General features: G+C 42.8%; 1 protein-coding gene across 2 annotated transcripts; it reads left to right on the forward strand.

Moving 5' to 3' along the window:
- The first annotated feature begins 102,056 nt into the window (after positions 1-102,056).
- Positions 102,057-391,102, forward strand: LOC126188023 (uncharacterized protein C6orf132 homolog). 2 transcript variants are annotated; one of them, XM_049929441.1, is made up of 8 exons: positions 102,057-102,397; positions 307,984-308,106; positions 328,461-328,634; positions 339,452-339,564; positions 348,780-348,924; positions 365,622-365,754; positions 379,286-379,544; positions 388,029-391,102. In XM_049929441.1, the coding sequence occupies exons 3-8, from the start codon at positions 328,479-328,481 to the stop codon at positions 388,351-388,353; spliced, it is 1,131 nt and encodes a 376-aa protein (XP_049785398.1). In that variant the 5' UTR covers positions 102,057-102,397; positions 307,984-308,106; positions 328,461-328,478; the 3' UTR covers positions 388,354-391,102. The 2 variants fall into 2 exon arrangements, with proteins under 2 accessions (XP_049785398.1, XP_049785399.1); XM_049929442.1 differs by having other exon boundaries at positions 102,057-102,392.
- Positions 391,103-576,716: the final 185,614 nt, after the last annotated feature.

Raw genomic sequence — 576,716 nt, forward strand, 5'->3', positions numbered from 1 at the left:
ACACAACTGTAGCGAACACCATTTCATCTTATGTATACATATACCACTCGCAATTACCTGTACCACAAATGCTATTGGTGATGTGTTGGTAAGCCTAGCGCAATCCCTCGTATTTTCGTACCCTCCTCATGTGCTCGTATCCTCCTTATGCAATGAAGCGCTAAAGAAACTGGTGTAGGCATGTGTATTCAAATACAGAAACATGTAAACAGGAAAAATACAGCGCTGCGCTCGGCAACGCCTATATAAGATAACAAGTGTCTGGCGCAGTATTTGATCGGTTACTGCTGCTACAATGGCAGGTTGTCCAGATTTAAGTGGGTTGGAACGTGATGTTATAGTCGGCGCACGAGCGATGGGACACAGCATCTCCTAGGTAGCGATGGAGTGGGGATTTTGCCTGCGACCATTTCACGAGTGTTCCGTGAATATCTGGAATCCGGTGAAACATCGAATCTTCGACATTTCTGCCGCCGAAAAAAGATCCTGCAATACCTGGACCAACGATGACTGACGAGAACCGTTCAACGCGACACAAGTGCAACCCTTCCGCAAATTGCTGCAGATTTCCATGTTGGGTCATCAACAAGTGTCAGCGTGCTAACCATTCAACGAAACGTCATCGATATGGGCTTTCGGAGCCGAATGCCAACTCGTGTACCCTTGATGACTGAACGATACGAAGCTCTATGCCTCGTCTGGGCCCGTCAACACCGACCTTGGACTGTTGATGAAGGGAAATATGTTGCTGATCGGACGAGTCTAGTTTCAAACAGTAATGAGCGGATGAACTTGTACCGGTATGGAGACAACCCCATGAATCCATGGGCCCTGCATGTCAGCAGGAGACTGTTCAAGTTGTTGGAGGCTGTGTAATGGGGTGTGTCGTGTGCAGTTGGAGCGATATGGGATCCCTGATACGACTCTGCCAGGAGACGTACGCAGGCATCCTGTCCGATCACCTGCATCCATTTATGTGCATTGTGCATCCGAGGGACTTGGGAAATTTCAGTAGGTCAATGTAACAACTTACACGTCCAGAATTGCTACAGAGTGGCTCCAGGAACACTTCTGAGTTTAAATAATCCCGCTGGCCTCCAAACTCCCCGGACATGAACATTATTGAGCATATATGTGATGCCTTGCAACGCTATTCAGAAGAGATCTCCACCTCCTCGTACTCTTACGGATTTATGGACAATCCTGCTGGATTTATGGTGTCAGTTCCCTACAGCACTACAGGGCTATTACAAATGATTGAAGCGATTTCATAAATTCACTGTAGCTCCATTCATTGGCATATGGTCACGACACACTACAGATACGTAGAAAAACTCATAAAGTTTTGTTCGGCTGAAGCCGCACTTCAGGTTTCTGCCGCCAGAGCGCTCGAGAGCGCAGTGAGACAAAATGGCGACAGGAGCCGAGAAAGCGTATGTCGTGCTTGAAATGCACTCACATCAGTCAGTCATAACAGTGCAACGACACTTCAGGACGAAGTTCAACAAAGATCCACCAACTGCTAACTCCATTCGGCGATGGTATGCGCAGTTTAAAGCTTCTGGATGCCTCTGTAAGGAGAAATCAACGGGTCGGCCTGCAGTGAGCGAAGAAACGGTTGAACGCGTGCGGGCAAGTTTCACGCATAGTGATGTGAAAGATTCAGTGTTTAAACCTCCTCTACCAAGAAACGTGCCTGAACTGCGAGCTCGCATCAACAATGCTTTCGAACTCATTGATGGGGACATGCAGCGCCGAGTGTGAGAGGAACTTGATTATCGGCTTGATGTCTGCCGAATCACTAAAGGGGCACATATCGAACATTTGTGAATGCCTAAAAAAACTTTTTGAGTTTTTGTATGTGTGTGCCAAGCATTGTGAAAATATCTCAAATAATAAAGTTATTGTAGAGCTGTGAAATCGCTTCAATCATTTATAATAACCCTGTACTTGAGACATTAGTCGAGTTCATGGCACGTCGTGTTGCATCACTTCCGCGTGCTCACGGGGACCCTGCCCGATATTACGCAGGTGTACCAGTTTCTTTGGCACTTCAGTGTATGTTCGTACCCAGCCAAAGTGTTTCGCTATTCATCAGTCTAGGTGCTTCTTTTTTCTTGCTTTTAACATCAAGTGCTGGTTTTCATTAGATCATGCTAATCGCTGTGTCTTATGTTGTGTGACAATAAGGAGCACACACGTCGAGTGAATGTTCCTTTACCTCTTAAAAATGATGTCAATTTGATGGTTGTTCACCAATTGTTCTCCAGAAATTCGATCTGCGATATTTTTCCTGCTCTCCAACTCGTACATCCGCTTTTACTATTAGGGGTGGGCAACTCCGATCAGCAACAGGTCGCTTGCTGTCGCTGTTGGCACTGGCGGCAGTGGTTTCATCCTGGTCGAGTTAATCGTGGTACAAATTGGACATGGATGGAGATTAGTTGTACACACGGTCTCCACGACCTGGAGGATGCAGTGTCCCATGCGCTGACCAGAAACCATTTGGTTGAGGTAACGTGCTGAAATGTACACTTGAACGTTTCTTGCTCTGTTATATTGCCATCAACCAGTACAAGGTTTGATAATTTCCTATTCACCTGTCACTCTGAACTATTTCGGCTGCCTAGTCGATAGGACCGCTTTCCTCAACTTAATGGCTAAGTTTATCTCAACGGTTGTTAAACTTTTTCGTTCAGGAGCCAGTACTGACATTTCGGAGCTGTACCTCTGGCCGCCTATGAACTGAAATTATTATTAATTGGTAACCTTCATAAGTTAGTAGGTATAGATCAGCTGTAGTAAGGGCAGGGCAGTGTAAGTTGTTAACCGGCTGCTAAGTACTGGTCGTCAAAACACAGTAAACTTCGTGTCGACTGTTTTCTGTTTTAGACTGCTGCCGTCCTCTGTTTTTCCGAAAGTCAGATGGAATGTTACCAGAAGAGCCGATTGTGAGCGGGTTAATAACAGTAACTCTACTTAAATTCAAATGCATTATGCAATGTGATACACGATCACAAATGTTTAATAAATGATTTGAACGTCATTTTTCTTCTACTCATATCGTTGTATTACAACAGTCGTAATTTAATTTCATATTTCTTGCTATTATATTGTAAGTAGACTGTTTAGGTTTTTATATTGGTAACGCCACATAGTGCTCTGTATGGAAATCACTGGCTGTGCTGTGTGCAGTCTGTGGCTAGTTTGCTTTGTTGTCTGCCATTGTAGTATTGGGCAGCTGGATGTGAACAGCGCATAGCGTCGCGCAGTTGGAGGTGAGCCGCCAGCAGTGGTGGATGTGGGGAGAGAAATGGCGTAGTTTTGAAATTTGTAAGACTGGGTGTCATGAACTGCTATATATATTATGACTTTTGAACACTATTAAGGTAAATACATTGTATGTTCTCTATCAAAATATTTCATTTGCTAACTATGCCTATCAGTAGTTAGTGCCTTCAGTAGTTTGAATCATTTATTTAGCTGGCAGTAGTGGCGCTCGCTGTATTGCAGTAGCTTGAGTAACGACGATTTTTGCGAGGTAAGTGATTTGTAAAAGGTATAGGTTAATGTTAGTCAGGGCAATTCTTTTGTAGGGATTTTTGAAAGTCAGATTGCGTTGCGCTAAAAATATTGTGTGTCAGTATAAGCACAGTCTTGTATAATTTTTTGTAAGGGGACGTTTCACAAAAATCTTTGTTACTCAAGCTACTGCAATACAGCGAGCGCCACTACTGCCAGCTAAATAAAAGATTCAAACTACTGAAGGCACTAACTACTGATAGACATAGTTAGCAAATGAAAGATTTTGCTAGAGAACAAACAATGTATTTACCTTAATAGTGTTCAAAAGTCATAATATATATAGCAGTTCATGACATCCAGTCTTACAAATTTCAAAACTTCGCCATTTCTCTCCCCACATCCACCACTGCTGGCGGCTCACCTCCAACTGCGCAACGCTACGCGTTGTTCACATCCAGGTGCCCAACACTACAATGGCAGACAACAATGCAAACTAGTTACAGACTGCACACAGCACAGCCAGTGATTTCCATACAGAGCACTATGTGGCGTTACCAATATAAAAACCTAAACAGTCTACTTACAGTATGTACCCATTTGAGGATGACCATCTCTATAATCCACAGTCACGAATCCGTGTTACTATATTGTCAGTATTTATACCGATCGGTACGACTAAAGCACGCCCAGCAGTTGTCAGTACTGGAAGACAAGCAACAAGACATCCCCCGTTTCACATCTTCTAACTCCGCAGTGACAACGCTACTTACCACTATGTACCTGAGTTAAGTGGCCAAATTTATTTGCTCGTGGTCGAATTCACGAACGTCAATTGAAATTAAGCACATCTTAAATTATTACTGTCGCTGTAAATGTTTCTGTTTGTTGCTAAACAGGAAAACTATACATTTCATAAGCTCTTAACGTTAGTGGAGTTTTTGGATTCGGCTTTATGCTTGTAGTCGCCTTAAACGCTTTAGCCATCCGCGCATGATTCATGGCCTGATACGAACTTACATACGTTGTCGTTCCCGTGTCACTATCTGATTATCTAATTCCTGTAAATAGGAGGATATTTTAGTTGAAAGTCGCTGCCTGGTGTCGGCGGATAAATACAATATTTCGGTGCCTGCGTTGTTAATAAGAATCATGCTGTTTTCCTTCGGACATGCATACCTGACCGAAGGCACGACATATCGACGTTTAGGTATGTCCATGATGCGTACGCGGGTAGCCAAAATGGTTAAAATGACCGCTCCTGTAAAGCGGAAAACTAGGTTTCAAGTCCCCGTCCAGCACAAACGTTCACTGTAGTCATTCCCTTACACAGCTGATAGTTTTTCGTATTCGCACCTGCGAATACATTTCATGTATTTCCTAACGGCTGTAGTGGCCGCAGTGCCTGTTCCTTCTCACATGCCTACATGTTCGAATTTCGTGTTGGTTGCTGGATGCATATTTTTATGAAATATGACTGAGAACCGCCAGTCGCTCGAATACCTGATGCTGCCGGAGGCAGTCCGCGCACTGCAGTTAGACGACCATTGCTCTAGCTGCTTTGATCATGAGTATACGTAACCCATGAGACACTCTCCTTCTGTTCTCTGTATGTCAGTCTTTTTAGAGATAGTTGTAGGACTCGGCTGTTCGATAGAGGATGTAAAATTAAACACATTTCAGTAGTCAAATTTCAACCTGATTTTATTTGGCAATCAGTTTCAGCGTTTTACTACGCTACGTACAGGCCCCAGACCGACTTGTAGGATGAATCTACCTTGGTTGTGATCAAAACAGGGCCCATCACTACTGGTATTAGTAAACTCTTGCTACAGTGACCATTTCAGCCATCACCTGCGACAGCCATCACTAATACCAGTAGTGATGGCCCATGTTTTGATCACAACCGAGGTAGATTCTTCGTAGACGTCGGTAAGGGACCTGAAGATGTAGTAAAACGATGAACCTGGTTGCCAAATAAAACAAGGTTGAAATTTGACGACTGAAATGTGCTTAATTTGACATCCGCTTCCTTTCTATGTTTAAGACATATTCTGAGTTCATTACGCTAAACGATGAACCTGGTTGCCAAATAAAACAAGGTTGAAATTTGACGACTGAAATGCGCTTAATTTGACATCCGCTTTCTTTCTATGTTTAAGACATATTCTGAGTTCATTACGCTAAAATATACAACCAGCGTTCCTCAGCAGCCTGTCTGACTACTGTGCAGAAGACCCTGTTTCAAATCCTATACTGCTAGGGCTTGTTTTTTTTCCTTGCTTTGAGGATATAACGGGGTACACGGAGTCTCTTGAGACCAGCTGGGTAGCTACAAGGGATAGTCACAAATTATAATCATCCTCTCGGAAAAAATATTTACATAATTAACGGATTCTTTATTTGCACTTACATATTTGCAGTCCTCATTCACGCAGAAATTCCCATTATAATACCATGGCGTGCCTCTAGAGGAGACAAAACAGAAGGGTACTGTGCACTGATAAAGTGAAGTATGTATATGAGGAGTAGTGAGATTTTAGTTATCACCAGGAAATTTAAAGTTACGTTGTCGCTATGAAGCTGAAGTTTCGTGACACATTTCTCGTCTCATCCATCTAGTCGGCAGCGCCTGAGCGTTCCAGGTGCTCTAGTATCGAAGGGGCCACGTGTGACAGCGAAATGGCAGAGATAGCGTCACTCTGGGCCTTTCTGGGGCATCACAACACTGCTGCTGTAAGTGGCAACTGTGGAGCAGAAGTGGCGACTTCTACTCGAGCCAGCACTGCTGGTTCCTGTGGACAGTGGCTGGTAAGTCGTAGGGTGGCACGAGAGTCCTGTATGGCGCGCTAGCCACACTTACTTGTATTCGGCTTCGGCGTGGCTGGCCCCTGGAGATGCTACGGTACATAATTCAGTGTCGAAAATAGTTCTGCGAGTGAATTGACAGCTACCTAGAAAAAACAGACCCGGGGTAAGTAGAGTGCCGAGGAGCCGACAGCAGTGTGGAAGCTACAGCGAATAGCAGTGCCCTGCAACGGTCAGGGCGGAGTAGTGTGCGATTTTCAGGGGGGGATAGGGGGGATTCCCCCCCCCTCTGCATCAGACCATCCCCTCCTCTGGCTTTAGTTTATGCATCCCAACCTGGGATATTTATTTCCCACGCACTGGAGTAAAACTTTACATATAATTTAAATTTGTGAAGCCGAACACTGACAGTTTTTAATACAGTCTTACTGTTAGTATGTTTGCTTATTAATTTTGAAAAAGTGTTATGTAGTAGTTAAGCATTTCTAAACATCGTTCTCATGCCGTCATTGTTGCTTTCGTCTAAGGTGCGTCATCCGTTTACTTTCGAGCTTGCGAGGGAAGTAGTGTGGCAGTCATACCGCAGCAGTCGTACCGCAGAGTTGGGTGAACCGGGGGCTGAAATTCCCACCCCGGGCCCTGACACAGGGTGGTGACCGACTCGGTGCCTGTGCGAACATTTATCGTTAGGTCACCTTTTGGCAACGATATGGCGCGGACTAACGCGCCTGGGAGGAAAGCACACATTACTAAATAACGCACCACCGTCTGCTTCTAGTTCCTTGGATACTATTTCGTGGACCTTCTTTAAATACTCTTCTCTTCAACCATCGTTTTCTTTTCCTTTGGTTTTCATTTCCGTTGTCAGCTGCAGGTGCAAGTACCAAGTAGGCCGCCGCTGCGATACTTTATCGTCCTTTATACTGTAAGACCGACACACGTGTGGCACAAATTCTGTGGCTTTGGTATAAATTAACCTGCCGTACGCAACATACGCCGCAAGATGTTGCCTGTTGTAGCATGCTACAAGACGACGCACGCCACATTTCCGTAGCATGCCACAATGTTGCAAGACGTCGCCCCAGAGTAAACGAGGCTTTAGAGCCAGGTCTGTATTGTATGGTGGATGTGATGTGTTGCGTACGAAACTAAAACCTGCAATCAGATCCAAACGTCGTGGAAAACTGTGAAGAGGCGTCATCCTGCAGCAAGATAACGCTCGCCCACATTCTGCCAAACAGACAGCCGACGCTATAAAGGAGTTGAGATTCGAGGTGCTGCAACGTCCACCATAGAGTCCACACCTGGCTCCAAGCGATTTTCACATGTTTGGACCCTTAACGGAAGCACTACAGGGAAGATGATTTGAAAGTGATGATGACGTCATTGTTGCGGTGCGAAATTGGTTACAGATGCGACCGAAAAACATATTTTCTGATGAAATAAAAAAAAAAAACTCGTAAAACGTCGGGAAAACTGCGTTGAAGTCCAGGGAGGCTACGTAGAAAAATAACGCATGTTTCAGTTTTCTATCATCAGAATAAATGCAGCTTTTCACAAATATGCCTTTTACTTTTTGAATTCCCGTCGTATACCTGTATGTATGTGATTTTGTAAATAAGCTTTACCTATAATGTACTTTTAAAGATATAACAAGGGATGACTTTTCTGATAGTGCATACGCGTGAATAGTGAGTTTCGGCATTAGCATCTATTTATAAATAAATGTTTAATCATGGGTAACGCCACGGTCCAAGCTAGTAACATATGTAGTTATACTAACCCCCTAAGACATCCCCCTCACTGGTAAAAGCACAAATCGCACACTGGGGCGGAGCGTGGCCGATTGTAACACGTACATTGCCGAGTTGCGGCACCTAATGCTATCTTGCTTCCAGCACCTAAAGGAAACAGCAGCGCATAGTCAGAGAGGAAGGATAGAGAAGAGCTCCGTTTATCGCGGTACGTGGCTCAGCGTGAGTTGACATGTGCCAAAATACAGTGCAGTGTTATGTGCGGGGATCAATGAAGTCAGACTGGTCTTATTGTTGTTATGAAGAAGCACGGCGAGACCGTAAGAAACTATATTGTGACAGAACCGTATTTCAGTGTATTTGCACAGTACAGTGGTGGTGCCATCTCTAGCCATTGAGACATAATTGTATATTTGCAATAATTCATTGTACCTCTTTCGAGTTTAACCATTTCACTTGTAGATTTTGTTGTAGGCTGTATATCTGTGTTGATCTGTCTGTTGTATGTCTGGAATACGGTGGAGATGTTGGCTTTATTTGACAATATATCATTCTAATGCGAAATATTACCTTTCCTATTTTATTTAGGTGCCCTCTTGCAATGTCATTTGTGGGCAGAAACAGATCGTTTTATCTATACGATGTTTGCTTGTATCATAGGAAGTTACACCCTATATTATTGTTGCCCACTTTGGATATCAGACTTTCTTATTACTCTGGGGCGAATTTCTTTGTAATTTCTGAACTGAGGCTAATTATTGCAGGAGACTGTGTGCAAAGGGCTACTGTATTCGTAAACCGTTGTTTAATAATACAAAAGGTTGATTAAAAACAATCCCACTTGCACAAAGCCCGGGAAAGGTCCCCTTTCAACCATAACCTGTATCACATGTTAATTTTTCGTTTGTCTACAGTCTTGGTATATACCGAAATTCCTGCCGCCACGGTGAGGTACCAAGCCCCTACAGGTTCTGATAAACCTGCATACTGGCGCTGTCCAACTACACTCAATCAATGGGCTGTGGCAAATTGTGTTGGCATTTATAGCGAGATGCTGAGGTACTGTGCCGCACGGATAGCAACTTGTAAAATTGCAGGGGTGTAACTGCAAAGAAACCAAAATAATTCTTAACATCATGTTTTTCAACGTGATAACGAAAACTATTTGACTACTCTTCGTGCCTGAGAAGTATATCCTCCGATTTCTGCGACCAGGAGAAAGATCTGCTAACACAATTTTGAATGGTTCGTCTTCCCCTTCCCCCTTCCTCTCTATCGCCTTTCTTCTTTCAAATGACCTTCCTCTCCTAGTCTCTCCTTGCTCTCGGCGACTGGAAATTCGTTGATCTAAATCTCAACGTGATGTTTTTCCTCCACGAAATATTCCTGGAATAGAGGCAGGCAGGCAGGCAGGTTCTTCTGCATTTCCTATGGGAAGTTCTCTCTATGTAACAAAACGAAATGTTAATATTCAGGTCTCTTATGGTACACTCGTTCTGTGTACTGTGGTAACTCCATCCATATATCCAGTTGAGGAATGGGGAAACAAATTTTTAAATTAAATTCAAGTGAATGTAAATCCTGTATGGATCAAGATAAAAATAACAGACATCTTTCCTCAAGCATGAATGAAACGAATTTCACGTTAACATAATTTTGGAATAACTGATGTAAAATTCTCTGTGGAGAGAAATGAAAATAACGCCTTTGATATCGCATCTGAACGAGGCCACATCGTAGAGGGTGACACGAAGATTGATCGACATCGATTGGTCTTTTGGGCCTCAGTGTGGAGGTGAAAACGTTATTCGTTTAGTTGCTGCTCTAGTACTATCATATTCTGATAAATTACCTTTCTAGTCGTTTGCAAATGACCACACATGTTTCACCTAATTCTATTAGGAATCTGCTGTGGTTTTTTGGGTCTCCTATGTTTTAAATGTGTCAACTGTCTCTTGTTTAAGAGTTTCCTGACTCAAACTTCTTTGAATCATGATTGGACCCTATAGATTTATACTACTTTACCAGGACTGCAATTTCCGTCAAACAACAGACAGTCTCTCAGGTATACTTTTATGTCAGAGGAGTATCTGCTGTTAGTCCGAATCGAGCAGTTTTTATCTTTTCTTCTTTTTATTCCCAACTACGATTAGGCCTTTGTGAAACATTCCGACTTCATGTGGTTTATTCTCATTTTTCCTTCTGGTGGTTAGTTAGTTACTGAGTTACATGTTCCGTGCACACATTACAATATTAGGAATTCTTCTACAGAGTAGAAGGAGTTGTCAAGGAGAAACTTTTTCAGTTTGTTTTCAAATTTTACTGCGCGTTCTGTCAGACATTTTATATCACTGGGTAAGTGGTCAAACACATTAGTAGCAGCAGTGTGATAAATACATCATTAATGTGGGGTAATGAATGCCATTTTTCCTTCTAGTATTGTAAATATGTACATCAGTGTTCCCTTTGAACTCCAGTGGGTCATTTGCAACAAAGTGCTGCCGAGAGGGTTGTATCAGCTTACTGATTTTTGTAGTCGTCTTCCACTGATACGTTCTAGATGGTGTTTCCACTTTTTTATGTCGTTGTACCTCATCATTTAAATTATATATGTAAAACTATACTCTAATTTCTTAATTTCGATCTCGTTTAGAACACCTCCTTACAGCCCTTAGAAGTTTCATTTCCGCTGTTTGTACAACCTTTTTATCTCTCTCTCTCATTTTCCATGACTCACTTTCATAAGCGACGCAGTGACGGCTACTGCACTATAGATCTTGGGCTCGGCGTCCTTTAGAGTTTCACTTTTTAACATTCTTCTTAAGCTGCTGCTTATCATTTGATACGTATATAATATAATACCTACACTAATCATGCAGAACACTATGACCACCTACCTAATAGCTCGTACGTCCAACTTCGGCACGGATAGTAGCGACGATAAGTTGTGGCATGGAAGCAATGAGGCCTTGGTAGGTCGCTGGAGAGAGCTGACAGCACAGCTGGGCACACAAGTCACCTAATTCCCGTAAATTCTTGGGAGGTGGTCGATGAGTCCCGAGGCCACGTTCAATTACACTTCAGATTTGTTCTGGCGAGTTGGGGCGCCAATACATCTACTGGAACTCGTTACTGTGTTCCTCAAACCACATCACACTCCAAGCCCTCTGACAGGGTGCAGCATATTGTTGAAAAATGTTACTGTCTTCGGGAAACATGATTGTCGTGAAGGGTTTTACATGGTCTGCAACCAGTACACGATACTCCTTGACCGTCTTGATGCTTTGCACGAGCTCCACTTGACTCATGGATGGCGAAGTGAATTCTCCCCAGAGCATAATTTGGACGCTACCGGTTTGTCTTCATCCCGCAGTACATGCGTCAAGGAGCTGTTCCCCTGGAAGATGGCGGATTCGCGCCTTCCCATCGGCATGATGAAGAACATACCGGTATTTATCAGACCACGCAGCGCTCTGTCCCAGTGCTAACGTCCAATGCCGAAATTGGGTCGCCGGCCGCGGTGGTCTCGCGGTTCTAGGCGCTCAGTCCGGAACCGTGCGACTGCTACGGTCGCAGGTTCGAATCCTGCCTCGGGCGTGGATGTGTGTGATGTCCTTAGGTTAGTTAGGTTTAAGTAGTTCTAAGTTCTAGGGGACTGATGACCTAAGATGTTAGGTCCCATAGTGCTCAGAACCATTTGAACCATTTTTTTTTTAAATTGGGTCGTCGGCCGCAGAGGCTCATCGTTTGCAGTGTTCGGTGCACTGTGTGTTCAGACACACTTGCACTCTCACCAGCATTAAAGTCTGGTGTTCGTTCCACCACAGTTCGCTCCTGTCCTGTTTTACCGGTCTGTCCGGCCTACGACATCCGACACCTGTATCGAGGGGTGGCAGCACAACCCCAAAACGTCTGGACGTGGTTTCACCTAGGTTTCGCCACGTGTTGAAGACACTCACCACAGCACTCCCCTAACAGTCGCAGTCGTGCAGCTTCCGAAACGCTCGTGGCGAGCCTCCGGGCCATTACAATCTGTTCTCGGTCAAACTCAGATACATCGCACGCCTTCCCCCATTTTACGCATGTGCAGCATGCTCACTGATACTAAATGCACCGTGCGTGAGTCTGACAGCAGTCACTCCTTCCCAGGTGACGCTTCGATCGCCTGGTCTTGTTTATATCGATAGTAGATCGGTGATCACAATGTTCTGGCTGATTAGTGTATGTTTCTGTTGTCGTCGAAAGCTACAATACATTGAAGGAATCTGAAGTTAGGGGCTTGTTCAGTTAGTTGATTATTTGTGATTGTTTTGGCTTGGTTGTGTCTTCCTATTAACATTGTCACGTTTGCTTTGTTTGAGGAAATATTCAAAGCAGAGGTGCAATTTATGTAACGCTCTCTGCAATCTGTCTTCTGTTTCATCTGTAAATCAAGGAGTAAGACAAGGATAGTTTTTACAAAGTGTGTAATACAATAGCCACGCGAGATGGTCACCCCTCCTTTCAGATAATATAGCCACCTAACACCGGGAGCTATCAAACAGCTGTGCAATGTAGTCGCACACCGAGTGACGCCCCAGGACGTCCACCGAGCTGCTAGTGTATGACGGAACAGGTCATGGACCGTTACAAATATTCAAACTGGAACGAAAGCAGACGTTAGCAAGTATAAAGGCAGAGATGACGAATAGCACAGGACATACGATGTCAGTTCTTCACGGGGAACCGGTACTTTGTCCAGTAATAAATGCCTCCCTGCAATAACTTTCTTAACAGCTGTGTGAATTGTGGGTGACAGGAAACAGTAAACAAGAATGTTGTAAAATAATTTCGTCGGCCAGAGAAAGAACATTTACCGACCAATCGGCTGTATGGGCACGCTCAAGGAAAGAGCTTTGGAGAACGCTGAGAGATCGCCGTGAGGTGGCGGATTTCTCTTAGAGACTGCAAAGCAGACACCTCTTCGTGAGACTCGATGGAAAAGGTTTGCCTTGACGATACTTGGCTTCTGAGCACCACTGTTGCAATCGATACAGCTCTGGTTGCTGCCAAAGACACTCGCCGTCCACCGCTTCCATGCCATCACCGGCAGATTGTGCCTGACGGTTACAACGTGCATTCAGGCGTGCCCCTAGGAGACCGACCATCGCCTGTTAAATGACTTTCGCTATATCACTTCATTCAAAGTCCACCTCCAAGTTTTTTGTGTCTTAGTAAGCACAACAGGAGACCCTCGTAACCACCCAGAGAATCTTGTTATTGGTAACGGGTCCAAAATGCTTTTTGTGTCAAAATACATGTTTGCGACAAATCCAACAACATTCTTACAATTAGCACTCACAAACATTTTATTTATTGAACAAGCGCACAGACCATAGTAAGGGCGGAGAAGAAGAAGTGGTTGGAAAAATGGACAAGAATGTTAGAAGAGGACAGTGAAGGGAACAAAAAAGTATATTACACCATGGTAAGAAATAAGAGGAACGACAGAAGCGAGAGCCTGAGGATCATGGATAATAATGGAAGAGTTGTGGAGGAAATGCATGAGCTCAAAAAGATTTGGAAGGAGTACTTTGAAGATCTGTTGAATGCCGCCAAGCGGGTAACTAACAGCGATGGAGAGCCTAAGGCAGCAGACGATTATAATAGTGGGGAAATTGATGATCTAACTTGGAATGAAGTGGAAGAAGCCATAAAGAGGATGAAAGGGGGCAAGGCACCAGGTTGGGACGAAGTAACAGTGGATATGATACGAGCAGCAGGAGAAGTAGGAACCCAGTGGCTATACAGAGTGCTGAGGGTGGTGTGGAAGGAGAACAGAATTCCTGAGGATTGGAAGAAAGGAATTATAGTCCCGATCTTCAAGAAAGGGGATAAAAGGAGATGTGAGAACTACAGAGGAATCAACCTGCTATGCCACTGTGAAAAAATCTATGAAAAGATCCTGGAGAAGAGAATAAGAAGCAGTGTTGAAAGTAGACTGCAAGAGGAGCAGTACGGTTTCAGACCGGGAAGATCAACAACGGACCTCATATTTGCGGTAAGGCAACTGCAGGAGAGGCACTATGAGTACGGGAAGGACTTAAGCATGGCCTTTTTGGATATTGAGAAGGCGTATGACAGTATCTGTAGGGACAAGCTCTGGGATGTGCTGAACGCAAAAGGGATAGATGAAGAGATAACACGAAAAGTCAGAAAAATGTATGAGGGAAGTGAGAGTTGTGTGAAAGTGGGGAGGGAACGTACTGCATGGTTCAAGCTGGAAAATGGGCTGCGACAGGGAAGTGCACTTTCGCCTTTATTGTTTATTATTGTTATGGATGAACAGCAAGTATCAGATACAATTGGAGATCATAAAATGAAAGCAGTGCTTTTTGCCGATGACCTGATGTTATGGGGAAATTGCGAGAAGGAGGTGCAAGAGCAGTTAGATGCATAGGAGGCAACGGCAGCACAATATGGAATGCATTTCTCTGCAAAGAAAAGTGAAATAATCGTCACAACAAGGCAGAAGAATAGGCCAAATGTGGATATAACTTGTGGAGGGGAAAAACTACAAGTGGTAGAGAACTTCAAGTACCTGGGAAGCGTGATTGAAAGTAAGGGGGGAAACGCAATGGAAATAAATGAAAGGTGCAGAAAAGCAGGGCAGTTCTACAAATGCATTAGGGGGCTTATTTGGAGCAAGGAGGTGCCACAGAAATCCAAGGGAATTATATACCGAACCTACTTTGTCCCCATATTGGCATACGGAAGTGAGACATGGGTAATGCACAAAAGCGACAAAAGTAGAATACAGGCTAGTGAAATGAAGTTCCAGAGGAGCAGGTTGGGTGTAACAAGACGAGACAGATTGTGAAATGTGTATGTGAGGGAAAGACAAAAGGAGGAACCAATACAGGACAGGATAGAAAAATCAAGACTGCAGTGGTATGGACACATGAAGAGAATGGATGAGGGAAGAATTCCAAAGAGGATGTTTGATCTGCAACTGGAGGGAAAGAGGCCCAGAGGAAGACCAAGGGATAGATGGGTGAAGGGAGTGAAGGAATGTGTGATGAGAAGAGGAGAGAACTGGACGAAGGTGGAAGAGGGGGAATGGTGGAAAGACAGAACACGATGGAGAGGCTTGTGTTCCCGACAGACCCATCCAGTGGCTGGAAACTGTCCAAGATGATGATGATGATGAACAAGCGCCCCCATCCGGTGCAAATTAAGATATTGTAGGCAGTAAATGCGAAATCAGCCACAAGAGTCATATAGCTATTGTGTCAAATCATAATTTTTATTTCTTTTTTAACTTTAAATCCTCCTCTCCTTGAAAAATATATCTAACTTCTTTGAAAATTACATAGGGTAACAACATTTAACCAGATTTATATTAATCTTATTTTTAGTACTTTCCATGTAGATGAATCATATAAAACTATTTTTTCCAATTTCTATACTTTTTAGTACAATTTCAAAATTTTCGGTTGTACTAAAACTAGACCGGCATTACTGTTCTGGCGTAACCATAAGCGCCGGAACGAAGACGAAGATCACAAGAGCAAAGAAGGCAATGAGGAAACGGCCGGCAATAGTCCACTGATATGGACCACGCCGCGCTAGAAGAGCCCCCTGGATGAAGTGGGTATAACCACCGCACCTGCCAGCCTCGGCCGGACATTCTAAGAGGATGTTCATTAGTTTGGGGAGGATTTAATTAAAAAATGAACTTTGGAATGACTTCCTCATTTGCGTGGTGCTGGCTTTGTTTCAGGCAATAACCCCAAATACAGTGCCCGACATAGCGGTATCCCACCTTCCTTGGTATCTTTTTTCCACAGTCCAAATGCCTTGGTGAAAATGTTACATGCCCTCTGCTCCCGAATCTGCCTGACGAAAACAATATTTGGATTCAAATAGAGCGTTTTAATTGACTTTCTACATCCAAGATCATTTGTACCTCTGAACAAAAGAATCAATATGTTCTAAGTAATTGTCACTTCTCTTCTTGCCTGGAAACAGACGTACCAGTATTCTCAATGACTCCCATGAACCGGTTCCTCTGAAATTATTGCTTCCTTCTGGTCTTTTGACGGTTTGTAACATGAGCCAAATTTAGGGCATGGTAAAAATTCCACTTGTATTTTTGCATTAGAAATCTGGGGAAATACTTGTGCTAGAAAGTGAGGATCAGCAAAATCACAAGAAAAATCTTTAAAGAACTGTTCAGTTAGTCTCAATTTAGCAAGCAAAAAGGGTATGCGCTCAATAAAAAAGTAACAATCATCATGTTGTTTCGTGGGCTCCTTTCTCAGTCGAGGGTTTGCAAAAGGCATACTTCTCCTTGTCCCATGAAGCCACCTATGAATTATGGACCTGCAGCTACCACATGACGCACCAGCAGCCGCGATCTCCAACCAGCAATCCAAATTAAGCTCTGTACACATCACCAAACTTTGTCCCTGATACAGACTCATGTTTAATTGGTTTAGGGGCAATACAATACCTACAGACGTTACAGATTCGAGTCGGGCGGTAATTTACACTTTCATCTGGTAGCCATTCTTCTAAATCATTGTAGAGAAAATACAACAGAAAACTTGCAACCACTTTTGAATAATCTAGAAATCACTGACATAATTTCGCACATGAGTGTTATCTAGTGATTACCGTGGTATTTACAAAGGAAATGGAGATAAAACTAATAAAAAGCACGGCACTCATCGTTATCTGGTGATTATTTATACAGTTTTTTTATACTAGGTCTTCTAAAAAAAAGGATATCTTAAATATTTGAAAAATAATACGTACGGGAGACTTTCAGTAAGTAACGCAACACTTTTTTTTAAAAAAAAAAGAAACAGGTTTTTTTTCGGGATTCCAGTACACTATATTATTGGCCACTCTTTTTTGCTACCACGCCGCATGTTTCAACATAATCTCCCTTCACTGCGACGGCATTATGCCACCTTACTGGGAGGCCCTGTATGCCTGATGGTACCACTCTACACTCTACACGTTGATGTCCTGCTGCATCAATCATCTCTCCATGATCCACATACTGCTTCCCGCTGACTGAATCCTTCATTAGCTCAAACATATGGAAGACGTAAGGTGCGATATGCCCGCCCGGTTAGCCGAGCAGTCCAACTCATGGCTTTCCGGAGCGGGAAGGAGCGCCTGGTCCCTGGCACGAATCCGCTCGGCGGACTTGTGTCGAGGTCCGCTGAGCCGGCCAGTCTGTGGACTGTTTTAGGCGGTTTTCATCTGCCTCGGCCAATGCGGGCTGGTGGCCCTTATTCCGCCTTAGCTACACTATGTCGGTGATTGCTGGGCAAACAAGTTCTCCACGCAAACATAGTGGTTACACTCCTCTGGTGTGAGACGTTCACTGGGGGAGGGGGAGGTGGAGGGGGGGTCCACCAGGGCCGCACCGGACAATAACTCTGGGTTCGGTGTGGGGCGGCTGAGGGCTGAGTGGACTGCGGTAGTCGTCTTGGGGATGTGGACCACTGCGGCTGCGGCGGGGACGGAGGCTCTCCGTCCTTTCTGGGTCCCGGGTTCACATACAATACAATACATAGAAGGTGCGATATCTGACCTGTAAGATGGAGGAGGAAGAATAATCAATTGAAGTTATGTGGGTTCCTCACGGGTACACAGATTTCAGTAAGGCCTTGCGTTGTCATGGAGAATAAGAAGTTCGTTTGCAATTTTGTGCTGAAGTCGTTTCTTCAATTTCTCGAGGGCAGCACAACACTTTTTGAAGTGGTCGTTGCACCATCAGGAAGGACTTCAAACAGAATACCCCCTTCAGAGTCACAGAAGGCCGTCGCCATGGCTTTAGCGGCCGGGAGTGCGAATTAGAACTTCTCCTTCGTAGGTGGTATGGCGTCAATCCATGGTTTGCTGTTTTGTTTCCTGTTCGAAGTGATGAACCCGTGTTTCATCGCCTGAGGCGATGTTCGACAAAAAATTGTCACGACCAGCCTCGCAACACAGGAGCAGTTCCTCACAGATGGTCCTTCGTTGCTCTTTATGGTCTTCTGTAAGGCGGTCAGGAACTCAGTGGGCTTACACCATACTAAGGACAGGTGTGTCAGCATTATCAGCGGAGGCCGTCCAACTGATCATCGAGGTGTTTGATTGTGATCTGTCAGTCACTTCGAATGAGAGTATCCACACGTTCCAACATTGGAGGAGTCACTGGTGTGTACGGCTGGCCCACAAGCGGGAGGTCGGACAGATTCACGTACCCTTGTTGCGATGATGACAGACTCCTCGCCCAACGATTCACCGTGTTTTCGTTCACTACCAGGTCTTGGTAGACATTCTGAAAGCTCCTATGAATGTCTGCGAAGCTCTGGTTCTCCGTTAAAAAGCTCAGTGGCAACTCTCTGTTTGAAACGCCCATTCATTACAGACGCCATTTTGAAACCTACATATAGCCTCGCCACCTGTCGGAACTTCATGAAACTATAGGGTTTGAAGCGGGAATATTCGAAGATGTCTGACAAGAAATCCCGCATTTTTTAAACCGAAGTTGGCCGAGAAAAAGAAAAGTGTGGCATTACTTACTAAACGTCCCTCGTCTTTTGGCAATGCTATGATCATTTACGTATTGTGTAGGTCACTTTTATTGAGAAAGTGATTTTAAATTGACGTAAGCAGATTCTTGTTATGCTGTGTGATTCACGAATTCCTGTGCACTGGATTTAGCCTTGTTGCTACACTCTAAGTGCAAATATACAATCCTTGGAAATGTGCTTCCATTTCTTTTTTCTTCCTCCCGCGTTGTTCGGTCGGAACTTTGAATACGTTACATGTTACATGTACGTATACATTTTTGAGTTATCGCTATTTGTTGGGGGTTGCCCTTGATTTATGGAAACCAGTGTTTCCGTTTGGTTTTCCACCACCAGTGACCGCATCTGCAGTCGCGCATCTGCGCGGCGATCTGCGCCGGTTCACCGCGGCGCGTCGGCGTCGGCTACCCGCGGCCGCTTTAACATAAATACCTGCGTCGCGTCAGGCCGCGCAATTTGTCACTCGCGGGTCGTCGCTCGGTTGCAGCGACTCGCCGGCGAGCGAGCCCGCGAGTTGTGCAGCGCGCGCGCCGTCTTGCGCCGGCCGCGAGTAAAAAGTCAGCGGCGCGGCGGTCAGCGGTGATGTATTTCGGCGCGGCGCGGCCATGCGTCACCGGCGTGGCGGCTGCCCCTTTGGCGCAGTGCGATGCAAATGCCGTGCAGCCGCTACCGCTGCCCGCGTACGTACCGAAGCCCGCGGAATCCGCTTGTCGGGCCTTGTAGCGGCAGCCTCGCTACACGACTCCCAGGAACGCGGGTAATACACTGTATAATGTCACAACCTTATTTCGTCCTTTCGCGAGTCTCTCCTTGGAGTCGGTTTCGTAAATAGCGCGACGTTCATCAGCCGTGTAAAAGGAATACGAATGGAGAAACGGCCGCTTTGTACCGACTACGTGACACCGTCACTTCAGGAGAGATTAATGTACACCCTGCTCTGCTTTGACCGGACAGTCGGAGTATTTTGGCTTTGCCCGTACGCTGTACCTTTCACAATACCATCGCTCTTCGGTTTATTCCCCAGCTAAAGGTTTATTCTACTAAATAAAAGAGGTAACAAAGTCGATACAGCGTCTTAGTATTAGATCCATACTATTATTGTCAAGGACTCCATGCTACCGCGAAGAAGTTACTGGTTCAGTTCCATTCCGTTTGCAAGCACAGTAAACCTGCTCCAGAGAGACGTTACGTGAATTATATGTTACACGTATCTCTCGATGTTTCGCCATAATTGGACCTAAATTATTTTAGCATAAGGGATGGTGAAATGAAAACGAGACGCTTGTAAGAACTCTAAATAAACTGTTTAATATTTGAAACGTAATCGTCTTAACTGTTAATACATTTATACCATTTTGAGATAAGATGTCGGTGTCTTTCGGGGAAAATGTTTGTTGTTTCTTACGGAACCATGATTGTACCCTGGTGTATACCGCTCAGTGTGAAAAAAATCGACAGTCACGAATGACGTTCTTCAGGACTCCAAAAATATGGAAATGAGGAAAGATTGGGAATATATGGAGGGTGTGTAAGTGCTTCTTGGTGAAATATCTGCATTGTAGTCGGAACATCATAGACAATACCTCGACCCGCCGTAAAAGTTCAAAAATGGCTCTCAGCACTATGGGACTTAACATCTGAGGTCATCAGTCCCCTAGAACCCAGAACTACTTAAACCTAACCAACCTAAGGACATCACAAACACCCATGCCCGAGGCAGGATTCGAACCTGCGACCGTAGCAAACGCGCTGTTCCAGACTGAAGCGCCTAGAACAGCTCGGCCACACTGGCCGGCCGCCGTAAAAGTATTGATCGTCTTGTATCAGAGTTGGACCGATGTGTTAACGGTTACGGTGCTTTCTTTTCAAATAATACATAGTATTGTATTGTTCGACTCCCGGTGGACCACCCCAGGGAACGTCTCCAACCAGACGAGTGTAACACCTATGTTTGCGTGGTAGAGTAATGGTGGTGTACGCGTACGTGGAGAACTTGTTTGCGCAGCAATCGCCGACATAATGTGACTGAGGCGGAATAAGGGGAACCAGCCGCATTCGCTGAGGCAGATGTAAAACTGCCTAAAAACCATCCACAGACTGTCCGGTTCACTGGACCTCGACACAAATCCGCCGGGCGGATTCGTGCCGGGAACCAGGCGCTCATTCCCGCCTGGAAAGCCGTTCATTGGACCGCACGACCAACCGCGCAGGCTAATACATTGTATACTTAATTTTCCCATTTGTCTTTTTAATTTAACTGCCGCTACTATCTTTGTACTTTACGAGATCAAGATCTAACAGATGGCACACAGCTAAAAGGCTGCTCTTCCACTGCCTCAGTAAAAGTATGTTCTGAAAAGTGAGGAAAGAGAAAGAGAGACAATGTGAAGATATATCTTTCTATGCTTTCAACATTATAAGTTAAAGTATCTGTCTACGATTTTCCAACTGTTACGAAGAAAGATAGAGGGAAAGAGAGGGAAAGAGACGGAGGAATGCGTACTGATATTGTTATTTCGTTTACAGTGTAACAATGTGCGCCCCTTAACTTAGTGGTCAGCGCGTCTGACTGCCATGCACCGGACTTGTATTAGATATCCGACCGGATCGGAGATTTCCGTCGCTTAAGTACTGGGAGCTTTGTTGTCCTCATCATCATTTCATTATCATCGACACCAAAGTTGCCCAATGTGGCGTCACTGAAAGGACGTGCAACTCCGCGGCCAACTTCGCCAGGTGGGACTCCCAATCATCAGTGCCAAATGATCATTTCATTACCGCGTAACAATTTTTAATTACATCCATTACTGTTGTACGTTTTCATGCTCATTTTGAAAGGTGGTTGTAGTTTTTGTTATGCTTATATATTTGCCACAACACCAGTAACTATCATCTGATAACTCAAACAAAGCGCCTTGTACCTGAACATACGTGTGCTGTGGTCTTGTGCGGCAGTCTAGTTTAGTTTGGTAACGAGACCCACGAGACATACAAGCCCCGCAACGATCTTGGGACTATGGGACTATTTGGCTTGTCCGTCACACTTCGCCAACGATCGGCCCGTGCAGGGCCCACGAGGTATCAGTTAACTGGAAAGTTACTCACTAAAGGTCTTAAATGTGTCGTGTGCTATCGAGAGCTTGCAAGCATTTAAACGCGCAGTAAAAAGTTATTAAACTCGTCTGAAATAGTTACTTGCTCCCCACCGAAGACCGCTGCTGGCACTCCGCGGCCTGTCCTCCTCGTTGGTATTATTTGGTAATAAGTGACGTCAGGGGTCTTCTGGTCAAAATGATAGGCAGCTGCAAGCTTTGTCGGACACATGAGCACACTTGATTTCTACATTCTCGGTTTGGTAGACTGGCCGCCGCTGTCGCTGTTACCTGTCTCTGTGTGGTGAATGTACGCTTCTATGCACGCCGCAATCTCTAGTATTTTGTATTGTATTTAGGGCACTATTATGTTGTTGCGTGTTACCCTTGTGAGTTTAGATTCTCGGCTAGAAAATCATTGAAAAGATAGCAGTTTCACGGTAACCACGTGGTTCTTACAATTATCTTTGACAAGACTGTTTGGACTTCTAGACTTATTTCATTGAAAAGATACCATGATAATTGTTGTGTGGAGTCAGACTTCCATTCTAATCAGTCATTGATGTGCTTTGCTCCAAATTGTGGTATTGTGCTGTGGACTTAAGGTGGTCTGAATTAACTGACGGCCTAGGATTTCACTTATTCTAAGCATTTACACACATTTTATGCAAAAATCTCCGGACGCATAACTGCGATACCGCAGTAGTACCTTTTTTGTATTCATGTCTGACCCATGTGATCATAACAAACAAATTTGTTTTAAAGAGGGATACACTTTAACATACAACATAAATGCTGTCATTTACCTACATATTTACTTTCCTGTTTAAGTACAAAAGGTGAAATAGAATTTCGACTCTCTTTATCTCAGGACCGAACACATCTTCTTTATATTGAAAGAACAACATTATACAAAGAAACCCACTTTCATTGCGGAGTACCGTGGTTTGTTACAGACGCAGACAGCTGTATTTCATATATGTGATGCTGATATTTGGGATATATCATAGAGAACAGATACAATTTCGATCCCGCAGCCATTATGAATCAGTCAAGACACAAACCAATTAATTACATTAGCTAGCAGTGGGCACATTTAAATCAAGGGGGAAATCTCAAAGTTCGTGCTGGACTGCCTGGACTCGGATTCTAACCTGGGTCTCTTATTGACAAGGCAGATGCGCTGACCGAAGCTCCATCTGGACAGAGAGGTTATCGCAGCTGCGCGGAGTACCTACCCGTCAGAACCAAATTCGTAACTGACGTAGTGCTCCTTGGCCATTATCCTTGGTACTCGTTGCATTTCGCCAATTCCTCAAGAGTTCGAGCGTGGTGTACATCAGCACTAAAGTGATCAATTGGTCGTCCTCACCTCAATTATTCGTATAGTGTCTGATCTTTCGGACAAGTCAGAATTATTTAATTGTATATGCCTGAAAGAAAAGATACCACATATAAAATTAAGACGAGGACGACAAGTTACTCACCTGTGTGGATGCACACCACGCCAGAACTGTTTCGGGAATCGCCAAAATCCCACGAATAATGAGATTAATGGCTAGGGGGAACTGTTTTAGTAGTGTGCAGATAAGTGGAGAATTTGAGTCTGACGGGAAGCGTTCTGGGTTATTCCATGCAGTCAGGCTAAACTCTGGGTTCTGACGACTCAGAGGTCAGCGCTTGTGCCCAGTAAGCAGGAATCCTGGGTTCGAATACCAGTCTGGCACAGTTTTTCAATGTTTCCCATTAATTTACATCAGTGCTGATCGGCAGTTGATATCATTATCTCCTTTCAGGTGCTGCTGCAGAGCGGAGCAGATGTGTGTTGCACAGATAAAATTTTATTTCATGACCATGAGGAGCAGTTCTTTTGTATCATTTAGAGTAACTGATTATGTATCTACTTCCTCTTAAGTTTCAGGTTGGAACTATTAAATGCTGAAAGTCAGGTGTTGTTTGAAATATCTCATAGATTATAGTTGCGCAGAAGACCAATCTTTGGCTTACGGGTTCACTTATTTAGGATTTCACTCTTAAAGAAAATACGTAACACTAGTGAGTTTCAATTTCCACATTAACACTTTCGATTAGATATTGATTTTAGTCAGTGTGTTTCTGTGGATGACATTCTGTAAAATCGCATTGGAGTTCTCGTTTGGGAAAAAAAAACTGCTCTCGCTTATTCATACAACCTTCCAGTTCTGTGGTGCCCTTTTCAGCACTGTGATATTACTTGTTTAGAAAAGCACTATACTGATAGTTTTGATGATGCTGTTTCAATTTGCACAGTGAGTCGCCATACGACACATACATTTGAATCGCATTCTGAACTTTCACTTCTAGTCACTAAGCCACTTTGCGACCCGCAGCGGACGTGCATCCTGCACAATTATCACACGACCCCGTCTTCTCAATTTGTTCCTTATGTAAACAATGCATAGGAAGAGCTATCGCGGGAAGAGTATTACGAATGTAATATGATTAGAGAATAATAGAGAGCATTTCACGATTTCTCTTGCATGGTTGTACATACTGTAGATTAGGTTTTCCAGAAATAGTATAAGTACAACACTTTCCTACAAAAGTTGCTGGATGTATCAAAACCCACATTGACAGCTTTAATTACATCTGCGCAGTTCATTTTGAAACACTTGGAGAATAATACTACTGTGCGACGAATAATTTCAGTTGCAAGTGTATCTCATACAACAAGGTCTTACCAGAGGAGAGCAGTCCCCCAAACAAGTGTCTCACGTAGGCTCAAAATGCAGATAATAAAGGTGGGAATGAAGTATATAGTATGGAACAGGGTATGAAAAATATTAGAATGAACAACTACAACAGAAAACTCGTAACATCAAAGGAAAACTTTCACATACAAAGACCGCTTCCAGTGAACAAGAAAGTAATAAATGTCCAGATCAATACAAATAACAACTCATTGATCATGTCAGCAACTAAAACAAAAATCATGATGTAAAACGCAACCAGACTGAGGAATAACTCCCCTCAACCTCCAACCACAGATACTTAATTTAAAATAAAACATTTTCGACCTCCTCCTTTTTACAGTGCAGGTCCCTCGATACATAATAACACATGCACTCTTGTAATGAACAGACAAATATTAAACTGCATAGTGACGCCATAACATTAACAAAAGACGACAGAAAGCACAGAGTTACCGTTGGCAACACTATATACAGTAAACACGCAATTAACGTACATTGAAAGTGAGTGTTCAAGTGAAATGTGTTCAGAAACGTAGAAAATCGTACATCCTGCTGTGGGTAATTAAGTAGTTCAGTTTTTTGTAATGAGTTCATCGTATGTCGGCATCTGATTGAATCATGTGAAGTCACATTCTGGTTAGACTGCCACACATTAATAATACGTTACAAACGTCGACATTAGGATGAACCTTAGAAATGGCAGTTGTCATTGAAACGAATCATTTCCGTGTGTATCTTCTCATTCAAATCATTTTCTCGCAAGTATCGAATACAGGCTCTAGAATTGTGTAGTAGTAATTGTGTAATATAATGTATGTGGTAAGTAGTAGTTCGTTCACTGTTCTCCAAACACGCGTTCTCGTATGTTTAAGAGTAAGTCACTCAGTGGAATACATAGCCTTTCTTGTAGCGTGTACCTCTAAAGTTGATTGTGCATCTCCTTGACGTTCTCATGCTCACTTAACGAGTAAATGAACAAACATTAGCTCTCCATTGATCTTACCTATATCTTCTATTAATCTTGTATTCCATGGAACACTCTGATGAACAATATCCAGGAATCGGTTGAGTGAGAGCTCTGCTAGGTACTTTCGTTTGGCCGACAGACAGCGCTGAACTGATGCTGCTGTTCACACAAGGCTGAAGTGATGGTGCTGTTCACATCTGATATTCTATATCAATTCGATTCAGCTGCTTCATCTTCGTTGTAAAATCTTGGTCTGTGTTACATGCCTATTTCACGACAACGATTGTAATAAATTTTCTCGAATGAAATCATAACCACAACGGTTAGTGACCTTCCAAAAGTGCTTTAGAATATATGTACGACATTTTGACCTCGAAACGGCAATGCTTTAACATAAGGTTTCTTTAAAAAATGTGCAAACGGCGACAGTGTTTTTTGTTGCCTACTGACATAGATTTCGTAACAGAAAGATATTTGTTCTTGATGATCCATGGGATTAGCGAGTACAACTTCTGTAGCATGATCCCAGATTATAAGGGTGAGGAGAACATCTGTTCTAAGTTGCGCCGTAACTAATCCGAAAATCGTCACCGTGGAAGAAGGATTACAAAGGGTTTTACTAGTTCATTCCCAAATACAGAAGCAGGCTTCATAAAATATGCTGTAGGAAATAGAGATTACTTTGTAAGTTCCTAACACTTTTCTGGTGATTTATGGTTTGTTCGTGCACATTGCATATTATAATGAGTCCCTGTTAATAACAACAAAATTACACATCAAACGTCTAGGGTCACAATATACAACTGCAACAATATTTTCTTTTAGTTGATTAATGACTCCATCATCCGTAAAGCCTCATTTCAGTCCATTAAGCAACTTTAGTCACTGAATCCCTCTTATTTTGTGTTTCTGAATTCAAATACAGTTTTACTGCGTCAGGAAAGTAATTAATGCAGCGTATGACAAATAACAAAGGTCAGATTCTCCGCAATGCAAACGTAGTGAAGATATCGTTATCTCTCTGGAAAGTATATGATAATTCGTGTTGACTGCGTAATAAACGAGAGAAATATGTACATACGAAAGCCTATAGAATTGCAAATTCATATTTTAATAATCGACAAACGTTCGACGTTCGTACTGCGCATGCAAATCTCCGCCTGTCGTGGCGTGGGCGACATAATTCTGAACCACGTAAGAAGTAAAAGGTGTGTCCCTGGATTCCAGTGTGCTCACACACGGCCTTGAAAAATTTTCAGTATCAGATGATGATCAGTTGTAACGACTTCGTTTCCAAAAAAGAAGAGCAATGACTACTTTTGTGTGATGTATAATAAAGACACATTCCAGTTCACTAACTCAATTTGATTACTCAGTTATACATTGGAAATATTACAGATTTGTAATTACATTATAGTTTACCAGACAACTGTGGCAATTTGTTATTAACGAGACTACGCTGTCATTTATGGAATTTACGCCGTGCATTCAACTGCAAGGGTAAGTTGAGGGCTGAAGTATTTATGGCGCATTTAAAATTAGTTGCATCCGTGACTGGATGGCTTCATTCAGCGAATTGTTCCTACATGTTATTCGAGCTAGTCACAGTCTTCCCTTACGTCAGCTCCGCAAACTATTGAGTTCACACACATGGCACTAGTATAATGCTACTTCAGAGGGTTTTCACAATACATTTCGCTTTGTTCAAACTGTTCAACGACCCTTTTCGTAGCATATTCCATTTTCTTAACCCTCTTTAATTTGATGTTCGTCCCTGCAGTTTTATGTTATTATAAAAAAAATTGCCCTGAGCACTATGGGACTTAACATCTATGGTCATCAGTCCCCTACAACTTAGAGCTACCTAAAACTAACTAACCTAAGGACATCACACAACACCCAGTCATCACGAGGCAGAGAAAATCCCTAACCCCGAAGGGAATCGAATCCGGGAACCCAGGCGCGGGAAGCGAGAGCGCTACCGCACGACCACGAGCTGCGGACTTTTATTATCTGATCTGAAACCTAGGTAGCTCATAACTTGATTTCTAAAGCTTTTCGAAATTATGATTTAGTTCCAGTGATATCTGGTTAACCTGGAGTTTCCAGGAATAACCAATTCTGTTGTGATTTGAGAAGAAGATATTAGTTGAAGCTAGCTGAAAGTTATCGAAAAATATTGTCCTTCCTTACTGTGCAAAAGAGTGTGATCTTCCGTAAAATTGTCCCTACCGGCACATTCACGCTGTTGGAGGGTTGACATGACTTTGGTGCGCTAAAGACTCTCACGGCACCTACTAGTTACAGTACAGGCAACATGACCGGCAGGCCTCATCTCATCGAAAAGATACGTCTATACGACTGACGTAGTCACATTTGCAGCTTGAAGTAGTACCGGACGATGCGGGTGAGGATCTTCCGTTGCTCACATTTTGCTGTTCTGTGTGCTGACGTCTCCTTGTAGATGGAAATGAACGTCATCTGTCCACAGAATGTCCCATAGCCATCAACTTTCCATTTACAGGTGGACAGGGAATTCCAAATGGGAGGTTTGTGTTGCATGTTGGTCAGCAGGAAGCAGCTCTTGAGCGTGGTGCATTTTGTATGGACAGCAATGCAGGATCTCTCTTAGGAGTTTAAGAACCGTGCTCGTAGGCATTTCCTATGTTCCTTGTGCACAGCATGTTTGTACACCACCGCTCGAACCCTCCTGCAATGCTGTGGCCACATCTTTGACAAACGTCGGGCCAAGTACTTTGCTCCGTCTGCTCATTGCACTTCGAAAGGACCTGTCTTTTCGAATTTTGTAGTCATTTTCTCCAGACTCTTTGCAGACGTTGGAACTGTGCCTTTTCTCATACCCTTGGACTTCTGCAGAGCTACTGGTGCACAGTCACCGTTCTTCTAAAAGAGTTTTACCAACAACGCACGATCCTTCGTGGAGACAGTCATGCTGGGCGTCTCGGAAGAAAACTGAGGAAAGCCGTATGACGGGCGTCTGTTCGTGTGCATACTCGTACTCTGATGCTTACACTGCCATGTACTGGTCAAATTTTCGTAACAATTTTGTGGCATGACGTTTCCCACCGCGTCAGTAATATGCTGTCCAAATTTTACATCAGTCTGAACAGTGGTTCTGTTTCTATATCGTTTTGAACTGGAACTGTAATTGTGGACATCCTACAGATAGTCAAACTAATCCTTATAAAAAGTTCTCGTGTCACAGTGTTAGTTGCCATACTCCTCCGAAACGGCTCGATCGATTCTGATGGAATTTTACTTGTACACTCCTGGAAATTGCTATTCTCCCATGGAGACGATCGTAGAGATGCTGGATGTAGTCCTGTGGAACGGCTTGCCATGACATTTCCACCTGGCGCCTCAGTTGGACCAGCGTTCGTTTTGGACGTGCAGACCGCGTGAGACGACGCTTCATCCAGTCCCAAACATGCTCAATGGGGGACAGATCCGGAGATCTTGCTGGCCAGGGTAGTTGACTTACACCTTCTAGAGCACGTTGGGTGGCACGGGATACATGCGGACGTGCATTGTCCTGTTGGAACAGCAAGTTCCCTTGCCGGTCTAGGAATGGTAGAACGATGGGTTCGATGACGGTTTGGATGTACCGTGCACTATTCAGTGTCCCCTCGACGATCACCAGTGGTGTACGCCAGTGTAGGAGATCGCTCCCCACACTATGATGCCGGGTGTTGGCCCTGTGTGCCTCGGTCGTATGCAGTCCTGATTGTGGCGCTCACCTGCACGGCGCCAAACACGCATACGACCATCATTGGCACCAAGGCAGAAGCGACTCTCATCACTGAAGACGACACGTCTCCATTCGTCCCTCCATTCACGCCTGTCGCGATACCACTGGAGGCGGGCTGCACGATGTTGGGGCGTGAGCGGAAGACGGCCTAACGGTGTGCGGGACCGTAGCCCAGCTTCATGGAGACGGTTGCGAATGGTCCTCGCCGATACCCCAGGAGCAACAGTGTCCCTAATTTGCTGGGAAGTGGCGGTGCGGTCCCCTAAGGCACTGCGTAGGATCCTACGGTCTTGGCGTGCATCCGTGCGTCGCTGCGGTCCGGTCCCAGGTCGACGGGCACGCGCACCTTCCGCCGACCACTGGCGACAACATCGATGTACTGTGGAGACCTCACGCCCCACGTGTTGAGCAATTCGGCGGTACGTCCACCCGGCCTCCCGCATGCCCACTATACGCCCTCGCTCAAAGTCCGTCAACTGCACATACGGTTCACGTCCACGCTGTCGCGGCATGCTACCAGTGTTAAAGACTGCGATGGAGCTCCGTATGCCAAGGCAAACTGGCTGACACTGACAGCGGCGGTGCACAAATGCTGCGCAGCTAGCGCCATTCGACGGCCAACACCGCGGTTCCTGGTGTGTCCGCTGTGCCGTGCGTGTGATCATTGCTTGTACAGCCCTCTCGCAGTGTCCGGAGCAAGTATGGTTGGTCTGACACACCGGTGTCAATGTGTTCTTTTTTCCATTTCCAGGAGTGTATATTCGGTAAGTCTGAGAATCGGTCGTAATCTGTTTTTCATATCCCTAAGTGATACGGGTGGTCCACCCCAAAAATTTGTTTCTTATTTTTTGGACAGAACTTCTAATTTTAATTTTTTTATGAGGTAGCATTAAAAAATACACACAACCCTAAATTTTCACCCTTCTACGACCAACCCCTATTTTTATAGCAATTTTAGCAATTTAATAATTTTCGACCTCGGTCGATAACTGATCAATTATCACTTGATCGCCATGCGGGATTAGCCGAGCGGTCTAGGGCGCTGCAGTCATGGACTGTGCGGCTGGTCCCGGCGGAGCTTCGAGTCCTCCTCCGAGCATGGATGTGTGTGCTTGTCCTTAGGATAATTTAGGTTAAGTAGTGTGTAAGCTTATAGACTGATGACCTTAGCAGTTACGTCCCAAAAGATTTCACACACACACACACACACACACATCACTTGATCAGTTATCCCCGCCAGGTGTCTACCAGCGACAGTCTTTCACGATTTGATACATAGGTAATTGAAGAAACGTACCAAAAGCAACGACTCGAATATCCCTCTCTGAATCGACGTAACTAGACCGAGAATTTTAACTAGATAGCACGCGTCTTTCGCCAAACCGACATTTAGGCCTAGCGCTCATGCATCGATTTTTATGATACGGAAATATATCGTACGATCAAATTCTTTTAGTGGAACAAAGATACTCCTATGCTCTCCTTTGTTCCTCTAAAAGAATTTATTCGTGTACTATTTGTACGTACGGGTAAAATCGGTGCGTGTGCGCTTGGCCTCATTCATAATGTTGGCGAACACGTTTTGACACGAAATCGCCGCTATGTCTGTGTGCTCATGGACGAGCCGTGTATCGACTGCAATTGTTAAATCAGCGCGATATACCGTAGAAATGCCAGAACTAATAGTGGCCGATACTGCCGGACTTCCCCCTAAGCCTTTTCGCACTCCCTATGCAGTTTACGGCCACTATTATTGTTTGTGTCACGAGCTCCCGCCACAACGGCTATTGTGTTACACGTATACGTTTTGTTACACGTATGCATTATTCTTATAGACTAGAGATAATTTATATGGTAAAACAACGTTTTCCGGGGCAGCTGTAACATATAAAGATTTTCAGAGGCGAATCGAAGTTCGCCGCGTATAGCTAGTAATGTCATCATCGTCAGTTATCTGCTATATTAGCAGGTCCTTTACTTCTCCATTTTCTGCGATCCATGCTTCCTTCTTAAGGCTGCTGTATGTTGTACCGTCCATCATGTCATCCAGTATCTGGACTCTATTCCTTCCTCGCTTCCTTTTCCCTTCTACATAACCTTCTAAAACTGTTTTTATCAGTCCGTCATTCTTTCTTAGTATATGCCCAATCCTATTTCTTTTTCTTCTATTTATTACGTCTAGTAACTGTCTTTTCTCTCCCACTCTTCTCAATACCTCTTCGTTTTTTACTCTGTCCATCCAACTTATTCTTTCTATCCTCCAACATGTCCAGATCTCAAAAGCCTCCAGCCTTTCTCTGTCTTTCTTCCTCATAGTCCATGTTTCAGCGCCATATAGAACAACACTCCGTACAAGACATTTTATGAGTCTCTTCCTGAGTTCTCTGTCCATACCGCTGCAGAAAATTCTCCTTTTCTTATAAAACGCCTCTTTTGCCATTGCTATCCTTGTTTTACTTTCTGTGGTGCACTTCCAGTCGGTGTCTATCCTGCTTCCAAGATCCTTAACATTTTGCACCTGTTCTGCTATTTCGCCATTCAGAATAATTTTTATTTCCTTATTTCCTGCTAGTGGCAAGACTTTTGTTTTATTTGTGTTAATTTTAATTTCATATTTTTTTCCGTTAGTTTCAATGGTGTCCACCAAATCCTGTAATTCTTTTTTTTCCTGTGGCTAGAAGGACCATGTCATCAGCAAACCTCAAACACCCTACTCTTCTTCCTACAATTTCTACGCCTTTGTCATCTAATGAGCATTGGTCAATCATATTTTCCAAGTAGAGGTTGAAAAGAGTAGGTGATAGACAGCATCCTTGTCTTACTCCTTTTCCTATGCCAATCCAGTTTGTACTTTCTCCTCGCACTTTAACTGAAACTTTTTGATTAAGATATAATGAGTTCACAAGTCTTCTGCTTTTCCAGTACACTCTCTTTTCCCTCATTATAGTCACCAGCTTGTCCCAAACCACATGGTCAAGTGCCTTTTCTAGATCGATGAAGCACATATATAGGTCCCTTCCTTTTTCAATAAACCTTTCTCCCAAGATTCGTAGGAGCCCTATTGCATCTCTGGTGGCTGTATTACGTCTAAAACAGACTGCTCCTCGCCAAGATTCTTCTCCATTACTTTTTTAAGTCTTTTATTAATTATTCTTAACATCACTTTGGCTGCATGTGAAATGAGGCTGATTGTCCTGTGCTCGCTGCATTTCTTGGTTCCTGGTTTTTTCGGTAATGGAATCAACACTGTCATATATTTTATCAAATATTCTCAATATTTCTCTTATTCCATCTTGGTTCAAGCATTTTAATATTTTTCCCGGTATCTTATCTGTACCTACCGCTTTGCCATTTTTCATTTCAGCTACGGCTGACTTTACTTCTTCCATTATGATGGTTGGTTCTTTCTCGTCGTCACTTACACTGTTGTCTGATTCAAGTTCCAGAGTTTCTGGTTTGCTATTTGTGTCATATAGCTCTTTGAGATATTCTTCCCATCTCTGGAGAACATCATCACGATCTTTGTACACTACCTCTTCGTCTTTACTCTAAATTTCCATAGTAGCAGCTAGTAATGTATGTTGTTGTTGTTGTTGTTGTTGTGGTCTTCAGTCCTGAGACTGGTTTGATGCAGCTCTCCATGCTACCCTATCCTGTGCAAGCTTCTTCATCTCCCAGTACCTACTGCAGGCTACATCCTTCTCCATCTGCTTAGTGTATTCATCTCTTGGTCTCCCTCTACGATTTTTACCCTTCACGCTACCCTCCAGTACTAAATTGGTGATCCTTTGATGCCTCAGAACATGTCCTACCAACCGATCTCTTCTTCTAGTCAAGTTGTGCCACTAACTCCTCTTCTCTCCAATTCTATTCAATACCTCCTAATTAGTTATGTGATCTAACCATCTAATCTTCAGCATTCTTCTGTAGCACCACATTTCGAAAGCTTCTATTCTCTTTTGTCCAAACTATTTATCGTCCATGTTTCACTTGCATACATGGCTACATTCCATACAAATACTTTCAGAAACGACTTGCTGACAATCTATACTCGATGTTAACAAATTTCTCTTCTTCGGAAAGGCTTTCCTTGGCATTGCCAGTCTACATTTTATATCCTCTCTACTTCGACCATCATCAGTTATTTAGCTCCCCAAATAGCAAAACTCCTTTACTACTTTAAGTGTCTCATTTCCCTCAGTATCACGCGACTTAATTCGACTACATTCCATTATCCTCGTTTTGCATTTTGTTGATATTCATCTTATACCCTCCTTTCAAGACACTGTCCATTCCGTTCAACTGCTCTTCCAAGTCCTTTGCTGTCTCTGACAGAATTACAATGTCATCGGCGAACCTCATAGCCTACAAATGCTAGAAACGTAGGTTTGCCTTTCCTTAATCTTTCTTCTAAGATAAGTCGTAGGGTCAGTATTACCTCACATTCCAACATTTTTACGGAATCCAAACTGATCTTCCCCGAGGTCGGCTTCTACCAGTTTTTCCATTCGTCTGTAAAGAATTCGCGTTAGTATTTTGCAGCTGTGACTTATTAAACTGATAGTTCGGTAATTTTCACATCTGTCAACAGCTGCTTTCTTTGGGATTGAGATTATTATATTCTTCTTGAAGTCTGAGGGAATTTCGCCTGTCTCATACATCTTGCTCACCAGATGGTTGAGTGTTGATAATAATAATAAAACGCAGGTTATTGCTAAACCCACATCATAAAAGAAGAGTCTTTGATAACGTTGGATTACTTAAAAACACCGGTAGGTGGCAAATGAGACCTCTTTCCGAGAAAGTGTATTGTTAATACGTACTTGGTACCGTAGCAGTTTTGCACCCTAAAACAAAAACAAAACAAAAAGCAAACACCTACTTGGACGATAGCCTTGTGGGCATTGCTGCAGTGAGGTAGTTGATCGGCGGTGTCGTCTGTATTTGGTCAGGTTCCTCTTGTAGTCGCCGCCGTAAGGTCGGAGCCGGCGCTGTAGTTCTCTCTCTCTCTCTCTCTCTCTCTGTGTGTGTGTGTGTGTGTGTGTGTGTGTGTGTGTGAGGGCCGCACGCAGTTAGCGCTGCAGAGGCACGGCGGCTCGCCCGTCCAATTCACAGAGTGGCCGATGCGGCGAGTGGACGCCGCGCGGCCGGCTCGTAAGAGTTTACGATACACTCAGAACCGAACGTCGTCAGTAATAACGTGTGCTTAGCATGAAATATTCATGAGGCGGCCCGCTGTTTGCTCCGAGAGTCGGAGTGCGGCGCGCGGCGGCGGGCGCTGTGCTGTGCGGCCTGCACTGCACTGCTGGTGCGCCGCGCTGCGCTGGGCGAGGTGTTTGCGCCATCCACTCGCACTGGCATCCGACGCGCGCGCGCTGTTGGTATTAACGCTCGTTTAGCCTTCTAGGGCTACCGGCACGGTGACAGCCGCCGCCGGGTCCCGCCTGTGTGTGCGATTCAGAGGGGGACGAGTGTTCGTACCTTTAGGCGCTGATATTTATTCGCGCTAGGAGGTGCACAAAGAACAACGTGAATCGACGGTGGAGGACGAACATGTTCCCTCTAACACATGGAGTGTTCGCCTTTATGTGGTTACATTTCAGGTAGAAATTCTACTGAAAATGAATAGACCGGTTCTTCATGAATTACACTAATGACTGCACAGTGGAGGCTTTCACGGCCAATATTAGCATCCTTGGTGATTTTATTATTTACCAGGGAATCCAGACTATGCTTCGCTATTGCTAAATATGTGTCGAAATTGGATACACTTCCAAGTCTCCTCCTCCCCCTCTCTCTATTCATCGTCACCTGTCCACTTCCCTCCGTCCAACACATCATCGCTCCCCCCCCCCCTCTGTCTGTCCCCTCCTCTTCTCCTCTTTTTCTGTGGCTCAAATGGCTCTGAGCACTATGGGACTTAACATCTCAGGTCATCAGTCCCCTAGAACTTAGAACCACTTAAACCTAACTACCCTAAGGACATCACACACGTCCATGCACGAGGCAGGATTCGAACCTGCGACCGCAGCGGTCGCGCGGTACCAGACTGAAGCGCCTAGAACCGCTCGGTGACAACGGCCGCTGCCTCTGGATCCTGGGTTAGCTTCCCGGCCGGGTAGGGGATTGGATGTTTATGTTGTCCGCATTATTTCATCAACATTCGTGAAAGTGTCTAGTCTGAATATTGCAAATTTTTACAGGCGCTGATAACCACGCAGTTGAGCGCCTCACAAACCAAATATCATCATCATATATCCCCTTCTCCTCCCACTCTCTGTCCATCTCGTCCGTCTTACACTCTACGTTCAGTGTCTCCCTCACTCTCTGACCATCTCTCTTTGCCGCTATAGCAATAAATAAATAAATAAATAAAATAAAAGAGAAAGTAAAAAAACAATTCAGTGAGAGTGTTCATCATTGCTTTAATCTGCCAACGGCTAAGGTCACATAGTTTCGGACGATTCAGATTCCGTGGTCGTATTGCAGCAAGCAGACAGGCAATGAGTACAGCTTCACAGTCTTCTGTTGAACCCGCTCTGTGAGGAAGAAAACAGAACTGCATAGAGTTGTGGATACAAATTTTGCTTAAAATTGTAAATAAGTAGAAGGGATGTAGGTGAGAGAAATAATTTGTGTAATGGTTTAAACGCCCTGCTGTCATTGTTTCAAGGCACAATTCTGTGCCTAGCACTTCGCTCGATGATGGAAGCAAGGCTCAACAAAAATCAAGACACCTTCTTAGAATTTATCTATCTAGAAATAGCGTTCAGTCATATAAAATAATGCAAGGAACAGTGAAGAATGGAAGAACGAGCTGTTCGCATTACAAAGCATGTAATGAGGTGTTCGCATTAGAGAGGATCTAATAAAAAGACGAACTCTTCCTCCCCAGCTGCTGAATCCCTACATCGTAGAAGTAATGTTTCATAGCCAAGTTGGTGGTCGTACTCCATTATGGTGGAACTTCGTTAATATGAATAAAAGTGTTTTTATGCGCTTGAGACTGTGCTGTATAATTATTACTGTCGCTTGTAATAGCTCCTATGCCCAATACGTTTACAAAGATTATGTGATGATGCTAAACCAAATGCTTAATTCTCCAGTCATACTGTCAACAAACCGAAGATCAGCGGATGAATCAAACGTATCTAGATGGTATACCAAGAAGTAGCATTCAGTTTAGCCAATTTGTCTTAAGAAAATCAATACACCATTAGAAATTCTCAAGTCATGAATGTCCACAGGAATTGACTAGGCCTTCCACAAAGCTTCCTGGTCTATTGCTAGCCTGTTAGGATGAAGGTCACACTAATATTCTTCCAAAAGCTCCGCTTAATATTCTGGCATATTGTGGATAGTAAATTTTTATGTATTATATTCAACAGGAAAATCGTTTATTCGGCTGTTACACACTTTATCTACTTTATGACAACAGTATCATAAATGTATGGAGAAAGTATCTTGTACAGGCTCTCTGTTTTACACTGCGGTGTGCATAGAGGAAACCATAAAGGTGTAGCTGTTATTCACGATGCTTTCGCCTGCATCACTGGTCAAGAGACATTTTGTTTTATGTCTCACAGCCCATCACATCTTAAAAGACGTTTTCAATTCCGCATATGCTATAGTTATTACTGAACCTTATTTATTCAAGTTAGATCGATTTTGGATTTGAGCCATTTTAAAGTGAGTGTGTAAGTATTGCAAATCGCAGGACTACGGCAGCTGCTGAACGAATGTGGTGAAGGCCTTTAACCACTGGGAAATGGCTGTAATCGGCAGTTCGTAGATAAATAAATGCATGTTTGCTGATTAATATAGCCGAAATGGTCAAGAGATGTTACTAGCATTGCTGAACGACCCATATCCGACCCCATGTTGTCCAACAAATGTTTGATGGAGAACGTGTCTAGTTGGAGCTAATTTCAGGGGAAGGATGTCAAGGAATGAGAAGGCATCGTCAGTCTCTCTCTCTTCCGTGAACTTCGTGGGGTTACCAATGTTGTTGATGTGATCCAATAACTCTTTCAGCTTTTCACATTCATGATGCAGATAACAAAAGTGTCACCGCTGGGCATTTCATTTCATCTTTTTCGATAAAAGAAACTGTAAACAAGTAGGCCTAACTGGAGTTATAGGGTTCCCATTGTGACATTGACCATCATATCTTCTTTTTCAAACGTTTAATTCAGCAATCGAATCAAAAGTCTACACCTTGAAGAACGAGAGATTATAGACAGTTTTGTTGTGGTCTCATTATACAAACGCCTTTCCATGTATGACTATAGACCTGCTCATGACACTGTTATGAATTTACTTAAGCTCCCTCCGAAGGTATCGTATATTTTGTATGGTGGTGAACAATATAACGAGATAGACGACGTCGGGAAGCCTATTAAATCCAGTAACAGCCACCCTATTTGTGGAATACGTTGAGGACATAGCCCTGGACACGGCTCCTGCAAAACCTAGTTACTTTTGTCGTTAAAGTGACGACATATTCGTTGTTTGACCTTGTGGACGCGAAAGGCTGGAAAAGTTCTTGGGCCACATTGACAACGTCCAGGACCACATAAAGTTCACATGAACGTAGAGCCGGACGTTGTATTGCCATTTCTGACGTCCTTCGCCGCCCAAAAGCAAATGGGTGTCTCAGCAACAGTGTTTACAGAAAACGCAACCACACGGACGGGTTTCCGCATGCTACCACCTACCACCACTTAGTTCTGAGGACCTTGCTGCACCGTGCAGAAGCCGTTTCAGACACTGAACCTTCCGAAGGCACTAAACCTCTTACAGAATACCCCGGAGGAAAAAAAGAAGAAGCAATGTATTATGCCGTTCTGTGACTCAGTAAGACGAAAACATAGCCGACTACTGAAAGAGGCAGAAAATTCACTCTACAGGCACCTAGCAAAAATTCGACCACTCATGAGACCGATGAAAGGTGCCACAGACATCAGAACGTAAGGAATATACGAAATATCGTATCAGTAGGGATAGTTTTACGTCAGACAGAAATTACGCACTATTGAACAGTGCCATATAGAGCACCACACACGTTTCCGCATGGGGTATCCTGAGAAATTGGCGGTAGCAGTTGTTTTGCAAAGTGGACGCCTAATTACATCGACGAAACATCTATTAATAAACGGACCAGAGGTTTCTGGAATAGCGTTATAAAGGAAGTGATCGAGACGAATGTTTCTGACAACACCCCCAATACAGACGGCAGTCTGCAGTTAAGCACAGCGGAAGGTTGAAGCGGGCGTGGCGGTTTTGCTGCCACAGCATTACCTTATACCGTGCTGGAACGGCACCACTGACGGCAGCAGCATGCAACAGTCTTCAGAATGACGAAGGAGCACTCGACCGACAGCTCGTGCATTTTAGTACAAATGAGGCTCTGCAAATCCTCACCATTTTGTCAAACAATTACATAACTTTTTTTTAAAATCCTTCCGTTTTTTGTCTTTACCTTCTTCATGTCTGTATCTGATGTAATGGTAGCAAAATGATGTCATTTATATTACGTACTGTCTGGGTACTCGGTACTGTTGAGATATGTATCTACTCGAATTCTGTAAGTTCATCTCCTTCTCAGCTCTCTCTGTCCAACTTCTCCTCCTCCACCTCTGACTATCTCCCCACACCCTTCTCTCTGTCCATCTCTTCCTCCCCTCTCGTTTTGTCCATTTCCTCTTCCCTTTCTCTATCCCTATCTTTCTCCCCATCTCTGTCTCCATCTTCTCTTTCCCCTGTGTTCATCTCTTTATCCTCAATCTCTCTGCCTGTCTACTCCTCTCATTGTCCAACTCCTCTCCCCTTTCTGTGTCTTTTCCCTCATCCTCATCTCTGTCACCTCCTCTTTTCTTCCTCTATCCCTCTCATTCTTCCACTCTCTTTGTCCATCTCCTCCTCTGTCCTTTCTCTTTCCCTTCCCTCCTCCTTTCTTCTCTGTCAATCTCTTCCGCCCTCATACCTGCGCCCACGTCTTCCTCCCCCTCCCATCTGCTCATATCTCCCCCACGTCCTTCTTACATGACCTGATCGCAAGCACCCCAATAGCAGTTTCTTGGTTCTTACTGCCGCAGTATTTTTTTCCATACAGTTATATGTAAACCAATTTGGGTTGAAGTTGGTTCAGTGGTTTAGAAGATGCGGAACATACATATGTACATTTAAATATTTTTATAAAATGCATGGATATTATCATAGGTTCTAAGAGTTTGAATCATAGAATTCGAGGATTATTTACAGCGAGAGCTTGTGTTGTCAACGGGAAGTGACAACTGTAGAGGACTGGAGGCACAGACGTCCTGATAGCCCCTCTAAGGCTGCTGATCGAATACCATATGAACAGTACCACGTGAAATTATTTAATAAGCACAGCCGATGCAGAGGGATTGACGGTGTATATTTGATGATTACTGACGTTAACACAATCCTTAGAAATGGTTTCGCGACTGTTATAGATATTAAGTGAGCGTGATACGAATTTTAACTCGACTGACTGTGAAATCAAATATGGAACCGCTGTGGCCGACTGCCAGTCTTCTGAGACCTTTGGCTGAAAGGAAGCGTAATTCGTTAATGAGCTGGCTCTGAAATAACTCGGCCTGCTCCATGAAGTTGAGACAAAATTGTGAACAAAATCCTGCTAATACACTCCTGGAAATTGAAATAAGAACACCGTGAATTCATTGTCCCAGGAAGGGGAAACTTTATTGACACATTCCTGGGGTCAGATACATCACATGATCACACTGACAGAACCACAGGCACATAGACACAGGCAACAGAGCATGCACAATGTCGGCACTAGTACAGTGTATATCCACCTTTCGCAGCAATGCAGGCTGCTATTCTCCCATGGAGACGATCGTAGAGATGCTGGATGTAGTCCTGTGGAACGGCTTGCCATGCTATTTCCACCTGGCACCTCAGTTGGACCAGCGTTCGTGCTGGACGTGCAGACCGCGTGAGACGACGCTTCATCCAGTCCCAAACATGCCCAATGGGGGACAGATCCGGAGATCTTGCTGGCCAGGGTAGTTCACTTACACCTTCTAGAGCACGTTGAGTGGCACGGGATACATGCGGACGTGCATTGTCCTGTTGGAACAGCAAGTTCCCTTGCCGGTCTAGGAATGGTAGAACGATGGGTTCGATGACGGTTTGGATGTACCGTGCACTATTCAGTGTCCCCTCGACGATCACCAGTGGTGTACGGCCAGTGTAGGAGATCGCTCCCCACACCATGATGCCGGGTGTTGGCCCTGTGTGCCTCGGTCGTATGCAGTCCTGATTGTGGCGCTCACCTGCACGGCGCCAAACACGCATACGACCATCATTGGCACCAAGGCAGAAGCGACTCTCATCGCTGAAGACGACACGTCTCCATTCGTCCCTCCATTCACGCCTGTCGCGACACCACTGGAGGCGGGCTGCACGATGTTGGGGCGTGAGCGGAAGACGGCCTAACGGTGTGCGGGACCGTAGCCCAGCTTCATGGAGACGGTTGCGAATGGTCCTCGCCGATACCCCAGGAGCAACAGTGTCCCTTATTTGCTGGGAAGTGGCGGTGCGGTCCCCTACGGCACTGCGTAGGATCCTACGGTCTTGGCGTGCATCCGTGCGTCGCTGCGGTCCGGTCCCAGGTCGACGGGCACGTGCACCTTCCGCTGACCACTGGCGACAACATCGATGTACTGTGGAGACCTCACGCCCCACGTGTTGAGCAATTCGGCGGTACGTCCACCCGGCCTCCCGCATGCCCACTATACGCCCTCGCTCAAAGTCCGTCAACTGCACATACGGTTCACGTCCACGCTGTCGCGGCATGCTACCAGTGTTAAAGACTGCGATGGAGCTCCGTATGCCACGGCAAACTGGCTGACACTGACGGCGGCGGTGCACAAATGCTGCGCAGCTAGCGCCATTCGACGGCCAACACCGCGGTTCCTGGTGTGTCCGCTGTGCCGTGCGTGTGATCATTGCTTGTACAGCCCTCTCGCAGTGTCCGGAGCAAGTATGGTGGGTCTGACACACCGGTGTCAATGTGTTCTTTTTTCCATTTCCAGGAGTGTAACAGAGCATGATAGTGAACGCTAGTATACAGGGTGTTACAAAAAGGTATGGCCAAACTTTCAGGAAACATTCCTCACAAATAAATAAAGAAAAGAAGTTTTGTGGACATGTGTCCGGAAATGCTTAATTTCCATGTTAGAGCTCATTTTAGTTTCGTCCACCTACGCTCAATGGAGCACGTTATCATGGTTTCATACGGGATACACTACCTGTGCTGCTAGAACATGTGCCTTTAAAAGTACGACACAACATGTGGCTCATGCACGATGGAGCTCCTGCACATTTCAGTCGAAGTGTTCGTACGCTTCTCAACAACAGATTCGGTGACCGATGGATTGGTAGAGGCGGACCAATTCCATGGCCTCCACGCTCTCCTGACCTCAACCCTCTTGACTTTCATTTACGGGGGCATTTGAAAGCTCTTGTCTATGCAACCCCAGTACCAAACGTAGAGACTCTTCGTACTCGTATTGTGGACGGCTGTGATACAATACGCCATTCTCCAGGGCTGCATCAGCGCATCAGGGATTCCATGCGACGGAGGGTGGATGCATGTATCCTCGCCAGCGGAGGACATTTTGAACATTTCCTGTAACAAAGTGTTTGAAGTCACGCTGATACGGACTGTTGTTGTGTGTTTCCATTCCATGATTAATGTGATTTGAAGAGAAGTAATAAAATGAGCTCTAACATGGAAAGTAAGCGTTTCCGGACATATGTCCACATAACATATTTTCTTTCTTTGTGTGTGAGGAATGTTTCCTGAAAGTTTGGCCGTACCTTTTTGTAACACCCTGTATACTAAATGAGGAAGTATGTGCCAGTTGTTCAAGCCAAAACCACACAGATGTTGATTCACAAAGACGTCAAGATTTCAACAGTAATTAACAGAAGAAGATATTGGTGGGAACACCACGTAAAATGAATAAATAATTAACCTGGAAACATCAGCTTCATTACGAGAACGAGAAATACGCTATGCCAGCCGTTCTCAACATAAGCAGGTGGCGACGCAACACCGGCAAGATGGGCTTATGTGATGAACTGAAACAAAAAGCAAGCTTTCAGAGGCAAAAATTGTGTCCTAACCACACTTTATTTCTGATTGCAGAGTAATTTGTAATGTACCGAATTTAAAATTATTTGTATAATCATTTTTATTTCTATCCCTAAGAAAATTTGTTTAATATTCTATCATCAGTTCCATCCTACTCTGCAACATTTATACATTAGACTACAAGAGTTTTAAATAATATAAAACAATTTCTGTGGTAACCAGATAATCCCTCGACACTACAATTAATTCTAAACATTAAGTGATGAAAGTTGATATCCGCCATTATATAGCGTGAGCGCGAACCCTCTGTAAAAAGGGTGGCCTAGAATTCGGACCACTAACAGGTTTCTTGTTCGTGTTCTGTAGCTCTCTCAGTAGGAATACAGGGGACGCTCTGGCTGAGATAATGATCTTATCTTAAGGGTACAGGTAACGACGTCCAGTGTCGAGCTATACACTTGGGCGCCTTTCTGCTCCCACACCCTCTCCCCTGAGGAACCGCTGTAAGTTATCAAGGTCACCCAGGGAAATCACCCACACAACGGTTTTATGTGAGATAAAAATGGTGGGAAACCCCCCCCCCCCTCCTCCTTCTCCTTCATCTTATCTTTTATAACTAGCTCAGCTGTGTGTGGGGATGTTCATTTGAGGCCTGAGCTTCTTGGGGAGATGTGTAGGTTTGTTATAAACAACAGTATAATTTTCTCTATATAGCTAAGTTATACTCTGTACCAAAATGCTTTGTAAATAATAACAACGATATAACAAAGTAACTTATGGTTTAGTGTCAATTTTTTAATGACAGTTTAATATTATATTTACTTTATATTTTTGCAATCATTTGCTTATATAAGTTTCTAATAGAAACACAGCATATTTTTTAAATACAATTATCTTTTTAATAATTTACTTCCTATTTATTATGCAAAACCAGGAAGTTTAAAGTTATCTCTGATCCCCTGCATAAAACTACGGTTGTAACACCCCATGTCACCCTGAGTGTAATCGATCATCCCTCGTGCTGACATTCTTTTGGGAATTCCATGTGTAATTTTAAGTTTACTATTTTTTAAAAGGAATTATCATAAAATGTTGCTGTTTAGATGGTTGTAAGCTCTGCAATCGCTTGTTCTATTGCTAGGTGCACAACGTACAGACCAGGGTGCGTTTAGACACAACTTAATCATCCTTTTTAAACAGATTCCGGTGGTAATGGAGCTTTATAAACCGACTTTTCGTGTATCCTTTAACGTAGCAAAAGTTCCCCATTCCATCAGTTTCGTCCAAGAATCCAACATATGGCCACTTAACATTCCGATTAACAGTAAAGGCAGAATTTGTCCACACACTATGTTTAAACCAATATGTAAACATTTCTTGCACATCTGGAATAATTATTTCTTTTTCCAGTAGCGGTTTATATTCGTCACTTGTGGCCATTGTCTTCGCCATGTACTCCAGTTTCCGTTTTTTAGCTTCGGTCTATTTCATTTCCAGTTTTATTTTTTGTACACACGCCACAATAACCAAACTTAAAGGCGCATTTTCTTTAATGGGGAATGGCTCTATTAAGTGTGATTCATTTACTCTTTTCTTACCACTTGTGGAATAACATTGGCTATAGCCTCCAGTCCTAATTCGGCGATATCTGTATCTGACGGTATTGTGGGCAACACGACCCTGGATTGGGAGAAACATGTTTCTCGTGCTCTGATACAGCACTTCTGTTTAACACTTACACCGTCCTTGCTGAAGTCAGTGTTAAGAAGCTCTAGATACTTTACATGCAGACAGAATATAAACTGTAAGCTTCTCTCGGTATAGCGTGCCTGGTAAGTTTATTTGTACACCAGCGGATTTTCGAGTATCCTTATTACCTCAGCAGACAAACTGCAGAACATTGTTGAACGTCACACAGCAGCTGTTCTAATGTGATTTGATATATATAAATTTATTACGTATCTTTACAATTGGAGGTCATCCAGGATGAGCAGTCTATCCTAGCCGTCTTATTGTTGTCTAAATTCACATTGCTGCTCCCCTTGCAATCTCCTTCCATGCAGAAGTCGTGATCTGATATGAAGTAGTCGCACGTCTTCATTCAATTAAAAATACCAGCATAGTCTTGCGTTATGTCTAACTCCAAAAGGCAATAGTCGTCTACAGGTAGCTGCTACAATAATATCAGGCAGCTCTTCCATGAAAACATACAATTTGACGTCAGCTAATTCCACTTGATGTGATATAACCAAAGGATTTTTGTATTTCCTCGAAATGATTTTCAATGCTTCCTAGCCGATTTTTTCAAGTATTCCTCTTGCTGTCACACTAACATTCCTGCCTAGGAGAAAAGATAGCTTCGATTTGACATAATGTCTCGTAGTGATGAACTTGGAAAATTTACGTCGCAGTTAATAGTGAAATGATCTACAGATCTTCTTCCTTAACATTGTAGAACGTCTCTTCTCTAACTGCTCCTGACAGTCCACTTGCTCTCAGACTTAAACAACCATAATATTATCGCAAGACGGTTCTGTAATGGGTGTAAACACACTTAAATTTTTCTTGTTAAGGAGCGTGCCATTTTCGGTGTACTTCATACTACCGATATCAGTAACAAGATTATCCAGGTTCTCAAGTAACAACCAAAAACCAAAGTGTTAGCCAATTGGCCTTGTCTTCATCCGTAATAACTGCGGGATGTTTAGCACTTTGGAGGAATCCATGTTGAGACTTTCAGCTACCAGAGAGGTCTGATTAGTTGTGGCCTCCTTTTATACTCTAAAGATCCAAGATGGTGGAGCTTCTGGTCACGTGATCTTCCGGTCATACATCTAGTTGTACTTGTAATCCAACCGCACAGCGCTGCACTCGGGCACGTTTTTGGACAAGATAGTGCAACACAGTTTCCGCACAGCATAGTATAGGACGGTACCCGAACGCGGCTTCGAACGGGTCGGTACAACGTAATATTTATCACGTATAGCGCTGTATGTTGACACGTTTTCGGTTGCGGTGGTACAGCGCAATAGCTGGACGGAATGATGTGGCGCTGTACCCTGGCGTAATAGCAGATTTATGCGGCGCGATATAGGGTGGTAATTGTGAGGGGCTGTCTCCCCCCCACCAATGGACACTTTTCACATAAAATAGCGCAACTGGGCTCCGAATTTACAACTGGATTGCAACTGTGACAAGATTTAGAATGTATGACCGGAACATCATGTGACCGGAAGTTCCGCCATCTTGAAACTTTAGAGTGTGAAAGGAGGCCTGAGAGCCGCATCTAATCAGTGTTCCGTGGTAGATGAAAGTGTCCACATGGATTCCTCCAAAGTCCTAGACATCCCTCAGCTGTTACGGATGAATACAAGGCCAATCGGCGAACACTTTAGTTTGTGATTATTACTTGAGAACCTGGGTGATCCTGTTACTGGTACTGCTAGTACAAATTACACCGAAAATAGCACGCTCCATAGCAAGAAAAATCTAAGTGTGCTTACAGCCATTACAGAACGGTTTTGCGATAACATGCTAGTTATGGTCTGTGATCAAGAGAACTGTTAGGAGCAGTTAGAGGACAGTCTGCAGTGTTAAGGAAGCAGATATGTAGATAACTTCACTATCATCTGCGTATTAAATTCTCCCAGCACGTCACTGCGAGGCATGGTATCTTTCCTCTTACCCGGGAATGACAGTGTGACATTAAGAGGAATACTTGAAAAAATCAGCAAGAGGGCTATGGAAACCATTTTGAGGAAATATAACATCCGGTGGTTATACCATGCAAAGTGGAAATAGCTGACATTAAACGGGATGTTCTAATGGGAAAGCTGCCTGGAGTATTGCTGCAGCGTTGTGTAGACGACTATTACCTTTTGGATTTGGAGATAATGCTAAATTTTGCCGGCATTTTAATGGAGATGTGCGACGCTTCATTGACTGCTCAAAGCTTGGGAAGGTTATTATTAAAATAAGTAAGACAGTCTAATTAGAAATTGGAAATTCTACGCTCAGGAATATCTAAAACAATTTAGTAGTGATAACAATATTTCGATTAATACAGAAAAAGAGGCTTAAGGCTTCGTTAGGGCTTTAAAATGACAATTGAACAATTATTCTGAAGTGTTAATGACAAACCATTGTCTAAATTGAATGCAAATTCTACAAGTATTACTAAGCAGTCTTCAGACTACAGGAATCAGTAACTTTACAGAAACTCAAAAGGAAAAAAGATAGAGTGCTCCAAGAGCTGTGCCAACGCTACAATAAATTTAAATAGCAATTCAGTCACACTAAGTAAGAAATGGCTCTAAGCACTATGGGACTTAACATCTGAGGTCATCAGTCCCCTAGACTTAGAACTACTGAAACCTAACTAACCTAAGGACATCACACACATCCGTGCCCGAGGCAGGACTCGAACCTGCGACCGTAGCAGCAGCGCGGTTCCGAACTTCGCACCTGGAACCGCTCGGCCACCAGGGCCGGCGATAAGTAGCAGACTTTACCTGCCCTGTGTGTGGCTTTCCCCATTGATGTGATAACGGACGACGTCACGAGTTGGCGCATAAGCAGCAGTGGACGGCGATACAAGGGTATGCTCCACAAGCAGGGTAGAAGTTACTTGCTGGTAGCAGGTGGTCTGGGTTTACTGAAGGGGTGTGAGCTCTACTTTGGGCTGAAGACAGCTGGAAGGCAGCGGCCTGGCATGTAGAGTGTTACTGTCGCCATCACACCGACTGGAGTTTACGTCTCCGTCTCGACCGGCAGTCGGTGAACCATTGCCTGCCTGTATTGTGGACTACGGCGTGAGGTTTTCTGTCCTTTTGTAGTGGATTGTAATTCTGTTCTTTGCTGTATTCTTGTTCCTTTTGGGTCTAGCTAGTAAGTGTGGTCGTTCCGCAGATTTCCCGTTGTGAGTGGAGGCAGTGTGTATCCGGTTTCTGTGGACGTGGATTATGGGATTTGATGTTGTTGTCTGCTTGCCTCATTATTGAGTAGAGTGGCTCCGTCGTTTGTGTATGCAAGTCCGCGCTTCTCGTCAAGCCTAATGGTAAGCTGCCTGTCTACCATATTATTTATTCACTGGCCGCCAGATTTTTTTCATTCATCGGTGGTTTTGCATTTTGTTGGAATAGTGTTTAACGCACCTGTTAAGATTTAGTGCAAGCTACCAGGTGTAGAAGTATGAAACTGAAATTTGGTTGCAATAAGAATACGTCTGTTGTCTCAAACTGATAAACAACATTTTAGTCAAAATAGTTCCTATTGTTAATTATACATTTTTCCCGCCTCTCTGACAGGCTATAAATAACATGCCAAAAACAAGTTCTTATTTTGAAGCGAACCAGTCAGCGAACCATTTTCGTACATTTTCATATGAACTGAAGCGTTTTTCAGCGAGAGCGTGTCCCAGTGATGCAAGTAGATGATAATCGGACGGAGCCAAATCTGTAGAATAAGTCTAATGCTCTAGTATTTCCCAACAGAACGCTTCGATCGTTTACCTTACCCATTTTTCTGTGTCTGATGGGACGTTATCGTGGAAAAATATGACTTTGTGTTGCCTTTTTCCATATTCCGGTCGATTTTTAGGTAATGTTCGACTTAAATCGATCATTTGCTGTTGGTAACGATCAGTGTTAACGGTTTCACCAGGTATTAGCAACTCATAATAGATGGCTACCTTCTGATCCCACCAAACACAGAGCATTTTCTACTTTCCAAAGCGATTTGGTGTCGCAGTGGATGTCGATGGATCACCTGGTTTCACCCGTGATTTACGACGCTTAGGATTCTCAAAATATCTCCATTTTTCATCACCTGTCACTATTCGATGGAGAAACGATTTTCTTTTGTATCTGGAGAGCAGCATTTCACAAGACGTCTTTCGATTTTCTTGCTGTCTTTCATTCAGTTCATGCGGAACCCATTTTCCCGCTTTCTGCACCTTCCCCATAGCATTCAACAGAAGAGAAAAGATTTTCTGCATCACATTTCATTGTTACGCGAGTTCCTCTTTAGATTGAGTGTCATCTTCATCCAATAAGGCCTGCAATTCGTTGTATTCGAACTTTTTCAGTGGTTTCTCGCACTCGTCGTTTCAAAATCACGACTTCTGATTCTTTTGAGCGACTCGAAACACTGTGTCTTCCCAAGAGCATGTTCGGCGAAAGCTTGGACAAGCATTCGATGCGATTCTGCAGCAGTTTTCTTCAAATGATAACAGGAAACCAATGCTGTCCGCAAATCGTAGTTTGTAGGCACAAAACTCGACATGTTTACGGGTTTGAAACAGAAACCGATGTATGGAACTTGGGTTACTGTGTGTTGACATTCGTCGTCAGCCGTTGCAGAAAGCAGATGGCACTGCAGACGCAGTCTCACGAGCCCTACACTGACTGCTGGCGCCATCTACAGGGAAACTGCGGTTTCATGGTTCTACACCTGGTACTTGCATTCAGTATTTACCAGCCCTATTTCTTTCATTAGTGTTTTGGGTTTTATTAGACTAGTCTTTAACACTTTCAGTGTAGGCCAAATCTATTTCATTCACTGGTAGATGTATTTTATTAAAATAGTGTTTAATTCTGCTTATATACGTGTGTTACTGGAGAGATTAGCCGATGCTTATCATCCTATTATTGAATCCAGGTGAAAATCCGGAAACGACCCTCGGTATGTGCTTTAGTTGGTCTTTAGCATTCATCAAATGATTTTGTAAATTCCTCATACATATTTAGAAAAGATATGTTTTGGTAAAACAACCACCAACTGAGTATAATTAATCCGCATTACTTGTCATTAGTTGCTTTCCGAATCGGGAGCCTGTGTAATAACTAGCTTGTGACTTGTTTACATGCGGTCTGTAAATACGGTCAACTACTGCCTTTGTTTTCTTACCAATTCACCCTGAAATTAAGCGTTAGCTTCGCTTTTTACATATTTCAATTGTATATGATTCAATGTAACTGAATCCTTTCAAACCACGCTTAAGTAAATCTAAGAAACACCGTATAAGGGCAGCCTTTTAGTATAAGTAAAGTCTATTGTTTGGTCGGCCATTGCGCCGTTAAGTACGTTGTGTGTATAAGCCGTGGAAGCGTGTTCAGACGAAACTGGAGATCCTTTAAATTTTTACCAATTAATTTCTTTTATTGTAACCGAATTTCTCGCAAATAATCCATTCTAAAGTTTGTTTGTATCACCGCCGGGTGTTAATTCAGGTATTTTACTTCTGTCTTTCCTTGCAGTGAAATTCTGTTCACTTAAGGCTGATCAGTCATGCCGTAAACTGGTCGCTATGGCCGAGGCATCGTATTCCTTAATGTAATTTGTATGTAAAATTATACACCTTAACATGCCTTCGCCGTGCTGGACATTTATTATTGTGCCTCAAACAGTTTGTGCACTTGCTAACTATAGTTATTAGCTAGATCCTATTAATATTCTTGATCTGTAATTGTCTGTTAACGAGCAACGCCATATGCCAATTAATAATTTGGTTACAACTGCGTAGTACTTTGAATCATTTCAATTATTTTATTTTGCCCCTCCCCACCCAACGAAGTTGATGTTTTTTGTTGCTTTTTAATTTATCATCTTCGTCCCAAACTTTTTTGGGTTGTATTTAATTGTGTATTTTGGCATTGCAAAGGGTTTAATTGTTTCTCATTATAAATTACTGTTGAAGTTTATTTTATTTTGTGGTACCAGCTCCCTACTACTTGAGTGAAATTAGCGGCAATGTTAAGATAAAAATTTGGGACCTCGTTTTAGTTCAAGTGAAGAAGCAAAGTAATGCATGAAGGACGAAGCAAGGAGGATACAAAAAGCAGATTAGTATAAGCAGAAGGAGCGTTTCACGCATAAACAGACCTTTTAGTATCAAACACAGCCGTTAATTTTCGGAAGAAGTTAATGAAAATAGACTTCTCGAGCGCTTCGTTACATGGAAGTGAACCATTAACTGCGAAAATAACACGACAGAAGAGTTTAAGATGTGGTGTCACAGAAGGAGTGTGATAATTAAGTGGACTGTTTATAGTAGGTATAGAACAGATGAGGAAATCGGCACTTCGAGAACAGTAACTTGAAGAAGGGATAGGAGGTGCTTTCACTTAGTAATGCATCAAATGTATTTGTGTAAGCAGGTTGGTTTTATTACGGATTCTAATGCACCACATTACACCCCACTCATTCGACTATAAAACTCTAATTTTCAAAATAATCTCCAGCCAATGCGACGATTTACGACACCTCTTACTGTGAGGGCCTTCACGCCCCTGTGGTGCGCCCTACTGGTCGACATCATCCACGTATTATTTCCCGTGGAAAGCATCCTTCATTGGGACAGTCAGATGGGAGTCAGAGGATGCAAGATCCGGATCATTTGTTGGATGTGGAAGAACAATCAAGTGAAGTTTTATGAGCTCCTCCTGGGAGTGCACAACCAAGAGGAGATGGACCAAAACATCGAATGAGTGTCCGCTCGTTCCAGCATGGCAGCTGTTTGTGGCCAACCGGCATGCGGCAGATGGGACGGGTTGTTGCGATTACGACAGACTCCTCGCCCAACGACTCACCGTGCTTTAGTTCACTTCCGCCGGCAGGAGTGGCTGAGCGGTTCAAGGCGCTACGGTCTGGAACCGCGCGACTGCTACAGTCGCAGGTTCGAATCCTGCCTCGGGCATGGATGTGTGTGATATCCTTAGGTTAGTTAGGTTTAAGTAGTTCTACGTTATAGGGAACAGATGACCTCAGAAGTTAAGTCCCATAGTGCTCAAAGCCATTTGAATAATTTTTTTATTCACTTCCTGGTCTTCGTACACATTCTGCAATCACCTATGAATATCTGTGATGCTCTGGTTTCCCGCCAAAATAAATTCGCCCGCATCTCGTGGTCGTGCGGTAGCGTTCTCGTTTCCCACGCCCGGGTTCCCGGGTTCGATTCCCGGCGGGGTCAGGGTTTTTCTCTGCCTCGTGATGGCTGGGTGTTGTGTGCTGTCCTTAGGTTAGATAGGTTTAAGTAGTTCTACGTTCTAGGGGACTGATGACCATAGATATTAAGTCCCATAGTGCTCAGAGCCAAAAGCCAAAATAAACTCAGTGACAGATTCCTGCTTGGAATGTACCTCCGTTGCAGACGCCATACTGAAGGCTATGTAAAGCGCCTCCACCTGTCGCTACTTCATGAAGCTATAGGGGCCCCAGCAGAGATATTGGTGACGTTGCAAAACAATTACCGCATTTCTCCAATTGAAATTAGCAGAAAAAAGAAATGTGTTTCATTACTTATTGAACGTCTCACATAGAATGTCGTGTATTAAGATTCCATGGCGTAGCTTCCACAGTAATACAGGGAATCACAGGGCTAAAACTATTTCGAAAAGCAGAAACAATAATAGAGCTAAAGTTCCATCTACTGGTCGTCTAGGACCACTCAGTAGCGACTGACCATCATGTTACCCTATCGTAGTGGCGTCGTCTGGGTGCGGTATGGAAAGGCATGTGGACAGGACACCACCCTCCCCGACATTGTCAGCTTCACAAACACTGCAGTCGCTTCTTATATCTCTAAGGGCTCATCAGTTGGTATCAGAAATCAGAATACACTCCTGGAAATTGAAATAAGAACACCGTGAATTCATTGTCCCAGTAAGGGGAAACTTTATTGACACATTCCTGGGGTCAGATACATCACATGATCACACTGACAGAACCACAGGCACATAGACACAGGCAACAGAGCATGCACAATGTCGGCACTAGTACAGTGTATATCCACCTTTCGCAGCAATGCAGGCTGCTATTCTCCCATGGAGACGATCGTAGAGATGCTGGATGTAGTCCTGTGGAACGGCTTGCCATGCCATTTCCACCTGGCGCCTCAGTTGGACCAGCGTTCGTGCTGGACGTGCAGACCGCGTGAGACGACGCTTCATCCAGTCCCAAACATGCTCAATGGGGGACAGATCCGGAGATCTTGCTGGCCAGGGTAGTTCACTTACACCTTCTAGAGCACGTTGGGTGGCACGGGATACATGCGGACGTGCATTGTCCTGTTGGAACAGCAAGTTCCCTTGCCGGTCTAGGAATGGTAGAACGAGGGGTTCGATGACGGTTTGGATGTACCGTGCACTATTCAGTGTCCCCTCGACGATCACCAGTGGTGTACGGCCAGTGTAGGAGATCGCTCCCCACACCATGATGCCGGGTGTTGGCCCTGTGTGCCTCGGTCGTATGCAGTCCTGATTGTGGCGCTCACCTGCACGGCGCCAAACACGCATACGACCATCATTGGCACCAAGGCAGAAGCGACTCTCATCGCTGAAGACGACACGTCTCCATTCGTCCCTCCATTCACGCCTGTCGCGACACCACTGGAGGCGGGCTGCACGATGTTGGGGCGTGAGCGGAAGACGGCCTAACGGTGTGCGGGACCGTAGCCCAGCTTCATGGAGACGGTTGCGAATGGTCCTCGCCGATACCCCAGGAGCAACAGTGTCCCTAATTTGCTGGGAAGTGGCGGTGCGGTCCCCTACAGCACTGCGTAGGATCCTACGGTCTTGGCGTGCATCCGTGCGTCGCTGCGGTCCGGTCCCAGGTCGACGGGCACGTGCACCTTCCGCCGACCACTGGCGACAACATCGATGTACTGTGGAGACCTCACGCCCCACGTGTTGAGCAATTCGGCGGTACGTCCACCCGGCCTCCCGCATGCCCACTATACGCCCTCGCTCAAAGTCCGTCAACTGCACATACGGTTCACGTCCACGCTGTCGCGGCATGCTACCAGTGTTAAAGACTGCGATGGAGCTCCGTATGCCACGGCAAACTGGCTGACACTGACGGCGGCGGTGCACAAATGCTGCGCAGCTAGCGCCATTCGACGGCCAACACCGCGGTTCCTGGTGTGTCCGCTGTGCCGTGCGTGTGATCATTGCTTGTACAGCCCTCTCGCAGTGTCCGGAGCAAGTATGGTGGGTCTGACACACCGGTGTCAATGTGTTCTTTTTTCCATTTCCAGGGGTGTAGTTTCCGTAACAATTCTCCCAACACCGGGAAAATCCCGGGTCGTCTGCATAATTATGAGACACGGTGACCACTGATTCACGGAGGTCGACACAGATACTGGAACATGCCTCACAAATAATGTTAAGCCGTTGGCCCAAGAGAGGGATGAAGCTGTGGAGGCCACATCCCACCAGTCAGTAGACTGACAGAAAAAAGTGTTGATCACTCTGTTCACGACCTCAGTTTCTTTTACCATTGTATTAAATGTCTATGGTTTTGAAATAAACTGTGTACACAAGTTCACTAGTGGTGTTATCAGGCGGTGGGGAGCAGTTGCGTCAGTGTTGAAAAGCATTTAGTACAAATCAGCTTTGGAAGTGGCTTGTGTGAAGTACCTACAGACCTATAATCGCCGCTGAAGAGCAAAGTTTTAAGCTTAGTTTCGCCAGAAATCCTGAAGTTAGACCAAACCAAAAGTGTAATTTCAGAAGTCTCAAGCAGAAATGTGTGTAAGTGGGAGTCTCAAGCAGCGGCGCCTCTACCATTTTTCCTCACCCCAGCATACCTCACACTGGTTCAATCCGGAGTCGACTGTACGTCTTGTGTATTCGTTTGTGAATTGTACCATAGCCACTACATTAAGTAACACAACTTTACTTCTTACTTAGCACACATTCATACATAGTCTATCTCGTGTTAAAGTGTTTTTATGGAGAATGGTAGCACGCAAAGGGCACGAAATTTTGGTCAAAAATGGTTCAAATGGCTTTGAGCACTGTGGGACTTAACAGCTGAGGTCATCGCTCCCCTAGAACTTAGAATTTCTTAAACATAACCAACCTAAGGACATCACATACATCCATGTCCGAGGCAGGATTCGAACCTGCGACAGTAGCGTCGCGCGGTTCCAGACCGAAGCGCCTAGAACCACTCGGCCACTCCGGCCGGCGAAATTTTGTTGCGTGGTTGATATTCTTATCCCATGTATCAGCTTACATCTTCTACATCTACAATTGTATGTTCATTTATACTTTGCAAATCACTGTAAAGTGTATAGGAAAAGGTACTCACTGTTAAACCCGTTATTAGAGCTTCTTGCCGATCATTGCCCCTCATGGCATTTGAGAGCTCTGGGGGAATGACTGCTTAAACGCCTGTGTGTTACGGAACTTGATAAAATATTGATATATCGATATTTTTTCAGAAATCATCGATGTTTATCACCGACAATTTCACTCCGGTTGCATCGATATCGTAATGGCAATATCGAGTGCTTAAGTTTTATTTTACATTATATTTTTTTCACAATATCTGAAACTGTTCTTTTGAAATTGTAGTAACGCATAATTTTTCTTTAACTGCGTGAAGTAGTCTTACTACTTTCTGAGCTTCTTTCTCTTTGACTGTGTGAAGCAAGTATACATGGCACGAGGAAGAAGTCTTGTTGCACCGGTGTGGGGGGGGGGGGTGAATTAAGTAGTTTTTAACGCTATTGAGTGCTATTTCTTGACATCCGGAAACGTAAATAACAGTTGCTTTAAATGATGAGTAAAAATGTAAACAACATGACTGGTCTTCGGGGTGGGCTGAGACGTGTGAGGGGAAATGCTGACATAATCAACGTTCCGCGCACCCAACAGATATTGCAACGCTTAACTTCATCACGCAATTTAAACACTACAACTGCTAAGCTAGGTCGCTGCAGTTTGAAAAAAAAAACTGTTAAGTCGACATGAATTGTTCTGGAAAAATCCGATATGTGACGAAACCGAACGATGGACCCATCGGACACCATTTATCGTGCCACTTACAGGCGGTTACCAAGTTTAGCAAAGTGGTTATCGCCAAGCGTGAACGCGCATTGTTTTGCTTTCATTTCTTGCTCCAAGTGAGGTTAAGCAGGCTGCTAGCTTATTGATGTACAGAATGTCTAATAATAAATCAAAAATGTACAGTCGATATTTTTGCAGGCTGGTATGTCGATATTTTTCTGCCTGTATGTCGATGTATCGACACTTTTTTCGATAAGCTAAGGGCCGATAATTATATTTTTTTCACAATCTATATATCTGATTCTCCATATTTTTAAAGACATCAGCAGTCCTATTGTGTGCACGCTATAATTAACCTAGTCATCGTGACCATGACAGGAGCGATACTTAGACTGTTGTAGTACCCTCCTATAGACATAATTTGACTTACTTCAGTAGGTCTGCAGGAATTCAAGGAGAAGGATACTGATAACATTAATATATCAGTGGAACAGCAATGGATACAACATTACACAAATGATAAGATAAAGATAGTGAAGATAATCATTACATAAAGACTGTTAATATCCTTTTACATCAAAAACACATAAAAATTAAAAGCATCATAATTAACAAAAAATGGAATAGCCACGTTTAGATAGAATTAATGCTGATTTAATCAAATATGTATACATAATTTTAGTTGTCTGTTTTCTCCATTTTTAAAATATGTGTTTGAAGAATGGATCGTATCCACAGTAATTTATGTATTTAAAAAAGACAATTGGAGAAACACAAGAAATTATAGACGAATAAGTTTACTAAATGCAGGATATACAATTTACGGAAAAATTCTTAATCGAAGACTGAAAACTAGCGCTGATGTAATAATTTCAGCAGGACAATCAGCCTTCAGTAAGAAACATTCATCTAATGACAATATATTTATTGAAAAAGTCAGCTGTTTTGCTTATGACTACATTTGGCGTTTATTGATTGTGAGAAAGTCTTTCGTAAGATAAAAAAGTAACAAAAAATTTTCCTCAAAACCTTATTAATAACACAAAGAGTCTATATGCGCATACGTATATGGTTATAAGTTTGTCTCCGAAAACGTGAGATGAAATTTTAATGGTAAACTAAGGTGTTCAACAAGAATGGTGTCTATCGCCCATTTTATTTGCTATATTCGTTGACTATTTAGTTACGAAGGGGAAAGTTGAAAATTAAATAGGCATTCCTTTATATGATCTGTTATACGTTGATCACCAGATATTTATATATGAACCCGATATTAATTTACCGAGATATAGATCGAGACATATACTACAGTTTAACTATCTCTGCAAATAAGACAAAGACAATAGTTTTCAAAGAGAAGAATCCAGCCAGATCGAAAATAATATAAAATGAGAAAATTGTGGAACAAATATCCCACCTCAGTTATCTAACTCAAGACTTACATATTAAGAACGGTATAGCCACCATTGTTGTGCCCCTCTCATCTTTTTCTTTCTCCTCTCCATCACAGCTTCGAATTTTACCATTCTATTTCTCTTCCTCTACCCTATCTACCTCTTCTGTATCTCTTTCACCCTATTCTATCGTCTTCTGTCTCTGCTTGATGAGAATAACTCACAAGCTGCAAGAATATAACGAGAAAACTCCCAACTAGCAATAGGACTGACATTCATAAAAGAAAAATATGTTTACTTTCATATACATAGTCATTATTATTATTATTGACTTTTTTTCCTCAGACTTAAGTCTGGTTAAAAATGGAACGTGACGCGGACCTCGGTCAAGCGTGACTTCCTTGTAACTGTATGGTATATGTTATATTGCATTTAGGAACTTTCGGGTAATTGAACAAGTATCAATAATTACAGATTTTTGTAATTGTATATATATGTTTGGATGTAGCTGTATTGCATTGATGTACTGGTGAATATTGTGAGGTATGACTCCTGTAGTTGATAGTATAATTGGGATAATGTCGACTTTATCCTGATGCTACATGTCCTTGACTTCCTCAGCCAGTTGGATGTATTTTTCAATTTTTTCCCCTGTTTTCTTCTGTATATTTGTTGTGTTGGGTATGGATATTTCAATTAGTTGTGTTAATTTCTTCTTTTTATTGGTGAGTATGATGTCAGGTTTGTTATGTGGTGTTGTTTTATCTGTTATAATCGTTCTGTTCCAGTATAATTTGTATTCATCATTCTCCAGTACATTTTGTGGTGTGTACTTGTATGTGGGAACGTGTTGTTTTATTAGTTTATGTTTTATGGCAAGTTGTTGATGTATTATTTTTGCTACATTGTCATGTCTTCTGGGGTATTCTGTATTTGCTAGTATTGTACATCCGCTTGTGATGTGATCTACTGTTTCTATTTGTTGTTTGCAAAGTCTGCATTTATCTGTTGTGGTGTTGGGATCTTTAATAATATGCTTGCTGTAATATCTGGTGTTTATTGTTTGATCCTGTATTGCGATCATGAATCCTTCCGTCTCACTGTATATATTGCCTTTCCTTAGCCATGTGTTGGATGCGTCTTGATCGATGTGTGGCTGTGTCAGATGATACGGGTGCTTGCCGTGTAGTGTTTTCTTTTTCCAATTTACTTTCTTTGTATCTGTTGATATTATGTGATCTAAAGGGTTGTAGAAGTGGTTATGAAATTGCAATGGTGTAGCTGATGTATTTATATGAGTGATTGCTTTGTGTATTTTGCTAGTTTCTGCTCGTTCTAGAAAGAATTTTCTTAAATTGTCTACCTGTCCATAATGTAGGTTTTTTATATCTATAAATCCCCTTCCACCTTCCTTTCTGCTTAATGTGAATCTTTCTGTTGCTGAATGTATGTGATGTATTCTATATTTGTGGCATTGTGATCGTGTAAGTGTATTGAGTGCTTCTAGGTCTGTGTCACTCCATTTCACTACTCCAAATGAGTAGGTCAATACTGGTATAGCATAAGTATTTATAGCTTTTGTCTTGTTTCTTGCTGTCAATTCTGTTTTCAGTATTTTTGTTAGTCTTTGTCTATATTTTTCTTTTAGTTCTTCTTTAATATTTGTATTATCTATTCCTATTTTTTGTCTGTATCCTAGGTATTTATAGGCATCTGTTTTTTCCATCGCTTCTATGCAGTCGCTGTGGTTATCCAATATGTAATCTTCTTGTTTAGTGTGTTTGCCCTTGACTATGCTATTTTTCTTGCATTTGTCTGTTCCAAAAGCCATATTTATATCATTGCTGAATACTTCTGTTATCTTTAGTAATTGGTTGAGTTGTTGATTTGTTGCTGCCAGTAGTTTTAGATCATCCATGTATAGCAAATGTGTGATTTTGTGTGGATATGTTCCAGTAATATTGTATCCATAATTTGTATTATTTAGCATGTTGGATAGTGGGTTCAGAGCAAGACAGAACCAGAAAGGACTTAATGAGTCTCCTTGGTATATTCCACGCTTAATCTGTATTGGCTGTGATGTGATGCTATCTGAATTTGTTTGGATATTAAGTGTGGTTTTCCAGTTTTTCATTACTGTGTTTAGAAAGTGTATCAATTTAGGATCTACTTTGTATATTTCCAAAATCTGTAGTAACCATGAGTGGGGTACACTATCAAAGGCTTTTTGGTAATCAATGTATGCGTAGTGTAGGGACCTTTGTTTAGTTTTAGCTTGATATGTCACCTCTGTATCAATTATCAGTTGCTCTTTACATCCTCGTGCTCCTTTGCAGCAGCCTTTTTGTTCTTCATTTATAATTTTGTTCTGTGTTGTATGTGTCATTAATTTCTGTGTGATGACTGAAGTTAATATTTTGTATATTGTTGGTAGGCATGTTATGGGGCGATATTTAGCTGGGTTTGCTGTGTCTGCTTGATCTTTAGGTTTCAGATAGGTTATTCCATGTGCAAGTGTATCAGGGAATGTGTATGGGTCTGCAATGTAACTGTTAAATAACTTAGTTAGATGTGAATGTGTTGAGGTGAACTTCTTTAGCCAGTAATTTGCTATTTTATCATTTCCAGGGGCTTTCCAATTGTGTGTAGAATTAATTGCTCGGGTGACTTCATGTTGCAAAATTATCACTTCAGGCATTTGTGGTATCATCTTGTATGTGTCTGTTTCTGCTTGTATCCACCGTGCATGCCTGTTATGTTGTACCGGGTTTGACCATATGCTGCTCCAGAAGTGTTCCATGTCTGTTATGTTTGGTGGATTGTCTATTTTAATGTGTGTGTTATCCATTGTTTGGTAAAATCTCTTTTGGTTTGTGTTGAATGTTTGGTTTTGTTTCCTTCTATTTTCACTTTTTTTGTATCTTCTAAGTCGTTTGGCCAATGCTTGCAATTTCTGCTTTTTTTCATCTAATTGCTCTATTGCTTCTTGTTGTGAGATTTTACCTAACCTTTTTCGTTTTTTGTCTGATATTTCATTTCTTATAAATTGTGTTAGCTGTCCGATGTCTTTTCTCAGTTTTTCTATTCTGATCTGTAACCTGTGTTGCCATGCTGGTTTTGTGCGTTTCTTCTGTGTGTTGGTTTGTTCTGATCTCTGCCTAGTGTGTATATTTAGTGTAGTGAGTGCTCCTATATAAACCAGTAGTTGTAACTCTTCCATAGTTGTGTTTTCATTTATTTTGTTGTGTATGATTGTGTTAATAGTTTTTATTGTTGTTTCGACTTGGGGGTTATTTGGCGGTCTATGCAAGAATGGTCTAATGTCTGTATTTGTGTCTTTGTATTCTATATATGTCAGCTGAAATTTCTCTTCTATATCTAACACGTGTGTCTCTTCGTGTTCTATTTGTGCTTGTTCTGGTGGCTGTCTTAAGATTTCGTTTTCCTCTGATTGTTTAATTGATGCGTGTTGGTCTTTGTTTGTTTGCTCTGGGATGTTTGAGTCCATTACTGTGTTTTCTTCTTCTTCTGATTGCACATTATTTTGTTCCAGTATTTGTTGTACTTGTTGTTTGATGTTTTCTAATTCTGACTGGGGTATCCTGTTATTTTTGATTATTACACGGATCTGATCAGCTAGTCGTTGTTCTGTTAAAAATTTTAATTCCGGGTATCTGGTAATAAATGTTGTGTATACTTGTGATCTGTATCCAGTTGTGTTGGTTCCTAGGTTTGTTGCTTGGTAATAACAGAACATGAGGTGTCGATTTACTTCATCTGACCATCTCATCCTCTGTCTTTGTTTTCCTTCTAGGGTGGTTGCAGGAAGCATATCCTGCAAAACACCTCTATTCGGATTTAAATCATTTTCCATGTGGCTAGCAGTGTCGTTACCATTGTGGGCGGGCATAGGGTTCAAGCGTCGTCCCCGACCATGACGGCGCTTGTCCGAGGCTTCTTTAGTTCTGTCCTGAACCAAGTAATCACACTAAAAGGGGGGTTAGCCCTATTAGTGGTTTGTTCTTTTCGTCGCCTTTTACGACTGGCAGAACATACCGGACGCCTATTCTTTTCCCGGGCCTCCACGGGGGTTATTATTATTATTATTATTATTATTGATTGTTATAATTATTTTTAATTGTTATAATTATCATTGTACTACTTTTATAATCTCTATTTTTTTCTTTAACATTAATACTGTATAACATGTTATATGTCCTTAATGTTCTGTAGAAACTGAAATTTGTTGAATCTGAGTATGCCTGGTTAGGTGTAAGAGAGGGCCTGAAGGCCCTAATCTTGCCAGGTAAAATAAATGCATAAATAAATAAAAATAAATAAATATAAGTTTTAAGTATGACAAAAACTTTGAGAAGAAGATTAATAAATTTCAAGCCATGTGCGGAAGAATTGGAGAACTTGGAGATGAATAACTAGAAAGGAAACACAAATTCTATAAAGTTAGGGTCGTACCCAGTCTTGTATATGGCTCCGAATCACGGAAAACAACGAAAAAAAATCACGTATACAGGCAACAGATATGATGTTCAAGAGATGTGTAAAGGGCTGTGATACAGTAGAAGAATAAACAAAGAAACAGGAAGATCAGTTTTAAATATCTTTTCAATTAATGCCAAGATAGAAGAGAATCGAAAGAAATGAATCATGTTGATAGAATGATACGAAACAGACAGCGATAGGAATAATGACTTATCGGCCGACCGAGAAGAGAAACTAAATAGAATTTTTGAGAAGTGGATGGTTACAGAGAAAGGAACAAGTGACTGTAACACCTATTCTTTGGAGGTAGATGACGGTGATGATGACGATTCATGGGATATTTGGCGTCTGTCTTTATGAGTTTTTCAGATCAGTGTTTTCAACGTCTCCGTAACGCTCTCCCATCTCTCTAACAAACATGTGATAATTCGCGTCGGCCTTCTCTGAGTACGTTCTATTTCCCCTGTTAATACTTAAGGTACGTGTGCCATACACATCAGCAGAATTGTAAGGTGGGTCGCACGAGGTGGGTTTTTTAAACAATCACCCTTGTAGACTAATTGCATTTCCCTATCATTCTACCAATGGGTCGAAGTCTGCCGACTACGTTACGTGAAACTGAGCTCAAACGATCTCTCCACGTCTTACCCATACAGACTGTTACACCCACATATTTGAATGAATTTCCTGACTCCAGTAGGGTATTATGTGTTTTTACTGTATGAAAGGGCGAAATTTTACATGTGTAAAGGTAGTTGCCAGTCTTATCAAGTTCTGACTGAATTTTTGCACAGCTTTTTTCGGGCAGTGCTTTATTATAGGTAAGTGCATCATCTGCGAAATATCTCAGGTTTCTATTAAAATTCTCTGCAAGATCATTAACATACAATGAACAGGAAGGCTTCCAACACACTTCCCTGTGTCATACCTCTCTCGAAGACTCTCAATCCAAGTTAATTACTGTGTCCTTTATGCCAAGAAATGCTTAAACCAGTCACTAATTTCCCTTCATGCACTATACGATCGCACTTTAGATAGAAATCGTCGGTGTGGTACCGAGTAAAATACTTTTCGAATATCAATACTGCATCTTCCTGACTGCCCCGATTCATATCTTTCAGACTGACATGTGAATAGAAGTACTAGTAGACATTGACATGACCGATTTTTTCGGGATTTATGATGGTTGGACATTCCGTTCGAGGCACATTATTAGAATATAAGACTGTAAAACAAATAGATGTCAAGGTTATTGGACGGTAGTTATGTGTGTCATTTCTGCTGCCTTGTGTTTGATCTGTAATTTCTTCCAACCACCGGGCACGGCTTTTGTTCGTGGAATCTAGGGTACATTATGGATAAAAGAACCGCTAACTCAGTTGCTAATTCGGATAGAATCTGATAGCTATTCCATAGGACCTCGGAGCTTTGTCAAGTGTTAACGTTGTCAGATGTTTCTCGACACCAGTGATACTAATATGCCTCTCACTCACCATTGTAGTGGAGCAAGAATTAAACTGGACAATAATGCTGGATCTTTCTGTTTAAAGGAATACTTCAGACCCATGATCAGCATTTTTGCTTCTGTTTTGTATCCTTAGATTTCATTTCCTGTCTCGTCCATCGGTGTCTGTTCACTAATTGAGAGGCCACCAACAGATTTTCAGGTAAAATTATTATTTGTTTTGTTTTTTGCTTTTGCTATCAGCCAGAGAAGTTGAAAAGAAAAAACATGTAAGATACAAGGAAGGTAAACGCGAAGAAACCATGAGTAACAGACGAAATGTTTCAGTTGATCGACGAAAGAAGGGGGTAAAGGAAATATTCAGAAGAGTTCAGAAATACAGAAGCACAAATCACGTAGGAACGAAATAAGTAGGAAGTGCAAGGAAACTGCAGAAAAGTAAGAACGATGTTCGCTGACATTAAAAACAAAGATGATAACACGAAGAATGCAATTGTGATTTCACTGTTAAGTATAAAGGAGAGAAGGGGTAGGTAGGAAGAGTATAATGGAGTTCTCTATGAGCAAAAAGACTTACCTCATGACGTGACAGAAGAAGAAATAGGAGCAAACTGTGAAGAGGTAAGGGTATTAGAAACTGAATTTGAAAGGACTTTGGAAGGCAGAAAGGATAGATAACATACAATCATAATTTCTAAATTTATTTAGGGTAGTGACAACGGAACGACTATTCACGTTGGTGTGCAGAATTTGTAAGACTGCCGATATACTGTCAGATTTTCTAAAGAAAGTCACTCACACAATTCCGAAGGTAGCTAGAGCCGACAAGTGCGATGATTATAATGCATCCAAGCTGCTGACAAGAACAGTATATAGAAGAATGGCAATGGAAACTGAGTATCTGTTAGCCGACGATCACTTTGACTTTACGAAAGGTAAAGTCATCACAGAGACAGTTCTGACATTGCGATTGATAATGGAAGTAAAATTTAAGAAAATCAAGATGTCTTCGTAGGATTTGTCGACCTGGAAAAAGTGCACGAAAATGTAAAATGGTGCAAGGTGTTCGGAATTCTGAGAAAAACAGGTGTAAGCTATAGGGAAAGACAGGTAATACGCAATATGTACAAAAACCAGCGAGAACAATGGGATTCAAGCGCTGGGATTAAGAACGGTGTAAGGCAGGGATGTAGACTTTTGCCGCTGCTTTTCTGTCTATACATCGAAGTAATGACGGAAATGAAAGAGAGCTTCAAGTGTGGGATTATAATATCTAGTTGAAAGGATATAAGTGATAAGGTTTGCTGATGACATCGCTATCCTCACTGAAAGTGAAGAATAATTACGGGATCTGTTGAATGGAATGAACGGTCTAATAAGGCTACAATGTGGACTACGAGTAAATCGAAGAAAAACGAAAGTAATGGCAATTATCAGAAATGAGAACAGCGAGAAGGTTAAAATCAGAACTGGGGATGACGAAGCAGACGAAGTTAAGTTTCCACCACCTAGGCAGCAAAATAGAGCAAGGAGGAAAGAGGACATAAAAAGCACAACTGGAACTTGGAAAGAGGGCATTCCTGGCCAAGTCTTTTACTATCAAACATTGGCCTTAATCTGAGGACGAAATTTCTGAGAATGTACTTTTGGAGCGCAGCATTATAATGAAAAATGGTGCGCGGAAAAACCGGAAAAGAAGAAAATGAAAACATTTGAGTTGTGCTTCAGAAGGATTTGGAAAATTAGGTGAAACGGTAGGGAAAGAAAAGAAGAAATTCTCAATATAACTGATGAGGAAAACAGGGGCAGGATGATGGGACATCTGCTAATACATCAGGGAATAACTTCCATGGTACTAGAGAGACTGGCAGAGAGTAAAAACTGTAGAGGAAGACAGAGATCCGAATTCATCTAGCAAATAATAGAGAACCTAGGTTGCAAGTGCTACTAAGAGATGAAGGTGTTGGCGCGGGACACGAATTAGGGGCGAGCCACATCAAACCAGTCAAAATACTGATTCCAGGTATCCCGAATTTCAGTTTGAGGAAACTACTCAGATATTTCTGCGAAAAGTTAGTATCCAACGTTAACAATGTTACAGTACTATACTCCTCATTTCAAGAGATTTCTAAAGCCTATAAAAATAAGTACCTATATCTTTCTGGTCAGATGAGTATCGGGTAATATCAACAGCAGCAGAAAATGGTATAACAGGTGTAGGATTCGTTATGAATAGGAAGGTAGGGCACAGGGTGTGTTACTGTGAACAGTTCAGTGACCGGGTTGCTCTAATCAGAATCGACAGCAGACCAACACCGACAACGATAGTTCATGCCGACGTCGCAAGCTGAAGATGAACAGATAGAGAAAGTGTATGAGGATATTGAAAGGGTAATGCAGAATGTAAAGGGGGACGAAAATCAAATAGTCATGGGCGACTGGAATGCAGTTGTAGGGGAAGGAGTAGAAGAAAAGGTTACAGGAGAATGTGGGTTTGGGACAAAGAATGAAAGAGGAGAAAGACTAATTGAGTTCTGTAACAAGTTTCAGCTAGTAATAGCGAATACCCTGTTCAAGAATCACAAGAGGAGGAGGTATGCTTGGAAAAGGCCGGGAGATACGGGAAGGTTTCAATTAGATTACTTCATGGTCAGACAGAGATTCCGAAATCAGATACTGGATTTTAAGGCGTACCCAGGAGCAGATATAGACTCACATCACAATATAGTAGTGATGAAGAGTAGGCTGAAGTTCAAGACATTAGTCAGGAAGAATCAGTACGCAAAGAAGTGGGATACGGAAGTACTAAGGAATGACGAGATAAGTTTGAAGTTCTCTAAGGCTATAGATACAGCAATAAGGAATAGCGCAGTAGGCAGTACAGCTGAAGAGGAATGGACATCTCTAAAAAGGGATATCACAGAAGTTTGGAAGGAAAACATAGGTACAAAGAAGGTAGCTGCGAAGAAACCATGGGTAACAGAAGAAATACTTCAGTTGATTGATGAAAGGAGGAAGTACAAACATGTTCCGGGAAAATCAGGAATACAGAAATACAAGTCACTGAGGAATGAAATAAATAGGAAGTGCAGGGAAGCTAAGACGAAATGGCTGCAGGAAAATGTGAAGACATCGAAAAAGATATGATTGTCGGAAGGACAGACTCAGCATACAGGAAAGTCAAAACAACCTTTGGTGACATTAAAAGCAACGGTGGTAACATTAAGAGTGCAACGGGAATTCCACTGTTAAATGCAGAGGAGAGAGCAGATAGGTGGAAAGAATACATTGAAAGCCTCTATGAGGGTGAAGATTTGTCTGATGTGATAGAAGAAGAAACAGGAGTCGATTTAGAAGAGATAGGGGATCCAGTATTAGAATCGGAATTTAGAAGAGCATTGGAGGACTTACGGTCAAATAAGGCAGAAGGGATAGACAACATTCCATCAGAATTTCTAAAATCATGGGGGGAAGTGGCAACAAAACGATTATTCACGTTGGTGTGTAGAATATATGAGTCTGGCGATATACCATCTGACTTTCGGAAAATATTCATCCACACAATTCCGAAGAGGGCAAGAGCTGATAAGTGCGAGAATTATCGCACAATCAGCTTAACTGCTCATGCATCGAAGCTGCTTTCAAGAATAATATACAGAAGAATAGAAAAGAAAATTGAGAACGCGCTAGGTGACGATCAGTTTGGCTTTAGGAAAAGTAAGGGGACGAGAGAGGCAATTCTGACGTTACGGCTAATAATGGAAACAAGGCTAAAGAAAAATCAAGACACTTTCATAGGTTTTGTTGACTTGGAAAAAGCGTTCGACAATATAAAATGGTGCAAGCTGTTCGAGATTCTGAAAAAAGTAGGGGTAAGCTATAGGGAGAGACGGGTCATATACAATATGTACAACAACCAAGAGGGAATAATGAGTGGACGATCAAGAAACGAAGTGCTCATATTAAGAAGGGTGTAAGAGAAGGCTGTAGCCTTTCGCCCCTACTCTTCAATCTGTACATCGAGGAAGCAATGATGGAAATAAAAGAAAGGTTCAGGAGTGGAATTAAAATACAAGGTGAAAGGATATCAATGATACGATTCGTTGATGACATTGCTATGCTGAGTGAATGTGAAGAAGAATTAACTGATCTGCTGAACGGAATGAACAGTCTAATGAGTACACAGTATGGTTTGAGAGTAAATCGGAGAAAGACGAAGGTAATGAGAAGTAGTAGAAATGAGAACAGCGAGAAACTTAACATCAGGATTGATGGTCACGAAGTCAATGAAGTTAAGGAATTCTGCTATCTAGGCAGTAAAATAACCAATTACGGACGGAGCAAGGAGGACATCAAAAGCAGACTCGCTATGGCCAAAAGGCATTTATGGCCAAGAGAAGTCTACTAATATCAAATACCGGCCTTAATTTGAGGAAGAAATTTCTGAGGATGTACGTCTGGAGTACAGCATTGTATGGTAGTGAAACATGGACTGTGGGAAAACCGGAACAGAAGAGAATCGAAGCATTTGAGATGGGGTGCTATAGACGAATGTTGAAAATTAGGTGGACTGATAAGGTAAGGAATGAGGAGGTTCTACGCAGAATCGGAGAGGAAAGGAATATGTGGAAAACACTGATAAGGAAAAGGGACAGGATGATAGGACATCTGCTAAAACATGAGGGAATGACTTACATGGTACTAGAGGGAGCTGTAGAGGGCTTAAACTGTAGAGGAAGACAGATGTTGGAATACGTCAAGCAAATAATTGAGGACGTAGGTTGCTACTCTGAGATGAAGAGGTTAGCCCAGGAAAGGAATTCGTGGCGGGTCGCATCAAACCAGTCAGTAGACTGATGACAAAAAAAAAAAAAAAAAAAAAAAAAAAAACCATGCCATTTAAAAATGAAAAATTGAGCCTTAGTATCGCCAGAATACTGCAGTTAAGACCATCACACGTCCAACAGAATTACAGTTGCCTCAGCGTACTGTTAAGCACATATACACTATGTGATCAAAAGAATCAGGACATCTGGCTGAAAATGAAATATAAGTTTCTGGCACCCTCCACCGGTAAAGCTGGAATTCAATATGACACCCTTTGCCTTGATGACAGCTTCCACTCTCGCAGGCATAAGTTCTCTCAGGTGCTGGAAGGTTACTTGTGGAATGGCAGCACATTCTTCACGGAGTGCTGCACTGAGGAGAGGTATAGATGCCGGTTGGTGAGGCCTGGTGTGAAGTCGGCGTTCCAAAACATCCCAAAGGTGTTCTGTAGGATTCAGGTCAGGAATCTGTGGAGGCCAGTCCATTACAGGGATGCTATTGTCGAGTAACCACTCCGCCACAGGCCGTGCATTTTGAACAAGTGCTCTATCGTGTTGAAAGTTGCAACCGCCATCCCCGAATTGCTCTTGAAGTGGGAAGCAAGAATGTGCTTAAAACATAAGTGTAGGCCGGTGCTGTGATAGTGCCACGCAAAACAACAAGGGGTGCAAGCCCTCTCTATGAAAAACACGACCACATCATAACACCACCGCCGAGTGCCACTGTTGGCACTACACACGCTGGCAGATGACGTTCACAGGACAAAATGGTTCAAATGGCTCTGAGCACTATGGGACTTAACATCTGAGGTCATCAGTCCCCTAGAACATAGAACTACTTAAACCTAACTAACCTAAGGACATCACACACATCCATGCCCGAGGCAAGATTCGAACCTGCGACCGTAGCGGTCGCGCGATTCCAGACTGAAGCGCCTAGAACCGCTCGGCCAAACGGCCGGCGTTCACAGGACATTCGCCATACCCACGCCCGGCTATCTCATCGCCACGTTGTGTACCGTGATTCGTCACTCCACACAATGTTTTCCCGCTGTTCAGTCGTCCAAGGTTTACGCTCCTTACCCCGAGCGAGGCGTCGTTTGCCGGCGTGATGTGTGGCTTATGAGCAGCTGCTCGACCATAAATACAAGTTTTCTCACTTTCCGCCTAACTGTCATAGTAATTGCCCTTCACTATCACATCTGAAACAGTGGACCTTGGGAAGTTTAGGAGTATAGAAATCTCGCCCACCGACGTATGACACAAGTGACACCCAATCACCTGAGCACGTTCGAATTTCCTGAGTTGTGCAGAGTGCCCTATTCTGCTCTCCCGCGATGTCTAATGAATACTGAGGTCGTTGATATGGAGTACCTGGCAGTAGGTGGCAGCACAATGCACTTAATAAGAAAATGTGTCCGGATACTTTTGATCACATAGAGTGCACAACATAAACCTTTTTATCGATGCCTTCAACTATTCACGAAATAATGGTGATATTTTGTCTTAAGGAGAGCCGGAACGATCCATTCCTCCATGTTTACTTTAGCAAATAAAGGGAACATTTTGTTCTAAAACCAGTAAATATATTGCTCTGAAATTTGGACCACATGTTCAGTGAATATTTATCTACTAAGCTATTCTGCAATGTTAAGAAATATTTATCGGTTTTTGTTTTACAATTTTTTTTAAACAAATGCTTATTTTTTCTCTAAAATTTTGCACTTTTTCTTCTATAACTCTTGCATTTTACATTTTTTTACAATTTGTTATAATAATGAAGGAAAATAAGTAAAAGATGTTGAGTATAAATTTCATTGATATACTGTTTGCAGTTTTTGAGAAAATGTGCCTCAAAGATGAAAATTATAAAGTTATGGGAAATGGCTTCCACAGTTTTTTAATACATTCCTGCCCCATATGATTGATTATCAGCATCCTCTTCTTTTTCCAGTGTTAGTTTCCTTTTCACTGGTCTTTTCTTCCCTTTTGCTGCATGTTGTACGCTTTTGTCTCTTCTTCCTGAACCTCTTAGTCTTTCTTCATCAATTAGGTGCATTGTCGAAATGGTGTTGTGTCCTGGTTGGAAATCTAAACCGTTCAACACATCACATTTGATAATGTTTCCTTCATTGTATGTTTCCATTGCATCATACACTCCAAAATGCAATGTTTTTATCTGTACAAACACTCTTTTGGGAATCCTAATCCAAATTAAATTACTTACACTTTCATTTGGATTTTGTGTTTACCCATGTAACCACGTTTGCAATAAACTTGGCTGTGATAAATCTCTGAATATGGGCTTAATTACACCAATTACAGCATTTGGCAAACTGTTTTTATGGGCATATCCTTTCCTGATTGGTACTTGCACTTTGAGTCATCACCTGTGGGGCACAGTGCATGTTGTGGGTGCTCATTTGTTGATGCAGGGTAAAAATAATGCCCATACTGCTCTCTTCATATGCTCAATGCTTCTGGTATTTTGCCTAATTGCACACCCTTAATACCTCTGCAATCTATCAGTTGCTTCATCTTTCAGTCTTCCTCTTTCTCCAATGGTCTTACCATCACTAAGCTTCTGGGATCCTAATGTCTGCATTAGTTTGCGCAAGCGAGCCCCCATGTGCTTCTGCACATGTCCAATGCACTCCTGTTTTTTAATGTGAATTTCATTGCCATAAGGTTTGAGTTCATCTACAGCTTTATATCCCTTAGTGTCCGCCCTGGTAGCTGAGTGGTCAGCGTGACAGACTGTCAATCCTAAGGGCCCGGGTTCGATTCCCGGCTGGGTCGGAGATTTTCTTCGCTCAGGGACTGGGTGTTGTGTTGTCCTAATCATCATCATTTCATCCCCATCGACGCGCAGGTCGCCAAAGTGGCGTCAAATCGAAAGACCTGCACCAGGCGAACGGTCTACCCGCGGGAGGCCCTAGCCACACGACATATCCCTTAGTAGCACCATCTCCTAGATACTTAGTGTATCGTACATTATACCACTCCTGTGATGTGGAAAAAATTGCTTTCACTCCCTCTACTTCCATCTCTCCACTCGTGCTTTGAAAATTTGCTTCACAACTTTCACTACGTTCGTCCTTAGTATTGCCCTTACGTCTAAAATGTTTTGAGAGAATAGCAACATCAGTTACCTTGCAACTGTCCTCACTGGTAGCTGTCACAACTCCATTTAGACATTTATGACGTTGCCATGATCCATCTAAAGCAACAGTTAAATCTCTACAATTCCCATTATCTGTCACAGCTTCTTCAACTGCTTTCTTCATTGTTGCTTGAGTAATATCTTCGGCAGAAGACCCCACCAATTCATTATAAAATCAAAACTTGTTTGGTGGTTTTGGTAAGTTCATAATTCGACAAGCATTGTCCCTGCAGCACTGCCCTTGCCAATGCAACGCAAGCCATACACTAGCCTAACACTTACGTCATACACCTTCTTTCCACTATTATCACTACGAAGAATACAGAGTTAGGAAACGAAACTTCTTCAGCACATTTGTTGCACTTCAATAACATTTTACATGCCAAACCAATGTGTAAAGTTATTTTCAATTCCACTCCTCTTTCTTTGCAAACTATGCATAATACGTCATTTTTCAAAATATTTGAGAGCATGGAAATGTTAATTATTTCATTCACATCATTAGTGTCACTTTCATAGTTTTCAAATTTTTCTTTACTCTCACAAAATTTCTTGCTGGAAGAAGTTCTATCACATTCATTTGGAGTAGTCGGTGAAACAGTCTGAGCAGCATCTCCCTTCGAAACAACAAAAGATTTCTTCTTCCACTCATTGTGCCTTTTCTTAAACACTCGGTTGCTGAAACGGGGCATATTGGTATCCACAAACCAAATAAGTAAAACAGGTACGAGCAAAATTCATCAAGCACGCAAAATTGAACAGCTAAACAACACCAAGCAAACTCTACAAGTCAACACACACGGTATAGCGTTTATGTTTACCGATATGAACAGCACTCGTCACAGAGATAAAGTCACAGAACGTTGGAAAACAAAACACTGTCAAACTCCGCAAAGATAACCTGATTGCAGCCAGCGAGTGGCGCCGTCAGAGGTGACACACCAAATCGATACAACCGTTTACGCTACACGTCAACTTTGCAGCGATAGAAACTTACTTTGAATTCACTTAGAAGGGTGAAACTTGATTTGTGTTATTCAGAAAACTCCAAATAATTTTAGAATGAGAAAAACCAAAAAAACCTTAATTTTGTGAATTTCATCGTTCCGGCTCTCCTTAAGCGACTCAGCCTGAATATCATAGACCAACCAATGGATCAAGTCAATGAGTTTACTGAAACAATTCAGCCGTTATCGCCAGAGGTAGCTACCAAACTGGAGGACTCTGTTACACGGCCTCCGAAGAGCAGCGCGTGAAGAGATTCGCAGGTAGGCAGCCTGGCGCAACAGGCGCCACGCAGTTCCGCGCTGAGCCGGGAGGTGACCCCAGGGACGGCGGAGAGCGCAACTTATTCATAAGGCGGGCAGCCAGCGAGGCCCGCAGATGCGGCCGCAGATAGCAGCGCCTAACCAGCGGCTCAGATTCCACCTGTCTGCGGCGGGGCCTGTCCCCGGACTTTACGCACTGGCCACTGGCCACTGCCCGCTTGCGAGATGGCCGTAGCACGCGCGGGAGCCGGGGACTAGAATTTGCGGTGATCTTCCATTTGTGGTCCGGCATCTGATGCCACTTTACTGATGTTTCTCGAGATTAACCAGAAGAGCGAATTCTTTCGACTTCTGTCAGAGCTGCAAACAAAAAAACATTTGCATCTGCTGGGGGCCTACTTTGGTATGATGCTCGGCAATGGCGACAGATTCTTAGAGGTAACATTTCATTTAAGTAGTTAGGGCTGAAGGAAGCGTTTAATGCTGTAAAACAAAACACAGGATGGAAAAAAGTAAAATGGGATCGGAAAATATTTCATAGCACTTGTATCAACCGCCACAGGTGCACATGGGGTAAGATGCGTTGCAATAAACATATTTCGCTCCAGTTGTGTTTTGGCCACCCTAGCCGGCCGAAGTGGCCGAGCGGTTCTAGGCGCTACAGTCTGGAACGGCGTGACCGCTACGGTCGCAGGTTCGAATCCTGCCTCGGGCATGGATGTGTGTGATGTCCTTAGGTTATTTAGGTTTAAGTAGTTCTAAGTTCTAGGGGACTGATGACGTCAGATGTTAAGGCCCATAGTGCTCAGAGCCATTTTTGGCCACCCTGTAAATGCATAATACGTTGATACTACGCACTGCATATGTTACGTTGTTTTTGGAGATCACGCATCTACAGATATCAACCTCAGCGAAAAGCTTGAATCTCTAACGTAACACCGGGTGATTCAAAAAGAATGAACAGATTTCAATTGTTTACTACAACCAGACTATAAAAGCGGAAAAAAACATTCCGCATGGCACTTGATAGGGGAAGGTTCTGACACTGTTATTTATTTGTAGGAACATAGCGGCTACACCACAAGAGAATTAATTTTGTGTGTAAGAATCTGCGCAAAATCAATTCATTGTTCAAGTGAAACGTGTATTCCACCAGTGACATGCGTAATATGTTTCTACCTTTCACGGTTTGTATGTAATAAACAAATGAAGGAAGGCAATACGAATTGTTTTCCACACAACACCATAGTATTTTGGGCGCCTTCATTTAGCGAAAGCGAGAGTGGTGGAACATGCCTTCGCTCTGGTCGGCTATTGGGATGCTGCAAAAGCTGAAAAACTTACAACTTCATCACTTATTACTTTCCAAAGAAGTTGTCAGCAGCATAACAAGGTTCTCATTTGATAAACAATTCACGATTCCGTCCTAGTCGTTGGTGCAGGCGCCAAAAAATGAAAGGTGGCTTTGCTGAGAAATTCGAAAATGTAGGATGGTGGTGGTGGAGGGTACTTAAAAATTCCAAAATGGTAGTGGCAGGAATTTCAAAATTCAAGGTCTTGGAGGCGGTAAGATTCAAAATGTAAAATGGCAGTGGTGCGAAATTTCAGAATTCAAGATACCGAAAGTAGCCCATTTACGCTATGCATCCCTCCTACTCACTCCAGCCATTCACAGTTTAGTGTTTTAGTGGGTATTATAGTGAGGCAGCCAGTCACAATACAGCGTCCAAATTACGTAAGCTTCATTTAAATTACATAAGGATGGCATCATGTTCAAAGATATACGGTATTTGCAAGGAAAAAATTACGTAAGCTTCACTTGAGTTGCGTGAAAATGGCCTCGTGTTCAAAGGTACTAGTCAATACTGCAGTATTAGAGTGTCAAATAAAGATGTGGGCTGACAGTATGTTCAAAGAAATTTGCCCATGAATTGCATAAAGCGGCACCATCTCTCTCTCTCTCTCTCTCTCTCTCTTCTCTCTCTCTCTCTCTCTCTCTCTCTCTCTCTCTCTCTCTCACACACACACACACACACACACACAGGTGTGTGTGAAAGAAAGGTAGAGAGGGAGCTCCTCACATCCGTGTGTGATGTGAGATGTTTGATAACTCGATCCACCTGCCAGCGACTGCTGCTGTCACAGCCTCTAGTCTGCAGAAAGAGAAGCCGCCCTCCCTCCCTCTCTCTAATTTCCCTCCCTCTCTCTCTCTCTCTCTCGCTCTATCTATCTCATACTCTCTCTCTCTCTCTCTTACAAAGTAATGCAGGACTTATGTATTGTATCAGATCCAAACTATTTTACAAAAGCTTTATTTTCTTTTCTTGATATTTTTTTTTTCAGACAGGTATCTGAGTGGAATTCTGATTTCTTGTAGTTCTGTACTGCAGAAACCTACTGCTGCATATCACGAAATGTAATCTTTCACCAGACACAGTCTAGGGTTCGGCTTCTGAAACGCAAAATTTTAATATCTATGTAGACCAGATGGGAGTGGAGCCATTTTTGAAATTATTTTAGGCTTACCATTTTTAGTAAAATTGTTGACTCTGAATTTAGCTTTTCATAGATCTGTCATCTTGATCTTGTTGCACCCAGGATGCTAAAGACTTGTCTTTCATATCAAGATGTCTCATGTTAATTATTCTGTGTCATTATATTGATTGACTAGATTTTGCACTGTATCAACCTCTTTGAAGGACTCTGAGCATTGAACTGTTGAAACATCTTAACTATAAGAGCGCTATTGAACTGATCGATGACAGAAGCTTTCAAGATTGAAAATGATGAGTTGTGATTAATCTTGTGTCTTCCATTAGCTTGTTGTAAAAGTCCTTACGTAAGTGTGTTTATAGATAATTTGGAATTCTGTTACTTCTTCTGTATACTTTTCTTAATGTATTTGGAAACTGAGTACCAGATTCAGTCTTTGATCAGTAGCCCATGTATATTAGCAGTACGTGACGATTACTGTTAATAAATATCAGAATGAGCGACAGGTTGGTTAAATCAGCTTCATGAAGGTCATCAATTCATTCTTCGATATCCATTCTACTCAGATAAACTTTGAATGCTGAGTGATGCAGTTTTCATGCAGCTTTCGAGCTGATTACAATAAAATTAATAGCAAGAGCAAGATCCTGATGAAGTGAGGTATCGACAACAAAATATTTCTTCATATAATATGGTACGGAGGAAGATGCGGAGCCGCACGGAGTGGCTGCGCGGTTTGAGGCGCCATGTCACGGACTGCGCGGCCCCTCCCGCTGGAGGTTCGAGTCCTCCCTCGAGCATGTGTGTGTGTAGTTATTAGAGTAAGTTAGTTTAAGTTGTGTAAGTCTAGGGACCGATGACCTGAGCAGTTTGGTCCCTTAGGAATTTACACACATTTGAACATTTTGAAGATGTGGAAAAACAAATAAAATATACTCTGCATATAAATGTAAATACGTTACATATCTTTCACAGTTCAACTGCGAGGACCATTCCTCTTATCAGCTTCAAATGGGAAACCTCACAACAAACAATCATGCCACCAATTTTTCATCTACTTCACGTTTAACTTCGCTGTTCATGTTTGTCAGCACACATAGTCGACCGAACTGCACGTTCTGACGGAAAACTCTTATGCTCAGTATTCTGTACATCACATTGCGGCAACAAGTCCTTAATTCATTTCACTTTCTCCAGGCTGTTCAGTAAGATAAATGATTCAGGTGAAACAGCTGAGTGTATATCATTCAGTGCGGTCTCCAGTAGAGCTAGTAATGTGACTGTGGGATTCACCGTTTGGCTAGAGTTATATCCTACTACTAGTAGAGTTTTGTCCTCACTAGCACGAAATTACCACAAGGAACCACAGTACTCTGAGCACCGCCCAACATTTGAAATGCAAGTTCCTTGGCAAAAGATGGACTGCCTGTGATGCAGGATACTTAACAATCAAAAAAGACGTCGTACATGGTTCTGGAAGAAAGGAAACATAGTAATGTGCAGTCTCACACTAGCAAAAACAACCTAGAGGAAAGTTTTTTTTCAGCCATTGTGGCCTAGCGGTTTTAGGCGAAACCGCGCTGCTGCAGCGGTCGCAGGTTCGAATCCTGCCTTTGGCGTGGATATGTGTGATGTCCTTAGGTTAGTTAGGTGTAATTAGTTCTAAGTCTAGGGGACTGAGCCATTTGAATCATTTTTTAAAAAGGTTTTCGCTTGCGTTCAGTGTACACACAACTGTCAAATGAGTCGTAACTGATCGATTCGAGAAATGTGTTAGCAGAATACTTCTTGGTGATCAAAATTGATGACGTATATGTTTCTGGGAAAGAAGAGAGAAGGTAGCAACGGGCAGTCTACTCTCTCGAACAGCTGCGTGTTGCACGCCACTTCTGGGATTCGGGTAGGCATTCTAGCCGTGGATCGATTCTGCCTGGCGGATTAATGGCGACGACCAGTGTGCCAGCGAGCCTGGATGTGGGTTTTTAGGTGGTATCTCACATCCGACTAGCTGAATACCGGCCTGGTACTCATGTACTGCCTCTGCTACCCGATTTGCAGACATTTCTAAAACGTTCTCACACTTCCACATGGATAACACAAAATGCAGCCGAGTGGGATTCACAGATTCTATCATGGGGTACAGAAATGACGGCAGGGTGGCCATCCAGTCAACCTACAACATTAGTATTGTCAAATCCGATAATAATCATACCGACACTGTTTACGTGGCTCACTGATCCTGGACACGAAAGTTGAGTTTTGACTTAATCTACCAGCAAGTCATGACTGTTCACAATGTGTCGTTTGGATTTCGTTGTCGGCTGTTGGGACATTCCCACGAGCAACAATGTCTGTTTTCAAGTTCGCAAATTTTAGCCACCATCCGGTGGAGTTTAACTGTACTTGGTTATTTTGAATTGAAGTGCACCAGCGGAATCTTCTGCCTTGTGGCCGTTAACGTTCCGGTTACCTGCCCTGGCCGTTGACGTAATTTCAGGCAGTGTATTTTCCTCATCGTGTTGTCGCTGTCCAGCACGGTGTGTAGTTTGACACCTCAGTGTATAATTGGTTGTGGGCGCCAATATTTTCTACGTCATTCCATTGAACTCCCTGTTGTGTGCTGTTCGGGTGGAGCGGAAGTTATCTTGTCAGTGGGTCCGTTGACTGTCTGTCCGTTGGCTTGTCGTCGGATCAAGAATGGTGGGGCCGACTGCCTGTGTCACCTAAGCGAGTGTTTGTGTTCGAATTCCAGGCCGACCCTCGGAAACTTCTGAGCGCCTCTGGGTGTACTGCCTTTTCTTAGTTGTTCTTGTTGTTTGTATTTGTGTGGCTTCCAGCTGATTTTTAAATTAATGTTGTTTTGCCCTTAAGGCGTAAGATTGTTTAGGCCTTCAGCCTAATTTAAAGAACTGTTTTAAGTAAGGCCTTTGGCATTTAAAAAAATTTAATTTTGTTGCATCTTAAGTGATGGGCCTTCAGCCGATTTTAAATAAAAACTGTCTTGCTCTTAAGGTGTCAGACTGTTTGGGGCTTCAGCCTAATGAAAGAACTGTTTTAAGGCAAGGCCTTTGGCCTTTTAAAAAAATTTTTTTGTTGAGTCTTAAGTGATAGGCCTTCAGCCGAGTTTTAAATTAAAGTTGTTTTGTTCTTAAGGTGTTAGTTTGTTTGGGCCTTCAGCCTAATTGAAGAACTGTTTTAAGATGAGGCCTTTGCCTTTTAAAAATTTATATTTGGTTTGAGTCTTAAGAGATGGGCCCTCAGCCGACTTAAAAGAACTGATTTAAGATAAGGCCTTGTGCCCTAGGAATTTCTGGTTTTGATTTGAGTTTTAAGTTATTGGCTTTCAGCCGAATTTAAATTAAAGCTGTCTTGCCCTTCAGGCATGAGATTGTATGGCGTATTCAGCCGGTTATTACGTTCCAAAATTTAATACTGTGTGTGTTTTTTAATTTTCTTGACTCTTGTAATGTTTGGTCAAATAAATAAAGTTGTATGTGCGAGTGTAACTGACATCCGCTTACTTTGGCCCCGTTCCACAATTTAAACTACCTCTCCTGTCCTGCGGGTTTAGCAGGGCGTTTCACAGCGGACATCAACAGTTCTTTCCCTTTTCTTTTTTTCATCCCCCTCCTCCCCCCTCCACCTTCAAATTGCATAATATCAAATTAATGTCTTTAAATGACTGAACAAGCTATCTGTCCAAGTTTCTTAAGCGACATAAGCTACAGTTCCTAAACACAAGTGCTAGAGAAGCTACAGATTCAATTACGATCTCAGTAACATCCATGTAAAAGTTAACCTACACTGAAAATGGATAAAGCTTAAATCACAGTTTAAGGTCGACCAGTATATTTCACAGCACACCGGAATGACGCGCCTGTAAAGAACGGTCAATACAAAATACCAGCGGCCGACAACATATTACACAAATGCTCATTTACCGCCAAAGAGGAAAGCACCAAGACATGTAGCACGTAGATGACGCTAAGCTCGGCTATTCAAGAAGACGATAAGCAACAAGCTGATTCTGCTCTTCTCTAATTACGAATTAATAGCGCACATGAACACAGAACTCACACCTGCCGATGGACGGCCGTGTGCACACACTTAAGTTGCGTATTTAACTACCAGAACGACAAGAACACTTTCTCGCAAACTGCTTCTCGGCTGCGTAAAGGTCTGCTACAAATGCACCTCACTGAACAGCGCAACAAATTTCACAAAAGGTCAAGCCATCAATAATTATCGACAGTGCGAAATAGAACAGAAATCTCCATGACCGCATAGAACCATCTGAGTTTGACCGAGTGTGAACATCAAGACTTAGGGCCACAGGATAGGTGGATCTGTTCTTGTTATTGGTAATCCTTCCTCGCACCAACCCTCTCACATTGGCGCCAGCCGATAAATGCCAGTTGGCCGCCTGTCCAGTTAGTGAAATACAAACAGCGCGTCTCGCGACGCGCCAAGCTGCAGGCGATGCTGACATGTCTCTCGCCGACCACCACAAGCCACCACCTAGTTCGAACGCCTCCAGTTGGCGTAACAGCGCCCACGCTCGTAGCGGTGGCCCAGTTGTTTGCACCAACGACACGCTCTTCCCGCGCTGTCACCGGCAGCGAGAATTTCAAATCACGTGCACGTTGTGACGATTGGTACTGTCTGTCACACTATGAAACCGGTTGTCGTTCCAAATAAAGGATCTTACATACAGCTTGAAATTGTAATTCTGCCAGAGACAGCAAAGGACTTGGAAGAGCAGTTGAACGGAATGGATGGTGTCTTGAAGGGAGGGTATAAGATGAACATCAACAAAAGCAAAACAAGGATAATGGAATGTAGTCGAATTAAGTCGAGTGATGCTGAGGGAATTAGATTAGGAAATGAGACGCTTAAAGTAGTAAAGGAGTTTTGCTATTTGGGGAGCAGAATAACTGATGATGGTCGAAGTAGAGAGGATATAAAATGTAGACTGGCAATGGCAAGGAAAGCGTTTCTGAAGAAGAGAAATTTGTTAACATCGAGTATAGATTTAAGTGTCAGGAAGTCATTTCTGAAAGTATTTGTATGGAGTGTAGCCATGTATGGAAGTGAAACATGGACGGTAAATAGTTTAGACAAGAAGAGAATAGAAGCTTTCGAAATGTGGTGCTACAGAAGAATGCTGAAGATTAGATGGGTAGGTCACATAACTAATGAGGAAGGAATGAATAGGATTGGGGAGAAGAGAAGTTTGTGGCACAACTTGACCAGAAGAAGGGATCGGTTGGTGGGACATGTTCTGAGGCATCAAGGGATCACCAATTTAGTATTGGAGGGCAGCGTGGAGAGTAACAATCGTAGGGGGAGACCAAGAGATGAATACACTAAGCAGATTCAAAAGGATGTAGGTTGCAGTAGGTACTGGGAGATAAAGAAGCTTGCACAGGAAAGAGTAGCATGGAGAGCTGCATCAAACCAGTCTCAATACTGAAGACCATAACAACAACAACAACAACAACAACAACAACAACATACAGCTGTTTGCGGTTTTCATTCCACAAGATGCAAATAACAAACAATACAGGGCATTTGTATCCCGAGGCTGCATTTCTCTACTGCACGCAGACTGATCTCTTGTGAATGTGTTGCCCATTCCACGCGTTTCCAACACCCCGTCACAGACTGTAGGTGATGTGATCGTGACATGAATACGCAAAAGGAAAACCACAGCCAAACCAAGAGAAGGCAGACTTCATATACTGACAGCCGGGGACCGTCGAACATTGTGGCAGGTGATGGCAAAAAACCATTGAAATCAGCGGAAAAAATCACTCTTGAGCTTCAAAGTGCTACCAGCAGTCCAGAGAGTTGAATGACTGTCCCTGTTCCATGGCAGCTGTCTATAAGCCACAAACTTCTGTTATTCTTGGACACTGTCAGTGGAAGGAAATACGCAATCTGTTGATTTAAAGCATTTGTGGTTAAAATTCCAAAGTCAAATCGCAACTTTCCTTTACTGGTTACTGGAAACAAGTGGTTCAAATAGCTCTAAGCACTATGGGACTTAATATCTGAGGTCATCACACACACCCATGCCCGAGGCAGGATTCGAACCCGTGACCGTAGCAGTCGCGCGGTTCCGGACTGAAGCGCTCAGAACCGCTCGGTCTCAGCGGCCGGCGGTTACTGGATTGGCTCATTTCCGAGCCACCTTCAGATCAATCTAAAATGTTGTTCAGTGTGTGAACCCATTACACATTGTCCATCATCGTATATTTTAGAACCGAGTCACGATATTTAATTAAAAAATTATAAAGCGAAAATCTGAGTTGGTTATGTTGACTAACGTTGTCAATTTACACAACCAACTAAAACTTTTATTTAACTAGGGTGGCATCTCTAAGCAATACGACGATATGTAATGAGTGTCACACACTGAACAATATTTTAGATTGATATGAAGATGGCTCGTTAACGAGACGAAACCAATAATCAGTAAAGGAAATTTGCAACCTTGACGTAGAATTTTGATCCAGGTATGTTCCAGACAGTTCTGTTGTCAGTGCTATATGACGCTTGAGGTGGTGGAGAGAGCGAAGCTACTGGTCAGTGGATGATTCGAAACGCCGGCCGTTGTGGCCGTGCGGTTCTAGGCGCTACAGTCTGGAACCGAGCGACCGCTACGGTCGCAGGTTCGAATCCTGCCTCTGGCATGGATGTGTGTGATGTCCTTAGGTTATTTAGGTTTAATTAGTTCTAAGTTCTAGGCGACTGATGACCTCAGAAGTTAAGTCGCATAGTGCTCAGAGCCATTTTTTTTTTTTTAATTCGAAACTAGTGGTGTAGAATGATGAATGTGCCGTGTTTCAGTCAGTTGAAGGATCTTGGTTTGGATAATGCCTGGACAAAGTTACCTGCCATAATGTGTGGTGCATACAGCATAGTACACAGGAAGATGGTGGTGTTACGGTAAGGGAGTCTTTTCTGCTTTCCTTTAGTATACTGTGTCGTTCCTTCAATATTCTTAACAAACCACCAATGGAACATCCTTGGGACTAAAATGAAACTTCCTGGCAGATTAAAACTGTGTGCCCGACCGAGACTCGAACTCGGGACCTCTGCCTTTCGCGGGCAAGTGCTCTACCATCTGAGCTACCGAAGCACGACTGACGCCCGGTACTCACAGCTTTACTTCTGCCAGTACCTCGTCTCCTACCTTCCAAACTTTACAGAAGCTCTCCTGCGCAGGAGAAACCTGTGGCCGTATACTATACGCCACACAGATGTGAAACTGACACCAGCTACTGTAACAACGGCTCGTAAGCTGACGTGAGGATCGTCGTGTACTGCAGCTAAAACGAACACCTCCGTCTCCTCACTTCTTGCAGTTCTTCGTCTGTTACTGCGGTGCATTACCGAGCTGCCTGTTTTCCGATGTCGTTGTTCGGCACGTAAGAACGTAATGGCTGCCGGATCTCTTCGCCTAGGATATCTCACGGCGTACGCCATGGCTGCTTCAGTGGCATCGTGTCGGCACTCTCCGAGCATTAGCAACATGTCAACGTATGCCATCTTCATCCGACGTCAGTATCTGTTGTGTATTGAGCCCCGTTTGTTTTTGTGGCTCGAACTGTCGGGTATACTGCCGTGTGCCGCGTTAGTTGACAGTCTAACAACGCATCGAGGAAGCTTCTTGCTCCGTGACAACGGCGACGTTACAACTCGGCCGCACCGCGTTTGGAAGGTGCATTGCGTTATGCGCAGCGTGTGTGTTATCTGGCCCTGAAACTTTGAAAGGTTGTAGCTCCCAAACTAAAAGTGATAGGAATGTAATTTAAATTGATGTATACACAGTTGGTGTTACTGATTCCAGTGCATGATAGAAACAAGTATTGTTCCATTTAAAAAATTGTATCTTTTTGCTGCAACTCTTTGGATAATAACACAATGAACTATGTTCATAGCTCCGCAGACATTGTAACGTTTCTTATGGTGACCTATCGCAATAAATATTTTCGTCGCCTATTACTCCGTAACTTACAGAGGCAAACACATTTAGTGAAACACCCTGTATGTGCATATCACAAGCCCACCACTTCTGCCACCTCAGTGTATGATGATTATGAAGTTGTCGAATGTCATTCACAACATATTTGACAAAAACGTAATTGTGATAGAAGTAAATTAATTCGCAACATGACGGTAAATTGAAATGAGAAACTTTTTGTCTTATTTTTAGACTGAGGGACAAATTGGGAAGGCTTCCCAGCTGACGAGATGGCATACCAGACAGGCTAGAGTCACGGAGACGTGATTACAATAAGAAGGAGGCGAGGAACCATAAATGAGCAAGATGGGCGGCGCTCGGCTGCTTAAGAATGCATTAAAGTAGGAGCCACGTCTGACGTAACTCCGAGTGGGCGGATGGAAGATGTGCTTCTCATAAATGAAGCAAGACTGAGGTACAGATAGAAAATGCCAGTTCAAAAAATGGTTCAAATGGCTCTGAGCACTATGGGACTTAACATCTATGGTCATCAGTCCCCTAGAACTTAGAACTACTTAAACCTAACTAACCTAAGGACAACACACAACACCCAGCCATCACGAGGCAGAGAAAATCCCTGACCCCGCCGGGAATCGAACCCGGGAACCCGGGCGTGGGAAGCGAGAACGCTACCACACGACCACGAGATGCGGGCTAAAATGCCAGTTGCCCCAGTGGTAGGAGCACTTTCGAAAATGACGGCAGCACTACTTTGATTGCCTAGGAGACTATGTTGTGCTCGAGAGTTAGAAACTAATTAAACTATCCTTTACCTTTCCTTACTCGTCGTTTAATGAGATAGTTAATTACAGGCAAGTATTGTTTCGTAAAGAACTGATGCTGCCTTCCAGTCGATGAAGAGAGGTTCATCTTCCTCATAATACTCCATCTCTTTATTTTATGTCTAACAACACACTGACAGGAGTACTTTTGCAGAAAGGTGAGAGAGAGCAGCGAGGTATCACCGAAGGATTGCCGGAAGAGACAATTCGGAATACACCTAGAATAACCTTTCTATCCAATGGGAAATCTGTTCCATACTGTCGGACCACAGTATAGTTCTGTCTCCTCCCATCAGTGATTCAGCTGTTTAATAGCTGTATCATCTCCCTCAGTCTCAAGTACAGTTGTTTTCAAGAATTTTTATACTTACTTGTAGTTTCTAGCACACTATGTACAGGTAAATTTTATCAACGGTTACAATTACTATATGCCTTCATAGTTTTACGATCATTTTAGATAAAATAGCCGCACGGTGTAGCTGTGCGGTGTAGCCGCGTAGTCTGAGCCGTCTTGTCACGGTCCGTGCAGCCCCCCACTTTGGAGGTTCGAGTCCTCCCTCGGGCATGTGTGTGTGTGTGTGTGTGTGTGTGTGTGTGTGTATTGTCCATAGCGTAAGTTAGTTTAAGTTAGATGAAGTAGTGTGTAGGCTTGTCCTCAGCAGTTTGGTCCCATGAGACCTTAACACAAATATGCAAATTTCCAGATAAAATAATTTTGAGTACGGGGCCGCTTTATTGTAACCACCAAAACAGCTAAACGCTGACGCTTCGACCAATTTTGGTCTTCTTCAGGACGTTTCATCATGATTTCTACTACTGGTTACGAAGTAACAATCTACACGGTCCAGTCAAATTAATGTGACCGACTGTCAAAAGGTTGATTAACCATATTTTGCTGTCGGACGCGCACAAAGAGAGTCAGTGAGGTTCTGGAAGGTGTATGGGTATGTGTATTGAACCGGGGATCTAGAAAAGACCCATAGGCTTCGTCCCTGCCGTAGCCCTCAGCGTTTCACAACAGGCTACAGCAATCCACCTAATCCACCACCGGCGCCCCTCACCGAATCCAGGGTTATTGTGTGGTTCGGCCCCAGTGGATCTCTCCCCCCCCCTCCCCACTGGGACATCTCGTACCAGACGAGTGTAATCCCAAATGTTTGTGTGGGAAAGTAATTATGGTGTATGCGTCCATGGAGACAGTGTTTGCGCAGCAATCGCCGACATATTGTAACGGAGGCGGAATAAGGGGAACCAGCATGCAGTCGCCGAGGCAGATGGAAAACCACCTTAAAAAGCATCCACAGACTGGGCACCTCAACATTAATCCACCGGGCGGATGCATACCGTGCACCAGCATGCCTTCCCGCTCGGGAAGCAGTGCATTAGACAGCGTGGCTAGTGGGGCGGGCTGGTTCTGGAAAGTACTGACAGGGATGTGGAGTTATGCCAACTCCAGTGCGGTGACCAGTGCAGGTGCACTAGGTTTCTTGGTTGAGGATCCATGTTGCGAACAGCCCAATCGACATGATCCCGTGATCCCACAGATTCTCGAATGGGTTTAAATCGGGGGCGTCTGGTGGCTAGGGCATAAAGGTAAACTCATCCTGCTGCTCTGCGAACCATGCACGTACTCTCCTCAAGCCTGAGCCCTTACGACGATTGTTGCAGGGTCATGAACTCAACAGCCGTCTGTCTGATGAAGCATAAAACGAGATTCATCTGTAGAAGCCATCTGCCACCACTCAGAGGACGTACAGTTAAGATACTGTCATGTAAATTCCAAACTTTGTCGCCGATCAACAGCAGTCAGCATAGATGCATGTTGCATATGCCTCCTGCAGAGAACTATACATACTTAGCAACGTTCACTGAATGGTCGTAGAGGAAACGCTGTTGGTTGTCACTTACTTTAGTTGGGTGGTCAGTTGCTCAACAGTTGCGCGTTTGTTCGCCCGTACACGTCTCCGCAGGCATTGTTAACACATGCCATCTATGGACCGTGTTGCAACACATTTGTCTCGACGGCGGTTTTGGATAGCGCTATTTTGACATACACGGTATACTTTAAATACGGAAGCGCGGGGTCAATTTACAGACTTAGCCGCTTCGGATATTCTTTCCTTCTTGGCCCAAAAGCCCTTTTGGACATCAGATAAATCGCACCGTTTCCACATTGCGACGAGGACTGCACTGTTATTCTGCCCCCCCCCCCCCTCAACACCTCCCACCACGACACGCTTTTGCCCTCTAGTGCTAGTGCTGCCACCTGTCGCCTGCGAGTGGTTATCGCTCGCTGACTTCGAACATAGGCAGTGGTCACATTGATGTGACTGGACCGCGTATTATGATGATTGATTTGGTTTTCGAAGTAGATTAGCCTCAGCATCTCAGGTCTGATTGCTAAAATATTTGCTACTAGATGTCTTCGTGTGTCTGTAGCTCGTGGTCTTGAGGTAGCGTTCTCGCTTTCTGCACATGGGGTCCTGGGTTCGAATCCTGGCAGGGTCATGGAATTTTACGATCGGAGGAAGGCAATGGCATACCACCTCCACTAGGACCTTGCCTAGTACGGCGCTGCGGGTCTCCCACATCGTCCCCAACGCTCCTTGAAGTATGGGACCTCATGATCATCATCTCTTCGTGTATAAGTTGTTCCTGTTTAATGCGTGTTAAAACAAAGGTACGAGTAGTTTTATTCAACTTTTCTCCCATCCGTAACACGATCCCACTGACAGATAACTACTCACAAACGATTTCCTCTTACTTCAGTTTCAATTGTCTTTGTTAAATGGAAAGAAGACAACTTGCCTCATGTATCGGTGAATCGCTTCATTTTATTTCGTATTTATTTCTATTCAAGGCCAAGTTTTAACTTCCTATCGAGAAAGAGTATATAATTAGGACAAGAATAAGGAAATAAATCGACCCTGTCCATATCAAAGGTATCATGGAATACTTAGATATAGATATTTGTGTCTTCAATCACAATTTTTCTTTTTTCTGATGAAGTCCAGAAATGTTCGACACTTCAGTATCATTTCAGAAACTTCATTGACGTTTCCGTGTGTTAAATACTCAAGCTTTTGCCATCTAGCAGCAAAAGGGGAAGCAACAATGAAAATACATTCAGTCTGTCGATCACAAAATAATCGGTTACAGGCAGTACACGTTATATGAGTGAAGCTGATAGTGTTTCTATTATTCTATAACTATTGACACTATTATGAAGATGGACTACACTACCCCACTGACTAATACGTCCAATTCTAATTGAGACAATAAAGTACTATTACGGTGGCCATCACTAGAGCCGGAAAGCCCGCATCTCGTGGTCGTGCGGTAGCGTTCTCGCTTCCCACGCCCGGGTTCCCGGGTTCGATTCCCGGCGGGGTCAGGGATTTTCTCTGTCTCGTGATGGCTGGGTGTTGTGTGATGTCCTTAGGTTAGTTAGGTTTAAGTAGTTCTAAGTTCTAGGGGACTGATGACCACAGATGTTAAGTCCCATAGTGCTGAGAGCCATTTGAACCATTTTTTTGAACTAGAGCCGGAAAACGTTCCTCTACCATATTGGGGGAAAACTCGCATGTCGACTTATGACTCTGCGTAACTTCATAAAACAGATAAATTGGGCCGGCCAGAGTGGCCGAGCGGTTCTAGGCGCTTCAGTCTGGAACCGCGTGACCGCTACGGTAGCAGGTTCGAATCCTGCCTCGGGCATGGATGTGTGTGATGTCCTTAGGTTAGTTAGGTTTAAGTAGTTCTAAGTTCTAGGGGACTAATGACCTCAGATGTTAAGTCCCATAGTGCTCAGAGCCATTTGAACCAGATAAATTGGTATTGACAGCTGAGGATAGAGTGTGACATGCCATGCTTTATCATTCTTATCTAGCAACACACACACACCCCTACCTTTCTCTTCGGTGAACAGTACTCTTACTCATCCGCAGCAGTTTGTTCGACTTTAGTTAATCTGTTTCCACAAACTCAACTTGTCTGGTAAGATTGTTTGACGACATATTCAGATGTTAAATTAATGTGTACAAATGAACGTAGAAAGTTTATTGCTCTTCTACATTCAAACTGAATCCTTGTGAACTGTGTAGCAGCGTTCACGAGATACATGTGTTAAAACCCCGTTTTAAATATTTATCGCTAAACAGTTACATGTTGTATCCTTCCCGTAGAAAATAATAAAAATGATAATTTTTTTGTTAATATCTTGACTCATGAAAACTGGTAAATTTTGACGTAAGCAGCGCTACGCCATGGCCCAGTGAAATCGATCTGAATAAACTGGAAAATTCCTACCTCATGATTGTGTCGCCGGATAACGCTGTCTATATATCTGCTCGTGAATGACGCAGCTTAGTGCAATACTGGCCTATCTACTAATACTGGACAACTTTTGTCTGAGATATGATTTTTTAGAAAAACTGACTTTGCTTATTGACATAGCTGCACAGCTGGTCGTCTGATTACTAAAGAACACATGACTATGATCTGAGAAAATTTGTGAAATATATAAATTTAAATAAATGACTGGATTAGGACTGGCAATGACTTAAGGCTAAATTATTCCTTCCTTTTTGTTGACTAGTAAAAATTATATTCTGAAAATCTTTTACATTATTAATAAAGATCTGCAATCCATTATATGAAAAACTGAATATTACAAATCTGGGTCAATTGGTGCTGACGAATCACAAAAATGACTGAAAAAATGGTTCAAATGGCTCTGAGCACTATGGGACTTAACTTCTGAGGTCATCAGTCCCCTAGAACTTAGAACTACTTAAACCTAACTAACGTAAGGACATCATAGACATCCATGCCCGAGGCAGGATTCGAATCTGCGACCGTAGCCGTCGCGCGTTTCCAGACTGTAGCTCCTAGAACCGCTCGGCCACCTCGGGCGGAAATGACTGAAACAAATTTATATTACATCTCAGACAAGTGACTTAATTAGCTGCATGCCAATAAAAATAATAAAATTTACCTTACAATACATGGCTATGAGCTGCGCTGCAGCAGAGAGCGAGTGCAATAAATGCCCAGATTGCTCTGACATGCGACTCTACTGCAGCAAAGATAATTTCTGTCGCAGTGAGCGCGTGAGCAATACATCGAAATTACATTTGCCCCAGCAGGGCGGTGAACTCCTTACAATGCTAATACCAAGAATGAACGCTATGAAGGTCACAGTACATGCACAACAAATATGTTGGTGTTTTACCATTGTTTGTGTTCACTGTTACACAATTCTGTCATATCCTAGTTTGCAATCGTCTGTACCTAATTTCTCTATTAATGATTAAGTTGGGAACACTGTTAGTGGTTGGCTATAAAACACTCAGTAATTCTCTGTAATGGAGTAGGTATGTTACTCATTAAGAAGGGTGGGTATGTTACCCTTTAAGAAGTTGTCTAGCATAGCACAGTAATGTTCCACCAGTGATCATTTGCCTTTGCACAACATTCGGAATCGAGGTGGTTGTTATAAAACAGTATCGCAAGCATCTGTCGGCTTGTATAAGTTTTGTTAAATATCTTCATAAATGGTTGCCTCCTCCTCCTCCTTACTAATAGAGGGTGCTGAAGTCAAAGGCCTCATATTCTGGAGGAAAACATCTACATCTACGAGGGCAGTTCAATAAGTAATAGAACACATTTTTTTTCTGAAACAGGGGTTGTTTTATTCAGCATTGAAATACACCAGGTTATTCCCCAATCTTTTAGCTACACAGCACTATTTTTCAACGTAATCTCCATTCAATGCTACGGCCTTACGCCACCTTGAAATGACGCTACCATTCCACTGGTCGATGTCGGAGCCAACGTCGTACTGCATCAATAACTTCTTCATCATCCGCGTAGTGCCTCCCACGGATTGCGTCCTTCATTGGGCCAAACATATGGAAATCCGACGGTGCGAGATCGGGGCTGTAGGGTGCATGAGGAAGAACAGTCCACTGAAGTTTTGTGAGCTCCTCTCGGGTGCGAAGACTTGTGTGAGGTCTTGTGTTGTCATGAAGAAGGAGAAGTTCGTTCAGATTTTTGTGCCTACGAACACGCTGAAGTCGTTTCTTCAATTTCTGAAGAGTAGCACAATACACTTCAGAGTTGATCGTTTGACCATGGGGAAGGACATCGAACAGAATAACCCCTTCAGCGTCCCAGAAGACTGTAACCATGACTTTACCGGCTGAGGGTATGGCTTTAAACTTTTTCTTGGTAGGGGAGTGGGTGTGGCGCTACTCCATTGATTGCCGTTTTGTTTCAGGTTCGAAGTGATGAACCCATGTTTCATCGCCTGTAACAATCTTTGACAAGAAATTGTCACCCTCAGCCACATGACGAGCAAGCAATTCCGCACAGATGGTTCTCCTTTGCTCTTTATGGTGTTCGGTTAGACAACGAGGGACCCAGCGGGAACAAACCTTTGAATATCCCAACTGGTGAACATTTGTGACAGCACTACCAACAGAGATGTCAAGTTGAGCACTGAGTTGTTTGATGGTGATCCGTCGATCATCTCGAACGAGTGTGTTCGCACGCTCCGCCATTGCAGGAGTCACAGCTGTGCACGGCCGGCCCGCACGCGGGAGATCAGACAGTCTTGCTTGACCTTGCGGCGATGATGACACACGCTTTGCCCAACAACTCACCGCGCTTTTGTCCACTGCCAGATCACCGTAGACATTCTGCAAGAGCCTATGAATATCTGAGATGCCCTGGTTTTCCGCCAAAAGAAACTCGATCACTGCCCGTTGTTTGCAACGCACATCCGTTACAGACGCCATTTTAATAGCTCCGTACAGCGCTGCCACCTGTCGGAAGTCAATGAATCTATACGAGACGAAGCGGGAATGTTTGAAAATATTCCACAAGAAATTTCCGGTTTCTTCAACCAAAATTGGCCGAGAAAAAAAATGTGTTGCATTACTTATTGAACTGCCCTCGTATATACATACCCCGCAAGCCACCGTACGGTACTGGCGGAGGGTACGTTGCACCACTACTAATCATTTCCTTCCCTGTTCCACTCGAAAATATAGCGAGCAGAAAACAACTCTCTTTATGTGTTCATACGAGCCCTAATGTCTCTTACGATCATGGTCGCTAAGCGAAATGTATGCCGGCGGCTGCAGGATCGTTCCGGAGTCAGGTTCAAATGCCAGTTCGCTATATTTTCATCAAAAACAATGTTATCGGTCCGTCCAGAGATTCCTATTTGATTTTTCGAAGCATCTTTGTAACAGCCGCATGTTGATCAAATCTACCGGTAACAAAGCTATCCGCCTGCCTCTGAACTGCTTCCATGTCTTCCCTTAAACCGAACTGTTGGGGATCCCAGAAACTCGAGCAGTACTCAAGAATGGGTCTCATTAGTGTTCTGTTCAAAATGGTTCAAATGGCTCTGAGCACTATGGGACTTAACATCTATGGTCATCAGTCCCCTAGAACTTAGAACTACTTAAACCTAACTAACCTAAGGACATCACACAACACCCAGTCATCACGAGGCAGAGAAATAGTGTTCTGCAAGCGGCGAAATTTATTGAGGAGCCACACTCTTCTAAATCTCTCCCAGTGAGCCGCAGTCGACCATTCTCCTTCCCACTACAGTCCTCATATTCTAGTTCCATTTTGCCCGCATCTCGTGGTCGTGCGGTAGCGTTCTCGCTTCCCACGCACGGGTTCCCGGGTTCGATTCCCGGCGGGGTCAGGGATTTTCTCTGCCTCGTGATGGCTGGGTGTTGTGTGCTGTCCTTAGGTTAGTTAGGTTTAAGTAGTTCTAAGTTCTAGGGGACTTATGACCACAGCAGTTGAGTCCCATAGTGCTCAGAGCCATTTCTAGTTCCATTTCATATCGCCTTGCAACGTTACGTCTAGATATTTATTCAACCTGTGTTAAGTAGCACACTAATAACGCTCTATTCGAACATGACGTGATGGTTTTTCCTACTCATTTGCATTAACCTACATTTTTCTACATTTAGAGCTAGCTCTTACTCATCACACCAACTAAAAATTTTGTCTAAGACATCTTGTATCCCGTCCAACCATCCAGAAGTAGTTTCTCATGGTTTTCCTAAATCGCTTAAGGCAAATGCCAGCACAATTCCTTTGAAAACGACAGAGATCGTCTTGCTTCCCCATTCTTCACCAATATAAGCTTACTCTCGGTCTCTAATAACCCCGTCGTCGACGAGACTTTAAATCCTAATCTTGTTCTTATTTTGCTCCACAAGGGTTAAGTAGCACCCATAAGGATACAGTACAGACATTTTTAATGGAGATGATAATAATCTCACTTCATTTTTTAACATTACCCATTTCTAGGATGTAAGGTAATAATTTGTAGAGTTCAACCACTTTAATCATGCTACACCACACAATTCAACAAGATGTTTCACAACAAAGAGCTCTCATCATCAGATTGTCAACACTCAGCCCATATGGGTGAAACACTGGAAACTCTACTACTAATACGTACAAGATGTTCATGAAGTAAAATGGTACGTATTTCGTGTTTCATATTTACAACCTGATGATACTAGCTCTGAATATCGAAAAGCATCGTTGAACTATCTGTAGAAGGATTAATGTGGTTGAATGCTACGTATTACACTCTTCAACAAAGAATACGTTTTTCTCGATTACAGTAACAACATATACCGCTACTGGAAGGTAACTCGCACCCGACTCAAAATCTGTCTTCAGAATTTCTGTATTGGGCACAGTTTTCAGGTAACGATGATTTCATAAATGCTTAAGACAGCGAACACGTTACACACGGCTGACAAAATGATATGCTCTCGCTGCAAGACTTCAGAAACCAAATAGCAAAATATCTTTAAGTACTTAAAGGAATAAAAGAAATGAGTAAAATAAGAGTAAAGACTAATAGCTAAAAATTTACATCCCCATTTCACTTCTGGAATGTAATTTCACAGGGACCGATTAGTTTGTAAATTGTTCTTACAGACCCTTGTGAAAGATTGCTATACTATTCTTTCAACATGACACAACAAATCATGAATCAGACATTGATGTTGTAATCTTCCCTACTATATATATAACTTCCTTTATTTGAACTTCACTGACACTTAGTAACTTCTCTCGCAAATATATGAACCCATATAATGTTTTTCAATGGTTTTCACAGAGGTTTTGGCGAGACCCAGTTCAACCGGCAGCGGGAGTAGATGAACGTTTTTGGGACCATCCCAAGGAGTGTTCACCACACACTTCTGCCCCGCCACAAGTTCTTTCCGAACAGACTATTTTTCTGTCCCTGCGTTCCCACTCCTATAGAAAGAAGCGTTGTTTCGTATACTCGTGCACCATGTCCAGAATAATTGCAGTTCTTTTTTTGTCTCCTTATATACGTCATTTTTGAGTATCAGTTTAACTTTTTCAGGTGTCTCCTTCAGATTAACTGTGTGAGTAATAGAAGCAGAAGGAAATTTGTTCCCTCTGCGGAGAGGTACTGCTTCTAGACTAACTTTGTCGGAATCTGTGAACAACTGCCACTCATTTACACTCAAGTCACCTTAAAGTAGTCCAAAACATTTCTTTGGAGAAATCTTCCGAAAATAACATGCCAGTCACCATATTCACTTTGTTATCGCTAAGAAGAAGATTCCGTCACTTTAACTGAGAAGTTAAATAACGAGTCTGTCGCTTCGACCTATTTAAATCACTAACATCTAGATCTACACCTACATACGTACTCAGCAAGCCACCGCTAGTCATTTTCTTTCCTGTTCCACTCCCAAATAGACTCGAAAAACGATTTTCAATACGCCTCTGAATAAGCCCTAATTTCTTGTACCTTACCTTCGTGGTCCTTATGCGAAATGTACGTTGGCAGTAGTACACTGGTTCTGTAGTCAACTTCAGATGTCGGTTTTCATAATTCTCTTAATAGTGTTCCTCGAAAACAACTTCACCTTCCCACCAGGGATTCCAATTTGAAGCCCCGTGGGCTAATGTCCTCCCGAGCAGTAAGGAGGAAACTGAGGTTCAAGCCCCAGATGTGGCACCAACTTTTATTCATTTCTTCAGCTTCTATCATTATCGAAGGTATGTCACCAGGAAATGTTAATTCCATCTGATCGATAGATCACCTTCAGCTGAGGGACAGGCAGAATCCCCATTAGGTACAAAACTGAGGAGCTATTCCAGTAGCGGAGAGCCTCAGCAGTAATGACGATTTAAGAAGAGCAAAATGGGCTGAAGGCGTGAATTGAAATTTATGTTCTGGATGGCGATGGATTAGGGAAGTTCGTGTAGGTATGTTCGTTGTACTATGGGGGTGGTGTAATGGTTAGCACATCTGTCCAGCAAGGAGAAGGCCCTGGTCCAAGCCTCGGAGATACCACACATTTTGATTCATTTCTTCAGCTTTTTTCATTAGAAGTGTTACTGTTGCCCACTGTGTTAACCAGTTCATCATGCTGACGAAGCCTGAACAGATAATTTACAAACATAAGAAATCTGATCATAGCTAAAACTAAACTATCCACGAGGTGTTCAACGAATTTAAAGGGAAACTCTTATGTACCGATCCGATGAATGGTCCGAAGCAGTTTTGGCTTTAAGTTAAAACCGTCGACGGGTCAAACCAATCGTCCCTACACACTTACCATAAAGGCAACGAAACAGAGGAAGGTAGAGGAAGGATGAAATGCTAAGGCTCTTTTTCCAAAACGGTTTTGCTGAGGAAGACCGTACCACGGTTTCTTCTCTGGGTCATAGTACGAAAGTGAAAAAGACACATATCGAAATAAAAAAGACAAGGGATACAAAATAAATTGAAATCGCTCAACACAGAAAAGGACCTGATAGGATACCGATACAGTTATACATGGAGTATGTGAAAGACAATGCTCACTTCTAGCCGCAGTGTGACGTAGCTTGTTGGATGCGATTATGAAAAAAAAAAAAAAAAAAAAAAAGAGGCAGGTCATTCAGTTTTCAAAAAGTGTTGACGAACGAACGTACCGAACTAAACACGTATATCGCTAACATTGGCCGGTTGTATAGTTTCGGCAAGTGTTTTATACTTGCATTTCATATTTGCGGAGACCGAAAATTTCTTCCGTAGAAATAAAAATGATTTCCGCAAAGAACTGTCGTGTGAAACACAGATCGCTCTACTCGTCCACGTGACCCGGAAAGGAGTAAATATCGGGGTCGACTTTTATACCGTGTTCCTTGACTAACAGAAGGCGTATTATAAAGTAGATAGCTATGGTCTACAGTAGAAAAAATGTCCGGAAACCAACAATTCCTGAGACTCGACCGATGTGTACCTTCATTTCCATCTGATATGCAAAGAACTTTAGGCAGTGCAGAACGTGATTACCATGCATCCTGACACATCCTTAGCCTTTCTTCGCAGCGAATCACAGTCCCTTTCAAATAAACCTGATTACATCCGAATCGCGACAGGTACATTGATTATAAACTCACGGAACGTTTGCATGTTGACGATGGGTTGGGCGTACAACAGTGCCTTTAAATTTCATAGCTAGAAATACAGCGGATCAAGATCCATGCCAGATCCATGCCACCGTAGCTCTTCGACCAGTCCACCGTCCACGAAACATTGCAGAAAATAGGGTAGAAAAAATGTCCGGAAACCAACAATTCCTGAGACTCGACCGATGTGTACCTTCATTTCCATCTGATATGCAAAGAACTTTAGGCAGTGCAGAACGTGATTACCATGCATCCTGACACATCCTTAGCCTTTCTTCGCAGCGAATCACAGTCCCTTTCAAATAAACCTGATTACATCCGAATCGCGACAGGTACATTGATTATAAACTCACGGAACGTTTGCATGTTGACGATGGGTTGGGCGTACAACAGTGCCTTTAAATTTCATAGCTAGAAATACAGCGGATCAAGATCCATGCCAGATCCATGCCACCGTAGCTCTTCGACCAGTCCACCGTCCACGAAACATTGCAGAAAATAGGGTAGTGTCCCATCATGCGTAAACTACAGTCGTCGTCTTTCTGTAACGATAACGTCTTCCACTAACAGTAGTAATTCGTTGCCCAGAAATTGGTATTTATACCTCTGTTTGGTAAAGTATATGATCCTATGAGTCTGTCACCGAGAACTCTCGCTTCCAGTCTAAATGCGTCACCTCGTATCATTCCTTGAGTATCTGATTTGCGTCTGCCTACATATGCGTACATAGTAACCCATCCTATCTACTCTGTAAAAAATAATCTAGTTTTGACCAATACTTGCTCTTGTAGCGGTATGAGACGATTTTTTGAACTACCTGTACGCTCCACACTATCACTTAATAAACAAAATGCTAGCGTACTGAACATGAGACAAGCTGTTTGACAAGACCGAAAGTTTCCTACAAAGCAGAACATAGCATGTCATTTTTAGTTGAGCGATACCTTTCAGACGTAAAAATAACGTCGGTTGTCCCTCAAGGCAATGTAATAGAGCCGTTATTTTTCACGTTATATGGGAACGACCTATTATCGACCGAAGTTACACTTATCATTTCGCGGAAGTTCCTATTGTTTATGATAAAAAATTGCAGCGAAACAGAGAAAGACCTACAGAAAATTGACACTTCATGGATCAGCACTCGACCTTCAGCATAAACATCATCTAACGTACTGCATATTAATAGGCAGAAAAATTCATTATTGTATGATTACATTACCGCAGAACAGTTACTGGAAGCATTCACATCCATTGCTTCTAGCTCTACATCTACAATTCGCAATAACCGTTACGGTACGCGGTGGAGTGTACTTTTGGTATTGGTGTCACTTCCCCCGTTTCCTGTTCCCATAGCGAATGGTTCGCGGGAAGGACGCCCACTAGTAAGCCTCTGAGCGGACGTGAATCTAATTTTATTTTCATAGTCTTTCGTGACGTATGTGTATGTAAGAGGATGTCATATGTTGGCTGGCTCTTCTAGGAACGTGCGCTCTTGGAATTTTAACAGTAAACCACATTGTGATGCAGAACGCCTCCCTCTCAGTGTCTCCCACAGAAATTGCCTGAGCATCTCCGTGATGCTATTGCACTTACTAAATGACACTGTGACGAAAAGTGCTTCTCTTCTTTGGATTTTCTGTATTTTCTCTATCTATCTTATTAAGGATTGGTACGCGTCCCAGACCGCCGGTGAGTATTCAGGAACTGGTTGAACGAGGGTACTGTAAGTTACCTCTTTTACTAATAGGCTAATCTTGAGGTTCTTCCAATGAAATTCATTCTGGCACCGGTGATTAATTTTATGTCGTCGTTCCACTTCAAGTCGCTCTGTACGAATAATACTACATATTTTATGGGAGTAGCTGTTTACAGCGTTCTGCAGCCGCGTAATCACAGATTAATGAGTGTTTCTGTTGACGTATACGAAATATTTACATCTGTTTACGTTGAGGGTTAATAGCCACATCCTGCTCTAAGCCTCGATCGTCTGAAGATTTTCCTGCATTTCATTACAGTTGTCTACCGTTGCTTCTCGGTATACAATAGCATCATCCGCGGATACCTCATGGAACTTTTGACATTATATATTAAGACATTTTAATTTATACTTATTCCGCAAAGGGATAGTCCTACAACTGTTCCAAGGGGTACGCTGGTAATTACTTTTAAGTCTGAAGACATCTTTCCGTTGAGAATGACATGCCATGTTCTGTTTGCTAGAAACTTTTTAATCTAATCAGGCAGTTGGTCTGATATTCCGAAACCCCCTATTTTGTTCATTAGGTGGCAGTACAAAAATGTATCAAACACTTTTTGGAAGTCAAGGAACATGGCATTTAGCTGCGAACCTATATCTGCTGCTATATCGGTCTCATGGGTGAACAGAGAGAGCTTACTTTCACAGGATTTTGATTCCTATAGTGGAGACTTTTGATCTCCAGAAATGTTTCAAAATTCTACAACAGAGTGACGTCAGAGAGCAGAGATGCGGCAACACCATAGTTCTGTGCGTTTCAACTCGACAACCCATCTTGAAGACTTTTTTTTTTCCATGCTCTATGTGTAACTATGTTGGTATCCCGCCATGTCCATTGGTCTTCCCTAGCAGTCGTTTCCTATGCCGTGGTCTCTTATTTCGAGACTGTCGTTTTCTCGTTCGTGAGACGATAAGGTCTGTTCTCCTCAGTCAGAATATAACATAAGCGACTTTTACGATTTTTTTGGAAAAATTAATGAAGCAATCAACACAGATCTTTTTGCGCACTATTTGTTGAGTCTTCGACAGTATCTTCTGATATTCTTAAGAAATTCAGTCGTTATTAAAGTTACTCGGACCAAAATTATATTCCTCCATTATGGAAGTCCTGCAGACTGCAGATCTTATCTGGAATCAAAAACCAAAGAATTTTATTAATCTATGCAATATTGCACATGGAGTAATACCGCAGTTTTTTAAATTTCTCAAACTAATAGAATGGCAGACGTCTGAGATATACATCTTGTTTTGTTGTGTCTAATTGGTCACGTTTCTTGCAACAACTATTGATGAGATGAAAATGAAACAAATTAGCCTATCACTCCTTGCGAAAAGCCCGACAAGTATTTAGGCCAAATTTCAGAGAGTTATCTTAATTAACGGGCCAACGATCCATTTAGTCAGCTAGAAATACAGTGTGAAACAATTTTGGAAAAAGACGTTTAGCACTTCATCTTTTTCTGTGTCATCCTATGTTTCGTTGCCATTATGGTCACAGAGGGTCAGGATAGATGGGCGTTTACCGATGAAACATACGATTAAAACTTATTAGCATTTTCTATCAAGTCAGGCGATAGAATTTTTCTTTCGAGTTCCACGCATGATTCGCTTTTCGCCAATTTTGGTGTAGTTCACTTTTTTGTTTGTCTTGTCGTGGCCTCACACGGGATAGAGAGAAGACAATGGGTTACAGGTAAGTCTGCAACATCCAAGCGATTAGGAGTAAATGCAGAAGACAAAGTTGTAGTGGAAGTAGGTTGATTGCTTGGATCAGCGCGAAATACTGTCACAGGTCACGTACGACAGGCGTCGATTTTGGGATTCGATAGGATACTTGCAGCAGGAGACAAGGATACTAAGGAATCTCATTAACATTATTTGATTGCAATGAGACTAACTACTACACTGAATGTCAGTTCTAAACTTTAGAAAAAGTAAAGGAGGCAATTGGCTGTTCAGTGAAGTCACTATTTGAGCCCCTGGCGTGAGAGCTAACAGAAATACCAATCACTAGCAACATTGTAAAGTACGAACTTTGAGAGCAGCTCTGCAGAAGAAAAAAACAGGACTGTCGGAGCCTCACTGATGCTGGCGACGAGCCACGCTGAGTTGGCGTCCCAGTGATCTGACCGAGATCTCTGTCCGAATATAAAAAAAAAAAAATTCGACAATTGTGGAGGCGCACTATTTCTCCCTTCCTATTGTAGGCCCATCGTTCCAGTGGCACATCGCAGGCTTCGGCAAAACTGACCAACGGTTCATCTCTTCCAGTGCAAAAAAAGGTTCAAATGGCTCTGAGCACTATGGGACTTAACTTCTGAGGTCATCAGTCCCCTAGAACTTAGAGCTACTTAAACCTAACTAACCTAAGGTCATCCCACACATCCATGCCCGAGGCAGGATTCGAACTTGAGACCGTAGCGGTCGCGCGGTTCCGGACTGTAGTGCCTAGAACCGCTAGGCCACACCGGCCGGCCTTCCAGTGCACGTCTAGCCAACAACATTCACAACATTCAGATTCTCAGATTCTCCCTCCCCCCCTCCCCCGCCCATTCGGTAGGTAGGCATGTTTCTGCAATAGCTGTCAGCTGATACCTAAATGTCACTGCCCTTCTTGCTACGAGTGGCAGTGTTTCACGCCACCTGGCCCCGGCCAGGGGTCTCTCGTGAGTGTGGACCGCTGCTGTAGCACTCCGACCAGTGTAAAACCTCTGACGTTGCGGTTCTCAGGCGCAAGTATCAAGCTAGCTGCCTCTCCTTAGACGTGCGTCTTCTAATGTGACGCCTTACAAGAGTGTCTTGGTGGGAGATGGAGTTATCAGCTAGTTCTCTAAAGCGAAACTTCTTCCTTAGAACAGCAGCCCAGAGCGTTTGCAATTCTCAGGTCCGCAGCGTTACTCTTTACTTCCGTTAACCTAAACGCTAACACATTTGCCTGATCTCTACATCGTATCTTTGATTTCATATTTTGGGATGCTATCGCTGGCTTCCAACACCCTTAAGCTTAACACGGTATAAGTCAATATATCGTAAATACAATGAAGCGCCAAAGAAACTGGTATAGGTATGCGTATACAAATATAGAGATACGTAAATAGGCAGGATACGGCGCTGCGGTGGGCTACGCCTATATAAGACAACAAGTGTCTGGCACAGTTGTTAGATCGGTTACTGCTGCGACAATGGCAGGTTATCAAGATTTAAGTGAGTTTGAACGCCGTGTTACAGTACGCGCACGAGCGTAGGAACACGGCATCTCGGAGGTAGGCTTCAAGTGGGGATTTTCCCGTATGACCGTTTCACGAGTGTGCCGTGAATATCAGGAATACGGTAAAACATCAAATCTTCAACATCGCTGTGGCCGGAAAAAGATCCTGAAGAGAATCTTTCAGCGTGACAGAAGTTCAACGCTTCCCCTAATTGCTGCAGATTTCAGTGCTGGACCATCAACAAGTGTCAGCATGTGAACCATTCAACAAAACATCATCGATATGGGCTTTCGGAGCTGAAGGTACACTCGTGCATCGTTGATAACTGTACGACACTAATCCTTGAAACATCCCCTTAGAAAAATATTAAATGACTATGCTGATAAACCTCTTACGTTATTTGATTTTGTTCGATTCCCGGCGGGGTAGGGGATTTTCTCTGCCTCGTGATGACTGGGTGTTGTGTGATGTCCTTAGGTTAGTTAGGTTTAAGTAGTCCTAAGTTCTAGGGGACTGATGACCATAGATATTAAGTCCCATAGTGCTCAGAGCCATTTGAACCATTTTCGTTATTTGATTTTCAAACAGCTGAGTAGAACTGAAGGTACTCAGACATTTCTCTCTCTACTTATTCTGATCAAAACTAAACTGACACACAATATTTTTTTCTTTAGCGTAACACAATATGACTTTCAATAATCCCTACAAAAGAATGGCCGTGACTAACAATAACCTATACCTTTCATGAATCACTTACCTCGCAAAAATCTTCGTTACTCGAATTACTGCAATACAGCGATGGTCAATACTGCCAGCTAAATAAAAGATTCTAACTACTGATAGGCATACTTAGCAAATGAAAGATTTTGATAGAGAACAAACAATTTATTTACCTTAATAATATTCAAAAGTCATTATATATATATATATATATATATATATATATATATATATATATATACATATATATATATCAGTTCATGATATGCAGTATTAGAAATTTACTCTTCCTGATGGACACACGACCAGATCGTCCGCTCTCAAAATTCTGCCAACTCTCTCCCCACATCCACCACTGCTGGCGGCTCATCTCCAACTGCGCAACGCTACGCGCTGTTCACATCCAACTGCCCAACACTACAATAGCGAATATTCCAACAATGTCAACCAGCCACAGAGTGCACATAGCACAGCCAGTGGTTTTGATACAGAGCGCTACGTGACGTTACCAACATAAAAACCTTAACAGCCTACTTACAACTTTACACCTTGTCTGGGACCGTCAACAATGTTGCCTGGTCCAACGAGTCTCGTTTCAAATTTTATGGAGCGGATGGACGTGTACGGGTATGCAGACAACCTCATGAATCCATGGACCCTGCATGTCAGTAGCGGACTGTCCAAGGTGGTGGAGGATTTGTAATGGTGTGGGGCGTGTGCTGTTGAAGTGATATGGGACCTCTGATACGTCTAGATACAACTCTGTTAGGTGACACTATGTAAGCATCCTGCATGATCACCTCCATCCATGTCCATCATGCATTCCGACAGACTTTGGCAATTCCAGCAGGTCAATGCGACACCCCACACGTCCAGAATTACTACAGAGTGGATCGAGGAACACTCTTCTGAGTTTAAGCGCTTCCGCTGGCCACCAAACTCCCCAGATATTGTGCGTATCTGGGATGCCTAGCAACGAGCTGTTCGGGAGCGTTCTTGATCCACTCGTACTCTTACGTATTTATGGATAGTTCAAAATGGTTCAAATGGCTCTAAGCACTATGGGACTTAACATCTGAGGTCATCAGTCTCCTAGACTTACAACTACTTAAACCTAACTAAGCTAAGGACATCACACACATCCATGCCCGAGGCAGGATTCAAACCTGCGACAGTAGCAGCAGCGCGGTTCCGGACTGAAGCGCCTAGAACCTCTCTTCCACAGCGGCCGGCATTTACGGATGGCCCTGCATGATTCATGGTGTCAGTTCATTCCAGCACAGCTTCACACATTAGTCGAATCCATGCCACGTCGTATTGCGGCACTTCTGCTTGCTCGATGGGTCCCTACAGGATGTTAGGCAGGTGTACCAGTAGTTTTGGCTCTTCAGTGTATATAGTTACCTGTGAGACTTTGGGTCTGTTTAAATTTGCTGTGAAGCTGTCTTTGCTTTCGTAGCAGGTTTCTGAAGTGATTGGCAACGAAATATCCCTTAAGTGCTCCCCCGTTTTGAAACACACTCTAAACAATCTTGCATTTTTTACCTGTAGATGTGGATGTAGGCACAATTCGTGTATTACAACAGTTAGGTATTGGTATGCTCGCAGTAATCGCGCCAGAAAAGATCGGTGTTCGATTCTCGTCTTCCTCGCGTCGTATTGCACTTGAAACTCGCCGAGTGACCGGGCGCGCTCCCCGGACCCGGCGGGCTCTAGTTCGCGGCCGCGCCGCCGGTGTCGCCCGGACCCAGGCAGCGAACGGCCACGGACGCGAGACGCCGCGGCAGACGGCCGCCGCTGCCAGCTGCGCGCAGTCAGTGCTCGGTTGGCGCTGTGGTCGTGCGGGCGCGCTCCGAACCACGCCGAGTGCCTCCTCTCCTCGAGAGCCCCGCCGCGCTCCCTTCCGATCCCCCTGGGCCCTCCCCGACTCCCGCCACCCGAAGAACGCGCAGTGTGTCCGTCTCCCGCATCCCGACTCCTCCGTGTTCGTGTGCTACTCTCGTGTGTTACTGCAACAATAGTGTGTCTGCGAAACGACGCGGCAGCGACCGACTTCGGAAACCCGACGCTGCCGCGATTTTCGAACGACATCACAGTGTTGTCGCTGTCTTCCGAAGACAACGTCGGCCGTTGGAAACGTAAGGTATGCTCTCACTTACGGACATCTCGAAGTGAAAACTACTGTAAACACTCCATCAGAATATACTTCTCTCTTTGCCTCAGGGCAAGAAATGGGGCAGTAATGAATAACAACCTGTTTCGCAGCTTCTGTCCAACTAACTGACTAGCTACTGATATCACAATTTACTCGACATTTTTAGGTATGATGGTATGAAGACCTTTTGCAATAAATAAAAGTCTAGATAAAGTTTCTATTAACCATTATTACTGGTTTGTCCGCATTGGCGCACCTTCGAATTTAACGTTAAATTGCAGAACTGTTGCTACCACCGGCGTCAGCTGATGTTTGGCCACTTGTAGCAACGAACATCAGCTGGCGACTACCTTACCAACAATCCTGTATTTTAGTGTTAAGGCTGAAAATGGCCTAATTCCTCCGAAACACTTAATAACAGTTAATGAAAACTTGTCTTAGACTGTTGACAAAATTTTATCTTTAGTAGATCTTCCACCAGAGTATATAGTGATTATATGGGATGATAAACACAATAAAGCACGTCACGTGAGTAAAAATCAGCCCTGGATTCTTTATAAACAAATACTCGAGCAGATTTCACGTCTGTGGAAACAAAGTGACAAATAGCGTCGGTTGCCAGAATCCTGTTTATGGCATGTTTTCCATTGAGAGTGATGATACACAACACTTGCAAGGAAATATACTTCTGTGAATAACTCTCTGTGGGGTAGCGACATTGAGAAAATTGTAAGGATTACCTCGATGCTTCGACAGGAATAAGCAGACGATGGAAATGTTAATATATGCTCTAACACAAATCTAGAAACTTGGCGTTTAACGCCACATTCAACGCAGACAGAATGCAGGGGAAGCTTTGGTTGCTGCTGTAGGAACATTAATTACTTTTTTTTAAGTGTCAACAATATAAGTACAAAATGGACTCATCTGCTCCTTCGTAGGACAGCTGATGGAAGCAAACTGATTTTCGTACAGCAGCACAATTTTTCTAGTTTTAAAATGAGGGTACAAAGTCATGCAATTTGAGCTATAGTTATTCTAAAATAATGACAGCACGCAGCTAATTTTTTAAAAATTTTAATCAAATTTTTTGTTTACAATTTAAGTACATGATCTACTCATCTGTAATGTCATAGGACAGCTTTTGGAAACCACAAGTTTTTAGTTCAACAGCATTATTTTCTACCCTCATAATGAGCGTAGACAGTCGCGTAAGTGCAGCAATAATTTTTCTGAAATTTTTATTTATTTATGAACTGTTCTGAATTTAAATGCATAATCATCTCACCTACTCTTTCATAGGACAGCTGATGGAGGCCAACGAATATTCGTAGAACAGCAAAATTTTTCCAGTCTAGCAGTGAGCGTTCGCATTCGTATAATTCGGGCTGTAGTGTTTCTGAAATAATGATGTAGTACACTGGCTTCTAACTCTACAGGAAGTACATTAAACCGAAAAAAACTCGCTTGTCGAAGAGGAACGTGATTTCCGGTCACAAATGTTCGGCTGGGCCCCAGACTCATTCTCGCCTCAGAGCTGGATGCATTCGCAGTGCGCCACCATAGCATTAACGTCAGCATGTCCTCTCCCGATAGGTGGATGCTGTTTAATTGAGGCGGTAGGAGATGCGTCATTAGGAGCCGCCTAGCCTTGGTAATGAACTTTTGATGAGGAAATGCTACCTTGCACGGTCTTTCGTTAGCGCAGAGCAAAGACCAGATGGACACCGCAGCACTCCACACACGGTAGTTCCGAGTGTTCCCAGCGACCAAGCGGCGAACGGCACGCAGCCTTGCAGTAACGAACTGCTCATTACGTAACGTAATATCGTTTTAATGCGGTGCTTCCCGCCTCGCCGGGCAGGCAAGTCGCGGACTGTCGAAAACTACGGACGGCCTCTGCAATTGGGACGACTAATGACCGCACGTTATTTCTGGTCACATGCTAGTGTTTTCCTTCTCTGGCGGGACTCGTGCAAACTCCAACTTGGGATGGTAGCGACCTGCAGAGAATGAGTAGGTCAAGCCCCATCGATTTCATTTCATTATAATGAGCTATTGATTTCGAGAGGCATTACTCCTTGGATAATGGATTACAGAATCTGAACTTCCGCTCTTCTCGGGTTTTGTTGTCGAAACAAATGCTCCAACAACAGCTGTGCATCTCATTATATCTGTCCAGGGGGTTAAACCTGTAATTTGGGTTTGTGAATCACAAATGATAGTGTCGAAAATCTGATACTGTGCAATTATGGATTCAGCGGAAGGAAGTTACGGTGCCCGATACTTTCTTTCGGAAATTCATTACATTTCTCGCCTAGGGAACAACATACACGTAAATTATTCATAGCCAAAGTTTTGTTGTGAAGTATGTTGACTGACACATGGTCTTATGTTCAATATGATTTCATTCAATCTTACTTTAGAATTGATTTTCTGATATGCGTTGCGAAATATGTGGTACATTATGTCGTTTTTTAGTGCACAGTAGTCAAGTACTTGCACCAGGACGGCTGTATTGAAACGTAGTTATTTTTTGCATATTTTCACCTCAGACTGTTAGTAATAGCTTTACCAACGGAACAATATAAAGTGTTGGTGAAATACTGATGTAGCTATAGGGCTTTGTGAAAAGACGTCGTTCAAAAAAGTTTTGTAAATGGACTGCCAAACTATTTTTGTTGGATTAGCACCAAAAAATTATACATTTTATTTATAATCAGAACGACATTTAGTTATAAGCTAATAATATTCGAAGACATATAAGTCGCCTATTTGAGGTAAGTTGGAATACATTCCTGTGAATCTCCAAGAATAGAGCTAAAAAAAATCATGCATTAATTTTATTTCGAATCGAGGTTAAGAATTCATTGCCATCAAAGTGCAAAGTGCGCCACTAGGCAACATACTTCATTTTATTTTTTTCGTACCCTGTCTAATATTAAAATCACCTTAGTTATCTTTTACAGTTTTAGTAATTACAGATTGTCGCTTGTTAGGGAGAATTTTGTTACCAACTTTAGGATGTTCTTTAATTTCCTGCTACACTCACCCAGCTCTTGCCTAATACAAAAAATACTATTACTACCTGTAAGAGTTTGCAAACAGTTCTTTCATTTCGGCGATGTTTGAATAAGAAGTGCTTCGTGAATTCTTACCTAAATTTTCGTTCACTAAGGTTTGGTGTACATGCTACGCCTCTTAATTAAGAACCTTTCATAAAGCGTAATCGTTGACTATAACTGATATGTTCATATTTTTAACCAGTTAACCAATATTTTCATTTCCTCTTTTAGAAGATCAGGTATTTTTATCGCTCCAATTCAACTTTGGTGCAATATTTTTAATTTTCTTACCGACCGTCTTGGAAACTCATCAAAATTATCCAGCCACTAATAACATCAGTATATTGTATTCGGTATCATGATAATATCACCATAAATCTAAGAAAGTAGCCTTAAAATGAAAATAGTGAAACTTAAAAAAGCAATTTGCTTCTCTTGTTTAAAAAGAAAGCATTTTTACATTTACTCGTCGTCAACAACTTCCTTCGTAGTGGTTGAAAGCTCTTTTGTGCTCTTTGTTTTTCATTATCGAAGATTAGGAGTCTGGAGCTTCCTTCCCCCTGAAATAATAGATATCTATGATTCATTAAACATGAATATGTAACCGCATTCCAGCTTCTTAAAACTGTGCGTTGGAGAAAAAATTGAAAATCATTACAGGGTAGCAAAGTGACATATATTAGTAGAAAATGGAATAAGGAATAGTGGAAGTTCTGTTTTCAGTAAAAACTCAAGAATGACAGTTTGTTTTCACGTGTCTCCAGTATTTCAGCTTCGTCTGTTTTTGATCGATTGGAAGACGTCCATAATTCCGTCAAAGTCTGCAGACAGCAAGGATGAGTCTGCAGATTACAGAACCATCGCCTCGCACTCTCTCACTGGGTAAACTCCCTGAAGAAACGTGGGCGCCGGCCAAGACTAATACACGGCTTGCAATTATTGAGTCTGTCCATCCCGTACTGTTTGTTCCTCCACGTCCCAGGGTGTGTTTTCGCTTCGTCGCAGTATTTCGCCTCTATTTCCGCCTGCACTGTACAAACAAATTTCCCTTATATCCCTCCACGCTGTGGCTCGTGAGATCGATAACAGGGAAGAATGCCTCAGCAAGGGCTTTCAGATTGACCTACTCCATTGTTGTCGTTGGCAGTGTGTCTGCGAATTCATAAAGGTCTGACCTCATTTCGGACAGATTTTCCTTTCGTAACATTGCCAATGGGATGGAGGTAAATTTCGGTGACGAACATTGCCCATCAGTGTCATAATAACAGCACGAAAACAGTCTAACCGTTTTCAGCGAAATCGTCAGTTTCACAATTCATATTCACAGCAGCTGAGCAACAAAAACTTCCATGGATAATTAGCAACATAAACATACCTGTCCTTCAAGTAAACAAGTAACAAATTGGTAACAAGTGAATGTGATACAATAGCACGTGATACGTTGATAGTTTCTGCAAATAGACCGAGAAACTTTGGCAGCTCATTCTAACAAACGTCGTTCCTAGATACGTATCAAAGCTTCGGTATAACAACGGGCGAAGTATATAGTTTCATGTTACAGGTTACGTTACATATTTCCAGAGAGTTCCGAACTAAAGTTTACAGCGTTCGGAGTGATAGTGGAGGAAACTGTAGAAACCAAAATGCCATATTCAGGCCTGCACGATCGATACTAGTTCTTAGATCTCAACCTCTAATGGTTAACAAGAATTTCAGGCAGTAAATATGCCTACCTGCTGTTTGAAGCTGAGTCGAACTTTCAAAGCCTGTAGGTTTTGGCCTGTTTAATAAGAAATTCATGCAGTAAATATCCCTGTTTTCTATTTGTCTAATAAACATACAAATTAGTGAACTGTAACTGATGCAGTTTGCCATAGGTACATTTATAAGTGTTTCAGTTTTGTTCGTGACATTAAAATATACGGTAATAAAATTTGATCATAAAATGCAAGCGTACTCAGCCAATGTCACTTTCTAGCCCATCTTTAGTTTTTGGGAGTCAGGCCGTCCTCTGACACAATTTATGAACTTTCGGCGGCCTGCTCTGCAGATTCCGGAGCCATTGACTGATAACTTTGACTACTATTGTTTCCAACGATATCTCCCGCAGTAGCAGACGAAGGGGGAAAAAAAATTCGAAATCCAGTTCAAATGTGTTTCAAAGGAAGTCAGTAGTAAAATGGACTAGTTTTCCATAGAGGAGATCCAAATGAAGTATGCTTTTTATTCCTCATTTTCTGTAGATACTTGGGAGGAGGCATTTTCAGAAATCCGCCATATATGCTGAGAGATTGCAGGTCTTCTTTTTCACTAAGGAGCACTGCACAACCTTACATATCAATATGTTTGTGGTTATCAAAATGCTTGCTTTGCTGTAGACATACTTATATTCTCAAGAGTGTTGACTGACACGTGGCCTTATGTGCAATATGTGTTCATTCAATTTTACTTTACACCACATAGCGTACGAGTGGCTTCGCTTATGTGCGTTCTCAAGTATGTGACCAGCTGTCAGGGTTTTAGTGCACAGTAGGTTAGTCAAATACATACATTAAGAGGGCTCTATTAAAATGTGGTTACTTTCTGTATTTTTTACGCCTGACTGTTGATAATATTTTACTCGCGAAAGATTTCAAACTATAGGTAAAATATTGGTCTAGATATACAAGTCTGTGAAAATATGTCATTTAGGAAAGTCTTACAAATGAACTGCCTGACAGCAGACAGTAGAGTTATTGTTAATTTGGCACCAAAACAATTATGCATTCTCTTGGCAACTGGATTACCGTTGTGTTACGAGCTATTGATATCTGATTTGAGAGTACGTTTCTTGCAAAGAGTACAAGAATAAATTTTTTTGGTGGCAACATGGTAAAAGAAGTTTCCCCAGTAAACCTCGGAAAATGATGTACAAATTTCCTACACAATCATGTACGGGAGGAATTTTGAACTACAAATCTGAATAGGTATTCAAAGTGATAAAATGATGAATGTGGCCAAAAAACGTGACAGCAGTGGAAGTTTATTGCGTATGTAACCGTGCATTAAATGTATCTCAGCAGTGCTAAAAATCTTTATTTGTGTACTGGTGTTAAAATTTTTAGATAATTTTTACCAAACGACATGGATAAACACTGTTATACACGTGTTTACAGATCTGAAGAGAAAGTTGGTTTTGCTCGTTGCTTATAGCTGTAAGTTAAAACATAGAATTCATGTTCCTGAAGATTTCGTAAATTGAGATGAAACGTAGCTTAAACGAAAATTCAGATTTCTGTGTTCGCCAACGATACATAATTGGAGATGTACAGACGCAGCAAGCGAATACCAAAACCACATAAATCCATTCGAAAGTATTTTTCACTGTTCATACAACAAATACACTTTAAATTCATGTTTTCGGTACACGTAAATAACCGTTTCACGAAAGTCAAACAGGTGCCTGATAATTCACCGAACCCCTATGCCACAAAGGAGAGGAGATAGTCTCTTGTTTGTCTTTCTCCCGTATTTTCCAAAATTTTAACGCATATGCCGAAAGGCTTGCCGATGTTTGAAGCTGGTTTAGATAAAATATGGATCAGAATTCTAGAAATTACTGACTCAAAGCGAAGTGAAACCGTCGGAACGTAATGAGAGTGGCAGGTTTTCCCCCAACATAAAAATCGTTATTTGCTGTTACTGAGACGGTTACTCTTACTTGACATTAATTACAGTTAATAGTGAAATCTTCAGCCTTCTGACAGATTTTTCGATTATTCGTTATTATTTCCAGTAGGAATGCACATTTGCTCTTCACAAATTATGGTAAGTGCTGTAGAGACGGAATATGAACGATAGGAAATAAATAATTTTTGTAACTAGTTGCTTCATCGAGTACCTAATGGTTGGATGACGGCCAGTATTGCGTGTTAGCTCGTCCCCTTATTCAGGATGCGCAGCGCAGTTTAACTAGTTTATTACATAACTTGTATTTTTTATTTATTTATTGGGTGTTAAAAGCTATATACACAGCAAACATGACTTGTGTGGTCGAGTACGATCACCGAGCTGGAAGTTACAGTCCCCTTCAGATAAGTGTGTAGTTAAAAATGGAAGCTGCTAATATTCTACTGCACTTTTTCATAGGAGATCAAGTGCATTTCAGGAAATCTAGAATTTATTCCTTCAAAAAATTTCAAAATAATTTTATATGTATTTAATGAATTTGATTCTCACGATGGGTTTCGAACTGAGTGCCAATAATTTTTGTTTAAGGAGTATGGGGCAGCATACTGAATGTTCTCTAGGCACTCTCCCCCCCCCCCCCCTCCCTCTCCTGCCACGAAACACAAGGAACGGCCTTTTAAAGTACTTATCCTCCACTAAAATACTAAAAATCCTATTGAAAGATGAGTGCAGGAGGTCTTACGCTTATAAGTGTCTAAATTATCGTACAATGAACTTCACCCTTAAGGTACCCTGAACCGCAGCACCATGGAGTCTAACGACTTGATACTTTTACACTTGTCTTCTACCTCGCTATCGTTTTTGATTCATTCGGTGAGCTGATGAGTTAGTCGCTGTTAAACACAATCACAGTGGGCGGTATAAAGAACACGTGACTAACGAATGAGATCCCTTAAAGAAGAAAACACCCGAGACCTTAAACTGACGAAAGAGAAAATCAAAATAAGCAAAATTTAAAGATTCCACTTAACAGTAACAAAATAACTTTGTCGTATGATGACTTTAAGTGTGTCATCATAATTATTTCGCGGCCCAATGCTTACAGTGTGGAGGACAGCGTACACCTTCAACTGACAGCGAAATTTTCACTTATTGTTAGTTCTTCCAACATTTTTCTTCGGTACAAAGGGCATCCCTAACTCTCAGCATTATTTAATTACGTCAGACTACCACTTACACGAAATTTCACAATCGATGGAGGAACTCCTGCTGGTAAATTATGACCATTTGAAAATGGCTGAAGGACGGAAAATGGACTTGGCGAAATTTTTATGCCAATGATGCTGCTAATGAATAAAAGAGTTTTCAGTTGTATTCACTGTGACATGTGGCATTCCATCGATATGAGTCATCTCAGCGTTGCTCCACATTAATAAGACAAAGTGTGGGAACCGAAGTAACGGACCATGTCTAACGTATTCATCAGTACACCACTTAATGCCACTGCAGGAACGAATCTAGTGAATGGAAAGTACGGAAGCACTTATTGTTTGTGTAAACTTGAGAACCAATCACTTTAAATTTTAAAAAACTGTTTGAAGCTGTAACAACCTTTCACACGAGTCGGTTATGTGACTTTACACAATGAACCTTTACTTCTGCTTTTCTCAGGTCAGCGAATGTTCGGCCAGACAAAAGATTCGTGCCTGCAGTTACGCTTAATTGGAGACTTAAAAGATAATGCTGTAAATCAGGTGAATTATACAAGAAGTTCCATATTCTGACACACAATATTCGTTACGTGCTGGAGGTCATGTTGACGAAGTCTTACAGTTACTATGTTAGTCGCGTCAAATACTTTACTTTTTTTAAATCACTATACTGGCTGTAAAAATTTTGTTATAATATGTCATGACTTAAGTTTTCCTTTCCTTACAGTACATCTGTTGTGCAATTATCGAATAATTAAGAGCATGGTATTCTTGTACATATGGCGTTACTAGAGTTACAGCCATCTATATCTGCATCTACATAGATACTCCGCAAGCCACCGTACGCTAGGTGGGGGAGGGTACACTGCATCACTACTTGTCCTCTCCTCTTCTGCTTCACTCGAAAATAGAGCGAGGGCAAAACAACTGTATATGTAGATCACTTGTCCGCGGAAGACAAAGGTCCTGAGTTCGAGTCTCAGTCCGGCACACAGTTTTAATCTGCCAGGAAATTTCATGTCAGCGCACACTCCGCTGCAGAGTGAAAATTTCATTCTGGAAACAACTGTATGTACGCCTCCGTATGAGCCCTAAGTTCTCGTAACTTATCTTCATGGTCCTTACGCGCGATGCACGTTGGCGGTATTAGAATTGTTCGGTAGTCAGCTTCCGATGCCGGTTCTCTAAATCTTCTCAACAGTGTTTCTGGAAAACAGCGTCGCTTTCCGTCCAGGAATTCCCATTTGAGTTCCCGAAGAATCTCCGTAACACATACGTGTGGTTCGAACCTACCGATAACAAATATAGCCGCCCGCTTCTGAACTGCTTCGATCACTTCCTTCAATCCGACCTGGTGCGGATCCCAAACACTCGAGCAGTACTCAAGAATAGGTCGCACCACCGTCCTATGTGCGGTCTCCTTTACAGATGAACCACTCTCTCCTAAAGGTACCCCAATAAACCGAATTCGACTACTTTCCTTCCCTACCACAGTTTTCAGATGTTTGTTCCATCTCAAATCGCTTTGCAACGTTACGCCCAGATATATATACTAGTAACACAGTATCGGAACAGGTTTGTTCCTCCTACTCATCCGCATTAACTTGCATTTTTCCACATTTCAGGCTACTTGCCATACATCACACCAACTGGAAATTTTGTCTAAATCGTCTTATATCTCCCTACAGTGACTCAGTTTCGACACCTTACCGTAAACGGCGGCATCATCAGAAAAGAACCGTACATTGCTTCCAACCATGTCAGCCAAATCATTTCTGTATATAGAGAGCAAAAGCGGTCCTGTCACACTTCGCTGGGGCACTCATGACGATACGCTTGTTTCTGATGAACACTCGCCGTCGAGGACCACTTACTGGGTTCTATTACTTAGGAAGTCTTTGAGACACTCATATCTGTGAACTTATTCCACATTCTCCAACCTTCGTTAACAGCCTGCAGAGGGGCACCGTGTCAAATGCTTTCCGCAAAACTAGAAATATGAAATCTGCCTGTTTGCCCTTCATACATAGTTCTCAGTATATCTTGTGAGAAAAGGGCAAGCTGAGTTTCACACGAGCAATGCTTTCTAAAACCATGCTGATTCGTGGACGTAAGCTTCTCAGTCTCAAGAAAGTTTGATATAATCGAACACAGAATATGTTCAAGGATTCTGCAGCAAACAGAAGTTAGAGATATTGGTCTGTAATTTTGCGGGTCCATTCTTGTACCTTTCTTATATACTGGAGTCACCTGGGCTTACTTCCAGCTCCTTGGGACTTTTTCTAGGCGAGGAATTCACGATAAATTCCATTGAGTACTTTTTGTAAAATCGAGCTGAGATTCCATCCGGTTCTGGTCATTTTCTTGTCTTCAAATCTTTCAGTGGTTTCTCTACGCCAGGTATGCCTATTTCTATGTCCTCCATCCGGAAGTTTGTCCGATGGTGAAATGACAATATGTTTGTACGATTCTCTGTGCGAACGATTTCTTGCACGTGAAATTTTACACGTCAGCTTTCGCTTTGCTATCTTAGACTGCCACACCAGACTGGTCAACAAGGGACTGAATGGAAGCCTTAGACCCGATTAGCGATTTGACATACGATCAGGATTTTCTCATGGTCTCTGTCAGATCTTTTGCTAAGGTGTGAGGATAGTTACATGCTTCGCGCATATACCTTTTCACGGACGCAGGAATCTCTACTGACCTTCGCTTGTCGTCACTTGTGCGTTATCTTTTGAGCTTAGAGTGCAACTGCCTATGCTTCCTCAGCATCCTCCGAATCCTCCGAATTTCGTTATTAAACTATGTTGGGTCTTTTCCATCCTTCACCCACTTACTAGACACGTTACTCTGCAGACCACGATTGATTTTGACATGAGTACTGCAAAATTTCTGGTTGCTGGTTGAATTCTTCCTCAGTGCATTCATGATACAACTACAGTTTAATGATATTGAGTCAACCAGTCCATATAACAATAGTTTCACTGCAACACAATCGCACTGACAGCTTCTTAATTTCCATGACCCTGATCTCCATGAACATATGAAATTATAGTGCTAATAGTATTGACGTATAGCATTTTCGTGTGGTTTTAAATATTTAGAGCAAAAAGCCAGAGCCAGTAACTTGAGCTGAGTTAAGATATTTTTTTTTATCCAGCGGATCATCGGTAGGAAGCGAACATTTGCTCAATACCGGGAATAAGGCAGGATAAAATAATTAGTGGTTGACGTCTGGAAGGAATCGCCGTGCAACCATGGACAGTTATTTTAATAGACCGAGGATAATCACAACGGCCCCATCGGGATTCGAAATGGGCTTCTCGTTAACGTTAATGTTAACGGCCATTCCAACGACCTTGCCACAGAGTGAACTCCCTCCACAACCACATCATCGTCCAGAGGTTTCTATAATTTTTCTGGAGGATTTGCGCGGTGTTCTCGGCATTCTCGAGAACTGTGCTGCATCTCAACGTAATGAGCCGCTAAAAACTAACCTGAAATACAGACAGACATGTAGCAAAATGGGGTTTGCCGATTTTTCGTTTAACTCTCAGGAGTACATTGATACCCGGGCCTTTGCTGTTTAAAGTTTTTTAAGCTCCAGATTCCTGTAGAAGATAGGTCGTTCATCACTAAAAAATTTTAGTGTGTGTTTCGTAAAGATTAAATCGCAAGTAATGGTTCTACTTTGGAACGGTAAAAATGGTGTTCTGGTGCACGATTGTGGTAAATGTTGACGATGAAGATAATTTAGGAATGTGCTCAACACAAAAGTCTATAAACCAGAAGAAACATATGCGCAGACTGAACACACTCTACAATCCATTTTGGAAAATCTAAGTACAGCACCGTAACTGTCCGCTGTCCGTCTCCCGACACGAAAGTCGAGGTGCACTGGGAAGGTTTAATCAGCAGAGTCAGTTTCGACTCGGTATCAGTCCTTCCGAATTCGATTCAATAACTGAGTTGTTGACAGAATTTTCTGCTTTTTAGGGGGGGGGGGGGGGCGAAGATCTTCATCAACTAGCAATTAATCGAAAGCATACCTGTTAATTGTTCTGGATAAATGTAAGTAAACCGCACTTGGCACAGTAGGTCGGTCAGTTCAAATGGCTCTGAGCAGTATGCGACTTAACTTCTGAGGCCATCAGTCGCCTGGAACTTAGAACTAATTAAACCTAACTAACCTAAGGACATCACACACATCAATGCCCGAGGCAGGATTCGAACTTGCGACCGTAGCGGTCGCTCGGCTGCAGACTGTAGCGCCTAGAACCGCTCGGCCACCCCGGCCGGTGGCCGGTCAGGAATTACTGCCGGCGTCCTATTGGCATCCGCTCGTGATAAGTCTCGGACAAATGAAAGCTATTTTCTGAGAGATTGCTTGAAATTTCGTTCGTGCCTCCAAAGGAGCTTCCTAGATTTTTTTTTTTCAGAGTACATTGCGCCTTTTCCATAGTACTGTCTAAGCTTTCCTGTATTCGTTAAAGTAGTTCATAGAGTATCATTAGAAACTAAAACAACGACTAACGCGTATTTTGTGCTATGCATCATGTCATAGGCATAACATGGAACTTCTACATTCAATATATCACATAATAATCACTAAAGTACAGTAGTCTTACACTTTTTTTTTAATTTGTCGGCATTCGGCCGTCACCATACAGCCATCAATCACATTTATAATGTATGTTTCTTAATGATTATTCTAATATGCACCTCGTTAATTGCTGTTTACAAAAAACTGGGGTATCAATAAAAGACTTATAAGTGACACCGCTAGAATTTACTCATAAAGCGATTATAGCATAATAATAAAAAAAGAAAACATGGCATCATACAAAAATCGACAATCGTGTAAACGTTGCCTCTAGATAGGTCACACACATTTAAGTGGCTAAATATAACGTTTAACACTAGTGAAATCTTTCGGACTGATAACAGCACTGCAACAGATATTGGAAATATCGACGGCGCTTAAAAAGTCTTTTGTTGCATCTTGTATCTGGTATACGAAAATAATGATTCTCGTCTCCTTTTTCATTGTTTAAATCGCATAACGGAGATACCTGAAATCCTATTCGGAATACGTGGGTTGGAAATCTGCCATGATTGAAACAGATGCGCGTAATCGTTGAGTCATCTGCTCCGACTCCAGTAAGTAAACGGATGACATACTGTTATTATGCGTTGCAGCTGGCCGTGAAGTACTCCTTTTGAAATCTTGGCCTCATCCCATTATGTATGCTAGTCGTTCCTCGTTTCCGTTAATCAGTTCAGCATTCCTTGGTAAGGAACTCTATCATTTACGATTTCGCTTTGTTAAGCTATCTGCTATCTGATTATGGAAGATGGCACTGTGCCCTGGAATCGATAAGAAATTTTTTACTATTACTTATCCCTTATTTGCACCGACTTCTTTAATTGCTGCAGTCGAACTTTTGTTTCATTTTGATTTTTTAAGGCTGTTTTACAGTTATGGGATAGGTTAATATCACTACACTGCTTCGTGTGCCACATATGCCGTATTTTATTGCTTCCCTAACTGCGATGGCTTCCTTTATTAGACTGTTCCCCATCAGGAAGAGAATATAGGGCTTGATAATTTTTTGTGCGGTTGTGTACAGCGCAACGTACCTAGTTTCCGCCGATGGTCTTCAGTCCATTCATCTAAATTGTCGTCGAATTCAGGAAAATGGCATTGAGCAAATCAGTGATTTCAGTTTCAAGTGCGGAGAAGCTTTATATTGTACGATATTATCAAAGATTAGCACATTTTCGTCTCGTGTTCCCCGCTTCACCTGCTCGTACATTGTAACGCCGGCGTCTCACTTGTGGCACAGTGGCACAGTGATGTGAGGCAAACGCAGATCGAATCTGGATTAAACGATCCCTGTTTTCGTATATCACTCAACATGATTATGGTTTTAAGGTGCTTTTCAACGCTCTTCTATACAAATACTGGATTGGGCCGCTTGCAGATCTAGGCTTCATAAAATACCAGAGTGACATGCAACAAAAATAAATTACATTTGATCAATCATGTAATTAACTCGGTTGTTAATAATAATAATAATGATAATACTGAGAAAGGGGAGTGAGATAGTAGTCTGCCACCGTCAACAAAAATTCGAATGAAGGTGCTGTAATTACGTATTTTTCATCTCTTTAATCATTTCTCTTACGCCTGACATATTGTCGATGCTCGTAGCTGCAGAGCAATACGGATTTTAAATTTTTCCCCATGCATGCAGAAAAGTCACATAGTTCCTGTGATTTGGATTTGAGTAGCTGACTGTCCACTAGTAACCGAATGTGCCTGACAGTTCTCGGACAAGCTTATACCACGTCAAGTAAGATCACGCCTTGCAAAGCACTGTGGTGTTCAAATCGACGTCAAGTTTACGATTGCTTTGATTTTTACAAATGAAAAATGACTGACAAATAGTATTGGGCTTTGAGTCCAGTGCGCGCAGTGTGGTCTTTACTACTGCGGTATAGCTCCATATGGCATAAGCAACGAAAATTCCAGACGACTCGAGCTACCAATGAAGGCTGGCGTATAGTATGTGTGTCACAATCTGTAGTGTGACAACAGACCACTTCCTAGGCTCATTTAGGGTGGTCGTGGCAGGATGCATGACGGGATATTGGCACGCACTATTTTCTTCATTGTATTTCTTTGTCGCCTCAGAAAATCTCCTCCAATATCGAGATCTATCATCACTGCAATATCAAACGTGATACTTCCAGCGTCTTGGCTGTACTCAAGCATATCACTAAAACTTCCTCCCCCGTCTTCCTCCATCTCAGCCATACAACTCTGCAACTGACATCCCAGTACATAAAATGTAATCCAAAACCCCTCTGTATTGCAGAGCAGGCTAGAGATCTACTTGCTATTATCGATGTACCTTTCTCGGCATTTCTTAACTGTAATTCTTCTATCCACCCGCGGACCAGTGCATGTATCACGTTACGAGACTGTCCTAGCCTTCTTTACCCTATCTTTTTTTATTTTCTTCTTCTGTTCTGCTATCTTTATATCTTTATTTTTATTTTTCGCTCTTTTCCAGACTAGTCAGATTCTGCTCCAGATTTAACTCCTTCTGCACTAGGACAGTATTTATTATCATTATTATGTGCTTCTCTTGTTCAACAGGTTTTTTATAGCTAACTTAGCAAGGAAGTATGGTCGATATAAGAGAGAGTCTGAAAGTCTTCATGTTATCAAGTGAAATAGATACATAAATTGATATAAAGGTGCTTCATAGTGCGGTGTGCTCCATGAGGGAATAGCAGTGTTACAGCAAGTGTCAAATACCAACATTAAAAGTTCGGAGCTTTGAAAGCAGTTTTACGCTCATTGTGGATTTTCGTCGGAAACATAAACTTATTTCAGTCTGTTTCATTTGCCTTTTTGTCATCTCAATTTGAATTTTTCGTACTGTCCCTAAGTCATTTCATGTGAATGCTGGTATCAAATGTTGTAATGTGTGTGAATTCCTAAGGGACCAAACTGCTGAGGTCATCGGTCCCTAGACATATAACACACGCACCCATGCCTGAGGGAGGACTCGAACCTCCGGCGAATGGGCTGCGCAGTCCATGACATGGCGCCTCAAACCACGTGACCACTCCGCGCGGCTGCTGGTATCGTTTCCACTACAAAGCCGCCGTTTATTTCCTGCCCTATTGTTATCTAACTGATCTTACCATCCGTCTCTAACTCATTAGATGTTGCCGAAATGTCCGGAATATTTTATAGCGAATACGGAGATGGTACCATGTGATTGTGTATGTTCGATTCCATTGCACATCTTTGGATCCCTACGTCAAGCGAACACTCGTAATAAACCACTGTTGAAGAAACGTTCAACTCGGATGATAATATATGCCTATCATATTATCATATGAAAGACGACCGGATATAAATGTACGGAGACGAATAAATTTTCGCTAGCATCCACCAATAATGAAAGACATCTTCCCAACCTATGAAGTTACAAATAGGGGAGAGTGCTGAACATTGGTGCACTGTTCAGTCCTTCGCCTCTAGCCAACATTGGAATATAAGTTTATTTTCTTATTGAATTTTTTAATGACGGCATTAACTTTATGTGTGTTGCAATCTTTTTTTGAAATTACAAACACTATTCTGGTAATTTAAGGTTTTTGATAATGTGAAAATATGTTCCAAGGTAAATGTCCTTGTACCTAGGAACAAATCTTCTACTGAAATTTAAAAGCGTTGCAGTCCATAAAATCTTGTAAATTACTATATTTCATCGTCTGTCTGCCTGTTACACTATTACTCTACTACACTTCAGTAGTCAGTAGACGAATTCAAATCAAGCAGAAGTATTGTAAAAAAATATTTAAAACGGAAATACCGTTTTTAAATAGAAGCTACTGAAAACTAAGAAAAATTTTCACTATCAAGTCAGGTAAAATTCGTAAAGTATTATAGAATTCAGTCCATTTGCAATCATCACAAGTTTCATGGTGGAAAACTTTCCTCTGTTTCAAGATGGTGGAGGACCTACGAAATATGGCTTAACTGTCCACGTAATATATATCTCTAAAGATATATAGCTTTTTATTCGCCCTAAAAAGCCGTAACTGCAGACTTAACAATATATTAAAAATAGTATTAATATATTGTACAGGACTTAAATGTGAGGAACTCTAAATCTTTCGAAATGCTGCATGAAACACAACCTCATGTCTAACAACATTAGAAACACCGGAACTTGCTTCTGGTGGTCTCTAGTGCGCATTCTTCCTTGTCATTCAAAAATCAGTCTCTTCACTGAAACACCGACAAAGAAACACTATGTTTTCCTAGGTACACCATTCTCTGGTTACAGCTCTCTCCCCAAGGCGATACTTTTTCAGTTGACGTAGGAAAAAGTATTGAAAATACCTCATAAGATTAACGGAAGCTGTCGGTGTAGCAAGCTGAGAGATAAGTGAATGAGAGTGTGCCTTAAGTGCAAAACGCAGCCGGAAACATCAATCGTGCGTTATTGCGTGGACGCCATTGTTGCGAGGGCAGTCGGCCAGACTCATCAACGACCCGTCCCCTATTTCTCAATTGACCTTTGACAGACAGTGCTCGTAGGAAAGAAGGCCCTAGCACTTCTCGCGGTATACTGTCACTTAAGCCGCGCGTCCGTTCCGTTTTTCATTCTGCGTCAAAACTGCCATATTTCTTAATTGCTGTCAAACTCTATTTAACTTTTCTGTGTGTGTTGCCATGCCTCTTTTTATTTGTTGACTCCTTTCTACAGACCTAACAGAAAGCACGACCTCGCAAAAGACATCGTTCGATTGTAGGATATAGCGTCGCTGTTACGAGCCAAGGACTCAGACGGCGTGCCAGTTTACTGTAGCAGTCGACTATGCCGCAGAACGCCATACAGTCCGCTGTTTCTGTAAATCGCTTGTATGTAAAATTGGTCACAACTGTTGAAGCTGTTTTTTGCCATCAGATAGCTATATAACGCGTTAGGAACATTGCCTCCAATTTTTAAAGTTTAATTCGTGTTACGAATGACGCAAAGGCCATTTTATTTCAGCCACTGCACTGTGTCAAGCACGCCGCCCCCTCTCCGTTTTAGCCGGCCGGGGTGGCCGAGCGGTTAAAGGCGCTACAGTCTGGAACCGTAAGACCACTACGGTCGCAGGTTCGAATCCTGCCTCGGGCATGGATGTGTGTGATGTCCTTAGGTTAGTTAGGTTTAAGTAGTTCTAAGTTCTAGGGGACTTATGGCTCAAATGGCTCTGAGCGCTATGGGACTCAACTGCTGTGGTCATAAGTCCCCTAGAACTTAGAACTACTTAAACCTAACTAACCTAAGGACAGCACACAACACCCAGCCATCACGAGGCAGAGAAAATCCCTGACCCCGCCGGGAATCGAACCCGGGAACCCGGGCGTGGGAAGCGAGAACGCTACCGCACGACCACGAGATGCGGGCCTAGGGGACTTACGACCACAGCAGTTGAGTCCCATAGTGCTCAGAGCCATTTGCACCATTTGAACCTTCTCCGTTTTTGTACACGGCGCTGTCTTACTTTGAGAAAATTTAATGGTTTATATCATCAGAGAAGAGATCTACAGGGTACAGAAGGTCATGGGTCCACTTACGATTGCTTAATTACGAATTATTAAATAAATGCAAAGGCGGTGGAATACAAAACCTGCTCGAAAGCTTTATTATCTTAATTTAGAAGACATACCCAAAGACAACATTTTGCTCATCCAGTGTTGTTAAAATCTCCTCACGTGATAAGCGCCTGGTGTTTAGTGATGGTAATGCTGACAGAATCAGGACCATAATAAGACCAGGATTTGATGCAGTTCGCTTCCCTGGAAACTTATTGAAGAAGATTAATATTCGGAGTGTTATTACTTTTGAGATGTCAGTGAAGATTACTGCCAAAACGACACGCCAGAAGGATCACACTAGAAAAAAAGAACTACATGGAGACCCACTATATGGTTAGGGTCAACATTAAGCTACCTGTTAGTGGCACAAATGCTAATATAATCTTTTCCTGCATTTCCGGCAACTTTCATTTCTCCTCGTGTAAGGAACATTTTGTTCTGAAGCATTGCAGGTAAAAGGGCATAATGTTCTACAGACCTTATAAATACTATAACACAATTTCCTATGGTACAAAATTTTGCTAAATATATTACTGTCGAATTTATTTGCATTCTGTGAAATAAAAACTGCTTTCTATAAAACACATAATTAAAAAAAATTAAATGTAGTGTTCTAGGACTGATGTTAAGAAACTGGTATACAGATTTGTTTAATTGCTAAGAGTAATATACCACATTCTGAAAGTGTTAAATGCAGTAATCTTTGAAAAATGTTTCCCGTGTGATAGTATGTGTTCTGCAAGTACACAGAAACCTCCTCGCCAAGTTATTTGGCAAAAAATCTCTCAAACAGTAGAGTTACATTAGCTTATATGTACCCGTGTATTTTCTCGTATGTTCGCCCTTGAGGCAAACGTTGAGCTACATCCTTTGGAAATGTGTCGGCAGATTTGATTACTCAGTTCGAGCTCATGCTCCATCCTTTTGATCTCTAATCTTCCTTACGGCTTACTCGGTTCTTGCAATCAGCGATTTACATGTTCGTTTATTAGTGCTTGTGAGAAGTGATCGAGCTAAATGACACAAAAGACCTGGAAGATACTGATGTGAGAGAACGAACAGAAGCTCTAAAACCAACAAAGTAGTCTTTAGAAAAGAGGTTTGTTTAAATAGTATTAATATAGAACTGTGGAAATATGGAGCACTGCTTCTATATCCAAAACTTCACCATTTTAATAAATGGTGAAGTAGGAAGGTAGCAAATGACTTATTGAAAGCCAAAGTAAAGTCTGTTTTTAAAAAGTGGTAAAAATAAATGTAACTATAGAGGAATAGGCCTCTTGGATCCAGTCTATAAATTATATGCAAAAATCCTTAATCAATAACTACAAAATGTCATGGAAAACATAATATGTGAAGAACATTCCAGTTTTGGAAAGGGACGATCATCTATTAAGCATCTATTAAGCACTATGCGACTTAACTTCTGAGGTCATCAGTCACCTAGAACTTAGAACTAATTAAACCTAACTAACCTTAGGACATCACACACATCCATGCCCGAGGCAGGATTCCAACCTGCGACCGTAGCAATCGCTCGGCTCCAGACTGTAGCGCCTAGAACCGGACGGCCACTCCGGCCGGCTTGAAAAGGCATTTGATAATGTAAAGAGAGAAGTATCATCGAATATCATGGCTGAACGAGTTGTCAGTCTCATCCCATAAATACTGATAAGAATCCATACACAAACATCGAAAGTGTTATAGATACGAGAAACACAATCACTAAGCTAGTAAACACCAACTGGTTACTAAGACAAGGATGCTACTTTCCCCCGACACTTTTCAATATTTACATACATAAAGTGATTAGTACATGGAAAATGGGGAATCAAAAAGGAGCGACACTAGACTGAACGCAGTTATACATGCAAATGAAGTAACACTAACTGCAGAGAATTATGATGACCATCCGATGGGGGTCTTTTACGTTGCAGCAGATATCTCGGGACTACAAGCACAATTTATCTGTAGGTAAAACGAAAGAGATAGTATTTCAGGGCGTTCAAACAGTAAGATTAAAAGTAGTCTTAACGGTAAGATCTTGAAGGAAGTTAAACAATTTAGATATCTGGAATGGGTATCATACGTCAATAAAACTACGACATGAGCGAAACATTAAATAAATTTACTTTCACATTTAGGATGACTGTAAAATTTTGCAGAATGAAGTCCGAGAAGAGACCCAGCTATAATTTTACAAAACCGTAACTGTACCAATCCATACTCATGGGGGTGAAGCGTGGGTGACAACAAGACATCGAGAAAGTAGAATGCAGACTCAAGAAATGCGTTTTCTAAGAAGAATGGAAGGATGTACAAGAGAAGATTGTAAAAATATGATGTAAGGAAGGGTTTAGCAACATATATATTTAAAAAATTAAAGAAAGTAGGGAAAAAATTGAAGGGAAGGTATAAGCATCAGAGAGGCAGTCCTGACGCTGAGTTTGATAACGAAGATCTATCAACCAAGAAACATCATTTAAGAATCTAAAATTGTGCAAGAGATTGAAATCTCTAGATAAATAGGCATCAGCTGTAGGGAAAGATGGGTGATACACAATACTATCGACTAGCCCTACCCTTGCACAGGTACCACCGATACTAATATATGTATTACAAATTCATTTTACTGCAATTATAGTCGGACCTTGTGGTCTAGTGTTAAAACAGGTGTCTAGAAACCCGTAGGTCGAGGGATCGAATCCTTGTCGGACCACGAAAGATTTTGATCTAAATATCTGTCAACGATGTGAGCAGTCACCAGAAACGACACTTCGTTGAAATTGAAAGTCATGCTGTAAGTCCCTTTTCTCTGGTAAGGTAACTGGAGGAGGTTGACGATGCGCAAGTCGTTAAAGTGTCGTCCAATTGAAAAAGCTGCACTCAGCTTTACAATTAAAAATTATGTACACGAACCTTCCTTGTGATTCATTTTATCTGTTAGGTAGTGGAAACCGTATCAAAAACAGTACTATAGTTTGAGAGCATCTTTCACATGCAGACACAAAAAAAGTGGATGGTGACTCTAATTTTACGAGAGCTAAGAGGTAACAACAAGAACTGAAGAGCAGGACAGAAGGACTCTGATTAAAAAGGGCAGAAAGAGGAATGTAGTCTTCCTTCCCTACTGTTTAACTCTGTAACAAGGAGGTGTGTGTACACATTAGCTGATGCTGAACAAGGGTTTAACTCCAGACAACTAATGTCCTCAGTCTCCTGTTCAGTTAGCGGGAGAGGAATAGTCTACCGAGTCAATCTTTATATGTGGTAAATTTTGTGTGCAAGTACGAGAAACTGTTCTAAGAGTTTGCGTAGTATGTACTTGACCCGGAACATGGGAACCAGCCTTGTATTCACCTAAAGGGATATGGGATACTGTGTAAAAACCGCATCATGTTGGCCGGCACACCGACTCCTCGAGAAACAGCAGAGCGGATTCAGTCCGGAGCTAGAATACTTCCCCGTCTCAGAAACGATGCGTCAACTCGCACAGCTATACGGACGGATACGCTTTAGCCAAGAGGACGATGAACACTGAATCGCCGAAGGAAACCACTTGAAAACACCAATCCGAAGAAGTGTGAGTCAGAGTTAGCAGATGATAATGACGCTTAAGAAGAAGAAGAAGAAGAAGATGATGATGATGATGATGAAGAAGAGTAAGATGAATGAGAAGAGAAGGAACTTCTCATAGTGATTCCCCAGAGCAACGTAAGTAGAGTAATTAAGAAGTCCTTCCATAGCTATAATTCGAAGTCTGTATTATACAGCAGCATTGTGCTAGCTCTGTATGTGATTTAACCACGATGTAGTCCAGACAAAAATGAATAAGAGTAACAATGACATAGAAATTGTTTGGTCCTATGAATGTAACGATTTACAGTGCCATATTACAGAGTGCGTTGTGACACTAATATCAGTAGTTTACAAACGTTGATTCAAGTGAAAGCGAGCGCATATGAGAACCATTTACTCTGATTAATCGAATTATCTGCTGATATGAACGTGTTTCAGCGGAACTGGGATTACCAGAGACTGTTATAAGAATATTACGCAAAGTTTTAAAAAGTTAGCGACCTCTTGATGTGTGAGATGGGAAGAGGAGAGAAGAGAATTAACCATACGATTGTTGTAGACATTCGAGAAAGCTCAGTGGTACGATACTGGGAAACAGTCGACCAATTTCCTTGAAAGGAACAACTCAACATTCTCGTGGTCTTATAATCCTCACACACCGCAAGGTGGTTTGCGTATTGCAGAACTTAGATGTATAACTGAACTTCCTGCAGCACAATCTCTGTACTTTCTATTCAACGTCTCTTAATGTGAAAGTAGTTTGCTGATAACAGATAGATTTCCAGTTACTCGCCGTTAGTGACGTAAAGGCACTGTCTGCAACACATTCTTTCAGCTGGTGTTGGTATTGTGGAGCTAATTAAATGTATGGAAGAAGACAGCACGTACCATCTTTCTCACTGTGACACGAAAGAAATGCAGGATCTTACGTCATTGCTGGCTTCTTGCTGTCATCTTTCATCAGTTGTACGACCGACAAAGACAGTTTTTGTTGGGCGGCAGTTTCAATTATAGCTCTGCAACGTGATCCTCACAGTCTACGCTCCAATACGTCACTTAAGACCAAAGATGTGCCGGAAAGCAAAGCTTTGTTTTGAGAAACATGTACACTCACACTTCCTTGATTACTCACTCTCATGTTTTTTAATCATTTGTTTAAATTTTGCTTTCAGATAAGCAATAAAATAAAATTTATTCCCTTCATCTTCCTCTGCAACTTTAAAAAATAAATAACAAATAATTGTTCTATCCACACAATTAATTGAAGTACGCTATGGAGTAAAACCTACGTGTGGAACGGTTCTGAAACCGAACTGACCCTTCTTAGAATTTAAAGTTTTTTGATAATTTAACCCCATTAGAAAAATAATGGTGCACTACCTCCTTTTTCTGATGCACTACATACAGGCAAACTTGAGTCACTCCACCTGACCGCCTCGGCCGACAAAGGGGCTATTAAGGTGCTTTCGGAGTTTCGGCAAATTCACAACCTTCACTAATACACTGGTGAGCAAAACTTAAGGATCAAAGTAGCTGTCACATTACGTGTTACTGCCAAGTAACACAGGTTGATAACACTTGGACAAGACATAGAAAGAACTGTTACACCATAGTACTGAAGGTAGTAGAAAAATGAGAAGTGAGACGAACGGTAATGACGCTGTTTTATATTCAAAGACAATAATTACACTCAAGTCCCCATGTTTTATGATGGTCCTCTGGACGTAACAGAAGGCGGGACGTGGTTCTTTATAGAGTGTGTGACAAACATGGACGACAATGCATGCTCTGCAACGCCCTTCCCAGATGGCCACGAGATTTGTAACGAGTTCTTATGGTACGACGTACCATTCCTCCAGCAGCTCCTGACAGCTGATGATCGTTTGTGCATGTAGACATGCTGTAATACGTCTTACTTACGCATCCTACACTCCTGGAAATTGAAATAAGAACACCGTGAATTCATTGTCCCAGGAAGGGGAAACTTTATTGACACATTCCTGGGGTCAGATACATCACATGATCACACTGACAGAACCACAGGCACATAGACACAGCCAACAGAGCATGCACAATGTCGGCACTAGTACAGTGTATATCCACCTTTCGCAGCAATGCAGGCTCCTATTCTCCCATGGAGACGATCGTAGAGATGCTGGATGTAGTCCTGTGGAACGGCTTGCCATGCCATTTCCACCTGGCGCCTCAGTTGGACCAGCGTTCGTGCTGGACGTGCAGACCGCGTGAGACGACGCTTCATCCAGTCCCAAACATGCTCAATGGGGGACAGATCCGGAGATCTTGCTGGCCAGGGTAGTTGACTTACACCTTCTAGAGCACGTTCGGTAGCACGGGATACATGCGGACGTGCATTGTCCTGTTGGAACAGCAAGTTCCCTTGCCGGTCTAGGAATGGTAGAACGATGGGTTCGATGACGGTTTGGATGTACCGTGCACTATTCAGTGTCCCTCGACGATCACCAGTGGTGTACGGCCAGTGTAGGAGATCGCTCCCCACACCATGATGCCGGGTGTTGGCCCTGTGTGCCTCGGTCGTATGCAGTCCTGATTGTGGCGCTCACCTGCACGGAGCCAAACACGCATACGAGCATCATTGGTACCAAGGCAGAAGCGACTCTCATCGCTGAAGACGACACGTCTCCATTCGTCCCTCCATTCACGCCTGTCGCGACACCACTGGAGGCGGGCTGCACGATGTTGGGGCGTGAGAGGAAGACGGCCTAACGGTGTGCGGGACCGTAGCCCAGCTTCATGGAGACGGTTTCGAATGGTCCTCGCCGATACCCCAGGAGCAACAGTGTCCCTAATTTGCTGGGAAGTGGCGGTGCGGTCCCCTACGGCACTGCGTAGGATCCTACGGTCTTGGCGTGCATCCGTGCGTCGCTGCGGTCCGGTCCCAGGTCGACGGGCACGTGCACCTTCCGCCGACCACTGGCGACAACATCGATGTACTGTGGAGACCTCACGCTCCACGTATTGAGCAATTTGGCGGTACGTCCATATGGCCTCCCGCATGCCCACTATACGCCCTCGCTCAAAGTCCGTCAACTGCACATACGGTTCACATCCAAGCTGTCGCGGCATGCTACCAGTGTTAAAGACTGCGATGGAGCTCCGTATGCCACGGCAAACTGGCTGACACTGACGGCGGCGGTGCACAAATGCTGCGCAGCTAGCGCCATTCGACGGCCAACACCGCGGTTCCTGGTGTGTCCGCTGTGCCGTGCGTGTGATCATTGCTTGTACAGCCCTCTCGCAGTGTCCGGAGCAAGTGTGGTGGGTCTGACACACCGGTGTCAATATGTTCTTTTTTCCATTTCCAGGAGTGTACATGTGCTCGGTGGGATTTAAGTTGGGCGAATGGGCGGCGAATTCATCCGCCGATTATCCTCTCGTTCCATGAGCTGCTCCATCTGTGCTGTCCGCTCCTCGGGGTCTAGTGGCTAGCATTGCTACCTCTGCATCACTGGGTCCCGGGTTCGATTCCCGGGAGGGTTGGGGATTTTCTGTGCCCGGGAACTCGGTGTTTGATTGTCCTCATCATTTCATCATCATCATCATCATCATTCATGATCGTGGCTAAAACTGGACTGTGAAAGAGACTGGACTGTGAAAGAGACTGGACTGTGAAAGAGACTGGGCTGTGAAAGAGACTGGGCTGTGAAAGAGACTGGACTGTGAAAGAGACTGGAGTGTGAAAGAAACACAACTGGAGTGCGAAAACAAAAATTGGAACTCCGTAAGGGCGCTGATGACTGCACAGTTTAGCGCCCCACAAACCAAACATCATCATCAGCAGCAGCATCACCCACCAGCACTGTTCGATGCTGTTGGTCATTGTCGTCCATAAAAATGAAGTCAGGGCCGAATGCACGCCAGAAAAGACGCACATGGAGGAGTACAGTATCGCAACGATGTCGACCGCTGAGTGTACCATGTTCACAGATTGGGAGGTCAGTACGCTCACGAAACACTTTTCCTCCCCACACCGTAACACCTGGACCAACAGAACGATGAAGTTGGACAATTTTCCTGAGTGCATTAGGTGCTCTCACCTCTCGCCATAGCAGGTACGTCCAAGATTGTCAAAGATGATCGTTTTGGTTGTCCATGTGTTACGGTGTGGGTAGACATAATGTTGCATGGAAGAACTGATCTCTAAATCTTTGAACACACTTCACTCGCCAGTCAAGGTCAATATGATACTGTACTCCTTCCGCGTGTGCGTCTTCGTGAGTTCATTCGGCCCTGACTTCATTTTTGTAAATGACAATGCGTGATCGCATCGAGTAGTCCGTTCTCTGATTTAAGACTCATCGTGCACCTGTGGGATGCTTAGACAAGACAAACTGTAAGATTAGATTAGATTAGATTAATACTAGTTCCATGGATCATGAATACGATATTTCGTAATGATGTGGAACGAGTCGAATTTTCCAATACATGACATAATTAGGTTAATTTAACAACATACTTAAGTTAATATAACAACTTTATTTTTTGTGTGTTTTTTTATTTTTCTTTATTTTTATTTTTATTTTTTTTTATTTTTTAATAATTTTTTTTCTTAATTTATATCTAAAAATTCCTCTATGGAGTAGAAGGAGTTGTCATTCAGAAATTCTTTCAATTTCTTCTTAAATACTTGTTGGTTATCTGTCAGACTTTTGATACTATTTGGTAAGTGACCAAAGACTTTAGTGCCACCCCTTTCTGTGCCAAAGTTAGATTTAATCTTGAATAGTGAAGATCGTCCTTTCTCCTAGTATTGTAGTTATGCACACTGCTATTACTTTTAAATTGGGTTTGGTTGTTAATAACAAATTTCATAAGAGAGTATATATACTGAGAAGCTACTGTGAATATCCCTAGATCCTTAAATAAATGTCTGCAGGATGATCTTGGGTGGACTCCAGCTATTATTCTGATTACACGCTTTTGTGCAATAAATACTTTATTCCTCAGTGATGAATTACCCCAAAATATGATACCATATGAAAGCAATGAGTGAAAATAGGCGTAGTAAGCTAATTTACTAAGATGTTTATCACCAAAATTTGCAATGACCCTTATTGCATAAGTAGCTGAACTCAAACGTTTCAGCAGATCATCAATGTGTTTCTTCCAATTTAATCTCTCATCAATGGACATACCTAAAAATTTGGAATATTCTACCTTAGCTATATGCTTCTGATTGAGGTCTATATTTATTAATGGCGTCATACCATTCACTGTACGGAACTGTATGTACTGTGTCTTATCAAAATTCAGTGAGAGTCCGTTTACAAGGAACCACTTAGTAATTTTCTGAAAGACAGTATTGACAATTTCATCAGGTAATTCTTGTTTCTCAGGTGTGATTACTATACTTGTATCATCAGCAAAGAGAACTAACTTTGCCTCTTCATGAATATAGAATGGCAAGTCATTAATATATAATAAGAACAACAAAGGACCCAAGACTGACCCTTGTGGAACCCCATTCTTGATAGTTCCCCGGTTTGAGGAATGTGCTGATCTTTGCATGTTAAGAGAACTACTTATTTCAACTTTCTGCACTCTTCCAGTTAGGTACGAATTAAACCATTTGTGCACTATCCCACTCATGCCACAATACTTGAGCTTGTCTAGCAGAATTTCATGATTTACACAATCAAAAGCCTTTGAGAGATCACAAAAAATCCCAATGGGTGGTTTTCGGTTATTCAGATCATTCAAAATTTGACTGGTGAAAGCATATATGGCATTTTCTGTTGAAAAACCTTTCTGGAAACCAAACTGACATTTTGTTAGTACTTCATTTTTACAGATATGTGAAGCTACTCTTGAATACATTACTTTCTCAAAAATTTTGGATAAAGCTGTTAGAAGGGAGATTGGACGGTAATTGTTGACATCGGATCTATCCCCCTTTTTATGCAAAGGTATAACAATAGCATATTTCAGTCTACCAGGGAAAATGCCCTGTTCCAGAGAGCTATTACACAGGTGGCTGAGAATCTTACTTATCTGTTGAGAACAAGCTTTTAGTATTTTGCTGGAAATGCCATCAATTCCATGTGAGTTTTTGCTTTTAAGCAAGTTTATTATTTTCTTAATTTCAGAGGGAGAAGTGGATGAGATTTCAATTGAATCAAATTGCATAGGTATGGCCTCTTCCATTAACAGCCTAGCATCTTCTAATGAACACCTGGATCCTACTATATCCACAACATTTAGAAAATGATTATTAAAAATATTTTCAACTTCTGACTTTTTGTTCGTAAAGCTTTCATTCAATTTGATGGTAATATTGTCTTCCTCTGCTCTTGGTTGACCTGTTTCTCTTTTAATAATATTCCAAATTGTTTTAATTTTATTATCAGAGTTGCTGATTTCAGACATGATACACATACTCCTGGATTTTTTAATAACTTTTCTTAATATAACACAGTAGTTTTTATAATTTTTAATAGTTTCTGGGTCACTACTCTTTCTTGCTGTCAGATACATTTCCCTTTTCCGGTTACAAGATATTTTTATACCCTTAGTAAGCCATGGTTTGTTACAAGGTTTCTTACGAGTATATTTAACTATTTTCTTGGGGAAGCAGTTTTCAAATGCATTTACAAAAATGTCATGAAATAAATTATATTTTAAATTGGCATCAGGTTCACGGTACACCTCATCCCAGTCTAACTGCTGTAGGCTTTCCCTGAAATTTGCAATTGTTAAATCGTTGACTGAACGTACTACTTTGGAGGACTGTTTAGTATTGCTGAATGGAGCTATGTCATATATTGTAACTAGCTGTGCACCATGATCAGAAAGACCATTCTCAACAGGCTGAGCATTTATCTGGTTAAACTTATCTTGGTCTACAAAGAAGTTATCTATCAGTGAGCTGCTATCCTTTACCACCCGAGTAGGAAAATCAATAACGGGTGTCAAATTGAAAGAACCGAGTAATACTTCAAGGTCATTTTTCCTATTACCCTCTTTCAGAGAATCTACATTGAAGTCCCCACAAATAATTATTTGCTTCCCCCTGTCTGACAGATAGCACAACAAGGAGTCCAAATTTTTCAGAAATAGATGAAAATTTCCTGATGGGGACCTATATACAGTTACAATTATAAATGTGCCTTTATTTAATTTAAGCTCACAGGCACATGCTTCTATATGTTTCTCTACACAAAACTTTTTTGTTTCTATACTTTTTGCACAATGATAACTTTTGACATAAATGGCAACTCCTCCTTTCTCCATATTTTCTCTCATTACATGTGCAGAGAGCTTATAACCACTTACATTTACCTTATCCATATCAGTAACAATGTGATGCTCAGACAGGCATAGTATATCTATTTCATTCTCAGCTTCTAAATCTTCTAAACAAACCAGAAGCTCATCTACTTTATTCTTTAAACTCCCAATATTTTGATGAAATATACTTACATTATTTTTAATTATACTTTTATGAGAACCTTTCCTTATTCTAACATTTGCAGTACTCTCCTGTCTGAGTTTCTCATTGTGCTTAGGCCTAGTTCCTATACCAGTGGTCACATGGTGTTCAGAGAGGCAGATTATGTCAACTGGGTTGGGTGACTTTAATTCATCAATGCAATTACCTAGGACTGAGATACAACTTGGTGGAGATAAAATTTCTGGTGATTGGTGAAAATTTATAATTGGTAGCTGTGATTGGTGATCTAATGTGCTAGAATTGTGCTGTTTAATTTCTTTCCTAAACTGAAGATTTGTTTCAATCCTGACCTCTCGTAGAACTTGACATCTTTCTGTCTTACCTATCCTAAAAAAGGTGCTGCTCCAACACCTGTAAGCACTGGTATTTTACCATTCATGGCAGTGCCTGCCCCCCTTAAATTTCCTGCTATTACCCCAGCCAGTTTCCCCTTCCCTTTCCTGTTGAGATGTAGGCCGTGCCTGGTATAGTCCCACCTACTGAGAGAATCAACAGGAACCACACCAATATGAGCCCCCGCACCTGACCCAAGCAGCCATTCCAACTCCAAATTAACTCTCCCAACAGAAGAGTCCAAATGAGTCCGGTCATGGCGTCTCAGGACAGATACAAATTCAACATTGGTGTGTCTCGATGCCGACGCAATCTTTACCAGGTCACACTCTATACTGTACCCAGGATCTCTGTCGATGCTGTTCCCTGGCCCTCCCACAATAACCACGGTGTCTTCCCTGGTAAATCCCTTACAGAGTGAACCTAAATCCTCTGTCACCTGATCCAGACTAGCACTTGGTTTGAAAAAATTTGTGACCTGGTATTCTGGTCCTAATTCCTCCTGCAGAAGTTGGCCTACACCTCTGGCATGAGAACTGCCTAACAACAAAACTTTCTTCCTTTTCGATGACTTTCCTACATTCTTTTTCAATTTCCTATTGAAAGTTTGTTGTGTCCTGTCTACACCTACCTCTGCTTGAGGCTCATCAGTTTCTAACTGAAGCAACAGGTCAAACTTATTTTTGACATTCACCACAAAACTGTCAGACTTAGTTCTAGGCCTGTTCCTTCTGCTACCTGTTGCCACTTCCCACCTCTCATTGCCCTTCTCCCTCCTTAACCTGTCCAGATCTTCCCTAGCCTGATCTAGCTCAGCCTGAAGGGCAGCAATTTTCCCCTCCTGTTCCACTATCTTCCTATCTCTGCTGCAAATCCTACATAACCACTGATGAGCCTGATCCACTTTCCCAACACCCACGCCACTGCAGTCCCCCCAGTGAAAAAAACTACTGCATCCATCACACCAAACCCCGGAACTAACAATTCTACGGCAAGTCAGGCACTTCTCACTCATGGCAAAAATAATACTTTAGCTAGAATAAATCAATTTAATTGCCGAAAATCAAAAAAGACGTTACAAGAATTATGCCTATTCACAAATGTATATAAGCAAGTTTCTGTTTTAAAATTCCGCTGTTTTTCTGAGATCTGTATTAAAACAACGAAGGTATACGCTATTTATTATATATTTCACTCGATGGAATGAAAAAAAGGACAATTAAACGAGATATTTTAACTTTGATTCTCGAAAAACGTTACGAGAATTAGGCCTATAAACAAATGTATATAGGCAAGTTTCTGATATAAAATTACGCTGTTTTTCTGAAATCTGTATTAAAACAATGAAGTTATACGTTATTTACGGTAGTTTACTTATTTGTTACCGAGAAACTAGTTAAATTACCGTGAAACAAGAAACAAACACGTTTACAAAATTTAAGCCTAAGCGCGACTTAGCGAAATTACGATCTTTTCGTGTTTTCTGAAAAAATACGCAAAGAAAAGTCAAACCTTTAACGGCAAGACTAAACGATACACTAATGCACGTATTTGATTTGTTGTCGGCGTTAAACTAAATTATATTCCTGTCTAAATCACTTAACTTTCTGGAAATGGTTTCTGGCGTCACTTACTCGGCGGCCATCTTGGACTTATAACACGTCCACGTATAACACGTCCACTTGCACCAACGACCGTCCATCAGTTGTCAAGCGCGTTAGTGGAGGAATGGATCGTCCCACCATTAGATCTCCTTGCGATCTTGTGGTCAGCATGGAAGCAAGTTGCACAGCGCGCATTTCTTTCCATGGGGACCACACAACCTATTAAGAACCATGTTCCACCTTTTGTAATCTCCAGGGAACCATCAAGAATCCCAGTGATTTTAGTGTCGTTGCTTAAAAGTAGGTTTTGTTCGTCTCATTGCGTATTTCTTTCAGTTTCCTTTTGTCCTGTACTGTAGCAGTTCTTTCTATGTATATCCAAGTTTCATCGAGCTATGTTAATTGGCAGTGACACCTCATGCGAAAGGTATGGTTCAAATGGCTCTGAGCACTATGGGACTTAACTTCTGAGGTCCTCAGTCCCTTAGAACTATCTAAACCCAACTAACCTAAGGACATCACACACCTCCATGCCCGAGGTAGGATTCGAACCTGCGACCATAGCGTTCGCGCGGTTCCAGACAGTAGCGCCTAGAACCGCTCGGCCACTCCGGCCGGCTGCGAAAGGTACTTTCGCCTTTAAGTTTTCTACACAAATGTACTCATTCGTTATTTGCTGTGGGTTTGAGTCGCACACTGTCATGCTTAGGCCATACGACTATGCCAGGGGAAAGTATGTACCGAAATTCTAAGCGTGGTAAGGTTGTGAATTAAATACAAATAATATTAACGACTGACGAGTAAGTGACACATCTTTTAGGATCAAAAATGGTGGGGTACACAACTGATTTAAGTTCGATTATTTATTCACACATTAAATCACGTAAACAGAATGGCGGCCGTACATATATGGAGATATATCTTCAAATAAACTGAAGGGAGCCGTATACATGTAGTATGGTACATGTGATTCATGTGCAGGCAGATTTCCTCTGTCAACTACGCATTCCCAATGCGTGTAAAAGAAAGTCCCAGAGCGCGTTAATTATTCATAAATGAACAGTTAACCCACGCAATTAAAGTTTAATACTGCGTTAAAAATCTGTAATCTTCATTAAGCGTAAATAACGTCCGTCAGGCTAACCAGTAACAGTTATCAAATGCAGCGGAAATTTTTCCAGCAGATCAGCTCTAAACACACACACACACACACACACACACACACACACACACACACACACAAGCTACCGTCGGGGAATAGGATACTCCTAAGCTCACCTGTCTGCGGCCTTATATACTCGCAGAAGCCTCCCAATCCACAGCGAGCTTAACAAACTGCTGCACCATTCATATTTTTAGGAACTTGTACATAACAAATGCAGGTTGGGAGGAGCGCATTTCTTTGCTGATTATTTTCCTACCTCAAGAGACAATCTATGTCTAATGGTTCGTTCATAAACAATATAATTACATATTAAGTGCAAATGTGGGTAACACTCATGACAAAGAAAACATAGGAAATACACGAATACAGATTAGTGGACACAATTTTTAATGACCCATTTTTTAATGATTTGACGATATACGTAAGTGGCACCAGTGTCAGACTTTCATTAATGGCCAGATAAATCTTTGGTTAATAACTAATAAATCAAGGTAAAAGGTGTGCATTGACATATTGGAAAACAGGACAAGATTAGTGGTAGAATTCCGCATGAATTATGAGTGCATGTGTCGTGAAATTGTCGTTCTGACACATTAGCATAGTAAGCTGTAGTTAAAATATTATTTAAGCTTTGTATCAGTTAGCGACGCGAGACAATTAATGCCTATAGCTAACTTCCTGAATTATCATGTACCATGACTACAATTATCGCTCAATGATTTTACTAGATATTAATTTTAAAGGGTTCATATAATAACATTGACATAATAGAGACACCACGACTTCTATAACTTTTGTAGTATAATTATCATTTAATGGGCCATACACACACTCCAATGTCGTAATCACCCTGATGCATCTGGATTTCTGGTAAAACGTTCCTAAGATTTATTACTTAATTTCAGAATTATCAGCGATATCCATTTATCGTATACGTTTCAGAGTCCGTTATCTTCGCCACGTTCAACCCCCGGTGATACTCCAACCATCTTTCCCTCTTCCAGTCCTCGGGAACAGCCCAGGCGACGGCCTATGCGCTAGCCACTTGGTGAAAATGATACTTATATAGATCATTCACGCTATAATGCAATTGTGGACTATGTGCAACTGAAACTTTCTGAGCAATTAAATGTCTCTGCTTGGTCGGGCCTAAGAGGACACATTTTGCTGCTGAGTAAAATCTTCATTTTTGGAAACGAACGCTAGGCTATCGCTAAGCCATTCTCCGCAATACTCTTTTTCTCAGAAGCCTAGTACAGCAAGTTATTCAGGAGACCCATCGGCAGAATACGGACAGTACGCGAACGTAGAGACAGAATTGCAGTTGGTAATGTAGGCACTGAGTGGTACCTGGATAGCTCAGTCGATAAGACCATTTTCCGCCAAAACACACAATTTCCAGTGTAGAATACCATATATTGTGGTAATTTTACGTTACCTGCATACGAATGTAATGAATTCAAATTTGTACACATACTGGCGATGACTAAATACGAGCTTATGAAGGTTTTGTGATTAAAACCGTGTAGATCGCTTGATATACGTATTTATTTATAAATTCGTTTTGGTTACTGCCATCGTCACATCTGCAATTAGGATTAAAGGAACTTAAAATGAGAGGTGTTCGTAATAAATTATCAAGCTATTACGAAAACTTAAGTTAAAATTCTTTAAAATGCTCATTCACCGAAATTTAGAACTTGTCTGTGTATTGTAGACCCGAGAAGAGATAATTATTCTTCTCTTTTAACCCTGTCATCCTCATACAAAATGTCAAATGATTCAGTCTTCTTTTTGTTTCCGTCTGAAATAAATCGACTGGATTATTTCCTATTTTCATGACTGGAATATCGCTGAAAAATTCCTCTATCTCGCGGATGTAGTCTTGATCACCCTGGTGATGTTAATGTTGTGCTTGTTTTGATATACATCACAACAAAAACAGGAGACTATTCTCAAGAACAGTGATCCTCGTATTTAGGAGATAGAAAAACTGTAGAAACTAAGAATTCTATACAATACATTTTACGACAATCTGATAGTAGCGCCACTCACCATACGCTGAAAAACCGCATATTTTTCCAGTGAAGCAACAACAATGAATATTTTTCCCAACGGTGATATTTCGCCTAGGCTCACAACGGATTGTGTAATATTAGGCCTATAAGATTTTCTGTAGAAGTTAATGAGTTCAAATAATTTTTGAGCAAGACTTACGTCATTTGCTTTGCATTGAAGATGGACTTGAGTCAAATCAACATGCAACCCCATCTTGATGATTTACATAGCTTATTCATGTCTGTTGCAGGTTAGAGTTGGGGGTTGTATTTTCGATAGTGTCCTGCATTCTTCGGTTTTCTAGTACAGTTACTGCTTATTCGTTGGTACAAAATGATAGCATTGCACACTGTTTTCCTTACTTCTTGGAAAGGAATATGTTGCTGCTGCTATCGGAGCCTTTCGACACGACTTCAGTGGAGGCCACGTGTTTGGTGTTCGGGATATACTCGAAAGACTATTGGCTGAGAACGGGCAGACCAGACTAAGAGATATCGTATGGATGGACGTAAAGAGCCTGAGAGCTCAAAATCTGGAGAGTGAATTCATACCAAATGGAGGGGAACAAGAGCCAAGAGACCCATAAGCACCGTGCGAGGTGGCGCAGTGGCTAGCACACTGGACCCGCTTTCGGGAGGACGACGGTTCAAACTCGCGTCCGGGCATCCTGATTTCGATTTTCCGTGATTTCCCTATATCGCTCCAGGCAACTTCCGGGATGGTTCCTTAGAAAGGGCACGGCCGACTTAATTCCCCGTCCTTCCCCAAATCGATGAGACCGATGAGCTCGCTGTTTGGTCACCTCCCCCCCCCCCCCCCCCCCCACCCCAATTCAACTAACCGACCAATACATAAAAGAATGCTGTTACGCAAAAGTTACGTCAACTCTAGTGGGAGACACCGAGCTCTTGTCCTGTAATCCTAATCTCTCCCATGTGAAACTCTCGCTGTCAGTGCCTCAAAAAATGGCCCTGAATAGACTAAGATTGCTGTAGAACGAGGATGTACAGCAGGCAGTTACGGAATTCTTCACGCAAGAGACACGGTATTCTGCCAAACTAATATCTTGGATCTGGTGCGTCGGGGAGATGACTGCCTGAACGGTTACGTCGATTTTGCACGATTGGTACACCGATCCCGGACTGTATGACGTTAGAACTGAAACTTTTTGATCACCCTTATAGAAACAGAGAGAACATGCTGCCGAGTAGAGTAAGCTAGCAGATGTAGAATCATGCCATGTGAGGGCGAAAGGCTTAAAATGCTGCAGACGTCCACGTCCTCTGACGGCAAGTAGTAGTAGATCGAGCGGCAGCTACTCACAAGGAAAACTCCGCTTCACACTCTTCTCACATTTTGTGGTAAGATGGCATAGTGGATAGCCCGTCAATGCCTGAACACAGATAAAGCACGAAAACCGGAAGTAGGTGTACTGAAATGTGAGAAAAAGCAAAATAGAAATAGTGAACGGTCCAAGCTCAAGACATGCAACATCGGACGAACCGCCAGAGCCACCGCGTCATGGTTGTGTGGTCACGGTGTTGGATTTTAAGGCGGAAGATCCATGTCCAAAACTCCCCCATGCAGCCCTCCTGTTTCTGTGCACAAAATTATGAACTTTCCATCTCGTCATTTGACGCGTTTGTTGTTCCGTAGTCCTCTCAGTTGCCATACTATAATTGGTTATAGAAAATGAGTCATCTGGCAAGAATATATTACCGTCGCAAGTAAATGAGCGGATGAGATGTACTAAGAATTCTTCCAGAGATGAAAACAGCAAATAAACCGGTGTGAACTATGATGCGATAAAGAAGTGCAAGAGACAAAACTTCCCAAACCGGACGCGAGGGTGATAACAGTGTTACTTGTGTAGAAAAATGGTTGAAGAGCTCTGAGCACTATGGGATTTAACTTCTGAGGTCATCAGTCCCCTAGGCTTAGAACTACTTAAACCTAACTAACCTAAGGACATCACACACATCCATGCCCGAGGCAGGGTTCGAACCTGCGACCGTAGCGGTCGCGCGGTTCCAGACTGTAGTGCCTAGAACCACGCGGCCACCGCGGCCGGCACTTGTGTTGAACAGAAAGGAAATACGTACGGCTGGATGTCCCTTCCTTACACCTCACGGTCACAAACGAACGTTACACCACGACACAGACACAAATTTGAATACAGCGAACAGACAAGTCAATAACCGGGCGGACAGTTCATAATTTTGTGAAAAGTATATATGCGGGGCACAAACGATATTTCAACATGGATCTCCTCCTTCGCAGTCCAATACCGTGACCACAATTCCACGTCCGCCCTGATAGCTGATTGGTCAGCGTGACTGCCGTCCTAAGGGGCCCGGGTTCGATTCCCGGCTGGGTCGGGGATTTTCTCCGCTCAGGGATCGGGTGTTGTCTTCATCATCATTCCATCCCCATCCGGCGCGCATGTCGCCCAATGTGGCGTCGAATGTAATAAGGCGGCCCCGTAAGGGCCAATAACGCCAAACGTTCATTTCCATTTACCACAGTTGCACGACGCCGCGACTAATCAGCTCCGCTCGATGTTGCATATCTTCACCTAGGACCATTCACTGTTTCTATTTTGCTTCTTTTTTGATAGTTCAGTACACTTTCTTCCGGTTTTCACTCTTAATCTGTGTTCAGTTTTTGACGGAATACCCACTGGGCCATCTTATCACAAAATCTGACGGGGGGAGGGGGGAGGCGGGGGGGACGTGCGATGGAGAGTTTCCCTCGTCACGAGCGAGAGTCTGAATACCTTTCTGAGGTATTCCCTCCCGGACAGCATCGGTAATTGGATTTAATAACTGGGATATGATGAACCTTAACTTAAACCGTTTTTATGTTCCAGTTTTCGTACCTTCTTAATACAAAAATGGTTAGTTTTAAGAATTTCCGTGTGTTAATTAGGTTAAGTGTACGGGCATTTAAAACTGCAAGTTTGTTAAAATAATAAATCAAATAAGCTTCACAATATACGTACGCACGATTTCATATTGTCAAAGCACGACATGTCTTAGTCACTAGGTGGCAGGTCATTTGTAAATGGCAGTGAGCCGAGGCGCCATTGAGTTAGTAGGCTGTTCTGTCTGGCACCACTGGCTCAGGTGTAGTATCGACTATCCCCCTTGCGCCACCATTGCCAATATCTATGAGGAAGAGTTGGTATCTGTGGGTTGTGTCCTTACAAGGTCTGTGCATGTCGATACATATACCGGGTTCGCTGGCCCGAAAGGGAGGCACGAAGTCTGGGGATTGACGGTAGCGTCGCGACAAGAGGGTGTGACGAGGTCCGAGCGGCCGAAGCCACGAGTTACACAAGGAGAACCTGTGCAGAGCGAAGATACCGGAGTACTTCACCGGGGTCAGCGTCGACTACAAGCAGCGGGCCGACATCGTGTCGGACGACCGCTCGTGTCCTGGCTGCCCTTTTCTGCCTGTCTTTCATCGGCACTACACATTAACCGCTGCGACGTACCGTGGCTCTATGGAACTGCTTGCTGATAAAGGAGAGTAACATTCTGTAATCCTCGTGGTCATTTGTTTCACTGTCTACCTGCCTTCCTTATTATTTTGTAGTTCGTATCCGACCCCCAGTGTTTAATTCGGTCGTCTGCTTGGTCGTAAGTTTAGGCAGTAGTATTGTAGTAAGACACTAGTTGTTTGAAAATTTGTCCGACTACTATATTGCCATCCCTTTCTGGTTTGTTCCCGATCATTAACGTTCAAATTAATCAGCTCTTGCTCGTAAATACAGCCGGAACAATTGTACTAAGGCACAGCTTGCCGTTAAACAAAATAGGGTCCTTATGGTTAGATTTACCTGTTAACCGGTTTAATTCTTTGATTTTAATTGCATTTCTCAGTCATTATTTATAATCTGAACATCCTGTTGTACTAACCTGTGCTTTGCTGTGTTTGAAAGACCGGGTCATTATTAGTGTATTTTAGTTGGATCTTGTGGTTCTGCAGAGGGAGTTCTCTTGTACAAAGTGTTCATAAGTAATGCTTTAAGACGTTCCTTCAGAGCAGTCTTAATAACTGACAATCAGGGCTTTAGTCAAAATAAAATTGTCATAAGGGACGGGTTAGGATCCCGTCGCACCTCGGTTGCCGATTGAAATTAAGAGGTTGGTTGCTATGAAGTAAACCGTCTCATTGTCATATTGTTTGTTAATCTGTTTAACCTTTAAGGACAGATGCACGTCTTAACCCCGAACCTTTCGACATAGAGCTTTCAAATGAAAAGTTAAGTCATCTATTTTGAATAATTATATCACTCTTGTCATCAACGGTGGTTATATAGTTTCATATGTTTCAGAAGGTCACTTAATAAGACAAACTGCGTCCAGCACGGTAGTAAACACCGCTGTTTCACCCGATAACGGGCGGGCTGTAGGTCCGCCCGTTTTGTAATCATTGTCATATTGTCTGCTGTTTTGCAATACAGCACTTCAGATTTCTTTTCCTAAGATTAAAAGCTTATTCAACTTAAGGTTTAACGTCAAAAGAATTTTGCAAATTTGTTCAATTTGGTAATGAAAATTTTATGGTTAAATGCTTCGATTGTTTGTAAAGCACAGTTTATGTATTGTTGAAGAGACAGGTTGTTTGAAAAGAAAGTTATATTGGTGGGTCCTCCCTTCCACGTTTTCAAAAAAAGTGGCTCTAAGCACTGTGGGACTTAATATCTGAGGTCATCCGTCCCCTAGACTTACAACTACTTAAACGTAACGACATCACACATATCCATGCTCGAGGCAGGATTCGAACCTGCGTATAGAACCGCTCGGCCACAGCCGCCCGCTCCACGTTTTCTTTATTTCCAGTAAGTATCACGTATCAGGCAGGAAATAAAATAAAATAATTCTCGCACATTTAACGTAAACCGCCAATACCTCAAACACAGCTGTCCAGTTGCTTCAGAACTGCAGACAGCAATTTCAGCAACAAGTTCCGTGTCGCAATCACAAGACAGAAAAATATTGGCCGCGCAGTGGTAGCACTGCAGCAACTAGTCCGGCAGCTGCATCGACTCGCGATGACATCTACAATAATGAAGTGAGTAAGCGCCCACGCTTTGCGCAGCTTGAACCGTGACCCGAACAAAACAAAACAAAAACAAAAAAATCGTACGGTAACATCTTTCCGCTTGAGCTATATTCTCGCTTCTGTTACACCGAGTGGCCCGGCAGATTGGATTCGTCCGCCCTGCGCCAATTGCCAGTCTCCGCGCAGAGCGTGGAAGAACGCAGAAGTATCCGGGGACGGCGGTCGGGAGTAGAAGGGCCCTCATTTCGCAAATGCAGCGTCGAGGGATAGCGGCGCCGTAGCCGCGTTTACCGGATAAATTGCGAAGTCCTGCGGGCTGTTCGCTACAGTGCGGGTCGGAATTTTCGACGCCAGCTCTTTCCGTCCCTCTCTCTCTCTCTCTCTCTCTCTCTCTCTCTCTCTCTCAGTCGCACCAACACCGTGCGTCCCAGTGGCCTTTGTTCGGCGATGCCTGCACAGCCTCCCCGCATATTCTTGCGGGACGCACGTACGCTATCGGCCGCGCAGGCCACTTTCCCGATGGAAAAATGATGCCTCGGCTCTGCGTAATCGCTCGCTCGCCTACCGACGGAACGTACGAACCGAACGGTCGGCCGAATGAACGCTAGGGTAGCCGGCGTCGGCGGCCGCGACTCGCCTCTTTCATTCTTTTTACGATTTTTTTAGACCCCTTCCCGAAGAGAGAGAGAGAGAGAGAGAGGGAGAGAGATCGTTCCTTTTATTTTTTTCGCCGGCCGGTTTTTGCCGCCAGTATCGGCGACGGCGGTGTTCCCCGGTGTTCGGACGGTATCGATTACGGCCAATAGCTTGGCGCGCTCTCAGCGCGGCCGGGACGTGGTGCGGTCTGGCCTCCGTGCTGTAAACAGGAACACGTCCGCCTGTACGTGCCGGCGCCGCTGTAGCGCTGTTGCCCGCACGCCATCATCCTCTCGCCACTTTTCTTTCGGCCCGTCTCCGCGAGTGCGGCGCGGCGCGGTGGTCCCGACACACGTGCGTACGGCTACGGCCGCGTCCAGGTGAGGATTCCGCCGCGCTCGAGCAGCGCAATGCCGCGGTCCGGCCAACGCGCTCCAGTGGGCGCTGTCCGCGTGGGTTTCGCAGGACGACGGGCCGCATTTACGCGGCTTCAATTTACCCGATATCCGTGTCGGGCTCCGACGTTGCTCTAACAGCCGTGTTAACGTCTATGGCCTCCGACTTGTCCATTACAGCCATAAACTTTACCCTACACCATCTACTCCGCCAATGAAGCCACTTATCCTGGCAGATAGCGTCAGCGGCGCTCGGAGCTTGTTCACGGATGCCGCAGATGTATACGGAATGATCGTATCATTAGAAAATTATTGCGAAATACGGGAAGATCTGCAAAGCATCATTGCTTGTAGCTTGCGGCTATGTAACGATCTCGATTACCATGTTATTTCCTTGCCTATTACTATTGTGAGTCATTTCATATACACCGCCTGACAGAGAAAGTGAAGCACAAAGTAGATACGGTCGGATGTCAGTGTACCTTTGTACACATGCATAACATTAGAAGGTACCAGGCAGTTGTAAATAACGTGCAACCACTCGCAGAAGTCCAGTGTGGGTAGAAATTATTGTAAGGCAGCGAAACTAGCTGGATATTGTAATGCGTTAATGCAGAAACGATTTGCTCTGGAAAATGTTTAGTTCCAATTTTGGCCACCAGGAACAAAGCTGGCGCTGTGAATGCAAGGAAGACTCAGAGAATGTTTTCTATATGTAATGGATTAGAAATGGAACTTGTGCAGAAAAGGTCAAACGGCTCTGAGCACTACGGGACTTAACATCGGAGGTCATCAGGCCCCTAGAACTTAGAACTAATTAAACCTAACTAACCTAAGGACATCACACACATCCACGCCCGAGGCAGGATTCGAACCTGCGACCGTAGCGGTCGCTCGGCTTCAGACTGCAGCGCCTAGAACCACACGGCCACTCCGGCCGGCCGAAAAGGCAAATAAGTGAAAATGACATAGTGTTGCTTTTATTTGTAACCGCTTACACGATTTGTTCAATAAGAGCAGATTTGTACCTGGTGGCCAAAATTGGAACAAAATTTTTTCCAGCTTAAATCGGTTAATGCGTCAGCACGCTACCAAGTCTCGCTGCAATGTGATACTTACAACCCACACTCGACCCCCGTGAACAACTTCATTTTGATTATAACCAACCACTATGTAGTCGATTAGATTTGCAGTTCTCTGTGAAAGACAGAACGGCCACCAGACTGCATTAGTGTTGTTCGTGTTCAGTGTTTTTACCGGGCCTTGTAGGATATGTAAAGGTTGTGAACAATGCCAGATGATGATCGATAGCTGAGATCACGAAACTACTGCGTACTTGCGTGAGGCGTTATCAGCACATGACCGATTTTGAAACGGTCTCCTTGTGGCTCATAGCTGGTCCAATCGAAGAATATCAAATATGACTTCTAAGTCTGCGTCACCTACATGGTTAGTCTGCAATTTACAGATAAGGGTTGATCGAAATGCTGTCAATCTGTTTCTTTACAGTTCCACTCTCGACCGGCGACCAGTACACACAAACACTCACATCATTCCGTGAGAGCTCTGATTCCTCTTATTTTGTCATGATCATCATATCTCGCTATGTAGGTGGGCACCAAAAAAATATTTTCACGCTGTGAGGAGAGGAAGTAGGTGTCTGAAATGTCATGAGAAGATCCTGCTGCAACGATAAACACTTTCGTTTTAATGACTGTCACTCCAAATCGTATGTCATACCCGTCGTACTCTCTCGCCAATTTCGCGATAATACTAAACGAGCTGCCCTTCTTTGAGCTTTTCAATGTCCTCTGTCAATCCTATCTGATGCGGAACGCACATCGCACAGCAATACTCCAGAAGAGGGCGTACAAGCTTAGTGTAGGCAGTCACTTTAGTACACATGATGCATTTCATTATCTACGTGATCGTTCCAATTTAAGTTAATCGTAATCGTGATCCCTAAGTATTTTTTGAATTTACAGCGTTTAGATTTGTGTTACTTATCGTGTAACCAAAATTCAGTGGTTTCCTTTTAGTCCTCGTGTGGATGACTTCACACTTTTCATTATTCGCAGTCAGTTGCCACTTTTTGCACCACACGACTTTATACGGCGGTAAATGACAGCACCATCTGCAGAGAATTTAAGAGGCTGGTCAGATTGTCTCCTAAATAGTTTATGTAGGTCAGGAACAGCACAAGGCCTATTTCACTTCATTGGGAAACACCAGATATAACTCCTGTTTTACGCCATGACTTTCCGTCAGTTACTATGAACTTTGACTTATGGCAGGAAGTCACGAATCCAGTCGCACAACTCAAAAAATGTTTCAAATTGCTCTGAGCACTATGGGACTTAACTTCTTTGGTCATCAGTCCCCTAGAACTTAGAACTACTTAAACCTAACTAACCTAAGGACATCACACACATCCATGCCCGAGGCAGGATACGAACCTGCGACCGTTGCGGTCGCGCGGTTCCAGACTGAAGCGCCTAGAGCCGCTCGGCCACAACGGCCGGCAGTTGCACAACTGAGACGGTACTCAACAAGTATGCATCGGTGTCAAAAGCCTTCTGGAATTCTATCAAATAAGAATCAGTTTGACATCCGCTGTCAACAGCACTCATTATTTCGTGAGAGTAAAGAGCTAGTTGTGTTTCTCAAGGACGATATTTTCTGAATACGTATTGGCTGTTTATCAATTAATCGTTTTCATCGAGGTAATTCATAATGTTCGAACACAATATTGCGTTCCAAAATCCTGCCGCAAATACAGCAGATTACTCGTATATCATTTCTTAAGTAGCGGTGTGACTTTTGCAACCTTCCATTCTTTATTCACAGAACTTCTGCCGAGCGATCCGTTTCATATGATGACTAAGTTTGCAGAAATTATATCGGCATACTCTGAAAGGAAGCTGACTGCTATATGGTCTGCACCGGACGTCTATTGAGTTAAGCTTCTTCGCTACACCGAGGATATCCACTTCCAGGTTACTCATTTCGGCAGTTGTATCGAATTCTGGAATATTTACTTCCTCCTCATTGATGAAGAAATTTCGGAAAACCATGGTTAGTAATTCAGCTTTAGTTTCACTGTTATCTGTTACATCACCATTGTTATTGCGCAGTCAAGATACTGATTGCAACTCGCCCCTGATGTACTTTACAGACGACCAGAATCTCTCTGGGTTTTCTCCAGATTTCAAGCCGGAGATATGTTGTGGAAATTATTGAAAGCAGCTCGCACTGCACTTTGCGATAAATTAGCATCTTCTGTAAAAACTTGTCAGTCTTCCGGGTTTTGCGTTCTTTTAAAATTGGCTTACTTCTTTTCGTTGCTTCTGCAGTAATGGACCAATGGACTGATGGGGAACGTGAATACAGGTGAATTCATTGTCAAGGTTGCGATTGAGCAAGTCTGACCACCACAAGGGAGAATCGCCGTATTGTGCACCAAGCTTATTTAAGCCCTTGTCATCTTCGCTGACATTCGAGTTGAAATGATGGATTCCCTGCAACAATGTGCCTCAAACTGCACCACTGGCTAGCAGCAGCGAGTCTGGGAAATTGCAATCGCTTCATAACTTTAAGCTAACATCATAATACAAAAGGATAGACTTCGATTGATGCCGTGAACGGGAAACATGGACTGCTGACGACTGGCGTCGCGTTGTATTCAGCTATGAACAGCTTTTCTGTGGATGGCCATTGTCGGCGAATATGGCCTTTACCTGCGGAGAGGTCCCATTCGTAAACTGTTTTGTTGAGACACGCGGTATTAGTCGTGGTGTCATGCTGTCAGGAGCTGTTTGACTTCAGGTCACGGCTGATGGTGATCGTGGGTGCTCTGACTGCACAATGGTACGTCACGGACATCCTGCGTCCTCATGTGTTACATCTCGTGCGACAGTATTGTGGTGCCATTTTTCAACAGGACAATACTCGCCCATACATGGCACGAGTCCCTACGAACTGTCTTCCTGATGTAGAGGTACTCCGGCGGCCAACAAGATCCGCAGATCTGTCCCGGATGGAACGTGCGTGAGACCAGCTCGGACCTCTCACTCCGACCATTCGCAAGTATCCAGGATATCAAGGATTATTTAGAGCAGTTACGTGCCAGCTTGCTGCATGAGAGACTTCCCAACCGAATCAGTGCTTGATTTCCGGCCAGAGGATTTGCAACGTCGTAGTGTTAAGTAGGTTGATATTGCTAAATTCTTTGCAAACTTGATTAGGTTTTGTAATCAGTGAAATAAAATTACATACACTCCCAAACCCTAAAGTTTCATTTCGTTTCCTCCTTTTCTGGGTGCTTCACATCTTCCGTCAGGCAGTGTATGTTGCAGTTTTCACGTATTTTAGTATAATCAATACTTACATGCTACGTTACACGATACTTCTGGGCAGAGTCTGGCAGTGAAGTGCAATAATTTAAATAGATTAACCCAGCAATATGTTGCTGTGTCGAAAGTGGTGAAGTGTGGTGTTATCACGAAAACAACAACAGACAAAGAACCGTGGACGGTCTATGGACAGTATTATCTTGCAAATTGAACTGAAAATCTCATCGGAGCGACATATCTGTCCTAGTTACGCAAGAGAGACCAATTTGGTCGTATCGCTCTCTTCAAACAAACAGAACGCTATCACGTAGATGTGTAGAAGGCTAACACGTACTAGACGCCTAGACGCTGTACTTAATACCCAAGAGCAAGAATAAAATAAGCTGTACATTTATCTTAGCTCGCTGATAACGTAGCCGTTGAACGTCCGCAAAAATCACCTTAACCCCCCTTTTTTTCCTTAATTGATGAAACTCTATTACAAATAAATATTCAACAATCTTCCAAGGCAACGTAGACGTTTTTGTCATCGGCGTCCGTTTAAGATGTGGCAGCTTATGATAGTCTCTCCGTTTGAATCCAAGAAGAGTAGTTTTACACTGAAGAGCTAAAGAAACTATTAAACCTGCCTAATATCGTGTAGGGCTCCCGCGAGCACGCAGAAGTGCCGCAACACGACATGGCATGGACTCGAGTAATGTCTGAAGTAGTGCTGGAGGGAACTGACACCATGAATCCGACAGGGCTGCCCATAATCCGTAAGAGTATAAGGGGATGGAGATCTCTTCTGAGTAGCACCTGCAAGGCATCCCCGATACGCTGAACAATGTTCATGTCTGGGGAGTTAGTTGCCAGCGGAAGTGTTTAAATTCAGAAGAGCCCTTCTGGAGACCCTCTGTAGCATTTCTGGACGTGTGTGGTGTCGCATTGTCCTGCTGGAATTGTCCAAGTCCGTCTGAATGCACAATGGACATAAATGGATACAGGTGATCAGACAGGATGCTTACGTACGTGTCACCTGTCAGAGTCGTATCTATACGTATCAGGGCCTCTGTATCACTCCAACTGCACACGCCACATACCTTTACAGTACCTCCACCAGATTGAACAATCCCGAGCTGACATGCAGGGTCCATGGATTCATGAGGTTGTCTCCACACCTGGACAAGTCCATCCGCTCGATACAGTTTGAAGCGAGACTTCTGAAACGAGACTCGTCCGACTCGGCAAAATGTTTCCAGTAATCAACAGTTCATTGTCGGTGTTGACTGGCCCAGGCGAGGCGTAATGTTTTGTGTCGTGCAGTCATCAAGGATACATGAGCGATCCTTCGTCTACGAAAGCCCATATCGTGATGTTTCGTTGAATGGTTCGCACGCTGAGACCTGAAATCTGCAGCAGTTTGCGGAAGGGTCGCACTTCTGTCACGTTGAACGATTCTCTTCACTCGTCGTTGATCCCGTTCTTGCAGGATCTTTTTCTGGCTGCAGCGCAGCGATGTCGTAGATTTGATGTTTCACCGGATTCCTTACATTCAAGGTACACTCGTGAAATGGTAGCACGGGAAAATCCCTACTTCATTGCTACGTCGGCGATGCTATGTCCCACCGCTCGTGCTCCGACTATAACACCACGTTCAAACTCACTTAACTCTGATAACCTGCCATTATAGCAGCAGTAACAGATCTAAGAATTACGCAGTCACTTGTTGTCTTATGTAGGCGTTGCCAACCACAATACCGTATTCTGCATGTTTACATACCTCTGTATTTTAATACACAAGCCTATACCAGTTGCTTTGGCGCTTTAGTGTATTATATTATGATTTCTTTGTGTATTAATTCATTTTCCCTGTAGCATCCACAATAATATTTTCCAACAGTCCCCCTACTGCCAGTCTTTCTTCAGTAACAGAAAAATCAGCCGTTAAAATTATCAGAGCTGATAGATTACAGTGATATTATATATATGAAGATTTTTCTTTGCAAAAATCTACATCAGTTCCGGACAATTATTGTCTGTACGTTGTAGCTGTAATGAGAGCGTAAATTTCAGCAGCTGTATAAAAAGGGGTAAATTTGTAACCATTAACCCTTTCACTAGCAATTTTTTTCGGAATGAAAGACATGAATGTATGACTATTTTAATTAATATAGTAGTCAGAAGTAACAATATGAGACATATATTTCCCACCTTTCCGGTGTCCTACGCCAGAAGGTCTAGGACGTGCTCGGTTTATTCGTGGGTACCCACAGGATTTCAGAAGACGATGCGCCAGAACTACAAGACCTTCAGAAAACAGACACACATCAGAGTTCAGAGCATCTCATCAATTTTATGATTCACATTACATATGCTCAACATGGAAACCGTTCGTGATTAACACGTGCGTGCAATTCGAATGGTTCAAATGACTCTGAGCGCTATGGGACTCATCTATGGTCATTAGTCCCCTAGAACTTAGAACTACTTAAACCTAACTAACCTAAGGACATCACACACATCCATGACCGAGGCAGGATTCGAACCTGCGACCGTAGCAGTCGCGCGGCTCCGGACTGAGCGCCTAGAACCGCTAGACCACCGCGGCCGGCACGTGCAATTCATTAACACGAATTGGCTATAAGGTGTGACAGCAAACTGCCTCTTTCGAAACTGTAGCTGTCTTCCACTCCGACGCTTAACTTTGAAATATGGCTCAAAGATGCCTACCACCTTCCTCTGTAATGGTGGAAAAGCGTGGTGTCCTACGACGTCACCCTCGGAATCGGTGGCGCTTAAAACTGCAAGGTGCCTACACGTGCGGGAAAAGGCCGGAGCTGAAAAGTTTATGTTAAGTGTAAAGTGAGCTAATAACGTGCAATTGGCATCAAATTATACCAAAATTCTGCCCAAAGCCGTCGTTGAACACGCCTTCTCTTGACACTTCGGCGATAGAGGTCAGAACCGCGACGCCCAGCGTTTAACTCGCGCTGTTTTTTTATGAGTGGCCGAGGAAACATTCACACACCGCTGTTCAAAATCGACAGGGAAAGTCTCAGGGGGTGACATAGGGAACATCAGTGAAATCACCCTTTTCCTTGGGGCGGTGATTCCCACACTATTCCAGTGGTATGAGCTACAGGAAGACGTTTTTACAATTTTCATACTTCTGCATATCCGCGCCTCTTGAATCCTCAACATGATGATGATGAAGTTTGGTTTGTGGGGCGCTCAACTACGCGATTATCAGCGCCCGTACAAATTCCCAATCTTTGCTCAGTCCAGTTCCGCCACTTTCATGAATGACGATGAAATGATGAGAACAACACAAACACCCAGTCATCTCGAGGCAAGTGAAAATCGCTGACCCCACCGGGAATCGAAACCGGGACCCCGTGCTCGGAAAGCGAGAACGCGACCGTGAGACCACGAGCTGTCGCCCCATCTGTAAGGGCAAGGTAGGCCAGCAACACCATTACACGTGGTCTCACTCCTATGGAGTGTAGTACGACAGCAGTTTCCGCTCTAGTGCATAGGGTAGAAAACCATTTGGAGAAATTTGAAAGTGATGCGAAGCATCAAAGGCTGCTTATGCCGTTTCAGTACTCCTACTTTACGCCTGCTGTGGTTTGATCACGGAGGAGTGCGACACTGACAAGTACGTGAATAAAACGGGAAAGGGTCCCTGTAAGGCTCCCCAGTTCACTGATAACCTCGGTGGCACCCCCGCCCTCTTTCACGCACACACACGGTTACGGAGAATTCATAAATCTGGCTTTACGTAGAAAACATTCGAAGTAGTGATAGGCGCCTGCAGGAAGGCAGTTGGCACCGGAGGTGTAGCAGGGAGAAGTTTAAGGCCAACGGAGGGGCCTTTCTGTGATGCAACCGTAATTCGTATAGTGAAAACTTGGCTACGGGCACAAGACAAGAGCTTTAACCAACAGGGAATACGTGCTCCTTCGCAAAGCTGGTGTAATGTCATACAGCGGCATGGAGATTACACAAACAAATAGTTCATGTAAGAGTGATGTTGACTGATATTACCACCATATTCTATCTCTTAATAATAAATATGATCTGAAAAGAAGAACGTCGGGACTTCGTTTGTCGAACGAACCTCATATAGCTGGTACATAGCAATCCTGATAACTTAGTTCTGGACACTGGCGGTGCTGCCACTCATTTTTGAGTAGTTGGGGTTGGGAGTAGGGGTTGTTTGGGGGAGGAGACCAGACAGCGAAGTCATTGGTCTCATCGGATTAGGGAAGGACGGGCAAGGAAGTCTGTCCTGCCCTTTCAAAGGAACCATCTCGGCATTTGCTTGGAGTGATTTACGGAAATCACGGAAAACCTAAATCAGAATGGCCCGCACGCGGGATTGAACTGTCGTTCTCCCGAATACGAGTCCAGTGTGCTAGCCAATGCGCCACCTTGCTCGGTTTTTGAGTAGTCGATAAGCTATGCAACTCTGCAAGCAACAAATACGAACGGTACCTGCACAACAAGGAAATAACAACAACTTAGCGGACTTCATGCTCTCCTTCCTTTTTGTCTGTACCCTCAAACCCCGTTCTCTCCTAACATCGGTCATGCTTGAGATGCCATAGTTTCATAATTAACTTTACATAAGACAAAAATTTTTAAATGAAGTTTGCATCCGAATAAACTCTAAATATGAGATAAACAAACTAAAACTTCACATTTATGTGCACCAGTATTGTCAAAATACAAGCAAGCAAGGAAAAATTTATATGTATACCGTTAGACGAGAAGATGCCTTAAGTTTCGATTTCATCGTTAGCTGTTTGACACTGTATTTAGTTACAGGCGTGAAATATCTACGGCAATCCAGACGCATAGACCGTTGGAAAGACAGTTGGAAAAGTTCGGTTCAATGAAAGAATCTTGTGAAAAAATAATCCCTCTACGAAGCAAGTCACTTACAAAACTGCCTGCAGCAAAACAGTTTTTCTACTAGGTTTTTGTGGTTTTAATTCATATCGGACTACGCAGTACCCTAAATATTATGAACAAGTTTAGTTCGAGTACCGTGCTGGATCTTAGAATGGAGCACAAGTTTCGTAGTCGTATTGCTCTACATACTGGAAGACAACATTTCGGATGAGTCGAGCGCTTGTCATGGATAAATTCGGGGCTCCACTTTCCATTAGTTTCGCACCAAACGTTTTTCTTCATTCTATGAATGTGACCAAAGAATGTAAAATTTTGCTTCTAGATTTGCTCCAATCCTTGCTAATTATTCTGGTAGAATCTATGGACACATTATTTTGCGAAGGCTATTCCTTTAAAACATTCCTGCTTTTCTCAACCATACCTTGCTCTCTACCCGGGAGGTTTCACTTGTAATAAGAAGAGTCTTGACATCGGCTCCTATATTTGAAGGCTGTATGTTGTACGAAAACCAACAGCATCGGTTTTGCTTTGCACCCATACTTCTAACTCCACTGTCTTCGAAAGCTACAACTGTTAACTATTTAATAGGTATACAGGACGAACAAAAGTTTTCTTTTGACAGCATCGGTACCGCGTATATGCAATGTAACACGACTTTGATGCAGGTATATAAGCACCGACAGGTAGGCAAGGGGTTAGTGTTGCATTCGTGTTTTTCCAATGTGGGTGCAATAAATGTGGAAACGTGAGCTATGGCGACGTTATTACCAAATGCGTTCGTATAGGGTCAACGTGCTGTTATTCTTTACTTGGTTGCCGAAAGATAAACGCCGGTAGACATCCACTGGAGAATGAAGAATACCAATGTATGGAGCAGCGTACCTGTCGGACCACCGTTCTGGAATTATTTACCATGTTCTGAGCTGATCGCGATTTCATACAAGACGCCGGTCGATCAAGGAGGCCGGGCTGATCCCTTACGGACCAATTTGGAGACAAGAGGATCCACCCTATAGTTATGACGTCTCCCCACACGCGGTTATCATGCCTTCGGTCTCTTAAAATTGCCTTGAGGGGTCGGAAATTTCTGTTGGAAGAGAATGTGCAGCAGGCACTTACGGACGTCTTCACGCAGCAGGGCAGATTGTTTTACCAAACGCAAACTGTCAACCTGCTGCGTCAGTGGAATTATTGCCTCAATTCTCAAGGCAATATGGTCTGATTCGCATACGGATTCTGGACTGCACGGCCTTCGAAATGGAACATTTTTTATCGCCCTTTATAGCCAAGTCTTTTCTTAGGTGGCATCTAACTGTTTCAGTGCTTATAATAACGCTCAGTTTCACCTTATAGGTATGGATCAGTAGCGAAACGTATACTTTTTGATAGATATCAGTAGAGACGCAGATTCTCAATGAGTTTCAAATGTCAGCGTAGTTAAAAAAGTTTTCGATGGTGCTGAGCCACAAACATGCAGTACGTTCTGAAAGAATAAAAAAATTTAAATTAAAAAAAAATGGTTCAAATGGCTCTGAGCACTATGGGACTTAACATCTGAGGTCGTCAGTCCCCTAAAACTTAGAATTACTTAAACCTAACTAACCTAAGGACATCACACATATCCATGCCCGAGGCAGGATTCGAACCTGCGACCGTAGCGGCAGCGCGGTTCTAGACTGTAGCGCCTAGAACCGCTCGGCCACACCGGCCGCCCTTTAAAAGAATAATCCAACTTATTTACCTGCTTTGTTCTAAGAACTCGATAATGGCTTTAAAACCGATAATTAGAAAGTACAGAAGAAAAATACAGTAACGTACTATCAAATTGAGGTTTATTATTTCAAAAAAATAGCATATTTGTTCAAACTGCTTACAGGACTGCAGTCTTGTTTCGTCGAAAACCACTAATATTTCGACAGTCGCATATTTGTGGGGGTGTTCACCTGTCGAAATATCGATTATTCTCGAAGACGCCATCCGATTGCATTCTCGTAGGCTGTCTGGATGTTTTATACGCCGGAAGAGACTCGAGTTACAATTCAGCAAATTTTCCAACAAATTTTTATATCCCTATTACATTCAACAACCGTTCGCATTTAGATGTTTGCTTTACATCATACGTAACACGACTCTTTCCAACTGCGTTACCTAACTCGTGTGTTAAGCGTCTCATAGTCTTGAACCTTTCAATGTTTGTTGTTTCCCTACATCGCTTCTGACGAACGCCAGGATGGTTATTTAGAATAAAGTTGCAGCCAATTGATACTCCTTGCAATCATAAATCAAATCTGAGCTCAGGGTCCGCATCTCCCTAGCCCTCCTATACCTTTTCCGAAAACCTGTGACTCACCACCATTCTGCGGGTTCTTGGAGACCTCGCGCATTTTGTCAATCGTGCTACTGCAGGAGGCTGAGGAGGATTCGGACCAAAGGCGAAGGAGATTGGGCTGAGATGTGACTCCATTGTGTGTGTGTGTGTGTGTGTGTGTGTGTGTGTGTGTTTGTGTGTGTGTGTGTGTGTGGCTGGCTGTAATAGACAGTGGAGGTGAGCAGAGATGGAGTAGACCCGTGCACGTGCCTGAGTATGGGTATCTCTCCTCACACCCTCCCCCACCCCCTCCCGTGCACCCCATCTCGTGGCCGCCAATTGATCCGCGTTCGGGCTTAGCCTCCGACCCAATCAGCCGCGGGAGGTCTCCAGTGCGAGCGCCACAGGTAGCTCCAGCGCCGCGCCGCTCGCCCTGATAAGCCACACGGACGCGGCAATGAAAGCAGCCCGCTACCGCGCCATGCGCCGCTGTGTGACAGAAAGCTATCAGCCCGCCGGATCAATTGGAACCCAGCGCGCAGGCGGTCGCGATACGCCATTGACTGCGAGAGCTGCCCCCTCCTGCCGCCAGGTGTAAATACTGGCTCTTCTGCCTTTATTACTCGCCGGGAGAGAGGAAGTGGTCCGGTTCACAGCGAGCTACCTCATTGCTTCTATTTACTTTTACGGTACGTTCTCGCCTTGTTGCTGAAGCAAATTAATTAATTAGACACTGAAATACAACTGCAGCCACACTTAAAAAATTACAGGGAAGTGTTGAGACCCTGTCCAAGTACATTCACATCGATTTTCCGCTGCAGTTGCCTGGGTGTGATTTACGAGCGTTCTCCATATGTGTCTGTAAATTTACCATTTTTCTCTGAGGACTGATACTCCGCGTGGTCTATGGCGCCTTGTCACGGTTCGCACGGCTCCCCCCGTCAGAGATTCGAATCCTCCCTCGGGCATGAGTGAGTGTGTGTGTGTGTGTGTGTGTGTGTGTGTGTGTGTGTGTGTGTTGTCCGTAGTGTAAGTTAGTTTAAACAGTGAGTAAGCTTAGGGACCGATGACCTCAGCAGTTTGGTTTCACAGAACTTACCACAAATTTGCAATTTCTGAGGACTGTATCCCAGCTAACTCCTGTTATTGCGCTGTCAGCCAACCTTCACTTGGTCCTGACATCTGTCCCTTGATCTTCTTACAAGACTTCTACCAGTCATGTTTGTGTAGCCATTGTTTTGCTACATTCACTCAGCCGTTTGTTTGAGATGGCCAAACCATCTGAAATGGGCCTTGTCACTTTTTCTTTCAAGCATAGGTATACTCCAGATTCTTCCGTAACATTTTCTACTTGACTGGAACATCATTTGTTGGAACTTCATTTATGCAGCTCATTGTTTGTTATCGAGCTGTTCAGACGTTGTGCAAATAATGGCTCTAAGCACTATGGGACTTAACGTCTGAGGTCATCAGTCTCCTAGACTTGGAACTACTTAAACCTAACGAACCTAAGGACATCACACACATCCATGCCCGAGGCAGGATTCGAACCTGCGACCGTAGCAGCTGCACGGTTCCAGACTGAAGCGCCTAGAGCCGCTCGGCCACAGCGGCCGGCGGGGTTCTTGGAACTTTGCAATTAGGCGTCCTTGGAATAGTTTACATCTATGTTAAAGAGTCTGGCAGTTCAGTTCTTTCAACATGTCACTCTCCGGCGGGTCAAACAAACATGTGACCATTCGTGGTGCCCTTCTCTCTATACGTTAAAACATCCCCCGTTATTTCTATTTGTTATCGGTCCCACATCGGTCCACATCTGAGCAACATTCTAGGACGGGTCGCACGAGTGATTTTTAAGCAATCTGCTATGTAGACTGCTTGCATTTCCCCTGTATTCTATCAAGATATGTATAGAATTCTACAAATATATGAAAGGCTTTGCGACATTTTCTAAAAAGTAGCCTATATTTTTAATTTGATAATCTACTTCGTCTCCTCAAGATTTGTTCAAAGAGGTATGACTGTATACCATTTACGTAAACATGACGTTATTAAAAACTTAAGACAAAACTGACTGACTCTCATGTTCTAGCGCACTCTGCTGGTGTAGGGTGGACAGGGGGCGAGGGGGGAAGACACAACGTGTTCATTTGCTGGAGTTGATAGTAAACAAGCGAAAACAGAAGGCAAATGCACATTGGTCGTTCAGTCAGTCGTCTTCGGTTTGAGGAGTCTATGAGCGGAGTGTACACCAACGAAATGAAGTCAGGAATGCTACACATTTATGGATAATGTAAGTTAGCAAAACAGCAAAATTTAGAAGTACTGCATTACTGTAATAAACGGACCTTTATCGCAAATTAGAAAACATTAGTGCAATTAATATTTTACCAGCTTACATTCTTCATAGACTTGGAACTACTTAAACCTAACTAACCAGAGGACATCACATACATCCATGCCCGAGGCATGGTGTGCATTGTGCTCAAAGAAATGTTCAACTCAAGAGTGTTGACTGAATGACCGGTGTGCATTTTCCTGTTTGTTTTCTGTCTTCTTCAACAAGTGGACAAGTTACGTAACATTGTCTACTAGTAAAGAACAGTCAAAGTGCAGTACGGTACGTTTTTAATAGTCATGTTTACGTGAACGATACGTTCTGACACGTTTTCAATCAGGTCTTGAAGAGATGGAGTGGATCAACGAGTAAAACTGTAGGGCGCTGTTTGAAACAAAGGCAACGAATGAAGTTACAAGAAAGGCAGTCATGTAGTTGATGTCCCTCTGGCAAATAAACAACATTTGCTTGGCACATACTTTGTCTTCTGGACAAAACGATATCTTAAAATTATGACCATATATCACATACGATTTCAAAATTCTGAAGCAACAACTTAATCAAGTACTGATACTACAAATATCATTTCCTTCTTAAAATTGTAAGCCCTTATTATGCAATATGTCCGAGTCTGATAAATTATCATGACATGCTATCGAAACATGTTTCAGTATAATAAAGATTTTAGCAGGTTTGTGGTGGTATAAATGTGTACTTCGTATCCGTTGTAAAAGTCTCTAAAGCTATGTTCAATAACAAAGTATTCAATGGTGTACTCCTCTTTAGCACATAATCTAGAATATTGCAAGCTTGCCCCTTTGTTACCTATAACGTAAGCCTCATCTACAACAAAATAAGTAAGTCTTACAATTGCGAGTGTCTCTGGTAAGGAGCTTCCAGACAAATTCAAACTGTGTGCCGGACCGAGATTCAAACTCGAGATCTTTCCTTTTCACGGGCAAGTGCTCTACCAACTTTTTTTTCGCATTTTGTTCGTTGTATTTGGTCGTAGTGGACGTCACAGGACATCCGTAGAAGTTCGTTGATGATCCTTTCACACAGTTTTTTTTTATTATTATTACAGAGACCAGCTAACCCTTTGACCGAACGCGCTGAGCCACTGTACCGGCCCCAACTGAGCTACCCTAGCACGACTCACGACCGTTCCTCACATCCGTACTTTCGCCAGTACCTCGTCTTCTACCTTCCAAACTTCACAGAAGCTCTCCTGCCAACCTTTGGTAAGGTTTCTCTGCCTTTATCTACTCAACCGAACAACTCTTCATTTCATTCATTGTCCAGGTAACTGTAACTTGTTTCCAGTTTCTTCTTCAGCTGTTTTCCCATCTTGCACAGTTGCCTTCCACAAAGTGCAGCGCTATAATCGCGGAGTGCCACAGACTTCTACCTCATTGCTTGAAACCAGCACATGTCTATGGCTGAAAGAGCAAAAACAAAATGTGCAAATGTGTATGAAATCTTATGGGACTTAAGTCATCAGTCCCTAAGGTTACACACTATTTAACCTAAATCATCCTAAGGACAAACACACACACACCCATGCCCGAGGGAGGACTCGAACCTCCGCCGGGACCAGCCGCACAGCCCATGACTGCAGCGCCTCAGACTGCTCGGCTAATCCCGCGCGGCCTGAAAGAGCTTTCTCAGTATTTTTCTCTTGTACACCTTGACATTTCTTTTACTTCCTCTACGCTAGCTTTCCCGATGTGTAGCTGGTTGCACATCTAATAATAGTCTTCAGTTTTATCATGCATGATCTGGAAGAATACCGAAACAGGGCTTATCATTTAACAACTTTAGAAGGTATATGTATTAGCCAGTAAATATGAAACAGTATATGGCTTCAACATCTTAGTTCACATGTAGGCTATGTGTTAAGGACCATGGGGTTTAACTGTTCACACAGGTAGAACTGAGCCTTAGAGTTTGCATAAACTGCTATTTTTTTCTAGGGCGTTTCCTTTTTGATTTGAACAAATTAGATTATGTTTGTTGCGGAACGAAATTCGTTACCTAGACTTGTAAAAATTGTGCTAAAACACAGTGAATATCATAGGCTGAAATGTCGAATTTAGTGTAACATGGTGCTGATCGAAGGCAACTTATCGTTTCGGTACGAACTCTTTATCTAAAGCCATAAATTATTCATTCAATAGATTTCAGCAACGTCAGACAATATTTATATAAGCCTGTTTAACAGTTGGTTGTGTTCCTAAGCTCGGTTGGTTTGCTCGTTTTGTAACATATAATACTTTAAGTGATTCTCCGCACCGGTGAAAATGATGTTGAGATTATACTGGCTGTATTTCTTAGTATCTTAAATTATTAGTAGAATTTACTGTCCATACCTCAAAGAATACTTTCTGATAAATAAACTCTGTTCTGGCAACACGACTGCGATTCGCTCACGCAGAAACTGTCTGGAAATACCAACGTCTACATGTCCGAAATGAACACATGAATGTCCGTGAATAAAGCATGAGCAGGGCAGAACGGGAATGGGAAAAGTGAAGGATGGGACGACAAAAGTTTGAAATTAAATCCGTTATCCAATTACTGCGGAGAGGTTTGCACACAGCTATTGCTAAGCTCGCTGTTTTAGGAAAAGGAAAATTTGAAATTCGTGGCCTTTGTCCTCCGCGTGTAATTCATTTCTTGAGTGTGACTGCAGATCTCTTCACCTCTTTTCCTCTACAAATACTTTTTCTTCTCTTTATCCCTGCTTATAGGTCAACTGCATCGTTCTCGTAGCTGTTACGAGTTTCTTTGTATTGCCTCAGTGGAATATAACTCAGTAACCTGAAACCATTGCAGATATTTCAGATAAATTTTGCAAACAAAAAGAGTCCAAAGGAAGAGTGCATTCCACTGACCGGAAAGATTACAATTTCAAGTTATGTGTGACTCTTCTAGTTTTATGAGTTCCTGTATCAATTTTTATCCATTTCAAACAACTCCACTGTTTGCTACACCCGGAGGGCGGAATTGTGGAGTAGGCTGCGTTGACGTTGAGGAAATTGAAGACGGATCAGCTGGAAGGAAATGGGCAAAGGACCTGTAACGGCTACCACAGAAACCTTTTGGCTCACTCTTGCTGTAATTTGGGGAAAACCACGAAACACCCTAATGGGACACGAATCTGGAACTCTGGTTACGAATCCATGATTTTAACCACTGCGCCATATCGCTCCATTTCTGCACTGCGCCTCCTACATAAAATGTACTGTGGATTCCTTAGTAAGTCTTCACCCCCTCCGTGTCCTTCCGCAGGAAACCGTATAAAGTCTTTTACATTGTCAGCTACCACTGTCCACGAGTTCTCTCATGTGAAACAGTTACAAGCCTCTAAAGAAGAAAAATTGCCTTTTTCATGTCAGGCCGACAACAGAATAGTTTCCGAGAAACCAGGGAATTAGTAATTATGATGCCTTGCTTCAGGATATAAACTTTCGATAAGTGGTGTAACGCTTGGTTCCATATCACGGTAAGATTCGAAATAACGCGCATGGTGAAATTCAGTGCGCGTTGTTTCAAACCTTATTTCTGTCAATATACTCCACGCTTTATCAATCAATGAGTCACAGATACTGGATTTGCCTTTTCTGTATGAAAATATTTCTTAAATAAATCAGATATTCGAGGGCTATTCCTTCATCAAGAACCGGTTTTTCGCGAAATGGAAACCGCAATGACAATCCAAAGAAGCTTTGCAGTCTTTTGGGGGCAATGTCTGTAGTACGCCCATCGGCCATATCGCGTCACTCTTCTGAGTTCTGAGCACACAGTGAGTATGTAAAGATGCCTAGTAGATAGTGTCACCCGCCAAGTATGGGTGCCAGCTGAGAGATTTCGGCTGATTATATGCAGCCTGCATAGCGTAACTGTCTTGCATAACCTGCTTCATGACATTTCTCGGGCTCACGCCACAGGGGCAATGGAGACTCTGTTGCAGCATTTTCTGTGGGAAGTATTCGATCGCCCATTATATAGTCCTGACTTGGCTGCCTCTCATTTTCATCTCTGCTCTCATGAACCGCTAGCTAAGAAGAAAGCATTTTGGCACGGACAACGAGCTCCAGACCAGCGTAGACAAGTGGCAGAATGCACAAATGGTTACCACCTGTGACGAGGGTATTGGAAAGTTGGTACAACGCCACAACAAATGTCTAAACCAGGGGGCGACTATGTAGACTAGAAGTGGGAAGGTGTAGCTAACTGCTGCAAATAAAACATTTTTGATTTTCACTGTGGTTTTTGATTTCGCAACGCATCGGACCGTAATATACGAGCAGCCCTCGTATTTTCCCATGAAAATGAAACAAAGTTCATAAGTCAGTCAACATTTACTTGTACGAATCGAAGTCCCATGTATCTGATTCTTGAGTTCAAATACCGTTGTTACTGGTACAACACTCATAGTCTCCGTCAGACTAAGAAGGGAAAAGTCGTACTACATTCTACCATGTGCAGTCTTGCGACCAGAACGGAGTTTCGGTACCGGAATATCTAATTCAGTGAGGCGGAAATTTATTGTGTAAGCAGCGACGGAAGATGATGTTCCAGTAATGTTGTACATTGACGAGCATCGGGACTAGATGGAATTTGTGGGATAACGATCACAGCTACAACATACTCACATCATAGTTTCAACGTTGTCATTTCAAATTGCGACGTAGCACACTAAACAAAGGTCCTGTGAACCTCCTTCACTTCGAACATCTGCTTGCAGCAGTTCAGTGTTCCTCACCATAGCGACAATTCACCATCCATACGGAATGGTAAATTGCTTAGTATTTAATTAATTTAGTCACAACCGAGTCCTCATCTCCAAAGAGTATTGCATTATTAAGATAAAAATAGAATTGGGGAGAAGAGGAGCTTGTGGTCTGAGACATCGAGGGATCACCAATTAAGTATTGGAGGGCAGCGTGGAGGGTAAAAATCGTAGAGGGAGACCAAGAGATGAATACACTAAGCAGATTCAGAAGGATGTAGGCTGCAGTAGGTATTGGGAGATGAAGAAGCTTGCACAGGATAGAGTAGCATGAAGAGCTGCATCAAGCCAGTCTCAGGACTGAAGACCACAACAAAACAACAAGATAAAAATACGATCGCTCAGTATCCAAATGTTAATTGTTGCAAGATATGCACGTTTTTAAGTCTGAATCTCTTCGATATTGGCAAAAGTTAATCGTTTGTGGTGGATTTAAGCTCTCAGCTTGCAGTATATGCTGAACGTTATGTAAAGCAAAAAAGGTTTTATCTGTGACATTTCTCGTTTTTCCCAGTGGCACAGATAAATATACTGAAATTCACGATGTAGCCTCACAATGCTCTGCTGTCTTACAGCTTTAAGGCGTTCTGATTTCAATACCCACTGAAATACAGTAACTGATTGAACATGTACAGGGTTATTACAAATGATTGAAGCGATTTCACAGCTCTACAATAACTTAATTATTTGAGATATTTTCACAATGCTTTGCACACACATACAAAACCTCAAAAAGTTTTTTTAGGCATTCACAAATGTTCGATATGTGCCCCGTTAGTGATTAGGCAGACATCAAGCCGATAATCAAGCTCCTCCCACACTCGGCGCAGCATGTCCCCATCAATGAGTTCGAAAGCATCGTTGATGCGAACTCGCAGTTCTGGCACGTTTCTTTGTAGAGGAGGTTTAAACACTGAATCTTTCACATAACCCCACAGAAAGAAATCGCATGGGGTTAAATCGGGAGAGCGTGGAGGCCATGACATGAATTGCTGATCATGATCTCCACCACGACCGATCCATCGGTTTTCCAATCTCCTGTTTAAGAAATGCCGAACATCATGATGGAAGTGCGATGGAGCACCATCCTGTTGAAAGATGAAGTCGGCGCTGTCGGTCTCCAGGCATGAGGCAATTTTCCAGCATGTCCAGATACACGTGTCCTGTAACGTTTTTCTGGCAGAAGAAAAAGGGGCTGTAAACTTTAAACTGTGAGATTGCGCAAAACACGTTAACTTTTGGTGAATTGCGAATTTGCTGCACGAATGCGTGAGGATTCTCTACCGCCCAGATTCGCACATTGTGTCTGTTCACTTCACCATTAAAAAAAAAATGTTGCTTCATCACTGAAAACAAGTTTCGCACTGAACGCATCCTCTTCCATGAGCTGTTGCAACCGCGCCGAAAATTCAAAGCGTTTGACTTTTTGTCATCGTGTCAGGGCTTGTAGCAATTGTAAACGGTAAGGCTTCTGCTTTAGCCTTTTCCGTAAGATTTTCCAAACCGTCGGCTGTGGTACGTTTAGCTCCCTGCTTGCTTTATTCGTCGACTTCCTCGGGTTACGCGTGAAACTTGCCCGCACGCGTTCAACCGTTTCTTCGCTCACTGCAGGCCGACCCGTTGATTTCCCCTTACAGAGACATCCAGAAGCTTTAAACTGCGCCTACCATCGCCGAATGGAGTTAGCAGTAGGTGGATCTTTGTTGAACTTCGTCTTGAAGTGTCGTTGCACTGTTATGACTGACTGATGTGAGTGCATTTCAAACACGACATACGCTTTCTCGGCTCCTGTCGCCATTTTGTCTCACTGCGTTCTCGAGCGCTCTGACGGCAGAAACCTGAAATGAAGCTTCAGCCGAACAAAACTTTATGAGCAGATGTCAATGAACGGAGCTACAGTGAATTTATGAAATCGCTTCAATCATTTGTAATAGCCCTGTATTATAGCCCAGCACCAAAACTTTTACTGGGCTGTCACAGTTTATTAGAAACATCGATCTTATGCCGAACTCGGTTAGCCCTGTACCTTGACAGAACCCTGTAAGTAGGGTTCTGTTTGGTTCGTAACTTATGAGCATTTTTGTGAGATTCATTCTGTGTGATCAGATCTCTGCGGCGTACATGACGATTCGATTTCTCTACCAAGCAACACCGCGAACAGTGCATTGCTGGGTTTTGCTTAATTCTTTAACTGGGATTGTTTCTTAGCTCACATAAAAATCACCTCCGTCCTTCAGGTAAGCTCAACAACCGCGTTATATGAATCCTCTCAACTTCTACCGCAGCCCCTTACAAATTAATTTTCAAAAAAATGTTGTTGCAGTTTCTTTTCACAACGCGAGAATGTAGTTGGCAGGAGGAAAACAGGAATGAAGACTGAGTTTAAAGTGCTTCACTTTGCTCCACCGTCATCCGAATTAAATATTTGTCTCAGATCCACAAGTAATGTATGTATGTATAAACATTTGAGATTCACAATATTAAAATCTTTTACAGCATTTGAAAATATCACATTCCACAGAAGCCAAGCTTCATTTTCTATTTAAAAAATCCGTATAGTCTTTCTCTTTACAATATAATTTGTCGTTGGAACTAATCTTCCTAACACCAATAAATCTGGGATAATATTTAGCCCAGATACTCTTTAACTTCGTCAACTTACAATCAACATCAACTTTTATTCACATCTAACTAAATTTAACCATAACAACGTCGCAGAAACCACTCCTATTCAACAGAGGACATTAAAATATACATCATTGTCATCAGAAGTAATAGATTTCAGTTACAGTACAGAACGGAAATCCGAGGACAATATGCACCATGGGGGTATATACGAGTACATGGGAGATGGCGTTACAGACGTAAGCTATACATTGCTCTGAAGCACGGGCCGCCATGTTCGATGCCTAAAAACATTAGCAGACTGCTGTTTACGATTGCTATTGGTTCTTAATTTCTGTCGTGCGGACGTAACAATTATTTTAAGCAGAAAATCCTACAGTGAAATTGTGGAAAACAAAGTGTCAGGAAGGCATTTTCAGACTTATTTTTCGTCTGAAATGCTTATTTGACAAAGGAATACGACGTTTTTCCCCTCGCTAATGTAGCATTCTCTTTGTTACACGTTTCGAATATCCAAGAACAGAAGTATGTGAAATGAAAAGCCTACTTTCGAAATCCAGCGTTTTCCTTGATACGGGTTGGCGAAATTGATTTTCGGTCTATGCTGACTTCCTGAAAATTTTTAGAACATAGTTTGCTATATCTGGTTGCTTTTCGATCTTTCCGTCTCAAACCCTTCACCCAGGGAGCTTCTCGAGTAGGACTCCTAGGAAATCTAAAGTCAAATGACAGAAATAAAACCACAACGATAAAAGTAAACAATTCAGCAAAAATTCATGTGTATAAAAGAAAATATCGCTTGAACGAGTGTGAGTACTTTACACTTTATACTACAAGCAGAATCATTAGTACACCCGTAGATGAAGGAAGCTGACATTTTTCACCAAGAATTTCCACCAGAAGCTAATTTTTGGTGGAAGTCAGCTTCAAGTTTGTGGAATCACGTAACCTCCCCATATTATACCCCCATGAGTATATACCTCAATTTCTTTCTTACACACACACACACACACACACAAAAGGAGCTTACATGTACTTCAGAACATAATAAATCTCGATAGAATACTTAGTACATATATTTGGTCGGCTGCTGCGGAAAAATCGTATCAGCAGTGAGTTTGTGACAGTAACCAAGCGACTCGTGGACATCCACGAGAACGTTATTAGTCCATAGTATTCTCGACAACGAACAGCCTGCTCTTTTATTTAATCCTAAGGCTTTATTATGAAAGTTGTCTCACCCAAGTTCGTTAGTGAACAAAATTACGAGGAAATAGCGAATTTAGGCGATTACATGAAAAATAAATAAATCTTTCTTCTAGATCTCTTCTTACCCCGTACCAACTATTTGGTGTGTCGTATAAGGAATAATCCCCTGGTTTCGTAATACCTCCATTCGACGTTCAAAAAACAATACAGGCATTCTACGGGTGCACCCGAACTCTACAGACAAAATTTCGTAGAGTTTTTCATATTTTTTCTGAATATTTTGGTATAAGTGACCCTTGATCTCGGACGATCCTAGCAACCCGGTACATATGGGCATCTACTGGAGTCTTCTAAATCAGCTTCTTGACTTGACCCCTGAAAAAGATGTCAGTTGATATCAAGTCTGGTGACCGAGTTGACCATGGAACAGGTCCCCGCGACCTATCCATTAACGTCCAAACGACTTGCAATTTGCAATTACTCTGTAACCATCCAATGGAGACTACATGCCCCGTATATCAAAGTACTCAGAATATAACCCCGAACAGCCCCAAAAATTTGTCGGTGGAGTTCGTGTTACTTTTTTTTTATTTCATAAAGAAACTGAGAACATCAGAGGAGTTAACCTCCAAGAGAATGCCTAATTATGTTATTTTTATTGCCGTCGACTTAGATATTAAAAAGCTTTTTCCCATCGTTTCTAGCAGACGAAATATTTCTTTAGCCAGTGATTATGACGGTGAGATTTCATCGACATTAATGATTATTTTAATTGGCGTTCGATGAACAAAGCTGCGTTCCTGTTTCCCAGGTCCAATACGTAAGATACAAGACGTTAAGTGCCCTGAAAAATTCGACAAGCCAGTGACGGAAACGGATGTAATACACCCTGTACTAATGGAGCCGCCGCCAAATTTATGTGACGGCTACCAGCAATGGTAGCGGTTCTAGGCTCTGCTTCGTTCCGGATATAACGAGAGCGTTTGCAATGAGCGGAAGCAACTTACAAGAGGACGGCACCAGCTCGTCCTCACCGATTTCGTACAAGTCTATGGTATATGCAGAGCTTGACCAGAAATGGAAGTGACAGACATGGGAGCTCCAGATGGCGAAACGTTTAGAAAAACATTTGGCTCGGGTCGGGCTATGCTTCAGCCATTTGTGTTAGCGAATTCCCAAACACAGATTTTCACAGTGAGCAGAACCGTAAACCGAGGGAGTGAAGTCAACTCTGTAATATCCTTCCCCCCCTCCTTCCTTCTTCCTTCTATTGTCTACATTAAACAATGTCCAGTCCAAGTATTTAATAAGCAAAGTCATTTATGAAGATTTGAGAGGAGCGAAGATTACAATAAACTTTCACGTTTACTTAGCTTGTCATGTTGAGATGGCTCCAGCTCTTCTTGTCTAGGGCTCTGATTCTTGAAGCTGAAAATCTCACATCACGTCCTCACGGTTGGTCTGAACCAATAAATTTGAGGATTGTTGTTGCAGAATTCTTTTTTATGTAAATATATTTTCTCACATTTTAGTATATCTTACAATATTTTGATTTTTCACATAAAAAAGACGAAATTACATTGTTCGCTCAAAAATAAAAAAATACGTCCGATCACAACAGAGGCGTGCTTACGACTTCCCCGCTCCGGGGGAAATGACCGTATTCCAAAGGATTTATAAGTTTCCATAACAAATGAATTCCTACTAGTTTCGGTTACATTATTAATTTCGATTATTATTTTATAAATGAATCCAGAAATAAGCATAGTAAACAGTACAGTATTGCGTAATTAATAATAGAAATTTTAAGTGTGTCAATAATTCGTAATTTCAAATTTTCTAATAGAATAATTTTAACTATACACTCAGAACTAGTACTTACCAATTGCAACATCGAAACTAAAATATATTATAAAATTAATTCCTTTAAATAAATTTTAGCTTGAATATAATATACTGTGTATAAAATTATATTTCATTTGCAGAAAAGCAACTCAGATAATACTGACCTGCCGAAAAATTCGAAAAATAATACTGGTATCGACAACTACTGTTGATGAAAAGTAATGATGGAGCAGAATGTCCCGTTGTAAATCCCATGACGAAAATTTCTTTCTTTTAATTCTTTTATTTTCGATATTTACGTTACTTACACAGCGAATAAACAGACAGAATGCTACATGTATTGTATTTATTAATATTTTAATAAAAAAACTTATATAAATTTTTTTAACATACGGTAATATACTTATATAAATTTTTTTAACATACGGTAATGGCCTACGTGCAAGAGCACCAATTTCTTATATTACGTGACTCGTGATAAGAACAAACAAAGCCAGAATAATACAAAGAGATTTTTCAAGGTACAGAAAGATGCCATTATTCGGTATTGAAGTGATTGACCGCAAATGCCCGCCGTTAGTGCAACCCTATGATGTCTGTTCTACTCATCAGCTAAAAGAATCTGATAAAAAAAACTTCAAAACTGCTGTTATCTCATCCAGTCAGGAAAACAAATTGCGAAAAGCCGGCCGGAGTGGCCGAGCGATTCTAGGCTCTACAGTCTGGAACCGCGCGACCGCTACGGTCGCAGGTTCGAATTCTGCCTCGGGCATGGATGTGAGTGATGTCCTTAGATTAGTTAGGTTTAAGTAGTTCTAAGTTCTAGGGGACTGATGACCTCAGAAGTTAAGTCACATAGTGCTCAGAGCCATTTGAACCATTTTTTGCGAAAAGACTGGACCAAAAACACTTGATTCTACATTACCAACTGTCCTCGCCAATATTTGGCAAAATAATGCGTTACACTTTGTTTGCTGCCACATGAAAGAGAAGATTTTTCTGACTGTAAACCAGATATGTTTCTCTATCTTTACTTTAGAACTACTTTGTAACTGTAAAAAGGCGTCGTTTATAACGCGCGCGAGATCCAGAGAAAATTATTGCTTTCCCTGTTTTTACCCTGATAATCTGCCCGACATGTGTAAATTAACAACTATAAAAAATAGAAGTATCTAATATTATGCAGAGAGTTCTCGTGTATGCCTCACAGTCTCTTTCTGGATTAATTTTACGCTGGACTCGCATTCGGGAGGACGACGGTTCAATCCCGCGTCCGGCCATTCTGATTTAGGTTTTCCGTGATTTCCCTAAATCGCTCCAGGCAAATGCCGGGATGGTTCCTTTGAAAGGGCACGGCCGACTTCCCTCCCCGTCCTTCCCTAATCTGATGAGACCAATGACCTCGCTGTTTGGTCTCTTCTCCCAAACAAAAAAATATTTTTGCTGTCCCAAATTTTCATTTGCCTTTTTTTCACAACTTTTGTGAAAGAACAAAAAATACGAAATACTGAGCATCAATTTGGTTTACTTGTAATGTAAGTAAGGGAAAAATTGAAAATTTAAAAAGTTTCCTCACAGGGGCTCGATCCGACGACCCACTGATTAGCACATACTCTTTCCATTGTGCCAACCGCTCTCCGGAGAGTGAGCTGACATAAATCGGTCGTGAATCGCCTGACCTGCACCAAAAACACGATTATATCTAAACGGTTCGCCACTTCTGTCGCTTTCGTTTATGGCCAAGCCCTGCATATGCCATAAATTTGGACGAAATCGGGGTTGGCGAGGAGGCGTCGTCGTCCCCCGTGAGTTTCGCGTGAGGCGCCGCGTGACAACTGCAGCACTGGGGGGGGGGGGGCTCCGCGTACGGATCGGATCGCAGCGCGAGGGAGGATACGGCAGATAGTGATCTCGCGGCAGCTGGCTCTCTCCCGGCTACCCAGTGCGTTTGAAAGCATTCGCCCTCTCTTTGTCACAGGCAGATGTCTGACTCTGCAAAGCGAGTAGCGAAAGAATACCGAGCAGGGCTCTTGTAACAACGTCTGAGCGTTTGATTGCTTGTTAACAGATATTGAAAACAAGAGGAAGATTAAGGATGGCGCCCGGAAGGATACACGTAACGTACGGTCACGCTCACATGTGTGTAAACCTTATCCAGTGACATTACCAAGAAACCAGACTGTAAGGAAGAACAATCTACCTTGACCAACAGAATTTTATGTCTGGGAGCATTCGAAGAGTGCGATTCATGGAGTCAAGAGAGGGGTCTGTTGTCCAGCAATTCACGTAATTCAGCATCATTTTCGTATCGAGTTTTTGTACCAGCAAGTATTTTCTTCATATACAAAATATTTTGGTTACTTCGACGTCAACCTTACAAGATGTTTCCTAGCTAAGTTTGTTTGCAGATCATTTATTAGCTGACTGTCTACAGATGTTAAATAATTTGAAAAAGCGTGGAGCATATTTATGCTGTCAACTGTACAATTTTAAGTTTATTCCCTACCGTTTTCGATATTTACAGTCATCCCGAAGGAGAAAAACATTTTACATCAATGGATCAACCATATATTTCCGTCACGTATGAGCGTGCCACATATACATGAAACATGTCACATATGTCATAATAGTCTGTCTTAACCGAGTCCATCTAAACACGCTGTACCTCGCCACAGTTACAACAGTGGACGATTGGTGATAACTCCGCTTAATTAAGTGTGGAGTTATCACCAAATGTGCATTACTGTAATTGTGCCTAGGCACAGCGTGTTTATATGGGATGTATTAATGCAGACTATTAGAACAATTTAATATGTTCTACATCTGTGTGACACTTACATGACTAATGTATGATTGATGTACAACGTTTTTCTCCTTGAAGATGAGTAATTGAAAGTGGTAGTGAACAATCATAAAACTCTACCACTTATGCCACAAATACGTTTTCTGCACAGGTTTTATTTTTTCCTTTCTCTTTTTATTTGCGGTGCCATTATCTGCAGCAAGTATATAAATATTCGTTTAATAAATCACCGTGGGATATTTACATTAATAGGTAAAAAAATAGAATAATGTCCCAATAGACAATCATTAGAGTCGTGCTACACAGTTCCTTTCAAAACAACATCTAAACCAACAATCCAACCATCTCGACACGTCGAACTGTTTAATCACTTACTTACATCCACCTCCAACTTGCTTCAACCCCGTCAGTGATTTGCAACAAACCCACCCTCCAAATGACTTAGTATAATGTAAACATCTCGGAGGAAAGAAACAAACTACACACACACACACACACACACACACACACACACACACAGAGAGAGAGAGAGAGAGAGAGAGAGAGAGAGAGAGAGAGAACGGAAATGATTAGTTATCTGACATCAATTACTTGGTTAGGCTGGACACATTTACTTTATCAGATAACCAGAGAGAGTCGAAGTGAACATATAGTCATATAGTCACGACAGAAATCACACACGACTCCTTTACGAAAAGTCAACAGTGCTAGATCTGAAGTCAAATTCGACTACCGTAAAAGGAAAAGATAGTGAAGTGAAAATTTGTCGAAGTTCTATAAATGATAAATCGACATCTAACGTATGAGCATATGAGAGGAAACGCAGATTTCAACTGGAAAAACGAATAACTGTAAGCATTAAACTATTACTGTATCAATTATGATGTGAATAATTGAACTGTTTTCTGAACTATACATATCGCACCTAAAGGCAAAAGTGTGTCATTCCAGATTAAATCAACTGAAGATGCCTTAAAGTAAAAGGCTAAGCGCATCTGGAACACAAATAAATACATATTACAGCGAGAGAAAGGCATTTGGAATTTATAAAACGTTTCCTAGACGTGAACAACACAAAAAGATAATACAGAGCCAGAAATGCTTTGCTCTGCTGCTGCCGTCACCCCCAGTTTTTCTGAAACTTCTCAAATTCACTACCACTGTAAAAATGTGTGACGTCATACGCTGAGAAATAAAAGCATTTCAGAATCGATCAACTTAATGACAGTAGCTGAGCAATTTTCTCCACTTTTTTTTTTTTTTTTTTTGCGCTCTGAAGACTCCCAGAAAATGGTGTTACAATATTTCGGGCCGAGGAAAGAACGCATTTAAATGAGAATTGTTGATCCTACTCTAAATGGCGAGCATCACTAAAATAACACATTTGGTAGACACGCATCTGCAGCATTGTTTGTTTCTCAATCGTCCTAGAAGACATTTTCCATTGGAACCCAGGAACACATTGAAAAAAAAGAAAGACATACTATACATGAAGATTGCGTCGTTGTGTTCTGCAGATATATTAGGTCACTCCATGGTCACCAGGCGCATTTTCCACGGTGTTTTGAAAAATGTTTCTTATTTCGTTTTTGCTATGTGTAGCTGGAATCAGTCCAAACAAATACTGTTCGTCAGATATTTCGTACTACGTCCATTGTCAACAGAAAATGTCTGTTTGTTTTCCGTTATAAACAAAATGATTTTTGCAAGTTGAATTACGCGTGCTTGTTAGTTAGAGTGATCCCAGCTAGTCTAGTGTGATATTCGTCTTAGCAATAAAACACGAAGAACAACTAGTACTGCAGCAGCCACTTGTTGCAGCCCTACCCAACACTGACTGCTAACGTCGCCTAGCAGTGCTACTCAGTCGCTGCTGGAGTACTGGCTGCTCTTCGGATTTTGTGTCCCTGATAATACATACTGATTACTGATAAAACGAAAATAGTGCTACCCTAATGTAGGACCGCTCTATCGAATGAGTATGTTAGATTCCGCTTCAAAAATTATTTTGTTTGTAATAGAAGACTAACCGACGTTTTCCATTGACATCGGGCGTCGCACGAACCGTGTGGCGAGAGATATTTGTTTAGACCGACTCCGTTTGCACATTTCAAGAACGAAATTGCAAATATCTGTCTAAACAACAGAGAAACGGCGCCTCAAGACTTGTGGGAGAGAAACTCTGTATATTGTCGACAACGCTGGGGAATCCGCTTCCAGCATCTGCCTTTAGTATGAAGACGGCCACTGCCTCGTCGGTAATCTGCGGTATTCTGAAATGCTCATCTCATTGTATGGTAAAAATTTTATATAAATAACATGAACGAACATGTTTGTAGGGAACTGCTCATCTGCGACGACTGCATTCGTCAATATTGATAAACCAAGCACAGTAGTGTTAGGAAAACATTATAGTGTCGAAAAATAGTCACGCATGAATACATCACGGTAAGCAACTATTTGATAATGCGAGCAAAATCGTTGACATTTTGTTGTACTTTGTACATGTAACCAAAATAGAACATTATCCAAAACAGGGTAAAATAATTACATTATTAGGAGAAGCCTTAAGCCTTTAGAGTACGTAGAACACGTTCTGTCCCTTGCATCCATTGTTTTGATGTAATAGTCAAAAGTAACAATAAGCGTTAGCTCATCTGGAAGAAAATGGAAGAGAGATTGACCATGATCTTTTCAAAGGACTTTTCCTAGGTGTTTAGGAAACCAACAGAAAGTAGTACTTAATGTTAGAATTTACTACTCTTATGTAGGTATCCAGTGTATCGATCACAGCACCAGCTCTCTCTTCTGACACCGGACATAGGTACCAAGAACCGCTTGTATTTTATAAACATTTGTCCGTTATGAATTAGAAAACGAACCTGTCCAAGGTAAGTGCATTGCAGTAGATACATGTTATTACGCTGGTGCAGCTCGATAAGGCAAAGCTACGTATGAGATGTTGATAATACTTTTTCGTGTATCTCCAATGGTAGATTATAAAAATCAATTACCTGACTAGGAAGGCTGTGGACAGAAGTACTGATGTACATTTACGTAGACGCTCTTTCGTGTGGCATCGTGAGAGGAAACCTAGTGACGCGGAGGTAATGTGAGCCAATAAGTTGCAGCGTGCTAGTATACGCAGCCCCCAATAGCTATCACAGCGTCGATCGCCGCTGGCCACATTGCGTGCACGCCCACCGGATGTCCAGAGGCTCCATTGTTAGAGGTCAGTCGTGTGTGTACGTATATGTGTGCGTGTCTGTGTGTGTGTGTGTGTGTGTGTGTGTGTGTGAGTGCGTGCGCGTGCTTGTGTGAGTGTGAGTGCGAACAGCCGGTCTGATATAGGAGAGCAGCTGTCGGCAGCTTCGCGAACAATGCCGAGGGGCGCAAGAACGTTTGGGCAATCGTAACAGTTGTGGATCTGCGCCGATAAATGTTACTGTGCTACGGGAATATCCGTAATTTTACTGCAACAATATGTCCCCTGTCGCGTACCGGAATAGTGAATGCAGTGGTGGACGGGGGCGGGGTGCCTATACACACCTGCTTTAAATACAAATGCTCCACTTTGCATTGGCAGATGTGTCGCCAACAAGAGAAGTGGGGCTGATATTGCATATAAAAGTCTCATCTACATAAGAGCCTTCTCTCTTCAGAATCGCTTTCGCGATAGTGCTCGCAATTATCATGGGCATCGAGGGTGTAGTTCCTACAAAACGCGAGAAGATGTGGAATACATAAGAAAACTTTTCGTCTCTCAATGGTGTAAAATACTGTACGATGTACACAGCTTCGGAAAAGCGGCTTTTTAACTGAAATTCACATGTTTTCCCACCACTTAATATACTGAGCTAGATGAATCAAATGATCCTCGTTACAAGAACTGCGATGATGACCTGCCCTAGGAAGGAAATATTTCAAGTGTATTTTTTAATTTCTTTCATTTTAATTTTTTTTAAGTTTTAATCTTATAATTGGTTTGATTCGGCCCGCCACGAATTCCTCTTCTGTGCCAATCTTTCATCTTAGATTAGCAATGGCAACCTAGTGCCCCAATTTCATGCTGGATGCGTTCCAATCCCTGTCTTCCCCTACAGTTTTTACCGTTTAAATCTCCCTATAGTGCCATGATATTTATTCCTTGATGTCTTAACATATATCCCATTGTTCTGTCCATTCTTCTTGTCATGTTTTCCACATCTTTCATTCCTCGCCGATTCTGCGAAGAACTACCTCACTTTTTTTCGCATATCTGAACTCTCTCCCTCTCTAACACAATTTCCCAATTTGCCACACGCTTCAGACGTACACTGTAGAAGTACATATTCTACAAAGAACGGAAACATTTTAAATGAATCATAATATTCTTTAAACCCTGTCTTGCTTCTTCTAAGTGAGGTAAAAGTTATACAGGTATATTTGTGTTTTGCCTGCATCATTTTCCACTAGTGTAGCTAACTTGTTTGCTAAAATAGGGGTGCTAAACCACAACTGATAAAGCGAACAGCACTTGAAGCTTGCTGTTACGCTGGCGATATGCCTCTTACATCGGGTTCACATCCACCCTTGCTAAGCAATTTCATTTCCTGGGGACTAATTGCTTGCTCTCTCTGACCTGCTCTCATAGATACGATCTGCCACCTACCTGGAGATACACCGCAATTCGACACGACGGAACTGCCCATAAGGAGGAAAGAAGCCCTCCACGTCCGGACGACACCCATTATGCGACATACGACATGCCACCCAAACGCAGAAATCGAGAAATAGCTCCCCATGAGCAATCAAGGCTAAACGTTTACGAGTATATGTGGTCAACTTCAGAAGTGTATTACTGGTTGGAACCATCAGAGTGACTAGCTCCTGTGAACTGCGAAAACTGGGAAGTTTTGAAATAACATAGTAGACTGTCGACAGAATCAACAGCATCCGAAGTAAATCTCATAAAACGATGTACACAGTACCGACTAACTTGTGCAGTTGCGGTGAGATTCAAACAATCCAACACATGTGTTACTGCTCTGAATACACCCAGTGCAGTCACGAGGGGCTCACGTCAGCTACTCGTAGTGCAACTGATGTCGCCCTGCTTCCGGCTAAACTACACTAACTGATACGTTTTGTTTTGTAATACGTATCTAGCTTCATAGCAATCATTGAGTTTGATCTTCTTTTTCCGTTTATATTTTGAATTAAAAAAATGCATTAAATCATCTTATTTCCATAGTTTCTAATCACTTTCAATTTTTTAGTATATTTTACATTTTTTTTAAATTTTTGGGTGCAGAGACGAGTAAGTTTTATGGTTGTTCAACATGCAAACATCTTGAGCAAAGTTGTCCGTTCAAGAAACACAATTATTTTAAACTCACTGCGCAAAAATGGAAAGTTTCCCCTTGAGTTTTATTGACAATAATGTACACTTATCGTTATGTAAATTAGAGGCTTTCAAAGCAAAATAGTATGTTAGTTAAAATGAGTGAAATTTATGATATGATTATTCACTTGCCTTTATTTCTGTTTAATATTTCTGCTTCTGTGACGTTGCTTATAAACGTTCTCGCGAAGGCGCATCCATAACATAGAGAGAGAATTTAGGAATTCTGTTGTGAATTTAAAGTTTTCGTCTTGGGTCATCATTGTATCACTGGATTTAAGTACTTTTTTCTTGTCCTGGTATCATATTTTGTATTCCTTGATTTGCTTGTTGAACTACGTCATTTTTTGGTAGCTCCCCCAACCATTCTCCCCGCATTTTCTCTTACTAAGCAGATACAGTTTTTCGATGAGTTGTTCCTCTGTCTTTACTACGTTACACTGCTCATCGCTTAAGTTGATTTCGACGGCACGCAGATCGATGATATATGTGCTGTTTGTAAGTTTTGTTCTGGAAAATACGAGAAAATATCAGAAATTTGAAAAACATTCGTAACGGTTAGAGAACATAACAAAAAATGTCTGCGTTTCTCTCTTGAAAAATAAGTTTAAGCGAAAGAGACAGAATTTGTCGTTGTGACCACCACAACATGGGAGCTACCCGTTCAAATACTTACGTTAACTCAGGTACGACGTCTACCACTGCACAACCACTGTAGAGCACAACGGGGGAAACAGAGGTACCTTCGGACGCAGATACCATTATTAGCCGTGGGTGGTTGAGAGGTAGCCTTAACTTCACCCACAAGCACTTCAACCTTTGTTTACAGAGTGGGCAAAATGAAACTGGCAAGGAAATCTTTCGTACACACTAAGACAGACGATGAGGCAAGTTGGGTTGCCTACCTTAAAGTGCATGAAATATTTCCGCACCAGTTTCGTTTTGCTCGCCTTGGTTAAGTGTCGCAAGTGTAGAATATTTGTTTCTGAAGTGAAGCTCCCACAGATACACTATATTACTGTTATTTAATTTACTAATATTTCTTTTATTTGTGACCAGTCACATCTCCGACTTCAAGCGCTCATTTTTCCAGTTAACCAAGCTGTCGTCGTGGAACTCTGAATCATCATTTGTCACAGGAAGAAATGGTTCAAATGGCTCTGAGCACTATGGGACTTAACATCTATGGTCATCAGTCCCCTAGAACTTAGAACTACGTAAACCTAACTAACCTAAGGACACCACACACATCCATGCCGGAGGCAGGATTCGAACCTGCGACCGTAGCAGTCGCGCGGCTCCGGACTGAGCGCCTAGAGCCGCTAGACCACTGTCACAGGAAGAATCTGTGATGAACAATAATGCCTGATGCGAACTCGAAAGCATGAGAATGGGGCTGTGACCTCGGAACTAGTCTCAAATAAACGAAACGGAGGTAAAAACAATAAAGTGTAAAACAATTTATCAGCTACATCCCGTCAAATAGACATCCCCTTCGAAAGTAACGGAGAATATCATGGAAAAATGTAGAACAGTTCTATACCGATAACTAGAATTCCTTTTCGTACTTTTAATTTATAATCTGATACTTCGGACACAAGTAAGAAATGCTATCATATCAGAAAACTTCATTAGCTCCTTGACAGAGAAAACTGTATATTGTATCAGCGAAAGTACATGGTTTGTGTGTGTTAGTATGTTTGTTACTACTTCACGCTGATACAGTTGGACCGATTTTGATTAAATTTAGAATAGAAATAGCTTTTACCCTGATTTAACACATAGACTTCCTTACGTATACCTGCACATGAAAAGGAGAGAGGGTGGGGGAAGGGTGAAAAAGTAGTGTAGCCCACGACAAGCGAATAGCCATTTCGTATTCATCTAGTTTTTGAGAACGATAGCACTTATTAACTTGCAACGAACTTTACACGTAATTTCAAACTTCTAATAAACTTTTTCTCGTTCACAACAACCACAAAAGAATGAAACGGAAAAAATATCGATTAATACATTTCTGCTGTTAATACAGTAGATCTGCCGCATCAATCAAGAAGTTTTAATTTATTACTTCTTTGCTACAAACTCTATTCGCAACACATTTCATAGACAGTATCCAAGTATACCACTGAGTGTACCTAGAAAAGCATGTTATTATACGACATTTACCTCAGCAGACACGACGTCATAAACATTGAACAAAGTGAAAATCAAACTGCAGGGTGAAATTCGCCAGATATACAGGTCAAATATGTGTATAAATACGTGGCAAGTATGGTAAACATATGTGAAATACATTTGACATGTGAATACGTGGGCACAATTCATCCTAAACCGCTGAAACGACTTCATCCAAATTTGGTACATATTTTAGTTAGGATCTGGAAAGAAATACTATGCGGATAGGGACCACCAGCTTCCTATTCAGGTGGTGATGATAATGAGCTGAGAGTAGGAGGGAGGAGGAGATTAACAACACAGAGGGGGAGGAGGAATTAGGCAGTGAAATGGAATAGGAGATGGAGAAGGAAGAGGAGGAGATGGGTAGAGAGAGGAAAGGAGATGGACAGAGAAAGGAGTCAGGAATAGATGAACTACGTGAGGGGGTTGGAGGAGATGGACAGGAAGAGGGGGAGGATGAGTCGGACAGAGAGAGGAGGAAGAGGAAAAGGGCATAGAGTGCCAGACGGAGCCTTTTGACAGAGAGAGAGAGAGAGAGAGAGAGAGAGAGAGAGAGAGAGAGAGAGAGGATGGAGGACACGAGGGTGAGGAGGAGGAGGTGGAGGAGGTGGTGGACAGAGAGAAGCGGAAGGAACAGGCGGACTAATAGAAGATTCGAACAAACACGTACCCAAGCAATTGTTTTGTAAATTGTTAACGGTGGGTAACACGGTGGAGTGCAGCTAACAGTAAATGAAGTTGTGTGGTACGAGTGGTTGGGTGACGTCAAAGGGTAGGTTCAGCCACCTAACTAAAAAGGTTTTTCCTATCCTTAACGCCTGCAGGAAACTTCACGAAGTATGAGCTACGTAAAGAAATGTGTGTATTAAGTGCAAGTGACAGTAATGTGTGTGTGTGTGTGTGTGTGTGTGTGTGTATGGGTGGGTGGGTGGGTTGGTGAGTAGGTGTTGTGTTCGGGGGTGGGGGGCGGGGCAGGGATTAGGTAGACGTAGACTACAGTACTGTGTATCCTTTCTTTCTGAACGAATGCTGTGTACCTGACTGTCACCAACACGCCATGGTAGAGTAGCTGAAGTGTGGGGCCTCTTAAGCGGACGCAACACTGGAATCCAGAGGACTTACGGTCGCTGCAGGACCAGCGAGCGGGAGCTCCGGCTGTTAAACGGCGCTTTGTGCTCGGTAGCGGCGCGTGAATGGGGCGCGCCGGCTGTTGCCATGGACACAGCCCAGTAAATATCTCGACCCGCGGCGCCGGCGGCCGTTGCTCACGCGTGCGGCAGGTACAACTGCGGCGCTCCTCCTAAGGAGTACTCGCGCTGTAACTGAATGTTTATACGCGCGTAAATCAGCCGCCGCTGCGCGTCCCTGATGGCCTCCTTTTTGTTCCCCAGGTGCAGGATGGCACAAATGTTCCCAACTGGTCTTCTCGCCCACGGAATAAAAGGAAACGAGAAACAATTTTTCACTGTTCCTGCGCATCGCTTTCATCTCCACACAGAGGATACCTGATATACGTATTTTGAAGCATCGTGAGGACCGTCACATGACCGACTCATCTTTTGGCTGTTTGAACCGAAAGCAATAACACTTTCGTGTTTGCGTGGTAGATGCACACTTCTCGTGATGAATTCACCGTTTGTACACAGGGTGAACCCGAACTCTACCTACAAAATGTCGGGGATATTTTCTGTTTTGGTGTAGGGGACGTGTGCTCTCCGATCGCTCATTGCAGAATAACATACACCATTTTGATCCTGAAGTCATTATGAATGAAGACAAAAAGGAATTACCGGCATTGGCTGGGGGTGAGAATTGATTGAAATCAACGGGTAAAGTCGAAAATCTATGCTGGACCGGTATTTAAACGCGAGTTTCTTGCTTACTAGGCGGATTCTATGACCACTGTGCCATCCGGACACAGTGATCGTTACAACTTCAGGGACTATCCAAGTACGGCTCTCATCAAACCTAAATTCTGAGCTGATCCACACGCTATGAATATACGGCCCCTTGCGCATTAGAGCGTGGATAATTTGAAAATTTGGGTCTAGCGGAAGGTATGCTAGTTTAATTCGTGCAGATGTCCGGGTGGCACAGTGGCCAGAGCATTTGCCTACTTGCCTAGTAAGCATGAGATCCGTGTTCGAAATCTGGTCCATCCCAAATTTTCAACTTTCCCTGATGATTTCAATCAATACCCGTCCACAGCCAATGTCTTCAATTCCATTGTGCCTTAATTGATTAGGCTGCTTGATCAAAATGGTGTCTGTACTATCGAACTTGTATATATAATATATAATGTCCGAAAGCTCGACGAAAGTTTGGAACAGTGTTGTGAAATATACGGACGGTGTTCAGTACTACCATGCTTCGTGACCGTTTCCAATTCATGTAAACATACCGCTGCCGCAGCAGCATACCACGAGCAGTCCAGTATCAACAATAGCTTCATTCTGAGTTCAGTACTGCAATAACATGCCATATAGTGGCATAAAGAATTTTAGTACAGTCAAGATAATGGCTTTACTCTCAGCAGGACAAACACAGCAAAATTTTGTCGATCGGTTACATGTCACTCAATGTGGTGTGTCTAAGGTGTGAAGATAGTTCAGAAAGAAGGGAAATGTGAGCGCTAGACCTTGCAGTGGTCGTCTTCGCATGACAACACCAATGCTGGATCGTTTCCTCCAACTGTCGACTCTCAGGAGCCCTACGTCTGCTCTCAGAAATATTCAGAAATATTTGAAATAAATTATTCCTGGCCACAGGGTTTGTATCTCAGACGAAATAGTACGTAGAAGTTTGCATCGGGGTGGTCTTCATTCCAGAAGACCAGTGAGAAGTCTTGCACCGAACCAACCGAATCGACGTAGTCGAAGGACCTGGGCTCTTGCACATCAACATTGGACGATTAGGGAATGGAGAAATATGTTTTCTGACGAGACAATGACTGATTTAAAAAATGGTTCAAATGGCTCTGAGCACTATGGGACTCAACATCTTAGGTCATAAGTCCCCTAGAACTTAGAACTACTTAAACCTAACTAACTTAAGGACATCACACACACCCATGCTCGAGGCAGGATTCGAACCTGCGACCGTAGCAGTCCCGCGGTTCCGGATTGCAGCGCCAGAACCGCACGGCCACCGCGGTCGGCCAATGACTGATTTAGGTCCATCCATTTGCAGGTGGTAGTGTAATGTTCCGGGCGGCAATAATGATGGGACGGCAGACCCGTCCAATCCCCACCTACGGCAATTTGACTAGTCCCCCATACCTCCAAGAGGTCCTAGTAACGATTTCAAGGACCTGTAGAGGTTAATTCGATGACAATGCAAGACCGCACTGATACTCTAGCAGTGTTTCTGTATCTTCAAAGACACATCAAACGAATTCACTGACCAGCACAGTCCTCAGACATGAATGCAGTTGAGCTTGTATGGAACATGTTGAAGGTAGCCTTTGCAGGACTTCACTGAGCTGCCATTGTGGAGTGGGACCTCATAACCCTAGACAAACTTGATGGGCTCATCCAGAGCATGTCTTGCAGAGTGGAAGAAAATTTGGAAACTGATGGTAAGAGCCTATGGGGACAAACTGCAGAGGTCATCGGTCCCTAAGCTTATACAATACTTAAACTAACTTACGCTAAGATCAACACACACACACACACACACACACACACACACACACACACACACACACACACACACACTAGCTCGTGGGAGGACTCGAACCTACGTCGGGAGCAGCAGCGCGGACCTTGACAAGACGCTTAAGACCGCGCGGCTACCCCAAGCGGTTGGAGTGGGAGAACTCATTTGTGTCGGGGGATGACATACTCACTACTAAACACTGACAAACATCATCATAAGATACAGATTTTCACTGTTTTTGTTTTCAAGATGTACACACATGAGAGATCATAATTTATTATGTAATGATTCTTGTGTCTAGCCGAAATCGTTCTTGTTTCCAGAAGGAATTACGTTTCGGGAGGCATTCTAGGGTAGTCCGTGTAGTTCAAATGAGTAATGATTCCGGATGGCGCAGTGATCAGAGCATCTGCCTAGTAAGCAGAGACCCGGGTTCGAATCCCATTCCTCCTTAAATTTTCAACTTTCACTACTGATTACAAACAATACCCACTGGCAGCCAATACCTGTCCTTTGTGTCTTAAGTATGATTTATTCGTTTTGTTACCCCAATTACCATTCTTTCTATGTAAATGAACTGCGTAAAACACGAACTAATGAAACAATAGTGAGATGAAACACGCACACTAGTATCACAGAGTGTACAACCTTTTCTGTATCCGGTACAGCACGTAAGAAATGTATAACTTATTTCAACGAATAAAAATGAAACCGTTAACAGTAATTGATATATTAATAAATCAATCACAGCTGTTAGGCCTACAACTTTGCTTTTGCCATTTCTTTCTTCTAGTTTGAGGCTTTATTGTGAAAACCTTGGGAAAAATTTGCGAGTCAAAACGTTGGTCGTCGCTAGCCACCGATTCCTCTCATCTTTCGACAGCACTCGAATCTCGCGTGGGAAGAACTGGGCATCTTCTGAGGAAACCTATGAACCGACCTATTTCTCACTTGTTCCTATGACCGGACGTGCTGCTCGACCAGGCCGTGTGCCACTGATCGAGAAAGGTGTTAGTGAGAGGGAGCATTCTGAATAATACGCCAAGTGTGGTAGGTCTTCCATTTCCGACATTTCCAAGTTTGTTTTGGCCTGTTTTATGACATGGGGTCGAGCATTGTCATCCTGTTAAGCTACCTTGTAATACCTGTCACCCTTGTCTTCCAGTGTTTGGCTCAAACGCATCAACTGCTTTCGAAAACGATCTCCTGTGGTTGTTGCCGTCTGCTCAAGCAGCTTCGAAAAATCTGCTCTCTTCCCTGTGACGCTTCAAACAACAAGGTGTTGACACACGCGGAAAGAAGACCACATGTCGGTAGTTCAGTATGAGGTGTGAGGTGGTTAATGATTTCGCACTGCCACCAATTTTCAGCACAGTTATGCCCAACGTCACAACGAGCGTGTCCCACGATGAAAAGGTGATCTCAGCCCCTCTTACCAACATTTTACCCTTTCTTTTGACGTCTCTGCGACGGAGGTCAGAACCGTGAAATCCAATGTCGAAATCACTCTGTTTTCTTACGTGTAGCCGACGACAACATTTGAGACACACTGTCGCTCGGAATCTAAAAGTAAAAACCTCAAGATCTGACTTCAGGGCATCAGTCAAAATATCACTTTACCTGGAGAGTTGATTCCTACACATTTCGCGTTTGCAAGCGACATTTCGCAGTTCATTGGAAAACAGGAAGATGTCTTTGACAACCTTTGCAATTGTTGACACTCACAGACGTTTCAACCCTTCTCTACGAACACTGTGGAGCTGCATCCACAATGGACGTGATTCCATCTCTTTGGAGGATAGCGCGATCGCAATTTCTGCTCTCATGTACAGGCTGAAAACACTGTTGATTATTAGAAACTACCTGATGAAATTTGAAGTTAATCCGAAGCAGAAAAATGTACTTATGCTTTTCCCACCTTCATGTTGTCCACCCTCCTATGGTGTGATCATGCGGAAGTGTAACATTAACATTTGGGAGAATAAAATGGCAAAGGGTCTCTCTTAGAGCCCCCATTCCCGCAACATCCTCGATGCCTCCCACGCCCTTTTGTTGAGCACGTTACAAATGTGCTTTCAGAAATTCCGACAACAAAGCAGCCTGATGGCAGCTCTAAAACCTGAGGGTTAGGCAACCCTTAGACACCCTTCTTACGGTATATGTAACACAGTCCCACAAACGGACATGAATGAAAATCCGTCTCCGTTTTCTTTCCTTGTATACCGAATGTAGAAGACCTCACTCATAACCTTTTTGTGAGGTTGCGCTGAAACTCAAATAATTTGCATATCCAAACATGTAGTACTCTTTATGAAAAATTGGCGTTTGTTTCATGCCACCTTTATTACGTTGCAAGCTTAGTGTCTACACGACTGAAGGTAGTGATTGTCTGTAGACTGAACGAAGATCAAAAGCTAACAGTTACTAATACAATGAAAGCTCTCACGATCGTTTGTCGTAGTTACTCTTGAGGGTTGTACGGTCGTGGTGCAAGGAACGTTGTCTTTCCCGATGTTTCATCCAAAGCTGCGTAGAACGTTTTCAGAGGTCAACCTGGTTCAATTGTGTCTTAACCAGGAGCACTTCTGAAGACGTGCTGCGCAGCTTTTGAAGAAACGTCAGAAAGGAAAAGTTTTATCGACCACCATACAATGCGGAAGATTCACCAGCAGCTTGGAAATAGGCCTAAAGTCAAAGAGATGTAAATATTATTCCTTCTAAAGCTGTACTGGAACAGAATACTGATTCATGTGATTGTTCCTGCAGACTATCACTTATGAAAGAACTCTGTGAAAGTAAAGGGAATGGATCAATTTTGGTAATCGATTAGATTTCGTCATTACCAAGCTGTGGACTGAAAGCAGTTGATCTGGTTTAATAGTTGTACTATGCCGTTTGTATTTGTACGAAATGTAAACTTTTCTGCCAAGTCTCATTTTTTAAACACGAATGCGGAATACCGAAGCTTCACATTTACCAGAGTTTCGGCCCGCGTCCTCCAGTGAATTGGGCGCTATTTTTGCCTGTAAAGTTGAGCTTCATTAGGCGCCGACGTTGATGACCCTCGAAATGCGAACACCGGTTCTGAAACAATGCGGAGTAAAACTGCTAATGAGCTCTCGCAGAAACTAGCACTTCTTGCTGACCTCCGTAATTGTGCCGCCTAAAAAGCTATTTCACTCTCGCCCTTTCGGCCAGCGACGCTGGAAATTACGCCCCTCGGCGGATTCTCCGAGACCGAGCAGCCGCTAATGCGCCCACTACAGTCAATAAGTGCTCAAGAAGTAATCCACTAAAATAAATACTCCAATTAACGCTGAAAGAATGCCGATTTGCGCAGGTTAGGTTTTTTGAACTAGAATGATGTCTCACATCTGCTACCTGTTACGTTTTTCCCCGACTAGTTCATTTTCTTAAGCATAACCCTGTCTTCACGACGTTGCAAGCTAAGTAACGTGGTCATTAGTTGCTTCATAAGCTCCATTACGGCTTTTACGAAGCCCTGTGTTTGCTGGCGTTAAGTATCACACGTCCAAAATACCTAACCTTCATCAAATATTTGTGTGTGTGTATGTGTGTGTGTGAGTGAGTGGGGGGATACATTTCATTTCCCATAAAGAATGACATTGTGAAAGAACTGGCTCCGAATCGGCCTAACACAAACATTTTCATTACCAAAGCGAGAGCAAAATACTAGAAAGGAGATTATATGATGGTGCCAGTGAAATGTGTCGACCATATGCAGCAGTCAAAGGTTAAGCAGGCTGTAAAGAATGTATATTGACTTTCCTGTCCTCTATGACATGTACACACAGGAAGGACTGGACACAAACAGGAGAATTATGGCAAACTGCGAGAGTCGCAAGTGCGTAAGAAGAAAGTTGATAGTTGCGATTTGAATAAGCTTGAGGTCTCGTATCCGAGACTAAACAAGAACTACCATCTACGCCGAATGTCAATGTGATGCTGCCATTGGCAACTAAGGAGTAAAATGATACATTCCAACAGAATAAGTGCCACTGCTGTGGTAGGGGACTAAGAAAAGAAGTTACCTGTAGATGGAACATAGTCCGAGACGCTGTCTCCCCCGAGCGATAATGTTTTAGTGGTAGGTAAAACTGCAGGAGGCAGAGCCGGAAAAACTCTCTTCAGACAGATATTGCAGTGGAATTGTAGAAGACGGCCCGACCGGGTTCCTTAAGAGATGCTACAAATCAGGCCCAGGATTTTGTATTTACGAAGAAGAAAAAGAAGAAGAAGAAGATGATGATGATGACGATAAAGACAGCAACACGGGGCAGAGACCTACAGCTCCAAACAATTGTACTTCATTGAGGGCCTTTGCGTTTAGTTCCACACCTGCTTTTAATGCTTTATGAAATAAGAGCTAGGAGCGTTATTCATTACCGTTCGTCTTCAGAACTCATATATTAATTCTGATATGAGTTTCTTTCTTTTTTTGTTTTGTTGAGGAGTGATGTAGTAGTTACGTTTTGGTTGTTTAATCAAGTCTTTGAGACAGTTAGAGCAGCAGTGGAGGACAACTAGTTTTGTACATTACTATCTATCTCTTCGTGACTAATTTTTTCCTTCCCTCGTTTATCGACGTGCTGTAGCAGTGGATATAGTTATCTTATGTGGTTCCGGAAGGCTCGGTGTTACCCAAAGCTCCAAGTGCCATATGCTTCGCCGATGTCATAGGGTGGAATATCGTCATGTGAGTGCTGTAGAGTGGGCACAATGATTGGTCTGTAGGAAACGGGTCTGTCATTGCGTCGCATTGTAGCTCGTACGGGCACACTGCTTCAACAGTGAGGCGTATGTGGAAGTAGTGGAAAGAAGAGGACCGCACTAAACGCTGATAGGGTACTGGACGACATAGTGTGATCATAGCGCGAGATGACTCTATCTTGTCCGCTTAACCGTTAATGGTAATTTCTTTTTGGAAATCCGAGCAAGTATCGCCATGGCCAAAGCTGCTTTCAACAAGAAGAGCACTCTGCTGAACAGCAAGTTGAGTTTGACAATGAGGAAAAAACTGACAAAGAGTTACATTTGGAGCATTGCACTGTATGGAGCAGAGACATGGACCGCGAGAAAGAAGGAGAAAAAATACTTAGAGAGCTTTGAAATGTGGTGCTGGAGGATAATGGAAAAAATCAAGGGGACTGATCGCATAAAAAATGACGATGTACTGCGAAGAGTAGGAGAGAAGTATTCAGCGTACAATACTTCAGAGAAAGGTCAACTGGATTGTACATGTACTTAGACACGAGGGACTCATACATGATGTCATCGAAGGGAAACTCAGAGGAAACGCAGGACGAGGAGGAAGACATGAAAGATGGAAGGAGATACAACAGACTGAAGGAAGAAGCTGAAGACAGGGAACAGTGGAATCAGAAATTCTCCGTACAAAGACATGGACCTGCCACTAGGCAGAATACTACGTAATAAAAATAATCATAATAATTACCGTAATGGACCGAACATCTACGTCCGCAGTGTTAGGCGCGACGTTGGAGCACTGCTACGGATGTGGACATGTCGATGTCGACGGTTCGACGCCGTCTTTTACGCGATGGACTGACGGCACAGACGTTTCTGCGTCGTCTTCCACTGACTAGCATGCTAAGTGGCCGAATGTAGTTGTTTTCAGAAGAGTCTCCCTTCGGTCCTACAGTGATGGCTGCATATGCGTTCGATGCCACCGTAATGAACTCGGTAGGGCAGACTTTACTCTTGAGCGGTATAGCAGACAAACGTCACTTGTGATGGTTTGGGGTGCCGTTGTCTGTAACACATAAACTCACTTCCTACAACTTGAGGGAAATCTGAACGTCTACCGCAACATCAAGTAGGTTTTACAGCCCGAGGCACTACGCCTCCTGCAGACCGATCCACATGCCATATTCAGCAGGACAAGGTCTGGCCGCGTGTGCCGAGGAATGTGCAAGCCTTCGTCGAAGAAAAACGCCCACCAGTGCTTCTCTGGCCTGCCCGTTCGCCTGACATTTCGCCCATCGATCGTGTCTGAGATACGGTCGGTAGGCATCTTGTTCGTTCAGATCTTCCTGCAGCCGCAACTGAGGCTTTTTGCACGCGCCTGCAGACCACGTGGTAGAGTATTCCCCAGCAGTATATTCAGGCACTTTTTGATTCCATACCTCGACGTCCAGCGGATCTAATTAAATTCCACAGTCGTAGTATGTGTACAAGTCTGTAATACTAATAATTTCTGTAGTACCATGTCCCAAACCGGTCGAATAAATTTCATTGTTTTCGTGGGGATCCACAACCTATAAGTGTTTAAAGAAAGAATGCATTGACCGGTGTAGGCTTATTGCGCTTTATTAAAATTACGCCATTAGCTAATGTCGGCCGTGAGGTATTATCAAAGACATCTGCTATGTCATGTACTACATATCGTCCTCGTAAAAGAATGTGATGAGCACGATATGTAATACATGACAGAACAAATGTGCTTGATAATGACTCACGGCCGAATTTAGCTAATAAAACTAAACTGAACACGGTCCGAAAAGACATGGGAAGGCCCAACGGTACCGACCGGCCGCCGTGTCACCCTCATCTCACAGGCGTCACTGGATGCAGATATGGAGGGGCACTCTCCATCAAGTAGCTCCTCAGTTATGCCTCACAAGGGCTGAGTGCACCCCGCTTGCCAACAGCGCTCGGCAGGCCGGATTGTCACCCATCCAAGTGCTAGCTCAGCCCAACAGCGCTTAACTTCGGAGATCCGACGGGAACCGGTGTTACCACTGCGGCAAGGCCGTTGGCGAAATTAGCTAATAGCACATTAACAAAGCCTACAACGGACACTGTGTTCTTTTACTAAACTTATTATCATCACATATCTCGTTCTTAATGTTTCCCTTTTTCCAGACTGTAGTATATATACTATGCTTCGCCTTTATTATACAGGATATTTCAAAATTACACCTACAAATTTCGATGAGCTGTAGGTGATTTCTTGAGGAACAAAATGAAGATAGAAACCCATCTCCGGAAACGTCATCCACCGACGCTAGTGAGCGTCGAAGTTATGTACATATATACAGGGTGATTCTGTGTTAGTTTACAAACTTGCAGGGGTGATGCACAAGGATAAATGTATGAATTTGAGGTAGCATTCTCTGGTCCGGTAACGAACGAGTCGAAAGTTATAAGCGAAAACGGTTCTGATGCCCCTGCAGTGGAATATGTATACCGCTACTGTTGTTGCAAAGATTGTAGGGTAGGTAACTTTCACAGGTGCTGACCTGGACTAAAACTAGATAAAAAACGTCCAGTAAACATGGGCTCTAAAATGCACACAGCAGCGAAGATGAGCAATTGTCATAGCTTCTCAGGTATGCCATTAAGAACCCATGTTTACTGGATATTTTTTCCTTAGTTTGGTCCATAGTACAACCTCTGAAAGTAGCCTATTGTACCGTCTTATCAATAATAGTGCTTGTACATGCATTCCCCTGTCAGAGCTACCAGAACATGTTGCTGTTGTGGTGGTCTTCAGTCCTGAGACTGGTTTGATGCAGCTCTCCGTGCTACTCCATCCTCTGCAAGCTGCTTCATCTCCCAGTACGTACTGCAGCCTATATCCTTCTGAATCTGCTTAGTGTATTCATCTCTTGTTCTCCCTCTACGATTTTTACCCTCCACGCTGCCCTCCAATTCTAAATTGGTGATCCCTTGATGTCTCAGATCATGTCCTACCAACCGACCCCTTCTTCTAGTCAAGTTGTGCCACAGTCTCCTCTTCTCCCTAATCCTATTCAATACCTCCTCGTTAGTTATGTGATCTATCCACCTAATCTTCAACATTCTTCTGTAGTACCACATTTCGAAAGCTTCTATTCTCTTCTTGTCCGAACTATTTATCGTCCACGTTTCACTTCCATACATGGCTACACTACAAACAAATACTCTCATAAACGACTTCCCGACACTTAAATCTATACTCGATGTTAAAAAATTTCTCTTCTTCAGAAACGCTTTCCGTGCCATTGCCAGTCTGCATTTTATATCCTCTCTACTTCGACCATCATCAGTTATTTTGCTCCCCAAATAGCGAAACTCCTCTATTACCTTAAGTGTCTCATTCCCTAATCTAATTCCCTCAGCATCACCCGAGTTAACTCGACTACATTCCATTTTCCTTGTTTTGCTTTTGTCGATATTCATTTTATACCCTCCTTTCAAGACACAGTCCATTCCGTTCAACTGCTCTTGGAAGTCCTTTGCTGTCTCTGGCGGAATTACAATGTCATCGGCGATTATCAAAGTTATTATTTCTTATCCGTGGATTTTAATACCTACTCCGAATTTTTCTTTTGTTTCCTTTACTGCTTGCTCAGTATACAGATTGAATAACATCGGGGAGAGGTTACAACGCGCTCTCATTCCCTTCCCAACCACTGCTTCCCTTTCATGCCCCTCGACTCTTATAACTGCCATCTGGTTTCTGCACAGATTGTAAGTAGCCTTTAGCTCCCTGTATTTTACCCCTGACACCTTCAGAATTTGAAAGGGAGTATTCCAGTCAACATCGTCAAAAGCTTTCCCTAAGTCTACAAATGCTAGAAACGTAGGTTTGCCTTTTCTTAATCTAGCTTCTAAGATGTATGGTCAGTATTGCCTCAGGTGTTCCAATTTTTCTAAGGAATCCAAGCTGATCTTCCCCGAGGTCGCCTTCCACCAGTTTTTCCATTCGTCTGTAAAGAATTTGCGTTAGTGTTTTGCAGCCGTGACTTATTAAACTGATATTTCGATAGTTTTCACATCAGTCAACACCTGCGTTCCATGGGATTGGAATTATTATATTCTTCTTGAAGTCTGAGGGACATAATTCACTTACAGCATTCGACTATTTCGTTCCCGAATCAGGGTATCTTGTCTCAAATTGATATATTTATCCTTCTGCATTATCCCTGTGTGTTGTCACATCACCACCGCATCACGTAGTATATCCATACATTTAAAGACGCCGACGTCTGTAACTTCGATCCTGTAGCGTCGTCGGATGATATTTCCGGGTAAGGGAGGCTATCCTCATTTCGTCCCTCAACGAGCCTTCTAGATCCCTTCTGTCGGTGTAATTTTGAAACAATATGCAAAATCACCCATTAAAGTACAGTATACTTGGAGCTTACACAAGCAATACCGAAGATCTCAGCAGTTGTTCTGCCAAGTTTGCTTTTACCCAAAAGTATCTTGGTCGCACTTGGTGAACTTAAGACAGTTTACCAGTTTGGACTCTTATCGATCATCATAGTGACCAGTATATAGTTAGGAAGTAACACGTCGAACAGTATCCTAGTGCTCACTGTGGTCACTTGAAATCAGTGGGATGAAAAATTTCACTGTGAAGTTTCATTTGAGCTCTGTGCCTATTCAACCACTGCACTGGCAGTGACATGTTTCCTGAAACTACCAGTTATTCACGGTCGCTCACGCATGGATTCGGATTGCTCCGAATGTCACTTCCACGTTACTTGTGACATCGACGCAGCGTCCGGGGCCCCGTCATACGGCTGTGTGGCTGCCCGTCCCGAGGCAGCGCACGTGGCGGGCCACGGGCCGCGGACGGCCGCCCATTGTGCCGGCGCGACGTGGGGCGGGATCGGGTGACGGAGTCGCTCTATTGTGGCCCGCGAGATCGGATTATGCACGCCGGCGTAGGACCGCGCCGCGAAGAGGGTGCGAGCCGGAGTGGCCTCCAGTGCTTGCCTCCGCAACCCTCCCACGCCCCACGCGGCGCTCTCGATAGCGCGATTATCAGTAGTTTCAGCTCTGGCGATGTTTCGCCAGCATTAAGTTGTTACTAGCGCTTCGGTGAACACTTTCATAGACGTCACGCAGCCTAATTGAAAGTGGGCTCTATCTGAAGTGTTGTCCACTTCACGGAGGAAGGGTTCTCATACTTCTTACCGAATAGGGGCAGACTGACAGTAACGTTTGATATCTCAGCAGTGACGAGAACATTCTCATCTACTTTCTGTCATGGTGGATGGTGATAACGCAGCCGTGCGATGTTTTGCATTTCAACTGTGTACACAATTACTCACTAAGTAGTCTGCTGCCGACTGCTGAGGTATCGGTTTGGATGGTAAAGTGCACACTGGCTTGCACCTTCACTGATTGGCGATGACAGGCAGGTGCGAACCTGGTACAAAATAATGCTCACATCGATTACGTTTATCTTCTGAAAGTGCATCTGAATACAATACATTGCGGATAATCGCGAAATAGATTATGCGAAAAAGAATCTAAAAACCATTCTCGCAGCCAGATTCTAGTTTATTTATAATTTCGAAAGTACTCTTCCTCTTTCGACAGTCACTTCAAACAAGTACTAAAGTGATAATTAAATCGACACCCTGACTGCAAACACACGTTGGTATACATCATTGGGGATATACCGGGTGATCAAAATGTCAGTATAAATTTGAAAACTGAATAAATCACGGAATAATGTAGATAGAGAGGTACAAATTGACACACATGCTTGGAGTGACATGGGGTTTTATTAGAAGCAAAAAAATACGAAAGTTCAAAAATTGTCCACAGATGGCGCTTCATCTAATCAGCATAGCAATAATTAGCATAACAAAGTAAGACAAAGCAAAGATGATGATCTTTACAGGAAATGCTCAATACGTCCGCCATCATTCCTCAATATACCTGTAGTCGAGGAATAATGTTGTGAACAGCACAGCCATGTCCGGAGTTAAGGTGAGGCATTGGCGTCGGATGTTGTTTTTCAGCATCCCTGGAGATGTCGGTCGATTGCGATACATTTCCGACTTCAGGTAACCCCAAAACCAATAATCGCATGGACTGAGGTGTGGGGCCGGCCGCGGTGGCCGTGCGGTTCTAGGCGCTCCAGTCCAGAACCGCGCTGCTGCTACGGTCGCAGGTTCGAATCCTGCCTCGGGCATGGGTGTGTGTGATGTCCTTAGGTTAGTTAGGTTTAAGTAGTTCTAAGTTCTAGGGGACTGATGACCACAGCAGTTGAGTCCCATAGTGCTCAGAGCCATTTGAACCATTTTGAGGTGTGGGGACCTGGCACGCCAAGCATGACGAAAGTGGCGGCTGAGCACACGATCATCACCCAACGACGCGCGCAAGAGATTTTCACGCGTCTAGCAATATGGGGTGGAGTGCCATCCTGCATAAACATCGTACGTTCCAGCAGGTGTTTTTCAACCAGGCTGGGGATGATGCGATTCAGTAACATATCGGCGTACCTCTCACCCGTCACGGTAGCAGTTTTGCTGTCCAGCGCCATCTGTCGGATATTTTGTGACCTTTGTTTTTTTTGGTTCTAATAAAACCTCATGTCATTCCAAGCATGTGTGTCAATTTTTACCTCTCTATCTACATTATTCAGTGGTTTCTGATCACTCGGTATATACTTAACATACGGCTAGTCGGCCACTGACCTTCTTGTGCGAACGCACACACTATGTCCCAAATCGTGTGGGACTTGGCAGATTAATCAGCAACGAGTAATGGGTGTGATGGGCAAACATGTGTTAGACGCACTACGAATGTAGTGGTGTGGACGTGCTGGGAATGGTCTCGCGGGAGGCGTGCACGAGATAGTCTCTGCAGTCGCGCTGTCCTCCTTGGCCGGCCGGTGCGGCCGAGCGGTTCTAGGCACTTCAGTCTGGAACAGCGCGACCGCTACGGTCGCACATTCGAATCCTGCCTCGGGCATGGATGTGTGTGTTGTCCTTAGGTTAGTTAGGTTTAAGTATTTCTAAGTTCTAGAGGACTGAAAACCTCAGATGTGAAGTCCCATAGTGCTCAGAGCCATATTTTTTTTATCCTCTGTGTCCTCGGTTGCTCAGATGGATAGAGCGTCTGCCATGTAAGCACGAGATCCCGGGTTCGAGTCCCGGTCGGGGCACACATTTTCAACATGTCCCCAGTGATGTATACCAACGCCTGTTTGCAGCTAGGGTGTCGATTTAATTATCATTTCATTCTAGAGAAGTTGCACGGTCATCAATGGCATCTGTTCATTTGGGAACAGATACTACCTTCGTATAAGTATTAAAGTCATTCCTTGTCTTTACCTGCTACCTTAGTCGAAGTAGCGCCCGCCATCGTTTTTCGACGAGGATGGCTACGCTAAACTGGAAGCCCGTCACTGTCTTGATTTATGGTTCGATCCTTAAACACGAGCATCGCTCCTCCTCGTTACCACGCAAGGCACTTACATTGGAGACTTCCGTGTTGAGCAAAAACGATTAAGGGGCAAGTTTATGTGGCGAAATTTTCTTTTTCGGGGTGCGCTATTAAGTTGTGGCGAGACTGCGGCTGATGGGAGGTTTGGGCCTCCCTTCGGGTCACAGCTTCTGAACGTGTGTTCGCGTCCTTTTTACCTGTCTTTTGATCCGCGAGCTGAACTCCTCCACTAAATGTCGGTAGGTTCAATAACAAATTAAGAAGTATTCGGAATTTTTTTACTGATGTCAGTTACTTGGAGGCTGATATTCTTTCCCAGTCGCATCTCTCTGTAAAAATGTTGTTCTGTCACTCAATGTTTCTTAGGTGGAGTCTCTATCGTCAGAGACAGATTGAGAGCTTGTTTAGTCCCACGTCAGCCTGCCTATTTTCCGATGGAAGTGACGTCCTCATGATACCAGTTCGTTCATAACCTTCTCCCCACCAAAGTTCGACTTTTTCGCATTAGCCTTAGTGAGAAGACCGATGCAGTCGTTGCCATGCAACAGATAAATTATGTAACTGGTTAGCTGCCTGTAGACACAACCATTGGAGCTGACTCCACCGACAACTGGACTTTCTAGTCTAGACGAAAGAAGCGGTGGTCTAAGTGAGATTCATATGGCGTCCTTATTCATCCTTTTTTCCCAGAATGTAGAAAAACACAGTTACGTGACTTGTCAGGTATTATGTTCGTTATGTGTTGGGACCGGATAAGACCCAGACCCTTGTGCCTTTGACCTAGAATACGATTACGGCAAACTGGACATGGCAAAAGCTGCCACTCTGTAGCGAGGTCCTTCACGATGTGTCAAGAAGTTAGATGCTGTGTGGATTTCCTCCTTTACTGTTCGAATGTTTCATTCCTGTTATCTTACTTTTGGTGAACTTGAAAAGAGAGAAAAAAACTAGTGCTCTTGCTATTTTCATCATGGGAACTTTTCACGTGTACTGTTAGAGAACTTATTCCATTTATTTCAGTTTTGTGGTCTTTTTGGTCTTGGCTTTTTTTTAAGGATCGCTAACGCAAGCGTTTGCGGTGGCGCTCGACTTGGAAATAAGTCTGTTCGAATCCTGGTAGTGGATGAAATTTTCACTGCATTATTTAGGCGGTAGGGAGAGGAGAGTTGGGAGCGTAAAGTATCTGTTCACCATTACCTTGGGTTAAATTGTAAACTTCATGAACTGAGGGCATGTGATACTGTTGTTGGTGATCCGTCCGTCGCATGGTGACGTTACGCTCGGCGGTCCACATGGTGATGTTAGAGAGGAGCAGGCTATGTGCTGGCACCGGGTTTCATCCTCTCCCATCTCCCATCATCTCCAGCACGAACATGACACTACACTCCTCAAACACACATTACAGTCACCTACTCTTCACAGTTATATTTGGTTACATCGTTCATACTTAGTGGAGGAAAGGCGCCTGCTGTGGCGGAGGATAGGGAAAACGTTTCAAGTTAGGCGGCTGAACCTGGCCTTCCGCGTCTCCCAGTCACTGATGTCAAGAGACTTTAATTTATTTTACTCCTCACATTGTCTAATGCAGTTCCAGGGTCTTCAGCTTGGTTAGATGAGCACCCAATACGGGTGGCAGAATTCGCTGTAGTGCATTAACGTGGTTGTACTCAGACCAGGGGATCGAAGATGAAATAATTTTCATTCTCGAAATAATATTTGTAGATCGGGTAACTAATGAGAAGGTACTGAATGAAACTGTGGAAAAAGGAGTGTGTGTCACAACTAGCTGAGTACCCATCACTTTCTACAAATTTCTATTAATCCATCCCCGCCTGCCCCTCTCTGTTCATCTCCTCCTACTCTCCTCCTCTCCTATTTCTCAGTCCATCTCCTCCTCTTCCGTTTCTTTTTGCATCTCCTGCTCCCACCACCCAACCCCTCCTATGTCACGGCATTTCCACCTCCACACTCTCTCTGCCTGTCTCTTCCTCCAACGTTGTATCTGTGTTCATCTCCTCCTCCCTCACCTGTCTCTGTCCATCACACCTACCGCAATAGGTTCTTACCCCCACTGTACTTCTTCCCAGGTAGTAAATGAAAAGTGACTAAGTTTCGTGGAATCGACACACATGTTTCTGAGGACCTTTTCTACCTGTGGCGCATATCACATGTATTTCACATATTTTTTAAATATATTTAAAATACACAAAACAAAAAGCTTTTGCGACATCTCGGTTCCGAAAGTTCCGGAACCTGTACAGAAAATTGGAATAGAGATCTACATCATTTCCGCACTTTTTATTGCTCATGAAAACCACACATTGCATATTGTACCACCATACAACAAGACCTTCAGAAGTAGTGACCAGATTGCTGTACACACCTGTACTTCTAATACCTGCATTGATACATGTCTGTATTCGTCGTGGCATACTATCCACAAGTTCATCAAGGCACTGTTGGTCCAGATTGTCACACTCCTCTACGGCGATTCGGCGTAGATCCCTCAAAGTGGTTGGTGCGTGACGTCGTCCATAAACAGCCCATTGCAATTTATCCCAGGCATGTTTGATAGGGTTCATGTCTGGAGAACGCGCTTGTCACTCTAGTCGAGCGATGTCGTTATCTTGAAGGAAGTCATTCACAAGATGTGCACGATGGGGGCGCGAATTGTTGTCCATGAAGACGAATGCCTTGCAAGTATGCTGCCGATGTGGTTGCACTATCGGTCGGAGGATGTCATTCACGTATCGTAAAGCGGTTACGGCACCGTGCATGACCAACAGTGGCATACGTCGGCCCCACATAATGCCATCCCAAAATAGGAGGAAACCTCCACTTTGCTGCACCCGCTGGACAGTGTGTCTAAGACATTCAGCCTGACCGGGTTGCCTCCAAACACGTCTCCGACGATTGTCTTGTTGAAGGCGTATGCGACACTCATCGGTGAAGAGAACGTGATGCCAATCCTGAGCGATCCAATCGGCATGTTGTTGGGTCGACTTGTACCGCGCTGCATGGAGTCGTGCTTGCAAAGATGGACCTCGGCATGGATGTCGGCAGTGAAGTTGTGCATCATGCAGCGTACTATGGAACACGGAGGCGTTGCTGTCAGGGTTCCTCCGAGCCATAACCCGAAGTTAGCGGTCATTCATGTCAGTAGTAGCCCTTGGGCGGCCTGAGCGAGGCATGTCATCGACAGTTCCTGTCTCTGTGTATCTCCTCCATGCCCGAACAACATCGCTTTGGTTCACTCCGAGGCGCCTAGATACTACCCTTGTTGAGAGCCGTTCCTGGAACTAAGCAACAATGTGGACGCGATCGAACCGCCGTATTGACCGTCTAGGCATGGTTGAACTACAGATAACACGAGCCGTGTACCTTCTTTATGGTGGAATGGCTGGAACTCATCGGCTGTCGGACCCCCTCCGTCTAATAGGCGTTGCTCATGCATGGTTGTTTATATCTCTGAACAGTCAAAGGGACTGTGTCTGTGATGCAGTATCCAAAGTCAACGTCTATCTTTAAGAGTTCTGGGAATCGGGGTAATGCAAAACTTTTTTTATGTGTGTATTTCTCACATATTTGCACATATTTTATCTGTATGTCTAGCGAATTTCTCCCTGCAATTTCGTTTTCACGCATCTCAATGTTCATGAAGGTCTTATCTCCTATACTATGTGTCGTACAGTGAAATTGTTTAGTAGGTGCATTGAGCGGCATATGCGGATAATGTGTTAGGAATAGAGTTAGTGATAAAGAAGTAATAAATTAAAATGCCATGCCTGATGCGGCATTTTTACTGCAGGAACACCGACGATGTAAGAACCTACAAACTTGTTCTTCATTTCATCATTTTGCGTGTGTGTACTTGCGTGTGTGTATTTGTGGTGGGTTGAGGGGCGGGGGGGGGGGGGAGGTTAGTGATGAGGGATGGGTGGTGTTAACGAGAAGAAATTTTGTCAGGATTTGAAATAATGTGTAAAGTTTGTCAGAAGTGACTAAGTTCTCTCATTCTCAAATACTAGATGAATGAAGTCCGGGCATTTGCACGTCGCGGGATCTACATCTACATCTACATCTACATCTACATGATTACTCTGCAATTCACATTTAAGTGCTTGGCAGAGGGTTCATCGAACCACAATCATATTCTCTCTCCACCATTCCACTCCCGAACAGCCCGCGGGAAAAACGAACACCTAAACCTTTCTGTTCGAGCTCTGATTTCTCTTATTTTATTTTGATGATCATTCCTACCTATGTAGGTTGGGCTCAACAAAATATTTTCGCATTCGGAAGAGAAAGTTGGTGACTGAAATTTCGTAAATAGATCTCGCCGCGACGAAAAACGTCTTTGCTTTAATGACTTCCATCCCAACTCGCGTATCATATCTGCCACACTCTCTCCCCTATTACGTGATAATACAAAACGAGCTGCCCTTTTTTGCACCCTTTCTAAACAGTATCCTCACCCATTTGATACGTAGGTGTTTCTTAACCACACACCGCTTCTTCCCAGACTATAAGTGATATGTCTACCAAGTTTGGTTGAAATCGATCCAGTAGTTTAGAGGTTAAAAACTGCCGAGGAAGACAGAGATTGGAATACATCCAGCAAATAATTGAAGACATATGTTGCAAGTGCTACTGTGAGATGAAAAGGTTGGCACAAGAGAGCAACCTGTGTCGAGCCACATCAAACCAGTCAGAAGACTGACGACTCAAAAAATGTACAAAGGGAGGTTGAGCAAATGTACCTACATACATGCACACGTACAAAAATACATATAACCATTTTTATAATATGCATGGATTTGTCACCGAGCGAGCTAATCCAATGGTTAGCACACTGGACTCTCATTTGCGAGAATGACAGTTCCATTCCGCGTCCGGATATCTTCATTGAGATTTTCCGTGACTTTTCTAAATAACCTAAGGCGTATGCCGAGGAGATTGCTTTGAAAGGGCATGGCCAATTTTCTTCCAGTCCTTCCTTACTCCAAACTTGTACTCCGTCTCTAACGACCCCGTAAGAATTTGTAAATTTGGGGTAAGATGTTATGGGACCAAAATGCTTAGGCCATCGGCTCCTAAGCTTACACATTACTTAATCTAACTTAAACTAACTTACGCTATGGACAACACACACACACCCATGCCCGAGGGAAGACTCGAACCTCCGACGAGGGAGCCGCGCGGACCGCGACGAGACGCCTCAAACCGCACGGTTTCCCCGCGCGGCAACGACCCCGTTATCGACGGGTCATGAAACACTAATTTTCCTTTTCTTCTTTGCATTTGTCTAACAGAAGGGGTCGGTTGATAGGACAAGTTCTGAGACATTAAGTAACAGTCAGCTTGGTAATGGAGGAAAGTGCATTGAGTAAAAATTGTAGCGGGACACCTAGGTATGAAAGCAGTACGCAGGTTTAAATGGGCGTAAGTTGCAGAAGAGCCAACGGCCTTGCAGCAGCGGTAACACCGGACCCCGTCCGATCACTGAAGTAAAGCGCTGTCGGGCTGGGCTAGCTCTTGAATAGGTACCTATGCGGTATGCCGAGCGCTTTTGGCAAGCGCAGTGCACTCAGCTCTTGTGAGGCAAGCTGAGGAACTATTTGATTGAGAAATAGCGGCTTCGGCCTCGTACATTGACATACCGTCGAGAGAGCGGTGTGCTGAAGACATGCCCCTCCATATCTGCGCATTCGGTGACGCCTAAGGGCTGAGGATGGTACGGCGGCCAGTCGGTACCCTTGGGCCTTCGTGGCCTGTTGGGGCGGAGTTTAGTTTCAGGCTGCAGAAGAATGAGGCTTGCTCGGGACAGACGAGCAAGGAGAGCTACATCAGACCAGTATCATACTGAAGACCGCAACAGAAGTGTTGAACTGGTAAACATAGAACATGGGCACTGCACCTGCATCCCATCCACTGTACCTTATGGATCAGGAATTTGAGACACGATTGCTGGTGTTCGTTCGTTCGGTTATTAAGCCCGTTAGCCCTCGGTGTCTTTGGAAAGGAGGATGCTGTCTGTCAGTATTGGATTTTACTCCTTCCCAACTGACATCGTCATCATTAACAACACTGTGAATGTAGTCTGCAAGTACATTACTGATCTACGTTCTACATCTGCGTCTACATCGATACTCCGGAAGCTACCGTAGGTACATTCAGTCCCTCTCCTGTTCCGCTCGTAAATAGAGCGAGGGAAAACCGACTTTAAATACTCCTCCGTATTTGCCCCTGTTTCTCGTATCTTATCTTACGGTCCTTACGCGCAATGTATGTTCGCGAAAATAGAATCTTTCTGCAGTGATCTTCAAAAGCCAGTTCTCTAACTTTTTTAAATAGTGTTCGTCGACAAAAACGTCGCCTTCAGTGCAGGGATCCATTCCTTATTGCGATTTCTGCAAGAGTACTGACTAAACCTCATAATTGCGCACAACATTATCGCTGAGTATCCGTTATCCCGGCAGAGAGCAAAAGGAAATTTCTCGCTTGTTTCAACTTCATCGAGAGTTTTCAACAGAGAAACTGGAGAAGCCGCAAAGACGCAGAAACTATTACAAGGCTCCATAAATGCTAGAATTAGCTACGGTATTTCTGCAACAGTGTCTTGTAAATGGAGCAAGTTATCAAGACATAACAGCGCTTGTTACTAACGGACAGGACGGACATTACCTGGTTACTCGAAAGACCGCAATAAACAGAAATTTTTACTGCTCCCGAATGTGCGCCGACTTCAAATTCCACGCGTTATTAGTTTGGCGTGGTTCATAAATAAGCGCTTCGTGCTGCTGACCAAATTAAGTTGTCTTCCCTGGGCACATCTTCGGGCACAAAAATAAATTAGCGGACTACAGAGAGCGGCGCAAGGCAGCTTATAGGGCGTAAATTGAGGGAGAGGAGAATGCGACGTGACGTGATGCTCAAAGCCGCGCAACATCAAAGAACATTCTCCGAGATCTCAATGGACGGCGTATAAATCGATCAGTTTCCGACTTTAAGGGCTCTTGCTCGGAAAATACGACGACGACGGGATTCAGAACGCATTACAAGAACAGAAATAAAAGTCGTGACGAAGGCTATAAAGTCATGTATGTGATTCGCTGGTATGTCTGTATTACGGAAAGCTGCCTTCATGGGTACCGAATTTAATAGTGAATCAGTTATAGCTTCTTCTAATACAGGCATCTACAAAATGGCTGTGGACCTCATATTTGAAAATATTAAAATTAAGTGAGGATGTAATATCAGATGTGTCAACTCAAAGCCAATTTGATGCTTTAAGTAGCAGCTGTATATTAGTAGTGTCACTAATTTCATTTACTGAGTTTCTCTAAATTTACTACCAAAGTCAGGGGCCGATGATCGGAGCTGAATTCATCGGATCAGTATTTCTCGAAATTTGGAATACATTCGTGCAAAACTTTGTGATAAGAAATACAAAGAGAAAATATGGAATGAACAACAGTGTGACAAGGACAATAGGTATTACTGCTGCAAAATAAAGAAAAGGTAATGAATTCTCCATTTAATCCAGGCGTGGAGGACATGTATTATGTGTCACATTCATTGAAAAATTGTTGACGTACTCTGAGTACTGGTTACAGGAATTCCGGGCACAAGGTAGAATGACCTGTGAACATCATAAAATGATGTGGTTTTAATAAACAGTGTATTGAGGCCAGTGCTTAAAAAATAGTGTTTGAAAGGAATCTGAGTCACACAGGATAGATTGAAATTTGTCATGGATCAATAAAGTATTTAAGTTCAGTAGTCCTGCTCTAAGGAAGAAGATTCTCGGAACTGACGCACTTGTGCGACAGGGAGCGTTATTTAGTGACAGGGTGCAAGTGGTGAAACATCGAAGAAGGCTGCGAGGCATATTCGTCAAACAGTTGAAGAAAGGAAGGACGAGAGGGAAGCAGGAATATTAGGGTCTTAAGTCTCTTCGAATATGAAATCATCACAGGCCGTGAACAATTTGAGAATGCGAGATCGTGGAGAAGGTAATAGGCCATATTCCTCTCAAACTAACAACTGTCGTATTCTCAGTAATCGATTTGGAGAAACCACAAAAAAGAAGGGAAAAAGGGAAACTAAATCTGAATAGCTGGACAGGGATTTGATGTTATCTCTCCTGAGTGCGAGTCCATTGTGTTAACAAATCTGCCACCTCGCCCGTTAACGACGGGTAGACATTTAGTATATGAAGCAGCAATTGAGGAGGCGTCGTTATTGCCAGTGAAAGACCGTTTGTGGAAAAGTAGACTAGCCAGAAGGAGGAATTACTGAAGGATGATTACAGCGAAAGCTAAGAGAACAAAATTTCAAGTGAACAAAATACTGATCTTTTAAAAAGGAAGAAATAAATCAGTGGTCGACTCGGTATGTCGTTGGTTTCTAGTAGAAACGAAACAAATCATGTTACTTCGTCATTTTTCTTGGTATTTTACATACCCACAAACGCTGAATGAGGTAGAAGTCATGCCCAATGCCTGGAAAAGGCACATAATGTATCAACGATCTTTTGCATCAATTCGCATTGTGAAGATTCTCACGTCCCTGGCTGAATCTACACACCATCTGCAAAGGGACCGTTGGTCCACAAATTTAATATCAAATGTCAGCTCTTCCCATGCAAATTTTACCTGTTTAAAGAAAAGGTGTGTATATATATATATATATATATATATATATATATATATATATATATATATATATATATACCATAGATTTCGCTGTAATCATCCCTCAGTAATTCCTCCTTCTGGCTAGTCTACTTTTCCACAAACGGTCTTTCACTGGCAATAACGACGCCTCTTCAATATGCAGGGTGAGTCACATAACATTACCGATGGATATATTTCGTAAACCACATCAAATACTGACGAGTCGATTCCACAGACCAAACGTGAGGAGAGTGGCTAGTGTAATTGGTTAATACAAACCATAAAAAATGCACGGAAGTATGTTTTTTAACACAAACCTACGTTTTTTAAATGGAACCCCAAAAGTTTTGTTAGCACATCTGAACATATAAACAAATATGTAATCAGTGCCGTTTGTTGCATTGTAAAATGTTAATTGCATCCGGAGATATTGTAACCTAAAGTTGACGCTCGAGTACCACTCCTCCGCTGTTCGATCGTGTGTATCGGAGAGCACCGAATTACGTAGGGATCCAAAGGGAGCGGTGATGGACCTTAGGTACAGAAGAGACTGGAACAGCACTTTACGTCCACATGCTAACACCTTTTTATCGGTCTTTTTCACTGACGCACATGTACATTACCGTCCGCCGCTCGTGGTCTCGCGGTAGCGTTCTCGCTTCCCGAGCACAGGGTCCCGGGTTCGATTCCCGGCGGGGTCAGGGATTTTCACCTGCCTCGAGATGACTGGGTGTTTGTGTTGTCCTCATCATTTCATCATCATCCAGGAAAGTGGCGAAATTGGACTGAGCAAAGGTTGGGACATTGTACGGGCGCTGATAACCACGCAGTTGAGCGCCCCACAAACCAAGCATCATCATCATCATCACATGTACATTACCATGAGGGGTGAGATACACGTTCGACGGGCGTTTCATAGGACGTGGAGGACGCATAAATTGGCTAGCCCGTTCTCCTGATCTTACACCTCAGGACTTCTTTCTGTGGGGTACGTTAAAGGAGAATGTGTACCGTGATGTGCCTACAACCCCAGAGGATATGAGACAACGTATTGTGGCAGCCTGCGGCGACATTACACCAGATGTACTGCGGCGTGTAGGACATTCATTACGCCAGAGATTGCAATTGTGTGCAGCAAATGATGGCCACCACATTGAACATCTATTGGCCTGACATGTCGGGACACACTCTATTCCACTCCGTAATTGAAAACGGAAACCACGTGTGTACGTGTACCTCACCCTTCGTGGTAATGTACATGTGCGTCAGTGAAAAAGATCAATACGAAGGTGTTAGCATGTGGACGTAATGTGCTGTTCCAGTCTCTTCTGTACCTAAGACCCATCACTGTTCCCTTTCGATCCCTACGTAATTCGGTGCTCCCCGATACACACAATCGAACAGCGAAGGAGTGCTACTCAAGCGTCAACTTTAGGTTACAATATCTCCGGATGTAATTAACATTCATTTTACAATGCAACAAACGGCACTAATTACGTATTTGTTTATTTGTTCAGATGTGCTAACAAAACTAACGAGGTTCCATTGAAAAAAACGTAGGTTTGTGTTAAAAAACACACTTCCGTCCATTTTTTTATGGTTTGTATTAACCAATTACACTAGCCCCTCTCCTCGCGTTCGGTATATATATATATATATATATATATATATATATATATATATATATATAGAGAGAGAGAGAGAGAGAGAGAGAGAGAGAGAGAGAGAGAGAGAGAGAGAGAGACAGGGCTGGAGATGGTGGGGGAGGGGGGATGAGCGAATTATTGCTTGAATCTCGCAATCACCAACATTATTAGACTCTTGTCATCACTCCTGACTTCAGCTGCGACTCTTAAACAGCTGGAAACATAACGTAAATTACAGCCAGGGCAACAACCTTTTCCGAACTGACAATTTCACTACGGAGTTGTCAGAACTGGCAATTACATTTCAGATAACCTGTCAAATACGGAACGTCGTAATCACATTATTTTGGTCGGAAGTGTCTTCCTCTAGTTTGGCAAACTCTAAGGACCCATCATCCGAACTACTAGTCCAGTAGCTTGTTACCAAAGTATTGCGTCTAGGCATGACTGACGCTGGGGTTTAAGTTCTGATGATGACTCATTACAGTCGAAACAGGTAATACATCTTCCAAAAGCCAGCAATACATGATTGTAACTCAGATACATTAGGCTACCTGTTAGAATTCTACAGTGTTCAATTTCATTATAATCCTTAAGCACACAAATCACGGAATAATGGAATAGTAGCAAACGTGAGAAACTACTTTGGTCTAGAGACACACAGTGTCGTGATTTGTGAGGTAGATGTTCCCTGTTATGATCTATGGTGTTAGAAAGTGCAGTTGACGAAGAAAATCGCAGAGATGGTGAAACAGTAAGAAATTCGTTGGCAACAGGATGACGTACTCAACGGAGTAGATTACTGCAGGATTGGAGTCAATGCCCTTCTGCAGAGTTCGCAACAATCGCAGCATCATCAGCATGTAGGAGTTCACGAGCGATTATCTCTTAGCGCTTTGTCTTACTCTTCGGAAGACACTTTGGAAAGCCTTCCAACTTTCCTAGTTTGCAACTGTAACCCAACATTGCAATTCTCAATAGCCACTTGGAGCAGAGGTGAGAAGAAAATTCCGAAAAGTGTATGTGCCAACCTTGTATTACGCCACAGTTCATATTGAATGTTTTACCTCCGAGGATTACAGAAACATGTATATTGTCATGAAAAGATCTGATTAAGGACAACAAAGTTGGTGCACACCCAATTTTCTCCAATATGCTGTAGAGTCCCTCCCTTCTGACGATGTAAGAAGCTTTGTTGCTTGTTCGACAAGAGCCACATACAATGACGCCCTGTGTACGTGACACGTTCCTGGTGGCTGGTGCGAGGGTAAATATCATATCACTTGCAAGCTCGAAATCCGCACTGAGTCAGGGTAGATCCGAGCAGCCAGTTTCCAGTCTTTTCAGTATTATCCTCGCAGACACCTTTCCCGCAATACTCAAGACACATATTCCTTCATAGTTGTTACAATCACCTCTGAACCTTCTCTTTTACAGATTGTTACTATACTTGCATCTCGCATAACTTGAGGTATTGTGCCTTCTAGCCAGCACTGCAATCGGAGTCGACACAATATCAGCAACAAACACGTTTCATGATTTCAGCGTGTAGATTATCACGCCTTGCACTATTGCCTAGCTTTAGACTTTTAAGTGCTTTAATTCGTCTTGTGTAGGAGGATCATCAAGCTGGTACATAACAATGGAAGTTGGTAAAGCTTTGGTGAGCTCGACTAAAACCACATGTAATGACACTTAATTCTGAAGAAATGTTGACCTCTTGAATATAAGTTAGCATAGTGTAGCACGCATGTATCTAGCAGCTGGTTTTTATCGTTGATTGGGTCACCATTAACATCTTTTATTGCAGAGTGCTTCCTGCTTGTAGGTCCAATGGCCGTTCTGATTCCTTGATACATGCCACGGTAATCTCTTTTGTCTCGGCAGATCTGCGTAGATTTGCTAGGCTGGTCCAATATCTGTTTGCATAATGGCGAGAAACTCGTTGCAGATCTGCTTTTCAGGCCTTGTAATCGGCTACTGCTCGTTGGCCTTAGGATTAATCATACCTGTATATGAGCACTACGTTTCTCGTCTCTATATGGGCACAACTCATTTTCCCATTCAGCAAACCAGTCCCTTTTCAGTCCTACCCTGCTTCCCCAAAGTTCTAATAGCTGTTTGCATAATATTTTCTTTAGCTAGATGCCACATATTTTCGGCACTCTGTGCAGTTATCAATTGCTCAGGATTGCTTCATCTCAGTATCTTCTCTGAACTTTTTATATAGCCATTACCTTCAATGGCTTTGGTGTAGATCTTCACTCTTCGACATACGCTCTCAGCAGAGTAAATCTTCTTTGGTACGAACCGTGATTTGGTCCTAAGTAAGGAATGATCAGTATTACAGTCAGCACTGTGATCTGCACGGGAGTTAAAGACATGACGTAGGTCACATCTTGTGGTTATGATGAAGTCGAGCTGATGCCAGTCACCTGACAGTGGGTGTTTTCATGTCTGTGCACGGCGCTGTTGCGGAAGTAAGTGTCAGTGATGCAGAGAGAAAGAGAGCTGCAAAGTTACAGGAGTCACTGAACATTCTTGTTCATATTGCCAGCGCCGTGTGGGCCAATGTAGTCAGGTCAGTTGTCTCATGTATTCCCGATCCTGGCATTGATATCCCCAGTTACATGAGTTTATCTGATCCACGAACATTCTTCAAGCATTCCCGCAGATCTTCGTAAGACTCGTCTTTGACATCAGGTGGCTCTTTCATTGTGGGTCCATATGCTGAGATTAATTTGATGGGGCTTCATTTTACCCTTAATCTCGAAGTTGTTAATCGTTGAGAAATAGATTTTGGTTGTTCGCAGCAGCTAAGAAGACTGTTTCATACTGCAAAGCCAACTCCATGCTCACGTCTTTCTCATCTCTTTCCCTTTCCAGAGTAAGGTCATTACTTTCATGCGGGCTGCCTTCCCCTGAGAGACGAGTTTACTGTAATGAAGCCACATCAATGCGAGGAGACAGCACTTCTCTGTCGGTTGCGGCTGTTTTTCTGACTACAGGGGCAGCATCTGTAGGAGTGTCGTGTCGGGGTAACATAGTTCTGACTTTCCAAGTGCAAATCGTTTTATACTTGCTGGTGTTGTTCATATGAACTACTTTACTGTTGTTTTTTCCATGTGGCTCAGTAACCTACCTTCCATCAAGCACTGCGAGGTGCTTGGTGCTCCATACACCCACAGCAGCGAAAGGTGAGGGAGCATCTAATACCTTAGTGACTGTGGGCTGCCCAGCTTGCGGTGGGCGATAACCAATTAAGTAGCCGCAATGTACTATCCCATCGAAGAGAGTCACCACTAGCGACCGTACACACGTCCCTCAGCGCAATGCTGAAAACCGGTAACTGCGACTCCCCGTGTTGTTAGCCGCAACTTTGTAGGCGCAGGTGGAATGCCCTCTCGACAGGCACTGCTTCGCCTGGGGTGTAATTAAAAACCACGGACTTGCCGAATATTCATGACTTTCTCTCGTTCCAAACAACTGTTTCCACAGGAGTAACGGGTCACTACGTGTAGAGTTGAGTGGATTGGAGGAGCTGCCGACTTGCTCAGGTTGAACCCTACTGTCGCCTACGGTACTCTGAGTCCTTTGCCCCTTCCGCCAAGCATATGGGCCGAATTGAAGCTCTCCTTCTCCGCCCCAGATGCCGTTAGGGGCTTCACACTCAAGCCCAGTTATTGACAGAATAGATAAATCCATACACTTTCAAATCTCTCTTCAATTATGTACTTAATGGTTACTGGATTTACGAGTTTCCACAGCCAGATGGATTTACGAGGTTTTCATTGCCTACCGTCGATAAGCAGGACATGCTTCCCAGAATCTAACAACACTAACGTACATTTGCTACGGCTGATGACCAATCACCTGTTTGTGTTTATTTACATCAGGGTTATTCTCATGATGAACAAAGTATAGTACAAATACCAATTTACCGTTAGTTGCCTGACTGCTTCAGAGTGTTGCAATTTTAATCGCTAGCAGTGTGCCTTACACAGCGCAATTCAGACAAAGTTATAAGTCTTATCGAGAAAGAACACGAAGAAACAATAGCGAATATGAAAATTTGGACACGAGAGTAATTCGGTTTAGTTGTTTTACGGAAGTTTGTAAGTAGTATTGCCAATTAGAGACTGTCGAGTGCATACAAACATTCTTTATTTCAAGGTGGCTCTTTGCTGCTCAAGAAACCCAAGAGCTGAGAGAAAAGTATTCTGAAAATTACACCAGAGACCTATAAATCAGCCCGTTTAGACTTATATTAATTGGGGCCCAGTAACAAGGCGACGGGGTAGAACAAATTCAAGCGATGCCCCTCGTTTTCGTGGAATTAAAATTAGCGCGTAGGACGATATAAATAGCGGGCAGGGCCCTCCGTGAGTTAGCGGGCAGCGGACGCACCGCCACCTGGCGCGCCACAAAGCGCATTAATGTATGTGTGTGTGAGCGCGCGCCGGAAGAGCCGAGGAGCCTCCGAGCGGTCGCCGCCGGGGTATTTATATCGACACCGCGGCGACCGCTGCTCCAGCACGTCCTACGTTTATTGCAGCCATGCACCAAAATCAAGTGATACCTGTCGATACAGGTACTAGTTTTGTTACCTACTACTGCCTGCCGTCCTGCAAGGTCCAAACTACAACTACGAGGGGCTTGCAGCAAGTAATGCAACACTTTTTCTCGGCCTATTTCGCTTGATAAGAAACTCGATTTGCTGTGGGACATGGAGGAATATTCCTGATTCAGCTGCTATAGCTTCACGAAGTTCCGATTCGTGACGGAGCTATACGTAGCCTGCCTTCAAAATGGCGTCTGAAACGGAGGAACGTTCCAAGCAGAGACTTGCCACTGAGTTTCTTTTGGCGGAATACCAGAGCACTGCACTTGCAGAGTGTCTACGGACACCTAGTACTGAACAAAAGCACGATGAGTCGTTGAGCTAGGCGTCTTTTTCTCGCAACACGGTGTTGTAAAGCTGCGCGATCTCCCACGTGCCGATCGGTCAAACACAGCTATGACTGCTCTATTGTTGGAGCGTGCGGACACACTAATTCGAGGTGATCGACAGATCATAATCAAACGCTTCGCTGCTCTACTGGACGTCTTTGTTGGTAGTGCTGACACACCCGTCCACTAGCTGGGGTACCCAGGATGTGTGCGCGCTGTGTTTCTAGCTGCCTAATAGAAAAGCATAAAGAGCGACGAAGGACCATCTGTGCGGAATTCCTTCCGCCTTACGATACTGAACGTAACAATGTTTTGTAGAACATCGTCCCAGGAGACGAAACATAGGATCTTCACTTCGGATGAAAACAAAAAGGCGGTCCATGAAGTGACATCACACCACCTCTCCACCGACGAAAATGTTGAAAGACGCCCCCTCAGCCATTCTTCTGGGACTCTGAAGGAATTATTCTGTTTGATGTCCTCCCTCATGGTGCAACGAATTCTTTACTCTCCTACTCACAGGAAAGCGCAGAAACGAATTTAGCGTGTTCATCACCACAAAAATGCAAACGAACTTCCCTTCTTCACGACAATGCAAATCTTCACACAAATCTGGGGACCCGAGAAGAGCTCATGAAACGTCATTGGCCTGTTCTTTCTCATCCACCCTTCGACCTGGATCTCGCACCTTTCGACTCCAACCTGTGTGGCATAATGAAGGATGCACTTCGTGCGAAGCAGCACGTGGATGATGGAGAGGTTACTGATCCATCACGACATTGTGTCCAACGTCGACCAGTAGACTGGTATTATGTGGACATATAGGCCCTCCCAGTAACGTGAGACAAGACCGTCGCATTGAGCGCAGAGTGTGTTGAAACATAAGGTTTTGTAGCCGAAAGAGCGGGGAATAACATGATGAACTGAAATCGTGATTAAAAACAATCGCCTTTTAGAAAAAAACGCGTTGCGTTAATCATTAAAAGCCCTCGTATTACGGCGACAGTTGCTCCAGCACGTCGTAAGGTGATTCCAGTTTTCCACAAAAACAGAATGATACCTGTCGACTGAATATTTTTAATGGCCTAGTATTCTTAATCTACTACTACCAGATGCCCTGAAAGGTCCAAACTACAACTGTTACAGGATGCTATTTTTGCGACAGGAAAACGCGAGGAATACTGACCGTACGATTTAATCGAAGGAAGTGGCAAAGAGATTACCACAGTGGGCTTGCATTCTGGAGGATGATGGATCCCCGATTTCCTTCTCCATCGCCCAAACAATCGAAGCTCCTTCTCTATAGACCTTCATGCTGACTGGACGCTAAACCCTAATCTTAGTTCCTTCCTACAATTTATGTCAAAAGATAGGTTGAAGAATCACACATTTATAGCACTTGGAAATTTTCCGAAGGTATTTGTCAGCAGTGTAGAATATATAGTGAAAGATGACGATAAGCAATATGCACACAAAGAGAATAGGAGATTCTGAAACCTGTTGTTATAGAAGAAAGCAGAACGTTTTATGGGCTAATGGGATAACTTATGTAGAGGTGCTGAATCTGTTGGGTAGAACTTCACTGAAAGAAATTATCGGTTGATAGAACAAAAATTGTACAGTCTGAACAAAGTTTCACTGTAGCAAGCTGATTCAAATGTATTTATTTTGTAATATTTATGCAGAGATGAAGATTCTTGCAGAGGATAGACTGGCGTGCAGAACTGCATCAGACTATCTACTGAAAATCACAACAAAAATGAGAAAGACGTCCAATCTCATTCAATGCCTTATCCACTTGTTCGGCGTGTGAGGAATTTCGTCAAACTGCTGTTGCGTATTCTGCTGCAAAGAAGGACAGGTCCTGGGTAGATCCACAGAGCACGTTTAGATACGGGGTGTGGAAGATAAAACTAGTCCGGAAATTACCGGGTGATCAAAAAGTCAGTATAAATTTGAAACCTTTATAAACCACGGATCAATGTAGATGGGTAAAAATTGACACACATGCTTGGAATGACATGGGGTTTTATTAGAACAAAAAAAAAAAAAGCAAAGTTCACCAAATGTCCGATTGATGCGCGTCGTTTGGTGATGATCTTGTGCTCAGCCTCCACTTTCGTCCTTCTTGGCCTCCCAGGTCCCTAGACCTCTGTCCGTGCGATTATTGGCTTTGAGGTTACCTGAAGTCGCAAGTGTATCGTGATCGACCGACATTTCTAGGGATGCTGGAAGACAACATCCGACGCCAATGCCTCGCCATAACTCCGGACATGCTTTACAGTGCTGCTCACAGCATTACTCCCCGACTACAGATATTGCTGAGGAATGATGGTAGACATATTGAGTATTTCCTGTAAAGAACATCATCTTTGCTTTGTCGTACTTTGTTATGCTAATTATTGCTATTCTGATCAGATGAAGCGCCATCTGTCGAACATTTTGTGAACTTTTGTATTTCTAATAAAACCCCATGTCACTCCAAGCATGTGTGTCAATTTGTACCTCTCTATCTACATTATTTCGTGATTTATTCAGTTTTCAAATTTGTACTGACATTTTGATCACTCGGTATTTCATGCACCAAAGATAGGCAACCTAACGCACATCATATCCCCCGGTGTGTGGGTGATGTAAGCTGTGTTGGTATCTAAAGGTGCGTAAAATACTTTCCGGGCCAGGTTTATTTTGACTACGCTGCGTATCTGTCATCCGGAAGTCATGCGGAAGACCCCAGTTGTGTCAGGAATTTTTCCTTAGTGTGATGACTGATACGGGGTGCACTCAGCCTCGTGATGTGACTTGAAGAGCTACTTGACCGAACACTAACGATTCCACGGTCTGTAAAGTTTGCAAAACGGCCGGGAGAGTGGCGTGCTGGCAACACGCCTCTGCATACAGCATCCGCATGACGCCACAAGCCAGAGGATGACCTGGTGGCCGATAGACAGGGTTATTACAAATTATTGAAGCGATTTCACAGCTCTACTATAACTTTATTATTTGAGATATTTTCACAATGCTTTGCACACACATACAAAAACTCAAAAAGTTTTTTTAGGCATTCACAAATGTTCGATATGTGCCCGTTTAGTGATTCGGCAGACATCAAGCCAATAATAAAGTTCCTCCCACACTCGGCGCAGTAAGTCCCCATCAATGAGTTCGAAAGCATCGTTGATGCGAGCTCGCAGTTCTGGCACGTTTCTTGGTAGAGGAGGTTTAAACACTGAATCTTTCACATAACCCCACAGAAAGAAATCGCATGGGGTTAAGTTGGGAGAGCGTGGAGGCCATGACACGAATTGCTGATCATGATCTCCACCACGACCGATCCACCGGTTTTCCAATCTCCTGTTTAAGAAATGCCGAACATCATGATGGAAGTGCGGTGGAGCACCATCCTGTTGAAAGATGAAGTCGGCGCTGTCGGTCTCCAGTTGTGGCATGAGCCAATTTTCCAGCATGTCCTGATACACGTGTCCTGTAACGTTTTCTTCGCAGAAGAAAAAGGGGCCGTAATCTTTAAACCGTGAGATTGCACAAAACACGTTAACTTTTGGTGAATTGCGAATTTGCTGCACGAATGCGTGAGGATTCTCTACCGCCCAGATTCGCACATTGTGTCTGTTCACTTCACCATTAAGAAAAAAATGTTGCTTCATCACTGAAAACAAGTTTCGCACTGAACGCATCCTCTTCCATCCTCTTCCGCGAAAATTCAAAGCGTTTGACTTTGTCATCGGGTGTCAGGGCTTGTAGCAATTGTAAACGGTAAGGTTTCTGCTATAGCCTTTTCCGGAAGATTTTCCACACCGTCGGCTGTGGTACGTTTAGCTCCCTGCTTGCTTTATTCGTCGGCTTCCGCGGGCTACGCGTGAAACTTGCCCGCACGCGTTCAACCGTTTCTTCGCTCACTGCAGGCCGACCCGTTGATTTCCCCTTACAGAGGCATCCAGAAGCTTTAAACTGCGCATACCATCGCCGAATGGAGTTAGCAGTTGGTGGATCTTTGTTCAACTTCGTCCTGAAGTTTCGTTGCACTGTTATGACTGACTGATGTGAGTGCATTTCAAGCACGACATACGCTTTCTCGGCTCCTGTCGCCATTTTGTCTCACTGCGCTCTCGAGCGCTCTGGCGGCAGAAACCTGAAGTGCGGCTTCAGCCGAACAAAACTTTGTGAGTTTTTCTACGTATCTGTAGTGTGTCGTGACCATATGTCAATGAATGGAGCTACAGTGAATTTATGAAATCGCTTCAATCATTTGTAACAACCCTGTATATCCCTTGGGACTTCAGGGAGCTCGTGAATGAATAAAGTTTCCCTCCGTCTGATGATGAGCTTTGTATGATTCCCGATTTTTGTGACTGGACACTGTATATGATGCATGTAGAGACACGATCTCTAAGTTGTCTTTTACAGAAAGAATATGGTGGCACATCGAGAGCTAACCGATTCTCAACATGTGACGCTAGTAGGTGCAAGCCGTATGCGTCATAACATATTGGAGATCGCACAAGAAATCGGCTTTCTGAGGCCAACATTGTCTAAGGTGGATCTTGAATACTTCATAAACAATGTTTGCACGGTTTTGACACGCCCTACAGGACCACCACAAGTGTTTGACGAAAGGTCCTCACGTCGCTTTCGCAGAGCCATATGTAGTGATCGACGGTCGACACTCTAGACTTAGCCAGTTTTTGTAAGCATTCAGCCACTGATGACAGACTCGAGTACCTTTGCTATCCTACGTATTTGGCCCTCAGAGTATTTTCAAAACAAAAACCGTAAGCAAGAGCGCAGTGGCACTTGATGCCCACTTACAGGCGCCTCGGCGCGCGTTAGTCACGCTCGGAAGCCCACGTAATATAGCGTCGAGCGCGCACATACGTCACACGTCTGTAGGACGCCCCAGCTGAGATCAAAGACGACCACTAAGCCGCCTGTGCCCCCTTCGCTCCTGCCACCCCCCCGTCCTCTCGTCCAGTGTTTCAGGTGTCCAGAGGAGGGCGTCGGTCCGGAACGGCGGGCTGCGGCTCTAGGGGGCGTCCCGAGCCGTTAGTCTCCCATCGTCGTCGCCTCCTGAGCTAAATTATGCCGCACGTCTTCCGCAGTGAAGACCGTTTGAAGTTGTTTCCAAGCTCTCTTTTTCTCTTCGGCTTTAACTGTTGTTTTTCATTCGGTAATATATTTTTGGATACATGGCTAAACCGAGGAAGTTCAAATCTTGACAGTGGCGCTGAGTTACTGTTTGTAGCATTCGTGTTCCCAACATAAAAATTTCACCACTAGGGATAAAGAGGAAACACCTGCTGCACCAATAACAAAGGAGTATTCCGCTACAACTAAATTAGCCGTAGTGGTGGAAAACTGCATGTGAAAGAAACGAGGGAAATTGTTTATACAATGTGCTTCAACATTAACCAAGTGACCAAGTAAAATGTCGTTGTAATCTAAGAAATTCGATAAAATACGCTTTGTGTAACTATTGTGTCCTGCAACAAAACTGTGTAGAGAAAAAATGAGTTATGTAATTAGTCATATAGCCACGAATAAAGGGAAAGCAAACACTGCATTCTGACGAAACATTTAAGAATAATTGATAGCAGCTAGCTAGCCAACGCATCGGCGTCTCGTTGGACATTAAGGCGAGCTAGTTAATGTTTTCGGCATTTCATTTACTGAACAATATTCAATATCGTTTGAATAATGCTATAGAGATACACATGTTCATATTAAATGCCCAAATGAATTTAATTCTCTTTTTCCGTACTAAATCGGCCTCGAAATTGTTTCGGGTATCAATCTCCAAAGCTACATACACTGATGAGCCAAAACTTAATAGCGTGTTCGTCCATCTTTGGAACGAGATACATTTCTGATCCGTCGTTCGTTGGTGGGTTTGTGGAGGTATGTGACCTTAGAAGTCTACGCACAGGCCATATAATTCGCGTAAATAACGGATGGCTGATTTCTGTACTTGGTGATTGTTCCCGATAGCGACCTACGTGGGTTCCATAGGATTTACAATCGGTAAATTTGGTCACTGAGATATCGACGTCAGTTCACGATAATGCAACTCAAATGACCGTAACACGATTCTGTCTCGGAGATACGGACAGTCCTACTGGTGAAAGGTGACATCGCCGTCGGGGAAGACTTCAAACATGAAGGGATGCAGGTGGTTCCGCAGCTGTCAGCGTGTCTTCGATTATTATCACAGGTACCATGCAAGCGCAGGAGAATGTCTCCCAATGCATGATACTGATCCCACCAGCCTGCGTCCGTGGCTCATTGCACATTTCGAATCGCCGTTCACCTCGATCACATTTTGTGATGACCTGCGACGTAGTGTAGCAAAAATGTGATTCATCTGAAGAGCCGAGAGGTTTCCGTTGACCGAGGGTCAAATCCCCATGGTCAATTCCCCACTGCAATCGTAATAGACGATATACACTCCTGGAAATTGAAATAAGAACACCGTGAATTCGTTGTCCCAGGAAGGGGAAACTTTATTGACACATTCCTGGGGTCAGATACATCACATGATTACACTGACAGAACCACAGGCACATAGACACAGGCAACAGAGCATGCACAATGTCGGCACTATTACAGTGTATATCCACCTTTCGCAGCAATGCAGGCTGCTATTCTCCCATGGAGACGATCGTAGAGATGCTGGATGTAGTCCTGTGGAACGGCTTGCCATGTCATTTCCACCTGGCGCCTCAGTTGGACCAGCGTTCGTGCTGGACGTGCAGACCGCGTGAGACGACGCTTCATCCAGTCCCAAACATGCTCAATGGGGGACAGATCCGGAGATCTTGCTGGCCAGGGTAGTTGACTTACACCTTCTAGAGCACGTTGGGTGGCACGGGATACATGCGGACGTGCATTGTCCTGTTGGAACAGCAAGTTCCCTTGCCGGTCTAGGAATGGTAGAACGATGGGTTCGATGACGGTTTGGATGTACCGTGCACTATTCAGTGTCCCCTCGACGATCACCAGTGGTGTACGGCCAGTGTAGGAGATCGCTCCCCACACCATGATGCCGGGTGTTGGCCCTGTGTGCCTCGGTCGTATGCAGTCCTGATTGTGGCGCTCACCTGCACGGCGCCAAACACGCATACGACCATCATTGGCACCAAGGCAGAAGCGACTCTCATCGCTGAAGACGACACGTCTCCATTCGTCCCTCCATTCACGCCTGTCGCGACACCACTGGAGGCGGGCTGCACGATGTTGGGGCGTGAGCGGAAGACGGCCTAACGGTGTGCGGGACCGTAGCCCAGCTTCATGGAGACGGTTGCGAATGGTCCTCGCCGATACCCCAGGAGCAACAGTGTCCCTAATTTGCTGGGAAGTGGCAGTGCGGTCCCCTACGGCACTGCGTGGGATCCTACGGTCTTGGCGTGCATCCGTGCGTCGCTGCGGTCCGGTCCCAGGTCGACGGGCACGTGCACCTTCCGCCGACCACTGGCGACAACATCGATGTACTGTGGAGACCTCACGCCCCACGTGTTGATCAATTCGGCGGTACGTCCACCCGGCCTCCCGCATGCCCACTATACGCCCTCGCTCAAAGTCCGTCAACTGCACATACGGTTCACGTCCACGCTGTCGCGGCATGCTACCAGTGTTAAAGACTGCGATGGAGCTCCGTATGCCACGGCAAACTGGCTGACACTGACGGCGGCGGTGCACAAATGCTGCGCAGCTAGCGCCATTCGACGGCCAACACCGCGGTTCCTGGTGTGTCCGCTGTGCCGTGCGTGTGATCATTGCTTGTACAGCCCTCTCGCAGTGTCCGGAGCAAGTATGGTGGGTCTGACACACCGGTGTCAATGTGTTCTCTTTTCCATTTCCAGGAGTATAGTTGGGTCACCATGTGAAAGCGTAGGCGCGGGCTTCTGCGGAGTTCCATATTCAACAATGTACTGTACGATCAACGCCGTGCTCCGAAACACTTGCGCGTGAACCATCGTTTTGCTCTTTTGCCAAAGATGGAACAGATCACCATCTGTCCTACTTTACATAGCAGACAAGCCTCGGAGGCCCAAATTCTGCGAAGAGACTTGAACGTCCGACCATTTAGTGCCTAGTGGTAGTTTCACTGTCCTTCTACCTCTTTCCGCAGATGCTCGTGACAGTAGCAGATGAACATTCGACCAGTCTCGTCGTTCTCGAGATACTCGTTCACAGGCTCTGCAGCCGGCCGGTGCGGCCCGGTCGCAGTTTCGAATCCTGCCTCGGGCATGGATGTGTGTGATGGCCTTAGGTTAGTTAGGATTAAGTAGTTCTAAGTTCTAGGGGCCTGATGACCTCCGATGTTAAGTCCCGTAGTGCTCAGAGCCGTTTGAACCATTTTCACAGGTTCTGCGTAATGATAAACTGGATTTTGTCAAAGTTGCTTATCTTAGCGAATTTCCTCACTTACAACGCAAAACCTCGCTAGATTATCCCCTGTCTGTTCCGCTTACATACTTTGTTACCGCGTCACGTGCACGGAACGCCACCAGGCGGAATCCAAAGGTAAATGTGGGCAGTGGTCATAATGTCTTGGCTAATCAGTGTATGTGTGTAACATTTTCTGACGATATCCCGTAGCTGCCATAAAAAAAAGAAAAAAAAATTAAGAGAGCTTACGGAGCCTCCGCCGTTTCCTTTTTCTGCCATTATAAAAGGAGATCGTGATTTAACAATCCATGCGTCTAAGACCTGGATAGGTGGCGTACGGGGTAATTTTGGTGGATTCGAATTCAGACAGAGTGGGGTGCAAATCCCTTTCTGACGTTCCAAGTTAAACTTTTCCTGTACTTTCCTGAAACAAGCAATGTTGGGATATTCTGAATATGACACTGCTCAATTTCTTCCCGGTCCTACAGTCATCCGTATTCCGTCTGTAACGACCACGACTTCCACGGGAAGATAAACTAATGAACAATAGTACTGCATAAGGCCTGAAATGGTCGCCAGTCAAGAAGTCAGACTTCAAAAATAGAAAGACTTTATTGCTCGTAATATGAAGCGTTTTGGACATAGCCATCTTCATATATCTAGGAGAAACGTGCTGTACGTAGATATAACGGTATTAGACGTGTACATAACAATAATAAGCGAACTATGATAAACTCCGATGTCGCCTCTTTGTCTCCGATGTCGACAGCCTACCAGACTAAGCTCTATCTCTCTCTCGCTCTCTCTCTCCGATCTGAATTATGATGGTCATTTCATAATTGTCCTTCCTAGTAATTTATCGTGCAATTTTTTTTTTTTTTTTGTATTTAGGTAAGAATTTTTCTGCACGAGCTAAGTACGAACACAACAATTAATGGTTGACAAGAAAAGTGCTTGCGTTTTTACTCAGAGATTATGCAAAGCCGCTTGATATGAAAGACTAGCTAGGAAACAGAGTTATATGCAGTCGAGATACGTTGTATTGGGTCACAGGCTAAACGCCGTTACAGATATCGAATACAAAACTGAAATAAAGTACAGCACAGACTGACAATCACACTTCAGTGGTTGATAGTGTAAGGGGTGTTCAAAAAGAAACGAGCCGGAGGCATAATTACAGCAACCAGTACCTGTATGTTAGAAGTATTGACTCTGGCCGATGAGACACTGTGATAAAAGGCGGTGAATGGCTGTCTCATAAAATTTCCGGGGCTGTCGTGCTAACCAGTTCCACACGTACAGCTGGACGTCGTCGTCCGAGGTGAGTCGTTTGCCCCTAATGTGACGTTCTCCTCTGACCAAGATGATCCCCTTCTGAATCACTTCCTGCAGCTCGGGACAACAGTGAACGCCCAGCGCTACTCGCAATCCTTGACCGCCCTTCGCCAAGCGATCAAATCAAAACGACCAGGCAATCTCACCCGCGGAATCGTTTTGCTCCAGGGCGAAGCAAAGCCTCATACGACCAACACAGTCGCGGCACACCTGCAGAAATTCAAATGGGACATTCTCGGCCACCCTAAATACAGTACGGACCTCTCTCCCTGTGATAACGCCGTTTTCGGTCCCCCAAAAAAGGCTCTGAGGGGCAAACGATTCACCTCGGACGACGACGTGCGGAACTGGTTAACATCGCAGCCCCTGGAATTTTATGAGACAGCCATTCACCACCTTGTATCACAGTGGGACAAATGTCTCAACGGCGGGGCTCAATACTTCTAACATACAGGTACTGGTTTCTGTAATTATGCCTCCGGCTCGTTTCTTTTTGAACGCCCCTTATAATATAGGTTTATTACTGTTACCACCGTGAAGCATGATTGCAACCCATTGGGGATGACACTGTGTGGCAGTAATTGCATACCTTTCATATTTGGCTTGATATTCCTATCTCATACGGAAAGGTCCTGTGAAACGATTTGTATTCTAATATAAAGTATAGCATCAACCGTATGTAAAACAGTCTGACTTTATGTGCTGAGTTTAGTAAATAAGACGAAGTGTCATGAAAGTGCTTGAATGTCAATTGAAATTTAAAATTGATATATTCTGTCACATTTATAATATTATGCTTTGAACTACCTGTTTTGGAAAATTATAGCCTTATTTTGTTATATTTCGTCACAATTAATAAAACGTTGTTGTACTTTATGTACGACATTTCGTGTAAACGTTGGTAGTGCTTGGCACTGCTCACAGGTTCCTTTTTCAGTAGTTTTTACATGAATTTCTATAAGGGCTGATCAAAAAGATTCCTTTCTAGTGCATTGCTGCAGCTTCTATGCAACCCAGAGCCGCAACGATCCGGGTATTTAAGCACCGATATATAGGCAAGGGTTTAGTGTGGCATTCGAACAGAAACCTTTCTATCGCCTTTTATATAAATCATATTTGCTCAGTTTAGTGCACTGTATAGTAAATTCGTGACCCATGATTGACTGAGGCTCCCCCAAGAGGGATGTTCACCCAGCTGTAAGCAAGTTCTTTTAATTGGATGCCATTATGGCGACTTGAGGATCCTTAAATTAACCCAGTAATGTTACTGGGAAACGATAACTAAAAATTAACGTGATATTTTAACGCGGTATCCGATCCAAGTGTTTTTCCTAGCATATGTTTGCATCACTGGAAGGCGATGGCTTGAGTGAAGGAAGACGGAAACATCCCGTTGTCTGACGGAGATTCTGTCCCGCGACCTTACGGTTTCCAGGCTCGCACAGTGCCTATACACTAACACACCGGACGTGTATAGAATGCGGTGAAAATACGACTGGAAAAGGCGCCTGTGACTCCAGATGCACACTAGAGACATATCTACATCTACATAAATACTCCGCAAGCCACGGTAAGGTCCTTGCAGAGGGTAACCTGTACCACTACTTGTCATTTCTCCTCCTGTTCCACTCGTAAATAGAGCAAGGAGAAAACGACTGTCTGTACGCCCCCATATGCACCCTAATTTCTCGTATCTTATCGTTGTGGTCCTTTCGAGCGATGTATGTTGTCAGCAGCAGAATCGTTCAGCATTTAGCTTCAAAACCAAACCAGAGGTTTCTCAAAAGTCATGGATACTATATATCCATGCCTTATTATCAGCCATAAAATTCGCATAAAAATACAGGCAGTGAAACGTGTAGTGGCATGGAGTAAAATGTAAAAAAAAAGGAATATATAATAAATACGAGAGTTGGAACTTAAATAGTCGCAACTATTTATTCACAGCCGATACAAAAGAGTTACATATTTGCCCCTGCTACTGTCCTTCAGAGTAGTCACCAGCGTTGTGATGATGATGTTTGGTTTGTGGGGCGCTCAACTGCGTGGTTATCAGCGCCCGTACAATTTCCCAACCTTTGCTCAGTCCAATTTCGCCACTTTCCTGGATGATGATGATGAAATGATGAGGACAACACAAACACCCAGTCATCTCGAGGCAGGTGAAAATCCCTGACCCCGCCGGGAATCGAACCCGGGACCCCGGGCTCGGGAAGCGAGAACGCTACCGCGAGACCACGAGCGGCGGACAAACACCAGCGTTGTGTAGAACCCGTTGCCAGCGATGTGGAAGGCGTAGTATTCTGTTAGCAGAGCCTGTTCTGTTGATGGTGCGAATGGAGAGATCTGAAGTTATGGTGATTCTCGTGCACGACGGTAATGGCGTTATCATAACGCATTACATTCCTCCACGGCAGACCGTCAGTGCACAGCATTACTGTTCGTTTTTGGAGCAAGCTTTGCGAAAGAAGCGGTGACACTTTCTGCGCAACCCACCCATTATTTTGCACGACAATGAGAGGGTGCATACAGCGCAAGCCGCGGCTGCTCCGTTCGGTCGATGGGATTGGGAATTACTGTACCATCCACCATAGCCCGGACTTAAGTCCTTGTGACTTTGATTTGATTCCGAAATGAAGGAAGAACTGTTATAGAGATTCGACAGGCAGCAGACCGCTCCATTCGCAACATCAACAGAACAGGTTCTGCTAACGGTATACTACGCTTTCCACATCGCTGGCCACGGGTTCCACACAACGCCGGTGACTACCCTGAAGGACAGTAACGGGTGCTAACATGTAACTCATTTGTATCGGTTATGAATAAATAGTTCCTACTATTTAAGTTCCAACCCTCGTGTACCAGGTCTAAGCATCCTGTGATGTTTGTAATGTGAATCAACTATGAAAATATGCCTTGATTTCAGAAATATGTCCCCTCGTATTCATATTTAAGTTTATGTTTATATATGACAACGCTGTCTGACACTAAAGGATTAGTAGACAATTTCCTTGACAGAGAGCAATCAGTTTTTAAAGCACAACGATTAACAGCAGGTATAAGAAAAGGAAAACTGAATTTCAGTGACATGAGAAATTGTAACAAATACCTCACCAAACATAAAAGTGTTTAACCAAACGTGTGTTATAGCCAGTTGCAGTGCAGATGAGCATGCGGACCCCAGACTGAGAATAACAAGCAGTTATAAGAAATCTAATGAACCTACTTTGTCTAGAATAAAGTTTCTGTCACCTGCTTCAGTTCCACATTCTACGTTCATGGCTGAAACGCTTGGAAAGACTGCCATGTGCAGTTTCTTTAGCAACTGTTGGTCGTTTTGATTTTACCTGGCGTGATTAACTTCTAAAAATTTGCCAACTGCTGAAGGCGAATGGTAGATTTCATACCGTGCGTTCGTGTATTTATGGCACTATACAAATCAGGCTAATTCGTCTAAATGGGAAAGTGAATGGATAGGAAAACTGAATTTAAAGAATTTATGAACGTAAACGCATGCAGCTAATTTAAGAAAAGTAAGTGAATCATACTAACAAATGTACTACTGATGCCGCAGGAACACGTGGTACACAAAGTTCCAACATGTAAGAAAATATGACAAACCAAGTTCAGTAACAGTCGTAAGACGTTTGCAAAAATTCATTGACATGAAGCGTGACTGAACAGAGAGTAGTGCTCTTCAGATGAATTAAGAGCAAGCGGATTCTGTCCGATCTTTGAAACAAACTCGCCTCATAAAAAAAATGACCTGACATCGGCATGTAGGACGTGTGTCCAACATATCAAAATTGCCGACCTCGGTGGCCACGCGGTTCTAGGCGCTGCAGTCCGGAACCGCGCGACTGCTACGGTCGTAGGTTAGAATCCTGCCTCGGGCATGGATGTGTGTGATGTTCTTAGGTTAGTTAGGTTTAAGTAGTTCTAAGTTCTAGGGGACTGATGACCTCAGATGTTAAGTCCCATAGTGCTCAGAGCCATTTGAGCCATATCAAAGTTAGAGCAACTTTGCGATGTTAATGAAGAAAGCAGTTAAACATGAATCACACGTTAGTCGTCAATGATTCACAAATTAGTATAACAATCGTGAATTTACTGCAAGCAACCTCCCTTCATCTCACTACCTGACCGACCAGCGTCCAGGAACTCGCGGCGTTCGACAGATGACACAACCTTCTTCGACACGTCGTCACCCAAGCGGTGGTGTTGAAACCCATTCCTAGCGTTGACAACCAGCTGGCCGTGATCTGATTTGTTAACCGACCCAAATTTCTTGGAATATTTCCAGAATACTTCACAAACTAATCCAAAGGTAGCTGAACTGTTCGCTCTTGATACTAGGCACAGAGCTGCTTCTTCGCAGTAAACCTCCAGCAACTAGTTTGCAGTTTTTACATTCCAGTTAATTCGCAAACTATTGAAAATGACGCTGTAACAGTTAAGCATTCACTGATTACACTAATTCCTTACTTCTGTTGATGTTCATAACGGTTACGGTCAAGCTTAACCCAAAGTAATTGCATATAAAGTATTCGAATAAATATTTAAACTACAATAGGTCTTAGTGACAACCGCTATTCCTTAGAACGATGATTATGTTCATAGCAGGTGGTAAACTGCTGAAAGGGAGTATTTGGAAATATTTAATCGATAATATTTTTTGTACGACGGGTAAACTAATGTATGTCACATTTGTTTCCAATTAATTTCACATACCTTCACTATACGAACTGACGGAAAAAATCGGAACACCGAGAAGGTGTTGTGCGACATAAAACGAAAACTAGTAGGCGTGTTTCTACATCTCAAAGATGATTCCTGAAAGATGATCATATTTCGCACCTGTCGCGTAAGAGAGGTGCTAGTAGCGCCAATACGAACATGCGAATCAGGTTTACTTTAAATACGCGTTGTAGCCGTCGTGAGTGTTAGTTGCATTTGAGACTGGACGTGGTGAGTTGATGTTAGTCAAGGATACCTTCAACGCGACGAAGACGCCATTATCAGCACCTCACTGAGTTTGAACGAGGTCGTGTAACAGCTCTACGAGAACTGGAGCTTACTTCTGCGATACTGCAGAAAGACTTGGCAGGAATGTAGCCACTGTACATGGCTGCTGGCAACCATGGTCACGAGAATGTATGGCCCCAAGGACATTACGGATGGCCGGATGGCCACGTGACACAGCCGATAGGAAAACCATCGGATTTGGCGTGTGGCTCTGGTACATTACTGCCCTTGCAGCTGCAATTTGAGTAGCAGCTGGCAACACAGTGACACAAAAAAGTGTTACAAATCCGTTACTTCAAGGACGACTCCGCGCCGGTCACCCTCAAGCGTTCATTCCAGTGACCACAAATCATCGCCATTTACGAATTCAATGGTGTCAAGTGAGACTTCATTGGAGGACAGGGTACAGGTCATTTGTGTTTTCTGATGAAACCCGGTTCCGCCTCGGTGCCAGTGATAGGTGTGTGTTGGCTAAAAGGAGCCCAATTAAGGTCCTTTCTGCCTGCTAGACACACTGGACCTACACCAAGAGTTATGCTCTGGGGTGCGATTTCCTGTAACAGCAGAAACACTCTCGTGGTTATCCCATGCACTCTGACTTCAAATTTGTACCTCGATCTGATGATTCGACTTGTTGTGCTGCCATTCATGAATAGCATTCCAGAGGATGTCTTCCAACAGGATAGCGCTCGTCCACATACAGCTGTCGTAACCCAACATGCCCTGCAGAGTGTCTCCATGGCTTTCTCAGTCACCAGATCGGTCTCCAATCGAGCACATATGGGACACAATCGGACGAAACTTCCAGCGTCATCCACAAGCACACCTGTATTGTCCGACCAAGTGCAACAGGCATGGAAATCCATCCCACAGACTGACATCCGGCATCTGTACAACATGCATGCACGTTTCCATGATAATATTCAACATTTTGGCGTCTATATCGGTTATTAATACACCAGCATTTCACATTTGCAATGGCTTATCTTGCACATTCATCTGTGGTTTTGCAGTGTTCATCACTTACATGTGTTACCTGGATAAGTGTATTCCCTAAATATTATCACTATACAGCAAATATTTTTTGATGTTCCTTTTTCCGTCAGTGTATTTAGAGCTCTCAGTAATAAGTTAAATAGTTAGGAAGAATACCCTTTTAATGCATCTTTTTATTTTTTGTAGTCATTTCAATCAATATTGAGACTTGTGACTATGTAGATTTTCCTGGCGTATTATGTTATGTTATGTTAATCGGGGACCTAGAAACGACGGAGAGGCTCCGTCCCCGCCGCAGCCGCAGTGGTTCACTACCCCACGACGACTACCGCAGTCCACTTCACCCTCCGCTGCCCCACACCGAACCCAGTGTTATTGTGCGGTTCGGCCCCTGGTGGAACCCCCAGGGACCGTCTCACACCAGACGAGTGTAACCTCTATGTTTGCGTGGTAGAGTAATGGTGGTGTACGCGTAGATGGAGAACTTGTTTGCGCAGCAATCGCCGACATAGTGTAGCTGAGGCGGAATAAGGGGAAACAGCCCGCATTTGCCAAGGCAGATGGATAACCGCCTAAAAACCATCCACAGACTGGCCGGCTCACCGGACCTCGACACAAATCCGCCGGGCGTATTCGTGCCGGGGACCGGCGTTCTTTCCCGCCCGGAAAGCCGTGCGTTAGACCGCACGGCCAACCGGGAGGGCTTTCCCGGCGTATTAGTATATCAGATTCTTGTCGGGCTTCCAGCCGGATCAAACTGTCATCTGAAGCCAATATTTCGGAGGTCCACCTGGTCGCCATCATCAGGTGAGAAAAGCTACGCTTGTAAGTAGGCTGTTTAGGTTTTTATGTTGGTAACGCCACGTAGCGCTCTATATGAAAATCACTGACTGTGCTGTGTGAAGTCTTTGGCTGGTTTGCATTGTTGGAATATTTGCTATTGTAGTGTCGGGCAGTTGGATGTGAACAGCGCGTAGCGTTGCGCAGTTGGAGGTGAGCCGCCAGCAGTGGTGGATGTGGGGAGAGAGATGGCAGGATTTCAAAAGCGGACGATCTGGACGTGTGTCCGCCAGAAAGAGTAAATTTGTATTGCTGGATATCATGAGCTGATATATATGTTATGACTTTTGAACACTATTAGGGTAAATACATTGTTTGTTCTCTATCAAAATCATTCATTTGCTAACTATGCCTCAGTAGTTAGTGCCTTCAGTAGTTATAATCTTTTATTTAGCTGGCAGTATTGGCGCTCGCTGTATTGCAGTAGTTCGAGTAACGAAGATTTTTGTGAGGTAAGTGATTCATGAAAGGTATAGGTTATTGTTAGTCAGGGCTACTCTTTTGTAGGGATTATTGAAAGTCAGATTGCGTTGTGCCAAAAATATTGTGTGTCAGTTTACTGATGATCTGAATAAGTAAAGAGAGAAATGTCTGTGTAAGTCCAGTTTTTCTCAGCTGTTTGAAAATCAAAAAACGTAAGGGGTTTACCAGCTCAGTAATTCATTAAATTTTGTAAGGGGACGTTTCACGCTGCTCTCGCCGATAACAGTTATCGGCGAGAGCAGCGTAGCTTTTCGCACCTGATGATGGCGGCCAGGTTGACCGCTGAAATATTGTGCTCAGATGACAGTTTGATCCGGCTGGAAACCCGACAAGAATCTGAAACACTGAGACTTTTCAGAATGAGATTTTCACTCTGCAGCGGAGTGTGCGCTGATATGAAACTTCCTGGCAGATTAAAACTGTGTGCCCGACCGAGACTCGAACTCGGGACCTTTGCCTTTCGCGGGCAAGTGCTCTACCAACTGAGCTACCGAAGCACGACTCACGTCCGGTACTCACAGCTTTACTTCTGCCAGTACCTCGTCTCCTACCTTCCAAACTTTACAGAAGCTCTCCTCCTCAGTTGGTAGAGCACTTGCCCGCGAAAGGCAAAGGTCCCGAGTTCGAGTCTCGGTCGGGCACACAGTTTTAATCTGCCAGGAAGTTTCACTGAGACTTTTGTCTACACGTAGACCATTTCTCTATGCATCTTCCTGCAAAGACCTGTGGTTTGTTTTGTCTCTATACTATCGTTTTGAAATCACTCTCACCTTGCGCGGAATTGGCTCTCGCCCATTAATACCCGCCTCTCTCTCCGGTGGGCGGTGAGAGATTGCAGCGCTGAGAGCAGAGACAGCGCGAAACGGTAGCAAGTAGACGGATGCGATTAAAATTACGGCGACGGCGCGGCGTACAGCGGGAGTGAGGCGGTGCCAGCCCCGCGAAGTGCCTGCGCCAGCGACGGCTAGGGCCGGCCGCGACGCGCTCGGCTCGGCTCGGCGCCGGTTAATTTATCTCTCCTTTAAGCTCCCCCAATGACGAGTCCGTGGTAATGATGACAAAGTGTGCCGCCGGGGGATATATCAGCCGCGCCGCCGGATCAAAGGCGGAGGGCCGCGCCACGCGCCGCGAATCGCGCGCCGAGTAGACCACCACGCCGCCAGACATCTCCCCGCCTGGCCGCGGCGGGACCTCTTCATCAGGGCCGGTCACGTGACCCTCCGTACAGCCCCCACCCCCTGCTCGCCCGCCAGATACTGTACTGGCCATCTGTTCTGTGCGCGGTCCGAATAGCAGGAAACGAAGCTTTGCGTTTATACAAGGTGTATTCTTTGTACCTTTATTACTCAACTACGGTCCACCACCAACTGCGAACAGTGGATCTTCCGAGATCAGCTCTGTAACATCTTCACGGGTTTCTTTTCGCTTAAGATCACATCTCCTGGCGAAGTGCCCGTGTTGCTGCTGTTGCGGTCTTGACGGTGTTGTGCATGCCATCCTGCCTCTCGTTGAGTTAAAACTCAAGTGAAAGGGTCCCGCCAAAACTATCAATCCTCAACCATAATGGGACATTTGATGTCGCTTTACATTACCAGCAAACGTTACCAGTGCCACATCATGCATATAAAACATTTCCTAACCATGAGCCATTGGTAAATTTTCAACCTAATTTCTAGAAAGTTAAACGAAAATATGTACATTTTGTGACAAAAAAGAATCGCACCACGAATGAATTTTCCAAATCCTCTAGAAATCGGTAGATCTACGTAGACAGACAAACAAATCATCACAGTTTCAGAAAAAAATTAGTAATTTTTATTCATGAGAAGAAGCTCGACTTATTGAGCTAGCCAGTAACACGTTGGTCCGCCTCTGGCCCTTTCGCATGCAGCACTGATTGATAGAGCTATCTATCGTCCTTCTGAGAGATATCGTGCCAAATTCTCCCCAGTTGCCACGTTAGATCTTCAAAATTCCGAGATGCTTTGAGGGGCCTGCCCGTAATATTCCGAACTCTATCAGTTGCGGAGGATTCCTGAGATGTAGCTGGCCATGGTATGCTTTGCAAGCTCGAAAATAAGCAATAGAAAGTTCGAAGGAAAGCAATAGAAAGTCTCGCCGTATGCGGGCAGGGATTATCTTCTAAAATTTAAGTCTAGCACGGCCTGCTATGAAGGTAAACACAAGGGGGCGTAGAATAAGGTCGAGTACCACTGTGCTGCTATGAAATGGCAACCCAGACCATTACTTCTTGTCCGGTAGTGTGATGGGCAACAGTTATGATTGTATGCTCCTGCTGTCCTGAACGTTGCCAAACACATCTTCCGCCTGAAATTTTGTTGACTGGATTATAATTCTGTTACGCGCGACCGCTACGGTCGCAATATTGCAAATACTGTAGACTTAGGTTTTGGGTCCTCACCGTTTTCTCAAATGAGTCAAGACACATTTTCTGCTTGTCAAAATGTGAATGTTGCTGGTGCAAATGCACTGCCGAAAAGCGTAGAGGAACAGATTCCAGACACTAAAGCATTGTTATTACAATTAATGCAACAAATGGGACAAAATCTTCAAAAGTTAGACACAATGGAACAAAATCAGAGACAAACACAGCAAAAGCTTCAAAAGTTAGACACAATGGAACAATACCAGAGACAAACACAGCAACAGTTAGACACAGTGAAACAAAATCTTAAAAAGTTAGACACAGTGGAACAAAATCTTAAAAAGTTAGACACAGTGGAACAAAATCTTAAAAAGTTAGACACAATGGAACAAAATCTTCAAAAGTTAGACACCACACTTGAACAAACACGTGAAGATTTAACTACTGAGTTACATAACATCGAATCGAAATGTCAAAAAATCTGTAATGACGTAAAAACACAAATTTGTGAGCATTTCCAACCTATTTTTTCGCGTCATGAAAATGCATTACAGAATCACGAAGCAGCCATAAAAGAACTGCAAACTATTGTTCATGAAAATCATGAGATCTTGCAAGCTAAAATTGACTCAGTTGCATCTACCGATTCGGTTACGCAACTTGCAAAAACTCAGGAAAATTTAAAGGACACAGTAGATACCCTGAAAATTGGTTCAGAAAGACACATGGAGGAAATAAGTACACTATCGGAGAAAGTAGGCGAACTTTCGGATCAGGTCACTAATGACACAAGACCCGTAGCCTTCACTGACACAGAAGAGTATGAACAAATAAGAAAATTCAAACAAAATCAAAATCAAATCAATACACAGTACAAAAGAGAAATCCGGGAAGTACAAGATCAGTTGACACAGGTAATACAAGAATTACGTATTTCAGAGGACACTCGCGCCCCAATACGGGAAGAGGGACATAGAAATACGGAAAAGCCACAAAATAATAACACAGAGCGTTTCGGTAATTATGAAAGGAATTGGCAAGGTACACCGAATTTTGAGATGGAACCGCCGACACGACGTAACAATGAACGATATGCTACTCGCCGACACGATGATTTTGACTATAAGCTGTTCATTACTACACGTAAATTCAAAACGTTTAAGAATTCTGCCAACGACATTCATCCACAAGCGTGGCTCCATCAATTCTCTCATTGTTTCCCAACTGGTCATTGGAGCACAGGTTAGAATTTATGTGTGGCTACTTAGAGAATGAACCAGCTGTAAGAATGCGATCGGTCATTCACGATTGCCACAGTGAAGGAGAATTTTACCATGCCTTCCTCTCAGCATATTGGTCTCAAGCCACACAAGACCGAGTAAAACATGGCATCATAATGATGAAACATTTCGAACAATCTGAATTTTCCAGTCTTGTGAAATATTTTGAAGACATGTTGCACAAGAATCAGTACCTGTCAAACCCATACAGCCCCTCAGAACTCATCCGCATTTGCTTAATCAAACTGCCTGAACATTTACGACATATTATTTTAGCAGGACGTTGCAAAGACGACATTGAAGCTTTTCAGGGACTCTTACAAGAATTAGAAATTGACACAGACAGTCGCAGGATGCGAAAACAGGAAAACAATCACTACAGGTCACATCCGTCACAATTCCGTGACGACAGAAAGAATAACAGGACACGACAATTCTATTCTTACAACGTAAATCGTGACCAAAAGAGACGCCACCCGTATGACAACCACTGGCAGAGTAATAATAGTTACAGAGAAAGATAGCATTTCCGTAGTAATGAATATGACAGAGACTATCATAGAAACAGACAGTATGTGAACCAAAACAATTATTATCAAGGGAGACAGAATAACTTTAGACGCAACGGTCCAGCGCGCAGTTAGAGGTGAGCCGCCAGCAGTGGTGGATGTGTGGAAGGAAATGGCGGAGTTTTGAAATTACATATATTATGACTTTTGATGATATTAAGGCAAATACAGTGTTTGTTCTCTATTAAAATCTTTCATTTGCTAACTATCCCTATCAGTAGTTAGTGCCTTCAGTAGTTTGAATCTTTTATTTAGCTGGCAGTAGTGGCGCTCGCTGTCTTGCAGTAGTTCCAGTAACGAAGGTTTTTGTGAGCTAAGTGATTTGTGAAAGGTATAGGTTAATGTTAGTCAGAGCCATTCTCTTGTAGGGATTTTTGAAAGTCAGATTGCGTTGCGCTAAATAATATTGTGTGTCAGGTTAAGCACAGTCGTGTATAAATTGTTCTAAGGGGAAGACTGCACACAGCACAGCCAGTGATTTTCATATAGAGCGCTACGTAACGTTGCCAATAAGAAAACAAACAGCCTACTTACATAAAGAAAACATAAACAGCCTACTTATATGTACTTACATAAAGAAAACATAAACAGCCTACTTACAGGACCAACGCGTTATTGATTTGCGTAGTTGGTGAAACTCTTTCTCTTGAATAAAACATCCAGTTTTACCGAAATTGTAATGATTTGTTTGCTTGTATATATACAGACACGCATTTACGCCAAGTAGGACAACATGATGCCAGTGATTGGTCTTAATCATACTATCGAAATAATTCTCGCAGACGTTTCATTTGCTGATCCATGCTAGCTGCAACGTCCTTGGTCTTATTGTCATATACTTTCACCCGCCTTATTTTTGCTACTGAGATACACTCTCTTGGATTGGAGAATATCTTGCCTAGACAAGAAATAGGCTATTTCCCGGGCTAGCATAATTAAAAGTGAATTACGACATAACTGACTTCTGACATGCATACATGCACCGCACGTACGAGTACATCCATAAAAGCCCTTCTCCCATCAAGAAGGATCTGCAAAAATGATGACATGAAACTTCTATTCACGGACCTCCACGCATCATGGTTGCCTGTGCTATGTTACACGATGTACTGCGACAGACTCGCAACTTTCGTCTCACAAGTCTCTTTGAGGGAATCCTAAGGACATGCGAAAACAGTGTGTCGTATTCAAATCGAGCCCTGGGTTTGGACACCTCCCTCTTCTTTTGATGTCCACACACACACATGTTCGATTTAACTAATTTATGATAAAATTATGTGCAGAATATTCAGCGTAACTATCAACTAAATAGCACCAAGACTGTCGTGAAGTTTATTCTTGTTTACTGTTACAGAGAACGAAAACACTTCTCAAGTCGACGTTAAGGAAGATGTCGACGAAATTTAGAGACACATTGCTTTATTTGTAACAGGTGTGCATAAATGGTAAAAATTGATGGAAATTTGATAGATTTTTATTGTGTCCGTCTCCGGTGCTTGAATATACAATTTATTGCTTCAGCGGTTATCTGTTTCGAGCTGACTCGGCGTTCCCAAACCACACAACTTGTGATTGACCCTAAATTATTACACTGCTTCATACAAGAAAGTGAAGCTATGAGTAACAAATACGCTTAGTGATATAGCCTACGTGTCTCCTATGTCACCTGACACACACAATCAAACAATGGTAAGAATGTTTAGCAGAAATGCTCTAGCAGCAACTGGTACCTGAGGAAAGGGCAGTTGTGTAGCAATACCCCAATGGGGAGTTTAGGATACCTAGTACTCGAAAAACACAATGGTATTTCCAGAGGGAAAAAGGACAGTGTTGGCAGACAAGGAATGATTGCGCGAACCAGATTGTAATAGCTGTTTTGGGTAGTATTTACTAATAGATGAAAATATGCACAGAACCCAGTCGAAAGAGTGCCAACAAAAATAAATAAATAAATAGGTAAAGAGATAGTAGCTAAGAGAACCTCCAAATCGTAAGTTGTATTTATTCATCTGTCGTGGCAACGTATCCTTAGTGTAGGCGTTTATATAGTATCTCCGACGTGTGTTTTGATGACACGGTGTTGTAACCGAAAAACAGACATTACCATTTATTCTGTACCATGAGAGGACTCCTGAAGCGACTAAGTGGGAAGTAAACATACAGCAGGTGTGTGAGTACTCTGGAGCGTCAAATGCGACAGAGCGGAGCGGTGAACCGTTGCACAGCTGCGGGTTCCAGCGCTGGAAGATCGCCCGCGCCCGCCCTCCCCCCACGCTACTTTGCTCCTGACGTGCCAAGTCGGTCGGAACGATCTCCTGGGAAAGGCACACGGCCCGCAGATTACGACACCCGGCCGCCAGCTGCCGCGGCCTGCGCGCTGGTGCCTCGCCGCCAGCGCACTCTGTTCTGGAGACGGCCGATGTAAGCTGCCTCTAAGTGTCGGCATCACATTCTATGCGAAAATTCGTTCGTAATATCCTGCCAGTACTCAGTACTCGCGCTACCTGCCGTATGAGTGCAACGAACGCTTTCATGACCATTACTTGATTTTGTTAAGACCTCCAGGCTGAGAAGCTGAAGTGGGCCAATTAGTTGAAATTAGCTAATTAGTTTTTGTTCTATGGTAAAGTATAATTACATTTAATGCTTGGTAATGTGAAGTTGAACTCGTCATTAGCGTAACTGTTACGCTCGTATATAAGTTCGGAAGGAAAGTGACCTTTCAGAAATAAAATAAGCAATCTGACTGTGAGAAAAATACGACAGATGCCCTGTCTGAAAAGTATGTTATTGTTGAAATGGCCTATATAGCATAGCTACAACACTAGAAAAACCTATGATCTTCACTGTTCTGGATTAAATTTGACTTTCGCACAGAATGGTGCGAAATATACTGCCACAAAATTCTTTGGTATTTCGCCAAATAGCGTTAAAAGTCTGACAGATAGTCAACCAAAATTTAAAAGGAAAGTTAACTAATTTATGAATGACAACTCCTACTCAACAGATGAATTTTGAAATTTTAAGTAGTAACTGTAAAAGATAAAAGTAAAATTTATTATTTCGTGTAAAGAAAACTTTTTAACATCATTACGAAATGCCGTATTCATAATTTATGTATAATGTATGTATGTATATATATGTATGTATGTACACTGCTGGCCATTAGAATTGCTACAGCACAAAGATAACGCGCTACAGCCGCGAAATTTAACTGACAAGAAGAAGATGCTGTGATATGCAACTGATTAGCTTCCCAGAGCATTCACACAAGGTTGGCGCCGGTGGCGAAACCTACAACGTGCTGACATGAGGAAAGTTTCCAATAGACATCTCATACGCAAACAGCAGTTGACCGGCGTTGCCTGGTGAAACATTGTTGTGATGCCTCTTGTAAGGAGGAGAAATGTGTACCATCACGTTTCCGACTTTGATAAAGGTCGGATTGTAGCCTATCGCGATTGCGGTTTAACGTATCGCGACATTGCTGCTCGCATTGGTTAAGATCCAATGACTGTTAGCAGGATATGGAATCAAATTGTTCAAATGGCTCTGAGCACTATGGGACTCAACATCTGAGGTCATCAGTCCCCTAGATCTTAGAACTACTTAAACGTAACTAACATAAGGACATCACACACATCCGTGCCCGAGGCAGGATTCGAATCTGCGACCGTAGCGATCGCGCGGTTCCAAACTGTAGCGCCTAGAATCGCTTGGCCACACCGACCGGCGATATGGAATCAGTGTGTTCAGCAGGGTGATAAGGACTGCCGTGCTGGATACCAACGGCCTCGTATCACTAGCAGTCGAGATGACAGGCATTTTATCCGCATGGCTGTAACGGATCGTGCAGCCACGTCTCGATATCTGAGTCAGCAGATGGGGACGTTTGCAAGACAACAACCATATGCACGAACAGTTCGACGACGATTGCATCAGCATGGACCATCAGCTCGGAGACCATGGCTGCGGTTACCCTTGACGCTGCATCACAGACTGGAGTGCCTGCGATGGTGTACTCAACGACGAACCTGGGTGCACGAATGGCAAAACGTCATTTTTTCGGATGAGTCCAGGTTCTGTTTACAGCATCATGATCGTCGCATCCGTGTTTGGCGACATCGCGGTGAACGCACATTGGAAGCGTGTATTTGTCATCGCCATACTGGCGTATCACCTGGCGTGATGGTATTTTTAGGTGCCATTGGTTACACGTCTCGGTCACCTCTTTTTGGCACTGACGGCACTTTGAATAGTGGACGTTACATTTCAGATATGTTACGACCTGTGGCTCTACCCTTCATTCGATCCCTGTGAAAGCCTACATTTCAGCAGGATAATGCACGACCGTATGTTGGATTGCCTGTAGGGGCCTTTCTGGATATAGAAAACGTTCGACTGCTACCCTGGCCAGCACATTCTCCAGATCTCTCACCAATTGAAAACGTCTGGTCAATGGTGGCCGAGCAACTGGCTCGTCACAGTACGCCAGTCGCTACTCTTGATGAACTATGGTATCGCGTTGAAGCTGCATGGGCAGCTGAACCTGTACACGCAATCCAAGCTCTGTTTGACTCAATGCCCAGGTGTATCAAGGCCGTTATTACGGCCAGAGGTGGTTGTTCTGGGTACTGATTCTCAGGATCTATGCACCTAAATTGCGTGAAAATGTAATCACGTATCGGTTATAATATATTAATCCAATGAATACCCGTTAATCATCTGCATTTCTTCTTGGTGTAGCAATTTTAATGCCCAGTAGTTTATGTATGGTACACTGTGTGCACCGAGCGTGTTGGTCGTAGTAATATCACAGTAAATGGGAGTGAAATCTGCACACCTTGTCTTCCTTGTAATATGGAAAGGAATCGTTATCGGACATGAGTTCCTATGTAAATTCTGTTGTGTTGGCAGAAGAGCCAACACCGTGTTACTATTGGGGGCCGAAATGCACGCGTTTTAGCTCACGCAGGCTGGCGTGAGGAGGGAAGGACTCTACTGACGTGAGGTCTCGAACATGACAAGGAGTTAGAATTCAGAAAGCGGACGTAATTAGTTTGATACTTAACTTTAATCCATTAATGATGAACGTCACTCTTGACGGTGCATGATTCACAATATTACCTGTAGTGAATAGTAAATGAATATGTCGCCTTGATAGGTCGTAGCAAAAGACGTGGCTGAAGGTTATGTTAAACTGTCGTCTCGGCAAATGAGAGCGTATGTAGACAGTGAACCATCGCTAGCAAAGTCGGCTGTCCAACTGGGGCGAGTGCTAGGGAATCTCTCTGGACTAGACCTGCCGTGTGGCGGCGCTAGGTCTGCAATCACTGATAGTGGCGACACGCGGGTCCGACGTATACTAACGGACCGCGGCTGATTTAAAGGCTACCACCTAGCAAGTGTGGTGTCTGGCGGTGACAACACAAACCCTGTTCTACTCAGCACTCTCTATAGCCGCTACAAATGTGTAATGATAGTTATGAAACAGCCTGTATGTTGTAAATGAGAAATTTTGTGTGTAACTATGTTTCTTACTGCTTCACGCTGAAACAGGTAGAAGGATTTGGAAGAAAACTGGAATGGAAGTAACCTATACCCTGCATTAACACAGAGGCTACTTTTAAAAATGTGTGGCACACGATATTAATTATTGATTTGAGCAATATAATGCGCAATGTATAGTATTAATTACTCTTAGAAAAAGGAAGTTATTCTTTGACTTTCGGACTGTACGTATTTGAGAAAATGGTTTCATTGTTCAATATGTCCTATATAATACGACGAAAAGTTATTAACAAAATACTTACACAATCGTCAAAGTGTTTAATTTGTGCTTACATACAAGCCCGTTGGATTTTAGCCGCTGAGCGTCAGGCATACTTCATAGTTTCAGTGACTCTTGACGGCCCATAACGACGGTATCATTTAAATGCTGCACGACACAGAGACGTCGTGCATTTACGTGCAGAGCATGGTAGGCCTCAGTGAGTCTGGATTTCATTACGCAATGTGAGCGTACCCGATGGTAACAGACACATGCATAGGGTGGATGACGTTGCAACTGGAAATGTTATAAAATTCACACTGCACTGAATTATAAATTGTTTATTTTCTTTCTTCGTTGAGGTAATATGTTTGCTATACTTTCACGTTGAAGCAGCTGGACGGATTTGAATGAATTCTGGAATGGTGACAGCCTATATCCCAAATCTATGTTTTATCAGGAAAAAATTACAATTCCCGTGGGATGATCAGCGTGACTACTGTCCCCGTGGGATGCTTAACGTGCATAAAAGTCATCCACAGAAGTCAACTATCAAATGAATGCATTAAGTTTATCGTAGAGATACCGGAGCACAAGAATAAATCGGTAAGAGACATCAGTAACAAGATTATTGATCAAGTACCTGGAGAAGTGGCTACCTATACGTCAATCGACATAGTGATGACAAGAGACGGCGCCACTACATACCCTGCAGAGTTTCTAAACTCATTAGAGCTGTCGGTTATGCCGTTCCACTAGTTGGAGCTGAAGTTGGATCTGCTGTCACATTTATGCGAACCTGTATGTACCAAGAGTGCGCAGTGGCACCAAGTTACGCACCACAGAGGTGAAGAGGCCTATCGTGCAGGCCACTATCAGCACCGGCGAATGCAAAGGAGAGACGGTATAGATACTACGAATTCCTATCATCCCAGCAAACTGGCCTTTCCAGTTCAAACAACAGTTACCTATGAAAGAGGCCTTCCCGTTCACTATAAACAAGAGTCAAGGAGAAACGTTCAAAGTGGCGGGTATTCTTTGGGTACCACCCATATTTTTCACACGTACTGCTCAATCTTGGTTGTTTGCGTGTATCGAGAGCCAAAAATTTCTATTATATGTTGAGAACAAGAAGTCTCGAAACGTCATTAATAGAAATGTAAAAATTTCTGGCTCGCCGTACGCACCAAAACAATTATGATCTTTTCCGTGCTAGGAAAGTCGCTAACAGTCGTGTATTTATTTACCCATTTCCTGTCACTTTTTGTAATACACTAACCGGCCAGGCATTTCTTTTTCCCTTAGGTACACGAGTGAGTTGTAGAGACATGGATTCTGTCCAACTTCTTCCATCGTTACAAAATTTAATGTTTCTTTTTCCCATGTCGCGCGGTTTGCTGGGACGTAAGTGGCTCGCTCCTCAAGATCTCCGAGAGATAAATTTTGAGTTGGCGCGTAGTGCGTTTCAGCATTAACTCTTTAACGGCGGGTAAGATTGCAAGGTGCTGCTAGTTACCAGAAAAAGTGATCGACTACTAAGGACCTCACGAACTACTTCACTGAAGTCGGACATCAAGTTCGGTTGGAATAAGGGGATGATACGTAAATTGGTTGAGGCCTTTTGCAGCGTTCCTGTTAAGTAATTTTAAGAAACCAAAAATGACATAAATATAGATGGAGAATCTGACTTTCAGTCCTGTTACTCTCCACACCGCATCCAACGTATTGACAGTTGTGCCGCCGTATTAGGTCACCCGTTGTATGGCTGTGTACAAGGGTAAGAAAATTATTTGGTGCACTGCTAATTAAAATCTATTTCTTGCTAAAACCAAAATTGGTACCGTCGCCCTGGTTGCCTCGTGTTTTGTATGTAAAGTTCTTCAGCGTTGCAGTAAAACACGCATGAATACGTTACTTTATACACGTGTCCGGACTGTTCAAAAACGGACTTCTTGCAAACAACTTCTGCAACAGTAACGCGGCGTGAGACTTAACGGTACATTGATAAAAATGTTGTTAAATTTACAAATGCTTCAGAAATATCGCAATTGATACGACACTTAGGTGTTTAGCTGTAATTCTATCGAGAAGTACTAATCAGTTTTATCAAGACAATGCTGCAGAGCTGGTTTAATTTGATGCCCCGTTAAACTCTCAGCTGCTCATCCATAATGAAAGGATTTATTCTCTCTGTGTATGAAAGCTGTGCGGAAAGAGCAGGGCCGTTTATTCCGCGAAGGAGCAACGTGACACGAGATTAGTAATCCTGCATGGAATTTCCCTAGCGTCAACGGAGCGATCAATGTGAACTTAGCGAGTGGGGGAACTCTCGAATGTCAGTACTGATATTGCGCCTCAAGTACAGGGTAAATGCTAACCAGGGTACAGACTATTTGACCTCTTTCTCAGACGCTTATACACGGTAATAGTTGTCAAACGTAACATTTGGCGACTGTTATGGACCGTGTTACCTTGTTTTTAGTGTCTTTCCCTCCCAACTCCCCCCCCCCCGTCCTCCCTCCCTCCCTCCCTTCCTCCCTTCCTCTCTCTCTCTCTCTCTCTCTCTCTCTCTCTCTCTCACACACACACACACACACACACACACACACACACGATGTTATGATGAGGAATGCAGTGTCACAATCATAGTCACCTTTGTAAATTACTGTATCAATTGCGACAGTTCTGAAACTTGCTCTAGCATAGGTTCTCATGTGGAATACTAAACCTCTTCTTCGGATGTAAAATAATTTCCTTTATATTAAAGAAATTCATTCCAGAAATTAGAGACAATTTGGCAGAAAATTACATGTTTTATACCTACCTTAAGTTTGCCATTTTTACTAGCATACACCGAGTTTCTTCATCCTGCATCAAAGTAAAGTATCTATGTTTGTTGTGCAAAATTGAGAACTTCATTCACGAGTAATGATTTTACGAGATAAATGCTACTTCAGTACTAATTAATGCAACTCACGTCACAAGTTAAAAAGCTTTCTTACTTCGCCGTGTTTAACACCCTACTGCAGTCTTGGAGCAATGAAACCAGCAGTTTGCAACATCTATTGACGATGTAAAATAAGTCAGAGCTTCCTTTCGGTAGTCTGTATATCATGTGAATGCTATAAGTCATGAGAAAGCACTAACGAACATATCTTTTCAGTTCCTCGTCAATATCAGCATACTACAATCCTGCCGTAACCTTTTCGCGCAGAATGGAATTCATTTTAATTTTTATGATGACTCTCAATCAAGCTGTTCTTACACTCAACGTTACTCACTATCCACAAAACTGTGGTGGTACCAACTCCCAGTGATTGATGTTGGCTGATATTGAAGAAGGTCAGAAGTGAAAAATAACAGCACAACTCACCTGCGATGACAGTACAGCGAATTAAAAATCTTTCCATCAAGTCTGTCGGAGTGGCAGAATCACGCTGTGGCATGGAAATGGTATTTCATTAGAAGTGAAATGATTCAAATAATAAAGCATGTCAAAATTTACTTTTGTTTTAAAAATCCGAGCGGTGTTGATCTGACACTTATTGGCACGCTGCAAATTTCGTGTTTATGGGTAACTACGTAGATGTAACTCTCAGGGACGAGAATATGTGCTAAACTCCTGTATAAAACGTACCATTACCCAGTGACTGAGAATGATCACTTTTATTCTATTGCTTTCCCGTTTATTTACTTTTGAAGTATATATGAGGACTTAACACAAGTGTACACTACCGAATACAATAACCCAAAAAACTTGTATCCATGTCTTGGAAGTCGAAAAACAGAACATAGCCTTTAAAATTTGATAAAGTGATTTTCTACTCTCTACTGCATCCGCAATGAATAGCTGCTCTCAGTTACGACAAAAGTTGTATTCGCGAGGATGAGAATAGATACACTTCTTTCTGTTATCTTCTTATCGACACAAGTGGAGAAACGTACTTGTTCGTGGGCTTCAAAGCAGTCGGCAGACTTTCTTTAATTAATAGTGATCACTATTGGCAGAGAATGTGACTGTAAGGTTGTGATATCGACTCCCGGTCAGACACCGGAATTTTTCGGCCTGACTTTACGGAAGTCTTCACTTCTCAGTGACATATGGTTCGGATTTGGGTCCCTTTCCTCAGAAGGACTTCGGGGATAGGTTAAACGCGTGCAAGTCACCGAAATAGCGTGCAACTGAAAGAATTTACCAACAGCCGGTTGAAAATCTCTCTTGAGGGACTTCCAGCCAGTTATATCATACAGATTTACTTTAACAGTGGCAACTGCATCATCCACTTAACATGGAATGAATGAAGCCGAAAACGGGAGAATTTTTAGACAGGTCTCTTGCAATAAGCAGATAAGATTGCAATGAGATGGATTACACATTGGACGGGAAGTTCCTACACCGAGGGACCAAGAAGTTCACTGTTACGCTATACTAAGACCATGAAGGGCATCAGTCGAAGTTGCCTAGAGAGATTATAAATTCCACTACGATTCGTCGCCAAAGACTGCAATATCAGCAAGTAAATGAGCTCATAAGGGGACAGAATGATTTATGTCTGGGAAATGAGTTCATCGTATCACTTTCTTTTGTCCCTATGGCAGTAGTCGTAAGAGAGCATGGAATGAACACCACAGGCCTGTGTGATCATAACGAACTTTACAGCTTCTTACACCACTGCAATGGGTGTGGATCTATCTTGCCTCGTCTGCCTGCCACGTCAGTTACACCGGCTTTACAAACAGTGTGATGTGTACTTAGTATAATTAGTCATTGTAACTAGTTCGTAAGTGTGGAACATTGAACCTTACTGGTCACATTAACTTTCTGACAAATGGCAGTACTAATAAGAAAATCGTTTATTATTTACTACGTAATTGCCACATCTGTTAATACATATATGTCAGTGTGAGATACCTTTTTGGAAAAATATTTACAGTTGTCTGCGGAACCACGACTGTACCCAGGAGAGCACATCTTCGGCCGAAGCAAATCGACGGCCACGAATCCCATCAGATCTCCGAACGTATGGAAATCCCATAGGGCGAGTTCGAGTCTATAAGGAGGATGTGTAAGGGCTTCTGCAACGTTCTTGAAACAACCTGGGCAGCGTGGTGGCGCGCCTGGGTTGGTTCAAATGGCTCTGAGCACTATGGGACTTAACAGCTATGGTCATCAGTCCCCTAGAACTTACAACTACTTAAACCTAACTAACCTAAGGACATCACACAACACCCAGTCATCACGAGGCAGAGAAAATCCCTGACCCCGCCGGGAATCGAACCCGGGAACCCGGGCGCGGGAAGCCTGCCTGGGTACGATCATGACTCCTAGGCAGTCGGAAACACTTTTCCGTCTAGGCATTGGCCATTTTATGTGACAATGGGGTAAATGTATTAAGAATTATTGCGATTACTGTTGAGATAATCAGCTTCCTTACTTTTCTCCATCTGTCTCGTTCTCATTTTGACTGTCCCTTACATACTGAGAATGGTGGACTGCTCGGAAAGCCACCGAATGTACAGACGAACGTTTCACAACAAGCGTTGTCCCAAATGTAAGAAATGTATTGCAACGGACAGAGATTTACGAGAAACTGGGCGATTCCGAATTAGAGAAATAGCCAACGTCTTCGACAATGAGTTGTTCACTCTGCAGAATTTTGAAAAGATGGTATCGTATGGTATGAGAGGATATTCATTAACAAGCATGTCAAATTCTCCAGTTGACTTGTATGATAAATGTGCTCTTCGAAGAACGAAATTTGGAGAGCACTAATGAAGCTACAATTACACTCTTATCAGGGAAAACTTGCGCAAACAATGAGTCCGAAACTTAGAGTTCATTTATGTTAATGATTTATGTTTTCGTACGTGGTTTAACAATCAACACTGCCAAAAAAGATGGACAATATTTATGTGGCCTGGAAACTATTTCGTGCACCTTAACACAGGCAGCCCAACCTACACCATCCACACAGTCTGGGACAGATGGTGTAATCTGAGTTGGCTCTCTTAATGTGCATGAAATACCTTCCATACCGCCTTTATTTTGTCCACTCTGCTCGGTTAGAGCGGTTTCGTCACTCAAGTCTTTCTCAACAACCTATATTAATTCTTAGACTATGGTTGTGTCGTGTATCTTTTTAAGTCAACTGCAAGAGGACTCTGCAGGCTGTTGAGAATGGTATTAAAAGTTAAAACCAATCCAAGCAATAATCGACGTACGTAAACAATGACTGTTAGGTTCTGTAGTAAAATTTATTGAGCCCACTGGAAATCTGAGACATCAACATGGCGAATATGAAATGATATAATTTTGTTGTAATGAAAGCATTCCTACTCATGGTCCTTTTTGTTTATTACTGATTTCGTCGAAGTGTTACAGCAGCTGTGCAGCTGTGTACTAACTGGTACCCTGTTTGTTCCAAGCATTAAGGATCTGTCTTTGCAAATATACAAAAAAAAAAAAAAATAAAGAGAGAGAGAGAGAAGGAAAAATGGTTAAAAATATTGTGCTAGGAATAAAATGCATTAACGAAGAAGAATAGCAGATAATGAGAGAAACTCAGTTAAGCAGATTTTGCAACTCATCCCAAAGATCCTCGATTGGGCACATATTGGGACTTTGAGCTGACTAGTCCTTTTCAGTTAAGTTACTGTCCACATGCCCTGGCCCCACTGATGTTACTTTATGACAGGGCACATTGTCATGCTCACACAATCCACTACTCCTAGACACTACACAATGCTGTAAAATGTGTTCATGGCCTTTTGCATTCAGTGTTCCCTTAACCACAATACCTAGACCACAGCCCATCCACGGGAATCACAGCCACACCGTAACACCATCACCTCCTTATTTTATTGTTGACACTAAACATGACGTAAGTATACGCTAAACCCAGACCCTTCCACTGGACTGCCATAGGGTATAGCGTGATTATTTATGTATGTCTGTAGGTGGGGATATTCAGCCACCAAATAATTGTTCAAATTCATGATGAAACCTTCAGCTATCATTTATTTTGCACAATTATGCAGTAGTTTCGGCCAGTGGTATGGATAACTTTCCTGCCGTTTATGTCAGCTGGGCTTGACCGAAGATGATGGCGAATTGCCCAAAATAGATGACTGCTGAAGGTTTCACCATGAATTTTAACAATATAACGTGATTCAACGCTCCAAAACACTATTTGTGGAACAAAGATCCGCTTCATTTGCTAGTAATTTTCTGAATTTATCCACGACTGGTTTCGAAGGTTTTTAAAAGCTTCATCTTCAGGTGCCACCAAATATTTATGAAAACATAAATGTGTGGCAGTCGGGCCAGTCAGTCACTGGGGACCACGTCCACGTCAAAGAAACGGATGAGAGAGTGGGACCAGCAACCATTCGCTGATTTTATGCGACTTTTACGGATCACCCCCCCCCCCCCCCACCCGTGCTCGATGACCCCAATCCATCAGCAGATGAGATCGTCCCGGTCTTAGCTTAGCGGTGGTTGTTCCTTCACGTTTCTCACCCCACAATCACTTTACCAACAGTCGACTCGGGCAGCTTTAGAAGTGTTACAGTGTCCCTGATGTGTTGGTTACTTTGTGACATTTATTATAAAGTCCACATTCGAAGTCACTGAGCTCTCTTGACCGAAAGATTCTGCTCTTCTGATGACAAAAACAATACTCTCCACCTCCTTTTATATTGGCGGATCCGCTTGTCGTGACATCTAGCGGTCAATTGCGTATTATATTGCGGTGTCCAGATACAGCATACCTGTGACTGTACTTCGATTACTGTGCCTAATTGTTTGAAGAGATAAAAGATTTCAGTACTATCTGCACACAACAAACACAGCTGCGGGAAAATTACATTGTCAGTAGTGTGCGTGGAGCCAACATATTCTCATCACGTCGGGAGATGATCATTAGATTAGATTAGATTAGATTAGATTAATACTAGTTCCATGGATCATGAATACGATATTTCGTAATGATGTGGAACGAGTCAAATTTTCCAATACAAGACATAATTAAGTTAATTTAACAACATACTTAAGTTAATATAACAACTTTTTCATTTTTTGTATTTTTTTTATTTTTTATTTTTTTATTAATATTTTTTTTTTTAAATTTATATCTAAAAATTCCTCTATGGAGTAGAAGGAGTTGTCATTCAGAAATTCTTTTAATTTCTTCTTAAATACTTGTTGGTTATCTGTCGGACTTTTGATACTATTTGGTAAGTGACCAAAGACTTTTGTGCCAGTATAATTCACCCCTTTGTGTGCCAAAGTTAGATTTAATCTTGAATAGTGAAGATCATCCTTTCTCCTAGTATTGTAGTTATGCACACTGCTATTACTTTTGAATTGTGTTTGGTTGTTAATAACAAATTTCATAAGAGAGTATATATACTGAGAAGCTACTGTGAATATCCCTAGATCCTTAAATAAATGTCTGCAGGATGATCTTGGGTGGACTCCAGCTATTAGTCTGATTACACGCTTTTGTGCAATAAATACTTTATTCCTCAGTGATGAATTACCCCAAAATATGATGCCATATGAAAGCAACGAGTGAAAATAGGCGTAGTAAGCTAATTTACTAAGATTTTTATCACCAAAATTTGCAATGACCCTTATTGCATAAGTAGCTGAACTCAAACGTTTCAGCAGATCATCAATGTGTTTCTTCCAATTTAATCTCTCATCAATGGACACACCTAAAAATTTGGAATATTCTACCTTAGCTATATGCTTCTGATTAAGGTCTATATTTATGAATGGTGTCATACCATTCACTGTATGGAACTGTATGTACTGTGTCTTATCAAAATTCAGTGAGAGTCCGTTTACAAGGAACCACTTAGTAATTTTCTGAAAGACAGTATTGACAATTTCATCAGTTAAGTCTTGTTTGTTAGGTGTGATTACTATACTTGTATCATCAGCAAAGAGAACTAACTTTGCCTCTTCATGAATATAGAATGGCAAGTCATTAATATATATTAAGAACAGCAAAGGACCCAAGACTGACCCTTGTGGAACCCCATTCTTGATAGTTCCCCAGTTTGAGGAATGTGCTGATATTTGCATATTATGAGAACTACTTATTTCAACTTTCTGCACTCTTCCAGTCAGGTATGAATTAAACCATTTGTGCACTGTCCCACTCATGCCACAGTACTTGAGCTTGTCTAGCAGAATTTCATGATTTACACAATCAAAAGCCTTTGAGAGATCACAAAAAATCCCAATGGGTGGTGTTCGGTTATTCAGATCATTCAAAATTTGATTGGTGAAAGCATATATGGCATTTTCTGTTGAAAAACCTTTCTGGAAACCAAACTGACATGTAGGAACGACTGGTGAGAGGTTAACTGCTTCTCACAGGTAATGCGCAATGGTGCCAGTCGCTTCCCCCACATATGCGAATAATTGTGGATCTGGCGAGTTGGGCACCGCAGCGTACGGGCGGTGGCAGAGGCCGGAGCGGAAACAGCCGCCGGCGAACCGGTTGTGAGATTCCGCGGAGTGTAGCTGACCGTCCGGCCAAGTCACGAGCGGCGCGATATACTATCTGGGCGGCCAGGTGTCAGCCATCACTCAGCACGCCCGGAATTATGTATTAATCCCGCTCTCCAAACAGTAATCTTGCCGCTCCTGAGCAGGAGAAGTAAAAAGGAGGGGGGGGGGGGGGGGAGGCAGGAGCGGCGGCCGGCTTGTGCAATAGGTCAGTAGCCGGGCTAGTGGCCGCTGCTTCGAATGTTGGCGAGATTACTCGTCCCGTTGGAAAATAAACCGGCGTTATTAAGCGGCGCGGTCTCGAAAAACGCTGCCGGCACAGATCGCCGGATTCCCGCTTAGGCGAGCCGGCGTAATTTGAGAGATTTTAATAACATGCCTGCAGATAGCACCGGTTTTCCTCCTCCTTTCTCTCTGCGCCTTTAGAGCAGCGAAATGTCGCTCCGATGAACACAAATCGCAGAGACACCGCTGAAGAAGACGTAAATACCTTTAAAGTTCAGGCGGTACGTGGCTACAGAGCAGGATGGCGGAAGACTTACAAAGCCCACAAACTGCATGCGGCACTGGTTGCTGTCGGAATGATAGAGGAGGAGACGATTGACTCTCCTAGTTCACGTAATTGTCCGCGAAATTTCAGTTACTTGGGTTTTGGAGACACTGTGTCATTCAGTATACTATTGCTGATTAGTTCAAACAAGTTACGAGTATACGTCGCAGGTTTTTAACCTTTGTCTGTTTATTAATATGCACCACTTTTGTAACGAAGACTCATATTAGGAAAAGAGTTTTCTAAGGGGTCTTCTTAAAATACTGCAGTTCAATAGATTAACTCTCACTCTTGTTTCCAATTTATTTGGTAACCACAAGACGATATTTTTTGCTTTAATATTTCGATAGGCATCGCACACTAAGCAATTTTTAATTTGTTCTGCTTTATTTTTGTGCAACTATAGTTATGGTTCTGAATTCTTACAGTAAAATTCTTCGCCCAGATCAGAAACACTCCACCATACATTCGTTTTTTGTATATTAACGTTTGTAATAACGTACTCATGACAATCTGTCCAATGAGACAATACAAATAATGATTAAATTGTCAGTTACCAAGTTTTAACGGAGTAATGTATTGATTTTACGGCCTTCGGTCTATCTGACTGGTTATTTTACCTATAGGCTCTGTATGGTTTTTGCCAGTTGTAAAAAAAGGTTTTTAACGGTGTGTTGAGCCGTCATGGCAATTACACTAATCAAGAATGTTTTCGTGACCTAAAGTCCGTGTAACCGAAGCTAGTAATGAAAGTGAATATTTATTTGTGATCTTGATTTCCAGGATTTTCAACCATTAATTTAAAAATTAGTACAGACCGCTTGTTTCCAACGTCGAGAATATCCTCAAACATGATTAAGTTTTTTAGTTTTTATTTAATTCGCTAACGTCTTCACCTTAACTGCAAGAAATTATGGAATACATGGCGAGCAAGATCTGCTGTTAGAGATCATCTCCTACCTGAGTTCTGGATATGTTTAGAGCCTAAAATAAGCAGATATGTTTGCTAGATACATTTCCGTGAGAAATGAGAATCTCATACAGAATATCTGCAGCACAGAACATCTTTCCGAAAAACTGCTCTCATTGACTTCCTAATCATTCTAAAAACTGCTCGCCTTCAATTCCTCCAGTGGGAGTCCCTCATGCTCAAACTAAACAAGTCGGACTAAGATCGTTCTCTTTTTTTAACTACACATAACTATGAAATTCATGCAAGCACAGTACGCTTCTTGCCCCGCCGAAGTTTTACCTAATCAAACTTCATACATGGCGTCTTGCAAAAGAATCGCAAAATCATGTTCTCACAAAGAAGAATGGAGGGTAAATTGACGAAAGTGGCACTGCAGCTAGGGGTACGCCCTACACAAAACTGATTTTGGAAAAAGCTACATCTACAGATAAAGTAATTTTTGTTTTGCACAGTTTATTCGAGCCGTAGGCCATATTGCTGAGGATTAAGCCATTGGTCACTTTAGCCAATACAGAAAGATACTATAACGGATTCTAACAACAAAAATGGCTCTGAGCACTATGGGACTTAACATCTGAGGTCATCAGTCCCCTAGAACTTAGAACTACTTAAACCTAACTAACCTAAGGACATCACACACGTCCATGCCCGAGGCAGGATTCGAACCTGTGACCGTAGCGGTCGCACGGTTCCAGACCGAAGAGCCTACAAACGCTCGGCCACTCCGGCTGGAACGAGGACCTGATGAGATCGCCCCGTTGGCCTAGGGCGTCAACAGCGAGTTGCCTGAGAGTAAACACGTGGACAGTAACGAGAGAAAGAAAAAGAAAGAAGACACGGCGAGTAAACTAACATCGAAAACCAAAGACATAAAGAATCCAGAAGCAAACAAAGACCTGTAGCGAGATCAATAAAAGAGCGTAGTGAAATCGCAACTGACAGCTGCTGCGGTTCTGTCTTTTCAAGAACAACCATGAGCACAGGTAGGTCGAAAAGACGAGCTGGTCCCGTAGGCAGCGCTGTAGCGGCGACACCAGCACTCGTATATTTTAGTGCGTCCAGCGGCTGCCAACGGGGTCCATGCCTTCCGGCGAGCTTTCAGACTTGCCGCTCCGGGTTATTACATATACGGTACCAGATCGTTGCTAGGTGTCCATCTGTTTCAGACAATAAGAGAAATGTAGACAACTAAAAATGAAAGCGAAAGGAAGTATCCAAGTAACTGTTCAAAACCCACGTAATTTTTGTTGAAAGTAGGCGCGAACACATGAAGTGAAAGCAAATAAATGAAAGGCAATATTTTAGCATTACCACAAAAGGAAGTACCCAAGTATCTATTTAAAACTCACTTAATTTTCGTTCAAAGTAGGCTCGAACAGATGAGACGAAAGCAAGTATACAAAAGGCAACATTTTAGCACTACCACACTAGTTACTCTGTGTTGATAGTGAAGTTCTGTTTCATTAGGAGACTAGCTCTTATCAAAATGAAACGTCTGTGACGAAAGAATAGCTACCAAAAATTGTTCTTTGCATAATGGGATCCCTATAAATAACTTTTTGTTTGAAGCTTCCTGGGGGCCCTCTGAAGTTTTATTTAATCAAACTTCATACATGGCGCCTTGCAAAAGGATCATAAAAAAACAACTGTGAGGACGGGTCGTGAGTCGTGCTTGGGTAGCTCAGTTGATGGAGTACTTGCTCGCGAAAGGCAAGGTCCCGAGTTCGAGTCTTGATCCGGCATACAGTTTCAATCTGCCGGGAAGTTTCATATCAGCGCACACTCCGCTGCAGAGTGAAAGTTTCATTCTGGGAACTTTATCACACAAAGTAGATCAAGGAGCTACAGCTGTCCATAATGATGATTTTATATGGGTCCTGGATTGTGCGGCTGATCCCGGCGGAGGTTCGAGTCCTCCCTCGGGCATGGGAGTGTGTGTGTTTGTCCATAGGATAATTTAGGTTAAGTAGTGTGTAAGCTTAGGGACTGATGACCTTAGCAGTTAAGTCCCATAATATTTCACACACATTTGAACATATTTTGATATGGGTCCGCCCGCATCTCGTGGTCGTGCGGTAGCGTTCTCGCTTCCCACGCCCAGGTTCCCGGGTTCGATTCCCGGCGGGGTCAGGAATTTTCTCTGCCTCGTGATGGCTGGTGTTGTGTGCTGTCCTTAGGTTAGTTAGGTTTAAGTAGTTCTAAGTTCTAGGGGACTGATGACCATAGATGTTATGTCCCATAGTGCTCAGAGCCATTTGAACCATTTTTTTGATATGGGTCCCATAGGCTTCATCGCTGTACAGGTTTTCCTGAAATCGTAGCAATGAAATGAACGTGCAACACAAATCTCAAAGAAGACATTAGCGAGACCAATTCTACTGTTCCAATGTTTGAAGTCCTGATAGTCAACCTGCTAACAAACATCAAACTAACTCATAGACGCATTGCTAGGCTAGTAACAGAGAGGTGTAACTCACACAAAAGTGCAGGAGAAATGGTAGTGACAGTTAGAATCCATGGAAGGTCTACTTTTCGTGAGACCTTGTACAAATGAACTTGACATTGTTCGTGTCTTAGTACACGTAAGTAACGCCTGAATAATTCGACGATGCATTCTGCAGCAGTACAAAAAGTGTGTGATGTTGTCAGTCAGCTTGTAGGAGTGTGAGGCGGGACGTTGAGTTGGGCAAGCTGATGAGTGCATTAAGTGCTGAGCCGCGCTCTTATCGGCGGTTCCACAGTCGCAGCCGCTGAGGCCGTCGACGCCGCGGCGTGTCGGCGCTGGCTTCTGTCACAGCTCGGTATCGCGGCAGAGACAACTCGGGACAGGTGGCGCTGACGCGGGCTTCTGGCTTGCTTCCTGCCCCCTCGCGCCCCTCCCTCGTCCCCCCACCCTGTCAGAGCAGCCACAGCCAGCCCGCCCCTCCAGACCGCTGCGTGGAGGGCGGCGTTTCTTTATCCGCCTCCTGTCCGGAAGTGCCTCGCCGTGTGAAAACGCGGCGGCCATCTTTAATTCTGCACCAGCACGCCTGGGCTGGCAGCCTGCCTGCCCGTGCCTCCGGTCGCCCCCGCTACAGCCACGTGGCGGGCACCACAGTAAGGGCAATTAACAGCTAACGAGGAGACCGTACGAACTTCCCCTAACCGATTTGATTCATATTGACAGGCTGTGTAGGGCACAACTCTCAACCGGTTTCGAGAAGATCAAATTCGAAAACTTTATATAGTTTATATCGGGTGTTCGGAAATTCCTGTTACAAACTTCTGGGACTTGTAGAGGGGAGCGCGTGTATAATATTTTGAATAGGAACCAAAGTCCGGAAACGTACCATTTCCGTGCTACAGTCGTTTGACAACAAGTTTGCTAGGTAGGTTTGCAACAGGGTAGTCATTGTCGAGCCTCATTCACGTGTCTCCGAGTGTTAGAGGTAGTGTGGAGGTTTGGGGGAGCAATGGATGTCGTTGTTGGCCATACACAACATAGAAGCAACATACACAACATTGCTGGGAGCAACATCCGCTGCACGTGCAATCGCTCGTGTAGTTAGCAGAATGAGATTTTCACTCTGCAGCGGAATGTGTGCTGATATGAAACTTCCTGGCAAATTAAAACTGTGCCGGACCGAGACTCGAACTTCGGATCTTAGCCTTTCGCGGGCAAGTGCTCTACCAACTGAGCTACCCAAGCACGAGTTATGCCCCGTCCTCAGAGCTTTACTTCTGCCAGTACCTCGCTTCCTACCTTCCAAACTTTACAGAAGCTCTACTGCGAACCTTGCAGAACTAGCACTCCTGAAAGAAAGGATATTGCGGAGACATGCTAGTTCTGCAAGGTTGGCAACAGAGCTTCTGTAAAGCTTGGAAGGTAGGAGGCGAGGTATTGGCAGAAGTAAAGCTGTGAAGACGGGGCGTAAGTCGTGCTTGGGTAGCTCTGTTGGTAGAGCACTTGCCCGCGAAAGGTAAAGGTCCCGAGTTCGAGTCTCGGTCCGGAACACAGTTTTAATCTCCCAGGAAGCTCGTGTACTTGTTGATGGTTTATCTTCAACATGATGCAGTGTGGCCTTCTCCAATTCGGATGGGCGGCGTCACCTTGCAGCTCAAGAATCACGCTTGCTGACGTTGATGCTACCCCTTTTTTGAAGCCGTTACGTAATGTTGGCGAAAAGGATATAGGATGGCGTCGGACGTTGTGGATAATGATCTTGATACGGGCGACGAGCGGCTCTTCCATTACTGTGAGCTTCGCCTTACAGGATAATCATGTCAGTGTATTCTGAAAATCTGTACTCAATCATGTCGCTCTAACACTCACAGACACGTGAATGAGGCTCCAGCCAGGTCAGAGATGACAGACGTCAAATGACATCAGCCAATCGGACGTAAGCACCACCGCCATCACTAGCTTGTTGCAAACCTACCTAGCAGTCGTGTTTTTAAGTAGTTGTAGCACAGAAACGGTACGTTTCCGGACATGGGTTCCCATGTAACATATTATGTACTCTCTCCCCTCTACAAGTCCAGGATGTTTGTAACGAAAACTTGCGAACACCCTGTATATTTTGTACGGTGGAAAAGATTCAAGCAGTCCACAGCCGAGCGAGTAAACATGCAGTTTTTTTTTTTTTTTATTTTCATTCCCACGTTATTCTATCAACAGATTTATTATGTTCGTGTAAAGTGCAAAGTCAGCAGTATTTAACAATTCATTTATAGTTTACATAATACTCATCCTGAAAAAGGAGTAAAGACGTTTTTGTTGGTTGGTTGATTTTATTTTTAAAGGGACCAAACAGCGTTGTCATCGGTCCATCGTTTTTCTAAAAAAAAATTTGTAATAAAAAATGATACCCGAGGACTTTCAGTCAAATAAGTATAGTCATTTCATTTACAGGGTGTTTCAAAAATGACCGGTATATTTGAAACGGCAATAAAAACTAAACGAGCAGCGATAGAAATACACCGTTTGTTGCAATATGCTTGGGACAACAGTACATTTTCAGGCAGACAAACTTTCGAAATTACGGTAGTTACAATTTTCAACAACAGATGGCGCTGCGATCTGGGAAAAACTATAGTACGATATTTTCCATATATCCACCATGCGTAGCAATAATATGGCGTAGTCTCTGAATGAAATTACCCGAAACCTTTGACAACGTGTCTGGCGGAATGGCTTCACATGCAGATGAGATGTACTGCTTCAGCTGTTCAATTGTTTCTGGATTCTGGCGGTACACCTGGTCTTTCAAGTGTCCCCACAGAAAGAAGTCACAGGGGTTCATGTCTGGCGAATAGGGAGGCCAATCCACGCCGCCTCCTGTATGTTTCGGATAGCCCAAAGCAATCACACGATCATCGAAATATTCATTCAGGAAATTAAAGACGTCAGCCGTGCGATGTGGCCGGGCACCATCTTGCATAAACCACGAGGTGTTCGCAGTGTCGTCTAAGGCAGTTTGTACCGCCACAAATTCACGAACAATGTCCAGATAGCGTGATGCAGTAATCGTTTCGGATCTGAAAAATGGGCCAATGATTCCTTTGGAAGAAATGGCGGCCCAGACGAGTACTTTTTGAGGATGCAGGGACGATGGGACTGCAACATGGGGCTTTTCGGTTCCCCATATTTCATTCAGAGACTACGCCATATTATTGCTACGCATGGTGGATATATGGAAAATATCGTACTATAGAGTTTCCCAGATCGCAGCGCCATCTGTTGTTGAAAATTGTAACTACTGTAATTTCGAAAGTTTGTCCGCCTGAAAATGTACTGTTGTCCCAAGCATATTGCAATGAAACGTCCCCTTTGAACAATTTTACATGTGAAACGTCCACTTAGAACAATTATACAAGCCTGTGCTTAACCTGACACACAATATTATTTAGCGCAACGCAATCTGACTTTCAATAACCCCTACAAAACAATGGCCCTGACTAACTTTAACCTATACCTTTTACAAATCACTTACCTCACAAAAATCTTCGCTACTCAAGCTACTGCAAAACAGCGAGCGCCACTACTGCCAGCTAAATAAAAGATTCAAACCACTGAAGGTACTAACTACTGATAGGGATAGTTAGCAAATGAAAGATATTAATAGAGAACAAACAATGTATTTACCTTAATATTCATAATTGACATTCAGTCTTACAGATTATCAAAACTCCGCCATCTCTCTCCCCACGTCCACCACTGCTGGCGGCTCACCTCCAACTGCTCAGCGCTACGCGCTGTTCGCATCCAGCTATAGCAGTTCATGACAACAATGGCAGACAACAATGCAAACTAGTCACATACTGCACACAGCACGGCCAGTGATTTTCATATAGAGCGCTACGTGGCATTACCCATATAAAAATCTAAACAGCCTACTTACATAGCCCCCATGCTCCCCACAAAAAATTTTACAAATAGTGTTGGGCACTGGCCAATACAGATTTGAAAAAATTTTTCATAATTACAATCACAAAGATATCAAATGCACACACTGATTAATACAAAGTTGGTCAAAAGCTAAAATTTTCTCACAGTCCATAAAGACAGTCCAGATTGTTCATCACAATAGTAATTACAGTTTTTTTGTACAAAGTCTCATTAGTAAAAAAAATTGCACACAGAAGTAGTGGATTTCCATGCAGTCTTGAAGAAGTAGTGTTGTCCTTCCAACGGAAAGACAGTGCTGACTCTTGACATGCTGACAGGTAATGGGCCACAACAGAGCAAACCCACAGCAGAGTCATTCGAAGTTCTGACGAATATTGGTAGGTAGGTCATCACAGAGCAGACCCACTGTAGTCCTGGTAGAGATTGTGGTATTGGTGGGCCACCAGAGATGCAGACCCACTGTAGTCCTTGTAGAGACAATGGTTTTGGTGGGCCATCAAAGATGCAGACCCACTGTAGTCCTTGTAGAGACGGCCAGCAGCCATCTGTTGCAACTGTGCAGGTGCACAATCACCATTGAAGAGTCTTGCGGATAATAGAGCAAGTCCATAACCACCACTTGTGCACTCACAAAGTTTTTGGAATTGTCCTTAGAACCAGCAATGCTGTTATCCAGTCCCTTGCTGAATTAGTAACACACGTGCAAACACGAACAGTCCCAACTTCTCACATAGTGTCCATATAGTATGACCAACAGAAAAGTGTGCAGTGAAATGAATGCTTACAAGTTGATAATATGATGAACTGGTGTCAATTACAATTATAGAACATAAGAATACAATTACAAAGATACAAAATACATCATTAAAACATAACAATACAGATAACAATTGTAGTAATAGGGGCTTTACAAAAGAATAGAAATAAACATATACATCAGTGTTACAGGAATGATGACATGAGTACATACATAAAAGATCAGAATCACTTTTAAAAATTCAACTTCACACATGAGCATTAAAACAACACAGAATAAATAATGTCTAAGCATCTTTACAAAGTAAATAACATATTATTAGAAAAAGTCTACAACAGAGCTCTCATCAGCTAAACACATAAAGACAGGAAAAACACAAATACACAAGGGTACCCAAACACATAGTGGGATAACACAAAAGGAAAGGACAGGGTTTGTTTTCAGTGTAACATTTGGTACTGCAGTCCACCCCACAACTTCATTCGATAGATCTTTCGTCTTATTTCAACATTTGTTTCCACCAAAAAAATCCTATCCAAGCATGCTTTCTGTATTTATATGTTCACACATTGCTTACCTCATCATTTATTTCCAAGAAAATCCTACCTATACCTCGTTCCTGTATTCTATCCATATTTCTTTCAAAATAATTATTTCTGATTGTACAATACTCATTGGGGCCCAAATCTTTCTTCGCAATGCATTCTTTACCTATTCTCCATAGTCAGTTTCTTATATAGTCTACCCCCTCTTAAGCTAACTTAAATCTACTGAGCTCAGATATATATACCAAGGGACGAGGCAATGCAGCATCACAACAAATCAACACAAACAGAAATGACAAAAAATGCAAAGTGGCAAAGCTAGCAGCATAAATTAGCAAAAGTCAAATTCAATAACACTATGCCTGGCAAACAGCAGCAACTTATACCTAAACATGACATAGCGCAAGCAGAAAAAATATTACAGTAAAAACAACAATGCAGACAAGGGAAATGCATATTCACATCTTAATGTCTATGTAATTAAAGTGGTCATCTTAATGTCTATGTAATTAAAGTGGTGCACCATAACAACTTATTGTAAAAAAAATATTACCATGTACCTGAAAAGAAAATTAAGTGTTACTGTTACGAGTTACTTCTTATTGTTCTTTCCTTTCCAAGTGCTCCTTTTTTAAAGAATGTGGATTACAAAATTATCATTTAATAGATCTGTTGACAGAAAGAGTTCACATTAGCAAATGCATCTCATTTTATAAAAGCAATGCTGCAACACAGCTGGAAACCAGACATCAAATGAAATAAGCAATTACACAAACCAAAGCATAAAAATGTCATTCAGTAGTCATGTGACATTTCATTTCATAAATTAATTGCTCTCAACTCTCGTACAAAGACTCTTGTCATAATCAGGTGTGCAGATGTAAAAATATTTCTTGTCATTTTGTTAGGCATTTCAGTAAATATCATAAATTTTTAAGTAACGAGGGTGTCGCATTAGCGATGAAAGGCACATCCTAATGGTTTATTCTCCAGGTGTTTGACACAGCTGTGTGCCCACAACGCATTACAAAAATCATATGTTTTCAAGTAACGAGCGTGTCGCATTAGCGATGAAAGGCACATCCTAATGGCTTTCTTTTCTACCTGAGCGTCTGAAAAGGCTTGTTCTCCAGGTGTCTGACACACCTGGGTGCCCACGTCGCATTATGTGCAGGTGGTCACTTAACTTTCTTACGGAAATATTTACGACAGCAGTTTCCGCTACAGTGACAGTCTCATATAAAAACATTTCATAGGTCAAGAATTTTATTGACATAAACATACCTCAACAGCATAATACACATCGTCGTCGTAAAAATAACATCATAACACCTCAGTCAAATGTCAAAAACGTCGTAGCTTCCTCCAATGATTTCAAAACCTAAAGAAAATTCTCTGCTCATTTCAGTAGTGTCATCTACCTCAAACGTACTTTAAAAATTATACTCCCTTACCAAATACATCATTCAAAGTTCTCATAGTATCACAATGGTTCCAAAAAATATGAACAGTTCACACAGTACAGACAAAATACAATTTCTTAAGTGTGAAATAATCCAACTCTGTAATTGCGTAAACATGTGTCACTGACGTAGTAAAAAGGTTTGTCTCTCTCAGTTAAATGATCAGATAGCTGTGTAATTTATGTGTTAGAGAAATATGGTACCGATGTGTAAAGTTGTATAAGCAAATACCATATTAGCTAGGGCTCCTTGTGCTTGCCAGACACATGATACACAAAGTAGGCGTGTACCCCCCTGAGGATTATTGTAATTGTATCCTCAGGTATTACAGCTTACAGCAATGAAATGAAATGTGTCACGAAAAACTTTCTTTGTAATTCAAAAATCTCTAAAAATAAATGTCTTAAGTACAAAATTAATCACTCAAATACGTGTCCAGTAGCGCTAAATGTGCGTCTTGCTCTAAGATAATCTCTGGGGAGTGTCGTAGTTATTGTCCTCCGAAAGCTAAGTTCTGCAGAAGTCAATGTACTTACCTCATGATACACAAAAGTGAAATGCTTTGCGTATAGATTTCTTAGTTATTACGCTTATTGTCGTGGTGAAGGAATTATTGTGCTGTAAAGTATTGTTGTGCTACGGAAAAGGCTGTCTCATTGTAGCTATACCACAAAAGTTACTACTAAAACATGTCTCACTTTATAGAAGAATTCAGAAAAAACTGTGCAGATATAAAACAGATACACCGCAAAAGCAACATTGTAAATTGTCACGCATTAGCAGCGTCGTGATAAAATCGTGTAGCTGTCACATAAACTAACCACTGTGTCATCTGGCATTTCACAGAAAGCACCTCAAATCCAGAATCCACTCGTAAGCAAACCAAAATGTTGCATGAAAATTTCATTAGCAGTGCTGGTATATGTTCTAAGTATGTAAGCCGTATATTCGTTATGTAATCGTGCAACTAACAAGGAGGAATGTATAAATAACAACACTGTGTCGTCTGTTCGCAATAACAATGCATTAGCAATTACTTGTCTAAGTTACCTATGTTCTTGACTGGATGGTTAGTTAGCTTTGAAAACATAGTTGCATGTTAACAGTTTCTCAGTGTGACAAATAGTACAAGTAGCGTGAAGTGAAAATTGCAAAGACTAAGTTAAAAAGCAGATTATCTGTCAATAAATGGTTTTACATGAGAAATGTGGTGTAAACCTTTACTCTTCCTAGCACGCAGAGTTTCAACTTCAACGCAATTATCATGTGGTATACGTCGGTAAAGAATACTGGAATTTTGCTCAAGGTTAGCGTCAATGTCATTTTTCTCGGAGCCAGCCGGTGCACGCAGCTGCCTGCGGTGCGACTCATTGTCTGTTTCTTTGTTGGCGCGCGCCGTTACTGGGATTTGGAGACCTAACTTCTACAAATTCGCCTTGCCGAGAGGGCCCAGCTCTGTTTAAAACTCGCCAGTTCTGATGCAATTCAGGTCTGTCGTTACGATCATATCGTCTGTCGTCATGTCGGTAGATTCCATAGTTTCTTTCTTGTCGGTCACGTGGTGGAGAATTTCTCCTTGAATCGTAACTACGCGCTGGACCGTTGCGTCTAAAGTTATTCTGTCTCCCTTGATAATAGTTATTTTGGTTCCCATATTGTCTGTTTCTCTGATTGTCTCTGTGATAGTCATTACTGCGGAGAGGTGATCTTTCCCTGTAATTATTACTACTCTGCCAACGGTTGTCATACGGGTGGTGTCTGTTTTGGTCACGATTTGCGTTGTAAGAATAGACTTGTCGTGTCCAGTTATTATTTCTGTCGTCACGGAATTGTGACGGATGTGACCTGTAGTGATTGATTTCCTGTTTTCGCATCCCACGACTGTCTGTGTCAATTTCCAGTTCTTGTAACAGTCCCTGAAAAGCTTCAATGTCGTCTTTGCAACGTCCTGCCAAAATAATGTGTCGTAAATGTTCAGGCAGTTTGATTAAGCAAATGCGGATGAGTTCCGAGGGGCTGTATGGGTTTGATAGGTACTGATTCTTGTGCAACATGTCTTCAAAATATTTGACAAGACTGGAAAATTCAGATTGTTCAAAGTGTTTCATCATCATGATGCTATGTTTTACGCGGTCTTGTGTAGCTTGAGACCAATATGCTGAGAGGAAGGCATGGTAAAATTCTCCTTCACTGTGGCAATCGTGAATGACCGATCGCATTCTTACAGCTGGTTCATTCTCCAAGTAGCCACACATAAATTCTAATCTGTGTTCTAATGACCAGTTGGGAGGAAAACAATGAGAGAATTGATGGAGCCACGCTTGTGGATGAATGTCGTTGCCAGAATTCTTAAATGTTTTGAATTTACGTGTAGTAATGAACAGCTTATAGTCAAAATCATCATGTCGGCGAGTCACATATCGGTCATTGTTACGTCGTGTCGGCGGTTCCATCTCAAAATTCGGTGCACCTTGCCAATTTCTTTCATAATTACCGAAATGCTCTGTGTTATTATATTGTGGCTTTTCCGTATTTCTATGTCCCTCTTCCAGTATTGGGGCGCGAGTGTCCTCTGAAATACGTAATTCTTGTATCACCTGCGTCAACTGATCTTGTACTTCCCGGATTTCTCTTTTATACTGTGTATTAATTTGATTTTGATTTTGTTTGAATTTTCTTATTTGTTCATAGTCTTCTGTGTCAGTGAAGGCTACGGGTCTTGTGTCATTCAGATCATCATCTACCTTTGTAGATAAGTTAGTGACCTGATCCGAAAGTTCAGCTACTTTCTCCGATAGTGAACACATTTCCTCAGTGTGTTTTTCTGAACCAAGTTTCAGAGTGTCCATTTGTGTTGAAATCGAATCTACTGTGTTCTTTAAGTTTTCCTGAGTTTTTGCCAGTTGCGTAACCGAATCGGTAGATGCAACTGAGTCAATTTTAGCCCACAAGGTCTCATGATTTTCATGAACAATGGTTTGCAGTTCTTTTATGGCTGCTTCGTGATTCTGTAATACATTCTCATGACGCGAAAAAATAGGTTGGAAATGCTCACAAATTTGTGTTTTTACGTCATTACAGACTTTCTGACATTTCGATTCTATTTTATGTAACTCAGTAGTTAAATCTTCACGTGTTTGTTCAAGCATATGTTCCACTGAGTCTAACTTTTGAAGCTTTTGTTCCATTGTGTCTAACTTTTGAAGCTTTTGCTGTGTTTGTCTCTGATTTTGTTCCATTGTGTCTAACTTTTGAAGCTTTTGCTGTGTTTGTCTCTGATTTTGTTCCATTGTGTCTAACTTTTGAAGATTCTGTCCCATTTGTTTCTGATTTTGTTCAAGCGTTGTGTCTAACTTTTGTAGCCTTTGTCCCATTTGTTGCATTAACTGTAATAACAATGCACTGGTGTCTGAAACATGTTCCTCAGTGCTTTTCGGCAGTGAATTTGCACCGGCAACATTCACATTTTGACAAGCGGAAAATGTGTCTTGACTCATTTGAGAAAACGGTGAGGACGCAAAACCTGAATCTACAGTATTTGCAAAATTGTGTCCTATCATTTCGGATTCCTGAGGCGAGCTGTTGCCGACCGATCGATCGACAATGCTTCCCTGTTCACTACCTGTTTCACTGCCTACGCCATTGTCTGACGCCCGCTCCATTTCCCTATGCACAGTTACCAAATTACTACTTTGAATATTAGTTAATTCACTACCCAGTGGTGCTGATAAGCTACGCTCGTCGTCACTATTATTTCTCAATTTAGTTTGGAGCCTAGTGTTACGTTTTTCACACGCCATTATTGTCACAATATTTCACACGACAACACAGAAAAGCACAACTTGAATAGCAAAAACAAGAGAACACATTAACATAGCACTGAAAATAATATCTAGTTAATTGCAGCAGCGAAATACTTGGCGCAAAGCTACATGCATGCCACAACTGTTTTACTGTACAACAATGAAAGACTGCAACTACAAAGGAGATTCTCTCTACAATTACGCGCTAGCAATAAACAAAAGCTACACTAAATACACAAACTACAAGAAAAAAATCAGAAGATTCCAGTGAGGTATCCTCGGCTAAGGGTCGACATATGAAACGTCCCCTTTGAACAATTTTACATGTGAAACGTCCACTTAGAACAATTATACAAGCCTGTGCTTAACCTGACACACAATATTATTTAGCGCAACGCAATCTGACTTTCAATAACCCCTACAAAACAATGGCCCTGACTAACTTTAACCTATACCTTTTACAAATCACTTACCTCACAAAAATCTTCGCTACTCAAGCTACTGCAAAACAGCGAGCGCCACTACTGCCAGCTAAATAAAAGATTCAAACCACTGAAGGTACTAACTACTGATAGGGATAGTTAGCAAATGAAAGATATTAATAGAGAACAAACAATGTATTTACCTTAATATTCATAATTGACATTCAGTCTTACAGATTATCAAAACTCCGCCATCTCTCTCCCCACGTCCACCACTGCAGGCGGCTCACCTCCAACTGCTCAGCGCTACGCGCTGTTCGCATCCAGCTATAGCAGTTCATGACAACAATGGCAGACAACAATGCAAACTAGTCACATACTGCACACAGCACAGCCAGTGATTTTCATATAGAGCGCTACGTGGCATTACCCATATAAAAATCTAAACAGCCTACTTACAGCAACAAACGGTGTATTTCTATCGCTGCTCGTTTAGTTTTTATTGCCGTTTCAAATATACCGGTCATTTTTTAAACACCCTGTACATTACTGTATCTACATTTATGTCATGTATAATATTTAACGTATGGAGCACTGCACGAATCGGTACAATACTGATTGCAGAAATGCGAAATACAATGATTATTGCGACCAATAGCACCTTTAATGGACGCCGAATTTTTGCGTTTGCATGGTTTCTGAAAGCGTCTATTGCAAAACTAACTTGGTTTAGATTCATAAACGGTTCTCGGTCATCACACAGTACAGCGGTGTACCACGCATATCGAAGCATATCACCGAATATTGGTACGGATGATTAGTGGCGTATGATTGACTGAATTTTTATGCACTATACATTAGAAGCTGTCGCTGTATTCTGTTGTATGGTGTACATGTAATTCTGTAGCCACCTTATTGGACCCTTCGGAGGCCAATGTCGCAATGTGAGATTCGTACGGCGCTCGTCAGCAGTCCATCGTTGAGGCAATTTAAACGTACAGTGCTGCGGTGTTTTGTATTGTTAAAAATTAAAATTTTCAGAATGCTCTCGAAATTGTTAAATAAGCCTGATATTCAACAAACACAGGTTCATGACTTAGTGAGAGCGCTAACTTGCTTTACCAGGGAGGACCCGCCGGCAAACACGTGAACTGGCAACTTAAAACTAACGCCGGGGTAAACTTATTTTCGATGAGTGAGCTAAGATATAATCCAAACTCCTCTCTTCATTTGTTTAGAGGACATGTCTTGTCAAATCGGATGAATCTTTTTGCAATACGCTGTTAACTCTGTTCACTTCTAGAATGTCTAAAGATAGGAAGACAAACTGCCATTGATAAAGCACCTTTCATTGCCATGAATTATTTTCTTTCTTTCTTTCTTTATATTTCACGCCATTAGACTAGATGGATACTAGTCATTGATGAGAATGACTAGTTACTCTTTTGAGCTTTTCGTGTTAATCAGCACTAATTGGTGGCTACTGCTACGTTAGCATTACGAACGAAACCGAATTTACCCTGCTGTGATGCAGAGACACCAGCGTCAACAGCCGCCGATTTCAGTTTCGTTTCAGCCGTGAAGTGTGAACGCGGTTATCAACTAAACTATAAGGGAAGTTGAAATGGAAACGAGACGTACGGAAAAATTAATTAAACCGTTTATTATTTCAACGCTAATCGCCGTAACTGTTAGTATACGCAGAAGCGCCAAAGAAAATGGTACAGGCATGCGTATTCAAATACAGAGGTATGTAAACAGGCAGAATACGGCATTGTGGTCGTCCACGCCTATATAGGACATGTCTGGCGCAATTGTTAGGTCGGTTACTGCTGCTAAAATGGCGCACTAGCGCTGGGACACAGCGTCTCCGAGGTACCGATGAAGTGGGGATTTTCCCTTACCACAATTTCACGAATGTACAAAGAATATCAGGAAACTTGTGAAACATAAAATCTCCGACATCGCTTTATGTATCATGCGTGTGAATTAAATCGAAGTGTGAAAAAGTGCTTTTTTATTCACAAATGATAAAGGAAAACGGACGTTACTGTGGATCTACTTCCATTCTCTGGTTACAAGCTAATACGCCGGAGCTTATCGTTGCCCACACTGTAAAGCAGGTGATCTGTAAGCGATAATTGTCATCAATTCCGGAAATTACTCGTACAATTAATTATATATAATTATCAGGCGATTTCCAAAATACTGGAGGTAATTATTCGCACCTTCAATATACTCATTATGAACGGTGACAGTTATTGCTCTGTAATTGGCGTCGAATTTACTACCACTGCTGCACACAAATGCTTCCTTGAAGAAAATATTCACACCATCTATAATGCATTATGTGACAGGTGAAGTTTAGACAGATTCATCACTAGACTAGGATTAGAGGAGAGGTAGTTCTCTTCTCTTATACAGGTAAATCATTTGTTTGACACAAGGGATGTTGTGCAAAATTTAACCTAAATTCCAACGCACCGAACAAGCAGTGTCAGTTAATTAATGTGTTCATTCCGGTAAGGTTGTGCGATGGACGGGAAAATGGACCCTGGCACCTATTCTGCTGGGAACGATAACCCTTTTTCTCTGTCGTTACATTACCTTAACTGTTCTTGGTATCCTATTGTAATGAGCAACTATTTATAGATAATAAATTCCTAAAAAATTGTTTACTATGGCAGGGGAAGATTTTTGTTCTGTTTAAGTTAATACGTTTTTCTATTTTTTCCGCCTTGGCAACGGATAGCACAGTGAAAATTCTGTTGATAGATTTACCATATGTTATGGAATTTTCTCAGATCAGCAAACCTGCTACCGAATTGCTGTCCGATGAGCTAACGGATAAAGCACATTGCACAGTGGAGTCGTACCTTAATAACAGCTGCAGGATCCTACTCTTCACGTATGTGTCGAAACTAAAAATCAGTCTGCAACAGCTTCTTCCACTTGTTTGGAACGACAGTCACCGCCTAGAACGCCATCCACCGGTACGTTCTGAGCGATAAAGCCCCATTTGGTACTGCGTTTTTTTTTTTAACATTTGGACGCTATTTCGCGGAACAAAGAAAGAACGGAAAAATCACAGAAAACGTTGAACTGAACGCTATTCCTTCTGACTAGAAGTGTGAGCTAGAAACTATCAAACGAGAAAAATATAAAAAAAGCGTTTTAACGATATTTGAAAGTATACGGTCAAAGATGACCTCCTTCCACTATGATGAAGTCTTCTCAAATAGCACTAACGTTGTGGTCAAGTACCCACGCGTGTAGGTCCTCAGACAGCAGCATGTAAGTAGTAGTGACTTCATGTAGTTAAAATCACTGACGATGTCAAAAAAAAAAAAAAATGGTCCAAATGGCTCTGAGCACTATGAACTTAACATCTGAGGTCATCAGTCACCTAGAACTTAGAACTACTTAAACCTAACTAACCTAAGGACATCACACAACACCCAGTCATCACGAGGCAGAGAAAATCCTTGACCTGCCGGGAATCGAACCCGGGAACCCGGGCGCGGGAAGCGAAAACGCCACCGCACGACCACGAGCTGCGGACTGACGTCGATCGAAGGAAGATCGTCGTTTATTGTGGCAGAAAAAAAAATTTCTTCAGCCTCTTTCAGACTCTGTGCACGCTTGCTGTGTGAAAGAAAGCCCAGGTTTTCACGAATACATAGTGGGAAGGAACATTTCACCAACGTCATTTCAGTGCTGCATACTTATTGTTACTGATCGCAGAATCTAAAAGCCGTGGATAACCTTAGATTTTTGCTCCTAAGAGTATAAGGATTGTAACTCCAACTTCGTAGGAATATCTAACTGATATTTCAGTACTGATATGATATTCGCAGTAATCATCATCATCATACAGCCTGAGTGTTATACGTCTCTTTACTGTGGTTGTTATCCTGATCACCGTTTGTGATTCACTGTTTCTATGGTTTGCAAAATTAATTTTTTTGTGAGCGGATGCTCTCCGTGTCGCAGTAGTAGTCATTTAAGCTAAGCACTGGAAGACGTATGCGCAATCTGTCTACGAATTGTATGAACTAAGCTCTGTGTCTTATCCTATTTCAAGAGTTCCAGTATCATGTTTAGTGATGCGAAGGGACCAGCCCAACATTTTCCTAAGCGAGCGAAGAAAACCACCAAAAACTCATACGGCTGTACCACGTGGAACTCGATCTTGACGAGACTCATCTAATTGACTCACAAACTACCTTCTAGCTGCAAAACGTTAAGATTTTTTTTTTCATCATCTGCTCTTTGACTGGTTTCTGGCCGGCCGCTGTGGCCAAGCGGTTCTAGGGTTCTAGGCGCTTCAGTCCGGAAGCGCGCTGCTGCTACCGTCGCAGGTTCGAATCCTGCCTCGGGGATGGATGTGTGTGATGTTCTTAGGTTAGTTAGGTTTAAGTAGTTCTGAGTCTAGGGGACTGATGACTTCAGATGTTAAGTCCAGTAGTGCTTAGAGCCATTTGAACAATTTTTTTTACTAGTTTCTCAGAGATGCACTTGCAACCGACGTCCTCAATTACGTGCTGTATGTACGGATGTATTCCAGTCTCCGTTTTCCTCCACAGCTTTTATTCTCTACAATTCCCTCTAGCATCATGGAAGCTATTCCCGGATGTCATAACAAATTTCCTAAAATTCTGCCCTTTCTTCTCGTCACTGTTTTTCATGTATTTTTTTCCTCACCGTCATTCCGGAAAACCTCTTCATTCCTTAGCCGCAATTCATGTTTCACCAGAATACAATGCTGTGCTCTAAACATACATTCTCAGAAATTTCATCTTCAAGTAGAGGCCTATGTTCGATACTAGTAGACGTCTCTTGACCAGGAATACCCTTATCGGTTGCGCTTGTCTGCTTTTGATGTTCTCGTTACTCCGTCAGTCATGGGTTATTTTACTGCCTAAGTAGCAGAATTCCTTAGCTTCATCTACTTCTTGATCACCAATCCTGATAAGTTTATTGCTAATCTCATTTCTGATACTTGTCATTACTTTCGTCTTTCTTCGATTTATTCTCAACCCGTATTCTCTAGTCATTAGACCGTTCTTTTCATTCAGCAGGTCCTGTAATTCTTCTTCACTTTCCCTGAGGATGGCAAAGTTATCAGAAAATCTTATCATTGTTATCCTTTCAATGTGAATTTCAGTTCTATTCTTGAACCTTTATCTTAGTTTCGTCTTCTTCGATGTATAGATTCAATAGTAGGGGCAAAAGACTACATCCCTCTCTAACACCCTTTTTTCCGAGCACTTCGTTCTTTGTCCTTCATTTTTATTGTTCCCTCTTGGCTCAGCTGTGTTACACATTAATAAAAAAAGATGTAGGCCCATCACGCCATCTGTGGTGATTGACCTAAATCGTTTAAAAGCTACTGTAGCTATTTAATCAAAGTGCTGTCAAATAAATTACGCAGTAACAACTAATGTAAATTGTCACCGCACGTCAATGCGATTCTAACATCCTTCCACCTCTTTATTCATACAGATTCCGTATTTAGTGCGTTTATCTTGTTTTTGTGTGGATGAGGATGCATAAGAGACGTAATGTGCATCTGTGCACGCCTATCGGCTTCCATTCAGAACGTGGGTTGTGGAGAGTGTGATTGACATTGGCCTTGAAGCACGCCTCGCTCCGAGTCCACCCTCACACTACAATGTTACGAGCCACCCATGACCCTTTGTTTCTCGTGTATGAGGGTCGCGTCCTTAGCTGCCACTCCGTCCTCCCTCAATTCATGGGTCCTGAATGAAACTCTCGCTAGACCTCACACAACCCTACGCCATTCATTCCCTACCATCTCCACCTCCACCGCTTTCCTTTCAGAAGGGGGAGACCGTTGGACTTGGAAGGCTAGTATTGTTTCTGTCGTTACGTGATGTTTCCCGCGTGTGCACATGCCTTAACAAATGTAACTCGTTATGAAATGGTGAGAAAGGATTACTGTTTACGACCTTAGGCAGGCCGTTCAAAATGGCTCTGAGCACTATGGGACTTAACGTCTGAGATCATCAGTCCCCTAGAACTTAGAACTACTTAAACCTAACTAACCTAAGGACATCACACACATCCATGCCCGAGGCAGGATTCGAACCTACGACCGTAGCAGTCACGCGGGTCCAGTCTGAAGCGCCTAGAACCGCTCTGCCACCGCGGCCGGCTCTGCACGCCGTATCACCTCACCCAAAATGGTGTTAATGAAATGTCGACGACACCAAGAGAAGTATTTTTCCTCAATTAACTATCTTAGTGAGGAATTCCTCTTCAATTGGTGTTCGTGGCTGTCACTTAGGAAAATAATCTTGGCATATGAAAGAACTCTGATGACAAGGAGATGGCAGTGATGAGAAACACTTGGTTCTCATATGCTTTCGTCAACATAGTGATTATCAGAAGCATACCGGCAGTATTAGAGTAGCGTACTGTGCTTAGCAAAATTCGTAAGTGTAGTAATTAAATAAATATCGTGTGACTAGGGCCTCCCATCGGGTAGACCGTTCGCTGGGTGCAAGTCTTTAGAGTTGACGCCACTTCGGCGACTGGCGTGTCGGTGGGGATGAAATGATGATGATAAGGACGACACCCAGTCCCTGAGCGGAGAAAATCTCCGTCCCAGCCGGGAATCGAACCCGGACCGTTAGGTATGACATTCCGTCGCGCTGACCACTCAGCTACCAGGGGCGGACCTACGTATAGTGGAAATGTGTCTTGTTCTGGGAGACTAACGTTTGCTAAAGTTGCTGGCACAGAAACTGAATGCGATGAAGTAAAGAGGGTGATAGAATTACGTCACGTCTGAGAGCGCCACCTTGATACCCCAGCTAAGGCGAGCACAATCACGCAAGTGATTGATCGAGTACAGTTACGCACCAGTGGTTTTAAGCAGGAAACAGGCTCATAAAAAAATGTGATCACTTTTCATTCTGTCATTTATCCTTCGTTCCTCACACCCGGGACCTGAGGTAATAAGATGAAGTTTAACAGGTATTTTTAAATACTGCGTTTAGTCTGAACATTTGTGTCACAACTCTGTTTTTCGTTGCACATGAGTTCTGAGGATCCGAAATATGCCGGCAGTATACAAAAACAGGTCAGACAAGACGCTTGCATATTGTCCCGTTTCCAACACTTTTAGATAATCCCCTCAATGAACCCATGAATGTGACTATTGTGTGTTCTCCCACTTAACAGTGATTTTTAATGTTATAGCTAGAGATAAATCCTTATAGCTGTGGTTAACAACACACCACTAAAATTGTACTCAAAGACTATTGGATATGGTTTATTCAGAACGAACTTGGCATCCGATCACGCTTACGACTGTCGCTCTTTAAAAGTTAGGGATATTGTGTTTAAATTGTTCTGAATGTTTCAAAAGATACTCAACGATAGTTCCAGAATAAGTTTCTTCATTTAATAAGATTCTAGCACGCGAGGCTCAGATGCAGCGCATTTTAGATGGTACAATTTAATCTTATATTTCATGTATTTCAAGTGTTCACTAATAAGCATGCGATATGCACGTGTATAGTATTTTGTATTGTACTTCTAGAGCACACACACACACACACACACACACACACACACACACGCACCCTGTGAAGGAAAAAGAGGGCCAGAAAAAGGGAGTTAAATTATTATTGTTATTATTATTATTACTAATCACTAATCTCAGCATCACCAATCGAGGGGCGTTTCTGAAAGTAGAATGGTTTTAGTCAGGGTTCCAGTACACCATGTTATTTGCCACTGTTTTGGTTGCAAGACCCTATTTTCAACATAAGCTCCGTTCAAAACGACGGCCTTACACCACCACATTGGGAGTGTCTGTATGCCCACATGGAAAGAATCCACGGGTTTACATCGGAGCCAACGTCTTGCTGCATCAATAAAGTCCCCATCATCCAATTACAGCTTCCAGCGGAGTACGTCCTTTATTGGCCCAAACAGATGGAATGTGTGAGAGCCGGGCAGTAGGCTAGATGACGAAGAACAGTCCAATGAAGTTTCGTGAACACCTCTCGGGTGTGCAAACTTGTGTGAGAAATTATGTTGTCATGGAGAAGGAAAAGTTCGCCGGCATTTTTGTGGCGACGAACGCGCTGTAGCCGTATCTTCAGTTATCTGACAAGCACAATACACCACCAAAGTTGATTGTTGCTGCATGAGGGGCGACATCAAACAAAACAACCCTTTTAGAGTCCTAGAAGACAGTCGCTATGACTATACCGGAAGATGGCGCGATTCTGAACTTTTTCTTCTGAGGACAGGTAATACTGCGCCACTTCATGGCTTGCTGTTTTGTTTCCGATTCAAAGTTGTGAACCCATATTTCATCGCCTGTCATAACGTCTGACAAAAAGTTTCACAACCAGCTTCGCAACATGCAAGCAGTTCCGCGCAGATGGTCCTTCGTTGTTCTTTATGGTCTTCACAAAATGATTCAAATGACTCTGAGCTCTATGGGACTTAACTTCTTTGGTCATCAGTCCCCTAGAACTTAGAACTACTTAAACCTAACTAACCTAAGGACATCACACACAGCCATGCCCGAGGCAGGATTCGAACCTGCGACCGTAGCGGTCGCGCGGTTCCAGACTGTAGCGCCTAGAACCGCTCGGCCACTCCGGCCGGCTATGGTCTTCTGTTACGCGGCGAGGAACCCGGTGGGCACCACAATACTTTGAGTACTCCAACTGGTGGACGAGTGTGCCAGCACTGACAACAGAGACGTCCAGTTGTGCACAGAAGCGTTTGATTGTGATCCGTCGATCATCTCGAAAGAGAGTGTCCACAAGTTCCAACACTGCAGGAGTCCAGCTGTGTTCGGCCGCCAGGCACGCTGGAAATCGGTCAGGATTGCGCGACATTGTTGGATGAAGACAAACGCCCCCATCAGTGACTTACCCTTCCTTTGTTGACTGTCATGTCTCCTTAGACATTCTACAAACACCTATAAATATTTGCGATCCTCTGGTTTTCCGCCAAAAGCAAAACAGTGTCAGCTCTCTGCTCGGAACGTCATTTTGAAGTCTACGAAAAGCGCCCTCACTTGTCAGATTTTCGTGAAAGTGTAGGGGCTGAAGCGGGAATATTCTACGATGTCCCACAACAATTTCTGCAGAGTTTTCAATCGAAATTAGCTGAGAAAAAATGTGTTGCATAACTTACTTAGTGCCACTTGTACTATAACGTACACTTAAGAAATATGATGTCTTGAATCGTGAAGAGTGAAAAACTACACCGTTAGAACCTGCGAATTATGTGTACTAAAAAAAAAAATGTTACCTCCATAAAGGGAAGTAAGACAGAGGTGTGATACTGCTGTAGGTGTCGCCATTGTCTTTTCTGCTGAGGATGCGTGTGAGCTCCGACGGCATTCCGGCACGGCACCGGCGTCGCGTAACCTGACACCAGCTTACGAGCGACGGCGACGCCGGCGGAGCACTTGTTAATCGGGCGCCGGCGCCGGCGAGGCGTGCCTGGAGGATCGCGCGGCCGCGTACGAGGGTCCGCCGCTGGCTCCCCGACCCTAACTCCAGCTCCAGCTCCAGCCGCAGCCCTCGGTCTCGCGCCGCGCGCTGGTCTCCTGGAGGGCACTCCAGCCGCCGCGCCTCCCCTGTCGCCGCTGTGTCTGGAAACAAGCGGGCTCAGCTGCCGCACGTTTCGGGCCACGCTGCATGCTCCGAAACGTCGCCGTATGGCGCTGCGCTAGCGGCGTACCTGCTGGACCGTTCCTTTCCCAAGAAATGCTTTTCCTCGAGTTACAGGTGTACAGGATGAGGAACGAAACTGGCCGCACAAAATAGTGGTTTGATAAGTTTGCTTTTACTCATTTCATGTGGCATCAAAGATACATTACTTAGATTGAACAGCTGGCCGATGTGACCGAGCGGTTCTAGGCGTTTCAGTCCGGAACCGCACTGCTGCTACGGTCGCAGGTTCGAATCCTGCCTCGGGCATGGATGTGTGTGATGTCCGTGGGTTAGTGAGGTTTAAGTAGTTCTAGGTTCTAGGGGACTGATGACCTCAGAAATTAAATCCCATAATGCTCAGAGCTATTTTTTTGAATGATTTATACATAAAAGACAGAAAAGGCATTTTTTATAAACAGAATAAATATCCTAAACTTAAGGTCGTAATAAACAGGAAAATTCCTTAAATATTTGCAAGCAGTTGGTTATAAGTAGGTCTCTGAACTTTCCTTCTAAGAGACTGCGTCCTCAGAGACCTCATCCGTAGAGGACATTCTGACACTGTGTGGTAAATTTTTTGACGCAGGTACACTTGGCACTTTCAGCGATTCCCCACATGTGCCAAGTTCTGGCGTCTGTCATGCTCAGTAAGTATGCAATTTAGGATGGTCCACAACCTCCTAGGTTGGTGGATTCCAGGAGGGGCACGTGTAGGATCGACAATGAAACCTTCAGTGTCAGGACTGGCTGCGAAACACTCATGACGCCATGCTGTTTCTGGAGAGCTTTTTGTCAAGTCTCCAGGACTGTTTACTAGACTTAAGTCGTTGGATTTGAGTGGTGTCAATGTCCTGGTGCAGTGGCAGTTCGGGATTTCTGGAACATTCCTGCCATTCCCTTTTCAGTAGAGCTTGATGTCGTATCTTCGGTAGTTTGTTATCAGACAAGAACAAGTAGTCATTCTGTGGGTGTGGATTTTATTGTGTCAAATAGACTTCTCATGGCCACAGTCGGCTGTGTATGGGATATGTCTCAATATGTGTTACGGCGTAAAGTCAAGCTCCGGCACGCCAGTCGGGAACGATAGAGAAGGGAAGGCTGTGAGAAGAAGTCAGCCAGTCGCACGCTGACAGAACCTCCCAGTAGGACGACAACGCGACAGTAGCGGCCCCAATGGGAACAGGACGTAAGCGCCGCGACCGACTGGTGGTGGCCCCAGCTGAATAGCAGCTTCAGGATTAGGCAGTTCTATAACAGCGTCAATGCTAGTTATGTCGCTTGCACTCGCTATGTTGCGCGGACTAGGAATTGTCTATACTGAAGAGGATTTATTATTTGTATGTCGCCCTTTGCCTGCGACAGATCTGTGTAATTGTAAAAGTACGGTAATTTTATTATTTTAATAAAACTCATGAATACGATTTGCTTGAAAGTTTGTATAGCGAACAGATAATGCAGGCTTCCTAGACACAACAATATGCGCCAACAGAAATCTGGCACAAAAAATGAGTTTTTTTTTGTAACCAACGCATGTTACTTATCGGCGTGTCATTTTTGAGTTATGCACTCTGTCCAGTGATTCTGTGAGACGTTGCAAAATACTCGTTGACTGAAACTACCACTTCCTAATTTCAGGATAATTTCTTCCTAGCAGACCAAAGTCTGATGTTAGGGAATAGGAAGAAGTCGCTTCGGAGTAGGTCTGGAGGATAGGGTGTATGAGAAACCAATTCAAAGCCCAAGTCATGCAGCTCCACCATTGCTGTCGTTGAAGTATGAGATGGTGCATTATCCTAGTGAAAGAGCAGTTTTTTGTGCGACAACCTTGGTCTTTTCTCAACCAAGAGAAGTTTCAGACGATCTAACAATGAAGCATAATATGGTCCTCTTATAGTTTTGCCTCTTTCAATGTCGGCTTGGGGGAATATTCCTTGGAGATCTAAGGAAACAGTGGTCATAAGCTTATCAGCAGACAAATTGTCTTTGCCTTCTTCTGTGCACTTTCATCAGTCTTTGTCCATTGTTTTGACTGTGATGTGTAATGGTGAATCCAGATTTCATCAGTAGTCATGAATCAGTACAAGAAGACCAGTAAATTGCAGTTAAATATCGCCAGACTTTATGCTGAAATGTTGTGCCGGATGCACTTTTGGTCGACAGTGAGCAGTCGCGGCACCCATTTTGCACACACATTCTTCATAGCCAATTCTCTGTGCAGGATTTTGTGCACCCGCTCAGTTGAGATGACTCAAGTCTCGGCAATCTCGTGACGTTCTATTCGGCGGGCTTGTATTACAGTATCACTGATTTTGTCAATGTCCTCAATGTGATGTCCTCAATTGGACAGCTAGAGTGCGCTTGTCCGACTATGTTTAAATTTCTTAATTCAAAAGTAAATGGCTTCCATGATGGTTGCAGAGTTCGCGTGAACATCCAGTTTTGTTTCCATTCGAACAGCATTGCCAACCTTCAAATTAAAATGTTTTGTAACAGCATGAAGCTCTGTTTTCTCAGTTTTCAATCCCAGTCGACACAATGACCGGTGAAACGGCTGTCAGCAACTGTAGGCTGTAAGTTGTTGAAATTCTTTACGTGGTCCTTGGAATAATCAAGCTTACTAACCATGAAGGCATAGCAAAAATGTTACATTCTTTCATGGAAATTTATCATACTTATCAAACGACTCCCACAACATCGGATGCGACGCCGTTTATAATGACCCTCTGTCGATAGGACTTTAAACATTTAACTTCCTTCCTTTCGAATTCAGTGGCACAAGATCTTCGAAATTCTCAGGAAAGTAGTATGTGTAAGATGTAGAAAAAGGAGGACAATATACAAGGTGTACAGAAACCAATAGGGAACTATAATCTCTTCAGAATCACATAAGGGTTGATAGTCCGGCAGAAACACGTGAGTTACAGAGCAAAGTTCTCGTACCACGTCCGAGACGGAATTCACGCGTAGCCTTACACTTCCTTCAACTCGCTGAAAGTCGCAAACTACTCAGTGTACAAATATGGTACTGATAACGGTGTGTTCGGGAAGAGTGGCACTATGTTTTAATTTTAGTTTCATAGACAATATTACGGTAGTTCAAAAGAAAGCATATTTAACATGCTGCATATTAAGTTTTCTTTTTATTTATCTTGTGCACCCAGGCGCGATTCGCCTCAGTTACATGGCATTCTCAGTAGGTGTCCTGAGATACTTAGATCGTTTTTTTTGTTTACACGTACAGGATATCGCTTCCACTAACAAATTATAGATTTAAAACAGTTCATTGAATTTTTTATAATAAAATTGACAAGTAGATGGAGATTCGTTATTTTTAAGGCAAGCAGCAGTCCCTCAGATGGCAATGTGGCTGCAAGGTTGCACTTTTCTTTCGGTCAGTATTTTCAACGTACGGTCATTTAAGTGGCATTTTCTGTGTGTGTGCTATCTGTAAGTGTTGCCATTGTTCTCGGGTTTGGCTTTGAACTGCGTTTTCTGTGACTGTATGTGTGCTGATGAAAGTTCGTTGTTCTCTCTCTGTCTCTGTCTGTCTCTCTCTCTGTCTCTCTCTCTGTAAGTAACTTTCAGTTTTATTACAAAAATCTCAACGAACTGTTTTAAATCTGCAGCCTGTATGTGCAAACTATAACCTGTGTCTGCAAACGGAATGGGATAATATTTCATGACACCTACTGAAGAGGGAGGCCTTGTAACTACATCTACATATACATTCTACATCTACATTTATCCACCGCAAGCCACCCAACTGTGTGTGGCGGAGGGCACTTTACGTGCCACTGTCATTACCTCCCTTTTCTGTTCCAGTCGCGTATGGTTCGCGGGAAGGACGACTGTCTGAAAGCCTCCTTGCGCGCTAGAATCTCTCTAATTTTACATTCGTGATCTCCTCGGGAGGTATAAGTAGGGGGCAGCAATATATTCGATACGTCATCCAGAAACGCACCCTCTCGAAACCTGGCGAGCAAGCTACACCGCGATGCAGAGCGCCTCTCTTGCAGAGTCTGCCACTCGAGTTTGCTAAACATCTCCGTAACGCTATCACGGTTACCAAATAACCCTGTGACGAAACGCGCCGCTCTTCTTTGGATCTTCTCTATGTCCTCCGTCAACCCGACCTGGTACGGATCCCACACTGATGAGCAATACTCAAGTATAGGTCGAACGAGCGTTTTGTAAGCCACCTCCTTTGTTGATGGACTACATTTTCTAAGGACTCTCCCAATGAATCTCAACCTGGTACCCGCTTTGCCAACAATTAATTTTATGTGATCATTCCACTTCAGATCGTTCCGCACGCATACTCCCAGATATTTTACAGAAGTAACTGCTACCAGTGTTTGTTCCGCTATCATATAATCATACAATAAAGGACCCTTCTTTCTATGTATTCGCAATACATTACATTTATTTATGTTAAGGGTCAGTTGCCACTCCCTGCACCAAGTGCCTATCCGCTGCAGATCTTCCTGCATTTCGCTACAATTTTCTAATGCTGCAACTTCTCTGTACACTACAGAGAAACGCGAAACGCAGGAGATAAATTAAAAAAAACTTACTCTGCAGATTGAAAAAGGCGTTTTTCTTTTACTCTACTGCAATTTATATACAGCTGCTGCGAAAATGGTCAGCAAAGGAACTTGATACACACACAGTTTACGAAAATCCATTTTATAACTACATTGTCGACGTGCGAGAAACTTGTTTAGTGTCGAAGTTCGGTGGAGACATCAAGTGAATGAAATCTTGAGAACATACCTCAGAGTTATCTAACAAATGGTAATTTCAGTTAAATATGGCGCATAACGGCCTGCTCGCGCGTCAAGTCTTTCACCGCCACATATATGGTTTCCATAAAAGATAGGAATCGCTAGATTTATAATTAACCTGTTATTGATTTATCTGATAGACTTACTTATTTATAACAAAACAGAATAGAATATTTATGCTTGAGAACGAGACTGGAACTATTCCACATTTCATGTAGCGGCACCTTTTCGTCATTCATGCTATGGATCTGACTTGAAATCCGCAACGCCATGTAGCTACATCTTCCTTCTCCATCAACAGCTTGCGGCAGAAAAAATGTCCATAGTAAAATCGTAGGTCATGTAACGCTGTGTGCGACTGCCTTGAAAGAGACCTGATTCCTGAAAGATGATCAATAACATGCTGAGAGTCGGATTTTCCCTCCTGCGATAATAATCATAGCCCTGACGATGGATTGCATCCTTAGTAAATGAATACATATTGGTAAACTATTTATCCGTACGACGTTTTTTCTCGGGATTTCAAGCTTTGATGTTTTTCCAGCTTTCTGAAGCGCACTGAGGTATCCACAGCACTAGCAATCGAAACACCTCCATTGCGTAAAAACGGTCCGCCAGACTTGGCATTACACCTATCGCAGGTAATTTTCTCCAAGCATTTGCCGAACTCAAACTCTTCCATCTGATTTTCACAGGGTATAGCGTGATTTATCACTTTAAATCAGTTGTTTTCAGTCATCCAAAGTACTGTGACGTCTTTACACCGCATTAAGGATATCTTAGCGTTGGCTACAGAAACGTGTGTTTTATGAGGAGCTGCCTGACCATTGTAGTCCACCCTTTATGTTACCCTACGCACATTCATTGTGCTATACTTCTTCATCATAAGAATAAACCTGACGTAAACAAACAAAAACAAGATGATTGGTCATCAACAGTATCACACGTACACTGGTGTTGATACGCTTTTGGAAGTAGGTCCTACATACGTAATGTATATATTTGAGTGGTGCTTGTTACAGAACACACACCAATCGTGATCACGCGGCTGATGTATACATTTATATGAAACAGAGGAACAGTAAGAAAGTGAGAGAACTGGTGGGAACTTGTGAGTGGCAGCTGCTAGGGCACTGTGGTAATGCTAAGGCGAAAGTGGAAAATTTGTGCTGGACTGGGGCTTGAACTTGGATTGACCACTTCTGATGAGCGATTTCCTTAAGTGTTGCGTTTTGTTATTATGATTGCCACTTGAAGTGTACCTAGTAAAAATAAACAAAAAGCAGGACTAACCCTAAGGGCCAGCACCACTTGCGACCCTACCAAAACAAGAATAAACTGATCCCTCTGCAGGCGTTGTCATCCTTACTACAGGTAAACCTCGCCACCCCCACCTCCCTCTCCCCGGCTCCAAACCAAAGAAATTAATTTAAAGGAGCAATCGTTCTTGATGGTGATAGGAATGGCAGATAGGAGATCCAAAGAACAATGAAACAAGGTTTTTTATTTATTTATTTTTAAAAAATTATATCCTTTCGTTGATCTGCGGGTGTCCGTGCATCGTACCGTGGAAGTTGATCACGGGTGCGTCATGAAATGGGGAATGGGGCACACCCCAACTGTGAGAGGGTGGGAGGGGGGGGGGGGCGGGGACAACAAAGACGCTGTGTAGATACCCTGAGAAAGTTCTCCAGTAACGGGGGAACCGGGTGAGCGTATTGTGATTCCGATGCGTACAGGACACGGTCCCTGACCGACTCAAATTTCCAGCTTAACGTACGCTGCAATGCAGTGCCCATCGCCCCTTAATCCCCAACCCGCAAATTACTGAATCCCGTAGGAGTTCGGAAGATGTTAGTGCATCCACGCTAACATTAACGTCAAGGAGACGTCGGTATCTTATGTATATTTTTGAGTGATGCCTGTTCTGCCTGAGTTTTCTCTCTTTCTTACACCTAAGATATTCTGATCTGGGTTTGTTTCCCACAAATCATGTATTCCTTTAGTCACTTCATTTCGTCCCCATTGTTAAAATGGAGCCTTCCTGCAGTCGTATAGCTAAGTCACGTAAGTGAGAATGGCTCCAAATTAGTTTCTGATGAAACTGAAAGAAACCGAATAAAAACCTTTTGGCTATTAAGGTCGCAGCGTTTCGTTGCACATAAACCAACTATAAAACACATCGGATGTTTCGACAGTCTTCGCAGAAACCATGAACGGCTAAACTGCTGAAGTCGCTATTTCATCTGTGAGTATACCGTATGAGCAGACAAAATGAAGATTTCACTCCGCCTGTAAGTCCTTGACAGCTGTCTGCTGTTGCCTCTACTCAACTCTGACAATGTAAAATGGGAATATTACATCACCCCTTAAAGCATATCCTTTTGCGTAAGGTGTTATTTTGGTTCATGATTGCATAGTTACTTGGCAGAATCTATAGATTTTGTAATAATTCGTTGCTCCTCTTTTTCTTTATCTACTGACAGTCTGAAGACGACAGCTCGCTGTTAGAAACCAGTTGGTACATTCTAAAATGCTTTTGTGATTGTTGTCATATGAGCGGACTAATGCCCTAAAGGGTTTCATTCAAATCACACTGGCAGTGCAGTCCTATGCAGTTGTTAATGAAGTTCGTTCTACATCTACATCGGTACTTCGCAAGCCACTTTACAGTGTGTGGCCGAGGGTACTTTCCAGTCCCTAACGCTTCACGAGAAGATTGATCCCTGGTAGGCCTCGGTGTGAGCGCAAATCTCCCTAATTTTTTCTACACCGCTTTTCGCAAGGTGTCTATCTATAGGAAGACTTAATACATTTACTGAGTCTTCTAGAAGCGGGAACTTTAATAGAAAAAACCACACCATGGTGCAGAACGCCTCTCTTGAAGCTTCTGATACTGGAGCTGGGTGAGTATCTCCATGGCGCTTTCGTGCTTACTAAAGGAACCTTTAACGGAACGCTGTTCTCTTATTTTTTTAATTTCTCTGTTTTCTGCATCAGACCTATCTGAGTCGGATCCCAGATGGACGATATTCAAATAGTCGTATAAGGATGAGTTGTTCTTCGTGGAGGACTTGTTTCTGATGGTTCTCGCAATTAATCTTAGCCTGGCGTCTGCTTTACATGCTGTTTTATGTGGTCGTTCCATTTTAAATCGGCAAGCACCCATGTGAGGATATACGGTCCTGTAGTCGTGTAGTCATACAATAATGGGTCTTGCCGGCTTTGTTTGAGTCATCAGTCTTATAAAAGGTTTGATGCGGCCCGCCAAGAATTCCTCTCCTGTGCCAACCTCTTCATCTCAGACTAGCACTTACAACCTGCATCCTCAGTAATTTGCTGGATGTATGCCAATCTCTGACTTCCTCTACAGTATGAGGGACAAGATGGCGGTGAAAATCGAGTTCCGCTAAAAATGTAAAAAAGAATGAGTCTTTATGTATTCAGTGCAAAAAAAGTATCGTGTTTCGACCTGGAAAATGTTACTGCTGTAAATTTGAAGCAAAAAACGCAAACTAAATCAGTACAAGATCAAAATATTGTGAAAAAACAGTGGCAAATGTAAAATCAGTGACATCCATATGTAAACATTGCGTTGACTTTTAACTACAAAAAACAGTAAAATCAGTAAACTCAAAAGGACTGTAGCCTTGTTCGAGAAAGAGCTGCAACATCTTTGTTGTAAAACTTTACAAACAAAGCATCGATTCAACCGTATAGAAAGATCGGCTACCAATGACATAAACAAAGGAAGAACGACTATGGAAACCAGCGCAAGACTTGGAAATATAAATGTAAGCGCATCAGGTAGCTATAATGACAAACGTAATTCTGCAAACAATGTCGCTCAGAAACATATGAGTCCAGATAATAATTACGAACAACAACAACCGTGCACTGTAAATTTTTCTTTTTATTTATCTTGTGCACAGAGGCGCGCTTCGCCTCAGTTACAGGGCGCTCTCAGTAGGTGTCCTGAAATACTTAGATCATTTTATTGTTTACACATACAGGATATCGCTTTCCTGCTTACTAAAGGAACCTTTATAGGAAAGCTGTTGTCTTATTTTTTATTTTCTCTGTTTTCTTCATCAGACCTATCTGGGTCGGATTCCAGACGGTCGATATTCAAATAATGGTCGAAGGATGGGTCTTTCTTCGGGTAGGATTTCTTTCCCGATCGTTCTCGCAATTAATCTTAGACTGGCGTCTGCTTTACTTGCTATTTTATGTGGCCGTTCCATTGTAAATCGGCAAGTACGCATGTGCGGATGTACAGGTATTATGGATGTGACTGTTTCCAGTGATAGTCCTGTACTCGTGTAGCCATATAGTAATGGGCCTTGCCGGCTTTGTTTGAGTCATCAGTCTTATAAATGGTTTGATGTGGCCCGCCACGAATTTCTCCCCTGTGCCAGCCTCTTCATCTCAGACTAGCACTTACAACATGCTTTCTCAGTTTTATACCAATCTCTGACTTCATCTACAGTTTGAGGGACAAGATGGCGGTGAAAATCGAGTCCCGCTAAAAATGTAAAAAAGGATTAGTCTTTACATATTCAGTACAAAAAAGTATCGTGTTTCGACCTGGAAAATGTTACTGCTGCAAAGCTAAAGCAAAAAACGCAAACTAAATCAGTACAAGAGCAAAATCTTATGAAAAAATAGTGGCAAATGTAAAATCAGTGACATCCATATGTAAACATTGCGTTGACTTCCGTCTCATTTTAACTACAAAAAAACAGTAAAATCAGTTAACTTAAAAGGACTGTAGCCTTATGGGAAAAACAGCTGCAACATCTTGGTTGTAAAACTTAACAAACAGAGCATCGACTCAACCGTAAAGAAAGATCGGCTAACAATGACATAAACAAAGGAAGAACGACTGTGGAAATCAGCGCAAGACTTGGACATATAAATGTAAACGCATCAGATAGCTATAATGAAAAACGTGATTCTGCAAACAATGTCGCTCAGACACATATGAGTCCAGATAATAATTACAAACAACAACAACCGTGCACTGTAAATTTTTCGAGCGTGTCACATCCTAATCAAAGTAATGTGATTAAAGAATTAGTTGAGTGACCTCATGTGTGCAAAAAAGAAGGAATAGTCTTAACTTTTGCCGATAATCATGGACGACAGATAGCAGAAAAAACTGACAGGTACGAAAGGTAACGCAAGTGTCCACAGCATTGTCAAACCAGGAGCAGGCATTGCAGAAGTGACTAAAACAGTGCTGAAATCGTGTGAAAACCGTGACTCAAAAGACTGTATCGTAGTTTTCAGGTGCAAATGACATTGCCAGGGATAAAGGTAGTGAACAAATCACTGTTCTTGAAAGTGTGCTAACCAAATTAGGCAACACAAATGTACCTGTTGTAAACCAACCACACAGATACGACCTACCTCCTTGGTCATGAGTAAATAAATTAATTGTAAGAGTAAACAAAGAGATAGATGAAGTATGCAAACAACTTCTGTATGTGAACTTAATAAGTGTAAGCACGATACACAGATCCATTCATAGCAGCCATGGCCTTCATTTAAATCACAGTGGGCAACAATTTTTGGTTGAAGAAATCCGTCGTTCAGCAAATTTAAGTCACAACAGGCACAGTATAGAAGCAGTCCTAAGTACCTTGTACAAATGGGTCCTAACGAAATATCTGATGGCTTATAAAAGGGGTGAAAGACACTTTTAGGGTAGTAGACTGTACCACAAAAAATTTGATGCAGATTTAAATTGCAAATAGACACTGAAGGTTGTACACTATAATGAGCAGTCGTTAACAAACAAAGTTGATGAAATAAACATACTCCTCAAAAGTGAATGGAAAGATGTTTCAGTTTTATGTTTTTCTGAGCATTGGCTACAAAATGAGTATTATCAATCCTCAAAAATACTGTATCTTAACCTTGCAAGCTGCTTTTGCAGAATGGAATCAAAACATAGAGGAACTTCTATACACGTAAAAGATAATGGAGATTATAAGAGTATAGCCTCTGTTTGCAAACTAGGGTGTGAAAGGGACTTTGAAATCTCAGCTGTTGAGTTAATGTCTGAAAAAACTATTAATTATGTGTGTATAGACCTTCTCCTAGCAACGTGTATTTTTTTTTAAACTAGACCTTGCTTTAAGCAAACTCAAGACAACTGTTCAAACAGTGTTACTCTGTGGAGATTTTAATATTGACTTTCAGATCCATAGCCTTCACAGGGAAAAGTTCTTAAGTATTATAAAAGCCTACAATCGTTGTCTGACAGTTAGTTCTCTAACACATGTAACAAAAACTATTGTCACTCTCCTTGATCAGGTATGTGTAAACATGGACAAGTATACATCAGCAAACTTTGATAGCGGCTATAGTGACCACCTTTCGCAACTACTAACCATACTTGTAAATCTCATTTCATCCAGTGTACAAAATACTGTCCTTAAAAAGACTTACAGTCAGAAAAATATTGAATACTTCCAGTATCTAATCAGCGAACAGTCTTGGAGAGAAGCATGTGATACCTGTATTATCAATGAAAAGATGGAAATTTTTCTGAACATTTTCAGGCATTGCTTTGATACAGCTTTCCCACAAAGGAAAGTGATTTCCAGAAGCACAGATAGATTAAAAAACTGGATTATATCAGGTACTGGAGTATCTTGTAAAAGGAAGTGGAAACTTTTTCTGCAATCAAAAACTGACAGCAGTCCCGAATTTCTTAGCTATTTCAAAAAACACAAGCTAGTTTTCAAACGTGTCATAAGAGGGAAAAATTGGGAAAAATGACAAATATATTATTAAGTCCTCCAATAAAACTAAGTCCACGTGGAAAGCTGTGCAGGGGGAAAGAAGAAAACTCATAAAAATATTGTGATATCTCACGATAGCAAGAATGTCGCTGACCATAGGGGAGTTACAAACAGCTTCTTTTCTTATTATGCAACGGTGCTGGAATATTAATGAGGGAAAAATTTGGAAATCCACCTAATACGACATGGAAAGAACTTTCATCTGTTGAAATAAATCATATATCCATGTTCCTCAGTACAATGGACCCAACGGAGCTCTTAAATACAAGTAACTCACTGAAGAGTAATTGTTCAACTGGTATTGATGTTGTTCCAGATTATATTATAAAAATAACAGCAAGACATATACTCTCTTCTTTATTAGACATATTCTATTCTTCCTTATCATGTGGTGTCTTCCCACAGCAACTGAAAATGGCAAAAGTAATACCCTTTAATAAAAAAGGTATTAGAAATGAATGGGTAAATATAGGCCTGTGTCTTTACTGTCAGGATTTTCGAAAATTATTGAAAAAAGTGTTCCTTTCCGAACTAACTATATTCTTCGACAAGAATAATGATATTTCTGGATGTCAGCACAGCTTCAGATCATAGCGATCAACTGCAACAGCCACTTTCAACCTGATAAACCCTGTCTTAAATGCAGTGGACAGTCACAGAAATATCTCAGGTTTATTGCTGGACCTAACAAAAGCCTTTTATGTGATTGATCATTCTGTGCCCATGAGGAATCTTGAACGGTATTGTGTAAGAGGTGTGCCAAATCAATGGATTAAATCATATTTCGAATATCGTTCTCGGATAAGTGAAATTAAGTACATGGAAAGAAATGAGCTCCAGGTAAACATTTCAGAACCATGTGGACTAAGTCATGGTGTTCCACAGGGCTCTACTTTAAGACCCCTTCTTTTTGTTATATATTAATGATTTCCCATCACACGTTAGGGATTCTGAACTTGTACTGTTTGCAGACAACACTAGTCTGTTGATTGAAGGAAATAAACAAAACAATCTCACGGCATCTGCGAAAGATATTACAAAAGAAGTGTCTGAATGGTTTACTAGAAACAGGTTAATGGGTAACCCCTCTAAAAATGGTATCTCATGAATTTCAACAGAGATCAAAATAAAAATGCGCCACAACCAGTAATATGTATAGATAACCAAATAATTAGTGCTGTCATTGAAACAAAAATTTATTGGGATTCATATCCAGGAAAATCGTAAATGGAGCACTCATATCACGTCCCTAAATTCAAAACTAGTACAAATGAGCTATGTAGTAAGAATTTCTTGCAACAATACTAGTACAGAAACGGTTAGGGCTGTATACTTTGCTCGTCTACATTCAATACTGAAGTATAGTATCATTTTCTGGGGAAATGTACACCAGGCCATAACAGTTTTCATGAAACAAAAGGCAATTATAAGGATAATGAAACAAGTGGGCAGCAGAAAACCATTCAAACCTTTCTTTAAAGATCTAAAGATCTTACTCCTTCCCTGCATTTATATACTGAAAGTTGTCATGAATGTAAAAAACAGTGTACTGAGAAAAGAAAACTATTTTTCTCAAAACAAAAGTGTCCACAATTACAGTATCAGGTCAGACAGTGACATATATATTGATCGTTGCTAAAAAGGTGTATATTATGCAGGAAAAAAACTATTCAACAATTACCAAGACATATAAAATCTCTTCCTGAACTACAGAGCTTTAAACAGTCTGTGACAACCTACCTTCTGAAAAACTACTATTATTCAATCTCACAGTATTTCATGCAAGGAAAAATGTAATTTGTATCTTTCATTGTAGAAATAAGTTAAGTACTTAATAAACTGTAATTATCATCTGTATAGATGCATTAATTATAAAAATTTAAATAATGTATGTTTGATGATTGAAAAAGCAATAGATAAAAAGGTTTTCTGTCCAATATTCTATGTACGATATATGCACTGAAAAAGAGGTTTATATCACCAAATAAATAAATAAATAATAAATAAATTTTAACTTCAACAGTTCCCTCTAGTACCATGGAAGTTATTCCCTGATGTCTTGACAGATGTCCTACCATGTTGTAGCTTCCCCTTGGCAATGTTTTCCATAAACACTTTTCCTCTCCGATTCTGCTCAGAGCGTCCTCATTCCGTACTTTATCAGTCCAACTAATTTCCAACATTCGTCTGCAACTACACGTCTCAATCTATCTATTCTCTTCTGTTCTGGTTTTTCCACAGCCTGTATTTCACTACCATACAACATAGTGCTCCAAAGGTACATTTTCAGAAATTTCTTCCTCAAAGTAAGGCCTATGTTTAATACTGTTAGATTTCTCTTGGCCAGGAACGCCCTTTTGGTCAGTGCTTGTCTGCTCCCTCTTCGTTCTTGTACGTGTTGTGTATTACCCGTATCTCCCTAGAGCTAAGTCCTAGTTTCCTCAGAATTGTGAATATCTGGAACCATTTAACATTGCTGAACACTTTTTCCATATCGACAAATCCGATGAATTTGTACTGATTTTTTCTACTCTAACGGGAATAGAATTCTTTATGAATAGGAAGGTAGGGCTAAGAATGAGTTACTGTGAACAGTTGAGTGATAGGGTTGTTCTTGTGGCAATCGACAGCAAACCAACACCGACAACTATAGTTCAGGTACACATGGCGACGTCGCAAGCTGAAGAGACAGAAAAAGTATACAAGGATATTGGAAGGGTACCACAGTGCATGAAGGGAGATGAAAATGCAATAGTCATGGGGGCCGGAATGTAGTTGTAGGGGAAGCAGTAGAAGAAAAGGTTACAGGAGAATATGGGCTTGGGACGTGGAATGAGAGAGGAGAAAGGCTAACTGAGTTCTGTAATAAATTTCAGCTAGTAATACCGGGTACTTTGTTCAAGAGTCACAAGAGGAGGAGGTATACCTGGAAAAGGAAGGGATGTACGTGAAGATCTCTCTCAGACTGCATCATGGTTAGGCAGAGATTCCGGAATCAGATACTGGATTCTAAGGGGCACCGACAAGAAGGTATAGATACAGATCACAATTTAGTAGTGATTGAGAGTAGGCTGAAGTTCAAGAGACTAGTCAGGAAGAATCGATACGCAAAGAAATGGGATTCGGAGGTACTAAAGAATGAAGAGGACGCTGTGAGTTCTCTGAGTCTGTAGATACTGCGATAATGGCTAGCTCAGTAGGTAATTCAATTGAGGACGAGTGGATATCTCTAAAAAGTACAATCGCAGGAGATGGAAATCAAACGTAGGTACAAAGAAGGTAACAACTATCTGCTGCTGTTGATATTACTCTGTGTTCATCTGACTAGAGCTCCTTTTTCTTTCTATTTCACTTCGCTGACGCTGTGCATATCTAGACTGAGCCTTAGTATTTCCTTTCTCAAATTTTCTAGCTGCTCTACCACGTTCAAACTTCTGACATTCCATTTCCCGACTCGTAGAACGTGAAAGGTCTCTGTTGAATTCCTTTCATGTTAATTTCTTAAACTGTTGTCATTTACGGCATACATTCCACTTCTAAATTTACTGTGGTGTTTCTGACTCTATCTGGGAGGAGACTGAGCAGTGGAACGCATTACTTTTACACATAATCAAGAACGATCTGTCACACTACCACACTTAAAACACAGTTTGTATGTAATTCATGTCACACAGTCTCATACGGTACCTAAATCCGCTTTCTTTTATATAATGTATATGATAAGATACTGTCATCCCCATTCCCTTCTGTGTGAAAGGATGAATAAGCAAATGTATTTCTAGCTGCATGCTTGATGGTAGCAGACAAGCCTATCTGCTAGAGAACAGTAGGACCAACGTCGGAACAGGTAGCTACGCTTTCTAAAAGCAGAGAGGTTTCAATTCTTGGTACGGTCCTGTCCGTCCCTTGTCATGTTCGTATAGGAAGCTGCCTCTCTGGTCACTTCCGTTTGTATCTGTGAAGCACCCTCGGTAGTGGCCCACAGCAGTCTGTCCGCGGCGAGCTTCTGAAGTGGTAACATCTCCGGCTAAGCGCGTCTCTGCTAAATTCGATGTAACCAAACAAAGCACTCGTTGAGCAATACCTCCCCTGGCACGCCGCTTCAACGTGAGCGCGCGATGCCCCCATTGGCTAGTTTCAACGCTAAATGACTCTAAACGGTGCAACGTATTGAATTTGTTTCTTAACATTTATGTCTCAGTACAACGTGCCCTGCAACATCCCTACAAGCGTTTCAGACATTTTCTGACCACCCTGTATATGTCACCGGTCGTTGTAAGATGACTATTAAAAGATTATAATTAATGTTATTCTCGTTGGCAATTTGGAAACTAGACTGGATGTCTGGTGAACCAGTTGCTCAGTAATGCAAGGGTAACTTCCCCAGATAGCTCACAGCTTTTAACCCACTATAATTATCTTGAATATCAGCTTTCAGAACAACTTAATGCATCAACATTACAAACGTTACCCCCCTTTTTTTTGTTATTTCGTCTTTTTCTGATGGTCGACTCCCCCTTGGCAGGGTCCTCCCGTAGACCTGAATGAGGTATTGGTCCGGAATCTTTTAACTATGGAAAGACTGTCATGCCATTTTTCAGTTACAGGCCACATCTCTATTTATGCGCAATGTTTCACATTTTTCTATGTTAAAGGTAAACTGCGAGATCCTGCTGCAAACGTCAATCCGCTGGAGGTCTTGCTGCATTTCGCAGAAATGTTCCAGCGTGGCAACCTCTCTATATGCAAGAGCGTCATCCGCGAAAAGCCTTACCCAACATTATCCACTAGAGCATCGCGCGGTGCAGACTTCACTGAGAAGATGGTATTACGGTATTGCCAGGGACCGGATCGTCTTCCGGCTGCGTTTCGCGGCTGTAGTGGGAGAACGCGGGCGGGGTGTCGATGAGAGCGCCGAAAGCCGCGGCTCGCTCCCTGGAGGGCCCGGCCGCAGGGCGTGGGGGCGCATTGTGGAGGCGGCGCGCCGCCCACTTGTACACACCCTGTCGGGGCAGCGACGCAGCGCCGCGACGCCGCGCCAGCCTCGCTGCCGCTACAAAAAAAAAAAAAAAATGGCTCTGAGCACTATGAGACTTAGCATCTGAGTTCATCAGTCTCCTAGAACATAGACCTACTTAAACCTAACATAACCTAAGGACATCGCACACATCCTTACCCGAGGCAGGATTCGAACCTGCGACTGTAGCAACAGCGCGTTTCCAGACTGAAGAGTCTAGAACCACTCGGCCACAGCGGCCGGCTCTGGCTAAGTGCCACCGTAATGAAGTTGCAGTAGGGCTCAGATGCAACAGATGAAGAGCGTCACAAAATGGTAGCCTATGACTGACTGACCCTACGACTTATCTTAGAAGAAAGATTAAGGAAAGGCAAACCTACGTTCTAGGATTTGTAGACTTAGGGAAAGCTTTTCACAATGTTGACTGAAATACTCTCTTTCAAATTCTGAGGGTGGCAGGGGTAACGTACAGGGACCGAGAGGCTATTTACAATTTGTACAGAAGGCAGATGGCAGTTATAAGAGTCCAGGGACATGAAAGGGAAGCAGTGGTTGGGAGGGGAGTGAGACATGGTTGTAGCCTCTCCCCGTTGTTATTCTATCTGTATATTGAGCAAGCAGTAAAGGAAACAAAAGAAAAGTTCGGAGTAGGTATTAAAATCCACGGAGAAGAAATAAAAACTTTGAGGTTCGCCGATGACATTGTAATTCTATCAGAGACAGCAAAGGACTTGGAAGAGCAGTTGAACGGAATGGACAGTGTCTTGAAAGGAGGGTATAAGATGAACTTCAACAAAAGCAAAACGAGGATTATGGAATGTAGTCGAGTTAAGTCGGGTGATGCTGAGGGAATTAGATTAGGAAATGAGACACTTAAAGTAGTAAAGGAGTTTTGCTATTTGGGGAGCAAAATAACTGATGATGGTCGAAGTAGAGAGGATATAAAATGTAGACTGGCAATGGCAAGGAAAGCGTTTCTGAAGAAGAGAAATTTGTTAACATCGAGTATAGATTTAAGTGTCAGAAAGTCGTTTCTGAAAGTATTTGTATGGAGTGTAACTAGTACGGAAGTGAAACGTGGACGATAAATAGTTTAGACAAGAAGAGAATAGAAGCTTTCGAAATGTGGTGCTACAGAAGAATGCTGAAGATTAGATGGGTAGATCACATAACTAATGAAGAGGTATCTACATCTACATCTACATCTACATCTACATCCATACTCCGCAAGCCACCTGACGGTGTGTGGCGGAGGGTACCTTCAGTACCTCTATCGGTTCTCCCTTCTATTTCAGTCTCGTATTGTTCGTGGAAAGAAGGACTGTCGGTATGCCTCTGTGTGGGCTCTAATCTCTCTGATTTTATCCTCATGGTCTCTTCGCGAGATATACATAGGAGCGAGCAATATACTGTTTGACTCTTCGGTGAAGGTATGTTCTCGAAATTTTGACAAAAGCCCGTACCGAGCTACTGAGCGTCTCCCCTGCAGAGTCTTCCACTGGAGTTTATCTATCATCTCCGTAACGCTTTCGCGATTACTAAATGATCCTGTAACGAAGCGCGCTGCTCTCCGTTGGATCTTCTCTATGTCTTGTATCAACCCTATCTGGTACGGATCCCACACTGCTGAGCTGTATTCAAGCAGTGGACAAACAAGCATATAGTAACCTACTTCCTTTGTTTTCGGATTACATTTCCTTAGGATTCTTCCAATGAATCTCAGTCTGGCATCTGCTTTACCGACGATCAACATTATATGATCATTCCATTTAAATCACTCCTAATGCGTACTCCCAGATAATTTATGGTATTAACTGCTTCCAGTTGCTGACCTGCTATTTTGTAGCTAAATGATAAAGGATCTATCTTTCTGTGTATTCGCAGCACATTACACTTGTCTACATTGAGATTCAGTTGCCATTCCCTGCACCATGCGTCAATTCGCTGCAGATCCTCCTGCATTTCAGTACAATTTTCCATTGTTACAACCTGTCGATACACCACAGCATCAGCTGCAAAAACCCTCAGTGAGCTTCCGATGTAATCCACCAGGTCATTTATGTATATTGTGAATAGCAACGGTCCTATGACACTCCCCTGCGGCACACCTGAAATCACTCTTACTTCGGAAGACTTCTCTCCATTGAGAATAACATGCTGCGTCCTGTTATCTAGGAACTCCTCAATCCAATCACACAATTGGTCTGATAGTCCATATGCTCTCACTTTGTTCATTAAACGACAGTGGGGAACTGTATCGAACGCCTTGCGGAAGTCAAGAAACACGGCATCTACCTGTGAACCCGTGTCTATGGCCCTCTGAGTCTCGTGGACGAATAGCGCGAGCTGGGTTTCACATGACCGTCTTTTTCGAAACCCATGCTGATTCCTACAGAGTAGATTTCTAGTCTCCAGAAAAGTCATTATACTCGAACATAATACGTGTTCCAAAATTCTACAACTGATCGACGTTAGAGATATAGGTCTATAGTTCTGCACATCTGTTCGACGTCCCTTCTTGAAAACGGGGATGACCTGTGCCCTTTTCCAATCCTTTGGAACGCTACGCTCTTCTAGAGACCTACGGTACACCGCTGCAAGAAGGGGGGCAAGTCCCATCGCGTACTCTGTGTAAAATTGAACTGGTATCCCATCAGGTCCAGAGGCCTTTCCTCTTTTGAGCGATTTTAATTGTTTCTCTATCCCTCTGTCGTCTATTTCGATGTCTACCATTTTGTCATCTGTGCGACAATCTAGAGAAGGAACTACAGTGCAATCTTCCTCTGTGAAACAACTTTGGAAAAAGACATTTAGTATTTCGACCTTTAGTCTGTCATCCTCTGTTTCAGTACCATTTTGGTCACAGAGTGTCTGGACATTTTGTTTTGATCCACCTACCGCTTTGACATAAGACCAAAATTTCTTAGGATTTTCTGCCAAGTCAGTACATAGAACTTTACTTTCGAATTCATTGAACACCTCTCGCATAGCCCTCCTCACACTACATTTCGCTTCGGGTAATTTTTGTTTGTCTGCAAGGCTTTAGCTATGTTTATGTTTGCTGTGAAGTTCTCTTTGCTTCCGCAGCAGTTTTCTAACTCGGTTGTTGTACCACGGTGGCTCTTTTCCATCTCTTACGATCTTGCTTGGCACATACTCATCTAACGCATATTGTACGACGGTTCTGAACTTTGTCCACTGATCCTCAACACTATCTGTACTTGAGACATTGAGGTATTGAATAGAATTGGGGAGAAGAGGAATTTGTGGCACAACTTGACTAGAAGAAGGGATCGGTTGGTAGGACATGTTCTGAGACATCAAGGGATCACCAATTTAGTACTGGAGGGCAGCGTGGAGGGTAAAAATCGTAGAGGGAGACCAAGAGATGAATACACTAAGCAGATTCAAATGGATGTAGGCTGCAGTAGGTACTGGGAGAAGAAGCTTGCACACGGTAGAGTAGCATGGAGAGCTGCATCAAACCAGTCTCAGGACTGAAGACAACAACAACAACAACAATGACTACAAGAAAAATATGCAGAAGAATGGAAAAGAAAATCGAGGATCTGTTAAGGCTCGTACACACACTAGGCCAACGTTGGCTAACCAACTAGAGCCAATCGCTTCGTTGGTCGAGATTCACAAGAGCATCATCATAAACTCTGGCTTGAATCACAGTATTTGACTCTTAAATTAAAGAGCGAAATTGGCCAATAAAACGTCCTGGTGGGATCGACTTTTTGAAACCATCTATTTAGTGATGAAGGTTAAGTTCCTGGGTATCACAAACTGTAGCCATTCACTGTGGTGGACTCTCATTTGTGAGTAATCAACGGAAAAAAATTCAGAATTTTACGTGACGTTCAGTAGCGTTAAAAAAGTAATAATTTGTTGACTCGTTCCTTGGTGTAATGGACGGAGTACTGCCTTCATGTACAGAAGGTTGCGGGCTCAAATCTTGTCCAAAGCAATGCACTCCGTCTTCAGGCCACGAGTGTCCCACCGGGACCATCCGACCGCCGTGTCATCCTCATGGAGGATGCGGATAGGAGGGGCGTGGGGCAAAGCACACCGCTCTCCCGGTCGTCATGATTGTATGCTTGACCGAAGCCGCTACTATTCGGTCGAGTAGCTCCTCAATTGGCATCACGAGGCTAAGTGCACCCCGAAAAATGGCAACAGCACATGGCGGCCTGGATGGTCACCCATCCAAGTGCCGACCACGCCAGACAGCGCTTAACTTCGGTGATCTCACGGGAACATTTGTAGCTACTGCGGCAAGGGCGTTGCCCGCTCTCAGGCGACTTAAAAAATGACTCTGAGCTCTATGCGACTTAACGTCTGAGGTCATCAGTCCCCTAGAACTTAGAACTATTTAAACCTAACTAACCTAAGGACATCACACACATCCATGCCTGAGGCAGGATTCGAACCTGCGACCGTAGCGGTCGCTCGGCTCCTGACTGTAGGGCCTGGTACCACATGCCCTCAGGCGACTTAAATTATTTTTCTTTTTAAATATTCGTCGAAATGACTTTGATCATTAGTTTTCTTCAATTAAATGGTTTAATAGCAATTTTATATTTCTATTACTTTGTCAGGTCGTTTTAAAGATCATATCTGATTCTTCTATTGCCCTCATTTCTCTTAGCACCGTTTTTTTTATTGTTGAAATCTTTATTTCTATGATTTTTATTAATTTATGTATTAATTTCGATTTAGTTTCTTCTTTTGTTTAAATCTTCACCCGAGTTATTTTGTTTATAGTGCAATAGGAATTTAGGCTATGTTAAAGTTTGTATGTTGATTACTACCCAAAAAATGCGTATCTCTTAACGAAAAATACATTTTGTATAGAATTGCACCAATGATATAAATAGATATATCAGAATTTTCTAATACTGAAATATAGTAATATATAGGGCCTATATAGATATAATTAAATTAACATTCACAAATATTTGGAGTAGAATAAGTATGATAGGATGTAAAATGTGGGCAAATATACACTCCTGGAAATTGAAATAAGAACACCGTGAATTCATTGTCCCAGGAAGGGGAAACTTTATTGACACATTCCTGGGGTCAGATACATCACATGATCACACTGACAGAACCACAGGCACATAGACACAGGCAACATAGCATGCACAATGTCGGCACTAGTACAGTGTATATCCACCTTTCGCAGCAATGCAGGCTGCTATTCTCCCATGGAGACGATCGTAGAGATGCTGGATGTAGTCCTATGGAACGGCTTGCCATGCCATTTCCACCTGGCGCCTCAGTTGGACCAGCGTTCGTGCTGGACGTGCAGACCGCGTGAGACGACGCTTCATCCAGTCCCAAACATGCTCAATGGGGAACAGATCCGGAGATCTTGCTGGCCAGGGTAGTTGACTTACACCTTCTAGAGCACTTTGGGTGGCATGGGATACATGCGGACGTGCATTGTCCTGTTGGAACAGCAAGTTCCCTTGCCGGTCTAGGAATGGTAGAACGATGGGTTCGATGACGGTTTGGATGTACCGTGCACTATTCAGTGTCCCCTCGACGATCACCAGTGGTGTACGGCCAGTGTAGGAGATCGCTCCCCACACCATGAGGCCGGGTGTTGGCCCTGTGTGCCTCGGTCGTATGCAGTCCTGATTGTGGCGCTCACCTGCACGGCGCCAAACACGCATACGACCATTATTGGCACCAAGGCAGAAGCGACTCTCATCGCTGAAGACGACACGTCTCCATTCGTCCCTCCAATCACGCCTGTCGCGACACCACTGGAGGCGGGCTGCACGATGTTGGGGCGTGAGCGGAAGACGGCCTAACGGTGTGCGGGACCGTAGCCCAGCTTCATGGAGACGGTTGCGAATGGTCCTCGCCGATACCCCAGGAGCAACAGTGTCCCTAATTTGCTGGGAAGTGGCGGTGCGGTCCCCTACGGCACTGCGTAGGATCCTACGGTCTTGGCGTGCATCCGTGCGTCGCTGCGGTCCGGTCCCAGGTCGACGGGCACGTGCACCTTCCGCCGACCACTGGCGACAACATCGATGTACTGTGGAGACCTCACGCCCTACGTGTTGAGCAATTCGGCGGTACGTCCACCCGGCCTCCCGCATGCCCACTATACGCCCTCGCTCAAAGTCCGTCAACTGCACATACGGTTCACGTCCACGCTGTCGCGGCATGCTACCAGTGTTAAAGACTGCGATGGAGCTCCGTATGCCACGGCAAACTGGCTGACACTGACGGCGGCGGTGCACAAATGCTGCGCAGCTAGCGCCATTCGACGGCCAACACCGCGGTTCCTGGTGTGTCCGCTGTGCCGTGCGTGTGATCATTGCTTGTACAGCCCTCTCGCAGTGTCGGGAGCAAGTATGGTGGGTCTGACACACCGGTGTCAATGTGTTCTTTTTTCCATTTCCAGGAGTGTAGATGTTGATGTGATTGAAATGATGTGACAAAGAAATAGAAGTATAAAACCACTGAACTGAATAAAACCCCTCCAGTACGGGGGCCCGCCCAGCCGTGTTGTCGAAAGCGGACCCTCTCCAGACTACTCGCCGGTTATTCAGCGGTATCTGCCTGCCGATCCAACAGCTGCACTGCAGAGTAAATGTCCTTCCAGGAAATTCTTGTCCACACATCGTAAGGGAAAAAAGGGAGCCCTGTTCTTGAAGATCATACAAAGGCGGCCGTTATCAACACATGTGCTCTTCTGCGTGAATAATAATACTAAGCAACTCGCGAGCTGTAGTCTTAGAGGCCACGACGAACTGCAAACATATAACCAGCTCAACCGGTAGTTAAACTGTATCAAGAAAGTTAGATTAAGATCATTTTTGACGCGATTTGTCGACACTTACGTGTTAAAAATACCTTCATACTGTAAAGCTCCAGGGCATCCAAGCTTCATTTTCAGCTGCGTTCGCAAGAGGGTGCGGTGTATCCGGTCACGACCATCGACCTGTTGTAAAGAGAAACGTGATTCTCCGACCAGGCGAAACATTTCTATTGACCAACGGTCCAGTTTCGATGATCCGTTGCCCACTACAGTCGAAAGTGATGATGCCGTTGATTCAACACGGAACACATAAGGGCCATCTGCTACGAAACGACACGTTCAAAAACGTGCGCTATACGGTGTGCTCCGAAACTTCCTTGCAACAGCACTATACTCCGTAGTAAGGTCTGTCATAGATAACCGCCCGCCCTGCTTTATAGAGAGAGAAAGCCTCCCACCTTTACGTTCTGTGATATGTCCTGGACGTCGCAACCATGTCTCCTTGTTGTTTTACCGTCCTCTCGCTTTCCATAGATGCTCACACAGTAGCGCGATCTCCATTCGTTTCTGCTCCTATTGCACACACTTCTTAGCGAGTGACGTGCCCGCAGCGCACAAAGCGGCATTCACTCTGTATCATGATGTTTTTCTTGAACACTGTGTACGCTCTGGCAGTAGATGATGAGTGGTAATGCCCGAACTTGTATTAACTAACTTTACTTTTGCCAGACAAGTAGCTTTTGTTGACACTTTAGTGTTGTGAATGATCATCATTTATTAGTATACAGGGTGAATCAGAACTGCACCTACTTCCAGAGGGGGCAGTATCGATCGCGAAACAACAAGAAAAAGGCCGCTAAGCACGGGCTCTAAAACGCACACCTTAAGAGCTGTGAGGAATTGTTCATGTTCGCTGTTGTGAAAGACATCTCTTCTATTGAATAGTGCTCATAGTTCTTAAGGTATTCATTTTACAGCCCATCTTTACTGGACACTTTTTCTTGTTTAGTTCATACTACCACCTTTAAAGTTCGTCGGAGGAGTTCTGTTTCCTCTGCAGATTTTTCAGTATTATTGACTGACTATTTCATTTTTAGGGTTCCGTGCATTAATCTGTAGGAATGGAGCCATTGTAGGAGCGTTTCTTTGATCGTCGGTCTGTCTGTCTGTCTGTCTGTCCTACTCTCAGGAACTCTTTCTCAGGAACGATTTGACGTGTCAAGTCCAAATTTATTTCACTTATTAAGGTCTACGATTCCTTGACGGTGTCAAAATTCTGAATTTGTAAGTCGATGGTGTCAAAAGATACAGCCATTTATGTCACATATTTTAATACTGGCAAACTCGCCCGTCAAAACCTGTAGGGAACTTTCCGCAGGTCTTGAATCACGAAATTTGACCAAAAAAATATTTTCCATAGTAGAACCAAAGGAGAAAATTAATAAAAAATATCTAAATTCACAGCTACATAACATGAAAATTTTTCTGTCGTTCGTTATCTGACTGTCGGTTCGTCTTTGTAGACACCTTTTTCTCAGAAACGGGTAGAAGTATCGCCATATAATAAACAATAGCTTCTAAGTCAGTGTAGTCAAAAGATACGGCCATTAACGTCTCATATTTTGATGCTTGCAAAGTCACTTATCAAGGCCTTTAGGATACTTCCAGTTGGTCTACAATAATCAAATTTGGCAAGCGGCAAGGTTTCAAGCGTAAGTAGAGAAAAAATCTGAGGATTGTTAACTTGTAATTGCGTCATACGAAAGAATATTTATTTTTTTCATTAATTATCCGACGTCGAACTTGAAATTTAAAAAATCAGTAGTTCTGCATTGAAATTGACTAGGTCGCAATGATGAAAGTCGGACATCGGGCAAAGAATGACTATTTTTCATGTGACGCGTTTAGGAATTTATCCATCATCAGATATCCAAGAGCGATTACTGCACACCTGCCGGTGTGGCGGAGCGGTTCTAGGCGCTTCAGTCTGGAGCCGCGCGACCGCTACGGTCGCAGATTCGAATTCTGCCTCTGGCATGGATGTGTGTGATGTCCATAGGTTAGGTAGGTTTAAGTAGTTCTAAGTTCTAGGGGACTGATGACCTCAGATGTTAAGTCCCAGAGTGCTCAGAGCTATTTGAACTATTTGATTACTGCACGTAGATATAACGCTTCAATTTGTATAAGAATCGCCGTGTCTACGTGCAATAATCACTCATGGATGTCTGACGACGGATGTATTTTGAGACGCGTAATATGAAAAATATGTCAGAAGTTTGACTTTTACCGTTGCGACCCGGTCAGAGTGATAGGAGAACAACAGTTTATTATAGCAATGGTCGTTTGGCTCCTGAATGACTTCATGGCACATTTATATTATTGAAATCAGGACATCCTCGATCATCTTCGAATCCCTTGGAGTGATATCTTGCCAGTATCAATGTCGATAACGCGCAGAAATGGTCGAGATTTTCGATTCCCGGAATGGATGGAAAATAGAAATGCCGAGTGGCTAGGACCTCCCGTCGGGTAGACCGGTCGCCTGGTACAAGTCTTTTGAGTGTCGATGGGGATGAAATTATGATGATAAGGACGACACAACACCCAGTCCCGGAGCGGAGAAAATTTCCGACCCAGCCGTGAATAGAACACGGGCCATGAGGTATGACATTCCGTCGCGCTGACCACTCAGCTCCCAGACTCCGGAATGGATGAACTGTCTATATACGTAATTAAGTTCGTACGGAACCCAAAGTGGGCGAGTCCCACCTGCAGATGGCTAATTTTTATTGTATACTTTTATCTGAACTGGATGTAATATTTCATGTAAGTGTCAGCCAGTACTTTCCGTATAACATTTATTTTGCACAAGAGAAGCAAATAGTTCTATAAAGCTGGACTCTACTGATGAGTTCGAGGCCAATCGAAAACCATAACAGTGCGATTGTAAATGTTTTATTTAGCAGAACGAGAGAGAAGTCTTTCCGAATTCCCGGATGAGGTGTACAATAGAGTACTTGACAGCCAGCATCCGTCGCAAATAAGGAGCGGGGGGTGGGGGGGGGGGGGGTGGGGGGAAGCTTCCTTTATCCAAAAGGAAGGCCTTTAATTTATGTGGATAGAGAAATCGGTGAAGTGTCCGAAGCTGCGAACAAGCGTGTGAAAGGCAGACTCCAGGGCTCTCCAGAGCCGAACAGACGGCCCGCATCGCGCGCCACGGCGGGCCACCACACCCGCTCACCCCACACACGCCCTCCCCAGTCGCCGCCGCACACTTGTACACACACTGCCGCACCACGCAGCGCCGCCATCTCCGTAATGAACACAGCCTGCTGGCGGGCCCTTCTCTCTTGCCGGCCAGATGTCGTATGGACGGGAACAGACCGTGCCGAGAGCTTCCGCAGATGTCTCTCAACGAACCCGATCGGAAGCTGTATGCCTAATAGCGTCATAGGCAGGTAACTGTGCACCTACTATGGTGGGATCAAGTAACACAACATTTCCTCTCAAGGGATGCCATGTATACGTTTTCCCACTAGCAATTCAATACGCAACTAGTTAACAGCACGTAGTTAGTAATCAACGTCCTACTCCCTTCTCTGGGTAACCACGCATATCTACATATAAAGTTACAGTCTTCAATTTTACTGGAGTTGCAAGACGAGTCAGCGGCCTAGTTGCATCTTGTCGCATCAGAAGAAGACACTAAAGTTATAAATTGAAGTAAACAGCAGTACACAGTACAGTAAATTTTGAACTTACCCTACTTCGCGGTTATCTTGTTTTCGACATAGTTTTCTGATTTAAGCTTTTTCTCTGTATGTTATATAAACACTTCGATATCTTCTCCTTAATTTAACCTTTTAGTCTTCTTGCATACTTTATTTTCCTTCTTCTCTCCTATTTAGTGTTATGTAATGGTGTTATTCGTTACACATGGATTAGTCTCTTCATCTACAAGCACTTTGAACTTGATCAGATACCTAGGCCTACCTGCCTACAGATGGTTTATTCACTGTATAAATATACTTTCTATATAGTTCAGATTTTATTCGCGATTTTACCTATTTATCTTTTGCATGTTTCTAAGGTATTTTTATGTAGTGGTAGTTCGTTAATGTTACATCTGGAAGATCGTTGCAAATTATTTTATTATTACAGAGATGGAACAAAAGAGATTTTTCATTTACCATATCTTAACTTTCGACTGATACTGTGAGGTAATCCATATCAGTGACCTATGTAGTTGGTTGGTTGTTTGGGGGAGAGACCAAACAGCGAGGTTATCGGTCTCATAAGATTAGGGAAGAATGGGGAAGGAAGTCGGCCGTGCCCTTTCAAAGGAACCATCCCGGAATTTGCCTGGAGCTATTTAGAAAAATCACTGGAAACCTAAATCAGGATGGCCGGACGCGGGATTTAACCGTCATCCTTCCGAATGCGAGTCCAGTGTGCTACCCTCTTTAGTCATCAGACATCGTGAGAGAACAGAATGTGGCGCTCCGCGGAACTCACGGACTTCGAACGTGGTCAGATGATTGGGTGTCGCCGCGCTGGATTAGCCTAACGGTCAGGGGCGCTGCAGTCTTGGACTGTGCGGCTGGTCCCGGCGTAGGTTCGAGTCCTCCCTCGGGCATGGGTGTGTGTGTGTGTTTGTCTTTAGGATAATTTAAGTAGTCTGTAAGCTTAGGGACTGATGACCTTAGCAGTTAAGTCCCATAAGATTTCACACACATTTGAACATTTTTTTTTATTGGGTGTCACTTGTGTCATATGTCTGTGCGCGAGATCTGCGCACTCATGAACATCACTAGGCCCACTGTTTCCGAAGTGACAGTGAAGTGGAAACGTGCAGGGATACGTACAGCACAAAAGCTTAGAGGCCGACCTCGTCTGTTGACTGACAGAGACCGCCGACAGTTGAAGAGGGTCGTAATGTGTAATAGGCAAGACATCTATCCAGACCATCCCACAGGAATTCCAGACTGCATCAGGATCCACTGCAAGTACTATGACATGGATTTCATGGTCGTGCGGCTACTCATAAGCCACAGAGAACGCCGGTAAATGCAAAACGATGCCTCCCTTGGGGTAAGGAGCGTAAACATTGGACAATTGAACAGTGGGAAAACGTTGTGTGGAGTGACGAATCACGGTACACAATGTGGCGATCCGAGGGCAGGGTGCGGTTATGGCGAATGCCCGGTGAAAGTCACCTGCCAGCGTGTGTAGTGCCAACAGTAAAATTCGGAGGCGGTGGCGTTATGATGTGGTTGTGTTTTTCATGGAGGGGGTTTCCACCCCTTATTGTTTTGCGTGTCACTATCACAGAACAGGCCTACATTGATGTTTTAAGCACCTTCTTGCTTCCCGCTGTTGAAGAGCAACTCGGGGATGGCGATTGCATCTTTTAACACGATCGACCACCTGTTCATAATGCACGGCCTGTGACGGAGTGGTTACACGACAGTAACATTCCTATAATGGACTGGCCTGCACAGTGTCCTGACTTGAATGCTACAGAACACCTTTGGGATGTTTTGGAACGCAGACTTCGTGCCGGGCCTCACCGACCGACATCGATACATCTCCTCAGTGCAGCACTCCGTGAAGCCTGTGTTACCATTCCTCAAGAAACCTTCCAGCACCTTATTGAACATATGCTTGCGAGAGTGGAAGCTGTCGTCAAGGCTAAGGGTGGGCCAACACGATTCTTAATTCCTACATTACCGATGGAGAGCGCCACGAACTTGTAATTTTCAGCTAGATGTCCGGATACTTTTGGTCACATAATCTATATTTATAAAGCTTGGGTACATTGTATGCTAGTCCCCTATTACTTTTTATTATTTTGCATGGATTCCACTTTAATATTACCCATTGTTCCATCTGTGTTGGCGAGACACCTTGCTTAAATTGAATTTTGGTAATTATTTGTTGTTGACCTCTCTCTTGTATTAATTATTTCTTATCTACATCGTTCATGTCTTTTTGACAATATTTAGTTTTTCTCAACTATTTTTCGTTCATCAGATATTTGTTTTTTTTTATTGTTGCTGGTTAGTACACTCGATTATATTGTGATTTATCTAGCGGCCTGATGAGAATGTAATATAACACCGAAATACGTAGCTTGATAAAGACTTGAGAATTGAGGGCCGAGCGTGTACTGCTGTTTACTTCAAACTGACCAGCTAACTTTCCAGCCACGATCTTTTACAAAGACGGAACTTATAAACCCGACTTCTTCATCCGATGTCCTTGTCTCAGTACAAAGGTAGCTCATAGATCATGAGAGCTGCTTCTGAGGAGAGTTGTTACGGAATTTATTGATTTGATAACTACATTTCCCTGTTGCTCTATTGAGTCTTAGTTTTATTCGCGATAAAGATAAAAGCTGAAGTGATGAACTAAAATTTATGAAAAGGAATTATTGTGAAACGGACTAAGACTTTTGTCTAATCTAAATAAGGATGTCGGTAGTTCATAGGGATACCATCCATTTCTTTTAATTCTAAACATATTCCTTCATATGAAATAACATGCTTTGTTCTACAAAGTAACGTAATCGAGTGTAGGGGTATCAAGTTCACCCGGTAAATTTTTTTGAATCTCATCAGAGAAAAATGAAGTCCTTTATCATTTTCTAACTGAAGATCGCAGCATTGATACATCACAAGTCATATTAAACGTTCCTGACTATATAATATCCTTCACTTGCACGTGACCGAGATTAACCACACACTTATTATCGCTATGCCATCACACTTAGCACTGACGAGATTCTGCAAAGTGATTCGCTTGGCCGTCATTTGGCACATAACCGATGACGCACGATGTGACTGGGGTCTCCTTAGTGCATCAGTTCTTTAACTAAAATTAACTTTAAAATTATGTTCAAATTACGTCGTAACAATGTAGCAGGCCGGCCGGTGTGGCCGTGCGGTTAAAGGCGCTTCAGTCTGGAACCGCGTGACCGCTACGGTCGCAGGTTCGAATCCTGCCTCGGGCATGGATGTGTGTGATGTCCTTAGGTTAGTTAGGTTTAATTAGTTCTAAGTTCTAGGCGACTGATGACCTCAGAAGTTAAGTCGCATAGTGCTCAGAGCTATTTTCGAACAATGTAGTGATGTGAGGGTCTCTCATACTAGTTTAGAATATATTAAACGTTTAATTTATTAACTATTAGTAAATGAAAATTAACGGTTTGGCTCACAGACAACTTTCCCTTATAGCTTTCCCAACATCAGCCAATCAGAACGCATCAAGCTAGCAGCATCTTCTGTGGTTACCTCATCCCACTTTGTGACTTCATACGTCTGCTATTGCTGCGTCGCTCATCTCAGGAAAAAATTAACGGCTCCAAGAGTCTGAGATGCTACACCACAGTGAAAAAGCGGTTAAGGTGCTAAAAAGTATGGTGTGATGGAGACCCATTATGGAGAGCCAGTTTTATACTTGGCCAAACCAATAAGAGATATGTATATGCAGGGTTGCTGTGAATTCAGTGTGTCATAGCTCAGAGGGCACAGTGAAGGACCACAGAGAATACTGCTTGTTCATTGCTGATGAAAGGACTTTTGGTATTTGACTGCTTTTTAAATGGATCTCATAGTGAGTCTGCAAGTGATCGAATGACAAAATACATCTATGAGGAATGGTAAGAGCAGTCAGTGTTCCGGTCTACGAAGTGTGATGACGTCAATTGACGATCTCCGTACTGCGTGCCACGTGCATCGCATCCCCTTCAGATCTGCACCGGCTATCCGAGTATAAATAATGGCTTTTCAACCACACCCCACGTAGTACGCAACACTGGGCGGAGATTATCAGAAGCCGGGCTACTGAATAGCTGTCCCATGCGTAGGCTGACGTTGACTCCACATTACAGATGGCTGCGTTTGGAATGGGGCCATATCAAGGAAGCATGGACTGCTAATGAGTGACGGTGCACCTTTTTCATTCCCCCGGAATCTCGGATGACTGTATGGTGGCGCCAAGGGGATACGACACAACCGGACAATGTTTTGGGGTGACGCGCTGATGATGCCCCTACAAAAACGCTAATATTTCGTCCTGTGTCTCCGAAAGTACTTGCTATACTATCCCGTTTGTTACAAATGAAGTTAAGCCTACAGTGAATAAGCCGTTCTTGTAAAAAAATTAATTGCACAGGACAGTAAATTAGGGACTGACACAAACGCTGTTACTATCCAATAATTATATTTTCTACTAAAATACTAGTTTCAGTTCCTGTCTCTGAGGTATGCAAGACTTGTAATACTTTTTCTAATCATGTTACAGAATAAGACATTCAAATAACTTGTTACGGTTTTAAAGTAACAGATATATAAAGTTATAAACAGTTGCAATGAATAAAGAATTCTTTACCTAGGTTTCGACAAATTTAAGTTTGTCTTCTTCAGGAGGGGGCAATTTTACCTTAGTAAGGACTAATGTACCATCGCCGTTTTTACAAATGGCGGCATAGATCCATTTGTCAAAATTAAAATATAGCCCTAGAAATAGGGTTTGTCACGTAAATAGGAATTAGTACATGGATGTTGCAGAGCTCACAACCTGTCGTTTGTGTTTTGTGCAACAAACAAATTCGTAGTATGTGATGGTTTACAGCTGTTATTTTTATTTCGGTCTCTGGCAGTTTTGTATTTGATTGACTCCAAAATGTACGACGGCAATTACATTTTACATTTTAGACAGTGGCGCGAACACTGTATCTTGGACGGCCAGAGTGGCCGTGCGGTTCTAGGCGCTACAGTCTGGAACCGAGCGCCCGCTACTGTCGCAGGTTCGAATCCTGCCTCGGGCATGGATGTGTGTGATGTCCTTAGGTTAGTTAGGTTTAATTAGTTCTATGTTCTAGGCGACTGATGACCTCAGAAGTTAAGTCGCATAGTACTCAGAGCTATTTTTGAACCTGTATCTTGCCAGTAATTTGAAAACAGGCCTTTCCTGTTGCCTGTAGCACAATAATACTCCCAGTGAAAGAAAAGATCTGTTAAAAGCAAAAGAGATAAAAGCTTTTCCGAACTTGAACTTCGTCTTAAGGTGACGTTGTTGTTTTCCCACTTCAGAATAGCTTCCAAACAAATATTTCAAGATTCCGTTAGTGAGGCTAGATGTATCCTGTGTATTAGATCCAGTAAAAGCACCTTTTTAGTCTGTTTTCATTGCAACATATTATCCAAAATCGTGGTACTACCTGTCTTGTTGCTACCTTGGCGGTCAGCGTCCGAACAGAGGTTTTAATGAAGTGGTGTGTTTCTAACAGTAGTGTGGACACCATAACATATACTGAGGTTAGTTTTTAATCTTCGAAATGGATCACAGAATACTCACAACTGCGAAGTGACCAATTCCAGAACAGCTTCCGGGCAATTCTCAGATCTTTCTCTCTCATCTCGGCTACCAGTTAAAACATTTCTGTTCGTTTACACAGAAAATGTCGAATAGTGCTGTTTTGTACAGAAGAATTTCATTTGCTGTAGTGTGTTTCTCTGTCTCTTTTTTAATCTTGAGTCTATATTAACTTAGAGTAATGAAAAAATAATATTTGCCAAGATAGATACTGTTAAGACATCTATTTGCGTTTGTTATGACCTTAGAATACGGTACTAGGTCGCTTCATAATTTAAATACATTCGAGGAACATTTGCTTACCTCCCCTCCCTCAAACACCACCGCTGAAATTTTTATGTAAGGCAATACGATTTTCAGATCGTGTAAATAAATTTCTGTTAGCGCATTACGCAAATGTTGTTTCCATTAATAATGACATATTCAATTATTTCGTGTTGCTGGCGGTTTAAATTAAATGACGCGTAATTGTGTATCAATATTCAGCAACGTGTAGCAGTCAATCGTTATCGACAGCACAGGATATTATTTTGGGGGGGCTCTGATATTAAAGAGGGAAGCTGGGCGCTTGGGTAGACCGTTTGAGGATAGGCATTTGACCAAAATAATCCGAATTCCTGTTCGCAGGGTGCGATGGGAGATTTATTGCTGTTAGCGACCGGCAAGATATGTAGCTGTCGTGATCACACAGTGTACACTAAGAATTCGTCACGTACAGGTTAATGTGGTTCCGCCTTGCAGCTGCCATGACTGCTCCATGACTACAACACAGTGGTAATTATGTTCTCTTTAAAAAAATGGTTCAAATGGCTCTGAGCACTATGGGACTTAACATCTGTGGTTATCAGTCCCCTAGAACTTAGAACTACTTAAACCTAACCAACCTAAAGACATCACACACATCCATGCTCGAGATAGGAGTCGAACCTGCGACCGTAGAGGTCACGCGGTTCCAGACTGAAGCGCCTAGCACCGCACGGCCACACCGGCCGGCATGTTCTCTTAATTTTGCTTGTTAATGACAAGTCAACGGATGGCATGGAATTAATCGAAATCATCACATCGTTAATGCTAAATTTTAGTTTGTAATGTCGTGAGCATAACCTCTTCAAACGTTTTAAGATATATTTGGAAGCAATACTATTGCTTTTACGTATTCTATATCGAATCGAAATTGGTCCATTTAGTTAGGGACTGTTTGTTGCGGCGTATTGATGCATGTCTATGGAATGAACGAAAGACGACGCTTTGTTTCATATGAAAGCTATTTTGAGACGTCCTCCAGTAACTAAACAAATTTGCATGCCTCCCAACACTGTGCCAGCTAATAACTAACGACGTATATTTTATTACTAATGGCAGCAATCTCGTTTCGTTATCAGCGCGGTTAAGTGATCATTACGTAGAGTCTTTGACGAGTAAATTAAACGTTCTCGGTCCCGGGTTCGAATCTGACCATTGCTTAAATTTTGAGTAAAAATCATCAGCAATGGTGGTTTAAGACCTACAGCATAAGAAATCACCCATGTTATGCTAAACGCATTCTGCAAGAGCGTGGAGGAGAGGACAGAGATTCAGGGCGTTTTGTTGCCGTTGGGGTGGCAAATTGCCCCTAACAGATGGAAGAATAAGCAACGATCAACGCCATAAGGACGGAGAAGGCGTTGGAAACCACTACATTACAGACAGATAATTTGTACCCACAAGAAATGTGGCCTTTAATTGAAAATGTGTCATGATGATCTCTTCTTTGGGAAAAAGATTCCGAATTAGTTGCCCATTCGAAATACCGGCAAGAAAAAGATTGAATAACCAGCGAAAGGGTAACATTTTACGACTCGGTGCTTGGAAAGTCTGAAGTTAGAACGCAGCAAGATAGTTAGAAAAGCTGAGAAGGAAATGCTAATTCTTAATCTACATATAGTTGGGGTTAGTTAAGTGAAATGGAAAGAAGACAAGGATTTCTGGTCAGATGAGTATAGGATGATATAAACAGCAGCAGAGAATTGGACAACGGGAGTAGCTTTCGACTTTTACTAGGCACAAATTTCACTGGGTGAAGTTTACAGGAACCCACACGTTCTGGCAAAAAATGATATATTGGAGTTTAATGTTTCTGTGTTCAATATTTGATGCGAGGAGTGTGCATAATGGTGGTTTAACAGTTTGCATATGAGCAACTGTATTGAGAGTAAAAACAACGAAAGTCTCTAACGATCGCTGTGCACTCGTAAAGTGGAACGTGATACCAGGAAGAACCTTTGCACACGTGCTTCGAAATTATGTAGAGCGGGCGATGTTCAAAGAACGATCGCTGACGCACCGTGAACGCGATTCCCTAACGGTGTCATCACAGTCGCGCAGAAAGCAACTGATGGTCTCCCACGGTCGTGTGACAAACTCACCGAGGACACGTGAGGGTTCGCACCTCATCAGCAGAACCGCACGTGCATTCATGTCATGCTTACGAGTTGCCACGCGGATTCCCAGTTCCGAGTAACTGGCGGCCCTCTGAAAGACGAACCCAATGTGTGTGTGTGTGTGTGTGTGTGTGTGTGTGTGTGTGTGTGTGCCCCGGCGCGGAAAGACTCAGCTTTGCGGTAACGAACGGCGCCATTCACGCCGTCGCTTGTTCCCATCGCGGCTAGCAAAGCTCTGCTTCATGGAGGACGCAGGCGCCGGAGAGCGAGTAGCGAGCGGCTGGTGGCAGGTATCTGCTGCGGATTGTTAACAACGCTGCCCCTGCACAAAGACGCGGTGCCTCATGACGTCAGCGTGCATCACGCGCTGAATACGTCGGCGCGAAGCAAGAAAAGAAAGCGGGCGTGGCACTGTCGCCAGAAAGTAGCTCGAGTATAAACAATAAGGGGGGGATGACACTTTGTTGAAAGGCCTTCCGGAGAGGCATAGCATAGAAAATTGCGCTAAACACCGCCATTTAGGGGATGTCGCATTCAAAGAGTTTTCATCTCGCTCATGTTCCTTGTTTTACTGTGGAGAGCGCTGTTGGTGCTCGTCTCTCTTTAAAATTTTTCATCTTAGCATGAAAAAGAAAGGATGACGATAGCGCGGTATTTATAAAATAATTTTGCAAGTGCGTCGGTAGCCGGCAGAGGGCTTAGCTCGTATTTCTACACCCGCAACTGCACAAAAATAATTGCTTATACTTCTCGTGACGTTCAACCCAGTGTTTCAGTTCTTTATGGTTCTCGTATTTTTCTTGCTGTTAATTTTGTACTGCGCACGTTTACTGGTCCTTACCATCCAGTGCTTCACATTTCTATGTTTCTCCTCCTGGTCTCTTCCATAGTATTAATTTGGAATTACATGACATGCGCAGACGTCCAATGCTACATACCTGCACAAACTTAGGAATAAACTGTGGGATCCCTGACACGGGAAATCAGTGATGTATTTCGTTCTAAAGACTGAGAAACAAGATTTTAAGCAGGTGGTCGTAATGTTTTGGATTATCAGTGTATCTACAGCATTGGTGCACACATCTCGAAATAAAAACAAAGTAAATGTTAGATTTTTTTTTGTAGAAGTGCTTTGTACCACTATGTTTAAACCAGAGTTTAAGACATGTTGCTGTCATAAATTATGGTCCAAAAATTTCAGTAATTAACTCAGTTTTTCCTTAAATATGTCTTCAATTTTCGGATTTAAGGAATAAGTTAGTCCACTTTTCAGTTAAGTATAATTGAAGACTGTATACAAAATCTCAGCCCTCTTTCTTTAATAGTTTCTAACCAGTGTATACCAAATCATCAAAAAAGTGCAATTTCGGGTGATTCAAGTTAAAGCTTGTTATTCTACCTACTTTGCATAACACTAATGCATCATAGGTCCATATTCATCTCGTTTCTGGTATTGTTCTCCCTCCTTTTTCCTCTTCTAATTCTTGCTTCTTTAATGAATTCCAGCATTGATTTATCTGCTTCGAAGGGTCTCCTGCTTTCAATGACAGTTAAATTTCTTTGCATATTTAGTCCACCAGGCTCTCCCATCAGTTCCATATCCTTAAACATTGTCACTGCACCATCACTGGATCACAGCAGAGCATCCAGCACACATGTGTTTAACCCTATGAGCAGCGTTTCTGGTAACCGTTCCAATATAAAGTCGTTAAAACCTTCATTTGTGTCTTATGAGTCCTACTATAAAGTTAATTCTCTAATAATCTTGTGTTACTAAGACATTAGAGCCTAAAAAGGCATAAAAATAGACAAGTGAGTACAGCTCGAATGTTTGGCATCCGTACAAGGTCGGATTAAGGAAAGACATAGAAGCAATTCAGAGGCAGGCTGCTAATTTGCTATTGGTTGGTTGGAACAACAGTCAAATGCTACAGAGATGTTTCGGGAACTCACATGGGAATCTCTGAAGGGAAGGCGACGTAGTTTTCGAGGAACACTATTGAGAAAATTTAGAGATCGTGCATTTGAAACTAACTGCAGAATTATTATGTAGCATCCGACATACATTGACCTAAGGAGCACGAATATAAGATACGAGAAATTAGGGCTCATAAGGAGGCATACAGACAGTCGTTTTACCTCTGCTCTGTTTGCGAGTGAAACAGCAAAGGAAATGTCTAGTAGTGGTACGGGGTACCCTCCAACACGTGCCGCCAGGCAGACTGCGGAGTTCAGATGTAGATGCATATGTAGATTCTGTTTTTGACAGTGCTGTCTGTGTGACATGAGGGCGTCATCATGTGTGCAAAAACTTTTAAATTCCCCTAATTTCTTCGGCACAATTTCTTCGAAGTAAACTCTTTTTTGTGCGGAAAACTACAAAGAATTTTTTAAGACAAAAATTAAAAAACCGATTTTGGATACCTTTTCGCTACTGGTCCCCTTAAAAGATACGGAACTTTGAAAAAGAAATTGACAGCCTCTTCTATCGGCTTGAGAAATTGCCTTACGGACTTTGCCGCCGTGGTTCTATTTGTTGCAAACTTGGATACATATGTCAAAAAGTTTCTTATGAAAAAATGTCGGTTTCATCTTACCATGTATACCAAGGACCAGTATCTTATTTTCAGCATCACAAGAAAATCACAAGATCGACTTCGTGGTCGAAAGCAAGCAGTTGTTACCTCCATCTGAACAATAACGTATTCTGCAGATATACAGAGGGACATCCAGAGCAGGCAGAGTGATGTGTAGAGGAGAGAACGCAGACAGAGCAAGCGCGTTTTCCCCGTTCTCATGGCAACCTGTTTTGTCGGCAGGGAGGCGGCGGCCGTGCCGGCTGGACGCAGCCGGGCTCTGGGGGTTCCTGCGGACGCGCTACTAGAAGCTGCTCCACGAGGACCACCCGGGGCAGGTGACGATGAAGCCTGCTCTGCTGACAAGTGAGTACTCTGGAGTCCGAGAACTCTCCCTCCTCTCTGTCAAACACTTGTTTAGCAACTGTGAATCCTTTCGATTCTTTCACGTAACGTTATTAAAAAAAGGCACTATTTATAATAATTTCACACCCAGTAATGTTACGGACGTGTTCGGCCCCTCATACCTCGTTTAACTTGGCTTTCTACGCTGAGCCCTGCACAGTCAGTCCATTGACATTTGTATCGCTTAAATATAACAAATTCGGACGCTGGAGGTATTAATCACTTAATTGTCTCTTGTTCCACGTTATGACAAGACAGAGAACAACTCCTCTCCGAACTGACAAAGCTTGGGTTACAAGTATTACTCGGCTTAGAATTAACAATGATAACGAAGTTCTTAGATGTGTGATAAGATTTATTTTAGTCTGTAATTTTAAACTTTGACCACATAGCTATAGAGAAGATGAAATCACCGATTTAGTAGTTAATAATAAATTATTTGTATTTAAACAAGTAGTGACCTTACCAATCTATTTACAAACGGTTTTGTAGAGAAAAATTAGATTAATATTTTAGAAAGCAGAAACTAAGATAGTTTCCCATTTTTGATAATAGTGAAGAAATGCAGTTGCTTTGGGGTAATGTCTTCACAGCTACGTCGAGAAAAGTTGTTCGTTTTGTAATTGTTAATAGCTAAGGAAAATTATTATTGATAGCTAAACAGTGTCTTCAACCTGAAGACAAAAGAAACAAAGGTAACAGTAACATCTCAAACAAACGAATGACGTATTTATCCGCCACTGGTTTCTTGCCTGATCGCATCATCAACTTGCATCATACTTGTCTTCTGCTGTCCTACGTGTTCTTTCTTCAGGTAATAATTCTTTATCCAGAGGAACCATTTTTTCATGAGTACCATTTTGATTCAAAAACACGTTTTCCCTTCGTAATTAAAAATATAACATACAAAAGAACACAGGACAAACGACTGACGATGAGCTTAATGCCGCAATTACTCACCTTAAAGTAAGTCGTTCATTCTTGGAAACTAAAACTGATCTCTGTTTTACTCGTTATTTGTTTCCATATAGTTCACTAAGTTATCGTCTATGATGTACGATTAATGAAAATTAGGGGTTTCAACTGCAGAAGAAGTTGTCGATAATAAGGGACTGTTTACCACAACGCCAAAGTGTTTGTCCTCGTTCGATCTACATTTGTCGTCATTGTATCGTTTCAGTTTAACTTTCTTTTGTAAGATGTGAGTGTATGAAAATCTGTTTAAAAAAAAAACAATAGTGTTATATTTGCAGACAAAAGTCCAGGTCGAACAAAAGCAGAGATTTTGCAGTCTCTTATTGAGACTGTATTTCAATTAGTAGCAAAAAGTCTTTTGAAAATCTGTGATTATGGGAGCTACTGCAGTTAGCTTTTAGTCGTTTGTATTTCTTTTACATTCCGTCTAATCCCGTGCATTTTTTACAACGTTGACCTCGTGTCTAATATTTTGTTGTCCTGTTTCCGATGTACTTTCCTAAAAGTTCAGTGTTCTTTCCGTTTGAGAGTACTCACATTTAAAACAAATCAGAAGGTGTCGGAGTGTATGCTGTAAACATACACAGACTGTTGTAGAATACATCACACTGTTATGTGACATCACAAGCCTCTGCGTTCCTTTCTATAGAGAAAAGAAAGATTCGATCTCCCCGTGTCTCTCGAAAATTTCCAATTTCTCTTTCTGTATCTTGATAAGCGTTGGGAAGAACTGCGAACAACAGAAAAGAAAAGGGCTCTCTCACGGACGTTATTAGAGAGCTCCCAGTTCTCACCAACAATTTTTTGTCAAATTAACAGACTGCCACTTTTTACTTTGTCAGCTGTTAACGTTGTGTTGTCTGCATGATTTACTTCATAATTTTCAGACATGTATTTTGTTATCCTTTCGGTAACTTCTGTTAAATCAATGAAAATAATGTAGTAGTCTGCATAACAGAAAATTTATAATTGTATCACATTATATTCTTGAAATAGTCGTACGAGAAAAACCGTCTATTCACTTCTGAATCTTATTGTTACAATCACGTAATAGAGGTGAGGTCAACAGTATCTAATGACGTAACTCCCGTGATGTGCTGCCATATAGATGTGTAATATGTACTCCAATATTTTATAGAAAATCGACAGTATCCATGAAGGAAGGCGATCGAAGTATACTATACAGGGTGAGTCACCTAACGTTACCGCTGCATATATTTCGTAAACCACATCAAATACTGACGAATCGATTCCACAGACCGAACGTGAGGAGAGGGGCTAGTGTAATTGGTTAATACAAACCATAAAAAAAAGCACGGAAGTATGTTTTTTAACACAAACCTACGTCTTTTTAAATGGAACCCCGTTAGTTTTGTTAGCACATCTGAACATATAAACAAGTACGTAATCAGTGCAGTTTGTTGCATTGTAAAATGTTAATTACATCCGGAGATATTGTAACCTAAAGTTGACGCTTGAGTACCACTCCTCCGCTGTTCGATCGTGTGTATCGGAGAGCACCGAATTACGTAGGGATCCAAAGGGAACGGTGATGGACCTTAGGTACAGAAAAGACTGGAACAGCACATTACGTCCACATGCTAACACCTATTATTGGTCTTTTTCACTGACGCACATGTACATTACCATGAGGGGTGAGGTACACGTACGCACGTGGTTTCCGTTTTCATTTACGGAGTGGAATAGAGTGTGTCCCGACATGTCAGGCCAATAGATGCTCAATGTGGTGGCCATCATTTGCTGCACACAATTGCAATCTCTGGCGTAATGAATGTCGTACACGCCGCAGTACATCTGGTGTAATGTCGCCGCAGGCTGCCACAATACGTTGTTTCATATCCTCTGGGGTTGTAGGCACATCACGGTACACATTCTCCTTTAACGTACCCCACAGAAAGAAGTAAAAAGGTGTAAGATCAGGAGAACAGGCTGGCCAATTTATGCGTCCTCAACGTCCTGTGAAACGCCCGGCGAACGTGCACCTCACCCCTCATGGTAATGTACAAGCGCGTCAGTGAAAAAGACCAATAAAAAGGTGTTAGCACGTGGACGTAATGTGCTGTTCCAGTCTCTTCTGTACCTAAGGTCCATCACCGTTCTCTTTGGATCCCTACGTAATTCGGTGCTCTCCGATACACACGATCGAACAGCGGAGGAGTGGTACTCCAGCGTCAACTTTAGGTTACAATATCTCCCGATGTAATTAACATTTTACAATGCAACAAACGGCACTGATTACGTATTTGTTTATATGTTCAGATGTGCTAACAAAACTAACGGGGTTCCATTGAAAAAAACGTAGGTTTGTGTTAAAAAACATACTTCCGTGCATTTTTTTATGGTTTGTATTAACCAATTACACTAGCCTCTCTCCTTACGTTCGGTCTGTGGAATCGATTCGTCAGTATTTGATGTGGTTTACGAAATACATCCAGCGGTAATGTTAGGTGACTCACCCTGTATACCTCTTAAGAAACCATAAATCTTAGGCAGTATGGCGTAATTAGTGTACATTGAAGAGAGTGTACACAAAATCCTTCGTCATTTTAACCATAACCCTTAAGAATCATGGCTCATGAAGACGACCAAATTTATAGCCTAAACCGGCCCAATGAATAAAGTGTTTCTGTCTCAAAAAGTAGAAATGTAATTGAATTTCGTCCTCCGTAGTGCTTAATGAAAAGAAACTTTTGTTCTTGTAGTAAAGTAAAACAGGGATTGATTTCTAAGTAAGTAAAGTAAAAGAGGGATTGATTTCTAAGTAAGGATAGCAGTATGAATATTCCCAAGTGTCTGCGTGTCATCGTAGTGAAAGTGTGTATTGATTACTGAGCTACTGTGTATAAATGTTGTCGAAATGGTGGCTCACCTACGGCTAATGACGAAGCCGAACATTCAAATAAAGATTACCGAGATGCTATTCTAAGGAAACTAATTTTGTTTTTCATCAGTCTTCTGACTGGCATGTGCGGCCAGCCACACACTCCTCTCTTGTCTCAAACCCTTCATATAAGGGAAGCATTTTCACCCTACATCCTCAATTATTTGTTGGAGATACTCCTATCTCCTGTCTTCCCTACAGTTTTTAGCCTCTATAGATTCATATATTAGAAGTTACTCCCCGATGTCTTAAGACTTGGCCTGTAATCCTGTCCCTTCCTTTACCTTTCATCGTCGATTCTGAGGACAATTATTCCTTATCAGTCCACCTTATTTTCAGCATATTTCTGTAGCTCCACATTCAAAGGCTTCGGTTCTTGTCCGATTTACCCTCAGACCTTGGTTCTTTACCACATACAGCTGCGCTCCAAACGTATATTCTCAAAAAGTAGGTCCTGAAATTAAGGCCTAAGTTTGACGCCAGTAACTTTTAGTGGCTAGAAATACCCTCTTTGACTCTGCTAGTCTACTTCTATGTCCTCGTTACTTCGTCTATCACTGTAAGTTTTTTTCTACGTAGAAAAATTCCTTAATTTCGTCTACTTTGTGATCACCAATTTTGACGTTAAGTTTATCGCTTATCTAATTTCTGCTGCTTCTCGGTACTTTTGTCTTTCCTCGGTTTACGGTGAATCGATATTCAGTGCTCAGTAGACTGTTATCACTGTTTGTCAAGCCCTGTAATTCTTCTTCACTTCCACTGAAGATATGTCACAATCGACTCTTATGATCGATAACTTTTCATCCTGGATTTTAATCGCACTCTTGAACTTATCTTTTACTGTCGTCATTGCTTCTTCCATGTGTAGATTGAATAATAGGGTCTAAAGATTCCATTCCTGACCGACTAAACGATTTTCTCAAACTTATTTCCAAGGACGCTGTTTACATGACTAGTTAAGTTAAAACGGATATACCACTTACTGTATTCCGAGGAACGGGCGAGAATATACGGGTCTATCTCCCTGGTATTGGTTCTCATTAATCATCAGACACAGACGTTACGCGAAACACCCTCTATTACGTGGGTCATTTAGTAGATAATGGCCCACAGTTTTTGTTTTAGAAAACATTGTTTCATTCTTAAGAGTTAGATGTTGGTGACAATATAAGTAAAAATTTGTTTTCCATGTACTGTTTTCCTGCACAGTCTCCATCATGTGCTGTGGCGCTATGCGATTCTGATGGATATAAAGTGCCAGTCACCTTCTGGTAAATCTCTTTTCACACGCACTCCTCCTTGAAGTTACTGAAATGCAGTTCATAGAGGAAAAAAATATAGGAAAAACAGTTGTACACCTAGTAACCACAAGTTCACTAAAATTGCTTTTTCGGTGGAAGAAATAGTTAAATGAAAGTATTTATGTGCGTAAAATTTCACTCTATTATGGTAAGCTTACAAACACCAGTTACCACCAAGCCTTACTCTAAGTTGTATGAAGTCTGAGAAGTCCACAGTAACACATCGTTCATAATCGTATCCAGTTTATGATAACTATTAATTCTATTTCACCGAAAGTTTACAAACGGATCATTGCTTTTAGAATAGCTCGCTCAAATGTTTCTATAATTGTCTCACGTAACAAAATGTTCACGTTCGCCAGCAAGCAACACGCCATGCGGAATTTAGTTATTTAAAACGTTCCCAAAAGATCTGAATTTCACGCCTTGCCTCGAATCGAACTCTCTTTTCACACTTTAAGGCACTTCTCAGATTTTCGGTACCGAAATATCATAATGTTAATAATGTTCACGGGAGCACATATCAATAGGTCCGATCACTAAGAGGTCTAAGCCCCGACTCCACTCGTCGTTCTACACACAATAAATTTCTGCTTTTCCAAAATACGCGCGAATGTGCCAATTTCTGGTTCGCAGAGAAACATCACAGCCTGTCGGAAAGCAGCATCAAGCCCGCTAAACCCCGCACATATACACAGAACAAATCAAAATTTCAAACTGAATTTGAACAATAAATTAATGAAAATAAATGTTGATAACCCACAACTATAAACGAACTCCTCTGTAATCTCATTTCCACAGTACCATAAACTGGCGGAATAGTTTAGAACAAATTTTCCGCTGTGAATGACGCACACACGTCACTCTCGAACATTCCTCACGAGACCAATTCATTCAAGGTACAGAGTAAAAAACTGTACACAAACAATTATTTCACCTTCACACCTTCATTCACTCTCATAACTAAGAACAATTCTAATAGTACTCAATAAATAATTAGAATATTAAACAAACAGAACTGCAAATAAAAATGACAGTACTTTTACTGCAGTTTAAACAGTGTGCGTCAGCTAGTGACCTCTAGCAGATCACATAGAAACTAAATATGTGTACTCTCGGGCATCTGACGCCAACTGTCTTGCGCATGACTCATACTGCACGTCTCTTTACTGCTGTTATGATCTCAATAGGCACGATGTGAGGCGGTACTCCTCACGTGGTCCTTGGTCTTATGCCAGCCGTGAGTAAGAGCATAATTATATTCCCTGAGGGTAACAGTAGTTCTTCCGTGATTGTTGTGATGTTTTAACTTCATGGAATAGGGTTACGTCGTCTTCAAACCATTATATGCTCCCAATAGATGGAAGTGCCAGCGGCCTTGACGCAGTGGTAACACGAGTTCCCGTCAGATCAGCGAAATTATGTGCTGTCGGACTGGGCTAGTACTTGGTTGGGTGACCATCGGGTCTGACGAGCGCTGTTGTCAAGGGGGGTGCACTCATGCCCTGTGAGGCATCTGTCGGAATTGTTCGAGGCTTTGCACATGAGCAAAAGGAACATCAAATTTGGAGGACATTAAACGAAATTTTCCTACATACGAGGGCGCGATACGGAAACCGCAGTTTCAATCAAAACCGTTTTATTTGCAACAGTTAAGTACACCTTCCAGCAGCTTTTCTACGTAGTCGCTGTTCCGACTTAGATATTTGTCGTAGCGTTGTCCCATCTATCCAACACTCTCGTCGTAGAAGACAGCCTCCTACGCTTTCCGACAATTTCTACGCCGGACTGAGCCTTGTTTTCTGTGCCAAAAAGTTGTCTTTATAGCCAGCGGGTCATTTAAGCAGAGAAGGAAGTCACAGCTAGCGAAGTCCGTTTTGTATGGTGGTTGATTAAACACTTCCCATTGAAACCGCCGCAGGAGCGTCCTCATTGCCTCTGCAATGTCCGGCTAAGAACGGTCATGAAGAAGGAAGTACATAACAGTTACGTTATGTGGGATTTCATGAAATCAGGCTAAATCTCTGGGCAGGCATCCATACTTGGCGGAAGATATTATTTTCTAGCATCTTTATGCTCTCAGAACTGAGAAGAATGACGTGGCGCTGTCTAGGGGCATAGTAGAAACACTTCCCAACACATTTGTGCAAAGCTTCACCGGATTTTCAGGCTACCGATCGCTTCTTACTTTCCAAAAAGATCTGCTTTTAACTGAAAGATGTTTGTATATTAAATGATGACGGTTTTCTGCAACTTAGATGTTACTATTTGCTACTTTTAAGCTACCTAAACAGTTACATTTTTGCTTCCAAGGAGCAGTGTTCAGATCCTTACGCTGTCAGCTGAAGTTACCAATAGGTTACTTGTGTTTCTCTTGAAATTTCGGAATGATTACTTTGTATTGTATTGTATTGTATGTTAACCGGGGACCTAGAAACGACGGAGAGGCTCCGTCCCCGCCGCAGCCGCAGTGATACACAACCCTACGACGACTACCGCAGTCTACTTCACCCCCTCCGCCGTCCCACACCGAACCCAGGGTTATTGTGCGGTTCGGCCCCCGGTGGACTCCCCCCCCCCCCCCAAGGAACATCTCACACCAGACGAGTGTAACCCCTATGTCTGCGTGGTAGAGTAATGGTGGTGTACGAGTACGTGGAGAACTCGTTTGCGCAGCAATCGCCGACACAGTGTAACTGAGGCAGAATAAGGGGAACCAGCCCGCATTCGCCGAGACAGATGGAAAACCGCCTAAAAACCATCCACAGACTGGCCGGTACACCGGACCTCGACACAAATCCGCCGGGCGGATTCGTGCCGGGGACCAGGCACTCCTTCCCGCCCGGAAAACCGTGCGTTAGACCGCACGCCCAACCGGGCGGGCATGGTTACTTTAAAGAGACATTTTTAAGTCCTATCCTTGCTTCCAAACTTCATGAGAATCAAAATATCGTTTTCCCTCTTTATTTTATAGTACCGGTTATGACTTGCGGTTGTCGCGAAAGTGTGGAAGGATTTATTGTACATACAAATTAAAACTTGATTATTTTCTGTTCACTAGATTATGCTTTTCAGAACTTTATTTACAGTGTCGTAAATAGCGCTTGGAAATAAAAAAGGGAATGATTACAGGTTTATTCTTTTTGTCCATTAAGAATTAACGATGTCATACAGAGCCGATGTCAACTCGCTGTCAAATGTTAATGAGACACAAAATCTTTTATTTTGCTGGTGTCACTGCTCTTTGATGGCTTATCTTCGGCATAACAACTATTTTAGTTAATTATCACCAACATGTATTCTATCAAATATGTTGGGGTTGGCCAATACGCTTTACAATCTTGTTCGAAAATACCCTCTCATTTCTTGAATATGCATGACTGATGAACGTAATTCATGAAGCCCATACACCAGTTACGAATACGGCATGCGTAATCTTTTTAATGATAATACAGCCATATGCTCAACGCTCGTGTAATGTAATAATTCCTAATATGAACACTTTGCCAGCGTAATCCACAGTTCACACTACTTGTAGAGGAAATACCGGGAAGTGCCACTTAGGCGAAAGAGAAACTAGCTGACCCGTTATGGATAATTCACTACGGTTGCGTGTCCTTGCTCCTGTAATAACTGGGTGGGAAGCGCTACTAATGACAATTCCGATTGAGGCCGCAACTTTTGGGATTACACATTCTATTTCGTGCCCGACGCCTCCTAACTGATTCGGTTTCACATACTAGAGCAGTATTCCACCATAAAAGGCAATCACTTCCTCCTCAGCTGTATCTGTTACAAAAGTGCGAAGCTGCGAGTTATAATTACTTGTACAACATTAGCTGTCGCTACTCACAGACTGTACAGAGGGGGCTTTACTTTTTGAGAGGTGCTCGCTGGCGTTAGAGACTCGTGCATAGCTCTGCAGTTCTGCGAAATAATTAACAAAGATTAAATGCGTACTTCACCAGAATTAATCTGTAATGAAATATCAAACAACAGAGGATAAGCTGATGGCTTTGTGTAAGAGAGATCGTTGATGGATCATTTTGCTCTAACAGCTTTTCGCCCAAAACTAGGCTATGTGCTTCCTTCAATCTTTTTTTCTCTTTTTTCGTGGAAGAATTGATGCTGTTGTATCGACAGTATCTCTGTCAGTATAAAACTCAGCACTGGGGTCGATTTAGCTCTGCTTCTTATTAACAGTCAGCTCTTTTACTAACAACTTCTAAACCCAGAGCCACCTAGCAGCCATACGACAGCTGTTCTACGGAATCTGGTGCATGATGTACTCCTGGCAACACATTTCGAAGTATCCCACAACTTCAGAGTAAAATTTATGCTCCGAGTGGAGGATCTCTAACTGAGTACCTTCAGATAAAGAAACAACTGTCGCTGCAGATTATACCATCAAATTCAGCTCACAGCAGCTGTGGATAGTTATCCCTACATATTTTGTAGTGGATTCTGTTTCCAGGAACTTGTCGTTAATAGTGTAGTTGTACTGCAATGGATTTCTTCCCTTCCCTTACGCAATATCATTCACGTTTGTGGTCAACTACCAGACCTTACACCATTTACCATAGATCTGCACGTAGTTCTTCAAAGCGATATTGTCTTTTGGCTTTGCTAGTTTCTTATATACAACCGTATACCTGCGCAAGTCTTAAATGGCTTCTAATGCTTTCTGCCAGATCGCTTATACAGAGTGAAACACCGCAGCCGCGCGGGGTAGCCGCGCCGTCTAAGGCGTCTTGCCATGGTCCGGGCGGCTGCCCCATCGGAGGTTCGATTCCTCCCTCGGGCATGGGTGGGTGTGTTGTCCTCAGCATAAGTTAGTTTAAGTTAGGTTAAGTAGGGACCGATGACCTCAGCAGTTTGGTCCCTTAAGAATTCACACACTCACAAACACCGCAAAGATTTCAAAAATGGAAAGTGCTGTTGATTTGCGGTTTTCACAGTATGGATGGGTTGTCAGGGGCTCCTATTTTTAGCGAATAAACAGAATGTAATAATACTTAGAAAGTGTATTTTTGGTGCAAAGATACTGTTTGAAATGAAGCATTTGCCATTTTAATTAACAGGCTGAAAGTAGGGTAAATTAGAATGTCAGTGGTGATGGTGCAGGGCTCTGTTGCGAGTGGTCTACAAGATAACGTATTTAGAAAATTTTCCACAACGGTAGTTGTATGTCACATTCAGCCTGCGTAGTTACCAGGTTCGATGTTGTTACATTTTCCTTACGGTGTGCTTGCTAATCAGTTAGTGTATGCAGACGATGGGATTTATCAATGCCGAAAAAGCCGACATACTAATTGTGTATGGAGAGTGTAAAAAGAATGTAGTTCGTTTTTGTGCGATGTACGCGGCAACACATCCCAATAGATATCAACTATATCAGCAGTTATTTATCAACCTCTTAATCAGTTACGTGGAAGTGAAAGCGTAACACGTAGACCCTGTAACAGAAGGCGGAATTACTGTCCTTGCTGTTGTTGACCAACAAGTTAGCTCCGCGCAATGGAGCGAGTAAGTGGCATGAGTGAGCAAGCCGTACGCATTCTCCATCGACATAAGTTCAGTTCCAATCACATATCTCTGCATGAAGAGGTGGATTCAATGGGATGTACCCTGAATTTCTCACAGACTGTTAACCAGTAACTATCAAATGGCTTTTTAACTTCTTCTCAAACATTGTCTCCACTAGTAATCTCCCACCATTATTCAAGAAAACCAAGCTAATAGGAATCCTTAGCAATCCTTAAACCGAACAAAGACCCAATAAAAGTAGATAATTACCGCTCAATAGCCCTGTTTTACTTACAGACAGACGACTCATCTACAAAAGGATCTATGAAACAATTAATAAACAAATACCCATAGAACATGCTGTATTCATGACTGGTAGAAGCTTTAATGACCAAGTGTTTGCATTAACGACCCTTACAGAAAATGTATATGAGAAGAAATGCGTAAGCATAGCTGCTTTCTTGGATCTATCCGCCACCTACGACACAGTATGGCGAGAATATCTTCTCTTAAAATTTGTGAGCATCATTCAGTGTCGCAAACTCACAAACCTGCTTAGCAACATGCTAAGCAACACTCTTTTCCAGATTTACTCTAATAACGACAGAACCAAAGTCTTCAAATTATGTTACGGCCTACCTCAAGGATCTGTATTGGCCCCTCTCTTTTTCAACTTACACATTTATGACCTGCCAGCCTCAACCTCAAGGAAATTCATATATGCTGATGACATCTGTTTGGCAACCCAGAGCTCCAGTTCCACCACTGCTGAAAGCACATTAACTACCGACATGGAAATCCTGGACACATACTTCAGGTAATGGTGCCTCCGCCTAAACCCTAAGAAAACTACAACTTCAGCATTCCACCTACGGAACAGACACTCTGACTACAAACCAGAAGTTAAACTCCGAGGACAAACCTTACAGTACTGTAGCACTCCGAAGTACCTCGGCATAACACTCGATAGGTCACTAACTTTCCGACATCATCTCTCCAACGTGGCCGCTAAAGTGAAGACCCGTAATAATATCATTCAGAAGCTTTCTGGTACCTCCTGGGGTTGCAGTGCTCAAACCCTAAGATCAACTCCTTTTGCTCTGTCATACTCCGTCGCTGAGTAGCAAGATAGATTTGCAACTCAACCATACAATGCGACTTATCACAGTCTGCATATGTAGCACACAAACTGCATGGCTACCACTTTTAAATAACATCCAACCACCAGCTCTACGAAGATCAGATGCTCTCCTGAAGATCTGGGGAAATATTCAAAAAAAGGTTCAAATGGCCCTAAGCACTATGGGACTTAACATCTGTGGTCATCAGTCCCCTAGAATTTAGAACTACTTAAACCTAACTAACCTTAGGACATCACACACATCCATGCCCGAGGCAGGATTCGAACCTACGACCGTAGCAGTCGCGCGGTTCCGGACTAAGCGCCTAGAACCGCATGGCCACCGCGGCCGGCAAACATTCAGAAGAACCCCCAGCCACCCGTACACAGCGATATATGAGTAGCAGAATATCAGCGTCTGAAGTCAAGAAAACTACCTTGGCGAGCTGCACATCATCTTGAAGCCTCCGACTTTAACATCAACGAAGTATGGAGAAGTCAGTGGCAAGAATCGTGAGTTTTTAACGGTCATCTGGTTGGAAAGCCTCCCATACGAGTTACAGGTTTCACACTACCCAGACGCCAGTGGAGAATCATCAACCGCATCCGAACAGGACAAGGGAACTGACGATACCTAGAGCACAAATGGTGCTGGGCAACATCTTCAGGTCGTGACTGTGGAGCTGCCCTGCAAACAATAAATCACATTGTTGGTGAATGCCCGAAACGAGTCTTCGGGGATCAATAAATGACATCCACCATGCATCACCTGAAGAGCTCAGCTGGATCAACAGATTGGAAATCTAAGAACTTGTGTAACGTGTACATAATTTAGCATAATGGTTTGGACATTTGATTCTGTACATGTATTTTGCTTGTCATTTCTTATACTGTATACTCTTAAAATTATGTATTTGATCCTAGCTCTGTATCATTATACGATCAATAATAAATAATCCCAATCACATCTCTCTGCATGAAGAGCTGCATCGAAACGACTATGAGAATCGTTTTAATTTCTTTACGTGGACATTAATACTAGGTACTCCAGATGTATCATGTATCTTGTTTAGTGTTGAAACCACATTTACCAATCACGATCAGGTATACCACCGAAACATGCACTAATGGTCTGTCGAAAATCCTCATTTGCTGTGTGAAGGGAACGTCAGAGCCCATGGAGTGTAAACGGGTAGAGTGGGATAGTGAACCATCAGCACATAGTCCCGTTTTCCATAGACGGAACGAGCATAAGTATCGCAGCCTCCTTACGTACCTTTCTCCACGGATGCTAGAAGAAGTTTCCCTGCAAACAAGGAGCAACCTGTGGCACCAACATGACTGCTGTCCAGCCCATAGCGCACGAAGTACTACAGAATGTCTTAACAAATTGTTTCCAAATCATTGAAATGGATGCTCAGGACCTATACCTCGGTCGGCCTGTTCCCCGTATGTGACGCCTGTAGACTGTTTTCTGTAAGGAAAGCTGAAAAACGCTGTCTGGAAGGACATACCAACTAACCCGACGCTACGCAACGACATATTACTGCAGCCTGCTCGGACATCTCCGCTAAAATGCTAACACGTGTGCAGCAGTCGTTCCATACCAGAGTGGAAGCATGTACTGACGCTGACGGTAGTCATTTTGAACAAAACCTGTGACTGTCAATTGTCTCGTTACTGCTCAGAATCCACGTAACTAGAGTACGCGCTTGTGTTTTTTATAGTGTGTGCTACCACATGCATTGTACAATGGCCGGTATGGCCACATCTCGTGAACGAGTCGCGCTGGAACCCTGCAACAAATACCACTGTCATTATATTTTAATCTGCTTTTCGTTTGTTAAGGGGGGTAGGACGCCAAACGGGCCGACTTGGAGCAGGAGAGGCATCTCAGGACATTTTAATTTCCAGTGTGTATACTTTTACAAATAAAGTCATAAAACTTTGTCAGGATCACCAGGAAGGATTCAAGATTCACACTCATTTCAGTGGAAGTTCGAAAACATAATGAAATATTTTTTTACATGTGAAATTTCATCATTTTTTCTCTTACTTATCGCTGCTTTGTTGCTATAGGTACACATTTTTTCGTAAGTTAGAGAGATTCTTCGATGAATTTTGCACAGCATACATACCATACTTACAGGTGTATGAAACTCTAGAATTTATTCAATTTATGAAAAAACGAATGAGCTGTTATATTTTAAACATGACGTTTAGAAGAAACAAATTTTATAGTTAATTACCTCAGTTTTTATCACAGTTTTTAATAGATGTGGAAAATTCTAGAGTTTCATACACCTTTAAGTATGGTTTGTATGCTGTGCAAAATTCATCGAAGAGTCTCTTACTTATGAAGAAAAGTGTACATATAGCAACAAATGCTGCAGTTAGTAAGTGAAAAAAATGATGAAATTTCACATGTAAAGAAAACTGTTTCGTTATGTTTTCGAACTTCCGCTGCTATGAGTGTGAATTCTGAATCCTTCCTGGTCATGCTGACAAAGCTTTATGAGTTTATTTGTAAAAGTATAGACAATGGAAATTAAAATGTCCTGTGGTGCCTCACGTGCTCCAAGTCTGCCCGTTTGACGTCCTACACCCCTTAATGACAAGAGGCACTGTTAGATTTGGAAGCATGTTTGATTGCACAAAAAAACTCAGTTTTAAACATTATTACTATCTGTTGATTGGCTAACAGTAAAAGCCTCTGAATACCAATCCATTCTGTGAAAACCGAACATCAATAACATTTTTCGTTTCCGCAATATTTGCGACGCAAGTTTTAAGTGATGAACCCTGTATACGTTGTAAACATTAGCGGTCCTATCTTACCGCCGGCGAGTACTCCGGAAATTACCTTTACATCTGTCGTAGCAAGCTGTAGGATATTTAGTGCTGATGATGATCCTCTAGAACCGAAATCCACCAAATGATGCTGACGAGCAAAAGAATGTAAAAGAAAGTGTTCCTTATGTTTAACACGACAGGTATGGTATGGACGGAACCACTGCACCCCGACGTGTAGACGAGTCACAACATCCCTTTTTTAATCTTCTGAAAGAGATAAAGACCAGTATAAAAGCTGTGACGTGTGTGACGAGACTGCGTGCCCGCAGTGTCGGCCAGCGCACGCCTCTCCTTGGTCCGCTGCGGTGCCGTTCGTAATGCGCGAAGAGGCTTTGCGGCGGGCAGTGGGCAGCGGGCGCTCTAGCGGCTGGCGTAGCGAGAGGCTTTGCCGGCAAACCGCGCCGCGCCGCGCCGGGCACCCCGCCAGAACATCGCGCCGTGCCGCCAGCGCTGTTTATTCTTCTTCGGATGTGCGCTAAAATGTTTTATTCATGTCGGTAAAAGCTTTCATTCATCACACGCAAATAAGCATGGACCGCGCATTGGCAGACATGAAAATTCATGTCCTCCCGCCGAAAACTGGTCCGCTTAGGAACAGGGATGCACACGAACGGCGGATTTTCGCAATGGTTTTGCAGGGAATTTGGAGGCAGGAGAACGTGGAAAAAAAGAGAAAAAGGGAAGTGGCGAGGGTGAAAAGCAACACTTCTAAGCCTCGAGCTGACCGCAATTTAGAAGATTTGGTTCACCCCAAAAAAATTACGTTTTTACCACCTCTCGTTACTGTCATTTCTCGCTCTCTGAGGCTCATGTTGCTTAATATTCATGAGTGGAGGAACAAATTTGGTTCCGACTTCCTGTGGCATGAAACGGTGGCTGCTACTTCACTGCTTAGCTTGGTAGGCACTGACACAGTTTTGTCATTCGTAACACTCGCGAGAAACTGCATAATGAGTGCAAATAAATGAAAATTACAATATTATTACACTCTTTGGTTGGCATTCAAACAAATCTGACGACAAATCACTTGAAATACGACATATGTAATGTGACTCATTTTTGTAAAAGGAGTGCGACATACTTGCTTTTTAACAGGGATAAGTCCACCAAGTGAATGACTTTTAATCAGGTCGTTGATGATGGAAAACGATCACTGTGTCCCCAACAGCTGATGCCTGCCTTCGCTACGAACGATGATTCCAAGTGAACAATTTTTGGTGATCAGCTTCGTAGACAATAGTCTACAAAACGAGCAATCCAAGAATGAATTGGGAAATAAATTTTACTGCTTTAGTCGCTTTCTGTTAAAACGCTTATTTATTAGCATGACGTGTTTCGGCTGCATGCTGGCTTCATCAAGTGCGTTACAGTTACATGTACCTTAATTTCAAGTATGGTGAGAGTAAGCCCGCCCGGTTAGCCGACCGATCTAACGCACGGCTTTCCGGAGTGGGAAGGTGTCTATTTTTTTTTTTTTTTTTTACACAATTCAGTGACTGCCCGAGACAGATGTCGCTAATATTGACTTTCCTTCCCTCAAGGCAACGAAAAATAAAGTACCACTATTGACTTAGATCCATCTACGAAACAGCCGCCATCAACCGAACCTCATTTACTTCTGTTGAACCTTTTCCCAGCAGGACTACCTTCACTACATAGATGGTATAGGTGTTCAGCTTTGTATGTTACGTAAGGTGACAATGAGCCATCGCCAGTAGCAGCCAACTTCTCGCTTACACTGGATTTTGTTTGATTCATAACCCTGTCAGGGTATTTGCAGCCTCTTTTGTACAGAATTTTGCTACTTCCAGATCATTCGCGAGGTTCGCAACATCGTAATTTAATATTTGACCTGGGGGAACACCATCGACAGCTATTTTCAGTTCTTCAAAATACAAACAATATCCTGTGAGTTAACTTTAGCCCACATTTTCGTGGAGGAATCTCTTTACGCACGTTGATGAAACATTTTGTGCAGTCTGGACCTGGATGATTGTTTTAAAATTTGTTTCATTATTCTTCCTTCTCTGTCCAAATGGTACTTCACAAACCACCGCAAGTCAAAGATTAGTAGTAGAAATGCCCATATAGCACAAGTAACAACACTTCTCACAATCTTCGATTAAGTAGGTACGCAAAGCTCTATTTGGCCTCCATTCTTTTACCTGTTTTCAGTTTCCTCATTAGACATTTTGTTGTACTTTTACAATGCAGAATTAGAAATTTTCAATTTGGTTAAAGCTCTTCCGAGTGACATTCATTTTTTTTTTCCGTGCCCTCTTGTGATGCATGTTTGTGGCGACGACTTCTACGATCAGACTGACACTTCCTAACTATGCTGTCCCCAATAGTCCCTGAAAGTAAAACAAAATTACAGCGTAAAACAGAATGTCTTATAGTTTCTATATAAAAATATTTGCAGCATAAACCTCTGAGCATGTGTATTTCAAGTAGTAATAATATTTACCTAGAAACTTTTGAAATGATTCCACAGAAGTACGTCACATAGTACAGCAAAAGTTTTACCACCCAAAGCAATACAATAAAAACGATTGATGAGTTTGAACATGTCTGCCAACTAACAGAAATGAATGAAAGGTGACAGTAACCAAGTATTCCAGGAAAACACTGATAAGGTGTTTCGTACACCAGATGTCACTACAGTCGCATAATTTCACATTTATTTAGTGACAAAACTATCCCTATTTAGCCCTGTGTCCCTATACCTATTTGCAAAGTATGTTATTAATAAAAGTTCAACACTCTTCACGATTTTTGTTCCTTTGTATGGATTTTTTGTGGTGGACACGAAGTACAAACCCCCCCTCCCCCGCCCCCTCGTTCCCCAACCACGCTTTGACGGTGCACGTTATGAGAAATGCATTGGTATTGCTAGGGTTAGTATATATACAAATGTAATTGCAGTTCACCTGATGGTGACAAATAATACAGTCTCCAACTTCAGCCAGTTTCATTCAACTTGGATAACTTTAACCTTATCGTAGCATGCTTCTGTCAAAGACATATGGGTGTTACCTGCAACATTTTGTTTCACATATCCCGCTCTTCACTTTTATTCAGAAAGTCACTTGTCGACCTTGGTCTTTATTTCGATTCATAGTTGCATTTTGGGAAAGGGGGTCATTTTGAAAAGGTCAACCGAAACTGAATTTTCTTTGCATTTTTGTTGCAGAATAATTTCCACCATTAGTCCATTAGCGACAAATTGCTCTCGCTCTCCCTCCTTTTTTTCTTTTTTTGCGTTGATGAATTCCTAGTGTAGACTACTAGTTGCGAAGTTCAGAACGTTAGAATGTAGTCTGACGTGAGGTCATTTGGGATGTTGTGCAGTGGAGAACCAGTTATCAGAGAGCGTCAAAGTAGTTCTGCCCAAAAGGGTCACAGATCCCAAAACGTTTGAGACCACGCATTCAGCAGGCAAAGTCATGCTTACAGTGTTCTGGGATGTTCAGACAGTTGTGCATTTGGCATTCATGACTAAAGGTACCACTATAAACTCTGCGAGGTGTGCGAGACTCTGAGAAAACTGAAGGCACGAATTCGACGAGTTCTTGCACACGTGGCGCACCCTCTCCGTGGGCATGACAATCTGACATCACACAGGAGAAAAAATCGGAGGCGTACTTTGCAGCACGCCCTCGTACAAATTTCATACTTTACGGAGAAATTTTTGTTAGAATCAAAAGGAATTCGAGTTTGATGATGCGACGAAGAATTCCAGGAAGAAAGGCGTAGTGCAGGGAAGGGTGTGTTTGGAAGGGCTGATAGTACGTATTTTGAGAGCATGGATCCACGTGAGACTCCAAGACTGTGGAGGAATATTGAGGAATGCAGTCTGTCTCGTCATCCGCTTAATACACTACTATCCATGAAAACTGCTACCCCAAGAAGAAATGCCGATCATAAACGGGTATTCATTGGACAAATATATTATAGTAGAACTGACATATGATTACATTTTCACGCAATTTGGGTGCATAGATCCTGAGAAATCATTACCCAGAACCACCACGTCTGGCCGTCATAACGGCTTTGATACGCCTTGGCATTGAGCCAAACAGTTCTTGGATGGCGTGTACAGGTACAGCTAGCTGCCCATGCAACTTCAACAGGATACCATAGTTCTTCACGAGTAGTGACTGGCGTATTGTGACGAGCCAGTTGCTGGGCCACCATTGACCAGACGTTTTCAATTGGTGAGAGATCTGGAGAACGTGCTGGCCAGGGCAGCACTCGAACATTGTCTTTATCCAGAAAGGCCCCTACAGGACCTGCAACATGCAGTCGTGCATTATCCAGCTGAAATGTAGGGTTTCGCAGGGATCGAATGAAAGGTAAAGCCACGGGTCGCAACACATCTGAAATGTAACGTCCATTGTTCAAAGTGCCGTCAATGGGAACAAGAGGTGACTGAGACGTGTAACCATTGGCACCCCATACTATCACGCCGGGTGATAACGCCCGAAGAGCGGTGGCGAATACACGCTTTCAATGTGCGTTCACCGAGATGTCGCCAAACACGGATGTCATCCTCATGATTCTGTAAACAGACCTTGGAATCATCGGAAGATATGACGTTTTGCCATTCGTGCACCCAGGTTCGTCGTTGAGTACACCATCGCAGGCGCTCCTGTCTGTGATGCAGCGTCAAGGGTAACCGCAGCTATGGTATCCGAGCTGATAGTCTATGCTGCTGCAAACGTCGTCGAACTGTTCGTGCTGGTGATTGTTGTCTTGCATATGTCCCCATCTGTTGGCTCAGCCCGACGTGGCTGCAGATCCGTTACAGCCATGCGGATAAGATGCCTGTCATTTCGACTGCTAGTGATACGAGGCCGTTGGGATCCAGCACGGCGTTCTGTATTACCCTCCTGAACCCACCGATTCCATATTCTGCTAACAGTCATTGGATCTCGACCAACGCGAGCAGCAATGTCGCGTACGATAAACCGCTATCGCGATAGGCTACAATCCGACCTTTATCAAAGTGGGAAACTTGATGGTACGCATTTCTTCTCCTTACACGAGGTATCACAACAACGTTTCACCAAGTAACGCCGGTCAACTGCTGTTTGTGTATGAGAAATGGGTTGGAAACTTTCCTCATGTCAGCACGTTGTAGGTGTCGCCACCGGCGCCAACCTTGAGTGAATGCTCTGAAAAGCTAATCATTTGCATATCACAGCATCTTCTTCCTGTCGGTTAAATTTCGCGTCTGTAGCACGTCATCTTCGTGGTGTAGCAATTTTAATGGCCAGTAGTGTAGTTTGTTTTCTTCTGTTGTGGATGAATTGTACTCGCGGAGGTAAAGTTGCTAAGGAAACTAGTGAATAATGCCTGGATAGGTCAGTCCATAAGAGGACTGCCTGCGAAAGTCAAACGTTCCAGGTTTGTCTACCTGTCCGGCACACAGTTTTAATCTACCAGGAAGTTCAGTACATACATCTTCTGCGCGGAATTGTTTTCAGAGCTCGGAATCTAATCACTTCAGCCTCTATTACGTAAGAGGCTGTGACAGAAGTGCAGGTGCAACTGTGAGCTTGTTATGTAAAAGAACCTGACCAACCAGAGTCGCAGTGAGTGGGCACGGCGCTGAGCGCAGTCCGCCTGCTTCCAGGTGTCGCCGCAGCGCGGCATGGGAGATGAGTGCGAGGTGTGCGCGGGGGCGGGTCCCGGCCCTCCGCCCCCGCAGTTCCTGGTGCCGCCACCACCGCGGCCGCCCTTCCTGCCGGACGACGAGCACTGCCTCCAGGAGGACCAACTGCCCTCCGACGTCTGTGATGCCCTACCTGTGAGTACACCAGCTGCCTGCTACTCGCCCCCCCCCCCCCCTAAGCATTTTCACTCCCGAACATTAATTAAAAGTGCAAGTGAGCCACTGTTGTGTTAACTGCTTTGCGTTAATGCTATGAATGATCCTCAAAACATTTTTGAAACCATAGTGAACTTTTTAGATGTAATCATATACGACGCTTCAGCACCATTGTACACACAACTTCCCAGTTTCGTGTTGCTTTATTAAAGAAAACTGTCGTGTATGATTACACATATTCTTTGTGTTTGTTGTAAATTTCGAGATAGGTCAAAACACACACTTAGTATCACTTACGCAAGTCAATATATTGAAACAAAATTATTACAGAGAACTTTTTTTGAAGTATTTTTGTAACAAGGTACAGTATTAAGTTAATATCACTTTTCCTAATTCCATTTTATTATGTTGTGGTCTGTGTTAAAACATACCTGTAAGTAGCGAAGCAAAGGAATACTTGACACCGCTCACACCACCCAAAGGTCTGACCTTGTGCCCGGCGGTTTGAATTATTCTTCTGAACATAGCAGACAAGCTTCAGAATTAAAACAAAGTCGGCCATGAGTCAGTTGTAATATTTATTTATTGTTAGCTGTTAACTGAGGAATGACTGTGCAGCTTCAGTAAGCTATAAAAGCATGTAAAACCACTTTTAGTTTGGGAAAGGTAATTCCTTATTTCGTCGAGACATGCCATGCAATTGAAGAATCCGCACTTTGCAGTCAGTGGTACTCGGCAGAGGGGCGAGCAAGTGAGCTGTGGCAATTGCGATGTGTGTTGTAGGTGGGCCCCAGGAAAAAATAGAGAAAGGCAGAAAACTTGGAGGTGCGGCAAGTAATAGCTCGGGACTGAAGAGGATAGAACAAAGTTTGACAAGGGTGACGTACTGATCAAGCAAGACTTTTAATCAACGACTCGGTTGTTTGGGATAATAGCATTAGACACTATGCGGGACCAGTATCCAGTGCTGTAGCAGCACATGCTCTAATGTGACTCCATTGATTTGAGGACCACTCTAGAATGAAATTTTTACAGGAGAGGAAATAATGACGGACGTCAACCCAGTCATAAATCTGATGAAATTTCCCCTCCCACCCGAAGAAGAAAAGCATGGATGTGTGTGATGTCCTTAGGTTAGTTGGGTTTAAGTAGTTCTAAGTTCTAGGGGACTGATGACCTCAGATGTTAAGTCCCATAGTGGTCAGAGCCATTTGAACCATTTGAACTGCCTCCCGAGAAAAAAGCTCTGGATCCATAATGAAGTGCTGATTAATCTGTGAAACTTTTGTAACTACTTGAACTGAAAGTACAATTGGACGGGAAAAAGTCGCATATCTGAAACTTAAAGTGTAATCTTGTAAACTAATGGAACTGCAGAAACGAACACAATATACGCTTCGAACATGAGAAATCTTCAAAACTAAAAGAGTACACTTAGTTTAAGTATAATTTTTTCCAGTGTTGTTCCGTCATAAGAATCATTGCTTCGATCACATGGAGTGGATATTAAAATGGAGCCCGTTTTACAGCATAACGCAGTCAAATGGTTCAAATGGCTCTGAGCACTATGGGACTTAACATCTGTGGTCTTCAGTCCCCTAGAACTTAGAACTACTTAAACCTAACTAACCTAAGGACATCACACACATCCATGTCCGAGGCAGGATTCGAACCTGCGACCGTAGCGGTAACGCGGTTCCAGCCTGAAGCGCCTAGAACCGCACGGCCACCCCGACCGGCATAACGCAGTCACCAACTTTAATTTCCAGCAGACTGAATCCAGACACCAGAGACGAAACATGTGCAAAGACATTATTTTTATTTCGAGGAATTCAATAGCTCTCATCTCTATTAAACTGAAAAACTCGGTGCCTAATAACAATAAGTATCTGTGTCAACATTCAAACTGAATAACGTCCTATTTTCATTTACTGTCCAGTGTAGTTCGTAACTTCCGTTATCTGCTATGTCCATTCCAACAACAGTGGGAGTTGTTTGCTATTCAGCAGGCGGAATAGATATTGCCAGTGAACAATTGCAGACGCTCCAAAATTGTTTCAGGACAAGTAGAATCTGCAATCGTTTTTTTGCAATCAACACAGAAACCAAGTTCGAGTATTCTCCATTACAAACATTTGCAACATCAAGATCTCTTTTGAAACGCAAAGATTTTTCAACTTAACGAATATACACTTCCGGGAAAAAAGTGCGTCATTCTCAAGGACTTTCCCGTGGCATTGTGTGCATAACGAAGGATTGCAATGTTAATTATTTGTTTTTCACGGTCATGGATGATCAGTCGGTGCCCTGCAGGCCTGTCCATGCACCCTCTGTTTTCACTTTGCAGTCAGTAGCGGTGCTGAGTTTAGCAGTGAACAGCGTTTGAAACATTCATTTTGTAGTACAAACATGCCGCACCGTTGAGAACGTACTCCTGTGGAATAACTTAGGCATTTTAATGTGGTCTAATTGCAAGCCTGCCGGAAACTGGATTATCGACGGATTGTTTCATATGTTGGTCACAATTAATCGGCGGTGTGTTGCTGCCTTCAACAGTGGTCTCTCAGACATTCCCTCATACCTGTAGACCACCTTCCGTGCGACCGCTTAGTTCAGGCGCACATCAGGATCGACAGACTGTGCCAGCAGCGGTAGCCAATCGAACATCATTCGGAGAAGAAATCAGGGCACGTGCTGCACCTGCTCTGTCAACAAGGACCATTCGGAACCGCCTGCTTGCAGCGGTATTAAGATGAATTGTGTTCCGGCCAGGCTGCGACCATCATCACTACACCGACAAGCCAAACGCGGTTATTCTGGTGTCGTGAAAGAGTCAGCTGGAGAGTGTAATGATGGTATTAGGACCTGTCTGTAAGAGAGCCATGGCTGTACACGTGCACGGCGTAGACCTGGGGAGCGGGGAGTGCATCCGTTTACAACAAACAACAAATAGGTGTGTGTTAATGTGTGGGGAGTGGGGGGGGGGCGGCATCAGTTACAACTAGCTAGCTCATCTGATGTTTCTGCAAGTAAAGTAACTAATGTCCGGTACTTGCAATCGTCGTGAGGTCCTGAGATAACAGATAGCGGGATAGAACTGTAACTACAATCGCGTAGTGACGGGAAGGCGTCAGGGTCTGATGTGAAACCTATAAGATGCTCCAACGATTTCGTGAATTAAATTCCTTCCCTTCCATCAGTACTTTATCATAGATCGTTTGCGCAACGAAGGGTACCTAGCGACTGGAAGAAAGCACAGGACATTCCTGTTCTTAAGTAGGGCAGTAGGACAGATACACATAATTATACACCTATATCGTTGACGTCAATCTGTTGTAGAATTATGGAGCACGATCTAAGGTCAAGATATATAGCGATTTTGGAGAGTGAAAAATCTCCTGCATAAAAATAGATATAGATTCCGCAAGCAGAGATCCTGCGAAACTCAGCTCCGTCTGTTCATCCATGAGATCCACATCGCCGCAGACAACGGCGCTCAGGCTGATGCCATGATTCTTGACTTCAGGAAAGCATCTGACACCGTCCCGCACGGCTGTTTAGTGAAAAAAATACGATCTCATTGAATATTGGAGCAGATCTGCGACTAGATCGAAGACTTCCTTGCAGGTAGAACTCAACACATCGCTCTTAACAGAACAAAATCAACACATAAAAATTATTTTCTGGAGTACCCCCAGGAAATGTGATGGACCGTTACTGTTTGCAGTATATGTAAATGGTCTAGTAGAAGGCGTCGGATGTGCTTTAAGGTTGTTCGCAGATGATGCGGTTGTCTATAAGAAAGTAGCAATGTCAGAAATTAGTAACGATTTGCAGAAGGACCTAAAGAGAATTGATGAATGGTACAGACTCTGGCAGTTGATGATCAACGTAAGTAAATGTAACGTATTGCAAATACAAAGGAAAAGAAATCCACTATTGTACAGCTACACTATTGAAGACAAACCGCCGGCCGCGGTGGCCGAGCGGTTCTAGGTGCTTCAGCCCGGAACCGCACGACTGCTACGGTTACAGGTTCAAATCCTGCCTCGGGCGTGGATGTGTGTGATGTCCTTAGGTTAGTTAGGTTTAAATAGTTCTAGGGGACTGATGTCCTCAGATGTTAAGTCCCATAGTGCTCAGAGCCATTTGAACCATTCTGAAGACAAACCACTGGAAACAATATGCAACGTAAAATACCTAGAAGTAACTATCCAGAGGGATCTTAAGTGGAATGACCACATAAACCAGTAGTGGGAAAAACAGATGCCAGTCCCAGATTCATGCAAAGATTTTTTTTTTTTTTGTCATTAGTCTACTGACTGGTTTGATGCGGCCCGCCACGAATTCCTTTCCTGTGCTAACCTTTTCATCTCAGAGTAGCACTTGCAACCTACGTCCTCAATTATTTGCTTGACGTATTCCAATCTCTGTCTTCCTCTACAGTTTTTACCCTCTACAGCTCCCTCTAGTACCATGGAAGTCATTCCCTCATGTCTTAGCAGATGTCCTATCATCCTGTCCCTTCTCCTTATCAGTGTTTTCCACATATTCCTTTCCTCTCCGATTCTGCGTAGAACCTCCTCATTCCTTACCTTATCAGTCCACCTAATTTTCAACATTCGTCTATAGAATATTAAGGAAAAGTAACTCATCCACGAAGGAAGAGACTTACGAGGCGCTTGTTCCGCCGATTCTTGAGTATTGTTCATCTATGTGAGATCCCCATCAGGTACGACTGATAGAAGACATAGAGAAGATCCAACGATGAGCGGAGCGTTTCGTTACGGGATCCCTGCGGAGAAGCTCACCAAACTCTGTTGGCAGACGTTACGAGAGAGGCGTTATGTGTTACAGAGAGAGATTTACTATTGAAATCTGGAGGCAACACTTCCCGAGAAAAGTCGGACAACATCTTAGTGTCCCACCCCCCCCCCCTCCCCCCGCTCACTCATATACGACTCCGTAATGACCACTTTTCAATAAAATGGCCCTGCCCTTGAGGGTGCTGCTTTTTTTTCCAGCATTGTATGATCGAATTAAAACACTTGAATGAATCACGCCGATTCACTTGCAGTGGTTTTCTCGTGTTATACTCTTTACTATTTTTTCCGGAACCAAGACGTTTTACTTCAGCGTATGTCACTGCGAAAGCCGGCGCGGGTATGTAAGTGCATGATTTTGTTTCAGTAGTTCTCTATGCCGCAGTCCTCTTGTCCTGTTACTCCATAGTGGAAGAAAGACGAATGTAAGCAGTCTAATATTGTTCCAGTTTGTCGGTGGAATGGCAGACCGGACTGGTGGTAATAAACGCTTCCCAGCGCTGGCCGGGATTTAAGCAGCGCGGCCGGTGAGAAGTAGGTCCGTAAATCTGTGGAAAGTGTCTTCGGTATGACCATCACAGGGGCTCGTGCAATTCCAGGTGTTCCCTGGTTTATTGAATCCAACATTTATGTTCTTTTGTACTAGATTTATACGAGAAATACGGCAATCCATAAAGAATGCACGTTGTTTCCATCCACTTACTAAGTATCCTAATTGGCTAGCACTATTTCGAGTTCGTAAATTGTGACAAGCATTATGGAACACCCTGCCCAGAGCACTGTATCAGGTTAGTGCCGTTTGTATGAACGGCTGTGCTGAGTGCTTGTGCAGTGTATCCTGTTAGTATCTTTGTAATTAACGACTTTCGAAATGATGAGAGAGAGAGAGAGAGAGAGAGAGAGAGAGAGAGAGAGGACATGCAATCTTTTGATGAAACGTAGCTTACTCATTTAGAACAGGACCGAGAGGAACAACATCGAAGAATGGTCACTTGCCCACACGGCGAGGAAGTTCTATTCCTGAGGCACACAATCTACTGATCAGTCACTGTTCATCAGCTCTTACCTCCCCCCCCCCCTTTTACAGGACATTTGCTTCGGATGGAAAAGCGCTTCCCGTCAGGATTCGAGAGGTCTTCCTTGTACAGAGAGGCACAACATAATAATCTGTCACCGACTGTGGCTGCAATGCGATCATCTACGAAGTGATGATACAATGATATATAATTTTGCTTCTCTTTCACAGTCATTGTTTACTAAGTTTACATGAAAACGGCGAGAGAACGGAAGTCATTTACGCGTGCAGGGATATTCCACAATGAAGAGTTGCTGTAATTGATAGGAGAGGGAGAAATACGAGAAACTTTTACCTGCACAAGGGTACATAAGCAGAAACTGTTAAACTGATGCTAGAAATAGCAGTAGACAGGAAGATTGTTGAGACACATGAACATAGGAAGAGCGAAACACTAATAATGATGAGACATCCAGCCAGGCTAATGGACACTGGATCGATCAAGGAAGCGCCTTTCTGTGTTCCAGTTTGATAATATCGAAAGGACGCCTAATGGGAGGAAGTCGGAAAACCTTAACAATCATCTCAAGGCAGGACTGCCCTATATAAAAAGATTGTATAAAATGTATTTTGTAGTATCTATTTGTATCAAACAAGTTCACAAAGCTATTTAAAGCTGATAGCTTGTATTATTGAAAATTAAATTGAAAAATTAACGATAAAACAGGCAGATGGGTGACTCATTTCTTCAACTCGAATTTTTACCAGAAAATTTTCCTTTTCGAAACGAGGTTTTGTCGAAGGTGATTGCGAATATCCCCATGTGTTACAACTGCTTCTTTTGGAACCAAGAGCTGTTCTTGAAACCATTGTTTGGCTGTCAGATATACAGAGGCGCTCTTGGTGTACTGGTCTGCCCAAGCAAGAGGAACCAAATGGCAGGACACTTCTCACCGAGTTCAATATGACGTTGGGACTGCTCTTACTTGTTGTGGGTCCGCTATTGCACCGGCTAAAAAGAAGAACTGAAGCGGGAACATCGTTGTTGAAAGAGTGTTGTTGACAAGTGTTGAAGAAGTTACAGGTTGTTACACTTGCCGATAGAGAGCAGTTCCCAAATGCACGAGTGTTCACGAGAAAGTGAGTATCGTGAATGTGTGTAAGTCTTGAGATATATAGTAAGAAATTTGTAATAGAAAGTGAAAGAACTATCTGAAATGTCAGCATATAATCTTAGAGCAGTATTCGTAGCTACCACCTCAGAAGTTTTCTGTAGGCGTCCTATTATAAAGAAAAATTTTATTTTTATTGTTTTATATCAACAATTAAATCTGTGCTACTTTATAGTAGTAATTTTAATATGCAATTTTGTTGCTGCATGTCTTATAGGAAATACAAATCTCAGTTTTCTTCTGGCGAGCTGTCGAAATTGGATGTAACATGCATTAACACACTGAAACACAACCTGATTTAATTGCTGTGGAAGAGAGTGTTCTTCCTACTACCTAAGCAGCGCTGCGCATGTATGTGGATTTAGTCGTGTGGAGACAGGCTAATAGCGAGTCGTCACATTAACTGCACATGTAAATCTTTGCAAGCTTCGGGTGGGAGACACTGGAACGTCCACCTCGTTGCTTCGAGCAAACTCCCAGTGACTCTCACCGTGTCTGTCCATAGAGGGTTCAAACTTTCAGCTGTCTACTCCGTGGTGAGTACGGGGGATCCATGCGGATTTATTTCATGGAATTGTTGCTGCCTTACTGCGGTGACGGATTACGTACAGAACTAATGAAGACGATTGCTACACAAAATGTATGTCTGAAGTATGGTTCAAATGGCTCTGAGCACTATGAGACTTAGCATCTGAGTTCATCAGTCTCCTAGAACTTAGACCTACTTAAACCTAACCTAACCTAAGGACATCGCACACATCCATGCCCGAGGCAGGATTCGATCCTGCGACCGTAGCGGTCACGCGGTTCTAGACTGAAGCACCTAGAACCGCTCGGTCACACCGGCCGGCTATGTCTGAAGTGTCTCAGTATAGAGGTATCCTGTTCTGCTCGATATAAGAATATTCATCATTTCTAAAGCATTCACGTGCAGTACCACAAAATCTTTTATTGATAATCTGTTTCGGTCTCGGGTACAGATCGCCTTCTGATCACCTCCTGGAAGTCAGTTTGTAGAAGAGCATTGGTGCTGCTTTTGACTGTAGCTAAAGATAGTCCACACTCGACTGCAAACTTTTATCAATGAAAATCATCAGAATGAATCTCCCTCCGTTCAGTGGAGTTAACGCGCTTTAGAGTCTTCCTGTTAGATTAAAACTGTATTCTGGACCGAGACTGCAACCAAGAACCATGCATTTTGCGTGTAGTGCTCTTACCGACTGGTCTACCCTGGCACAGGCCATCCACACAGCCTCAATTTTCTCTGCACTTACTTCCTATACTCCAGAGATGCTCTCTTGTGTTCTTTGATAGACTAGCATCAGGCAATTTCAAAATAATATACTCCTTGGTGCGAGAGAAGAACTGGCCGACTCCAAACAGTGAGCGCTTGTGGTAGGTAATGCATGGGTAAGACCACTGTGCGTGGCGGGTAACACAATCTGCTAGGATGTACAATCCGCTACAGAGTGAAAGACACTTCTTCAGTCTGGAATCTCACGACTGCAGTAGGTCTTCACTGATGAGTCCCGCTTCGAACTGAGCTCCGATAACCATCAGAGACTTGCCTGTAGACGCCACACACAGCGGTGGGATACGAACCTGAACGTCGCACGCCATGCGGTCCGATAATCGGGAGTGATGGTTTGGGGTGCCATTTCTTTTCATAACAGGACCCCTTTGGTTGCCATTCGCGTTACCCATACAGCACAGCGGAACATCGTCGATAATCTACCCACCGTTTTACAGCCATACATGGCAATACATCCCAGGCTTACATTTCTGTTAGATAAAGCCCGCCCCCCACACGGACTTCTTTCTACCGCTTGTCTTCGTGTTTGCCAAACCCTACCTTGACCATTAAGGTCGTTGGCTCTCATCCCCACTTAAGAACGTTCGGAATGTTGAGGATCTAACGTCCCAATTAGACAGAATCTGGCACGATATCCTTCAGGAGGACACCCGACAACTTTATCAGTGCCAAGTCGAATAACTGCTTGCGTAGGGGCAAGAGGTAGACCAAAGCGTTACTGACTGTTCAATCTGTGCCGGCCGAATTGGCCGAGCGGTTCTAGGCGCTACAGTCTGGAAACCCGCGACCGCTCCGGTCGCAGGTTCGAATCCTGCCTCGGGCATGGATGTATGTGATGTCCTTAGGTTAGTTAGGTTTAATTAGTTCTAAGTTCTAGGGGACTGATGACCTCAGAAGTTAAGTCCCATAGTGCTCAGAGCCATCTGAACCATTTCCCACAGTGCTCAGAGCCATCTGAACCATTTCTCTTGAATAAATCTTCCAATTTTTCTAAAATGGTATTCATTTATTTGCCTGTATATGTACATTGCATCTACTGACTTCCGCCCCTCGATATTTCCTTCACGGTGCAACATTTTTTTATGTTAGAGTGTATTTTATGTCCGTCGCTTGTGGTCTCACTGTAGTGTTTTCGCTTCCCGAACAGGGGATCCCGGGTTCGATTCCCGGCGAGGTCAGGGATTTTCACCTCCCTCGAGATGACTAGGTGTTGTTGTGTCGTCTTCGTCATCATCATTCATCCCCATTACTGTTGGCGGAAGCCAATGGCAAACTACCTCCACTATGACCTTGCCTGGTACGGCGGTGCGGGTCTCCCGCATCGTTCCCCTACGCTCTGTGAAGGAGCATGGGACATTATCATCAGCGTACGAGGGCTGTTCAGAAAGTAAGCTCCGATTGATCGCGAAATGGGAACCACAGTGAAAATTAGAAATGTTTTATTTTTAACAGTTAGCTACACCATCCAGCTACTTCTCTACGTAGTTGCCGTTCTGACTAAGACATTTGTCGTAGCGTTGTACCAACTTTCCAATACCCTCATCATAAAAGACAGCCGCCAGTGCTTTCCGCCAATTCTCTACGCTGGCCTACAGCTCGTTTTCTGTGCCAAAATGTTGTATTCATAGCCAGCGGTTCATGTGAGCAGAAATGAAACGCAGGGGGAGTCAATTACGGGCTGTATTGTGGGTAGTCAAACATTTCCAATTGAAAACGATGCAGGAGCATCTTCATTGCCCCTTCAGAATGCGGCTGAGAATATTGCCTTGTAGAAGAAACTGCACGACAGTTATGTAATGTTGGCTGTATAGCTTCAGGCGAAATTTCTCACCAGGTCCTCGTACTTGGCGGGAGACACTATTCTCTAGACAATTTTACGCGATCACTGTGAGCTCAGAAATGAGAGGAGTGACGTGATGCTATCTAGGGTCATACTAGAGACACTGCCCAACACATCTGTGCAAAGCTTTATCGGATTATCATAGTCGTTTCCATTTCGCGATCAATCGGAGCTTACTTTCTGAACAGCCCTCGTATTACTGTGTATATTTTTAATTCTTCTGTAAAAGTTGTGTTACACAATTCAGAAAGAAACTGGTCAAAAGACGATCTCACATAATGGTAATCGGTTGCGTTTGAAAATAAAAATAAATTATTTTACGCGGTTAATGAAGCTTTTTAATTTTTTAAAAAATAGGTAGGTCCCTTCTGCCGCTGCTATTTCCACGAACGATGTTTCTAAAAACATGTTAATCAGGCAGAATGCTATTGTTGCGCTGTGTTAGTGGCCATAGACGCTGACCTGCACAGATCCCTGAATCACCGTCGTAGGACAAAAATGAGGACATTCGAATAGACACACCCTGAAATATGGGACAGCTGAATCGTCGATTACACTGACTCTACGTATGAGGAGTGTGGGCTGCCACGGCCAGCAGAGCGCTGTTATTGTTACTGTTGTTGTGTGCCGGCAGGTGATAGACGCGGAGCTGCACAGCGGCCCCGCGCTGCCGTCCCTGGCTGTGATAGCGGTCAGCTCCGCCATCCTGGCCGCCGTCGTCCTCATCGCCGGCGTGCTCGTCTGGAAGTGAGTACGCGGCTGCGGCTGTAGTGTGGGCAAAACAAGGCGCGAGCTGTGGGCCGTCAGCACTGTAGCAATGGCAATAGCAGTCTGAGCTGCTGTGTGGAACGCTTGCTCTGACAATGTGTTGATCTTCGACCATAGATACTAGTAGACTGGCCTTGCTGTGCAGAAGCTATAGGGCTGGTGTGGCTCCAACATAAACCACGTGACTGTTGGCAAAACGTGGCGGGATTTCAAATCAGCGGTCTGCCATCCTATGTTTGTATCGTATTTTACCCACATTTCTCAATTGACTGTCAAACGCTTCCTTTTTTATTTCCGAAAAATTATGGCAGAACATGGATTTGCCCATAGTATCATTTATAAAATCTAACAAATACATCGAACGCCCCTCTGGTGGGCAGCAGGACGAAATTACTATAAACTATCAATTAAAGTGAAATGTCGTAAAAATTCTTTTAAACACTAAGAGTGGGCTCGTGTCAAAACTTTAAATATTGGATTCGCCGCGTTTTGAGCTCTAGTCACTTTATAAAAGAAAATGGGATATGGGAATTATGTCAACTATAGGTGCCAAAATTGTCGTCTTTAGGAGCAGGTCCATTTTAGAGTATCAATTTTAGGTGCACTTCAAAGGTTCAGTTCCTACTATTTTTACAAAAGTTTAAACTATCAGTTTAAAAAAAATGATATTTTAGATGAAAGGTGAGACTTTGAAGTTTCAGAAAATAATTTTGGAGCCTACATTTATTTAATAGTATTAGAAGGTAGAAAAAAATTCTCTTCAAGTGTCGACTATAGGTGCTCTTACCTTATTATAATCTCGCTTGTATATACAAAAAGGCGCCTATGTGCCGATGGCTTAAAGTTTTTCCGTTTCAGGGCCTGTATCCAAAGCTGCCTTCGATTTTCATCCTTAGCGAACCTATGAGTAGGAACAAGAAATAGTTATATTTACTTCTGTAACCGAATTATCACAGATAGTTTCCAAAGTGTAATATGAGTCTGACTTTACAGGCATCACCTTCAACACTTTAATTTACGAGATACTCTATTTCAAGTGTAAAAAAAACATATAAAAGTCACTTCAACAGATTTCAATAAACGCATCTGCACTGTCATAGAAACACACGTGAAATGTAATGCCATTTTCCCCGACAAAACGATGAGTACAGCCATAAGCGCAACACGAAACCACTATGTTTTGCCAACATTCACGTGACTTTAGCCCAGAGATGTTGGAGCCACGAAAATGACGTCAGGGCCAGTCTATTATATTTATGGTCGAAGGTGTTGATGGACAACAATATCGCTGCAAGTCAGAGATATATACAGGGCGTCCCAAAAGTCCGTTAATATTTGAAAATATCCACGGAATAATCTAGGTTGGAGGAAAAACTTACACACATACCTGAAATGACAGGGGGTTATACTGAAATCAGAACAGAGTGCAAAAACCGAATAGCAGATGGCGTTAGACAGCAACACGTCGGTGACGTCCCCATAGAATCGTGTATGAAATGAGCTGTAGTGAGATAGGGAGTCACTTGCCTGGCTGTTAAACACCTGTTATTAAGTCGACTTTTTGAACAATTCTCGGGTATCCGACCGGGTAGCGTCGTAATTTCTCCACAATATTTCGGCAGACGTACAAGCTGCCGTCTTCAGGTGGGGCCTGACGAATGCTGTGCTGTTCCTCTCGGCGCCCTATATACACTAGACGTCACCCCCTCCACCATTCCTCACCTGGTGTCTTCGGTGCGGCCGGCGCGGCGGCTACTGGAGGTGGTGAGGGAAGCGGCGCCTGGGTTTGAACTGGGGTCTGCAGTCTCCCTGTTGCCGCCGTCGGGGCCGGTTCTCGACCTCTGTGACCGCATCTTTCTCTCCAGGGTGAGTGCAGGGTTGCAAGTCAGACTAAGTTGAAGGCCGCTGTCTCCATTAATTAGATCGATCTAATAAATAATCTAATAATCGATCTAATTAATAAAGACAGCGGCCTTCAACTTAGTCTGGCTTGCAACCCTGCACTCAGCCTGGTGAGAAAGATGCGGTCCCAGAGATCGAGAACCGCCCCCGACGGCGGCAGCAGGGAGACTGCAGACCCCACTTCACACCCAGGCGCCGCTTCCCCCACAACCTCCAGTAACCGCCGCGCCGGCCGCACCGAAGACACCAGGAGAGGAACGGTGGAGGGGATTAAGGCTAGTGTATATAGGGTGCCGAGAGAAACAGCACAGCATTCGTCAGGACCCACCTGAAGATGGCAGCGTGTACGTCTGCCGAAATATTGTGCAGAATTTACGACGCCAACCGGTCGGAGGGCTAGTAGAAATCCTTGGGTAACAGAAGAAATATTGAATTTAATTGATGAAAAGAGAAAATATAAAAATGCAGTAAATGAAGCAGGCAAAAAGGAATACAAACGTCTCAAAAATGAGATCGACAGGAAGTGCAAAATGGCTAAGCAGGGATGGCTAGAGGACAAATGTAAGGATGTAGAGGCTTAACTCACAAGGGGTAAGATAGATACTGCCTACAGGAAAATTAAAGAGACCTTTGGAGAAAAGAGCACCACTTGTATGAATAACAAGAGCTCAGATGGAAACCCAGTTCTAACCACAGAAGGGAAAGCAGAAAGATGGAAGGAGTATATAGAGGGTCTATACAAGGGCGATGTACTTGAGGACGATATTATAGAAATGGAAGAGGATGTAGATGAAGATGAAATGGGAGATGCGATACTGCGTGAAGAGTTTGACAGAGCATTGAAAGACCTGAGCCGAAACAAGGCCCCCGGAGTAGACAACATGCCATTAGAACTACTGACGGCTTTGGGAGAGCCACTCCTGACAAAACTCTACCATCTGGTGAGGAAGATGTATGAGACAGGCGAAGTACCCTCAGACTTCAAGAAGAATATAATAATTCCAATCCCAAAGAAAGCAGGTGTTGGCAGATGTGAAAATTACCGAACTATCACTTTAATAAGTCACAGCTGCAAAATACTAACGCGAATTCTGTACACACGAATGGCAAATCTGGTAGAAGCGAACCTCGGGGAAGATCAGTTTGGATTCCGTAGAAGTATTGGATCACGTGAGGCAATATTGACCTTACGACTTATCTTAGAAGAAAGATTAAGGAAAGCAAACCTACGTTTCTAGCATTTGTAGACTTAGAGAAAGCTTTTGATAATGTTGACTGGAATACTCTCTTTCAAATTCTAAAGGTGGCAGGGGTAAAATACAGGGAGCGAAAGGCTATTTACAATTTGTACAGAAACCAGATGGCAGTTATAAGAGTCGAGGGATATGAAAGGGAAGCAGTGGTTGGGAAGGGAGTGAGACAGGGTTGTAGCCTCTCCCCAATGTTATTCAATCTGTATATTGAGCAAGCAGTAAAGGAAACAAAAGAAAAATTCCGAGTAGGTATTAAAATCCATGGAGAAAAAATAAAAACTTTGAGGTTCGCCGATGACATTGTAAGTCTGTCAGAGACAGAAAAGTATTTGGAAGAGCAGTTGAACGGAATGGACATTGTCTTGAAAGGAGGATGTACGATGAACATCAACAAAAGCAAAACGAGGATAATGGAATTAAGTCAGGTGATGCTGAGGGAATTACATTAGGAAACGAGACACAAAAAATAGTAATGGAGTTTTGCTATTTGGGGAGCAAAATAACTGATGATGGTCGAAGTAGAGAGGATATAAAATGTAGACTGGCAATGGCAAGGAAAGCGTTTTTGATGAAGAGAAATTTGTTAACATCGAGTATAGGTATAAGTGTCAGGAAGTCGTTTCTAAAAGTATTTGTATGGAGTGTAGCCATGTATGGAAGTGAAACATGGACGATAAATAGTTTGGACAGGAAGATAATAGAAGCTTTCGAAATGTGGTGCAACAGAAGAATGCTGAAGATTAGATGGGTAGATCACATAACTAATGAGGAGGTATTGAATAGAATTGGGCAGAAGAGGAGTTTGTGGCACAACTTGACGAGAAGAAGGGACCGGTTGGTAGGACATGTTCTGAGGCATCAAGGGATCACAAATTTAGCATTGGAGGGCAGCGAGGAGGGTCAAAATCGTAGAGGGAGACCAAGAGATGAATACACTAAGCAGATTCAGAATGATATAGGTTGCAGTAGGAGATGAAGAAACTCGCACAGGATAGGGTAGCATGGAGAGCTGCATCAAACCAGTCTCAGAACTGAAGACCACAACAATAACAACAACAACCGGTAGGATACTCGAGAACTGTTCAAGTTGGAAATACGCCGCGAAAACTTCAGATCGCATATCAAGTACGACTTTTATGCCGGATGGGATTCACTCCATAACGCTACTCCTGCGAAAGTTGGAAATACGTCGGGAAAACTTCAGATCGCATATCAAGTATGACTTTTATGCCGGATGGGATTCACTCCATAACGCTACTCCTGCGAAAGAGCTTTTTCGCACATCGTTTGGTGTGGATCACGTGCTGACCCACCACTTCCGTCAAGAAGGGCCTCGCAGGTCCACAGACTACGATCAGTGTGGTTATTGGTTGTCTACCATGATTGTCCGACCGCATTAGGGATGCTATAAGACAACATCCAATGGCAATTTCTCACCATACCTACGGATAAGTTCACAACATTGTCACTCGATTGCAGGTATCGGTGGAAATCACGCACGAATAGGTGACCATGTGTTATGAAGTAACTCGTCTTTGCTAAAAATCTATTTTAATGCTAATTGTTCGTTTTGTATCATACAAATCGCCATCTGTTCGTCTTAGTGTGCACTTTTTTGTCAATAAATCTCCAGGTCATTTCAAGCATTAATGCCAATTTTTTCGTCTCTACCTGCATTATTCCGTGAACTATTCCGTCTTCAGGCCTCGAGTGGCCTACCGGGACCATCCGACCGCCATGTCATCGTCAGGGAGGATGCGGATAGGAGGGGCGTGGGGTCTGCACACCGCTCTCCCGGTCGTTATGATGGTATTCTTGACCGAAGCCGCTATTGTTCAGTCGAGTAGCTCCTCAATTGGCATCACGAGGCTGAGTGCATCCCGAAAAATGGCAACAGCGCATCCAAGTGCCGACCATGCAAGTGCCGACCACGCCCTACAGCGCTTAACCTAGGTGATCTCACGGGAACCGGCGCATCCATTGCGGCAAGGCCGTTGCCCCTCCGTGAACTACTGAATTTTCAAATATTAACGGACTTTTGGGTCGCGCTGTACTCACTGACAAAAATGGGCTTTTGCTGTAGACAAACTAGAACAGAAAAGCTGAATCATATCGTATTGAGAACTTAGAAGCTGCGTTCTATGTTTTACTTAAGAAAAATTTTCAACTGCCAGGATCGCATAAATTAGTATTTATTGTTGCCAACAGGTTTCGACAATTATAATTGTCATCTTCTTGTCTTCAAAAAATTTTTGTTATAAAACGTGTTCCATTGTGAGTCAGTACCTCGTGCCATGTTGCCGTCATGACAAACACAATGGTCTGTCCAAAATAAAAGTATTTATAGTTCGAATTTGTAGCCCTCACATAGGCTTGTTAATTCTTACAAAGCAAGTATGCGAATATGCGAATATGCCAATGTGATTAACTGTAAAAGTTTTGTTTTTGACAAAACCGTAGACAATGTTCTTCATTTTATCCACTATAACGACAAAATTGCATGACGTACTAACTCACAATGGAACACGTTTCATAACCAAATTTTTTTGAAGACCAGTAGACGGCAGCTAAAAGTGTCGAAACCAGTTGTCTACAATAAATACCAATTTATGAGATCTTATCTTGGCTACTGATCACTTTTTCCCAAGAATTGAAAAAAGGAATTTCATAGAACAGCTTAAAATTTCAACAGTAAGAATGTGATGCTAAGGTGGTGTAAATATGCAAAGTATGCGTATACAAGCTAATCAAAAAGAGGTCTATACATGCTAAATAATAAGTATGATCTGTTTTCCTCATAACATTTATAAACAGTTTAATTTTACATTGGACTTCACGTCCTCGTCTGATAAGACATGTCTTTATTTCTTCCTGTATGTCTGCTCATCTCTACGCACCAGCTATAAAAGGGCTTTATTACGTCAGTCGTGAAATTAGCTACTGTTTCACGACAAATTCTAAAACACACTTTCTTCTACTGTCAAACGCCCATGCCAGACAAATTCCATGCCTATTTTGTCTAGCATGCCTTCAAGCCCCTCATTTTTATGCTTTAGTTGCCCTCATAGTTTTTTACTTTGGCTAAAACGCTGTCGGTTTATTCTTCTGTGTTTTTCCCAGCACCTATGGTTGTCGTATATGCAGTGCTGTGTTTTTGTCGCATAGCTTCAGAAATTTTTTCTTCATATCTAAATGGTGTTTGACAACGAATCTTTTTTCTTTCCGCTTGCGAATTTGTCTTTCACGTCATACTTGCTTTTACCATCTTGTGTGATGTTGCTACGCAGATAATAATGTGTTTCACTTTCTCCCACACATTATTACTCAGTGTTTACCCGTATCCAGAGTTCTGCACTAACTAACCCACTTTTACATTCTATCTAGTACTTATTCCTATCAATTAGAAGATATTATTGAGAAACCATGATTTTGCAAAAATGATTGTACTCTTTTCTGTACCGTTTCTAGCATAAAACTGTTGAGCATCTTCATTGCTGTTAACTGTTGTTTACAAATTTTATTCATATGTTGGTAAGTCATTGTTAATCATTTGAAAATAAATTATACAGTACACGAGGAAGGGACCCAAGAAGGAAGCATTGTAAGGTCCTTCAAGAATCAAAATATAAGCTAAGTAGTATTTGCACGTAATGACTTCCATAGCACACACTAATAATGAAACAACTGAACTACGTATACCAGATCTAATATACAGGGCATGAATAATAGTACAAGCGTAAGCATAAATACAGCTGTAATCCCTAATTAAAAACGCTTACAAACAATACAAGAAATAGAAAACGGAAAAAAATCGTCATTACGTGAAGGTGTAGAAAATAACATCTCCATGCCCTTACTTGTATTTTTCATTACGATTACTGCCAGCAACGTTTGTTTAACTGGTAAGTAGACATAATCATTTTAAAATTTTACATGAAAGCTGTGGACCCATTACACGTCAGCCTGCAGCACTAATTATCACGAGAATTATATTGTCTTCTCATCAGTCCCATTAACATTCTCTCTTACTGTACTTAACATCGTCAGAGGTTTTGCGAAACTGCTTTTGTTACATGTAGTGACAGAATATCTTCTTTTTTAACAGTGGTAAAATGTTTATTATATCCACTTAACTGTCATTTTCGATCGTACATCTAAAGAGTCTTGCCCCAATGCTGTGACCGATTTTTTTAGGGCCACAGCGTGTACAAGGATGTCATTGCTGTACTCTCAGTACGTGAATATATATGGATTGACACTACATCGATGTGACGCTGTAGAAGAGATGTATTGCACCACGGTAACGTGAAATTAAAGCACCGAATGTAATGTCTTGGATTCTAGATTTGCCACAAGAGTTCCTGAATCTGATTTTTGGAAGAGTGCTTGAGATACTCTGTTGGCAATAATTAACATGCGATGGAGTAAGCTGTTTTAATGTACTGATCATGAATGTTGAGCAGATGGTATTTTAACGTGTTTTATGCAAATTGTAATTATGTGTATTTTTGCACACTAGCACCTGAAAATGAAACTGGTACTTCAAATCCGGTCGTGCTTCTAAAAGAATAACTAAAGTAGCTGTTATAAGGACGTGTGTTCTCCATATTCAAGTGTATTAGGGTTTTCACTTGGCTTCTGAAGGTGACAGTGGGTACTAGTGTCACCTTTTCCAAAAAAAATTCGTTATCTCGATTTACGGGGCTCCGGATCGCCCTATACTTGCAATGTTAAAATAACGCTTATAAATTACATCTTTCCTCACAAAGTATTTGAGGTAGGAAGTTGAACTTTTTACAGATTATTTATTGGAATATGGGCTACAACTTAACACAGGGATTTTACAAAATTATAGTTCAGTTATTAAAGATGATTTTTTTCAATTGTAATGAAAATTCACAACATTTTTTTGCAATTTTTTATTTATATATTCAAAAATATACAGTTTATTGGAAAAAGGCTGTGTTAAATAATGCAGAAGGTACTGTGTAACATTTACTGAAAGTTTGAAACAAATATGTTTGGAAGATCCTTAGAAAACATGTAATTAGTATGAGAAAATAAAAGTTTTGGGAATCGAGCGACAAAGACTGGATTAACTTTTTAGTGCATTCCAGGTCCATAGGATGGGTTATCTTCATCCTCTGCAAACTCGCCTCCAGCTTCCTCTTGTTCCTCCTCCTGTTTACTCTTGCTTGTATTTCTAGACTTTTTACAGCCCTGTCTGCAGCCCGAAGGCGTTCCTTGTCTAAAGCAAGCATCGCTCGTACCATGTTAGAACCTATCTTCATTCCCATATTTCTAAATACCTTGCACCTTACAATGTTGCCATCATTGAAAGTCGCAACAGCATCATACACACCAAAGTGAAGTGTTTCTATTCCAACAAATACAGTCTTGGGGATTCTCGACCATATAACACTATTTACACTTTCATTGGGGTTTTGAGTTTTTCCGTGAATACACTTTTTCAACAGTTCAGGTGCTGCTAAGTCTCTGAAAATAGGTTAGCCACAACACATACTTTATCTCACATCACTAAAATGTACCTGATGAACACGGACGTTAATAATAACACCATTTGACAGCAGTTTAACAGCGCCACAGTGTGTCACGCCCATGTAGAACACATTTCAAAAGAAAATTAAAAATAGTTGTAGTCTTTGGAATTGAATAAATTATATATCTATTAAAAGGTAATAGTCTGCAGATTCAGAAAACGCAAAAAAGTAAAAATTGAACTTTTCATGATATTGAGCCTTTCCGGAGCCCCTTACCAGTTGTCACTATATCACAACATTTTTGCTGTGGGTCGTCAGTTTGCCAATTCTGATATTCAGACATTAGGACGCGTGCTATTAGCCGTGCGTCACTACCTACCTTTCTGACTACAGACATTATTACTCTGTTCAGCTCTGAGACATTATTATTCTTTGTCTGACTGTCTGCTTATCTAATTTCAGACAGAAGTAAGTTTGTGAATTCTGTTTCTTTGTGCTTCGCGCATAATGTTATTGGACCATATTTATTTGAACGTAGGTACAAGCGGAAACCGCCTGTTCTGATGCCGTGCAAGCCATCGGCGCAGGGCATCGATCCAGGGACCATGGGCTACGACGACCTGCCCGGCGCTCACGTGGCGGCGAGGCAGATGCGCGCAGCTGCGGCTCAGCACCCGCCGGAGGTGAGCGGCTCTGTGTACCTCCCACCATAGAAATATATTTCGGCCCTCTGAGTGCATATCACAGGTAATTATAGCTAAAAAATTTTTAGTTTTACACGAGGACTGACATACAAAAGTTAGGCATTTACACATCTTGACAGTTGTTGCTAAACGATGTTACTTCCACATTAGCTACTGGTAGAGCTCAGTGACAAAATGTCCCACTCATTCACGCAACAGCACTAATGCAAGTTACAAGAAACGGTGCTGCACTTAACACACCACGATGTCAGAAAAATGCCTAAGGAAAAATAAGTGAGTTTCGGTGTAGCACTGTCGCATACAATCCACAATCTTGTTGAAGAGTCGAAGCAAAGTCATCACACGGGTAACTGTCGCCGAGGGAGTAGATACTAAAACTGCAGAAGCAACTGCGAGCGGAAGATGGTTCAAAAGTGGCTCTGAGCACTATGGGACTTAAATCTTAGGTCATCAGTCCCCTAGAACTTAGAACTACTTAAACCTAACTAACCTAAGGACATCACACACATCCATGCCCGAGACAGGATTCGAACCTGCGACCGTAGCAGTCCCGCGTTTCCGGACTGCAGCGCCTAGAACCGCACGGCCGCCGCGGCAGGCGCAAACGGAAGAGCGGAGACCATTACGCACGTTTAAGTACGCGGAGGAACGTGGAGTGAAACCACTAATTTTAACGTAACTTTCTAAAAGTTGATATATGCTCAACTTGCACACAGATTATTTCATACCTTACTAGTGCTTTCCTAGCTTCCCTCCAAAACGATTTCATGACGCTACATCTTCGGATTCAGTTCCAGAAATCATGTGTAGTATCTGTCACATGCTTACAACGCGCTTCTCCTTTTGTAGTCACGTACTACATGTCTACATGTATACCAGGTCCCTCCTAATAGTTATCATGCGAACTTTTTCTAAGGTTTCGAAACAAATCTGAACGTTCGTTTTTGTAATGTACAGCTGTACTCACCCCAGTCAACTGCTGCTCATCAAATCTTTCATGCAACGCCCGAATGTCAACGGAAAGCATCCGTTTATTTTCCGCTGCAAATAGAATGATTTTTACAGAAAAATTTTGCGTGCGCGCTCGCTAGAGTGGTCTCAAATTATTCTGTTGCTATATTCGTTTTAGCGATATGAATGAACTAGAACAGTGAAACACGAAGAATGACCAGTACCCCAGCAGAACAGGCTCGGATAACGGCATACTAAGCCTTCCACATCGCTGGCAACGGATTCTGCACAACGCTGGTGACTACTTTGAAGGACAGTAACAGGTGAAAACATGTAACTCTTCTGTATCGGTTGTAAACAAATAGTAGCCACTATTTAAGTTCCAACCCCCGTACTATTTTCCTTCCTCTCGTGGTCCTGTGACCATCAGTGATGGACTCGGAAAATTCGTCTTGTGTAATTTATGCACTTCATTCAGAGACTGATTTTATTCGTGGCGTGAAAGGGACGTCAGTGCAGTAACTGCGGTGGAAGCGTCAATGAAAAACTCAAAACAACGGGAGTGCATTCGATCAGTCAGTTTTGAGCAGGCAGAGTTAGGCAGTGCACGTGAGGCCTCACTGAGTCAACGTTAATGTGTCACAAATCGCAGTGGAGCAACATCTCAAAATTAAATATTCTTCTCCAGAATGATGTGATGAATCGAATCTTGTTTGGAGAGTTTGTCGATCACACTTTGACTCCCGAAAAAAAAAAAAAAATAATGAGCGAGGCATGTACGTCTGCGGTGGCATGACTGGAGTGCTAAATGTGTGCAACATTTTCTAGAAAATTTCAACACGGCTGACGGACTTGATATCATAAATACAAACCTACCACAAAACGATGAAAGGCAAAATTTTACATAATGATTCAACACATTGACGACATAACGAACAGTGAAGCCAATACAGCACGATAGTTAAATAGAATCCCAAAAAAGGATCTTTCTGAGGGTTGTAAAAACGTTCTGTGCATTCTACTCAGATGGACGGAACTTGAAATATTAAAAGCGCCATCTTAACTTTTCTCTATTTTTTTTACTAATTACTAATTTTTTGACTAACGCAGGTACATCCTCCAGTGGCTCTTTGTTCTCTGTAAATTGCCTGAATGTGTCTTCTTGCAATTTCATGGCCATGTTTCAAACCTACAAATAAGGTAACTTGGATAATGATTTAACGCCCCATCGACAATGAGGTTTAGATGAGTCATAGTGAATGGTTGAGGCATTTTCAATCACTCTCATACATATTTACACGCGGCATATAATAAAGTTTGTACTGCTATCGAACGCTCAGGTGTAACTGCGTTTACTATACGACAAATTTAACGGAGAATACCGTATTATTAGCCACTGGAAAATGTGGCAGCAGTTGTGCTTACAAAAACAGTATGTTGCAATTTCACTTTGCCTGTCCACTGGATGATACAGTTCTGCAGAAAACATTCCTAGCCGTCAAAGCTCGTCTGATCGTAGACGTATTACACCAGAGACACCGCTTGCTTTGGGCACGCAGCAGTGTGTCTTACGACTCGAGACGAAGAGAGCACGCGGAGGAGAGGTGCCCACGGTGAAATTGTTTTAAATCGGTTATTTATGAGCTCATTAGCGGGGCAGGTGCGCGGTCGGCGGGCAGCTGCAGCGGCCGAGCGCTATGGCACCTGCCGAGAAATCTGTGCCTCCGCCCGCGGCCGTGGCCGTGGCCGCCTCTGCCTCCCTCACCTGCCGCGGCGCCGTCACAGCCGATCGCGGCGGGGCGGGCATTCCAGCGCGGTTCCAGGACAGCCTCCCGCCTGCACCTGCCTGGGGAACTGGAGAACTGGAGCCGCCCGCCGCTCCGCTCCGCGCCGCGCCGACTGGATTACTAATGAGGCAGAGGGCAGCGCGCCCATCCCGAACGCAATTACCGCCATCCGCTGTTTAACGACGTCGTGAACGAGTGCCTGCCCGTAGCCCCCAGCAGTACTTGGCTTACCGCTGTTCCGGGCCCGTCCCTTGTTACCGCCGGACGCGCTACTACTGCCTTACATGCTACACTGACCATCCTCACAATTGTCCGATTCCTTAACTTCCGTTCGATATAATAGGTGAGAGCTGGAAATCAGCTAGAAAGTCTCAAAACCTGTGTATTTCTTCGCGTAGCGGCTCCGGTCACGAAAATTGATGATGGTTGCAGGAGCAATGTGCTGACCACGTGCCTAACCATATACATATCCAAGAACCTTCAACATTGCAGCGCGTCAGCAATCGTTGGTTAATATATTAAAAAACTAGAAATCCGTCTCGACTGCGAAAAATGCACCTATTGTTTACCTAGGTTTCGGCGTAGATAACTACACCTTCTTCAGAACAATAAAACCCACAAGTGCCTAAGAAGACCTTTGTCAATGATTAAAAGAACACCATGGCTATACATTTATAAACGACAAAAGCTTAATGGTGTAACCTCCAGTTCACACCGGATTATGTTCGATGGGCCACGACCCGCCATAAACTGCAGCTACAAATGGTGAGTGAGCGACCATTTGTAGCTGCAGTTTATGGCGGGTCGTGGCCCATCGAACATAAGCCGGTGTGAGGTGGAGGTTACACCGTTAAAAGTTAAGTAACGGTTTAGACTTTTTACATATGTACTGTTTGTGTTTCCCTTTTTTCTTCTTAGGCACTTGTGGATTTTATTGTTCTGAAGAAGGTGTAGTTATCTACGCCGAAACCTAGGTAAACACTAAGTGCTTTTTTCGCAGTCGAGGCAGGTTTCTAGTTTTTTAATGTATCCATATCCAGTGACGCCTATCGGCTGAGGATGAAATGGTTGTCGGGCGGTATCGTTGAGCCTTCCGAGGCCTGTTTCGAAGGAGTACTTCGTCATCACTACCAACCAACTGACATTCATTATTGGACAAGTATCTCCTACAACTTTTCCCACACGCTAGAGTCCTCAGTCGCCACTATCCACGTTCCTTCTGCACGTTTTCTGATGTCGTCCACCCATCTTCAATTTGGTCGTTGGCTCGGACTTTCCTAATCTCCCGGAATCCAGCAAGGAAGTTCTTTGCTTTATCCATCACCCATTCACCCGGCTACATCACCAGTTCCTCCATATCATTTCCTTTACTGAGGTATTTACGTCTTATCCAGCCTTTTCACTGATGCGTTTGTTTGTTTTTAAGTCGCTCACCCACGTACTTTTCTCCTTCGCACTCGAGCGACCCTATGCTTTTTAGTATTTTTCGTATTAAAAGTTCTGTCTTGCCGCCATCAGTCAAAATTTTTTATAAATGCAGACTTACAACTTCCCGTTGCAGACATAGAGAATAACTAGTTTTAATCTCTATTCAATTTACTAAAATCATTCAACACCAATTTTGCTCCTCTGTATGAACAGAAGGTATTCGTTTCTTACTTTGTGGTTTAGAACCTGAAAACTTCCCAGAGATTGTTTGTTCTGATACGGTTTCCTATCTGACTGATCTTCATTCAAAGCAGTATTTCTTACATTTTTGGAGTAATTCATCTTCCGACTAGATCGATGGGACACGCCACACATCCTAGTCTTTTACGTCAACCTCTTCACATCTCAGAGTAGCACTTGAGCCGTACAGTCTCAATTATTTTTTTATTGTCTTCAGTCTACTCCCGGATTCTACGCTGTAAAACTTCCTGTAGTCCCAAAACCCGCTCGGCCATCAGTGTCTGTTAGTTCGCTGCTGCCCATACGGGGAGACACACCGGCTCCCGATCGAAACCGCTTCGCAGATACGAGGGGCGTGTGTCTGCCAGCCTCGATGTGGTTTTTAGGCGGTTTCACACAGATGTCTAGGTGAATACCGGGCAGATAAAAATGTCGCGCCTCCATACGCAAACATTTAGAAAACTTACGAATTATTTCACATGAATAACACTACCGCAGACAGGTGAGGTATACATACTCCGTTCCAAGAGGGGGTTCCCGGATGGCGACAGATAGGGTCTCCGGCCACTACTTTAATCAGCAGTAGCAAATCCATTAACAACAGTGGCGACATTGCGCAGATGTGGTACAAGGGCACGAGCATGAGAAGAAGAAGCAGTTCCCTCTAATACCACGGAAGTTACTTCCTCCTATCGTAACACTTGTCCTATAATTCTGTCCGTTCTTCTGGCCAATGTTTCCCCTACGTTTTCTTTCTTTGCCGATTCTGCGAAGTACTTCCTCACTACCCGGGCGAAATTTAATAGAAGCTGTAACACTCAAATTAATTGGCGAGATTTTGAGTGAGGGCAGAAAAATAACTGATGACAACAGATGTAGAGAGGGCATAAATTCATGCTGGCCACACGCAGTATGGAATTAATGTGACCGTTATTGTCCAGGGCGCAAAGCATTAGACACTGGCCTTGGAGCTCCCGGCTTCAAAACCTGGTAGGAGCGTTCCTGTAGGAGAGCCACAGGGTCGACTCAACTTGCTATAAAACTGAGTACGGGGAATATTTCCCGCGGATGAAAGGTGGCTGGACCGAAGGGCTCGCACATCCTCTCCTTACCAATGCTGCGGCGAACCTAACACTGCACTCTACTGGCATTGCGGTCGGAAGTCCGCTGAGCGACGGAGACGTAACTTTATATTAAAAAGTTAAGTGTTTGAATGTCCTTCTGGAATGGAGCTCCTACAGAATTGAAACAAGGACGACGAACAATTCGGACATGACACGATCAGAAGCTTTGAAATGTAGCGCTACAGATGAAAATTGATGATTAAATTGGCAAGTCGGCTCATTAATGAAGAGGAACTGAATTTAATTGGGGAAAAATAAATTTATTTGACGACTTGACTACACTTCCTGAGAAACGAAGTGTGTAGTGTAAAAGTTTCGGAAGATGACCAAGGCTTCGCTACCGCTAGCAGATTTTAATGGACGTAGGTCGCAGAAGTTACTCAGAGATGAAGAAACCTGCAGAGTAGACTAATATGGAGAGCTCCATCATACAAATTGTGGCTTGCACTTTGTCCGCTCACCACTTCCACTAACAAATGAAACCCAGTGAAACTGATGCCATTTCGTGTTGCCTCCAATTTATCTGATTCGATATTACTCGCAGGTGTGAATGAAGCAGTCGCTTTGAACATTGGTTAATCGATGCTAACCATGTGATGTAGGTGAACAGAATGGACAGCACCACAGCTCAAATTTCACTCTTTACTTGAGACGTATTCTACATTCAAGATTTGCAAAGCAACAGAGAACGAATATTATGTACTGAAATAGGGAGGATAGAGTCCGCTAGCGTCAATTTCAATTTCACATGAAATCAAGAATAATTTAGAAACTAAGTTACAAAAATATAGTCAATGAATCCGTTACATGGTTCAGACGACCAAGAAAGAGAGGTGCTAGCAGTGAGCACCAACACTGGCGCATGATGGCGCGTTAACTAGCTTGCAGGCCGTAGCACCTCTCCGTCGTTTTCCCATGGATGCTGGCGGTTGTGCATGAGGTCCCATGTGATGGACACGGACGCTGCCAGTTGACTGCTCCACGGCACCTAAGAAAGCGACGCTAAGTGACCCCTCTATTTAAAATGTCAGTTCGTGCAAGCAAACACCGGGCTCTCAGGGTAGGCATTATTTTCTGTTGCCACCATAAACGGGCGTTCCTAAAAATGGACGAGTCTGTCTTACAAGCGAGTTCAGGAAGAACACTCCAGATTTGTTAAGCTGTCATTACCTGGCATCTCCTCACCGCAAACTGTCTCTCAGGAATGTATCCCTGGGGTCCTGCATCTGGCGTTCTTCTTCATACCAAGGAGCCTCTCGAACGGCCAAACACTATCCTGGTAACTTTCATTTAAAGCTTGAAGGGCTATCATGATTTGGGTCTTTGTCCCGCGTCAACGCGGGGTCAGCGATGTTACTACGGATTTACCAGTGTTAGTTGCAGAGTGTGGCCCTTCCTGTCGTCACCCCAAACCCCCTGGGACGGAATTAGTGTACCTCAGCTGTGTGCATCTAGTGTAACCCTTGAGATAGTGCAAACGGTTTCAAATGTCTGCGAGTAGTCGTGTAACTGAGGCGGAAATTGGGGACCAGCCGATTATTCACCTACCAGGATGTGGGAAACCACCTGAAAGCCACATCCAGGCCGGCCAGTGTACCGGCCCTCGTCTTTAATCCGGGGCCGGTGCGCCTACCCAAGTTCAGGAAGAAGAGCATTAGCGCTCTCGGCTACTCTGGCGGGTAGATAAACATGAAAGGGTTTGTCTTAAAACTATCCAGGTCGAAACTTATTCCTGTGGAGTGGTAATTTATGTTAAGAAATTTCTGTCTCACTCTCGTCTCGGGGACATACATAAAATTGTGATGCATGTATTTTTTCTTTTCATTTGTAGCTCAATATCTTAATAAATATGTAGTGTTGCACAGTCTTCGGACTCAAAACAACAAGAACAAAAACTGCTTTTCGTTTTGAATTTACATGGAGGTTGTTATGAAACTGAAGTCTGAATCACCATAGGTAATCAAATGTAGCGCGAACACTGAAACGTGCATGCGCTCCGACTTCCGGCATGGCTTCCTCGTCAAACGACGCCATTTGCATTGGTACTGCCGCCGTGTGCTGTTTACAGTGTCAGTTCAAACTTTTTAAAACAGTTGATCAGGCCACCGGCTGTGAAGTACGGTTAGTGATACGTTTTTGACAGCAAGGGTAAATGTGTGGCACCATTGAGATGAGCGACAGCAAAGGGCGCAGTGGGTGACAGCCTTCGAGGTCGGACGGGGAAACCGCCATCACGCCGATCATAAGTAATCTCAGAAGATTTGGTCAAAGCCGGACATAGAGATTCGCGAAGACCGGCGACTCAAAATTTCCACTTTAGTATTGAAAATTCCCAACGTGGGTCGAACAACTTTGTACAAAATTGTCTCCGAAAATTCGCAAGTCCGCAAATTGGGTGGACTTTGGCTCCCCAGGCTACTTAGTGAGAAACATAAAATGGAAAGACTGGCTTGTGCTCTTGAATTTTTGGACTATTGTCATAAGGAAGGTCATCAATTTTAGAGAACATTGTCGCAGGGAGCGAGATACGGGTTTCTCACATGAGCCAAGAGTGTAAAAGTCAATCAGTGGAATGTCATCGCACCAAATCACCAGTCGAAGTGAAGGAAAAGCAGAGAATCTTAACGCGGAAGGTTACGGCAAATGTGTTTTGGGATAAACGTAGAGACTTGTTATTCGAGTTCATGCAGCAAGAGACAACAATAAATGCAGCCACATACAGTGTTACCCTGACTCAACTTGGACTTGCAACACAGGCAATACAGATGAACCGAAGTGCCCCTCTGAGGTCTGGAGTTTGGTTGCTTCGTGACAATGCAAGACCTCATTCTGCCCAGCACTCCCCAAATCTGATCAGATCTTTTGAATGGGATCAGATTGTCCATCCACTGTACAGTCCAGACTTAGCACCGTGTGATTTTCACTTGTTTCGCTACGTAAAAGAATTTCTCGTGGGCGGAAGGAATAGTAAAAGGCTGGTTATCGTCACAGACGTCAGACGACTATGACTTAGGCATACAGAAGCTGCATAATATTATGACGAATGTTTAAACATACGTGGGAACTATGTATGAAAATAGAGAATCGGCTGAGAAATTAAATAAAACAGTTTCTTGAAAAACTGTTTGGTAGTTTGTGTTCTATAAGAAGTCATACCGTACTTTTCGAGTAAACCTCGGAAGCTGTACAACTACAGTGTTTCAGTTTTATTTATTTGTCTTTCATTCTTCGCTACTATTCGGGATGATAGCCCCCCTACTCAGTCAAACTTACAGGCCTGAATCCGTTTCTCTTCAGATTTAACTCTCTACAACTTCCTCTAGTAACACGTAAGTTAATGCCTGTTGCCTTAACACATGTTTTATCATCCTCTCACTTCTCTTTGTTAGTGTTTCCCATATGTACTACTCTTCGCTGATTCTGCGAAGAACCTCCTCCTTCCTTATCGATCCATCTAATTTTCGACATTTTTCCGTAGCACCTCATCTCAAACGCTTCGATTTCTTTCTTTTCTGTTTTTCCCGCTGCGTGTGATTCACTGCCATGCAATGCTTTACAATATCAGTAATTTCTTCCTCAAACTGAGATCTATGTTTGATGCTAATGGGCTTCTTTTGGCCAAGAGTGTCCTCTTTGGCTGTGGTAGGTGCTTTTTATATCCTTCTTGCTTCGCCCACCACGGACTATTTTCCTTCCAAGCTAGCAGAATTCCTTGACTTCGTCTCCTTCTTAATAAAAAATTCTGATGTTAAGCTTCTTGCTGTTCTTATTTGTACTTCATACCATTACTTTTAGCTGTTTTCGGTTGATTCCCAGTCCATTTTCTGTACTCATTAGGCTGTTCATTCCATTCATTAGGTTCTGTTATTCTTCTTCACTTTCGGTGAGGATAGCAATGCCATCGGCGTATCTGCTATTGATATCCTTTCATCCTGAATTTTAACCCCACTCTTAATCCTTTCCTTTACTTTCGTCGTTGCTTCTTTTACGTGTAGATTGAACAGTAGGGGCAAAGAATACATTCTGTCTTCACCCCTTTTGTTCGGGCACGCCGGCCGTTGTGACCGAGCGGTTGTAGGCGCCTAAGCGCGGAACCGCGCTGCTGCTACGGTCGCAGATTCGAATCCTCGGGCATGACTGTGTGTGATGCCCTAGGTTAAGTTAGCTTTAAGTAGTTCTAGTCTATGGGACTGATGACCCCACATGTTAAGTCCGATAGTGCTTAGAGCCATTTGAACCATTTTTTTTCGTTTGTTCGGGCACTTGGTTCTTGGATTACCTATTTTACAATTCCCTCTTGATCCTAGCACATCCTGTTGTTGCATATAGCTTACATGATTTTTTTAATGTGGAGCACCTTGCACCATTTTACATTTTCGAACATTGTTCAATGTAGGCAAAGCCTATGAACCTGACTTGCTTTTTATTCCATTATCAACCGCAAGATCAGGGGCTACCTCCGTAGTGGCTTTGCAGTTTATAAGAAGCCTAACGCTATTTACTGAATTATCAGACCAGTTTGTTGCTTTGCTTGATTAAAATACAATGATGATACGTATCATTGGTAATAATTTCATTAAATAGCTGCCGGCCGGAGTGGCAGAGCGGTTCTAGGGGCTTCAGTCTGGAACCGCGCGACCGCTACGGTCGCAGGTTCGAATCCTGCCTCGAGCATGGGTGTGTGATGTCCTTAGGTTATTTACGTTTAAGTAGTTCTAAGATCTAGGGACTAATGACCTTAGCTGTTAAGTCCCATAGTGCTCAGAGCCATTTGAACCATTAAATAGCTTCTCCATTGTGGAGAAGAAGTTAAGCGGCATGAAGTTTTCAGTGTCATGTATGCTGTTTTTTCTTGTCATGTGGAATAACTAAACATTTTCCATTTTTAGGGTATAAGCGTCCTCTGCAGTAATTCTTGAAATAGTTCAACGAGTTTCTTTGCATCGTTTTTTTAAACTGCAGGTTAATGACAACCGCAGACAATCATCATATCAAGGTGTCTTTCCTTCCGACATGAGTCGCAGTTGTGTTCTCTTCTGTCTTGCTTCTCCCTCTTTGTCAGAATACATCGAATAGCATTGTTTTTAAATGCCTTTCTGTGTTATTAGGGTACATGGAGTAAGTTTATGTGGTGAAAATGTAACACAGATTCTTCGTAGAGTACGCATCTCTCAGTCCCTGGTTTCCCTACTTTCATCATCATCCTCTTATTATTATTATTTTCTCTCTCTCTCTCTCTCTCTCTCTCTCTCTCTCTCTCTCTCTCTCACACACACACACACACACACACACACACACACACTCACGCTTCCTGAGTCGACAACAGAAGAGACACATACATCGTCTAAAGGGGTCTGAAAAACAGCATTTACACATTCGGGATGTTTTGAGCGGAATGGAGTCCCGTTACTGTCCTTAGAATCACTTACGAACTACGCAGCAGTCTCGATTTATTTTACAAGCCAAGTGTTTTATGTAGTCGGATATCGTAAAGCGTCAGCTCGAGCGAACTGAAAGCAGCAATAAAATATTTACTATCGAAGCTTCAGCAAGAAACATTTAATTCTAGGGTTCGTTTATTTTCTTTCCAGATCTCTGTCAGCCCGTCCCTAGTGCGTTGTGATTCGTTCAAACTATTTTTCGAGAAACTCTATAATATCTGGACAACACTGGCCGACGTCTGCCGGCTTCCATAACAGTACTCCTTTGTCTAGATGACTTTACATTATTCCAGTCATTATAATACTATATTTGTTGTAAAATCAGCAACCAAATAAGTAAAATAAATTTAATTTCGCGACCAGTTTCTGACATCTAGAGACCTTTTTCAGCAGTTTATAACTGACGTAGCCAAAATATTACTGTAGTGATAACTGTAGCTGTATACTATATGTATCAGCATCGATGGCGTTGTGAACCCCCTGATAAGATTCAAAGAATAGTAAAGGGTGACACGCTGTTTGGGGAAAAGCTTTCAGATGGCGAGAGCCGGTCATCAGTTTCTCAAAGGGGAACTGGAAGCCCACGTTACTGTCTTGAAAGCTTATTCCACATCATAGATTCGGCTCTACCGTTCTTCACTGTCGTCAATATAGACGAATGACCAATGATATATGTGCCGCTCCGGATAGTGGAATATAAACTGTAAAATGTCGGAGCACTAGAGCTGTTTTCTTATTTTCAAGTTTCATATTGGCCTAACCATTGAACAAGGATAGCTGTTTCGACTGAAATCGCATAGTAACATCCATTCGACACTGGAGACAACTGAACAGAACAAATTGGTCAGTTACGAGTAAGACTGCCTCTCTAAAGTTTCCATACAAACTTGATTATGTATATAGATAAGAGTAATAATTTCGTTGAACAGATTGGTGCCATTTCTATTCGACGCCACATCGGCGGCTTAAGTGTTCCTAATCTACACTAGTTGTCCAAATGAGGGAAATGGGACTTACAGTTTAAGGCTGAATCTGAATGTGTTATTTCTGGTGTTTCCTTACATCATTGAGAGGTGGTGCATTGATTAAACATAGGACTGAAAATCCGTTTTCCTTGTATGCACATTACTTATACACTCCTGGAAATTGAAATAAGAACACCGTGAATTCATTGTCCCAGGAAGGGGAAACTTTATTGACACATTCCTGGGGTAAGATAAATCACATGATCACACTGACAGAACCACAGGCACATAGACACAGGCAACAGAGCATGCACAATGTCGGCACTAGTACAGTGTATATCCACCTTTCACAGCAATGCAGGCTGCTATTCTCCCATGGAGACGATCGTAGAGATGCTGGATGTAGTCCTGTGGAACGGCTTGCCATGCCATTTCCACCTGGCGCCTCAGTTGGACCAGCGTTCGTGCTGGACGTGCAGACCGCGTGAGACGACGCTTCATCCAGTCCCAAACATGCTCAATGGGGGACAGATCCGGAGATCTTGCTGGCCAGGGTAGTTGACTTACACCTTCTAGAGCACGTTGGGTGGCACGGGATACATGCGGACGTGCATTGTCCTGTTGGAACAGCAAGTTCCCTTGCCGGTCTAGGAATGGTAGAACGATGGGTTCGGTGACGGTTTGGATGTACCGTGCACTATTCAGTGTCCCCTCGACGATCACCAGTGGTGTACGGCCAGTGTAGGAGATCGCTCCCCACACCATGATGCCGGGTGTTGGCCCTGTGTGCCTCGGTCGTATGCAGTCCTGATTGTGGCGCTCACCTGCACGGCGCCAAACACGCATACGACCATCATTGGCACCAAGGCAGAAGCGACTCTCATTGCTGAAGACGACACGTCTCCATTCGTCCCTCCATTCACGCCTGTCGCGACACCACTGGAGGCGGGCTGCACGATGTTGGGGCGTGAGCGGAAGACGGCCTAACGATGTGCGGGACCGTAGCCCAGCTTCATGGAGACGGTTGCGAATGGTCCTCGCCGATACCCCAGGAGCAACAGTGTCCCTAATTTGCTGGGAAGTGGCGGTGCGGTCCCCTATGGCACTGCGTAGGATCCTACGGTCTTGGCGTGCATCCGTGCGTCGCTGCGGTCCGGTCCCAGGTCGACGGGCACGTGCACCTTCCGCCGACCACTGGCGACAACATCGATGTACTGTGGAGACCTCACGCCCCACGTGTTGAGCAATTCGGCGTTACGTCCACCCGGCCTCCCGCATGCCCACTATACGCCCTCGCTCAAAGTCCGTCAACTGCACATACGGTTCACGTCCACGCTGTCGCGGCATGCTACCAGTGTTAAGGACTGCGTTGGAGCTCCTTATGCCACGGCAAACTGGATGACACTGACGGCGGCGGTGCACAAATGCTGCGCAGCTAGCGCCATTCGACGGCCAACACCGCTGTTCCTGGTGTGTCCGCTGTGCCGTGCGTGTGATCATTCCTTGTACAGCCCTCTCGCAGTGTCCGGAGCAAGTATGATGGATCTGACACACCGGTGTCAATGTGTTCTTTTTTCCATTTCCAGGAGTGTAGATCACCAGACCCAACATATATTCACATAGTTCATCTGTAGTTTTTGATGAGTAAGTTTTCGGATGTCAAAATACGTGACATATATGGCAATACGTTTCAGCTGTACTAATTTATTAGTAAAGCTTCAATTATTTATGAACCTGAAAAATGGTGGACATTAGTATTTGACAAAGATATCTTAGCAGACGGACTAACAGACAGTTGGATAAATGACAAAAACATTTTTCTTCATGAAATATAATTACAAGCTGACGATATTTGGATTTTTTCCGGTACTATAAAAACTCGCTCCGTGCCAAATTTCATGCTAATACAGGGTGTTACAAAAAGGTACGGCCAAACTTTCAGGAAACAATCCTCACACACAAAGAAATCAAATATGTTAAGTGGACATGTGTCCGGAAACGCTTACTTTCCAAGTCAGAGCCCATTTTATTACTTCTCTTCAAATCACATTAATCATGGAATGGAAACACACAGCAACAGAACGTACCAGCATGACTTCGAACACTTTGTTACAGGAAATGTTCAAAATGTCCTCCGTTAGCGAGGATATATGCATCCACCCTCCGTCGCATGGAATCCCTGATGCGCTGATGCAGCCCTGGAGAATGGCGTATGGTGTCACAGCCGTCCACAATACGAGCACGAAGAGTCTCTACATTTGATACCGGGGTTGCGTACACAAGAGCTTTCAAATGCCCCCATAAATGAAAGTCAAGAGGGTTGAGGTCAGGAGAGCGTGGAGGCCATGGAATTGGTCCGCCTCTACCAATCCATCGGTCACCGAATCTGTTGTTGAGAAGCGTACGAACACTTCGACTGAAATGTGCAGGAGCTCCATCGTGCATGAACCACATGTTGTGTCGTACTTGTAAAGGCACATGTTCTAGCAGTACAGGTAGAGTATCCCGTATGAAATCATGATCACGTGCTCCATTGAGCGTAGGTGGAAGAACATGGGGCTCAATCAAGACATCACCAACAATGCCTGCCCAAACGTTCACAGAAAATCTGTGTTGATGACGTGGTTACACAATTGCGTGCGGATTCTCGTCAGCCCACACATGTTGATAGTGAACATTTAGAATTTGATCCCGTTGGAATGAAGCCTCATCCGTAACGAGAACATTTGCACTGAAATGAGGATTGACACATTGTTGCATGAACCATTCGCAGAAGTGAACCCGTGGAGGCCAATCAGTTGCTGATAGTGCCTGCGCACGCTGTACATGGTACGGAATCAACTGGTTCTCCCGTAGCACTCTCCATACAGTGACGTGGCCAACGTTACCTTGTACAGCAGCAACTTCTCTGACGCTGACATTAGGGTTATCGTCAAATGCACGAAGAATTGCCTCGTCCATTGCAGGTGTCCTCGTCGTTCTAGGTCTTCCCCAGTCGCGAGTCACAGGCTGGAATGTTCCGTGCTCCCTAAGACGCCGATCAATTGCTTCGAACGTCTTCCTGTCGGGATACCTTCGTTCTGGAAATCTGTCTCTATACAAACGTACCGCGCCACGGCTATAGCCCCGTGCTAATCCATACATCAAATGGGCATCTGCCAACTCCGCATTTGTAAACATTGCACTGACTGTAAAACGACGTTCGTGAAGAACACTAACCTGTTGATGCTACGTACTGATGTTCTTGATGCTAGTACTGTAGAGCAATGAGTCGCATTTCAACACAAGCACCGAAGTCAACATTACCTTCCTTCAATTGTGTCAACTGGTGGTGAATGGAGGAAGTACAGTACATACTGACGAAACTAAAATGTGCTCTAACATTGAAATTAAGCTTTTCAGGACACATGTCCACATAACCTCTTTTCTTTATTTGTGTGTGAGGAATGTTTACTGAAAGTTTCGCCGTACGCTTTTGTAACACCCTGTATATCAAAGAGAAGTACCTTATAGATTCTGTTGAGTGAGTTAGTGAGTATAAAAACACGTGACATAAATAGCGATACTGTTTGACTGCACTGACATGGAAGCTTCAAGTTTTTGCGCCGTCAAGGGACTATAGACTGTAATATTCGACCTAAATTTCAACTTCATACAACTACTCGTTCCTGAGAGAAAGGGTTCTTAACAGTTGGACAGAGAGAGACAGAAAAACAGACAATAAAAGGAGCCTATAAGGTTTCCGGTGTTTGCTGACTGAGTTAGGGAACCCAGAGAAAGAGATATTATCAAAGAAAAACATTTATTTACAATGATCATAGGAGCATTTCGGAATGCATTTTAAAAGTTATAACCAATAGTGACAATCATCGTACTGTGTAAACACAAAAGCTGCATGTGGTGACATAAAGTTCCTGTTGTTCTGTTAGCATAGTTATCTATATGTCGTTTTCTTGTGTCATAGGAAAATGAGAGATGACCTGTTGAAGAGGATTTTAGTGAATTTATTACAGTGTGTCTTCCTGACATAGACCTGAAATATCCTACGGGTGTTAGGAAAACTTACATCAGGGTGGCTACAAGTTTGTTAGAACCTCACTACCCTTGACTTGGAGCCCAAAGTCTGAACCACTGCACCCTCTCTCTAGGTGCTAGCGATATAGGTGACGTTGTGAGGGTATGTGGAATGCGGTGGGAAGTCACCGTTTTAGGAATGAAAATTACCGTAGACCTGTCGTACATTTTGTAAAATTTCTGGGAGACGTCATAAGATGTCTGGCAAGTCATTAATAATGTATACTGTTGAACACCAAATGCTAAAATGAGTAATAATCGCAATGAAAAATCATAAATGACAGTTGTGTTATATGATCCACAAATTCCGAAATAATTCTCTCAAAGACAGTTTAAATTTACCAACTCTACTGAAAACACCAGATGGTAAATGTTAAAGGGCAATTTTAAACATATGGACAAGGTAATTACTCATAGGAAACTCGAGTAACTTTCATGAAGAAGAAACAAATTGCCTCCAAATCCGCTGTGAAGAAAATGAAAGTGGCTGACAGAGATAATTGTTTTAATTTTTATTTTAAATCATCAATAGTCGTAGATCCAGATAATAGTCGCATACGGATGACTTAAGATTAAAGATGTTATATTATGCTCTGAAGAATTCGTTTTAGTAAATTAAGAGTGAATTAGAGCAATAAACACTGGACACTGACACTTCTGTTCCAGATGATCGACATGAAGCCGAATGTTGTCTACCCAAATGGCTATAGGGGTCCTGAGGAGCCAACGGTATTCATCTGTTCAGATCCGTACAGCAAAGAAGAACTGTACAACCCCGTCTACCAGGAGCTGTCGCCAGGTATATTTAAGCGCCTGAAGCCACTGCTTGCTGCAGCGAGAGTAACTGATGAATACCTCATTATGACCATTCAACCGTTACAACCACGCACACATTGCTATGGTCCTTCAGTCAGTTTATGCTTTGTGAAGCTCTTGCAGATTTTTCAATTTAAATGTTACCTATCCTTCCTCACTTTGTTATAGGTATTCAATGTTGTAATTTTTCCTTCCTCTTAGAATGAGTTTGAAAGACTAACACCAGAACCGTAATGTTGTTAATATTGGCCCCGCTCTTCGTCAGTTGCTCTTCAGTTACGTTTGTCTAGTGGATAAGGACAAATATTGTCTGCCGTTTGCAATTAATTGTTGCAAAAGAGGAAAATACTGGTTCCTACCTGCACGGTATAATGTGAACTGTATCTGCAATAATTGTGACATAAGGGAAATATCTTTTAGCCAGAGATCATATCTGCAGTGGTAGTAACAGTGGTCGTTCGTGCCTATCAAATTTCGTTCTTTACTTCACTAAAAGAAGTTATTCTATACAGTGTATCAGTGACTCAGCTACACAATCATGAGTCCGGTGTCAACTTGGATAACCTGGCATTCAACCACTGATAGTGGGAGTCCAGATAGAATACCCAGCACTAAAAAAAGTCAGTGTGTATTGAGAATAACAGAGCCCATGGAGAAGACCGCTAAACACCATTAATGAGAAGATATCTACTGCCACCCTTCAAACACATTCACTGGATATAATTAATAAACTTGAGGAGGATAAACGAAAAATCATATTCAGATCTCTCGAAATGTAGATTTTGTGTCGCTTCTCCTATATATCATCATCAGGAGAATGCCACAAAATTCTAGCAAACACTAAGAATAACTACTATCTAAAAAACTGTAAGTCACAAGTTATTTGCATTTCAATTTAGTTCTTCCCGTGTTTTCTCTATTTGTCTCAAATTTATCTGTCACGCTGGAATATTAAATCAGTGACAAAACATGCGTGATTGAGCTCCCTATTTGCAGCTTTTACTCATCACGGCTTTGGTTTTTTACTCTTCATAATTGCTAGTTGCAAGGATAATGAATATGATTAAATTTCGTTCTGGGTCTTTCCCTGATTATTCAAATCGATTTTAGGTTAACGACACCCATTAAAGCATTTAACATGTAAATTTGGTTGCTTCCTCATATTTATAAAGGAGCAACTTCAAATAATAAGCTATTATTAGGTTATGCACCACCGATTCTGTCCTTTTCTTTGAGAATTACCACATGTCCGTATTTCTGTCAGCTGTCTCATTCCATCGTAAAGACACAATGAATTAGCAAATTTATTTAATTTCGGTAAATATTTTCACCGCTTCCATGTGTAAAGCATTTACTTAGCTTTCGAATGTCTATTTCGAACCCGAGATGGGAATGCAGTTTTTCTTCCCTATTGTTCAATCTGTACGTCGAAGAAGCAATGGTGGCAATAAAAGATTAATTCGACAGTTGGATTAAAATTCAAGATGAATGGATAGTAACGATAAATTTCACCTATGACGTTACTGTCTTTAGTGAAAGGACCGTTGAGTCGATTGGGCAGTCTATTCAGTCTATAGAGCCAAAGACAAAACCGCAGATAAACGAATGTTATCAACAGGAGCAGAGATGGAACTAACGATAAACTAAACAAAACCTGTAGGCTACGAAGTAGATTCTGCTATCTTTAAAGGAAAAAGCACTTGGCGGGCGAAGCGAACATCAGACGAGTATAGCCAAAGACGGCAGTATCCACCACAAGAAATCCACTAGATCAAACGTGAGCTTTAACTTGAGGAAGAAATGGCCGAGAACGTGCATTTCGAGTGCAGATCAGTACGGTAGTGTTTCATTGACAGTAGGGGAACCGGAAAGGAAAAGAATCTAAGCAAAATGGCTCTGAGCACTATGGGACTCAACTGCTGAGGTCATTAGTCCCCTAGAACTTAGAACTAGTTAAACCTAACCAACCTAAGGACATCACAAACATCCATGCCCGAGGCAGGATTCGAACCTGCGACCGTAGCGGTCTTGCGGTTCCTGACTGCAGCGCCTTTAACCGCACGGCCACTTCGGCCGGCAATCTAAGCATTTGAGATGCGGTGACATAGAAGGGTGTTGAAAGATGTTCAGGAAGTAAGTGAGGTCATGGTCAGCATGTCGCCAACGTCAGAAACGGTGCATATTAGTCTGACATAAGAATGATGCTAGGGTTTCTTCCCTCCAAGACAAGTGACTTTATCTTTTCCTAAAGCATATGCCACAAAGCCAATATTAACATGGTAAACTTAAATTGCAACTAACATACGGTACTGCGGTGGTGATTGAAATGGAAGTACCGAGTTCTGAAAATGGCAAACAGAGTTTTCTTTAGCACAGTAGCGAATAGAAACGTTATACACTGAAGAGCAAACAAACTGGCACATCCGCCTAATGTCGAGTGGGGCCCCCGCGAGCACGCAGAACTGAGCCAACACGACGTGGCATGGTCTCGACTAATGTCTGGAGTAGTGCTGGAGGAACTGACACCATGAATCCTGCACGGCCGTTCATAAACCCGTAAGAGTACGAGGCGGTGGAGGTCTCTTCTGACCAGCACGTTGCAAGGGATCCCAGATACGCTCAATAATGTTCATTTCTGGGAAGTTTGGTGGCCAGTGGAAGTGTATAAACTAAGAAGAGTGTTCCTGGAGTCAGTCTGTAGCAATTATGAACGTATGGGGTGTCGCGTTTCCTGCTGGAATTTCCCAAGTCCTTCGGAATCTACAATGCACATGAATGGATGTAGGTGATCAGGCAGGATGCTTACGTATGAGCCACCGGTCAGTGTCATATTTAGACGGATCAAGGGTTCCGTATCACTTCAACTCCACACGCTCGAGACCATTACAGAGCCGTCACCAGCTTGAACAGTCCCCTACTGACATGCAGGGTCCACGGATTCATGAGATTGTCTGCATACCCGTACACGTCCATCTGCGCGATATAATTAGAAACGAGACTCGTACGGCCAAGCAATATGTTTCCAGTCATCAACAGTCCAATGCCGGTGTTGACGGGCGCCGGCGAGGCGTAAACCTTGTGTCGTGCAGTCATCAAGCGTACACTAGTGGGCCTTCATTTCCGAGAGCCCATATCGATAATGTTTCGTAGAATGGTTCGCACGCTGACCCTTGTTGATGGCCTAGCTCTGAAATGTGCAGCAATTTGCGGAAGGGTTGTACTTCTGTCACGTTCATCGATTATCTTTACACCGTTGTTGGTCCCCTCCTTCCAGGATCTTTTTACGGCCACAGCGATGTCGGAGATTTGATGTTTTACCGGATTCCTGATATTCACGGTATACTGGTTAAATGGTCGTACGGGAAAATACCCACCTCATCACTACCTCGGAGGTGCTGTGTCCCATCGCTCGTGCGCCGACTGTAACACCGCGTTCTAACTCACTCTTGATAACCTGCCATTGTAGCAGCAGTAACTGATCTAACAACTGCTTTTTGTGTTATATAGCCGTTGTCAACCACAGCGCCATATTGTTCCTGTTAACATGTCTGTGTATTTAAGTACCGGGGTCAGGGATTTTCTCTGGCTCGTGATGACTGGGTGTTTTGAGATGTCCTTAGGTTGGTTAGGTTTAAGTACTTCTAAGTTCTAGGGGACTGACGACCATAGATGTTAAGTCCCATAGTGCTCAGAGCCATTTGAACCATATTTAAGTACTCATGCCTATACCAGTTCCATTAGCGCTTCAGTGTAATAGCGTGTAGTTTATTGACGCTAGACTGTGTTTAATTTCCTACGTTAAAATGTAATCTTACCTGTATGGTTAAGCCATGGGTTGTTGTAAAGAACCATATGTAACGAACGGAATTCCCTTCCTTCCATATGCTCAGGAAAGGCTCCACACCATCATAATCTCTCATCGTTATGCATAAAAGAAACAGTGCACGTTTTCATTGCGCTCCGGAGCACGAAACAGTAGCAGTTCAGACACAGCTCTTTTTCGGCGAGGAAATACTACAAAGGAGACTATAGTAGCTGGCACAACTTGTCCCATAGGCCCTCATAAGCTCGGCTCGACATACGTGGGACTATTTGCTTAATGGACAATACAGTTTCAATAGAATTTATGCTTAAATAACGTTATATTTATATATGTTTTTGTTGGTAATCTGGCTCATGTTCTGTGTATCATCAGTCTCTTTTCCATTTAACAAAATGGAGGTTCTGATGAGTTCGTGTACTCGTAATGCGCCAGTAGCACTAGAGTGGGAAGGCCGACACAGCACCCAGAATTAATACCAGGGGGCTGTGCCCGAACGAAGCCCTGGCGTTACTTTTGTGCGTCTGATCACAGAGCTCCAATTAATTACTTGGAGCAAAAAACCGATGGCAGCAATTACGCGTTTATTAAGAGCGCAGTGATTAATTGGTACTACCTACACGTCAGTCTGGCTCAGCCGTCTATTTCTCCTCTGTGGGAACAGAGGATGTTCTGGAAATAAACATCTGAGATAGACGTGCTGCACGTAGGCACTTAGCATGTCTTTCTGGAACGTAACATGATTGTAAATTGCTAAGTACTATAAACAGTACAAACAATTAAAATACTTTAAATGTTTTCCAATTTTCATCGCTCTTGAGCGAAACCTGTGTAATATAAAAATTTTGTTCAGTTTAACTTGGCAATGCTAAACCGTCACTTCCTCTCTCATTGTCGCAACACCATAGCGTAGTCTTCTGATTTAGGTAGTCGTAGCACGCTAAGATTAACGAATTAACGCTTAATTTTCTTTTGGGTGATTCGTTCTTTGATTTACATATTAACGATAATGATTGTATGATTACATGTAATTACGAGTACATATTTATGTTGAGGATTTAATTAAATGAGTTACTTTGTCCTTGGGAACTACTGTGTGAGATGTAGCAGTTCCATGGAATGAGAACTGGCTGGGATCACATATTTCAAGCATGTAATTTTATATTATTTGGGCAGTTTATCGGCTATGGACCACGACAACCTTAATTTAGTTTCTGGTGCCTGTTAATTTTCCTTTGACCCACCTACCTTTCATCAATTCGCCCTGTCTAGCATGACGTTTGTCTGTTTAGTTCTCACCAGATGACCGTTCCCTACCTTCGAAATTCCAAAAAGTGACAACGACTTTCCTGAAGGACTCTTGGTCCTACTCGTCTTTGAGATTTAACGTGACAGTGCTCTGTCACGAAAGCGGTTCTGAATCGAAGACGCTTCCAGTCCTCTTGACGTTGCCCATGTGTTTTACATAATCTCAGAAGTGAACTCTGTGTGTAGGTCTTGTACTGGGACCACCTTAGTAAATTTTATTTCGAATTACACATCCTGTTTACGTAATTTGAGTCAAAAATATTGTGCGTGGTATATCTACACTTACGTTCTACTTCAGCAAACATTATTATCAACAGCCTGCTATTTGATTATGCTCCGCGAACCCATAGTGGTATTGGAACGCTATTGTTGTGCCACTAAAATAACAGTCATAAAAAATTATCTCTGAAAGGAGTCATTTTGTTGAAAGACAAGTCAGTTATCCTTTTTTGTTCATAAGTTAAAAGCGGTCTGTTTCACGTTTAATTATCTGAAAATGGTCCAAATCTGCCGAAATTGGTCGTAACAGTTAATGAAACGTGATCTAGACTGCTTATGAAGAAATTATTTATGTAATTTTCTCGACGAAGTCAAAAGAAGAGGAAATTTCTAATGGGGGAAGGAAGATATTAAACAGAAGGTGAGAGTTACGATCACACGAAAATATTAACATGATAGACTATTCAGAATTAAAGAAAACTATTTGGAAATGTCTCCGAACAGATGAAAAGATTCAAAAACAGTTGGTACGAGAACCAATCGAAACCTACAATATTGTAGTGAAACCAAAGAAGAAATTTACCTTTGTTGAATATTACACCTCTTCAGTTAAATGGCATTTACTAATTACAAAGAGATAAACTGTACAAACTTAAATGGGTGTATAAGCAAAAGAAATGATTTAGAAATGTAATAACAGATGAGACGAATAAACCGCTTCGTGGAATTAAGAGAAGGAAGATCCTAGAGATAATGGTCTGTCAATACAGATGACTCAAAACGGAAAAAAATTAATACAAAAGGAATTTGAAAAATATCTATATAAAATGTCTGCAAAGAAATATATTTCCTTGAACTCGAACATCATTCCAGCTCATAAGAAGGGGAATAGGTCAATAATGTTTATTTTTTATTTTTTGTCGTTCAGCTTCCTCTTCATGACATATAAAATCTAAACTTACAGTATCCAGAACAATACACAAAAAATCGATTTTAAGCATGAAAGGAGTGAGCTGGCCTCAGAAGTTTGTGTAGTCCCTTGGCCCACTTATAAACTACGAATGGACTTACAGAATTACAGAATGTGAAAGAACTATTATTTTACCTGGTATTCATAAATTAGGAGAATGGTGTCGATTTGATTTCAGCAGAGTCTTACCAACAACCACTGGAGAAATAAACATTCACTCAATCTGAGCTAGTACACTGAAGAATATGAGGTAGATGATATAACTCCACTTTGCCTTCAAGATGATATTAATCAAATTAGTGATTGAAACAGGCGTGAAGCAAGGAGATTCCATAGCAGCAAGACCATTCTCAGCAGTCTTCGAGGAACTGTTCAGACCCCTAAGCTAGAAAAAAACAAAAAGAGGCATATGCTAATTTTGTGCATCTCAATCAGTGTTTTGGTGATGATATTGTACTGTTTGGCACTAGGATAGAGGAAGTTAGGAAACAAATGGAGGAACTGAAAAAACCAAGCTAAGTGGAAATATGTACAGTAAACACATTGGGAAAAAAAGAATGGGATTTAATATTGAATTTCCAATCGTGTGTGTGTGTGTGTGTGTGTGTGTGTGTGTGTGTGTGTGTGTGTGTGTGTATGGATGTCATCAGTCTTCTGATTGGTTTTTTGATGTGGCACTCAAGGAATTCCCTTCTGTAGTTCCATACTCTTTATCACAGTGTAGCAGTAGCTCTCTATGTCCAAATTTACTTGTTGGATATGTTTCAACCTCTGTTTTCCACTACAGTATTTACCCTGCAGAGGTTCATCAATTACAGGGGTTACCAAACCTTTCCTCTGAAGGAACACTTTGAGAATCCTGGTACTTTTATGGAACAACTTTACTTTGATGGTTAAGAGAATTTTTAAAAAACGAGGAAAACTTGTTATATTCATCGATTGCTTCAATTTCACATCATGACTAAAACACAGGAATCATAATAAAATTAGAACAAATGCAATTAGTATCGTCAGAAGGTCGAAAAAAACGCCTTGATATTAATAGTTTTCAGCAGACCACTTTTTTAATTTACTCCCTGCGTAACAATGTGTTCCGCGGAACACAGGCTGGGAAGAACGGCCTTGGTATCATAAAAATTAATCCCTGATGTTTGACACATGTCATATCATCCTGTCCGTCCGTCTTTGCACTGTTTTTTATATGTTCATTTAATTGCTGGTTCTAATCACTTCATCTAAGTTGTAACCTACAGCACGGCATCGCTATTGCTTCTATTCTCTTCTTTTCCGGTATTGCTACACTTAGTGTTTCGCGTCCATATAATGCTACGTTCGAGACCCACATTCTCAGTAACTTTTTCATCAAGTGAGGGTCAATATTTGATGCCAGTAGACTTCTTTTGACCTTAAGAGCTCTCTTTGTTCCTCCTAGTCCGCATCCTATGTCCTCCATGCTTCTTCTGTCAAATGTTATTTCGCGACCATTGTAGCAGAATTCCTTCTCCACGTGTATTTTGTGGTCTCTAAATTTTATGATCAGTTGCTCACGATACTGACTTCTCCTGCTTCTCATTACTTTCGTCTTTCTTCAGTTTACCTACAGGTCAATTCTGTGCTCGGTAGACTGTTCATTCCAATCTGTATGACCTGCAGTTTCTTCTCGCTTTCACTGTTGAAAGCTGTGTGAGCAGTAAATTTAACCATTGAAATTCTTTCACCTGTAATTTATAATTACTACTCCTTCTACTCTAAGTGCTAATTTATGAAATAAAACAGAAAATTAATTAGCTACTAACTTTGTACTATCCCGTTACAGTATACTGCTAATTCGATGACAGGTGATCTTTACTACAGTTCTTACATACAGAAAACGCTGCCATCAGTTCTTTATTATTCTCTTTACGTCTGTTCAAATAATAACTAGCTTAACTGGTAAACAACTTCACGGTTCCTTTTCAGTGTCTCGTGGTTCCCCATGCTAATAAGACTGGTGTACAAACACACACTCACACATTCATCCTACACAGCGTAGCACAAATACAAAATGACGAAGTCCAGTGATATTATTCACGTGGGTAAACGATGTAGTTAGTCTCGAGTACTGGGCAGTGTATTTATTTAAATTTAAATAGAGCCATAACACATCATTGTTATTGTGCAGTTTCCCTATTATGACATTACATATTTTTAATCTGTTCTGAATCTTTAGAAGCTTTACATAAAAACTTGAGCACTGTTAATTGTATTTGCACTGAAACTATATGTTAAGTAACTGTGAGAAAATTACTGTGGCTAAGTACACAGACTTCATGTCCTGATCATGTGGATTTATTCTTGCAGTTACTGAAATGTCAGTTTTATGTAACCTTTGTTATGTAGTTTGTTCTTTACATAACTGTGTACATTTTCAACTGTATCTCTAGCGAATTTCGACCTCTATTTTCATTTTCACACAGCTCAGTATTTATGACGTCTTATCTCCAGAACAATGTGTCGTCCAGTGATATAATTTTGTGACTACTGTCTGGAAAATGTGTCGTGAATACAAATCCTAGTAAAGTAGTAAGAAATTAAAACATAATGCCTGAGGCGGCAGTTTTATTGCATAAACAGTGAAAATAATGTAAACGACAAATATTTCTCCTTTCATGACTTTTGCGGGGGTTGTCTGTGAGAATCAGTTTCGTAAAGGTTTGTTGCAAGTCAGCAAGTTCTCTCATTCTCAAATACTGCATTAATGAAGTCTGCGTATACATACGTCGCTAGCTACACTTCTTTCTCACCCCTACCCTCAGCCCTTTGATTAGTAGGTTTTTCTTACCCCAGCAGCGATACTTTCCAGACACTAAGAGGTAAATATATAATGTTTTATTGAAATCGGTCCATTGGTTTAGGAGGAGATGTGGAACAAACTTACATAAATACATACACATTTTTATAATCTCTATAGATTTCTCCTACTTTTCTGATAATTTCAAATATCTCGAAACATTACAATGCTTTTAGAAATCCTGTGAACGTGTCTCGTGTTTTCTTAAGTGTTATATCCATTATCAATCAAATGAATCAAGGGAAATTGAGTGGAAGTTGATATTATGATTTTAATGAAAATGAATGGAAGTTGACTTGAGGTGTGAAAAGGTGAATGGATGGTAGATGGACCAAAGAAATTCTTTAAACAAATCCAAAGAGTTAATAAGAGAATGGGAGTAACATCGAGGCATATGGCTTAAGAATGGAATCATGAGTTCAGGAGAGACCTTTATCGAGTTGTGGATGGTAAACGGCTGATGATGGTAAATTATGGAGTCGTAAATAACTGTTTACATTTAGATAGCCCAAGTTCACTAATTTTGTCCTCCAAAACAGATTTAAACATAGTATCAGTTACAAAAATAATAGTAAGTAATTAAGACTTCAGGACAACTGCAATGTTTGTCATATAGTCTCTGTGCGTACTTAATGTTATCATTAAAAATGCAGCAAACGTAGTACTTTCCCAAGAACTCGGCAAAAAAATCCAATTGTGATCTTATATTTCAGTGAAATCGATGTACCGTTCAGGGTGCTCTGGTTTCAGTGTATCTACGAGAGGCTTATTGAATTTCTACTACCCGTCTGAAAAATAGTATAACAGCAGCGGGAAGAATGTGGAACAAATATCGTGCACGCTATCAGTATGCATATTTACTGAAATCAGAGATAACTATTCTTGAGAGAATCTTATTACTTCTAATAAACCTCTCAAATGAGTAGACCCGTTTGGTTTACCTGAAGATTGGTGAAAATGTAGCACACTGTCATCTGATACTCATAAAATATTTCTTCACATTTCTCAACTTATCTCACACGCCCCATTCTCCTTTCTGTATACCTGACTGAAAACAAGGAATTTTTCTTTGAAGAATAATTTTTTTGCTGATCTATTTAAACACTACGCGTTACAGCACATGAGGTCGCTAGCGCTCGTACTGTAGTTTGAAGGCGTTCGACTCTGAGGAACCTGATTCAGATCTTGATGTTGTAAGAAATTTTATGCTTCAGAATTAGAAAGAACAACTAATTTGGAGGTGCAGTTCCCTTGTCGTAACATTCAGCGTCGTATGTAAGGATAAATTCCAGATCTCTTCACTGCACCATGTGGAGTAAGGACATAACACTGTTGAGGTCGGATACAGATGTCGATCAGCTGTGTAATTAGAGAGGAGCAGCTCATATGCCAGAATCGTGTTTATGTTCCTGGTTCTGTAATTTCCAATATCAAGATGACAAATACAAAACAGAAGCCTTCACATACTTCTCAGAGTCACCTAAAAACTCAACTCGAACACGCAACCCTACAAAGTGACCTTCGATAAATAGTTTTACGGCACACAGAAAACACAGTATCCCCGAAATCACATAAACTTTTGTTAGCAGTTTAATTCTTATACAGTTTAGTACTTCCAACAAATTGTATAATGCGATTTTCAGAATTGTTTATATTTAAAGAAGCTAATCTTTAATTTACTGACACGTATCATCATGTTATATGCATTTTTTTTCTGGTAGCAATGTTTTTAATAACTCTCTGTAATTATTGATATATCCTAACTGTACACAATATAGTTCTCTAATGCTAGGATCCAAAACCATGCAACATTCAAGAGGACATTCGTTATCTTCATTGTGTTCTATCTCTCGGTATCTCCCAGGTGTCTCCCATCTGACCATCAGTTAACTAGTATTAGTGTGTCTTTGTCAACATTTTCAGCTTTATAGATTTCTGTTCATTTTTGTTTTCTTTTTCTTCCTTCACAATTGTTAATTTTCGCTATTGGTCCTCGCTGTTTCTCGGATGACTTAATTTCTTCTCGTGATTTGCATCTGTTTAAATGCAGACATACTTTTCTCTTAGAAAATTACTAAACCCATTAGTCAAGAACTTTATGTTCAGAGAAAATAACAGTATATTAACAGTCTAACATTACTATAATTCCATTATTATGATATTCAGCAGATGTCTTATGTACATTGCAGTACTAACTTTGTGATGATGTCTGGATAGATAAAAGAGAGAACGTTAAAGGTGTTTCAATGCCTGGTGAAATAAATGTATAAACAATTTTTTTCATTATAATTACTTGATCAGCATTTAATGATAGATATACATATATTCGCTCGTAAGCTGCCTGCTTTTAGAATGTAAAATAATTGAAAACATCAATAAACCGAAGATTTTATAAACAAAATATCGTTTCAATTCAAGTCGAACAAGAAATTGATATTGATAAATGTGACAAGTGGAAACTGTGTCACTTCTGGAGCTTAAATATGAAGTTGTCAGATTTGTATCTGCGTCAGTATCAACCCTCATCTAGACCCTTTAAAAAGACAATTTCCCTTGTATATAACGCCTCCAAACGTACGACTGCTTTACAAATGTGTTAATGTGTTGAATGTTTGAAGACAAACATGTAAAAGCTTTACGGTTGAAGACGCAAAACCTTAACTAGACTGTACAATAATGTAGCTATGTAATATTTTTAGTGGTACATGTGGAAACTGTCTCCAAAGTGGGTAGCGAATAAAGATAGTAGTTAATAAATTAAAACGTCATGCTTGGCTGAAGTTTTACGAAATGAACAACGAACATTTACACAGCATGAAACTGTGTTCTTTTCGTTTCTTTGTGGGGCTAGAAGCTTGAAAAGTTTGAAGGAAATTGGAAATATTTAAAGTTTGTTTGAAGTCGTTATGTACCATCATTATCAAACGCTGAATGAATCTAATTTGCACCCCGCATTTGCACTTCTTCAAGCCTTATACGCAGTTACTAAATTTAACACTTGACTTATTTTACTAAACATTTAACGTAAGATTATGCTTCTTAATGTAAGGATTATTACAATATTTTAAATTTTTGAATACGGTCCATAAATATATGGAATACTGAAAATAAAATTGTTGTTGCCTCTGTAAGCTGTTAGAAAAGTAATTTGCTACAGAAACAGGGTGAATATTTCAGCCATTTAGCAACTAGGATTGTTGAAAACAAGTTAAAAATTTTTGTCGTATTAGGGGTAACATGCAAGTTAAGACTTTGATTCAACAAGCAGGTGTGACTGAAGGTTCAGTAGTAGTAACAGTTTGGATAATGGAGAAACATTTTTGAAAGGGTGACAAGTGTTTTTTTTTCTTTTTTTCGACCAGTTCTTCATTCTTTCTCCTTCCTCATGTGCTTCTCCTTATACACTGTTTTCTTTTTATAAGTCTGAGGTATCGTTTCTGTAGAATATTTGCGACTTCCTCACTGTTCACCAAGGAACGTTCCAATACCGGATTGATTATGATACCTGAGTACGATACCAACACTTAAAATATTATCAATATCGTGATAATATTGCAACAAAAATTCTGTACCAATGGTATGGCAAGATACAGATAACGTCTCTATATTTTTAAGATATTATTTAAAAGAAAAGAATTCATTTAGCATGTACGGCGAAGTATGGAAAATAGACTATCATTGCTTGCTCGTATACTCCAGAATAAAATTAAATACAAGTTTGAGTTGTAAAGGGCAAATAATTGCAGCCAAATATAAGAATTTAGTCGTTGCAAACATTTCATGACACACATACTTCACATTACCACAAGATTTTTTGTAAAACGGAAGCGCTGTATCAAATATAAAAGGAATCTTTCAAATAAAAGGCTAAACAAGAAGATTTGAATCAACCAACGTGGGTACAAAATCTAATAAAAATGTTAGCAGTAAAGGTATCACAAAAGAAAATGTTGGCCTTAACGTAAACTTACACAAATTTGCCGAGACTTCATGCTAAACTATTATTCTAATTAAACTCACATGTAGTTGACCTATTCTGTTTCTGACACACTGCCTAGGAAAATAGATTTCATTGTTGGGTTTTTGTGGCTTCAACTTTTGAGAAAAGACAATGTGATGATGTTTCTTGTTGGCCTTAGGAATTCTTCCCTCATTTCTGTATTCCAGGGAAAATGATCTTCATGTCTTCCTATTGTTCTAAGAATTTCATTATCTTGTCTCACACCGTTCGATACTTACATTATTGAAAATCTGGTACTTCTTTCGATACTGTGAAATTATCCAGCATTTGATGTCGATACAAGTATCTTAAATACAATTACTCGTGTCTGTAGTATCAGAATGTTCCCATATGCATCTGATTGCAGTGTCGACGGAGCGCGGAGAGTCTGACCTGGAGAGCGAAATTCCGGTGTCGGAGGACGACTTCGCTGAGGACGAGCTGAGCCTGGGCGAGGTCGGTCCGCGCCGCCACCACCACCCGCATGGTGCCCACCAGCACCAGCACCACCCCGCCCAGGGCCACCACGGGCGCGTTCCGCCCCCACCGCCCCCGCACAGGCGGGCGCCGCCGCCTCCACATCCGGCTCTCGCCGCTGGCGTGCCGCCAGTGCCCTTCCACAACAGGTCTCTTCTTTCTCTTTACGTGTATTACAGTTATCTCCCCTATTTCCTTTTACTCATGATTCCGCATATGAAACGTCCCCTTTGAACAATTTATACATGACTGTGCTTAACTGACACACAATATTTTTTTTTAGCGCAACGCAATCTGACTTTCAGAAATCCCTACAAAGGAGTGGCCCTGACTAACATTAACCTGTACCTTTAACAAATCACTTACCTCACAAAAATCTTCGTTACTCATGCTACTGCAATACGGCGAGCGCCACTACTGCCAGCTAAATAAAAGATTCAAACTACTGAAGGCACTAACTACTGATAGGCATAGTTAGCAAATGAAAGATTTTTGTAGAGAACAAACAATGTATTTACCTTAACATCATAATATATATAGTAGTTCATGACATCCAGTCTAATAAATTTCAAAACTCCGCCATCTCTCTCCCCACATCCACCACTGCTGGCGGCTCACCTCCAACTGCGCAACGTTACGCGCTGTTCACATCCAGCTGCCGCTGCCCAACACTACAATGGCAGACAACAATGCAAACTAGCCACAGACTGCACACAGCACAGCCAGTGATTTTCATACAGAGCGCTACGTAACGTTGCCAATAAGAAAACATAAACAGCCTACTTACACGCATGACTTTTCGTAACTGGTATACATAGGGTTGACCTTCAAATACCAAGTGCAAAATTTTCATTTTCTCTCGCTCACTACAGCCAAAGTATTAGTCCTACAAAAAAAAAAAATAAAAAATGAACAGGACGTTTTTTGTAGGAAAATTAATTTAGCCGAATTTTGTACTGGGATATATTTTCAGTAGAGGTCGTAGTTTCAGAATTATTAAAGAAAACGCGATTATTTTGATAACTCAAAAACTGGGGCATCCAGCGAAAATACATTCTAATAGAACATTTAACTATATTAAGTTTCCTACAAAAAGTTCCTGTTCATTTTTTCTGTAGGGCTGACAGTTTCCATGTAGCGAACGGGAGAATATGAAAATCTTGCATGTGGTGTTTGAAGGTATTGCGAGTTGCATAAAATCTAACAATAGGGGCAACTGAATCACCCTATACATTGAACGGCATAATCTCGAGCATTCAAGCAACAACTATTTTCATTAGATAAGGCAAGTATTTTTTAAATGGATCTTGTACTATAATCACCTGCTGTGGAAATCTATAAGGTTCATTCAGGCGAAACCGGGTCACTGGCGTACAGTAACAACGATTTTACTAATTCAAATATGTAGTTAATTATACACAGTATCCATACTCGAAAATAATCTCCAGAACCGTTGGTACATTTATCCCACTGCGACAGTAGTCAGTCGATTCCATGCTTGAAGAAGCTACCCAGACACACACTCCGACGTCCGTTGCAAATTGATGTCTACGAATAGCTTGTATTAGAAGTCCAGACACATGAAAGTCACACGGTAAAAGGTCGAGAGTGTACGGTGGTTGTTCCAACGTTTCCCACCGAAACTGCTGCAAATGTCGTCTTCATCGCATTGGCCATGTGCTGGCTGGCATTATCATGCAGGCGGATAGTCCCGTTGGACAACATGCATCAGCGTTTCGAATCGATGGCTCGTCTAAGGTTCTGCAAAATGGCCTGATGACGCTGGGCATTGATGGTGATCCCCCGTTCCAGGAACTCGACAACCAATGAACCCTTGTGGTCAAAAAAGAAGGACATCATGACCATACCAGAACTGGTGTGCACGGCCTTTGATTTCTTTGGAGGTGGTAAAGTGGCATGTTTCCACTGCTTGCTCTGACGCTTGCTTTCCGGTACAAAATGGTGACACTATGTTTCGTCACCTGTGACAATACGCGACAGGACGCCGTATTCCTCCTCATGATAACGTTGCAGATGACTCAAAGACAGCCCCATTCGAGTATGGCACTGTTCCGCGCTCAGTTGGTGTGGTACCCACTGGGCACAGATTTTTCGAAAGTTCAGGTATTCTCACATTATGGTGTGGGCGGTGTTCACGCTAATACCCAGTAACCAATGGATCTTGTCCACGGTGATTCTGCGGTTGTCCAAGACTAAAGAATTCACTTTCGCAACCATTTCCAGTTCGATGAGACGATGAGCCTGTCCATGACTAGCGTCATTTTCCAGTGACTCGCGCCCCTCAACGAATCGTTTGCGCCATTCCACAACACTTGAACGACCCAGACTGTGCTCACCGTACACAGCCTTCATCCGTCGCTACATTTCACGGCCTCCAACTCCCTCCGCCGCCAAAAATCGAATCACTCCTCGTTGTTCGTGCTTACTCGCCTGCGTGTTCAGTAGTGGACGATAACTTGCGTGGCCACCTTTTCTTTGGCGTGAAACCACACTGGCGCTATGCAACATCAAAAGGTGCGCACGCGTCAGTCTCTCTACCAGTAGATGGCGCCATCATACCCGCAGTTACGTGGTGCCACCTTACGTGTAAGGCGAAGGTAGACGCACTGACCAGGTTTCATTTGAATGTACCTCATATATAATTGCTACCAATTCCAGTGGTCGCTAATCATTACCTGGAAAAAGAAGCGCCTGCCGGAGTGGCCGTGCGGTTCTAGGCGCTACAGTTTGGAACCGCGTGACTGCTACGGTCGCAGGTTCGAATCCTGCCTCGGGCATGGATGTGTGTGATGTCCTTAGGCTGGTTAGGTTTAAGGAGTTCTAAGTTCTAGGGGACCGATGACCACAGCAGTTAAGTCCCATAGTGCTCAGAACCATTTGAACCATTTTTGAAAAAGAAGCTTTTGATTTAGAGTAACTGGATACGTTCGTGGTTTTCCGTCCCACTCAATACAACGAAAAAAACAGGAACTGTGTAACAGAACACAAAATACGAAATTTAAACATTGTTCAAAAGATCCATTGCGTCCCTGAAGTAATAATCCAACTCTTTCAACCCCAGTGTAATTATAAACTGTTGTAACAGTGCCGCTGTTAGATCCCTGAATCATGATCATAACCGCAAATCTTCCTGTGTCTGATGGTCGTTAGTAACGATAGAAGCTGATAGCAGTAACAAAGTATTTGAAGGCAGCTGACGGTGGTGCAAAAGAATTTTTGTTAAATATCGAAGATACTTCTCTTTACAGTCGTAAGAGTTAAAGTCTTTTTCCGCGATGCACCTAACGTAACACTGCGTATTGGTAGACCTTTCCGTACCGACTTTAAATTCATGTAATACTCGTCTCTTCATAGCTACAAGCTACTCAATGCATTACATATTTTTAGAAAAAACTATTCATCATCAAATGGCTGCACTGCATTTAATGACCTACAGAGTCTATACAGTGTGTGCTACCAGTGCCTACTAATATAGCTGGTTTTAATGTAAGATTGACTTTGCGGAGAATAAGTGCTATAGAAACATTCATCATTGTGTTGGAGAGCTCCCACACTGCAATAATATGTATTTGTGTTCGTAACGGATTTTGTACCGTTTGGGAAACGCAAGTTTTGGAAAATAACTGTAACATTTTTATTGATAACACGGTACAGTAAACATGAACAGCTAATCATTAAATCCAGTGAAAGCCATCCGTTGACAAGCAAACCGTTGTAAACCGCTGTTTGTAAGTAATAATAACATATTTGAAAAATGTGTCTCGAATTGGTAGCTTTTATTGAACATATTACACCATAACATCAGATACTCCTCAAACTGTAACTTACTGCAAAATTTTTAAATTCTTGTTATTCCTTTCAACAGAGAAATAAGACTAGTTCAAAAAATTTCGGTATTTTATAGAGCAGTAACGTTGTTTACTTACAGTTCTAATGCAGAAAACCTGTTACGTACTGATGAAAGTGATCATGGGAGAGGTAAACTACTGCGCTCACTGTGTATAATGAGTCTGTATCATTCCCTTCATCATCTGCAGCGAAAACATTTCCATTTACGTCAGTATGTATTACACACTCTACCATAAACTTAAGAACTGCAAGATGCAAATGGGCTATGGGTAAAACTAAAGTGCCTCTGATCTGTATCGAATGAATCTTATCGATATGCAGATTGCCCCCCGGTCTCAGACGTGATCCGACAGACTGTATGCAGTGGAAACGATTCGTAAATTAAAGACTCTGACAAATGAAAATTGGGTGTGTTCCATGCCAAAATCAACAGAAATGAATGGCAAAAGAGAAACAAAAATACGATTTCTGAATGAAACATTTACTTTTCCAAACCAATGGAGATAAGAGAAAAGTGGACCACAAGTTTCTTACGATGAATGTAATTAGAAACACTTACTGAGAAACAGAGTCCGCGCAGAAGTGGTAGAGAAAAGAACGTGGTAACTAACCCACACGCCATCGAAATAAATCAGACACACGAGTCCGCATGGGAAATGACAACTGCGTCGATCATTGTGAGGTGAAGGAAAGCACATGCAGAAACCCAAGTACCTGAATCATGAGCGAGTCATCGAGAGCTTCCTCACAAGGTACCCTTAACTTTAAAAAGAAACGAGCCTACCAACTTCTCGTCACCCTCATTCCGCATACCCCAAGACAATCAGAACTTAAATTAATACTGCTTTACGAGGTGGCTGACTGCGGCCTAAGTAGTCGCAGAAAGACGTCCCCTGAAGACACGGTGTCTCGTGAAGAAGTCTACAGGAGTCGACTTCGTGACCTGCGTAGAAGTCTCAGAGGAACCCCGAATGAGAAGTGCTTTTAAAAAACGACGCTCTCCGCATGAAGAAGCCAGCAAAAAAGTCAGTTTTTTTAATGACAGAGTTCGTCTGACGTGTTTCCAATCGAATGCCACGTAACAAACTGTGCCGTCTCTCCTGTGAACAGTATGTTTACTCCTAACCAATCTCTAATTTGTTCAAGTGAAACAAATTACTAACTGTTCTGTGGCGGATTCCCACTCTCGAAACAAGTTGTGTCACGAACAAGTGCGAGCAATTGTATGCTTCCTTTTCTTTGAGAACTGTGGCCTATATCCTATCCTAGGCACCGTCAGTCATCATGTGTCCAAGTCGCACTGGCTTTTTCGAAAGTGGGCATGGGCCAAACATTGCGCGACTTTTACACTTCCACGACCTGTGAAGACGTTATCTGCGCATTTAGTCCAACCGCACCCTGTGATTTTAGCCCAACAGTGCGGTCGTGTTCGAAGCATAACCTTAGGGTACACAGAATCAAATTATGGTGCCCAGCAGAATGAGGAACCACCTCAAATGTTCATGCAAATTAATTGAAGACTGATACACTGTCGTGCAACGGAAAACGTCTTATTTAAATGAGTATTAATAAGGGTGGGTCAATTAAGCATGAAGCAAACGGATACCGCATCACTCACATAGCAATATTAATAAAAGAACCTATATTTTATCCATGAATGGAAACCAATGAACACGATAACAAATACATTTATTGACTTTGAACATGAACTTTACCCACTGACATCTGAAAAAGAACCATTATTGCCAGATAAGGGAATACAGTTCAAAGTATAACCTTGGCAAAGGTAGGCAGGGAATATAAAACACACACGTTAAGAATTCGCGGACACGGCCAGCTACTGCGCAGGTTGTTAATTAGATATAGGAATTTCTCGGAAAGATAGGAGGGAACATCAATAGACTGCCAAAAAAGCGCACTGAAAGCAACAAACCGGATGCGTGACTTCGTGGACTTGCCTTCGTAGGAGAGCGAGTTACTCGTACATTCGTTTCTAAATGGCTTCTGCTGGCTCGTAGATGCGTCATCTTACAATTCGGTCTATGCGTAAATAAACAGGCTGGCGGCAGAAATGGCTAGACGATGATGATTTCGGCCCTCCTTTAGTACTTAGAGCTGAAGTGCAGATGTTTTCCCTGCGGTAGCAAGTCCCGACTCATCAGTCACCTCTCCTGCCCAAAGCCTAAATCAAAGTGCTTACTCTGCAACCAGAAGTGTGTTCTCCAAGACCCGTCCGAAACTCATGTTGGTGCCGCAACTGTCAATCGCCACCAAAGAGCGCGAAGATTTCGATTTCGACTAATTAAAAATGCATAGCAGCGTTAAACCATCTCCAGCCCTTCTCAATTGAATTATTCCTCAGCAAGTCATATGCGCGTGAGCACCTAGAACCAAATGAGAAGCTCTGCACATAGGCACAGCGCAAAGACGCCAGGAGCTCCGTAAACGACAGCGTGGAAGTTTAAACTGGACCACTCCGAGACATCATAACGGATATTCACAATCTTCGAGAGAAAAGAAACTACACTTACCCAGAGATCGCGTAACTGGCTGAAACGTCTTTTGTGAAGAAATCATGTTTCCCTTCGAGAATGGAATGTGTGTTCCTATCCCTTCGGCAGAACTTTCTGGGAAATGAGAATGCCAAATTTGCCAGTTTTAAAGCGGAAAATTCGTCTTAACAGAGTCTATAATTCTCGCACATCCATTGTGAGCTTCCCAGTCGTTGGAACCGCCGCCATCTGCATAAGAAAAGCAGAAAAGAGACCTGCAGTTACAGATCAGAATCCTGAACGACTTCTTCATCAATGGAATTGGCGTATGAACTTCTTAATTTTGTTATTAAAGAGTTTCAACGGAAAATGGGCACTTTACAAATCGTACAGCCACCAAACATTAGAGGGGTTAATGTATTTGAACATTCCACAGTGCAGAGAAACGCAGAGGTCTGCTGCAGTTCCATCTAATTATTCCACAGTCCTGGACGCTGTATTGTGTAGACCGACTGCCAGACACCTCTCCAGTTTCCGTGGTAACGTCAACCTGCTCCACCAATTTGGTGCCCAGTGCACAATGGTGGGTGATGAATGGAATGGTGACTGACCGCTGGGCCTCAGCGCAGTGGATGTGTGGAGCTCCATGTGGTCATGGATGCCTTTTGCAACACCAGGATGTCCGTAGGGTGTCTCCATCCCCCTGATAACAAGGCGCCAGTTGTTACTATGGTCGGAGAGCCTTTGCTAATTCGCCAGGCTAGTACAAAAGTTAACCGGAATTACATTATTAGACAGATGTTACGACCTTTCCAATTATTTGTGTCGCATTTGAAAATAAACTCTTGCATCAACTGAGCAAGGAAAGGAAAAAAAAAACTCTGATTGATGATCGATGAGAGAATAATAGTAATACAGTGTGTTTGGAAAAGAACTCCAGGTTTTAATGTGTCTAAAATCTGTACAAAGTGAGTTACACTATTCTCGTTGTGGTGTTTGATTCATCAACTCTCCAAGTTTGGCTCCCCTATAGCTGGCAGGTCTGCGTGACCTTGAGACGGCACCAGTGCTGTTTTTTTTCCTCTGTTCCCTCAGTTAAGTCCAGGCGTGTGTGCAGTGCAGAGCAACTCAGCAACAATGAGTACTCCGTTACAGACAGCGCAGTGTGTTATTTGTCTTTGCGAACTGAGTCAATTATAACAGTGCAACGTAATTTTAGACGTCAATATGATGGTGTACCACCTACAGCAAAAACTGTCATTAGCTAAAGTCTTTCAAGGAAACCGGCAGTGCCTATTGGCTTCTATCTCGGGATCTTCGGCCGATGTTCATCTAATGATTTTACTGGCGTTTCGCCTGCACGGGTGGCTGGCATTGTCAAAGATTCAGCCTCCATTGCCAATGCAGGGCAACAAATGGATCCCACTGGCAATGGAGAGTGAAGCTTTGAAAATGCCAACCACTCGTGCTGGCGAAACGTCAGTAAAATCATTAAATGAACGTCGGCCGAAGAACCCGAGACAGAAGCCAATAGGCAGTTTGTCAACAAGTGGCCACAAAAGCCTTAATAATTTTGTAAACCGGTAGTGTTTTAAAAGCAAAATCAACAAGCAGACCGTGAACTTCTGAAGATGTTGTTGAACAGATCCGTGTTTCGGTTGTTTGGAGCCAGAAGAAGTCGTTGTCCAAACGTAGTCTACAATTAGGAGTGCCTAAAGAGCGTGCGTCTCTCGTCACTGGCTGTTCAATCAGGTGGACAGGCAGAGCTGGCACAATACCTTGGCCACCACGAAGTCCCACTGGACTTTTTCTTTTGGGGCCACAAAAAAATGTCGTGTACAGTGAAAAGATCAGAGACATCAATCATTTCTGGGAACGAATCGTCGCGGCGGTTGGAACATGCTGGTGAAGACGTGGCGAGAAGTGGAATATCGTCTCGAAGTGTGAAGGGCAACACATGGATCCCACGTTGACGTCTACTAACATTAAACAAAACCTGAAGGAATTCTCTTTCATGATATGTACTCATTGATGTAATTTTTCATTAATTTCCCCGTTAAATTTACACTTAAAACTACGGAGTTCTTTTCAAACACCCTGTATGATTGACTGGCTCCCGTGTGACGTGTGTCACACTAACTAGCGGAGTGTCTGGCAAAAAAAAGCTGTTACCGAATGTCTGTTTCAATACAAAGCTGCTCTCCTCAAGATAATGTGGCGCTTGCATCAAAGATAATGCCGGTGGCTGACAGGTGTGTTTGTTGCGTGCAGGCCGGACCACAGGCGCCACGGAGGCGGCGGCGGCGGGGGCGGCAGCGGCAGCGGCGCGGGCAGCGACTTCCACGAGGGCCTGCTGGTGGACGCGCTGCTGCAGCACCAGCAGCCGCTGACGCTGTCGGCGAGCCAGCACTACGCGTCGGCGCCCTGCTACCGCCTGGGCAAGCCGCCGCCGGAGGGCGCTCTCGCCGAGACCAGCTTCTCCACGTTCCGACCCCAGCACGCCACCAGCCACGACTCCGACTCTGGCTACAGCCACAACACGTCCAGCGGTCACCACGGACCCCGCAGCGCCACCGGCAGCCTCAAGATGTCCTAGGAGCGCCCGCCACTGCTGCCCTCTGCCGCCTCTAGAGGGAAGCACAGTGGCCGTGGCGACCGATACCCGATACCGCTTCGATACGGACGACTGATCGACACGGGGCTCTTCATGTCCCTCGACTTACGGACTTCATCAAGAAGCAGTTTCGGGAGAACTAAGTTCCCTTCTCTAGTTGTTACGTCAGTTGTCAAGATGATTGTACGAACTTCGCCAGTCTAGTGAATACCTGTACAGCGTCTGCTACCAAACAATTGCAGGAGCACCAACGTCTTTCGATGTTTCTGCGTCGATAATTTATCACAGTGATACTTCTGTGTCCTTAAATGAAATAAAACTTCCGCAATAATCACTTTTGTATTACGAACGTACTGACCGCACACATTTCAAGAAAACGTATAACAATATCCTGCCTTAATAATGGATCATTTATTAATCATTATACTGTGTTTTATCAGTTGATTATTTTTTACAATCCTAAAAACGTTAATTGTCTGAGCGCTACTATTTGGTGGCTCATTGCTTCACGTCTACTGTTCCGTGTAAGAGTAAGAAGGAATGTCGTTACATGCACCTTTGCAACTTTTCCCAACAGTGCAGCTCTGTGGTAAACGTGAGACTCTCGATGAAATTCCAGTTGCCTAGTGTACAACGATACGTGTTACATAAAAAAAAATTATGCTAATTCATATCTTACAGAGCAGTGACCATCGGTTTAAAACTATAATATCCAAGGAGTTTGATAGTTCTAAAGAGAGTACTCGTTTAAGTGCACAACGAATGTCTGATGCACTTTCATATGACAAGACCAATGAAAATCGCTATTACTATACAATAATTTGAATTACTTTGTTTTTAATGGGTTAGACCCGATACTAAAATCATTCTTCAAAATATCGACCACAATTAGAAACTCCAGAAATAACGTGGTAACTTTTACACACATAAAAAAGGTATGTCTTTCTAGTCAGTAGCTGTGTGATATAACTTACTACTTTGATTAAGCTGAGAGCATCCTTAATTTGTTCGCTGGAAGTCACAATTTCTACTACATTTACGTTAATTAGTAAAAACAGGCGCAATGTGTGTTCTACACTCAAATGCTACATAAGCCTTCACGGCACGGATCCATCAGTCAGAAACGTGTGTGGTATTGAGTCTATCACTGTAACACTGTAAGACTTTTTTATGTTTATCCTGGTTCCACTACATAATAGGTGGACAACTGTTATGTAACGCTATGTCTGTTTATGTGTGTGTTAATGTGAAAGTGTCATGGTTTGACCTCGAAATGCGAACGATCTTACATTCACTCACTTTCACAGATACAACTTTCTGTGTACTGGCAGCAGCTACCATAACTGTCACTGCGCCAATACAAACAAAACATATTTCAGACACCGAAATTGTGTCGTCCAAGTTCAATGACGAGCTGAAGTACTGAATTTTAATAGTTTGGATGCATTGCCTGCGTTTCACATATCTGAGTATGTATAACGGCTACAAAATCGGCTAAGTGATCTGCGGTTACTGGCACAATATTGTTTAAGCAATTGTCTCTTGTGCCTAGTATTCATAAGTGTCTCACTGCCAAATATACCGTTACATGTGTTGTTGCAATTCAACTAACGACTATGAACCTAGAATTAGTTGCTTTCCGCAAGGTGTTTTATCCTTGGGGAACATGATTTATTATGTTGCCTGTAAATATATGGGAAATGTAAGTTTGGACAATATTAGGTAACGAACCGAGTGCACAATTTCGAAATGAGACAGATATATCAAATCGCATTTGTGTCTTTTTTTCAAGAGAGACTTTATCCAGATATTTGAAAAAACTCGATAACGTAACGTCTTACTTCCCTCTTCCAGTTTCAAATAGTTAGCAGCTAAGTTACGCTTTGGTTGCATACCTTTGCGTAGAAAAATCTTAACAGTCTAAAATAGAAAGGGAGTAGTAAACACTGGAACTCTGACACTACCTCACGGCTAGAACGTTTCTCACAATAGCTCGAGTCTTTTAGTTGCCATTGCGCAAACACGGGCTTGCTTCTGTTTCTTCAGTAATTCTGGCTTTCCAGAAATTAAATTGTCTCTTATTATGTGGTTTCAAGTTCTGTGGGGACCAGAATCTCTCCTTTAAAACGGGTGACAATTAATGAGACAGGTGATAACCTTCAATCCGAACAAGCTGCGTATTCTATAAAAGCATACTGTTTATCCCAATGGTATTCCGTTACAAAAGAATCCACAGTAAACCTCAAGAATAAATTATTGTAGAAAAGCTTTGTTATAGTTTTGACACAAACATTTAAGTGCAGTTAGATTCAATGAACTTACCTGTTTCTTCTCGAGCTTATCATGTTATAGCAATACGAACTGTATCATTAGGCCACATGTAAGGGATATAGCCAACATAAGTATTAAATAAGCTCTGCGGTAATTGTAATCTGTGGAAAGAAAGAAAGAGTTTCAAAATTTAATTTTTCGATATGATGCGTTAAAATGAAATTGATATTTTGGTATTTCGATATTTCACCCAAATTTAAGAAAGCGTCATACGTATTAAAGCATTTAGTTGAATATCTTCGTATACATGTACAGACAATTTATCCCCGTATAGAGAATGTTTGTTAAGCTACATACGATATTATGCTAGTCAAAGATATGTATTTTGGTATGTGGTGTTTGTAAAGGTAAAGACCAAGGCTGACTGAGTGACTGCGAAATAAAGAAACTGTTCTTGATATGCCAGTTATTTCTCATGCAATATTTGTAACATGTGTTTTTCTATTTCTCTGTAGCAAATTTTCACATATTATTTACAGTAAATACTGTTTGATAGTTGTTATGCATAAAATGAGTGTACGATCTTCAAAGTTCATAGAATGTCTTTAAAAATACTCAGGACTGACCGTCACTAAACAATGTTGGTCTAAAGTTACTGCAGAGTCAGTACCGACGCCTCATTCTCTGCTGCAAGGTAAAAGGGTATTTCGCGTGATTCAAACGGCAGCTATTACTTTGCTATATCAGCTCAAGATTTAATACGTGAGCCTTTGTGTGTTGCGAACGCACTTTTTCTCATCAAGAACAGCCAGTCAATACATAAATAGAATTTTCGTGGGAGTCAATTCACTACACAGAGCTGTAGTTTCAAAGTAAGACATTTTGTGTAGCTACTCAACAGTTATCTAAACTTACGCTGCAATGGACCATTGGTAAGTGTGATTCTTGTGATGACTGCACATTTACAAAATAAAACCCAACTTTACAAGATGCCTGGCATTGTGTCAAACCCATTTCGTATATGGAAACGTTACACTGAACCATCTAGAAGTGTATGCATTAATATGGGCCCTTTAATTCCTGTTTACTTTCAACGTGAAGTTACAGTTGCTTATTAATGACGGTGTTTTCATTTTATTTTACCTCGTGTTATAGCGTGGAGTATCCTATATTACGTGACTCTGCACTGATTCATCTTGCCTCATTTATTTTCAGGTATATCAAGCGCTATTAGCCAACCAGTAAATGGTGGAAAGCTGATAACACAACTTGATTTGCCATGAATTACATCTCTGTTGATGCGTATTAATTTCAGTTGCCTACACAGATTTGTGAATTAGCTCCATATAAGATGCATATTTGTTATTTCTTTCATTGTAATACAAATTATAATCTTTTAATAGTAATATGCTTTCCAAGACTGATACTGCTTCATTCCTGAAATGTGCATAAATGTCATTTCAGACCATTTTGTGCTCCAATATAGAGTTCAAGTCCCTCGAAGAATTTTGATATGAAATCCTCGTTAAACTTTAATAACTCTCCAGTCTGCAAGAAAGCTTGTTCCACAAATTTCATCTGTGTGTCTCCTTCTGCTACCTATCGCACAATGGACATCTGCCCTTACACTTCCTATGCGTATATTTTTGTAAAAGTTAGTTCAGCTGCGTATGTTCGGAGCTCTTCAAGATCGTGCACCATGCTTAACCGTCTACTACATCCATCGCCCAGTACCCCACAAGACTTCGAACATGACGGTACATTTTTAGAAGCAGATGGTTTTGGGCTTGTCGCAGTTCGCGAGGAAATGTTTCTCATCTCCCTCGCTCTCCAATGATTAAGAAATCCTGTCTAGATCCAAAATTTATGACAAATTATAACTGTACACTTATCTACGATTCGAAGATTTACAGGCCTGCATTTCCTGCCTCGAAACTTGAATCTTCAGTCAGTTCCTCCGTATATATTCCTAGCTCAGCAACGTATATTCCGCAAGAAACGAGAATGATTAGATCTCTATCAGGCGTAAATATCAGAGACTAAGCCATAATCTCTCGGTTGTTGGTAAATGGAGATAACGTAGCTCTATGACAAGAGAGCGAGGATTTTAAATAACATGAATTGTATTCAGTGAAGCCACTGGAAATGCAGGTTTTTACTCTCTTTGTATCTGGACCAGTAGCTATAAATGTCAGCCGACAGGCGACGTGCAGAACGTGTTATTTCAAGAATCAGCGCTCAGCTCTTAAGGCAGTTACGTTGAAATAATTGGAGCATCTCAGTATTCTTGACAAATCATTTCACCAAAATTCGTATGAGTTGTGGTGGTGGTGGTGGTTAGTGTTTAACGTCCCGTCGACAACGAGGTCATTAGAGACGGAGCGCAAGCTCGGGTTAGGGAAGGATTGGGAAGGAAATCGGCCGTGCCCTTTCAAAGGAACCATCCCGGCATTTGCCTGAAACGATTTAGGGAAATCACGGAAAACCTAAATCAGAATGGCTGGAGACGGGATTGAACCGTCGTCCTCCCGAATGCGAGTCCATCGTATGAGTTGTGTGGCAGCATCACAGTATGCTGACTGAACCCTCACACTACTTTCAGGTACATAGATACACCGAGAAAAACAGCGATAAAGGACATCACACGTCAGTTTCATAACCCATGAAGAGACAGAACGACGGGAAAAAGCCCATTTACGAAACGTGCAAGGAGTGACAGTGTGGGAAAGTTAACCCGAGGCGGAATAAAACCAAAACACTATAGTAGTAACATAAATGAAAAGTCTGAGAGTTCTATAAGGATGCCACAGATAGGCTACATGAGATAGCGACGTACTAGTGTAGATGCTATTAAGAAGTAGCCTACAGATGGCGAGACTGGTCACCCTAGAAACGTACGAGTAGCAGACCATGAGCAATGTGAATGCCTACGTCAGCACAGAAAATCGACACTAACGAAACATCTAAACAGGTACTGCATGTCCATACAAATTACAAAATCCACCAACTTCTTGAGGCACATGTCTACGGCTGTGAGGAACATAAGAGTAAGGTGAATTTTCTGCTTTTAAATGATGCGCGTATATGAAGTAATTTGATGTGGCCATTTCTTACCTCTTAATAAGAAAGTTTCGTCAAATTATTTTAAACTATTATACGAAAGATCTTACAAGTGCAGAGTACTGTCATCTTTGTATGCATCACAGTTATGAGGTTTTCGAAGTTATTAAGTAGAAGCCTGCTGCCCTTTGGTGGTTCAACATAGCACCACACAGAACGGTAGACTGTTGTTCGACAGTGTGTCATCAGCTTTCAGAACGGACGGAGAAAGTAACATTTTGTATACAACGTTTGTTTTAAAGCCAACGTTTCTGAATGTGTACCACATACACGGTTTTATCGTTTAATTTATGAGACAACAATAACGCGTCTACCCCAGTGCTGTATGTGTGCCTCTCATACGTTTTATTGTACTTTTGATGCTGTATTATTATCATTCATGTTGCAGTTAAGTTTCTTTGTATTTAGGACTAGATGGCGGTTCACCACGTACGGTGGCACAAAATTTATGCATGTTAATGGAATACAACGCACACATTGAGAAACATTTTGTCCTCAGTACGATTTGTTCATTAGAATGTGAGGAACCGTTATACTATAGTAAATATATAAAACAGAATCAGATTTGAAGAAGTAATTTAAATTTTGCCGAGATAATTGTCCAAATAAAGCTTCTTCAGCTACATATTCTGGCCATTAAAATTGCTACACCAAAAAGAAATGCAGATGATAAACGGGTATTCGTTGGAGATATATATTATACTAGAACTCACATGTGATTACATTTTCATGCAGTTTGGGTGCATAGATCCTGAGAAATCAGTACCTAGAACAACCACCTCTGGCCGTAATAACGGCCCTGATATGCCTGGGCATTGAGTGAAACAGAGCTTGGATTGCGTGTACAGGTACAGCTGCCCATGCAGCTTCAACACGATACCACAGTTCATCACTGGCGTATTGTGATGAGCCAGTTGCTCACCCACCATTGACCAGACGTTTTCAATTGGTGAGAGATCTGGAGAATGTGCTGGCCAGGGCAGCAGTCGAATATTTTCTGTATCCAGAAAGGCCCGCACAGGACGTGCAACATGAGGTCGTGCACTATCCTGCTGAAATGTAGGGTTTCGCAGGGCTCGAATGAAGAGGTAGAGCTACGGGTCGTAACACATCTGAAATGTAACGTCCACTGTTCAAAGTATTATCAATGCGAACTAGAGGTGACCGAGACGTGTAACCAATGGCACCCCATAAAATCACGCCGGGTGATACGCCAGTATGGCGATGACGAATACACGCTTCCAATGTGCATTCACCGCGATGTCGCCAAACACGGATGCGACGATCACGATGCTGTAAACAGAGCATGGATTCATCCGAGAAAAATGACGTTTTGCCATTTGTGCACCCAGGTTCGTCGTTGAGTACACCATAGCCGGCGCTCCTGTCTCTGATGCAGCGTAAAGGGTAACCGCAGCCATGGTCTCAGAGCTGATAGTCAATGCTGCTGCAAACGTCGTCGAACTGTTCGTGCAGATGATTGTTGTCTTGCAAACGTCCCCATCTGTTGACTCAGGGATCGAGACGTCGCTGCACGATCCGTTAGAGCCATGCGGATAAGATGCCTGTCATCTCGACTGCTAATGATACGAGGCCGTTGGGATCCAGCACGGCGTTCCGAATTAGCCGCCTGAACCCACCGATTCCATATTCTGCTAACAGTCATTGGATCTCGACCAACGCGAGCAGCAATGTCGCGATACGATAAACCGCATTCGCGATAGGCTACAGTCCGACCTTTATCAAAAGTCGGAAACGTGATGGTACGCATTTCTCCTCCTTACACGAGGCAACAACGTTTCACCAGGCAACGCCGGTCAACTGCTTTTTCTGTGTGAGAAATCGGTTGGAAACTTTCCTCACGACAGCAAGTTGTAAGTGTCACCATCGGCACCAACCTTATGTGAATGCTCTGAAAAGCTAATCATTTGCATATCACAGCATCTGCTTCCTGTCGGTTAAATTTCGCGTCTGTAGCACGTCATCTTCGTGGTGTAGCAATTTTAATGGCCAGTAGTGTATGATGTCGGTAGCCATAAAAACGTTCTAACTTACTTTATCGGCACATCTACTTCGCATTTCCGTCTGTCTTCTGTGCACCACCATCTGTGACGAAAGGCCATCGCAATTTCAGCGCACGTGATGCTGGCCGCCACGTCCCCAGTGGCTCACCTGCAATACAGCAATTACGTGTTGCTTCCGTGACAGGTGGTCTCGTGGTCAAACTCATTTCGGCTGGTCACCGCGTTACGTCGCCTCGTTCGGAGCACATTACACACTCACTGTTCCGTTACGCTCCTCCCTGTTTCATTTCCTCGTTCTTTCTCTCAATTTTCAACACTATGTCAAGCACATTGACTTCCTTCGCCTTTCTTTTTTTCTCTGGCGAGATTCTAAATCACATTGAAATATCTATTCGTATTGCCTACCTACTGATTGCTACTTCTACCTAGCTGCTTCTCCATTCACGTATATTTTACTAAAAATGCGCCTTCTGTTAAAGTGAAAAAAAAAGCACTTAACAGTAGGCCAGCAGCTGTAGAGAGCACTGACATTAAGCGCTAGGATATTATTACGCATGGTTTACTACTCAGTAATAACGAATTTTAGCAGCTTAAGTTCTGTATTTTCTTTAGCACAATGGGCATCACAAGAGGTAATATCTACAGGACCACTACATCAAACTTCACTTATTTTTTATAATAATTCTCTGAAGCACGAAATGAATAATACTGCGACAGAGACTGGGCCTAAATGTTCCTTAACAGAGACTGTGCGAGGTGCATGCAATGCCCCCTTTGAGTTCAACGAATCAACAGCTACTGAAATCTACTAATCTCGCCATGAACGTGCGGAAAAAGCTAAGTCGTTACATATTTAATATAGGAACTATACGGCCCACTGATTTCAAATAACTATTCGGTACAATGACCAAGGTTTCGACACCTCCAAGGATGTATTCATCAGAATGTAATTTGAGAAGCCGTAAATTACATTGCGATCAGTATAATTTTGCTCCTAGCTAGGCGTACGTGCCAAAGTCTGGGACGTTTTTTATTTTACATTGACTTCATCATATCTTCTCTTAACTTTGACTGTAGCTTCCTCGTAATGTAATTTTACGATTCTCAGATTTCAATTTGATGAAGACATCCTTAGAGGTGTTGAAACCTGGGTCATTGTACTGAACTGTTATTTGCAACCGGTGAGCTGTATAATTCCTATGTTAAAACTTGTATACGGTTGCTGACAAACAACCATGTTTAAAATTGTCTTTACATAGTGACGCCAAATGATACATTCAGTATTGTATTCAGCTATGAATTTGTTGCGTCTGTGTATGAAGATCGCCAGTCTTAGCTAAGATGGAACAGTGATTTTATTTCTGACTAACAGACAGCGGGTAGTGAACGGGATTATTTGTAATCACCGTTAGTGCTTTAGAATACGACTGCGCGAAAATCATAGATGCTGGAAAATGGGATTCATCTGTCGGTAAAGGATAATGAGATCTCTGATATTCCAATCTTGCCTATCTTCTCCAAATCACATTCCATTAACTACAAGAGCTATCTCAGACGTATCCTCATCAGAAGAAACCACACTGTAGTGTACTGACCTCGGATATAACTGCAGGAGACAAAAGTCGATGATTAGAGAAAAGATCAAATTCGACATCAGAGATCTATGCTGCGAAAATTTAACATCAAGATCGTTACGGATGACCGAATTCCTGTGAAGATTTATCAGTCTGCAAAATGATATCTTTTTGAATATATCCGGGTACACCATACAAGTAACGGCCCTCCATTAAAGAAAAATGATTCATTAAGTCCGGAGAAGGACACAATGATGTATTGCGTAAATGACACTCCATCGCTGGACTGCGAAGAGATTTTATACTGTCTGATGTATTTCTCTTTGATTTATAGCTCTTAATTAGTACGGAGTCATAGGTAAAACCCACGGAAATAAGTATGATGATATCTAAATCATTTAGTACGAGCGCTCTTCATTGTTGGAAACATGGAATGACATTTCTCCTCCTTGTGGTCTATAGTCCGAAGGCAGCTAAGACGAAGATCTCGACAAAAGTCTGTCCTTAGCAAGCCTCTTAACCACTGCAAACTACTGCACCCTACGTTCATTTGAACCTTTTTACTGTATTCAAACATTGGTCACCCCCTAAAGTTTCACCTTCCATTATCATGCTTACAATTCCTTGATGCTTCAGGATGTTTGGTATCAGCTAATCCCTTCTTTTAGTCGCGTTGTACTATAAATTTCTTTTCAGCCAGTTCGATAAACTACGTCCTCACCCATTACTTCATGTATCAAATCTACAAAGATCTTCAGCTTTCCTCAGGAGCACCACAGATCAAAAACTTCCGTTATTTCTTGTCTGAACTAGTTATCGTCCACATTTCGCTTCCGCACAAAGCTAAATTCCAGGCATCTTTAGAAAAGACTGCCTAATACTTAAATTTGTATTCTATGCTAACAGCTATCTCTCTGCTATTGCCAGTCTTCATTTAACATCTTACCTACGACTATCATCAGTTATTCTACTGCCCAAATACCCCAAATTCATACGCCATTTCCAATGTCATTTCCCAATCTACATCCTTCGACATCATCTGATTTAATCCGACTACATTCCAGTACCTATGCTTATCCATATTGTTCGCTTGCTCTTCCTAGTACTTCGCCACATCTGACAAAATTTCAGTGTCATAGGCATATTTCGAGGCTTCAGTGAATTTAAATCACCTCTCTAAACTTCTCCTTGGCCTCTTTTATTGTTTGCTCAAAGCACAAACTGAATTGTTTTGTGCAATAGGTTATAATCCTTCTCAAGTATTCCTTCCCTTTCACGCCCTTCGACTTCGGAATCTGGTTCCTGTACAAGTTTTGAATAACATTTTGCTTCCTGCATTTTATCTGTGATATCTTCAGAATTGCGAAGTCAACTTTGCCAGTCAACTTGGGTAAATGCCTTCTCTAAATCTACAAATTCTCGTATCTATTTGGCTCTCAGAACAAAGGGAGGCCCATTTGAATGAGATTGTAATTTGATGTATGACAACAGCGTAAATGTGAACAAACATAGCTAGTTAACCATGTTTCTCCACTGAAGGACATAGTTCTGCAATTAACTCACGGGGTGAAACCAAAGGAAACAGTAAATCTGTCAGCAATTTCCTCCTTGAACTCAACAAAATTCATCATAACTTATCCAATTTACACAAAATAGCAAATTACACGCGAAAAACCTTACAAAACATGTAAGCATTGAATGATTTCGACAGCAGTGGTAACCATCCAGATATAGCGCCTGACGGCTGGCGTCTTAAGACATGTAATATAGTTTGCTGTTGTCTTCTGGACCTTAGAACCACCGTTCTTTGGCATCCCAAATACGTCAGCTCCATTCCTCTCTGCCATGGCTCTCACTTTTCACCAAACTTTGGTATCACGTTACCAGGTGGAGGAAATCCGCAGTCAATATTTTTCACCTTCACTGTCTGAATTCATCGAGTAAGTCCGTGAGTCCGTCAAATGCTTGCTTGCTTCTCCGTCTTCCCTTTGACGCCTGCCAGCATGAGGGGCTGTCAGTGACGTACAATTAGAAAAGGTGACGGTTCTACAAGTAACAGTTTCACTGCTGACGATGTGACCGCCATGTACTACATTTCAGTAACATTATTTTCGAATACACACGGGTCCTATTAAGAGAAAATAAAAACTCAATTTTTTTATTTTTGACATTATTGTATTTAAACTTAAATTCGTTGGTAGCTATTTACGAACAATATGTTCGTTTCCAAACTTCACCAAATTTTACAAGTACTGTAGAAAAAGAGGTATTGTCTGTGACCTGCCTAAGCCATTTGATTGTGTGACTCGTAAGTATTCTCCTAGATAAATTACGGAAATTATGGTACAGGCAGCCAATGGATAACGTCATGTAACCAAAAGAAAGCAGGGTATTTTATTCTGACAGGGGAGAATCTTTTATGGCATTGCACAAGGTTCTGTCTTAGATCCAATACTGTTTCTCATAAGTGTAAATGATCTTCCGTTTAATTTGCACTAAGTAGATTCAATTCTTTTCACGGATGACACTAACATTGTAATGAACCCAAACACAGATACCACAAGAGGACAAATGGGAACTAACGTTCCTACAAGTATTATTGAGGGGTTTCCTGCGAAGGATCTCACTCCTGATGTAAGAAAGACACAATGTATTTAGTTATAGACATCTAGAGGTAGGACGCCAATGATAAGTGTGTCACATGGTAAGTAAATAATGACTAGAGTGGATACTTTGAAGTTCTTTGGTGTCCGTTTTGATGAGAATTTCAATCAGAGAAAAAGTTTTGGAACCTCTAAAACAACTTATTTAAGCCACATTTGTATTTTGAATCATTGCAAACCGTAGGGAGAGACAGAGCATTAAGTTGACGTATTTTGCAAAATTTCATTTAGTGACGTCATATTGAATAATGTTCTTGAGTAACACATCTTTAAGAAAGTAAGTCTATATTGCTCAACAACGCGCCATAAAAATAATATGTCGTGCTTATCCACGATCATGTTGTACACCTCCGTCAATGAGTTACGCATTTTGACTAATGCTTCACAGTATACATACTCACTCGTGAAATTTGTTGTACATAACGCTCTGCGGTTCAAAAGGACCAGTGATATATATAATTACGATGTCAGAAGAAAAACTGACATTCATTACTCGACATTAAGGTAGTCTTTAGGTAAAAAAGGGCTGAACAATACTGTCACGAAACTTTTTGATCCTCCACCCAGTTACACAAAATGTATGACAAATAGCAATGTTAATTTTGAAAATTTTCTTTTTGAAAGTACCTTCAATTCTTACACCTTTTACACATCGTGAAAATAGAATATCTGTAAATGGTGGTAGGTAGGATCACTAATTTCCGTCTACATTTAAAGAAAAAAAAAACCTTGTAAACGGTCATCATGTTGCCATGACTGACTTATGATGAGTACCTGACATTGTCAGCTATATTGGATGCGATCTCGGCATCTAAACCCTGTTGTTCCCCTTATTACAGAAGTTTATTCGCCCAGATCGCCCATACTGTGCAATGTGAATGTAAAATGGTTCCTTCCACATCATTCTGGTTGATCGCACAAATGATCCACGGAACATTAATCTAACTAAGACAGTAAGTAACATCGCTTAAATCCAGATTTGAATTCAAACGATAAAAAAAACCTCAATTCCATCTCACGGTGTCGAATTCCAATGCTGCTGGCTGTGATAGCTACAAATGCGCGTATGGTTAAGCGTTTTTCACGAGAACCTTCATGAATTAGTTTGGCCGAACAGCTATGAACATTTACTTTTAAACATTCATCGTTATACATTTCATATACACAGCTTGATGAGCTCCTCACTTCTCAGCCATCTAACCGTAGACTGTAGACTACTGTATGTGACGGAGGTAGCTTACTTTCACCATACATTCACGCGCGCTGTCGTCACAGTACAGGATCAGTGCGTCTTCGCTAACGTTCATGTAGTACTTTTTACACATAACATAAAAAAAGATAGCGACAAACGTCAAGCAGTTGTGGAGGGTCTCTTGAGGAACGAACTGACACAAAGAACCCATACCCTCAAACGCTGAAGGACATCAAAGAATAAGGGCTACGGCCCGCCGGTAGGCCTCTCCTCTGGCAGTAAGCTAGAGTCTGTACGCTCTGCAATGTTGTTGTGTCTGGCGTAGAGGCATCCGGCGCCGTCCAGTTTCGCTTGCGATGTGTCAGCGCAGAAACCTACCTCTGCTGCCGCAGATCTGACCGCGTGACAGGCGCTGGCACCCCTGTAGCTTCGACTCACATCGACGTTTCGGAACATACGTTCTTATCCTCAATTTTCTCCTCGTGGCGCAGTTTGTGTAGTGTTTTAGAGTTTATACCAACTCGCAGTTGATCGGAATAGTTTAGCTACAGCCGTATGACTGCCCGATATACATGAGGATGATGTACCGCGTTATATCTTGTAACAATGGAGTTTATTTGTTACTTTGATACTTAACTTCTTGATTTTAGACAATGACTTTTAGAAATGAAAATAAGATTCGAAAGTACTCAGCAAAGTAATTAGTTTAGATTAGTTTACAAGTACTTTCCGATTCAAATGAGCCATAGTGTGAAGATCCTTAAGTACGTAAAACATGTGTACAACAATAAATATTTATAAAGAAAAAAAAATTGCTAATTTATGTTCCGCGGATGCCAAGTAAAACGGTCTTCATGGATGTTGATTGAGTCAAAAGATCTTAAATGTATTTTCATTTAAGTAATAATAACAAATTTCCCATAAAATATGTAAATGTTCAGTACACTGAAATGCCTACAACATTTCTTAGACTATTGTAACCGCACATTATCAAACAGAAAAACCATTTTGCAACATTTATTTGCACTGTTCGAACTGCTGATCTGAATTTGTACAGAAATCAAATAGTACGTAATACTCGTATTATTCTGGGTAATTAGTAACGAACATCAATCGATTCTGCAAGGAAATTCATCAGTGGAGCTTTTTATGACTGCTGGGAAATTATTGAAAAGGTGTGTTTCTGAATTACAGGCGCCTTTGTGACCATTAAATCTGAATGAATGTGTGTGTGTGACTTGTGTCTGATTTCTCGGACAGACACTATACAATTGTATACGCAACAATTTTATAGGATTCACGACCAAACATGATACCTTCAGTGCGGATGCACACCAGATTTCGTTCTCTGTTGCGGGAATACATGTCACACTGCGAGCAAGGTTCACATGGAGAGGGACGTGTGACGAGTCGGGAATTTGGTTCGGGCGAGAAGTGTTTCCGGATGGCAGAGGCGGTTAAAGAAACAGTTGTAGAGAAGAGTGGCAGAAGGTTTCGAGTCCAGGTTCACCATACGTTTTGAATGCGCATCATTGATTAACGTTAGTGCTCTAATGCAGTCGTCGTCGGAGTAATTTCTCTGAATATATGTGAAGATTCTTCCAGTGTGCTAGTATTTATTCCTTTAACCGAGCTATTGGTTTGGAAATGAGATATGTCGTTGCGGGACGTTCTTAAGTTAAAACGACAAATTATTTGCATTACATGTTGTTCCACACGAAAAACTTTAGCTTCGTTTGATGAGTTATTCCAATAAACAAGATCCTTCCACCAACATCATGTTGGAAATCACGAGATTAAAATTGGCTACTACTTCACTACCTATTTTATTTTTAATTTAGATTGGCAACTAAACATACCGCCCTGACTAAGGCACATACACGGATGTGGATAAGCAACAGTAAACAACGAATATCAAGGCAGCTCCTAGAGAGATGACGTTAGAAACAGGAAAAAGTCAGAGAACAGACAGATGTGAATACCTAGAAGCATTAATGTAAATTATCCGGGCAGAAGTCCACCTCCTTAGCTGAGTGATCAGTAGGGTTGACTGCCATGCAGAGGACCTGGCTTCGATTCCCATTATTGCCACGGATGTACTGCTACGGGGTGAACTCAGGCTCGTGTATCGAAGTGAGGAGCTGCTACTCCGATTACTCATGGTCTCAAGGTCAAGAAACACGACAACGACCATAGAGAGCGGTAAGCTGACCAGACTACATGCCCCTCCACACTGCATCTGATGACGCGGTTAGCATAGGATGACACGGTGGTCGGTTGGAGCCAATTTTCAAGTCTACGACCAGAACGCGGAACTATAATTACTTTATTTGTGAGGGTAGTAACTATTCTCGAAAGCACAGATACCATTGATGACCGTGCAGCTTCTCTAGAATGAATGATAATTAATTGAAACCCTCAGCTGCCGACAGGTGTTGTTGACATACCTCGATGGGGACAGCTGAAAATGTGTGCCCCGACTGGGACTCGAACCCGGGATCTCCTGCTTACATGGCAGACGCTCTATCCATCTGAGCCACCGGGGACACAGATGAATAGCGTGACGACTGGATGGGCAAATATCAATGAGGTGCATTACATATGCAGAATCTTGGACAGTTGGGATTGTGGGTCTCATGGGAAGCGTGCAAGGGATAAGTCCCTGCAGTCACGCTATTCATTTGTGTCCTCGGTGGCTCAGATGGATAGAGCGTCTGCCATGTAAACATTACATCCCAGGTTCGAGTGCCGGTCGGGGCACACATTTTCAGCTGTCCCTTTCGAGCTATATCAACAACACCTGTAGGCAGTTGAGGGTTTCAATTAATTATCATTTACTTACTTTATTCACTAGCCTGACAGAAAATGGTTGGGATAAAAAACGGAGGTGGTACAATGTCCGATGGGATTCATGTCGGGCGATCATTCTCTCGAACTGTCCAGAATGTTTATCAAACCAGTTGTGAACAGTTGTAGCCCGGTGACATGGGGCATTGCCATCTATGACAATTCTATTGTTGTTTTGGAACACGAAGTGTATGAGAGGCTGCAAATGGTCTCCAAAAAGCCGAACATAAGCATTTTCGGTCAAAGATCTGTTCAGTTGGACCAAAGGACCTAGACCATACCACGTAAACACAGCACACACCACAGTGGAAGCAACGCCAGCTTGTACAGTGCCTTTGCGACAACTTAGGTCCATGGCTCCGTGAGGTCAGCACCACACTCGAACCCTAACATCAGCTCTTACCAACTGAAATTGGGACTTATCTGACCAGGCCATGGTTTTCTAGTCGTCTAGGGTGCAACCGACATAGTCAAGCGTCCAGGAGAGACATTGCAGGCGAAGTTGTGGGGTTAACAAAGGCACTCGCGTCTATCGTCTGCAGTCATAGCCCATTAACGCCAAATTTAGCAGCATTGCCCTAGCGAATAGGTTAGTCGTAAATCCAGCATTGATTTCTAACGTTATTTAGCGCAGTGTTGCTTGTCTGTTAGCACTGACAACGCTAAGCAAACGTCGTTGGCCTCTGCGTTGTCCGCGCTGAGAGGGATTGCCTGAAATCTGGTATTCTCGGCACACTTTTAACATTCAGGATCTCGGAATGTTGAATTCTTTAACGATTACTAAAATGGATTGTCCCATACGTCTAACTCCAACTACCATTCCTCGTTCAAAGTCTATTAGATCCTATAGTGCGGCAATAATCACGTCGGACACATTTCCACGTTAATCTCCTGATTACAAGTGACAGCTCCACCAACGCACTTCCCTTTCCTACCTTGCGTACCCAAAATAGCACCGTTTGTATAAGTGCATATCGTAATTCCATGACTTAATGGCACGCCAGTGTATAACGCCGTCTACTACGGTACCGGCCAAGTGCTCCAAAGGGAAGTACCCTTGGCATGCACTGCACAGTGATTATAGAACATGGATGTAGACAATTCACTGTAAATAATCCGAGCGCTAGACAGCGAAGAATTGCTAATTTCGGTAAGTAGGCGATAAACGTCGGTAAACACAGCAGAGGCGTGCCAGACGCCCCCTACTCGGACGGCGGACTACGTGAGTCAGGCGGACGCCGTGGAGGGCGGCGTGTTTTGCCGCCCCCTGCCGCGCTGCGCGGCCCGCCCGGGCAGGAGACAGTTTACGGTCGGCACGGCGCGCGCCTGCTCCCGACAACGAAATTTGTGTTGGCGGCGCTGGCGCTCGGCTGTTTTGCCGGCGCGGGGTGTTTTACAGCTAGCAGTGGTGGGGCGAAGCGCACTCTGTCGTCCCGAAACCGCCTCCGGTCTCCGCCCGCCCACCGCCTCTCTGTGGGAAGCACAGGGAGGGGGAAAAGAAAGGCGAACCTCCCGCGCAGCGTGAGTAATTATTTCCGACAAGGTGACCCCTACCTGATGGAGGTTTGCTCCTCACGTCAGTGCAGGCACCGTGCTTCCTCTGTGGGATTTTTACCCAGAGCTTACTGCTATCCGAATCGTGGAAGGGACAACCGTTTCTAACACAGCAAGAGGAGAGCTTAATTTCACTCCGTATAGAGATACCATCACGAACTTTCGGCGTGTACAGCAGTTGAACAGAATAATTTCGGTGCCTTGACATAAGCATTTCCGGAGGTTTACTTTCTCACGTACTTGTAACTCATGATGTTGGCGTTTGTTTTAGCACAGTAGTGCAACTAACACTGGTCCGCAGTCGATCCTGTGTAGAAACCAAAGTAGACTGTCTCTATAGATTTCGATGAGCTGAAGACGAGTATCACGATTAAAAATGTGTCTTAGCTCAGGGCTACAAGTAAGCTGAGACTTTACGTTTTACTTATATTGCTACCGTAACCAACAGGATGTAAACATTAACTGAACTTTTCTAATTTATTCGCGCCATTTCTTTGCCTTCGTCTGGTGAGTACTGTTTGGAGTATCTCCCTGATGCATCCAGCAGAAATCAGCCACCGTCTTGCGTGCCGCTGTTCCGTGAGACAAATAACCTGGTGAAACCGCTCGCCTTGCTTATCACAGGATTCACCACAGTTCTCTGCGAACACATTGAGGTGGGAGCAAAGGAAATGTATCTTCAGAGTCATGCAGGCGGTAACCCTAAATGCGGGAAGGAGTTCGTCCACGAGGACCTTGCAATTTTCGGCTCTCCTGCAACCCCACGACGACTACCGCAGTCCACTTCACCCCTCCGCCGCCCCACACCGAACCCTGGTGGCCCCCCCCCAGGGAACGTCTCACACCAGACGAGTGTAACCCCTATGTTTGTATGGTAGAGTAATGGTGGTGTACGCGTACGTGGAAAACTTGTTTGCGCAGGAATCGCCGACATAGTGTAATTGAGGCGGAATGAGGGGAACCAGCCCACATTCACCGAGGCAGATGGAAAACCGCCTAAAAACCATCCACAGACTGGCCGGCTCACCGGACCTCGACACAAATCCGCCGAACGGATTCGTGCCGGGGACCAGGCGCTCCAACCGATACGGAAAGCCGTGCTCTAGACCGCATGGCCAACCGGGCGGGCCAAACGGTTGGGATACACGCGGACCAATGAATATCCCATTTGTGATCCTCTCTGTGCTGAGTCGTGGAAAATTCTTACAAAAATACTGAGGGCTGCTTCATTCCTGTGCACAGCCTTAACAAAAGCTGTCATGAGTCCCAGCTTAATGTGCAATGGTGGGAGAACAATTTTATTCGGATTCACTAAAAGTTTTTCAGCGATATTTTTTGACCCACTCGGCAGAGATGTTCGTGGGTGAAAATTTTATCTTGCGTGACTGTACCACTCACACACGTAGCTGCAGTGTGACCCTCTTGCAAACCGAACAGCGTTCGAATGAGTTTGAAATCTCCACGTACCAGCCATTCATGGTTACAGTAAACAACACGGTTTACAATGATTTACTTTCTCTGTCTAATGCAACGTATTTCACAAGAATAAATGGCCCTCTAGTACTGTTGTGTGACAGTCCATCCTCAATCTTGTTTCTGAGACTCCACTGTCTTGCCCTTTGAGTCTCCAATCGATTGGCTTGTGTTTAATGTTCAGGTCTTCCAAGAAACCATCAATCTCACTGTAGAATTGTATGTCACCTTCTGCTGTCGTGGGTAAAACAGTTTGGCTATAACCTTTGGAAGATGTAAATTTCTAACAAATCAATGAGTTCACGCTGTGTGACTTTGTGTGTTTGTTCAGATTACGATGTAGGTGTAAATGTAGCGTCAGAGTCACGGGCGGACGATTCTTTTCCCGCTGTACGTATCGATTTAATATCATCACTATCACTGCTTGATAGTACTACATGTGGGGGAACAGGGTGACGAGAGCTAGGATGTCAGGGTATTAAATATCCGCATTCCTCTTGATAGTGACTCTTTTTCCTGAGGGAGGCACCGTATAAAATAGCAGTCCGATGCATGATTTGTGGGATCACGCTAAATAGCAGGCACACAAAACTTCATGGTGTAAAGCAGCGCTGCCAAAATGTACCTCACTCACTTACGGCTGACGAACCCTTGTTACACTGAAGCTGCGCGTAGCTCTCATAATGTCCTATAAGTGTCAGTGTGAAACGAAAACATGTGATTTACTTGTAACCCTGAACTAGGAGACAACTTTAACCTTGATATTCGTGTCCAGCGCATCTAAATCTATAAAGCACGGCTACATCTGTTTCTTTAAAAAATAAAAAGTGAAAATTTGTGGACCAGTGCTACATGCAACGGTTCCCATTCACCACTACGGCTGTGATTTTTACTGTGTCGTTCCAATCTATCGTGATGTTGGGCCCTACGAATGACGAACCAGGGCAAGCTCTTCGTGCCCGTACAGTCGGTGCTACCGTGGCAACAGTCAAGAAGATTAGTTAGTACATCAGATTAGTATGTGTAGGATGACGCACCAATAGTTTACAAGTTTGATATTGTCACAACAATTTTATTCTGGAATGAAAATTTTCAAATTTTACGAACAAGTGGCTTGGTCCATGAACATTAATTTACTTCATTAGGTCTTCAGTAGCCTCTGCATTGCATAAGACAATTCCGCGAAGGGCACGCATTTCAATAGTATTCATTGGCTTCGAAGAGAACAATTTCTCTTTCAAATATTCCCACAAAAACATGGGTTTAATTGTGGACTTGCAGAAGCCCAAGAGGATTCTCCATGGTGGCGCTGCAGGTAACGATAGGACATCACACGATATCCGAATATTTCCTGTAGAAAATCCAGTACAACATGATCCGTTGAGGTCTTGCACCGACTTGCTTAAACCACCGTGTGATCCAATGACTGGTGGCAAGAAGATATGGCACAAAGACATTTCCGAAATTGTCTTGTATCAGTCAGCATTGACAGATTCATTCAAAAACGCTGGTCCGTTTGGGCGTGACTGGATACAGCTACCAACCTGTCACTTTTTCCCCACACCTCTCGTTTTCTTGAACGTGGACATATTGCGTTTTCTCTTGGCACTTAAACTGAGCGTTTATTATGTTATTGTGCCACTAAGACGGATACAAGCTTCGTCCGAGAAGTATGTGTCGAACATTAATTCTGCTTCTCTTTCTGCCGTAATGAATACTCGAGTCTTCTCTGTTTGTTCCGCTTAGTTAGCTTCTGTGACACACTAAGTTCGCAAGGGAAGAGCTAGAGATCACTCTGTAAAATTGTTTGTACAGAAAGACAAGATATCACCATTGCCCTTGCTGGCAGCAAGGTTGATTCGTTTGGACTTCGGTGACTGGCAACTCGTGGTGCAGAGCGATCAATCGTTAATCGAGATCGTTTCCATGCCAACAAACTGCCTTCTCTTTCAAGTTTTCTCGTTGATCGGAGAAATGTGTTCAGCGATGGAGCCCAATACGTGTGGAGTATTGCCGTAAATCTTCTATGCATAGCTGTGACACATTTCAATTTAGCATAAAGGAGAACCGTCTTAACAAACCTCTGAACGGGTAAAGGTCCATGCCCGGCCATGGCGAAACGCTAACTGCGAAACAAGAGACTGGCGATATTGCAGCTATGCGACTCTACCGACAGTCGCATAAAAGAAAGCACAAAATGTGAATGAAATACAACAAGAGGTGGAACTTTTGTTTAAGTGTTAAAATGTATCAGCTATTTGAGCGCCAACCCTTTAATATGAGTCTTTCAATGACTTCCTCTGTAGTATCTGTAGGCCATTTGATACATCATTCAGTTCACGGAATTCGGTCATGGAGACATCACTAATGCACGGAGTTAACTTAAGCTATGAGAGATCGTGTCGATAATCAGGGATGGATATTGGTAGCAGTGCTGATTTCGTAAGATGTTGGATAACTGAACTTTGACCATCAAACGTTAGTTCCTGTGCACCACGAAGAGTACGGCCACTGTCCCGGTTACCGTTGAAGATGTACATTTTGATCTCAACACATCTGCTGCACCTTAAAAAAAATTTTGATAATTTTAATTACATACTGTATAATAATGAGAAGAGGGAGCAGTGTCCCATAACCAAGCCGCCCCGTGTAAGTGACGTATGGAAGACAAACAGGATGTCAGGAGCAGATAACGCTTCCTGAAGCAGCTGGACACTATATGTTTCTATGAGAGAAAGCAGATACGCCAGTAAGCATTACACTTGACATCTTGCCAAAGATGTAGAGGATGGAGGTCAAGGAGTAAAAGGAAAGGTCCACCGCACCTGAAGGAAGCATCCCGTATGGCATTTAGGATGATAATCAAACATTAAGGCGATCACATGTGGGGCCACGCGTAACGGCCGTGCGGCATGAGGCGCCGTGTATCGGATTGCAGGGCCCATCCCGCCGGAGGTTCGAGTCCTTCCTCGGGCATGGGTGTGTGTATTGTTCTTAATATTAGTTAGCTTACGTAGTGAGTAAGTCTAGGGACCGATGACCTCAATATTTTGGTGTCTTAGGGTTTCACATACATTTGAACATTTGATCACACCTGGAGCGAAGGTTCCAAGAGAATGTTCAGACAAATGCTGATGAGGGCTGTGTGTACCCAGAATCAATTATGAACGACATAAAATGTCAGCAAGCATATTAGGTAGTCAGCAGGCAATTTCAGTACTGTGCATCCAGAGGACAGTGGCATTCCGCAGCAGCACCTGATGGACGAATAGACACTTGAACTATGAGAAGAGGTTCAAATGGCTCTGAGCACTATGGGACTTAATATCTGAGGTCATCAGTCCCCTAGAACTTAGAACTACTTAAACTTAACTAACCTAAGGACATCACACACATCCATGCCCGAGGCAGGATTCGAACCTGCGACCGTAGCGGTCACGCGGTTCCAAACTGAAGCGCTTAGAACCGCACGGCCACACCGGCCGGCTATGAGAAGAGGGTGATAGACTCTGGTGAACGCACAGCATCTACGAGCTAAGTAGCGCTTCATACTATTCATTGGAGATTTATTTCCTCTCATCACCGCTACAAAGGTTGATCAACATTTTATGTAAACTGGAGGTGGAGGCAGGAAGAAAGGAAAAGAACTAATGACATCACCTGCATCGGAACTTTTGAAATCAGCGGCAACGAGTAAATATATTTGCCGGACGAGGACTCGAACCCAACGTTTCCTGTTTACTAGGCAGCTGCATTACCCAAGTGGCACCCATTCATAACGTTTGTCACAAATGCGTGGGCTGTCTCGGCACACTTGCCTGCCGACCCACATTCCCACGCAGCGCACCCTATCCGCAGTCCTTGTCCATGTGCTTCATGCTCGCTAATTTTAGATTCCCGCTGGAGGTCGAACTTATATGGGCATCGGCACTGAAGGTTGTGGATTTATGGCCCATCGAGGCGAATCAGTTATACGAATGCATAGTGTCTGTTCTTTCGTTGACGCCTTATTGCGTCACATCAGGTCACATTGACTCCAGGTTTGCGAAGCGAATCTTTGCCGGGACGCGACAGTTTTACGAATCTTCAACTTGGTGACAAGCTTATTCCAAACAGTCGCAAGGCTCGAAATGACAGGAATGCGTCGCTATGGTGGCGATAGGGCGTGTGGTGCACAGAGGCATCTGGCAGTAACGCCGGCGTGGCGGCGAGCGTGACGAAATCAGAAACTGCTGTGATCGATCCAGACTGGACACAGAGAGACTATTTGCGCGCGCAAATGAGTCCTCTGGCCGGCGGCGCTGTTGAGCGGTAATGAGGCGGAAGCGGCCGCCGATTGCCGATTTCCATTACCGGCTCGGTCTCCGGCGCGAGGGAAAAAGGAACAAGGCAGGCCGACAGGTGGCGGCTGCCTGACGCGACACGGCGTCAGCGCCAGCCGGCGGCGCCTCGGACCGACAACACTGGCCTCAGGAGGGCCTGTGTTTATTGGGGTGCTTTTTATGTATTTCATTACGTGTGAAACAGAACGTTCTGCGCAGTTTTACTTTCGTAGCTTTTCGTTTTCCGCTGATATTTTCTTTGTAGGAATTTATTACGCCAGAATTAGAGTCACTGTCCTCTTCCTCATTTCCCTCTTTCACGCTCTGGTCAGAGATCGAGAGGAGCTGAGACAACCTGACCAACTGAAGCTTTCGGCCGAGTTATCAGATGAACCCAGACGACTTTGTCGACAGAGTGTGACGCTCCATAGTCAAATGTGCACTAGGAGTAAGTACACTACTGGCCATTAAAATTGCTACACCAAGAAGAAATGCGGATGATAAATGGGTTTTGATTGGACAAACACAGGGTTATTACAAATGATTGAAGCGATTTCACAGCTCTACAATAACTTTATTATTTGAGATATTTTCACAATGCTTTGCACACACATACAAAAACTCAAAAAGTTTTTTTAGGCATTCACAAATGTTCGATATGTGCCCTTTTAGTGATTCGGCAGACATCAAGCCGATAATCAAGTTCCTCCCACACTCGGCGCAGCATGTCCCCATCAATGAGTTAGAAAGCTACGTTGATGCGAGTTCGCAGTTCTGCAACGTTTCTTGGTAGAGGTGGTTTAAACACTGAATCTTTCACAATAACCCCACAGAAAGAAATCGCATGGGTTAAAGTCGGGAGAGCGTGGAGGCCATGACATGAATTGCTGATCGTGATCTCCACCACGACCGATACATCGGTTTTCCAATCTCCTGTTTAAGAAATGCTGAACATCATGACGGAAGTGCGGTGGAGCAGCACCATCCTGTTGAAAGATGAAGTCGGCGCTGTCGGTCTCCAGTTGTGGCATGAGCCAATTTTCCATCATGTCCAGATACACGTGTCCTGTAACGTTTTTTTTCGCAGAAGAAAAAGGGGCCGTAATCTTTAAACCGTGAGATTGCACAAAACACGTTAACTTTTGGTGAATTGCGAATTTGCTGCACGAATGCGTGAGGATTCTCTACCGCCCAGATTCGCACATTGTGTCTGTTCACTTCACCATTAAGAAAAAATGTTGCTTCATCACTGAAAACAAGTTTCGCACTGAACACATCCTCTTCAATGAGCTGTTGCAACCGCGCCGAAAATTCAAAGCGTTTGACTTCGTCATCGGGTGTCAGGGCTTGTAGCAATTGTAAACGGTAAGGCTTCTGCTTTAGCCTTTTCCGTAAGATTTTCCAAACCGTCGGCTGTGGTACGTTTAGCTCCCTGCTTGCTTTATTCGTCGGCTTCCGCGGGCTACGCGTGAAACTTTGCCCGCACGCGTTCAACCGTTTCTTCGCTCACTGCAGACCGACCCGTTGATTTCCCCTTACAGAGGCATCCAGAAGCTTTAAACTGCGCATACCATCGCCGAATGGAGTTAGCAGTTGGTGGATCTTTGTTGAACTTCGTCATGAAGTGTCGTTGCACTGTTATGACTGACTGATGTGAGTGCATTTCAAGCACGACATACGCTTTCTCGGCTCCTGTCGCCATTTTGTCTCACTGCGCTCTCGAGCGCACTGGCGGCAGAAACCTGAAGTGCGGCTTCAGCCGAACAAAACTTTATGAGTTTTTCTACGTATCTGTAGTGTGTCGTGACCATATGTCAATGAATGGAGCTACAGTGAATTTATGAAATCACTTCAATCATTTGTAATAGGCCTGTATATTTTACTAGAACTGACATGTGATTATATTTTCACGCAATTTGGGCGCATAGATCCTGAGAGATCAGTACCCAGAACAACCACCTCTGGCCGTAATAACGACCTCGGGACATTGAGTCAAACAGAGATTGGATGGCGTGTACATGTACAGCTGCCCATGCAGCTTCAACATGATACCATCGTTCATTAAGAGTAGTGGCTGGCGTATTGTGACGATCCAGTTGCTCGGCCACCATTGACCACACGTTTTCAATTGGTGAGAGATCTGGAGAATGTGCTGGCCAAGGCAGCAGTCGAACATTTTCTGTATCCAAAAAGGCCCGCACGGGACCAACAACATGCCATCGTGCATTATCCTGCTGAAATGTAGGGTTCGTAGGGATCGTATGACGGGTAGAGCCACTGGTCGTAACACATCTGAAACGTAACGTCCACTGTTCAAAGTGACGTCAATGCGAACAAGAGGTGACCGAGACGTGTAACCAATGGCACCCCATACCATCACGCCGGGTGATACGCCAGTATCGCGATGACGAATACACGCTTCCAATGTATGTTCACCGCGGTGTCGCCAAACACGGATGCGACCATCATGATGCTGTAAACAGAACCGGGATTCATCCAAAAAATGACGTTTGTCATTCGTGCACCCAGGTTCGTCGTTGAGTACACCATCGCAGCGCTTCTGTCTGTGATGCAGCGTCAAGGGTAACCGCAGCCATGGTCTCCAAACTGATAGTCCATGCTGCTGCAAACTTCTTCGAACTGTTCGTGCAGATGGTTTTTTGTCTTGCAAACGCCCCCAACTGTTGACTCAGGGAATGAGACGTTGCTGCACGATCCGTTACAGCCATGCGGTTAAGACGTCTGTCATCTCGACTGCTAGTGATACGAGGCCGTTGGGATCCAGCACGGCGTTCCGTATTACCCTCCTGAACCCATGGATAACATATTATGCTAACAGTCATTGGATCTCAACCAACGCGAGCAGCAATGTCACGATATGATAAGCCGTAATCGCGATAGGCTACAATTCGACCTTTATCAAAGTCGGAAACGTGATGATACGTATTTCTCCTCCTTACACGAGGCAAAAAATGTTCAAATGTGTGTGAAATCTTATGGGACTTAACTTCTAAGGTCATCAGTCACTAAGCTTACACGCTACTTAAACTAAATTATCCTAAGGACAATCACACACATCCATACCTGAGGGAGGACTCGAACGTCCTCCGGGACCAGGCGAACAGTACACGAGGCATCACAACAACGTTTCACCAGGCAACGCCAGTCAGCTGCTGTTTGTGTATGAGATATCGGTTGGAAACTTTCCTCATGTCAGCACGTTGTAGGTGTCACCACCTGCGCCAACTTTGCTCTGAAAAGCAAACATTTGCATACCACAGCATCTTCTTCCTGTCTCTTAAATTTCGCGTCTGTAGCACGTCGTCCTCGTGGTGTAGCAATTTTAATGACCAGTAGTGTACTTCTAGAAGCTGACACATAAGGTCCCTTCTAGCTTCTGTTTGTATGTTCCGGTTAATCTCCGGAAGTGGATTAGGAACCACTTTTGACTACTAGACTGATTCGCAAGGGAGGTCTTGTATATAATCCCACGTAGGCTTTCACAGCCGGCGTCTTCATCAGTAAACACTTCCGGGCTAAGTTGCCGTGGTCGATCTGTAAAACTTCTTCTCCCTGACGTTTCGTTCTCAACTACGGAGAACATCTTTCGAGGTGAGTCGACGACTTGTATATAAGTTTATAAAAATTTCGTGAAAACTGGCTGAACTATGATGAACTGAAATCCGTCATCGATGTGAAAGCGATGGCATTACCATCTAGTGGTACAGTCGCCGCAACTCCACACAACAGCGAAGCTTGAGGAAAATCCGAGTCGGGCCTGAAGGTCTACCGGGAAAGCATGGCCATGATAACCATAGAACTGCCGGACGGGTCCTTGGTCAGGTCAGAATTTTTACCATGCTTTAACCTAGCTTTCACATCTCAGTGGTGTTGATATGCGCCAGAAGGGAAATCACGAAAAGAATGTAAGTCGGGTCTCGGTGGTCGAATGATTCCGGCACGGTAGCTCATCACTCATTATGTTCGGTCAGGGGACTGGACACCTCTGTAAAAAAAAAAAGACTGAGTGAAGATTTTAGTTTTTTGAAGGAATACACTGCCATTTGAGTGTATATTTCAGTATATTTCCTGTGTACATTCTAGATCTCGGCTTTCACGGCGTTATTGAGAGCAATGATCATCAATAATGTACTTTGCTGTGTTCTGTGCTGGATGACACACAATTTAGTACCATTATAACGATATGTCATCCTGCACGGTACACAGCCACACAGACAAATACGTTAACAGTCTAAAATCATTGAAATCGATAATGGCATAAAAGCTGAAATCTAGATTGTACACTGGAAGTATACAGAGATATAAAGTCAAATGGCGGTGTATTACTATAAAAAAAAAGAGAGAGAGAGAGAGAGAGAGAGAGAGAGAGAGAGAGAGAGAGAGAGAGAGAGAATAGATTCCTTGTGCTGACCTTCAGCCTGCTGTTATGACAATGTTTCTTGAATTATAGTGTACGGTCAAGAGTAACACTCACGTAGGTATACTGGTGTGGGACACTATTAAAGTTGTTTGTCTCGCCATGTGAAATCCTTTTCGCACCGAAATTCGCTATTCCGCAAGTGAAATATACACACCTGAGTCTTTAAATGATTTGGCCTTAGACGACTGACCTCATAGTAAAGGCCAAGCGTAACGAATGATCAAGGCAACTTTTCTTCCATCTCTTCAAATTAAGAATTAAAGAGCACAGGAAGGAGTAAATTCTTCCGTATGCGCCGCCTTCTCGTCTTGTCCTACATAAAGACCTCGAATTTTCTATTCTGCTGGAGAGTGCCTTTGAGGGATGTTGCTTGATAGCCTTCAGTGAGCCGGTAAATTTTCTTCCGCAACTTTCCGTGTTTGATAATGGCGAAGCCAGCTATTAAATCGACAAAGACAATTCCAGTTATCCGGTTCGAAACTATCAGCAGTGTGTTACGTAATTCAGTATCTGACTGCAGCACGATCTTCCAGGTCGAAATGAATCTTCTTGGGGAACATCACTCTAGCATGTGTCTTTGAGTTTAGTTTTACGTGATCGTTATGCTTTAAATCGCTGTGTGTACATCCTACGGGATTGGAAAGTGAATACTGCTTATCATACTTTAAAATTAATGTATATTTACTGCGCTGTTGCTACACGACGGTTATTACACGATGAACAACGCGGGGTAATGCCTACCAGTTGTGTCTCGTAGTAACGCTGACCCATCGACTGACGACTTACAACGCATCCGACATGCTGGGAGTCTTTCTTCTGCTGCTTTAGTCCTGCCATCCGTGAAACAATGGTACTTTCATGTGTAATGCCGGATGCCGGCCATTAACCTCACTTCCTCCTCCGCCCCATCCATTTCTTTCAATGTGTTCAATATCGGTCCTGTGCAAATGTTTCATATTGTCTGCCGGTAATTTCCGTAGTTTTCGCACGCTTCATGTTTCTGGAAACAGTTACAGCTATTAAATATCTTGGGGAACTCGTCTAGAATGATATGAAGACCGTCGTAAGAAAATGTAAATAGCCCACGATGAAAGTAAATTACAAAACAATCATTAAGTCGATAACTCATCCTTCTGGAGAGGTCTCTACTACTATTTCCTCCTAAATGATTACAAAAACACGTTCTCATACAGAAGTTTATCGACAGTCGCTGTTCCCAAGCACTCTTTGTTGAAGTAACGACATTATCCTCATCGCCATGTCTACATACAAACTCTTGCTGGTAAACGATCCAGATAGCTGCCTAGAAATTTGTATTTTCCTGACGTGCCAGAATGTGGGCAATCTGTTGTCTAATGAACTCAGAAAAACTACTTCAGAAAGCCAAGATTGCTAGTGTTGTTGTTGTTGTGGTCTACAGTCCTGAGACTGCTTTGATTCAGCTCTCCATGCTACTCTATCCTGTGCAAGCTTCTTGATCACCCAGTACTTACTGCAACCTACATCCTTCTGAATCTGCTTAGTGTATTCATCTCTTGTTCTCCCTCTACAATTTGTACCCTCCACGCTGCCCTCCAATGCTAAATTGGTGATCCCTCGATGCCTCAGAACATGTCCTACCAACCGGTCCCTTCTTCTTGTCAAGTTGTGCCACCAACTCCTCTTCTCCCCAATTCTATTCAATACCTCCTCATTAGTTACGTGATCTACCTATATAATCTTCAGCATTCTTCGGTAGCAACCACATTTCGATAGCTTCTATTCTCTTCTTGTCCTAACTATTTATCATCCATGTTTCACTTCCATACATGGATAAACTCCATACAAATACTTTCAGAAACGACTTCCTGACACTTAAATCTGTACTCGATGTTAACAAATTTCTCTTCTTCAGGAACGCTTTCCTTGCCATTGCCAGTCTACATTTTATATCCTCTCTACTTCGACCATCATCAGTCATTTTGCTCCCCAAATAGCAAAACTCATTTACTTCTTTAAGTGTCTCATTTCCTAATCTAATTCCCTGAGCATCACCCCATTTAATTCGACTACACTCCATTATCCTCGTTTTGCTTTTGTTGAAGTTCATCTTATATCCTCCTTTCAAGACACTGTCCATTCCGTTCAACTGCTCTTCCGAGTCCTTTGCTGTCTCTGACAGAATTGCAATGTCATCCGCAAACCTCAAAGTTTTATTTCTTCTCCATGGATTTTAATTCCTACTCCGAATTTTTCTTTCGTTTCCTTTACTGCTTGCTCAATATACAGATTGAATAACATTGGGGAGAGGCTACAACCCAGTCTCACTCCCTTCCCAACCACTGTTTCCCTTTCATGTCCCTCGAGTCTTATAACTGCCATCTGGTTTCTGTACAAATTGTAAACAGCCTTTCGCTCCCTGTATTTTACGCCTGACACCTTAAGAATTTGAAAGAGAGCATTCCAGTTAACATTGTCAAAAGCTTTCTCTAAGTCTACAAACGCTACAAACGTAGGTTTACCTTTCCTTAATCTAGCTGCTAAGATAAATCGTAGAGTCAGTCTTTCCTCACGTGTTCCAATATTTCTACGTTATTAAAGCATTTATTTCGATAACCGGTTTCAGTTAAGACTACGTTACTGTCATCGGATCTGTAATGGATAGAACCAAGTTGAGAGGGTAAGAGGTTACAAGTCAAGTTGAAACGTCCCCTTAGAACAATTTATACACGACTGTGCTTAAACTGACACACAATGTTTTTAGCGCAACGCAATGTGACTATCAAAGATCCCTGCAAAAGAATGGGCCTGAGTAACTTTAACCTATACCTTTCACAAATCACTTACCTCACAAAAATCTTCGTTACTCGAACTACTGCGATACAGCGAGCGCCACTATTGCCAGCTAAATAAAAGATTCAAACTACAGAAGGCACTAACTACTGATAGGGATAGTTAGCAAATGAAAGATATTAATAGAGAACAAACAATGTATTTACCTTAATAGTCATAATATATATAGCAGTTCATGACAAATTACAAAACTCAGCCATCTCTCTCCTCACATCCACCACTGCTGGTGGCTCACCTCCAACTGCCCAACGCTATGCGCTGTTAACATCCAGCTGCCGCTGCGCAACACTACAATGGCAGACAACAATGCAAACTAGCACACAGAGCGCTACGTAACGTTGCCAATAAGAAAACATAAACAGCCTAATTACAAAGTATAACAATTTACAAAATTAATTGTTCATGTACTTGGAAAAGTAACACCTTATGTTGTACAAATCTACATAATCTGTCACTCTCCCAAAGTCTTTATATTATCACTCCGTCTCCAATAATCATTAGTAGAGCATAATGTAGGTTAGAAGTTAGTCTAAAAAATTTTTCTGCCTGTTAATCAATCCAGTGATAGTGACCCATGAGGTATTTTAGTAGAAAATATTATTAAAATTACAAAATTTTGAAATTAATAATTTTGTTAATACAAACTTCATCTATTACCTAATGGTATTTGGTCTTCACGCTGTACACAAACCATCGATATGCATCAAGACTATTTTATAGTCTTTGCTGAAACTTGTGACATATTTGTTAATTATCGTCTATGAATTACTGTCTCTGAACGACTCATGAGACAATACGGTCACAACTATTAAATATTCGCTTAAGTTTCCTTACTTATTCTGGTTTTAAAGACAAGTTCCTTTCCAAATCTAGCTCTCTTTTACGACGAGACTTAATTATTTTATTCGCATCAGTATTTGTACAGCTGTCATGTAAGTGAGTGAAAACCTGAATGATAGAGTGCTATAAACATTTAAAAATGCTCATGGAATCTTAAGCAGAAAAGCGAGAAATAATCGTTACTCGACCCTTAAGATGATAAATGGCGAAGGAGATTACAGCGTGTTGTGCTCCTCCTCAGGAGCCGGCGGTACCGCCTAAGCGTACGTCCGTCGTTGTCAAACGGTAAACTTTCGGCGAGAAGAGACCGCTCATTACTTACGTGTGGTGGACAGCATTCCACGAGCGTCGATCGTTGACGTCACGAGCACTGACAATTACAATAGGATGAGGTCACGCGAATATCTGATGAAGCGGGACGGATGCTTTAATCTGAGGCATATTTAGCTGCGCAGTCGTACTTTCATGTACAGCGTTGGAGGAGCAAATAACATGTAATCTTACATCATGCTATCTTTAAAAATATTCATTCAAAACATTTATTCCGCTGATACCACGTTAAAAGAATAAATTGAGAGTGCATTTAGTTTTGACAAGATACAAACTGCAGAGGAGGTACAGGCTATCCATTAATAATTTCGTAAGTATCGTGAATAAAATATTTTCTTAACACTCAATTAGTAACCCACTGGAGGCCAGGGGCATCTGTAGACAAGTATTTGCGTGTCAGATACTGTTATGTTTCCAAGGTAGGATGGTTGTTCGCTTTCGTTGTGTTTATCGCTCATTCAGTACTCCCAAATGCAACTGTTCAGCACAGCAAAAATGTTTGAGTTTGCTTCCATGAGATGTGATGAAACGCAAACCTATACAATGGCAACAATTTCGAATAAAAAAAGAAACGAAGTCTGCCATACAATACTGAGCACCATTTTATACCGTCACATCGTAAACACTGCGACTCTTGTTTTGCGGTTTTGCCAAAGCTCATGATTCTCTTCCCCACAGTATTGTGTCCACGACGTAAAGCCTGAAGGATCAATTTATGTTAGTAGAAATAGTTTGGGGAGGAAATCTCTCTCGTCACTTCGCATTGATAAAATAATATTTTTAGAGGCTAGTAATCGAGTTGAACAGCGAGAGGCTCTTGGATCTACAGTCAAAGTAGCAGGCTAGCTCACTTTAGACGTGGTACAGATGATAAGATTTACATCTTTGATTTATTTCAACAATGTTGTTGACTTAAATATCATATGTGTGGACTTTCATCGTTTCTTAGATAATCTGTAAAAAAGCTGATACGAATGTTTCCCACAGAGGCAGAGATGAAGAAGCACTTTCGTAAGTCGTCTATCCCGTATTCAAAAAACACTGATTAATAACTACTCAATATAGTTTTACCATCACGGATGTATAGGAGACTGTACATACGTGGAATTCAGTATTAGTTACAGTTACCAAGAAAACTATTTCTATTTAAATTGTTCTTTATTTTTAAAGCACATCTGATTTAGTGTCGGTAATGTTCAGTCGTCACGGGGCTGGAAGACTTTCTAATACCTGAAGATACTAAGAGGAACAGGCATTTTATATCTTATTAATGCCTGAGAACGACCTTACATAGATATAAAGGCCATGTTTTCTTAAAAAACTTTCGTCATTTGTTTGTTGTTTTGACGCATGTAAGCATTTCGTAAGGTTCACAATGTGTGCCGAAGAGGCCACAAACCACACGGTTATGAAACTTCTCTCCGTATTCGTAAGGTGTACCTTGGAGGCTAATGGTGGTAATTCTTGCACTTACATAATCTGTTTGCAAAATTACGCCAAACAGCTTCATGTACGTGTTTCGAAGTTCGTTTCTTTATACCTTTTCTTATAAAATTATTTCACTTGATCAGTTTCACTCCATTTTAGCACAGTGCGACAATGACTGAATTATCTTCTATAACACTGCACGTTTGCCAATATGAGTGGCTGTCAATTAGAAACTAGCCATGATTTTTAAATCGACAGACAGATACAAAACATTGCTTTTTATTGCTATATTCATGTCTGAAACAAAACTTTCCTTGTCCACTCGCTTTTATAAAAAAAGAAGGTCTACTGTCAAATATTTAAATGTTACATTCGTAAGGCTTAGAAATTAAAAAAAAAAGAAAAAAGATCAAACGAATAACTTCCTCCGTTCTTAGACGCAGCTACTGTGTGTTTGACAAGTAAGCTATCGCTGTGTGCGAAAAGACGTACACTAAGTGTTTGCTTTCTGTTAGCTCTTCGCTGATTGCAGCACAGTGACTTCTAGATCATCTCACACAAAGTTTCTGCTTTTTTGCTGCAATTATGGACTAATAAAAAGCGGTATCACGAGCAAGACTCTCTAGCGCTAGAAGCTGTATTGAAATCCCAACTAGATTATCCAAATTTAGGATATTTTCATAGTGCTTCCGAAATAGAAAGTGCCACATTCAGTACGCGCGTTGTCCATTCCTCCACGACTCTTGTCAATTGGACACGTCTGCACTAAAGGAGGGAATCGAGAGGTGGTAAACCCTAATATCGTTTGCTTTCTGGTGGCGGTATGAAGGTTGGAGGGGTGACGCGAAACTGTTTCTACCTCACATGTTTTTGTTAGGTCGGTATCTGGCCCGTCTGTCTCTCCAGTACAAAATTTTAATTTGATTTTAAAATAACTTTCCGATGAACTAGATTCTTCAAACTTTGACATTGCTCAGAACTGGATGACAACGAAATATTAACGTGCTTTTTTGTCTGATGTGTGACGTAGGGTATTTTAGTTACAATGGTCATTTCCCGAGCTAGACACTTCAAACTTTGAACAAAGAATTGGATGATACTGCAATAATAATTCTCCTTCCTGTTTGGTATGTGCTGGGGGGCACTTTGTGTACCACTGCCATTTTCCCCTTTCCCTGTTCCAGCCACAAATGTTTCGCGGGACGAACGATTGCTGCAAGTCTCCGCTTTAGCTTGAATCTCTCTAATTTCTACCTTCACTGTCTTTGGGTCAACAGAAACATCCGATCTCACGCGTCGGCTTTGACCAGTGACGTAAGGGTGTTGTGGTGTGTGACGTCATTACGGCGCGGAGTTTGGCTTGTGAGTGTGGCGTGTTTGTTATGTTGCCTCGTTGACGTTACCTTAGTAGGAGTTTTAGGGCCTGTAATATATAGTTTACCTTTTTACTGTACTTTTTGTTTTAACGTCGTCTATGAGGCTTTTATCAGTTTGCCATTAGATTGTTCAATCTTTATGGTCTATATGTTTTGTCGCTACTCGTTATGTCTAATGAATCAATATTGTTTTTTTCTTTTTTTTATATTTGTTTCTTTTTTTTATCTTTTGATTGACCTACACATTGATCTGTAGCGTAGCCCTCAATACGAGGTTAGGTTGGTAGTTTTTTTTTTGGCGGGGGGGGGTGTCGGGGGGGGGGCGCAGCCCCCCCACCCCCTGCCTGGCCTTGAGTACCACTTGTTTATTATCATCTTTGTTTGCTATCAATGTTAGCAGATTGTTCTTGTGAAACCTTTGTGTGTGTTGTTTTTCTATGTGTTTTCGTCTTTGTGATACGTATGCAACGTTTTTATATCCGCCATATTGGAATTGTCGTTTATGGTCGTTTCCGCCATATTTGTGACGTCATGGGTCAAAGCCGACGGGTTGGATCGGACGCTTCCGTATTTCCCTGTCTTTTTGTGAGGTATATGTAGGTGTAAATAAAGGGTAATGTTGAATAACACCTCCTATAATTGTAAATATTGCACCTTTAGATAATTCATAATGGAAGTGTGCTACTACGTAATTGTCTTGAAGTACAATATCATGGGATGAATTTGCTAATATTAGCCGGCAGAAGTGGCCGTGCGGTTAAAGGCGCTGCAGTCTGGAACCGTAAGCCCGCTACGGTCGCAGGTTCGAATCCTGCCTGGGCCATGGATGTTTGTGATGTCCTTAGGTTAGTTAGGTGTAACTAGTTCGAAGTTCTAGGGGACTAATGACCTCAGCAGTTGAGTCCCATAGTGCTCAGAGCCATTTGAACCATTTTTTTGCTAATATTAAACTTGATGTACTCCAGTTGCAAATAAGAAAATGAACCCTATGATTCCTAATATATTGATTTTCTGAGGTGAATATTGTCTCAGGTGAAGAGAAACTGAAGTAAATCCGAAATTTAACACATGACTCTGTTGTAATCTCATCAAAATGTTTGGAATCGATTGAAAAATTTCACGCAGAAAATAACTCGTTGAATAGAAATCAGTTTTTAATGTACCTCATTTTTAAAAAGGACCAAACTGTATAAAACAGTTTATCCCAGTCGCCAGCGAACAGCCGTGAAAACTTGTAATTTTTTATTTTAATATGTTCTAAGATTTGAAGCGAATAGCGTGGGGCGCATTCAACACATAAGTGGTCCATGAATAGTTAACCTCCATACTATTATACTGCATACGCCCCTTCGTTTTGAGTTTCAAATATTATCAGTATTTTCATGGACATTAAAAAAAAACATTTTCTGGTCTATCAATATGGCGTTAGGAATCTGTATGGAGCTAGGAGAAATTATTTTAAACTTAATTTTTATTCAAATATTTATTTTTATTTGGCAGTTACTGAAACCCAATAGGGCATAATATCTCAACGTTGCGTGCAGTGTCTTGGAAAATTATCAGGTATGGGTAACTATGTAAGAATCACATTCTATAAATTCAAGTTACATTGTTTTAAAAGGCTAAGAATATTTGCAAGTAATATTTACGTAATAATTACATAGTGCGTGACCTATTGTCAATAATTATACAACAAATGATCGTTGCTGTCATGTGTAAAGGCGGTGGCATACGTATTTTAATTCCTCTGAGTTGTAACATTTTTTTTAAATTCTTTATTAATTCTGATAGTAATATGTACATCGCAACTCAAATCTTCTCTGGTCCTATTAGGTTAATTTATGTTGCCAGAAGCATTTTCGATAGCATGAGGTGGCGAATAATACTTCTGAATTTTTGTGTTCACAACGTTTAAATGTGTGATTTTGTTCACGCAGTTCAGATATGCAGCGCCGGCGGCGGAAAAAGCTACCATGGCCCTTGCTGACTGCGACAAAGCGCCCGACGTCGCTTTAATAATGAAGCCGCTAGGGATTCGATACTGGAGAACGTAATTTCTTCGCTGACCGCGAGATGGCACTGACCGTGACTACCACGGGAATGGCTACAGAGCTTTCGCGTTGTAGAGAGCAGTGCTGATCGCTTTATATCGTTAGCGCCAAGTAATGGACTGATCAGGACAGAACTAGTAAACAGAGAATAGATGGGAGGTAGTAATTACGTTAATCTACTAGCATATTTAGTGCAGCTGTAAATGGTAGATACAAAGTGTGGCAGAAAGACTCCTCGCGTGATGTATGGAAAGTTGTCAAGTAAAAATCGGCGGGAATTTTTTTTAAACTTAGGACGCGAGGAAAGGGTTAACGGAGGAAAGGCCCTTTTGATGCATTAGCTTACTCACGTTGAGTCCGAAGGAGCAATCTGCAGCTCTCCAGTAGTACTTAGAAGAAGAGCTTCATTCTAGATAACTGCTTTCGGTAAAACCCGCGATCCACAGCTCTGCAGCACGTACTTAGAACTTCTTCGCCGAGATAAATATTTTAACTTCATTGTGGATAAACAGATTCGGTGAAACTAAGTTACCGTCTTCAGATCTGTAATAAAATTACAAGTGTTACGAAATGTTATAAAAATCTTTATTGTATATTACCAGTTTTGGTAAAAGTAAATATCTTCAGATCTGTAATAAAGTTATAAGAATTAGTTTACTCATGCTGACCTCGAAGGACCGATCCGCAGTTTTGTAGCAGTTACTTAGAAGAACAACTTTCTCTTAGCCGAATTACATAGAAAATACTTCATCGTAGATAACCGTATTCGGTAAAACTAAGTTACCGTCTTCAGGTCTGTAATAAAATTACAAGTGTTACAAACTGCTATAAAAACTTTATTCTAGATTACCAGTTTTGGTAAAAGTTACCATTTAATTTGTGGTAAACTCTTATGGGACAAAACTGCTGAGGTCAACGGTTCCTAAGCCTGCCCACAACTTAATCTAAGTTAAACAAACTTACGCTATGGAAAACACACACACCCATGCCCAAGGTAGGACTCGAACCTCCGACGAGGGAAGCCGTACGGACCGTGACAATGCGCCTAAGACCGCGCGGCTACCCCGCGCGGTTAAAAGTTACCATCTTTACATTTGTAATACACTTATAAGAAGTGTTACAAGCAGCTTTGCAAATAATGCAACATTATCCGATAGAAGAACCAAATGACAACATACCTTCATAGAGGTTACTACAAACATCTTGTGCCAGCTACACTCAAAATTTTTCCTTTGAATTCCCAGGTTCATAAAACGCGAAATGAGCGATGTGTTGGCACGTCAAAATTAAAGTTACTACATATATCACAATTCGCCAAGACACCGTTCCCACAACATAACACGTCATGCCCACCAGGGCGGCACAAGACTAACTGTCAATAGTCAATGCATGAGGCGAACAGACCACAAGGGCAACGGGTGTCGCTGCAGTACATAGATAACCTCAGTAAAAGTCAAATACGTAATTTAAAAACAACCATTATCCTTAATATACACATTTTTAAAAATCTGAAATGTTTATAAAGTATATTTGATGATCTCTTGATGACAGAAAACTGCAGACGACACCATATTTTCGAAACGGCAAGTACATTTTTTACAGTGTCACTAATAGTAGTTATAAAAAAAAAGAAAGAAATTTAAAAGCCAGACCCTATGCTATAATTTTTTTTAGTTAATTATTAATTATATTATTACAGCATAGCAGCTGTATGCAACAGGGTAATACTATCTGAAAAATAGAAGTCATAAATTTGCTAGATTTAAAAAAAAAATACTGAAGGAGAATTGGCAAAATGTGAAATAGTCAACAGCTTCAAGAACAACGTATAGTATCTTCTCTAGACAATGAGGTTTAATAGGATATTAAGAGCAGATTCAGAAAGATGTAGGTTGCATTAGTTTTTCGGAGATGAAGAAACCTGCACAGGATAGAATAGTATGGCGAGCTGCATCAAACCAGTCTCTCGACTGAAGACCGCAACAACAACAACAACAACAACAACAGCAACAGTAATTCATTAAAGTTTCGTTTATATAGCAGCAGTTTTATTGTGACACCACTGTAGTCATTTCTTGCCTGCTGAACGTGTGGAAAGTGTTACTACATTCCAGTAAGACACACAACTACAGGTAAAAATCGTGGAAGATAGTGAAAATTATATTGAGATATTATGTTTGATTAATTTTGCTAATCTGATCTGAGCTGCAGAATTACTTACTGTGCTGCACTGTACTGTACCGTATGTTTTCAGATGCACAAAATAAGAGGGAAATACAGGTAAAGGCAGATGAAAAGCACGCTGGTACATGTATTATACAAGTTTACTATTTGTGGCACTTGACATTCGGGGAAATGTATCGCGGGACGCAGTTACCACATAAGTTAATCTGAAAAGGTCGAAAACACCCTTAAATTATTTGAATAGGAGCATTAGAGAGAAGGAAACCCTTTCAAGAGACACTAATGCACATTACTACAATAACTACACAAAACACAAGTTAAGCAAAGCCCAACGCTTAGTTTTGACCACGTGTTCGGTAAGAATTAAGAAATGAAGTTCGTGTTACACCAACTTGCTTACGGTGGTGTGAATAACATAAATTAAATACACAAACGTAGCTTTAGGTCTAGTGAAGATGGGTTCTCTCTCCCCTATACGATGGATCAGATGTACCAAATTTGTCAACATAAATACCAGGTCGTTCGATCAATAAATTTTGGAAACAGGCAAAGCCATCAGAAACAATGAATCGAACAGGGTGGACTAAGACATTCGTCATCGGCATGTAACAAATGGGATAAAAACACACGAAGATTCTTCTGCACTTGTGAATAAGCAATAAGCATGAGTCTAGTTTCGTGAGGTTTTATCACCTGTGACATACTGGTAGTATAAGTGTCAAAGGCTGACACAAGCCATACAGGTTCAAATCATGTTCATTCTTTTTATAAACATTGACTACTACTATGTTTTCAGGGTCTGTAAATTACCTACGGTCGGAATTGCAATAATGGCAGTTGCAATCAATAGAGTTGTCAATGGTGGCTATGAAGTCATTAAAATTAAAAACAAAAACAGAACGAGACTGTGAGGCCTCAAGAAACAAAACTGTGGTAATATTAATAATGCAAGTTGGGTCATTGCGGCACTACGTTGTGGTGGAGTGGCAGGGTGTTGGTGCTGACTAGGCTAAAAGTTGAAGTCTTGCACTACAATGATATCGAAGGTCCTTGGGAGGTACAAGCTGTGCAGGACGTTCGACTGCATATCCACAGATAGTGTGATAACCTGTTTTATAGTCACTGAAGAAACAAACGTCTAGAGGTTGCACTTGTTCAGTGGTTCCAGGTGGTACGAACTGCCGTCTCACACACTTTTCGGAATGGACAGTTTGCTCTAAAAGAGTAAGCAATCCATGTTCTAAGACAGTATGAAGGACAGTGATAAAAACTCTTGAACTCACATTTAAGCCAATGGCAGCCCACAGAACAGATAGCTTCTTCCACGGTAAATATAGGTGGTGAATTTCCTGAATTCTTCAGTGAGTTTTACCTGCCAGCTTAAATTTCGTAAATTAATTCTTGTAAGGAATTTAACGCCAAGAAATATCTGTATTTGTTCTTCCAGATTATCTGGCTGAATTCATGCAGATAAAATAATCTTATTAATTGCCCTCACATCCAAAACCAAAAGAACATAGCTGACCGGCTTTGTAACAACTAAGAGTGGGCTGCAAAGGTGAAACATAGATGGTTCTGTATTGGCCACTCAAGTATTTGTTTCATTTCCATATCAACTGTTCCTTTCTTAGGACATAGGATGTACTAGCTTGTGGCAATAAATCTCTTCGGCCTGTTCATTGCATTTAAATGGATGTGTGGTTAATTCTTGCATTATAACGTAGCATCTTTATTCAATTTTCTACATTGTCCCCGGATCATCCTATGGTCAGTATCTTATGGTTTAATGCCGCCACGTCTAATTTGTTAACCCTATGTTGGACGGTGTGGTTCATCCATCACTTCCTATTCGCAGTTGGGTGTTGAGTTCGGTATTCATCTTTAATAGTACTAGCATGTAATAGCGCCTCATATTGTTGCTTGTTATTACGATCATCGGTTTGCTATGGTTATAACATCCCATATGTGAATCTGTTGTTGTTATTCCGGTTGGTATAGTGTTTTGTCAGTGGCCATTTCCGTAACATCCTGAAAAATACACACTGTCACCTTGCTTTCTTTATTACTATTAGGTAGTCCGTTATCTACTTGCTACAAATTCTACAGTCTGTACTCCATTACATACTGTATTTTATTGTCTCTTGGTTCACTATGGTTGCATCACTGTATCCGAGGGATGGGGAATATTGCGTTGCACTCTTATTGTTGTTATTGTTCACTCTTGAATCTTTCTGCATAAGATTAAGTAAGTCAATGACAAACATAAAGTGATGTACGACAGCTTCTGGTACTCGTACTAATTTATCCCGAAGGTCAATTGGCAGTTTGGCCTTCATTCTGAATATGTCCCGGTTAGAAATAGGCTCGTCGCAGTATCTGGTCTTGTTTATATATTTTTCAAAAGACCTGCAGAGACTACCCTGCTGTTACAGGTCTCCTAGTCTCCTAGCTAATTACCTCCTTCCTAAGTCGTTTCTGTACATATCCGGACCAACACTTTGCTTAAAATTACTGCTTAAATTGACACAATCATGGTAGTTCTTGGCTCTCTTAGTGGTCTAAAGTGTGGCTCGGCTTCTCCTGCGAGTTACTGAATTCATTATTTATCAGTCCACGACCTAGGTAATACATCTTAAAACACTTTGTGAATACAAAAGTACGTATACTTTTTTTTTATTTTTATTTCTTTTTTTTTTTTTAGGAACAAAAACCTGAAACTCTATATGTTTAAGTTAGTCTTCATGCAGTAGGACGGATGTCAACTGTGGCACTGCCCCTCCATGCTGTGCAGCACATGGTCAGGTGTGACATACCAGCGTGATTCAATGAATTGCCATGCCCTAGCCTACGAGACATCGGATTAATATTTCCATCTGCTCTAAAGATAGCGGACGATGAACTATTGCCACACTGGTCAACCTTCACCAACTCTTGCTGAATCTCTTTGACCTCGCCACTGCGACAAATCTTTGTTCACTATGGCCTTTAAACGTTTTAAGTCTGAATTAACAGCTTCACCTAGATTAGTTCCTTGTGCAAGATCTCATCAACACATTGCTGAATGTGGCAGTTGGGAACCTAAACACGCATTTACAAATTTATCAGCACTAAAAAGGCACTCAGAAATGTGTCTCCCAAATATCCCTAGCTGTCCTTCTAAATGTAATTTAATGTTAGCTTGTTGTTCTATAGTGGAATTATCTACTTTAAGAATTAATTTACTTACAGATTTTGCAATAAGTCTATGCTCCTCAGATAGTTCATAATCAGAATCGTTATTTATGTAGAAATTTCTTTACGAAACTTACGTTTTGTGGAAATTTCACCCAACAGTTGTGCGGACAATTCATAAAATTTAGTTCATGTATTAGTAGACAACTTAGCAGATCTGTGGGGACATTTCATTACGTAAAGTGGTCATTGCATTTTTTGCAAACATTACATCACGCAATTTAGTTGACATTTTATTCATCTTCTGTAGCATTTGGAACAATACAACATATACATCTGGTACTTCAGTGCAATACGATACGGCTAAGTGGAAACAGTGAAGTGGCATTACGCGCTCCCATGACGTGAATTAAGCCATCTTGAATAACTAATTACCTGCTATTGTTGTACCACTTTATTATGTAGGTATGAATTCTATTGTGATAAGCAAAACTATTGAACGCGTACTAACAGCAACTGACATCACTCTACACATGAGCCGCTGATGTAGATGACATTATCCTTGCCTTTTTTTGTGCACTGTGTACATTCAGCAGTTTAGTTTCTTCTGATATCATGATTTTCTCCGTGCTCCAATAAAATATAGTGTTGTGGCTTACCATTTATTTCCTTTTCCTTTTTTGTAATCATATTTATCCTGAGTTACCTCCAATATTATTACGCATTATTCATTCATGTACGAGTGAAGCAAAGACACCCAGATTACAACAGTGCAATAACATATAATATACGTATAACATTCTTACAGTTGTCACAGTGCCCTGCCGGAAGGGAACCGGTGTGATATTTCCCGTAAAGCAGGACCTGGAGTCAAGACAGAATTTTAATTCTTCTAAGACGGGACATGTCACAAAGCTACAGGTGAAGTAAAAGTCTTCACATTTGGTCTAGAGTGAATGGCAAATTCAAAGAAAACCTCCCACTTTTCCGGTATATGCACTCTGCTACATTACATTTTCCTCTTCTAGGAGCAGAAATCACTGTAGGAGCTATAAATTGGTTGATAGTTGGCTGTGTTAAAACATAGCACAATGCAATGAAATATGTCGTAGTGCCCAACAAAACTAATCAGTCTTCGAATTAACAACAGTATTGGACTGCAGGTTCAAAAAAAGAGTTTGAAAACACGCGGGTAGAGCTTAATCGTCACTTCACCAAACTTTCGCTTCCCAGCGGGATTTATCAACTGAAACATAACATTTTCTAATACAAATAAAGTGGCATATAAGGAATAAATTTGTTATTCACAATTAACGTAAAATTAGAATTAAGTCTTCCTTACGTGCGTCTAGACAACAGAAGGAGAAGAAATGAGGAGAAATGGAAGAAGAACTCTTTGACAGCAGCCTCCCTTATTTTTTAAAAAAGATGATCGGCTTTTGCATATTGAGTCCAATCATATACACTGACGATATTAAAAAATCGCAACACCAAGAAGGATTTGTGCGACATAAACGTTAGTTTGTAGGCGTGTTTCTGAATCTGACTGATGGTGTCTACTCAAATTTCTAGCCAGTCGCATAACATTGGTGCTAGTAGCGCCAGTATGAGGATGCAAAGCAGGTTTGCTTTAAATAGGTAACGCCCACATACCGCTGTTGTAGCCCAACAAGCTCTGCAGAGTGTCGACGTGTTGCCTTCCCTGCTCAGTCACCAGGTCTGTCTCCAATCGACCACATACGGGACGTCATCGGACAACTCGAGCGCCAGTCGGTACCTGTACAATATAATGCATGCACGTTTGCATGCTTGCCTTCTACATTCTGGCAGTTACACCGGTTAATAAAAATAAAATGTTGTGTGACTAGGGTCTCTCGTCGGGCAGACCGTTCGCCGGGTGCTAGTCTCTCGATCTGACGCCACTTCGGCGACTTGCGCGTCGATGGGGATGAAATGATGATTAGGACAACACAACACCCAGTCCCTGAGTGGAGAAAATCTCCGACCCAACCGGGAATCGAGCCCGGGCTCTTAGGATTGAGATTCTGTCGCGCTGATCACTCAGCTGCCGGGGACGGACACACCGGTTATTAATATACCAGCATTTCACATTTGCAGTACCTCTTGCTTAACCTTTGACCTTGCAACGTTAATCACTTATATATAGTACCTATTCAAATGTATTCCCGAAATTCCATTACACCATATTAATTATTTTTTGGTGTTGCAATTTTTTCCGTCAGTGTACATTACATTATTTAAACGAGCAATATATTTTAATTTATTAAATCCAGTAGCTTGTCTCATTATCACGGGAATACGGTAGAGAAATGTAGAAGAAATCCCAAGACAAAAAATCAATAAAATGAAAAGGAAAAAATGAAAAAAAATACCTCCTCCTCCTTTCATTTGTTACCAGTACGATCATATGGAACTGATACGTTCCGTTAATTTCGCGCTGGCCAGGTGGCAGCCCTGACGATCCACTTGAATTCTCGCTGCTAGCGCCTTCCTACCTGCTGTCTCCCGTTGCGCAGGCCGGCCACTACAACCCGCACACAGCGAGCTGTCGGAGCGGGTAGCAAAAAGGCGTTTCATTAATTCAGCCAGTTATGCCCCGCAGCCGCCCTGCGCTCACATGAAATTAAACTTAGTGCCGCCCGCTGATTGGCGAGGCGGGCCTCCTCGCCTACCTCGTTGCTAATTAGCCGAAATAAATCTCGAGCAACTAATTGGCGACAATTTATTGCCTTCAGACCCTCGTATTAAAACGCACCAGTATTTTTTTTTCTTTTCTTTTCTGACGCTAACTTTTCGTTGTTGGTTCCGTTGTTGGTTTATGGAGTGGCGAGTCTTTAATTTAGAGGCGCTATGAGAGTTTGTAGCTTTCCATTGTGATTAAGAAGAGTGGGCATGGTCGTAACAACGACGGGGATTTTTACGGCACGCTGGTCCTTGTCCTGCGTAAGGCCAGACACTATACCATTCCCGCAGAAGCAAAGTAGAATATCCCACCAGTAGATGCAGTTGTAGATATTCCTCCAAGTTTTTTACACAGCCACCATCTTTTGGCGATCTTCGCTTATCCTTTATCCAGTTTTTGGTTTTTCTCTGTTCTTTTGTGAGAGTGATCTTTCGCATTACAGAAACTCCCGAACAGCTTTAATTTACTATGATATTTCTATTGAATCACTTTTCCCTACATTATAGACAGTGTTGAGTGTCTTCAGTTGATGTGCACATTCTTCCAATATCATTAGACGTTTTCCACAGCTTAGTTTGTAAATCATTTAATTCTTTCCTACTTATTCATGTGCATTAATTGAGTTTGGGTGCCGGTGATTCGGAAAACCTCAATCAACATTCATTACTATCGAGAAAAAGATTCATCTAACAGTAGCCCGCAAAATGGATGCCTATATTGTTCCGAATCTTGACATGAGTTACAGATTGTTATGGAATTGAAAAAATGGAGAGTCTCTTTCTCAATGTTGTTAACGATTTACATCTCTGGAAGGCACTGACCGTCACATTTATGGATAAAACCTAATTTCTTGTGATCGCTTCACTACTGACAACGAGTATTTCAAGAGAACGTCTTATTTGATTATGACTCGAAATAGCTGTGTCCGACTGAGCATCAAATGTCACTTTCTACTTCATGTGATTTGTCCATCTGGCCATATCATCAAAACCTAAGCGTGTAAAAACAAGGCCATGGCGTCAACGATAGACTACATTATAGCGTAGGCATCAATTTTTCCACGCACTGTGTTGAAGGTGCACTGTGAGGAAGTGGAATAAGATTGTGGGTTAACGTCTAGTCGACGACAACGTTATCTCAAGGGACAGAGGACAGATCTGGATAAGGCCAATGAAGAAAATTTGCTGCGTCTCAATCAATGCTACCATCAACAATTTCCGCTCATTGTATCTACGGAATCAGAGGCACAATAACTGGATGTCTGGGTGGATGTTTCAATACCACTCCTCACAAATACAAGAAACACAATGTTAAATGATCACGTAAATTGCTTCTCAACGAAAGGCTACTACTAGATTTTACATTTATTGTGTTCGTAGAACCATTAATTCTTGGAATTCCGTAGCATGTAGTCTATTGAAATGGTTACTCTTTTTCCGTTTGTCTTATTTCAGTTTTTGCTAACTCCGGTTTAAACAAAATTCCACGAACCTTATACATCAACAACAACAAGATTTGAAAATTGAAAACTGAAGGCTAAATTTGAAAGTTACGCCTGAAATGGCACTTTAAATCTTGCTACGGTTTTGGTTCTTTTATCTGCAAAGACATTTAGTAGCGACAGATAAGCTCTTTGAGTGGTGTATCTCTGAAGCACTGCCGGGTAGCGTGTTTAAATTTGGCTAAGTTGTGGGGCGCTTCTACCCAATGAAACAACATGGCATTTAGTTTGGCCATGCTTACGATCGACTTGAAATAACTATCTGCTCAGTGTCGTCAAGTGGGAAACTATAGCACTTGTGAGGTGCGGCAGCAGGACTGAGAGGTGGTGAGATAGTTTCAGTTACTTTCACCGATTGTTATAAGCAGAGTATAGTATGTTGTGCAAATTTTACTGTCCTACGACACGAGGAGATGTCGTTGCAAGGGTATATATTTATTATAGTCTTCTACAAGTCCATCTCCTTTCCCCCCCCCCCCCCCGTCTCTCTCTGTCCGTCTCCTCCTTCTCCCCGCTTTCTCCATCTCCTCCGGCCTCTCTCTGTACTATTTGCTCCACCACTTTCCTTCTCCTCCTTCCCTCTCTCTGCCAATTTGCTCGTCCGCCTCTCTCTGCCCATATTCTCCTCTCCCCACTCTATCTCTTCTTCCACCTCTCTCTGTTCATCTCCTTCTCTTTGCCTTCTCTGATCTTTCCCCCCTCCCTCACATTCTGTCGTCTCATCAACCCCATTATCTGTGTCCATCTCCTCTTTCCCATTATCTGTCTGTCCGCAGCTCGTGGTCGTGCGGTAGCGTTCTCGCTTCCCGCGCCCGGGTTCCCGGGTTCGATTCCCGGCGGGGTCAGGGATTTTTCTCGGCCTCGTGATGACTGCGTGTTGTGTGCTGTCCTTAGGTTAGTTAGGTTTAACTAGTTCTAAGTTCTAGGGGACTGATGACCATAGATGTTAAGTCCCATAGTGCTCAGAGCCATTATCTGTCTGTCTATCTTCCCCTCCTCCCCTTCTCTCTTCACGTTATCAACTTCACCCCAATAGGATGTTCCTGGTTCTCACCTACACGCTATTTCTTTCTCGATAGCAAGTAATGCGCCTACCAAATTTGGTCGGAATCAATCCAGGGATTTAGGAGGAGCTTTTTGCCCGTGGCTTTGTCCGAATACACACATGTCACATTTATTTACAGTATTTCACACGTTTTTGAACACATATTTCACGCGTAAGTCTAGCGAATTTGTCCCTGCAGATTCATTTTCACGCAACTCAATGTTTATTATGCCATATCCCTTGAATTACGTGTCGCAATATGATATTAACTTTTCAGGTACATCCAGTGATATATTTGGATATTGTCTCCGAAATGTGTTGCGAATACAGTTAATAGTAAAGAAGTAATAACTGAATACTTTATATCTCATGTGGCAGTTTTACTGCATGCACAGCGAAAATGTACTGAGAAGTAATCTCTTTTCTTTCACAATTTTGTGGGGATTGTCAACGATAAAATGTTTCGTAAAAGATTGACATTATGTGTAAAGGTCGTATCAAGTCACTCTCAAGTACAGGTAGGTGACTGTTACTCCCACAGCCAAATTTCACAGACAATAAGTGATATATTTTCCAAGTTTGATTGAAAATGCTCGAAAGGTCTAAGAGGAGATAAGAAACAAGTATACACAAATAGATACAGACATACAGTTTTATAAAATTTGTAGGTTATTTCACATGCTAAACTGGTCATGGAAGTGAACCAACATTCAGGCGTGAAATATTAAAGAGGTTCAGGATGTTTCGTGTTTTTTTTTTTTTAACTGGAAGCTTGTCGTTGGATCTAGTTCTGGTCATTCAACCCGAAGAATTATATACTCAATTTAGTAATTCTCTCCTGCACTTTAGTTTGTTCTGTGCTTTGTTGGATATCGCATATACAAAACTTGTGCTTGGTAAAATTTCGACCTTGTCCCGCGTGCATTTCCTGGCGTTGCCTGTGTTCACCGTTGCTTAATCGGAAGGCACAATATATGTATTCCATCTGACTTATCTGTTACCTATTTCATCTTTTCCTACACCATTTACTACATATTAATACGAATCTTTGATGCATTCCTTGTTGAATACCACCTTGTGTATACTTGTTTCATTCTTCCCTTACTAATACGGTGGGTACAATTTTTCCTAGTCACCAATATCCTGACGGGTCTGATATGGCCCGCCAAGAATACCTTTGTTATACCAACCTCTCCATCTCAGAGCAACAATTGCAGCGTACGTTCTCAGTAGGTTTACTGTCTTCCTCTACAGTTTTTTTACGCTGTACAGCTCTCTCTAGTTCCATGAAAGTTATTCCCTCGTGTCTTAACAGATGTGCTATTGTCCTGTCGCCTACTATTGTCGGTGTATTGCGTGCATTCCGTTCTTCGCCGATTCTACACAGAAACTCCTCATACCAGTAGACCTAATTTTCGATATTATTCTGCAGCGACACATCTCAGACCTTTACATTCTCTTCAATTCCCTTTTTCCTTGTGTGAGTCCGTCATTGCAATACAACGCTTGTTCCAAACGGCCATCCTTACAAATTTCTTCCTGACGTTAAGACCTATGTTTGATACCAAGAGAGCGCTCATGGCCAGGAATGCCCTCTTTATCTGTGCTAGTCCGCTTTTCATGTCCTTCTCATATGACCTGCACTGTGTTATTTTTTTTTCCAAGGTAGCGGAATTCCTTAACTTCGTCTTCTTTTTAATATCCAAATCTGATGCTAAGTATCTCACTGTTCTCATTTCTGCTGCTTCTCATTACTTTTGTCTTTCTTCGACTTACTGTGAATCCACAATCTGTATCCATTAGACTTCATTCCGTTCAAGAGCTCCTATAATTCTTCTTCACTGTCACTGAGGACGGCAATGCCACCAGTGAATCTTAATTCTGATATCCTTTCACCTTATCTCTTAATCCCATTCTTGAACCTTTCTTTTATTTCCGTCTTTGCTTCTTCGATGTATAGGTTGAACAGTAGGGCCGAAAGGCTACATCCCTGTCTCACAGCCGCGCTGATTGGCCGCGGGGTTTGAGGCACCATGTCACGGATTGCGCGGCCCCACCCGCCGGAGGTTCGAGTCCTCCCTCGGGCATTGGTTTGTTTGTGTGTGTGTGTGTGTGTGCGTGTGTTGTTGTTAGCACAAGTTAGCTTAAGTAGTAAGTAAGTCAAGGGACCGATGACCTCAGCAGTTTTCTCCCTTAGGAATTCACACCCATTTGAAAACACACCCTGTCTCACACATTTTGTAATCGGAGCATTTCGTCCCTGGTCTTCCAGTCTCATTGTTCCCTCTTGGTTCTTGTACATATTGTATATTACCAGTCTTTCCCTATAGTTTACCCCTGTATTTCTCAGGAATACGAAAATCTTTCATCATTTTACACTGTAGAACGCTTCTTCCATGTCGACCAACCTATCCTCTCTCTTCTCTGCGTTCAATATTGGAATTACCGTTCGACTCTTGATATCACCGCCATTGCTTTTAGTTTCACGGAAGGTTGTTTTGACTTATCTATATGATGAGACAGTCCTGCCGACTATCATTTCTGTTTCAATTTCTTCACATTTTTCATGCAGTAATATCTCCTTAGCTTCCCTTCACTTTCTGTTTATTTCATTCTTAAGTGGCTTGTATTTCTGTATTTATGGTTGTCCTCTACGTTGCTATACTTCCTTTTTGCGCCATCAGCTCAAGTATTTCTTCTGTTACCCACCGTTTCTTCGCAGTTTCCTTCCTTGTTTTTCTTTCCGTATCTTTTGGATTGCCATTTGTAGATATGTCCATTCCTTTTCAACTGAACTGCCTACTTAGCTATTCATTATCTCAGTATCTATAGCCTGAGAGAACATCAAGGACTTTTGCACACTGATCCGTCCTGATTAGTCTCTTAAGCTTCAGTTTACTCTTCGTTTGTGTGATGTGAGTTTAAATCTGCTCAGAGGTGCGCCTTACGGTCCAATAACTGGTTTCTGAATCTCTCCCTGATCATGATGTAATCCAACGAAAATCTTCCTGTATCTCCAAGTATATCTCCTCGTGTAGTAATTCGAAAACAGAGAGCTATTACTAGCTCAAATTTACAGCAGAACTCAGTAAGATTTTCCTCTCTCTTTCCTATCATGAAATCCACATTTTCCCATAACCCTTTCTTCTTCTGCTTTCCTTATAATCACATTCCAATTCCACATGACTGCTAGAGTCTCATTTACATTTTCGTACTGAATTAGCCGTTCAGTGTCCTCATATACTTTCTCTATCACTTTATCTTCCGCTTGTGGCGTCGGCATGTATAGCTGAATTATTATTGTCGGTGTTGGTCTTCTGTCGATTTTGATTAGGACAACCCTATCATTGAACAGTTCACAGTAACGTACTCTCCGTGCCCTACCTTCCTATTCATAACGAATCCTAATATTATTATACCATTTTCTGCTGTTTTTGATATTACTCTACATTCATCTGACCAGAAATCCTAGTCTGCTTTCCATTTCACTTCACTGACCCACTGCATCTAGACTGAGCATTTCAATTTCTCTTTTCAAATTTTCTAGCTACCTAACCACGTTCAAACTGCTGACATTCTTCGCCCCGATTCCTATAACGTTAGCTTTTGGCTGGTTAAACAATCTTTTTCTCGTGGTCACCTCCCCCGGTAGTCCTTCCCCTCGCGGAGATCCAAATGTGGGAGTAGTGCAGAGTCTTTTGCCAACAGGGAGATCATCGAGACACTTTTCAGTTACAGGACACATGTCCTGTAGATACGTATTATGCATCTTCAGTGCGGTGGTTTCCACTGCTTTCTGCACATTTACGCCATTGATTAGTGCTGAGTCTTCGGCTTATTAGTGAGAGGTTCCCAACCCAAAGGCAAGAGAGTACACTAAACGTCAGTCCTCTACTACACCCTCTTTGATAAAGGCAGTTGGCAGAACGAGGGTGACTTCTTACTAGGGAAATTTTCGACCGCCATTTCTGATGATTCTTATTGAATTGATTAGCAGTTGCTCGTCAGTTGGTCTGGACGGACGTCACAAGATATCCCTTCAATTACATTGTTGAATACTTCAGTTTATTTTATTATATTTACTTTTTTATTTATTACAGAGGGCAGTCAGCCCTCTGACCCAACACGCTGAGCTACCATGTTGGCACCTTGGCCACGGGTACAATACACCACAGGTAAAGAGGTAGCTCACTTGATATACAGCTTCCCATGTTGGTAGTAATAAACACACTTAAAAATACCTGGTGAAAATTTCTGACCCTTATTCCTGAAAACAGAGTTGCAGTTTTCTCCCTACAGTGTGTGCAAATGTTCTTGTTTCGACGACACATCTTAGTAATATGGAAAGGTGTCATCAGCAATTAACCATTTTCATGTTAAAGTTCAGTGATTACAGTCTAGGGCCACGATCCCTTTGCTTCGTATTTGCCTATAACTGAACCTACATACACTCCTGGAAATTGAAATAAGAACACCGTGAATTCATTATCCCAGGAAGGGGAAACTTTATTGACACATTCCTGGGGTCAGATACATCACATGATCACACTGACAGAACCACAGGCACATAGACACAGGCAACAGAGCATGCACAATGTCGGCACTAGTACAGTGTATATCCACCTTTCGCAGCAATGCAGGCTGCTATTCTCCCATGGAGACGATCGTAGAGATGCTGGATGTAGTCCTGTGGAACGGCTTGCCATGCCATTTCCACCTGGCGCCTCAGTTGGACCAGCGTTCGTGCTGGACGTGCAGACCGCGTGAGACGACGCTTCATCCAGTCCCAAACATGCTCAATGGGGGACAGATCCGGAGATCTTGCTGGCCAGGGTAGTTGACTTACACCTTCTAGAGCACGTTGGGTGGCACGGGATACATGCGGACGTGCATTGTCCTGTTGGAACAGCAAGTTCCCTTGCCGGTCTAGGAATGGTAGAACGATGGGTTCGATGACGGTTTGGATGTACCGTGCACTATTCAGTGTCCCCTCGACGATCACCAGTGGTGTACGGCCAGTGTAGGAGATCGCTCCCCACACCATGATGCCGGGTGTTGGCCCTGTGTGCCTCGGTCGTATGCAGTCCTGATTGTGGCGCTCACCTGCACGGCGCCAAACACGCATACGACCATCATTAGCACCAAGGCAGAAGCGACTCTCATCGCTGAAGACGACACGTCTCCATTCGTCCCTCCATTCACGCCTGTCGCGACACCACTGGAGGCGGGCTGCACGATGTTGGGGCGTGAGCGGAAGACGGCCTAACGGTGTGCGGGACCGTAGCCCAGCTTCATGGAGACGGTTGCGAATGGTCCTCGCCGATACCCCAGGAGCAACAGTGTCCCTAATTTGCTGGGAAGTGGCGGTGCGGTCCCCTACGGCACTGCGTAGGATCCTACGGTCTTGGCGTGCATCCGTGCGTCGCTGCGGTCCGGTCCCAGGTCGACGGGCACGTGCACCTTCCGCCGACCACTGGCGACAACATCGATGTACTGTGGAGACCTCACGCCCCACGTGTTGAGCAATTCGGCGGTACGTCCAGCCGGCCTCCCGCATGCCCACTATACGCCCTCGCTCAAAGTCCGTCAACTGCACATACGGTTCACGTCCACGCTGTCGCGGCATGCTACCAGTGTTAAAGACTGCGATGGAGCTCCGTATGCCACGGCAAACTGGCTGACACTGACGGCGGCGGTGCACAAATGCTGCGCAGCTAGCGCCATTCGACGGCCAACACCGCGGTTCCTGGTGTGTCCGCTGTGCCGTGCGTGTGATCATTGCTTGTACAGCCCTCTCGCAGTGTCCGGAGCAAGTATGGTGGGTCTGACACACCGGTGTCAATGTGTTCTTTTTTCCATTGCCAGGAGTGTACACTCTATAATATTTGTTGAATATTCCAACTAATTTTTTTAGTATCTGATGCTCATTTATACAAAATGTTCCTGCTAGTTCCCAATTAGGCGATTTGTTCTACTGCTACTGTGACTATTGTTCTTCTATTGTCGACATCAGACTGCGTTACATAATTGGTTATAGGATCATGCGTTTTTCCATTATAAATCATTGTTTCACAAAATCAAGGTCTAAAGATACTTCTGTTTATGGTAGTCTAGTTTCTAAAACAGTACACCGTTCTCAAGCTGTAACTAATAACAGGTTTCGTAGCCTGTAGTAACAAGCGATAAATGTGATTCAGCGCTTTGTGCTGGTTGTAACAAAATTCCCTTCAGCTCCTGAACAGAAACATCGTCAGACATATTTACCATACTTGGTGCTTCTGTAGAAGTAACTGAAACCTGGTAGTCTTATTTAAGTAATGAGGTAGACACAAATCTTTCAGAGTATTTTTCTAAGGCGCTGCAGTTATAGACTGTACGGCTGGTCCCGGCGGAGGTTCGAGACCTCCCTCGAGCATAGGTGTGTATGCTTGTCCTTAGGTTAAGTAGTGTGTAAGCTTAGGGACTGATGACCTTAGCAGTTAAGTCCCATAAGATTTCACACACATTTGAACCTTTTTTTTTTCAGAGTGTTTGGGAAGCTACCCTGTTCAGCCTTATGTCTTCAGATAAGTCTTATTTTTTTGTCAAAAGTGAGCAGATCTGCGTTTAGATCAGTAAATTTGATTCGGTATACTTTCCTCCTTCTAGTAAATCTCCGTATTCATTTATAGCACTAAGCCTGGAGCCTCTGACACGAACGAAGGCATGAAGTGGTGATCCGATATAAACGAAATATTTAATAATGACAATTTGTAGCTGATCCTATATCTCGCAACATTTAACGTCTTTGTCACATTTTCTTGAGTATTTAAGTATTTGAAATACACTATTCTTGGCCACCTCAAGCAGACCAGTATAAAGTGAGTTCGCCACATATTGCAGACAGCTAAACGTCTATGTGGCATTTTGCTGACAATGCACGTAAATACAAAGAGGACTGAAAAAGAAGGCAGGGAGGGCGTAGGATGTCTAGAATAGATCAGTGTCCTCAGATGAGCTCTGATAGTGTAATGATATGTACAATGCCTATTGGAGTGATGCAGACGTACACAAACCTCTCCCTTGCCTTCCCAAGGTGGTTGTCCACTCATGTAAGCCTACATCTGCAATACGCAAGCCACCTGACGGAGTGTGGCGAAGGATAATTCTGATACAATTATCTGGTCCCCATCCCCGTTTCGTACGCGAATGACACGTGGGAGAAATGATTGTCGGTAGAGGTCATATACAGGAGAAGAATAGCTCCAACGGATAACCTGTTTTTCACACCTTTCGCACATCTTTCGCACAACCGCAGTGCATATATAGATGTAAGAAACGGTGTTCAACCATTTTAGAGAAATCATGGTTCAAACTTTTATAGACCTGTTGAACAACGTACGAGTGAGCAGCATGCTGTGTACAGCGGCGATAGCGCAACCGAATCGGGCACCAAAGTACAGGTCTGCCAATATTGTTTTTGAGTCACGTCACTTTTTTCTAATCTTATGACGCCAGAACGTGCCACGTTTATTCGGGAGGGTCCAATAATAATTGTGACAATCACAGTGCTATTTAGAGGTGAACTATAAGAAATCGTTATGAAATAAACATTTATTTATTGGTTCATTTATGGACATATCCCAGCGAGGACATACCGCTTCTAATAATGAATACTGAATTTACATTGATTTTGTAATATCGATAGAAATGAGTTGTGTCTTCCGTACGTCGAATGTTCCGGGTTGTCTGCCGTGTAGCAAACCGCTTCATTTCGATATCAGAAATGATCGTTGTTAGTCGACAGCTCGCAAGTGCTCAAGACGCTCGTTCGCCAATATCACTGCGAAGAAACCTTTAATAACTCTTAGAAATGGAACTATTTCTAGAACTTTAAATGGCGATAGTAGAATCACTATAAGAGTGAAGAAGCTCCTCGCAGATTAAAAATGCGTGTCAGAGTGGGACCTTCCCATTCGCTGACAAATGCTTCACTTAGTAGGGTATATATACGCATCTACAGACCCACCTTCACAGCCTTGTTTCCAAAACTACCCTTTTACGTCCAAACTTTACGAAAGTTTACTTACATATCATACAGGCAAGGGTTGCTGGCTAGACTCTTCGTCTGTCCCTGAGTTTTAGTCAGGCATGAAATTTCCGATCTGCGCACACTCTGATACAGAGTGAAGATTTCACTGAGGAAACAAACGCTAGGGTTTGTCTAAGGCTTTTCCCTTCAGTAACGCTAGTGCCTCAAAGTATACAGGAGAACTTCTGTGTAGCTTGGAAAATAGGAGAGAGGTACAGGAGAACTGGTGGAATTATAACTGTATTGACTAATCTTGATTCACGCCTGGACTGATCAGTCAGTAGAGCATTTGATTGGGAATGTTAGAAAGTTCCTGGTTTCCAGTGCCGCACACTTTTCATCTGCTGGGAAGTTTCGTATATGCGTACATTCCGCTGCAAACTAAAATTCATTATAAAATCTGTACTGTTCGGCTCCTCCTTGTACGCGTTTGGAACATCCCGCCACCCTCCTTGCGAGGTGCTGACTATGAGTCTGACGTTCCATGGCGGCTGTTTTCGGTACCTTAAGCGTGCAGCTGTCTTTGGGAAAAAGTGTTTGAGTGTGTGATGGGGGGTGGGGGTCGGGGGGGGGGGGTGGATTCTCTCATGGATCGTGCATCGTGCTTCAGTATGGAACTATCCGGTAGTCGTGGCCGCGTCACGCGATCGGGTTCAAGTTTTTCTTATGGTGTCGCCGATGCAGTAGTGCTGTATCTAGGAGGTCCTTGTGAAAGGCGTGATATCACGACGTTTTGGGCAATGTAATGGACTTCTGTAGCGTTTTTTATTCCCCTTACCAGTTACGCTCAGCTAATTATTTCTTCACTTCTTCAAATATGCTCCTCAATTTTTGAAGTGTTTTGAGTGTTCGAATGGACTTTTATTACCTGTTTATGCCCGCTTTCCTAAGAATTTCTTTGGTCCAGAAAGTTATACATTGGAGGTACAGTACGCGGCGGAAAATGGAAGTTAATTTGTGGTTCTGTCTGGCGTCAGTTGGCTGGTGGATTTGGGGAAGGGGACCAAACAGCAAAGTCATCGGTCCCATCGAGCTTGGGAAGGATGGGGTAGGAAGTCGGCTGCGCCTTTTCTTAGAAACAATCCTGGCGTTAGCCTGAAGTGGCTTAGGGAAATCACATAAAATCTAAATGAGGATGGCCGGGCGCAGGATTGAATCGTCGCCCTCCCGAATGCGAATTCGGTGTGCTAACCACTGCGCCACCTCGCACGATGGTTTTGTCTGCTGTCACATTATTTGTTGACATGTTCTAAAATGTGGAAGTGCTGTACAGCCTCGATTAGGTTCTACCAGCACCAGATTGGCTGGCAGTTTATCAGCTGTTGTCGGTGTGCTTTTGCACGGAGAAGAAAATGCTTTGTATTCCTGGTCTATTTTGTATGGTGCGCTCGGGAATCGGGTACACCTCCATGGGTACTGATTCTGCTGTGACGTGGTAGCGGAAAGTAGGTACACGTATGGCGAGTGAGTGTTGGTAGTCCAACGATTAGAATTTTTCCTGCGCTCGACAAACACAATCTGTTGTCAGTGATGATTTATAGTAAGTGTCAGTGGCATATGGGTGCCCCATGTTTTGAGATCTTGCGTTCGGGAATCGGCTATAGCTCCCCTGAGAGTAGTTCCACTGTGATGTGTGATCATCAGTGAGGCACATACGTCTTGTGTGTGTTTGCCAATTGAACCACGTGACAGGTACACTTAAGAGTCAAAGGAAATGGTACGTGGACTCGACTAATGTCTGAAGTATTGCTGGAGGGAACTGGCATCATGAATCCGTAAGAGACCGAGGGGTGGAGATGTCTTCTGAAAAGCACGTTTCAAGGCATCCCAGAAGTGCTCAATAATGTTCATTTCTGGGGAGTTTGGTGACAAGCGGATGTGTTTGAACTCAGACGAGTGCTCTGGAGTCACTCTGTAGCAATTCTGGACGTGCGGGGTGTATGTAATAACATACATATACTGAGTCTATTGAACTAAAAGAAGAACATAATGTTATCTAAAATTAAAATAACGTACAAAAAAGTACACAAAATTTTAACCGTTTAATTAAAAAAATATATTTACGAAAGCAGCGACTGAAATGCAATTATTGGAACTCGTTAGACTCAGAACATACAGTTTAATGTCCTGTAAAAGTTTCATGTCAGTGGCTATAGTGGTTCCTGAAATACAGGGAAGCCAAGTCACTAAATTTAACATTGTCTGGATAGGGCGTTCCAACTCCCCTTTAACATGAAGAGGTCAGATCACGTTAAGGTTTTCGCAATAAGTTTTATGGTAATGCTTACGTTATGTTCTGCCGTTTGGATTTGTTTTTTAAATGTCATCGGACAGTGGTGTTAGTCTCGCCGTGCGACCTAGTCATTTATTTTGGTTCTCTGTTACCGTGCAAGAGTGTTCCGTTCTCCGTGTGTTTTGCTCTCTCGGCAGCCGACGGGGTGCGCGCCATATTTGCCATCCACAGCACGTGGGTACTGCCGGTACGGGTCCTTGCCTCTAGCACCTGGGTCACTCAGGCGACATCGGGTGTCTCAAGGGCAACCGCATCCAGCAAACTGTTGATGCGCTTACAGCAAAAAGAAAAACAAAATTGTAAAAAAAGTTTCAAATAAAAATTTTACGGCTCTGAACGTCCTCAGCCGCACTCAGCTGTCGATTGCCCCCTCCCTAGCTTTCTGCACGTTTCAAATCATACGAGTGTTTGGTGGTAGATAAGAAAAACAAATGACTGGCTTCAATGCAGTAGCGCGCAGACTAGCCGTCTGGCCCCTCATCCAATTCCGCTAATTTTGCTGCTCGATATCTGGCGTTCTGGTACGGCAGTCAACAGGCTCGTAAAATTTTGATCCACAATTTCTCTAAAACGCGTGAGAAGCGCATCGTATTAGAGCAGTATTCAAAACAACTTAGTGCCGCAGTTGTGAGGAAGATAAACATACGGCTCCTACAGCGGTTTTCAGTTTAATATGCGGACTTGTTTGCTATTCTGAGGACACTGGAGCTGACGACAAGGTACCGTAGCAAGAAATTTCATATTTCTTCTGATTCGCAGAGTGTTCTTGCTAGTGGACAAATCTGCCGACTGGACTGGGTGTCCAAGATATCCGGGCCCGGAAACCAAGTGTCTGTGGGAAGCTTAGAGGCTGTAAACGTGGAGTGTGGAGCGGTATGCATCAGTCAGAGATACCTACAGTGCGGCTGTGGCTTACCTCCTTCCAACCATCACGAGGTGAATCATGATAAACAGGACAGTTTTACCTCACAAAACTACTAATGGGACATTGTCCCTTGACACATGGCTTTCTCTTAAAGCGCGACAACGTCCCAGTGTTCCGACACACCGTGTTTTAAAGGAATACATTTTGCTGTCCTGAGGGCACATTTGTATCTACCATCGGATTGCCCTCCCTTCCCAATGAAAGGAAGACGAGCGCGATACGCGTTTTAATGTTTTGTATGTTTTCAAGGCTTCTTCCCAAAATATTGAGTCTGAAAGTTTAGTGTGTTGCAGTGTGTCTTTGTCAAAAATCATTTTTAAGCAGCACGTCAGCCACCGTAATCTGTCCACCTTTAAATATGTCAGTCCTACTCTTTCACGATGTACCACATAAAACTATATGTTTCAGAGACATATTAAGTCTCAGATTTATCTATAATAATTAATACAGGTAGAAGTAATGAATTAAAATCTGTGCTAAGGCCCAGACTCGTACCCGAGTCGTTTGCTCACTATGCATGTGTATTAACTACTATGACACTGAGCCTAACACTGGAGTAATTCGTGCAGTAGTGTCAGTTGCAGCGCGAGGGTGATACAGTGGTTAGCGGAAGTGCCTAGTGGGTAATAGATCTGTGTTCAAATGAAGCCCTTGGCACCAATTTTTATTCATTATCTCAGACTGTACTCATTATTTTATAACTGATTTTATCTAAAGTTGTTCATTCGTGAATTCTGAGTAGAATGGATTATCTTAAGTGACTCTTCGTATGGCTGGCCGGAGTGGCTGAGCGGTTCTACGCGCTACAGTCTGGAACCGCGCGGCCGCTACGGTCGCAGGTTCGAATCCTGCCTCGGGCATGGATGTGTGTGACGTACTTAGGTTAGTTAGGTTTAAGTAGTTCTAAGTTCTAGGAGACTGATGACCTCAGAAGCTGAGTCCAGTAGTGCTCAGAGCCATTTGAACCATTTTTTGACTCTCCGCATGTCAACATTGTATTTTAAATTCTTGTGTGTGAAAGTCTGAGTTTGCTGATTCAACCTAGTTTTAGAATAGAATGTACTGATGTTTTAACAGTTTCAACCAAATTTGTCTGTGTTTATTTCATCGGAGGACGCTGATAGCCTCGCAGTTCAGCGCCATAACACGCGAAACAACTAGTAAATTTTCTGACCTTTCGGGTGTTTTGTCTCCTTGTTGCTGTAGTCTCACCTTAGTGTTACATTTTCAGATGGTTCGTTTTTAAATTTATTAGTGCCTTTTACAACTATCATTACAACAACAGTTATCAGCTACATTCATTTAACCCAATTACAGAGAAGTAAGAAAATACATCGTTATTATAAAAGGAGAAATGATAACCAAAAGCATACTTATTCATTTAGCATATTATAATGTATGCAAAAAATCAGTTTTGCTACCTTCTTAATTTGTTCTTCTCCTAGAAAACCGTAGGTGTTTACAAGCTTTTAGGTCTTTTGCCTCTAAAAGAATTTGAATGTCTGTTGCTAATCCACTGTGAGAGGACATCAGACGGTGCAATAGATCGGGGTTTCATCTGATTTTCTGTCACCGCCGAAGGAAATGTGACTGACATCTTCCTCAACGCCGGACTGATTCTGAGAAAATGACTCTATGCTGAGCCGGTGGCGCAATCGTGATTAAATCGAAGCCGTCTCATTGTCTCTATAAAGTTCTTACTGTATTTGTAATTTTGATACCAGGGACGTGATGGGAGATTAGGTACCCCTATTACAAGGTGTTCCCTTCTAATTTCGTAATACCGATGGTTGTCGTTTCAGCGGTCCCTGTTTCTAGTTCTTACCGTATTTCATTGAACTAGTGTATACAGATTCCTAGGCTACAGAATTTACTTCTTCATTTTTCTTTATTCCGCTGTGCCCCTTCACGAAAGAAATGAGAGTAGTCTTACTCAGGCGGGAAAGCTTCTGAGCGGCTTCTGTGGGGATGAGGGTCACACGCCTCCTCCCATTTTCTCAAAAAAAAAGTAAATAAATAAAAACGAAAATCAATTTATTTTCTATACCTTTGATATTTTTATGGTATGATGTTACATTTTCAGTGATAAAATGGCATTTTTACACATAATGTCCGTCCATTCCTTACGCGGTACGGAAATTAAGGACTTGATACTTGCATAGTAGAGGTAGGAAAGCACGTTTCAGCCGCTGCTTTCAGAAATCTTCACGTAGGAGTCATCATCAGCAAATCTCGTGCGGCGAAGGGCTCCCTTCAGTTTACCAAAGTGGTGTTAACCACACTCTGCCAGGTCTGGGTAGCTGGATGGGCGTTCCAGCACTGTCCGCCCTGGCTTTACGGTTTCGGTACCCACCTGGCGCAAACCTTTATCCACCTCAGCTTTTCCCATATTCTACCCACATTCGTCTCTTCTATTCCCACTGGGATTGACAGATGATTTTTCGGAAAGTTTAGTCAGCGAAAATCAGACTGTGAAAACGCCACACTTGGCCTTGAGTCAATAGTGTATTCGGTCCGCCGCTGCGCCAGAACGAGCCCACTTTCATCGGACAATCTGCTTGCCCAGTGAATGAGTGTACGGTGATAAACAGCATCATCCCGAAGTATCTTCTTCTATCTCTGGTGAGTGTTTGTCATTGTTTCCTTCTCAAAATACAGGAACTGTATAGGAGCACGTTACTTCAGACGATTATTTAGGGTAGCATCCATGTTGAGGGAGTGCAAGGACGGGAACAGGTGACATTAAATTTGAATACAAGCGAACAGAATGTTTCTATGACCTCTGTGAATAGCAGATAGGTAGAAAAAAAGATAGATTTTGGAAAAAAATCCAAATCAGTGCGAGTAATACTTGCGCACCGAGGACTCCGTACAAACTTCATTCTGTACGTAGTATATGTCATCCATTTCAGGAATCGAGAATCTCGACGATTTTTGCCTGTTATCGACATTGATACTGGCAAGTTATCAGTCCCGGAATTTCCAAGACTTTCTAGAGTGACAAAAATATATTTTTCGTGTGGTATAATTACAGACCAACAGTTCAAAAATGTGTGTGAAATCTTATGGGACTTAACTGCTAAGGTCATCAGTCTCTAAGCTTACATACTACTTAACCTAAATTATCTTAAGGACAAACACACACACCTACGCCCGAGGAAGGACTCGAACCTCCGCCGGGATCAGCCGCACAATCCATGACTGCAGTGCCCTAGACCGCTTGGCTAATCCCGGCAGGCCAACAGTTATTTTAAGTTTTTCTTTACTTTTGCTGGGAAGCTTGCTGCTTGCCAAATGCCATAATTGTCGGGCAACGGGAAGTCCCCTACTGGTTCTGATGAGTGAGTTTCCAAGTGTCAAAATAGGTGACATAAATGGCGGTATCGGTGGACAGCACGATTTTTGAATAAATTTGTTCCGTCTAGGATCACAAAATGTCAGACCCTCAGATTACCGGTTTCATGGAAAAACACAAAAATCTAGTACATTGTCTCCAGCTTAAAACAAAAAACCAGGTCACACTCATAGAAAATACTTTATTTAAAAACAGCAGTCGACATAGCAATAAAATTTGATTATTTATGACAGGTTTCGGCTTGTATTAAGGTTGAAACCGGTTATAAAACACCAAATATTATTGCGAACTCGACTGTTGTTTTCAGATAAAGTACAGCACCACATCGCTGCGCTTTACAGAGAATGTTGTCTAAATTTATACGCAAAGAAAATTATCCGTTTTAAGTATGACATGTCCTAATATAGTGGAGCCATAGTGACATCGCCAAAAGATAAACGCAACATCAGTTCAGCATCGTCACACACAAATGAAATACGAGTATCATATATACTAGAGGCATTTTGTTAACAGCGCAACTACTGAAAACATACTGCCCTACAGTATCTACAAAATTTTTCTTTCGCATTCCCGCCAAATGTTGCTATTGTGGGCGTACACATATTCTTCACTCATATAATCGTACTGTATGGAATGAAAAGAAAAAAACAATCGACAAAATTTGTAGTAGTCTTACCAGGTGTATAAGTCGAAACAGTATTTTTTTCCCCTTTATTGTACTTCAATTCCCCGTCGGAGCGGGCTGGCAGCAGCATATGCGCTGCTCTTCAGCCGAAAGACATAGAACAAACAATGGAAGACATTTAAAAATAACAAAGGAGAAAACATGGTGAACATCATGGAAGACAATAGACAAAAAAGGGGCGACTGTAAAATTGAGATAAAAACCGTGAAAAAGTAGTGCACACAAAAAAGCATACACTAGGCACAGTATGACCAGAGCATAAAAGTCTCGATGGATAGCGGAGCACATAACAAACACTGACAGTAACACTAAGTACAAGGCCAACACACAATTAAAATCACACCTGTCGACGCACAGGAGAAACAGCACTAAAAACAACAATGACATGACACTCTGACAATGATCAAAATGGAGGATTTGCCAGGCACAAGGAGATGAGGGAGAAGAAAAGAAGGGTGGGGAAGAGAGGGGGAGATGGCCTGGGGTGCACTGAAGAGGGCCAGGGTATAGTTGGAAGGAAGGGTGTATGTCACTGTGAAGTTCATCATCTGGGAGGGGGAGGTGCTGGAAATTGCACTGATGAAGGAGATGGAGGGTGTGGAGATGGAGAGAGGGAGGGATACAGCGGTAGAGGTGCGGCAATGGGCGGGGGGTGGAGAGGAAGGAAGACACCAGGGGGTGGGGAGGGGGGATCAAGCCTGTGGACAATGTAAAGGATGCGGAGATGTTGGAGGAACAGGAGGATGGGGCTAAGGGGATGAGTTTATACAGGAGCCGTGTGGGGGAGGGAAGGCTGATACGGAAGGCAAGGCGGAGCGCATGGCGTTCGAGGATTTGGAGGGCCTTGTAAAAGTGGGTGGGTGTGGAGATCCAGGCGATGCTGGCATAACAGAGGATAGCACGGATGAGGGATTTGTAGGTGTTGAGGATGGTGGAAAGATGCAATCACCATGTCCAGCCAGACAAGAGTTTCAGGAGGTGGAGGCGGGAATGGGCTTTCAGCTGGATGGTCTGGAGGTGAGGGGTCCAGGTGAGGTGATGGTCCAGGAGGAGGCCAAGGTGTCTCAGGGTGGTTGTGAGATGGATGGTAGAAATGATGGAGACGGAAGGAGCAGGTGGTGCGGCCTATGATGATTGCCTGGGTTTTGGAGGTATTGAGACAGAGGAACCACTGGTTACACCAAGTGGTGAACTGGTTGAGGTGGGTTTGGAGGGTGCGTTTGGACCGTTAAAGGGTAGAATAGAGAGGCAGGAAGGCGGTGTCATCAGCATATTGGAGAATCGTAACAGTAATATTTTTTTTTCCTTTATTGGGTTTCGATTCCCCCTGAAGGGGGCAGGCTGGCAGCAGCTTATTACGCCGCTCTTCAGCCTACAGAATTTTTTAAAACGAGGAAGATAATAAAAAATAATAACAGTTGGCGATAAAATCGGTGACTTAAAGGTAAAAATGGCAGAAAATTCTGGAGCGTAAAACATAAAACACAGGGTCGATGAAGCTAATAAAACATCACAGGAAGCAGAAAAACAATAGACAGACAATTAAAAAAAACACGGCGACAGTCTGGGTTCTGTTCGCAAGAGATATAAAAAGCACACCCAGCGACAGCATGATTTCTGTTCGCAACACTGTGGAAAGACGCACAACACCAAACACTCACTTAAACACTGCGCTAAAAGTTGGCACAAATACGACATACCACACCCGAGAGCAGGAGGGGGAAACTGGTCAGATGACGGGAAAAAAGGGGGGGGAGGAGAGGAAAAGTGAAGGGGGAGGGAGGAAAGGAGCCAATGGAAGAGGAGGATCCATAAGAGGGGTGGGGGGTGCTGAGCAGACTGGCCAGGGAGTGGGAAAGGCAGAGGAGGGGAGTACAAAAGGACTTGCGGGGGGGGGGGGGGAGAGAAAGGAGATGATAGGTGGGGACAAAACACAGGATGGAAGGGGGGAGGAAGAGGGAGCCCAGGGAAAGGACGGAGGAAAGGAGGGGGGTTGAGGACCAGAGTTGATAGGAAGGATAAATGGAGGGAGAGAGGGCATCATCCGGGAGGGGGAGCTGATGGATGCCACCTTGGGAAAGGAGATTTAGGGTGTAGAGATGGAGAGTAGGGGGGACACAACAGTGAAGACGTGGCAGGGGGCAGGGATGGGAGAGGAGAGGAGTAACCAGGGGGTGAGGGGGTTCAAGACGGCAGGAGGTGTAGAGGATGCGGATATGTTCAAGGAATAGGAGCAGATGGGGGAAAGGAATGAGATCATAGAGGATCCGCGTGGGGGATGGGAGGCGTATACGGAAGGCGAGGCGGAGTGCATGATGCTCAAGGATTTGGAGGGACTTATAGAATTTGGGGGGGGGGGCAGATATCCAGGCAGGACTGGCATAACAGAGGATGGGATGGATTAAGGATTTGTAGGTGTGGAGGATGGTAGAGGGGTGCAACCCCCACGTCCGGCCAGAGAGGAGTTTGAGGAGTTGGAGGCGGTTGTGGGCTTTGGATTGGATGGAGCGGAGATGAGGGATCCAGGTGAGGTGACGGTCAATGGTGAGGCCAAGGTAGGTGAGGGTGGGGGTGAGGCAGACAGGATGTGCACAGACAGTAAGGGAGAAATCCAGGAGCCGGAAGGAGCAGGTAGTATGAGCTACAATGATTGCCTGGGTCTTGGAAGGATTGAGTTTCAGGAGCCACTGGTTACACCATGCAGCAAAAACGTCAAGGTGATTCTGGAGAAGGCGTTGGGACCGTTGGAGGGTAGGAACAAGGGTGAGGAATGCGGTGTCATCAGCATATTGCAAGAGGTGTACTGGAGGGGGGGGCTGGGGCATATCTGCCGTGTACAGGAGGTAGAGGAGAGGGGAGAGGACAGAGCCCTGGGGCACACCTGCAGAGGGGTAGAAGGTGTGGGAATTGGCATTATGGATGGTAACATAGGAGGGACAGTGGGAGAGGAAGGAGGCCATCAGACGGATGTAGTTGATAGGAAGGGCGTAGGTTTGGAGTTTAAACAGGAGACCAGGATGCTGGACACGGTCGTAGGCCTTTTCGAGGTCAAGTGAGACAAAAATGGCGGAGCGATGGGAGTTACGCTGGAGGGAGAGGAGATGAATGAGGCAGAGGAGTTGGTCATCAGCAGAGAAGGAAGGTCGAAAGCCACATTGGGTGTTTGGGAGGAGGTGATTTTGGTGAAGGTGGAGATGCATGCGCCAGGAAAGGATGGATTCCAAGAGCTTGCTGAACACCGATGTGAGACAGATAGGACGATAGGAAGAGGCATCAGATGGAGGCTTGCTGGGTTTGGAGAACATCAGGATACGGGAGGTTTTCCACAGGTCGGGATAGAAGCCAGTGGCAAGGATGACATTGTAGAGGGTGGCAAGGAGGGAAAGGAAGGAGGGAGGGCAGTGTTTGAGGTGGCGGTAGGTAATGCAGTCGTGGCCGGGAGCAGTGTTGTGTTTATTGCGGAGTGTGAGGCTGATGTCCTGTGTTGTGATGGGAGTGTTAAGTGCAGATGGTGGGGTGTGGGCCAAGTACTGGAAGCTAGGAGCAAGGGGAGGAACAGAGGTATTCGTACGGTCTATGACATCAGGGAAGAGGGAATAATCAAAGTGGGGATCATCTGGGATGGAAAAAACATCAGAGAGGTGGGAGGCAAAGTGGTTGGGCTTACTGAGGTTGTCAGGAAAGGGATGGCCATTAACGAGGAGAGGGTACGGGGGGGGGGGCGGTTCCCAGTAAGGCGGTGGAAAGCAGACCAATACTTGGAAGAGTTTATGGGGAGCGTGGTGTTGACTTGTGTACATGTCTGGCGTCAGGCACGGCGTTTCTTCACAATAAGCAGGTTGCGGATGTGTCGTTGTAATTGCCAGTGGCGGGTAAGTGTATCCCGGTCACGAGTGCAGAGAAAAGAGCAGTAGAGGCGGCGGGACTCTCGAAGGAGAAGGACGGCCTGTGGAGGCAGGGCGGGGCTGTGACGATGGATGGCTTTGGTGGGGATATGGGTGGCGACAGCGTCAGACAAGGTCTGGTGCAGGAAGGCAGCAGTGCAAGAGATGTCATCAGGAGATTGGAGGGTAGGGTCGTGGCTGTCAACCTGGGTGTGAATGGAGTCCTGGTAGGCATCCCAGTTGGCACGGGAGTAATCATGGACAAGTTTAGGAGGGACGTCAGGGCGAGGAGCGTTGCGGGGATGGCGACCATTAGAGATAGTGAGGAGAACAGAAGCATGGTCACTGCCAATGAGGTCAAGGACGTCTGCGGTGATGCGCTCAAGGAGGTTGGGAGAGGCAAGGACCACATCAGGAGTGGTGTTGGATTCGGGTCGGGTGTGCTGAGGCAGGGGAACCAGGTCTCCCTGGAGAGTGGTGAGAAACTGATGCCACCGCTGGAGGTTGGCAGGATCACGGCTGTGGATATTGAGGTCGGCGGCAATCATGTAGGTGGAGAAGGTGCGGTCAATATGGGCCAGGAAATCGCACGGGATGGGGGTGCGAGGGCGGACATAAATGGTGGCACAGGTGATGATACGGGGGGGGGGGGAAGAAGAGGCTGAGAGCGAGATGCTCAGCAGGATTGTTAAGGAGAGGTTGGGGCCGGACAGGGAGGTGTTTGAGGTGCCCTATAGCAAATCCGCCACGCGCCAGAGGGTACGGGTTATCGGTACGGTGTAGGGTGTAAGGAGCCGTGGAGACGGAGATACGGGGTTGAAGGAAGGTTTCATTTAAGACGAAGGCATCCACGCGGTGCTGCTGGAGGGTGTGGAGGAAGAGGAGTTTGTGGGTGGGCAGGGAGCGAATGTTGTGGTACAGGATACAGTAGGGTTGTTGTACCCTGGGAGGGGAGAGTTAGCCGAGGGTGGTGAGGGGGGTGAAGGTGAAGTGGGCCTGGTTGTGGGAGTATGTGGCATAGGTGGTAAGATGGAAGATGGAACGGGCAGCAGTGTGTGAGCGCTGGAAGGGGTGGATGTTTTGGAGCACAATGGTGGTGAAACGGATGATGTCCTTGGCAGTAGGGGGAGGGCGGAGCGAGTTGTTGGGGTGGATGGGGTCATCAACAGGACGGACAGGGATGGTGAGCTCAGGGGTTAGTGGTGGAGGTTTCGCTTTACACTTCGAGGAGTAGGTAGGATGTGGTTCATTGCAAGTGTTGCAGGAGGGGGGAGAGGTGAGGTTGGGGCAATGCTTGAGGAAGTGTGAAGCTTTGCAGTGGGGACAAGTAGGGGGGTTCTTGCAGGCAGAGGTAACGTGGTCGTTGTAGGTGAGACAGCATTGGCAGCGGTAGGATTGGACTGGGGAACGGGAGGGGTCCACCTTATGGCGCCGATTGTAGATGAGGGCTCCCTCGGTGAGGAGGCGGTCAATGGAGGAGGAGGATTCGGTGAATATCCGCATGAGAAAAGTCGGCCCGGCATCATTGAAGATGCGACGGGCTGAGCGGATTTCAATGTCGGGCTGGGAGTTGAGTTCCGCCAACACCTCAGCCTCCGTGATCACGGGGCTAAGTTTCGTGATCACAGCGGTGAAGGTTGGCGGACGTCGGGGAGGTTGAGGCTGACGGGGAGAGGATGGGGTGTGGTAGGGGGTGAGAGTTGCACGTTGGCCAAACTGGATACGGGGGATGCGGGAGAGGAGATCAGTGTGGAAGGAAGCATTGGGGGATTTTATGAGGACCGAGTCCTTGCAAGGAATCAGTTGGGAGATGGAGGCATTGAGGTAGTATTTCCGGATGGCGAGGGTGAGGGAGCGGGCATCAAGGAATTGAGGGTCAGGATTGGAGAGGACAAAGATGTGGGTGGCAGGCGTGGCGGGGGCGGGGGTCGGGGCCGCCTCCATGGGGGTGGGTGGGTCACGGGGATTGGGGGTTTTTTTGGAGGAGACTTCGGGGGAAGGGTCAGCATTCGGGCACTTTGAAGGTTTCGTGTGCACGACCGGGTGGAGAGGGGGCAGGGGTACGGGTTGCAGGGGGAGATGGCGGAGGGCAGGACCACCCTGAGCAGCGGCTGACGCAGATGGAGGGGGCGTGGGTGTCACAGAGACTGTGGAACGTCGAGCAGAGATCCGTGCTGGCTTGGAGCCCGTCGGAGGCGGTGCAGGGAGCGGCGGAAAGTCAGTAGCTGTCGATGGGGCGACAGTGATAGGGGAGGAGGAGTTGGGGGTGGTTACAGCCGAAAGTGGCGCAGTGGTGGGGTGGACAGGGAGAGAAGGAAGGACGGGAAGGGGGGTGGAGGATGAGCTCCATGTGATGGTGGTTGGAGCAGCGGAGGGAGAGGTCAAAATGATAGTGGTTGTGGGTTGGGACATGATGGCGGCGCGCGAGAAGGGCGGCGGCGGCGACCAGGAGGCGGCGGCGGCGAGCACCGGCAGGCGGCGGCGGCGGCGGCGGCGGGCGGCGACCAAATGGCGACGGCGGCGGCGGCGAGCACCGGCAGGCGGTGGCGGCGGCGGCGGTGGTGGTGGCGGTGGCGGTGGCGGTGGCGAGGAGGAGGACCGGGCGGCGAGCAGACGACACGGCAAGGAAATGATGGGGATCTTCCACGTCGAAGATGCACCCTGAGAGTAGCCCAGGCAGTGAAAGTCTTCGATGAAGAAGTGAGGGAATCCAACCCTCGAAGCGTAACAGTAATAAAATACAATAAACTAAAACATGGCCAAAGATGGTTTGTCAAAAAGGGAAAAGTTAAGTTGTACATGCTCTTGTGACGCATTTTATTACTAGATAGACATATAATGACAAACATAAGGGCCAGCTTACAGAATTCACAGAATGATATAAAAATGATAAAACAAATACGGAAAGAACAGAGAGGAATAACAACTGACTGTAATAAGTAATCAGCGCCCTCTTTTGGCGTGATCGCCATAACGCCGCATAGGAGAGAAGTTGTTAGCGGAAATTCGCCGCCAGAGGGCCTGTCGCACGCTGCGACGCACCATTCCAGGAAAAGAATGGTAAAACAGTGTAACAGTAACGTAACAAGATTATCTAGTTTATGAACTATGGTATATAAGCAGAAACTAATACGCTCGCGTAAGAAAACGAAGTAAACATGTAAAACATCCTACGGTAGGTGAAGACAAAAGCAAGATACACAGTTATATAACAGAGGCGTTCAACGATCAAAGCAGAAATTATGAAACAAAGAAAAGTAGGCATAGGGTACAATGTTGCTCTACACATTGAGTACTTTTTCTGGTTCTCATCTTTTTGCTTTGTAAAATTGACGCTCTTCGAACAATTTGTCAGCATGGTACTTTTGCTTCCGGTGGAAAATACGCATATTATTCTCAATGCTCCCCGCAGAATAGCCAGTTTCTGATAAATGCAATGTAATAGCAGTTTTATTACGCGCCTGTGAACGATCCTTAAACCTTACGTTAAAATAGCGGCCGGTTTGGCCTACATAATATTTATCACAGTTACAACCATCACTCCAGTATACTGCAGAGCCATCAAATTTGTCATAAGCCCTTTTCAGTTTATATTTTACTTGCAATTTTAGAGTGTTGTTAACTTGAAACACCCATTTAACATTCGAATCTCTGAAACACTTCTCTATTTGCTGCGACATTTTGCCGTGATTTTTCTCTGGAATGTTTTCATTCGTTCTTTATTGGCTCTATTTCATGCGTGAGTGTGCGTCTGCCTGCTGTTTATTATAAGTTTGTTTAGCCTGTTGTAAGATCGTGTGACATCACTCACAAAAAAAAAACCATTACGTACTTAAATTTGCTTTAAAATGTTGAGCTCTTTACGTATTTTGCTTTCGGTCAAAGGTAGACCAAGGAGCCGGCGAATCACTGAGATAACGAAGGCTTTTTCATATCGTGGAGGACGGAATGAACTTTTTTACGTTTTTTCGAGTCAAGGACATAAAAGATATACAAAAACTAATAAGTACTGAATCACGTAAAAAATTTGCAAAATTAAGTATGTACAATAGTATTTATGACACAGATTCAATAACATATATAAACAGGCAGCAGATGAACAAGCAGAAAGATGATTATATTTTTTGACGGGCCCAGTATTCGGCGGTAATCACAGCAGTTTCGCTGGCTTCAGCAAGATCACACACAATGCATGCAGCCGTTAGATTCCTGCAGACTAGCAGATGTTGTTCGTCCTGTATGTCACCACACTGACAAATTTCCTCCTTATTACTGAAGCCCCACTTCCTGATGTTTGCTTTGCACCTTGACACCCCAACTCGCAGTCTGTTCAAACTCTTCCAGGTCACGTATGACAGGTGTGAACCTTCGGTTATTTCCTCCTTCGCCGTTATGTGACTGTCTTCCGCTAGGGAGTCTCGCCAAAGCCCCTCTCTGCGAGTTCTGGGAGATGAACGAATTGCCAATGTTTTCTGTAGGAAGCTTTTCCTTGAGCTCAGTCTTGGCTGTTGAAGGTCATGTCCGAACAAAGAATGTCTAGAGTCGATTTCTAGTTTTTTCATCTCCACTTCTGTTTCAGCCTGTCTTCGAATGCGTGGCGGTGCTATACCCATAGTTTGGTACAACTTATTAACAGGAGTAAGTCGTAAGCAGCCTGTAACAATGCGTCTTGTCTCGTTCATGGATATATCTACACGTTTAGCATATGCGGAGTTCTGCCAGACGAGTGCTGCGTATTCTGCGGCGGAGAAACATAGTGCCAAGGCAGATGTTCTAAGCACTTTTGGCTGGGCACCCCAGGTGGTTCCTGTAAGTTTGCGGATGATGTTGTTCCGCGCTTTTACTTTGAGGCTCATTTCTTCACAGTGGGCTTTGAATGTGAGGGAAGGTTCCATCTTCACCCCAAGGTATTTAGGAGTTTCGCAGTGGAGTAGTTGTTCTCCTCTCCAAGTGATGTTCAGTTTCATTTTGGCTTTCCTATTTCTAAGATGGAATGCACAAGCTTGGGTCTTTCCAGGGTTCGGTTTCAGTTGGTATTGATGATACTATCTGTACATGTAGGTTTTATAAAAAATCGAAAATATGTGTTTGATGTAAACTTTCTTAACAGTAATGTCAACGAAGTTGACAGATTTCTCTTTTCCTACTTCCATAGTAAAATTTATTTAAATTCTAAATTATTCACAACATTTCTGCTAAAGTACCAGATAGGCTATTACCCACCATAAGCCCATCTTTTTGATAGTATGTTTTGTCATCGAAGGTAAAAAATAAAAAAAAAATTTGCTTGTACGAAATCTAGAAATTCAGTTCGTGCTGTACACTCTGCAGTAGTGGTCTTGCTTTGGGGTGGCAGATTACGTCTAATGGTTTCAAAAGGTTCTTTTAACGGAACATTACTGTAGAGGTTTTTCATATCAGCGGGTGCTACCGTCGCGTTATTTGGTATATGTATGTCCTTTATTGCATTTGGAAGTTGAGAACTGTTTTTAGCCCAAAAATAAGTATCGAACGTGTAAAATTATTTAAGTTTGTCGTTAATAAACTGATTTAGTTTATAGCATGGTCATCAATTATTCTTCATAATAACGCGAACCGGATTTCCATCTGTGTGAATCTTGAGATCTAAGCTATAGAAGTTTAGCATTCATCATTTTAAGCAATTTCTTTTCATAATTGTTAAGAAGGAATTGGGACTTGTCTATCTTTCTACGCAAACCAGTCTGAAACTCCTCAGTTGGATCTCAGTAAATTTCTATCATAGCGTTTTCTGCAAAAAATTTCTCGTCTACCTAACGTAGTCATCTTTGTACATAAGAACTGCCGTGTTCTCATCGCCTCCTCGAATGACCACTGCCCTCTCTTTCTGTAACTTTATAGTGAGATTTCTTAAATTAAGACTCTGCTGACTCATAACTTAACAAAAATGGTTCAAATGGCTCTGAGCACTATGGGACTTAACATCCGAGGTTATCAGTCCCCTAGAACTTAGAACTACTTAAACCTAACTAACCTAAGGACATCACACACATCCATGCCCGAGGCAGGATTCGAACCTGTGACCGTAGAGGTCGTGCGGTTCCAAACTGAAGCACCTAGAACCGCTCGACCACGCCGGCCGGCACAACTTAACAAAAACTGTTTTGAAGTGATAAGTCTTTAGTGACCTTGACGGCTGGGTACGCAGTTTCTAGTTTCTTCAACCTAGGTGCTTCGCTTGCCATTTTTGTCTCAACTATTACTAGCTTAAAATTTTCCTTACTAACGTTTGGCGTGATATTATGTTGCAAATCTTTATTGAGCTGTACTATACTTGTTAAGTTAGATGACCTGTCATTGAAGCGATGGTGTCCAATGCCGTCCTTACTTCTTACAACATTTACAATCGATCAGTTTAGTCGACTTTTTGCTATGCCTCATTTCGATTTTTTCTACATTATTCCTGACTCTATTAGAAACCGCTTACTGAAACGGAATACAAGAAAGTTCGTCACTTAGTTGCAAATGTTATTCGAAAGCTTCTTTACTTTATGTTTATATGAGCCACGTAACTGGGCCTTAATTCAGTTGAACTCACTTTTGCTTTTAGGTGCAAAGGCCAGACCTCACCGATCAAGCTTGATCTTCACTTTCGCATAGTTTGGCGTGACACCAGCTGCAAGAAACTACTTATTGAACTTACTATTAATTACCTCGTTACTGATTTGCTGCTTCAGTTTACAGAGCCTTTTCATTCTGTCGTAAGCTAGACATGGCATTACTTTCACACGCTGACGTGGTCCCGAATTGAACAGTGAACCAGAAAGCACAGGATAAATTTAATTATTTCCGTCTATGATCACAAAAAGTTAGATCCTTAGAGTACCGGTTTCGGACTGCAATGACCAACTGCAGATCTGCAGCAAAACATGGAAATACACAAGTACATTTAGTGGATTGTCTATAGCTTAAAACAATAAAACACGCCATATTGAAAAGTATTACTGGCATACATGTGAAAATTATGCGTTTAAAATACTACGTGGCATACGTGACTTAAAAACATGTCCTAATGTAATGGAGCCATAGTGGCTTCGTCAAAAGGTAAACACAAAATCACCTCAGCATCACCACATACAAATGAACGATATTTAATTGAAACCCTGAGCTGCCGACAGTATATATAGTTAAATGGCTACCAGGCCATTGACCTTCGTCTGTGCGAATGCGCACAGGTTGCCCGAACTCTTACGGGAATCCTCACCTTAGTGGGCGCGAGTAATGAGTAGATGGTCAAAGTATTTATTAGGAACGTTACGTATGTAGATTGTGGACTGTTGGGAATGTGGATCTCACGAGAATCGTGCAAGGGATAAGTCCCTGGAGTCACGCTACTCATCTGTGTCCTCGGTGGCTGAGATGGATTGCCGGCACGGTAGCTCAGCGTGTTCGGTCAGAGGGCTGCTCGCCCTCTGTAATAAAAGAAACTGAATAAAGGAATCAACGATCAACTTGAACAGATGTCTTGCGAAGTCCGCCAAGACCAAAACGCAAGGAACAATACCGAACAAAATGAAAAAAAAAAAAAAAAGATGACCGCGGGACTGCTACGGTCGCAGGTTCGAATCCTGCCTCGGGCATGGGTGTGTGTGATGTCCTTAGGTTAGTTAGGTTTAAGTAGTTCTAAGTTCTCGGGGACTTATGACCTAAGATGTTGAGTCCCATAGTGCTCAGAGCCATTTGAACCATTTTTGAAAAAAAAAAAAAAAAGATGGGTAGAGCGTCTGTCATTTAAGCAGGAGATCCGGGGTTCGAGTCAAGGTCGAGGCACACATTTTCAGCTACCCCCATAAAGGTAAGTCAGCAACACCTGCCGGCAGCAGAGGGTTTCAATTAATTATTATTTATTCTAGAGAAGCTGCACGTTCATCGATGGTACCTGCTCATTCGAGAACAGTTACTATCGTCATACATACAAATGAAGTATCATATACACTAGAGAAATTTTGTTAACAGCGAAACTGTTGAAAAGAAACTGCCATTTTCTACGCCACAAAGGACCATAGCCCGCACTATGTGATATAAATTTCAAGTTGATACTGAAACGTCCCCTTAGAAAAATTATACGTGACTTTGCTTAAACTGACACACAGTACATTTAGCGCAACGCAATCTGTCTTTCAATAATCCCTACAAAATAATGGCCCTGACTAATAATAACTCATACCTATCATGAATCACTTGCCTCACAAAAATCTTCGTTACTCAAACTACAGCAATAGAGCGAGCGCCACTACTGCCAGCTTAAAAAAAGATTCAAACTACTGAAGGCACTAACTACTGATAGGTATAGTTAGCAAATGAAAGATTTTGATAGAGAACAAACAATGTATTTACCTTAATAGTGTTCAAAAGTCATAATATATATAGCAGTTCATGACATCCAGTCTTACAAATTTACTGTCTCTGATGGACACACGTCGAGATCATCCGCTCTCAAAACTCCACCATTTCTCTCCCCACATCCACCACTGCTGGCGGCTCACCTCCAACTGCGCAACGCTACGTGCTGTTCACATCCTGCTGCCCAACACTACAATAGCAAACAACAATGCAAACCAGCCACAGACTGCACACAGCACAGCCAGTGATTTTCTTACAGAGCGCTACGTGGCGTTACCAATAAAAAAAACTAATCAGCCTACTTACATAGCCCCCTTGCTCCCCACACAAAATTTTACAAATTGTTTTGGGCAGTGGCCAATACAGATTTGAAAAAATTTTTCATAGTTACAAGAACAAAGATATCAAATTCACACATTTATTGATACACTGTTGGTCAAAAGCTAAAATTGTTCCCATAAAGACAGTCCTGATCATTTATCACAATAGTAATTACAGTTTTTTTTCACAAAGTCTCCTTAGTAAAAGAAATTGCACACAGAAGTAGTGGATTTCCATGCAGTCTTGAAGTAGTGTTGTGCTTCCAACGGAAAGACAGTGCTGACTCTTGACATGCTGACAGGTAATGGGCCACAACAGAGCAAACCGACAGCAGAGTCAGTCGAAGTAGAAGAATATTGGTAGGTAGCTCATCACAGAGCAGACCACTGTAGTCTTGTTAGAGATTACGGTATTGGCGGGCCACCACAGGTGCAGACCCACCGCAGTCCTTGTAGAAACAATGGTACTGGTGGGCCATCAAAGATGCAGACACACAGTAGTCCTTGTAGAAATAATGGTACTGGTGGGCCATCAAAGATGCAGACCCGCTGTAGTCCTTGTAGAAATAATGGTATTGGTGGGCCATCAAAAATGCAGACCCACTGTAGTCCTTGTAGAGATGGCCAGCAGCCATCTGTTGTGACTGTGCAGGTGCACAGTCACCATCGAAGAGCCTTGCGGACAATACAGCAAGTCTATTAACCACCACTTGTGCACTCAAAAAGTTTTTGGAGTTGACCTTAGAACCAGCAATGCTGTAAACCAGTGCCTTGCTGAATTACCAACATATGTGCAAACACTAACGGTCCCAACTTCTCATCTATTGTGCATATACTATGACCAACAGAAATGTGTGCAGTGAAATGAAACATAATTTGAAGAACTGATGTCCATACAATAATAAATTTACAGCATGAGAATACAATAACAAAGGTACAAAATACATCATTAAATAACATAACAATACAGGTAACATTTGTAGTAATACAGGCTTAACAAAAAAATAGAAATAAACATATACATCAGTGTTACAGGAATGATGAAATAAGTACATACACAAAAGATCAGAATAGCTTTCGAAAATAATGTCTAAACATCTTTACAAAGTAAATAACATATTATTAATGCAGATTATATTTGAGGATAACTATATTCTTCATCATAGTGAATGTAGCTTAGTATTAGAAAAATTCTACAACATAAATCTTATTAACTAAATATACATAAAGACAGGAAAAACACAAATACACGAGGGTACACAGACACATAGTGGAATAACACAAAAGGAAATGACAGGTTTTGTTTTCAGTGTGACATTTGGTACTGCAGTCCAACCCAAAACTTCATTTCATACATGTTTCCTCTTATTTCAACATTTGTTTCCACCAAAAAAATCCTATCCAAGCATGCTTTCTGTTTTCTGTTCATATCCTCTTTCAAAAATAGTTTTTTTCCACAGTACACTACGTTTTTGGCCACGCCAAGAAAGCAGGTATTGACAGATGTGAAAATTACCTAACTATCAGTTTAATAAGTCACAGCTGCAAAATACTAACGCGAATTCTTTACAGACGAATGGAAAAACTGGTAGAAGCCGACCACGGCGAAAATCAGTTTGGATTCCACAGAAATATTGGAACACGTGAGGCAATACTGACCCTACGACTTATCTTAGAAAATAGATTAAGGAAAGGCAAACCTACATTTCTAGCATTTGTGGACTTAGAGAAAGCTTTTGACAATGTTGATTGGAATACTCTCTTTCAAATTCTAAAGGTGGCAGGGGTAAAATACAGGGAGCGAAAGACTATTTACAATTTGTACAGAAACCAGATGGTAGTTATAAAAGTCGAAGGGCATGAAAGGGAAGCAGCGGTTGGGAGGGGGGTGCGACAGGGTTGTAGCCTGTCCCCAATGTTATTCAATCTGTATATTGAGCAAGCAGTAAAGGAAACAAAAGAAAAATTCGGAGTCGATAATAAAGTCCATGGAGAAGAAATAAAAACGTTGAGGTTCACCGGTGACATTGTAATTCTGTCAGAGACAGCAAAGGACTTGGAAGAGCAGTTGAACGGAATGGACAGTGTCTTGAAAGGAGGATATAAGATGAACATCAACAAAAGCAAAACGAGGATAATGGAATGTAGTCGAATTAAGTCGGGTGATGCTGAGGGAATCAGATTAGGAAATGAGGCACTTAGACTAATAAAGGAGTTTTGCTATTTGGGGAGCAAAATAACTGATGATGGTCGAAGTAGAGAGGATATAAAATGTAGACTGGCAATGGCAAGGAAAGCGTTTCTGAAAAAGAGAAATTTGTTAACGTCGAGTATAGTTTTAAGTGTCAGGAAGTCGTTTCTGAAAGTATTTGTATGGAGTGTAGCCATGTATGGAAGTGAAACATGGACGATAAATAGTTTAGACAAGAAGAGAATAGAAGCTTTCGAAATGTGGTGCTACAGAAGAATGCTGAAGATTAGATGGGTAGATCACATAACTAATGAGGAGGTATTGAACAGAATTGAAGAGAAGAGGAGTTTGTAGCACAACTTGACAAGAAGAAGGGACCGGTTGGTAGGACATGTTCTGAGGCATCAAGGGATCACAAATTTACCATTGGAGGGCAGCGTGGAGGGTAAAAATCGTAGGGGGAGACCAAGAGATGAATACACTAAGCAGATTCAGAAGGATGTACGTTGCAGTAAGTACTGGGAGATGAAGAAGCTTGCACAGGATAGAGTAGCATGGAGAGCTGCATCAAACCAGTCTCAGGACTGAAGACAACAACAACATTTTTATTGATTCTCAATGAATTTCTTCCAATTCATCACAACTCCTTCTCTTATACATCTTACCCCATCTCAAAGTAACTTAAATCTACTGAGCTCAGATACATAAACTAAGGAACGAGGCATTGCAGCAGCACAAAACAATTAACAAAAACCGCGATGACAAAAACAATGCAAATCGGCAAAGCAAGCAGCAGTAAATCTAAGTTAGCAGAGCAAATGCAACATTACAACTAATATGAACCAATGTGCAGCAACAAGAAAAATAAATCAGTAGTAAAACTGGTTTAACAGATTAATACAAAGGCAAATTCAGTAACACTATGCCTCACAAACAGCAGCAGCAAATTCTATAACTTATACCTAAACATAGCAAAGCTCAAGCAGGAAAAATATTTCACTAAAGACAACAATGCAGATAAGGGAAATGTCTATTCACATCTTAATGTCTATGTAATTAAAGTGGTGCACCACAACTTATTCTACAAAAGAAATTACCAAGTACTTGAAAAGAAAATTGTGTATGCAATTCCTGTGAAGAGAGACGTCTTTTTGTGCTCCTTCATTTTTTTTTAAGTAGATCATAAAGTTATTACTTACTGGATCTGTAGGCATAAAATATTTATATTAGTACATCTATAAAATTTTATTTTAACCAACGCTGCAGTGCACCTAGAAACTAGTTATTAAACAAAATGAGCAATCTCTCAACTAGAGAGGCAATAGATGTAAAATGTTTCTCATCATTTCATTAGGCATTTTAGTAAATATCATAAATTAAGAGCTCCACAGTGCAATCATATGTTTTCAAGTTCGAGCGTGTCGTATTTGCGATGCTTTCTAGAAAGGAATATCAATAGCGAGGTTAATGGTCTCTTTTTTTTTTCTCCACCGAATGGCCTTTTCTCAAGGCAGGTGGCACAGCTGGGCGCTCATGATGCATTACGTGAAGGTCACTTAACTTTTTTACCGAAATATTTACGACAGAAGTGACAGTCTCATATAAAAATTTCACAGGTCGAGAATTTGCGATGCAAATGTGTAGAAACAAAATCCTATAAATATAACAGTGTCCAAATAATATTCGGTGGCATTGTGATACATTCACACATGTACACACATTTAATAACTCTTAAAGTACGATACTTGGTTTCCAACATCCTTTTTCACATATCATAGCCCCTAACCACTATTCATTACTCCTTACCTTATTACACATATACATATTCGTCGACACTTCTTCAATATTTCATCATAATAAATACATAGCATACTCAAATTCCTCATATAGCATCAGATTATTGATCATAAACATACCTCAAAGCATAATACGCATCGTCGTTGTAATAATAACATCATAACACCTCAGTCAAATCTCAAAATCGTTGTAAGTTTCTGCAATAATTTCAAAACCTAAAAAAAATTCTCTACTCATTTCAATAGTGTCATCTACCTCAAATTTACGTTAAAAATCATGATCCCATACCAAATACGTCATTCAAAGCTCTCATAGCATCACAATGGTTCCGAAAAAATATCAACAGTTCACAAAGTACAGACAAAATACAATTTCATAAGTGTGAAGTTATACAACTGTGTAATTACGTGAACATGTGGCACTGACGTGGTAAAAAAATGTTTGTTTCTCTGTTAAGTAATCAGATAGCTGTGTAATTCTGTGTTAGTGAAATATGGTACCGATGTGTAAAGTTGTATAAGCAAATACCATATTAGCTAGGGCTCCTTGTGCTTGCCAAACACATGGTACACAAAGTAGGAGTTTACCCCTAAGGAATAATGTAATTATACCCTCAGGTGTTACAGATTACAGCAATGGAATGAAATGTATCACAGATAACCTTTGTATCATTGTAATTGGAAAATCTTTAAAAATAAATGTTTAAGTACAAATTAATCACTCAAATGCGGGTCCTGTGGCGCTAAATGTGCGTCTTGCTATAAGATAATTCTGTGGAAGTGTCGTAGTTATCGTCGTCTGTAAGCAAAGTTCTGCTGAAGTCAATGTACTCACCTCCTCATAAACAAAAGTGAAATGATTTGCGTATAGATATCTTAGTTTGTACGCTTATTGCCGTGATGAAGAAAGTACTGAGCTGTAACGTACTGTTGTGCTACGGAAAAGGCTGTCTCATTTTCTATACCACAAAAGTTACTACTAAAACATGTTTTACTTTCCAGAAGAATTCAGAAAAACTGTGCAGGTATAAAACAGATACAGCGCAAAAGCAATAATTTCAATTGTCATTAGTAGCGTCGTGATATAATCGAGTAGCTGTCAAATAAACTAACCACTGTGTCATCTGGTATCTCTCAGAAAGTATTTTAAATCCAGAATGTGCTTTCAAGTAAACCAAAATGTTTCATTAAAATCTCATTAGCAGTACCAGTACATATTCTAAGTATGTGAGCCTTATAGTCGTTACGTAATCGTGCAACTAACAAGCAAGAATGTACACACACAATAACACTGTGTCGTCTGTTCACTATAACAATGCACTCGTAAATACTGTCTAAATATATTCCCTAGGTTCTAGACTGGATAGTTAACTTCAGAACATTGTTGTGTGTTAACAGTTTCTCAGTGTGACAAATTGTACTAGTAGCGTGAAGTGAGAAATGTTATTGCAAAGACAAACTTAAAAAGCAGATTATCTCTCAATAAACGGTATTACATGTGAAATGTGGTGCAATCGTTTACTCTTCTTAGTACGCAGAGTTTGAACTTCAACGCAATTATCATGTGGTATACGTCGGATTCTGTAAGTTCCATTGTAAATCAGAAATAATTTGTGATAATGAATGAGCTTTAATGAGAACTTTCTGACCAATATACAATTTCTTTGCATTTGCTTTACAGTGTAGATTTCTACTTTTGTCTGCTACAGATTTTATATTTTTAATAGCCAAATCAATTACGTCTTTGTGTCGAAGTTTACGTGTATTCGGGAAAGGTACAAGGTCTCTGATTTTTTCGGTGGTTCTTCATTCTTCAGTACAAGATTAGGTGGTAAAGCAGTTGAGTCATGAGGCATTTCATTCAGCACGTTTTGAAATAAGTGTTAATATCTGTCCCAATGCTGATGCTTTCTGTGACAATAAAGTCTGCAAAACTTGTTGATCTCTTTCGTAATCCGTTCAGACGTGTTACAATGTGCTGAGTACAATGAAATAAAAACAGGTTTAATTTTATGATTCCGAAGGATACGTGACCAAACAGCAGACCTGAATTACGCTCCGTTAACTGAAATGACTTTATTGATTCACGTAAGAAATTTTTAACAAAGGCGTTGGATACAGACTGCCCAGTGGCTTTACGTAACGGTGTGAAAGAAACCAATTTTGAAGTAAGTTCAACAGCGACTAGAACGAAAAAAATCCATTAGATGTTCTGACAAGGGGTGCCAAGAGATCCACAGCAGCAAATTCATTTAATTTAGGAGGAATGATAGGAAGAAATGGAGGGCGATGTGAGACAGTAGATGGTTTAGCCTTTTGACAAAGTTTGCAAATAGAGAAGGCTCTTCGAATTCTCTTTTCCATATTGTTAAAATAACAATTCTTCCGAAGAATATGATAACATTTTCGTGGACCAAAATGTGTGTAGCTGAAATGAATGTACCAAATGAGCTTATTAACAAAATCGTCTGGAATGCAACAATGCCGCGTTTGAAGAGTATGTTGTTTCCAACCAGATAATAATGCCGAATCTGAGTGTGTGTCTTTTCATGCCATTTACTTTTGATGTCTTTCCAAATCCTATCTTTATCTTGTTCATGAGCAATATCCTTTAAAGATGTGGTGATGAAGTTTTCAAAGGCGACTTTCTGAATGTAAAGAATACTGAAATTTTTCTCGAGGCTGCCTTCTGTGTTACTTTTCTCAAGCCCAGCCGATGCGCGTGACAGTGCGTCCGCAACAATTTTCTCCTTGCCGGGAATGTAGACTATTGTGAAGTGGAATTCTTGCAGAAACAATGCCCAACGTTTTAACCTCTCATGATTTAATTTTGAAGGCATAAGAAATTGTAATGCAAGATGATCACTGTATACTTTTATGTGCTTGCGAGAAAGATAGAAACGGAATTTGTTAAATGCCCGAACAATTGCTAAAGCTTCTAATTCAGTAACGGAATAATTTATTTCAGATTTTGTTAGCACTCGGCTAGCAAAAGCAATGGTTTTCTGAACAGTAGTGTCATTTTCTATGGTTTCTTGTAACAAACGGGCACCAAGACCGACTTTAGAAGCATCCGTGCTAAAGCAGAAATCTTGTGACAGATCTGGATAAGCTAGCATTGGCGCGTTAAGTAGCGATTCTTTCAAAGAATTGAATTCCAACTGTGCTTGTTCGTCCCAGTTCAAAATAGTGTTTTTTTCCAGTGAGAGAACAATGTTTTGGTGTAAGTAGAATTTGCATATTCAGAAAACGACGGTAAAAATTTACGAGACCTAGAAAACTGCGAACTTGTCTTTTTGTGGATGGAACTGGAATGCCTCTGATTGCTTCTAACTTTTCAGGATCCGGCTGAATGCCTTCAGAAGAAATAATATGTCTCAAAAACCTCACCTTTGACCTACCGAATTCAGACTTTTTCAAGTTACCTGTAATTCCAGATTCTTCAAAAATACGTAACAAACTGTTGAGGATGCGATTATGTTGTTCCCATGAGACTTCTGCTATTAGAATATCAGCCACATATAAGGCGTAATGACGTTTTAAGAAATCAGGTAACATGGAATTGAGCCCACGAATGAATGCTGCCGAAGAAATGTTCAGACCAAAAGGAAGTTTCCGAAACTGATAACAAACGCCGAAACAAAGGAAAGCTGTGTATTTTCTATATTCTGGATGAAGTTCGATCTGATAAAATCTTGATCTGAGATCAATAGAAGACAACACTTTTACACCATTAAAATTTTGAAGAAGTTCTTCCAATGTTTGCGGCCTGTCTGTTTCAGGAATGATGATAGTATTGATTTGTCTCGAATCTAAGACAAGCCTGATCGATCCATTTTTCTTCTCAAAAACATGGAATGGATTGTTGAATGAGTTAACTGCAGGCTCAATAATGCCCTCGTCAACCATAGATTGTATTTCTGTTCTAACACGGCCGGAATTACGTATGGTCTAAAACAAAATTTAGTATGCTCACGAACACGAAATTGGTATTGAAATCCGTCGATTGTTCCTGTTTTGTGAGTAACAACTGTAGAATGTGCTTGTAAAATCTCAAAAAAATCCTGCCTATCAGTGTCATTACAGTTCTCAGTTGTTTGAATCTTATTCTGAATTAACTCATTAGTATCAAATATTAATTTCCTCGTCGTGGTTTGAGAGCCAATCTCCAAATTTCAAAGCTATTGACTTACCTTCTTTCTCTAAACTTATTTCAGCATCGTAAAAGCTTAAGATTGCTTTGTATTCATTCAAAAAGTCTACTCCCAATATAATTTCCGTCGACAGTAATGGAACAATAAGAAAGTTCATAGAGAAGCTGTGGCTTTGACAAAAGAATTCAAAGTTGGTTTGTTGGCGTACATCTACACGTTTTTCAAATGGTTCAAATGGCTCTGAGCACTATGGGACTCAACATCCGTGGTCATCAGTCCCCTAGAACTTAGAACTACTTGAACCTAACTAACCTAAATACATCACACACATCCATGCCGAGACAGGATTCGAACCTGCAACCGTAGCGGTCACGCGTTTCCAGACTGAAGTGCCTAGAACCGCACGGCCACACTGGCCGGCACACTTTTTTCAACGTTTGCACCTTGTAATTTAATCTTACGTTACGCAAGTGTGGGGCAATCATTCGATTTGTAGCATTTGCTAAAGGCTGTTTCACTAATTACTGAAATGGGACTGCCAGAGTCAAGTACTGCCCCAAATTTTACGTCATTTACTGTAATGTGAATCACAGGATATGCAATGCTGTTATGTTTTACGTCGTGTTCCTGGAGTAAAATGGCCCTAATGTTTTCCATTTTTACGTAATTACTAGCCATGGCAGCTACGTCGTCAGCTTCATAAGTACGTTTTGTGGCTGCCAGCGGTGTGAGTCATTGCCTATTGTCTCTTTGTTGACGCACGTCGTTATTGGGATTTGGAGATCTAGCCTCTACAAATTCACCTTGTCGAGATGGCCCTGCCCTGTTTGAATCTCGCCAGTTCTGATGAATTTCAGGTCTGTCGTTTCGTCGGTAGTTTACATGGTTTATTTTTTGTTGGTCATGTGGTGGAGAATTTCTCCTGGAATCGTAACTGGGCAGGGGACCGTTGCGTCTGACGTTATTCTGTCTCCCTTGATAATAATTATTTTTGTTTCCATATTGTCTGCTTCTCTGATTGTCTCTGTGATAGTCATTACCGCGGACAGGTGATCTCTCCCTGTAATTATTACTACTCTGCCAACGGTTGTCATGCGGGTGGCGTCTGTTTTGGTCACGATTTACGCTGTAAGAATAGCATTGTCGTGTCCAGTTATTATTTCTTTCCTTGCGGAATTGTGATGGATGTGACCTGTAGTTGTTGTGTTCCTTTTTTCGCGTCCCGCGATTGTCAGTGTCGATCTCAAATTCTTGTAAGAGTCCCTGAAAAGCTTTGAAACGTCCTCTTTGAAAAATTATATAAGACTGTGCTTAAACTGACACACAATATTTTTTTAACGCAACGCAATCTGACTTTCAGAAATCCCTACAAAAGAATGGCCCTGACTAACATTAACCTATACCTTTAACAAATCACTTACCTCACCAAAAATCTTCGTTACTCGAACTACTGCAATACGGTGAGCGCCACTGCTGCCAGCTAAATAAAAGATTCAAACTACTGAAAGCACTAACTACTGATAGGCATAGTTAGCAAATGAAATAATTTAATGGAGAACAAACAATGTATTTACCTTAATAATCATAATATTATAGCAGTTCAGGACATCCATTTTTACAAATTTCAAAACTCCCTTATTTCTCTCCCCACATCCACCACTGCTGGTGGCTCACCTCCAACTGCGCAACGCTACGCGCTGTTCACATCCAGCTGCCGCTGCCCAACACTACAATGGCAGACAACAATGCAAACTAGCCACAGACTGCACACAGCACAGCCAGTGATTTTCATACAGAGCGCTACGTAACGTTGCCAATAAGAAAATATAAACAGCCTACTTACAGCTACAATGTCGTCTTTGCAACGTCCTGCCAAAATAATATGTCGTAAATGTTCAGGAAATTTGATTAAGCAAATGCGGATGAGTTCCGAGGGGCTGTATGGGTTTTACAGGAACTGATTCTTGTGCAACATGTCTTCAAAATATTTGACAAGACTGGAAAATTCAGATTGTTCAAAGTGTTTCATCATCATGATGCTATGTTTTACTCGGTCTTGTGTAGCTTGAGACCAATATGCTGAGAGGAAGGCATTATAAAATTCTCCTTCACTGTGACAATCGTGAATGACCGATCGCATTCTTACAGCTGGTTCATTCTCTAAATAGCCACACATAAATTCTAATCTGTGCTCTAATGACCAGTTGGGAGGAAAACGATGAGAGAATTGATGAAGCCACGCTTGTGGATGAATGTCGTTGCTGGAATTCTTAAATGTTTTGAATTTGCGTGCAGTAATAAACAGCTTATAGTCAAAATCATCATGTCAGCAATTCGCATATCGGTTACTGTTACTTCGTTTCGGCGGTTCCATCTCGAAATTCGGTGTACCTTGCCAATTTCTTTCATAATTTCCGAAGTGCCTCGTGTTATTGTTTTGTGGCTGTTCCGTATTTCTATGTCCCACTTCCCGTATTGGAGTGTTCTCTGAAATATTTAGTTCTTGTATTACCTGCGTCAGCTGATCTTGTACTTCCTGGACTTCTCTTTTGTACTGGATATTGATTTGATTTTGATTTTGTTTGAATTTTCTAATTTGTTCATACTCTTCTGTGTCAGTGAATGCTACGGGTCTTGTGTCATTCAGATCATCATCTACCTTTGTAGATAAGATAGTGAACTGATCCGAAAGTTCAGCTAATTTCTCCGATAGTGAATAAATTTTCTCAGTTTGTTTTTCTGAACCAAGTTTCAGAGTGGCCGTTTGTGTTGAAATCATATGTACTGTGTCGTTTAAATTTTCCTGAGTTTTTGCAAGTTGCGTAACTGAATCAGTAGATGTAACTGAGTCAATTTTAGCTTACAAAGTGTCGTGATTTTCATGAACAATAGTTTGCAGTTCTCTTATGGCTGCTTCGTGATTCTGTAATGCATTTTCACGACGCAAAAAAATAGGTTTCATTGTCTACACCATTATTTGCAGCCCGCTCCATTTCCCTATGCACAATTACCAAATTACTACTTTGAACATTAGTTAATTCATTACACGGTGGCGCTAACACACTGCTTTCGTCTTCACTGTCATTTCTTAGTTTACTTTGCATCCTAGTATTACATTCTTCAGACGCCATTATTGTCACAATATTTCACACGATAACAGAAAAGCACAATTTGAAGAGCAAAATAAGAAAACACATTACCATAGCACTGAAAATAATATCTAGTTAATTGCAAGCGCAGCTGCGACATACTTGGTGCAAATCTTTACGCATACCACAACTGTTTTACTGTACAACAATGAAAAACTACATCTACAAAGAAGATTCTCTCTACAATTACGCGCTAGCAATAAACAATAGCTACACTAATTACACAAACTACAAGAAACAATCAGAAGACTCCAGTGAATTATCCTCGGCTAAGGGTCGACATATGAAACGTCCCCCTACAAAAATTATGCATGACTAACACACAATATATTTAGCGCAACGCAATCTGACTTTCAATAACCCCTACAAATAATGGCCCTGACTAACATTAACCTATACCTTTCACAAATCACTTACCTCACAAAAATCTTCGTTACTCGAACTGCTATAATACAGCGAGCGCCACTACTGCCAGCTAAATGAGAGATTGAAACTACTGAAGGCACTAACTACTGAGAGGCATAGTTAGCAAATGAAAGATTTTGATATAGAACAAACAATGTATTTTCCTTAATAGTGTTCAAAAGTCATAATATATATAGCAGTTCATGACATCCAGTCTTACAAATTTACTGTCTCTGATGGACACACGTCAATATCATCCGCTCTCAATACTCCGCCATTTCTCTCCCCACATCCACCACTGCTGGCGGCTCACCTCAAACTGCGCAACGCTACGCGCTGTTCACATCCAGCTGCCCAACACTACAATAGTAAACAACAATGCAAACCAGCCACAGACTGCACACAGCACAGCCAGTGATTTTCATACAGAGCGCTACGTGGCGTTACCAATAAAAAAACCTAAACAGCCTACTTACAATACATCTACACATTCTTGAGAAAAATGGAGCTGAATTGACGGACGGAGGACTGACATTTGGATAACACACGACAAACAAAATGTTCTGGTGTAAGATAATTGCTAATTAATAATTTTCGGGATTTTTCCTTTACTTGTACTGTGAGACCATGCTTCTTGCCAAATTTCATAGTTCAACGTCAACGGGAAGTACCTTATAGGTTCTGATGAGTGGGTTAGCAAGTGTCAAAATATTTTACGTAAACTACCGAATATTTTGAACAGACGGATTTAGAAGTTTCAGTTTCTTACACAGCCAAGGGACTGCAGACCTTAGTACATGACATAAATTTCAACTTCGACATCCGATTGGTCCTAAGAAAAAGAGTCTCTAACAGTCGGTCACATAGACTGTCAGACGGACATCTAAGTGATTCTGAAAGGGTTCCGTTTTTCCCAATAGAGGTACGGATATTGTGCATTTCTTTGGTGTGGCCTTCGTATAATGTGATACACGAGATAATGTGTCCGTGTTGTTCACATCGTTTCCTTTCAAAAACATCAATGCTGAGGATGAATGTGATAAAGTAATTGCTATTTATATTTGAGCTACTTTCGCGATTGAGGGTTAGCGGCGTCACCAGCGGCGCTGCCCCGCGCCCCAACGCCCCCGCCTCCGGTGCTGCCCCCGGTGCACGCGTGTGGGGCGTGCGTGCCAGGCGGTCACGCGCCGCGGCTCACGCCAGCTGCCGGCCGCCCCCGCTGGCGCCCGCAAGCGCGCCATATTGATGGCGCCATAAAATTTCAAATGGAGTGCGCTCAATATGGAAGCAACCCTCATAAAACACAGCCTCAACATTGCGGTATTTACGACACCGAGAGGCGCTAGGCACCCCGGCCACAAAAGCGCCGCCCCCGGCCGCCCCCATGGCCGCCCCACTGCCACAGCCACCGCCGACGCCGGGGCATTAGGTTATAAGCAGCTTAAACGGCAGGACAATGAAGAGCCGGACGCCGCTGCGGTTCACGCGCCCGCCCTAATCTTTAATTGAACGGCCAGAATTTGCGTTACGGCTATAAACTGACGCGTTTTTTTAAACTCCCTTTTTGCTGCGAACGAATTTCGGCGCGGAGAACAATAAAATACGACAGTCGTTTAGTTTATTTTCCTATTACGGCCACAACATTGTGTTTCAAAGCCTTTTGGCTCCCAGCCCCCAAAACCACAATTTTAATAGCCGGATTCTGGTTCTGGAAAGGAACAGCAAACTCCACCTGCCAAATTATCTACGTATTACTTCCTCACTTCAACCTGGGAATGGATTCAAGACTTCCTTGCAGACAGATCTCAGCACGTCGCTCTTAACAGAACAAAATCTACCGACGTAAAGGTAACCTCGGGAGTACCCCAAGGAACTTTGATAGGCCCTTCACTGTTTACAGTTTATATAAATGATCCAGTTGACTGCGTCGGAAGCTCTTCAAGGCTGTCTTCAAACAACACGGGTATCTATGAGAAATCAGCAATGCCAGAAGACAGTAACAATTTACTGACGGACCTACAAAGGATTTCTTGATATAATAATTTACCAACAGCCGTATGTATTGTAGAAATTTATTTTATGGACTTCTCATATGCAACCCGTTACGGCATTACATTGATGCCATCTTCAGGCCCCACACGTCATAGTTGTAAGATCGCTATACACGGAAGGAGCTATATAACTGGATACGTGAATCAAATTGCAGTGTCACCTCACCACCAAGAGCTGTTGCATAGCGATTTCATTCACGGATCCAGTTATATGGCTCCTTCAGTGTTTAGCGATTTTTCGACTGGGACGTGTGGGGCCTGAAGATGGCGTCAGTGTAATGCCGAAACTGGTTGCATATGAAAAGTTCATAAAATAAATTTCTACAATACATACGGCTGTTGGTAAATTATCGTATCAAGAAATACATGTCAGCCATTGTCCCACAGTACATAATCGATCAACCAAGACTACAAAGGATTGGTGATTGGTGCAGGAACTTGAGTTGAGCTTGAACCTAAATAAATGTAACATACTGCACATACACAGGAAAAGAAATGCACTATTCCAACTACACTATTGATGACAGAATCCTGCAAACTGTAACCACCCTAAAATATCTAGGAGTACCTTTCCGGAGTGGCCTTTTGATGAATGACCATATAAGACACATCGCAGGAGAAGCAGATGCGAGTCTGAGATTCATGGGAAGAATCTTAAGAAAATGTATTTCACGCACTAAAGAAGTGGCCTTACATGAGTATTGTTGATCAATCTGGGACCCTTACCAGGTTGTACTGATACAAGAGATAAAGAAGATACAACGAAGAATGGCGCGTTTCGTCACGGGATCGTTCAGACGGTACCAGTGCGTTACAGAGACTCTCAACGAACACCACAAAAGAGGTGTTGTGCATCACAGAGAGGTTTTCTAAGGAAGTTTCGACAGAGTGCTTTCCGGGAAGAGTCGGACAACATATTACTTCTTCTCACATACGTCTCACGAATTGACCACAATAAGAACATAAGAGAAGTTAGAGCTAATACAGAGACTTGCCGACGATATTCTTCCGACGTGCCATTCGCGAAAGCAGCAGGGAAGGATTTGACAATTTAGTGACACCAGAATTTCCCTACGCCACACCCCGTTAGGTGGCTTCCGGTGTACTGATGTAGATGTAGAACAAGTCGTGGCTGCAAAACCGCAAACTGACTGATGTACGGAGAAATTCGTAGCGTCCGATCTCGGGGAAGATGAATTTGGATTCCGCAGAAATGTAGGAACACGCCAGGCAATACAGGCCTTACAAAAAATGTTCAAATGTGTGTGAAATCTTATGGGACTTGACTGCTAAGGTCATCAGTCCCTAAGCTTACACACTACTTAACCTAAATTATCCTAAGGACAAACACACACACCCATGCCCGAGAGAGGACTCGAACATCCGCCGGGACCAGCCGCATAGTCCACGGCTGCAGCGCCTGAGACCGCTCGGCTAATCCCACGCGGCAATAAAGGCCTTACAGCTTAACTTAGAGGGCAGGTTAAAAAAAGGTAAACCTTTGTTTAGAGCATTTGTGCATCTAAAGCGATTGAAAACATGCTGTATATTATTTAATATAATATATGAACCTCTTAAAACAGCAAGCGTAACATACATTAAGTGAAGGGTGACACAAATTCAGTGAAACCAGGCTGCTGTTATAAGAGTTGAAGGACCTGACAGGGAAGAAGGGGTTGAGAGATGAGTGAGTTGTAGCCTATCCCTTATGTTATTTAGTCTGTGCATTGAGTTATCAGTTAGGAAAACAAAAGATAAATTTCATAAGAGATTTAAAGTTCAGTGACAAGGACCAATTTTTTAGGTATTGGTCGGTGACATAGTTATTATGTCGGTGACAGCAAGGAACCCGATTGGACAGTTGGCCGATAAAAGATTAGTGGAATATGGTTTTACTATATTAAGCGGGAAGGAGGGAAATAGATTAGCCAAGGAGACAGTGAAAGTAGTAGACGAGTGTCACTTCTTCGGTAACAAAATAACTTATTTTGGCCGAAGTATACAGGAAGTAAAATGCAGTCTGGCAAAACGAAGAAAAGCGTATCGCTTATTAAGGCTGTATTTTTATTTTCTTTTTCCTGTTTTATCCAGCTTTCCTTTCCTCTTCGTCTGCCCGCATACCACCATACGCTTCTGCTGCACAAGTCTGTTCCACATTATGTTGCTCAGACAAACGAGAGTTTAGTTGTTGTTGTTGTTGTGGTCTTCAGTCCTGAGACTGGTTTGATGCAGCTCTCCATGCTACTCTATCCTGTGCAAGCTTCTTCATCTCCCAGTATCTACTGCAACCTACATCCTTCTGAATCTGCTTAGTGTATTCATCTCTTGGTCTCCCTCTACGATTTTTACCCTCCACACTGCCCTCCAATGCTAGATTTGTGATCCCTTGATGCCTCAAAACATGTCCTACCAACCGGTCCCTTCTTCTAGTCAAGTTGTGCCACAAACTTCTCTTCTCCCCAATCCTATTCAATATCTCCTCATTAGTTACGTGATCTACCCATCTAATCTTCAGCATTCTTCTGTAGCACCACATTTCGAAAGCTTCTATTCTCTTCTTGTCTAAACTATTTATCGTCCATGTTTCACTTCCATACATGGCTACACTCCATACAAATACTTTCAGAAACGACTTCCTGACACTTAAAACTATACTCGACGTTAACAAATTTCTCTTTTTCAGAAACGCTTTCCTTGCCATTGCCAGTCTACATTTTATATCCTCTCTACTTCGACCATCATCAGTTATTTTGCTCCCCAAATAGCAAAACTCCTTTATTAGTCTAAGTGCCTCATTTCCTAATCTGATTCCCTCAGCATCACCCGACTTAATTCGACTACATTCCATTATCCTCGTTTTGCTTTTGTTGATGTTCATCTTATATCCTCCTTTCAAGACACTGTCCATTCCGTTCAACTGCTCTTCCAAGTCCTTTGCTGTCTCTGACAGAATTACAATGTCACCGGTGAACCTCAACGTTTTTATTTCTTCTCCATGGACTTTATTATCGACTCCGAATTTTTCTTTTGTTTCCTTTACTGCTTGCTCAATATACAGATTGAATAACATTGGGGACAGGCTACAACCCTGTCGCACCCCCCTCCCAACCGCTGCTTCCCTTTCATGCCCTTCGACTTTTATAACTGCCATCTGGTTTCTGTACAAACTGTAAATAGCCTTTCGCTCCCTGTATTTTACCCCTGCCACCTTCAGAATTTGAAAGAGAGTATTCCAGTTAACGTTGTCAAAAGCTTTCTCTAAGTCTACAAATGCAAGAAACGTAGGTTTGCCTTTTCTTAATCTTTCTTCTAAGATGAGTCGTAAGGTCAGTATTGCCTCACGTGTTCCAACATTTCTACGGAATCCAAACTGATCTTCCCCGAGGTCGGCTTCTACCAGTTTTTCCATTCGTCTATAAAGAATTCGCGATAGTATTTTGCAGCTGTGACTTATTAAACTGATAGTTCGGTAATTTTCACATCTGTCAACACCATCTTTCTTTGGGTTTGGAATTATTATATTCTTCTTGAAGTCTGAGGGTATTTCGCCTGTCTCATACATCGTGCTCACCAGATGGTAGAGTTTTGTCATGACTGGCTCTCCCTAGGCCATCAGTAGTTCAAATAGAATGTTGTCTACTCCCGGGACCTTGTTTCGACTCAAGTCTTTCAGTGCTCTGTCAAACTCTTCACGCAGTATCTTATCTCCCATTTCGTCTTCATCTACATCCTCTTCCATTTCCATAATATTGTCTTCAAGTACATCGCCCTTGTATAAACCCTCTATATACTCCTTCCACCTTTCTGCCTTCCCTTCTTTGCTTAGAACTGGGTTGCCATCTGAGCTCTTGATATTCATACAAGTGGTTCTCTTCTCTCCAAAGGTCTCTTTAATTTTCCTGTAGGGAGTATCTATCTTACCCCTAATGAGACAAGCCTCTACATCCTTGCATTTGTCCTCTAGCCATCCCTGCTTAGCCATTTTGCACTTCCTGTCGATATCATTTTTGAGACGTTTGTATTCCTTTTTGCCTGCTTCATTACTGCGTTTTTATATTTTCTCCTTTCATCAATTAAATTCAATAATTCTTCTGTTACCCAAGGATTTATATTAGCCCTCGTCTTTTTACCTACTTGATCCTCTGCTGCCTTCACTACTTCATCCCTCAGAGCTACCCATTCTTCTTCTACTGTATTTCCTTCCCCCATTCCTGTCAATTGTTCCTTTATGCTCTCCCTGAAACTCTCTACAACCTCTGGTTCTTTCAGTTTATCCAGGTCCCATCTCCTTAAATTCCCACCTTTTTGCAGTTTCTTCAGTTTCAATCTGCAGTTCATAACCAATAGATTGTGGTCTGCCCCTGGAAATGTCTTACAATTTAAAACCTGGTTCCTAAATCTCTGTCTTACCATTATATAATCTATCTGATACCTTTTAGTATCTCCAGGATTCTTCCAGGTATACAACCTTCTTTTATGATTCTTGAACCAAGTGTGGGCTATGATTAAGTTATGCTCTGTGCAAATTTCTACAAGGCGGCTTCCTCTTTCATTCCTTCCCCCCAATCCATATTCACCTACTATGTTTCCTTCTCTCCCTTTTCCTACTGACGAATTCCAGTCACCCATGACTATTAAATTTTCATCTCCCTTCACTACCTGAATAATTTCTTTTATCTCGTCATACATTTCATCAATTTCTTCATCATCTGCAGAGGTAGTTGGCATATAAACTTGTACTACTGTAGTAGGCATGGGCTTTGTGTCTATCTTGGCCACAATAATGCGTTCACTACGCTGTTTGTAGTAGCTAACCCGCACTCCTATTTTTTTATTCATTATTAAACCTACTCCTGCATTACCCTTATTTGATTTTGTATTTATAACCCTGTAATCACCTGACCAAAAGTCTTGTTCCTCCTGCCACCGAACTTCACTAATTCCCACTATATCTAACTTTAACCTATCCATTTCCCTTTTTAAATTTTCTAACCTACCTGCCCGATTAAGGGATCTGACATTCCACGCTCCGATCCGTAGAACGCCAGTTTTCTTTCTCCTGATAACGACGTCCTCCTGAGTAGTCCCCGCCCGGAGATCCGAATGGGGGACTATTTTACCTCCGGAATATTTTACCCAAGAGGACGCCATCATCATTTAATCACACAGTAGAGCTGCATGTCCTCGGGAAAAATTACGGCTGTAGTTTCCCCTTGCTTTCAGCCGTTCGCAGTACCAGCACAGCAAGGCCGTTTTGGTTAATGTTACAAGGCCAGATCAGTTAATCATCCAGACTGTTGCCCCTGCAACTACTGAAAAGGCTGCTGCCCCTCTTCAGGAACCACATGTTTAGTTAAGTAGCCGTTTTATTCATTTACCTTCAATTTAATACCACATTTTCAAACTTTGAATTTTAGACCCCATCAGATCTCTTGAAGTTTTGTGGTATAGGATCCCTTGTTTTCAGGGGTAGTTGACTCCACCGTTCTGCCAATTACATTCCCTGCCTACGTTCACTGGACGTTTTACTTTGCTTTGACTGTGAATGTTGCGTTTCCTATTTAACCACGCCATGGATTTTATATTGTACTGATTGCGAGGGCACTTATCCGTTAATTACTACATCTTTCTTTAACTTGGGGTATATAAGTTAGTATTTATTTAATTTTTCCTCAATTTTGTACTCGCTTGTGTATCAGAGAATGCGAAACCCGTCGTTTCAGTAAAGGATCATTTAACAGATGCTTTGGTTTTTCGTCTGTCAATATAAACTTAAGTGTTAGCAAATACTTACTGGAGATGTTTTTCTGGAGTGTAGCCTTGTACGCACGTGAAACGTGGACGTTCAGACAAAAAGAGACAAGAAGAGTACAGAAGCATCTTGTAGTGCAAGTTTCCGGGTTCGTGTCCGTGTCTTGCTTACAGTTTTAGTCTGACAAGGAGTTTCAAAAATGGTTTAAATGGCTCTAAGCACTACGTGACTTAACATGGGAGGTCATCAGTCCTCTAGACTTAGAACTACTTAAACCTAACTACTCTAAGGACACCACACACATCCTTGCCCAAGGCAGGATTTGAACCTGCGACTGTAGCAGCAGCGCGGTTCCGAACTGAAGCGCCTAGAACCGCTCGGCCAAGGAAGTTTCAAAACAGCACACACTCGGGTGGTGAGGGAAATCTCAGACAGTTTGGATTGGCTAGGTGTATGCGCAATACTTTTGAATCAAGCACGACACTTCTGAATCAACAGAGGAGTTTCATTATTGACACTTGCAATAAGTCGTCTTTGTTTCGGGACTAAGGCATTGTTGTTGTATTGTGCTTGTGGGTGCGGATTCCGCATCCTGCAGAAACCAGCGGACCGAGATTTGCTTTATACTGCCGAAACGCAATTGACTTCCTCAGTGTTCAGTTGTACAACGGATAGACACAAAACGTGCAGCAACATCATCAGAAACTAACAGAAACGTGGAAATCATCCCCTGATTCCAAACCCGGAATAAGCATTACCATTGGTGCATGCCACCTCCAATATATTTTTATTACCTCTACGGAGGCACTGGAATATAAGAGATCGAATGGGATTATTGGCCGTGAGACCCCATCTGGGACTGATCGGCAGCCTGGTGCAGTTCTTTCTGTTTGATGCCTCGTAGGCCTCGCTCATGTCAATGAAGATGAGATGAAGTGATGAGGGACACACCCAGTCTTTGACCGATAACAGTTTCCGACGCGATCGGGAATCAGATACGGGACCTAGAACGCAATCTAGAAACGCTATTTACACCTTACCGTACCACTATTTACACAAAAAATCTAGGACACTAATTATTCCAGGACAGGAAAACCATCACAAATGGAGCAAAGTAATATGTACAAACTTTGTGAAGATTGTTATGTAATTCTACAGACGAACAAATCTGCCAGCTCGGGGGGTGCTGAGGAATAAGCCATGGTCGTCCGCTGTTTTCCAATACCCAGGACGAAGTAATTTACCGTTAGCTATCGTCTTGCTACCAGCTCGTACAATGAACGTTTTTACTAGCCAGTCAGGGACCTGACATTCTTCCAAACTAGCTTAACAATTTACTGCAATTTCCTATTAAATGCTGCTTTCTCTCGTAATTAATATTTCCAGATGACTTGGTGGGAGTCCGCCACTCTTTGCCTGTGTACCTTGTATTCAGGAAGCTGTTTTTATGATATAGGCGGTGATCAAAAAGTTTCCTTTTTGGGGCGTTACTGCTAAGAATGTGCAACGTAACGCGACTCTGATGCGGGTATTTAAGCACCCACATGTAGGTAAGGATTAGTGTGGCATTCATGTCTTCCCGACGTGCTTGCAGTAAATGCTGAACCGTGAACTATGTCGAACTTATATTCAAATGCGTTCTAACTTGACCGACGGGCTATTATTCTTTCCTTGACTGTGTAAGGGCAAACATTCGAGGACATCCATCGGAGAATGAATAAAGTGTATGCGGTAGTACATTTGTCGAAAACCATGGTTGTGGAATAGTGCGACGACTTCCATGCCGGTCGCATTTCGACATAAGACACAATACGTTGTCTGAGGGCACTGTTGCAGGCAAGGAGGCAGACACTCCAGCACCCGCCCTATAGATCTGATATCTCCCCATGCGACTATCATTCCTTCGGCCCCTTAAAAACGGCCTTGAAGATTCGACAATTCCTGAGTGACGAGGATATGCTGCAGGTGGCTACGGACTTCTTTATGCCCCAAGACATGGTGTTTTACCCCAACGGGTATCTTCAACCTGGTGCGGCTGTGGGATTATGGCCACAATGCTCACGGCGAGTATGCGTGAGTGGCCTTTAGATTCCGGGCCGTAAGGCATTTGAATGTACTTTGCCTGTGTGGCATAGCGATTCTAGACTGTACGGCCATCGAATGAAATCTTTTGATAGCCCCTTATAAATAGGACATACAAATCGTCCTGACAGATTAAAAATGTCTGCCGGACCGAAACTCGAACTTGGGACCTTTGCGTTTAGCGGACAAGTCTTCGCAGAAGAGCTTCTGTGAAGTTTGGAAAGTAGGAGACAAGCTACTGGCAGAATTGAAGCTGTAAGGACGGGTCGTGGTTGGGTAGATTAGTTGGTACAGCACTTGCTCGCGAAAAGCGAATGTCCAGAGTTCGAGTCTCGGTCCGGCGCACAGTTTTCATCTGTCAGGAAGTTTCATATTAGTGCACACTCCACTGCAGAGTGAAAATCTAATGCAGCACCTACAAAAATTTAAATATAGGGCTTTGACTGACTGCCTTAGTTTTTGGCAGACGTTGGTACTTCTAGGCGCGCTAAGCCAGCTCGACTCTTTTCCTATGGAGGTAGGCGGATTTGCCTGGACCCAGGCATTCGTCTGCCTTCATTTGCGCAGTATTGCGCCGGGTCACCTACAAATAGCTATTCTGGTTCTCCAAATATTTTTCCCAACATGTATTTATGCGCTACTTTCCACTTCTGAACCATTTTTGAGCGTAGTCACAGCCTCCAACATTAAATTTGTTGTCTCCTAAAGTACCTGTTCCATTCCGTTACATAATTTTGATCATTCCCCGACTCAGTGATTTCTTCACAAAAGAAGTTTGATTATGTGCGGGACACCTGGTGAATCACTTTCTCTCCATACACGATATAATCATGAAAGGCTCTGTAATTCGATTGGACTCTATTCAGGTGGCTTCAGAACCAACATTCGCCTGTTAAACAGCGCTTTTAGTATATGACTGCTTTGAAACAGTGTAGGGGATTAGGGAGAAGTTCCTCGTTGTCAGATTGGTATATGATTAAAGCAGCTCTGCATTCTATCATGGCGTGAAGTCACGTTACAGTACTGACGATGATTCGTCAGTAAGATGAGATGAGAACGTCAACCTCTGTGTCCCTCCCCCTCCGCCCACCCACTCCTTTACTGGTGGTGTAGAACAGTAAGCCACATTATGCCACTGGCAACTATCACCTTCCTTCTGTCATCAGATTCCTTCTTTGGTGTTTCGGTCTTACGGCGGGCATCATCGGGAAGCTGTCCATTTTCCTCTATCTCGTGCCTCTACCCTAATCTGCTGCTATTTCGTTAATTCTAAATGTCACCCGCGATAGAAATCTTTTTCTTCCTTTCCTACTCTACCTTCGATCGCTACGTTGCACACAATTTCCTCCGCTGCTATGTCCCAGACATCATAATTCCCCCGTTCTCACCAATTCACCGGTTTCCTTTCCTCTCCTATGCATAGAAGTACTTCTTCGTTTGTCATTCTGTCAGCCAATTTTACTGTAAGCATGTATCTCCACAACCACACTTCGAAATATCGAAGTACTTTAACTTGTTTTTTGCGGTACATAATTCGCTGCAGTACAATACTGTACTCCAAGCAAAGCATTTGGCGAATATCTTTCTTATTTCTATTCTAATTCTTCGTGCTACCAATAGATTTCTCACATTTTCAAAAACTCTTTTAGCCGCAGATCCTTCTTACCTCATAAGTCTTCCCTTTACTGGCACAAACTACCTAAAAATGGTACTTGTTTCTAGGTCTTACCTCACCTTTATCTTTGTGCCACAGACTTTACCCACTTTTGCGACCCTCTTCATTATAAAATGAAGTTCTTTCCTTGATTCAGCCAACGCTGAAAGATCATCTGCGTATTTTACTTTCATATTCTCCACCTACTAGTACGCCTCTCAGTGTCTCTAATGCCTTGTTAGTTACTTTCTTAGCATACGTTTTGGTAACGTTTAATAAGATCCAATACCCGCCTTATTTGTTTCCTCATCGTCAATTTTTACTAACAACTTCGAGTTATGTACAGTACGTTTATCAGCCTTTCAAATGATATCCCGCTTTATCGTATATCTTATCTCAATAAACGAAAAATATGTAGAGATACCTATTAACGTCTAGCATTCTTTGTTCTGTCATTTTCAAACATACAATAGCAAATCTTGATTCTTTCTCTTTCATGAATCCAAACTCATCCTCCAGCGCTTTCTTCTATTATTCTTTCAAATGTTCTGAGTTTAATCTTACCCGTAGCCTTCATATGTGTCACATAAACCTATAAGTTCGGTAACCTTTACGTTCTAGGTCTTGATTCTTAGGTACAAGGATTGGAATGTTTCAAGTAAATCTTCAAGCCTAAAACCCTCGTCGAACTTGCTATTATTAACGTTGGTTAGTTAACTACTACCCGCTTTCCCAAAGCTTTTGGTGCCTTAGCTGTTATTTTATCACATCCCAACTCTTTCCACTTCTCTTTTCCATTTCACGTCCATGTAACTGTTGTCTGCGTTCCATTTACGCCATATTCTATTTCATGCTACAATCGTCTACATATTTTTCCATACCTGTTTGTTCCCTTCTAAGCTTTCATTCCTTTTAATATGCCCTGTCATAGACACCAGCACCATTAGCACGATGCTACACTCGATATACGTTGCCACAATGTAAATTTCGCACCGTAAGGTTAGATGCCGCTTTGAGTCAAGAATATCAACAGACGGCTGAAAGCATGCTTTCGAGCCTCTCATCTAATAATGGCATACACATGTACTGTGTTCTACGTATTTTATCTGAAACACAGTACAATAATGACAACCAGCCGTAAGAGAAACGTTGTTGTACGTCAAAGGAGGTTTCAAGGCCTCTGTTCCGAGAAACATACATTAGGCGGGTGGTCTGAACTCTGGCCATCACTTCTCTTAGCACAGCAGTAGATCAGGCGGAAAGAACGCTGCACAGGAAGGAGGGACAGAACGCATCTGACGCGACATACGTCATCCCACTTCGGAAGGAAGAATTAGCTGGAAGCGCCAGAAATAGCCGTTTAAAAATTCACGACGCCCGTCCAGCCGCCTGGCATCGGACTCGGAAGAAGTTTGGCTGCGCCCTCGCAGAGAACCGGAATATCATGAGAGATACAGAGGGGCTAGCGAGCCGTTTGACATCCGCTATTCGTCATGACACAATACGAACCGTGCAATATGATACGACACGTGGACTGGGCTCCGGGAGGCAGCCCCTCCGCCAGCGGATGGCTCCCCTTGGGATCCACACCGTGACTGAACACCATTTGCCTTCTGAGATTCCCTGCTCTTGCATAAAACACCCCGCACCCGGCAACCACTATATTATTCTATTTAGAAGGGCGCTATACCGCCCTGCCCGTGAAGACCAGAACATGTGCCCTCCAAATCTGGGGCAATAAATATTCTTTATAAAAGCGGAGAGAATCTCACATCCCTCCCCAGTTATCTCCGTAATTCAACTTTCATAATATAAGCGGGAAAATTCTTTGCTCCCCTCGGTACTGCGGCGGCTATTATACCCTACGACAGCTTTCATATTTCATAATTCTGACCGCAGAATTTTGAGGGTCGCTTCACCCTTGTTACGGTGTTAACACCGACAACGTTCTTCCTTATTTATGAAAGAATTAACGAGGGATCGTCATCTCTGATAGTACAGTGCATCAATCTATAATAACAATAGTATAGTACATGTTTACGTTCCTATGGCGTATGTTTTAAGTCCCAGGAACATAATTTTAATAAAACTCGTTGACGCTTTATTTGACACAGAGCTAGGAAATAAATATTCTAAGTTAATTAGATTGTGTTTTACCTTACCACTAATAATCTGAAGAATGTATAAGAGTGCCTTTGTTGCCATTAGTGTCTTCATCGTGGTAGGTAGCAGTCCCCCAAAAGGCAGACACGCTGTGGTAGATTAGTTACCCCAAGGTAACACTTTGGGTAGTCGAGAATAACGTAGAAGTAGAGTGTATCAATCCATTGTAAGAAGTGGATGTATTGTCCATACCTTCTGCTTTTAAAGTCGTATGAATATAGTCTGGATAAATTACGTATGGTGTATCTCGAAGTCGTATCACTGTTGTGATGGATATTTTGAAAAGCGGCCACATGATACCCTTTCCCTGTGTTGGTGTGGAAGATGTCACTTGTTAAGTTTATTCCCCTAGTTTCTCTCCCTACGTTTGTACACATCTTGGAGAAAGTTTTTGGTAATACATCTTTATCCCATAGTGGATATCCCTCTTAGCCAGAGCGTCAAAAATATCATTTCTTCTGACGGCATAGTGCCCTTCCCCTCTCCCCCCCCCCCCCCCCCCCCAAGCCCCAGCATGAAAGCGGCACTTGAGTTCTGCCACCAGTTTTGTGTGACTGCACTATCCCGTAGGAGCACCAACGGTGATAGAGAGCCTGACAGAACAACACTTACTAGAGGCCTCAAAAAAAAAAAAAAAGTAACACGGATACATGACAGATTTTGTGACATAATCACTAAGTCTTTGTGAATTACGGTTGCTAGGTTCTACCAACAGGTCACGGAGCCATTTGAGAACCACTATGTCAACGTCCCCATCTCTGGAAAATCTCATCCCCCCCCTCCCCCTCCTCTAGATGTTCTTTGAACTTGCCATTAAGACAGAAAACGCATGGCGCAATGTCTACACTTGCCGAGGAGCAACAACCATGTCTGTGCGGCTTCGGTCAAATTGATGACGCTATTTCACTACGGCTGGACGGGAAGTTCCGTTTGGCTCAGATATCGCCAGAATTTCGCAGTGAATCTGTGAGTGTTTTAGACGTTCTGCCCACAAGAAACGTGCGGTCCTATGTATTTCAACTTTGGAGTACGTTCCCAGTTTCTACGCCATTTCACCCCCACAATTTGATCCACATGCAATCCGTACCGCAACAGAAACGTGCCAGCAATAAATGCGGAATATATACTCTCTTCTAACAACTCTTGTCTCTTGATGCACAGTGGTCTTTGCGTGGGAGGACATGTGTAGCACACTTTCTGAAATACCTGCGAGCTTCTTTTTCTACGCTGTCAGCATATCCGAATAGCTTTCGTACTGAAGTGAACTTGCAAGCCCTTTCTTTATCATCAGAGCTCTGACTGATCGGATGTGGCCTTATCTGTACCAAACTCATCACCTCCGAGTAGCGCTTACAATCAACGTCCTCAGTTATTTTCTGCATATATATCCCAATCATGGTCTTCCTATACAACTTTTACCATTTAAAGCCTCTCTACTAAAGGGCAATTTGTTCGCTGATGTCTCCGTACAGCTCATATCATCCTGTCGCGTATGCTTGTCAGTCTTTTCCGCATATAGCTTTCTTCGCCGATTCTGTGGCTGAAATACTGAATTCTATTCCTGTCAGTTCACCTAATTTTCAACATGCCTCTACAACATAATTTGTGGAACGCTTCGACTGTCATCTTTTCTATTTCTCCTATTGCCCGTGATTGATGTTATGCTCCAGACGCTCTTTCTCAGATTTTTTTTCCGAAACTGGGACCTATGTTCGATAGTATACTTATTTTAGCGTTGAATGTCCTCTTCGCATGTTCTAGAATGTTTCTTACATCCTTCTTGCTTCGTCCGTCAATTTTTGTTCTACTTCTACAAAAGAATTCCCTCACTTCGTAGACTTCGCGGTCATCAGTTTTGATGCGAAATTTTCGCTACTCTCTTTGTTGCTGCTTCAAATTGTTTTCTTATCTCTTCGTTTGCTCATTACACTGTTCATCCATTCAATAGGTCTCGTACTTACCGCTCACTTTCAGTGCGAGCAGCAGAGACACCTGTGTCTCCTATGACTAATTTCATTTCACTCTGAATTTTAATCCAACTTCCACAAACAGGCTTTTATTTCAGTCATTACTTCTTCGCGTTTTATCTGACCTAATTTCATCATCGATCACATATGGCCATATTGAACAGATTGAGGAGCGCTAACTTTTTACTCTTATCCTTGTGACAACCTGAACGTACGTACACTGACATGATCCATGTCCTTTGAAGTGAAGGTCGTACAGTAGTTACGTTATCTCTGACGGTCGCTTCTGCCATTAGCTAAAACCGGAAAGGGCGTTGCACTGGCAGTCGCCTTCTGGGGCTGGTTCAGACTCGATCGCCCGATGTTTTGGGACCACAGAGCGCTGTGAAATGGTAAGTATCACACGGAAAGTTGATTGATTTTGTAAGTTTTCTGTCTGCTACTCCATTGTTTCGCAATATATATTTTATTTAGAGGAATTGTCAAAATTTGTTACACAACTAGGCCCTTACGTTATCTCAGTTTTGGAATGGCCAATATTACGTAGTACAAGAGAGAGAAAGCCTTATCTACCGACGTTTCCGGGGCTTAATGTATGTTGTGCTTAATTTACCTGACTCATAAAGAAACAACACAAGCGATTCACGCTAATTTTGTGTACTTTTTTTTTTTATTTAATGCTTCATTCCGCAGGGGTACGAAGCCTGGACCACAGATATCAGGATGAACTTAGGTCAGCTGCTACGTTGTACGAGTGGTGCATTTCCAACAATCCGTTGCAAATTTATGGTGCAATGTACACGAAGAAGAAATGCAGATGATAAACGGGTATTCTTTGGACAAATATATTATACTAGAACTGACATGTGATTACATTTTAACGCAATTTGGGTTCATAGATCCTGAGAAATCAGTACACAGAACAACCACCTCTGGCCATAATAACGGCCTTGATACACCTGGGCGTTGAGTCAGAACTTGGATGGAGTGTACAGGTACAGCTGCCCATGCCGCTTCAACACGATACCACAGTTCATCAAGAGCAGTGACTGGTGTATTGTGACGAGCCAGTTGCTCGGCCACCATTGACCAGACTTTTCAATTGGAGAGAGATCTGGAAAATGTGCTGGCCAGGGCAGCAGTCGAACGTTTTCTGTATCCAGAAAGGCCCGTGCAGGACCTGCAACATGCGGACGTGCGTTATCTTGCTGAAATGTAGGGTTTCACAGGGATCGAATGATCGGTAGAGTCACGGGTCGTAACATAAATGTAACGTCCACTGTTCAAAGTGTTGTCATTACGAACAAGAGGTGACGGAGACGTGTAACCAATGGCACTCCATACCATCACGCCGGGTGATACGCCAGTATGGCGATGACGAATACACGCTTCCAATGTGCGTTCACCGCGATGTCGCCAAACACGGATGCGACCATCATGATGCTGTTAACAGAGCCTGGTTCATCCGGGAAAATGACGTTTTGCCATTCGTGCACCAAGGTTCGTCGTTGAGTACACCATCGCAGCGCTTCTGTCTGTGATGCAGCGTCAAGGGTAACCGCAGCCACGGTCTCCGAACTGATAGTCCATGCTGCTGCAAACGTGGTCGAACTGTTCGTGCAGATGGTTGTTTTCTTGCAAACGTCCCCATATTTTGACTCAAGGATCGAGACGTGGCTGGACGATCCGTTACAGCCATGCGGACAAGATGCCTGTCATCTCGACTGCTAGTGATACGAGGCCGTTGGGATCTAGCACGGCGTTCCTTATTACCATTCTGAACCCACCGATTCCATATTCTGCTAACAGTAATTGGATCTCGACGAACGCGAACAGCAATATCGTGACACGATAAACCGCAAACGCGATAGGCTACAATCCGACCTTTATCAAAGCCGGAAACGTTATGGTACACACTTCTCCTCCTTACACGAGGCATCACAACAACATTTCACCAGGCCACGCTGGTCAACTGCTTTTTGTGTATGTGATATCGTTTGGAAACTTTCCTCATGTCAGCACGTTGTAGGTGCCAACCTTGTGTGAATACTCTGAAAAACTAATCATTTGCACATCACAGCATCTTCTTCCTGTCGGTTAAATTTCGCGTCTGTAGCACGTCATCTTCGTGGTGTAGCAATTTTAATGGCTAGTAGTGTATTTTATGTGCTCTTGTGTTGTTTGTCAATACCAAGTTGGTCTCATGTTTAACTTACATATAGTAAATGTGCATTGCCGTGACAAAAATATATGACGCTTGAACATAAATGCAGATGCTAGCCGAGCCTGCAGTTGGCGCTGTGGTAACTTACCACGAATGGCACCTTGCAAAGTGTCAGTCGTGGTCAGAACAATGTTCGTTGTGGTTGTAAGTGCGTTATGTCGGCGCTGTGTGAACACGAACTTCGGAAAATTGTTGTTGCTCGTGTGATGGGTCATTCGCTAACCAAGTTAGCCGAAATCTCCTTTGTTTCAAGAGGCATCTCATAGAAGATTTGTAATACGTACAGGGAAAAGCAGAAAAAGAACATACGTTAGTGGGTTTGTTTATAAATAACTTCTCTGCTTCCAGTCACGATTATTTTATTCATATTTTACACTACGAGATTCGGAAAATCATTTCCATTTTGAAGTGTGTTTTCTCTTTGTGCTATGCTGTTTTTACGTAATGTTTTCCATGTGTGGCGTTCTGGTTTGTTTTGTTTCCTTTACTGCAATGCGTAAGAAACGCGTAACATTTAGTTAGGTATTGGTTGTTATGTATAGCAAATGACCTGGAAGAGCAGCTGAACGGAATGGACAGTGTCTTGAAAGGAGGAAATAAAATGAACATCGACAAAAGCAAAACGAGGATAATTGAATGTAATCGAATGAAATTGGGTGATGCTGAGGGAATTAGATTACGAAATGAGACGCTTAGAGTAGTAAATGGGTTTTGCTATTTGGGAGCAAAATAACTGATGATGGTCGAAGTAGAGAGGATATAAAATGTAGACTAGCAATGGCAAGAAAAGCTTTTCTGAAGAAGAGAAATTTGTTAACGTCGAGTACAGATTTAAGTGTCAGGAAGTGTCTTCTAAAAGTATTTGTATGGAGTGTAGCCATGTATGGATGTGAACCATGGACGAAAAATAGTTTAGACAACAATAGAATAGAAGCATTTGAAATGTGGTGCTACAGAAAAATGCTGAAGATCAGATGGGTAGATCACATAACTAATGAGGGAGTACTGAATAGTATTGGGGAGAAGAGAAGTTACTGGAACGACTAGAAGAAGAGATCGCTTGGTAGGACATATTCTGAGGCATCAAGGGATCACCGATTTAGTATTGGAGGGAAGCGTGGAGGGTAAAAATCGTAGAGGGAGACCAAGAGACGAATACACTAAACAGATTCAGAAGGATGTAGGTTGAATTAGGTACTGGGAGATGACGAAGCTTGCACAAGATAGAGTAGCATGGAGAGCTGCATCAAACCAGTCTGCGGACTGAAGACCACAACAACAACACATATAGTTTGTGGAGAAATTTAGGAAGAACTTGTAATAACAGGTGTCTTATGGTCCATTTGTGCGCACTGTTTACATCGAGAATAACTCACAACAACAAATAGTTATAAAGATGTTTCTAAATGTAGTTGACAGACATAATGTTATAAGTCTTCCACAGAGTATGGTATGTTTTTGTACAGACGGTATTTATCTTAACAGCATGCATTATAATTAGCTCATCATACTCTATGGAAGACCTGTAAAAAAATCTTTGTCGGCTACATGTAAAAACATCCTTGTTTGTTTATTATTTACGATTTAAACAGTGCACTGAAAGTTGTGTGTGATATTTAACGTGTGAGACTCTGCGCAAATGGACCATAAGAAAACTAAGCACACGTTTTAACTGCACATAAAAATCGATAACTAACTAAAAATCGCTCGTTCTTTTATATATTGGAGTAAAGTCAACAAAACAAAGCAGAATCTCACATATCGAAAACATTACTTAAAAATAGCACAGTAAAAAGAGAAAACGCATTTGAAAATGGGTCTCATTTCTCGCTACGCGTCATGTAGAACATGAACAAAAGAAAATCGTGACTGGCAGCAGAAAAGTTATTTGTAAACAAACCAATTGTTTTAACAGTCGCAGGCTTTAAAAAAATTTTTTATAATGGACAAAATCAGAACATCAGCTTAGTCACAATGCGGACGGTAGTGCTTGCTGTTGAGTGATTATGACAATTATTTATTTATTTAGCGTACGGCAGTGACAGATGCTCATTGAGGAGGACAGTGACGAAAAATAAGAGGATAACAGTGTAAGAAGGCTGTTTAGGTTTTTATGTTGCTAACGTCACGTAGCGGTCTTATGTAAGTAGGCTGTTTAGGTTTTTATGTTGGTAACGGCACGTTGCGCTCTATATGAATATCACTGACTGTGCTGTGTGAAGTCTGTGGCTGGTTTGCATTGTTGGAATATTTGCTATTGTAGTGCTGGGCAGTTGGATGTGTACAGCGCCTAGCGTTGCGCAGTTGGAGGTGAGCCGCCAGCAGTGGTGGATGTGGGAAGAGAGATGGCCGTGTTTTGAGAGCGGACGATCTGGACGTGTGTCCGACAGAATATATATAATGACCTTTGAACGCTATCAAGGTAGATACATTGTTTGTTCTCTATGAAAATCTTTCATTTGCTAACTATGGCTATCAGTAGTTAGTGCCTTCAGTAGTTAGAACCTTTATTTAGCTGGCAGTATTGGCGCTCGCTGTATTGCAGTCGTTCGAGTAACATAGATTTTTGTGAGGTAAGTTATTCATGAAAAGTATAGGTTATTGTTAGTCAGGGCCATTGTTTTGTAGGGATTATTGAAAGTCAGATTGCGTTGCGCTTAATAAATATTGTGTGTCAGTTTAGTGATGATCAGAATAAGTAAAGAGAGAAATGTCTGAGTACGTTCAGTTTTGCTCAGCTGTTTCAAAATCAAATAACGTAAGGGGTTTACCAGCACAGTAATTCATAAATTTCTCTAAGGGGATGTTTCAACACTCGTAAAAGTCACAGCAGAATTGTGACCACTGTCAGCAGCAAACCACACGAAGAAAACTCCAGATTCGGAGAATTTCATGGCGGGTTGGAATTTCAAAACTACTCACCAGTGATGCAAATACCATTAACAGGCAAACGTGGTTACGAAGCTATAAAAGCGGGATTCCAGCTTGTGATAGAGTTTACGTCTGGCTTACGTCGTCCCAGTCCAAGGATGCAGATTGTTTCCTGCCTAGAGTGAAACGTGGTGGGTATGCGGTGATGATTTGGGCAACCATGTCGTGATGCTCCATGAACCACATGGTTACTATGCAGGGTCACATTACTGCCAAGGATTAGGTGACAGTTTTGGCTGATAAAGTCCATTGCATTGAGCAATATTTGTTCCTCAATGGTCATGCTGTGGTCCAAGAAGACAGGCACCTGTTGACACAGCTCACATCCTCCTGATATGGTTTTGTGAGCACGAAGATATATTGATGCCTCTCCCCTGGTCACAAAAATCACCAGATCTCCATATTATTGAATTTTTATGGTTTACTTTGGAGACAAGGGTGCGTGATCGCTGTCCATTTCCGTTACCTTATCTTGCTACAATATTGCGGGGGGAATGCCGTAGTATTTCTTGCAAAACCAGTGGACCTTTATATTTCATTCCGAGACGACTGGAAACTGTTTTGAATGCCAAGGGGTTTCCTGCACCGTATGAGACATGGTAACGTGTTGTGTTCCCGGTGTTCTATTTTTTGTCCACCGTCTGCACTTTTGGAATATTTTCTACGTTTATTTTCAAGCATGTAATATTCTACACATTATGCAGCTATCCTGTGTACACGTATCTATATCGCCATCCAGCATCACAGATCGCCGCCCACGTGAAGTAAGGCTAGAACAAGCTCGGTAAGTAAACTGGTATGGACAAATAAGTCCGCGGCTCCTTAATGGCATTACGTGTCTGTCTTTTCTTCTCAGTTCGCAGATTAGTTGGCAGCATCTATCGTTCTCTATTTCTGTTTGTCATACGTAAGTATTTAGTTCTGAGTACGTTATCAATCTCAGATCGTATTTTATATTCCTGATGTACTGGAGTCTTTTTTCCTTCTTGTGACTTCTTCTAAGAAATTTATCCTTTCGTTAACTGCGCAATGAAGGGACAATGTCCGTAGAGCTGCCTAAGCCATCGGTCCCTCAATTCCTCCACTAATTTTGCTAAGAACTTATTCATGGGCCATCCTCTCTGTCCATTGAATCTTGAGGAATTTTCTCACACAACGTGCCCCAAAAGTCTGTAGTCTTTTCCGTTCAGACTCCCTGTTGTCCAAGTCTCAGAACTATGTAGTACAAAGCTCCAAACAAAATTTTGTAGAGTTTAAATTAATATTTTTCTACGTTAGCAGCGTCTTCTTCTTTAATGTTGTATTAGCTTCTGCGTTTCTGAATATAATCTCCTGGCATCATCTTCCGTGCTCTCTTATTCTGTGACTTCTCGACTTCCTTCAGATTCTCTCCATCTAGACGCAGTACTACTGCTATCGCATCTTTATAACGTATGTAGATTTCGGTTTTCCTTTTATTTATTTTGATTCTAACTGACAAAACTGGGAGCTCCCTAGTGTTCATTTTGGCAGTTTTCTAATAAAAACGAAAACAAAGAATGAGCTGTGTTTGTAAAGTAGTATCGAAAACTTTCGTTTCCACGTACTCCTCAAAACATATTTTAAATTATGAAACAGTGGTACAAAGAAATATGCGTACTGTAAAAATGTATAAGTGCAATCTCAAGGACAGTTTGAGTATCCTGGACGACGCTGCTTCGTGTGTCTACAACCCGAATTTGTAAATGCCTTCTCAGAGCTCTATAGAAGGCTATTAATTTCACCTACAGTCGTTTACGGTTCGCTGTTGGAAGCTGTCAAAAGCTCTGCCAGGTGACAGGAATTTCCCTAAGTTGACTCGATTGTAGGGTTGTTTCAGTAGTATAGGTTTAATGTATTAAGATTTCATGCATGATGGAGCACTTTTTCCGCATCTCAGTGTTTACCACGGCATATCTCTTCATCTATGAGACGTAGAACGATATATACACTCCTGGAAATTGAAATAAGAACACCGTGAATTCATTGTCCCAGGAAGGGGAAACTTTATTGACACATTCCTGGGGTCAGATACATCACATGATCACACTGACAGAACCACAGGCACATAGACACAGGCAACAGAGCATGCACAATGTCGGCACTAGTACAGTGTATATCCACCTTTCGCAGCAATGCAGGCTGCTATTCTCCCATGGAGACGATCGTAGAGATGCTGGATGTAGTCCTGTGGAACGGCTTGCCATGCCATTTCCACCTGGCGCCTCAGTTGGACCAGCGTTCGTGCTGGACGTGCAGACCGCGTGAGACGACGCTTCATCCAATCCCAAACATGCTCAATGGGGGACAGATCCGGAGATCTTGCTGGCCAGGGTAGTTGACTTACACCTTCTAGAGCACGTTGGGTGGCACGGGATACATGCGGACGTGCATTGTCCTGTTGGAACAGCAAGTTCCCTTGCCGGTCTAGGAATGGTAGAACGATGGGTTCGATGACGGTTTGGATGTACCGTGCACTATTCAGTGTCCCCTCGACGATCACCAGTGGTGTACGGCCAGTGTAGGAGGTCGCTCCCCACACCATGATGCCGGGTGTTGGCCCTGTGTGCCTCGGTCGTATGCAGTCCTGATTGTGGCGCTCACCTGCACGGCGCCAAACACGCATACGACCATCATTGGCATCAAGGCAGAAGCGACTCTAATCGCTGAAGACGACACGTCTCCATTCGTCCCTCCATTCACGCCTGTCGCGACACCACTGGAGGCGGGCTGCACGATGTTGGGGCGTGAGCGGAAGACGGCCTAACGGTGTGCGGGACCGTAGCCCTGCTTCATGGAGACGGTTGCGAATGGTCCTCGCCGATACCCCAGGAGCAACAGTGTCCCTAATTTGCTGGGAAGTGGCGGTGCGGTCCCCTACGGCACTGCGTAGGATCCTACGGTCTTGGCGTGCATCCGTGCGTCGCTGCGGTCCGGTCCCAGGTCGACGGGCAAGTGCACCTTCCGCCGACCACTGGCGACAACATCGATGTACTGTGGAGACCTCACGCCCCACGTGTTGAGCAATTCGGCGGTACGTCCACCCGGCCTCCCGCATGCCCACTATACGCCCTCGCTCAAAGTCCGTCAACTGCACATACGGTTCACGTCCACGCTGTCGCGGCATGCTACCAGTGTTAAAGACTGCGATGGAGCTCCGTATGCCACGGCAAACTGGCTGACACTGACGGCGGTGGTGCACAAATGCTGCGCAGCTAGCGCCATTCGACGGCCAACACCGCGGTTCCTGGTGTGTCCGCTGTGCCGTGCGTGTGATCATTGCTTGTACAGCCCTCTCGCAGTGTCCGGAGCAAGTATGGTGGGTCTGACACACCGGTGTCAATGTGTTCTTTTTTCCATTTCCAGGAGTGTAGTTGTAGGTACATTCAGAGATATATATGAATACTGTCCGCGAAATACGTTACGAATAGAGTAACTAGCAAAGAAATAATCAGTTTAAACGTCATGCATGATTTGGTACTATTTCACGAAGCTCAGTGTTTATGACGTTCCATATCCTGATCTATGTGTCAAAGAATGATATAATTTTGTAGGTACATTCAGCGTCATATGTGGATACTGTCTGAAAAATTTATTGTGAATAGATTTAGTAGGAAAGTAGCAGATATGCAAGTATCTCGGTGCTGATGACGTCATATCTCCTGAACTATCTGTGGTGCCGTGTATAATTCTAGACATTCATTTAGCGGCATATGTGGATACTGTCTGCTAAATTTATTGCTAATGAGGTTAGTAGCACAGAAGCAATAAATTTAAAGTTCATGCAGCAATGCGGTAGTTCTTCGAGCATTTAATTGTTCGTTATGTCACGTCTTCTGAACTATGACAGATAGGTTCTTGTTGCTTGACTTGAGGGACACGTATACCAAGCTTGGTTGAGATTGGTCCAATAGTTGAGGAGCAAATGAGGAACTAACGACGGGCTTTCGACAAGTAATGCGACACACTTTACTTTGTTGGCCAACTTCGGATGAGATAATGAGGAATTTGCTGTGGGACATCGTGAAATATTCCCGCTTCATCCCCTATAGTTTCATGAAGTTCCGATAGGTGTCAACTCTATATGCTTCAAAATACCGTCGGTGACGAAGGTGGGTTCCACCAGAAATCTGTCACTGAGCTGTTTTTCGCGGAAAACTAGAGCATAACAGATATTTATAGGCGCTTACAGAATGTCTATGGAGACATGGCTATGAACAAAAGCACACTGAGTCGCTGGGAGAGGCGTCTGTCATCGTCGCAACAAGGTCACGCAAAACTGTGGTCTCCCACGTGCCGGCCGGGCGCATCCACTGACTCCTGCAGTGCTGGAGCGTGCGGACACTCTCATTCTAGGTGATGGACGGACCACAGTGAAACACCTCGCTGCTCAATGGACTTCTCTCTTGGCAGTGCTGACGATAGTCCTCCAATTGGTGTACTCAGAGGTGTGTTCCCAATGGGTTCCCCAGCACCAAACAGAAGACCACCCTATAGCCGTGATATCGCACTCCCATAAGTTTGGCCCAAGGGAGGATACGGTCCGCGGAAGGAGTACGTAAATGATGGGGAGATCACTGATGCAGCCTTACGATGGCTCCGACATCAACCAGTGGAATGGTACCATGCTGGCATACAGGCTTTCCCAGGAAAGCGGCGTAAGGCCATCTCACTGAACGGATATTACGCTGAAAATCAGGGTTTTGTAGGCAGAAGCTTGGAGAATAATATGACGTATTGTGATGTTAAATAAAACCAAACTACTTTCAAAAAAATGTATCGCACTAATCACTGGACGCCCCTAGTACATATACACACACACATACATATATAAATACATTTTTATGATATTTATGAATTATATGGTTCTGAAAATACGTTGTACATGAGTTCTATGGCCTTTTCAAGACTTTTGTCACTTTCGGTGAATTTTAATGATCTTATATTTTCTCCACATATAACACATGTCTCTTTACACTTGCACTTACTAAAATAGCAACAGATGTAAAGAAGGTGAAACTTGGAACTGTAAGTACATGTTTCGAGGTAGTTCGAAATTCGCAACAAGTTCACATGGGAAAAACGAAACAATTTAAGAAGAACCTTTTTGTGTTTAATGTCGCGTCGTAATGATACACTAAAGCTACTACAAAACCGACATTGCGAACGTTTCTTCAGGGTTACCCTCAGCGGGATTTTATTCAAATTGAGCCTGGCCGTGGAAGCATCCTCACTTACAGCAGATACAAACGCTGCTTTTCTGGCCTATTTCGATGGCTGTCCCACTCGCACTTATTGTAGCGAGCGGTGAAGTGCAGACACGTGGAGCCTCTACTGCTCGCCCCGTCTGCCCAGACTCCCTGGGACACTTGCGCGGAGGGCCGGCTGCACGTGCTCACACCGCCGCCACTTGGTGGGCCACGGCGTGCAGAGCTCCGCTACTCTCCCGTTCTCAGTACGGCCAGTCGGCGGATAAGACGCCACGCGGATGCGGGGTTCTGCGGCGCTCCCTAACTGCGTTATCTCCAGGGGGAGGGGTGTGGCTTTCATTAAAGCGACCATCCGGTGATGCCGCCGGCCGTGCAGACACTGTGCATATGTGACACGGTCCAGGCGCGGCCCCGCGCCACGATAAATATTGGGCTTTACGGCGGACTACAGGGGTAGCCGGCTCCAGCGCTCCACTAGATTACGGAGAAGGGGGAGCGGCGGGACGCATCCGTGTGCTGCGCTGCTGATTCACCGCGGTTTCGCATATGCACTCACCGTCGCTTGCGATTTCAGTCCGTCTATACCTGTTTCCCACAAGTCACCTTGCAACTTGTGGCGAAAGGTACCTCTGGACTATCTTTGAAGCCCTTTACTGCCCCACTACGCATGCGACAAATAATGGTCGGTTGAAATTAAGGATATACTAGATGACGTTCAGTTTGGATTCAGGGAAGGTAAACGCACCGGAGAGGCAATTCTGACGTTCCGATTGAATGCAAGCAAGACCACAGAAAAATCAAGACACGTTCACAGCACTACTCCACCTGCAAAAACCGTTCGACAGTGTAAAATGGTGCGAGACTTTCGAAAGCCTGACAAAAGTATGGGTAAGCAATAGGGAGATACGGGTAATATACAATCTGTACAAGATCCAAGAGGGAAGGATAAAAGTGGGCGACCAAGAACGAAGTGCTCGGATTAGAAAGAGTGTAAATCAGGGATATAGTCTTTTAGCCTTGTTGTTGAATCTGTATAACGAAGAAGCTGTGGTGGATATAAAAGAGAGGTCCAGGAGAGGGAATAAAATTCAAGGTGAAAGGATATCAATAAAGCTATTCTCTTAGGACGTTGCTATCGTGAGTTAAAGTGAACGAGAGTTACGTGATTTACTGAATGGAATGATCAGCCTAATGAGTACAGAATATGGACTGAGAGTAAATCGAAGAAAGACGAAAGCAATGAGGAGTAGCAGAAAAGAGAACTGCGAGAAACTTAACGTCAGGATTGTCTGCCACGAAGTAGATGAAGTTAAGGAATTCTGCTACCTACACAGTAAAACAACCAATGACGGACGGAACAAGGACGACCGCAGAAGCACACTAGATCCGAAGAAAACGGCATTCCTGCCCAAGAGAAGTTTACTAGTATCAAACATTGGCCTTAATTTGTGAAAGAAATATCTGGGAGTGTACGTCTGGAGTACAGCATTGTATGGTCGTGAAACATGGGCTGTGAGAAAACTGGAACATAAGAGAATCGAAGCATTTGAGAAGTGCTTCTACAGGCGAATGTTGAAAATTGGTTGGATTCTGCGCAGATCAGAGAGGAAAAGAATATGTGGTAAACACTGACAAGGAGAAGGAACAGTATGATAGGACATCTACACTCCTGGAAATTGAAATAAGAACACCGTGAATTCATTGTCCCAGGAAGGGGAAACTTTATTGACACATTCCTGGGGTCAGATACATCACATGATCACACTGACAGAACCACAGGCACATAGACACAGGCAACAGAGCATGCACAATGTCGGCACTAGTACAGTGTATATCCACCTTTCGCAGCAATGCAGGCTGCTATTCTCCCATGGAGACGATCGTAGAGATGGGGGATGTAGTCCTGTGGAACGGCTTGCCATGCCATTTCCACCTGGCGCCTCAGTTGGAGCAGCGTTCGTGCTGGACGTGCAGACCGCGTGAGACGACGCTTCATCCAGTCCCAAACATGCTCAATGGGGGACAGATCCGGAGATCTTGCTGGCCAGGGTAGTTGACTTACACCTTCTAGAGCACGTTGGGCGGCACGGGATACATGCGGACGTGCATTGTCCTGTTGGAACAGCAAGTTCCCTTCCCGGTCTAGGAATGGTAGAACGATGGGTTCGATGACGGTTTGGATGTACCGTGCACTATTCAGTGTCCCCTCGACGATCACCAGTGGTGTACGGCCAGTGTAGGAGATCGCTCCCCACACCATGATGCCGGGTGTTGGCCCTGTGTGCCTCGGTCGTACGCAGTCCTGATTGTGGCGCTCACCTGCACGGCGCCAAACACGCATACGATCATCATTGGCACCAAGGCAGAAGCGACTCTCATCGCTGAAGACGACACGTCTCCATTCGTCCCTCCATTCACGCCTGTCGCGACACCACTGGAGGCGGGCTGCACGATGTTGGGGCGTGAGCGGAAGACGGCCTAACGGTGTGCGGGACCGTAGCCCAGCTTCATGGAGACGGTTGCGAATGGTCCTCGCCGATACCCCAGGAGCAACAGTGTCCCTAATTTGCTGGGAAGTGGCGGTGCGGTCCCCTACGGCACTGCGTAGGATCCTACGGTCTTGGCGTGCATCCGTGCGTCGCTGCGGTCCGGTCCCAGGTCGACGGGCACGTGCACCTTCCGCCGACCACTGGCGACAACATCGATGTACTGTGGAGACCTCACGCCCCACGTGTTGAGCAATTCGGCGGTACGTCCACCCGGCCTCCCGCATGCCCACTATACGCCCTCGCTCAAAGTCCATCAACTGCACATACGGTTCACGTCCACGCTGTCGCGGCATGCTACCAGTGTTAAAGACTGCGATGAAGCTCCGTATGCCACGGCAAACTGGCTGACACTGACGGCGGCGGTGCACAAATGCTGCGCAGCTAGCGCCATTCGACGGCCAACACCGCGGTTCCTGGTGTGTCCGCTGTGCCGTGCGTGTGATCATTGCTTGTACAGCCCTCTCGCAGTGTCCGGAGCAAGTATGGTGGGTCTGACACACCGGTGTCAATGTGTTCTTTTTTCCATTTCCAGGAGTGTATTAAGACATAAGGAAATGACTTCCATGGTAGTAGTGGGAGATGTAGAGGGAAAAAGCCTGAAGAGGAAGACAGAGATTAGAGTACATTGAGGAAACAATTGAAGAGGTAGGCTGCAAGTGCTACTCGAGATGAAGAGTTTGGCACAGGAGAGGAGTTCATGGCGGGGGCATTAAACAAGTCAGAAGATCGATGACTCAAAAAGAAAAAAAAGGTCCATATGACACTGAGCCGTGCACGGCTCATGTTCATTCTGTTTATTGTTTGTCATCTTCTATTACGGTACTGCCAGATCGTTTTCTTATTCCGTTTACTGGCATCGCTAACTTCCTGCCTTACTTGCCTGTGTGCGGCAGCAGCAGCGGGTATCGGTAAGTGCACTGTCGTACCGTCTCTGGAGCGACCGATAGTATTTCCGGGTCGTCGTGTGTCTGGCAGTCAGTGGGAGACGGACCAGCAGTGCAGTCGGGACGCAGCAGCAGTGGAGTCGTGGGGCGGAGCGCCGGTGAGGCGACAACAGCCAGTGCTCGCCGACTGCTGGCGACTCACGTGAACTGTCTTTCTTCTTTTTAATCTCATTTTGTTCGCATTTGTTCGTTGCATCTGCTCTGGGCGGACGTCGTAAGACATCCGTTTAAGTTCGTTGTTGATCGATTAACTCATTTTTTTTATTACAGAGGGCAGCCAACCCTCTGACCGAACACGCTGAGCTACCTTGCCGGCAGTTGTCCGACGGAGGGAGATTGGAGCGGGACGACCGCTGGTTGGTCGTTCGGTTGGCAGTCTCATTGGCCGACGTATATTTCGTCCTTTCACCGTTTCTTGGCCTGGGCAGTCGGTCGGTTGGTATGGAGCGGCAAGGAAGTCTCCGTCGCGCGTACTCTGGCCGGGGACACTGGCAGTGTGCACGCACAGTTGGAGTGTGAAGCGCTGCTTGCGATTGGTGCGAAGTTCGTCGCCCACCCATCTTGGACATGAAAGTTGAGTCCTCACTTAACTTACTATCGAGCCTCAACTGTTTACATTTCTTATTGATCCTAGTCCGCAGCTCGTGGTCGTGCGGTAGCGTTCTCGCTTCCCGCGCCCGGGTTCGATTCCCGGCGGGGTCAGGGATTTTCTTTGCCTCGTGATGACTGGGTGTTTTGTGATGTCCTTAGGTTAGTTAGGTTTAAGTAGTTATAGGTTCTAGGGGACTGATGACCATAGCTGTTAAGTCCCATAGTGCTCAGAGCCATTTGAACCATCTGTATTATCCAGGTTGTCGCCTTTGGGACATTCCCACGAGCAACAACGTGAGTGCATTCAAGTCGGCCAAGATTCTGGCAATCTTCCTGTGGAGTTTAACTTAACCTATTCCCTGTTATTGAAGTTGACCAGCGGTATTTTCTGCCTTGTGGCCGTTGACGTTCTGGTTACCCGCCCTGGTAGTTGACGTAATTTTCGGCAGTGTATTTTCCTCGTCGTGTTGTTACTGTCCAGTGCGGCGTGTAGTTCAACAGCTGAGGTGTTGTTGGTCGTTGCGGGCGCCAATATTCTGTGTGTCGTTGTATTGAAATCTTGTTGTAGTTTCGCTGGTTGCGTGGAGCGGAACTGATCTTGTTGATTGGTCGGTCGGCTGTCTGTCGGTTGGGTTGCCTTCAGATTAAGAAGTCGTTGGACAGGCTGCCTGTCTCACCTAACACCTAAATGGGCGTTAGTGGTACAATCCCAGGCCGACCCTTGGAAGTTTCTGAACGCCGTTCGTTGTGTGTTACACACTAATTTCCCTGTTTGGGTTTTAGTTAGTTGGTTGATATGTGGCCTTGAGCCGACTATCAATATCTACTAAATTAATGTTCTTGTCTTGCCCTTAAGGCGTGAGATTATTTTTTTTAAATGGGGCATTCAGCCGAATTTTACATGAGATGTTTTAAGATAATGCCTTCTGCCTTTTAAACTGAAACTCCTTTTCTAGGCCTTAAGTCGTTAAACAGCAATAGCTTCAGCTCTCTACGTGTCCCCCTAGTACTCTGGAAATAGTTCACTCATGTCTCAACACATGTTCCATGTATGCTGTCCCATCTTCTTCCACATATTCCTACGCATTTGATTCTGCGGAGGACCTCCTCATTTCTTGATTAATCCGTCACTCAGTTCTCTGCAGCCTTCTTTACAGAACATCTTAGACGCTTCGATTACCTTCATTTTTCTTACATATGTTTCCATATATGTATTCTCAGAAAATTCTTCTTCAAATTCAGGCATGTGGAACAAGTAGACTTATTTTAGCCAGGATTACTGTCTTTGTTTGTTAGTCTACTTATCTTCTCCTTGCTTCATCCCTAATTTTGCTTCCAGGTTAGAGTAATACCTTATCTCCGTCTGCTATGGGGTCGACAGTTTTGGTGTTACGTTTATCACTAATCTCATTTTTACTATTCTTTGTTAATTTCGTGTGGCTTTAATTGCATCGTCATTATTATGTCTTCATTATAATGTTCATCTGCTCAACAAGTTCCGTAATTCTTCCTTGCTCTCACTGAGTCATCTGTGAATCATACCACTGACCTTCTTTCACCACAAATATCTATGCCGTTTCCTTACTTACAAATCTTTAACATATTGCTGCGTGTCAGCAACTGTGAAATGTACAGCAAATAAACAATGTTTTCAGCCTTCAGTTGCAAGGTAATTTTACTCGTTTACCTAGGTTTCGATTCCAGTAATGGAATCTTCTTCAGAACAACAATGAAATTATTTTGTGAGCCAAACACTGGCCATGTCACAGATTAAAAATTAAAACATTAAAGACGCATAATCATAAGATTATGTCAGTCAAAATTAAAACCATTAGGGCGAACGTAGACGGAGCTGCGCCAGCCATAAATCAGCTGATTTATGGCTGGCGCAGCTCCGTCTACGTTCGCCCTAATGGTTTTAATTTTGACTGACATAATCTTATGATTATGCGTCTTTAATGTTTTAATTTTTAATCTGTGACATGGCCAGTGTTTGGCTCACAAAATAATTTCATTGTTGTTCTGAAGAAGATTCCATTACTGGAATCGAAACCTAGGTAAACGAGTAAAATTACCTTGCAACTGAAGGCTGAAAACATTGTTTATTTGCCGTTTCCTTACGCCCTTTCCAATCAGCTTGTTCTTTCGTTTTTATTGTTTCCTCTGGGTTCTTCCACGTATCGTGTGTTACCCGGCTTTCTCTATAGCTCATACCTACACTATGTGATAAAAAGTATCCGTACACCCAGAAAAACATGTGTTTTTCATATTAGGTTCATTGTGCTGCCATCTACTACTAGGTACTCCATATCAGGGACCGCGTTAGACATTAGACATCGTGAGAGAGCAAAATGGGGCACTCCGCGGAACTCACGGACTTCGAACGTGGTCAGGTGATTGGGTGCCACTTGTCATACGTCTGCACGCGAGATTTACATACTCCTAAACATCCATATGGGTCACTGTTTCCGGTATGCTACTCAAGAGGAAAAGTGAAGGGACACGTACAGCACAAAAGCGTGCAGGCTGATGTCGCCTGTTCGCCGACAGCTGAAGAGGGTCGTAATGTCTAATAGGCAGATATCTATCCAGATAATCAAACAGGAATTCCAAACAGCATTAGGATCCACTGAAAGTACTATGACAGTAGGACGGGAGGAGGGAAAACTTGGATGTCATGGTCGAGCGGCTGCTCATATGACTCACATCACGCCTCGCCTGGTGCAAGGAGCTTAAACACTGGACGACAGAGCATTGGAAAAACGTTGTGTGGAGTGACGAATCACGGTACACAATGTGGTGATCCAATGCAGGGTGTGGGTATGGCGAATGCTCGTTGATAGTCATCTGCCAGCGCCTGTAGTACCAACAGGAAACTTCGGAGGCGGTGGTGTTGTGGAGTGGCAGTGTTTTTCACGGAGGGGACTGGTACCCCTAGTGGTTTTGCGTGGCACTATCACAGCACAGGCCTACGTTGATGTTTTAAGCACGCTCTTCCTTCAACTGTTGAAGAGCAATTCGGGGATGGCGATTGCATCTTTCCGTAAGATAGGGCACCTGTTCATAATGCACGGCCTGTGGCGGAGTGGTTACAAGACAGTGACATCCCTGTAATGGACTGACCTGCACGGAGTCCTGACCTGAATCTTATAGAACACCTTTGGGATGTATAATAATGCCAGCTTCGTGCCAGGCCTCACCGACCGACATCGATGCCTCTCCTGAGTGCAGCACTCCGGGAAGAATGGGCTGCCATTCCCCAAGAAAGTTTCCAGCACCTAATTGAACGTATGAAGAGAGAGTGGAAGCTGTGATCAAGGTTAAGGGTGGGCGAACACCATATTGAATTCCAGCATTAGCGATGGAGGGCGCCAAGAACTTGTAAGTCGTTTTCAGCCAGGTATTAACGTTTTCTGTAGGTCGCTAATAAGACGTGAGAATTGCTTCTCTGATTCCTTTTCCTTTACCACATCCAGACTGATGGTTATCTAAAGTATTCTCCATTTTATCTTTCTTTCTTTCGCGTGCATGAGCAGCTAAGTATATTGTTTAATATTCTCTCATTTGCATGCCTTTCCTCGGGATTTAGTGGATGATATTTTTCCGAGAATCCGAAGGCGTTTCTCCAGTCTCTGAGTCTAATCTGGATGCTATTTGATTGATAGTCAGGCTGTCAGTTACTCCTATGTTTTTGTTAATTGCAACGAAACGTTTCTATCCCTTTAGTTTGTTTGATAGCAATCCTTCCAAAACTCTGTCAGACTCATGTACTGTATAACTTGTGCCTCCCATTTCAACACACGTTTCTTTTAGGACTATGTCAGCAGACTGATCCTTACTCTAGTAGAAGCCCTCAATATGCTCTTTCCACCTATCCAACCATTCCTCTGCGTTTTGCTGTCTTAATATTTACAGCCCTCTTTCAACTTCACAGAATACTATTGCCATTTCGCTTTATCTTCGCTGAATTTCCTACTGATTTCCTTGCTGAGTGACTTAGATTGCTGTGTTCATTTCTCTCCAGAACATTATGTGCTTCTACCAGTTCAATTGTGACACGCTATAATAAACATATAAGGAAAGTAATTTACTTGATTACATCTTGTTAGTGGGTGGAGAGTGTGAAGACCGTCAGTGGCACTCTGATTTCCACTGCCTTTTGAACTTGCAACCTCATGTACATGAAGATTTCTCTCCTTCAAAACAATTTCGGAGCAATGAAATGTGTTACAAATATTTCCCAGATGGTACAGTTCGTGCTTCAGTCGTTTGTGGTAACACAACTGTTCTTAATACAAATTAGGGGGATGAAGATTACCACAAGAATATGTTCGCAGTGCATTAGTACAACAAGTCGCCTTTTGTTTTGTTCTTGCAACTCATCATCAGATGGTACACATTTATTGTTTGTCAGTAGAAGTTTGGGAGTCGTGTAGCTGTGGCAAGATATACAAACGCGTTGGCGAGAATTATTCACAATACGAGAGCGATTTGGTTGCATTACTTACAGTTATTAGTATCTGTTGGTTGGTTGTTGGTGCACACAGTGTACTGAACACATAATGAATGTTTTCCAGTGATGTTAATCTCACTGCATTTCACACACATATGATGTTGTTGTTGTGGTCTTCAGTCCTGAGACTGGTTTGATGCAGCTCTCCATGCTACTCTATTCTGTGCAAGCTTCATCTCCCAGTACCTACTGCAACCTACATCCTTCTGAATCTGCTTAGTGTATTCATCTCTTGGTCTCCCCCTACGATTTTTACCCTCCACGCTGCCCTCCAATACTAAATTGGTGATCCCTTGATGCCTCAGAACATGTCCTACCAACCGATCTCTTCTTCTGGTCAAGTTGTGCCACAAACTTCTCTTCTCCCCAATCCTATTCAATACTTCAATGTGATCTACCCATCTAATCTTCAGCATTCTTCTGTAGCACCACATTTCGAAAGCTTCTATTCTCTTCTTGTCCAAACTATTTACCGTCCATGTTTCACTTCCATACATGGCTACACTCCATACAAATACTTTCAGAAATGACTTCCTGACGCTTAAATTATACTTGATGTTAACAAATTTCTCTTCTTCAGTAACGCTTTCCTTGCCATTGCCAGTCTACATTTTATATCCTCTCTACTTCGACCATCATCAGTTACTTTGCTCCCCAAATAGCAAAACTCCTTTACTACTTTAAGTGTCTCATTTCCTAATCTAATACCCTCAACATCACCCGACTTAATTCGACTACATTCCATTATCCTCGTTTTGCTTTTGTTGATGTTCATCTTATATCCTCCCTTCAAGATACCATCCATTCCGTTCAACAGCTCTTCCAAGTCCTTTGCTGTCTCTGACAGAATTACAATGGCATCGGCGAAGCTCAACGATTTTATTTCTTCTCCATGGATTTTAATATCCGAATTTTTCTTTTGTTTCCTTTACTGCTTGCTCAATATACAGATTGAATAACATTGGGGAGAGGCTACAACCCTGTCTGACTCCCTTCCCAACCACTGCTTCCCTTTCATGTCCCTCGACTCTTATAACTGCCATCTGGTTTCTGTACAAATTGTAAATAGCCTTTCGCTCCCTGTATTTTACCCCTTCCACCTTCAGAATTTGAAAGAGAGTATTCCAGTCAACATTGTCAAAAGCTTTCTCTAAGTCCACAAATCCTAGAAACGTAGGTTTGCCTTTCCTTAAACTTTCTTCTAAGATAAGTCGTAAGGTCAGTATTGCCTCACGTGTTCCAGTATTTCTACGGAATCCAAACTGATCTTCCCCGAGGTCGGCCTCTACTAGTTTTTCCATTCGTCTGTAAAGAATTCGTGTTAGTATTTTGCAGCTGTGGCTTATTAAACTGATTGTTCGGTAATTTTCACATCTGCCAACACCTGCTTTCTTTGGGATTGGAATTATTATATTCTTCTTGAAGTCTGAGGGTATTTCGCCTGTTTGATACATCTTGCTCACCAGATGGTAGAGTTTTGTCAGGACTGGCTCTCCCAAGGCCGTCAGTAGTTCCAATGGAATGTTGTCTACTCCGGGGCCCTTGTTTCGACTAAGGTCTTTCAGTGCTCTGTCAAACTCTTCACGCAGTATCGTATCTCCCATTTCATCTTCATCTACATCCTCTTCCATTTCCATAATATTGTCCTCAAGTGCATCGCCCTTGTATAGACCCTCTATATACTACTTCCACCTTTCTGCTTTCCCTTCTTTGCTTAGAACTGGGTTTCTATCTGAGCTCTTGATGTTCATACAAGTGGTTCTCTCATCTCCAAAGGTCTCTTTAATTTTCCTGTAGGCAGTATCTATCTTACCCCTCGTGACATAAGCCTCTACATCCTTACATTTGTCCTCTAGCCATCTCTGCTTAGCCATTTTGCACTTCCTGTCGATCTCATTTTTGAGACGTTTGTATTCCTTTTTGCCTGCTTCATTTACTGCATTTTTATATTTTCTCCTTTCATCAATTAAATTCAATATTTCTTCTGTTACCCAAGGATTTCTATTAGCCCTCGTCTTTTTACCTACTTGATCCTCTGCTGCCTTCACTACTTCATCCCTCAAAGCTACCCATTCTTCTTCTACTGTATTTATTTCCCCCATTCCTGTCAATTGTTCCCTTATGCTCTCCCTGAAACTCTGACAACCTCTGGTTCTTTCAGTTTATCCAGGTTCCATCTCCTGAAATTCCCACCTTTTTGCAGTTTCTTCAGTTTTAATCTACAGGTCATCACCAATAGATTGTGGTCAGAGTCCACATTTGCCCCTGGAAATGTCTTACAATTTAAAACCTGGTTCCTAAATCTCTGTCTTACCATTATATAATCTATCTCATTCCTTTTAGTATCTCCAGGGTTCTTCCATATATACAACCTTCTATCATGATTCTTAAACCAAGTGTTAGCTATGATTAAGTGGTGCTGTGTGCAAAATTCTACCAGGCGGCTTCCTCTTTCGTTTCTTAGCCCCAATCCATATTCACCTACTACGTTTCCTTCTCTCCCTCTTCCTACTACCGAATTCCAGTCACCCATGGCTATTAAATTTTCGTCACCCTTCACTATCTGAATAATTTCTTTTATTTCATCATACATTTCTTCAATTTCTTCGTCTTCTGCAGAGCTGGTTGGCATATAAACTTGTACTACTGTATTAGGCGTGGGCTTCGTGTCTATCTTGGCCACAATAATGCGTTCACTATGCTGTTTGTAGTAGCTTACCCGCATTCCTATTTTCCTATTCATTATTAAACCTACTCCTGCATTACCCCTATTTGACTTTGTGTTTATAACCCTGTAGTCACCTGACCAAAAGTCTTGTTCCTCCTGCCAACGAACTTCACTAATTCCCACTATATCTAACTGTAACCTATCCATTTCCCTTTTTAAATTTTCTAACCTACCTGCCCGATTAAGGGATCTGACATTCGACGCTCCGATCCGTAGAACGCCAGTTTTCTTTCTCCTGATAACGACATCCTCTTGAGTAGTCCCCGCCCGGAGATCCGAATGGGGGACTATTTTACCTCCGGAATATTTTACCCAAGAGGACGCCATCATCATTTAATCATACAGTAAAGCTGCATGCCCTCGGGAAAAATTACGGCCGTAGTTTCCCCTTGCTTTCAGCCGTTCGCAGTACCAGCACAGCAAGGCCATTTTGGTTATTGTTACAAGGCCAGATCAGTCAATCATCCAGACTGTTGCCCTTGCAACTACTGAAAAGGCTGCTGCACCTCTTCAGGAACCACACGTTTGTCTGGCCTCTCAACACATACCCCTCCGTTGTGGTTGTACCTACGGTACGGCTATCTGTATCGCTGAGGCACGCAAGCCTCCCCACCAACGGCAAGGTCCATGGTTCATGGGGGGGGGGGGGAGACACATATCAACAGGTTAAATGTTCCATATGCCTTACAAAACGTAAGTAAACCATGGAGTATAGCTTAAGTTATTTCAAAGAGTTTGTGTTGGTTGTCTACAAATTCAAAGTATTTCAGCTTCATCATGAGCATATCATGGATGTATCAGGTATAGGCTACTATGTCCGTGCACATCCTTAATGACGATTGCCTGATTGTGGTGGATCGGTTCGGATTCATAGTACTGGTTACTGTCGATCCAGTTTAGTTATTCTCTTTCCGAGATGAAACTCTTGAGACAAGCAGTGAGTAACAAGAACCGTTTAATTTAGCGTGCAATCACGGGTTTAAGATGAGAAGACACCAGTATGTGTAGAAATAATTGTCCCCGTTAATGGTTACTCTTACCCGAAACTGCAGGCGCTTTGCAGGCTTTTCCATCCGGAACACGTTCATTGGCGTCGCAATTACCCCCAGGGCCAATACGAGAGGCCAGTTTATTATTATTTTGTTTTCCAAAGCATCATATTGGCTTTTGTGGGATGGTGAGTAGTGGTGGGGTTACGGGAGGGGGGACAGGAGGTGAGACGGAAACGCACCAACTCTCAGCATGGAAACGAGCCCCAGGCGGAGAAACGCGCCTGTTTCGCTGTTGCGGGTTCCTTTTATTTTGTCCCCTGCCCCCTGCGCTTAAACGGGCAGGTTTTTCGCGATACGACGGCAGCGCTGCGCTGTGTGCGCAGAACTCTCAGCTGTTATTTCCGATCGGGGACGGCGAAGCAGAGGGAAACGTGGGCGATTGCCACTGCGAACAGTGGCAGGCCAATTAGCAGGGCGATATGCGCACGCACAGTAGGTGGGCGAGGAGCGAGAAGTGAGCCAACTGGAGGGCTTCTCGCTGCCGCTATCACGCAAACAGCAGACAATTTCGTTTCGCACTATAGCCGACACAGTTAACTTACCGAGACTAATCCAATTTATATAACGCATGGAATGTTACGCCATAGTAATAGACCAAAATCTAGCGATAGCGGTGAGGTTGTGGTAACGAAAGTTTTGATTCGATTGACAATTTCTTCCTCTGGAGGAGGAAGGGGGTCATAGATAGCTATACGAGGGGCGTTTGAAAAGTCCGTGCAAAGTCCGAGAGATGGCACCACCAGTGCGTATCGTGGTCATGTTTAGTTAGTAGCATCTTTGGAAAGAAAGCACACCAAGTTTCAGCCATATTGGTCCATTTATTTATGTTTGGCATTCGTGTGAATCAAGGAAGTCGAGTGATTGTCAAAAAAATGGACGAAGAATTTCGTGTAGTGATTAAACATTACTCTAAGAAAAGCAAAACGCCTAAGGAGACTAAAGAGAAGCTTGATAAACATTATGGTGAATCTGCACCTTCGATTAGAACAGTTTATAAGTGGTTTCAATATTTTCGGAGTGGCCATATGGGCACAAGTGATGTTGAACTTCTGGACGCCCTGTGGAGGTTACGACTCTAGAAATCATTGATGAAATCCATGATATGGTGATGGATGACAGAAGAGTTAAGGTGCATGAGATTACTAGTGCTGTGACCATCTCGAATGAATGGGTACATAATATTTTGCATACACATTTGGACATGAGAAAGCTATCAGTAAGATGGGTTCAGCGATTGCTCACGCTTGGCTAAAAACGGAATCGTGTGAAGTGTTGCATGGATGGTTTGCAGCTGTTCAGGAAGAATCCGCAGCACCTTAAGCGTCGTTTCGTCACTGTGGTTGAAACATGGATACGTTAGTATACTCCTGAGACCAAACAAAAATCTAAAGTTACCAAGGGAGAATTCGCACCAAAAAATGCGTAGACCGTTCCTTCGGCCGGAAAGGTTATGGCGACTGTCTTTTGGGATTCGCAAGGGATAATCCTCATAGACTATTTGGAAAATGGTAAGACTATTACAGTTGCGTATTATTCATCGTTATCGGGCCGTTAGAAAACCAAGCTGCAAGAAAATCGCCTGTGATTGGACTGCAAAAAAGTCCTTTTCCATCACGACAATGCACCAGCACACACGTCAGCAGTTGTGGTCGCAAAATTAATGGATATAAGATTCCAACTCTATTCACATCCCCCCTACTCTCCAGGCTTGGCTCCCTGGACTACTGTTTGTTCCCTAATTTGAAAAATGGCTCGCAGGACAAAGATTTTATTCCAACGAGGAAGTGATTGCAGCAACTAATAGCTATTTTGCAGACATGGATAATTCCTATAACTCGGAAGGGATCAACAAACTAGAACAGCGTTGGGCGAATTGTATAAGTCTAAAGCCGGCCGAAGTGGCCGTGCGGTTAAAGGCGCTGCAGTCTGGAACCGCAAGACCGCTACGGTCGCAGGTTCGAATCCTGCCTCGGGCATGGATGTTTGTGATGTCCTTAGGTTAGTTAGGTTTAACTAGTTCTAAGTTGTAGGGGACTAATGACCTCAGCAGTTGAGTCCCATAGTGCTCAGAGCCATTTGAACCATTTGTATAAGTCTAAAAGGAAACAATGTCGTAAAATAAAATAGGTTTACCCCAAACACGTAAGTAGTTCTTATTTTTGCACGTACTTTTCAAACGCCCCTCGTAGAAGTAACTAACATCAGGAGTGCTCCAGGAAAGTGTCTTGTGACTCTTTCCGTTCATATTGTACACTATCTGTTCAAAAGAATGCAGACACCTGTTAATGGACATTTATATGGGTTGTATACGCCCTTCGCCTTCATCCTGGCTTGAGTCCAGCTGATGACACCTTCAAAGATTTGTCAGTGGAGGACTGTCTGTCCATTCTTCCTCAAAAGCAGGAACCAGAGGACTTAGTGGTGTCGAACGCTGTGCTCTGCAGCGAAGGAACCGTTTTGACTGCCAAAAGTCTTCGACTGGGCTCAGGCAGGACCTCTGGATAAGCAGGACCGTTTTAGGAATGTACTTGTCCACAAACTTTGCGTCATAGATTTTGCTTTAACACTGGGTGCACTGTAATGCTGTTGGAATCATATCTCCGAACAGTCCCTCTTCTGTGCCCAGTACACAATGCTGTGAAACGTATTCATGCTCCACCACATTTAGCGGTTTCTTAAGCTCAATAAGGGGAGCGCACCCTAATCACGCAAAACACACCCGCATTGTATTATCACTTCTTCCGTACTTCATTGTTGCCACTATACGTGATGTCAGGTAACGTGCTCCAAGCATTCGCCAAACCCAAACTCTCCCAATGCATTGTTGCGTGCTATAACAGTTATCAGCAGCTCCAGTGCACTCGTTTTTGTAGTGGTCCACTGTCCAGCGGCGTTACTGTTTACACCACATCAGTCGTCGCTTAGCACTGACAGCTGGAATTCGTGGCTTTGGGGAAACTGTTCCACCAGCGTCCCTCTCGCCTTTTAATCCCCTACGGGCAGGTACTCTACTCGCGGGATTGCTGGTACCACTTTGGAACTCACGAGTGAGTCTTTTCGGTGGTTCACTGTCTGTTAATACATGAGGTCAGCTTCGTCTTGGTTCAGCTTTGATTGTTCCTTCACGTTTACACTCCCCAATCATGTCATTAACAGTTGACTTGCATAGTTTTAGAAGGGATGGAATGTTCCTGTTGGATTTGTCATTCACGTGACAGCCAGTGACTATTGCATGTAAGAAGCCACTGAACTCTCCTGACTACCCAGTCTGCGGTTACTGCTTCTTCGCTTACAACACAATACTCTTCCCCCTCCCACCTTTCTTTGTACTGGCGTGACGTTAATTTACTATTAAGTGGGGGTGTTCAGATACTTTTATCAAACAATGAATGCTAACGACATGGCATACAACATTAATAGTACCTTCATACTTGTTTATATGATGGAGTTATCTATAAATAATTGTTATGTTAAAAAAAACTCTACGCAAATATTATCTTGACAAGATTTTAAAGTGACGAAAAGATGGACTACTAGCTTTAAATGAACAAATATGTAAAGTTGGGCTTGCAGTCTTACAATTCACCCAACGTTACCGTCTAAGACGTGAGAATACTGTCAGCTTGTTCCCCATTTGTCAGTTCATACAGGCGTTGCAGATGGACGTGTAAATACATATCGTAAATTGTTTTCCTCTCACCTCGGATTTTGTAAAGATGTTCGTCCCTCTCAATAGACGTAGTTCAGGCTGTTCATTATTTTTAGGTATTCACTCACTTGTGATACTCGCACGGATAGGCACGCATAGTAGCATGCCTAATTAAGCATTCTGAATCGCCCTGCATGTAATGACGAGGGCTGAATTGCGGTCCAGCGTGGATGTTTTTAGGTGGTTTATCACATCTGACTAGGTGAATACCAGGCTGGTACCCACGTCCCGTCTCAGTTACACAGTTTAGGATGCCGACAGGGATGGTGCAGTAGTCATCGGGGACCACTTGAAGAGAGCAAGTCTGTTTGCCGAAATATCGTAAAGTAATTACGACATGACCCGGGCGGACATCAGCGAATATTACAGGTTATAAATACGGCGGGAAAATATCAGATCGATTTAGGGAGATATTTGACTCACTGTGGCAATTAGGAGGCACACAAATGTTGCAGCTGCCATCACATTTTTTACTGACCACGACTGTTGCACAGTCTTGGTTACATGTAGAAACCCTGATAGTAGCTCAGCGTATCGAACTAACATCACACGACATTCGCAGATAAAAGATTAATGCCAAGTATTGACAGAATTTAGATATTTGATCGGAAATTACTCTTGATTATAAAGATCTGCATCATGCAAAGGCGCGCACCCTCGGAATTACGACTCAAGCACCTCTGTTACCCCGCTCAGTTTTTTTTTAAGCACCTCTGTTACCCCGCTCAGCTTTTTTAGCGTCAGCCAGAGGGCAGAATTCGTTTCACATCACCATAAGGGAATCTTCAACTGGCACAATTTGTTTCACGTACACATAACGAAATTTTTAAAGCAACGAGTGGCAGTCATGAAACCGGTTCCTGTGGTGTTTCATGGGATCTTCCGTACGTCAAGTGTGTGATGACATAGTTCTCTGCACTATCGAGGAGGAAGAGATATCTAGAAGACACTAATTATATTGGTGGGACGGGATATGTGTTGATACGTCATGGAACAACTTCCATGGTAACAGACGGATGAGAAAAGTCTAAACATTGCAGGCGACGACAGATATTGAAATATACCCTGTAAGTATGGCTAAAATGGCTCTGAGCACTATGGGACTCAACTGCTGAGGTCATTAGTCCCCTAGAACTTAGAACTAGTTAAACCTAACTAACCTAAGGACATTACATACATCCATGCCCGAGGCAGGATTCGAACTTGCGACCGTAGCGGTCTCGCGGTTCCAGACTGCAGCGCCAGAACCGCGCGGCCACTTCGGCCGGCCCCCTGTAAGTAACTGAGAAAGTTTAACAGGAGAGCTGTTGTGAGCTGAAGAGATTAGTGCAGGAGTAGAAGTCGTAGCGGTCTGCGCAAACGTGGTCAGATAGCTAATAATAAACTGAAAATAAAAACCGTAATCTGAAATGTCTGAAGGATCAGGACGTGGAACGCGGCACCGATGATATTTCGTTACGTTGCGCTGTTAAGAAGGAAAGAAACGGACTGTTACTGTTACTGTGTTGGTTTGGTGTACAAAATTCATTGCCGACACAAGACCTACTCGTCTACCACCAATGGAACCACCGAACTGAATGTCGCCATCTGAATACAAGACTACAACTGACGGTGTCAGATGTCCCAACTGCAGGGACATCTTAGGGAGATCCTTTTGGACCCAGAACATTTGTGGACACTAGTCTTCAACATATTCCGCCATCTCCATACTTTAAGGGAAGAATTCTTTAGGCGAAATCTTCTTCTACCGTCGGGAATCCTGTCATCTACGACCTGATTAAGCAATTATGTCGAAAATTAACTGTTAGATTTGCCGGTTTGCATTTATTCTATTTTGTTAAAGGTCGACTACTGGCGATCAACTTTTGTAGTTAATCTGTGAACCCAGTAGTGGCGTTCTACGTCTTCTGCGGCGTCTGCTACAGGGGTTTCCTCTGCCGACGATCCTCCGGACGACCACAGGCGTTGGGCATAGTTTGCAGGCTTTTCAGAGGACCAAATGTTTTTTGTCGTTCTGTTCTGTGCTAGGGTAAAGGTGTATTTTTCCTTTGGTGTGAAATAGTGTGCTATTGAAAGTGACTGCATTTAAGTATGCTGAGAGAGAGAAAGAGAGAAAGAGAGAGAGAGAGAGAGAGAGAGAGAGGGAGAGAGGGTGGGGGCGCGGGGGCGGGAGGAAGGCTTTGCAGACTGATTCAGCTGGCCCTACCTATGGGTTTTATGCAACCCGCAACACCTTCAAAACCAAGTGCGAGATTTTCATAACAGGATGCTTTTGTAGGAAACTGATTGTAGTTACGTTTTGTACCGGAATACATTTTCGCCAGAGGCCATGGTTTTAGAGTTATTCAAGAAAAACGCGTTTGGAGGTCACTTTTGTACGATTTTCTTGAATAAGTCGTGAACTACAGCCCCTAGCGAAAGTGTATTCCAGTTGAAAATTTTACTACATAAAATTTCCTATAAAAAGGTCCTGCTAATTTTTTCTGTAGGTCTAACAGTTTGTACAAAGCAAGAGAGAGAATATGAAAAACTTACCCGTAATATTTAAGACTTTACGAATGTGAAAGCAGTAATAGTTTTTTATGGATGAGCGCTACACAAATTAATAAAGCTCTTCACATGCTACTGATCTGGATCAGACAATATCATTTCCCCACAAATAAATGTTTTCCAAACCATAGTGGATTAGCGAGTTTTCTTACTCAGTGATAATGAATAACAGAGTGGCACTTGCAAGTACAATCAAGTGGGGCAGACTCCATTTCGTTTATGATCTGTGTTTGATTTGCGATATTCTTAAGTAAGACGCTATTTCTTTCCACAAATAGGTTTGGCTTCTTACATTCTTTTTGAAATGTGCGTTATGCACGCTCTGGAACAGGTCTTTGAGTGTCTGTGTTGGAACACCGTGTGTCTCATATAACCTTAATCTCTTTGTCCTACGTGAAATCCATGTTTTCCTGAGATCAAGTGATAATCATAAACTGAAATAAAATTTCGTACCTGTATTTCAGATTCATTCCTTTCAGCAGTTTAATTAAATGAAGGAAGGTAGTAGTGAACATGCACGTGGGTTTGTACCAGTGACTCACTCCGAAGCAACTACATGAATATTCTGAAGCCTTTCGATTCAATGGACATTTCAATGAGAACCACTTCTACTGACAGTAGCTAGTCAGATAGAAACCATACTTCCGGATCAGTGAATTACTTTCAGGTCACGGACGATAAGTTGGTCTCTAGATCTTCAGGAAAGCAGTTACATCGCCATTGTGATAGGCGGCAGTAACAGGTGAAAACAACGAAGTATGAACAAACTGTGAATAAATTATTGCACGATCTTGGATACTTGTCCTGCTAATGAGTGGAGACTAACTGTTGTTTCTAAGATTCAAACTTGAGTTCAAGAGAAACTTAGTGGACGACCAATGGTAAACATTTCAGATGTTGAAGAATATTCTGTTGCGTTTAAGTATGTTCTTCCGTAACGTACCAAACCGTAGAATAGTAAGATTGTGTTACACAATTTTCTTTGGGGCTTATTCACTTTAGAAAAGGGCAACTTGATATGTGAAACTTACTGACCAGTGAAAATAGCAGTATAAGTATACAAAGAAACCTAATTTACAGACACCATAGAATGTTATTATCACTGAGCTAGTGCATGGAAAGAAATACTGTTGTAAGTGCAAAGATCAGTTAATTTCTTTCGAACAAACGTTTGTTAAGACGAACTGCGTAATAATGCTTCGGACAGACATCGCAATATCGTATTTATCTGCCGATACCGGGCAGCGAATTTCAACTAAAATGTCTTCCCCTGTGCGGGAATCACGTAATGTCTTTACGAGTACAGAGTGTGACACGAGAGCAACGACATATGGTAGTTGGCATCTGGCCGTAAATCGTTACTGATACCCATGGCGTTAAGGCAACCCCTCGCTTAAAGCAGGAAATCTGTCTTCGTGTCCTGGTCTGGCACGACCTCACCATGAACTTACTGATTTCTGCAGTGTATCTGCAGTGTGTACCGTACAACGTATGCAGTACATCTCATTGGCACGTAACACGTCGTAAAAATAGTGAACGTAAAAGACTGGAACTGGATACTAGTGTCACACCGTGTCAATGACAGCCGGTTTCTAAATCGACAGGAATTGATTCTAGCTGGGAATGCAGGTCCATTTCAACCAGTCTCGGTGAATATTGCAAAATAAACGTTGCGCAGTGTACATTTGGAGTCGTTTATCTCGCAGAAGTAAGACAGGCATTTGATTGATGCCATCTGCACAGAAATGACAGTTGTCGTGGGATAGCGATATGCACATGTATAAAAGGCGGTATTATCGCACACACAAGGTATAAAACGGCAGTGCTTTGGCGAGCTGCCATTTGTACTCGGATGATTCAAATGATAAAGATTTCCGACGTGATTATGGCCGCATGTAGTGAATTAACAGACTTTGAATGTGGAATGGTAGTTAAGCTGGACGCATTTCGCAAATCGTTAGGGAATTCAATATTCCGAGACGCACAGTGTGAAGAGTATGCAGAGAATTCCAAATTTAAGGCATTACTTCTCACCACGGACAACACACTGGCCGATGTCTTCATTTAACGATCGAGATAAGCGGCGTTTGCGTAGAGTTGTCAGTGCTAACAGACAAGCAATACTGTGTGAAATAACCGCAGAAATCAATATGGGACGTAAGACGATCATATCTGTTAGAACACTGCAGCTAAAGTTTGTGTCAATGGGCTATGGCAGAAGATGACCGACGCAGGGCGGTTGTTAACAGCACGGTATCACCTGCAGTGCCTCTCATGGACTCTTGGCCATGCTGGTCGGACCCTAAACGAATAGAAAACGGCGACCTGACCAGATAAGTCCCGATTTCACTTGGTAACACTTGACGGCAGGTGTCGTGTGTGGCACCGATCCCATGAAGCCATGGACGCAAGTTGTCAAGAAGGCATTGTCCAGCTGGTGGTGGCTCCATACTGGTGTGCGCTGTGTTTACATGGAGTATACTGAATCCTCTGATCCAACTAAAGTGATCATTAACTATCAGTCGTTACGTTTGGCTAAATGGAGACCATCTGCAGCCTTCGTGGACTTCTTCCCCCCAAAAAAAACAATGTTGTGTCACCAGGCCGCCATTGTTCGCGATTCGTTTGAAGATCATTCTGGACATTTCGAGCGAATGATTTGACCACCCATAACGCCCGACATGCACTCCATCGAACATTTATGGAACAAAAGCGTGAAGTCAGTTCCTGCATAATTCCTGCGTCGGCTACACTTTAGCAATTGTGGACAGTGCTGAATGGCTCAGTTATCTGCAGGGCACTTCCAACGATTTGTTGAGTCCAGGCACATGCAGTTGTTGCACTATGCCGGTAAAAAGAAGGTCCGGCAAGATATTAAGATGTATTGCATGTTTTTGTAACAGCAATGTAGTGTGGAACAAAAAGTACCGATTTGGCTTCGTTACAATAGATACAAGGGGCCGAGGGCAAAGAGATCCAATGCAGGACGATTCATTCACGGATCCAGTTATATGGTTCCTTCTGTGTGTATCGATTTTAGAACGATGACGAGTGGGGCCTGAAGATGGCGTCAATGTAATTCCGAAACTGGTAGCAGCACATAGGAGATCATAAAATAAAATAACTTCTACAAATCATACGGCTGTTGGTAAATTATTGCATCAAGAAGCATTTTTTGGAGGTTGGGTAATGGATACAGAAGGCTAGGTGATGTTTTGAGGAAGCTTTTCGTACCATAACTTTGACCAACCCATCCCCGTTATTGTGAACATAAACCCAGATGTTTATTTCAGCTCTCTAGGGGACCAGTTGTAATCGTTCCTTCTATCTCTTTATGGTGGGTATTCTGGCGTACAATCCCGTTTTCCAGCATGACAACAGCCGCATTCACAGTGCAACACAAATACGTTTCTGGTTTCACGAACACTCAATCTAACCATTGCAACCTGAATGACTCGCCAAATCATCTGATCTAAATACAAAATACGTACAAAATATCAATGGCTATTTGAAAAGTGAGTGAAAGGTAACTGTTAAATTTCCCGAATTTCGGTAGTTCTACGTGTACTAATCTTCAGTGAATGGCTTCTGTAGGACATGACACCTCTGAGTAAGCTTTTGGACTCTCTTCCATGCCGAAACGAGGTCAGTAACAAGATGTGAGGCGGTGCTAAACGGTGTTGCTTGATATCTTTTGGGGGGTGACTAAATTTTCGTCCGGTGCGGTTGCTTTCAGACTCGGAGGTCAGGAACTGCATGCGCAGACCGCATTAACCTCGCGGTACCTGCGGTGAGCAGCAAGTGGCGGCAGGCAGCGAGTAGCTGTGGGACAGAAGTGGGTCGAGGCGCCGCAGACGCTAGGCCGCGGCCGTGGCGACGCATCGTGGCGCCGCGCCGCAACCGGGCCGTGAAATTAGATAGCGGCCAACACAGTGTGTGGCGCCGCCTAACAGAGGAGCACGTGTGCCGAGTCTGCCTCTCCTTGTCAGACAGCCTGCTGACACATCACCCCCGCTGGCTCCTCTCCGTCACTCCTCAGTCAACATTTATTCCTAGTAGCCTTTGTTCGCACTTCACGGCCCATTAGGGCAGTTCACTGAGCACTCTGCAATCAGATTTTATTCCAGGTCTCGAAAAGTCCAAAATAGACGAAAGGATATAGAAAATGTTTCACTAACAAAGATTAGCACCATATTTACTAAATTTTGTGAAGATGTGCACCACATAACGCTTCAGCGATTAGACTTTCATTACTTTCGTAGCTCCGCCCATCATCCACCAGTATGAGGCAGGGCGTCTCGTAGGACTCGGTGTGGCATGAAAACAGCTTGTGAATGTCATCATCAGGGAGTTCTTGCCATGTCTGAAACTCACGTAGCAGTTCCGGAAGATTGTTGGCTGGAGGCTGGTATGAGTACATACGGCTTACCATCACATGCTAGCCAAGGATACACCATTTCCTCAAGGAATTTGTGGTGTCAGCTGCAGATTGGGTGGGTATTGCCTTGTTTTCCTGGAGTAAGCGATTTCGTAGCTTGGTCGTGAAACTTAAGCCAACAAGGCTTACCTCTCTTTCCATGCATTAACGAGAATTTACCTTCCCTTTTAAGTATTACCAGATATCCGTTATCACATCAGAGAACTCCCCACACCCTATTCCACGAGACTGAGTGCTACGGGTCTCGAGAGTCACTGTTTCATGTGACCATGTACGAGGTAGTCTACGGATACGTCGACGTCAGTATAAATGCCAGAAACAGAAACGACACTCATATATCAGCAACACAGAATGTCACTCGCTGCCCCACTAGACTCTAGATCTACATTATGCAAGCCTATGTGGTGCGGTGTCGATGATAAATGAGTCACAGCATCTCGACATCTCAACCACCCTCGGGTTGGTAATCTGCTGCCATAGCCCATGGACGCCAGATTTTGCTGCAGTGTTCTTACGGATATGATTTTCGTACGTCCCATACTGATTTCTGCGGTTATTTCCCACAGTATTGCTTGTCTGTTACACTGACAACTCTCCGCAAACGCCGCTGATCTCGATCGTTCAGTGAAGCCAACGCCCACTTTGTTGTCCGTGGTGAGAAGTACTGTATTAAATTTAGTATTCTCGGCATACTCTTGACACTATACATCTCGGAATACTGAATTCCCTAACGATTTGCGAAATTCGTGTAGCTTAACTACCATTCCACGTTCAAAGTCTGTTAATTCAGTTCAGGCGTCCATAGCATCTCTTCCAGTAATCTTTTTCCAAAGGTCAGTGACGAAAGTCTGCCTGTAACCTCTGCTGGGATTTCAGGCGCTGCCATTCGTCTATTTTTCAGATTCAGTCTGCACAGATTTCAGCTGTTCTTATTCGTCTGTTCATCACATCCAGTCTGCAAACAAACGATTAAGACAAGTGTGCTAAAGTACGCGTGTGAGATACTGTGACTGGAAAAAGTAATCGGCCGTTCAAGCGTCCTTGAAGTGCTATTCCTTGAAGTACTGCACCGTTTCCACACTAGCTTTCAGCAGCAGTTCCATACAGCTGAGTTTTCGTAAAGGATGCTGTATTTGTAAGTTGATACTTATCATTGCCGGAAACAACAGAACTTACTTCACTGTCTGCTGATCATACTACACTTACAAACTAAGGACATATAATTTACGAAATTTGTTGTACTTTACCGTACATATCCTCTCTGATTACGAAAAGTGAAATTTGAGCCGCATTGAAGGTGTGACATGTGGTGGTTTTGTTGATTTCATCTCAGGATCCCGTTTTATTGAAAAGACGCTAACCAAATGCCGATACCCCAATTCCCTCGATGGCATACTGCCAACAGTTTTTAAAGATAGACCTCTCATCATAAATATGTTGTTTCAATATGATGGTTTTCTTAGACAATTTGCTTCAGTGCCAAAGCAGGTTTGAACAAGATGTATCAGGAGCGAAGTGTCTTTACGCATTCCTGTTCTCAGTCTAGCGGTTTTACGAATATTACTGTACACATTGCGCCAGGCAGCACCTACGACACCAGATGACTTGAAGAAACGTAAATGGGAAAATGGTTATCACATTCAAGGAGAAACGCTTCTTTCTTGTCTTCGCTGATTGCGTAGTCGTGTAAAGAAAGTGTATCTTAACACTTCATTTAATGCGGAACTGAGCACTAGACGCCACGAAAGGCGGAACAGCCAATATAAGAGGAGGCAGGGAGCACTGTGTTGTCGGCAGAGAAGCATTAATTGCAGAAGGCGTCACTAAGGACAGTTTAATGATTTGGAACGCTGACTAGTTATTGGATGACAACTGAGTAACAAATCCATCACGAATAATGCCACATTTCTAAATCCACGCAAGTCAATTGCTGGTGATGTGATTGTGAAGTGGAAACGCGAAGGAACAAACACAGCTAAAGACCGGTCAGACGTCATGTACTGACGGAGAGAAACGGTCGAGCATTGCGAAGGCTGGATGTAAAACAATGGCAAGCGGCCCTGCAGTAGTATAAAGAGCGACGACAGTGGACAGAAGGTGCCTGAAGACGAATGATTTGGAGTGATGAATCCCCTGTGGGAATTTGAGAGAAGAATTTTCGTTAGGCGAATGCTTGGGGAACTTACCTGCCATCTTATTTAGTGCCAGGAGTGAAACACAGTTACCGCCGACTGTCACAATGTACGTACGATGAATGTATGAGTGACTGTCAACGTTGTGTCCGTAACGGAAATATTACGCCTATAAATAAATTGAGAACATCCCTCCCACTGACATCCTACACTTAGAGGAATTCATTAGATGAGATATTTAGGTGTGATGATATTCTGTTCTAGCTTAGTTAGGAGAGCGGTAACGCTAAATACACTCATGCTCATAAATTAAGGATAGTGCTGATTCATGGTGAAACAACGCTCTGGTGGGCGGTTTCCAGGTTTAAATCTCCTCGGGCTATAACCATGCGGTGCATTTGACCTGCAGTTGTCGCACGGTGGTGCTGGCAGCAGTCCACATACACAGAGGTGTGTTGGTGCATGTCAGAGTGCGGTGCAGCAAGTAAGTGTGCAGACGTTTTCAGACGTGCTAATGGTGACTGTGTAAAATGGCTCAAAAAACACATATTGATGACATTATGAGGGGTAGAAAACTAGAGCGACTGGAGGCTTGTCAAACACAGCAGGTCGTAGCACGGGCAGTCCGTCTGCCACAAATTGTGACCTCAAGAATATGGCAACGATTCCAGCATACAGTAAACGAGTCCAGGCGCTACAGTACGAGACGTCCTCAGTGTACAACACCACTAGAAGACCGATATCACATAATCAGTGCCCGGAGACGCCCATGGAGCACTGCAGGTAGCCTTAAGGCCGGTTCCCACTAGAGCGCGGCAGCGCGGCGTGCGGCAACGGCGGCGGCAAGCGTTTTCCGCGTTGACGCGGCGGCTCACGGAATTGGCGTTGCCATCTGGAAGCGGCAGACGATAGCGGTAGCCAATGACGGACAGCCGCTGAGGTACGGGGCAGGACCCACTGAAACGCGCGGTGCGTTTGATTAACTATATCTTACACCTACATGAAGGAAAGACGAAGTTGGGTGAAGACATACCAATTTTTCATTTTCTGTACAATGTACTCTTTCACATATTTCATTATTCAAGTTTTCTCATTTCACCATAAACAGATTTCATGAGTACCATTCACGATTATTCATTATCTCCTAACACATTGAAACAATGTACGACAAAAGAAATTATTCAGATAGTTAAGCGAGACAAAAATTTAAAATGTGATACGGTAGCAGGTACACGAAACAGTAAGAACACAAAGGCTAGGTGGAAGGGATGAAAGTGGAAGCCACCTGATAGAATTTCCCACAGAGCATAATGTAATCATCGCCAGCACCTTGCTTAAGAATCACGAAAGAATAATATATATTTGGAACAGTTTTCGAAACCAGATTTTAAATTGTAAGGCATTTCCTGGTGCAGACGCAAACCTGACTGAAGACTGTCAATAGCAAGAAAAGCGTTCTGAAAAAGAAAATTTGTTCACGCCGAATATAAATTCTAATGGTTGGATACTATTTTACAAAGGTATTTGTGTGGAGGTCAGCCTTGTATGTAAGTGAAACGTGGACGATGAACAGTTCTGTCAAAAACACAATAGACACTTTCAAAACGTGGTGATTCATGAGAATGCTGAACATTAGATACGAGGATCGTGTGACTAAAGAAGAGGTACGGAATTAAATAGAGGAAGAAGAGGAAATTACGGCACAACTTTGACAACAATAGGGGTTAGTTGACAGGACGTATTATGGGGACAAAGGGGTTGGGTGATACTATTCTGATAATAATCATCTGTTGAAATACTATTCTAGTATTTTATCTATTAATGTAAACAGTGACTTTACTCTTCCTTGCACCTCCACAAAACATTTAAACCAAAACTGAAATCAGCTGAACACCAAATCTTTCAACCACTGTCTGACAACTACTGGATTCACTTTCAACTTTCTATAACTATCACCGGCTAGCCACACACACATACAGATATAAGGAGAACAAAAATAAACAAACATTAGTTTTCAGCATACAATTCTGCAGTTTGGCAACATGTACATAAAGAAACCAGACAGGAAGGGACATGAGGTGAACACACTGTAGTTACGACTTCAAATTAGAGTTTTCAGTAAAACGTCTACTGCTAGTGACAGAAGAAAAAAGAGCAAACATGAAAATGTGCTTATGTTCCATAATCTAAGTTTTAGTTCAACCTCCAGCATGTGACCAGGTGAGGGGAAATGTATATGTCTGCCAAATTCTCGATTCACTGTAAGTAATCAGTCATTCACGTAAAAAAAGATGTGAACTGTTTTATAATCTGCAAGTATCACATATCAAAACAAAATTGAATCATTCTAGATTCCACCGAAGATGCCTTAAAGTAAAAGGCGAAATGCGTCTTGAATCAGTAAAGTACACTGGATAAAGAAAAAAGAAAAGAAATAATCAATAGCTCTACATATTTAGTAAATTACATCTTATGACATACCAGCAAATTAGTTTTGGTTTAACTTCTCATTCGACATGCTATTAATACCGTTTAAAAAAATTCATCTATCCCTTCTGAAAAACTGTAGTTACTTTCATATCTCGGTAGATAAACAGATTTAGGATATTTATCATGCGACGAAATACATGACTTTTCAAAAGTTATCGTTTGCAAAAAAACACGTTTCGATTTCTTGAAACGTTTACGAAATTTGCGGTTGATACAACCACATGGTTTACGACGAGCAGGACAAAGTATCGGTCGCGTCGCGAGCGATCCGCGCGCAACCACGGCACAGCCTGTCCGCCGACATGTCATTCAATATCTCGAGAACGGTGATAGCTATCGATCTGCTCTCAGCTTTAAAAACAATTTCGATATGTTGACTAAATTTCATACGCAATAATGTATAACCTAAAATGAACTGTACGCAAAGTCCACGCAATGCGTTTTCACCTCTGCACACTCATTAAAATTTCTTGTAAAGGTTTACGTAAATGCGATACAGCAAGTAACCACGACGAATAACGAAAAGAAATTCGGTCCTTTATCGAGACAAGATATCAGGCTATAACATGCCCAAGAATCAAATTTTTCTACCGAATAGTTTCCTTGGAATCGGATGATATGTTTTTCTTAGCTGCCGCCGCGTCCGCGCCAGCGCTTCGGCAGAAGTTCGTGTGGCCCGGGGTTGCGTACCTGACGTCACGCTCAGCGCGTTCTGTGATTGGCGGCGCGCACCTGGGGCGCGTCACGCGGCAGCGGAAGCGGTTCGACATGGTCAAACCGCGACGCAGAGCCCGCCGCGCCATGCCGCTGACGCCGTTTCCATGGCAACCACGCCGCTGACGCGCGGTTTTGACGCGCGGCAGCTGTAGTGGGAACCGTCCTGTACTCGGGACCCTACCGCAGCCACTGGAACAGTTGTCTCCAGACACACAGTCTACAAACGACTGAAAAGACATGGTTTATTCGCCCGGAGACCTGCAAGGTGCATTCCACTGACCCCTGGTCACAGGAGAGCCGGTAAAGCCTGGTGTCAAGAACACAGTACATGGTCATTGGAACAGTGGTCCCAGGTTATGTTCACGGACGAGTTTAAGTGTAGTCTGAATAGTGATTCTCACCTGATTTTCATATGGCGTGAACCAGGAACCAGATACCAAACCCTTAATGTCCTTGAAAGTCACCTGTATGGAGGTCGTGGTTTGATGGTGTGGGGTGGGATTATGATTGCTGCACGTATACCCCTTCATGTCTTTGACGGAGGAACTGCAACAGGTCAGGTGTATCGGGACGTCATTTTGCACCAGCTTGTCTGCCTTTTCAGGGGTGCAGTGGGTCCCACCTTCCTCCTGATGGATGATACCGCACGGCCCCACCGAGCTGCCATCGTAGAGGAGTGCCTTGAAACAGAAGATATCAGGCGAATGTAGTGGCCTGCCTGTTATCCATACGTAAACCCCATCGAGCACGTCTTCGATGCTCTCTGCGACGTATCGTTGCACGTATTCAAACCCCTAGGACACTTCAGGAAGTCCGACAGGCACTGGTGCAAGAATGGGAGCCTATACCCCAGCAGCTGCTCGGCTACCTGATCCAAAGCATGCCAACCCGTTGTTCGGCCTGTGTACGTGCGCATGGTGATCATATCCCATATTGATGTCGGGGTACATGTGCAGGGAACAGTGGCGTTTTGTAGGACTTGTGTTTCGGGACGATTTTCTTAACTTATCACCAATACCCTGTCGTGTGTTCCCTATGTGCCTATGCTATTAGTCGCAGTTTTGTGTAGTGCCACGTTGTGTGGCACCACATTCTGCAATTATCCTTAATTTATGAGCATGAGTGTAGATATCCTACTATAATGAATGCGACTGCACACAGCAAAATTGTTTATTTTCTAACAACAGAAAAATAAAATAATGTACAAAAGAAATACAGACGGTTAAGTACTATCCTTAATCTACCTTTGAGATGGTAGAACATCTACGACTTTCCTCAAAGTCGTTCCCCTGTTTATTAAAAGGACACAGTAAGTTGATTGGTAGAGATTAGTCCCGTGAACAGTAAACCTCCACCCGGACTGGCAGTAACAGTACAGAAGTCAGATAACGAGCAAATAAAACGCCACTTATTTATTGCGATTGTTTCCCCGTTTGCCAAACAGTGGTGCGTATATCACCGATTGCAGCGTTGAGAGATGTGATGCTACAGCCTCGATCTGTTCGGTGGCGTTGGTCGTCGTGCAGACCATGTGCAGTACGCTGGGAACCTCTGAATTCTCTCTAAACAGTGGACGTAATACAACGTCCGCAAGCTCCTAGAGCTGAATTTACTTCAGTAAGACACATTACACGAGTCGAGATTTCTGTCTGCTCGTAAGTCTGTAACAGAAACTGAACTAAAGTATTCGTTCATAAAAGAAGGATTCCATATTCCTCCGACCCCACAGAGAGGCAAAGAATCGCCACACTGCCGATTTAACTCGATCCCAGTGGCGAAATTGACCCCTTTATAATTCTAATAGTGAGACTCTTCACAGACGGTGTTTTCAGCTAAGTCTCTAAGTCGCTCCCCAGGCGATGTCCTCTTCGACACCCAAGCTTACACCTCGTATGCCAGTTTCTAGCAACAGTCGCTGTGTCCACATGTGCTATCCGTGCAACGAATCATTGTGCCCTTTGCAAAAGCTGTGCCTCCCACTACAGGGGTCATGAAGTTGCCAGTTGCACTGGTGTTTAAGTACTGACGCCGTAAGGAGGTGCGAACAGCAATTCATGAGTCTAAGATCGCACCTCCACAGTCTCTTGCTACGATTATCACTGAAACAGTCTAAACTGGTTGACATATTGACTCTCCTTTGAACAGACTGATATTTACCTCTTATTTCTTGAAAAAAAAAAGGATGCACTGTCCGGCTTCGTGATAAAGAATGTAGTGTAATACAATCATAAATAATGCTAGCGCATTTTCAAAATTGCAGGTAATGGTGTATCCAAGTATCATTTTCAGGACGAAGCAGTCCAGAAATAAAAGGAATCTCCTTCCTTTCCAGAAGATAAACTGTAAAAACTTTTACACAAATATATGTTGTTGTCTGACATTCATGCAATACGTCTATCCAGAATCACGGACGGGAAAAGACAGATAGTTGAAGAGTGAAAAATTTGACATCGGCTTAAGGAAACATTACAATACAGATATATGTTAATCATTCTTTTTCTACATAACACCTTTTGTTGCGGGCTTGTTTCTACTGCGTTTTTGCCAGATAAGTGTTCCGATACTTATTAAATGACAAATAATTTATTATTAAACCGAAATAAGATCTATCATGGTCTGTATAGAACAGTGTATAGAATATTATAAGACCCCGCCTAAGATTAAGAACACCGCTAATCAAATCTACTTCTCTGCTTTTTGACGGCAAACGTCGCTCTCCATTTCTCTTGAGAAGGTCTACGAAAGGTCACCTCGTGTCTGCCATTCATGACTCCCGCAATTTCCTCCATATTAAAAATGGTTCAAATGGCCCTGAGCACTATGGGACTTAACATCTGAGGGTATAAGTCCCGTAAAACTTAGAACTAATTAAACCTAACTAACCTAAGGACACCACACACATCCATACCAGAGGCAGGATTCGAACCTGCGACCGTAGCGGTCGCGCGGTTCCAGACTGAAGCGCCACTGCGGCCGGCTTCCATATTAAAAGGATGACTTCTTCTCCTGTAAGATGTTATTGCTCCCCACCTCTGGCTGCCAATCTCCGGCTGGTCTTTAGAAGTGCGTCTAGCCTCACTTCACCGGCACGACCCCAGGGAGACTGTCCTTAGGGCTATAAAGCTGCCGACTCCACATTGTTTTTTATAGAGCAGTAAAACAGTCACCTCGGTCGAACACGGCACGTCTACTTCTGCAAACCGCCATTACTCGGATTGCTGCCTCCTCAATAACTTGTAACTGTCACCACTCCCTACTGTCAGCGTCCAGCTGAAATTAAGTCTCAATTATCCGATCACCTATAATCAACTGTGGTCTCTTATCAAATAAAGAACTGTTATATGCATGAAGGCAAAGTAATGGCGCCTTACACGGTATGGGTGCGTTTTTCGTGTTTTCGGTGTCATCCCGTTACTGTGCTTAACAAGACACTATATTCGAAACCGCACGAACACATTTTACAGCGTTGTGTAGTGAGTACATATCAGGAAATGTTTTGAGACTATCAGTGTATTAGTATGACAGTGCACCGTGTCATGAAGCAGCATCTGCGAGGCAATGGTTTGATACAATAAATTCCTGAAGTCGACTGGCCTGCGAAGAGTCCCGACCCGAACACAATGGAACACCGCAGTAATGAGTCAGAATAGCGACTTTGTTGTAGACCTCCAGAGTCCAACACCAGTACCTACTCGGGTAACGACTCTGTAGGAAGAATCGGCTGCCATTTCTCCAAGGAATTCCGACGTCTCTTTGGAAGTTTTCCCAGCAGAGTTCAAGCCGTCGTAAAGGTGAAGGATGGACTCAACCCCTAAGTCCGCTAACCGGTGTCCAGATACACTATATGATCAAAAGTATCCGGAAACCTTGCTAAAAATGACGAGGTAGTGCCGCCCTCCGTCGGTAAAGATGGAATTCAATATGGTGTTGGCCCACCCTTAGCCTTGAAGACAGCTTCCACTCTCACAGGTATACGTTAAATCAGATGCTGGAAGATTTCTTGGGGAATGGCAGACCATTCTTCACGGTGTGCTGCACTGAGGAGAGGTATCGATGTCGGTCGGTGAGGCCTGGCATCCCAATGGTGTTCTATAGGATTCAAGTCAGGACTCTGTGCAGGCCAGTCCATTACAGGGATGTTACTGTCGTGTAACTACTCCACCACAGCCCGTGCATTATGAACAGGCGCTCGAGCGCGCTGAAAGATGCAATCAAAAAACCCGAAATGTTATTCAACAGTGAGAAGCAAGGAGGTGCTTAAAATATCAGTGTACGTCCATGCTCTGACAGAGCCACGGCAAACAACAAGGGGTGCAAACGCCCTCCATGAAAAACGCGATCTCACCATAACACCACCGCCTCCGAGTTTTACTGTTGGCACCACACACGCTGGCATGTTTAGGCGGCATTCGCCATATCCACACCCTGCCATCGGATGGTCACATTGTGTACCGTGATTCGTCATCCACACAACGTTTTTACACTGTTCAGTCGTCCAATGTTAACGCTCTTTACACCAAGTGAGGCGTCGTTTGGCATTTACCGGCGTGATGTGCTTCTTCTGAGCAGTCGCTCGACCGTGAAATCCGACTTTTCTCTCCTCCTGCCTAACTGTCATAGTACTTTCAGTGGAGCCTCATGCATTTTGGAATTTTTGTGTCATGGTCTGGACAGATGTCTGCCTATTACGCATTACGACCACCACCCTCTTCAACTGTCGGCGGTCTCTGTCAGCCAACAGACGTGGTTGGCGTGTACGCTTTTGTGCTGTACACGTCCCTTCACGTTTCCACTTCACTATCATATCGGAAACAGTGGACCTACGGATGTTTAGGAGTGTGAAAACCTCGCGTGCAAATGTATGACACAAGTGACACCCAATCACCTGACCACATTTGAAGTCCGTGAGTTCCGCAGAGCACCCTATTCTGCTCTCTCACGATGTCTAATGACTACTGAGGTCGCTGATATGCAGTACCTGGCAGCACAATGTACCTAATATGAAAAACGTATGTTTTTGCGGGGTGTTCGGGTACTTTCGATCACATAGTGTACTCTTGAGTATTCCTTACTGTGGTTTATCTGTTGTTGTTTGTATTGTAGTCCATTAGTTGTGATATCAGTACGAGAAAACGCATTGTGCAAATTTGTTCACTGAAGTAAAACAAATTTGCAGTGTTTACAGTGACAGTGGTGTAAGAAGCTGTTTTCGCGTTAGGAGCGACTAAATAGTTTTGTGAATTTTTAAAATTTCTAAAATGGTCTCTTGATATTGTGCTTTACTTAACGAACAAGCAAAATATGCGCTTCTTATTTAACAATATCTAGTTACACCAGTACGAACTTTAAACATCTTTCCTTTTTGGTGTGCAGCTCAAAAACACAATTACAACCAGGATCTGCAAACAGAAAATTCTGTATAATCACTAACACTCCGTGAAGTGTTCGATGATTTCAAGGAAATGACATCTTATTGCAGTATGTCACACCATTTTGTACAATACGAAACAAGCCTCAGTTGTCAGTGACTAATGTATGTGAGGCGCTTAATAAGTGATGCTACACCTTTTTTCGCTCAGACTGTTTCGGCGGAACCAATTCGGAATTTGTTGCGGGACATCGTGGAATATTTTAGCTTCAGCACGTACCCTTTCACGATGTTCCGATAGGTGGCGGTACTGTACATAGCCTTCAAATTGGCCCCTGTAACGGAGGTGCATTTCGGATAGACACCTGTCATTGAGTTTCTTCTGGCAGAAAACCAGAGCCTCGCTGATGTCCATAGGCGGTCGCAGAACGTCAACGGAGACCTGGCTATGAACGAAAAGACAGTGAATCGCTGGACGACGCGTCTGTAATCGTAGCAACAACGTCGCTAAAACCTGTCCGATCTGCCGCGTGCCGTCCGGCCGCACACCGCTATGTCTCCTGCATTGCTGGAACGTGCGGACACACTCATTGGAGGAGATAACCGTATCACAAGCAAATATCTCGCTGCTCAACTGGACGTCTCTGTTGATAACCTTACACACTCGTCTACCAAGTGGGGTACTCAGAGGTGTGTATTCTCTGGGTTCCTTGTCGGCGAATGGAAGACCATAAAGGGCAACGAAGGACCATCTATATGGAACAACTTGCGCGTTACGAGACTGATCGTGAAAATTTCTGTTAAACATCATCGCAAACGATGAAACATCGGTTCATCACTTCGAACTGGAAACAAACAGCAGGGAGTTCATGGAGTGGCGCCACACCACCTCTCCTCTGATGAGAACGTTCAAAGCCACACTCAGAGCCGGTATATTCATGGCGACGGTCTTCTGGACTCTGAAGGGGTAATTCTTAGATTTTCTCTCTCGTGGTACAGCGATCAAATCCGAACTGTATTGTGTTATCCTCAGGAAACTGAAGAAACGACTTCAGCGTGTTGGTTGCTACAAAATACGCGAACGAAATTCTCCTTTTCCAAGACAGCTCAAGGCCTTGAAAATGTCTGTGAACCCGAGAGGAGCTCACGAAATTCTCTGGACTGTTCATCTACCGTACAACCCGGATATTACACTTTCCGACTCCTATCCGTTCTCCGTGGGAAACGGTATGTCGATGACGGGCAGGAGTTTGATGCAGAAAGACTTTGGATTTGACGTTGACCAGTAGAATGGTAGAGTGGTACCATGCAGGCATACTGACCACGCCAGTAATCTGGTGTAAGATTGTCACATTGAACGGAGAACATGGTGAAAAATAGGGTACTGTAGACAAAAGAGTGGGAAATAATATGGCGTATAGGAAAGCTACATAAAATTAACCTGCTTCCAGAAGAAAGTGCATTGCATTACTTACTGTATGCCCCTCGTATATATAATAACGCAAACGTGGCACTACGAGCGTCAAGTGGTGGAGCGCAGTGACTTTCGTTTCTAAAAGTCTTTCAAATGTTGTTGATTTATAGACATTGCATACAAATCACAAAGCATTCTGCTGTTGTTGAGAAAGATATTCAGCATGTTCCTGTTAATAACGTTCATGGTAACGATCCTCACTGAAATTTCACCAGTCTTTCCTGCCACAAGTGCAGGGGCAACACAGTATTTTTGACATTAAGACGAGTCCTGTTAAGAGATGTTTATGCCTTGAGTGAAAGAGGGACAGCCTCTTGTCAACAGCCTCTTGTCACCGTACTTGGCTCTTGAATTTGAAAAAAGTAATCAACATATTTCTTCCAAATTTCACTTCAACCTGCAAAAACATGCCACTAAGCGCCTATGTTTAAATTTCTTCGAACGTTATTCTTAAGAGTATATCGTTCGAATTAGAACAAAAATAAAAAGTTCCTCTAGGTTTCAGTAGATGGAAAAGAAATATTCTGGGGCGTATTTGTTACATGGTTCACATTGCGTACGCGGTGACACACGGAAGACGTAATGCACGTGAACAGCTGATGGTATCAAATCGGCAAATGGCCGTTCACAGACTTGCATGTAATTTTAGTTACCCCATTAACACCCTTAACTCTTGTATCACCTGAGATGTTTGAAATTAGTACAGTTTTATGAAATAGTATACTTTTAGCTTAATATAAAAGCTTTTGAAAATACGAGGGCAGTTCAATAAGTAATGCAACACATTTTTTTCTCGGCCAATTTTGGTTGAAAAAACCGGAAAATTCTTGTGGAATATTTTCAAACATTTCCGCTTCGTCTCGTATAGTTTCATTGACTTCCGACAGGTGGCAGCGCTGTACGGAGCTGTTAAAATGGCGACTGTAACGAATGTGCGTTGCAAACAACGGGCAGTGATCGAGTTTCTTTTGGCGGAAAACCAGGGCATCTCAGATATTCATAGGCGCTTGCAGAATGTCTACGATGATCTGGCAGTGGACAAAAGCACGGTGAGTCGTTGGGCAAAGCGTGTGTCATCATCGCCGCAAGGTCAAGCAAGACTGTCTGATCTCCCGCGTGCGGGCCGGCCGTGCACAGCTGTGACTCCTGCAATGGCGGAGCGTGCGAACACACTCGTTCGAGATGATCGACGGATCACCATCAAACAACTCAATGCTCAACTTGACATCTCTGTTGGTAGTGCTGTCACAATTGTTCACCAGTTGGGATATTTAAAGATTTGTTCCCGCTGGGTCCCTCGTTGTCTAACCGAACACCATAAAGAGCAAAGGAGAACCATCCGTGCGGAATTGCTTGCTCGTCATGTGGCTGAGGGTGACAATTTCTTGTCAAAGATTGTTACAGGCGATGAAACATGGGTTCATCACTTCGAACCTGAAACAAAACGGCAATCAATGGAGTGGCGCCACACCCACTCCCCTACCAAGAAAAAGTTTAAAGCCATACCCTCAGCCGGTAAAGTCATGGTTACAGTCTTCTGGGACGCTGAAGGGGTTATTCTGTTCGATGTCCTTCCCCATGGTCAAAAGATCAACTCTGAAGTGTATTGTGCTACTCTTCAGAAATTGAAGAAACGACTTCAGCGTGTTCGTAGGCACAAAAATCTGAACGAACTTCTCCTTCTTCATGACAACGCAAGGCCTCACACAAGTCTTCGCACCTGAGAGGAGCTCACAAAACTTCAGTGGACTGTTCTTCCTCATGCACCCTACAGCCCCGATCTCGCACCGTCGGATTTCCATATGTTTGGCCCAATGAAGGACGCAATCCGTGGGGGGCACTACGCGGATGATGAAGAAGTTATTGATGCAGTACGACGTTGGCTCCGACATCGACCAGTGGAATGGTACCGTGCAGGCATACAGGCCCTCATTTCAAGGTGGCGTAAGGCCGTAGCATTGAATGGAGATTACGTTTAAAAATAGTGTTGTGTAGCTAAAAGTCTGGGGAATAACCTGGTGTATTTCAATGCTGAATAAAACAACCCCTGTTTCAGAAGAAAATGTGTTGCATTACTTATTGAACTGCCCTCGTACAAGTACAGCAAAATGATACTTCTTTATGTTGGCGAAGAATATTAAAAATAAATATAAAAAGAGGAGCTCAAATGCCAGGCGCATTTGTCATATATAGTCTTTCGGCACTCTACACTGCAGAATTAACAGCAAATATCTCACCTTCTATTCAATTTACCGGAATTCAGCGAGGTAATATCTACAGCGACCGCCGATATTTCGTCGGGAGTACACCCCGCTATTTTCAAGGCACAAACTGCAATGTACAGGAGAAGTACAGGCTAATTTAGAACCTCAGTTCTTGGAGTAATTCGGGAAAGATAACACATACACACTGAACACTAGTGCCACCAAAGATGACCAAAGTCAGAGATGTCGATAGTGAAAGACTACGAACTAGCAGGTGACGTAACATTGACTCTGTCCCCCTGTTTTTTGACAAGGGAGAGAGCGGGATTCCAAGTAGAGTTTAAGCAAAAATCTCCATCCTATTTACAAGGTTGCTCACTAATTTAATCTCAACTGCCTCCTTAATAGCACTGTCCCAATAGCAGGACGTGCATGCCAATATCTTGGTATTTTTGTATAACCTTGGGTGACCAGTATCCAAGCAATGTTGGACAATAGCAGATCTACTTGGCTGCTGTAATTGTGTGTGCCGTTTATGAACAGTACATCGGTCCTCCATGGTCCTGATAGTCTGACGAATTTATGCCATGCTACAGCTGCAAGGAATGTGATATATACCCGCCTCACGCAAACCAAGATCATCCTTAATGGAATCCAAAAGCACTCTAATTTTAGCTGGAGGTCGGAAAACACATTTCACATTGTATTTCCGTAAAATAGAACCAACCTTGTTGAAAGTGCTTCCTACGTGAGGTAAAAAGCCAATAGACTTAGCCGGCCGCAGTGGCCGAGCGGTTCTAGGCACTTCAGTCTGGAACCGCGCGACCGATACGGTCGCAGGTTCGAATCCTGCCTCGGGAATGGATATGTGTGATGTCCGTAGGTTAGATAGGTTTAAGTAGTTCTAAGTTCTAGGGGACTGATGATCTCAGAAGTTAAGTCCCATAGTGCTCAGAGCCATTTTGAACGGTCTGCAGTAGCCTAAGGTCGTAAACAGTAATCCCTTCTCACCATTTCAGAATTTAAGTCGCATAGTGCTCAGAGCCATTTGAACCGATAGACTTAGGTGTTGACTCAGTATTATCATCAATCACCCGAAGCACAGTTGGTCGATAGCGCAACGCACGTTAAATCTATCTTTCACTATAACCATTTTGACGAAACGTAGGTTCAAGATGGGACAGCTCAGCTGGCCACGTCTCAGTGTCGGAAATTACATATGCCCTGTGTACCAAAGTACTAATTATGCCTTCACGTTGAGCCGGATGGTGACAACTATTAGCCTTTAAATACAAGTCGGTGTGAGTACGTTTCCCGTAACATCCATGACCCAATGATCCGTCACCCTTCCTCCTGACCAAAAGGTCAAGCAAGGGAAGGCAACCATCCACTTCTACCTCCATCGTAAAACGTATGTTCGGGTGGATCGACTTCAGATGTCCGAAGAGGCATTTAAATTCACCCTACCATGAGGCCAAACAAAAAAGTATCATCAACATTTCTGAAGAAAAAGACGGGTTTCAAAGGCGCCGACTCCAATGAACGTTCTTCTAAGTATTCCATAAACATACATGCGATCACGGGAGACAACGGACTACCCATCACAACTCCTTCTGTCTGCTCGTAATACTAGCATTGAATTAAAAGTAAGTGCATCTCAACACATCCCGACAGAGACTAGTTAATTCAGCACCATACCTAAGCCCAGTTAACCGCAACTAATCAGACAGAGGAAGTGAAGAGAGAGACTACATCAAAACTTACTAAAATATCAGTCATTCAACCGCAGTCCCTCCAAACGACGTAAGAAATCAGCTGATTTCCTGATATGATGTTCACACCGACCAACTTGTGGACTCAGCAGAGAAGCAAGATGCTTAGCTGCGCGGTATGTCGCAGCGCCGATATTAGTCGCTATAGGACGGGACGGAACCCCTTCCTTGTGTACCTCCGGAAGGCCATGTAACCTAGAGGGAACAGCACTATAGGTGTTCAGACTCTTGATAGTGCCCTGCCACAAACCAGTTATCTTCAGGATGCTGTTGGTCTTTCTCTCAACACTTTTCATGTGGTCAGCGTTGATTCTGCGATACGCTCAGTCAGGTAATAAGCATTGCATCTCTTGTACATAACCCTGTTTGTTTAAAACAATCGTTGCATTGCTTTTGTCCGCAGGTAAAATAACAATATCAGGAGCAAGTATGAGAGAGCGTAAAGCAGCCCCCTCTGCTGCTGTTACATTACTTTTGCGTGAACAATCCCTAGTTAACATACGGAATGCACCCCTCCTAACCTCCTCTGCAGCGTCAAGAGGTAGTTTGTAAACTGCCTGCATGCAATTTGAGTCACCCATTTGATTATAATTTGTGAATTTGTCTCATCAACGTTGAATTAGTGAGCTACTGAGGTCAGCATAACTTTTTCTATTTTCTCCATGCAGCCTTCCAAACAATTTCGTACAGCCCCCCCCCCCCCCCCCCCAGATCAAGCATGATTTTTTTTTGGTAAGAATTTAATGCAGATTTTTATAAATTTTTGCTCTCTTTTCACTATTTGTGTGCTGTGTCAGATAATTAGAGCAAATAAAAAGCTGCTACACTCAGTGTTGATTTGAATTACAAGACCCTAAAAATTGTTATACAACTTCCAATGGTTAGGAGATTCACTAATAATATAAACTGTTGCACACCTAAGCTTGTTGTTTTCGCTACTGCAGTATTATCGTAGTGCGCAGTGGCCAGTGTCAACAATCGTACTCTAACTACGTAGGGAAGGCTACGAATATTTCACTCGCTCCTTTGGTCATACATCAGTTTACTGGTTATGGAGTACTGCGTCGATTTCCCCTAGGATTATAAATTTGCTGTATAGTTTCGTGACTATTTGGGTAATGGTATTGTAGTACTTAGATGTAATATGGAACAACATTTTATAGCAACGTAGTTGTGTAATACAGATCCTGGGTAACTGCCCACACAAAAGCAAAACCTTTTGGAATGCTTTAGGGATTGTACTACATTCTTCAAGATAAAGCTACATTTGTTTAAAAGCTTTACCATTACCTTCGAACTCAGTATATATTTTTTTTTAAGGAGACCTACCATTTAGCGAGTGATACTCGATAACACGTGACAAGAGGGAGAATTATTCTCGGAAAAGACTTACATACGCAGTCGGTGTCCATCTAGGTTACGTGATGTTACGACAGTGATTTCGAAATGAAATGTAACCTGTATTGTTCTTGCCAAGTTGCACCAAGAGCAGATGTATTCTAAGATCAGAATCAAGTAATGACGAAGAATAGCCTGAAGTTTGAGAGAAATGACAGAAAGGATGAATGTGCAATCAAGTGTTACAATACAGCACTAAGGGATGAGAACGTGCGTAGGATGTGCACCTGAAGTACCCTGAGGCCATAGAGACAAGGAATCTGAAGCGAAATGTGAATAATTAGAGAAGGAAATAGTTATCTGATACAGAGACTCAGTATAGAAAATTTAAAATAAGTTTTTGGGAAACTTACAAGCAAAGTGCTAACAGTGAGAGTGCAAAAGAAATTACACTGTTAAACACGACGGAGAGAGCCGAAGGCGGAATGTGTACATCAAGAGCCTCTACGAGAGAGACAATCTGATGACGTGAGAGGCAAAGAAATGTATATCGATTTGGAAGAAATAGGTATTCAGTATTCGAGTTTGAGAGTGCTCTGGAGGTCTTACAGGTGAACAAAGCAGAGGAGAAGATAAAAATTTTTTCAGGATTTCTGTATTCGGTGAGCGAAATGGCATGTAAATATTTGTTGGAGTTACTGCGTAGAACTAAGGGACTAGAAACATACTATAGCACTTTCGGAGGAATACGACCCTGAATGAATCACATCCACTGCATTACTAAGATAAAGAGAAATGTAAGTAAGTGAACTGTCGCACAATTTTCATATACCCAACTTTCCTGGCAGGAATGTTACACGGAAGCGTGGAAAAGAAAACTGAGATCTCCTACATGACGGTCAGTTAAACTCTAGGAATGATCAGGCTAAAAGAGAGGCTGTTCCGACAATGCATTTGATAATACGATCATTACTTAAGAAAACTCAGAACGTATTCATCTGATTTTTCTTCCTCCAAAATGCTTTGAAAAGATAAAATGTACACGACGTATGAAATCCTCAAAAAATAGATATAAACCATTGAGAAGGATAACATGCAATAATAACGAAATCAGAATGGAGTAATTAGAAAGGAAAACCAGGACAGAAGTGCTGGTATCGAAATACGTGTAACGCAGTGATGCTGTCTTTTTCGTCTGTTGTTCAGTCTGTACACTGATGAAGCATTGTATGAGTTAAAAGATCAATTAGAAGTGGGATTAAAATTCAGGGAGATAGCACAGCTGTCTGCAGTGAAAGTGAGGAAGAATTACAGCACTTGTGGAATGGAATGAACAGAGCAATGCACACTGAATAGTCACTAAAGGCAAACCAAAGAGAGGGGAAAGCATTGAGAAGCAGCAGAAGTAAGGGTACCGAAAAAGTACTAGCGACCGTTTAATAGAGGACGTGAAAGAATTCTGCACGTTGAAAGCAAAATAGTGCATGAAGAACATTGAGAGGAGGAAAGGAGAAGCAGACTAAAAATGAACAAGAGATAAGAAGTCCACTCATACCAAATGTACACCTTAGTTTGAGGAAGACGGTTGTGACAATGTCTGGAGCACAGCATTGTATGGTAGTGACCCATGTATAGACAGAAAACCAGAAAGGAAGAGATGGAGGCGCTTGTGATGACTTGTTACACAAAGATACTGCAAATTAAGTAACCGATAAGAAATGGCAAGGTTTTCGAGAGAATAGTCGAGGAAATGTATATGTGGACAACACTGATTAGAAGATGGGGCAGGATAATCGATTGTGCGCTAAGACGTCAAGAAATGGCTTCCCTAGTGTGAGGGGAAGCTGTAGAGGACAAACTGTTGGGTAAGACACTGGTTGGAAATATCTAAGAAATAATTAAAGATGTTTGGTGTAAGGGTTACTCAAAGAGGAAGAAATTCGCGCAGGAACGAAGGCCATGATGGGCAGCGTTAAAGCAGTAGGATAACTGTGATCCAAAAGTAGCAGCTGTGACTTAGCCACTATATGAGTGTGGGAGCATTCTTACAGTTACAAATGGTATCTCATGTCTGTTCTCTAGGAAGTAGTTGGTGTTTTGTCCGTAATTGTAAATCCAGTGCAACCCTAAAGTTCTTATCATAGTCTGATATGACGACTAATTTGACTGTATCGCAAGTATGAGAATTTTATGGGTTATACTATACGAATTACATGCTCTTCTAGAAAAGGTCACATAGAGAAAGTATTCAGTGGTGCAGACGGGAAAATAAAAGTGAATTTCAGTGTAACAAATAACAACGAACAATGCACATATCTATCATTCAGGAATATCCGTTTATTGCCGGTTTCAAACTCTTCGCTCTTGCTATCCTATTACTGTTTTTCTCCTGGGCAGTTCGTCTTCGGGAACAGATAAAGCCGGCCGGGGTGACTGAGCGGTTCTAGGCGCTACAGTCTAGAACTGCTTGACCGCTATGGCCCAGGTTCGAATCCTGCGTCGGGCGTGGATGTGTGTGATGTCCTTGGGTTAGCTAGGTTTAAGTAATTCTAAGTAAAAGGGACTGATGACCTCAGAAGTTAAGTCACATAGTGCTCAAAGCCATTTGAACCATTTGAAGAGACAAAAGATCAAGTTGAAGGACAAAAGATCAGGTTTACCTCATTAATATTAACGTAAAATTACTCTAAGACCAGTTGGTACTTTCTCACTGCATTGCAACAGTATGTAGCCTAATAGCATTTTGCAAGGACAAACAGTACCCGTAATTTCCGTGGGCAATAAACCAACAAAATTTCGCACTTTGAAAACTTAACTGTTCAGAATGAACATATGCCAAATATTCGTCGACTGACGAGATATTAGTTCAAACACTGAGATAAAGGCAACACTTAAAAACATTAAACAGGTGTATTTATTTCTCATTACACTCAATATCTCAAATAAAAAGTGTTTGGGTATTACGAAAATAAGAGTAATGCCAAGGTACATACGCGCAACCATCAGTTCCTCAGTACCCGTTGCGGCTTCAGCGCAAAGCTGCATATCATCCCTCTCTATATTCTGAGGTATATGTACAAAATCGTCTTCGTTCGGCACGAATTCATCGTAGACCACGTTAGTATATATCTTCCCTTCTGTCTCGAGCAGATGTCCGATATATTCCTTGTTGTGTAATAATTCTTCTTCTGTGAAGTCATTCGATATCAAATCACCTGGTCCTCCAAAATCACCAGTCGGCCAGTATTACAAAATCATCTCAATCTCTTCAATTAAATCGTGTTGTAGTTCTTCAGCATCGAATTCCATAACAAAGTCCGTTTCGATCAGCCAGCTTAAAAAAAGGAAAACATTATGTCTGTTAACAACTTTCTGAAAACATTCACACTGTTTTTTGGGTCATATTTGTTTGAAATTTTGTGGAACTAAAGCTACTAAAAATTCACCGGAAACAGTAGAAGTGGCAGAGCTATATTTCTGAAGGGTACGTTATTCTACTGTTATGAAAAAAAGCGAAACTCACTTTCTGAATTTTTGGAAAAGATGAATTTTTAGTTGTAAGGAAAATATGTGTCAGAGAAATATCTTTATAGTTTATCCTTATGACATTCAAGTAGGTGTGGTTTTTGAGATTTTCTACGTCATTCTCGGGATTCATAGAGTGACTTACGTTCAGTTTAGAGATTTAGTGTTATATTTTTCGTCATTGAGTATGCTGAACTCTCGAAAATTTATCTCAATGTCTAAACACAGAAAACGAATGTGTCCATTCAGTATAGTTATAAGGAAAAGTTTCCGTAAAACAAAAGTCACTGGATATTAGTGTGTTAGATACAATTCCTACTTTCAGTGGTGGTTGTATGCCATCTACAGGGATTCTGGAGAAATTTTTGCGGAAGCAGAGTTTTTGTGTACGTTATGCGAACAAAAATTGTGAAAGTAAATGTACGGAGTCCCTTTGAAACTATAGAAAAATCAGCAGTGAGCATAGAAAGAAGCAGGAGGGACAAAAATAAACTACAGCCAAGGACTATAGATACGGCATGTTCTATAGCATATATTTAAAATAATGGGAAAGCGAATTTAGTATATTTTTCTTTAAATGATCCTCTCTGCAACTTACTAGTACATTTTGGCTTATGTGAGGTAATTTTCTCAACAGGTGCTCGCAGAAATAAATGACATTTTGAAATTAACTTATTGGTGCTCACAGCTAATATCCAGAGAACCATTTCCGAATATCTTACGCCAGAAGCACATTGTCTTTAAGAAATTATTTGTTTCTAACATCTTCAAATGAAAACAGTTTTACTACATTATTTTATGTCGTCACATCCTCTGCAAGGTAATTATATGACTGAATCAGGTTTTCCTCTCCCGTCAACGCCTTTTCAGAAAAGACGCATACAGTAACTCATCTGTAACAGTTTAACTAGTAATATTTAGGAGATGTAAGTTAGCAACAGTGAAATATTTCGCACTTAATTAATGTTATTAATAAGAGTCTGTGCCATTTTGTATTGGATCCACTGGCTGCATGAAATGGTACTATGGCATAGGGTTTCATTGTGTAAGAAAAATGAAGGCATGTAGCTGCAAAGACCAAGAAAAAAATAATTACGTGATTTCAGTTTTGCCGGGCTATAAAGATTTTTGCCTACTCCTAGAAACTAGAAAATTATTCTCACCTCAAACGTTTCTGGAACCACTTCAGACATAGCTATTCGGCTTTCACCGAGATAAGTTGAGAGAAAGTCTTCACTAGTTGGCGAATATTGTCTTCTTGTAGCTACAGAGTCGTTCTAATTAAACTTTCGCTTTTTGAGCCAGTGAAGAAGAAAAACTGTTTACTGTATGGGTACCCAACTTCATAGGAATGACTAGCTGACAAATCTGGCGTTGCCTTGGTATTCATCTCGCCAGTTTTCTATTACAAACGAGAAAAATAAAAAATAAAAAAAACGAAATATGTTTGAAGTATTATATCGAAAGAAAAGTATTTTCCGTATATTTGTTGAAACATCTTTGAAATTATGTAGTAGACTTGGTGTGATATGATTCTGGGCAGTTTATGTACACTGGACGCCACTGTTTCGCGTGTGTACAACGCTGATAACGTCTCTATGCCAGCGTTTCTTCATTGCCCTATAGATGGCTGTTGGTTTCTCATACAGCCGCTTCACAGTCAATAGCGCTGTCAGGCGTCAGTGATTTCCTGAAGTTTATTCAACTGTAGGAATGCTTTAACAGTGAAGAATAAATGTATTAAAACTTCAAGCATGAGGTGGCAATTTTTTTACGCACCTCGGCGTTTATTACATAATATCTCTTGAAATATGTGACCTACAACGATATATATGTTTACGTACATTCATCGGCAAATGTGGTTATTGACTGCAAAATTTATTGCGAATAGAGTTAGTAGCAAAACGTAATAAATTTATACGTCATGCACAATGGGACTGCTTTTCACACATCTCGGTGTTTATGAGGTATATTCCTGAAGTACGTGTGGTACAATGATACACTTTTGTAGATACATTCAGTGGCGTATGTGTTCACTGTCAGAAAAAATGTATTGCGAATAGAGCTAGTAGCAAAGAAGTAATAAATATAAAGTCGGCCGTAGTGGCCGAGCGGTTCTAGGCGCTACAGTCTGGAACCGCACAACCATTACGGTCGCAGTTTCGAATCCTGCTTCGGGCATGGATGTGTGTGATGTCCTTAGGTTAATTAGGTTTAAGTAGTTCTAAGTTCTAGGGGACTGATGACCTCAGAAGTTAAGTCCCACAGTGCTCAGAGCCACATTAACAAATATAAACGTCATGTATGACGCAAGTTTTTCAACCATCTCAATGTTTATACGTCGTACCTCCTGAAATACGATGTTTAGGTGGTTCTTACCACCACAGTGATTGGCGCCTGACAATAAGGGACATGTATACCTGGTGTGGTTGAAATCGGTATAGAGGTTTAGGAGAATGTATGGAAGGTATACGGATACCCATACAAATATACACAATCATTTTTATAGTGTGTACGGATATTGAGCAGATATGCTGCGAGTTGTTAGCAGTGTTTGTTACATGACTTGGCGCTAGGTGCCGGTACTGGTGCGGTGGCATATGATTGAACCACAAGCATCTGTGTGCATTACTATTGCAGACAGTCGTCATGGGTCTGAACAAGGTCAGACGGCCCTTAGTCGTAAAACTGTTTTATGAAAACAACAGAACTAGTGCTGCAGCTGTTCACGAGTATCGACGCGTTAGACGAATACGGAGAGGTCGTCTTACCGCACTGGGGTTGAAGAATATGATTCGGACGTTGGATTTAACTGGCGATTTGCAAATTTCTTATGAAACAGGCCGACAGCCAGTTGCACCACAAATTGCTAAAAGAGTTACGGTTGTCATGGCTGAGAATGCTGGAGACAATGTATGATCTTGATGAAGTACATCAGCTATGTCTCGAAAACTGAACATTCCATGGTCTGCCGTTCGAAACCTGTTACGAGCAATTGTGACGTTATATGTCTAGTGCGGCTGCAGGCTGAAGTTGGTGCAGATGATCGTCACATTAAGCATCATCTGTAACCAGAAACGTAAGCATGGTACGCAATTAGCAATTGTCATCCTACGATGTGAAAACGTGTTGCTTTCAATGGTTTATTCTTTATTTCGATTCCGCATAGCCTTACGAAAGTTTCCACACACTTAACACTTCCGGGCTGAGATGCCGTGGTCCATACATGAGACTCTCCCCTGACTTTTCACCTTCGACTGCGGAAGACATCCTCCGATGACAATCGACGCACTGCAACGAGAGCTCGCTCGCTCGCGACGGATGTTCGGTGAGGGTGGACTTCAACCCGTGTGAGTATGGAGTGTCCAGCCTTGCGGCTTCTCCTCCCGAGTCTGAGTTGGTGAGAGATAAGGACTTCGTGGTATGTTTGTCTTCTGGGCGATCCGTGCAACGGCAGCACGAGTGAGCGCTGTATGTATAAGCCATCCAGAGGGCGCCCCTGTCAATGACGTGACGTCGGCTGTGCTATGATCTCTGATATTGCCAACTTTCTCAATTGAAATTAATCGATCGTCACGCTGTTGCTGCAGTGTTGACACCTATATCTTATCCAGCTTAATGCCTTCATCTTTTCTATTAAAATTATTGCAGTATTTGGCAATCTCGATGGCTTCTCTGTACATTTGCGCATAATAGTGCGACGTCTTTGGTATGACGGTCGTCTCACTAAACTTTATTTCATGATCACCTTCCTGAAACACGTGTTCCGCTACAGCCGATTTATCAATGTGCCCGAGGCGGCAGTTCCTTTTAAGTTCACCCAGACAAGTGTTGACCTTCTTTTTGTTGTGCCTATATAGACATTTCCACAACTGCACGTAATTTTATAGACACCTGGTGTAGCTAGAGGATGTCGTTTATCTTCTGCGGATCTTAAACATTCTTTTATTTTCGTGATGGATCTGAAAACAGTTTCCACATCGTACTTGCTTAAAAATTTTCCAATGCTATCAGTGATCTTACTGATGAATGGTAAGACCGCTTTCCCCTTGTGTCGATGTCGATCCTCGTCCGTCCTGGTTGTCAGTCTAGGGCGTAGTGCACGATCTGTCTCTGTCGGAATACCCACTCTTCTTGAAGGTCGCTCTAATCTGTTCAATCTCATCATATAAGTGAGTTAGTTCACATATTTTGTGCGCCCTGTCTATGAATGTTTTAATTACCCCTCTTTTTTGTCTGATCGTTATCTGTAGAAAGATTCTAACCAGCACCCAGGAGAGGCCACTGAGATTTCCAAACACTGCAATAATTTTAATAGAAAAGATGAAAGCATTAAGCTGGATAGGATATGAATGTCATCACTGCAACAACAGTTTGACAATAGATTAATTTCAATTGAGAAAGTTGGCAATATCAGGGATCATAGGACAGCCGACGTTGACAGCGATCCCGTCTGGATGGCTTATATGTACGGCGCTCACTCGTTCTCTCGTTGCAGTGCGTAGATTGTCCTCGGAGGATGCCTTCTGCAGTCGAAGGCGAAACGTCAGGGAAGAGTCTTATGTATAGACCACGGCATCTCAGCCTTGAAGTGTTAAGTGATGACAACACCTGCCGTGAAAGCCTTCATTCTGTGATCAGTTTCCACACAGTTTAATAACCTTATGAACAGTCTTTTGTCGTGAGAGCGGTCTCACGTAGCGGAAGTTTAATTATACTTACAACCAACGCCTATATTAAATGCAGAGATACTGGTATTTACTTCAGATTTTCATATGGAGTATAATAATATACGCTGCCCCGACAGATGGTGTTCAATAAGAATGACAAATCAGCAAAAGTTCAAGAAAGTGTACTGGAAAGTCATTGTAATACTACGGAGAGACAAAGAAGCAAACCTGCAGCGAGTGAGGTACATGAAATAATTTTCTGTTCTTCTCAGGCAACTCATACGGTCAATATTGCTTCATATGTTCCTACATTTTTGCCTCTAAGTTCGGAATCCCTAGCAGCAGCACCTGCTAAATCCACAGACTCATTTTCGGAGGTCAGATGGTACAGTTTAAAATGTAGAAGAAGGATACCCAACCAGATAAATACTGAGACTTCAAATTTTTCTTTCATTCCAATAAATGATTAGTTTCTACTTTTATACAACAATGACGCGGAGTATTCCAATTTGGGGATCAGTAATGTTAAACATAAACTGCGGTGCTGGCTCCAGGTAGCAGTTGCAAGAGATTATGTAAAGATACTACAGCGAACTCCAGATGCAGGTAGGATGATCTTACTGTAGTTTGAGAATAATACGCGTCCATAACCGAGGTCCCAAACACAGGCATATGCTTTGGTTCCAGAGTCGGAGGTATAAAATTCGAATACTGGTGGTATTGGAAGAAATTTTGAACACTGATATTAGGCTGGCAAGGGGTTGAGTGTGGGCGGCGTAAAGTTTCCCATGTCCAGAATTTTTGCCAATGATTTTAATCAAATTCCACACTAGTCTGAAGTGTCTCATGAAATGAGGTTGTGTGACGCGGTTTATCAAGGGGATGTCATTGCTGGAGGTCCCCTTGGCGCTAATTGTGTGTAGTAGGATACGTACCGTCATCGTGCTTCACCCTCACCCTTTCCTCATCGTCATGCAACACAATCACGTCCACACTATACGCACACCCACTTCTGCCATAATAAACGAATTCACTTGACGCACAAATCTCATCATTAACTGTGGGAAATGGACCATTCCACATACAGGGAGAGACCTCTTCCCTTTCAGACAGCTGAACAACCCCTCTGGGCCTCACAGTAACACGTATTCAACTTCGGCAAGTGATGGTCGAAGGGATAGCTGTATTAAGAAGACATCTACAAATACCAGTAACGGAATGCTGGCCCCTATTTCTACTGTACAAGATATGTAATTCTTCCTCTACGTCGGTCATGGCACAATGTAACGGTAAAACTGGTTGCACAGATAAAATAAAACTGGAAATTTGGACTGCTGAAGGTATTTTTATTTGACATTTACATTGAACAGCCGAGGTCCGGCAACCATCTTGTATAAAGATGGACTTACAGATACCTAGGTATGTTCGATGGGAACTCTTGGAAAGGATCTAGACAAGGAAACGAGAGAAGCTCTGCTATTGAGACATATTGTTTAAGAACTGAAGAAAAATACGTCGAAGAATTCTCCCTCTGCACCTTTGAACCATTGGATAACATTTCGAGGCTATTCAGGTTCTGTTCTTCCCTCTCTTTGTCTTGTACTCAACTGAAATGAATGGTACACTTACATTTTAATCAACTTTAGGGATTTCACGCAGTGTAACGATACTGGTGTCTTACTGGCCTGCAATATTTAGATGGCTAAATTACCATAGCGTTAATCCACACACAAGGTGAGCCGCTGTGACAGAATTTGATTATATATACACTGCGTACACACTATAAATGTATTAAATAGTAGAAAAACGGATTGGAAATTCCATAATACCAGATTCATCACAAAATTTTTAAGTTGAACGTAAGGCCAACTGGCAAATCCAGGATTCACGAAATTTCAATAAAACCTACAGTTTGAGAGCTCAAGTACAAGAAATATATCTTACAAGAGCTTACTGATCAGAGTTCAGCCCAACAATTCGGAGATCAGTGAGTGCTCTATCATCTTATAGTAGCAATACGAAAGATAAAGTGGTAAAATAAAGTACTGTAAAACGATGACGTGCGTTAAAACGCAGTTCTCTGAGGCCTTAGATAAAGCTATAAGGAATATAGCGTTACATGGTGTTTGGTGGAGAGGAATGGTAGAAAAAACTTGAGTAACGGAAGAAATACTTCATTTGATAGACGGAAACAGGAAGTACGTAAGTGTTGAGTAAAATACATAAACACAAGTTACTACGAACTGAAATCAAATAGGAAGTGCAGGGAAGTTCAAACAAAGCGACTGTAAGAAGAATGGGAAGAGACATAAAGGATTGATTCTACTTTTGGAGAAGTAGAAACAGCTTTCGGTGAAATTAGAAATCAAGTCGTCAACCTTAAAAGTGCACTGGGCGTTTCACTGCGCTGCCCAAGTATCTAAAATCTAGAATGAGATTTTCACTCTGCAGTGGAGTGTGCGCTGATATGAAACTTCCTGGCAGATTAAAACTGTGTGCTCGACCGAGACTCGAACTCGGGACCTTTGCCTTTCGCGGGCAAGTGCAGGAGAGCTTCTGTAAAGTTTGGAAGGTAGGAGACGAGATACTGGCAGAAGTAAAGCTGTGAGTACCGGGCGTGAGTCGTGCTTCGGTAGCTCAGATGGTAGAGCACTTGCCCGCGAAAGGCAAAGGTCCCAAGTTTCATATCTAAAATCTATTTGGCACAAGCTTAGAGTGGCAGATATTCAGTTATGCATGTTGGGAGGATGTGAGCGATGCTGAATAAAGGGGAGATCAAACGTGCAGACTCATTTCACACTATTCAAATTTCCTGTGTGAATAAAAGATTTTCCGTGTTATATCCATTCATGTACGAGAGATCTAGAAGGTGATGGAAATGGCAACCAGGTTGAACCATGTTTATTGACTTCCAGAAGTCTTCGATACGATTCCGCAACCATCGACAAATGAATAAATTAATTGCTTATGGATATCTGAACAGTAGCGTCCTGGAATTTAAAAATTACTACCAGAAATAATTCATTAAGTTTACGTTGTTTTATTTGGAGACAGTTATTCAAGGCAAGTAAGGATGTATATGGAAACTGTAATGTTGTGCAGTATGGGATAAAGTCGACAAGACAACATATATTCAGCAGTGATCACGCTTTGGGTGCATGGTCGATCATATAAAACTACTGAGAAATGCGTTTTTCGTCTCCCATTGGCTGTCCAGAGCACTCACCTAATTAGGAAGCGTTACATTTTCTTGTCTGCGCTTGACTAGTCTTTATGGACAGAGACTCCATAACGATCTGAGATGAAGGGATGGATGCAGTCTGAGTATGAGTCTGCATGGACGGAGACAGAAATAGTGCGTGAGGGTGTTTCACCGTATTTAGACTGTGTGTCGCTATTTTCACAGTGCTTTCGATAAAATGCGGAATACGTTGAACAATAGTAAGTATTAAAAATATTATGATATCCCTCAAATAATTCGTAATCGCTGCCAATAGCTCACCAGACTATTAAAATCTAGCTACCCTCATTGCAGTCAAGGTGAGTGTTGCGAGATACCTACGAATGTGCGGAACCTTCTGTGTAACTGACACACCTGTAGAAGACACAAGGCGAGTGGACATTGGCTGAACAGTATATGTCTAACGACAAAAGCCCAAGTGAAATGCCTGGCTGTTACAATCAGTCCACACCATGACGTTTTCAGCAGTGGAGATTTTTAATGTTGTCCCTCATGCAAAAATATCGTTAAAACTGAATGCATCGTTAAAATAAGAAAAAGAGAGAGACAGAGAGAGAGAGGAAGTGTGCGACAATAATAAATTGCATGAGTTGTGGTGTGGTGCGATGGTTAGCGTCCCTAAACGCTGTGCTATGGGTCGCTAGTTCGGGCCCCCTGACACTAATTCTTTATCTTCTATAATTTATGGAAAGTTTGTGATGTACGTTATGTCTGTACAATTGTACACTGGAATATTCTATGTTTGTATGAATTCCGGAATTGTGGAATATTCGACGTTTCTTCATCCAGGAGGTAGGATCTCTTTTGGCTGTAGGTAAATGTCAATAACAAACCTGCTTTAAATTCTAAATGGTGAACTTCATTAACGACCCTGACTTCGAATTTGGTACTGATTGTGATTTAGACATGAACTGAAAGATCTATATAATGAGGACGCAGGTGGATTCCAAAACAGCCCTAAGTCAGCTGCACACTAGGCATCCATCAGTGTTTTCCAGAGATGCTAGTAAGGATCCAACACAATGGCGGAAATGATTCCACGGAGTCACCAGATCTGACATGATGTGTCTGTCAAATATGTACTCTTGCTTGGATGATGCAGACTAATACGGTTTCGAGGAAGACGAAGGCGAGCTCAGCAGCTGGGAACAATTCAAGGCTAAACGAGTTGTCCCTTACGACACATCGTGACCCTAACACAACAGAAGTGGACAAAATGTCACACTTGATGAAAAGAGTCGCCGAAGACACCCACTTCTGGAAGTGGATGTCACAACGACAGAGTAATTCATCAAGTAGTACCAGCGACTTGAGGAAATGCAACAGAAAAGAGTAGGAGAAAAAGTTGTTACTTACTGCCGATGTGGTCCCTAAGGTAGTTGTGGAAAATCACCAAGAAATCACCTGACTCGTATCCCTGACAGGAAGAAAACAGATGCAGCATTGTACGGCAGCTAAAGGAAAGAGTATAAAAGAGATATTAGATTTGAATTTCAACCAGGTACTTCAGGAGCTAAAAGAGAACGTTGCAAAATAGCTCTACCGGTCTTTAGAACCAGTCTGCCTCACCAGCGGAACTCGCTAGGAAAAATGGACTCGGCCAGCTCAATCTTACGCGGCAGCCATCAAACCAAAACCCAGCACCCCAACCAATGCAGGTACAACCAAGTCCTACGCGAAAGTAGGACGCTCCACAGAAGAAAAGACATTTGGAGGAAATATGACAACACGTCCGCAGTTTCCATTGTGGATGCAATGGACACGTTGTACGCAACTGCACAGAAAGAAGTTGCGTTCTCGACGACTACTACGCTGCTTGATGAAAGCTATTACCGTATTTTTGCTCACGCCAGTCAACTGCAGGCGATTATGGTTGACTTCTGGGATGAAGCCGATCACCGTACTCTGGAAGAGGTCGCTCCCCAACGCGACGTAGCCTTTTTTCCTCGCCCTACAGAGATAACAGCCATTCGTCTAGCCAAAAAATTCAGGAACAGAGCGAAACTTTCATTGTGGAATCATAAGCGTTGTAGATGGTCAAGGTTAACTTTGGATCATCAACTGCGACGAGAAGTTACAACGCATTCCTCAAGGTATGCATGTAAGGAGAGCTGAACCATTCTAGAAAGGGCATCTTAATGTTATCATCAAAGAATCGTGTACTGAAACGACCAAGAAACTCCAGGAAACGAAGCTATCGTCGTACTGATAATAGTATTTGGTCTGATCGAGGAACAAAGTTGGCGATTGATGGCTATTATGCGTCAATTGTTTGATGCTCTCAAATCTGTAGTGGGGAAAGACAGACCAAACATTCTGTGAGAAATCAGCATATCGACAATAGGGACAATACACTCACTTAGAGTGGCTCTTGCTGAACGATTGGTAATCAAGGATTAAAGGAGAAGACGCTGTAACACGACGCCACTGAACCGTCGGAGAGTCCTTGGTACTTTACTGTGGGTCTTGTGAAGGAGGATGGCACATGGTGCTTCTACGTCGACCACTGACAATAAAATGGCAAAGAAAGACGTCTACCCATTGTTGTGCATTGACCAACCTTAGATTTCTTGAAAGGAGCAAAGTTTTTCTCGAATGTTGACAGTCAGACAGGCTACTGGTGAACCGCGGATAATGAGGTGGAACAGGAAAAGACTGGTTTCATGCCATATATTGATACTTTAAACATTTTGCGTCTGTGAGGTCAGCAACCGTGTATGCAATTATATAGAATGTAATAATCAGCCAATCCGATGCATATTATTTTTTTAAAAACACATTAACCAGGTTTCGATAGTTCTAAGACTACCTTCATCAGAATGGTAAAAGTTTCATGAAATCACGTAACAACTTAAAAATTTCTGCAACAGTGCTCTCATCAACTGACATGTCAGTGTTCCATGAGTCAAGAGTAAAAATCTTAATAAAAAAGACAGAAAGTTATCACAGAATGATAAAACCGGCACAAGTTAACGTCTGCAGCCGGCTAAGACCGGCACATACACAGCGCAAGAGGCATCAGACTAAACTCCATGTATTCAGAGTTATATCGTTTGCAGCATGTACTGCTCCAGCCACCTTCGAACGTATGGTGAACAACCTAGATGCCATGCTTTTGGTGTCCAAATGCTTCTGTTTATTTTTTAATACATTTGAAGAACATCTGAATCACCTGACACCCATGTTAAAATGTATTCTGACTGCAGGCTACAGCCTGAATCCGAAAAAGTGCCTATTCGTAGTCCAAGAAGTAAAAATCTTGGGGCACCTAGCAAACGACGATGCAGCCCGTCCCCATCCAGAGGAAATAATACTGGTCACATAATTCCCGAGTCCTCGACACATTTATGATGTGAAAAGTTTTCCGTGAACTCGTGCTATCGGCTAGTATAAACGCCTTCTGTCCGAAGGCACGTCCCTTACTCCATGTACTCCATAATAAGACCTATTACATCTGAGAGGCTTAGGTGGACGATGGGAACTGCAAGGAAACTGTAGACCCACTGGACGGTCACGGAGTTTCGATGAGAGGGGCTGCCTTCGATGCTCGCCGGCCGGAGTGGCCGTGCGGTTCTAGGCGCTACAGTCTGGAGCCGAGCGACCGCTAAGGTCGCAGGTTCGAATTCTGCCTCGGGCATGGATGTGTGTGATGTCCTTAGGTAAGTTAGGTTTAATTAGTTCTAAGTTCTAGGCGACTGATGGCCTCAGAAGTTAAGTCGCATAGTGCTCAGACCAAGCCAACTTCGATGCTCATCATACTGAAGAGGATGTTACAAAACTTCCAGAACACGAAGCTCTGCCAATCCCGCCATACAGAGGTTCACTGGTATGAACTAGATCCGTGGTACTGTAGTCAGCTCCAGTAAAAACTTTGAAACACGGGGACGCTCTTTGTCCAGCAGAGGGAGCAGTGCTCCGAGCTGTCGTCGATGCAGTGTGATGTAGTAGTCAGGGCTGTCGACTAGTGTGCTGCGCGTCGCAGTTCAAACCAGACAATCAGCAATAGATATAATCATCAGTTCTCCATTTCCTGAAATATATTATATTCGTAACTTTTGTATAATCTGGAATATTTTATATTTGTATAAACAGCTGCACCCTCCTTCCAGAAGATCACTTGTGTTCTCGCTGAACGTTGGTGTCAGTAATAAACGTTACTGAACTTGGTTGACGACCCCACCTTTAGAATTTTATTTGGCTCTGGTTTAGACCCGACAATATGTGATATGGCTGGTAAAGTGTGAATCACTACGAGGCAGTTCACAGCCAGTAAGTTGTATAAAAGAAGCCCACGTCAATACAGTTATGTTATGAAATGAAGAACGCTTGAGGGGATGAGTACTTACAGGGGAAACTCCCGATCGCTTCCCACTCAGAAGGGGAAGGCCTCGGACACGGCCAACCGATTCGGCTCATATTTGGCAGGTCGCTTGTGTACAGGTTAGGACGAGCAATCGACTCAAAATTGGAGGGATCGACAGATTATTGCAAATGGAGCATTTTTCATCATCAGGTATGGGGTCCGCAAACGCAAACTTTTCCAGAAATCGAGGATAGAAACTTTTACAGCTGCCCCTTTTATACCCACATGGTAAACGCTTTCCGTAGTCAGCGCCGATAGCGCAACGGCTAAGGTAACTGGCTCGGAATCCGAGAACCCGGGTTTGAATCTGGAAGAAACCTATCGGATGTTATTCTTTTTGTTTGTATTTTTTCATACCTCAATTGATAGGGTTAGGAGGGTTAATAAGGTACGTAAATCAATAAGGAATGATAATAATAAGGTAGGCAAACTAATTTCCTAAACGCCGTGAGTTAGTAAAGTATTAAACTTTTAAGCCTTGTCACATGAAAACAACTCCGAGTAAGAGAGCTGCGAATTCCTCATGAGGAATCGCAGATAGCCAACCGCGCGACGCTTGTTTACAGCGAGACACGGACAGAATGCACGCGGGGAGAGAAGTCAATCGGAAAGAGTTGATTTCCGTCATTAGGCTGCCGCGAACCTCGCGGATACATGTAGTGATTCTTCCATCATTAATTCGCTGAATGAAATAAGTTTTCTTCCGTATGTAACATATGACGAGTACTGTATGTAGTTTGTAGTAACTAGCTCGCCTGTGTATGCCGCAGTAGCTAGTTATTGTTTGTTGTGTCATCTTTCAGTTCCATAATCTGAATAATGGAGGATGTACACCCTCCAACTAGCGCTGAAGTATATGGTTGGGAACCTGTCACAGACGATGGCAAGCGGGAAGTTACCGACGCTGTGTTTTGGTTTGTAAAAGTGTTGCAAGATAGATGCATTATCAATGCACTACCGGAAGCAGGCAGTTCTGTTTCTCGGCGTTCCGGATTGATAGAAGCGGCTATCGTCGAGCGATTTTTGGAGCTGACGAACGAAATGACTTTAGTTGATACTGAAGTACTATACCATGAAGAAGAAGCAGAAGGTGATTCACTGTAAGATATCCCGACTAGTGAATCGCACAATGGTCATAACACTTTGGAAATCTCCGCGTCACTGGGAGTATGTGTTTCATCTGTTCCCGATGAGTGTCACGAACCGGTTACTAAACGATTGAACTATGGCGCTATACACTTGAAGTAAAAGTAAAGGTGGTAGCGCTAGCCAAGAATCATCCAAATTGGAACTTACAAACACTGCAAGAGAATGGAGCAACAACAGCCCTGAAAAGGAAGAAGGACTTGAAACTGTGGGAAAGTGATATCATTAAAGGAGGGACAAGATACGACAAATACCAGGCGATAAATAAGTGGACATACGACCGATTTGTCGAATCTAGTTGTAACGATAATGTAGAAACGAGAATACTTCGAGAGTGGGCTACAGGTGCAGCGCTTCAATATACGGCCAACAAGGATTTTCCGTTTGGTGCATCATTATCATGGGCAAGAAATTTCAAATCGGAGTATAAAATTCGTCAAAGGCACGTCACTAGATACGTCTCTCATAAGGAGGTATAAAATATGGAAGATATACAGAAGGTGGCGGCTCTTTTCAGCACGCAAACGGCGTCACTTATGACCGGTTTCAATCTTGATTACGTGATCAACACCGATCAGACGGGATGGAAGTATCAGGTGAACATTCGACGCACGTTATCGCATAATGGAGGAAAACGAATCCTTGTCGCAGCTGATAGTAAAAACAAACTAACACACACGTACACAGCGCAATATGTCATCGCAGCCTCTGGAAAATTGTTGCCTAAGGTTTTCCTGTGTTTACAAGAAACTAATGTTACATTTGGTCCTCGGGTTATAGCAGAGGTCAATCGTTTAACCGACTCGGTGAAAAATGTTTACTTACCTACTCCAAATCTGGGAAACTGACGAATGCGATTTGCAGAACATTTCTTGAGAATGTTTAAACCATATGTTTCTGATAACAAGTTTTGTCTAATATTGTATTCCTGGAGTGGACAAATTAATATTACAATATATGACACAATGGTTATAGATGCGAGGGTCAGCCGACGTGCGCAGTAAAAGTAATACTGCCAAACTGCGCACCGGTGTGCCAGCCGTGTGATGTTTATTTCTGTCGCCAGGTTAAAAACATTATTTCCAGGCTTCTGAATTGCAGTGTGCTTCTGGAAACCCAGCGGGAATTGCACAACCGCACGGGTGCAATATCTATTCATAGCATAACTCATAACCAACTTTCAGCACCGATTTTTCAGGCAATGTTATCGTATGCGTGGTACGCATCAAATTTAATTCACGAAAAAGACATACTTTTAAAAGTAAACCAAGTTTTTTTTCCGCCGACTCGTGGGAAGGAACAGTGTAGCTGTCGAAAGCTTGCATTCATTAGAGGTTTTGGTGCCGCGTGTATATTTGGTTCGAATGTTTATATGGCAAGTACCATCTATCTAGTTGTTCTAAGATAAGTGAGGACACGTAACAGTGACTGGAAGAGCGATTGTAAAGTGACCTGGAGTAACATTTTAGTTGTTTACTGTCCCAAGAAGTTTGAGAAATTTATTTGCCTACGTTATTATTATAATTCTTATTGATTTACTTACCTTATTAACCCTCCTACCCCTATCAATTGAGATGTGGAAAAATACAAACGAAAGAAGAACATCCGATAGGTTTCTTCGAGATTCAAACCCGTGTTCTCGGATTCCCAGACAGTTACCTTGGCCGTTGTGCTATCGGCGCTGTCGATGAAAAGCGTTTACCATGTGGGTACAGAAGGGGCAGCTATAAAAGTTTCTTACCTAAATTTCTGGAAAAGTATGCGTTTTTGGACCCCATACCTGATGATGAAAAACGCTCTATTTACAATTATCTATGGATCCAGCCAATTTTGAGTCGATTGCTCGTCCTAACTTTAAGGGGTGATTTTTCTCAAAAACGCGGGGGTGTTGACCCAAAATATCTTAGAGTCCTTCGGTTTGGGTTGTACATAAGCGACCTGCCAAATTTGAGCCGAATCTGTTGGCCGTGTCTGAGGCCTTCCCCTTGTCTGAATGGTAAGATGATCCAGTGGACAGCCCGTCAAAAACAGAACACAGATCAAGTATGAAAACAGAACGAAGGTGTACTGAACAGTGAAAAACAGCAAAATAGAAATAATGAACGGTCCAAGCATAATAATGAGCGGACATGACCACCAGCGGCGTCTTGGTTAAGTAGTCACGGCGCTCGACTGTAAAGCGGACGAGCCTTGTTCAAAATTCAGTCGTGCTATTTATTCATTTATTTTCACAACATTATGAACTGAAATATTTGTTTCCTTTCTGTAGTTTTATCAGTTATCATACTATATACTGGTCATAGAATAAGATTCAAGAGTCAAAACTTTCAAAGGGGAGCACAACTTGAAGAATGTTACATACATGTGTATTGACAAAGCACAGAGAAGCTTTGTAACTCTGAAATTGTTGCCTTCATTTGTTGCAGCTTACGTGGCAAACTATTATACTTTCATCATTTCGTTGGGAGTGATCACCATCACATTTATATGCTGAAGCGACAAAGAAACTGGCAGAGGCATGCGTATTCAAATACAGAGATATGTAAACCGGCAGTAAACGGCGCTGCTACAATGTCAGGTTAACAAGGTTTAAGTGAGTTTGAACATGGTGTTACAGTCGGCACTCGAGCGATGGTCACAGCATCTCCGATGTAGCGACGAAGTGGGGATTTTCCCGTACTATCATTTCACGAGTGTACCGTGAATATCAGGAATTCGGTAGGATTTCAAATCTCCGACAGCGCTGCGGCCGGAAAAAGATCCTGCAAGATTGGACCAACGGCGACTGAAGAGATTCGTTCAACGTGACATAAGTGCAACCCTTCCGCAAATTTCTGCAGATTTCAATGCTGGGCCATTTCTGCAGATTTCAATGCTGGGCCATTTCTGCAGATTTCAATGCTGGGCCATCAACAAGTGTCAGCGTGCGAACGATTCAACGATACACTATCGATGAATACACGACACAGAGCTTTACTCCTCGCCTGGGCCCGTCTACACCGACATTGAACTATTGATGACTGAAAATTTGTTGCCTGGTCGGACGAGTCTCGTTTCAAGTTGTATCGAGCGGATGTACGTGTTTGGGTATGGAGACATCCTCATGAATCCATGGACCTTGCATGTCAACAGGGGACTGTTCAAGCTGTAGGAAGCTCTGTAATGATGAAGGGCGTGTGCGGTAGGAGTGACATAGGACCTCTGATGCGTCTACATACTACTATCGAAGGTGACACGTAAGTAAGCATCCTGTCTGATCACCTTCATCCATTCATGTCCGTAATGCATTCCGACGCACATTGGCAATTCCAGCAGACAATGCAACACCTCACACGTCCTGAATTGCTAGAGAGTGGGTCCAGGAATACTCTTCTGAGTTTAAACACTTCCGCTGGCCACCAAACTCCCCAGCCATGAACACTATTGAGCATATCTGGGATGCCTTGCAATATGCTGTTGAGAAGAGACCTCTCCCCCCCTCTTACTCTTATGGATTTATGGACAGCCCTGCAGGATTCATGGCGTCAGTTCCCTCCAGCACTACTTGAGACATTAGTCGAGTTCATGTCACGTTGTGCTGCGGTACTTCCGCGTGCTCACGGGGTCCTACGCGATATTAGGCAAGTGTACCAGTTTCTTTGGCTCTTTAATGTACGAAAACCTCAGTCGGACAAGGAGGCATATCACACTTACTTACCAGCGAAAAAATTAGGTGCTTCGGAAAGAGATTCATATCATATGACAAACGTATTCTTAGTAATGCCATGCGTGACTCACCAGACGCTTTTTTCTTGTCAGCGAATGTTTGCAATTCCTATTCGAAAGCAACTTCCTTGCGGCTTCTAACATCTAATAGAGAAGTTGCACAGAACGGATAGGGTACAGGAACTGCCTCTGCTCTTTCGTGTTGGGACCACATGTGCAGTATTCATCCACATTTAAGTAAACTGACGGTTTCAGGCACTGAGGCTCTGACGGTTCGGCTTTTCTGTCAGTTTTTGTTACAAAATTGAACAGCTTTCCTTCATATTTTTAAATATCTGTCAGTTTTTGTATGTCTGTCGCATAATCCTGAAAACACTCAAATGCAAATTCGCTAGCTTCGAATACGTACGTAACACAAGTGCGTATTCTGTCATTTTCCTTATATATCTAAAGCAGCAGTAACTTCACCAAGCACAAGAAATGTGATACACGTTAACATTTATCGCTATTGAGTCACTTTGAAACAGCGTTATCATTGAGCTCTGCCACGGGTTTAGAAATCTACAATCAGCAGCGCATTTCTCCTAATGATGTTGAACTGTATGCTCTTACTCCGCATTAGCACCAAGTAAGGATGCTGCAGAGAATCGTCCCAGAATGAAACACAATTCACTGACTTCAAGTGAGTTGGAAATTGACAAACACTAGCTCCTAGGTGAGCCGGTGGGTTTCTGGCGCCAGGCGATATCGATTCTTACTTCCATCTTTGATTGTTGTCCCTGTGCCTTGTTCTCTTTGCGTCTTCGAGGCTGCCTATTTATGGTGGCGCAAGTGGGGGAGAGTGGGTCCGCGCATAAGCCGAGTGAGTCTGTGACGTGACGTACCTTCGATGTTGTCGTTGCGTGGAGTTGGCGACACCACGTCACGTGGCACGGCCGTATGCCGTGGGGAGCAACGAAGAAGCATGCGCCCCTGCCTGAAAATATGAAAGTTGTATTGACACGGCTGGCCAGTGGCGACCAGGATTTGCTAATACCTGGAGAGCTATGTGGATGGGTGGCGTGTGAATTTCACATGTAGAAAACATTAATCGCCAAGATTTCGTGGTGGGTGCCTCCTTCTATACATAGTGAATATTATTGTGTACTTAAGGACTGTTGACTGTTGCAGTTGCTCGTGCTAGTGGCCAGCAAAACATTCACTGCAGTGGTGGCGTAGCGAGTTATGTTCTGGTACGGCCATGAAATTATGTTACTGAAGTGGCTAGAAATAGCATTTGTAAGTTTTTTTCTGGTTTTACGAATTAGTGGTAGTTGTTGTTTCTTAATAATTTCTTGTGTGTATGGAAGGTAAGTGGCCATGATAAATATAGGTTACATGGTGTTTTATGGTCGGATAGAGGCCGTGTGTATTTTGGTCACTGGCCATAGGGGCCGTGCTTACTGCATTAGCGACCTATAGAAGTGACATTAGTTTTCTAAGCTTGATTGCCACGTTAGGTACTGCACATTTGATTTATGTGGTATCAGCCATTCAGCAAAGACAGATTGTCTTGTAAGGTGGACCTTAAGTCATTTGGTGTGGACTGACACATCTCTTTACGTAGTATCTAGATATTTTCTTCTTTTTTTTTTTTTATCAATGGAAACTAAGCTCCTTAATTCTGTTCATTGGTTAACTTGTAATATGTTTATATTAAGGTATTGCTTTTCTATATATATATATTTGTGTAACTGGTAAGTACAACAGTGTGTCTGCCGCTCATATTTTCCTGTTTTCAGAAACGTGTGTAGTGGTCGACGTGAGCAAACATCGCCCCGCGAGCTTGCAGTGTGACAGAAATCTCAGGATTTGAACTCTGGGCCGTTCAGACCCCGTTAACGCGCGATTTCTCTACTCCATTCAACGAGAGGCTTGTTTTAGGTAGAAGATTTCCTACTGCCCAAAGTTGGGTATAAGTTCACCTTTTGGATCGTGTGTTTGTGAAATCGTAATAGGTTAACGTTTTCTCGCGTCCATGACATGTTCATCAAATTGACGTTTTGCCTTAAGCTTTCATAAAGTCTACAATCTTCCGGACGTTAAGTGTAGTAGAATGCTAAGTGTAAACAGAATATTTAATAGTACCCTTCAGTAAGTGTAAAACTGAGAAAGAAAGGCGATATCCGACATTGTAAACATCTATTATTTTGGTTGTTGTTACCGGCACGTAAAGGGTCCGTTGTCACAAGTGAGACGGTTAATATTGTAAATACTAATTGTGGATAGAGCCTTGATATGCAAATGTTATAAATTGATTATTACTGCTGATGAATTCATGTGTATGTGTAATCAATAAAGAAGTGTTGCAACTACAAACTGTAAGTAGGCTGTTTATGTTTTCTTATTGGCAACGTTACGTAGCGCTCTGTATGAAAATCACTGGCTGTGCTGTGTGCAGTCTGTGGCTAGTTTGCATTGTTGTCTGCCATTGCAGTGTTGGGCAGCGGCAGCTGGATGTGAACAGCGCGTAGCGTTGCGCAGTTGGAGGTGAGCCGCCAGCAGTGGTGGATGTGGGGAGAGAAATGGCGGAGATTTGAAATTTGTAAGACTGGATGGCATATATATTATGATTATTAAGGCAAATACATTGTTTGTTCTCTATTAAAATCTTTCATTTGCTAACTATGCCTATCAGTATTTAGTGCCTTCAGTAGTTTGAATATTTTATTTAGCTGGCAGTAGTGGCGCTCGCTGTATTGCAGTAGTTCGAGTAACGAAGATTTTTGGTGAAGTAAGTGATTTGTGAAAGGTACAGGTTAATGTTAGTCAGGGCCATTCCTTTGTAGGGATTTCTGAAAGTCAGATTGCGTTGCGCTAAAAAATATTGTGTGTCAGTTTAAGCACAGTCATGTATAAATGATCAAAGGGGACGTTTCATATGGCGACCCTGCCAGGATACCTCACTGGAACCTTCTGATTTTTTTTCTTGTAGTTTGTATAATTAGTGAAGCTATTGTTTATTGCTAGCGCATAATTGTAGAGAGAATCTCCTTTGTAGTTGCAGTCTTTCATTGTTGTACAGTAAAACAGTTGTGGCATGCATGTAGATTTGCACCAAGTATTTCGCAGCTGCGCTTGCAATTAACTAGATATTATTTTCAGTGCTATGTTAATATGTTCCCCTATTTTTGCTCTTCTAATTGTGCTTTTCTGTGTAATCGTGTGAAATATTGTGACAATAATGGCGTGTGAAAAACGTAACACTAGGCTTCAAAGTAAACTGAGAAATAATAGTGACGACGAGCGTAGCTTATCAAAACCACTGTGTAGTGAATTAACAGACATTCGAAGTAGTAATTTGGTAATTGTGCATAGGGAAATGGAGCGGGCGGCAAACAATGGCGTAGGCAGTGAGACAATTAGTGAACAGGGAAGCATTATCGATCGATCGCTTGGCAACAGCTCGCCTCAGGAATCCGAAATGACAGGACAAAATTTTGCAAATACTGTAGATTCAGGTTTTGCGTCCTCACCGTTTTCTCAAATAAGACAAGACACATTTTCTGCTTGTCAAAATGTGAATGTTGCCGGTGCTAATGCACTGCCGAAAAGCGTAGAGGAACAGATTCCAGACACTAATGCATTGTTATTACAGCTAATGCAACAAATGGAACAAAATCAGAGACAAACACAGCAAAGGCTTCAAAAGTTAGACACAATGGAACAAAATCAGAGACAAACACAGCAACAGTTAGACACAATGGAACAAAATCTTCAAAAGTTAGACACAATGGAACAAAAGCTTCAAAAGTTAGACTCACTGGACCATAAGCTTGAACAAACACGTGAAGATTTAACTACTGAGTTACATAACATTGAATCAAAATGTCAAAAAGTCTGTAATGATGTAAAAACACAAATTTGTGAGCATTTTCAACCTATTTCTTCGCGGCATGAAAATGCATTACAGAATCACGAAGCAGCCATAAAAGAACTCCAAACTAGTGTTCATGAAAATCACGACACCTTGCAAGCTAAAATTGACTCAGTTGCATCTGCCGATTCGGTTACACAACTTGCAAAAACTCAAGATAACTTAAAGGACACAGTAGATACGATTTCAACACAAATGGACACTCTGAAAATTGGTTCAGAAAAACACACTGAGGAAATAAGCACACTATGGGAGAAAGTAGCCGAACTTTCGGATCAGTTCACTAACTTATCTGCAAAGGTAGATGATGATCTGAATGACACAAGACCTGTAGCCATCACTGACACAGAAGAGTGCGAACAAATCAGGAAATTCAAACAAAATCAGAATCAAATTAATACGCAACATCAAAGAGAAATCCGGGACGTACAAGATCAGCTGACACCGGTAATACAAGAATTACGTATTTCAGAGGCCACTCGCGCTCCAATATGGGAAGAGGGACAGAGAAATACGGAACAGCCACAAAATAATAACTCAGGGCACTTCGGAAATTATGAAAGAAATTGGCAAGGTACACCGAATTTTGAGATGGAACCGCCGACACGACGTAACAATGACCGATATGCTACTCGGCGACTCGATGATTTTGACTATAAGCTGTTCATTACTACACGTTAATTCAAAACGTTTAAGAATTCTGCCAACGACATTCATCCACAAGCGTGGCTCCATCAATTCTCTCATTGTTTTCCTCCCAACTGGTCATGGGAGCACAGGTTAGAATTTATGTGTGGCTACTTGCAGAATGAACCAGCTGTAAGAATGCGATCGGTCATTCACGATTGTCACAGTGAAGGAGAATTTTACCATGCGCTCCTCTCAGCATATTGGTCTCAAGCTACACAACACCGAGTAAAACATAGCATCATAATGATGAAACATTTCGAACAATCTGAATTTTCCAGTCTTGTGAAATATTTTGAAGACATGTTGCACAAGCATCAGTACCTGTCAATCCCATACAGCCCCTCAGAACTCATCCGCATTTGCTTAATCAAACTGCCTGAAAATTTACGACATATTATTTTAGCAGGACGTTGCAAAGACGACATTGAGGCTTTTCAGGGACTGTTACAAGAACTGGAAATTGACACTGACAATCGCGGAACGCGAAAACAGGAGCACAACAATTACTGATCACATCCGTCACAATTCAGCGATGACAGAAATAATATACGACAAGGCTATTCTTTCAATGTAATTCGTGACCGAAACAGACACCACCCGTATGACAACCGTTGGCAGAGTGGTAATAATTACAGGGAAAGATCACCTCTCCGTGGTAATGACTATCACAGAGACAATCAGAGAAACAGACAATATGGGAACCAAAATAATTATTATCAAGGGAGACAGAATAACTTTAGACGCAACGGTCCAGCACGCAGTTACGATTCCGGGAGAAATTCTCCACCACATTACCGACAAACAAGAAACTATGTAAACTACCAACAAAACGACAGGCCTGAATTCCATCAGCACTGGCGTGATTCTATCAAGGCTAGGCCCTCTCTGCAAGGCGAATTTGTAGAAGTTAGGTCTCCTAATCCCAGGAACGACGCGCGCCAACAAAGAAACAGACAATGATTCGCACCGCAGGCAGCCACGTGCGCCGGCTGCCCCAGAGAAAAATAACATAGACGCTAACCTTGTGCAAATTTTAGCATTCCTTACCGACGTATACAACATGATAATTGCTGTGAAGTTGAAACTCTGCGTACTAGGAAGAGTAAACGTTTACACCACATTTCATATGTAAAACCGTTTATTGAAAGATAATCTGCTTTTTAACTTTGTCTTTGCCGTAAAACGTTTCACTTCACATTTCTAGTATGCATTGTCAGACTTAGAAACTGTTACCATGCAACAATGTTAGAAGTTAAATATCCAGTCAAGAACCAAGAGAACTTATTTAAACAGAAATTACGAATGCTTTGTTATTGTGAACAGACGACACAGTGTTATTGTGTGGGTGCATTCTTGCTTGATAGTTGCACGATTACGTAACGACTATAAGGCTCACATACTTAGAACATTTACCAGTACTGCTAATGAGATTTTAATGCAACATTTTGCTTTACTTCAAAATACATTCTGAATTAAAGTACTTTCTGAGAGATACCAGATGACACAGTGGTTAGTTTATGTGACAGCTACACGATTATATCTCGACGTTACTAATGAGTGACAATTTACAATGTTGCTTTTGCAGTGTATCTGTTTTATATCTGCACAGTTTTTCTGAATTCTTCTGTAAAGTAAAACATGTTTTAGTAGTAACTTTTGTGGTATAGCTACAAGGAGACAGCCTTTTCCGTAGCACAACAATACGTTACAGCACAGTAGTTTCATCATCACAACAATAAGTGTAATAACTAAGATATCTATACGCAAAGCATTTCACTTTTGTTTATCATGAGGTAAGTACATTGGCTTCTGCAGAACTTAGCTTTCGGGGGAAAATAACTACGACACTTCCACAGAGATTATCTTACAACAAGATGCACATTTAGCGCTACAGGACACGCATTTCAGTGATTAATTTTGTACTTAAAACATTTATTTTTAAAGATTTTTGAATTACAAAGAAAGTTTTCCATGATACATTTCATTCCATTGCTGTAATCTGTAACACCTGAGGGTATAATTACATTAATCCTCAGGGGGGTACATGCTTACTTTGTGTACCATGTGTGTGGCAAGCACAAGGAGCCCTAGCTAATATGGTATTTGCTTATACAACTTTACACATCGGTACCATATTTCTCCAACACAGATTTACACAGCTACCTGATTATTTAACAGAGAAACAAACATTTTTTATTTACTACGTCAGTGACAGATGTTTACGCAATTACACAGTTGGATAACTTCACACTTATGAAATTGTATTTTGTCTGTACTTTGTGAACTGTTCATATTTTTTCAGACCCATTGTGATATTATGAGAGCTTTGAATGATATATTTGGTATGGGATCACGATTTTGAAAGTACGTTTGCGGCAGATGACACTTTTGACATGAGCAGAGAATTTTTTTAGGTTTTGAAATTATTGGAGGAAGCTACGACGATTTTGAGAGTTGACTGAGGTGTTATGATGTTATTATTACGATGACTATGTGTATTATGCTGTTGCAGTATGTTTATGATCAATAAGCTGATGCTCTATGAGGAATTTGATTATGCTATGTATTTATTATGATGAAATATTGAAGTGTCGTCGCAAGATTGACGTGTCGACGAATATGTATATGTGTGATAAGGTAAGGAGTAATGAATAGTGGTTAGGGACTCTGACTTGTGAATAAGGATGTTGGAATCCAAGAATCGTACTTTAAGAGTTATGAAATGTGTGTAAATGCGTGAATATATGACAATGCCTGCGAAAATTTTTTGGACACTGTTATATTCATAAGATTTCGTTTCTACACATTTGCAACGCAAATTCTGTAGCGGAAAAATGTCGTAAATATTTCCGTAAGAAAGTTAAGTGACCACCTGCACGTTAAGCGTCGTGGGCACCCAGCTGCGTCAGACGCATGGAGAAAAAGCCATTAGTGTGTGCGTTTTCAGAGGCACAGGTAGAAAAAAAAAGGGAGGCCCTTAGCCTCGCTATTGACATTCCTTTGTAGAAAGCATCCCAAATACGACACGCTCAAACTTGAAAACATATGATTACACTATGGAGCTCTTAATTTATGATTTACTGAAATGCCTAATGAAATGACGAGAAATATTTTATGTCTATACACCTGATTATGACTACTGTCTTTATACTTGAGAGTTTTTTTACTACCTTATGAAATGCCATATGGCTAATGAATGATGTTTCATGCCTTCCTTTGTACATAATTTCATTTTTTTTAATATCTAGTTTCTAGCTGCACTGCAGCATTGGTTAAAATAGAATTTTATAGATGTACTAATATAAATATTTTCTCTCTACAGATCCAGTAAACACTAATTTTGTAATACATTTCCCAAAAATAGGGGAGCACAAAGGCATTTCCCGTCACAGGAACTGCATACATAATTTTCTTTTCAACTACTTGGTAATTTTTTTGGTAGAGTAAGTTTTTGTGATGCATCACTCTAGTGTTAAGATTTGACATAGGTATTAAACATGGCCATTTTTACTGTAATATTTTTTTCTGCTTGACCTTTGTCATGTTTAGATATAAGTTATTGCATTTGCTGCTGCTGTTTGCCAGGCATAGTGCTACTGAATATTAATTTCAGTTACTCTTCTAAGCCAATTTACTACTGATTTATTTTGGTTGTTTGCTGCACATTGCCTTATATTAGTTGTAATATTGCAATTGCTTTGCTAATTTCTATAACGCTGCTTGCTTCACAAATCTGCATTTATTTTATTGCTGTTTGCATTAATTGTTTTGCGCTGCTGCATTGCCTCGTCCCTTAGTTTAGCATCTGAGCTCAGTAGATTTAAGTCAGCTTAAGAGGGGGTAGCCTATAAGAGAATGAGTTGCGACGAATTTGAAGAAATGCACTGAGAGGCTATACAAGAAAAGTACAGAAAGCAGGTATAGATAGGACTTTTGGTTATAATGATGAATGAAGGGAGATCTCCAAAAAGCAAAGAAAGTTTTGTTTGCAGAATACTGCAATACAACAAAACCTGTCCTTTCCTTGTGTTATCCCACTAGGTGTTTATGTACCCTTGTTTATTTGTCTTTTTCCTGTCTTTATGTGTTTAGCTGATGAGAGGTATGTTGTAGAATTTTTCTAATACTATGTTATTTACTTTGTAAAGATGTTTAGACATTATTTATTCTGTTTTGTTTTAATGCTCATGAGTAAGGTTGATGTTTCAAAAGTTATTCTGATCTTTTATGTATGTACTCATGTCATAATTCCTGTAACACTGATGTATATGTTATTTCGATTCTTTTGTAAAGCTTGTACTACAAATGTTATCTGTATTGTTATGTTCTTTAATGATGTATTTTGTACCTTTGTAATTGTATTCTCATGTTATAATATCGTAATTGACACCGGTTCATCATATTAGTAACTTGTAAGCATTCATTTCACTGTACGCATTTCTGTTGGTCATAGTATATGGACAATATGTGAGAAGTAGGGACTGATAGTGTTTGCATGTGTATTAATAATTCAGCAAGGGACTGGATAACAGCATTGCTGGTTCTAAGGACATTTCAAAAAAAAATTTTGTGAGTGCACAAGTGGTGGTTCATGGACTTGCTATATTCTCCGCAAGACTCTTCAATGGTGATTGTGCACTTGCACAGACACAACAGATGGCTGCTGGCCATCTCTACAAGGACTACAGTGGGTCTGCATCTTTGGTGACCCACCAATACCATTATTTCTACAAGGACTACAGTGGGTCTACACCTTTGCTGACCCACCAGTACCATTATTTCTACAAGGACTACAGTGGGTCTACACCTTTGCTGACCCACCAGTACCATTATTTCTACAAGGACTGCAGTGGGTCTGCACCTCTGGTGGCCCCCCAATACCGGAATCTCTACCGGGACTACAGTGGGACTGCTCTATGATGACCTACCTACCAATCTTCTTCAAAACGTCGAATGACTCTGCTGTGGGTTTGCTCCGTTGTGGCCCATTACCTGTCTGCACGTCAAGAGTCAGCACTGTCTTTCTGTTGGAAGGACAACACGACTTCTTCAAGACTGCATGGAAATCCACTACTTCCGTGTGCATTGTCATTTACTGCTCAGACTTTGAGAGAAGAAACGGCAGTTTTACTGTGATGAATGATCAGGACTGTCTTTATGGACTGTGAGAAAAATTTAGCTTCTGACCAACATTGTATCAATAAGTGTGTGCATTTGATATCTTTGTTATTGTAATTATGAAATATTTTATCAAATCATTATTGGCCACTGCCCAAAACAATTTTTAAAAATTTTCGTGGGGAGCATGGGGGCTATGTAAGTAGGCTGTTTATGTTTTCTTATTGGCAACGTTACGTAGCGCTCTGTATGAAAATCACTGGCTGTGCTGTGTGCAGTCTGTGGCTAGTTTGCATTGTTGTCTGCCATTGTAGTGTTGGGCAGCGGCAGCTGGATGTGAACAGCGCGTAGCGTTGCGCAGTTGGAGGTGAGCCGCCAGCAGTGGTGGATGTGGGGAGAGAAATGGCGGAGATTTGAAATTTGTAAGACTGGATGGCATATATATTATGATTATTAAGGTAAATACATTGTTTGTTCTCTATTAAAATCTTTCATTTGCTAACTATGCCTATCAGTAGTTAATGCCTTCAGTAGTTTGAATCTTTTATTTATCTGGCAGTAGTGGCGCTCGCTGTATTGCAGTAGTTCGAGTAACGAAGATTTTTGGTGAGGTAAGTGATTTGTGAAAGGTACAGGTTAATGTTAGTCAGGGCCATTCCTTTGTAGGGATTTCTGAAAGTCAGATTGCGTTTCTCTAAAAAATATTGTGTGTCAGTTTAAGCACAGTCACGTATAAATGATGAAAGGGGACGTTTCAAAACTGGTTGTGTTACTGGTATACAAGGTTAGAGTGTGAAATCACCACACCGCTTGGGGTACTAGGCAAAATTATAGACAGCATTTCGTCAACAGACGCGTTAAAAGGGAAGTGTCATCGCATTTACCGGCAGATAAAATGAGAAAAACGAAAACAATGTTACGGATTGTTCTAGCGTTAAAGCACGAATCAAGTACATAGTAGTGTATTCCTACGGAAACATTCCTTTTATTTACAATGGATAATTCACCAACAGAAGAAAATGACCACAAGTCAGATGGTCAGATTCTTTCGAGTTATTATTTGGACTAGTCTTTAATAACGTAGGGTGAAACACATTCTAGTGACACTTTTATTCCGTTTTTACAACATTTTAAGCTAAACATCTCGTGGTCAAAGGGAACAGTTTTCCGTTTGCGAGTGTCGATTGTGCTGTTTAGCACACCTCTGCCATTATAGTCCGAACTCTAGTGATGCACAGAGAAAGGTGGCATCCTGTACAAATCATACAAATTAATTTATGGGAAGTGATAACGTCGTGCAAATGGAAACGACTTACTGAAATGATACTTAAGAGGGGTGGTCCATTTACAGATGAAAATATAGATACCACTCCATGACTATAGATATATCAATGAGAGGAGGCATCACCTGTCTATAACATAAGCAAGTGGTCTCTTTAAAAATCACGTTATCATCGTAAACATCGACACATGAACTAGCCACTGATAAGAGGGAATAAAAATTTTACAACTGGACATTGGCGCAAGTAGGTGGGCATGATAAAAGCATAATTACCAGAGTATTTAGCGAATACGACCAGTGACAGAAATAATGGTTAATTGATTGCCGGAAGAACACGTAAAAATAGTTATAGAAACAGAAAACTCTCCAAAATGCATAATGAAAGCAATAAACTGGCCACGAAATATTAACACTTGAAAAATGGATCCTGAATGGCGTACAGCGCTGATCTATTTACCAAGCTCCTGTAGCGTAAATTCTGCACGCTTGGGACTCTGAGTTCAGCTCTCTCACTGTAAACAATGCTCAAGTGGAATCATCCTTCTCTACGATAGCAAGACTGGTCTCAACGGGCGTCTTTACACTTCCATCTCCGAGCACCGAGTCATAACTTCTCTAGCTTAGTAGCAAGGGCTTACTCCTCAATCTCCTTGCACCAAATGGGTACTCTACGATTTTCTAGCAGCGAGTGTACTCCACCTTACCCCTCTGAAATTCCGCTGTTTCTGTAATAGCAATAATCTCGCTACCCAAAAGGAGCAGACGTTTCGACTTCAGCAACATTCAATAGTATGGTTAAACGAAATCCTGATCTTGCGGATTTCTTTATTAATAACCGACAGTGCTGTGGCATGAGAAAGAAGCCAGGAGACTTCTACCACTCCATGACACGATTCTGTAACTGGCAAATGTGAAAGCTCCAATGTAGACAGGCGACGATAAGAGCGTGCTTTCCGGAAAATAACGCTACGAATCAATGGAAACACTTGCTTTGGATGTTTAAAGAGAACGTTATTCCTTAGTGTGGCCGCTGTAGGGACGATGGTTTGTCACACTAGCCTCTATAAAGTTATCTCTATAAAATAATTCTTCGAACAATGCTGCTTTCAACTTTGGTAAATACTGGGCCTATGAACCACCCAGAGTTCGTGTGGTGGAGGGGAGGGGACGGAACGCTAATGCTGTAGCAGTAACCTGCGGCTGAAACTCAGCGCTGGGATAACAAGTTTACCAATCTTTTCTTTCCTTCTAAGGAAACTCTTATTACATTTTGCCAGCAGTGCATAGGCTCTCAATTCTGTAGTCCGTTACTAGAATAAAAAAGAAGTGAAAGAACGAAATAAACAAGACGGTCACTGGTGGCACTGAATATGGTCTGCAATTACAAAGCCGCTAAAGACAACGACTACATTGGTCAAGAGAATGAGTATATAATATTCTGAAATATGTTGCCTGACAAATTAAGTTCACTGGGTGGCGTATCGAGTTTCTGAAGGAGTTGAGGGTGTCTTATTGTTCGTAAAGTAATAATTCGAAATGAAAGGTGTGTATAAAAAACGACTCAACGCTAAGTTATAAAAAAGGGCGAGAATAATGGAAATTTCTTTTATTCATATTTATTTTGAAACGTTTTTCGTGTTACTGTATGCTAGAGAAGATCTGAGCCTTCACCCAGTATCGTATGCTCTGGGACCAGGGAAAATAATGTGGATACGTCGGAAGCCGCGAAGAATCGTCAGGGAATACTGTGAGGTAACATACATATCAAACCGATGATTATGATGAATGAAAGTTAAGACTGTATCGTAATAAAGTCAGTTATTGCTCTGTATTCGAACTGGGCTAACGAATTTTGGTTGTGCCAGGTTATAATCATTTTATACGACAACTTTTCTCTTTGAAGCGTAGAATGCGCTGATTTTAGAACTTCGTGGCAGACCAAAACGATGTGCTGTAGCAGAACTCGAAAATGAGACTTTTCCGTTGGCGGGTAAGCAGTCTACCGAAATAGCTACGCACCCACGTCTCACTATCCAGCAGTGTCTGTCTTGCACTTTCCAAGCTTCGCGGAAGTTCCGCTGCGTACACAGTTGGACTAGCACGAATATAGCCGAGTAATTACTTCGCCACATGCTTGGGGATTTTTTTCCAGAACGAATTTTCACTCTGCAGCGGAGTTTATGCTAATTTGAAACTTCCTGCCTTTCTCCACAAGTGAGTATCATTTCTACCTTCTCTTCGTTGGTGTACACTGTACTCATACAAACCTTCAACCGAAGACGGTTGACTGATGGAAAGTATACCTTTACGTTACTTTACAGTTGTTAGCTGTAATTTCCAGCAAGAGGACAAGTTGCAATTCGCCGGGTACACGCACTTAATGATATTACACGGCACTCAAAGTAAGTTTAGTCTTACATTTTTCATAACTTCGTAATTAAGGGAACTGTACGCTGGAACGTTTTTGGACGTGTGTTGAAGAGAGGAAGTAAATTGTAAATAATAATAAAATGTAGGGTGCTATTTAAAATAGATGAACTACTGTTGATATGCTCGTAACGAGCAAAGGATACATGAAAGGGAATGACCAGACTTCCCTTCCCTTTGCTTTGGCAAGTGATTGTTCATGCGCTTGCTTATCTGCTGTCTCTGTTCTTCAGAGAATTTCTTCTTCTTTTCTGTCAGTTATGCATTCCCTCTGCGAGACACCCGTTCCTCAATAGTAATTATGTCCAGTACATGGTCCTGGGTACTGCTAGACGGGGCTAAGGTCGATACAATTTTGTCAGTGTGTCAGGTATATCTACCTCAGTGCAAGCGTTTTACATAGCAGTAGAACTTCGGTGTCTTTTGCATATGATATCACTCAGGGTTTAAGTGTGTCACGTGTTGATATACTTCCAAATTTCTCCTGCACACGGAGAGATGTCGTGGGTCAGTCAATAGAGCTCAGTGGCTTCAACGTGGACTAGGCATTGGTTGTCACCTGAGCAGCGAAACCATCACGGACATTTCAACACTTCTAAAGGTGCCGACGTCGGCTGTTGGTGGTGTGGTCGTGAAGAGGAAAGGTGAAGGAACAACTATAGCTAAACCGGGATCGCGCAGACCTCACCCACAGGGGGACTGTCAACGTCGAGCATTCCGGAGGATAGTTGTAAAAAGAAGTATTAAATGAGTGACAGAAATCTCTCGTGAGTTCAAAGTGCTGACAGTAATCCAGCTAGCACAATTCCTATGTATAGACAGTTGAAAAGCGAGGGTTACAATGGACGAACGGCTCCTCATAAACCACACATTTCTGTAGTCCCACCTTAGTGACTCGTGACGGGGTCAAAAGAGCGACGCCGCTGGACAATGGATTACTGAAAGCGAGTGACTTCGAATGCAGAATCACCCTTCATCCTGCGCCAATCCGATGGAAGTGTTGCGCTTAAGCGAATGCCTCGGGAACTTTACCTGTCATCGTGAGCAGTGTCAACAGAGAACATGGTGGAGGTCATTTTACGGTGTGG

This window comes from Schistocerca cancellata, chromosome 5 (genome assembly GCF_023864275.1).
Source record: "Schistocerca cancellata isolate TAMUIC-IGC-003103 chromosome 5, iqSchCanc2.1, whole genome shotgun sequence".
Classification (NCBI taxonomy): Eukaryota; Metazoa; Arthropoda; class Insecta; order Orthoptera; family Acrididae; genus Schistocerca; species Schistocerca cancellata.

Excerpts from the sequence above, each read along its gene's own strand:
- LOC126188023 (XM_049929441.1), top strand. The coding sequence starts at position 328,479 with ATGGGAGATGAGTGCGAGGTGTGCGCGGGGGCGGGTCCCGGCCCTCCG. Across the intron at positions 328,635-339,451 it reads ACGTCTGTGATGCCCTACCT|GTGATAGACGCGGAGCTGCA; the intron begins GTGAGTACACCA and ends GTGTGCCGGCAG. Across the intron at positions 379,545-388,028 it reads CCAGTGCCCTTCCACAACAG|GCCGGACCACAGGCGCCACG; the intron begins GTCTCTTCTTTC and ends TGTTGCGTGCAG.